Below are 553842 nucleotides of genomic sequence, written 5' to 3'. Positions count from 1 at the left end.
CAAAAGCATCAATTCTTTGACACTCAGTTTTCTTTATGGTCCAACTCTCACATCCATACATGATTACTGGAAAAACCATAGCTTTGACTAAACGGACCTTTGTCAGCAAAGTAAAGTCTCCACTTTTTAATATGCTGTCTAGGTTGGTCATAGCTTTTCTTCCAAGGAGTAAGCGTCTTTTAATTTCACGGCTACAGTCACCACCTGCAGTGATTTTGGACCCCAAGAAAATAAAGCCTCTCACTGTTTCCATTGTTTCCTCATCTATTTGGCATGAAATGATGGGACTGGATGCCATGATCTTACTTTTTTGAATGTTGTGTTTTAAGCCATTTTTTCTACTCTCTTCTTTCACTTTTATCAAGAGGCGCTTTAGTTCCTCTTCGCTTTCTGCCATAAGGGTGGTGTCATCTGCATATCTGAGGTTATTGATATTTCTCCCGGCAATCTTGATTCCAGCTTGTACTTCATTCAGCCTGGCATTTCACATGATGTACTCTGCATATAAGTTAAATAAGCAGGGTCCCAATATAAAGCCTTCGTGTACTCCTTTCCTCAGCAGTGAGGATACTGATAATCCAAGGGTATGCCTGGAGGCTAGTTCATTCTTTGGATACAAATCCCTCCACACTGAGACAGGTTGTATACACACCAGTGGTGACAAATAGTAAGTCTCAAACTACTAAGACTCACTCTGTCTTGAAAAGCAGGAGCCAGTTGAAATGTCTTTTTTTCTCGGGGATGGTCTTGCTCCAAGAAAAAGAAATGCAAAAAAGCAAAATGGCTGTCTGAGGAGGCCTTATAAATAGCTGTGAAAACAAGAGAAGCAAAAAGCAAAGGAGAAAAGGAAAGATATTCCCATTTGAATGCAGAGTTCCAAAGAATAGCAAGGAGAGATAAGAAAGCCTTCCTCAGTGATCAGTGCAAAGAAATAGAGGAAAACAATAGACTGGGAAAGACTAGAGATCTCGTCAAGAAAATTAGAGATACCAAGGGAATATTTCATGCAAAGATGGGCTCAATAAAGGACAGAAATGGTAGGGACCTAACAGAAGCAAGAGATATTAAGAAGAGGTGGCAAGAATACATAGAAGAACTGTACAAAAAAGATCTTCACAATCCAGATAATCAAGATAGTGTGATCACTCACCAAGAGCCAGACATCCTGGAATGTGAAGTCAAGTGGGCCTTAGGAAGCATCACTACGAACAAAGCTAGTGGAGGTGATGGAATTCCAGTTGAGCTATTTCAAATCCTGAAAGATGATGCTGTGAAAGTGCTGCACTCAATATGCCAGCAAATTTGGAAAACTCAGCAGTGGCCACAGGACTGGAAAAGGTCAGTTTTCATTCCAATCCCTAAGAAAGGCAAAGCCAAAGAATGCTCAAACTACCACATAACTGCACTCATCTCACACACTAGTAAAGTAATGCTCAAAATTCTCCAAGCCAGGCTTCAACAATACGTGAACTGTGAACTTCCAGATGTTCAAGCTGGTTTTAGAAGGCAGAGGAACCAGAGATCAAATGGCCAACATCAGCTGGATCATCGAAAAAGCAAGAGAGTTCCAGAAAAATATCTATTTCTGCTTTATTGACTATGCCAAAGTCTTCGACTGTGTGAATAACAGTAAACTGTGGAAAATTCTTTAAGAGATGGGAATACCAGAACACCTGACCTGCCTCTTGAGAAACCTATATGCAGGTCAGGAAGCAACAGTTAGAACTGGACATGGAACAACAGACTAGTTCCAAATAGGAAAAGGAGTATGTCAAGACTGTATAGTGTCACCATGCTTATTTAACTCAGATGCAGAGTACATCATGACAAATGCTGGACTGGATGAAGCACAAGCTGGAATCAAGATTGCCAGGAGAAATATCAATAACCTCAGATATGCACATGACACCACCCTTATGGCAGAAAGTGAAGAAGAACTAAAGAGCCTCTTGATGAAAGTGAAAGAGGGGAGTGGAAAAGTTGGCTTAAAGCTCAACATTCAGAAAACTAAGATCATGGCATCTGATACCAACACTTCATGGCAAATAGATGGGGAAACAGTGGAAACAGTGTCAGACTTTATTTTGGGGGGCTCCAAAATCACTGCAGATGGTGATTGCAGCCATGAAATAAAAAGATGCTTACTCCTTGGGAGGAAAGTTATGACCAACCTAGACAGCATATTAAAAAGCAGAGACATTACTTTGCCAACAAAGGTCCATCTAGTCAAGGCTATGGTTTTTCCAGTAGTCATGTATGGATGTGAGAGTTGGACTATAAAGAAAGCTGAGCGCCGAAGAAGTGATGCTTTTGAACTGTGGTGTTGGAGAAGACTCTTGAGAGTCCCTTGGACTGCAAGGAGATCCAACCAGTCCATCCTAAAGGAAAACAATCCTGAGTGTTCACTGGAAGGACTGATGTTGAAGCTGAAACTCCAATACTTTGGCCACCTGATGCTAAGAGCTGACTCATTTGAAAAGACCCTGATGCTGGGAAAGATTGAAGGCAGGAGGAGAAGGGGACAACAGAGGATGAGATAGTTGGATGGCATCACCCACTCAATGGACATGAGTTTGGGTAAACTCTGGGAGTTGGTGATGGACAGGTGATGCAGCCTGTTGTGCTGCAGTCCATGGGGTTGCAGAGTCGGACATGACTGAGTGACTGAATTGAACTGAGTTGAGATGTCCTGGTCCTCAGGCCCCTAGGGCAGAGCTGCAATTCAGGTTCTAGAGGGTGTCTTTCAGCACCACTTTTAGGAACATCCCTGGTGGCCCAGTGGTTAACAACCCACCTTGCAGTGTCACGTGGAACCCACAGGTTCGATTCCTGGTCAGGGGACTAGGACCCCACATGCAGTGGAGCAACTAAGCCCGTGTGTTGGAGCCCCGTGCGCTACAAGTAGAGAGCTGGTGTGCAGCAATGAAGGTCTGATGTGGTACAACTAAGACCCAACAGCCGGATAAATAATAAAAAATAAAAATAGATAAACCACCCCCCACATCACTGTCTAAAAACAACAACAAATCAGCACTCAGGGAAGCCACTAGATGGCGCCTTCACTCCATGGTAGCCAGTGGCCAGCGCTCCCTTTAGGCTTCCAGAGGCTCCCTCATCTGCTTGCTTTACCTCTGGAGGTCTCCTCTTCCCCAGCCTCACTGCTGATGGCTTTGAAGCTTCTCCTTATTAGAAAACTAATAACGTCACCTCCTTCAGAGGATCCCTGTGAGTGAAGGAGACAAGTTAGTGTTAAACACATGCCCTGCTCTCAGGGGCTTGTCTAGTTAGGGGATGAGGCAGGAATAGGGAAACGTTTAAACAATGCAAGAAAAATCCACCAGGGTTGGTGACTCAAGAGACTTTGCCATCTGCCCGCCCAGCCCTGAAGGGGCGGGGCCGGGGAGGGTGACCCCAGTGGCAGATGACGAACAAATGTGACCGTCCAGAAGGAAGAATGAACAGGACGGGAGTTAAAATGAACATGCATGAAGCCCCTAACATGTGAGCATAGGGACTGGAAAATGCACAGGACACCGTCATCGGCTCAGTGTGGTGCTGTGCAGATGCTAAAAGCGTGTGGGTGCTCGGGGCCAGCCTCAGAAATGAGGGTTGGGGTGAAGGTGGGAGTTTGGGGCCCCCTCACCTTGAGATCTGCCCTGGCACACCTGGCTCCCCAGCCCAGGGTCCCTGCTCCCCTGCAGCCCTGGGCACCGGCTGTCTCTCCCTGGAGGCCTGGGACCTACCTGCCTCCTCTCTGGGCCTCCACACTCACTCGAGGCTACTGAGGGAGCATCACGTTAATTAGTTATTCATTTAATTTAACTTCACATTTGGTCTCAATTAAGCTTAAAGTGTTCTTCCTTATAGATGTTACAATAGCACTTGTAATTAAAAAGCAGTAACTCTTCGCATTCCTCCTTTGGAGATCCGTGGGGAGACTTGGCTAATCAGGGGGAGTGGGGATAAGCCAAGAAAAGAAAAGCCACTCCCTTGGTGGATCTCCACGTTCTGAGGGGGGCCATCGAGCATGAGGTCGGGGAAGGAATGGACACGTTGTGGGGTTGGTGGGCACCCTGAGAACTGGAGAGTGGACCTGGAGCTGATGGGCAGGCCTCGGCTACGAAGGCGTGGGCGATGGGGATGGGGGAGGGATGGTAGAAGGAGGTGGACCTTAGGGGCGGAGGATGGGGCCCTACACTGGGGGGGGAGGGCGCAGAATAATGGCCCCTCCTCCAGAGAGGTCCGCATCCTGAATGCCAGGATCAGTGAATGTTATCTTTCATGGTAAATGAGACTCTGCAGATGCGGTTAAGGACCATGAGGTGGGGAGACTATTCTGGATTGAGGGTGGGCCCAGTGTAATCACAGCTGCTCCTGATAAATCGGAGAGGGAGGCAGGAGTGTCAGGTGTCAGATGACACTGGCCTTTTAAAACACTTAATTAGTTACTTGATTTATTGTTGGCGGCGGTGGGCCTTAGTTTTGGCATGGAGTCTTTTCCTTGTGGCACGCGGGCTTCTTGCTCTAGTCATGGTGTGAAGGCTCAGTTGTCCCGATGTGGGACCTTAGTTTTCTGACCAGGGATCGAACCCATGTCTTCTGTGTTGGAAGGCAGATTCCTAACCATTGGACCCCCCAGGGAAGTCCCTGATGCTGGCTTTTTAAAAAATATTTAAAAAATTTTTAATTTTTGGCCTCCGCCTTGCTACTTGCATGCAAGATCTTAGTTCCCTGACTGGGAATTGAACCTGCATCCTCAGCAGTGAAAGTACCCAGTCCTAACCATTGGATCACCAGGGAATTCCCAGAAGATGTTGGCTTTGAAGATGGAGGCAAGGCCAAGGAATATGGGCAGCCTCCAGAGGCTGGAAAAGGCAAGGAAACAGGATTCTTCTCTGGAACCTCCAAAACCTTGATTTTAGCCTTGTGAACTCACTTCAGATATCTGACCTCAAAATGACTATAAGTTAATAAATTGGTATTGTTCTAAATTACTAGTGAAAAAAAGTCAAAGTGTTAGTTGCTCAGTCATGTCCAACTCTTTGCCATTCCATGGACTGTAGCCCACCAGGATCCACTGTCCATGGGATTCTCCAGGCAAGAATACTGGAGTGGGTTGCCATTTTCTTTTCCAGGGAATATTCCCAACCGCGGGATCACACCTGGGTTTCCTGCATTGCAGGAAGTTTCTTTACTGTCTGAGCCACCAAGGAAGCCCTCTTAACTACTAAGTTTGTAGTAACTTGTTACAGCAGCAATAGGAGAGTGTTACCTGTCCCCAGGGTAAAAAGGGGCCAATATCAATCTGAAGATAGCAAAACCAAAGAAATCCTCAAAGATTAAAAAAAAAAAGTGGAAAGGATGGCCATGGAGCATTTAAGTACCAAATAAATGCCACCAAATACCAAACAAATGTGTAACTACCCCGAGTTCCCTGAGGGCAGGACCTGGGCTAAATGTACATCTTTTACATCAGTGGTCCTCAGCCTTTTTGGCTCCAGGGACCAGTTTTGTGGAAGACAATTTTTCCACGGACCAAGGGGCTGGGTGGATGGTTTTGTTAGGGGAAGCACACTGATTGAAACCGCCCACTCTGGCCAGGCACCATCATAACCATTTGCATGCGTTGTTTTATGACAGGAGATCCTGATAAGGAACACAGAACTCATAAGCTTCCACCAACCAGAAGAGTTCGGGAAAGGTCGAAAGTAGACACTGGGTGTCCGTCCACTTCCCAGAATCCCTCTTGCTAGCATCCATCTTGGCTGAGCGATGTGTGCGCCTCCAGGAAAGACTCTGAATAAAAATGGCCAAAGACCACCTGGAAACTAATCCCATCACCATAAAACCCAAGACTGCGAGCCACGCGGCAGAGCAGTTCTCCTGGGTTCCCCTACCCTACTGCTCTCCACCAGGGTGCCCTTCCCAATAACGTCTCTTGCTTTGTCAGCACGTGTCTCCTCGGACAATTCTTTTCCGAGTGTTAGACAAGAGCCCGGTTTCAGGCTCTGGAAGGGGTCCCCTTTCCTGCAACAGTTTCAGGATAATTCAAGTGCATTACCTTTATCGTGTACTTTATTTCTTGGATTACTACATTAGCTCCACCTCAGATCATCAGGCATTAGATCACAGAGGTCGGGGACCCCTGCTTTACAGTATCCAATGTATGTGAGGAAAACCAGATGAACTTTCTCATTCTGTCTGTGGTGCTGGGCCCTGGTTTTGATCCCTGCTGTCATTTCTTAGGTCCCAGGAAACTGAGGCAGGAGGGTGTGTGTTGAGTCGGGGGGGACTTGGAAATATTTTCCTTGAGTAAACAGCAACTGATGTGGCTTGCTAGAGACAGAGGTCAAGAAACGCACACACGCTCTTGCCTTAGGCTTTGGTTTTTCCATTGGCGCCTCTGAAAACCAACCCAAGTATCCATCTTTCCAGGCAGGCAGTGCTGAAGAGAGAGATGGTCATGTGTGTCCTTGACAGTCAATCCACCAGTCGCTCCATCAGTGAGAAGCTCTACTTGAGGGGGAAGCTGAAGTCTTATAGCGCAGGGCCCCCCAAACCAGAGCTGATCAGTGAAGCTGTCCCTGAGTCCATGTGGCTTCTGATTGCTTTGCCCTGGATTCCTGAGATTCCAGATTTTGCAGTAGACTCAACTGTATTTCCCCGCTACTTCCTGCCTCCTCCCTTTTCCTTTGATTTCACCTTACAGGGCAACGTGGTAAAAGACAGTGAAGAGCTGAGACTGTCTAACTTTAGTCCTGGTTCCTGTTTAACTCCTAGCTGAGTGAGCTCAAGCAAACCACCTTGCCCCTCTGTTCCCTGTCTGTGAAACGGGTGTATTGAGAATATTTAAGAGTTGCCCTAAGGATGCTGTTAGTTAATACTTAAGGGGTGCTTAGAAAAGCACCTCGTACATGTTTGCTAAATAAAATAAAAATCGTGAGTTCAGCAGGTAAAGAAGAGAATAGTCCCAAGTATCTAGGCTGGAAATAGAGATGAAAGGTTGAATTCTGTGTTAAATTCTGTGTTAAAATATCTTTCAATCCTGAGTTTTTATGCTCCTGTGAGGATAATCAGCACTTCTTCAGATTCATACCCATGCGGTTCCCATTCCCATGTCTGGAAAGTTGCTCCTGTGTGGTAAGAATCAAATATTTAAAGCTTCATGCCAAGAAGTCCTGATAAAATGTTTTCTATTTGTACTAGAAATGTTAACTGGTTGAGCTTCCCTGGCAGCTCAGACAGTAAAGAATCTGCCTGCAATGCAGGAGACCCAGGTTCGATCCCTGGGTCAGGAAGATCCCCTGGAGAAGGAAATGGCAATCCACTCCAGTATTCTTGCCTGGAGAATCCCATGGACAGAGGAGCCTGGTGGGCTACAGTCCATGGGTCACACAGAGTCGGACACGACTGGGTGACTAACACTTAAGTGTTAATCAGGAATTTTTTCATGAGACTTTTTCCTGTTTTGGATATGGGTCAGAGGAATGGTGGGTGTAAGTAGTTAGGAAATAATATTAGCCAATGGAAAAATAAGGAGTTGCCTGAAAGCCAAAACTGATGATTAAACTGTTTGAGAAATGAGATACCAGGATCCCAATGTCAAGTGGGAGCCTCGTTACTGACTACCTGTGCAGCTTTTTACAGTCCCCTTCGCTCTCTGCTTGTCTTTCATCTGAGAAATAGTTGCAGCAGGTTTCTTTTGTATTTTTACTTATTTTTGGCTCTGCCGAGTCTTTGTTGCTGAGTGGGGGTACTCTTCGTTGGGGTGTCAGGACTTCTTGTTGCAATGGCTCCAGTAGTGGCACACGGGCCAACTGAGTGGCACACGGGCCCAGTTGCTCTGCGGCACATGGGATCGTCCTGAATCAGGGATTGAACCTGTGTCCCCTGCATTGGCAGTCGGATTCTTTAACCACTGGACCACCAGGGACGTCCCCACAGCACATTTCTTGACCCATCGATGCAAATCAAAGCAAAACAAAATCATTCAACTGCAACAGCGACACGACAGAGTTGATAGAAAAGTCTTAGAGAACCGAACAAGAAATGGCTTACTTTATGTGAGAATAAAAACATTTAGAAATGATTTGGCTGTCTGCATCCCAGGACGGAGTCAGGAAGGCAGCTGGGAAGCCTCAGAGCCTTGTTCCTGAGTGGATTTATTCCACAAGAACAATGCTTCGCACCCTGTGGGTGCACGGTGAGCTCTGAGTGAACGCTGATACCTGCTGTGTGCAACATGTGTGAATGACAGTGCATTTCCTAGCAACTCAACAGCGCACAATAACTCTGATGACTTTTCAGATTAAATACCTGACACTGCGCATCAGTAAAGAAGGTTAGCTTTACCTCTGTTTTATGAGACACAGAAAGAACTTGGCAAAAAATTACCTAGTGTGTTCTGCCAGCTTGAGACAGCGCCACCTAGTGGATCAGACAACTGGGTGGGGGGTAATGTCCTGATGTGGTCTTTGTCAGGATACAATTTTAAGAGGCTATGCTGCAGTCCATGGGGTCACAAAAAGTCAGACACGACTGAGTGACTGAGTTGAACTGAACTGAAATAACCTGTTTTCTGACACAGAAGCCCTGACTTGCTCTCCTCCCACCTCCCAAACAGTGGGATCACCAGTTTCTTTGCCACAGGATTCCCTCTGGGTAGCACAACCTGTGCTGAGGCCATTGATCAAAGAACAACGAATGGGGACACTGAGATGATTTCTGTTTGTATTTAAGGGACACCCTCTAAGCTCTGTCTCCAGGAAGGCTCTGAGCACAAGGGGTACCATATTAACCATTGATTACTGGGGGTCCCCCCCATAGAACTTAGCGAAATTCATTTTGTAATTTTGTGCCCTCTCAGCCTTCTATTTTTTATCCTGTGGGTTTTTTTTTTTTTTCCCTTAAGGGTTGGACATGACTGCTTTGAGCATAAAGATATAAAGTGATCCATCATTCATTTCACCGCTGCCGGTAGTTATGGGATCTACAGAAAGCAGGCTGCGTTAAAATACCCTTTGTACAAAAGTATATTTTTGCCCTTAACACACAGGCTTGTCATTTACATTTGTGGAGGGGGGAAAAAAAGACTTGCACACTGCTGGCATACAGCATGGACTCTATCAAAGTTCGTTTTCCAACTTGTTTTCTGGTTCTTAATTTTCAGCCAGAAGGTCCTTCAAATAGTTCTCGGGTGCCAGGTTGAGACTCCCAAAGTGGAAACAGCCTAGAGCTGCCCGCCCCCACCCCCCATTTAATGACAGATTTCACTTGGTCTGGGAACTTAGGTATAAAGTTATATCTAAGCCTGGGGATAGACATTCCTCATCAGCTTTGGAGAAAGAGCTACAAAGATGAAAGAGATGACAATAACCCAACATGGACACTTGCAGTAACTAAATAAAGGAGCAAAGACCAAAAATACTGGAAGAAGAAGAACCTAGAGAGAGCTGCAGGACACACAATTGACGTTTCCAAACTCTGCCTCCAATCCCCCGTGAACCGGAACTATAGAAACGCTAGATTCAGAAAGCTGTGCCCAGGAGCGCGAGGTGAAAGGCAGTCCTCTGGCTGCTGCTGACTGCTTTCTCGAGGCAGCGGAAAGTGACACCAAGGCCTTTGTGGAGCCCCGTGGTGTGACGTGCAGAGAGCTGCATAGCTGGCATCTGATATACGTCTCCAAGTCACCACATTAAAATAATCTTTTGAACTTTGAGGGCCTTTCTTTCCCAAATGATCTTGACCTTGAAATTAAGTATTTCACATATTACCAAAAAGGACCAAGTTCTTCCATCCGTTGGACAGCAGAAGCTAAAGTACCCTTTTTCTCAAAATTCACCTGCTGATGTCTTGATTGAAAACCTAAGCAGATCACTGTTGCTACTTCCTTTTCAAAAGAGGTGGAAAACCCGAGGTACAGGTTCTGAGAAGACAGTGATATCCCCCTTAAGCTGGTGAGAATCTCTCCTCGGGGGCAATTCTGCAATCCTGTTTCTGGAAGCCAGGACTCAATGGATTTGTCTTCGTGATGAAGAGATGATCCTCTGATCTTAAGGCAGGAAGGCTGTCAACACAAAGCTCTGAACGGTACCTCTCTGCTCACCAGTGACATCAAAGCGAGGGGGAGAACAAGGTCTTGGTTTTCCCAAAGGCGGCTCAGTAGGACCGCAGTGGTTTGGCATAGACTGGCTCCAGGATGTGATGGATTAGAACCAAGAAAAGGCTTCCAAGAAAGACGGCAGTGAGGAAAGCAAGCAGGACATAGCGGCCAATGAAAAAGGCATCTACAATCTGGAGAAAGAAACATTAAAAGTGAAATTACTGTCACGTCTGCACCTGGACTGTGCTCAACTGGAGTCGCTGATGAGTGCGCCCAGGATCTGGCCATGTTCATCACTTCCAGTAACATCCTGCAAATGGATAAGAACCTTTTTCTCAACATGCTGAGCCAGAAATACAAGATAAAGAGAAGCTTAATGAAAAGGCTTAATAAAGTACAGGGAACAAACATAGGCTTGATGCAGGAGATTCATAAATACTCTGAAGGCAAGTTCTTTTCTGTTCTGAAATGAGTTATCTGAAAGAATGAATGAGAACCTTGCTTGCTTGGTCTCAGAAAGGCTTATTTTGTGGCTGTCAACTTTTCATTATGGAGAACTTTAAACATGTATAAAAATACAACAGTATAACAATCCCCCACACACTCAAGATTCAACCTGGGGCCAACTCAGGAGGGGTCATTTTCAAAGTGAAAAGGGGGCTCTGAAACATTTACCAGAGGAGTTCTGAACCCTAACATTCATAACCCAGCATTCCAAGGGCTGGGGAAATGGCCAAGTACCTGCGGTCCTGAAACACTAAGAGGAAAGGAAACTTGTTCCAGTTTGTACCATTGGCTACCTGGCAACCAGTCATACTTGAGGCCCCAGAGCTGCTGGTCTTTACTGACAGATTGGCTCTGCCCACTTGTCTACTGTTCACTGCTGGAACTCTGTTTTCCACAGATCCAAAGGGTGCTGCCTAAGTTTGGGCAGGAAAAAGCAGTTTAACCTACAGACTTAATAGAGCAGGAACACAAACTAAGGGACCGCGGACATCGCAACTTCCCGAAGCTTTCAGAACCTAGTACCTGAAGAGATCCCCCAATACCTGCAGGGCTGGGGTTGATAGGATAATGGCTCTACAATGTCCACATCCTGATCTCCAGAAACTCTGGATGTGTAAAACTGCATGACAAAGGAGAATTAAGGTTGCAGATGGAATTACAGTTGTTAATCCATTGACCTTAAATAGGGAGACTGTCCATTCTCTATGCCCATACCTCTGTGTCTCTATTCCTGCCCTGCAAATAGGTTCATCTGTACCATTTTTCTAGATTTCATATACATGCGTTAATATATGGTATTTGTTTTTCTGACTCAGTTCACGCTGTATGGACAGACTCTGGGTCCATCCTTGTCTCTACAAACACCTCAGCTTTGTTCCTTTTTAGGGGTAATAATATTCCATTGTATTTATGTTTTGGGGGGAAGTGGAGAGTAGGACAAATTGGGAGGTTGGGATTGACATATATACACCATCATGTGTAAAACAGACAGCTAGTGGGAAGCTGCTCTACAGCACAGGGAGCTCAGCTCGGTGCTCTGATGACCCAGAGGCGTGGGGTGGGGGTGGGATAGGGGAGGTCCAAGAGGGAAGGGATACATGTGTACATATGGCTGATCCGCTTCATTGCACAGCTGAGTCTAACGCATCATGAAGTAATTATACTCCAATAAAAAAATAAGGAGGCTGGCCTGAACTGCTTAACAGGTGGCCCAAGGTAATCACAGGGCTCCTCAGAAGAGGTTGAGGGAGGCGGGAGACAGGGTCAGAGACATGGAGATGTGAGGGTGGAGGCAGACACAGAGATGCTCTTTGCTGTCTCTGAAGAGGAAGCAAGGGGTCCATAAGCCCCAGGGTGGCTCTGGAAGCAGAAAAGGCAAGGAAACATTTCTCCCCAGAACCTCCAGAAAGGAAGACAGCCCCACCAACCCCTTGATTTTACCCCAAGGAGGCTGATTTTGGGATTCTAGCCGGTGGGACTGTAGGACAGTGAGTGAGTGTTGTAAGCCACTGATCTTGTGATAATTTGTTACAGCAGCAGTGGGTACCTAATACAGCAGACATGCACAAAGCACCTGTCAAGTCCAAGCTCTGCTGTGATCACTGAGATCCAAGGACACCAGCGGAGAGGGCTGCTCTGGAGATTACCCCAACAGCCAGCTTACAACAAAGGTCAGTTGGATGAAACGGCTCTGACATGACTTTGACCTTGACTTCAGAACTGAACAAGTCTCTCGCGGGCTACATGTTTGCTTGTTCGACACGGTTCACTTTTTAATTAGCCAATTAGCAGGCCTTGGGTGCAGAAGGCCCAGGCCATGTATTATTGATACAGTATTGAGCCGGGCTGCTTACAGGGGCTGGGACTCCAAACCTGAAAATGAGAACTCCAATCTCTGCTGGCCGCACTGATGAACAGATTTTGCTCAAAAGGCTGATCTGCTCTCCTGGTCTGAAACTGGGTCTGAAACTCATGTGACAGAGGAAAGAGGAAAGACGGATTGATTTCAAGACAGGATTTGCCCTGTGCCCTTCTTCCAGTGTTCACATCCCCAGTGACTCAGAAATACCCAGACTTCATCGCTTTCCCCATTTAAGACATGGTCAGAGTGGTTGTCAGATGCTGACCAAAAAACCCAGCATGTATGAAAATAGTGCCTTAGTTTTGTGTGGTTAAGTATTATTTCCCTTGAATTTCTTCCCATTTGCCATGGTCAGTCCTACGTGGTACTAGAAAGGGGTGCCGAGTCTAGGTCAGAAGTTATAATATAGTTTTGTGTACTGTTGTCCGGTGTCAAAACAGTTGCCTTTAAACTCTCAGTGATGGCCCCTGATATTCTGTTGGGTCCCCAACATGAAGGTATTGAAGACAGACCTCAGCTTGAATCTTTGCGCGGCCTCTTCCTGGGTAAGTTACCCAAGCCCCTCCCAGCCTTAGCATCCTGACCTATGAAACGGGACACTACCAGGACCTGTGTCATGCTACTTAGGGTTGTCCTGAGGTTTGAATGAGAGCATGTAAATAACATGCTTAGCACGGGACCCTGCACATAGTGATGCCTGAAACAGTGTTAGCTATTCTCACCGTTACTTCTTTTTGTTTAGTTTTTTTTTTTTTTTTTCTTTTTGGTGATGTGGAGCATTTTTAAAGTCTTTATTGAATTTGTTACAACATTGTTTTGATTTTTTGGCCACAAGGCATGTGGGATCTTAGTTACCTGATCAGGGATTAGACCCATATCTCTTGCATTGGAAGGTGACGTCTTAACCATTGGACCTCCAAGGAAGTGCCACCATTACATCTTAAAAAATTAAAATAGCGGAAAGAAGTTGCTAGAAGGAGTAATGGGCCACAGGATGTCAAGACTGTAGAGATCTGAGACCAACCATGCATGGAAAAGTCAGAGTCCCAGTCAGGAAGGAACCAGGATGGGTGGGGTCTGTGAGAGAGATGATAGAGCTCCATTTAGACAGCTAGGTGATGGGAGATCTGGTTCTGGAAATGAGGATGGAAGGAACTCCCCGAAGGCTGTTAGTGCACCTGTGGCTACACTGTCCACGCTCCACAGCAGTGTTCCTCCGTCCCCTCTGCTCTTCTCTATGGAGAATACTCCCTCCTCACCGCCAGTGGGAAAATCCAAACACATGATGAAAAAGCATATCGATTAGCACCTGAGGGCACTACCGAAGTGTCGCCTGGGATCTGAGTTTCCGAGCCAAGGCGACCAGGAAAGGGAGCCTGCCTGCTTGTCTCTGGCCCCGCAGCGTGCTCCCTCGGAAGCCAAATCCAGGCAAACAGCTGCCTCGAGGTGTTGCCAGTGGGCACTGGAAGAAGCGTGAGGGAGTTTGAAACCCACCCTGAGCCGCCCCCACACCCCATCCTGGTTTCAACTTTATAAATTTTTTAACACACTTCAGCCCTCCTGGCATTGGGGACCATGCAGGGCAGGGCGGAGGTCTAGACCAGGAGAAAGAGAACTGACGACTCAGGAGGCAAAACAAAACCCAGGTTTTTACCTTCACCTCTGCCTCGGGGGCTGGGACGTCACTGGCTCGAGGGAAGAGCAACAGAATGGCTGTGATGATCAGAGCACCGAGGAACACAAAAATCACAGAGAACCTGTGGCCCAAACACAGGGGGTTAAAAGCAGTTTAGAGTTCTCTGCAATCTGTTAGGCTGGGCCTGGCTTGTCCCTGGGGCCCATAGTCTGTCTCAGTCCATTAATAGGGCCCTTCCTCCCAAAGCCCTTCTTCCCAGACAGGTATCAGCGGGATGCATTCCTGTTATTCCTGGGAATTCCAAGTTCCTAAGAATGGGAATTGGTGGGATTTTTAAAATTTATTTTTAATTGGAGGATAATTGCTTTACAATGCTGTGCTGGTTTCTAACATACAGCAAGGTGAATCAACTCTATGTACACATATATCCCCTCCCTCTTAAGCCTCCCACCCACCCCCATCTCACCCCTCAAGGTCATCACAGAGCACTGAGCTGGGCTCCCTGTGTTATACAGCAGGGTCCCACTAGTCAGTATTACACACAGTAATGTACATATGTCAATCGTACTCCGTCAGGAATAGGTAGTTTTTATTTTGACTTCTGTGTGGTCATAGGAAAACGCGAAGTGGCCCCTCCCTGATCCCCCACTGCTGTGTTAGAAACCAAAAAACTTTAGTAAATGATGTAACTTGTTTTGTACCTACACAGTCTGGCCAGGGAGTATGACTCTACAGTGTCCTTAAGAGTCAGTTTATGCCCTGATTCTTTAAGTTAACACCAGCCCAAGTCATCCATGACCCTTCAGCTTCCCGGGGCCCTGCTCTGGAGCCCCAGGGGCTGGAGCCGGCACCTGCCATGAATCTCAACAATTAAGAAACATGCACGCGCGTGACTCCAAGAAACTCAAGCGACAGCGAAAGCAGATTCTCTTCTCATCTCCCGTGCCCTCATCTCCTGCATGCTGGGAGCTTACATGTACCCCCTCCCTTCTCCTCCCACCTCTGCTTCCGAGTATAAATAACACAGTCGGTGCTTATGATAAAGAGGTTACAATGCAACTCCTTCCAACTGCTGGTAATGACAATGAGCTTCTGAATTCTAAAGGTTTCATGAGCGTCAGCGATCTCGCATCTAATTGCTTTTACCACGGACTCCCGGCTGGAGAGCAGGCCTTACCTAGCTGCCCCCGAGGCTCTGGACAGCAGGACACACAGCAGCAGCACCGACACCCAAAGCAGGGCGAGGACGAACACGCCGGCCCCCACGCCCAGCACTGTGCCAGCCATGCGGGGGCGCTGCTGAGCACGGGGCACAGTGCGATGGGCGGGTCCTGGCGTTACGGGTACTGCTGGGCTCCTGGGTGCTCCTGGGTTTCCTAGGGGGTCAGACACAGAAAGAATGAATTCATTCTGGGAAACTTCTGATGATTGGTGTGGGAGGAGGATTCAGCAATACAGATCTGAATAGGTCTCTCTCAGAAACTGACACAACAAGCGGCTAAGAATAAACCCTTGACAGAGGATATACAAATGGCCAATGTATATACGAAAAGTGCTCAACTTCATTAGTCATTCAGTTCAGTTCAGTTGCTCAGTCGTGTCCAACTCTTCACAACTCCATGAACTGCAGCACGCCAGGCCTCCCTGTCCACCACCAACTCCTGGACTTTACCCAAACCCACGTCCATTGAGTCAGTGATGCCATCCAACCATCTCATCCTCTGTCGTCCCCGTCTCTTCCTGCCCTCAATCTTTCCCAGCATCAGGGTCTTTTCAAATGAGTCAGCTCTTGGCTTTGGCTCAGGTGGCCAAAGTATTAGAGTTTCACCTTCAACATCAGTCCTTCCAATGAAAACCCAGGACTGATCTCCTTTAGGATGGACTGGTTGGATCTCCTTGCAGTCCATGGGACTCTCAAGAGTCTTCTCCAACACCACACTTCAAAAGCAACAGTTCTTCAGCACTCAGCTTTCTTTATAGTCCAACTCTCACATCCATACATGACCACTGGAAAATCCATAGCTTTGACTAGCTGGACCTTTGTTGGCAAAGTAATGTCTCTGCTTTTTAATATGCTATGTAGGTTGGTCATAACTTTCCTCCCAAGGAGTAAGTGTCTTTTAATTTCATGGCTGCAATCACCATCTGCAGTGATCTTGGAGCCCAGAAAAATAAAGACGTCCACCATTTCCACTGTTTCCCCATCTATTTGCCATGAAGTGATGGGACCAGATGCCATGATCTTTGTTTTCTGAATGTTGAGCTTCAAGCCAAACTTTTCACTCTCCTCTTTCACTTTCATCACGAAGCACTTTAGATCTCCTTCACTTTCTGCCATAAGTGTGGTGTCATCTGCATATCTGAGGTTATTAATATTTCTCCCGGCAATCTTGATTCCAGCTTGTGCTTCATCCAGCCCAGCATTTCTCATGATGTACTCTGCATGTAAGTTAAATAAGTAGGGTGACAATATACAGCCTTGACGTACTCCTTTTCCTATTTGGAACCAGTCTGCTGTTCCATGTCCAGTTCTAACTGTTGCTTCCTGACCTGCATATAGGTTTCTCAAGAGGCAGGTCAGGTGGTCTGGTATTCCCATCTCCTTCATTAGGAAATTGCAAATAAAATACAGTACCTCTAGACACTGGCAACCCACTCTAGTATTCTTGCTTAGAGAACCCTGTGGACGGAGGAGCCTGGTGGGCTGCTGTCCATAGGGTCGCACAGAGTTGGACACAACTGAAGCGACTTAGCATGCCTGCATGCATTGGAGAAAGAAATGGCAACCCGCTCCAATGTTCTTGCCTAGAGAATCCCAGGGACGGAGGAGCCTGGTGGGCTGCCGTCTATGGGGTCGCACAGAGTCGGACACGACTGAAGCGACTTAGCAGCAGCAGCAGCAGGCACCTATCAGAATGGGTAAAATGAAAATGATGGACAACTCCAAGTGTTGACAAAAATGTGGAGTAACTGGAAGCCTTGTACTCTGCTGGTGACAGTGTAAGTTCTTATTAGCACTTTGGAGACTCTTTGGCTATATCTAATAAAGCTGAATATGTGAACGCTAGATCCAGCTGTTTTCTTCCTGGGTGTGTCCCCAACAGACATGTCATAAGTTCACTAAAAGATGCACAAAAGTTCAGGGCAGACCTATTAGAAATAGTTAAAAACTGAAATGACCTAAATATACATCAATTGAATAGATAGGGTGAGCTTTTTCAGGTGGCATTAGTGTTAAAGAGTCTTCCTGCTAAGGCAGGAGATGCAGAACACCCAGGTTCAATTCCTGGGTCAGGAAGATCCCCTGGTGGAGCAAATTGCAACCCACTCCAGTATTCTTGCCTGGAAAATTCCATAGACAGAGGAGGCTTGTGGGCTACAGGCCTTAGGGTTGCAAAGAGTTGGTATTATAGATACAATTTATTCATTTATACAATGGAAGAGTAAAAAGAAACAAGAATGAACAGACTACAACTATACCTAGCAATGTGGGTAAGTTTTGCAAACATTAAGCCTAAAAAGCTAGAGGCAAAAGAGTTCACACTGTGTAATAACGTGTATATAATGTTCAAAAACAGTTCAAACTAATTTGGGGGTTAGAAGTCAGGAGTGTGGATGCCTTGTAGAAAGAAGTGATTAAAGGGGCTTCTGGGGTGCTTATGAAATTTTGTTTCTTCAGCTGGGTGTGGGTTACACAGCTTTGTTAATTCTGTTAAACTGTATCTAGCTGTACACTTCTGATTTGCATATTTTTCATTATGTGTCTTATACTTTTACTTTTCAAAAAAAGTTTACTTCAGAGAAAGTCTGAAGAGACATACCAGACAAATGTAATATATGGGCCTTGTTTGGTTCCTGACTTAAACAAACCTGCTATATAAAACCTTTTATGAGATGACTGGAGAAATCTGAACAGTATCTGGGTATTTGACGATGTTAGGGAATCACTGTTTATTTTTTAAGTGAAAAATAATGTTTTTTTTTTTAATGTGATGATGTGGTTATATTACTAAAAGATTACTTTTAATATACAAATACACAAACACACACAACACAAATAACAGAAAATGATGTCTAGGAATTTTATAATCACCTAGGACAGAGGAGAAAGGGGTCAATATAAAACAAGGCTAGTCATGAATTCACTGTTGAAGCTGGAGTGGTGAATATATGAATTTCCCTATACTATTTTCTATACTTTTGAATATATTTGAAACTTTTGCAATAAAAGGGTTGTGTGTATGAATAAGTATATATGGGTAAGTAGGAATAAATCCAACAAAAGATGTGAAGATTTTTATGGCAAAAAGTACAAAACTTTATTCAAAGATATATGTATATATATATTTTAAAGGCCTGAATAGAGAAATAACCCATGTTCCTGAATGGATGGGATGGTTTAATATTCAAACTCAATTTTCCTTAAATTATCAGCTCAATGCAATTCTAACCAAAATCTCAAAATAGTTTTTTGTGGAACTTGAAAACCAATCCTAAATTCACATGCAAGAGCAAAAGCCCAAGAATAGCAAAAACAATTTTGGGAACTAGGATGGAAAACTTGCCTTTCATGTTACCAACTGCCGTGAGACACATTATAGAACCACGGTAATTAAAACAGTGTGATAGTGGCATAAAGACACATGGGCCAGTGGAACAAAACAGAAAGCCCAGAAGCAGAGCCACACATTTAGGAGAACTTTGCACAGGACAGAGATGGCTTTAAAGTCAACGGGTAGAGGATTTCACAGACAGTGTTGGGATAAGTGATTATCCAATCAGAAAATAATAAAACCAGATCTCTGCTTTATATCATACGCCGAAGCCAATTTTAAATGGAAAGTTATTCGTAATAAAACAGCATATGTTTAAATATACAAACGTTCAGGCTGACTACACTAGAATACATAATGAAGGACCGCACTCAGATGCTCGTACCTAAACTTAGAATCGGCATGAACACAAAAACTACAAATGCAGGCTGATGCAGGTGTGTTTTACGGCAACTCAAATACCACGGGCTGGGCTGCCTTCAGTTGTGGGGTTTTCTACAGTGATGAATGACTCTGTTAAGAGTTCCAAACTACAAATAAGGATAATTTCCCCCTGATTTACATTAGAGTTGCATTCCTGGAAATTTTACTATGTTCAACTGTGCCAAAAGATACATTATGCTTATATAAAAAATGGAGTTAGATTCTGGGTTCATATTAGAAATGAGTATCCTGTGAGACACTTGGGATGTTGTGCAGGATGAAGAACAATTCTTCATGGTGAGGGGCTGTCCAGTGTATCATGGGACTTCCAGCAGCCCCAGTTCCGCTCTGTAAACCCCAGGAGTGCCTCCAAAATCACACTAATAACGAAAGGTGCCCTCACAAACTCCAAAATGACCAAAGGGGCAGCTCAGTTCAGTTCAGCCGCTCAGTTGTGTCTGACTCTTTGCGACCCCATGAACCGCAGCACACCAGGCCTCCCTGTCCATCACCAACTCCTGGAGTCCACCCAAACCCATGTCCATTGAGCCGATGATGCCATCCAACCATCTCATCCTCTGTCGTCCCCTTCTCCTCCTGCCCTCAATCTTTCCCAGCATTAGGGTCTTTTCAAATGAGTCAGCTCTTCGCATCAGGTGGCCAAAGTACTGGAGTTTCAGCTTCAACATCAGTCCTTCCAATGAACACCCAGGACAGATCTCCTTTAGGATGGACTGGTTGGATCTCCTTGCAGTCCAGGGGACTCTCAAGAGTCTTCTCCAGCACCACAGTTCAAAAGCATCAATTCTTTGACATTCAGCTTTCTTTATAGTCCAACTCTCACATCCATACATGACCACTGGAAAAACCATAGCCTTGACTAGACGGACCTTTGTTGGAAAAATAATGTCTCTGCTTTTTAATATGCTATCTAGGTTGGTCATAACTTTCCTTCCAAGGAGTAAGCGTCTTTTAATTTCATGGCTGCAGTCACCATCTGCAGTGATCTTGGGGCCCAGAAAAATAAAATCAGCCACCATTTCCACTGTTTCCCCATCTATTTGCCATGAAGTGATGGGACCGGATGCTACGATCTTAGTTTTCTGAATGTTGAACTTTAAGCCAACTTTTTCACTCTCCTCTTTCACTTTCATCAAGAGGCTCTTTAGTTCTTCTTCACTTTCTGCCATAGTGTGGCGTCATCTGCATATATGAGGTTATTGATATTTCTCCTGGCAATCTTGACTCCAGCTTGTGCTTCCTCCAACCCAGCGTTTCTCATGATGTACTCTGCATATAAGTGCCACCCCCTTAAAGAACCATGTGGAGGTTTAGTCACTAAGTCAAATTTGACTCTTGCAAGCCCATGGACTGTAGTCTGCCAGGATCCTCTGTCCATGGGATTCTCCAGGCAAGAACTGGAGTGGGTTGCCATTTCCTTCTTCAGGGGATCTTCCTGACCCAGGGATTGAACCCAGGTCTTCTGCATTGCAGGCAGAGTCTTTCCCAACTGAGCTATGAGGGAAGCCCAAGTCTAGATAAATAAACTCTGGCATAAAGAGATGTGAACAAAGGTGTTCATGATAGCAAAACATCTGAGAAAATCTAAATGTCCATCAGTAAGGGGATGGGTATTATATACTCATGACAACTTAAAATGAACTTGAGCTAGCTGTACTGACATGAATGTATCTACTGTGTTGGTCAAAAAGTGTGTTCCATAACATCTTATGGAAAAACCCAAATGATCTTTCTGGTCAACCCAATAAAAAACAATATTGAGTCTAAAAGCAAGTTGCAGAATAAAGCCCACAGTACTATACTATTTATATCTTTAAAATTAAAAAAATACCTAAATCATTATATGAGATACACATATCAGTTCAGTTCAGTCGCTCAGTCATGTCCGACTCTCCGCGACCCCATGAATCACAGCACGCCAGGCCTCCCTGTCCATCACCAACTCCCGGCGTTCACTCAAACTCATGTCCACAGGGTCGGTGATGCCATCCAGCCATCTCACTCTCGGTCGTCCCCTTCTCCTCCCGCCCCCAACCTTTCCCAGCATCAGAGTCTTTTCCAGTGAGTCAACTCGTCGCATGAGGTGGCCAAAGTATTGCAGCTTCAGCTTTAGCATCAGTCCTTCCAATGAACACCCAGGATTGATCTCCCTTAGAATGGACTGGTTGGATCTCCTGGCAGTACAAGGGACTCTCAAGAGTCTTCTCCAACACCACAGTTCAAAAGCATCAATTCTTTGGCACTCACATATACAGTAAACATAAAACCATGGGCATAAATGGTGCAAAACAATTTCAGGAGATTGTATGTCTCTGGGGAGGGAGGAAGGAAGGAGAATGGGGCCAGGAAAGAGAACAAAGGGATCTGAACTAAATCTGTGATGGTTTATTTCTTGAAAATAAAAAACTTAAGCAGATGAGCAAAAAAAAGTTAATGTTTATTAATCTAGTTGTTTGTGCATAGGTCTTTGTTATAATTTCCAGGGCAATATTCACTATTTTTGAAATTTTTGAGATAAATATTAATTTTTAAAAAGGTAATTGGTAGCAGGGTACATATGAGCTGAGATCAGAGAACAGAGACTAGTGACCAGTTAGGAGACTATTGTAATTCTCCAGATAAGAGATGAGGCAGGTCTGGGCTTCATCTTAGCTGTGGAAGTGGGAAGGGGCTTAGGAAGGTGGCATTAGAGGTGACTCAGGTTTCCTGCTTGGTTGACTGAACTGATGGTACTGCCCTTAGCAAGATAACTAGTTAAGTGTAGTTGCTGCTGTTTTGGATATTACATAAATTACCTGTAAGACTTGTACCAACTCTAACACCTAGAATACAGGGCAAATGGTAGTTGAAGCTGGTATCATTAGAAATATTGCCCTTCACTCCTCCAGAGAAACATGAAAGTTCATGAGACATTGGGTTCTGTATATGGTACAGCTTCAAAGTATTGAGATGAATATCCCTAACCTCTTATAAGAATGAAGTTTGTCACTTTATAACCAAACCATACATTTTCTTACTAAGCATAGAAAGGAAGGGCTGGATAAAGTACAGAATGTTTTTGTGGGGAAAGAGTGAACATCTACTCATTTTACCAAGTTAACTGAGTGTGGGCATAATGCTTGTGATTATTTCCCTTATTGGAATAGCTAAATTATTGAGTAAAGCTTGATTAAAAAAAAATATGAAAAGAATTCTCCAGGCAAGAATATGGGAGTGGGTTACCATTTCCTTCTCCAAGGGATCTTCCCAACCCGCTGATTGAACTGGTGTCTCCTGCATTGGCAGGTGGATTCTTTAACACTGTGCCACCTGGGAAGCCTTTTATTTAATATACAAGGCTTTTTCAACCCTCTTTCAAGAATTGGGCTTCCCTGGTGGTTAGCCATCTTCCTCAGATGGTAAAAAATCTGCCTGCAATACAGAAGACCTGGGTTTGATCCCTGGGTTGGGAAGATCCCCTGGAGAAGGGAATGGCTACCCATTCTCCAGTGTTCTTGCCTGGAGAAATCCATGGACAGAGGGACCTGAGAGCTACAGTCCATAAGGTCGCAAAGAGTCAGACATGACTTAGTGACAGAGCATGCAGGCACTATGGAAGACAGTATGAAGATTCCTCAAAAAATTAAGAATACAAGTACCAAAAAACCCAGCTATCCCATTTCTGAGCATTTATCCAAAGAACATGAAAACACCAATTTGAAAAGATATATATGACTCTGTTCACCACAGCATTATTTATAATATCTAAAATATGGAAACAACTTCAGTGCCCATCAACAGGTGAATGGATAAAGAAGTTGGGTGTAAATATATATATATATATATATATATATATATACACATAGAGAGAGAGAGAGAGAGATGAAGTGAAAGTGTTAGTCGCTCAATCGTGTCCAACTCTTTGGGATACTGTGGATTGTAGCCCTCCAGGTTCTTCCGTCCATGGAATTCTCCAGGCAAGAATATTGGAGTGGGTAGCCATTCCTTTCTCTAGGGAATCTTCCCAACCCAGGGCTCAAACCCGGGTCTTCCGCATTGAGGGCAGATTCTTTACCATTTGAGCCACCAATATATATACATATATAAAATGGAACACTGCTGCTGCTGCTGCTAAGTCACGTCAGTCGTGTCCGATTCTGTGTGACCCCATAGACGGAAGCCCACCAGGCTCCCCCGTCCCTGGGATTCTCCAGGCAAGAACACTGGAGTGGGCTGCCATTTCCTTCTCCAATGTGTGAAAGTGAAAAGTGAAAGTGAAGTCGCTCTGTCGTGTCAGACCCTTAGCGACCCCACGGACTGCAGCCTACGAGGCTCCTCCATCCATGGGATTTTTTAGGCAAGAGTACTGGAGTGGCTTGCCATTGCCTTCTCCAAAATGGAACACTACTGAACCATTAAAAAAGATGAAATCTTGCCATGCCAACATGGATCGCTCTTAAGGCTAAGTGAAGTAAGTGGAGAAAGACAAATACCACATAATTTCACTCATACTAGGAATAAACAAACAAACATGAACAAAGCAAACCAAAACAAGAGGGCGATCCAGAGAACAGAGCAGTGGTTATCAGAGGAGAACGTGGGGAGGATACAAAACAGCTAAAGGGGACAGAGGATGAGATGGCTGGATGGCATCACTGACTCGATGGACATGAGTTTGAGTGAACTCCGGGAGTTGGTGATGGACAGGGAGACCTGACATGCTGTGATTCATGGGGTCGCAAACTGTCGGACACGACTGAGTGACTGAACTGAACTGAAAGGGGATCAACTGTAGGGTGATTGATAGAAACTAAATTTTTGGTGGTGAGCACACTGCACAGCATATAGGTGGAAATACAATGTTGTACACATGAAACATACAATGTTATAAATCAATGTTACCTCCGTAAAAAGCAATACTTAAAGAAAAACGAAAAGAATGGGTTACAGTAGTGAACTGTTTTTCTGGAGGGTTCCTTTTCATTTTCCTTTGTAGCTGTTCCAAGTCTTCAAAAATATTTGGGTGGGAGAGGGTGAACTTTCACACCTTTTTCTACTTTAAACACTTCAATATGGTTTGAATTTTAAAATATTTAGGATAATGTCTCTACTTTTGTAATGAAATCAAAAGCAAGTCTGGGAAAAATCAATTGCCATACTGCCAAAATAACACCGATGTGGCATCATCTCTTCACGCGATGATAGAAAAGGAAGATCAACGGATCCAGATCATATCCTTCCTCCCTTTTTCCTGGGTGCTGTTGCTGATTTGAAAGTGCGCAACCACAGCCTGTCTATTATCCACACCACCCGGGGGCCCCCAGTAGGCAGCCCTACAGTGCTGGAGAGTGAACACTTTCCCCGCCCAGTCGCTGATTCAAAATCGCAACAGGAAAACAGTGTCCCCCACGTCTCATCTTCAGAATGTTCGCCCGGCCACTTCCCAGTAGTTGGGAGAGAAATTAACGTTCTGATCACAAGATTTCCCCCAATCCAGTATCTACTGGCCGCCGGACCTCGGGTGCAGATCAGCGGTGATTGTAGTCTGAGGTCCCTGCCCCGCCATTGCCCCCAGCCTTATTCCAGCCCCCCGTCAGCCACAGTCCCCAGCCATTCTCTCTCCTCTCTTCAGCCGCCCCTATTTTCCGCACCTCCACCCAGCTCACCTGGCTTCGCATCTCCCAGGTCCCTTACTCACGCCTCTCAGCCCATCCAGTTTCAGCCCACAGGGGCTTGGGTCCACTCAGGACGAATCACAAGTGGGTTTTCATCTAGGAGATTCTGGATTGGCTAATCAGCGCCACTCTTTTAACTCCCGAATTTCCCCTCATTTGCTTACGCCGCCGCGGCTCCAGGCAACACGGAGCGTAGTGGGTGGGCACGTAGCCCTCCGTTACGCACTCTGATTGGTCGATGGCTGCGGGTCCTGGGACAGGCCTCAAGTTCGAATTGAATAGAGGTCGTCCTAGCCGCTCTCGCCCCACCCCGTTGTCAATCACACCATCCCTTAGGTAACCCACGGAACCATTGGTCAGTCCCGCCGGAGGGCGGGTTGTTGGGCGGACGAGAACTGCTTTTAACGCCTTCCGCGCTGTTACCATGGAGACAGCACAGCCGGTGAGAGGCCCAGAGTCCGGGCAACCCCTTAGCGCCTGTTTCGGAGTCTAGTGGGTATCACAGTTCAAGTCCTACTGGCTCCGTGGACCAAAGGACTTGGGATCAAGTCAGATTAGGCCTCAGAGAGTAGGTCAGACCCAGTCATTAAGGATCCCTGAGAACCATCTTGGAGAAAACCGAGTCCCTAAAGCACTGATTCTGCAATAACGTCACGTTTTCATTTGTCCTTAGCATTTTCATTTGTATTTAGCATTATTCTAATATTATCCTTAGAACTTACACTGTGGCAAGGATCATCTTCCTACTCCTGGGGCAGACTGGGAAAGAGGAGTCAGGGCCAAATGCTACGCCTCCGGGCATTTAGGAATGGAGATGGCCCATGCTTTTAGCAAACTGCTCTTGCCAAACTGCAAACTAAAATTTTCATGATTTTATCCTGAGGTTATAGCCTGTAGACAAAAAGATCCGTAAGTCAGGCCAACTAAAGGAAATAAGACAAAGAATGCATGTTCCACTGCTGAATCAGGAAGGGTGGACAGACAAAAAAAACATACCAAATAGGACAGCTGCACTATTGGAACCTTTGACCTTACACGAAATGCGGAAGCATCTCGAAGCAAACTATTCAACCCTGGAACACTCAGGCTCTGATTTGGAGAATTCAGCTCCCCAACCACAACTTTATGAGTGAAATGGAAAAAGATAGTTGAATTCCATTGAAAGTACATCTCACATTTATTCTGCTCTCAAGGTTTCATTTGCAGTCATGTGTACTGATTGATGATTTCTTTTGTGTTTAACAATTTATGTTTACTTGGCCCAATGAGGAATTCTGTGGTTAAGAAAGCCATTATTTTGATAATTCATTTCCTTGGAATTGTTTGTTACCTGCAGCTAAGCACTAGAGACTTTGAGGATACAAAAGAAATACGATGTGTGACTCCTGTCTCAATAGTTGTGGTTTGTTAATGTCAACTGTGTATGAAGCAATTAGGAAACACTCTAAAGCAAGATAAGAGAAATGCCAAACTTTATGTATAGTTAATTTTTCCAAAAGATAGTAATGCTGCTGCTGCTGCTAAGTCACTTCAGTCGTGTCCGACTCTGTGTGACCCCATAGACGGAAGCCCACCAGGGTCCCCCGTCCCTGGGATTCTCCAAGCAAGAACACTGGAGTGGGTTGCCATTTCCTTCTCCAATGTGTGAAAGTGAAAGTGAAGTCGCTCAGTCGTGTCACTACTATACTAATAGTAATATTACATATATGCAGGAGCTTTGCAGATTTTAGAGGACTCCTTTGGTTGTTTCAGCGGTCCTCAGCTTTGTGGTACCAAGGACTGGTTTCATGGAAGACAATATTTCCATGGACTGGGGAGGGCAGTGGCTGGGGATGGTTTTGAGATGATTCAAGCACATTACATTTATTGTGCGCTTTATTTCTATTAGTATCGCATCCGCTCAACCTCCAATCATCAGGCATTAAATCCTGGAGGCTGTGGACTCCTGACTTGTATTATTTGAGGGAAATATTGCTTTGGCTGGAGTTTGTGTGGGTCTTCACAGTACAGCTAGAACTAATGCTGGGCCCTGGCAGATAGGTAGGAATGGGAAACATGGAACAAGGATGGAAGGGGATCCAATGAGAGAAAATAGTTTCACCAAAGAGGCCAAGACAAGATTGAGGGCAGAGTATCCGGGGAATAAGGTGGAGACGGGCCTCAGCCAGAGTGGAGACAAATAATGGACAATAACATTGTGAAGACCAGCTGTTGAGGACAGGTCTGGGCTTTTAATATTTTGGGGGAAAGTGTTCAAAAGCTTGCGACTGGGAACGTTAACCTCCTTACACTTCTGGTGACCAGCTGACTTTAGTTAAATTGTAAATTAAGAATAGGGCATGAATGATGAGGCACTCCCAACTTCTTACATCTTCCTGGATGGAAATAACCTTTTAGGTTTTCTCTCTCGTAAGAAAGGGCTCTCCCCCCAAACCCATCTCTAGCTCCCCTCTTCACTGGGAGCGCGGAGTAGCTGTTTTATTAAATGTTCATATCCTACCCTCCCACTGCAATTGAGAGAGGTGCTATCACTGTAGCATTCCGTCTTTGGCCATCTCTTAATTGAAGTTCACTCTACAGAAGACTAATCACTTAGCCACCCAATCTTTCTCTTTTTAAAAATCGGCTTCTGTATATCAGGTGTCGTATCGTACTCCACAGCTCTGCTGTGTATCTGTCACTCATCTTGTAGAGTATACGTAGATGCCATATATGTATGCATATAATTTAATTACAATGTTCTTTTCTCTTGAACAGAAAAGTCCAAGCAAGAACAATAACCAGTGTCTAATTTCCTCTCTCTCATATGTGTAAAATCATTCATTATGCTACCTGATAGAGAAATAGGGTAGCGGAAAAGAGTTCTTTAGGGTTACTAAGTATAAGGAATGATTTCAAGAGAAGACATACATTTTTCTTATTCATATTATGGTTATCAAAACTTTTCCTGCCAGACAGCCTTAAATTTCTTGTATATATTTTCTCATGTGTTGTGATAATTTTAGCTTTTCCATAGGTCTGAAAATGTACCCAAAACTTCAATAATCATTGATTATTCACTGAGATTCAAAAGTTACCATTATTCTATTCTGCTAGTTGGGACACTGGGTTAGGAAAAAAAAAAAGCTTTTCAGTATTACTGTCAGTAGTTGAACCTGAGTTACTGGCCTTCTAATGTTACCCTGAATCACTGGTGGGTGTGATTTTTCAGATCATAATATTTACCTATTGCCATAGATCAGGAGTCAGCAAACTATGGCCTGTAGGTCTAAACTTTCCTGCTGTCTATCTTTTGTATGACCTGCAAGCTAAGAATGATTTTTGCATTTTTGAATGTTTGGGGAAAAAAATCAAAAGAACAAAAATGTGAAAATTTTGAAATTCAAATCTCAGTGTCCATTAGTAAAGTATTATTGGAGCACAGACATGCTCTTACATTTACATGTCGTCCATTACTGTTTTCATTTACATTAAGGGAGTTGAGTACTTAATGCAGAGGCTGTTAAGCCCACAAGACTAAAATATTTACTATTGGGCCCTTAGGAAAAGTTCTGATTCTTACTATCTTGAAGACCTCTAATGAATCCCTTTCCATGGAATGTTGGAACTGAAACAGACTTTCAAGATAAGTTGCTTCTTCCTAAAAAAGCACAGTCAGTAGACAGAACCAGTATTAATAGAACTGTGGTTTCATTGGTCAAAGTTTTTGTTTGTTTTTTTGTTTTTTTTCATTTGTGTTGTATCTTTTCTCATATAATGTTTATCTTAGGATGGGAGTGATGTTCTATAGTCTGGAGACAAGGAGCATTCAAAAACCTTCCTAATTTTGTTCTTTTGTCTCATCAAAGAAATATAGTGCACCACAATCAATTTATGGATAACTGGCCTTTCACTATTTCAGCCAATATGAGCTGCCTTCTGTCTTCCCTGTTTCTCATTTCTCAAAAAGTGTATGGCCATCATGAAAAACTTTCTCACTTTTATGTTTTAAAAAAAACAACAACTTTCTCTTTCAACAAAAGAATTCAGAGATGGCTGACTTTCTATTCCAGTCTAGGTTCTTAAGGGAGACGAAGACAGTTAGAAAGGCACAGGACACAGTTTTTCCCCTGGAGTCCATGGATGGACCGTATGTGTGGAGGGGGGCAGTAGGTGTCCACAAACCATCAAAGGGTGAGATTTAGTGCATATGTACATATGTGGGCTTTTCTAGGGAGTACTGTCCTTAGCTTTCATAAGATGTTAAGAGTTCATATCCCCGAGAAGATTTGGAATTTTAGCTATATATATAAGGGGATGTGTTCTGGGCAGAAAGCTGCTCAGATGTGGGGTTGGGGAGACTTGATCTAGGTTCTCAGATTTGTAAGACCTTAGATGGTATGAGGGAAGAGCTCTTTGCTCACTTACATCAGCCCACCCAAGTTTTGTGTGTGTGTGTGCGTGTGTTTTACCTCTTCTGTCACTTATAAAGGTAATAAAAATTCATCAGATTCACATAACGGTTGAACTCAGAGGGTGATGAAATCCCAGTATAATTCTCTCCAAAGAGCGTTCTGATTAATAGAAACTGCAGAGGAACTAATTTTATGAAAATAGCAAACGGGATTTTTTCATCTGAAGCAAACCTGGAGAGCGGGTGCTGATGCCGAGCGGAAGATGCAAACAGCCCCATTGTGCGGAGCTGACAGCTCCTATCTGGCCGTTTATTTATTAAATGTCTTGCCGCTGTAAATTATTAAGCCTGGATTCTGGGAGATGAAGGAGCTGACAGGATAAGACAATAGAACGGAAAGCAAACCTGGACGGCTTGCTTCAGAAGTATTGCAGCATTGTGTCTTGTAAAAGCCCCTGTCTTCCTGGGTTTGGAGAAGGGGGAAGAAATCCTCTTTGACGGGACTCAGACATGGACGAGACAAGCAACATGCTGTTGATTTCTGATTTTTGTTTGCCAGTTCTTACAAGCCAGAATGTTCTTCAGAGAAATTTCAACCTGTTGGCTCAACAGTTGGGAGTCAGGCATTTTGTCTGTTCTCTGCAAGAAGCTGTTTCGTCCAAATAAGGAAGAACTTGGTCAGCTTTACCATTAAGTATCAAATGAAATGTTTTAGGGTCCTCAACCGTGAGAAGACTGGATTCACTTGGCTTATTTGATAGTTGGAAGGATTTCTCATGCTGGGAAGATGTTCTAGGGTCTAATTCTGGGAAAGAGGAAAAGGCTGTGACAGAGAGGGAATTGAACATTGACTGTGTTCGTCATTGCTTGAAAAACTGGAGTTCTGGTCAATGGGGAGTGGCTGGTTTATGTGACCTTAGGCTTTATTTTTACACCTCTGTTTTCTGAATAGTGTAACAGAGGCTGTGTGTGCGCGTGCCTGCTAAATCTCTTCAATCATGTCTGATTCTTTGTGACCCCATGGACTGTAGCTTGCCAGGCTCCTCTGTCCATGGGATTCTCTAGGCAAGAATATTAATAGTGGATGGCCATGCCCTCCTCCAGGGGATCTGCCCAACCCAGGGATCAAACTTGCATCTCCTGCATTGGCAGGTGGATTCTTTACCACTGAGCCACCTGGGAAGCCTGTGTATATATGTGTGTGTATATATATATGTACTCTTTCATAAATCTCTTACAGATATTTATCTGGTTCTCTGGTCTCTGCTTGAATGTATTCAGGATTAAGGAGCTCTCAACCTCCCAAAGCTGCCCACTTCATTGTTGGATGGCTGTAAACCTGAGAAAGTTCTTAAATTGGGTCAAACTGCATCCTCATATTTCCTACTCATTCTATTTAAGCTTTGCCATTTGTAGCAACACATGAAAGGCCACTTGAAAAATATTTGAAGATACAATGAAACCTTCCTTCCCTTTTCAGTTTTCCAAGTTAAGTACACACAGAGCTCCCTCATTCTTTGTTTATTTCATCGATTCTGGACTCCCTTATCCTCCCCGTCACACCTATTTGGATGAACTGTGGTTTATTAAAGCGCCTTTCAGAATCTGGCACTGGAATTGCTCATAATACTTCAAATAAACCCTAAAGGCGTGGAGTATGGCAATGAGATTGCGGCTTCTTTTGAGCTGGACGCACTGTGACCGTCAGGGACTCTCGTGGCCTTAGTTTGTTACTGGCCACATCTCACTGTTTGCTTTTAAAGCTTTTGATTGACCAAAGCTTCTAACTTTTCTGCACCTTAATTACTGCCAAGTAAATTCACCTTACTCAGTATGTGTGATTTATTTCTGAAATCTAAATATAGAACTTTACATTTATTTAAATGTTTCTTTGTTAGTTTTCTAGACAACTAGATTCCAGCCTATTAGATTCATTTTTAAAATATTTTATTTATCACTGTACACAGGCTTTCTCTAGTTGCAGTGAATGGGGACAACTCTCCAGTTGCTGTATGCAGGCTTCTCATTGCAGAGACCTCTCTTGTAGCAGAGCATGGGCTTCAGCGTGTTCGGGCTTCAGTAGTTGCAGTACAGGGGCTTAGTTGCCCTGAGGCATGTGGGATCTTAGTTCCCAGACCAGGGATTGAACCTGTGCCCCCTGCATTGGCAGGCAGATTCTAGACCACTCGACCACCAGGGAAGTCCCTAGATTCATTTTTTAAGTCTTCAATTTTCTTTTCTTATGATATTAGTTGGCCTCTCTGAACATTTGATAAAGATTTGTTATATGTTTTAATCCAGGCCACTAATAAAAATGCTGTCTAGGATAGAATTTAGTATCATTGGAGGCCTCCTTCTAGTATGGATCTGTGCTCAGACAGCTTCAGTTTTGCCCAGTGACCCATTTTACATTATTCATGTGATAACTTGATGCACTGTATTTGGCATTTCCTCCCATTCAAATCAATAAATTTTTATTGTTGACCTCCTATCTACTAGGTTCTGTGGTAGGTACTGAGAACACAAAGATGATCATGACATCACTCTTTGTCTTAAAAAGCTCATGGAGGTGACGTTCATCCAAATCAATATGTGTATAATTAAATATTTGTTGTTTTTTAGTTGCTAAGTCACATCCGACTCTTTTGTGACCCCATGGACTGTAGTCCACTAGGATCCTCTGTCCATGGGATTTCCCAGGTAAGAATATAGGATTGGGTCACCATTTCCTTCTCCAGGGGATTTTCCTGACCTAGGGATTGAACCTGTGTCTCCTGCTTGGCAGACAGATTCTTTACCACTGAGCCACTAGGGAAGCCCTATAATTAAATATCTGTTACCTCAAATTTGTATTAGAGATAATATTTTTTATGCTTTTTCTGTAATAGATAATATGCCATGTACATCATATGCGTGTGTGCTAAGTTGCTTCAGTCATATATGACTCTGTGGCCCCAGGGATTGTAGCTTGTCAGGCTCCTCTGTCCATGGGATTTCCCAGGCAAGAATACTAGAGTAGGTTGCCATTTCCTCCCCCAGGGGATCTTCCTGACCCAGGGATCAAACCCCACATCTCTTACATCTCCTGCATTGGCAGCCGGGTTCTTTATCTGTGGTGCCACCTGGGAAGTCCCACGTACATCATATCATTTTATATATTAGCAGGATAAAATATACAGAGAACCCAAAGAAAAAGTAGATTACTTCTTCACAGGGGGAAAAGGAAAAAGAAGGTCTTCACACGAGAAACGGGACATTTTAACATAAGTGGAGAATGAATATGGAAAGATATTCCAGACTGAAGAAACAGAATATGGAAGAGTGGATGTCTTTGATTCAGAAACAGCAGGCTTTCTAATATAGGTGGAGTGCAGGTTCAGGGAAATGTCTGGCAGTAAATGAGACAGAGTGAGAAGGGTCTTGAACGCCAGATTAAGGAATTCAGGGTTAATCTTATAGGTGAGGAGTTTCAGCTATATCGGAAGTCTCTGAGCAACATGATCTGATGCATCAAGGTCATTAACTCTATAGGAAATGAGTTCAGTTTGGCAACACTTATTCTTAGTGAACTCATGTTGGCTCTGGTATTAACCAATCATTATGGATCTGTTTAATGAGCACCTCAAACTGTGTATGTGCATGTTTAATTTTAATTTTTTTATTGAAGTATAGTTGATTTACAATGTTATACCAATCTCTGCTGTACAGCAAAGTGACTCAGTTATATACATATGGACATTCTTTAAAAAATTTTTTTTCCATTATGGTCTATCACAGGCTATTGAGAATAATTTCCTGTGGCTCAGATGGTAAAGCATCTGCCTGCAATGAAGGAGACCCAGGTTCCATCTCTGGATCGAGAAGATCCCCTGCAGAAGGGAATGGCTGCTCACTCCAGTGTTCTTGCCTGGAGAATTCCATGGACAGAGGAGCCTGGCAGGGTTATAGGCCATGGATCCCAGAGTCGGGCATGACTGAACAACTGACCACAGTAGGACCTTGTTGTCGATCCACTCATAACAGTTTGTATCTGCCAACCCCAGACTCCCAGTGCGTCCCCCTCCCTCCCCTCCTGTTTGTGTGCGTTTGCTCCTACTTCAGCTTCTCCTCCTTTCCTCATTGTTGCTTTGGCCTTTGGGCCTGTTGCTCTCCCTCCTGTTTTCCTCAGGCATTTGTGTTCTGTGTTCTACTGCTCTATTGGTTCACACACTACCTGCTCTGACCGTTACTGTTTCCTGTATCCTCTGGCTCTGGTCTCTGAGCCACAGCAATTCCTTGACCCTCAGAGCTGGCCCCGCCTCCTGTCCTGTTGTTCACGTGCTTTCACTTCCCCCGGAGCATCCGTGACCTCTGCGTTTTCTGTTCCGCCTTGGTCTGACCTGGGCTCACCCTTTGCACTACCATCTTTGCCTCAGTTCTTTTCTAGCTCCCTAACCTGCAAGTTGGACCCATTTGTTCACTTTGGTTCCAATATGTCTGTAGAATGTGATCTTTCCTTTCTTGGAGCTGTCTGGTACAGTTGAAGTGACAAGACTGACACACCAGAAACCCTCAGTGACAACTGGATGTACTAACTAAAAATGTTCTATGAGTTTAGAGGAAAGGTTGAGGTGGAAAACACAAGAATTAGGAGGAATGGTCCTTTTGTTACCGAGTCCAAGCTTACTCTGCTTGCCACACCACAGGCCAGTGAATCCAAGAGATGAGGTGTTGAGGCAAGGAAGAGACTTTATTCAGAAAGCAGCTGACAGAGAAGATGGCAGGGTAGCACCTCAAAATAACCATCTTATGGGGTCTGGATACCAGGTTCTTTTCTAGATCAGAGATGGTGGGAGTTGAGCAAGCAAAGTAAGTTCAGTTCAGTTCAGTCACTCAGTCGTGTCCAACTCTCCACGACCCCATGAATCACAGCATGCCAGGCCTCCCTGTCCATCACCAACTCCCAGAGTTCACTCAAACTCATGTCCATCGAGTCGGTGATGCCATCCAGCCATCTCATTCTCTGTCGTCCCCGTCGCCTCCCACCCCCGATCCCTCCCAGCATCAGAGTCTTTTCCAGTGAGTCAACTCGTTGCATGAGGTGGCCAAAGTATTGGAGTTTCAGCTTTAGCATCAGTCCTTCCAATGAACACCCAGGATTGATCTCCTTTAGAATGGACTGGTTGGATCTCCTTGCAGTCCAAGGGACTCTCAAGAGTCTTCTCCAGCACCACAGTTCAAAAGCATCAATTCTTCGGCGATCAGCTTTCTTCACAGTCCGACTCTCACATCCATACATGACCACCATAGCCTTGACTAGACGGACCTTTGTTGGCAAAGTAATGTCTCTGCTTTTTAATATACTATCTAGGTTGGTCATAACTTTCCTTCCAAGGAGTAAGCGTCTTTTAATTTCATGGCTGCAATCAGCATCTGCAGTGATTTTGGAGCCCCCCAAAATAAAGTCTGACACTATTTCCACTGTTTCCCCATCTATTTCCCATAAAGTAATGGGACCAGATGCCATGATCTTCATTTTCTGAATGTTGAGCTTCAAGCCAAACTTTTCACTCTCCTCTTTCACTTTCATCAAGAGGCCTTTGAGTTCAAAAAGGCCATTATTCTTGCAAACGTCTCCTAGAATGGTAAGCCTTAGGCAGGGGATATGTTAATTTCTTCCTTTCTGCCGTACAAGGCGGGGACAGGGTTCTGAACAAAGCCATTTTAGTTTAATAGTCAGGCAGAGGGGCAGGATTCTCTGAGATAAGCTATTAAGTATGATTATAATAACAAAAGCAATGAAAAGCAAGTCAAAGGAACAGTTCCCAGATGGAGTCAGAATTGGCTTCCTCTCTGCAACACTTTCTAGACAACTTCCTTTTTAAAAGTTTTGGCTATTTGAGACACAAACATTTCTTGGGAAGGAGACACGTAGGGTGGAACTTCCTGTGGACTCCCCTGTGATTGGCTCCAAAGCTGCCTGTCTTAGAGGAGCGACCTGGTCTGTGCCATCTAGCGGTTGTTGCCACCAGAAGCCTTACCCGCCTCAAGGAGAGAGCAATTTAACGCCATTTCCAACTTAAGCACCATATCTACAGGGCGTGAAATTAGTTCCAGCAAGCAGCAAATTTGCTGCTAATAAAAATATTTAGCGATTCACTTGTCTTTAAATCAGCAGCAGAATATTCTTTTACTTGCATCAATGCTCGTCTCTCCCAATTCTAATATTTGATAATCAAGCTGGCGTTGTTTAGCTAAAACTGTGAAACAGCACATTTTTCAGTTCTGCAAAAATTTGGGTTTCCTTTGGTCAAAAATAGGCCTAGATGTCTGGATCATGGAGATGGAATACTTAATGGTCGTTTGGGGGATCTTGGAAATAAGTTTTCATTCTCTTCTGTCTGCCAATATTATCTCCCAAGCCGCTGCACGTGGAGAACCTAGGGCATTAAGCAAGGATGTGATTTCTATCTCATGTTTAGACACCGCTTTCCTCTCTTTCAGTGCCAAACTCGTTTTAATTTCTTTCCTCTTTTAACCTCTAGTCCAGTGTTTGTGTGTGCGCGCACGTGCTCAGTCCTGTCTGACTCGTTGCAACTCTGTGGATTGTAGCCTGCCAGGTTCCTCTCTGTTTGTGGGATTTCCCAGGCAAGAATACCACAGTGGGTTACCATTTCCTCCTCCAGGGGATCTTCCTGACCCAAAGATCGAACCCACGTCTCTTGCTTCACCTGCATTGGCAGGCAGATTCTTTACTACTAGGGCCACCTGGGAAGTCCAGAGTGAGGGTAATGTAAATACTGAAGAGACGCTGTAGGACATTAAAACTTCTTTTTCATTCATTCAACAAACATTTATTGGGCACCTCCCACGTGCATTCTTAGTTCCAGGTCCTTTGGATCTGAGTGTTCCAAGAAGCCTAGAGTGATAGTTGGTGAGCGGCTCACCTTCTCTGGGTCATGGGAATAGTGGGTCACATAGACACCTACTTCCTTTTCTTTTCCTTGTGGAGCTCATCAAAGAAACAAAGAGCTGCAGATACTCTTGCTCTCATCGCTTAATTGGTCCAAGGGTCTAAACAGATCACTCATATCAAAGTCCATATAATTTAAAGAAGGAATGTAGAGGCACTTGGGAGACTTCTGTCTTCTACCCCAGAGGAGCTCTGACTGGATCATCTTTCTTCAGCTCCCAGTAGAAATGAGTTTTGATCATCCTGACAGGAAGTCAAGATACAAGCTGCTTCTGACTTAGAAAATGAACTTACGGCTGTCGGGGTGGGGAAGGGATAGACAGGGAGTTTGGGAAGGTCATGTACACACTGCTATATTCAAAATGGATAACCAACAAAGACTTAGCTAGAGCACAGGGAACTCTGCTCAGTTTCTGTGGCAACCTGGATGGGAGCGGAGTTTGGGGGAGAGTGGGTACATGGATATGTAGGGCTGAGTCCCTTCTCTGTGCAGCTGAAACTATCACAACATTGTTAATCAGCTAAACCCCAACACAAGATAAAAGTTAAAAGTTTGAAAAAGAGCCTCTTGAGAAACCTATATGCAGGTCAGGAAGCAACAGAACTGTACATGGAACAACAGACTGGTTCCAAAGAGGAAAAGGAGTACGTCAAGGCTGTATACTGTCACCCTGCTTATTTAACTTATATGCAGAGTACATCATGAGGAACGCTGGGCTGGAAGAAGTACAGGCTGGAATCAAGATTGCCGGGAGAAATATCAATAACCTCAGATATGCAGATGACACCACCCTTATGGCAGAAAGTGAAGAGGAACTAAAAAGCCTCTTGATGAAAGTGAAAGAGGAAAGTGAAAAGGTTGGCTTGAAGCTCAACATTCAGAAAACTAAGATCATGGCATCTGGTCCCATCACTTCATGGGAAATAGATGGGGAAACAGTGGAAACAGTGTCAGACTTTATTTTTTTGGACTCCAAAATCACTGCGGATGCTGATTGCAGCCATGAAATTAAAGACGTTTACTCCTTGGAAGAAAAGTTATGACCAACCTAGATAGCATATTAAAAAGCAGAGACATTACTTTGCCAACCAAGGTCCGTCTAGTCAAGGCTATGGTTTTTCCTGTGGTCATGTATGGATGTGAGAGCTGGACTGTGAAGAAAGCTGATCGCCGAAGAATTGATGCTTTTGAACTGTGGTGCTGGAGAAGACTCTTTAGAGTCCCTTGGACTGTGAGGAGATTCAACCAGTCCATCCTAAAGATCGGTCCTGGGTGTTCATTGGTAGGACTGATGCTAAAGCTGAAACTCCAATACTTTGGCCACCTCATGCTACAAGTGACTCACTGGAAAAGACTCTGATGCTGGGAGGGATTGGGGCAGGAGGAAAAGGGGATGACAGAGAATGAGATGGCTGGATGGCATCACCAACTCAATGGACGTGAGTTTGAGTGAACTCTGGGAATTGGTGATGGACAGGGAGGCCTGGCGTGCTGTGATTCATGGGGTTGCAAAGAGTCGGGCACGACTGAGCGACTGAACTGAACTGAACTGAATGACACATACAACTCTATCCTTCTCAGAAATCAGCCAATATGAGATTCTGAGGAAAGCATGCCTCTTGGTTAAAAGAGAGTCCCTGGCAGGGCTGATGATTAGAATCAAAGACAAATGGAGCCACCTAACTAACACTAAACCTCACTGCCAGAGATCCCAGAGGGAGCAGATTAGAGACATGCCATCGAGAATGACAGGGTCCAGGGGTCACTGTGGAAGCTCAGGAAGGGGATGGAGAGCAGCACAACAGAGGCACACAGGATTGGGGGTCAGGGTTCTAGGCTCTGTGCTTGGCCTTTTCCCTCAGGTACATGACTCTGACGAAGCGCTGTCTCCCCCTTGACGTCAGGGTCCTCATCCATCAGAACAGATGGATGCTCCCTCCCTCTGCCAGATCCTTCCCCTGCAGCTTGAGAAGATCGGATGGTGGCTGTTTTGAAGGGCTGAGAGAGACTCCCCAGAGGGGTAGGTGCTGTGATGAAATTCCTCATGGGACGGCAAGCACAACAGCATGATAAATTTCAGTTAGACGAAGCAAGCCTGTTCTAGTTGTAAGGGACACAGGGCTGGATTCAGTTGAACACCTGCACTGAGGGAGATACGCAGCCCCCTCCCCCATGCTGTAATCTCCAAATCCCAAATATTTGTGGCTAGTGAGAGTCAACAGAAGTTCCTCATGTTTAAAACCTTGATTCTATCCTAGGTCTAGAATGAAGGGAATCATCAGATGTGAACTGCTGCTGCTGCTGCTAAGTTGCTTCAGTCGTGTCCGACTCTGTGTGACCCCATAGACAGCAGCCCACCAGGCTCCCCTGTCCCTGGGATTCTCCAGGCAAGAACACTGGAGTGGGTTGCCATTTCCTTCTCCAATGCATGAAAGTGAAAAGTGAAAGTGAAGTCGCTCAGTCGTGTCCGACTCTTTGTGACCCCATGGACTGCAGCCTCCCAGGCTCCTCTGTCCATAGGATTTTCCAGGCAAGAGTACTGGAGTGGGGTGCCATTGCCTTCTCCGGGAGATATAAAAAGTGATTTGAAGAACATGTGTGCATCCTTAGTCATGTCTGACTCTTTGCGACCCCATGGACTGCAACCCACCAGGCTCCTGGGTCCATGGGATTCTCCAGGCAAGAATATCGGAGTGAGTTGTCATGCCTTCCTCCAGGGGATCTTCCCAACCTAGGGATCGAACTCAGGTCTCCTGCACTGTGGGCAGATTCTTTACTGTCTGAACCACCAGGGAAGCCCAAGAATTCTGAAGTGGGTAACCTTTCCCTTCTCCAGGGGATCTTCCCCACCCAGGAATCGAACTGGGGTCTCCTGTATTGCAGGCAGATTCTTTACCAGCTGAGCTACCAGGGAAGCCCCAATTTGAAGAACAAGTATTACCAATGAATACTTAAGCAAGAACCAGAATCAGGATCAAGAAAATGAAAACCAAAATAATTTAGTAATTAAATAGAAATAAAGACATTCTCCAGTCTTCCTGGAGAGTGGAGTCTTTCTTCTATGTCAATATGTAATCAAGACTTTCTGGCAAGTGTACAAGACTTTCTGAGTGTACAAGGGAAACATGTAACTTGGAGGATGTAGACTGAATGTTGTTGAGGGCAGCATAAGGCCACGGGGAGAGCAGGGTACAGAGGGAGACAGAGAAAGGAGCCAGGAGAGGAATTGGAAGAGAAGGGAGGGAGCTGGACCATGTGAGCCCTTGGACCCTAGAGGCAGAGCTGGCAGAGGCTGGGAGAGGAATGATGGAGCTGGGGCAAGGATACAGTTCTTCTCTGCCAGGTATCCTGGTCCCTTGGATCCTCCTAGCTGCTTCTCATCTCATTGTCCTTCAGGGAAGCTGTCTGCTTCTTTGTTTCCCATGGCAGCCGCCTTCCCTTTATCAGCTCCCACCCAGGTGGGAGGGTGGGGGGTGTCTCATGCCTATGGCCCTCTTGCAGTCAGGTGCCAGAGCTGGGTCAAAAGTTAAACAGGTTGAGGGTAAGTTAATGATGCTTCAAAATGTCTAATCTCTTCAAATGCCCATCTGTTTCTTGGGCATTTCTCATAACATCATTCATCATAAGCCTGTCATTAGGTTTCCCTGAGTTGTCCTCTAGCAAATGGAAGGTAGAAACGTAGCACTACTTCCACCAAGCCCTCATAAACACAACGATAATCCAAACTTAGGCTGTACAGAGCTTATAAACAAGGACCAATAGTCAAAAAGGACTTTATAGAGAGAAAGAGTAATGCTCAGGGGTGTTAAGTCTCTCTGTAATCACAGCAAGAGGAGCATGGCTAACACATTGGTTTATAAAACGGACTGGCCTTTTGCAGAATTTCTAATGGGTTAGGTGGTTGATCTCATTTAAAGTTGTTATTCTCAGAGGTCGTATATAAAATATTTGATTTCTTTCTGAGGAAAACGTATCCACTTTCCTAGCCCTTAGCATCAAGTATTTGGATTGTTGAAATCAAGACTGCATCCTGTGTATTTGGGAAAGAAGACACGTTGGTGCAGAGCTGTCAAAAGAAATGCCTTGCTAGGACACCCACATTCCAGAATTGGGAGGTCATTCAAATAGAATGAGAAATGAAAACAATTAAAAAAATCTGGGGGGTGGCCATGCTGCATGGCATATGGGATCAGGGATTAAACCTGCGTGCCCTGCCTTGGAAGTGCAGAGTCTTAACCTCCGAACTGGCAGGGAAGTCTCTATTTACCATCATTTTAGTTGGATTTTTTTGAGAGAGAATAAAGTTTCAGCTTCAGCATCAGTCCTTGTTCATTGGAAGGACTGATGCTGAAGCTGAAACTGCAATACTTTGGCCACCTCATGCGACGAGTTGGCTTGCTGGAATGGACTCTGATGCTGGGAAGGATTGGGGGCAGGAGGAGACGGGGACGACAAAGAATGAGATGGCTGGATGGCATCACCGACTCGATGGACATGAGTTTGAGTGAACTCCGGGAGTTGGTGATGGACAGGGAGGCCTGGCGTGCTGTGATTCACGGGGTCACAGAGAGTTGGACACGACTGAGCGACTGAACTGAACTGAACTGAAATAAACAAAGATATCTAATTCACCATGTTTAACCAGACTCCTGATTGGTTTTGACTGAGTTGTTCCCTCAGCCTCATGCTCACGTTTTAAGGTTGTTTCTTCTTTGACCCAATCTATAGGTTTCTGCCAAATGAGTTTTTCTATGGCACAGCTCTAATTATTTAACCCCTCCCTTGAACATCCTTAAAATGACTCCCCATTTTACTACAGAACCTTAACACTAGAAAAGACGCTACAGGTTTTTCATACCAGCTGTCTGCTTGACGCTTGAGTCCTCTGTCTGCAGTGACTGGTCATGGGGCCTCTGCTGGAGTGAGCATCTCCGTGGGGAGGAACTTACTCCTCACTGGGTCATTCATTCCCTCACTGCACAGGTCTGTTTGTTAGAAAGTCTTTTCCTACACAGAACTGAAATCTTGCTTCTGTAACTGTAATTTGGGTCCAGTTTTTGACCCAAATTCTGACCTATGGATTCTCACATTAAAAGACTTGTCTGTCTTCCAGATGAGAGCACTTTATATAATTGAATTATTGCTGCTGCCATGAGCCTCCTAAGATCTTCTCTTTTAGTTAAAAAACCCCAGTTCCTTTTTACCATTTCTTATCTAACATTGCCTGCTGAATAGTGCCCAGAGCTCCAAACAGGGGAGCCTCTGTGGCAAGGGTCCCACTCCCCTCACCTGTCCTCTCTCAGCTTCCTCTGCTTTTGCCGAGCACTCCAGGCGCATGACTGGCCTTTTCTCTTACTCCCATTCTTTCCCTGTGATACTCTTTTCCTACTCTTTCTGTGAAAATCATTTCCACCTAAAGATGAGTGCTGATACACACCAAATTGTTAAAATAGTTAATCTGAGGGGATGGAACGGGGTGGATGAAAACGGAATATAGATTTCTTACCCTCCATAATTCTTAAAAAACAAGTAGAATTGTTGTTGATCATCTTTTAAACGATGATATTCAAGGGACTTCCATGGTGGTCCCATGGCTAAGACTCCACGCTCCTAATGCAGGGGGCCCAGGTTCATTCCCTGGTCAGGGAACTAGATCCCAATGCTGCAGTTAAGGGTTTTCATGCTGCAACTCAGAGTATGTTGCATGCTGCAACTCAGCTATGACCCAGCACAGTCAAATATTAAACTAAAAAATGCTATCCAATGTATTTTGCAAATGCATCCAAGTTAATTTGAAAATTATTTTGACAACAAATTCTCTCCATCAATTGCAATTCATCTCAAAAAGTTTCATGGTTCAAGAAACCTTGGCTTCTTGTTTCTAATGTGAGGTTCCCCACTCTGAACACTTGGAGCATTCGGGGGTAACTTTCTCAGTGATCTTACCTCGTTGCACTTTACATCATAGATATTTGTGTGCAAGCCTTACCTTCTTATCATATTGTAAGCCCCCAGACACAAAGGATAGTATCTTATTCCTTCAGGAAGCCCCTGCCTTCCAAACATACTTAAATGCTGTACCTACTGCAGGAGTGCAATGCAATTTATTAAAAGGGTGAGTTGGCGAGTTCATATTATAATTCACTCATACGCCTTCTAACATGGTCTTCCGTTGTTGCTGTTGTTGTTTTAATGAGGCGCGAGAACTCAGCCTCTGGTCAGCCACTGGGTGGCTTAACTAAACATCACACTTTCCAAGGTGCGGACAGGTGTTCTGCCTTTTCTCTTAAAGGGTTTTCCTCTTTCCTTAGCCTCATCTGTTTCCATGTCTGAGTGCATGAAGTTAACCCAGAGACCTTGAAGAGGGCAAAAGACTCTGGAGATCCGGCCAGAGCAGAGAGGGGGTGGAGTAGGAGGTGGGGAGGTGGCGGGTGGAGAGGAGACTGGGTCAGAGCCCAGGGAAGTGAACTCGTTCCTGTCACAGAAAAGCATCAAGCAGGAGAGTCAGAGGAGAAGAGACGACAGCAGGAGGGGGAGCAGAAGGCGGAGCCCAGTTAGTGTGGCACCTTCACAGAGGCAGCCGGGGTCGCTCCTCCAGAGGTAGGTCGCTCCCCGCAGAACCTCCCCACCTCACAAGTGCCATGAAGAGATCTTGCTCCATCTGGTGACAGAGTGAACGGAAAAAACAGGCTCTTTATCTCTGTTGAATCTGGGGCTGTGCCAGGCCCGAGGTGAAAACACAGTCCCTGTCTGACTCTCACACACGCACCACGCTGACTCCCACCTTCCCCTGTGGACAGGATGCGGCTCTCTCATAGCTCCTTACAGTAAGGACAGGCTTAGGCCAAGGTGAGGGTAGGGAGGCGGGGTGATCCCTGGCTTCCAAGTTCTCAAGGCTGTCCCTGGTGACAAGGGTAAGAAAACATAAGACCTCGCCGAGTTATCTGCCTGGCTTTTTTGAGTCCACTGGCCCACAGGCAGGTGTTCAGTTACAAAGAAAAGCGAACAGGGAAGAGGCAGCGTGTGAAGTGCCCACAGGGGGATGGTTTTGATTTTGTGGGTTTTGCACCTGAGGGCGTCGGTCACATTCTTGATTCCAAGTTCTGCCGTCAGTGCTGGTCTGCTGGGACCTCTCGTGGACTACCTGGATCCTCACTGCCCCCTTCTGTTCCCCCTGTCTCCACGCCGGCTCTCTCTTTTCCACACCGAGGGCTCCCAGTCTTGATTACTGAATGTGTTCCCTGATGAGGGCTTCCTGGAGAAGGTTCTGAGATGAGAGTTGTGCACAGATTTGTTCAGGAGATACACATATGAGGAAGTGAGAATGGCTAGGTTAGGACTGCAGGCGAAGCTGATTCCCACCATGGTTACGAATGAGGACTCAGCTGAGGCCATGCAAGCTCGAGAGCTGGCAGGACATTGAGAGCTTTCCCAAGGGTCCTTTGTGAGCCCTGCTTCAGCCAACCACTGATCGCTTCCCTCAGAAGGGGCCTAACCTCGGTGAAGCAGTTCCCTTGCGGGGAGCAGCCTTAGTCTCAGTACTAACATCCCAGCAGCTGGGGTGGGTGCGTTGGCCCTGAAGAGGGGTATGGCCAGAGCACCCCGGTGTCCACTGTCATGTGTTATGTCCTTCTAATTCACCTTCCAGAAGTTTATTCACCCACATATATATCCTTGAAACATAAGTAGGATTCCTTTGTGTCTTTTATTTATTTTTTCCTTTGTGTCTTTTAAAAATTTATGTAAATGGTATTGTGCTATGAATCTAGCCTCTACCCCACACGACACCCCAACTCCAGTTTGGAAGCCTATCCCTGTTGCTTTGTCCTGTGCTGAGTTGGTTCAGTCATGTTTGACTCTTTGCGACCCCATGGACTATATAGACTGCCAGGCTCCTCTGTCCATGGGATTCAGGCAAGAATACTGGAGTGGGTTGCCATTTCCTTCTCCAGGGCATCTTCCCCACCCAGGGATAGAACATGAGTCTCTTGGCATTAGCAGACAGGTTTTTTACCACTAGTGCCACCTGGGAAGCCTGTTGCTTTAAGTAGATCTGTTTCATTCCGTCTTACCACTGCACACAGTTTTGTCATTTGTAGTCACTGCCATTTACTCTTCTGTTCCCCTGTTAATGGACACCCAGAGCCACTAGCACTTTGCTACTGCCATCAGGGAGGTGATAGACATTCGGTGTGAGAACTCCCCCAGGGCGTGTGTACCCATGCAGTGACAGTGCTGGGTTCTGGGCTCCAAGAAGTCTTCATTTCAGTAAGTCCTACCAAACTGCCTTCTAAAATAACTGTGCTAGTTTTCACATTTATCAGCTTTCTTGTTTCTCTACATCCTTGCCAGCAATTAGTATTATGAGACTTCTGAGTTTTTGCTAATTTATTAGATGTATAGTAATGGGCCCCAACCGTTTTAGCACCAGGGACCGGTTTCACCGAAGACAATTTTTCCACAGGCAAGGATGGGATGGTTTGGGGATGATTCAAGTGTATTACATTTACTGTGTACTTTATTTCTATTATTATTACATCAACTCTACCTCAGATCAACAGGCATTAAATCCTGGAGGTTGGGGACCCCTGCTGGAAAGTGAGGCCTTATTTTTTTTCTGTGTTCTTCATATTATTTGTGAATTTAACCATCATTTCAAAGACTTGTTAGCCATTAGGATGTCCCTTTCTATGAACTACCTATTTATAGACCTATACTTTGCTCATTTTTCTGTTGTCTCCTCTTTTTTTTTTTTCTTACTAATTTTTTGGGATTCCCTGAACATCGCTGGGCTGCAAGAAGCACAAGCTGGAATCAAGATTGCTGGGAGAAATATCAATAACCTCAGATATGCAGATGACACTACCCTTATGGCAGAAAGTAAAGAGGAACTGAAAAGCCTCTTGATGAAAGTGAAAGAGGAAAGTGAAAATGTTGGCTTGAAGCTCAACATTCAGAAAACAAAGATCGTGGCATCTGGTCCCATCACTTCATGGGAAATAGATGGAAAAACAGTGGAAACAGTGTCAGACTTTATTTTTTGGGCTCCAAAATCACTGCAGATGCTGATTGCAGCCATGAAATTAAAAGACACTTACTCCTTGGAAGGAAAGTTATGACCAACCTTGACAGTATCTTAAAAAGCAGAGACATTACTTTGCCAACAAAGGTCCATCTAGTCAAGGCTGTGGTTTTTCCCGTGGTCATGTATGGATGTGAGAGTTGGACTGTGAAGAAACCTGATCGCCGAAGAATTGATGCTTTGAACTGTGGTGTTGGAGAAGACTCTTGAGAGTCCCTTGTACCGCAAGGAAATCCACCCAGTCCATTCTAAAGGAGATCAATCCTGGGTGTTCATTGGAAGGACTGATGCTAAAGCTGAAACTCCAATACTTTGGCCACCTCATGCGACGAGTTGACTCACTGGAAAAGACTCTGATGCTGGGAAGGGTTGGGGTCGGGAGGAGAAGGGGACAATGGAGAATGAGATGGCTGGATGGCATCACCGACTCTGTGGACATGAGTTTGAGTGAACTCCGGGAGTTGGTGATGGACAGGGAGGCCTGGCGTACTGTGATTCATGGGGTCACGGAGAGTCGGACACGACTGAGCAACTGAACTGAACTGAACTGAACATCTGTTAGTGCAAATGTCTTCTTCTAGGCATTACTTCTCTGCTAACTCGGTCGATGGTGTACTTCACTGAACAGCACTCTTTAATGGCAATGTCAACTCCAGCCATTTTTCTCCTTATGATACCTTTTCCTACCTCAAGGTCACAGCATATTATCATATATTTTCTTCTATTAGCCTATGTTTTCACCTTTTCCATTGAAGTGCTGACTCCACATAGAGTATATTTCCTTATTCAGTAATGAAATAGATTCAAATTTATTTTACCATGTATGAAATAATTGTTCTTTTTACCGTGATTCCTGATGCCAGATTTATCGTATGTCAAGTTTTCCGCACATAAGCCTTTTTTTGGACTTGCTCTTCCATCGCACTGGCCTGTTTCACTCTTTTGAGCAGGGGCACGTGCTAAGTCGCTTCAGTCATGTCCGACTCTGCAACCTCACAGATAGTAGCTACGATGGTATCTGTCCATGGGATTCTCCAGGCAATGGTATCTTATTATATACTGAATTTGTTTTTACTTATAAAAAAGAATTGTGTTTTATTCTCTGTTGGCAAGACAACGGCAAATTCATGCTCTGGAGGTAAAAATACAAAAAAAAAAAAAAAAGCAATATTTGGGCAGCCTCTTCCCTTTTGGTATCAAATAATGACCAAAAATGCTGCTGTAGTCTGGGAACTACTAATGTCTAAATTCTCTACTAAGATGTCACTAATTTTCATTTACATCCATTTTCTAAAATGTCAACACTGGGTAGGTGCTAACATGCCCTGTGCCCACTCCCCTCTCCACCCCAGCCTTCGCTACTGCTGCTTTCTCTTCTTCAGAGAATTCAGTGCCTGGAATTTCCGACTGAACCGAGTTTGGTGGGTCCAACGTGGTGTGCAGTGCTGCTGATTGGAAAGTTGGGCGAGGGCCAGAGCAGGAAAAATTGACAAGTCTTCCTCAGACACCATTAAGTAATACCTTTTCTGTCTCATTTCCCAGACTGACTCAGAAGGGGGTCTTGGAAGGGAGGAGAAAGAAAGCAGAGCTGGGAATGAATAGGGCAGCAGGGTCTACCAACCCTGTCAGGGAGCAAGGCTGGAGGGGCAGCCCTGCAGTGTCTCTGAGCTGAGCAAGGTAAACCAGCAGGCTCAGCGCACACTCCCTCTTCTATGTCCTTCCTTGTCTTCCCTGCGGCCTTCCTAGGTTAACACAATAGAAGCAACACTTTCTTTTGTGAAAGTCTTTATTGAATATGTTATTATACTGCTTCTCTTGTTTCTATTCTGTGTTTTTGGCCACTAGGCATGTGGGATGTTAGCTCCCAGACCAGGGAATGAACCTGCACCCCCAGCACTGCAAGGCGGAGCCTTAACCACTGGACCACCAGGGAAGTTCCCCCAGAAGCGATACTCTTCATCTCACTGAGTTCATGCAGGTGAATCCGGGGACTATCCACCTCAAAATTAGACTGATTACCTTTTATGACAACACTATGAAAAATACTTTTCACATGCTTTGAGCAACACTTTTTAAAATGGTTTCCCTTGTGGCTCAGCTGCTAAAGAATCTGCCTGCAATGCGGGAGACCTGGGTTCGATCCCTGTGTTGGGAAGATCCCCTAGAGAAGGGAAAGGCTACCCACTCCAGTATTCTGGCCTGGAGAACTCCATGGACTATATCCATGGGCTCGCAAGAGTCAGATACAACTGAGCAATTTTCACTTTAAAAATATTTTCTCCTCATCCGTTACCTCATGTGATCCTCATAGCACCCCTGAGAAAGTGAAAAGGCACAGACTCGCCCCTGTGTGTGCTCAGTCACTTCAGGCATATTCCACTCTGTGACCCATGAACTGTAGCCCACCAGGCTCCTCTGTCCATGGGATTCTCCAGGCAAGAAAACTGGAGTGGGTTGCCATTCCCTTCTCCAGAGAATCTTCCCGACCCAGGGGTTGAACCCACATCTCTTATGTCTCCTGCTTGGGCAGGCGGGTTCTTTACCACTGAGCCACCTGGGAAGCCCTGACCTGCCCCCGATGCCCCGTAATGATGTTAGACTCAGGCCCTGAGCCTAAGTCTTCCACTCTGCCATTGTCCCTCATATTTGATTAGTGTTCAGAGTTTTCTCAAAGAGGAAAAATAGTCTCTCAGGCATCTAACATGGACCTAGATTTTTTGTATCATAATATGACTTAAAAGATGCAGACAGAAGAATAGGTATGACTTCCCAACATTTGTAGCCTTCCACAGCTAAGAAATAATTAAATGCTAACAAAATTCTAAAATTAAAAAAAATTAACAGTGTTAGTCCAGTTGGAGCCATCATGTGACTTTCCTGCAGCTGAATCACCCTGTGGAGGAGCACAAAGCCCTGATTGCTCAGCTGTGGGTTCTTTTCATGTGGCTCCCCTAGTGCTTGGGTCCCACTGTTCTCCTGGATTCAAATTTTCTGATTGTTGAAAGCACCATGGCATCACTGGGCCTTCCCTTGGCCCAGATGCATCCTTGAAATACTGGGTCTGCCTCTCTCTTCTGCTTTTTCAAAGTCGATTCCTTCCTGAGGAAAGACAATTAGTAATTTGTATTAAACCCGGCTTCCCAGCATGAACCATAGTGAAATGAACCCTTTGCATGATGTAATTGGGTGATCCTCAGGGATAGAAGGAATCATCTCTAGATTTTGGGTCTTTTAAAGAATGATCAGCTTTTCCTTTTTGGGGAGGAGGTATGAGGAAGAAAATAAACACTGGAGAATGCCATTTTGCTCTCTGGAAGCCCTCATCTCTGACAAGTAGCTCATCTTTTTCTTGAGTCTGTGAGAGGCGAATCTCCAGCAGGGAGAAAATTAAAAAACGCTCAGCACCAGTTGCTACCCTGATGAATCCCATCCAGTTACTTAACAGGACACTGCTGTTATGTTCCTTTATTATTTTGGTTTTAATATTATTATATTCTCTATCGTTTGTCTTACCCTTGTGAAACTTTGGGGGATTAAAAATTGTTTTTCTGGGTCCATCCTTTTTTGTTTGGCATCCATTGATTTCTTTTGCTTCTGTTTTCATAACTGAGTTCAAAATTAATGTAGATTATTATTGATTCATGTATTTCTTTATTTACTTTCTTCTTGGAACGTAGCATCTAAGAGGTTAGATTCTGAAAACAAGAACATCAGTTACAGTAGGAGAGTTTTAGTGTAAAAAATAGCATAAAGTTGTGTCAACTTTTGCAAAAAGTGTGAATTACATTTCTCCTTTGCTGGCAGAGACCCCCTTTTCAACATGAAGCACTGAGGCAAGATGCTTTCAGTGAAGGAAATTCTTTCTTATCAGTTTGAACCTCACTAGCCTCTGGGATTCCAGCAGGTGCAAAAAGAGATTTTTTCCTCCCTTGGGGGACTCAGTTGTCTACCACTTGAATTTTGGTTCCATTTCAGTCATTGACAGATAAGGGGCCATACTCTCTACACAGCCCAAGGCCTTTGAAAATGACAGGGTCTTTCATAACCCATCATAGTTAGAAGAATTGGCCTGACCCACTGACACTATACGGTTAGGGCTCTCTAGCATGCTTTAGCTTTAGGAAGATTGTCTACCTCTTAGATCTATGAAGATACTCTTGTCCTCACTGAACTCGTGACACAGCCTCCCGGCCACCATTCCAACTCCTCCAGCCTCAGGGAGAGGGTGCCAGATAAAATACAGGACAGCCAGTCAAATTCGAATTGCAGATAAACAATGATTGGGTGTTGGTATGAGCGTGTACCAAACCTCCCAGGAGATGCCCTTACAGTTCTCTTTTTCTCCCCTGTCCTATGCCACACGTGCTCAGAGTTCAATGGTCCTTCCTCTGGCTCCTTTTTCTCTTTCAGCTTCTAACCTCTAGCAATCTTGGACTCCTGGCTTTTTTCAATCTCCTCACCTCCATCTCTGAAGCCAGGCTCTCCCCCACTCAGGGCAGCGGCTGACATTCTCGGGCCAAGGCAAGGGGTTGCAGGGAGGCCTGCCCCCAGCACCCCCCCTCCCCACCTGTCCCATCTCCAGCACAGCTCTGGTTTGCCAGGAGCCCTGTGTCCCTTGATCCCTGTCCCAAGATGTGTCTGTATCATAACTCCCCACTACCCTTCCAGTGCTCACCCTGTGGCTGGCCCAGTCCCCAATACGACCCAGAAAGGGGAGCAAGGTTTCTGCTCCTTGCCCCCTGGGGAGGAATGCCCATATGAGAGGGGACACAGGCCCTTCTAAAGTGTGGGGTCCAGCAGAGTCCCAGTGGTGGGTCTAAGGGTGGTACTGCCTGGGCACAAACTGGAAAGCAGAGTGACCATCCTCTGGGCTTATGGCCTGTGCTAGCTGAACTTCTTCATCTTCCATCGGAAGGTTCTATGAAGAGTGAGGTGCCTGGTTACCCTCACTTCCGCCATCATCCTTGCCCCCTCCTCAACCCTTCCTGGCCTCAGCCTCATCTTCCTTCTTCCATCGCTGCCACAGGATTTAGGGCTTCCTTCCCTCACTTGTCTGCTGGCTTCCCTGGTAGCTCAGATGGTAAAGCATCTGCCTACAGTGTAGGAAGCCCAGTTAGAGCCCTGACTCAGGAAGATCCCCTGAAGAAGGGATAGGCTACCCACTCCAGTATTCTTGGGCTTCCCTTGTGGCTCAGCTGGTAAAGAATCCACCTGCAATGCGGGGAACCTGGGTTTGATCCCTGGGTTGGCAAGATGCCCTGAAGAAGGGAATGGCTACCCACTCCAGTATTCTTGCCTGGAGAATTCCATGGACAGAGGAGCCTAGTGAATCCCAGTCCACGGGGTCAAAAAGAGTCAGACACGACTGAGCGACCCACACAATTTCTTCTCCTTGCCATAGAGATCACCGGAGACAGAGAGAGAGGGAGTGTGTGGGTGTGGTGGGAAGGGTCAGCAAATTTAATTTAACAAAATCTTGACAACAGCTTTAATTTACTGTGTTCTTGAGGCCAGAGGAACAGGTAGAATGCCGAAGTGACAGTGGAAAAGGATTATTGTTTGGGGGAGAATTCAACCATTCAACTGGTGGTCTTCACCCTCCCCCCTTCCCCTCCACCCCCTGCTTGGGGCTGAATTAGCTGGCTATTTTCCAACCCCTTGGTGTGTAGAGACACACCCACAGCAGCTTTCATCCCCTCCTTTCCTCCTAATAGACTAACTGCTGCCAAAGCTTCCAGCTTCTTTCTCCATGGTGACCAAGCCCCTCATTTCCATTTAATCTCAGCCTCCACCTCCCACAGTCGCCCTCCCCCCGCAAAGCCTGGCCCTTTCCTTCTCTGGTCCCCTTTGCATGCTTCTCACTTCTTTGCTAGTCTTCTGGCGATCTTCCCCCCACCAGCAATGAACACACATCAACATGTCCTGTGTTCCTTCCTTCTTCCTTTATCTGCCCCTTTCCTTCTCTTTGTCCCTTTGCCTCAATGACTCTTTGTAGCTCCCTTCCCGGCCCAGCCTCTGCTAAAGGATGCAAACATGCACAGAAGGGGGAGCAGAGAAAGGGCCCTTCCTCAGGCCCTGTGGCTGGCTCTGCCTGGACTCTGGATTTCCCAGGGAAGATGAGTCTATGGCCCCACTTCCCTGCCCAGCTCAGGCTGGAGGTCCAGGCCCCCAGAACAGTTCCCAGAGTCTGCTGCTGCTGCTGGAAACCACCCCTGGTGCCCCAGCCAGGCCTCTGCTCATATACAGGCTCTGTGTACAGGTGAACAGAAGGGCCAAGTCCGAAAGCTGGCCTCTGCACCTGTCTGGACTGTGGGGCCTGACTCTTAGTCTTATGACAAGTTTGCAGAATTCCCTTCATACCTGCTGTCTGCCCCAGGCCTTCCCATTCTAATCAGTGATTCTTTCGTAATGGAGAAAATGGCCTGATCACTTAAAGACAGTTTATGTTCCAGTCGTTTCCAACATACATGCATTCTTACCCAAGTTATCCTACTTGGGCCTTGTGACAATCATGTGATTCTGATTTTGCAGATAGAGAAACTGAGGCTCCATGAAATGGAACCTATTACCCAACTTTGCAACAAACATCTGGAGGAGCTGGGGCTAGAACCTGGCTTGTCCTCCTCCTGGTTCATTGCATCATCTTTCCTTTGGTGGTCTAAGAGGGAGCAGGGAGGGGAGAGGGCTGCCCCTTGGCACACAGACCAGGTGCCAGTGGGAGGGATGAGCTGCAGTTCTCCTGCTTCTGCCATGTCCCCTCAAGCCCATTTTACACTGTTAGACAATGCTTTGTGTGCGCTTCATGTTAATGTCTCTTTATAGATGTTTTAGTTCTGTCTGCCCCATATGCATGCCTGATTCTTTCCTGGACACTGAGCTTCTTGTGGACACTTTCCACTGCACAACTCCACCTCCTCTGTTCCCCTGGGTCAGCACAGGCTTCAGCCCACGGTCCCTGGGGTGTCTAACTTAAGGCCCTGCAAAGGGTGAGAGAAAACAGTCCTGACACCATGTGCACCGGGGCAGGCAGCAACCCAACCTAACTTTCTCCTTTTCCCTTCTTTCTGTTACACATCAGCCAGGCTTCTCAGCCTCCTTGTTAGCCTCTGTGAGAAATTAAAGTCCCCATAATCAAATCAGCCCTTGTAAATTCTCTAGAAGCGGCTCCAGAGCACCACAAAGCCGGCAAACCCCAGGCCCAAATCCATGTCAAATTTCATAGATATAATTTAAACAGGGATCAAAACCCACACCAACCCAGTAACTAAGGCTGCTCAAAATGCAGAGTTTATAGTCCATCTGCCTCTCTGCTTCAGGCAATCTGTATTAAATTTATTGCTAAGTAAAACAAACAAACCCAGGCAAAGGCAGGCTGGAAATCTGCATACTCTTTGGAGAATTAGCAGCCCTCTCGGGTTGGGAAGGCTGCCTCTCAATTTGCATCTCTAAGGAGTTGTGACCGGCCTGGGGGGCTGGGAGGTTCGGGCTGGGATGGAGACTGGCTGCAGGACTGCCCCCTGCTGGCAAATTGCTGAAAGGCAACCCTTTGACCGAGATGGACCACGGGGCAGAGGGTCACCGGTAGGAGTTGGGCTCCCCGGGAATAGTTGAAAAGAGAACCTGCAACTGAAGGTAGAATTGGAAGAGCAGAGAGAAGCGAGGGACTGAGAAAGAGATCCTTACTTGGAAACCTAAGACAGGGTGGTGGGGGGGAGCAGGGTGTGGAAGCCAGAAGCTGGGAACCTGGGAGGCCCTGGGGGAGGCTCAGAGATGTCTCTTGAGTTGTACAAACCAGGGACGGGGAGACTTTCTTGACTCCTCCCCCACTTCTGTCTCCCTTACCCTCTGCAACCGGTGGATCACAAGGCCCAGAACACAGGTCCTGTCCTGTTGATTGTTGACTGTCTGCCTGTGTGCTCCCCAAGGGAGCTGTGCTTGGGTTCTGGGCTGGAACTAGGGCTGGGCTGACTCTCTGATGGGGCTGTGCCTGCAGGGCCTGACACGGGGCTGAAACGAGGTGACCTCTGACCTCTGACCTCTGACCACTCACTGCTCACATGCTCTGATTCTATGCCTTTGTGTCCAGGGATTCAGGGATCTCTCATATGCTCTCCAGGGATGTTCTAAGGAACCCAGTTACTCTCCAAGATATTCCCATCATCCTTCACAACAGGCTTAAATGGCACCTTCCTCAAGGTGTTACCTCCCCTAACCCTTTTAGGCAGAGATGGGCTGTCCTCCTTTCAATGCTTCATGGATAGAAAGACATATACTGATAGACATATATAATCACACTGTGATAATTTTTGCATTTATTCAAATATCAGCCCTTTCCTAGAATGTAAAGTCCTTGAGCTCCTGGATGAGGGCAAGGGGAAGGGGCAGATGAGTGTCATGGTCATTAGTATGTAGCTATTCCTCTTTTCTTAGCCCAGTGCCGAATCATAGTAGATTCTGGCTAAGTATTTGTCATTTGTTAAACAAATAAATGAATTAAGAAGGTGTCACAAGATGATGAAGGTCTGGCTGTGCGATTTACCAGAGACCTGGCTGTCAACCCAACCTCCTCGTTCTCTCTCCCCCCTCTCCCTTATTTTTCAACTGTTCCATGGAGGTTCTAATTAGTTTCCCTCCTGAGTGACTCTCAAAGCCGCCTACCTCTTCTCCACTCGCTTAAGAGATCAAGAGCATGGGCTCCGGAATCAGAAAGACTCTTGTACTTAAAACTAGCTATGGGAACCCTAGTCTCAGTTTCTCTGTCCCTTGCCCCACCCCACCCCCAAAGACAATATGGATTTGTGGTTAGGAATAAGGACACCCAAGCTAGACTGCAGGTTTTAATCCTGGCTGCTCCATTTTAGCTGAGTGGCCCAAGGCAAGTGTCTTAATCTCTCTGTGCTCAACCTCCTCATCCGTAAACTGGAGTTAATAGAATCTACTTTATGTGGTGGTTTTGAGGATTAAAAGAGCTAATACACAAAAAGCCCTCAAAACAGTGTCTGGTACACAGTTAGCCTTAGCTAACTCAATTTTGTTCTTGTTTAGTTGCTAAGTCATGTCTTACTCTTTGCCACCCCATGAATGCCATGTTCCTCTGTCCATGGGATTTCCCAGGCAAGAATACTGGAGTGGGTTGCCATTTCCTACTCCAGGGGATCTTCCCGACCCAGGATTGAACTCGCATCTCCTGCATTGCAGGCAGATTCTTTATAGCTGAGTCACTGGGGGCTAATGTTAGCAATTATTAACAAAAAGCAAGGGAATTTTGCAGAATTGAAAGCAAGCACCTGAAGAAGGAACCATCCCAGCTGCTGCTCTGAAAGGCTAGGGGGAAGCTTATAGACAGAAAAGCAAAATATTTCCACAGGGAATGTATGCAGACATGCTGAAGGGAGATTCCACTGCATAGGGTGGCAAGGAAAGTCAACTACTTCTTTGCTCCCGTAGAATGCAAGCTGGCATTTTTTTCCCCTAGCAGAATCAGAATCATCAATGGGTGTGTCCAAAGTTTTACAAGGTAGAGCAGTGTCTCGGTGTTCAAGATCTTCAAGGGCACGTTTACTCATGAGACATCCCCCAGAGGGCTCCCCCTCACTTCCTCAGCCTTGTTCTTTCCACTCCTCCTCTGACACTACAGGCTCCGTCCACAGAGGTGCCCTGCCCTGGTTTCTCTTCCCCTGCCAATCCTTCTGGGAGCCTTCCCTTATCCCTAGAATTGGGCAAGGTGCACCTGATCTGGCCCCCTCCCATCCTGAAACATGTTAGGCTGCCCTAGCTGCCATAATAAAATGCCACCGAGTAGGTGGCCTAAACAACACAACTTTATTTTGTCATGGGTCTGGAGGCTGCCTGGCCCAGACAAGGTGGCAGCAGGGTTGGTTTCTGGTGAGGATTCTCCTTCTGGCTGGCAGATGGACCCTCCTCCCGGTGTTATCACGTGGCCTCTTCTCTGTGCGTGCGTGCATGGTGAGAGAGAAGGCTCTGACATCCCTTCCTCTTCTTATAGGGACACCAGTCCTACTGGATCAGGACCCCACTCTCATGACTTCATTTAATCTTAATTACTTCCCTAAAGAGGGGCTTCCCAGGTGGCTCAGTGGCTCTGACCAATGCAGGAGACGTGGGAGATCCCCTGGAGAAGGAAATGGCAATCCACTCCAGTATTCTTGCCTGGAAAATCTCATGGACAGAGGAGCCTAGCAGACTACAGTCCATAGGGTCACGAAGAGTCAGATGCTACTGAACATGCATGCACACATTTCCCTAAAGACTCTGTCTCCAGACACAGCCACACTGGGGATTAGGGCTTCAGCATGTGAATTTAGGGAGGATACAGTCCAGTTCATAACGCTCCATCAGACCCTAAGTTCCATGAGAGCAGGGCCTTTCCTCCAGCTTGGTCTTTACCCCCACCTCCTTGTGAGTCTCTGTAATTTCTACAGTACCTGCTCATAGCAAGGGCTCAGTAAATATTTTTTGAATGAATAAATCATTTTGTCAATTACCTGTGTTGATAGCAGGAGCTTGAGACACACAGACATTCAGATAGGATCTCTTGAGGTTCCCGACAGGAGGCTCCTTGCTAGCTCATGACAGAATGAGGACTGGAAGCCAGGGCTGCATACTCCCTTCTGTGTGCGTGCTAAGTCGCTTCAGTCACGTCTGACTTTCTGCAACTCTATGGATTGTAGCCCACCAGGCTGCTCTGTCCATCAGATTCTTTAGGCGAGAATACTGGAGAGGATTATTCTAATGGTCTTTTCAGAAACCTGGAATAAGAGTTGTCAAAGATCTGTGTACAATCTGGATTCTTTAAAACTCCTTGTCTGAGTTTCCTTGCACAGAAAGATCTCTGGTCTTTGAGGGACAAGGAAAAATTATCCCCCACTTTGTGTCTTTTGAGTATGGGTTGGTTTCCTCCCATGCTGAGCATCGGGAAAGCACTTGAAATGCTTCTTTTGCTTCCCCTCCATCTGCTTAGGGGCAACAGGACTGGGCTGGGGCGGGCACTCCCTCACCACAGGTTTGATTCCAAGCCCAGGTGTGTGGCTCATTGGAGGCCTCCTTCTCTGCTAATGGATTTTGTTAACTGTTTGTCATTTGCTTATGCAAATCTACCACTTTCTGCATTAAAATGAACCCAATTATAAAGTGAAATTTCACAATTAAACCACTTAGTGAAGGACATTAAGCGACCAGAAGGAATTGATTTGTAAAAAATTCAGTGATAATTACCAAGTGTTTCTGAAATGTGACTAAGTTCTAGGTTTCCCTTTAAACCAACTGGCATGTGTGCACATTTTCATATCCATACTACACACAGACACGTGTGTGTCTTTTCATACACCTGGTTTCCATCTTCTCACCACGGGACTTGTTCTTGTTCCTTCTCAGGGTCTAAATTTTCCCCAAATAGAGGAAATTCCACCAGCCATCAGATCATGTCTGCAAAGTTCTTGGAAACCTTCCAAGAGAAATGGCCACTGGGCGGAGGAAGCTGGGGTGGGCAGGAAAACAGAAGAAGGTGTAATGGTTTTAATAAAGCCTCTCTGCCATCTTGGTGATTGATTGATATATTTTGGCATTTGCTTCCCAGCTCTGCCGTAATCAATAGCAGTTATAGAGCGAGGAGCAGGAAAGGGTGGGGACATGGGGTGGAGCAGGATTGATTGCCTTTACAGGAAAGAGCCTTGCCTGACAATTGCAGTGCTGTGGCCACAAGGAATGAGACCCTGCTGTTCCAGTGAGACATCATCTTTCCTTAAACTCATCCAGGCAAGAGGGCAGAGAGTCTCGAGGCTTGGAGATGGAGCATCCTCATCCTGAAAAAAAAATGACTCTTTCTGGTATCTGAGGGAGCCAGACACACTCACTTCCCTCATAATGCCCACAGTTTGAGGGTGGAAACCGCAGTCTCTTGGGCTGGGCAGGGTAGGTTTGTTGTTGCTGTTGTTTAATCGCTCAATCGTGTCCCACTCTTTCATGACCCCATGGACTGTAGCCCACCAGGCTCCTCTGACAATGGGATTTCCCAGATAGGAATACTGGAGTGAGTTGCCATTTCCTTCTCCAGGAGATCATCCCAACCCAGTGATGGAACTCATGTCTCCTACATTGGCAGGTGGATTTTTTTTTACCACTGAGCCACCAGGAAGCCTTATGCCAAGGGTCTTAAAGAGGGAGAGAGATTGTATGCTGATGGCTTCAGGCTCTACCTATGTCCAGGAATGGAACCAGCTCACTCGACAGCATACCACATGCTCAGGCAGAATAAAGAAGAGCTGACCTTAGTTCAGACTGGAACCTGATTGCTCAGTTAAAACCCAGCCCTGCTTCTTAATGTGTGATCTCAGATGGGTTATTTAAACTTTCTGTACCTTGATTCCCAATCGGTAACATGGAGATAATAACAAGACCCATTTCCTAGAGTGGCTATGATCAGTATGAGAGTTCATATATGTAAAGAATCTGGAATAGGCCTGGTATATAGTAAATGCCATGCACATGTTGTTTTTATGATCTGACAGTGATGGATACCTGGGTTGGCACCCATGATTTATGGGTAGAAACTTAAGGTTACACATTTTTCTAATCAAACAGGGTCATCACAGCATTCACCTTCTGCTGAGGAGAACACAGGAGTCAGGACTCAGCCTGTACTTAATTCTCTTAGTACATCAGCCCATTAGCTACAGGATTTCTCAACCCTTTTTACGTTTTTTTTCTAAAAGCTTAAAAAAAAAAGACCAAATACAGATATACAGAAATAAGGATAAATTGGATTGGGAATGATAGCTTCAGAGCCTAACAAATCCAACCTAGACACGTATGTATTTGTTCAACAAACAAAGAATTTCTGCTGTGTGTGAGACAGTTTTAATTGATGTGACAGTTTCCATGTGTGAACCTGAACACCGTGTTGATCCATTCAGATGTGTAATCACCCCTCTGCAATGCCGTGCTAGCTTTCCTGTAACTGGAAATTTTGTGGCTCAGAACAATGTGCTCAAAACAGAAAATAGTTTATTAAAGAAAAACAAAATTGCCACAATATTTTTGTTGAAAACATATTCCTTTTTGAAGTATAGTTTTGTTTTCTTTTACAGACGTGAGTGAATTTTCAGTTTTGGCACATGAACTGATTTAGGGGGTTATTTTTATTTTTATTTTTCCAGTTGTAGACCTGGACACATGAGTAATAGAAGTTGGCAGATTGGCAAGCAGATACTAAGGAACACATTACAAACTCTTTTAAAGGCTAGAACTGGAAGGGACCCTAGAGATCCTCTAGGTCATCTCCTTCAGTTAAAGATGAGCCCAGAAAGGTGTCTTGGCTTTTGGAGCTTAGTCTTTTGATTCCAAGCCCAGTGCTATTTCACGTACCATGAGTTTGTACATTAGCCCTTCCCCTTTTTCAATTCTCCTTCTATTCTCAGATTTGTATATTTGATAATTCAGTTCAAGTTGGTGAAAATGCACTGAAGGCCTACTCAGTGCCAAACATTGTGTCAGGTCCCGGATGCAAAAATAAGCTGTGGACCCCACCAAGGAGACTGTAGTAGATGGTGTTATTGTGTCCATCTTTACTTCCTTTCGCCGTGAGAGGACTGTACTTAACCTGGGTCATTGATGTCAGATGTGGTCATGTGAGTAGCTTTGACCAATGAGGCGTGGGCAGAAGTGATATAAGTCACTTCTGAGCAGAGGCTTTTGGGGGCACTTTATGGTCCTGCCCACATTTTCTCTTTTCTGTCTGTCAGGAGAGTGGCTTGTCCTGAAGAGGGCTGCACCTTTAGCTGGGTACCACCTGCAGAGTAGATCCAGAGCCACAGCCGCCACGTAACGGGACGAGAGATAAACCTTCGTGCAGTGGGTGCCTGGGACTCTGCGGTGGCTCATCCTGCAGCATAGCTAGCACAAGCTGATGACTGCGGAGGAGGTCGCAGGCTAGTTAGGGAGTCAGCTTATTACCAGCTGACACATGGGGTGACGGATGCTTTGCTAGAGGGAGACACAGAAGAGCCAGACGTAGGCCGAAAGAGGGAAAAGGAACTGTGGGGAAGAGGTGTCAAGAAGGACTTTCCAAAAGATGTAGTAACTCTGAAGGGTTTTAAAGGTTGAAGAGAAATTCATCATCTTAGGGGCTTGGGAGGTTTGTTTTTTGAGGCATTCTAATCAGACAGATCAGCAGGCACACACATGAAATATCAAGGTGTGTTTGAGAATTGCCTGTGATGTCCACTCCTGGGGGCCAGGATCAGATCCCTTCATCTTTGAAGCCTATTGGGTATATGCAGACACTCAGATTAAAAACTGTTTATCATTTATTTTGTTTTAATTTTTATTTAATTTTGCATCATTTATTTTAATCAGAGCTTTGGCTAAAAATTTTCATCTGATCTCACACCCTGGGGATGTAAGCTGGACTGTGTATGAGCCACAGAGGCCCTTTTTCAAATGTTGAATTTTTGTTTTAATCACATAACACATATACATAGTTTGCCTTGCTTCTCTCCTTCATAGTCCCATTCTCCAGAGCAGTCACTCTGTTTTTATTGCTCATTTCTCTTTTTATTAAATACATGGCTGTGTTTTAAAATAATATCCTTTGTTGCTATTTCTTGATTTGCTAATTTTAGAACTCATATACTTTCTACCATGGTAGATGAGAACTTAGTTCTCCCACACAGTTCTCCCTCAATTTCATTCCTACACTTCTCCTTCTATCTTTCCAACGTAAACTTATTTTTCGTTAAATTGATATTTGTGTTTATATATTAATGGCTGTGCAAATATTTCTTCCCGAGTCAAGTAGTGTACTGTGACTGTGTGTCCTCTTTTGTACAGTTCTTTGTTTCTTCCTAGAGTTAATAATTGCCTCCTTTTATATTGACCTGATGTCCAAAGGTACTTATAATACATTTTTTTCAGATGGATTAACAATTCTGCTAATACTTGTCAATTTTTCCTACAGTTCCACTTTGTCCTCCAGTTATTCCTCCAAGAACTTTCTGTTTTTCTGCTCCAGTCTGGATTGGTTGCTCTTGGAATTGAAACAGTGGACAGTTGTCATCTTGAGACTTTCCTTTATCATCATTATGAGTATTTCCTTTACTGCCTTCCCACATTGGATCCTCTATTTACTGAATCCCTCATCTCTTTCTTTAGTGGACTATCACTGAACCCCACTAAACTCCAGCTTCTAATAACTTCTTAAGAATTGGTGCTCGGGAGGTAATTTTCTGGAGTCATTGGCTACCTGAAAATATTCTATACTATTCTGGCATGTGACTGATAATTTATTTTAGATAGAATTCTAGATTAAAAAATATTTTATTTCAGAATTTAGAGGATATTTTTAACATCTGATGTTGTTTTTGAAGAAGTTTGATGTTTTCTTTTTCTTGTCTGTTTTACTTGTTTTTTTCTCTTTAGAAGACTTTAGAAACTTTCATTTATTCCTCGTGATTTAAAATGTCATAATGATCGTGGTGGCAGGCACTGACTGGTATATATCTTTTTCTCATTTTTTTGTGCAGGGCTAATCAGGAAACTAACATCCTTTGTTTTTCTCCTAGTCTTCTCTTTTTTCTTTTGCATTTTCACTCTTTGGAAGATTTCTTCAGTTTTTGTCTTCTGGATCATGTGAGTTTTTGAAAAAAATTTTAATTATATTTTTAACTTAAAAGAGGCTTATTTCATTTAATTTTTTCCTTTTCATTGTAGCCTCTTCTTGTTTTGTGAATACAATCTTCCCTTTTATCTTTGTGGACTGGTGTTATTGCTGTTTCTGAACTTTTGTTCCTTGCAAAATTTCTATCGTCAGATCCCTTTTTTCTCCTGTTTACTTGCTCCTTTTTTCCTGTTTAAAGCTTTAAAAATTAAAAAAAAAAACCAACTCTGATGATTCTCAACTGTTTATTCACATTTAAGAAAGAGGCACTAAACGTTGATTTTGGAGGCTTGTTATGTAAGTGCCAGAATTTGCTGACCGGTGGGCTTTATCAGGGTGATTGAGTGGAAAACAAATCTTTTTATTGAGGGAACTTCAGATTATCAGTAACTGGAGTTCTCTCTGGGGCCGATCAATTCTTCAGAGTGGAATGTTTTAATCTACTGGCTGGTAGGTTCAGAGCTGCTAGGTGGGTCGGAGACAGACGAAATCTCACCCCTCCTCCTCACTCTTCACGCTCCGCCATGCTTGGTGTTCTCAAGTCCCATATTGTGCTTATTTAGTTTCTCCAAAGAAAAAATTTCTCATTTCCTGAAGGATAAAGGGCATGACTGACTGGCTGTGTTGGGAGAGGAAGGACTCCTTCCACAGACAGACCTTCCACCCATGCCCCCTGTCCAACCAGGCATCTGAACTCAGCACCACAGTGCTTGGTGCCGCCAAAGGCTGAGCTTTCCAGGGCTCTGTAGGGTGAGTCTGCCCGTTTCATAGACCCTTGGCTTGTGATTCCTCTCTCTGTTGACCCAGTTACCACTCTTTCTCCTTCTTTCTCTTAAAAAAAAATTATTGTGAAACTCTCTAATTCTCAGTTTTTCCCTGTCACACTCTTGTTCTTGGTTCGTGCCTTTGTAGTTTGTTTCTAAAGGGTAGGCTGTTGACCCACAGGCTCACAGCCTTCCCTGGGGTGATGCCTGTGTCCTGGAGAAGAAGGGGATGGGTGACTGGATGCCCGTCTGGGTCTCACAGCTCCTGAATTCCCCTTGCTGGCTCCTCTTCTTCATATTGTCCCTTGAATGTTGGTGTTCCTCAGGCTTCTGACTCTTGTGGGCCCTGTGTGTGCTAAGTCACTTCAGTCGTGTCCGACTCCCTGTGACCCTATGGACTGTAGCCCACCAGGCTCCTCTGTCCATGGGATTCTCCAGGCAAGAATACTGGAGTGGGTTGCCATGCCTTCCTCCAGGGAATCTTCCTGACCCAGGGATCGAATTTGTGTCTCTTACGTCTCCTGCATTGACAGGCAGCAGCACCATCTGCTGAGCTAAAGACCGGGGCCAGGCCCACTCTCTGCTCTGCAGCTTCTTTCTCTCAGCTCACAGCCTGGTTTTGGCTCCAGAACTGGAGAAAGAAGCCGAGAAGATGGAGGAGCAGGGCTGCTCTTTGCCAACTGCTCGAGGCCCCTGGCTCTCTCTTCCTTTGGTCTGACCTTGCTGCTTGTCTGGCCTTAAAGTGGTTTCTCGTGACCCCAAACAGGAGGGGCTCCCAAACTGGCCCAATTATACGGGCCTCATGGGAAGGCAGGCACGTAAGGAAAACCTCTTTTTTCCTGGCCCAGCTCTGTCACTCATTCCAAAATGAGTCAGGCACCACACTAGGTGTTGGAAGTACACTTGGGAGAAAAGCAAACTGGATCCTCCCTGGATCTTATCATCTGGTCCCAGGAAATTTACCAACAATAACAACAAAATGAAAGCCTGCCACTCCATAGTACAGAAGCCCCGAGTATGTCACTACCCAGCTCCTGTTTCTCAGGCCTGCGGTGGGAGGGGGAGGGGGGCTCATGGGGAACAGGGGGGCTTTTGAGTAGGGGGCTGCTTCATGTCTCCCTGTCATTTGCATGTTGGCTTTCCTTCCCTTGTCATTTTGGCAAATTCCGTCTGTTCTTTAAAACTGTTCAGTAGGCTCTTCTGCAAAGTCCTCCCTGACCTGCTCCCCAGCCTTAACCACACTCCTCCTAACCCCTCCCTCCTGATATAATCAATAATGTCCTGGGTTAGGCACTGCTGCAGGGGCTGAGGGGCCCAATGTGGGGAGACCCTGAGCAGTGTGTGGGGACATGCGCCTTGGGTTGAGCTCTCCCACACACTCTTTTGGCTTTGGGCAAGTGAATTAACCTCACTGAGCCTCAATCTTCTTATCTGTAAAATAAGGATAATAAAATCCACTGCAAAGCATTTGGGTGGAGATGGAATGACTATGGTACGTAACGGGAGCATATAACTGGCTCTTAGATATTGTCTCCCTCCCCTTTCTCCTTTTAAGGAGCTTCCAGTCTCATAAGGGGAGAACAACAAGCAAATCAACAAATGTCAGAAGTGCTGTGATTAAGGACAGTGATGTACCTGCTGTCGATGTATGATTCTACTTCCTTGTCCCGCCACTTGACTGTGAGCTCCTGTGTTAACAGGGTTTTCCCCAGCACAGAGCACAGTGTCTGGCACTCAGGGTTGCTCAGTAAACACCTGAGTAAACAAAATGGGAATGACTCCTGATCACAGCTATATTTATTTATTTATTGGCTGTGCTGGGTCTTCACTGCTGCATGGGATTTTCTCTAGTTGCGTCGAGCCGGGGCGCCTTGCTCGCTCCTTGTGCTGTGCAGGCTTCTCAGTGTGGAGGCTTCTCTTGTGGAGCACGGGCCCTGGAGCGTGGGCTCAGTAGTTGTGGCACATGGGCACAATTGCTCCACTGCCTGTGGGATCTTCCTGGACCAGGATTCGAACCTGTGAACTTTGTTTCGACAGGCAGATTCTTAACCATTGGCCCACCAGGGAAGTCCCTGATCACAGTTTGATAGAGCCGTGGCCAGTGGTGCCTTCTCTTCAACATGCCCCCCACCAAGTTGTTCCTACCTTAGAGAAGGGGAAAGTATGTTTTATCAGACATCTGGGTGAGAATCTTCCATCCTCACCAGAGGCTAATTTTTCCAAACATTATCCAAGTTTGGGACACGAGTATCTCCCGCCCCTCTGGGATGGTGGAAGTAAATGGACATGGATGGGGGAAGACTCAGCTGAAGTCCTCCTGGTGGGCCAGCCCCTCTCTGCCTCCTTCCCTCTGAGCAGCCAGACATGCAGACCTCCCTCCGTCAGCTTATCCATCCTCTTCAAATAAGTCTGTCTCCCAAGAACCAAACATTTTCTCTCCCTTTCCCTGACTTGGAATGAAACGACTTAGCCCATCGACAGTTTTACGGTCCCTCGCCTTCCATTCCTCTTGTCAAGTCATCACACTGGTGAGAGCCCAGCCCAGGCTGATTTATGCAGCTCTCCCCGGCCCTGGTGGATTCGGAGTCTGGAACAATGAGACAGGGCTATCCATCACCCCTCTGTTCAGATCTCCCTGGACTCATTGGGAAGGAAGGAGGGGTGGGTGGCAGAGAAGACAGCCTCAGGGGTTCTGCCCAGAGAGCATTTGTCACATTGATCGAAGGCATAGGGCAGGAGAGGGTGGGGGGATTGGGGGCTTTTTAGCTCACCCCAAGCCTACCCTGTGACAGCAGAGATTGAGTGGAGGGGGACAAGGGTGAGAGAACACATGGGGAGGGCAGGAAGGGAATTAGAACTCAGAAGGCTGCCGGTGACCACCAGTGCTACCCTCGTGTGCTCCAACTCAGAATGTAGCAAGCAGCCCCAGGTTCAGCTATGGTGGACGACCACCAGCTTCTCCATCCTATCGGTACCATCCTATAGCACCGTGCCCGCTGCGTGGTAGGCATGCTGGAGAGATACGGATTTGTTGATTGACAAAGCCTCCTTCCTCCCTTACCTGATCTCAGGCTCAGAGACCATTCTGAGAAGTGCTGGCACACAGGTGCATGCTGCCTCTGTGGATGTGTGGGTGTGGGTCCTACGTATTCATCTGGGATGAGTGTGGGTCTGTGTGTGTGTGCACAGGTGCATGTGTATGGCACACACATCCACACAAGCCCACACACGAGAAAGAACTTTCTGAGAGTCAAGCTTCTTAAATTCTCGAGTGAATAACTCAAGGAAAACCATGGCATTGGCTTCTGTGAAGAATTTAATGATTGAGGCCTGGGGCTGGAGGGTGTGGCGTAGCCTCTAAATCAGCAGTCCCCAACCTTTTGGGGGCAATCTTTCCATGGACGGTAGTGGGAGAATGGTTTTGGGATGATTCAAGGGCTTCCCTGGTGGCTCAGACAGTAAAGGTTCTACCTGCAATGTGGGAGACCTGGGTTTGATCTCTGGGTTGGGAAGATCTCCTGGAAGAAGGCAAGGCTATCCACTCCAGTATTCTTGCCTGGAGAATTCCATGGATAGAAGAGCCTGGTAGGCTACAGTCCATGGGGTCGCAAAGAGTCGGACGTGACTGAAACAACTAGCATGGCACACACCTATTACATTTATTGTGCATTTTATATTTCTATTATTATTACATCAGCTCCACCTCAGGTCTTCAGACATTAGATCCCAGAGGTTGGGGACTCCTGCTCTAAATGCCTTCTCTACTTTTGACCCCTGTTCAGCCAACACAGGAGGGGACTGTTATGTGATTATCACCCACAAACAACTCGAAAATGTCATTGCTCCCAAGGACCCCACCCTCTGGTCTTGGGGATCACTTCCCAGGAAACACACTGTGGCTGGAGAAGTGACAGTTCCCTCTACTCCCCAAGCAGAGGGCTGGCTGCAGCGCCGTGCATGCCACTTCTGGCCATGAGCAGACTCTGGGGAGAGCATGTGGTTGTCAGGAAATTAGAGGCTTTGTTCAAAGCCAGGAAAAGAAAATCGACGCCCAAATCTGGGAGCTGAAGAAAAGAGAATTCAAGAGCCGCGGGGCGGTTGTGGCTTTGTTGTGTCTTTTTTGTTTTAGTGCTGCTGAAGCAATAACATGTAATGGCCCGAGCGACGCTGCCTCCCAGCGCCTGGGAAGTTGGCTGACCTGAGGAGAAGCCAAGGGTGGCTAATGAGTCATTAAGAGTCTTTATCAAATTAGGATTATAATCCATCTCAACATGCAGAGGAGAATGTTTCAAATTATCTGCTTTCTTAATTGCAACTCAAAGATTTGGCAGGAAATTATCATGAGAGATAACGTCTGGAAATTGACGGATTGTGCTGATGTGTGTCTAAGTTTCCAGAACCGTAATAGCTGGAGAATTCATCCACACACGTGCATTGTGCTGACACTGATCCTTGGATGCACAGACACCCCTGCTGTGCATACTGATTCAGCGTACCACCCAGACAGACAGACAGACACAAACACAGTAAGTCTGCCCACGGCACATCAAGCCAACAGCATTTATTAGGCAATTGATAGGCCGAGGTTGCTAACAAATGCTGAGAGATTGGGAAGGACAAGATATAAAAGAAACACTCCTTGGTTTTGAAAAGTTCAAAATCTGCTTTTAGATATAATGCATACTTGAAATTTTTTATTTTTACTTAAAAAAATTTTTTTTAGCCCATGCTGTCTGCTGTGTGGGAGCTTAGTTCCCCCACCAGGGACCAAACCCGAGTTCCTGGCATTGGAAGTGTGGAGTCTGGACTTCCACTAGACTGCCAGAAAAGTCTCTGTACTAGAAATGAAAGAACACGTTCAAAGCAGCCTTCCACTGCACACTGCTAGAGTGGAAATGTGAGCATAAGAATGCAAAAAGATCCAGGACATGGGTGTCTGGATTAAGTAGAGTTTCTGGAGAGGCTGAGTTTTGACGTGAGTGTGGCCTTTCTCACTGCAAGTTGTAATAGAGGCCAGTAGGGAGGAAAGCAGAGGAAGCCAAGCCAAGTCTGTCCAGAGGTCCTGGAAAGGGTGGGGCTGGATGACAAACCCTGGTTTGGTTGGAGAATCCAAGCTGAGATTAAGCCAGGAGAGCTTTAAGCTCACTCCTTCCTTGCCCCTACAACCCAGGCTCACTTTCTCTGCCTGTAGAATGGGAGAGGGATCTAAAGGCAAACACCTGTAAGACCCCTGTGTGTTCAGGGAGGGCAATCTGTTCATCCTTAGAGTCCAGGGGCTTGGGATGTGCCTGGTCAGCCTGGATGCTGAATGGGGAATAATACTCTGGCACGTTGCTTAGCGACTCTCAGTCACACTCACGCTGAAGAAGGAGGCATGAGAGAGTGAGGGAGGGAAGGAGTGGACGTGCATGCTTTTTTTTTTTGGAGGAAGCAGTGCAGGACAGTGGTTTGGAGTGCGGGTTCTGGAGGCAGGATGCCTGAGTCCCCTCCTGGTGACAAGTTACTCTCCTCACCTAAGCTTTCATGGGAATGCTGTGGGGAGTTCATGAGAAATGGCATGCTGAGCACTTTACATGGAGTCTGGCACTGAACAAATACATCCATACATATTGGCTATTATTATTATTGGCGTCACCTGATTTTGTCCTTTTTGGCTAAGCAAGCCGTGTTCCCCGTGCTGCGTAAGTTGGATATCTTGCTTTCTCATTAGATCACTCTTCTTCACCCTCCTCCTATGAAGTGACAAGACATGACCAGCTTCTGCCGGGGCTGTGGCCCTCTCCCCTTCCCAGAGTTGTTGCTTGGTTCTCAGAGCCCTGCCGTCAGGCTGCTGTAGGTCCCAGCCACCAGAATGAAGTTGGGCGTCCAGCCGTGCGAAATCTTCAGCTCAGGAGGGCTTAGAGGTTGGCTGCAGCATTAAGGGCAACAAATACAGATAGAGTTCATCCCTGGAGACGGGGAGGACATGGTCCATTGGATGGGTGGAAGGATGCAGGGAGGTGATGGTGATGGTGGTGAGGATGGGGATGGAGCTGAGGGAGAGGATGGTGAGAGAGGGTGACAATTGTGATGCTGATAAGGTGGCTGAAAAGGATATGGGGGCTGGGTCCCTCAGTACAGATAGGAGAAGAGGTCTTTGTTTTGGAGGGGGTGTCTCAAATACTCCATGTAACCGCCCCTTGGACTGCAAGGAGATCCAACCAGTCCATTCTAAAGGAGATCAATCCTGGGTGTTCATTGGAAGGACTGATGCTAAAGCTGAAACTCCAATACTTTGGCCACCTAATGCAAACAGCTGATTCACTGGAAAAGACCCTGATGCTGGGAAGGATTGGAGGCAGGAGGAGAAGGGGACGACAGAGAATGAGATGGCTGGATGGCATCACCGACTCGATGGACATGAGTCTGAGTGAACTCCAGGAGTTGGTGATGGACAGGGAGGCCTGGCGTGCTGTGATTCATGGGGTTGCAAAGAGTCGGACACGACTGAGCGACTGAACTGAACTGAACTGAACTGAACCCTGGGGGCAGAGGAGGGGGAATCTTAGCAACCTCTGAAGTCCGAGGGAGGAGGCACTGGGTGTCCTGCTGGCCTCCCCTCACCCCATCACCCATCGGCTGCCAGAGTGATGCATGATCAATGATAAAACTTTCAGCATCCGGACAGTTATACCAGGGCAAAACTGAAGCCCAGACAAGAGGCTTTAATACAAATCAAATGCAAGTGACATAATAATTTTCAATTTTCTAATAGCCACATTAAAAAGGTAAAAGAAACAGGTGAAAATAGTTTTAGTAACCTATTTTGTTTAACTCAATGTATTTAGAAGACTGGCATCTCAGTATCTCATTGTTGCTTTTGTTTAGCTGCTAAATGGTGTCCAACTCTTGTGACCCCACGGACTATATATAGCCCCCCGGGCTCCTCTGTCCACGGGGTTTCCCAGGCAAGAATGCTGGAGTGGGTTGCCATTTCCTTCTCTAGGGGATCTTCCTGACCCAGGGGTGGAACCTGGGTCTCCTGCATTGGCAGGTGGGTTCTTTACTGCTGAACCACCAGGGAAGCCCGCATTATCTCATACGTATAAGCTAATTATTGATAAATACTTTGCGCTCTTTAGTATACTGTCTTCTAAATCCATTATGGGCATTACGCTTACAGCACATCTCAATTTGCACACCAGTGCTCAGCAGCTTCTGGTGGCCAGTGGCTGCCGGGTGGGACAGCACAGCTTTACATCTTTCTTTTGGCGACCAAATTCTTGGGATGCCATTTCCCACAAATGCCTCATTTTTTAATCCATTAAATATTAACTTTTTAAATTGGAAGACACTTGCTTAGTTAGTTCCTGCTGTACAACCACATGAATCAGCCATATGTATACATATATCCCCTCCCACGAGTGGCTCTTTCTGGCGATCATCTTAGCATGTTCCAGTCTCAATATCCTCTCTCCCAGTAGTCCTCTTCCTCAGTTCTTTCAGACCGGCTGTAACACTGCCTAGTCCTTGCTAGCACCTGGAACAAAGTGCAGAATCACTCCAAACTCTTTCCTGTTTCCTGCAGAGTCCCTCATCTGGAGCTAAGGCCTGGCAGTTCCCTTGAGAGCTTATATATTTATGTGTGTGTGTGTGTGTGTGTGTTGGGAGTGGGGGTGGGGGTTGGCAGAAGTAAGGCATGGGTGGGAGATAGTGCTTGAAGAATCCCCCCAAACGTATGTCGGCACCATAAGAACGATGGGTTTTCTGAAAGGCTTTGGGGACCATATTGCTCCTCTGTTAGAGAAGCCGGTTAGAGACATGACCCAATTAGCTGCCTGTCTATGCCCAGAGGACAGGCTGCAACCCCTGTGCTTCAGAGGGTGGGAGTGGAACTCAATGGAATACCCAGAGAGGCTTTCTCAGGTTTAAAAAAAAAAAAAGAATCAGAGTATGAGGGGCCTCAATGTCCCCTCTTGCAGCTCAGAGCACAGTCCTGGAGCTCTGCCTTTCGGAGGATTTATAGAGGTTGAATTTTCACTGCTCTGGTCCCCAGCCCCAGTCTCCGAGGGAACGTGCCTTCAGGCATTTAATCAGGAGCAGAATCTTCTCCCTTGGCCCTGACTGTGGGAGCACCACTGTCCCACCTGGTTCCAGGGTTAGGAGAGGGCCTTAGGTAAAGAGTAAGCACCGTTTTCTGCTTTCCCTTGCTCCCATTTTCTGTGTTTTCAGCCCTCAGAGCCTGTTGCAGTGTTCTCAGTAAATGCTATCTCCCATCCTCAGGCCAATTAAAGAAGCTCTGTAATAAAGGCATGGGCAAGTGCCATGGAAACCCTGGGAAAGGGCCATTAAATCTAATGGCTCTGCTTATTAGGGAGCCTCCGGTGTGCCAGGGACTGTGCTGAGCTCCTTGCCTTCAGTTCGTCCTCTCATCTCCATGGCCTCACTAGTTGGATATTATCATCATCCTCATTTCACAAGGGCAGAAATGGAGACTGGGAGAGCATCAGGAGCCTCCCAGACACATGGCTATTTCATGACATGGTGGAGATTTGAGTCAGGTCCTTGTGCTTCCAAAGTGAGTGCTCTCTGCCGCAAGAACCAAGGAAGTTTTGAAAACAGGTGATATTTTGGTGAAGTCTCGACAGCACATACAATTTTGGAAGGTACAGAAAGAACAAAAAGTCAAGGCTGAAGGCACAGCGTGAGCAAGTATGGAAAGTGTTGGGTGCACGTGGAGTGTTTTCACATCCGTGAGTGCCCAGGGTGGCTAGGATGGAAGTGCCCAAACCTCTCCATCAGAGTGACTTTTTAAAACATTAAGAAACTTTATATTTTAGAGCAGTTTGGGGTTCATGGCAAAATTGAACAGAAAGGATGCGGATTTCTCCTATAGTCTCTGCTTTCCGCCCCCACATGACCTGCTTCCCTCATTATCAACATCTCCCATCAGAGTGGAACATTTGTTATCACTGATGGACCTACATTGCCACATCATCACTCGGAGTCCATAGTCAGCAACAGGGTTCACTCTTGTCACTGTATATTCTGTGGGTTTGGGTAAATGTGTAACGGACAAGCAGTCATCATTATCAGTTCATTTCAGTTCCTCAGTTGTGTCCGACTCTTTGTGACCCCATGAACAATAGCACACCAGGCTTCCCTGTCCATCACCAACTTCTGGAGCTTTCTCAAACTCTTGTCCATCAAGTTGGTAATGCCATCCAACCATCTTATCCTCTGTCTTCCCTTTCTCCTCCTGGCTTCAGTCTTTCCCAGCATCAGGGTCTTTTCTAGTGAGTCAGTTCTTCGCATTGGGTGGCCAGAGTATTGGAGCTTTAGCTTCAGCATCAGTCCTTCCAGTGAGTATTCAGGACTGATTTCCCTTAGGATTGACTGGTTTGATCGCCTTGCAGTCCAGGGGACTCTCAAGAGTCTTCTCCAAAACCACAAGTTCAAAAGCATCAATTCTTCAGCACTCAAGTTTTCTTTTCGGTATAACTCTCAGATCCATACATGACTACTGGAAAAACCATAGCTTTGACTAGACAGACCTTTGTTGGCAAAGTAATGTCTCTGCATTTGAATATGCTGCCTAGGTTGGTCATAGCTTTTCTTCCAAGGAGCTGTTTCATTATAGTACCATACAAATAGGATCATATATCATACATACATCATCATTATAATACCATACAAAGTATTTGGCTGCCCTAAAAATCCTGTTCTCTACCTATTCATATCCCATCCCCTTCTCTAGATAGAGAGGTCTGTCTAGTCAGAGCTATGGCTTTTCCAGTAGTCATCAGCCCTAGCAACCACTGATCCTTTTACTGTCTCCACAGTTTTGCCTTTTCCAGAAAATCAGATAGTTGGAATCATTCAGTGTGTAACTTTTCAGGTTGGTTTCTTTCCTTTAGTAATACACATTTAAGTTTCCTCCATGTGTTCTCAAGGCTTGATGGTTTCTTTCTTTTCTAGTGCTGAATATGATTCCACTGTCTGGATGTACCACAGTTTATCTAGTCACCTACTGAAAGACATCATGTTTGTGTCTGAGGCTTGCCAACTATGAATAAAGCTGCTGTGGAAAATCCCATGGGTGGAGGAGCCTGGTAGGCTGCAGTCCATGGGGTCGTGAAGAGTCGGAAACAACTGAGTGACTTCACTTTCACACATTGGAGAAGGAAATGGCAACCCACTCCAGCATTCTTGCCTTGAGAATCCCAGGGACGGGGGAGCCTGGTGCGCTGCCGTCTATGGGGTCGCACAGAGTCGGACACGACTGAAGCGACTTAGCAGCAGCAGCAGCAAACAAACATTTGTGAGCAGATATTTGTGGGAATGTAAGTTTTCAGTCCATTTGGGTAAACACCAAGGAGTGTAGTTGCTGGATCTTACAGTAAGATCCATGAGTAGTTTTGTAAGAAACTATCAAACCATTTTCCAAAGTGACTGCACCATTTTGCATCCCCATCAGCAATGAACGAGAGTTCCTGTTTCTCTGCATCCTCACCAGCATTTGATGTTGTCATGTTTCTCTGCATCCTCACCAGCATTTGATGTTGTCATGTTTCTCTGCATCCTCACCGGCATTTGATGTTGTCATGTTTCTCTGCATCCTCACCGGCATTTGATGTTGTCATGTTTCTCTGCATCCTCACCGGCATTTGATGTTGTCATGTTTCTCTGCATCCTCACCAGCATTTGATGTTGTCATGTTTCTCTGCATCCTCACCGGCATTTGATGTTGTCATGTTTCTCTGCATCCTCACCGGCATTTGATGTTGTCATGTTTCTCTGCATCCTCACCGGCATTTGATGTTGTCATGTTTCTCTGCATCCTCACCGGCATTTGATGTTGTCATGTTTCTCTGCATCCTCACCAGCATTTGATGTTGTCATGTTTCTCTGCATCCTCACCAGCATTTGATGTTGTTCCTGTTTCTCTGCATCCTCACCAGCATTTGATGTTGTTCCTGTTTCTCTGCATCCTCACCAGCATTTGATGTTGTCATGTTCCAGATTCTGGCCAGTCTAATAACTATTCAGTGGTATCTTGTTTTAATTTGCATGTGCCTGATGACAGCTGATGTTGAACATCTTTTCTATGCTTACTTGCTGTCTGTATACCTTCTTTAGTGAGGTGTCTGTTCAGGTCTTTTGCCATTTTCTAATCAGGATGTTTGTTTTCTTAATGCTGAATTTTAAGAGTTTTTAATATATTTTGGATGACAGTCCACTATCATGTCTTTGCAAATATTTTTTCTCAGTGTGTGACTTGTCTTCTCATCCTCTTCATGCAGTTGTTTTAACAATATGGATGCCCAGGCCCTTCTCCAGACCAGCTTCCTTCAGGGCTGGCACCAGAAACCCTGAATTATAAAGAGGTTTCCCAGGGGATTGTCCTGTAGGAAGTCCATGGGCAGCACTTGGAACCACTGAAGCTGGAGTTGGGAGGTGTATGCAAGAATACAGGAGATAAGCTGAAAGGTGGCCAGGGCCAGCCGAGGAGGAGGAGGTAAGGAATGTGTCACTGAAAGCCACCTTTTTTATTATAAGGACCAATAAACATTTTAGGCTAAATATTATAAGCAGTGAAAAGTGATTGAGGATTTTGAGGGGAAGCCAATGTGTGAGCCAACCTTTGTTTTAGGAAGAACGTTTTGGTGACAGTATAGAGGAAGTATTGGGCATGTTGGAGTAATGAAACCAGTTAGAAAATCATCAAAATACTTGAGGTGATTGGTGATAAGTCCCTGAACTGGACTGGGGCAATGATGGAGAAGGAAATTCCATTCCATTCCACAAAGTATTTCTACAATGTGTTTTGTTTTTTTTCTGGACTGAGCACCGTACCAGGTTCTAAGGATTCTAAGATGAAATAAGATACTGTCCCCATGCTCAAAGAACTCACAGTCTTTATGTTGAGAATAAAGGAAACAAGCATGTGGATAGTGTTCCGGACTGAATTGTGTCCCTCCTAAATCCATATGTTGAAGCTCTAATTCCCACTGTGGCTGTATTTGAAGATGGGCTTTAAGGTGATTAAAGTTAAATGAGGTCATAAGGGTGGGCCCCTAATCCAGTACAACTGGTGCCCTTATAAGAAGAGGAAGAGACATCAGAGGGCATTCTGCTCTCTGCTGCACATAAAGGAAAGGCCGTGAGAGCACACAGCGAGAAGGTGCCATCTCCTAGTCAGAAAAGAAGTCTCATCAGGAACTAATCCTCGTTGGCACCTTGATCTTGTACCTGCAGTCTCCAGAACCATGAGAAAATAATTGTCTGTTGTTTAGGCTTCTCAGTCTGTGGTATTTTGTTTTGGTACCCCAAGCAGACTAATACAGACAAGTCTTTAATTTACAAGGTGATATAGACAGGATTCAGTTAGGCCATTGATTAGACATGTTTAGGACTCAGAGGAGAAGGCAATGGCACCCCACTCCAGTGTTCTTGCCTGGAGAATCCCAGGGACGGGGGAGCCTGTTGGGCTGCCTTCTATGGGGTCGCACAGAGTCAGACACGACTGAAGTGACTTAGCAGCAGGACTCAGAGGAGAAGGCAATGGCACCCCACTCCAGTATTCTTGCCTGGAGAATCCCAGGGACGGGGGAGCCTGGTGGGCTGCAGTCCATGGGGTCACGAAGAGTCAGACACGACTGAGTGACTTCACTTTCACTTTTCAGTTAATGCATTGGAGAAGGAAATGTCAACCCACTCCAGTGTTCTTGTCTGGAGAATCCCAGGGACGGCAGAACCTGGTGGGCTGCCATCTATAGGGTCGCACAGAGTCGGACACGACTGAAGGGACTTAGCGGCAGTAGCAGCAGGACTCAGAAGAGGGCTTCCTAGGTGGCTCAGTGGTAAAGAATCCACCTGCCACTGCAGGAGACAGAGGTTTGATTCCTGGATTGGGAAGATGCCCTGGAGAAGGAAATGGCAACCCACTCCAGTATTCTTGCCTGGGAAATCCCTTGGACAGAGAAGCCTGGTGGGCTACAGTCCATGGGGTCGCAAAGAGTCGGACATGACTGAGTGACTGAGCGTGAGCACCAGGGCTCAGAAGGGCCGACTTAGGCTGCTGTTAGCTTCTCATACTGAAGATTAATTAAGGGCAGATAGATTGAGAACATGGCCCAGAACCACGCCTGATGAACTCCTGCACTGAAGAGAGATGGCAAGAGTGGTAGGAACTCCTGTTGGTTCTAATGTTGATGTGTTGGTGATTTAAGTGACGTGTGCCCCTCTCTACCCTCTTCTTCATCCTCAAAAGGATGATGGGGGAGAGATGGTGGATATCTGAAATGAATTCTACAGACTTCATTTCTACTCTCTTCCTTCTCTACGCACTGACAAAGCCAACATTTAGAAATGGAGCTTATGGAACTTGACATATTGTCGATTCACTTGTTCGTTAATTTTTTGTGAGCTGTGTCATCTGTTGGATTCCTGTATTATTATTTTTTAATGTTTTCTATATTCCTTCCTCACGAGAATGGAAGCTTCTTGAGGACAGGAGCTGTTACTTGAATTTCTTTGCTTCTGCCCTTTATCCTTAGCTCTAGCCCACAGTTGAGCTTGAGTACAGGACAAACATTTGCTTTGAATAATTATAAGAATGGTCACATTAAAGAAATTTATTTTTGGCTGTGCTGGGTCTTCGTTGCTGTGCATGAGCTTTCTCTACGTGCAGTGAGTGGGGGCTACTCTTCAGTGGCGGTGCCCAGGCTTCTCATCGCATTGGCTTCTCTTGTGAGCATGGGTGCGTGGGCTTCAGTAGTTGCAGCTCTCAGGCTCTAGAGCTTGGGCTCAGTAGTTATGGCGAATGGGCTTACTTGCTGTAAGGCCTGTGGGATCCTAGTTTCTGGACCAGGGATTGAATCTGTGTCCCCACATTGGCCAGCGGATTTTTAACCACTGGACTGCCAGGGAAGTCTCAGAATGGTTACATTTAGATAATCATTTTAAAACTTCTGCAAATTACAGAAATAGTCAAAGTAAGGTATCTTTATTTAAAATTACAATGTGCATTTTAAAGCCTCAAAAGGGTATTAGTGTAGAAATCACAGTATTTAAGTAGACTCCAAAATAGCTCATGGCAATGGATCTCCTGTATCAAGAGAGACATGGGCAAGGAACTAGATTTCAGAAAATGAGGGGTGTGACAAGTGTGAGTCAGTGATGCATGGCTGTTGCCTGCAGTACTATTTACAGCTCAGTGACACCTCTCTGATGGGGTTAAGTATTTACATGCAGCTTGATTCTTCCCTCTGACTCTTCAAGCTACAGCAGCTCACTGGGAGCCCTGGGAAAGAGAGAAAACCCTCCCTCCAGGGGTCCAGGGGCAAGTGGATCTTCCCTCCCCTTCCTGGATCTGAACTGGGCTTCCCTCTGAGAGTTTATGGCAGCCTGACCTCCAGCCTCTGAGTTGGAGAATCTGGCTACTTCTGTACTACATAAAAAGGGCAAGTGCGTTCATTATTATTATATTATTATCAATGTATAATATATAATAGCGATTATACTGTCAGCAGCCAGAGTTTCTGAGCACAGAATACACCTAGTGAAGTCTTTGGAGGTTCTATGAGAAGGTGAGAGGATTCAACTCCATCTGTGATGGGCGCTCCAGTGAAGTTTCTTCCATAAGTGACTTTGGAAGTGGAATGTGGTGGGAGGTGGGGGGTGGGGGGTGGGTGTGGGGGCGGGTACTGGGAGGATCTGGATAAACAGTATTTGCTATATCTGGGCTGTGATGTAAAAAAAAAAATATTCAATTGCCTCCTCTGAGCGGTAGCTCATGGCTCTCATTCTTGGCCAGGAAGGAGGCAGACAAGGAATGACCCAGAGGCCTGGAAAGAGCGAAGGGGCAGCCTTCAGCTTCTTGGATCAGATTTTTTACCCGAAAACCTGGGCCGCTTGGGTTTCACTTTCTGCTTTCCCCGCTTACATCCGTGTCTTTTGTCTAGGCTTTATCCAGGCCCCCTGCCTGGTCTGGGGTCAGAGGATCAATCGCTGCCTGACAGTGGCTGAAATGGCTCCTCTACAGAGAGCAGGGGGCAAATTTCATGGGGGAAGAGGGGTTCTCTTATCCCTTACGCAGAGGGCCATGTGCTAAGTTGTGGAAGCAAGCCAGCCTCCAGCGGACACTCACTTAGTAGGACTGTAATCTTGGTGGAATGAAAGAAGGCGCATGTCAGACCATACATGCTTGTGTTGGTCTTCCTCCTGGTGAATTTCCTCCCAGAAGCAGAGGAAGCCACCCCAGCAGTCCCAGGCTGCAACAGTCCAGCTGGCCTCTCCTTTCACGCCACCCCACCGATCCCCAGAACTCTGCCACTTTTTAGAATGAAAATAGGAAGAGGCTTAAAACAGGCCAGCCTGGCATTTGCAAAGAGGTGATTTACTGACAAAGCCCCCACACCTTTTTAATCTCTCCCTCTGCCCCGCCCGTTAACAGTCTTCCCCTGGAAGAACCAACCGCCCCAGGAAGCCCAGAGCAGAAGGAGCTCTTGAGAACAGGAATAACTAACCAGAGTGTCATCTGAGCACCTTTTCTGGGGCCAGGGTAATGAGAATTATTCAAATGCAATCATAAAAATGAGGCCAGCCAGGCAGGAATGGGGTGGAGGTGGGAGAGGAGTCGGGGTGGGAGGAAGGATTTCTTGCCAGTTTTAAGTTTCTTAATTTCTGGGGAATGCTCTCAGGGTCCACAGAAGAAAATTTCCCCGCATCTCCACCTCCCTGAACTCAAGATGTCTGGAAGCCCCGCCTCGGTTATCTGCCGAGGGGGACTTGGCCTCGGTTGGGGGTGTGTTTCCGAGTTCCTGGGGGGGCGGGCGGGGGTCGGCTGCGTTCTTCCGTCGGAGGCCACCTCTCACTCTGAGGTTTTCTCCAGGCATCCGGAGCCGGCTTAGACGTCTTAGAAAAGCCTCCAGCAGAGGGAGACACTCCGGCGGCTGCTCCGACTTGGAAGCGGCCGGGGCCGGGAGTGGGTGGGGGTGATGGGGGGGTGGGGAGAAAGGGGGAGTGGGGAGAGGGGAGGTGTGTGGAGGGGGGGCTCCGGGGGGCGGGTCCCTGTGCCGCTGACGTCCCGAGCAGTGCTGGGAAGTATAGGCTGTGTTGTCACGCCGGTGTCAGTCTGATGAAGATTGGCATCAGGTAAGCTGTCATTCATTTCCATGTCAGAGACGCTTTTGCAGGCGGCGGCGGCGGCGGCGCGGCGGCGGCGGTGCTGCTGCTGCGGGCGGCTGCCTCAGAGCGCGTGTGTTTTATTCCAGTCCCCAAGCCAGAGTATTATTCATTGCGACAGGGCAAGGAGGAGAGAGGGAGAGAGGGAGGCAGCAGGGAGGAGAGAGAGGGAGGCAGCAGGGAGGAGGGAGGCAGGGAGCAGCGAGGGACGGCGGGAGCGTGCAGAGGAGCTGGGGAAGCGCCGGGAGAGCGCGGAGCGAAGCAGCGCGAGCGGCGTTGAGGCCCGGGAAGGAGGCGGCCCGCCCGCGCCCGGGCCCGGCCAGCGCGCAGCCACGCCGCCCCGCCGCCCCGCCGCCTCGCCCCGCTCGGGCCCGTGGCGGGGCGTGCATTGTCCACGGGTGCGAGGAGCGGGGCTGCGGACTCGGACCGCCGCGGGCCCAAGACACCGTAGCGGGCGGGCGGGGAGCTGCGCGCCGGGTGCGCCGGGGACCCGAGCAGAGACTCGCGCGCGGGCCGGCGGAGCCCGGGTGCCGGCAGCTCCGGGCTGGGCGCTCCGCGGGCGAGGCTGAGATCGGCGGGCCGGCTCCAGGTTCGCTTTCTTTCTCCCGGCTTCGGGCGCCCTTCGGGCCGGCTCTTGCTTGGCGCCAGCAGCTTGGAGCTGCCTTCGAGCGGCTGGAAGCCGGAGCAGCCCCAGACTCGGGCCGGGTGGCTGAAGTCCGGGAGCCCCGGCCGCGTCCTGCCCGACCTGGGGAGCCGGGACGAGTGAGGGTTTGCCGGCGGATCCGTGGGGACAGCGAAGCACGAGCTGTGGATCAGGGAAGCCGGGATCGCAGGGGCCAGGCTCGGGGACACTAACGCGGGAAGAGCCGTAATTTGTAGTGTTACTAGCTTTCCGAGGATTGTTGGGAGTCTTTGGCTAGGTGTGGGGAGGCGTAGGGGCCCTCGGCGAGGTTCGGGAATTGGGAACCCTCCTGACTCAAGAACTAGGGCACGAGTTCGTAAGAGGGGGGGTCGGAAATCGCTCAAAGAGAGAGAGCCGAGGGGGATGGGGCAGGGTCCCGAGTCTGCCGCGCAAAGTTTGCGTTTCTTTTGGGTGAGGCGTGCGGGGCTCTCCCGACTCCAAACCCAGAGAAAGAAACGATCCACGCGGGCCGCCTTTTCCGGGGGCTCTCAGGGGAGAACCCGAGGTTCCGGCGCGATGGGGAGACCAGGGGCTAGGACTGGGAGTAGGGCGAGGGGTGGGTGGTGGTTTTGCATCAGCTCTGAATTAGGGCTGGGCTTCGGGGCGAGGCTAGAGTTCGGGTTTTTAGGATCCAAGCTGTTTTCAGAAGCCGGATCGAAGGGCCGCCGATCGAATCTGCACCTCGGTCAAAGCAGACAGCAGGAAGGCTGGAGTTAGGGGCCTGGGCTTACATCTGAGGCTGGAATAGGAGGAACTGGTGGCGTCTTTTAAGATTTAGCCACAGGTTCACGGCTTTTTTTGGCGGGGGGGTGGGGGGGTGGGGAGTTGAAACTATTGGAATTTGGGGAGGGTTGCACCCGGGAGTCCCCACGCTCAGTGGGTTGAAAACGATTAGGTAGACGATGAAAGTAGTTGATGGGAGCTATGGCCGGCGAGCCCCAAATTCCTGCCGCTTATCCCCGAAAGAGGATCTGGAGGAATGGATTTGAGGCGCGCAGGACCGGGTCCTTGAAGATTCCGGGAAGCGGACAATTCGAAGGCGAATTGTTCTGGGCGAAGCGACAGGGTAGCCTCGCAGGGCCGGGGATGGATAGGGACCTTGGCGGCTCGGCGGGCTCCGGAAGCCACTTGGAGTCTGCGGGTGCAGCGCGGCGGGGTGGGTGCAGTGGCCCGCAGGGGCCGCGGCCTGCGCGGGGGGCGCTCGCAACGAGGCCTCGCTCCAGGCCCGGGGAGTCCGGGCTTCGGCGGAGGGCAGGGCGGGCTTGAACTCAAGCGCCCGGACCAGAACCGCCAGCTGTTGACTCGCAGGTTCTGTCTGCACTTCCCCCCGGCCTCGCCCGGAAGCCCACACGCCGGGCTGCCCTTGTGACGATCCGTTTGATAAAGGGGGAGAACTTGGGGTCCTCTGCCCTTACCCCTTTGCCCCAGTACTCCTCCAGCGTGTTAAAACGTTTTCCAACTAGTGGAAACCGAAAGCTTCGCATTTAAAGCAGATTTCAACTATCTCCTTCTCCTCAAATTTGAGAAAATGATGGTGCCCAAACACAAGCTCTATTACGCAAAGTCCTGGTCCCTAGCCCGCCCGCGTGCCCTGCATTCTGGCCTTCCCGAGGCTTCAGGACCTTTGTGGGGGGAAGGTAGGGAGGGTCTCCTGTCTCTGATCGCCCACTCAAGCTGCACCCCGCTTGGCTCCGGCCTAGCTTGAGGGGGGCCGGGGAAAGGGAAGAGAAGTCCTGACTAGGAACGGAGGTTACCCTACTTGGGCCACTAGAGAAGCAGAGTTGGGGAGTGGACAGGAGAAAGATTTGAAATTTCTGCTTTGCTATCTCAAACCGACTCTCCCAGCACTCTGCACACCCCGCGCCCCTCGCTGGGGCAGGCGGAAGGCGCTTCCGGGACGCAGAAGGCGCGCGACCCACGAGTGGCCGCGGCGGCCCCGGGGCGCGGCGGCCGCCCGGCGGCGGAGCTCCGAGGCTGTTGTTTTGCAGGCTTGGAATTCAGGCGCCCTCTCTCCCGCGGAGAGCCCGAGGGCGGGAGGGAGCCGTGACCCCACGGAGACTCCCCGGTCACCGCCTCCCGCTTTGTGAGCGCGAAAAGCATGAAAGCCGAGAGAAAGGGATGCTGTTCAGAATAAGGGGCAGGGGGTTACCGGAGGGAGATGGGCCGGGCCACCGCTCACAGTAAAATGCCTCGTGCAAATTGCACTGAAGTGTACCCAACTTGAGACTGGCTGTTTTATGATCCTTTCTGCGAGTTTACAGCTCTCTGCTTTTAAGTCCATAGATTGCTTTAAGTTAATGAAAGTGCTGCTTTCAAAAAGGGCTTTTATTGTGCGGCCCTGGCAAGTCCAGCACCTCCCCTTTACTCTTCCAAAATGGGCCTGTTTAGAAAGAGGGAGCCTCCTGGAGTTTTCACATGGACGGAGCTTGGGGGGAGGACACCGTATGACAATGAGGATTAATAAAAATCAATGTCCAAGTCATTTGGAAAGAGGAGTTCACTTCTTTTCCAGTTCAGCGCCATCTGTACATTCCTGTCTTGCCTTTTGGACTTGCACTGAGTCTGACTTCAAATGTGGTGGGGTGCCTCCCCCTGACAACCCCCTCTCCGCATTGCTTTATGTAGGCCTGACCCGGTTCAATTAAACTGAAACTGGATTTCAGGATTTCAACTGGCTGCCCATTCAAACTGCAACTAAAATATTTACTCGGGACTGGGGGAGGGGCTTTGCCCGGCATTCAGGGAGATAGATGTGTTAAAATGTCAGGGAGAAAGGCTGGGAACCTTGAGAAGACACATGGAAGACTGTTTTCCAGGGCTTTTTTCCTTTTCTCAATCTATTTGGCACAAAAGGTGAGATGACAAGGTTTTTGACTAGGTCCTAACACAGAAACTGCAGTGGGGCTGGCCTGCGGCTTTGACCGCATGTCATAACCATTTAAACTGTGGTTAGTTGTTCAAAGCCCAAAGCTTCTCCAAGCTGGGTTTCATTAACTCTACACCAGTTGCCTGGAAGTTCAGTAGCAATAAATTGTATAAACACATTTGAAGTAAGTTAGTGATGAAATAAGGAGAATTACTGTCTTGTGAGTGGAGAATCCTGAATTCATGGAGTTCTAGCTTAACTGGAAACATACCTCCTCTTCCTTGGCCTTGATGTTTATGGGTGTACCAGAGTGTGTGTTAAATTTCTTTCTGCTATGTCCATCTTCAACCTGGGGCTGTAACTCATTAGGGACCAAGGCATGCCTAGAAAGCAAAAAAGCTGGGTTTTAAAGGGCTCTCTATTAGCCTGGTTTAGAAACCAAACCAAACCTATCAACCTGACTTCCTTACCCTGGGTGAATGCAATGTACAACAGAAACAGCAGCAGAGCAGACCAAATTAGATTTTTAAATGTTAGTGGCTTAATAATACTGTGTTGTTAGCAATTGAATTTGTTTTTATTAAAGAAACAACCTGTAAAATTTATAGGCTTCCATCATGTTGCAAGATTTCCTTGCTATTTGTTTAGCCTCCACACACCCCCCCCCCCGCCGCTTCTGAAATTCTATCTCCAATTTCAAACTTTTTGTTCCCGATTTATTTAATTTGGAGCACATTTTCTAAATTAGTTCAAGGAAGGTGAGAAATGCAGTTATAAGTTTTTCTTTTTCCTGTGCCGTGCAGCACCAGGACAGCAACGCTGTGAGATATATATAAATGTGTGATGCAATTGCCCGAGGTGCCGGCATGTGAAACAGTGTCTGGATCAAACAAAATGCAGATCAGTGTAGGGAGAGGGTGAAAATGATGCCACGGAGGAAGTTACGTGGGGAATGAAATCATCACGAGCCACCGTTAGCCTTGGTTCTAGCCAACACACCATGCTTTGTATGACACTTCAGCTGAGCACCGTGACTTATTGAAGACTGAATTAGGCTGAGAAGCCGAATTTTGGAGGAGGAGCTGCACTGGCTGGGCTCTGTCCAGGCTGCATGGCCAGGCTCGTTGCTGCGATGAGGATCTGCTAATTTAATTAAATCAAATACCTGGTGGGACTTCCCTGGTGGCTCAGTGGAAAAGAACCTGCCTGCCAGTGCGGGAGATGGGGGTTTGATCCCTGGGTCTGGAAGATCCCCTGGAATAGGAAATGGCAACCCACTTCAGTATTCTTGCCTGGAAAATTCCATGGACAGGGGAGCCTGGTGGACTACAGTCCATGGGGTCGCAAAAGAATTGGACACAACTGTGCGACTGAACAGCACCAACAATGCCTGGTGGGAAAGGGAGGAAGGAGATGATGGAGGCTGGCAGGTCAGCGTGCCGGGTGGTATTTAGGCTGAAGTTTGGGGACCTGGCAGTTTTATACCCTTTGACTGTCTGGCTTCATGACTAAAGTGGGTCAGCTAGCTAAGCTTCCAGATCTTGGTTTCTTCATCTGCAAAGTGGAATGTCTCACACGAATTCCTCATTAGGCCCTGAGAAAGACTGCAGCCTAATCCCACACTCTAAATAATAAAGGAAATTGGAGGGAGGAGACTTCTGAGAAGTAAAGTTGCTTTCTTTGTGTATTCTTGCCCTGCCCGTCCCCAGAGCCGGTCCCCACAACTCTCAGGAGTTCTTAGACTTGGTCAAGGGACTGAACTCTTGCCTTTCTTATATCCTAGAATTTGAAATCCCTGCTATGATTCCAAAATCCACCTGGACTTTTCCCGGAAAGGCAATTAACCCGAGCTGGGGGAACCGGGGTACTTATTCCCACAGTGCCACCTGGAGTAGCTTTCACCCATCAGATGAACACAGAATCTGACTGATCAGAAATGTTGCCTCTTTTCTTTATGTCATTGGGAAGAAGAGGCTGGGGGTGGGGAGCAGGGTGGGCGCTGGTCTGGAGCTAACCGCAGCTTGAACCTCACTTAGCAGCCTCCACGCTGGCAGATCAAAGCAGATTCTGGGCCAGAAAGCTTGAGAAGTTACACCCGGCCCTTATACACAAGTGCATATGCACTTGGAACCTCCTTCCGTTCCGGCGCCTGATTTTTCAAAGCTAGCCAGTGATACTGGAGACAGGCTGCAGTGGAATGCTTTGCCTTTAATTCTCCTTCATCCGGGGGTGGGGGGAGACATCTTGGGGTAAGTTTTTCCTCCACACATCGTTCTCCAGCGGTCACAGGCAGCATCTTAGTTTCCAGGCTGATGGGGGAAGAGTTGGGACACGCAGAATGAGGGTGGAGGGAGATGGAAGGCACTCCTTCTACCAGAGCTCGGCTTTTCCTCGGTCCAGATCCCCCAGGAGGAAGAACCGGCCCCGGGCAGCTGGGGAAGAGCTTGCTGCCAGAGTGTTGTCTTGAGGGAGATCTGCTGTTTGGCTTGGATGTCTCACCGCCCTCCTCCCACCCCGGCCCTGCCCGCCTGGGTTTCTAATTACAAGAAGGACGGTTCTGCTAAGACCTATCTCACTAAAAACACATCCTAGTGTGTAATAAGAAACCTTAAACCAGGCAAGATATTTTAAAACTGAAGCAATGAAGATTAGATTAAGTTCTCCACCAAACAGCTCCGCTCTCATATTATTTTTGGCTGGAATGTGGAGAAAAGCTGCTAGCCCTAGGGCCCAGGGCAGACTCCAGAGGGTTTGGATGGGGCTGGGGAGGGTGGCGTAACTGTTACTTTCTCCGCTCAGTAGGAACGTGGCCAGTTTCAGTACAGCTCAGGCCAGGCAGGGGGATGCCTGGTGGTGGGAGGAGGGAGCCTGAGGACGGGGAGGAGACCCTATCCAAAGGGGCCAGAGAGTGGCCCTGAGTCAACAGGTCACAGAACACTGAGAACCTTTTAACTCCCTCGTATCATTCAGTCTTTTGTGTTCAGCTTATGCTCCTACCCGCCCCCCTCCGCCCCCTACTGCCCCGTCCCAAGCCTAGTTAACCCAGCCATCTGCCACGTGGCCTTTGCAGGATTCTTAGTTTGTACAGGCTTTCCTGACTCAGAAGGTAAAGAATCCGCCTGCAGTGCAGGAGACCTGAGTTCGATCACTGGATCGGGAAGATCCTCTGGAGGAGGGCATGGCAACCCACTCCAGTATTCTTGCCTGGAGAATTCCATGAACAGAGGAGGGAGGCTGGCTGGCAGGCTACATTTCATGGGATCCCAAAGAATGGAATGTGACTTTCACTTTCACTTCAGTTTATTGGGTATTTTTCTGGGTGGAGAGAGGAACAAGCAGTTGTGCACAGAGTAACCAGTAACGGGACAGAAGAAGCCCTCACTCTGCCCTGATCAGGCTGGGCAGCAAGGGGTCCATTCAATCCTTTGTTCCATCATTCAACAAATACATAGAGTGGCTCCTCCAGGCCTGGCATGGTCCTTGGCACTGAGGATGAAGCAGCAAAAACAAATGGAACGAACACATGTAGCCACCAGGTCGCTGCCCTTGAGTAGTTTGGTGCAACAAGTTCAGAGTACAGGTTCAGTTCAGTTCAGTTCAGTCGCTCAGTTGTGTCTGACTCTCCGCGACCCCATGAATCACAGCACGCCAGGCCTCCCTGTCCATCACCAACTCCCGGAGTACACTCAAACTCATGTCCACAGAGTCGGTGATGCCATCCAGCCATCTCATTCTCTGTCGTCCCCTTCTCCTCCCGCCCCCAACCTTTCCCAGCATCAGAGTCCCCTCCAGTGAGTCAACTCGTCGCATGAGGTGGCCAAAGTATTGCAGTTTCAGCTTTAGCATCAGTCCCTCCAATGAACATCCAGGATTGATCTCCCTTAGAATGGACTGGTTGGATCTCCTTGCAGTATAAGGGACTCTCAAGAGTCTTCTCCAACACCACAGTTCAAAAGCATCGATTCTTCAGCGATCAGCCTTCTTCACAGTCCAACTCTCACATCCATACATGACCACAGGAAAAACCATTGCCTTGACTAGACGGACCTTGGTTGGCAAAGTAATGTCTCTGCTTTTTAATATACTATCAAGGTTGGTCATAACTTTCCTTCCAAGGAGCAAGTGTCTTTTAATTTCATGGCTGCAATCAGCATCTCCAGTGATTTTGGAGCCCAAAAAAATAAAGTCTGACACTGTTTTTCCATCTATTTCCCATGAAGTGAGGGGACCAGATGCCATGATCTTTGTTTTCTGAATGTTGAGTTTCAAGCCAACCTTTAGAGTACAGGTTAGCATCAGGAAAAACCACATCAAAAGTCTATCTCTGCTGCTGCTGCGTCACTTCAGTTGTGTCCGACTCTGTGTGACCCCATAGACGGAAGCTCACCAGGCTCCCCCGTCCCTGGGATTCTCCAGGCAAGAACACCGAGTGGGTTGCCATTTCCTTCTCCAATGTGTGAAAGTGAAAAGTGAAAGTGAGGTAGCTCAGTTGTGCCGACCCTTAGCGACCCCACGGACTGCAGCCTACCAGGCTCCTCCATCCATAGGATTTTCTAGGCAATAGTACTGGAGTGGCTTGCCATAAGTCTAACTCTACTAGTTACTAAACGGGTGAATTTAGACAAGTTACTATGGGCTTCCCAGGTGGCACTAGTGGTAAAGAACCTGCCTGGCAATGCAGGAGACGTAAGAGGGTTGGATCCCTGGGTCAGGAAGATCCCCTGCAGGAGGAAATGGCAACCCTCTCCAGTATTCTCTCCTGGAGAATCCCATGAACAGAGGAGCCTGGAGAGCTGTAGTTCTTAGGGCTGCAAAGAGTCGGACACAACTGAAGCGACTTAGCATGCACACACAGACAAGTTGCTTAACATCTCTGATTCAGTTTCCCCATCTGCGAAGAGGGAAATAGAAGGACATAGCTCACAGGACTGTGGAGAGAGGGTCTGTAAAGTGGGAGCACAGTGTCTGCCCCCCAGGATGGGCTCAGTTGGGTTTTCTGTCCAGCTTGTGGCTTATGCAGCCTCCCTTTTCCCTTGCCTTTCCTTCCCCAGGTGGGCCTCCCACAGGTCACTGGCACTGCAACAAGTGCTGAATAAACGGCTGTGTGCTCCCGTCTGCACACAGACTTCGGCAGGGGCTGTTGTAGAAATGGGGACACAGAGTGTGTCCCCAGGGACTGTGCAGTTCCAGGAAGGACAAAGTTGACCCACAAAGGACTGAGAGATGCGTGCGCATGCCCTGAAGTGAAAAGAAAAAAAAAAAGGTAGAAATCAATTGTTAACAACAGAGGCAAGAGGAGGATGAGAGGCTGCCGAGTGACGGACTGGGGCTGGGTGGAGGTGAGCTCTCATGTGGTCTGGAGTTGGAGGGGCAGAACGTGAGACCATCCAGGTCACGGTGCTCAAGTACTGTCGTGGTGATGGCTGGGGGTGGGGGGTGGGGGGGCAGACTGTACTAGGTTAAAAAGTCCAGACTCCTCTGACCACGGCCAGGGGGCCAGAAGGGACCACCACTGCCTCAGGAGAGCCTCCCAGGCCTCCCTGTTGGGGAATAGGCTGCTTTCACACCTTGATCTTTCAATGCCTAGAACTTAGGCTTCTGATTTAGTGCAGGGTGCCAACCAGCTAATTTCACTCCTGGCTGTGATGCGACTCTCTTACTTACCATCCCTGCGCTCCCTAAGCCAGGAGAGCAGAGGCTAGGCTCACACCCGGCCTTCTCTGGGGCCATGAAGCTGCTGATGCCAGAGCAGCTGGGATGTGGAGAACAAGGATTCTGCTCCAGACTGGCCACTGGCTTGCTGTTGACCTACAACATGTGACTGACATTTGGATGTCAGTTTCTTCGGCCATCTAACCAGGAGCTGGAACTTGCTCTCCGAGGCCCTGTTCAGCCCAAAGTTCCGTGATTCTGTGTTTCTTTCCATTGACTTGAATCACACAGAGATGGTCATTGGAACCACTATTGAAACACCAAACCAACAAGTATCATGACGCATAGTAGCCAAGGCACGGACTGTGAGGGCTTGGCCCTGGGGTGTCCTTCTGTCATAGGGTCTCCCAAGACAATGGGGAGTTGGCTTTGACTTGATCAGTGGCCTTCCCAGGGTGAATGGGCAAGTCTAGCAGTAGGGGTGGGCTTCCTAGGTGACACAGTGGTAAAGAACCCACCTGCCAGTGCAGGAGACACAAAAGACATGGGTTCGATCCTGGGTCGGGAAGATCCCCTGAAGGAAGAAATAGCAACCCACTCCAGTATTCTTGCTTGGGAAATCCCATGGACAGAGGAGCCTGGCGGGCTACAGTCCATGGGGTCAAAAGAGTTGGGCATGACAGCAGCTGAACACAAAACACACAAAATATGGTAGGGACAGCTCCATGAGGTGGCATTTTGTCTGAAGACTCACCTGCCTCTTTTTAAAAGGTGCCGTTTGCTTCTTTTGTGGAGATGGTGTGGTGTTGGGAAAAGGGTCACTGGCTTTGGAGTCATTCTGTGTTCTGACCCTGGACCTACTACAACTAAGCTATGTGTCCTTCGGCACACCACTGAACCTCCCTGAACCTCAGTTTTCTTAGCCAGATAGGCTGCTGCTGCTGCTGCTAAGTCACTTCAGTCGTGTCCGACTCTGTGTGACCCCATAGACGGCAACCCACCAGGCTCCCTGTCCCTGGGATTCTCCAGGCAAGAACACTGGAATGGGTTGCCATTTCCTTCTCCAATGTGTGAAAGTGAAAAGTGAAAGTGAAGTCGCTCAGTCGTGTCCGACTCTTAGCGACCCCATGGACTGCAGCCTACCAGGCTCCTCCGTCCATGGGATTTTCTAGGCAAGAGTACTGGAGTGGCTTGCCAGTGCCTTCTCCAAGCCAGATAGGCAGGATAGTAATAATATGGAGAACACAGGAGTGTTGTATGAAGAAGGGAATGCAACCCTGTCCTGTATTCTTGCCTGGAAAATCCCATGGACAGAGGAGCCTAGTGGGCTGCAGTCCTTGGGGTCGAGAAGAGTCAGACAGGACTGAGTGTTGTGACTATTCTAGAAGAAAGTATCCGTAAGCGTTCATGGTCAGTATTGGATTAAAGAATTTTCTCATGCACTCTCTGGTTGGAGCCTCTCAACTTTGTGGTGCTGTCTCAATTTACGAGGGAGAGGAACCCGGAACTTCAGAGAATGGCTGAAGCGACAGGTCCAGGAAGGGATGGCAGACGCCTCCGTCTGTAGACGCCTCCGTCTGTCCAGGGGACACATGGTAATTAGGGTGGCCTGCGTCCACCTGTGATGATGAGGGCTCTTCTTTAGCCTTCCAGAGACAGAACAAGCGCCCGTGGAGCTCTGAGAGCCTCCTTGTTCTTAGCTCCATCTTGTCCTCTCCTGAGAGTCTCTTCACAGGAGCCACCTGAACCCAGCTCCCCGCTACCCAAACCTTTGTTTGGCAAATGCTGCAGGGACCGCCAAGCTGTTACGGAAACCTGGACAATCTGGGCTGACGGATTTAAGGACTGCCGGGGAGGGCTTGGGACTGAGAATGAGCTCCTGTCACCAGGAGGCCCTGGGAGCACACCTGGAGTCTCTCTGGGCTGCTGTTTTTTCCATAAAACCTTCAGGAGGGCTCGGGTGCCCAGCACGGAGAGGAGGAGGTGGGTTTCGGGCAGGGAGGCGGGGTGGTGGCAGTGGTGGTGGGTGGCAGAGCTGCAGTGCCATCACCCTGCCTCCACCAGCTGCCCAGGCTGGGAGGTGGCTCAGAGTGAGCGGGCTGATGCGATGTCCTGGGGCTACACCTGTGGTCCTCTGGCTCTCCGTCTTGACAGACACTGGGGACCCTGAGGCTGTAAGTGGCAGGGCCTCTGTCTGGGCTGAGTCCAGGGTGGTTCAGGGAGTCTAGATGGAGCAGGGGGAGTGAGCCCACCCCCAAAAGTCCCCCCATGTGTTCCTCTCTCTGCGGTCCCTTGTCTCTGAGTAGTCTTCATTCCCAGGCCTGTGCTGAGCTGGGGGTCCAGGGCTGTTCCCACCTTTTCCCAGGTGAGGCCCTGCTTTGTGTGGATTGTGAGTTCAACTCTAGGTCAGGGGCTGAGAGAAGCAGCCCAGAGAGATTCCACATGTGCACGCAGGTCCTCATGGTGACAGGAGCTCGATCTCAGTCCCGAGCCCTCCCTGGTGGTCCTTAAATCAGTCAGTGAGCCACCTGTTTAATGAAAGCCTGGTGATGTGCTTTCTGGTTCTCAGGGCCTTGCATGTTTGACCTTCGACACACCTCTTAGCTTCTCTGGATCTTGGCGTCCTCATTTTATACAAGGAGGAGGTTAGATAAGATTGTCTTCGAGGCCCCTTCTGGATCTGCTTTTCTGTGACTCTGGGGGCTGTCCATGCTGGAGTGTGTGCTCCAGATGCCCAGGCGCCCTGGGTCCAGAGGAGGTGGTGGGCTCCAGGGGACATTTGGCCCAGTGGTGGTAGGACTGCCTGGCTCTGACTAAGCAAGGGGGGATGGGGAGAAGGAAACTTAAGGGCAGCCGGGTCTCACTTATTTGGGTGCTGGGGCTGGCAAGCTCCCACCAAGGGGCCCTTTCTGAGTCCTCCAGGCTCCAGGAAGACCAGGGGGATATTCATCAAGCAGGAGAGACCAGCGGTTAGGGAGCTCAAGTCTGCTGTTCTCCTGTGGCCTGAGCAGAAGTGGTGGTTTTGCACTGTTGCCTTGATGGGAGCATGTCTCGTGGCCCCATCTCCCTCCAGCCCTCTCTGGGAGGAGCTGGCTAGACGCACAGTGGGGCAGCAGTCCTCCGGGGGCTCCTCACTTGTTAGTATGACCCGGAGGACAGCCAGAGAGCTTGGCGGGACTCCCCAGTCTTCCCTGGAGGCTGAAGGAAAGCATCCAGTTAGCAGCAATGAGATGGGGGGATGCCACCACCAGTAGACACCCAGATTGCTGGGAAAAGCCCTTCCCAGGCTGGACATCTGGTCTCCTGGAATACTCTTCAGAGTCGTCTCCATTGGCTTTGGAAGGGAGGGAAGATGGAGAGAGCTCTGCACTCATGGGCTGTGCTCTGGGTGGCGCAGTTAGCTGCTGGCAGGGGACTAGGGGAACATCCCCCACTTTCTTTCTGCACAGAGTCCAGGTGCCGCCTGTCCACAGTGGGGCTGGCTTCCACTGGGGCGGAGGAGACCAGCTGCCATAGCGAGCATGCAGGCCACGGGAAGAAAAGGGTTCTTCTGAGTCCTGTGATTTTTGAGTAGCTGCGCAAGTCCGCAGGAGAGTGGAGACCCTTTCACTACATGCTGGGAGCACTCACTCTTTATCTAGCCATCATCATAGACCCAGGAAAGAAAGTGAGGCTCAGCATGCGTCAGAGAACTTGCCCAAGGTCACCCATCTGGTTTGGTGTCCCTCTGGTCAGTGGTCTTTCCGGCCCAGCTTGCTGCCTGCTCTAGGGAGACGCGTGGTTGGGGGTAAGTTGCTATGGATGGCTTGCTAACTTTTTCTTCCTTTTCCCTCCCAGCCTAGACCCTGTGCTCCAGCTCATAGCAAGCTCAGTGTAAGATACAGGGCTTTGACTGGGCAAGTCACAGGTGATGAGATTGTGTTGTGACAAGGAGCACGACTGAGGCAGACCAGTGCCTCATGAGCCAGGGCCTTGGGTTTGAGCTGAGACTCAGCTGTGTGCTTAGTGCGTGGCCTTAAAAGCTGGCCCCACCGTCCTCCTCAATGAAATGGTGGTGATAATGCCTACCAGCCAGGAACACATGAGCTAGCGGGTGAGGATGTGTTGTGCACATTACATAAACATAAACAAAGGTGCCTGCACTGTGCTTCGCACATAACATGTGGGGGAGAAAATCATTTGGCACAGACTCTATGTTTCTTAATAGTTTAGGGTTGAGCACACGTACACGCACACACACACATACACACACACCCCCCTCGTGCTCACTCAGAGAGTGATGACAACCTTGTTTAAGTGATTGAAAGGTGGCAGCGTGGCCGTTCACAATGGCCCCACAGCTGGGGCATGAATGGGTGGTTTCCTAGATTCCTGCATAGAGTCCGCAAACCGGAATCGCAAGCCATGTGGTTGTCACCACTTACGTTTTCCCATTTGGTCCAGTGAGGGGCCATCTCGGGCCTGGTATGGGGAGGGTTGGCCTCTGCTGGGTCCCGTCAGTCTGCACCAGGCCATAGGCTCCTCCCTGTAGGTAACATTCATTCATAGATTTTTACTGAGCACCTTGTACACGTCAGACCTGGTGAAGGTGCTGGGGAGACCGTGAACTAGGCAGACAGGCACCCTACCCATGGAACTCACAGTCTTCGGGGGAGATGGGCATTTGAGTTCTGTGGGTAATTAGTGAAACCACGATAAGAGGCATGGAGGAGAAGTCCAGCAAGTGATGAGCACACGGCTGGGGGATGTGTGCTCCTCTGGGGGTCTGGAGGGGATCCTGGGCACATGAGGTTCAGGCTGAGGTCTGAGGGGAGCCGGTGAGGATTCTAGTCACCTTGGGCTGGCTTTGCCTGACCTCGTGGTCACTTGAAGCCCTTCCTGAAGAGAGAGAGTTTGCCAACCCCTCCATCCGGGGGGGGGGGGGGGCTCCTTTTCCATCCCAGGCAAGGGCAGAGCAAGGTGAGAGAAAGCCAGTGGGTGCCAGAAACAGCCTACCAGGGATTTTGCTCTCACCTGAGTTACCTTTCTGGGCGGCTTCACAGAACAGAGCTGATGCTGTTCCCACAGAGCCCTTCCCCCAACCCATCCTTCCACACTCTTCCAGGGCACAGCCTCCAGGGGAGCCTTTAAGCGATGCAGGCCTCCCTTGCCCATTCTTTCCCAGCTGGGGCCCTGCTCGTATCTGGGCATGCCTGGTGATGTTGCCTGGCTGGTGATGTTCACGTTTATGTCTCACCTGAGTCTGATTTCTGGAAAGCCCTCAAGGGCAGCAGCTGTGAGCTGGGGAGGAAGGCTCACCCTTCTTTCTTGGTACCATTGGGAGGACTGTATTCATCACAGATCTGGCCCTTTCCCCTAGACGGGATGAAGTCAACCTCTTGAGTTGTTTCCTTGGTGAAGCTGGAAACACTGGGAACAATAGATGAATATTTTGTAGTCTGGTCCTTTGGAGGGGGCAATGGAGAGGCAGGAGTGGGTAGCCAGAGAGAGACTGATGGGTTTAAGGCACTAGGGCTGTAAATGCAAAGTTAAACAGATGTTAAAAAAAAAAAAAGGATGCTTGCAAGGGAATAGCTGTTGGTACAGAATGGACCTTTGCCTGAGGCGTCAGCATCCCCCGGGGTTGGCAAAGTGTATCTGCCTTGGGGTTGGAGAGGCAGGGCCTCACTAATGCCACAGGCTGGATGTGTGATCTTGGGCAATTTCCTAAACTTTTGAGCCTGAGTTTCTTCCCTTTCATGAAATGGGGAGAACAAAGACTGTGCAGAGATTTGATGAGCCTGGTCTAGCTCCTGGTTGCTTGCTTGCTTGCTTAGTTGTTTCAGTCGTGTCCCACTCTTTGAGACCCCATGGGCCATAGCCCACCAGGCTCCTCTGTCCATGGGATTTTCTAGACAAGAATGCTGGAGTGGGTTGCCATGCCCTCCTTCAGGGGATCTTCCCGACCCAGGGATCAAACTCATCTCCTAGGTCTCCTGCATTACAAGTGGATTTTTAACTAGGGAAGCCCCTAGTCCCTGGCACAGGGTACTAAAGATGTGTGGGTTCCTTTCCTGCACGTTCTTCTCTCTCCCCACAGTGCTGAACACAAAGTTCCCCTTCAGGAGTCAGGAAGGAGGTGTGGGTGCAGGGAGGTGTGGGCCTCTCTGGGGAGCCCAGCTGGAATGGCTATCCGAGGACTGCAGGCTGGAGGCATGGATGTCAGAGCTGACGAGTCTTCCCCAAAGGCCAGGCGCAGTGTTTTGGGGCTCCCGCAATAATCAGAGCAGCATAAGTGGCCTTGGGAGGGCTGCAGAGCAGAGATTCTCTGAAACAGAGAATTGGGAGGATAGGAGGGAGGAAATGAACACTTATGAAGAGTCTGCTCTGCGCTTGCCCTTGAGCTAGGTGCTTTAGTACCCATTGTGTGAATTTATAAATTTAGAAGCATAAAATTTTAAAGTCTCAGAAATCTCAGAACTGGAAAGGACATAAAGACATCTATTTCAGCCTCTGTACTTTATATATGAAGAAATGAGGCTCAGAGAGGGCAGTAATTTGCCTAAGGTCACACAGGAAACTAGTGGCAGAGCTAGGTTAGAAACTGCCCAGGCCAGGACAGCCGGGGAAGAGCAGAAAGAGCACCAATTTTGGAATTAGACAGTCTAAGTCTGACTACAAACTTGCTTACAGTATGACCTAGAGAAACTTACTTCCTGAGCCTCAGTTTGCTCAGTTGTAAGATGGGATGGTAATCCTCGACTCAAGTGGTGGCCGTGAAATAGAAATGAGATTGCCTGGGTAAAGTGCCTGATATGGTAAGGGGGCTCTGTGGGCTTGAATCCTTTCCCCTCTCAGCCCTGCCCCCTCCCCGCTTGGCTCAGGGCTCTGACCACACCCACAGGGCCTCCAAAGAGCCTTGAGCGGTCCAGCCTTGTGCCCCCCAGGGTGCCAATAAGCAGGAGGCCCGGGGCACTCATTCATCTTCTCACTTAGTTCTTCTTCAAGCACTTACTAGGAATCTCGAGTGTGTGCTAGGCGTTGTCCTGGTGCCTGGGCTCTATTGTTGCTGTTGTTCAGTTGCTAAGTCGTGTCCCACAGTTTGAGACCCCATGGACTGCAGTGCACCAGCTTCCCTGTCCTTCACTATTTCCCGGAATTTGCTCAGATTCATGTCCATTGAGTCAGTGATGCCATCTGACAGTCTTATCCTCTGCCTCTCCCTTCTCTTTTTGCCCTCAATCTTTCCCAGCATCAGGGTCTTTTCCAGTGAGTCAGCTCTTCACCTCAAGTATTGGAGCTTCAGTTTCAGCATCAATCCTTCCAGTGTATATTCAGGGTTGATTTCCTTTAGGATTGACTGGTTTGATCTGCTTGCAGTCCAAGGGCTAGAAAGGAGCAAAAACAGATGTAGCCTCTAGCCTGATAGAATTTTCAGTGGATGGAGAGAACCATTAATTAAAAGAAAAAAAAATCATACAAATAAATTCGAAACAACACATGTAATAGGAGCTTTGAAGGGAAAAATGTAGAACTATGAGAGCATTTAAACAGGAGATTTTATTTAGAGAGAGCAGGGAAGAGTCTCCAAGGAAGAGAAGTTTGAGCTGAGATCTGAAGGGAGAGGAAGACATGAATGAAGATGGAAGCGAAGAGTAGGGTTTAATCCCTCGGCTGGGAAGTTCCCCTGGAGGAGGGCATGGAACCCACTCCAGTATTCTTGCCTGGAAATTCCCACGGACGGAGGAGCCTGGTGGGCTACAGTCCGTGGTGTCCTGATACAACTGAAGCAAATGTGCACATGCAGAGAGTATTCCAGGGTGTGTGCGTGGGGGAAACAGTAGGTGTGAAGGCCCTGGGGAGAGACGAAGGGGTTGATGGATGGCCAGGGGGCCAGGGCGGAGAACCATGTCAGGAGGGACAACTTGGAAGAGCTTGGAAGCGCGCAGAAGGAGTCTGATCTGGGCCAGGCAGCATGTTCGGATGAAGCGGGAAGACGGAGGCTGTGATTCTAAAGCGGAGACCAGGCTAAAGCTTGGCTAAAGGGACTTCCCTGCTGGTCCAGCGGTGAAGAATCCACCTGCCAATGCAGAGGATACGAGTTGGATCCCTGGCCCAGGAAGATTCCACATGCCCAGGAGCAACTAAGCATATGCAGCAGAGCTACTGAAGCCTGCTGCCTGGAGCCTGTGCTCCGAACAGGAGGAGCCACCGCCCCGAGAAGCCCTCACCCCGCACCTGGAGAGTAGTCCCTGCTCGCCACAGCTGGAGGAAAGGCCGAGTGCGGCAACCGACACCTCGCACAGCCAGAAATAATAAAGAAATAAAAAATTTTAAAAACGCTGGCTATAGGCCCGGAGAGAGAAACAAATGAAAGTAATAATAATAAAAAATCATAAATAGATTGCAGGTCCTTGGTGGAGAGGAGGGAGGGAGAAGTGAAAACTGAGCAAATTCATCATATAAGTGAACGGTGTCAAATTCATTTATGTCAAAGCCTTAATGATTTGGATTCATTGTTGAATAAAAGCCAAAGGCCTCACAGTGGCTGAATCCCCACCTCCCCAGTCCCGTTCCTCTCACTGTCTTCCTTTTTCACTGCTCCAGCCAGCCAGACCATCCCCACCCAGATTTCCTTGTGGAAGCCAGAGGGGCCAGGCGTGCTCCTCCCTTGGGGTTTTTACACTAGCTGTTTGCTCTGCCTGGAGCCCTCTTTCCCTGACCTTTGTCTGACTCAATTCTTTGATCTAGGCAGAGCTGAGGGCAAGACCCTCAGGATTCAGTATTCTTAAACGTTTGGGGAACTTCTGAGAAGATCCTCTAAGTCAGGCATCCCCAACCTCCGGGATCTAGTGCCTGGTGATCTGAGGTGGAGCTGATATAATAATAATAGAAATAAAGTGCATCATGAATGTAACGAGCTTAAATCATCCTGAAACCACCCCCTCCGACTCCTGGTTCGTGGAAAAGTTGTTTTCCATGAAACTGATCCCTGGTGCCAAAAAGGTTGGGGACCACTGCTCTAAATGGTTTATGAGGTTGTGGCTGTTCTGTGTGTGAAGTGGGCAAATAATCTCTCAATGATGATGAGTGTTTGTTTCTCAAGACCTGGGTGCAGTCAGCTTCCGGTAGAGTACTCTGCTCTTCTGCCCGCCCCCTCAAGCCCCAGCTCCACCCAGACTGGCCACTCTTGATCTTAGGTTGAAGCTGGAACACACAGAGAAGATATCTTTGCCCTGGTGCCTGGGCCTTTAGGGGCTGTGTTGGGGGGACAGGCCTCAAGCTGTGCTCCTACTCAGAGTGGGAGCCATCAACGTTATCCTTCAGCTGTTGTTTGCATTCTGAAAATGCATTTGTTTTGTTTTGGAGCCACAGAGCACAGGAAAGCCTCAGTCACCGGGGCCAACCATCTCAGTTTGCCAGGGACCATACTGGTTTAGTACTTTGGTGCTGAAAGCCCCAATTTCAGACAGCCTTGGGTCCCGGGTGCTGGGGTGGTTGGTAACCCTGTGAGTCAGTTCAGACAGACTCATGCAGCCACTAAAAGCTGTCCCCTTGTTCCCTCCATCCGGCTTCTGAATCTCTCAGCAATAACAGAAGTCCCCGGAGGGCCTAACAGAAAGATAAAAGCTTTTGGCTAGAGATAGTGGTTTAGTCGCTAAGTCATGTCCAACTCTTGAGACTCCATGGACAGAGGAGCCTGGCAGGCTACAGTCTATGGGATTCTCCAGGCAAGAATACTGGAGTGGCTTGTCATTTCCTTCTCCAGAGTTCAAATCCCACGTCTGCTGCAGACTATCAGCTTGACTATCATCTAAACCTGCGTCTCAGGGTCCTCTTTTGTAAACATGGGGACTGTAATATTTCCACGATGGTGTTGGGTGGGGACTCAGATGGCCTGATGCCTATATAACTCCTGGTACATGATAGGTGTTCCTGTCACAGCTAGGTCATCCATGCCGTTGCATTTATTCCCAGTGTTGGCTATAGGATGGGAGAAATCACCACTTCCTTTCTCTCAGAGAGGCTGGCCTAAGCACCCCCAGCTCCATGCACAGAGGGTTCTTAAATGGGCTGGGAGTCATCTAGTCAAGCGACTCAGGGCATGATGGATGCAGCATGTGACAAGTATGTTTTCTGACCGTGGATCCCCAGCTTTGTGGATTAATGGAGGCACACCTTAAATTCATGGCCTGCTACCCCCTGCCACCTCTCTCTGATGGAGGGTGAACTGTGCTCATGGGACAGGAACTCTTTTTTATTATGAATTTTATTTTACATTGACCTTTTTTAAAAAAAAGAAATGTATTCTTATTTATTTGGCTGCACTGGGGACTTCCTCGATGGCTCAGCAGGTAAAGAATCTGCCTGCAATGCAGGAGACACAGGAGATGCGAGTTCAGTCCCTGGGTTGGGAAGATCCGCTGGAGGAGGGCATGCCAACACACTCCAGTATTCTTGCCTGGAGGATCCCGTGGACAGAAGAGCCTGGCGGGACACAGTCCATGGGGTCACAAAGAGTCAGACACGACTAAGCACATGGCACATAGATCTTCACTGCAGCATATGGGATCTAGTTCTCTGACCTGGGATCGAACCCAGGCCCCTGGCACTGGGAGCACAGAGTCTTCACCACTGGACCACCAGGGAAGTCCCTACATTGCTTATCTCAATGGCCAAAATGAAACAAAGGAGATAAACATGATTTCCAAGGCATTCTAAAAGTCACAAAAAGAGATGATTGTTTTCAGATCAACTCTTTTCCTGGATTTCCACTCTAACACTGACTTTGATGAGCCAGGGGCATCAGCAGATTGCACTCCCTAGATGAATGGAGTATTCTTGAAGGGCCGGTCTGGGCAGGGGATGGACTCATGCAGAGGAGAGAAGACCAATGGGCTGTTACTCGGAGCTGAACATGCTCTATTTCCTGTGAGGTTTTCCTCTGTTGCCTGTGGCCCCTCCATTTGGCTCAAATCCATTTTCAATTTGTTTAGCACCCACCGTGCGCCAGCCACCAGGGAGGAAAACAAAGATGATGAGCTTTGGCCTCTACGTGAAGGAGATTACAGTTTGAGTGGAGAGAGAAGTGTGAAAACATGGAAAATTAAATTATTCTGGAGGAGTTACATAGCAATACACGAGGGTGGATCATCAGAAGAGACGTTCCAGGACAGAGAGGATTCCTTACCGAACAAGAGATACAAGAAGAGCGTCTCAGAGGAAGGAGAAGTAGAGGGCTGCAGGACCCAGAGACTTGATGGAAGAGGGGGTGGGGTACCAAACCCCTGATATGTATGATCTTGGAGCAGGCTTGGGATGCAGGTGTGACTGCCTCGATTTTTTTGTTTATTTTTTCCAGTGTTTAAACTCTCTATTTTGTACTGGAGTATAGCTGATTAACAATGTTGTGATAGTTTCAGGTGAACAGCAAAGGAACTCAGCCATACATATACATGTATCCACTCTCCCCGAAACTCCCCTCCCATCTAGGCTGCCACATAACAATGAGCAGAGTTCCCTGTGCTCCACAGTAGGTCTCTGTTGGTTATCCACTTTAAATATAGTGGTGTGTCCATGTCCAGCCCCAATTCTCTAATTATCCCTTGCCTCCATCCTTCCCCCCCACCGCCCCCCGACAACCATAAGTTCGTTCTCCAAGTCTGTGAATGACCAATTCTATCTATACATATGGCAAAGGCCAAGGTGCCCAGCTGATAACTTTGGCGCAGAAACCAGGCCTATCTGCATCTCAACTTTTCCAAGAGCAAGCCTGTCTCCCATGAGCTAGGCCCTGAAATTTGGGAAGGATTGACTAGTCAGGGAAAGGAGAGCCGTAAGCAAGGGTGTGGTATATTAAAAAGCAGAGACATTACTTTGCCAACAAAGGTCCGTCTAGTCAAGGCTATGGTTTTTCCCGTGGTCATGTATGGATGTGAGAGTTGGACTGTGAAGAAAGCTGATTGCCGAAGAATTGATGCTTTTGAACTGTGGTGCTGGAGAAGACTCTTGAGAGTCCCTTGGACTGCAAGGAGATCCAACCAGTCCATTCTAAAGGAGATCAATCCTAGGTGTTCATTGGAAGGACTGATGCTAAAGCTGAAACTGCAATACTTTGGCCACCTCATGCGACGAGTTGACTCACTGGAAAAGACTCTGATGCTGGGAGGGATTGGGGGCGGGAGGAGAAGGGGATGACAGAGAATGAGATGGCTGGATGGCATCACCGTCTCTGTGGACATGAGTTTGAGTGAACTCTGGGAGTTGGTGATGGACAGGGAGGCCTGGTGTGCTGTGATTCATGGGGTCGCGGAGAGTCGGACACGACTAAGCGACTGAACTGAGCTGAAGCAAGGCTGTGAGTGAAGAATGACCCTACTGCGTGCTGGGGTGTTAGCCAGCTGGCCTGGAGGGGGAAATGTTAGCCTTCTGGGGAGTAGCACCCCCAGTCTACTGCTGGGTAGATACTTGAGCCTGCAGAATTTTGCACATGCTGACTGCTGTTCTCCTCAGGACCTCTCCTCTCCACACTCAGGAGCACCCAATGGCTTTCCCTTGGCCTTGAGTCAGAGGCTGGCTAGGCTTGCATCCTCCAAGACGACCCAATAAATCCCTAGTGATAACAGTAATGATAACAGCACCATCTCACCTGTATAATGCATTTCTATCTACACAGTCCTTTCATTTGAGACCTGGAACAAACCATGAAGAAAGACGACCTGACGACTGAGCACAGGCCAGGGCTCCAGGCAGGTTCAGTTCAGTTCAGTTCAGTCGCTCAGTCGTGTCCGACTCTCCGCGACCCCATGAATCACAGCACGCCAGGCCTCCCTGTCCATCACCAACTCACTGAGTTCACTCAAACTCATGTCCACAGAGTCGGTGATGCCATCCAGCCATCTCATTCTCTGTCGTCCCCTTCTCCTCCCGACCCCAACCTTTCCCAGCATCAGAGTCCTTTCCAGTGAGCCAACTCGTTGCATGAGGTGGCCAAAGTATTGGAGTTTCAGCTTTAGCATCAGTCCTTCCAATGAACACCCAGGCAGGTTACTCACCATTTATTGCTGTGTGTGTAGCACATAAGAGGTGCTCAACAAACATTTATTGGGTCTCACTCCAATTGTGTGCACCAGATTCCAGCCCCTCGGTGGAAAGCGAGCCGCATTTCCGTCCTTCTCTCCTAGAGTTTGTTTGGTGTTCTCTGTGCCCAGTGGCCCCATGTCTCAGCCAAGTAGAAGCTGTTGCAAAGCCCACGTGCATGTATAACTATTGACTTCAAGATTGAAAGAAATCTGAGTTTTTCTCTTTGGTTAGGTTCTCTGTGTTCAATTTAGTTTCACGTGAGAAATTAAATAAGGACACTTTATCCTTGTCCTTTTTTTTGAGTAAATATAAAAATTTGCCATTTTAACTATTTTACGTGTATAATCCAGTGACATTAACCACATTCACAATGTTGTACAAACGTCATCGTATCTATCGTCAAAACTTTTTCACCACTCCAGACAGAAACTCTGTACTCATTAAGCAATAACTCCTATTCCACCCTTCATTCTGCCCTTGGTAAACTCTAATTATTTTCTGTCTCTATGAATTTATCTATTCTAGCATTTTATATAAGTGAATGATAGTATATTTGTCCTTTTGTGACTGGCTATTTCAACGTTCATCTGTGTTGTAGCATATCAGTTCAGTTCAGTCGCTCAGTCGTGTCCAACTCTTTGCGACCCCATGAATCACAGCACGCCAGGCCTCCCTGTCCATCACCAACTCCAGTAGTTCACTCAAACTCATTTAAGAATTTAATTCCTTTTCACGCCTGAACAGTATTCTACTGTATATATATGTACCATGTTTTGTTTAATCCATTCATCTGTTGATGGACACTTGGGTTGTTTCTGCTTTTTAGCTATTGTGAATAATGCTGCAACTATCTGAGTCTATTTTGAGTTCTTTTGGGTATGTACCTAGGAATGGAATTTCTGGGTCATATAGTAATTTGGGCTTCCCTGGTGGCTCAGATGGTAAAGAATTTGCCTGCAGTGCAAGAGACCCAGGTTCAATCCTTGGTTTGAGAAGATCCCCTGGAGAAAGGAATGGCTACCCACTCCAGTATTCTTGGCTAGAGAATCCCCTGGACCAAGGAGCCTGTCCATGGGGTCACAGAGTCAGGCATGACTGAATGACTGACACACACATAATAATTCTACGTTTAGCTTTTTGAGGAACTGCCAAACTGTTTTTCACAGTGGCTGCACCATCCCACTAGCAAAACTCCAGGGTCCCAATTTCTCTAAATCCTCACTAACACTTGTTATTTTCTGTTTTTATTGTTGTTGTTTATAGCCATTCTATTAGCTTTGAAGTGGTGTCTCATTGTGGTTTTGATTTGCATTTCCCTAATGACTAATGGTTGGAGAAGGCAATGGCAACCCACTCCAGTACTCTTGCCTGGAAAATCCCATGGGTGGAGGAGCCTAGTAGGCTGCAGTCCATGGGGTCGCTGAGAGTCAGACATGACTGAGCGGCTTCACTTTCACTTTTCACTTTCGTGCATTGGAGAAGGAAATGGCAACCCACTTCAGTTTTCTTGCCTGGAGAATCCCAGGGACGGGGGAGCCTGGTGGGCTTCCGTCTATGGGGTCTCACAGGATCGGACATGACTGAAGCAACTTAGCAGTAGCAGCAGCAGTAATGACTAATGATGAGGCATATTTTCATGGACTTATTGGCCAATTTTTTTTATTAAAATTTTTTTTTTCTTATTGGCTGTTTATATCTCTCCTTTGGAGAAATTTCTATTCAAGTGCTTTACTCATTTTAAAAATGGATTTTCCTCGTGCTGTTGAGTTGTGGCAGTTCTTTATATATTCTGAATATCAAACTCACCTGATACATACCTTGCAAAGATTTTGTAGGTTGTCTTTTCACTTCCTTGATATTGTCCTTTGATGAACAGGTTTTCATTTTAATGAAGTTCAATTTATATACTTTTATTTTGTTACTATACTTTGGGTGATGTATCATTGCCAAATCTGAGATCATATAGAATTATCCCCATGGTTTTTTTAAAAAGAGTTTTATGGTTTTAGCTCTAATTTTAGGTTTTTGATCCATTTTGAGTTGGTGGTTTGTATGGCATGAGGTAAGGTCTAAAGCTTCATTCTTTTGCATGTGGAAATCTAGTTGTCCCAGCCCTATTTGTCGAAGAGAATATTCTTTTCCCCAGTTGAGTGGCCTTGGCCCCCTGTGTATACTCAGTAGCTCAGTTGTGTCTGACTCTTTTGCGACCCCATGGACTGTAGCCTACCAGGGTCCTCTGTCCATGGAATTTTCCAGGCAAGAATACTGGAGTGAGTTGCAGAATCAATTAACCATTAATGTATAGGGCTATTTCTGGACTCTTGATTCAACTCTGTTTAGACTACTGTAGTGTTGTGGTAAAATCTGAAGTTGGGAAGTGTGAGTTTTCCAACTTTGTTCTTTTTTTTCCCCAGGATTGTTTTTTATATTCAGGGCTTCTTGTGATTCCATGTGAATCTGAGAATCAGTATTTCTCTTTCCATGGAAAAACCTGTTGGAATTTTGATAGAGACTGTGTTGAATCTGTAGATTTCTTTGAGTGGTATTGACATCTTAGCAATTGTAAGTCTTCCTATCCATAAATGTGAAATGTCTTTCCATTTATTTAGGCCTTCTTTAGTTTTTCTCAGCAATGTTTTTTTCAGGTTTCTGGGTAAAAGTCTTTCACTTTCTTTGCTATATATGTTCCTGGGTATTTTATTCTTTTAGATGCTATTATAAATAGAATTGCTTTCTTAATGTCCTTTTCAGATTGCTCATTGTTGGTATATAGAAACACAGCTGATCTTTGCATGTGATCTTGTACTCTACAACTTTGCTGAATCTATTAGTTCTAGTAGCTTTCCTTTGGATTCTTCATGATTGTCTATATGTAGGTTCATGTCATCTATGTATACAAATTTTTATTTCTTCCTTTTGAATGCCCATCCCTGGTGGCTCAGATGGTAAATAATCTGCCTGCAACGCAGGAGACCTGGGTTCGATCCCTGGAATGGGAAATCCCCTGGAAAAGGGAATGGCTACTCACTCCAGCATTCTTGCCTGGGAAATCCCATGGATAGAGAAGCCTGGCAGGCTACAGTCCATGGGATCAAAAAAAGTCAAACACAACTGAGTGACTAATGAATTCACTAGCTCTTTTTCTTTTTTAAACCTAATTTATCTGGCTAAACTTCTAATAAATGTTGAATAGTAGTGGTAAAAGTGGGTATCTTGTCTTATTCCTGATCTCAGGGAGAAAGTCTTTCATCATTGAGTATGATGTTAGCTGTCCACAGCCCTTCAGACGATGGACCACTCCTAGGGCCCTGAGCTAGGTGGGAATGGGGGATATTATCTGCTTTATTACTGAATAAATGTATTTCTCCTGAAGGAGAATGTGTTAGTCTTTTGGGGCTGCTATAGCAAATTACTGTACAGTCAATAGCTTATAAACAATATAGATTTATTTCTCACAGTTATGGAGCTGGGAGAACCAAGATCAAGGCACTGGCAGATTTGGTGTCTATGGAGGGCTTACTTCCTAATTCATAGATGTCCATCTTCATGCTGTGACCTTACATGGGGAATGGGCAGGGAAACTCCCTGGGGTCTCTTTTATAAGGACACTATTTCCATTCATGAGGGCCTCACCTTCACAACCTAATCACTTCTCAAAGGCCTCACTTCCTAATACCATCATATTAAGGAACTGGGATTTCCTCATGTGAATTTTGGGAGCACTTTTTCAGTGTATAGCAGAGAATCATATCTGGAGCCTGTTCAAAGACAATACCCACTAATTTGAAAATATTAATTTCATGGCAACACCAATCACACTAATAAAATGTTAGTTGAACTAACAACCTCCCCCGCAACCCCCCACCAATTGTTAAGTTCTTGCTATGTTGCCGGCACTTTCCTTACATCATTTGATCCTATGATAGCCCATGGAAACAGGTTTTTTTTATTATTACCTCTCCCATTTTAGAGGTGAGGAAAGGAAGGCTACGGGGCAAGGTGATTGATACAGCAGGCAGGTATTCAAAAGAAGTTAGGTGTGTATGATGACTTTCCTGATTTGTAAATTGACTTCTTTTCTGTCCAGTAATTTTCAAGGGGAGAGAGTGATAACTGCCCTTCTTTGCAGGGTGTTTCAGAACCTCCCTGGGGGTGGAGGGAAGGAAGGCTTTCTTAAAGACACTGCCACCCCTCAGCACATCCTGACTGATCACTCATTTGGGGGTGATCTGACCCCAGTGGGGAATCATTGCTGCAAGGATTCACCATGGCTATAGAGCTTGCTGCAAACTGCAGGGATGAGCAGTGGAAAAAATGTTGAGGGCCACTGCAAACCACAGCATCCTTTTTCTTTCACATTGTTGATGTCACCAGATCAGCTAGAAAGACTTGGAGACTTGATTCCATCAAGCAATTCCAAGAGGGAACCCTTTCTGAGGATTAGGAGCACCATCCTTCGAGTTCAAGGAGAAGTGTTGGGCCAGGCAACTTTGTCCTACCCCAAACCCTGCGTTGTTAACTCAGGAGTAATCAACACTCTTAGGGAGATTAGCTTTATCGCGAAACTGCGGCCACAGGTACTTGGATAATTCATAGCCAATGGTTAGTTTCTGCCTCAAATTTCCAGGTCACTGGAGCTCTGTAAGATCCTATTCTGGGCATGATACAAGACCCTGCTGGTTGACTTGTGTGTCTTCCATGGAAAAAGCGCGGACATGATCCTGGAATACAGAATCCTGACTGTGGGGAGAGGGTGGTGGGGGGCAGCCTGTAGAAAAGTCTTAGATTTTCTGAGTCCTCACACAAAAGTCCATGTCAGCCCAGGACAGGGAAGACTACATGTTTGCTCTCTTGATCTTGAGGGGGTTGAATTTCCTTTTCTTTCTTTCTTTCGCCTCATTTTCTGCATTTTAGTTGGAAGGGGGACCTGGTGAATTTACTTCCCTGCTCCCTCTGTCCTGCTTGGAGCAGGATTTACTGAGTCTCCTGCCAGCGCTGGCCATTTCGATGCCCCATTTATGTTTCCAGCACACATTAGAATCATCAGTTCATGATGAGACTTCCCTGGGCTGCAGATGGCCACGAGGGCAAGCCCACCAATAGGCACATCTATTGAAGTTCTAAAAATATGCATATGAACAAACAAGGCTGAGGGGAGAGGGGTAACCTTGCCTCCTATTTCCCCAACAATCGGTCTTCTTTAGATTAAATTCAGAAGGTCTTTATTCTCTCTATTCAATTTAGCAAATACCTGTGTGATAACGCAGATTAGAGGCAGTTCTTGTCTTTATGGAATTCAAAATCTGCTTGGACACTCAATTTTGACAAACTACTCTCATCACTTATTTCTTTGTTGCTCTGTGCTACCATCCTCCCACATGTCCCTGTCAACTCCATGCTTTTCCTTGCTTGCAGGCTTGAAACCTTGGAGTCCAACTCTCCTCTACCCCACCGCTTCATTCTCTGGTTTGTCCAGGACAGTCCGGGCTTAAGTCTGTTGTCCCAGTGTAACTGTAATGGCTCTCCTATCATCATCTAAAGTGTCCAATTTCGGGTGATAAGTAACTGATCAGCCAGTCTGTAACTTTTCAGAGGCCAAGGCTGTCCTCCCATCCCTCTCCATGCCTGGCACATGTACCCCAGTGTTCATTGCAGTGCTATTTACAATAACCAGGATATGGAAGCAACCTAAATGCCCATTGACAGAGGAATGGATAAAGAAGATGTGGTACATGTGTTCAATGGAATATTGCTCAGCCATAACAAGGAACAAAATTGGGTCATTTGTAAAGATGTGAATGGACCTAGAGTCTGTCATACAAAGTGAAGTAAGGAGAAGGAGAAAATCAAATTTGTATATTAACTCATATATATGGAATCGAGAAAAACAGTACTGATGAACTTATTTACAGGGCAGGAATAGAGACACAAACATAGAGAACGGACTTGTGGACACAGTGCTGGAAGGAGAGGGTGGGATGCATTGAGAGAGTAGAATTGACATATATACACTATTATGTGTAAAATAGATGGTTAGTGGGAAGCACAGGGAGCCCAGCTTGGTGCTCTGTGATGACCTAGATGGGTGGGAGGGAGGCTCAAGAGGGAGGGCATATATGTGATTATTGTTGTACAGCAGAAACTAATACGATATTGTAAAGCAATTGTACTCTAATAATAAAATTTTTTAAATGGCATGTTGCTGCATCTTCACTGCCACTGTCCTGGCTCAGATGCTGTCACCTCCTGCCTGGACTGCTGCAGTTGTCTTCTGTCTGGTCTCCTTACTTCCAGCCCACACTGCAAACTGTTGCCTGATTCATCCTTTCAAAAGACAGTGTTCTGTGCTCACTCCATTGATCCCTTGCTGGACACAGCACATAAGTCAGGCTCCTGAATCTGGCACTTAAAATCCTTTCTAACTCAGCCTCTGCTTTTGTCTCCTCCCTTTTGACGTCTCTAAAATTTACACTCTCATTAGTCAATGCCCTGTCCCCTGACCTGCCCTTTAGGAACCACTGTTGCTCACGAAGGACTTCCCTGGTGACTCAGTGGTAAAGAACCCACCTGCCAATTCAGGAGACTTGAGTTTGATCCCTGGGTCAGGAAGATCCCCTGAAGAAGGAAACGGCAACCCACTCCAGTATTCTTGCCTGGGAAATCCCATGGACAGCAGAGCCTGATGGGCTTCAGTGCATGGGGTCGCAAGAGTTGGACACGTCTTGGCGAGTGAGTACTCATGCTCACGAAGAGTTCCTGCTTGGCAGTTCCCTGTCCGTGTGTCATTCAGCCCAGCGCGGGCGCCCACCTCTCCATACAGTGTTCTGTGACCAGGGGTCCCTCGGTGCTCCTCCTCTGAACTCCTTGGCCTCAAGCAATTATTGCTGTGCATCTCTTTTAGCATCTCATCACGTACTGCCTCATGACTTTCCATGTATTGCTCTCTTGCACAAGGGCTGCAAGGATTTGTGGTGATTTCGCTTTGATTCTCATAGACCTTTCCCCTCAATGAAATTGCAGGTTCCTTGAGGCCAGGAGCTGAGTCTTAGTCATGCTTATATTCCTTATGGCTTCAAGTGCCTGGTTGTTGCTGTTTTTCAGTTTCTAAGTTGTGTCTGACTCTTTGTGACCCCATGGACTGTAGCAGGCCAGACTTCCCTGTCCTTCACCATCTCCTGGAGTTTGCTTAAACTCATGCTCATTGATTCGGTGATGCTATCCAACCATCTCATTCTCTGTCGCCCCCTTCTCCTCTTGCTCTCAATCTTTCCCAGCATCAGGGACTTTTCCAATGAGTTGGCTTTTCACATCAAGTGGCCAAAGTATTGGAGCTTCAGCTTCAGCATCAGTCCTTCCAATGAATATTCAGGAATGATTTCCTTTAGGATTGACTGATTTGATCTCCTTGCTGCCCAAGGGACTCTCAACAATCTTCTCCAGCACCACAGTTCAAAAGCGTCAGTTTTTTGGTTCTCAACCTTCTTTATGGTCCAGCTCTCATATCCATATATGACTAGTGGGAAAACCATAACTTTGACTATATGGACCTTTGCAGCAAGGTGATGCCTCTGCTTTTTAATGTGGTGTCTAGGTTGGTCATAGCTTTTCTTCCAAGGAGCAAGCATCTTTTAATTTCATGGCTGTAGTCACTGTCTGCAGTGATTTTGGAGCCCAAGAAAATAAAATCTGCCACTGTTTCCATTTTTTCCCCATCTATTTGCTATGAAGTGATGGGACCGGATGCCGGTAGGTATAAAGAAATTCTTTTTTTTTTTTTTTTTTGGTATAAAGAAATTCTTCCCAGAAACCCTGGATCGATGCTCATCTAGGAATCCTGGGATTGGAAGGACCCTTATAATCAGGTGGTTCAGCCTCTTATTTTGTAGCTGAACAGAAAAATGAACACAAAAGACATCAACAGACTTGCTCAAGGTGACCCAGTTCTGCAAATGGCACAGACAGGATTCAAATGCAGGCCTTCTCTGTCTGCGGGTTCCATATCCGTGGATTCAACCGACCGTGGATCAAAAAGTATTTTTTTAAAAATCCAGAAAGTTCCAAAAAGCCAAACTTGAATTTGCCACATGCCAGCAACTATTTACATAGCATTTACATTGTATTTACAACTATTTACATATCATTTACATTATATTAGGTATTATAAGCCATTTAGAGATGATTTAAAGTACACTATGAGGAGGGAATGGCAACCCACTCCAGTATTCTTGCCTGGAGAATACCATGAACAGAGGAGCTTGGCAGGGTCCATGGGGTCACAAAGAGTTGGACACGACTGAAGCAACTCAGCACGCATGCATGCACAAAGTACAGTATACAGGAGGATGTGATAGGTTATCTACAAATACGACACCATTTTATATAAGGGACTTGAGCATCCACAGATTTTGGTACCCACGGGATCCTGGCACCAATGCCCCGTGTGTATCAGGAAGTGGCTGTACTTTCCCCAATACCAGGCTCCCACCTGTGTTGACTTTATTTTGTGAGTGGATTACAACACTTTAGAAGCATGAGTAGGCATTTAGAAGTGAAGTCGCTCAGTCGTGTCTGACTCGTTGCGACCCTGTGGGCTGTAGCCCACCAGGCTCCTCCGTCCATGGGATTCTCCAGGCAAGAATACCATTTCCTTCTCCAGGGGATCTTCCCAACCCAGGGATCGAACCCAGGTCTCCCGAATTGCAGGCAGATGCTTTAACCTCTGAGCCACCAGGGAAGCCGGGCATTTAGAAGGCACAGACAAAGAAAGTGAGCAAACCAGGAGGAGGAAACGGCCTTAGCAGAGTCCCAGAGATGAAACTCGCTTGGCACAATTATATGGGGAGAGCAGTCAGGTCTAGATTGTTCCTATGTGAGAGTTTTGGGAGAGGGGTGGGTTCAGGAAGATCTCCGAGCTCCTGATCCGGGTTGTAAGATGTCTGTCACAGAAGGCCACCTGCAAGAGTGTTAGAAGAATGTCTCTTCTCTAAGACACACGCCTCTTTCCAAAGGGGCATGGGGAGTGGGGGAGAGCTCAGGACGGGCAAAGGAGGTCTCGGGAGGTGCCCGCTTGGAGGCGGCTGCGTCCCATTTACTTTGGGCTATAAGGAAGCCCGACTTGAGCGGTGTTGAGAAGTGCCACCGGTAACACCGTTATATACAGCTTTCAACTTTAATAAGGTGTTGCAGAAACTATGAACATACACGTAACTAAAAACACATTTCACTGGAAGCCTGATCTCGAATTCCTCTCTGCTGCTCCTGTGCGGCGCTTCACGCTGGCAGTGGAGCTGTTAAAACACAATGGAAAGTGGGTAATCGTGCATTATATGGCTTTTGTTTTCCGATATGAAATATTGACATCCGAAAAGAGAGTGGGGTTATCGTGGTGGAGGGCACTGTGGGAGAGGCTGTGCGAGGGAGGCCGAGGCGGGTGGTGCGGGCAGCGGAGGGGAGTGCAGGCGCCTGGCTGCTCCTAGTCCGGCAGGTCTTGGCTTTTCCAGCCATAAACCTGGGGAAATTCACACATCTCAGGGCGAGAAGAGGCTCTGAGCTGACAGAGGATTGGAAAAGGACTCTGGGGTCCTGGCAGAGCTTCGAGGCAAGGGCAGGGGCTGGGAGAAAGAATGTGTCTGCAGGCCTCTGGGGGAGGTAAGGGCAAATTAAGTCAGGAAACAGGCGCTGGAATTGTTTCCCGGGAAGCCAGCGGCATCCATGCCTGGGGCCTCTTCAATGATGACCCGCAACCTGAACCAGGAGCCTGAGGGAGCCTCTTACCCAGAGCACACGCTCCTCCCCTAAGTAACAGCAACCATAAAGTAATAATAGCTATGCTTTATTGAGTGCCATGTAGCAGGTGCTTTATGTCCATTTCCTAGCTTAATTCTTACAAAGCCCCTCTTTCTGGGTGGAACCGAGGCCAAGTTGGAGGACTCCCTGCCATGTCTCTGGGGTCTCCAGCCCCTCCCTGTTTCTGAGGACCACAGGAAGTGGAACACTTGGTCAGCACGTAAGAAGCAGGCCCAGCTGGTCCTGTTTGTGTGTGTGGTAGGGGGCGGTTGGTGGTGGTGAAGGAAACAGCACTGGCTGGCAGAGAAAGTAGCTGAGTGGGGTTTCGGATGGGAAGCTTATCCTGAGGTACCCAGAGGGCAGCCTGCCCCAGGGGAGACTTAGAAGCACCGGGGTCATCTGGGACAGTCCCCTGTCTCCGTACAGGTGACCCACTTGCTGCAGTGGGGCCTTCAGGGTAACCCCCTCATGCAGCCCTGCGGGGTCCGCCATTGGGTTCGAGGGACGACCTGTCTCCCCAGACAGATTATGTTTGGTTTGCTCGGAAGGCATTTACGGCTTTATAAAGCTCTTAAATTGGCTCTTTCCCCACCCTCAAAACATTTCTTCAAGCTTACAAGGCCAGTTTTAGAATAGCAATTACCAGCTCCAATATCCCCCAGCAAACTCACGCTGTGCTGTTGTATATAAACTGCTCGGGATATTTGTAATGCTGCCACGCCGCCTATCTGCACGGCGGAAAGCCCCGTCTGTCCCAAGGAGTCTGCAGAGGCCCTTTCTCAGCTCTAATTTATGGGCCACATAAAACTCTGTGAAGTTGCCCTGCATCTTTCTGAGGCAAAGTTGAGGTTTTTTTACTGTTTCAAGCTGCTAATTTTTACCATTTAAAGCCAGCCTTCTGCCCATGCTAGTGTGCATGTGTGCATACAAGTTGGCCACTTTAATTTATGTGCCTCTTTCTCTCTCCGGGATGCTCATAACTTACAAATGTGTGCATAATGTACAGTCAGTTCTTCCCGGTTACGAGAGAGGCTTGGCATCTTTGTCCTGTGCCCGAGTTAACCCGGACTGCCTCCCGCTCCCTCCTCAAACCCCGGGAAGGGGCCCCAGGGTGGAGACGGAGAGGGACACTGGCCTGGGAACAGAAACTGGTGAATGGCAGGAATTCACTGTGTGAACCTGGTCCAGGGTCCTTTCTGGTGCAGTGGGATGCAGCGAGCCGGAAGGTCAGAGCCACTAGAGACCAGGATTTCAGGCTGGAAAGGAGCATGTTCCAGGTGGAACCGTCTAAGCCTCAGTGTCCTCATCTGCAGAATGGGGGTACAGTTAGAGGTTTCTCACTGGAGTGTTGTATCAAGGAGAATGATGGTTGTGAGAGCCCGTCCCGAGCTTAGGCAACAAACATCCTGGGTCTGGTTGGTAGCTGTTCCAAGCTCGGAACTGTGGGCAGGGCCCCAGAGGAGCAGGCATGACCAGGCTCAGCGTGATGCCTCAGGGTTTTCCAAAGTCCAGTGGCGGTGCCTCTGGCTGGGCCTCGCCAAGCTCTGCTGTGTCATGCGGGTCAGGCCGTGGGAACCCTGGGAACTTGGCTCCTCCTTTCCCACCAGGATCCTCTGAACCCTGGGTAAGAGCTCCTTGGCACCCCCTTCCCCACCTCCAGGCCTGCTCCCACCCCTAACCTTTCTCAGGAGCAGTATCCTCTCCTGGCCTTTGCTGACGCTTCTCATCAGGAGACGACACAGGCGGCTTTTCTAACAGTCTCCTGGGGAGGCTGCTGTCTTGGGGGTCCAGAGGAAGGCTGTTTGTACCCCAGTCCCCCGTGTCCCCACAGGAGGGCCCTCACTGCACTGTGGGGGCCTCGGGCCTCTTGCCCCTCCCACCCCAAGGTGGGATCACACTCTTAGACTGGTTGACAGAGGGGGACGTTCAGCCCTTCCTTGGGGGTGTGGGTGAGTCCCCTGAATCCCACCCTTCCTTCAGCCTCCCTCTAAGCCTCATTCCTCCTCTAACTGCTTCTGCTGGAGTGCTCACCCTTGGATATTTTGCCACTAATGTGGACTCCATGAGTTTAAAATGGACTCATTCAGCACATGTTAGTGAAGGGAAAGATGCTGTCACCGATTAAGCATCGACGATTTGGCTGGCAGTGGACAAAGCACTTTGCATGCGCCTAATTTCATTATCACTACAAATCCTACCAGTAATAATAACTAAAGTGGATGCCGCCCTTACTATGTGCCAAGCCCTGATCTGAGACCTTCACATGAACTCAGTCCTCACAGCACTTCTATTTTTTTATTTTTTTATTATCCTCTGATATTATAGATAATTAAACCAAGGCACAGAGAGGTTGAGGAACTTGCCCAAGGTCACACAGCCAGGCATCTGGGAAGACAGGATTGGTACCCGAGGAGTCTAGTTTCTGAGTTCTTAACCACTACACAAGAAATATTGCTTCTTTAAGGAAAGTATTTATTATTACTCCTTTTTATAAGTGTAAGAGGGCTTCCCAGGTGATGCTAGTGGTAAAGAACTGGCCTGCTGATGTAAGAGACATAACAGATGCAGCGTTGATCCCTGGGTCAGGAAGATCCTCTGGAGAAGGGCATGGCAACCCACTCCAGTGTTCTTGCCTGGAGAATCCCATAGACAGAGAAGCCTGAGGGTCCATGGAGTCGAAAGAGTCGCACATGACTGAAGCTACTTAGCATGCATATAGGTGTAAAAACTGATATTCAGAGAGGTCGAATAACTTGCTCAGTAACATACAACTTGGAAGAGGCAGAACCAGAATTTGAACCAGGATTGGTCTGTTTCCCAAGCCTGAGGTCTTTCTGTTACACCTTCCATCCTTTTGCTGACTGGCTTAAGATATGGGTTCAAGACACACAGTTTTCCCACCCCCAGTTCTTAACATTGTGAGCAGATGAGTCATATCGTAAAACTGAAGTTTTTAAGAAGATATGGATGGTTTGCGCTGGGAGACCTGAGAGGCAGGAGCAAGGGAATGAACTTGGCAGGAGTTGGGCAGTGATGGGAGAAGGGGAGAGGGGATGAACTTGGCAGGAGCTGGGCAGTGATGGGAGAGGGAGTATGGTCCAGGTGAGAGTGGGAGGAATGGGTGAGAGGATGGAGTTGAGAGCTCTGTAAAACGAGTAGAACCTGGTGATTGACCAGGTACTGGGAGAGTGTCTTGGGGGGGAATCTCCAGCCTGAAGAGTTGAGGGAATGACATCCTAGTCATGAAAAGAGCGAGGTTCTTGTGGGACAAAGGTCTCTTTTTACGGGTGCTAACTCTGAGGCCCCATGCAAACATCCGGGGGAGGAGTTCTGTGAGCAATGCCTGATCATTTCTCCAACTTCCAAATTTGATTTGGGGTGTCATGGCCTCTTGGAGAGTGTGGTAGAATGATGGGTTCTAGCCCAAGTAAAACATACACACACACACATGCACGCACACGCACAAAGTGTATTGACAATATCTCAGAGGGGATCGCTAGGATTCAGGGTCTCCAGGTTACCAGCACTCGGTTTAGGGCCTCTGTCCTGGATGAGGGCATCTGCTCTCTGCCACCACTGGGTCTGCTTGGGAAGCTCTAGACGGATGTCCTGAGAGGCTCTATCTCTGTGTATTGGACTTGTGGATTGGGCCAGAGTTCCTCGAAGGGGCACTTCCCCATTTCAAAGCTTGTACCTGGAAACAGCGTGGGTGGAGTTTCCTCTCAGACTCTGAGCCAACGGGAGGGTCACAGGTCATTTTTCCTGGGCTTGTGCATCCCTGGGTGTGCCCCAAACTTGGCCCTGAGTTTGTTAACTTCTTTTCCTCTCCATGTTGCTGAATGCTGACTGCATGTCAGGGGCTGGGCTAGGCGTCCCCTGAGAAATGATGACTCAGGACAGAGCCTGAGCAGGGCCCGAGCCCATCAGATGGTTCCGTCAAGTCCGTCTTCTGAGCCTATTGCCAGACCCAGAGGGTCTCCCCAGCACCTTCACGGAGTGTTGTATATTTCTCTCACTGAGAATTTCCAGTCTATACGGGGGTGGAAGTGTGGCAGTCAGGGAAGGTACACTGGGGTTTGGAGGCGGTCCAGGGAGGGAGGGGGCCGTAGAGCAGTGACGTCAAGCCTGGCTTCTGATGGCCCTGCTACAGTTTCCTCTGTGACCTTGGCCAGCTGCCTCACCTCTCTGGGCCTGGATTCCCACATCGATAGAGCAGAGGAGTTGGATCTGGTCATGGTCAAGGTCTTATCCAAGTTAATTTTCCATGATTCTAAGTATAGAGCTGCTGCTTGCTTTCAAAGGCTCCCAGAAGGAAGTGGCCCTGACACTATGAGGATAAAGCATGCTTCCTCCCCCGGACTAGTGGTAAAGAAGTGGCCTGCCAACGCAGGAGGTGCAAGAGATGTGGGATCCATCCTTGGGTCAGGAGGATCCCTTGAAGAAGGGAATGGCTACCCACACCAGGACTCTTGCCTGGAGAATCCCAAGGACAGAGGAGCCTGGTGGGCTGTGGTCCATAGGGTCGCAAAGAGTCGGACACGACTAAAGGGACTTGACAACATGCCTCCCTCAGGCAGGACCCCTGTGCTTCATCACTTAGAGAGGAGGCTTTGTGTCAGTGCTGGGAAGGCATGGAGAACGTTCTTCCCTGAGACCATTGGCTTTTACCCTGTGTGGTAAGAATACGGTAGCCACCACTGTGTGGCTGTGAAAGTGAAGTTGCTCAGTCGTGTCCGACTCTTTGCGACCGCATGGACTGTAGCCTATTAGGCTTCTCCATCCATGGGATTTTTCAGGCAAGAGTACTAGAGTGGGTTGCCATTTTCTTCTTGATCTTTTTCAAGATCTCCAGGGGATCTTCCCTACCCAGGGATTGAACCCAGGTCTCCCGCATTATAGGCAGACGCTTTACCCTCTGAGCCAGAATTCCCTGGCAGTCAGAGGTTAGAACTCAGCACTTTCACTGCTATGGGCCTGGGCTCAATCCTTGGTGGGAGAACTAAGATCCCACAAGCCAAAAGAAATAAATAAAAATTTTAAAACATTTCAGCGAATTAAAATGAGATCACGTGAAAAACTCAGTTCCTCAGCTCCTCAGTCTCGCTGGCCACATTGCAAGAGTTCAGTCACCTCGTGTTCATCACTGCAGGAAGCTCTGCTGGATGGAGCTACTGCAGAAGCCAGCCCCAGCCAGGACCCAGTGTCTCTGAGGGGGCAGAGGCCTTGTGTGGTTGGAGAGGGCAGGTGTTGACTGATGGCACTTGGGGAGACCCCAGTCCTTGTGTAATTCATTGTATCTGGGTTGAGAGGAAGAGGCAATTTCTCAGGCACAGCCACTCTGACCTTCAGACTCATTTTTTGCCCAGCCTCCGGGGTGGGCAGTGAGCAGAGCCGAGAGATTGCTCCTGGTGTCCTGTGATTGTCTCCGCTCCAGGGTCTTTCTTTCTGAACCTCAATTTGACTGGGGCCCCAGAGAAACCTCTTCTGCTCCATACCCACCTGAGAAAGAGGTCCTGCCCAGGCCTTCACCGGGGGTCTTCGGCTTCCCTCCAGTCTCCGCTGAGGCCTCAGACAGGGAGCGTTCTCCCACTGGGGACTTGTTAGTAATAAATAACTGTGCCTCAGAGCCTTGCCTGCCCGCGGCAGGGAAGAAAGAGACCCAGGCTGAGGTTCTGACGCAGCAGCTGCAGCGGGGAAGACCTGAGAGTCATCAAGGAGTGTGCATCCCCAGAGGTCCTGGGTTGCTGTAGAGTTGGGGTCAGTAAGGGGGTTGAGGTTGTTCTTGCAGCAGCTCTCTGTGCACAGAGCTGGTGGGATTCCTGGAGAAGGATCACGGTGACCTCTGGCTGGGTCACCTCCACCCTTGCTTACACTGCCCTGCACACAGACGCCTGTGGCCATCTCTGGGGGCCACACCACAGCTCTGGGTTGCAGCTTGGAGGATCCTGGGAAACGTGGCTGTTACCTCCCCATGTGACATGTTAGCAGCATAATCCTGGCTTGCAGGCCAGTGGAGGGACCTCTGGGAGGCAGTTAATTCTTTGTCTGGACCTCAAAGACTATGGTTTTTCTAGTAGTTATGTACCGATGTGAGAGCTGGACCATAAAGAAGGCTTGATGCTTTCAAACTGTGGTGTTGCAGACGACTCTTAAGAGTTCCTTGGACAGCAAGGAGATTAAACCAGTCAATCCTGGAGGAAATCAAGCCTGAATATTCGTTGTAAGTACTGGTATTGAAGCTGAAGCTCCAATACTTTGGCCACCTGATGCAAAGAGCTGACTCATTGGAAAAGACCCTGATGCTGGGAAAGATTGAAGCCAGGAGGAGAAGGGGACAACAGAGGATGAGATGGTTGGATGGCATCACTGATTCGATGGACATGAGTTTGAGCAAACTCCAGGAGTTGGTGATGGACAGGGAAGCCTGGCATGCTGCAGTCTGTGGGACTGCAAAGAGAATCAAACCCAACTAAGTGACTGAACAGCAAGAAACTTGGGAAGATTGGGCATCCTGGCTGTGTCTGCCAACCTATGGTCAGGCTAAGGCCTGGAGGGCCATCTTCCTGGGACTTGCTAGGGGCTCTCAAGTCTACTGATCAAAGAGAGATGAATTGTGTTGGAGTTTAGAGTGGAGGTCTCATTTGGAGGTGGCCGGACGTTCCACCATTATTTCTATAGCAGGCTTCCCTCCCAAGGGGACAAAGAATTCTGTCTGGAATGCTTGCTTCCATCAGTTTTTTGGATGGAAAGTGCAGAAAGGCAAAGAGGTGGTGGGAAACAGGTAACACACCCCATGGACCAGCCCTTCCACCTTGGTTTCCCTATTGGTGCCTTCCCCGAGGAATAAGAAAGGTGGGGGTAGCAGGGGAGGGGGGCCAGTCCGCCCTATAAAACTTGATTGGGTTCTACTTTAACAGACTCATTCCTGCACATAGTTGCCTGGTGATATGAGTGCCAAGGTCAACTTGACTTGAGCACAGGTGAACTTGGGTACATTCACCAGGGTAGGTTTTTTTCTGTCTCCGTTTCCTTTGAGTCCCCTTGACCTGTGACAGCCAGTGGCCTTGCATCCTAACCCTGCAGATCTGACCTCCAGACTCTTCAGACAAGATATTCCCCCACCCCACCCACCTCGCCTCTCTGCTCCTTGGCTGGCCCTGCTCCCCACCTGTCTCTTCCTCACCCTCCTTCTTCTTTCCTGTCTTTCTCCTTCTCATTGGTGGTTGTCAGAGACCCCACCCCCAGCTGGTACCTGACTGATGTTTCAGCTGACCAGCCTCTGCTCCCCTGGCCCTGGTCACCCACACAGGCCCCTGTCTACTGAAGCGGCCGAGGAGCTTGGCTGGAGTGGGATGCAGGATGCTCCCTCCTTGTCTGCAAGGAGGGAGCCTCTCCTTGCTGCAAAGCCCTCTTTTGTTCTGTCTTTCAGGTCCAGGTGGCCCTGCCATGCTCTCACATTCATTCAGTACAAATTAAATTTAGTATCCATCTGAGAAAAACCAAACCAGGAGGTGAAGTCAGTCAGTGCAAAAGAAAATGGTGTGATGCATCTCACTGTCCCAGATGAAGCCGTGTGGGGCTCCCCGGTCTGTCCGTGATGCTCTGTGGATTGGCTAAGATGCAGGCCGTGACCACTCACAGAGGGAACCCGGGCCCCTGGTACCCACGGCAGGTGGCTCAGGCTCCCCATCGACACAGCAGCGACACTGATGTCCTCTGAGGGCAGTACCCGAGGAGCACACCTGGTGTTCCATTCAAGGCACAGTGCCGGGTCCTGGCCGCCGGCCTCCCTGACTCACAGGTGTAACTTAGGTGAGGCCAAAGTTCCCTGCTGTCAAGGCATTTTGCTTTCCTTGTCGCAGTCATTAGTCCCAAGAGGAAATAAGACAGTGATGAGCAGAGATTCTCTTCCAAGAGCTGGAGTCAGTGTAGGGTGGGGACAGAAAGGTCACCCCAACTTGCCCTCCTCCCCCTCAACTTAGTCTGCACCTCCCCCCTCCCGCCCCACCCCAGGGGACAGCAGGAGGATTCACCAGGTTGCTTGAACTGAAAACCAGGGCACCCTTGACTTTGCACTTTCCCCCATTTCCACATAACCAATCCTGTCCATTTGACTTAGGATCTAAGGTAAGTCTTGGCCCGACCATGGCTCTGCGCTCCCCACGCCATGCCCTCGGCCAGATCTCTGCTGTCAGCCTGGCCTCTGCAGTGCCTCCAGCTGGCTTCCCATTCACCCTCGTGCCCCGATCTCTCCTCTACACAGAAGCCAGAGCCAACTTCCCTACCCCGAGTCTCTTCTTCATCGAGGCCATTTGCAGTCGAATCTTTATTTGTGCGGTCTGATTTTCCCCTTAGACAGGCTCCAGGAGGTCAAGGAGAGTGTCTGGGTTGATCACCACAGGCATCCCAGCACTCTGGATAAGCAACTGTTGAGCAAATGAGTAAACGGAGGGCCAGGTGGGGCATTTGCTTTCTTGCTCTCTCTTCCGAAGGGATGCATGCTCCACGTGAGCAGGAGTCTGTCTCTCTTATACACTGTTGTCTTCCTAGAGCCTAGAATACCCAAACATCCAGAAATTCTGTAAAGGTCATAGAGCTGAGTGATTTGAGAGGCTCTAAAGTAGAAGGTTTGACCAGGCTCCTGAGCTCAGACCACTGGCCGAGATTCAGACCACCGCGACATTCTCAGACAACCACCTCATTCTCTTTCCTTCTCCCAGGTCTCCCAGGCCTTTGGTTCCAGAAGCGCTTTCTGAGCTGGGAGCTTAGGTTGGGGCTGAATTGCTATCGATTTTGTCCTGCAACCCCCTCGAGGAGGAAGTGGTGTCTTCTTTGTCATTTCTGGGTTAGGGTTCAGAGATGGGGAGGTGTGCTGGGGCCATGGCCTTTGGTCCCATGAACTTTTGAGAACAAGCCTCTGGAGCACTTTGGAACTACAGTGTGCATGCTCAGTCGTTTCGTGTCCAACTCTTTGCGATGCTATGGACTGTAGTCCCCCAGGCTCCTCTGTCCATGGGATTCTCTAGGCAAGAATAGTGGAGTGGGTTGCCATGCCCTTCTCCAGGGACCTTCCTGACCCAGGGATCAAACCTACGATTCTTAGGTCTCCTGCACTGGCAGGCAGATTCTTTACCACTAGCGCCACCTGGGAAGCTGGAATTACAGCAGTGCAGCTCTGCTGCTGCTAAGTCACTTCAGTCGTGTTCGACTCTGTGTGACCCCATAGATGGAAGCCTGATCCTTCCCAAATATTGCTTTCCTCCTTTGAAGAAGAAAAGCAGCCTACCTCCTCCCCATTCAAAGTTCTGGTGACTCCCAGAAAACACGGGAAGTGTCCGCAAGGCCTGGCCGCAGAAGAGAGGGCAAAGTCTTGGGGAGAGGGCGGCTCCAGGAGGCCTGCTGTGCTGGGACTACCCACCTTGGTCCCTCTTCGAGCTGCGGTTTCCACCTGTGGAAGGGAGGCCAGAACCCCTGTGTGCAGCCAAGCTGAAGACTATTTGAGAGGCTCCAGAATAGGAAGGAAGACAGCTAGGAAATGGTCATTTTTCATCTCACTCGTCAGGAAAGCCCCAGCTTCAGCACACCCTCCCACTCTCCCATTGTGGACGACCCCTGGATCCAATTCCTCCACTCCCTTGAAGGTTTTCTTCCAGAGCCTTCTCTTGGGCACTCCCAGCTCTCTTTTTAGTTTCTCTCCTGCGTGCAGTCATTTCCCCCTGGAGCCCAGCTAGCCTGGCATCAGCTCTGGTTTGGGGAAGAGAGGTGTCTGAGGGGCGGTGGGCTCGGCTAGGGGGCTGGGGGTCGCGAGTTGCCTTGTGGCTGCTCCGCGGGGTTTGGCAGAGCCCCAGCCTCTGGCTGTGACATACAGCCCCCTTCATGAAACCAGACAGAATTAAGCCTTTTGTTTCCTGTTTGCTAGGCCGGCTTAAAGAAAACAGAGGGTCCTTGCGGCTGGGGCTCCCAACAAGACAGCCTTTGTATTCATTTAATTAATCAGTTAGCTGAGGGGAAGGAGCGGAGGGAAGTTCATGTTATAAATACATGTTTTTCTTTGGCTTTTTTCCCCCAAAAGACAGGGCTTGAATGGCATCCCCAAGAGAGCCCCCCATGTCACCCCAGACGTGCTGGGGGCCTGCAGGGCTGCAGCTGTGACTCCCCCTCCCCCATGCCTCTAGGGGCATTAGCCCTGGTCTCTCTGGGTCCTGGAGAAATGTCAAACGCTGGTGGGGGCTGGAAGGGGAGGGAGTGGACGTGCCCAGTTGTCTCTCGGCTCCATTTCTCGATCCTTGCCTCTCCCCTCAAACCCTACATCTTCCTACACCCTCTGGCACTACCAGGTAGAGAAGTGCCTGTCCCCAGAGGCAGGGGGCACTCGGTAGGTGCACTGGGGGGAGTGGTCCTGGTTTAGGAGCAGAGTGGTCTTTTTTTAAATGTATGTATTTGGCTGCATCAGACCTTAGGGGTAGCACTCACTGTTCTCTCACTGCCTGCCCCTGGCTGCCTGGTGAATTTTTTTCTTTTTTAGAATCCAAAAAAACCTTATCCGATGAGGTAAAACATTTGCAGTCCCTAAATATATGACCCTCATAATGGAATTTCCCTGTGGTAAAGTTTCCTTCCTGTTTCCTTCATCTCAAGTCTTAGAGGAGAGACTCTAAGTTCTGGGAACTGGATGAGTCTAGGCCTTATGGATACACCATGCACAAAACCCCCAAAACAGAGGGTCCAGGGGTGGGACCCCACATCTGGCCTCTAATTATCAATATTTTTTCTTGTCTCATCAGGCCTGATATCCAGCCAGGGTGCTGCCACTTCAGCGGGGGCCAGGCCCCTGCTTCCTTCCTGCCTCCCTGCTTCCTTGGCCCGTCAGGGAAATAGGGAGACAGCAAAGGCTGGGCAGGAAGACAGCATCTAAAATGTTCGTGGAGACAGGACTGCAAGGCCTTGATTTTCTCTCCCGTCCATCCCCATCCCCTGATGAGGGCATTCTTTCCCCCAACCTACGGGTTCAAGCCACAAACTCTAATATCCTCCCTGTCAGCCTCTCTGGGAGCACAGTCAGACTAGTGGAACCCTGGGTGGGGGGGGGTCTTTCATAAGCACACCAGCAAGATGCTTGAAGCCACACGTGACCTGCATCAGCAAACTGACCCACTTAATACATTGTGTGGCTGACGGGAGTGTGTGTCTGCTTCCTGGCCCCTGAAGCAGGGACTAAAACTCAGAACTTCAGAATTTCTGGGGCATTTCTGGGGCAATCTGGCATCAGCCCTTTTCATCCCAAGCTTCTTGTCCCCCGACCAATGTTCTACCTTGGCCTCTGCTTCCCTTGTAGGGAGAAGTACAAGCCTTTTGGGTTCCTCTGTCTGGAGGGCGGGGCATAGATTCAGGGAAAAAAAAAAATCAGTGCTGCTTTTTGTGGCTCCTGGAACTGCTTTTTACCAGAAATCCATACATTGGGGGTTGGCAGGGAGCGAGATCAGACCCTGGAGAGTAAATCTCATTTTCAAAGTTGCTTGAATCTTAGAGACTCTGAAGCTGCAGAGGATCCCCATGATGAGCTGCACAGGGAAGAAGCCACGGCCTCCTGCTTTCTAAGCAGAGGAGGTTTAGTCCATGGCAGGATGGTGAGCAGGGCTGGCAGGGCTCTGGTTTTGGTTCTCAGGATGCAGCCAAGGTGGCTAGGAGTTGGATGTCCAGGGGAGAAAGGGCCACCAGGAACACGTTTTTCAAGCATTATTGTACAAATGAGTCACCTGGGTGTCTTGTTAAAATGCAGATTCTCAGTTGTGTCCTTCTCATTGCGACCCCAGGAACTGTAGCCCACCAGGCTTCTCTGTCTGTGGGATTTCCCAGGCAAGAATACTGGAGTGTGTTGCCATTTCCTTCTCCAGGGGACCTTCCGAACTCAGGAATCAAACTCATGTCTCCTGCATTGGCAGGAGGATTCTTTACCACTGAGCCACCAAGGAAGCCAAATGCAGATTATGAGTCAGTAGGTCTGGACTGGGCCAAGATCCTGCATTTTGAAATGGCTTCCAGGTCATGCTGATGCTGCTGGTCTGTGGGCCACACCCACGGTGAGGGTGAATAGTGAATAGTTCGGGGCTGGTGGATTTGGCAGTGCTGTGCTCACTAAGTGAAAGGCTGCTGGCCTGTGGCTTGAACGACTGCTCTATTCCTGTCAAAGCATGACCGCTTATCCGTTTCCCTGGGAATTTCTCAGTTTTGTCAATGAAAGTTCCCTAAATGGTTGACCACCCAGTTCCAAACCTCCCCTCCAAGTGACTATGTCTCCAAGGCTGGCACCTCTTTCCCTGGGCCTCACCCTGTCACATGGCTTCTATTTAGAATGTCAGTTGACCCCAGTCCAAACCCCACTCCTGGCCTTACTTTGCAGCCCCTAGGGGTTTGCCTTAAAGGTGAGATGAGATTTAATGGGGCTCCCCTGGTGGCTCAGATGGTAAAGAATCTGCTTTCAATTTGGGAGACCTGGGCTTGATCCTTGGGTGGGAAAGACCCCCTGGAGAAGGGAATGGCTACCACTCCAGTCTTCTTGCCTGGGAAATGCCATGGACAGAGGAGCCTGGCAGGCTACAGTTCATGGGTTTGAAAAGAGTTGGATACAACAGTGACGAATACTTTCAAACCTCCCTTCACCTCGGGACACTCTTCCTCAGGCCATGAGCCTGGCCGAGGCTGCCTCTTCTCCAGGTCATCCTCCCCTTCTCTGAGCTCCAGGACCAACTGTACTTGGCACAGGCTCTCTGGTGCCACTGGCTGTCGTGTGGACTAATGGCAGCCATGAGAATACTCCATACCCGTACACAAAGGGCCTGACTCCAGAGCTAGACTGCTCACTCCTGGAGGACGAGGACCGTGTCCCCCCTTTCTTTGCATCCTGCAGTGCCTTGTACACAGCAGCTGTTTATTCTTGGAAGGATGGGGCTTGTCCTGCAGGCAACTCTATTCCCAAGACCCAGCGGGCAGGGCCTGGCACAGTCTGTGCCCGTTATGTGTTCATTACGTTTTGCTCCTGGAAAGGAGTGAGTTAGAAGATATTCAGTACATATTTTAATCACGAATGGTTTTCAGTGCCTGAGTTCTTGACATTTATTTTTGTATCCATTCTGCCTGGCAGTGATGGGCTGGGTAATTTTTATTTTTAATGAAACTGTGTTGCTGGGCACAGAGTTGCTTCTGGAGAGGAAGGGGAAGAGTGAGCCCTTGTTGAAGGCCTGGAACCATCAGGTTCCAGGTGGGCTCTCCCCTTTACCACTTGGCCTGCAGGAGCTCCACATGCTTCTTAGCTCAACTGAGGGGGACTGGGCTTTGGGGCCCAGCAGGCCACGATGGCTGCTTCTTGACGGATGGCAGAGAGTGATATTTTTGGCTTTTATGCATACACTGTGACTCCTGATCTAAAATTTTAATTCAGTGTTTTATTACATTGAATTAAAAATCGATTTCAAAGCCTGCAGCTGACTCTCTTGCTTGGGATGAGGGTGAGCAGAGGTAATGCGCCTTTGAGCCCCTGATTTTTGGCCCCTCGAAGCAGCCCTTACTTTAAAGTCAGGCTCTCTCCCTTCTTCTCTCATTGCCCTATAGCCCAGCCTCAGCTTCTTCAGGCTACATTTAGTTATATCACCATGCATTTACTGAACACTGAAGATGTACAAGGCATTGGTTGTCTGTTGCTTAGTCCCTCAGTCATGTCCGAGTCTTGGTAACTCCATGGACTGTTATCCCACCAGGCTTCTCTGTCCATGGGTTTCTCCAGGCAAGAATACTGGAGTCGGTCGCCATTTCCTTCTTCAGGGCATCTTCCTGACCCAGTGCTTAAGCCTGGGTCTCCTGAACTGCAGGCGATTCTTTACTGGTGAGCCAACAGGAAGCATTTAGGAAGTGAAATCTAGCCCCTAACTTCCATCTCCAAGTTTATCCTCTAATTGCAACAATGTAAGAGTTAAAAAATAATGAAAATGACAGTGCAGGAGGTGTCACGAGGTGGGACAGGATGGATTAATTACCGAATGAGTGGCACAGATTCTCTGTGCTGAGGGAGTTCTGGAACAAGGAAACGGCTGTGCGCCGGGCTGATCTGGAGTGACTGGTGTGGGATGGGGTGAGCTGAGGAAGGCAGAGATGAGTTCATCTCAGTGAATACTTACGGGGCATCTGCTACTACGTTCCAGGCACCGTGCTGTGCCCTGCAGAGACGAGGGGAATAAGACCTAGTCCTCACCCCTGAGGAGTCTACAATCCAGGGGAGAACTGTGGAGGGCAGTTCAAGGGTGGAGTGGGGGGCTGTGGAGCACCAAGGAGGGACACCTGGCCCAGGCTGATGGCCGTCAGGGGGGCTGGAGGGATCCATCCCTTGTAATGTCTAAACTGACCTGAGGGGGAATTTGTCCAAATGTGGGCAAATGCGAGGGGGGGAGAGTCAAGCCAAGATGTCATGTGCACGAAGGCTCAGGTACAAAACCAGCCAACTGAGGATGCACTAAGCAAGCATCTCAGGGTTTCTGGGGCAGGAGGAAGTCTCCATTGTCTTGGAGAGCCTCAAATGCCAGCTGAGGAGCTTGGCGTTTTCATCTAGCCCGTGGGGAACCCTTGAGGGAGCAACATGAAATAGCATTGGAGAAACAGGCCCAGCTCTGTCTCATCATCTGTGTGACCTTGGCCAAACGATCATCCCTTTGTGCCTTAATTTCTTAATCTCTAAAAAGGGTATAAAAATAGTACTGACTGCCTTGAGCTCTCATGAGGACTGGGTGGGTCAGTCACCACAGGGAGCCAAGCAGTCTTGGAACAAAGAGAATACTCAGTAAATTGTAGCCATTATTGGTATTAAGGGGTTTTAGGCTGGCAAGTGCCTCGGGCAGATTTGTGTTTTAGAAAGATCATGTCCTGAGAAGACTGGATCAATGTGGGCCAGATTGGATGTAAGGAAGCCAGTTGGAAACTTAGCGCAGCACTCCAGGGGTGCAGTGATGAGGGCTGGATGGAGACAGGGGCGCTGTGGCTAGAGGGCGGGGCCAGACCCCAGAGCTTTGTGAGAATAAGGGGGAGGGAGGGCTCCAAGGAGACTTCCGAGTTTTCACTTTACGTTGTGGGTGGAGAAGATGGTTAGATAGCCTCACCGACTCAATGGACATGAATTTGAGCAAACTCTGGGAGATAGCGAAGGACGGGAAGCCTGGAGTGCTGCAGTCCATGGGGCCGCAAAGAGTCGGACATGACTGAATGGCAGGACAGCGACAGCACTGCATGGACGGTGCTTCCAGCAACTGTGCCAGGAAACCCAGGAGGAGCAAAGGGTCTTCCGCGCTGGAAGTCTTCCCTCTCTTCTCTCCCTCCCTTTTTTCCTTCGTCCCTCCCTTCCTCCCTCCCTCCTTCTGCAGATTCTTCCCTCCCTTCTTCCCTCATTCTTTTTTCAAAAAAAAGAAACATTTTGAGTTCCAGCATCTGTAGGACACTTAGTTGGAGATGTTGTCTATTAGGAAGTTGAATGCACACTTAGAGGATGTGACTGCGATAGAGGTGTGAAAACCATGAGCCATGCCTGGTGGTCAAAATTATGAAAGCGAATGAGATCACCAGGGAAGAGGGTACAGAGGGAGAAGAGCCATGAATGGGGGTGAGGAGGCGAGTGGAGCCAGTGTGTGCGGGGCCAGCTGTCAGCCTGGCTTTGCCAGAGGACCCTTGGATGGGGAATCAGACAGGGGCCATTGCACCCATGTTGCAGATGAAGAAATGGAGACTCTGGGGACACGGGGGCCAATATATGTCTTGGGGGGAGTCCTGCCTTCTGGGCTAGCATTTTTCCTACTATGCTTTCATATCTGTGACTGTGATGGGTCCGCGGGGCTGTCATGCCTGTAACGGGGCTTCCCTGATGGCTCAGACAGTAAAGAATTCTCCTGGAATGCAGGAGACTCAGATTCAATCCCTGGGTTGGAAATATCCCCTGGAGAAGGGCATGGCAATCCACTCCAGTATTCTTGCCTGGAGAATCCCATGGACAGAGGAGCCTGGCGGCCTACAGTCCATGGGGCCACAGAGAGTCGGACATGACTAACACACACATGCTTGTCACATGATAGCTGGGTCTGGGAGACTCTGTATGCACATAGGTCCAGGGGCATAGCCTGAGCAGAAGGAGGGACCGTTGACACATGACTACATACACACTCACAAGAGATCTGCACCGTGGGACGGAGGTTCAGAGCACAGGTGAGGTCGGCCTTAGGAAGGAGGAAGTGGGGTCTGCTTTTGAGAGGGGAGGAAAGGAAAGGGAGATTAAAGATATATGCTGAGAGGAAAGGGAGGCTGTTAGGCAAACTCAGAGTCCCAGAGCTGGTGGACACTGAAAATGCCCTGCTGAAAAACTCAGGCATTTGGGAAGTAAGGTGCCCATGAGCACAGGGATGAGCTGGACTGGCTGGAGGATGGGCGAGGCAATGAGTGGGTTGTGGCCCCACTGCTTTGGCCTAGAAGATGCAGGTCAGAGCCACCTTTGTTGTGAAAGAACAAATGAATGGAGGGGTGTAGGGCCCCTCTCCTGAGGCCCCGAACAGATTAATCTCGAAGGAGTGTGTCCTATACAACCCTACCCGCGCCCCAGCATCTTTCTTCACTCCTGCCCTCACCTGCCCTTGGCCTCCTGTCACCTTCCTGCCCATCTTGTTCTTATTGTAGGCCCCAGGAGGAGTGACCCACCCCTACGCCAGATGGAGGGGAAGCCAGGTGGGGGAGGGAGGCTGGGGGATGGACCCCTCTGGAGACAGGAGAACGAAAACATGCAGTAAAGTTTCCACCAAAGCCTGGCCGGGGAGCAGAGGGGTGGTCTCTTGTACCGAAAGAGCATCTCACAGAGGTGACCTCACGCTGGAGTTCGTGCCTATGGTCTGGGAAGCCAGGACGCTCCACCCCATGGGCTCTGCCGTGCTTCTTGCTAACTTCTAGGCTGTCCTAAATTGTGCTCTTACTGCCCAGCTCCTTGTCTGGAATTCCAGGAATCTGCCCTCCTTGCCTTCAGCAGGTCATCTCGTCCCGGCTGTTGCAATCTTTTAGGGAAGGAGCCCACGCTGTTCTTGTTCTGAGGCCAAAGTCTGCATGTGGGGCAATGCGGGGGGGAGGGCCAGGACCCCTCACAGTTTCCTGTTCTTCCCCTGCACCAACATGGGCCAGGACCTCGTGCGGAGAGTCAGTTGCAGGTGAGGTGTTGGAGGACGTACAGCCAGGTGCACCAGACACAGCTGGGCCCTCCCATCGCTGCAGTGGGAGCACATGGGGGCCGTGGTCCTTCCCAGGAAGCCCCCTGCTGTTGGGTTCAGAGTTTTCAGGGTCTCTAGTTGTGGCTGCCTCCCACCAGGGGAGGCTGGCTGTTCCTTTTGGCCTGGAACTGAAGCCCTGGAACTGGGATAGGAGTCCTGCATGTGGAAATCTGGAAAGTCTCAGGGAAACTGGGACAAGTTGGTCACCTCAGTCCCCAGGCTGACTTCTAGAAAAGGGCAAAGTTCAGGATCTCCAAATTCCACTGGGCACAGCGTGGATTTTCCTCTGCGTGGATGGATGCACCCTCCACATGGGTCATGAATAAACTCTGCCATGTGTGATGTAGGCATGGCTTGGGGATGAGCAGGCCTGGGTTGGAATCCCCTTTCTGTCACTGCCTAAGTGTACAAGTTTGGGTGAGTTACTTTATATTTCTGACAGTGTCCTTATCTGGGATCAGGTTATCACAGCATCAACCTCACAAGTGGTTGTGAGGATTAAATGGGTGACTTTTGTCAGTCAGGTGCCTAGCACAGGGCACTGGTAGGAGACCATCAGTAAGCATTGTGTGTGTGTGTGTATGTGTGTTTAGCTGCTAAGTCGTGTCCGACTCTTTGCAACCCCATGGGCTATAGCCCGCCAGGCTCCTCTGTCCATGGGATTCAGTTCAGTTCAGTTCAGTTGCTTAGTCGTCTCCGACTCTTTGTGACCCCATAGACCGCAGCACGCCAGGTCTCCCTGTCCATCACCAACTCCAGGAGTCTACCCAAACCCATGTCCATCGAGTTGGTGATGCCATCCAACCATCTCATCCTCTGTCATCTCCTTCTCCTCCTGCCCTCAATTTTTCCCAGCATCAGGGTCTTTTCAAATGAGTCAGCTCTTCACATCAGGTGGCCAAACTATTGGAGTTTCAGCTTCAACATCAGTCCTTCCAATGAACACCCAGGTCCAGTCTCCTTTAGGATGGACTGGTTGAATCTCCTTGCAGTCCAAGGGACTCTTAAGAGTCTTCTCCAACACCACAGTTCAAAAACATCATTCTTTGGCGCTCAGCTTTCTTTATAGTCCAACTGTCACATCCATACATGACTACTGGAAAAACCATAGCCTTGATTAGATGGACCTTTGTTGACAAAGTAATGTCTCTGCTTTTTAATATGCTATCTAGGTTGGTCATAACTTTCCTTTCAAGGAGTAAGCGTCTTTTAATTTCATTGCTGCAGTCACCATCTGCAGTGATTTTGGAGCCCAGAAAAATAAAGTAAGCCACTATTTCCACTGTTTCCCCATCTATTTGTCATGAAGTGATCCAAGCAAAAATACTGGAGTGGGTTGCCATTTCCTTCTCCAGGGGATCTTCCCTTTGATCCAGGGATCAAACCCACATCTCCTACCTTGGCAGGCATATTCTTTACCATTGAGCCCCCAGGGAAGCTCCAGTAAGCGTTAATTCTCTTTAATTTCTCACTCTTCTTTTTCCTTGCATTGGAGGGATACCTATTCTGCAGATGGAGAAAGTGAGGCTGATGAGCGGGTTTATTTTATTCTGGATCAAAATGACAGCCAGAATTAGAAATCAACAGCAGACTTTGCAGCTTTTGACTACCATCTTCCTACTTTGGAGTAGATAAGAGTTTCTGTACATAGACTGTTCCCTGGATGAGGGAAAGTAACTATTTTTTCTATCTATCTACTTACCTGTCTATTCACCCACCCACCCATCCACCCATCCATCCATCCATCCATTCAACAAATATATATTGAGTACTTACCATGTGCCAAGTAGTGTTCTAGGTGCTAGAGTTCAACTGTCAACAAAACACATTACTTTTCTACCCTCTTCAGACTTAAATCCTGCTGGGGGAGACACACAATAAACATCTATCTTGGGATTTCTTTGCTGGCTCAGTGGTGAGGACTCCACCCTCTCACTGCAGGCAGCACAAGTTGGATCCCCATTTGGGGAACTAAGATCCTGCATGGTGCGTGGCATGGCCAAAATAAAATTTTTAAAATCTATCTAATATAATGTAAATCAGTAATATTTGCTCATCAGGGGAAACAAAGCAGGTCTAGTGGGTGGAGTGGCTGGAACGTCTATGCCGGAGGCAGGACGGCCCCTCTGAGGAGGTGACACTTGAGTTGAGGCATGAAGAATGCTGCCTGGGTCCCATGGGCCTGCTCCCTTCCTCCCAGAGCTCCCACCGCAGGCCCAGCTGCCCGGGGTGGAGTCAGCTGGTGAGGAAAGACCGTCAGTGCCCAATTTGGCCTGCAGTGGAGGTGGGGTGCAGCTGTTTATATCAGCTGTCTCTCTGCGATGTTGACCCCTCTGCTGGTTTCAGCCTCCAGGATGGGGGAGGGACTCAGGCTGGGAAAAGAGTTTTGAGGGTCAGATCACAGATGAAAATAAAATAAACCCCACCTGAGGACACTCTATATTTGGGACAAGTTACAGTGGTTTTGGTTTCCCATACAGCTCCACTTCTTTGACCTGGCCTTTTACTTTAAGAAAAAAAGACACACCTTTGTTTGGATTGCATGCTAAATGATTTATGAACCTTATTTTTCTCTGTTCATTCTACCTGTAGGAGCTCCAGCCCTCACAATCCTTTTCGTGTTGATTAAGTACATTTGAAAGCAAAAGGAGACCGTTTGAAATTGCTTCACAATAAGACTGGCGGCCTACCCAGACCCAGAAGGGACTCCTCATCTTCCGTCTGAAAGAGTTCCTTTGCAGCTAGTTAAGCAGGAGATCAGTCTAGAAGAGTGTAGGCAGTCTTGTGTGTTCTGGAGGAGGCAGTCTTGTATATTCTGGAGCTGGTAATTATAGATCTGAGACCCCAGAATCCTTGGCTGGATCGTCCGCCAGGAGTCATCCTTCTAGTCCAAGTGTGACTCCACCTGGCCTGGCCCTGGGGGGTGGGTCAAAACCAGTCAGGAGGTTAAGGTGGAGTTCGTAAAGGGCTGGTCAAGAGCTCAGTGCTGTCAGGGGACCCCACTGAACAGGATGGGAAGAGAAGGGGAAGAGAAGGAACGTCATACCCATCTTTGATGTCCCTAGCCTCCTGGAAGGCATGTGTGGAGAGGAAATAGGAGCCAGGAAGCCAGCCCTGAGGCTGAAGGTCCTCTTGGTGGGTCTGAATTAGACCAGGACCCAAGGCTTTCTCTGGTTCCTCCCCCACTGCTGTTCAGTACCATATGGTGGCGATCTCGGACATGTGTTCTGTAGTGTGTGCGTGCGTGTGTGTTAAATCACTCAGGTGTGCCCAACTCTTTATGACCCTATGGACTATAGCCCACCAGGCTCATCTGTCCTATGGGCAGGTGGGTAATTATGGGTCCATGCTTAGTACTCTCTTGGCCTTGGGAAATGGACTTTAACTGATTTGGGTTCTAACACCTAGTCAGTCTCCTGAACCCCAGGCTGGCCCAGGGCCCCCTCTCACAGGTCTTCACGTCCCAGCTGTAGTGGACAGCTTTGCCTGGACTCCCGCTCAGGCCACGGAAATGGTGTGAAGCTGCTCTCTCCTGTCTGCTCGTCCAGCAGATGCCCCTCTGCGTTGCTCGCAGATTCTGGTTTTTCCAATCCAGGCTTTAACGGTTTGCTTAGAAGCCTCCATCTTCCAAAAGTTGTCATCCTTTGCGGTTTCCCTTCCGGCAGAAGCCCCAAGTTCCCTCCCCTCGGTCCCCCCTCCCCCCCGTGCAGGGTGGCCTTTCTTAGTTGTGTCTGCCTTGGACACCATCTGGGTTTGGCCTCATCTTCCCTGTGCTGCTGACCTATTGTGTGGCTTTGGAAAAGTCACGTCATATCTCTGACTCCCAGTTATCTCTCATTTATTAAATGAGAATAAGACCATTTGAGGAACAAATGAGAAACTAGTTTTGAAAAGGAAAAGGAATTGTTGTTGCTGTTTAGTCGCTCAGTCACGCCTGACTCTTTGAGACCCCAGGGACTGTAGCCCATCAGGCTCCTCTGTCCGTGGGATTATCGAGGCAAAAATACTGGAGTGGGTTGCCATTTCCTCCTCCAGGGGATCTTCCCAACCCAGGGATGGAAGCTATGTCTCCTGCTTGGCAGGCGGATTCTTTACCACTGAGCCACCAGGGAAGCCCATAGTTTTGAAAAGTGCTCTGTAAATTCTCTTCACTGTGCCCTTACGACAAAAGCTAATATAGACACTTAAACATTTAAAATTCTGCTGTCTGGGGATTTCCCTGGCGGTCCAGTGGTTAAGACGCTGCTCTGCCAGTGCAGGGGATGTGGGTTTGATCCCTGGTCAGGGAACTAAGATCCCACTTGCTGTGTGGCATGGTCAAAAATAAAAAACACATAAAAGAACGAAATAAAATTCTGCTGCTGACCGCAGGGAATCTAGGACAAGGGTGAGGCAGTGCTCGGAGGAGACGTGAAGAGAAGGATGGATTGTCCAGCTCAACCCCAGTCCTCACAGTGGTGGGGGGCTTTGTGCTGGGGTCCCCTGCTTGGCTTTAGGGGTCTGCTGTCTGTCCTCCCACCGCCCTTAAAATGCCGTTGTCCCCATTTGAGCAGATGATGGAGATGAGACTCAAAGAGATGGAATAAGTTGTCCATGATCACAAAGTGAGCAAGTCGTAAGCGGAGAATCAGACTCAGCTCCTCCTGGCCCTCCTGCCCAAGCATGGGACATCGCCCCCTCCTGGAGGACGCCTTTGAGGATGGCTGGCCTCCATCAGTGGCTACAGCTCACCGCTGCCTCTGAATCCCATCCGCATCTTGAACCTGTGATTCTACCTTGAGCCATTTGGTCCCCAGAGCTAAGGGTTTACCCTCCTTGTGCTCTCTTCCTCCTGCTCTCACTCCCTCTCCCTTCCCCTCTCTTGACCGCACACACCGGGAGGGTTGCCGTGAAGCGTGGACTCATGTTGTCAGCCCCTTTCTTCTTGGCTCAGAGAGGTGGCCAGAGCAGAATCTCTAAATTGTGTGCCCTGGAGGGTGGCTGATCCCCAAAAGGGCAAATAAGAAAGGCTTGCCCAACTAGGACAAATGTCATCCCCTTCCGAGTTTCACCGGAGCTGTCCCTGCCTTGGTGCAAGTTGAGCCAAGGCCTGCGGACACTCTGGGAGACCTGCATCCTCCGCCATCAGGGAGCCCAGCCCCCACCCGATGGAGACAGGGCTGTGGTTAGTTGCTGACAGTCTGAGACAGGCAGTGCCCCTGCCTCCACCTCCCTGCTCCATTTTCTCCCTCCTCTCCCTCTCTCTCTTTCTCTCCTGACTCCCCCATCCTTGACATAGAGGACTCAGTCCCACTGAAGCTTCGGTCCATTTGAAGAGCCCCTCTCTCTCCAGAGGGGCTCAAAGGGCCTTTTGAGTGGGGAGCAGGCAGCCTGTGGGCCTGGGAGGAGAGATAAAGGCGTTAGATCTCCCGAGGGCTTGAAGGGTCAGGGGGCTGTATATCTGGTGACTTCTGAATGCAAACTCCAACAATGAGAAATCTGTGAAGGGAGAGCCTCTGCGAAGGAAATAAAATCTCCATGAAAACAAACTTTTGTTGGAAGATCTTTCCCCCTGTTTTGGCAGCAAGGACGCTAAGTCCTGGAAAGGGAAGGCTGGGTCTTCCAGAGCAGTTGGGAGGCTCTCAGATTGTCCAAATATCAGCTTGCTACTAGGGGACTATTTTCCTCCCACTGGGAAGACAGAGCTTGGGAGCTTGTGTGGTGATAATTGGTTTTCTGATCAAGGTTACAAAGAGTCAGAGAAAAGCTGGGGGCCATGCAAAGAGCCCTGGACTGTGGGTTAGGATCTCTGCGGACACAGCACTGCCTGTGATCCAGTGGGGCAGACCCTGAATCCTCCAGGCCTTACTTTTCTTGCCTGTAAAATGGGCAGAATTTGCCCTGTAGAAAAGCTGGGTCTGAGCCAGGAAGTAAAATTCTGTTGTTCCCGAGCCTATAATTCATGGACCCAGAGGACAGAGGTGAAAGATCTCTGAAGACATTATAAGACCGAGGGATGCTGGAGGGTTGTTATTCTTCCTCCTCAGGCCTAGGTGGTCACACTCCAGGCTTAGTTGTTTAGTTTCTGCATCTAGTTTTCCAAAGAAGTTGGAGGGAATGGCTAAAGAAGGGCCTTTTGACTTAAATCAACTGTGTTGGCCTCTCTCTGAATTGATTTGGGGGCATCGGGTCCTCGCAGGGTGTGGAGATGCAGACATTGAGGCTCTCTGCCTCATTTGCTGGGATGGTTTTTCGTTTTTTTGTTTTTCTTTTCTCCCCCTGGAGTCTGGGGAAAGGGTAAGGATTGGTGTTGGGTCTAGGCCCCATCAAACTGTCTTCTTTCACCCTTCTGAGAGGGATCCTTGATTGTGACTGTCATCAGACAGAGCTCAGAGGACTCGGGCAGCAGTGGCCAGGGAGCGGGAGAGCTGGATTCCGAGTCTGTCTGCTCCCAACAGGCTGGATGGCCTTGGGCATGTTTCTCCTCTACAGACAGTGTCAGATGGAATGATGGGCAGAAGGGAAGAGAAACTTGGGGGCAGTGCTGCTGGGTGCCAAGGGGTCCTGGGAGAACTGGCCGGGAACCAAGGCCGCCTCCTCTCCTCAGCTGGAGGCCAGGCTTCTGATTGATGGATTGGAAAGAGGAGTGTGTCTCACTCTGCGCTCTAAACGTCTTTGAAAACTGAGAGACCCGTGGGTGGAAGGGCCTCCTCAGAGTCTTCTCTGACCAGAGGGACCGTGATGCATCCAGGTTGGGGAAGGTCCATCCAGGGAAGCCTGACTGGACCAGAGAAGGCGCTTCCTGCCTCCCCTGTGTCCCTTTGGCAGCCTGGCTGGGTCACCCCTGGGCCAATAACAGAGCCAGTCCTGCTGTCACATGGCTGGTTGCCACTGCCGGTGACAAGGGGACATTGTGAAGAGGCGAGTTAATAAGTGAAGTTTCCCACTGGTGCCCCCACGCAGTTCATGGGGATCGGGGGCAGGTTTGGGCTCGCTGTGGCCTGAGTGTGAATTTGCATGGAAGGTAGCAGGGGGCCAGTCTGTGCGGGCTCCCCTCAGCCCTCCTCAATACACGCACAGGCATGCACACACACACATTTGCAGAGTCACACTCATGTATAACACAGTCATATACATGTGTGCATGTATGTACTCACATAATCATACATGTGATCTCACATAGACACACACGAAGGCACATACAGAGTCTTATATACACACAGGCATGCACACACACATGTGCAGAGTCGTATTCACTTTTAACACAGTCGTATACACTCATAACATGCAGTCATGTACACACATGCATGTGTGCACACACAGAATCACACTCATGGTCTCACATTGACACACAAAAGCACACATGGAGCCTTACATACGTAGATACTCACACAGGCATGCACACACACGTGTAGAGTCATATGTATAACATGCATATATGCTCACACAGAATCATACACATGGTCTCACATAGATACATACAAAGGCACACAGAGTCTTACACACACGCACAAGCAGAGGCATGCTGGTGACGCGGGAGAAATCTTTTCTAAGAGCTTGTCCTTTACCCTCGCATCTCCCTGTCTCTCAGCCCTGGATCCCCCTCTCCTCCCCTCTCCCTGGTCACCACCTCTGATTTCATCAGCAGGAGCACAAGCCCTGGATCTGTCAGGCCGGCCCCATTCCACGTGGCTTGGAGATAGCATAAGGCAGTGAGGAGAACTCAGGTGTGAGAGCCGGACAGTGCTGTGCTGAGCCCCTGCTCCGGGCTCCTGCTGGGGCCACTCTCGCAAGCTGTCTGGCTCTCGTGAGCTTCGCTCTCTCTAGATCGGACGGAAAGCACCACCTCGCAGGGTGGCTGTGATGTGCGTGTGGGGACACACAGGCACCACGTGGCACAAGCCGACCCAGAAGCGCCCAGTGGCCGCCCGGGCTCTCCTCTCCCTTTTGTTCCCATAAATACTGTTCTGCTCTGTGGTCACCAGGATACTGTGTGAACTAGAAAAGCGGCCTCCTAGTGAGGGGTCGGGGTCTGCCTCACTCTCCGGGGCTGCTTTCAGCTCTAAGGGGGAGCCGGCGTGGCTTTCGTTACCGAGCAGTTTCTGTGAGCTGACTGATGACAGCCAGGTCATCTTCATCTCCCTCCTTCCTAAATAAGGAGGCAGAGGCACAAAGGGCTTAGATGACTTTTCTGCTCACAAAGCTGGTTAAGTGGCTGGAGCCCAGACCCAGCCCCAACCTCCTGGTGTGGTGGGGGTGATGCACTGCAATCCCAGGTCCCCAAGAGTGGTGCCCACACCCCGGGCAAATGGCCTAGTTTAATCTGGTGGATTAATAGGTCATCTGCTTCCCTTTCTAATGGGACCTTTCTTTTCGCTTCTCTCTATGGTGACACGGACTTGGGTAGGAAGAAAGTGGGAGGGGACATCTGGGGGACAGGTGAGATGAAATTAGGGAGCTCTGTTCAGGTCTGCAGACACTGCTCGGATGCCTGCCACATGTGGAATCCTGAGCTAGAGATGCAGAATAAACATGCTATCTCCCTGCCTTCAAGGAGCTCACAGGGCATGAGCAGGGTGGGGACTTGGGCACGTAGAAAGAAGTATCGACCAGGAGGTGAGTGCAGCCTTGGGAGAAAGCTCTGGCTGCTCATGCTGGTGACGGGGTGGGGACAGGGACTTGGTGTGCAGTTTGCTTGGAGGAGGTAATGTCAGAACAGACTCTCCTGGGGATCAGGAGAAGGAGGGAGAAGGTGTGAGGCAGCAGGAGCAGGAAGGGAGGAGGGGCCGGTGACAGACTGAGTGCTCCAGCACTTGGATCTCATCTTGCAGGTGATGGGAGCCTTGGGATGTATTAGGATAAGACAAGCGCATTGCCAGGTTAATATTCTAGAACACAGGCCTCAGCAGCAGTGGGCATGGGTTGGCAGGGATCAGACTTCTGCTAGAACATTCAAGGTGTATATCGGTCAGAAGGCCTTTGGCTGCTAATAGTGGCAAATCCAACCTGAAATGGGTTAAACAGGAAGGGATTCATTTTCTTATGTATTGTGAAGTTCAGAAGCAGGACTGCTGTAGGGTTGGATAAGCTCAGTGACTCAAGGACATCAACAAACCCCCAGGTTCTTTCTCTGTCCCCCTCTGTATATCAGCTGTTTTCAGACCAGTTTCCCTCTGGGTCACACAATGATGGCAGCAGTTTCAGGCATCACACTGATGTCCTGGCTCACATTTAAAATCAGTGAAGCAAGTCAACTGTAAAACTGTGGGGAGTCACAGAGCTTGCGACAAGTGGGAGAGTGGATGCTGCTGGCCTTTTAGAATTGAAATTAAACATTTTAGGAAGCACCTGCAAAATATCTGCAGCAAAATCAAGAGACAAATGGCTAACTGGGAGAAAAGTTTTGCAATTTGAATCACAGGGCTGTTCTCCCTCTTATACAAAGAGTTCCTAAATATCAACAACAAAATAGAACCCATTAGTAAAACTGGGCAAATAATTCTAACAGACTATTCACAGAAAAGAAAATACAAATGACTCTTAACATATATAAGATGTTCAATCTTACACATAATAAGAGAAATGCAAACTGAAACCATCCTGAGTTAGCATTATTCATTTATCTTTTAAATGTGCAAGAATCCCAAAAGTTTATCGTCACACTGTATTGGCAAGTCTCGGGGGAAGCAGGCTGACTTATAGTATAAATCAGTACAGCTATACTTGGAGGGCAATCTGGCAATAGCTATCAGAATTATAAATCATATTCCCATTGACCAACAATTTCATATCAGGGAATTGATCCTAAAGATATATTTGCACATATATGAAATTACATTTGCATAAGTTATTCTTTTTAAAAATATTTATTTATTTGGCTGTGCTAGGTCTTACTTGCAGCATGTGGCATCTTTGATCTTTGTTGCATCATTTGCGATCTTTTGTTGTGGCATGTGGGACCCAGTTCCCTGACCAGGAATGGAATCTGGGCCCCCTGCATTGGCAATACAGAGTCTTAGCCACTGAATCACCAGGGAAATCCCTTTAAAAATATATATATTTATTTATTCATTCTTTGCAACATCATTTGTAAGAGTGAAAAATTGGAAAAGACCCAAGTGTCCATTAATTGGGGACCAATTAGCTACATTATAGACTATACTGACAGTGGAATAATATGTCTTTAAAAAGGAATAAGGAAGCTCTCTTTGCACTGATATGAAAAGACCTCCAAAAATACATTGTGTAAAAAGAAAAAATCCACCAAGATGCAGAAAAGTGTGCACAAAAGGGGAAAACAAGAACCTACATTTGTGTTTGCTTGAGCAAGCAGGAGACAGGGATGAGAGGAGGACATTTTAGTGTAAACTTTGATGTGCTTTTTGATTTTTGAACCAGGTTACATATTACCTGTTAAAAAATAGAACAAAAACTCTGAGGATATCCCTCAAAACTTGAATAAGAGCTGCTGCTGATTTTCACCCCTGAGCTCTGAATTATGCAGTGGTAGTGGAGACGGGAAGAGATAGATCTGAGAAATGTGCTTGGGGAGTGAAGTCCCCTGGACTGGGTATGGGAGTGGGAAAGAGGGCAGAGGCGGGATGGAAGATGCTTCTCAGATGCCGGTACCTGGTGGCAGATGGCAGATTCTGAGATGGGAATATTGGAGAGAAGCATGTTGGGGGTGGGCTTCGCAGGTGGCTCAGTGGTAAAGAATCCACCTGCCAATGCATGAGATGCAAGCCCAGTCCCTGGGTTGGGAAGATCCTCTGGAGAAGGAAATGGCAACCACTCCAGTATTCTTGCCTGGGAAATCCTATGGCTAGAGGAGCCTGGTGGACTACAGTCCATGGGGTCACAAAGAATTAGACATGACTTAGCGACTAAACAAAAAGAACAGCACAATGTCGGGGGAGGCTAGGTGGCCTGGAGAATCATTTACCCCCTTGACCTCAATCTCTGCGATTCTCGAGTCACTCAGTTCCTGGGACCCTACCTTGCCCTAGTTGTCCATCCACCCAAAGGCAGTGTATCTGCCTATAGGCTTCTAGCTTCTTGGTGATGTTCCTCCTGCCAGACACACGGTCAACGCAGCCACGTGGGTGTGAATCCCAGGAGAGAACTGGGGCTGCAGACAACTCTAAGCAACCGTCTGAGCACAGTTTCCCAGGAAGCAGAGGCTAGTGTCTGGAGCACTAGGAAGGGAAGGAGGCCCAATAAGTGGACCCGACAGCAGAAATCCACATTCCCCACTGGGTCAGCCTGTTCTTGAGAAAGGGCAGGTCTTGGTGTTCTATTTCCCATCTTGGTTCTGATCTCTTTGGCTCACCATCTGCTGCTGGAGAGGACTCAGGGCTACGAGCCTAGTGCTGGGCATCCCAGGAGACAATGTGCTGTGTTCTCCAGGACTAATAGATACAGGGGTACCATGTACTGATGGACAGGAAGCGTACCCCAAGGAGGAGAACTCTAGGCAAAGCGAACATCCATGGGAGATGTCAGTGGGCTGGGATGTCTTTGGGGTGCATCTACCCCTTTGCTGGCAGTAATAGTCCCTGCCTCCAAGCCCTGCTCCAGGCCCATCTGCAGAGTCAGGGACCAGAGTGAAAAATGGATGAGATAGCTAATGGCAGCCTCATTGTTTGGCGTCGGAAGCATTATGAACTGGTATGTGAAATATGGCCACACTCCTGATTTTCACTGTAGCTGGAAAGGATTAGGAGACAATTAATAAATCATTTAGTGCCCTGAGTTTAAGTAACTTATTATTATGAGCTAGCTGCATATATTTATTATGCTTCACTGAGCAACATTGGCAAATTTCCTTCAAATGTCACACAATTTGTATGTAATTTGTTTCAGAAGAGGGTTTAAAAAAAAAAAAGAAACGCATATATAAATTATTAACCCGAATTCTTCAGAACACATTGCCTGAATTCCAACCTCTCCCAACCACCCCTTATGAGTATCATAAAGATTTCCTGACTCCCAAATGATGACAGCGCCATGTGCCCTGGCCTGCTGTCTGAGGGACTGGGGAGAGGATGAAGTCACTTGCTGTCCCTTCTGGTCAGTTACCTGGGGCAGAGATCTAAAGGGACTCTGAAGAAAACACACATGTTTTTGGATGATTGGCTGGAGGCCATAACTGTTGGTGAAAATCTAAACCTGGGGCGAATTCATGTCAATGTATGGCAAAACCAACCAATATAATATTGTAAAATAATTTGCCTCCAATAAAAAATAAATTAATTACTTAAAAAAAAAAATCCTTCCTTCCAAAGCTTTGGTGAAAATAAAAGAAATCAAGCAGGGAGGGTCAATCCTTGCATAAAACTCAGATCCTGTTGACTAGGGAGCTGGAAGTATTTCAGACATTGATGGCTCCAAACTGTTTGTTTTATTGATGGGGAAGCCAGGCTCAGTGAGGGGTAACTGCTCTCTCTAAAATGAACTGGAAAATCTGTTCCATGTTTTTCCAGACCCACTGGTGTGTTGTCTTTTTGTTTTTCTTGGTAGAGCAGTTTAAAGTTTTGATCAGATGACATTTTTAGTTGACTCCTGAAATATTACACAAAGGTTCTCATTTGAGTAGCTAGGGACTGGGTCAAAGGGTGGTCTGACTGGCTTGCCTGTCCTCTTTACAGATGTGTTTTCTCCATCTGTACGACATGTGTCTGTTGAGCATCTAAGGCGTAATAAGTGCCCCTGGTGTGCATGCGTGTGTGTGTGTAGTGTGTAATGTATCAAAGCCACCCTTGCCTTCATCTCATTTTATGTATTGTTGGACCACTCCAGCATCCAAAGAGTCAATGCCTGTTGACTGAATGAATAAGCCAACCAGGAATGAATACAAGCAGCTTCTGAACAAGCTCAAGATGACCTGTAGGTCTGTGGTTTATAGCAAATGAAGCCACTGACGAGGGGTTACTCTCCAAAATAGGCAAACAGGTCATGTAGCCCAATATCAAAGAAACAAACAACCATCAAAAAATGGGTGGAAGACCTAACTAGACATTTCTCCAAAGACATACAGATGGCCAACAAACACATGAAAAGTTGCTCAACATCATTAATTATTAGAGAAATGCAAACAAAAGTATAATGAGGTATCACCTCATGGTCAGAATGGCCATCATCAAAAAAAAAAAAATCTACAAACAATAAATGCTGGAGAGGATGTAGAGAAAAGGGACCTGTGCTGTTAGTGAGAGTATAAATTGGTGCATCCACTATGGAGAACAGCATGGAGGTTCCCTAAGAAAGTAAAAGTATAACTACCATATGACCCAGAAATCCCACTCTAGGGCATATACCAGAGAAAACCATAATTCAAAAAGATACATGCTATGTTCATTGCAGCACTGTTTACAATAGCTAGGACATGGAAGCAACCTAAATGCCCATCGACAGAGGAATGGATAAAGATGTGGTACATAATGTAGTGGAATATTACTCAGCCATAAAAAGGAATGAAATTGTGCCATTTGCAGAAACGTGGGTAGACCTAGAGACTGTCATGCATAAGGAAGTAAATTAGAAAGAAAAAAATGAATATTGTGCATTAACGCACATCTGTAGAATCCAGTATAATGGTACAGGTGAACTTCTTTGCAAAGCAGAAATGGACTCATAGATGTAGAGAACAAGTGAATGGGTACCCAGGGGGTAAAGGCCAGGGTGGAATGAACTGGGAGATGGGGACTGACATATGTACACTATTGGTACAATGTATAAGACAGATAACTAGTGAGAACCTATTGTATAGCACAGGGAACTCCACTCAATGCTCTGTGGTGACCTAAATGGGAAGGAAATCCAAAAAAGACGGGATCTATGAAGAATCTGCCTGCAAATCCAGGGTAGCCTGGAGTAGGCTACCCAATCCAGTATACTTGAGCTTCCCTTATGGCTCAGATGGTAAAGAATCTGCCCGCAATGCAGGAGACCTGGGTTCGATCCCTGGGTTGGGAAGATCCTCTGGAGGAGGGCATGGCAACCCACTCCAGTATTCTTGCCTGGAGAACCCCCATGGACAGAAGCACCTGGCAGTCCATGGGATCACAAAGAGTTGGACACCACTGAGCAACTAAGCACAGCACACATGTATACATAGAGCTGATTCATTTTGCTGTACAGCAGAAAATAACACAACATTGTGAAGCAACTATACTCACATAAAATTAGTAAAAAGATTAAAATAATACATGAGCGAGATCAAGAGTAGTCCATCTGAAATAGAAGTAAAGCTTTCCTTTGGTTAAAAAAAAAAAAAAAGACAACCTACAGGAAGAACCCAGCAACCTGGAAGCATATAGAAGGAGACTCATTTGGGATTTCTGAATGGCTAAAGGTTTACTCCTGAAAGTCCTCCAAAGATATTTTAAACATCATCAGTGGACCCCTTCCTAACTTCCTGAGAAAATGATCCTGAATACGACTGAAACTTTTGTGGTAATTCACAAGGTTCCCCTTAGCTTTCTCCTTGGTCAATCTTCCATCCCCTCAACCTGTCTTCTGGCAAAGTCCAAACTCCCTCTTCATTTTTTGCTTCTAATCAGCTGTGGCTCAAGGATTCAGATAACTGAGCATATAAAAAAATGCATACGAAGAATTAATGCTTTCGAAATGGGTACTAGAGAAGACTCTTGAGAGCCCCCTGGACAACAAGGATATCAAACAAGTCAATCCTAAAGGAAATCAAGCCTGAATACTCATTGGAGGGACTGCTGCTGAAGTTCTAATACTTGGGCCACCTGATAAGAAGAGCTGACTCACTGGAAAAGACCCTGGTGCTGGGAAAGATTGAGGGCAGGAGGAAAAGAGGACGACAGAGGATGAGATGGTTGGATGGCATCACTGACTCGATGGACATGAGTTTGAGCAAACTCTGGGAGATGGTGAAGGACAGGGAAGCTTGGCATGCTGCAGTCCATCGGGTTGCGAAGAGTCAGACACAACCCAGCGACTAAACAAAAACAACAAATGAAATCAGTGAAGAAGCTCTAAGCAAAGCCAGGGAGTTTTCTTATGACTCAGGTTTGTAGACTTTAGTGCAAAGATTTTGCAACATGTCCTTTGACTGCTCAGAGATTTTTTTAAACATTGTTTACTTTCCGTTGTTCTCATACTATGTTGAGTTTATGAGGTTACTGAAGAGCTAAGCCACATGCTGGTGAAGAAGGTATCTTTGTCATGGAAACTCTGGCTTGTCTGCTACAGGGGCTGGTAAAGGTGTTTTATCTATCAGTTTGCTTTCAAGAGCGTCTCAGGGAATGTTCTCTGATTCAGTTATTTTAAGCCACAAGGAGGCAATTTCATGACGAGCAGGGCCTCTTGTTTCCAGGGTTTTTGCCCATCAGTCTTGAGAAAGCATCTGCTGCTGGGGCCTTGCTCACCAGCTCTTCCTTCCCCTTTGCCCCTGGAGGGTGCTTGCTCTTCACTCGGCCAGAAACAGAGCTGCTTTTGTGTCTCTCGGGAGGGGCATCCCAAGCCGACCTTGCTGCAGCTCGACAGAGGGCCTTCTGAGCAAGTTCTGCCTGGAGAGGGCCTCGGTGGTCCTCTCAGCACCCAGGGAGGGTGACCTGAGCCAGCCTATGACGCTCACCAGTTCTTTTGCTGGCAGGTGGCAGGTGGAGACTGTAAGCGGCTCAGGAGAGAGATTGTTCTGGCTAGTTACTGCTAGCAAGGAATCTCATTTTATCTACCTGCCCTCAGAATAATCTGCTGGAGGCACCTCGGAGGGGCCCTGAGCAAGTGAGCCAGGGCAGATGGCAGGGCAGCTGGGTGACTCCAGGCTGGAGAGGGAGGCAGCTAAGCTTGCTCAGGAGGCCGAGGGTGAGTGTGACAAACTCGGGAAATCTCCCGGCTCCTCCCCTATTGATGGTGAATTGGGCCTCCTTCAGGAAAGGCACAATTTTCCTACTCCGTTTGTTCTCAGATTGGTGTTGTCCCCTGGAGCCAGATTAGTGGCTAAGAACAATTGGGAACAAATGCTCTTTGAGCATCCTGCTGCGATCTGGGGATCCAGGTGGGGACACGAGCCGAGTGGCTGGCTTCTCTTCCACAGAGCCACCCCTCTGCAGAGAATCAGCACCCCAGAGCCATTCAGCATCATCAGCTGTGCTGAGCGCATCTGCCTACCCTCAGCTGAACAAGCTGGAGCCCTCTCATGTTACTGACGAAACAATATCCAAGATCAGGCCCCAGGGCAAGTTAGGAAGTGATGGACTGGAAGCGCAGTCTGGAGAGGTCTGGTTCCTGGGACCTGTGGCTGGCTGGCCAAGCGTGGCCTCTAGTAGCAGGGCTGGACCCTCAAGGCTCCTTTCCTTGGCTGCCATGGTGGGTGCCCTTCTCTGAGACGCAAGGGGCTGTTGGATTGGCTTGACTGCAGAGGGAATATTCCCAGTCCCTCCAGCACTGACTGGTCTGAGAGGGAGTGGCTGAGTCCACACCTCACCCCATCTGGATGCACCTGCCTGGAGTGGGGGATCCTTGACCCTTCACCCTTTAGCCTGTCTGTCTCATTACACTGGGCTCCTTGGGGGCAGGGAGCTGAGTCACCATTTATTATTATCATTATTTTTAAAACTGCCACCCTTTTAAAGAAATTAGTTAATTTACTTATGTATGGCTTTGTGGCATTTCTCTAGTTGGGTGAGCAGGGGCTGCTCTTTGCCAGTGATGCACAGGCTTCTCATTGTGGCGGCTTCTTCTGTTGCAGAGCACAGGCTCTAGGACATGCCCTTCAGTAGTTGTGGCATGCAGGCTCTAGAGCACAGGCTTGATAGTTGCGATGTATAGGTTTTGTTGCTCCAAGGCTTGTGGATCTTCTCCGACCAGACCAGGGATCAAACCTGAGTCTCCTGCTTTGGCAGGCGAATTCTCTACCACTGAGCCATCAGGGAAGCCCCACCCTTTATTATTGATCTCCGACGTAGGAAAGCCTCTGATATGCAAAACACATCTTCTAAATGAATGAAGGGAGCCATTGGCCTGACATCACTGCTAAGTCTCCACCCCTCTCTCAACCCGTTTCTGCATGTGTGAAAAGGAGTCAGAATAGATGTCTCTAAGTTCCCATCCAGGTCCGAGCACATGCATTCTGCCACCGCCTCTGGGATGCTCTTCCTGGCTGGCGCTGCCTTTATGCCCAGGTTCCCTCTGTCCTGGTGCCCCAGGTTCGGCCCCTGCTTTCGTCATGACCCAGGTTTCCAGTCCAGGTCCTGCTCTCCGGTGGTGGATGCCATCCTTCGCCTGGGCTCTTCTCCCAGTCACCTCCTCAGCCTGCCACCTGCCCAGTCACACAGTTGAAAATTTCCTCCCAAGTGTAAAGCCAGATGCAAGAAGAGGGCTTGTTGGCACAAAGGACGCCTTTGCTCTGTCTGGAGCTGCACTTCCTGGGGAGGCGGTGTTTACTTTTCTCTCTGGCCAAGACCCCTCTCCACAACAAGGATCGAGGGCGTTCATTTCCTATCAAAGGAGGGTTGCCCTGCAACGCATCCCATCCAGTCACTGTGTATCCTTTGTTGAGGATTCAGGGCCCGGACAAGCTGGCCTCCCTCCTCCACCTGTGTGCCTGGCCCCGAACTGCCCCTGCTTTCTGTGAAACAGCAGCAGTAACCATCTTTATTTGCACAAAGGAAATAATTTTAACTTTCAAAGTATATCATCATTTTGCTCCGTTTTTACAACATCTCTGTTGCAGGCAAGGCAGCAATAAGCATCTTGACTTCTTTGAGGCCCAAAGATTTGTTGGTACTTAGTCCAAGATGTCTCAGAATCTTAGAATTTTCTAGTTGAATATAAGCCTAGTGATTATCCCCTCCAGTGATTCTTAACCTCTTTGGGGACATGCACTCAGTCAGTCGTGTCCGACTCTTTGTGACCCCATGGACTATAGTCCTCCAGGCTCGTCCCGTGAGGATTTTCCAGGCTAGAATATTGCAGTGGGTTGCTATGTCCTTCTCCAGGGATCTTCCCGACCCCAGGGGTTGATCCTGGGTCTTCTGCATTGCAGTGGATTCTTTACCATTTAAGCCACTAGGGAAGCCCAGGCCTCTACAAAGCCTCCCAATAGTTCCTTTTCTTTTTCACCCTAAGCTATCTCGTCTGTCTAGCCTCAGCACCCTAGAATCAGATGTTCCCATAGGAAGGTTGCCTCTCCTGCTGGCCCACTGACCTGGGAGCCCCAGTCCCTCTCTGTTCCCCTACTGTGGCTGCACAGACTTGGGGCACCCTCATCTCTCTTACTGCCCTGCACTCCCTTAACCTCTTTTCCAAAATTGTAGTAAAGCACACAGAGCATATGTCTCACCATCTTAACCATTTTAAGCTTACAATTCAGTGGCATTAAGCACATTCATATTGTACAATCATTAGCATCAGTTCAGTTCAGTTGCTCAGTTGTGTCTGACCCTTTGCGACCCCATGAACTGCAGCACACCAAGTCTCCCTGTTCATCACCAACTCCCGGAGCTTACTCAAACTCATGTACATTGAAGCAGTGATGCCATCCAACCATCTCATCCTCTGTCGGCCCCTTCTCCTCCTGCCTTCAGTCTTTCCCAGCATCAGGGTCTTTTCAAATGAGTCAGTTTTTCACATCAGGTGGCCAAAGTATTGGAGTTTCAGCTTCAGCATCTGTCCTTCCAATGAATATTCAGGACTGATTTCCTTTAGGATGGACTGGTTGTATCTCCTTGCAGTCCAAGGGACTCTCAAGAGTCTTCTGCAACACCACAGTTAAAAGCATCATTTCTTCAGCCCTCAGCTTTCTTTATAGTCCAACTCTCACATCCATACATGACTACTGGAAAAACCATAGCTTTGACTAGATGGACCTTTATCAGCAATGTAATGTCTCTGCTTTTTAGTATGCTGTCTAAGTTGCTCATAGCTTTTCTTCCAAGGAGCAAGCATCTTTTAATTTCATGACTGCAGTCACCATCTGCAGTGATTTTGGAGCCCAAGAAAACAAAGTCTGTCACCGTTTCCATTGTTTCCCCATCTATTTGCCATGAAGCGATGGGACCGGATGCCATGATCTTCGTTTTTTGAATTTTGAGTTTTAAGCCAGGTTTTCATTGTCCTTTTTCACTTTCATCAAGCGACTCTTCAGTTCCTCTTTGCTTTCTGCCATAATGGTGGTGTCATCTGCATATCTGAGGCTATTGATATTTCTCCTGGCAATCTTGATTCCAGCTTGTGCTTCATCCAGTCCGGCATTTTGCATGATGTACTCTACCTATAAGTTAAATAAGCAGGGTGACAGTATACAGCCTTGATGTACTCCTTTCCCAATTTGCAACAAGTCTGTTGTTCCAAGTCTGGTTCTAACTGTTGCTTCTTGACCTGCATACAGATTTCTCAGAAGGCAGGTTAGGTAGTCTGGTATTCCCATCTCTTAAAGAATTTTCCACAATTTATTGTGATCTACACAGTTAAAGGCTTTAGTGTAATCAACAAAGCAGAAGTAGACATTTTCCTGAAACTCTCTTGCTTTTTTGATGATCCAACGGATGTTGGCAATTTGATCTCTGGTTCCTCTGCCTTTTCTAAATCCAGCTTGAACATTTGGAAGTTCATGGTCCACACACTGTTGAACCATCACCATCATCCATTTATAAAATGCTTTTATTTTGTAGAACTGAAACTCTGTATTTTAAAAAATATATTTATTTTTTAATTCATTGAGTGCACTGGTTGTTAGTTGTGGCACACGGGTTCTTCAGTTTTGTGGCATGCGGGGTCTTCAGTCACAGCATGAGTCTCTCTAGTTGTGGTCTGTGAACTCTTTGAATTGTGGCATGTAGGATCTAGTTCCCTGACCAGGGATCGAACACAGGCCACCGGCCTGGGGAGCATAGGGAGTTAGCCACTGGACCACCAGGGAGGTCCCTGAAACTCTGCATCTATTAGCCAAAACTCTTCATCTCTCTGCCCCGTCCCTGATAGCCCCCTTTCTATTTTCCCTCTGGAAATGTGAGTACTCTGGGTACCTCATGTGAGTGGAACCATGTAGCACTTGTTACTTTGTGACTGGATTATCTCACAAAGCATAATGTTCTCCAGGATTATACACGTTGTAGAACTTGTCCTTCCTTTTGTCAGGTTGAACCATACCCCATAGTTCTTAGAGACCACCTTTTGTTTATCCATCATCCAGCCGTGGTTGCTTGTGTTGCTTTCACTTTCCGGCTCCTATGAATGATGCTGCTATGAACATGGGAATACAAAGTGGCTTTTTGAGTCCCTGCTTTCAATTCGTTGGGGTATAAACTTAGAAGTAGAGGGATGTTTTTTAAGGAGTCTTAATTATTCTCTGTTCTCCATCGAATCTATTTTTACTTTGTTCTTCAACTAACTTCATTTGCATAACTACTAACCTCACTGGGTCTGTGGAATATGCCCGAAGAGTACTTTCTTAGGGAACTCTGAGGCTCCACAGTCACTTCTGCTCCCTAGCCTGTTGCTTTATTTTTTTACTAAAAAAATAAAAAAACTTTTTATTTTGTATTAGGGTACGACAGAGAATGAGATGACTGGATGGCATCACCGACTCAATGAACATGAGTTTGAGTGAACTCCCGGAGTTGGTGATGGACAGGGAGGCCTGGCGTGCTGTGATTCATGGGGTCTCAAAGAGTCGGACATGACTGAGCGACTGAACTGAACTGAACTGATGGTCTGTTTTCAGTGTTGTGATAGTTTCAGGTGGACAGCAAAGGGACTCAGCCATACATATATTAGTATATGTATCCATTCTCCCCCAAACTCCCCTTCCATACAGCCTGGAACATGACATTGAGCGGAGTTCCCTGTGCTGTACAGTAAGTCCTTGCCTTGGGCATCATTTTTCTTCAGCGCTTATCATTTCAACATTATATAATTGTGAATTATATATTGTGAACTAATTAGAATATGAGCTCCATGAAAGCAGGAGCTTTTCTGTTCTATTTATTGTTGCATCTCTGATGTCAGGCACAGTGTTGGTGCATGTGTCTAAGACACAATTATTCAGTTATTAATAGTTCAGTCCAGTTCAGTCGCTCAGTTGTGTCCGACCCTTCACGACCCCATGGACTGCGGCATGCCAGGCCTCCCTGTCCATCACCAACTCCCAGAGTTTACTTAAACTCATGTACATTGAAGCAGTGATGCCATCCAACCATCTCATCCTCTGGACTTCCCTTCTCCTCTTGCCCCCACTCCCTCCCAGCATCAGAGTCTTTTCCAGTGAGTCAACTTTTCGCATGAGGTGGCCAAAGTATTGGAGTTTCAGCTTCAACATCAGTCCTTTCAGTGAACACCCAGGACTGATTTCCTTTAGGATGGACTGGTTGGATCTCCTTGCAGTCTAAGGGACTCTCAAGAGTCCTCTCCAACATCACAGGTCAAAAGCATCAATTCTTCAGCACTCAGCTTTCTTTATAGTCCAACTCTCACATCCATACATGACTACTGGAAAAACCATAGCCTTGACTAGACTGACCTTTGTTGGCAAAGTAATGTCTTTGCTTTTTAATATACTGTCTAGGTTGGTCATAACTTTCTTCCAAGGAGTAAGCGTCTTTTTATTTCATGGCTGCAATCAGCATCTGCAGTGATTTTGGAGCCCCCCCTCAAATAAAGTCTGTCGCTGTTTCCACTGTTTCCCGATCTATTTGCCATGAAGTGATGGGACCAGACGCCACGATCTTAGTTTCTGAATGTTGAGCTTTAAGCCAACTTTTTCTCCTTTTTCACTTTCATCAAGAGGCTCTTTAGTTCTTCTTCACTTTCTGCCATAAGGGTGGTGTCATCTACATATCTGAGGTTATTGAGATTTCTCCTGGCAGTCTTGATTCCAGTTTGTGCTTCATCCAGTCCAGCGTTTTTCATGATGTACTCTGCATATTGTACTCTGCATGATGTAATCAGTTATTATTAACTTAATAATAAATGGAATAAATGGATGACTGGATGAATGAATAAATAAGCAAGGTTCTGTTCTTGCCCACAAGGAACTTGTATTCTGGGAAGGAGACAGATGTAATAGAACTTTAATATAAGACAAAATACAGGGGCCCTGAGAAGCATATGATTAATTCCTACGTCAGTGCCCAGCAGGGTCAATTCAGAAAGTACCTCTGTGTATTGGGCAGACCAGTCCCTCAATGTTGATTAAAAAGGTCCAGGCTATTAAGTAGCTTTAAATTCATTTTCTTATCAATCTCCACCCAACCCCCACCCAGCGCCAACCATGCTATGATATTATTAACATTAGTTTCCAGGTGAGGAAACAAAGAAAGATGGACAGAGGTTAAGTAACTTGCCCAACACAATACAGGTAGTAGGGCAGGTGTTTTTTTTTTTTCGGTGATTTATTTATTTGGCTGCTCTGGGTTTGAGTTGCAGAATGTGGGATCTAGTTTCCTGATCAGAAATCGAATCTGGGCCCCCTGCATTGGGAGCTTGGAGTCTTAGCCACTGGACCACCAGGGAAGTCCCAGTAAGACAGGTTTGAAGTCGGATTTGACTGCCTCCCAAGTCCAGCCAGTTTTTCTTTCTTTTATCAGTTATCTTCTTTTCCTTATTGATAGCTCAGTTGGTAAAGAATCCACCTGCAATGCAGGAGACCCCGGTTCGATTCCTGGGTTGGGAAGATCCCCTGGTGAAGGGATAGGCTACCTACTCCAGTATTCTTGGGCTTCCCTTGTGGCTCAGCTGGTAAAGAATATGCCTGCAATGAGGAAGACCTGGGTTTGATCCCTGGGTTGGGAAGATCCCCTGGAGGAGGGAAAGGCTACCCACTCCAGTATTCTGGCCTGGAGAATTTCATGGACTGTATAGTCTATGGGGTCACAAAGAGTAGGACACGACTGAGCAATTTAAAAAAAAAAAAATTGAATTTCTTTTTTCAAAAATTACAAAAGTGGCAGTGCTCACTGCAACCTGAAACCAGGCAAAGGTGCCTGAACGGCAGTGGTCCTTCACCTCTCTGTTCCATGAACACGCGGGCTGTTCCTTCCACTCTGTGCTCACACAGACTCATGCACATGGATGCACTCGATCTGGAGTTTTTCTCTATTTTTACAGAATGGAATCACACCGCACACATCATTCTGATACTCGGTTTTCTTCCTTGGAACATTATGGCCATCTCTTGTGGCAAAAGATGTAGATCGAACTTGCTCTTTTGAATGCACTGTGCTGTGCTCAGTCATATTCAACTCTTTGCAACTCCATGGACTGTAGTCCGCCAGGCTTCTCTGTCCATGGAATTCTCCAGGCAAGAATACTGGGGTAGGTTGCATGCCCTCCTCCATGGATCTTCCCAACCCAGGGATCAAACCCAGGTCTCCCTCATTGCAGGCGGATTCTTTACCAGCTGAGCTACCAGGGAAGCCCTGCCCTTTTGAGTAGCAGCATTTAATGATAGTAAAGCTATATTGCAGGTTATTCAAACATTCCCGGCCTGATGGATATCTAGCTTCTTTTTCACTTTTTCCCACTACAAATTGCTGCTGCATTATCCTCATGCATGGGTACTTTCCTTTTTTAAAAAATTGTATGTATTTATTTTTATTTCTTGGCCGTGCCATTTGGCATGTGGGATCTTAGTTCCCTGACCAGATATCAAGCCCATATTCCATGCACTGGAACCTTGAGTCTAACCACTAGACCTCCAGGGAAATCTCTGGTACTTTCCCTTCTAGAGGATACATTCTCAGACTGGAGCTGCTGAGAAGTGTCTGTGTATTTTTAATTGCAATAGATCTTGACGTACTATTTTTTCCAAAGTTAGTAGCCATGCAGTGTCATGCTTTGAACCACTGCAGTTTCTAGGCCCATGGCTGCCCCTCTTTCTTCCTCTGCTGCTTCTCCTTGGAGCCCAGTGCCCTCAGGGGCATCCCAGCATCTTCTGACCTGGCCAGGACTCCCCAGGAAGGCTGGAGGGACACCGCCTCCTTCTCTCTCCTTCTCTCAGAGCCTGGCTCTGTCCTCTTCCTCAGCTAGTGAGGCCTGGTTGTCAGGAAATCTGAACTGTAGTCCTAACTCTATCACTAATCAGCTGTCTGACTTTGGACAAGCCACTTAACTTTTCTGTACATCGGTATCTTCATCCATAAATTGAGGGAGGTTGGGCTGGATGAAGTATGACGCCCTCCTTCTCTAGATGACCTTCCGGGGTTTGAGACCCCATAGTGCTGGCCCCCAAGTGGAGTCCTTGTGTCTGTCTGCTCTCTGGGGGTCCGGGGGCCTATGGCGGACAGAAGAGTCTTTTTACAGCTAACCATCAAAGGGTCTCCTAGCCACCTCAACCACTCGTTCTATCAAGAAATTGTGTGGAAGGTGGGGATTCTGGAGCCAGGCTGAATGTGACGTGGGCTCGAACCCAGCTCAGCCATGACCTTGGGCTGCTTGCCTCACCTCTCTGTGCCTTGATTTCAGAATCAGTTCGATGAGGAAGACAATTGACTTTCATGTACTAGGGCGGCACTGTCTGCCTGTGATGATGGGATCGTGGTCTTTCTGGGCCTCCCAGTACAACAGCCACACGTGGCTGTCGAGCACTTGAAATGTGGCCAGTGAGGCTGAAGACTAGATTTTATTTAATTTTTATGAAATAGGATTTGTATTTTGAAAGTGAGATGTGGGGACTCCCTTGGCAGATGGTCCTCCAAGCTCCCAATACAGGAGGCATGGGTTCATCCATGGTTGGGGAACTAAGATCCCACGTGCCTCGCGGTACATCCAGACAAAAAAGAAGCTTACCTTTAAAAAATTAGAAATAGGGCTTTCCCTGGTGGCTCAGTGCTAAAGAATCTATCTACCAGTGCAGGAGACACTGGTTTTATCCCTGATCCGGAAGATCCCACATGTGGCAGAGCAAATAAGCCCATATGCCATAACTACTGAGCCTGTGCTCTAGATCCTAGGAACTAAAATTAATGAGCCCATGTGCCCTAGAGCCCATGCTCTGCAACAAGAGTAGAAGTAGTAGTGTTAACCGTTCAGTCGTGTCTGACTCTGTGTGACCCCATGGACTGTGGCCCGCCAGGGTCCTCTGTCCATGGGATTCTTCAGGCAAGATTACTGGAGTAGGTTGCCATTTCCTTTTCCAGAGGATCTTCCTGACCCAGGGATCGAACCCAGGTCTCCTGCATTGCAGGCAGATTCTTTACTGTCTGAGCTACAGGGAAGATTCTGCCACAAGAGAAGCCACCGCAATGAGAAGCCTGAGCACCATGACTAGAGAGTAGCCGCCGCTGCCCACAACTAGAGAAAGCTCACACATAGCGATAAAGATCCGGCACAGCCAAAAATATATATATTTTAAATTTTTAAAAAAAAACTTAAAAAATAAATAAAAAGCCAGAGGTAGCTAATGGCTACCTTGCTGGCCTCTGTAGCTACAGAAGATGAAGATGTGATACAGTGCATGGAACGTGCTCAGCCAGCCCAGTGTCTGGCACATAGTAAGCGCTCAGTAAAAGTCTGCTATTGTTAGGTGTCGCGTGTCTCGCTTTCTGGCCCACCACACCTGATGGCTCTCAACGACACCCCCACTTGCTGTCCCAGAGTCACCTGGGGAGGTGGGGAAGGGGGGAAGGTGTCGCTGCTGGTGGGGCATGTCAGTAATGAGCCTGGCACTAAATGTTTCTGGTCTGCTACTTTCCCTGGAGGGTCATGTGAGCCGGAGTGGTATGTGGCCTGCTTTGCAAGTGATTAACATGGTGTAAGCAATCTGCATGGAGAGAAAAACCCCTCTGCTGGTATTCCATTATTCTATTAGAGTTTCAGAGCCGGGATTAAGTGGACATGATTTCTTCCTATGGGCCATTAATTTTGTTTTATTGCTGGTCTGATGGCCATTACCCTTTTTTGCCAATGCATTCCCCCATTAGGTTTGTACAATTAACAAAATATGTGCTGTTAGGGCTTTGATAGGAACAGGGGGATGGAAATAAAGGGAGGGGATGCAGCCTCCACTGAGTTGGGGGTGGGGAGAGGCTGGACTCAAGGGTGGGGCCCTGTAGTCCTGGCATTCCTAGAAACTGCCCTAGGACCTTCTCCGCCTGTTTCCTGGCCAGAGGTGAAGCAGCGACCCAGGGGAGAGAGACGAGGAACGCTTGTGGGCCTGGCTGGGAACAGCGCGGCTGAGAACGCAATGAGCCAGCTCCACACTGTCACCTTGAGCCCTCAGCCGGCAGCATGAGTCAGCCTCCAGGTGCCCAGCCCTGTGGGCTTCTTGCCATCGACACCTGCCTTCTCTGTGAGACAAACAGGGGGACCCACACCTGAAAAGGGGGCCTCTGACACTTGGTGTCATCCAGCGACTGTCGAGTGAAGATGCAAGTTTGGCGTTCATCCGGCATTTGGGAGAAAAACCTAGGATCTGGGTTTTCAAATGTGAAACTTTCAGCTTTTTAGATGTTGTCAGTGTTTACGAAAACATCAAGAAGGCAAGAGGCTGGCTCAGGGCTGCCGGTGGGTGACCTCTGCCAGACGCTGAGCTGGCCTTGGAGGGTTTGGAGGAGGAATGGACGTGACGGAATTTGTGTTTCAGGGAGATCCCGGGCTTGGGGAAAGTGGTGGACAGACTGAAAGGGGATGAGGCTGGAGGCCCAGAGATGGATTAGGGGCCCAGGGGAGAGAAGGACGCCTAAGGCAGGTGGCAATGGGCCAGGAAGAAAAACAGCAATGTTCCTGATGAAGAATAAGTACGTCTTGCGTCTTGGAGTTTTCTCATCCCTGAGGGTGCCCTCTTTACAGGTGCAGGACCTGGCTGAGAGTCTCGAGCTGAGGCTGGAGGCCATGACTGAGGGAATTTCCCTGGTCCTCTCTGCAGCTGGGCGCCCAGACCTGCCTGCAGCCCAGGGGTCTGGGGACGGCGGGAAATGAGCCTGTTCCCACCCGGCTCTGAGGAGACCTGTGCACCCTCAGGGCTGGGCGGATACGTTTCTCAGAGCCAAGCACTTAGTGCCAGCCGAGTCTCTAGGTGTTCATTTGCTCAGCTGTGTCATTGAGAGGCTGGTGCTCAGGGCCTGCGATGCTGTGAATGACTGACAGCCTCAGTCTAACATTAACATAAACCATGGTGAGCTGTCATGGGGGGTTTATGAGGGGAGTGGAGGTGGAGCAGAGAGGGTTCTCAGGGTGATGAGGCTGGAGACGCAGGACCCACTGTGACCCTGCAGGTGACTCTGTCTCAGAGGGTCTTATTTATTTATTTTTGGCTGTGCTGCGTCTTCACTGCTGTATGGGCTTTCTCTAGTTGCGCCGATCAGGGGCTACTCTTCAGTTCTGGTATGTGGGATTCTCATTGCTGTGGTTTCTCTTGTTGCAGAACATGGGCTGTAGAGTGAGGACGTCAGCAGTTGGGGCCCCCGGGCTCCAGAGCGCACGCTCGGTAGTTGGGGCCCCCAGGCTCCAGAGCGCACGCTCGATAGTTGGGGTGCACGGGCTTAGTTGCTCCACAGCATGTGGGATTTTCCCAGACCAGGGATCAAGCCCAAGTCTCCTGCATTAGCAGGCAGACTCCTTACCACTGAGCCACCAGGGAAGCCCTGGGAGCGTCTTTTTAAAGTTTTGTTTCTCTTTGGGGAGTTTTGCTTATGTGCCTACAGAGGTTTATCAGAGATGGGGACCATCCAGAGAGACTCCAGGTGCCTGAGAACAGATTGTCATGTCATGATTTGTCCTCCTCCTAAAGGCCTGGTTGGGGGAAGAGCAGAGCAGCTTGTCATGGGTGGGAGAAAGAAGGCAGAGGCCCTTAGGCTTCTTGATTTGCCTCCCTTTCCCCAGCGAGCCCCGCTGCCAGCCCTCACCTCCTCATGCTGAAGAGCAGCAACAGCAGCCCCATTCGTTGTTGTGAGTATGTTCCAGACATTGCACAAAACGCTCTTGGGGCATCACCTCATTTAAAGGTGCTTTTCTTATTCCCCTTTTAAAGATGTAAACATTGATGTTTGTAGAGATTAAGGTTAGGAAGGCGACGGACCCATGCTAAACCCAGAACTGTCTGGCTCCTGCGTCTATATTCTTAACCACAATCATAGACTGAGCTACCTCAGGGCCTCCATGGGGTGGTGGGAGGAGTGGGGGAAGGGGTGAGTCTGGGCAACATCAGAGATGTGTAGAAGTCACACGCTTCCAGAATCATCTAGTCAAGCACTATCATTTTGCAGATGGGGAAACTGAAGCAGGCAGTGGTTAAAGTTCCATGTTCAAGACCACACAGTAAGTTAACGATGGAGTCAGGGCATGAACCCACGATGCCCTTGGTCTAGTGCCCCCCGTGTTAGACCACCCCCCAACCCCGTCTTGCTAAGTTCCAAGCTCATCTCCCTCCAGCCTTCTCTCTTACCCAAGATGTTTCATGGGAGCTGGCTCAGTTCTCCTTGGGCATGCAGAGTCAGGTTCTAGGGTGCCCCCTCCCGTGGGAAGCTTTCTTCTGTCCCCCTTAACCTCTTAATGATAAATATTCTTCAGCTCCCTCCTCATTTACCATTTCATGAATGTCCATGTATTTATAAATCCCATTTATGATTCAAATCTATCTTTGTTAGTGAGTAAGGCAAGCCTGAGTTTAGATTCTGGTTGTGTTATGGCAGGGCTGCTTGTCGCAAGGCCTTGGATGTGGTAATCCAGGACGAGAGGCTGCTGGCCCTGGAAAGCCCTAAAATGGGATGCACATAGCTCCCCAGCAGGCGTCCCTGGGTCAGCGCTAGATCAGAAGACTTTTCCACTGGTGCAGAGTGACGAGTGACAAAAAAGGACAATGTGGAGAGGCTGCGTGTGCACATGTGTGTGCGTGTGTGTCGGGTGTGAGAGAGAGAGGGACACATAGAGACCGAAAGAGGAGACAGGCGTGGCGGTGGCGGGGCAGGGGTGCTGCCGTTTATGCTGCTCCGTTCACTTCAGAGAGTTCAGTGAGTGGCCCTTTGTGCTCGCCTTACTTTGAAGGGTTGATTTACTTTATAAAACAATGATAAAAGAAGACACTTTTAATATTTTATCCATAGGCATGTTTGTCACCCCTCCCAGTCTCCCAATGTTTTCTTTTTAATGTTTTATGGGTGAGGGGAGCCATGTCTGGGAGACCATGCTCAGGGGCCTCTTCTTACCCAACATAGGATCCTCTTCCCTGAGTTGGAAGCTCACTTTTCAAAGAAGCCTAACTCCCTGTTGGATGGTTCTTCGCACTAGAGAAGTCCTTATATATTGAACTGCAGATTGGCTTCCTCTAATATCTGTCAGTGATTCATGGGGTCGCAAAGAGTCGGACACGACTGAGTGACTGAACTGAATGAACTGAACTGAACTGAACTGAATATCTGTCAGTTAGCCCTAAGTCTACCCTGTGGAGCAACACCAGCCCCTCTTCAAATATATGGAGGACCCCATGTGGGAGAGAGATTGTTGTCGATAGAACTAGGACCAATAGGTCATGTTAGAGAGGAGCAAATGGAGGTCCATCTCTAGACTCTTCTCCCATATCTTCTACCTCATGGCCCCTGATAATTAAACTAACAACAATGACAGGTACTATGCACTGCATGCTTATTTTGTGCAAGGCACTGTTCTAGACACTTAACAGAATATGGACTCATTCAACCTTTACAGACAACCTCAAAGGCAGAACAGAACCCTCATTAGCACCATTTTACAGATGGAACTGAGAACTATGGACAAAAGTTCCTTAACATTGTACAGGAGGTAGTAAATGATGAAAACCATACCAGTGAAAAAGAAATGCAAGAAGGCAAAGTGGTTGTCTGAGGAGGCTTTACAAATAGCAAAGAAAAGAAGAGAAGCAAAAGGCAAGGGAGAAAAGGAAAGATATACCCAACTGAATGCAGAGTTCCAAAGAATAACAAGGAGAGATAAGAAGGCCCTCTTAAATGAACATTGCAAAGGAATAGAGGAAAACAATAGAATGGGAAAGACTAGAGATCTCTTCCCCAAAATTAGAGATACCAAAGGATCATTTCATGCAAGGCACAATAGCGAGGACAGAAGCCACCTACCAGAAGCAGAAGAGATTAAGAAGAGGTGGCAAGAATACACAGAAAAACTATATGAAAAAGGTCTTAACGACCCGAATAACCATGATGGTGTGGTCACTCACCTAGAGCCAGACATCCTGGAATGCGAAGTCAAGTGGACCTTGGGAAGCATTACTACAAAAAAAGCTACTGAAGGTGATGAAATTCCAGCTGAGCTATTTAAAACTCCTAAAAGATGATGCTGTTACAGTGCTGCACTCAATATGTCAGCACATTTAGAAAACTCAGCAGTGGCCACAGGACTGGAAAAGGTCAGTTTTCATTCCAGTCCCAAAGAAAGGCAATCTGAAAGAATGTTCAAGCTTATATAATTGTGCTCATTTCACATGCTAGCTAGGTTATGCCCAAAATTCTTCAAGCTAGGCTACAGTAGTTTGTGAACCGAGAACTTGCAGACATACAAGCTGGGTTTAGGAAAGGCAGAGGACACAGAAACCAAATTGCCAACATTCATGGAGAAAGTGTGGGAATTCCAGAAAAATGTCTGCTTCTGCTTCATTAAATATGCTAAAGGCTTTGACTCTGTGGATTACAACAAACTGGAAAATTCTTAAAGGGATGGGAATACCAGACCACCTTATCTGCCTCTTGAGAAACCTGTATGTGGGTCAAGAAGCAACAGTTAGAACTGGACATGGAACAGTGGACTGGTTCAAAATTGGGAAAAGAGTACGTCAAGGCTGTATATTGTCACCCCGCTTATTTATGTTATGTGCAGAGTACATCATACGAAATGTTGGACTGATGAATCACAAGCTGGAATCAAGATTGCAGGGAGAAATATCAGCAACCTCAGACATTCAGATGATACCACTCTAATGGCAGAAAGTGAAGAGGAACTGAAGAACCTCTTAATGAAGGTGAAAGAGGACAGTGAAAAAACTTGAAACTCAACATTAAAAAACTAAGATCATGGCATCTGGTCCCATCACTTCATGGCAAATAGAAGGTGGGAAATGGAAGCAGTGATAGATTTTATTTTCTTGGACTCCAAAATCACTGCAAACAGTGACTGCAACCATGAAATTAAAAGATGTTTGCTCCTTGGAAGGAAAGCTATGACAAACTTGTGCTGTGCTGTGCTTAAATGCTCTGTCATGTCCGACTCTTTGCAACCCCATGGACTGTAGCCTGCCAAGCTCCTCTGTCCATGGGGATTCTCCAGGCAAGAATACTGGAGTGGGTTGCCATTCCCTCCTCCAGGGGATCTTCCCAACCCAGGGATCAAATCCAGGTCTTCTGCATTGCTGGTGGATTCTTTACCATCTAAGCCAACAGGGAAGCTCAACAATCCTGGAGTGGGTAGCCTATCCCTTCTCCTGGGGATCTTCCTGACCCAGGAATCAAACTGGGGTCTCCTGCATTTCAGGCAGATTTTTTACCAGCTGAGCTACCAGGGAAGCCCATGACAAACCTAGACAGCATATTAGAAAGCAGAGACATCACTTTACCAACAAAGATCTGTATAATCAAAGCTATGGTTTTTCTGGTAGTCATTTATGTGTGTGAGAGTTGGACTATAAAGAAGGCTGAGTGCCGCAGAATTGATGCTTCTGAATTGTGGTACTGGAGAAGACTCTTGAAAGCCCCTTTGGACTACAAAGAGATCAAACTAGTCAATTCTGGAAGGAAATCAACCATGAATATTCATTGGAAAGTCTGATGCTGAAGCTCCAACACTTGACTACTTGATGCAAAGAGCTGACTCATTGAAAATGACCCTGATGCTGTGAAAAATTGAAGGCAAAAGAAAAAGGAAGTGGTGAGGATGAGGTCGTTAGATAGCATCACTGACTTAATGAATATGAATCTGAGCAAACTCTGGGAGATAGTGAAGGACAGAGGAGCCTGGTGTGCTACAGTCCGTGAGGTTGCAAAGAGTCAAACATGACTTAGTAACTGAACAAAAACATATGAAAAACTGAGACATAGAGTAGTTAAGTAACTTACCCATGGGCCCACTGCCAGGAAGCGGTGGGGCTGTGATGGACACCTGTACTGTCTGATTCCAGAGGTTGAGCTTTGAATTACTAAACTGTTAGCCAGTACTTTGACCGCTAGATATCTTTGCTTACCTCTCTTCTCTACTCATCACTGTCAAAGTTATTAAAATATGATGTCAAAAGTGCATCTAAAAGTACTGCAGATTGATAAGTCTAAAGTGAGGGGACCATTCTCTTGGTTGCCTATCATACAGCTATTAAGGCAACTGAGATCAATATAATAGGTTTGGCAGCAACATCACACCCTGGGCTCTACCTCAACTTGCGTTTAACTCAAATAACACCTGCCCTTTTTAAAAAAAAACCATGTCACCCCAATCTGTGATTTCTTTTTTTTTTTTGACAGTGCTGGGTTTTTGTTGCTAAGCATGGGTTCTCTCTAGTTGAGGCAAGCAGGGGCTACTCTCTCGTTTCAGTGCAAGGGCTTCTCTTGCTGTGGAATGTGGGTTCTAGGCGCTTGGACTTCAGTGGTTGTGGTGCACAAGCTTCGTTGCCCCTTGGCATGTGAAATTTTCCCAGATCAGGAGTCGACCTTGTGTCCCCTGCCTATTCTTAACCCCTGGACCACTGGGGAAATTCCCAGTGTGTGACTTTTGCAATTGACTTTTGAATGTTAAGAGTAGGATTTGGTATATTTATTCTTGTCAAATCTTTTACTACAACTCAGTAAAAAACGAAAATGGATTTGCATGTAGACATAGTATATAATAATTTAATGGTTTAGAGTGATAGGATCGTCATAAGAATTTTTTTATTTTCAAATTTATTTCATTTATGGTTGTCATTTGCCTTGGAAACGAACAGAAATCATTCTGTCGTTTTTAAGATTGCAGAAAACGAAGATCATGGCATCTGGTCCCATCACTTCATGGGAAATAGATGGGAAAACAGTGGAAACAGTGTCAGACTTTATTTTTTTGGGCTCCAAAATCACTGCAGATGCTGATTGCAGCCATGAAATTAAAAGACGCTTACTCCTTGGAAGGAAAGTTATGACCAACCTAGATAGCATGTTAAAAAGCAAAGACATTACTTTGCCAACAAAGGTCCGTCTAGTCAAGGCTATGGTTTTTCCCATGGTCATGCATGGATGTGAGAGTTGGACTGTGAAGAAAGCTGATTGCCGAAGAATTGATGCTTTTGAACTGTGGTGCTGGAGAAGACTCTTGAGAGTCCCTTGGACTGCAAGGAGATCCAACCAGTCCATTCTAAAGGAGATCAATCCTGGGTGTTCATTGGAAGGACTGATGCTGAAGCTGAAACTGCAATACTTTGGCCACCTCATGCGACGAGTTGACTCACTGGAAAAGAGTCTGATGCTGGGAGGGATTGGGGGTGGGAGGAGACGGGGGCGACAGAGAATGAGATGGCTGGATGGCATCACCGACTCGATGGACATGAGTTTGAGTGAGCTCCGGGGGTTGGTGATGGACAGGGAGGCCTGGCGTGCTGTGATTCATGGGGTTGCAAAGAGTCGGACACGACTGAGCGACTGAACTGAACTGATGGTTGTCATGATGTTATTGTGCGAGAGATAAAAACCAGTTGCGGGAAAAATTGACTTTGTAGTTTGGGCCCATCCTTTCAACTTGTCCAAAGCTTTGTAACACGGGCCCATCAGAATCCATCTCCGGAACAGAGAGACTGCCTGTCCAGTTGAGCAGCATGTACACATGGCAAGTCCACCCTATTTTCTTCCAAGGCTCTGGTGGCTCAGCAGTCAGTCCTGGGGGCAGGGATAAATCCTCACAGCATGCAGTTCAACCAAGAAACTTCCTGTCCTGAGTTCACATATGCTCACCAGCAATGTGTCGATAGTGTGGAAGATTACAGGTTGGAGCCCATTGCCAGCTAGGAGCTGGTTGTCAGGTCCTGGTTAGAATGAGCAGAGTCCACCTCTGAACATTTCAGCAGACACTTGGTGAGAACCCTCACACTGTGGGCTAACCAGACGCATAAATGCAGTCCTTGTCCTCAGCCACGTGCCATCAGTGCTCTGGTCTTGTCTCTGAGGCACCTCCATGAGTCAGCGGTCTTGGTCCTGGAGATGTTAGTAGACAGCCCCAGGAAGTGCCTCATCTTGAGTGACATCATCATGAACAAGCGGGACATCTTTTCCAGAAGTTATCACACTCCATTCCTAAATGTCCTGTCTGAAACTCTGCCTTTTCCAGGAAGCCTCTTATCTTAATTAAAGGGAAAACCCGGAGCAGATTCATGTCAATGTATAGCAAAACCAATACATTATTGTAAAGTAATTAGTCTCCAATTAAAATAAATAAATAAAAAAAATTTTTTTAAAAAAGGAAAATACTACAGAGTGGTGGGGGTGGGAGGGTCCTTTCCTTCATGACATTTCTTTGTTGGAAAACCTTCCGTGGCTCCAGGAGCTCTCAGCCCAAGCCTGACCTCTCCACCTGAGACTTGAGCTGGGATGCTCTGACCCCAGCTGGCTGACTCAGCGTTAATTCATCCTCCAGTGACTCAGCTGGGCAGCCTCGGCCTTGTCCCTGGACAGTTCATGCTTTCCGCCATCATTCTTGCTCAGATTGCTCCCTCTCTTGGAATGCCCCCTGTCTTCTTCCACCAGCTGAATCTTGCCTGACCCGTCCGCCAAGATCCCGGTCAAGTTCTCGCTCTCCCTGAAAACTTCCCTGAAGTCTCCAGCTCTCACAGCCCCCGTTTCTGTGGAGAGAGAGGGAGTTATAGTCTCTACCACACAGTTCGGCACTGCTTTGTGTATGTTCTCATCGTACCTGATGGATGTTCTTGTTTCACCAATGACGTGGCAGCACTTTTATTATGAGACCCATGGATTGTATTCCTGCTGGGCTGGGTGAGTGTAGATGGTATAAATATGTGCTGGCGTTCTTTCCTATTTTAAAATGTATTTATTTGACTGTATGGGTCTTAGTTGCAACATGCAGGATCTTCGCTGTGTCCTGTGGGATTTTTCCTTTCAGTGCGCAGACTCTCTAGTTGTGGTACTTGGGCTCAGGAGTTGGGGCACTCGGGCTTAGTGGCTCCAGGGCATATGGGATCTTGGTTCCTTGACTAGGGATTGAACCTAAGTCCCCTGAATTACAAGGTGGCTTCTTAACCACTGGGCCACCAGGGATGTCCCTGTGCTGGGTTTTTCTTCTTTTTATTGTTGTCATTGCTTTATCCCAGGATAAAGCAATCATGTTTTCTGATCTTATCAGTCACACCCCATCACTGTTCCCCACGAACATCTCCCTTCTTACCCAATGGCACTCTTCACTTTCCGTAATCCTGCCATAAACCACAACATTGGTGGTGTTGTTTGCTTGTCTGGGCAGCTCCCCCATATGGATTTCAAGCTTTCCCAGGGGCTTCTCCATTCTGACCCCTCTGCCTGGAGTCTTTGGTCAGACAGGAGGCATTGGTAAGTGATCATTGCCTTGCTCAGCTCAGGGTGCCCCACAGCCCTGAGCTTCTTTTTCTCTGGGACTCCTAGAGGGGAGGTGTTGAATCTTATGCAGTCTATAAAGATGTCTTTTCTCACTATCAGGTTGAAACTGGAGTGGACTCTGAGGCCGACCTCCATGCCGCTCACCAGCAAAGGGACTGTGAACTGTGAGTAACTTTGATTGGCATTTTCCGAGCTAACTCAATAAGGTTATGGGTTAAAGACCAACCCTGAACTTGATCTTCCACAACCATGCCTTGTGTGAGGGACGTGCTCAACAAGGAGCCGGTTAGGACATGAAATACGGTGGACCTGTAATTAGATGAGGCCTGAATGTGACAAAGAGGCCCTGTAACAGGACATCCTATTTAATTAGATTGTATTGATTGTGCATTAGGGTGGGTCTGATGTGTTCTGTGTGTCATGAGTGTTGGAGAGGGAAATTCTTGAGTTTGCAAGGCCAGGCCAGACCCCAGCCACTATGGTCTGCAAGCTAAGCGTGGGAGGCTGTGAGAGGAGGAACCGGGCCAAGTTCAGAGCTTGCACTTGCTTTTATGTCTGCTTGTTTCTGGAGAGACATGAGGGAGGAAAAAGGAAATACTGCTGTTTGCTTCTCTCCAGTCAGCACAGCAACCACTGCACCTTATATGTGTGTATATTTGCTCATCAGATTCTCCCACTTGGCAGAAGTCTTCTAATCCATAGGCCCTGGCCTCTGTCCAGTCTGTTCAGTGGAACTTTCTTTGGTAATCCAGCTATAGGTGGTTTCTCCATCTTCTGAGTTTCTTTGCCTTATCCGTCTGCTGGGTATCTCCCTGCCCTCACAGTGCCCTCATGAGGCTGAGCTCCTGGAGACTGGTCTGGTTTCTCCTGGTCCTTATTTCCAGCTGTGCCATCCATCCCGGCCCTGCTCAGGCAGTGTCAGCTGGAAGGGCCTGTGGCTGGGCAACCTCCCCACTCTGCTTTGGGGGCTCCCGGGGCCCCAGTGGCTGCGACTTTGATAGTACATTGGCTCCCAACCAGTCCATGGAATTATAAATGATTAACCGTTATCAGCGCACATCTTCACCTCTGTGTAAAAATAGATTGACTGTAATGAGTATTTGAATAAATCATAAGAATGGCCGCCCCGCGATCGTCTAACATCCTGCCGATGGCTGCCCGGTGAGTGAGCAGGGCGCCGGCCCTCCGCCTAATGGCCTGCGAGGCCATGCCGGTGCCTCCGTGATTGACGGGTGCGGCTCCCAGGGCACCCCCTCTCCAGCCCCCGCTCAGAGGGGTCGATCCCCAGGCCCGGGGGTGGGAAAGGGTGCCTCCCTCCCTCCTGTTCCAGGAAAACCTACCTCAGAGATGGAGCCGAGGAGGCGGGAGAGGGGAGCCAGGGTAGAAAGATAATGACCTTTGTGAGAATCGATGTCTGCTCGCGGCAGAGGTTAGAGAGACCCCATAAGTCAAGTCAAGTGTGAGAGGAGCAAGCCGAGCGTGAACTTCGCGAGAGCCGGCAAGTAGGGGAACTAGGTCTGCACACATTCTGCCTGGATCCGTGAGGTCAGCTGGTGCCCGGCCTGGGACCACCCAGCCTCTGGGGAGCGCCCTCTTGGGGACACTCTGGGACCCGCCCAGAGGACGGAGGCAGAGCAGGGATCTGCAGGTCCGGGATGCTGAAATGGGATGATTCAAAGGGTCTTTTAGGGAGCAGGGTTTTTGCTCAGGCTTTCCCAGGCAGGGGAGCCTGAAGAGAGGGGAACAGTCTCAAAGTCTGAAGTGGGGGCTGTATTTGAAAAGGAAAAGGCAAACATTCTAATTTAATGTGGGTGGTGTTCCAGTTCCTAGGGCTATGTAACAAACCACCCCAAGACTTAGTGACTTAACAACATTTACTGAACTCATTTATTCTGTGAGTCAGGAGTCCAAACAGGGCACGGGGGTGGGGGGTGCTGTCTCTGGTCCACGGGCTTGGGGTCTCACCGGGGGCAGAAGCTGAGTGTTGGAATCATCAGAAGGCTTGTTCGATTGTCACTCTGTGGGTGGATACCAACTGTGTGCCGAGGTGTTAGCTGACATCAGACCCATGTGCCCTCTCCACGTGGCCTGGACATCCTCATAATGTGGGTGCCCTGAGGGAGCATCCCCGGAGAGGAGCCAGGAGCTGGGCGGGGCTTCCTGCCCAAGTCCGGCAGCATTGCTGTCACTTCCACACGTTCCTCTGTTTGGGGCAGACACAAAGGCTCATCTGGGCTTAAAGAAGGGGACGAGGCCGCCCCCTAATCCCATCTCAAAGGAGGAATAGGCACAGCACGTTCAATGAAGAATGTGAGGGGGGTAATATGTCATTGCAGCTGTCTTTGGTGAGGACACGCCCATGGCAAAGCACAGCCTCCTGAGGCAGGCTAAGGAACCCCCCTGCTTTCAAGAATCAAACTGTCTCTTAACTCACACAATGTCTGTGTTTGAAGCCCCCCTGGAAGGCTAGGCTCCTCCCCCTGGCAGGATTCCCTGAGGACATGCTGGTGTTGAGGCTCTGAAGTTGGTAGAAACCTCTACCCAACAGTCCTTTTCAGCAAGAGGGGCTCCAGTTTGCAGCCCACAGCTTGTAGTGCCAGGTCTGGAGAGGTACTTAGACCTGTGACACAGACTCCACAAGCCTTGAGCCCTTCATTCCCTGCTGTGTAGCTCCTACCCCTACCCCCCACTCCATGGCTTTCCAAGCTGGGAGACGCAGCTTTGGCCAAAGATTGCATGAAGAGGTCCATCCCTGGATGGGGCCCAGGGCAGGCCACAATCTGCTTTGTCCCCACACCTTCATACACTCACTCACACACACTCACTCACACACACACTCTCAGTCACACACATAACACTCTCACACACATTCACTCACACACACACACACACACAACACTCACACACAGTCACTCACACACACACACATAGCATCGACTTGGTGATGCCATCCAACCATCTCATCCTCTGTCATCCCCTTCTCCTCCTGCTTTCAATCTTTTCCCGCATCAGGGTCTTTTCAAATGAGTTAGTTCTTCACATCAGATGTCCAAAGTATTGGAGCTTCAGCTTCAGCATCCATCCTTCCAATGAATATTCAGGACTGATTTCCTTTACGATGGACTGGTTTGATCTCCTTGCAGTCCAAGGGACTCCCAAGAGTCTTCTCCAACACCACAGTTCAAAAGCATCAGTTCTTCAGCACTCAGCTTTCTTTATGGTCCAACTTTCACATCCATACATGACTCCTGGAAAAAACATAGCTTTGACTAGATGGATCTTTGTTGGCAAAGTAATGTCTCTGCTTTTTAATATGCTGTCTAGGTCATAGCTTTTCTTTCAAGGAGCAGGCACCTGTTAATTTCACAGCTGTAGTCATCATCTGCAGTGATTTTGGAGCCCAAGAAAATAGTCTGTCACTGTTTCCATTGTTTCTCCATCTATTTGCCATGAAGTGATGGGACTGGATGCCATGGTTTCAGTTTTCTGAATGTTGAGTTTTAAGCTTTTTCACTCTTCTTCTTCACCTTCATCAAGAGGCTCTTCAGTTCCTCTTTGCTTTCTGCCATAAGGGTGGAGTCATCTGCATATCTGAAGTTATTGATATTTCTCCCAGCAATCTTGATTCCAGCTTGTGCTTCCTCCAGCCCAGCATTTCTCATGATGTACTCTGCATATTGTACTCTGCATGATGTGCTCAGTTATTATTAACTTAATAATAAATGGAATAAATGGATAACTGGATGAATGAATAAATAAGCAAGGTACTATTCCTGCCCACAAGGAACTTATGGTCTGGGAGGGAGACAGACATAATAAAACTGTAAAATAAGACAAAATACATGGGCCCTGAGAAGCATATGATTAATTCCTACATCAGTGCCCAGCAGGGTCGATTCAGAAATTACTTCTGTGTATTGGGCAGACCAGTCCCTTAATGTTGATTAAAAAGGTCTTGACTCCAGCTTGTGCTTCATCCAGTCCAGCATTTCGCATGATGTACACTGCATGAGTTAAATAACCAGGGTGACAGTATACAGCCTTAATGTACTCCTTTCCCGATTTGGAACCAGTCTGTTGTTCCATGTGCGGTTGCTTCTTGACCTGCATACAGATTTCTCAGGAGGCTGATCAGGTGGTCTGGTATTCCCATCTCTTGAAGAATTTTCCACAGTTTGTTGTGATCCGCACAGTCAAAGGCTTTAGCATAGTCAATAAAGCAGAAGTAGATATTTTTCTGGAACTCTCTTGCTTTTTTGATGATCCAGCAGATGTTGGCAATTTGATCTCTGGTTCCTCTGCCTTTTCTAAATCCAGCCTGAAGTTCTCGGTTCACGTACTGTTGAATCCTCACTTGGAGAATTTTGAGCATTACTTTGCTAGCGTGTGAGATGAGTGCAATTGTGTGGCAGTTTGAACATTCTTTGGTGTTGCCTTTCTTTAGGATTGGAATGGAAACTGAACTGGCTTAGCCATCTCTAAAGCGGAGACCGACTCTGTGGACATGAGTCTGTGTGGAAGCATGGAATGATTTCCTCTTTTCTCCTTTCATGAAACTGGAGTCAGGAAAGCAATGTTTAATTTGGGCAGGTGAAGGAAACAGATAAGAACCTAAAAGACCATTTGTATTTTCAAGGACTCAATTTGGGGGTGGAGCATCGGGTGTGAAGCCCAAAGCTGGGGTTCAAGTTTAAGACCTGTGACTTAGAACCTCTGTAATCCTGGACACATCTCTTTGATCTTTAGATTCCTCGTCTCTGGAGTGGAAATGGGATTGTACACGCATCCCAGGGTGGCTTGGGGACTAAATGAAATTCAGCATATACGAGCTTTAGGGTCATTCCTGGCACACATTCAGTTCAGTTTCAGTTCAGTCGCTCAGTCGTGTCCGACTCTCCGCGACCCCATGAATCACAGCACGCCAGGCCTCCCTGTCCATCACCAACTCCCGGAGTTCACTCAAACTCATGTCCACAGAGTCGGTGATGCCATCCAGCCATCTCATTCTCGGTCGTCCCCTTCTTCTCCCGCCCCCAACCTTTCCCAGCATCAGAGTCTTTTCCAGTGAGTCAACTCGTCACATGAGGTGGCCAAAGTATTGCAGTTTCAGCTTCAGCATCAGTCCTTCCAATGAACACCCAGGATCGATCTCCCTTAGAATGGACTGGTTGGATCTCCTTACGGTACAAGGGACTCTCAAGAGTCTTCTCCAACACCACAGTTCAAAAGCATCAATTCTTCGGCGATTGGCTTTCTTCACAGTCCAACTCTCACATCCATACATGACCATGGGAAAAACCATAGCCTTGACTAGACGGACCTTTGTTGGCAAAGTAATGTCTCTTTAGATACACTGTAATGGTTCAGCGATCCCCTCCCCCCGGTACACAGGGAAAAAAGTGGAGTTGGAAAGACTGTTCCTTTCCGTTGCTTCTGACGGAAATGGTCAAGCATCATTCCTTTAACTGTACTCTCCATAAAAGTTCACTCATAAACTATTGATATTTTAATAATACACATTAGCATCTTGCCCTTTGACAGATGAATATTGAATGAGCAATAAAGAGGCAAAAGTGTAACCAGGTATGTGGCTATGGGGAAGCGGTTCTCAGAGGAAAGGCTCCTCTCTGGGGTCCTTGTGACTGGCCTTTCTCTCTCTAGTGACCCCTAGGAAACAGCTCTTAGAAGGAGCTCAGAATCTTGCCCAGCCCAGCCCAGTCTGAGCAGAATTTGCCTTTGGTTTTCTTTCACTTGGCTGGAGGGGACTTGGGAAAAGACAGAAAAAGGTCATTAAAGAGATGCTGAAGGTCTGGAATTTCCACCCTTGTGTGAAATTCCTGGAATCTCTCCTCTCTCTTTGAGGAAGGTGCTGGCTTCTTCCCCACTTATGGTGTCCTGCTCTATAAATGAAGAGTCTTTAAACAATGTGCCTACAAGAATTCAGGCTATGAGCTTAGAAATAACTTAGCCAGCTTCCATTCCCTCTCTGTCCTCTGCCCACCAAGTCTTGATGGGCACCCTCGCTCGGGGTGTGTGTGTGAAGGTTTACAAGATAGAACATCCTGCCTTTGCAACTCAGCTCCTGCCCCGCCGCCAACAGCCTCTGGTTTTCCGTGGCCTCTATCTCGGCTGGGAGTCCTTGAGTGTGCAGAGAACAGTGACAGGGGGCTCTTCGTTGGTCCGGCTTAATTGGTGTGATTTAATGGCGTTGGTGGCGGATTCAGATTTATACGGCTTTCTGAGCTGCAAATCTGCTTTCTAAATGTGGAATTTTTGTAGAGTGGTAAAAAATAATGGCTGTTCTGTGATTCCTGCCTCCCGAGCTAGGAGATTGCAATTTACATTATGCAAATAGACATTATGCAATCAAGGCACTTTAGCAGGAATCTGGCGACAGAGAGGCCGCTGATGAGCTACGAGGTCTGCAGCCCCAACTGGAAGGGTCCTGGAAGAGCGGAGATGGAGTGGGGAGGGGGTGTGGTGGGTAGGGTGGGCCAGGTCTGTTCCACTGGCCCGAGGAGGCACCGTGGAGCCGGGCCCAGAGATGAACGCTTCCGGGGGGCTGCCAAAGCGACTCTCTCAATTAATGGCTTTGTTTAATCATACCCCCTGTCCAGAGGAGTATTGTCTTACGGATAATTTCGTTTGCCTAACGAGATTTTGCTAATTAAATCTCCTTTCAGTTGGTGTGACTATGCCTGCAGGAGACAGGGCTATCTGGAGTCTTCTCCATAAACCTTTCTGGAGAGGAGCTGAGAAGAGGGACAGAGGGAGGAGAGAAGAGGAAGGGAGGGAGGGGAAACTTCCCTGCTGGGAGCAGGCCTGGAGAAGCTTCCAGCGGGGTTTGGAAGTACAAAGTGGCTGCCACCACCCACCTGGCCTTTCTCTCCTATTCTCTGGAAATATGGGTACTTAGAAATCTTTGTCCAGCCTGAGGGATTTCCCCGCTGTCTGCTTCCTCTGTGGCTCCTGTAACCTCCACCATTATCCCTTCTCAAGTTCTTCCCGATCCTCAGGAGCTTCTGTGAGCCTTCCAGGCACTGATTCTAGCAGCTCTAGCTGCAGTTTTGATGATGGCCATGTGGGAACCCTCCCCTGGCCTCTGCTGTTAGCCAGCCAGCCTGGCTCTTCAGAGAGGACGATTGGCCAAATTGGCCATTTCTCCAGGGATAATTGAATGAATCAAAGAGGCGAAAACCTTGTCAAATTCATGTTTGATAGAGCCAGCCAGGGGTAGCCCCCAGAATATGAAGGAGCCTAGCTCTGGGCCTGCAACAGCTGGAGCTTAATAAATGCTGCTGTGAGCGTGTGCCCGCGTCACACCTGTGCTCCCGCATCCCCAGGGGTTCTTTATTATCTGCAGCTTCCTGGGCCTGGCTGGCCAGGGGCCGCATAACTCAGCTCTATCTACCTGCCAGCTTCATCTCCTGCCCACGTTGCAGCTCCCTCCTCCCCGTTACTTACAGATACTCCTGCTCCTGGTACCCAGAATGCCAGGTTGTTCAGTTTCCCCCAGATACTCTGCGTAACGTCGCCCCTCAGTGCCTCTGCCCTTGCTGCTCCCTCCATCTGGAATCTCCTCGGCCTGGATAGGCCTGCTCCTCCGGCAATGCCCGGCTTACACATCGCCTCTCGGACTACCACTGACAGGGCTTCCTGCCTTTCCTGAAAGGGTGCCGCCCTTCCACATCCTGTGTGTTGTCACAGGACCTCCAACATAGGTATCTGTCTGTCTGGCCAAGTTAAGAACTGAATCTTATTCTTCTCCTGATCCCAGTGTCTAGAACCATGCCTGGTCGCAGTAGGCCCCTACAGGTTTGGTTGAATGGAAAAACGAGTGAGTGAGCCACGGGGAAGAGGGCGGCGTGATGGAGGTTTTCTCCACTGAGTCCTCCAAACCCCAGGGTGAGTGATGGTGGCGCGGCGACAGGAGACTGACTTCTGTAGGGGCTTTGCAGAGTTACTTGCTCATCCATTACCTTTATTTCCTGGGTGGGAAGGTCCTAATTCCCTCTGTGTGCCAGGCCCTGCAGCAGGTACATCAGCATCTCTTGTCGTACATTTTGACATGGATCCTGTGAGGTGGATATTGTTTTTGCAGAGGGCACTGAGGCTTATCTGTCCTCATCAGAGAGTAAGGCAGTGCTTGCCTGTAACTGGGCCGATTGGCGGGGCCCCAGCAGACTCTAGTTAGGTGAAAACTCCTATTCTTCCCAGCCTTCCCTCCCCATCTATCCAGCCAGCCAGCCATCCAACCAGCCCATGCATCTACCCATCCAATCCATCCATCCGTCCATCCATCTATTCATCAACTCATCCACCCATCCATTCATCTATCCATCCATCCATCTATCCATCTATTTATCCATCCATCCATCCATCCATCCATCCACTCATCCATCCATCCATCTATCTCTCCATCCATCCATCCCATCCTATCCTGTCTATCCATCCTGACTATAACCTAAGCTGCCCTGGATGTGGTGTCACACCCTGGACTCTCCCCATGCTGGAATGCCTGGGTTGTTGCACTGGGAGAACCTGTGTGTGTGCTGGGAGATGGGTGAAGCTGAGGCCCCACAGGCAGCCTCCGGCTGCTGGCTCTGGTCTGTTGCCCAGCTAAGAGTGGAGCTGTGAGGATAAAGGAGCCTGCAGTCCATGCTGGGAAGCATGAGGGCAGTTGAGGAGAAATGGCTCATATCCTCCTATGTGATAAGGGTATAAGCCTCTTGCTTGTGTGTGTGCAGGCTGCAGGGTGTGTGTGTGTGTGGCAGTGTTTATGTTTTCCTCTGTTCCTGAGTTGCAGTGCTTTGCTTTTTGCCCTGATGTTTTCCCCTTGGTGCCAATGTTCTGTCTCTTCACTGAGGCTTCCAGTCATCTTAACATCCCACTATGCTATCTGCTCTGAATCTGAAGTGTTTCTCGGTACGTAACGGGTGCTCAACAAACGCTCCGCGATGCACTGAATGAGTGAATAAGTCAGCAATTGTGCCCTTTGCTATCGGGAAGTCTTGAACTCGAGCCCTGGTTCTGTTCTTTAGGTAGCTGGGACCTTGGGATTTAATTTTCTCATCCAGAAAGCAAAAATACTAATACTGCCTATTCCATCTTTCTCGAAGGGTCGTTGTTGGAAGATTATAAGAGACACATGAAAGTGTTTTATAAACTATAAAGCACTATGCAAGTATAAGAGGTTATTATTATAACGGTTATTATGCTTGAAGTGATCATTGTGTTTGAAAATTAAGGATTCTGTTTTCAGGCATATAAAATCACCCAGACCTTGTTGGAACTCTTGAGACGTATGGAGCAAGCATCACAGGAAATGATTCCACATTGGCCCGACTATGGGAACTTTCGGGGGCTGGGGTGGGAGAAGGGGTCTGGTGAAAACGGCGCAGGCAGATCTTCACCTGTCCCCCATGTGGACCCACACACGTGGTCTCTCTCGAGTCCCAGCTGCTGCCAGGCTTTCTATGTTCGTAATTTTTGTGTATGCTGTTCCCTCTGCTAGGTAAACTCTTCTTTTCTCCTCTGGTCTTTTGTCACTGTCATGCCAAGTTGCAGCCCTGTCCCTGGGCTCTCAGCTTACCAAGTTTACCTCCCTGAAGGTATTTATCATGTGGACCTGGGACTGTGAAGTCTGCCTCCTGGGACACAACACGTGCCTGGGACACAACACGTCACTCATGTCTGTAGTTCCAGAGGTAGGGGATGGATGGATGGATGAGTGGATGGATGGGCGGGTGGAGGGGGTGGGTAGATGGATGGATGGATGAGCGGGTGGGTGAATGGATGCATGGATGGATGGATGGATGGGTGGTTGGATGGATGGATGGGTGAGTGGATGGATGGATGGATGGATGGGTGAAACATGAAGGAGTGCTTGGGGCTTGGTAGATGCACACAATTTGAACTTTTGAAGCACTCTAAGCTGTAGGGAAAGGTAAGGAAGAAGCAGCTTCAGAGAAATTAGCACTGCTGTGTAAATAACCCCCAAATCTCTGAGAGTTCCCACCCACTCTCAGGTCCAAAGGGTCAAGTAGGCTGATCTTCCCTGGGGTCCCTGGAGTCCTCAATCCCATGCAGGTTGGTGACTGGCCATCAGCCAGACGAGCAGTGAGGCATCAGTGTTGGGGCTTAGTCTCGAGAAGGGAGGCGCCTGCCTGTCATGGTTCCCCAGAGGTGAGCCCCCACCCATGTGGGGAAGCATGTGCTGCCTACCACCATTCCTAGCACCCCCAGATCCTGTCTGTTGGTGAAGTCAGTCCCAGCTGGTGAAGAATCCGCTGGAAGCCCTCCCGGGACCCTGGCTCAGTGCCTTCTCCCTGTGTTGGAGGCATCTTGTCTCCACCTTGCTCTGGCCTCTCCCCCACGCCCACCCACTCCCAGCATTGCTCCTCCCAGAGCCCCCAGGCAGCCGCAGCCAAGTGCCAGGGGGCTGGGAGGCTTTTCATTACCGAATGCACTAAACCTATTTGTGAGTGTTTTGCAAAGTGTTTAATCCAAGGTGTTCCCTCAATTAAATTAGTGCAAACATCTGTGTCCCACATCCAGCTCCATTTGCATTCTGCGCCATTTATTACAGCGGGAAATGGGAAGGCACCTTAGGAATACTCAGGACTGAATTAGGCTAGCTTGGGGTGGCTGTCAGGGTGGGCGTCTCAGAGTGCCTGTGAGGCTGGTCCACAAGGCGGATTCATCTCCAGGCTGGAACTGGTGGAAGAGCCGCTTTCTGGGGCAGGGGGCCACGCCGGGGATATGTCTGGTTTGGGGACCACCCGGTCTTGTGGGGGAGGCTGAATGAGTTTAATTAATGCCCCTGATCCAGGTGGTGCTAGTGGTAAAGAACCTGCCTGCCAGTGAAGGAGATATAAGAGACACGGTTTTGATCCCTGGGTTGGGAAGATCCCCTATAGGAGGAAATAGCAATCCACTCCAGTATTCTTACCTAGAGAATTCCATGGACGGAGGAGCTTCACAGGCTACAATCCATGGGATACCAAGGAGTAGGACATGACTGAAGTGACTTAGCATGATCCCCAACTGCCCAAGTATCAGTCCCTGCAGAAGCAGGAGGAATTCACTGTGGTTGCTTTATAACTAAACTCATAAAAAAAAAAAAAAAAAAAACTGTATCACATTCAAGTGACCCACCCGGGTTTCTCCCTGGAGGAGACATTTCCTGCTGGAAGGTGGGTTTTTCATCACGAAACTGCTCAGCCTTGGTGACTGGCTGAGTGTGGGTGGCAGCACTGTTCCCCATACCCCGTGATGCCCAGGACTGTCGAGGACTTTGGGAGTCCTTCTGTTGTCCTAATCCAGGAGGCACTGAAGAATAGCTTCTGCTCAGTGCGTTTACCTGTTGTAACCCTCCCCCTAGCCTGCTGAGACAGGGCCTCTAAAAACTGGACAGGTCAGAGAGCCAGCCTCAATCAGAGTGAGCAACACACTCAGTATTGGTCCATGGCTAAAGAGGAGCAAGGGGATGTGAACTCAGGTTTACATGACCCTGGAGAGGATGTGTGTACTTCCTGCCACACTAGGACATCTCTTGGGAATGAAGCAGCTGACTTTGGGTCAGGGACCTTGCCCCTTCCCCAGATGTCATGGCCAGGACACCCTGGCTGGGCTGTGCAGAGGCCCCTGGCCCTAGCCTTCCTGCCTGTATTTGGTGTTCAGTCGCTAAGTCGTGTCAGACTCTTTGTGACCCCACGAACTGCAGCACTCCAGGCTTCCCTGTCCTTAACTATCTCCCAGAGTTTGCTCAAACTCATGTCCATTGAGTCGGTGATGCCATCCAACCATCTCATCTTCTGTCACCCCCTTCTCCTTTTACCTTCAATCTTTTGTTGTAACTGATGAACCTACATTGCCACATCATCCCTCGGAGTCTGTCATCAGTGACAGGGTTCACTCTATTCTGTGGCTTTGGATAAATGTGTAATGGACAAGCAGTCATCACTATCAGTTTAGTTCAGTCCCTCATTCATGCCCGACTCTTTGTGACCCCATGGACTGCAACACACCAGGCTTTTCTATCCATCACCAACTTCCAGAGCTTGCTCAAACTCACATCCACCGAGTCGGTGATGCCATCCAACCATCTCATCCTCTGTCACCCCTTCTCCTCCTGCCTTCAGTCTTTCCCTGCAGCAGGGTCTTTTCCAAGGAGTCAGTTCTTCACATCAGACGGCCAAAGTATTGGAGCTTCAACTTCAGCATGAGTCATTCCAATGACTAGTCAGTGTTGATTTCCTTTCAGATTGACTGGTTTGATCTCTTTGTCGTCCAAGGGACTCTCAAGAGCCTTCAGGTGGCATAAACTGGGGTGCCCAGCGGCTTCAATGGTGACTTAGCTGAGAGAAGAAATTCCTGGTTTTTGTGGGGTGGGGCAGGCAGGAAAAGGAAGAGGGAGTGAGGAAGAGGCTCACGGGTTGCTCAAGGACTTAGAGATCGATGAGTTCTTTGGCACTAAATAGGAAAACTGAGGCTCAAAGGAGGCAACCCCTTGCCTAAGGCCACTGAAGGTTTAGAGGTAGAGTCTGGACTGGAACCTAGGGCTCCTAACTCCTGGCAGGGGAGTGATGTCAGGGCCTGGGGAGGCTGCAGGGGTTCTGTACGATGTGCTGACATTCTAGATACAAAGTGTGTAAGTCGAAGCTGGAGACGGAACCAGGGTGAGAAGGGGATGGAGGGCTGCTGTGGACTTGTCTACTAAGGATGCTTCTGGACACCTTTAATGAAGAACCTCCCGGGTCCTAGAGGGCTACTGGCCAAGTCTAACCTAGAGCAGGTCTGCACCAGCATCTGGAGTTCTACCTAGGGATGTCCAGGGGCTGTAGAACCTGGGGAGCCTGGAGGGGTCCCGAGACCTTGGACTGTGCACCCGCGGGTGTCCAGCTCACCTCCCCCTTCCCCATCTGCCCAGGGTGCAGTGGACTCAAACCCCAGTCCCCTCTCCCTCTTCCTCCCCAATGAGACAGGACCAGGTCTTAGCCTTAGTTTCCCCATCTGTTAAAGAATAATAAAACCTCATCTTACAAGGTCTTTGGGAAAATCAAAGGAAATAGTAGGCATGCTTGACCCTACTTCTGGAAGCAGAGCACTGTTGTTTTCCATTCTTCTAAACTCTGAACTGGATACAAGGGGCCAGGGGCTCTATTGAGCCAAGGGTGGGCAGCCCCTATCTCAGCTCTTCCCCCCACCTCTTCTCTTCCTTCCCTCCCTCCCTCTCTCATCAGAAGACTTTAATAAATGCATCTCAGCATGTGGCCCTGCCTGGGGCTTTATAAGAATGAATTGCTTATCCCCGGCCTACTAGAAATGGCAATCTACAAGCAACACACATTTATTAAGCACCACTGTGTGTGGTACCCAGTTCTAGGCCTGGCAGGGTCAGCCTGGGAGTGATCCCTGGGCTTCCTGTTTCCTCCCAAGGGCCCGATGACCGTTGCTTTCTTTGGCTTTGCCAGATCCCAAGACCATCCGCATTTCCAGCAGGACTAGGGGTTTTGGTACCCTTACGTGCCTCTCGGCTTCCACACAAGGTCATCTCTGCCTTGAAGCGCCCTCCATCCCCCTCAGTTACCTGGCTAGAGCTCAGGTTCTTGATGATCAGTAGGTCTGTGACCACATCTCAGCTAGGGTTTACCCTCTGCGAGCTCCTGGCGCATTTGGGCATCTTTCTGAGACTGCTGTTGTTGTCCAGTCGTTCAGTCATGTATGAATCTTTTTGATCCCATGGACTGTAGCCTGCCAGGCTCCTATGTTCATGGGATTTTCCAGGCAAGAATACTGGAGTGGGTTGCCACTTCCTTCTCCAGGGGATCTTCCTGAACCAGGCATCCAACTTGCATCTCCTGCTTTACAAGAAGATTCTCTACCACTGAGCCACCTGGGAAGTTTTCTGTGACTATTAATCACATCATATTTTTATTATGCTTCTACTAGGGATGCTGGGCTCTTTAAGAGTAAGGCTACTTTATGCAGCATCCTAGAACTAGCAGAGACCCTAGGACTCGTTTGATCTACCTCGCCGCAGGCCAGGTCCTGCTCAGTTCATCCCTCATAGAGGAGAATGTCTGTTATTAGAATGCCTTCCCCTCCCGTTAGCCTCTGGTTCTCAATAAGTGCTTATTTTGTTGGAAGAACCACTGGCATGTTTGAAGGGAGGCTGTCATGGCAGCACGCCTGGCTCTCTAGTTTCCAGGGTGTTTGGTCTGAGAGCACGTCCCTGTCCCTTTTATATGCAATTCTATAAGTATTCTCTCCCTTTCACTGGCCTCAGGATATGGGATCTCCAGATGGAGCTGAGAATGGCAGAGAAGAATGCGCCCATTGATTTATTGCCCCTGTGTCTTTGCCACGGGCATTTCCTCTTCCTGAAAAGTCCTCCCTGCTCAGCCAAAGCCTGCCCTTCCTCCCCAGTCCCACACCACCTCTTCCAGAGCCCTCAGGAGATGCAAGCAGTGTCTCCCTTTCCCAGAGCCTGGTGACTCTGACTAGAGTCTGCCTGCACCCTGGGTATGCCTGTCTGTCCTTTTCCATGGAGATGTGTCAGAACAGGGCACAGGGCTGATGCTGCTGTAGCCCTTACTCCACGTGGCATGGCGCCTGGCACATTCTGAATTTATTGCACATGTTTGCCAAATGAACAGGATTACTCCTGGTCTGTCTCAGAGGGGGGTTGTCTGGTTTCTCCCTGCATCCTCTGCTTTGACTTTTCTGCCCCACAATTCTAAAGGAGCTGGAGGCTCATTTGTCACCAAGTACTGGAAACTGGAGGCTACAGCCAGCAAAAGAAAAGCAGGTGTTAAATTCTGTTTGGTGTACTGAGCAGACTGGAATTACTTCTCTATGGCAGGACTGTCAAGTCCCAGATACTGATACTCTACACGCAGAGTCTCCAAACCAGAGTGAGCAAGATGGGCCATTGGAATAAGAGAAGAAAATAGTACAACTTTGTTTCTGTGCTATGTGTGTGCTAAGTTGCTTCACTCGTGTCTAACTCTTTGCGACACTATAGTCTGTAGCCCACCAAGCTCCTCTGTCCATAGGATTCTCCAAGCAAGAATATGGAGTGGGTTGCCATGCCTTCCTCCAGGGGAATCTTCCCAACCCAGGGATCGAACTAGCGGTTCTTATGTCTCCTGCATTGGTTCTTTACCACTCGCGCCACCTGGGAAGCCCTTTGTTTATATGGATATTTCATCTCATCCTGTCCAGATTTCTATTTTTGAATATGCTCCGTAAGACATTTCATATATTGACAGAGCAGTAGGCTTTATATATACTCTCCCATACATGCATGTTCATATATGTAGGTACTGAGGTATATTAAACATTTTTTACTGATAGAGTTGTAAACATGTCTGAAGACCCTGGACTTGGGCCCCTGGCCCACTGTCCAGGACATGAGTTCAATGCATATGTGCCAATGTCTCTGGACAAATGTCCTGTCCACTAGCATGGCCCCATATCATGCCTAAAGCTTTACAGCCTGAATCTCACTGGAGGGCAAACTCCTTGGGGACATTAATTTTGGGACCCTCTTCAGCGGTGATGCGTGGCAATGACTCCACAGGGCCTGGAGCATGGCAGACACTCAGTAAATTACATGGGACTTGAATACTACTTATTTAAATTGAGACATCTGAGAGTCTTTTAAAGTTTTAAAATTTGACTTCAATTTAATCCTCAAATGTCTGTTCTTAGAGAGTGTGCTTGATATATTTACTTGGGGTCCATTATATAACGACAAAAAATAAGTATATAGGCCGGCAGAGGATGAGATGGTCAGGTAGCATCTCTGACTCAGTGGACATGAATCTGAGCGAACTCCAGAAGATAGTGGAGGACAGGGAAGACCGGCAGGGCTTCAGTCCATGGGGTTGCAAAGAGTTTGACTTGACATAGCGACTGAACAGCAATGCCTACTGGGTACCAGGTTGTGAGTTAGGTCCTGGGTGACAAATCTGAGGTCTCTGATCTAAAGTTATTTGTATTCCTTTTTTAAAAATGTTTATTTTATCTATTTATTTATTTTTCGGTTTTGGGTCCTGTGGAATGTTACCATTTCCTCAGCAGATGCTCTAGACAGTCGGTCTGGTGGTATTTTAGGGAGGGCAGAACCCATCAACCAACGCAGTTGTATTCTAGGGGCCCTGCTACCCGCCATGGGTGTGGTCAGAGTCTGGTGCAAGCTGGGAGTGATAGTTCTCCCATGAGGGTGGGATGGGGAGACAGAATGGGACCAGGAATGATTTTTGTACAAAAGATGCTTAGGCTGTCTCTCAGCTCAACTTCTAGGCTTCTATGTTGAAATTTCAGAAGCCAAGCAAGGGCCTATCAGATAAGGGGTGAGTTTGAAGGGAAGACCCATCAGTAGAGGGAGATGGCCTTTGAGAAGACAGACACTGATAGATCTGACAGCTGGCCTCCCTCCTCTTAGGACCAGAAGCCGGGGCCCTCTTGCCCAGGGTTGCAGAACGGGAGATAGTCAGTAGCTGAATCAGGGCTCTTGGCTCCTCCCTGGGATCCACACACAGAAGACCCTGGGGCACAGGCTGGGCCTGCTTCCTCCACCCCAGCTGGCTATTCAGCCAGGACCAGAATCCTCGAAGCCCCCAGTGCTTCTTGGCTGCGAGTCCAACCCCCTCCCTCCAGCAGTTTCCGGAGGGGCCAGTGGCCCACGGCCCCGGAATGATCACGGGCTGTGTGTGACTTCTTCTTTCTTCCTGTATGAGTTGAGCACTTGCCACCCTGCTGTCTGTTTTTCCTTGCTAAGGTTCAGTTCTAATTATGTTGATTTTCTTCATCCCACCCCCTCCTGGAAGCTTATTAGGTTGAATATTTTTATTTATTATCATTTCGCCCAACTCCTGCCAGCATTTCCAATTACTCTCCCCGCTTCCTTGTAATTGTCTTTCTGTAATGGCTCTGAAACAATTGCGCTAAATGAGGTGTCTCCTGGAAGATGAGAGTCTCACTTCATTAAAGGCTAATGTATTCTCAGCTCCAGCTCTGTGGGGCTAGCTTGGAAGGAAGACATTTAAACAGCTTCTTTTATTTTATAGGGAGCAACTTTTCAGCGACGAAGATGTCTGTGGGGTATATGCGTATGTGTGTGTGTTGCCTGATTTTAATTTAAAGAAAGTTTATGAAATAGTGCAAGTCTCCCTGTTGATGAAACTCTCTGTTCCCAGTTAGCTGAGGTTGACGCAGATGGGGTCCAGGGTTCCAGGGCGCAGGAAGACAGGGGCATGCTATTCGGATGTCCTCCCTGCCTTTCTGCCAGGTCCCCTCCCTTCCTGTCGACCCCTGACCTCTTGATGCCTCCATCCTGTGCTGACTCCCACTGGATGATGCACAACCTCCTGCTGCATATTATTTTTTTCAGTTTATATATCTTCATTCATTTATTCGTTGTTTATTTGTGTACTGTTTATTCATTTACCTGTTCATTTGTTATTCATTGAGCACATTTTTTGTTTTTTACAAAATGGAGATCGACTCTTTTTTAATATTTGATTATTAATTCTTAGTCGCGCTGAGTCTTTGTCGCTGCGAGTGGGCTCTCTCTAGTTGGGCGAGCCGGGGCTACCCTCTAGCTGTGGTGTGCAGGCTTCTCTTGGCGGTGGCTTCTCGGGGCAGAGCACGGGCTCTAGGCCCTCGGGCTTCGGTAGATGCGGCGCGTGGGCTTAGCTGCTCTGCGGCACGTGGGATCTTCCTGAACCAGGGATCGAATGCATGGTGAATTCCTATTCACTGTACCACCAGGGAAGTCCCAACGCATGTTTATTGCCTGCTGCATTCAGGCATGATTCAGGAGGGGGATATGACATTTTGGAGTTTACAGATCAGTGACAGAACCGAGGTAGATGACAGGCAAGCGGGCACTTCTAGTACAACGTGTTAAGTGCTGTCATCAGCAAGGGAGGGCCACCAGAAAGCTCTCAGGAGGGCACCTAGTAAAATCTTGCGGGGTCGAGGATGACTCCTAGAGGGCAGGGGGTGGGGTCTGGGTTGACACTGGGAGGATGACCAGTTTGCCAAGTGACAAGGGCGTGGGTGGAAGTCTCTGAGGCTGAGGGAGCTTCTATAGCTGGAGAGGGCCTGGCAGAGTGAGATGCAAGATTTTCTGTCTGACAGGAGCCCTTGTGGGGCAGCGGCTGTGATGGGAGGAGGGGCTGGAGATCAGGAAGAGTCCCGAAGGCTCGGCTACTGAGAGACTGAGCGACATGGAAGAATTTTAAGCTGAGGGTTGATTTGGCCAGATCTGCGTTGGAAAGATTGCTCCTACTTGAGTGTGTAGAGTGGATTGTAGTGTGGCTTAGTCGCTAAGTCGTGTCCGACTCTTGCGACCCCATGGACTGTAGCCCACTTGGCTCCTCTGTCCATGGGATTCTCCAGGACAGAACAAATTCAACCAGGAGTGGGTTGCCTTTTGCTTCTCTGGGGGCTCTTCTTGACCCACAGTTCGAACCCGGATTTCCTGCATCGCAGGCAGACTCTTTACCACTGAGCCACCAGGGAAGCCCGTAGAGTGGATTGAAGGAAGGCCAAAAAAAAAAAAGGCAAGAGACCTTTGAGGAAGCTGCTGCAGGTGATGGTGGTGTCCCGCCTGGAGGAGAACGAGAAGGCTGCGTACATTTGTGAGGTGTTACAGGCGGAGAAATGCTGGGCTCCAAGTGGGGGTGGGGGTGGTGAGGGAGGGGGTGTTAAGGATGAGAGCCGTTTTCTGGCTCCAGCAGTCAGGTGAGTGTGTGTGGTGGGGTCCCCATTTCAGGACAGGGACCATGAGAGGTCTGGGGAGTGCCCTAGGATGTGGGGCTACCAGGTTCGAATCCCAGCAGAGGTGGGGTGTCTGTCCCCAGTGACAGCTGTGGAGCCCCAGTTTCTTCACCAGCGGGGTCCATGGGTTGCAGGTGGGCATTAGCTCACTCTGTTAAGGGGCGATAAGCAGCTTTATCATCAAACTCTGTGCTCTGGGCTGAGCAGGTCCCTTCTGGGCTCTGATTTCTGACCCAGGCAGCACAACCTGTACCAAGGCCTTTGAGCATTGCCCAGGCATCTCCCATAGTTAAGGGCTGTCTCTTCTTTTTTTTCAGTCCTGCCACATGGCATATGGGATTTTAGTTCCCCCACCAGGGATTGAACCCCTGACCCCGACATTGGAAGCATGGAGTCTTAACCACTGGACAGCCAGGAAAGTCCCCAGGGTGGTCTCTTTTAAAGGGTTTTTTATTTCATAGTCAGGAAGGAGCAGGAAGGCCTTCCTGATATGTTTGGGTTAGGAGCGAAGAATGTAAGCTTACACCAAGTGGTGAATCAGGTTCATCCAGAAGTGTTTTATGCCTCCGAGCACTGTTTTTTGGATCCCTGGAAGCTTGTGAGTACAACAGTGGTGGTGACAGTGATAAAAGGAACGCTGATGATTTCCCTGTTTATCCAGGCTGCTGTGTCCAGGACGCTCTATTAGGCATTGCCTGAAGCCTCTCATTTAGTCTTGGCAACAATCTCATCGTGCTGGTATTGTTATCATCACAGACAGGTTATGTAAGCAGGCCCCCTGGACTCCCAGCCTGCGGATTCCTTCTCAGGGCAAGGAAGGAGGGCATGGGCTATGCCAAAGCCGGTTTGGGGGCAGCCAAGGGCTAAGAGAAGTGGCTTATTCCATCCTGCGCTTGCTGTTTTTCTGTACTCTTCATGCCCTTTATTATGAATTATCTTTTCTGCTTATGTATCTAACTCACTCACTCATTCGTTCATATGTGTCCTTCAAGACCTTGTGCGAACGCCGCTGATTCCTGAACAGAGCCGGAACTCACCCTGCCCTGGTTCCAGAATACATTCCTCTCTCTCTGTTATAGCTGCTGATCTGTAGTGCGTTCTTAGCTCTGCTTTGGGTTTTCCCTGGGAGGGGATCTTGGCTCACTCCTCTTTATACCCGTGGTACCCAGCACCGGGCCTGGTGCACAGGTGTTCTATGAATATACTATTAGTGATGCCAGGATGCCTAGGGGGCGCCTGGGAGGTCAGCGGACAGGAACTTCCTGCCCTCTGTCCATTACAGGAGGAGCCAATGAGCTGCCCAGATACGCACCAGACTGGGCTTGGCTCCCTGGGTCGGCTGCCTGGTGATAAGGGGCAGGCAGCCTCCAGGAACAGAATTCTCTGTGTGCTCTGGGAGAACGTGGGGATTGAGGTAAGCGCTCCTCCAGGGCAAGGACTGAAGGAAGCAGCGTGGAACTGGATGTTTATTCCGATGAGGTGCTTATGTAACACCAGGCTTCCTTGGGCTCCCGGGGACTGAAGGGAGCACACACCAGAGAAACAAACAAACGGAGACAGCAGCGAGCCACTCGCTCTATTAGACAACCGAAGTGAAGAGGTGCTTGCATCTGCTATCTTCTGCGAAAATTTAGTGCCTGGGCAATTGCCAGGCAGCTTTTTGTTACAAAGAATAAAATGTGTCTAAATACTCAAGTGCAAAAGTCAACGATAGTTTTCCACCTCCTCAAATCTTGCTCTGATCGCCATTCCTCCCAGGCCATGATGGGGTGCCGGGAGATGCTGTCCTCGGGAGAATTGGGGCCATCTCTTGAGCAGCTCCCTTCTCAACTTCCAGAATCAGGGCTCTGATCACAGCTGGAGGGCAGCAAGGGGAGAAGGAGGAGGAAGGAAGCACTAGGGTTCCTGATCACTAAATGCCTGTGTGACCTGGGGCAACTTTGCCCTAACCTGCAGCCTTGTCGTTTTGAGTGTCTGTGCCCCATGGCAATGCATGGGATTGTGACCCCTCTGTGATGTGACCTCTCATTCAAGTTGGGTAGCACAGAACCTCTGCCTACTCTCTCTCCCGCCAGCTCCAAAGCTGAGTCAGGGCTCCCTGCCTCACTCTCCATAGGATATGAGGATCCAGGTGAGTTCTAAATCTGAGGCCTCCTGGGGCTCTTGGAAACAACAGGCCAGGCCTCCTGAGCCCAAGGGAAATGGGGAACCGAACTTTGTGCTGCAGAACAGTGGATAAGAAGTCTTCAGATCCTAGAATGGAGCTGGACAAAACATCACTGTTCATTTAGTAAGCATTTACCTAGGACCTGCCATGTGCCAGGCATTGTGCCAGCAGCCCCTGGCCTTCCAGAACTCATGGGCTAACAGGTATTCCAGGTTAGCGACCAATCCTCTCCATTCCACAAGAGGACAGACGGCTGGGGGATGAAGTGACTATCACAGAGCCACATAGCCAGTCAGTGGACTTGGCAGGATCAAAAACCTGCTTTGCGAAGCTGAAATGAGCTGATACACACCAAGGGCTCAGAGCCATGCCAGGCACCTGTCCAGTGAGTTTGCTGTACCTGTGTCCGCTGGGGCTCCAGGCTCTAGGAGTGGGGGCCTTTTTCCCACATGGCACCTCTTGTGTCCTGGCACTTGTGTCCTGAGTCCAGGTGTTTGAGATGAGACTGGGCCGCAGCTCTAAGGCAACACTGACAAAGGAAGGATGGGAAGGACGGTGGGTCTGAGGCTTCTGGCTCTTGGCGTTTTATTCTTCTATTCAACCAAGGCTTGTGGAGAGTATGCCTTATGCCAGGCACTGGGACTGGACAACCCCACAAGCCCCATACCCTTGAGGGGTTTGTTTGTCAATGGGAAGGAGGGTGGACCATAAGTAAACCAGGTTTTTGCCAAATGATCAGTGTTAGGAGGGTGTTGTGAGAGGCCTGTGCAGTAAGATTTGTTGATGTTGTTCAGTCGCTCAGTCGTGTCTGACTCTTTGTGACCCCATGGACTGCAACACGCCAGGCTTCTCTGCCCTTCACTGTCTCCCGGAGTTTGCTCAAACTAATGTCCATTGAGCCTGTGATGCCATCCAACCATCTCATCCTCTGCCGCCCTGTTCTCCTGCCTTCAGGGGGCACTGCACTGCTTTGCAGTGTGATTTAGTAGAGCTTACCCAGATAGTGGGTTACGGGCAGTGACGGTGGGGTGTGGGCCAGGGGGTTGAGGCAGGATTTCTTTGCTTCTAAAAGTCGCCCTGCCAGGCGTGAGGGGTGTGGCATACGGAGAACTTCTGCTCAGCTCTATCCCCTCACCTCTAAAGCTCAGGCTCCCAAATGACGACGTAGCAATACTGAGATTGCCTCTTCCCTGCCCAGCCTCCAACCCACAGCAAGAAGTAGCAAATCCAGAATAAGACCCCTCGGATTTCACCACTATCCCCTGGAAGTTCTCAGGGACTTCCCTCCGCTACAATTTGGACATCCATCAGAAGCATTCTTAAAAGAAACATTTGACTCAGAATCAAGTGTCTTCCTTCTTCTAGGTCTCTTCCGCATTGCCTCCCACCCTAACTGGGCATCTCATGTGCAAAACCAGGAACAACAGAGACATTCTTGGCCAGATAACACTCACTGTGTCGGTATTTGGGGTAGGTGCAGAGGGGCAGGCCAGATTTCATCCAGCATTTTCATCCCAGGTGCTAACGAAGCTAGTCCTGGGCTGACAGATCCCGGAATCCCCAAGGGGGCCTATTCACCTAGCCCGAGAGGTTAATGGTCAGCCGGGCCTTCCCTCCTAGTGTACTGGTTCTTGTGCCCAATCCTTAGAGCTCCCTTTTTGTCCACCAGTCCCCTGACTCGGTAGCCCCTGGAGAGATGCTTTCCTTCCCGGGTCACTGGCCACTCCGGGTCGCTCGGTGAATGAACCCCACTGCTCTTCCCCCGCCCAGCTGCTGAGGTGGGTACAGATTTCTTAGTAATGATCTTCCTCCAGGAGCCAGGGAGAGAGAGGAGCTGCTGCCGCTGCCTCCGCTGCTGCCAACATCAAAGCTTTCCGCATGGCTTTGGTAGAATGTTAAGAATTGCGAGATAATTAAGTTGCATTTCTGTGCATTGTTTACTGTTGCTCTCAACCAATCACTATTCCATAGGGGCTAATCTGTGCCGGGGTTCCCCCCCCCCACTTTGCAGCGCCTGTTTGTACCACATTCTTCATTATGCTTCAGTTACAATTTTAATTTTACTATTATTAAATCTTCCCCAAAGCTGTATTATTCTGCGCCTCTGAGCTGGAATTCCTGATTTGGGGACTGTTTGCATCTGGGCCTGTTCACAAATGATTGTTCTTGTTTACAAAAGAACATACATTACAACTCAGCACTGGAGGAATCCTGGCTCCCTTCTCCTCTCCCACCCCCCGGCTCACCTGGTTGTAGGAGGTAGGGGAGAGAAGACAGCAAAGGGGATCTGGCAATTTTTAAAGATTTTCCTGTTAGAGCACCTTCGTAGCCTCTAATGGCCAAAGAAGAGGATAGGAAATTGAGTTCGGGGTTGGGGGTGGGGTGGACAATGAGCTTCATTTTTTTTTAATATTTATTTATTTGACTGTGTCGGTTCTTTGTTGCGTCATGTGGGATCTTTTCTGCCAGGGCTCAACTCTATCTGTGGCTCATGGGCTCAGTAGTTGCAACGAATGGGCTTAGTTGCCCCTCAGCATGTGGGATCTTAGCTCCCCAATGAGGGGTCGAACCCACGTCCCCTGCATTGCAAGGTGGATTCTTAACCACTGGACCACCAGGGAAGTCCTGAGGCTTCATTTTTATACCCTGCAAATTACCAGCTTCTTTACTTCCTTAGACTTGTGACATTGGGCTGTTGAATAACATTGCTCAGCCTCTGTTTCTTCTTGAAAAATCAGGAAAATTCTGATGATGCTATAATACTGCCCCACTGGTAAAAATGAAAAGGGATAATGGTGCCTGCCAGATAAGGAGGACTTAGAGAGGGGTAGGTAGGGTTACATTATCCTCATCATCATCATCTTCTTGTTCTATCTCCTGTCCGTTTTGCTTCTTCCATCTCCTGTCCCAAAGTTTACCCACTTGGCTCCCCTTAAGCCTGCCTCTGCTCTCTGTCATCAGTAAGCCAGTGGAGTGGAATCACAAGTGCTTTGCATATGCTCCCCATCACTGGGAGCTGATAGGAGTAACTTACCTGCCTTCTCAAGAAGAAAACAGGGCAGATTTGCAGGGGCCTGAGCTTGTGGAGGGAATGGGGCTCTGCCCCCATGAAGGTGGCCCGCCCTGGGGTTTTGAGAGCCCAGAGCCATCTGCCAGAGCCCCCTGCCCCAGCTGGACCGGACAGGAGCAATGCAGCCCGTGTCTGGAGCTCTCCTCCCTATACCCAGCCCAAGGTCCCTGCCTTCTCAGCCTCCTCCTGGGATCCCCTCAGCTTCCTTCTTCCCTGTCACCCAGTCCCCCATGCCTCCACACACACTAAAACCATAACTTTTTCCCCCCTTTCCCATTATCTCTAACCCATATACTCTGGGAAGTTTAATTTGTTCTCGGTAGTAATCACCATTAACTAGAAATTGTCTTTCTCTGTGTAAACACGTCATTAGTGAAGCTGGTTTTCTGCAGGGTCCAGATTTCATTTTTATTAAAATGAAACACTTTCAGGCGCCTCACTGTGTCCAAGGAGAGAGAGTATAATTTTAACCCATTGGGTTGGCCACAGATAATTGGGCTGGCATTTGATTGGACGATTAGGGAAATATCTTCTTCACATGCAGTATAATTTGCATTTTTCTCCCACTTATATGAAGCTAAGTCATGCTTTCGTACACAGGCAGTTTTAATGAGCATTATAAATCCTAATGAATATATTTTCATGTTCATTTTATTGGCTTGTTTTTATTACAAGAGGTCTGAAAAACAGGGCCAGTGAGGGAGCCGCAGAGGAAATGGCAGGGGAGAGAGGCAGCCTTCCACCCCTCCCTTGGCCTCCCTAGGCTGCTAGGGAGGTTGGGGGATGGGGGGAACTCTGTTGATGTGGGAGGGCTGAGCAGGAGAGGGTCAGCTAGGTCCCCATTAACCCAAACCAGAAGCTGCTCCGGACCCAAGGGGATGCACAGAACATGCCTCTGGCCCTGGGGTCCTCCTGCTGCAGCCCAGCCCTCTCTGCAGCCTCAGGCGCTGCAGCAGTGAACAGTCTGGAACCAAAGGGGCACAGGCTACTTCTGCACAGGATCTGGCATGTGCTAGGAACCACATACACACTGATCAGATGGAGTTGAATTGAATTCTGATTCACAAGGAGTTACTGTAATTAGAGCTTTGTTGTTGTTCAGTCGTTCGGTCGTGTCCGACCCTTTGCCACCCCAGGGACTGCAGCACGCCAGGCTTCCCTGTCCTTCACCATCTCCCGGAGTTTGCTCAAACTCATGTCCATTGAGTCGGTGATGCTATCTAACCATCTCATCCTCTGCCACCCACTTCTTCGTTTGCCTTCTTTCTTTCCCGGGATCAGAAGCAGAGCACTGGTTTTCAAACCCAACCCTGAAAGGCCGTTAGCGAGTGCACAGCATGCACTTTTCTCCTCGATGCTTCAGAAGCTTTGTCAATGTCTTAGGGTCTCAGCACATCGCGATGAGAATTAGCTACAGGGTCAGAGCTTTGCTTCTCTCTTCATTTGTTCAACAAACATTTGGGGAGCACCTACTGTGTTCTAGGGCTTCCCTGGTGGCTCAGACAGTAAAGAATCTGCCTGCAATGCAGGAGAGCTGGGTTCGAGCCCAGGGTCAGGAAGATCCCCTGGAGAAAGGAATGGCTACCCACTCCAGTGTTCTTGCCAGGGGAATTCCATGGACAGAGAAGCCTGGAGGGCTACAGTCCATGGAGTCTCACAGAGTCGGACACGACTGAGTGACTAACACACATACTGTGTTCTAGGAGACATGTACAAAGTGATCCCTAAAATCCCCACCAGCTCCCGCATTTTAAAAATATCTATAGTAAGTGACCAATACAATATAAATAAATAAAGTGGCCTTTTTGTTCCAGCTTGGGTTTCTGGTTCTAGATCAATCCATGTGCACGCAGGGTTTGGTCTCTTTCTGTCAGGCACCCTGAGTGCCTCTCTGTGCCCCAGCCATCCTGCCCCAGTGCCCAGTGCCCCCCAGGCATCTGCTCAGGTGGATGAGGCTCCTGGTCACTCAGCCTGGCCTCCTGGATTCTCCTTCTCAATGCTTTGCACCAGCCAAAGGGCACCCTCGGCATCACCCTGGGGAGAGCCCACCTTCCCTTGCGGACACATGCATGGTCGCGGGCCTCGCTGTGGGGATCCTGCCTGAGGGCCTGCCTACCCTCCTGTGTCGTCTTCCTGTTGAACTTCTGCTCCTCCTCACAGAGCTTGCTCTCTGCTGACTGTCCCACCTCACTCCTCATCTCCCACCTACCCTTCCCCTCCAATTTTTGTTTCTCTGAAACTATAATTTTATTTATTTATTTATTTTTGGCTGTGTTGGGTCTTCGTTGCATGCTCAGTCACTCAGTCGTGTCTGACTCTTTGTGACCCGTGGACTTTAGCCCTCCAGCTCTTCTGTCCATGGAATTTTTTCTAGGCAAGAATACTGGAGGGGGTTGCCATTTCCTTCTCCACAATTTTTGGTTTTTTAATCAGAAAGATGTTTGCTGCTCATTTGGGTTGGGAGCTTGGAGACATTTTAGAAGCAAATTCGACTTAAAACGAATTCTGTTTCCTTTGCCACCATCCCTTCAAAAAGGCAGCTCGGCAGCTGGGGGACCCTCCTAGGAGGCTGACCACAACCACAGGGTGGGCTGCATCCTCTACCAGAACCCCCCACCCAAGACACATGGATGCAGCAAAACACGCCTTGCTGCAACCTTCAGGGCAACTCGGTGCTTTCCTGCTATGCAAGAGAGGCTTACTGACCAGCTGTCCTGTGCTAGACTCTGTGAGAGACAGAAAACTATCGAGAGGCCCCATGGTCATGGAAAGTGGACTGGCCCACGTAGGAAGGACGCAAAGGATACAGCTGAATTCTGGCTCGGGTGTGTGCAGCCCCTCACGTCCCTAGGCCTCTTTGCCCTCAGCTGTTCTATGGGTGTCGTAATGGCACCCACCTACCAGGAGATGGTAGAGATTTAAATGAGACAGTGATGATGGAAACTGTAAATGCCGCTCATTATTCAGGGACAACGTGACCAAGTCCTAAAGTGAGTCACACCACAGGTCCCAGCCCACTTCTTGTCTTGGATGGGCTGGTGAGAAGGTAAAGAGATGCTCGCTGCTGGGCTGGGATGTTGCTGCTTCCTAGAGTCCGCTGCTTGTGTCTTATGTCCAGCTCTGGCTGCATCACTGGGAGGGTTTGGTGGGTCTGGTTTCACCCTCACCACCACACTTTGCGCAAGGATCCATCAATGCTGAGTGAGTGTCTGCATCTGGCATTGGGCCCTGGGCAGGGACCTCCTCGTGGGCAGCTCTTCTCTCAAGAGTGGGGACTCAGCACCTGTGGCATCATATGCAAGGTACTGATGAGCGCTGATTTGTCTGCTTCCTGTGATAGGTCCATCTCGTCTGTTTATTAAAACTGCAAGCTTCTGGACAGGGGTCCTTGCCCGAGATCTCTTCCACATGCTCCCCTCACTACCACACCCACAGTGCCTGGTGCTGGGTCACGGTTCCATAAACGCTCTCTGATGACCTCACTGGCCAGGGGCAGGCTCCAATGCTGCTCACTCCCAAGTCAAGGCCAAGGGCCCAAATGTACACAGCTGGTCTTGCTCTGTAGGCAGACTCCTGGGCCAGTGGACATGACACTGGCTCTGATGGTGTACTTGTCGGAGCTGCAAACATAGTGGGAATCACTCACTGGAGAAACTGGAGTTTTCAAGGTGCCCCAGGGCCTGATCTTCATGAGGGAGCTCAGAAAGGAGAAAGGGTGCAGAGTGGCCCCCCAGTCATCTGAAACCAACGATTTTAGGGTGGCTGGAAGGGAGGATTAATGAAGAAGGTGTAAACTCACCCAGAGTGTATTGGAGGGGAGGAGAGGGCTGCCTGCTCACAACCCAGTTCTAGAGGAAGGGAAGTCAGGGAGGGAGCGGGCCTGAGTGACCTTCGAGGTTGGGGATGAGGGTCAGCGCAAGCCAGGCGTGAGGCAGACCTCAGAATGAAAGGAACTTGTGTTCTGGCTGCCACAGGAGGATGGCCAGCTAATGGGTGGAGGAAGAGGGCGGGCAGAGAGAGCCATCTCACCTCTCCGGCAGGGGGTGTTTGTCTAGCATCCAGCCTGAGCCTTGACAGGTTGGTGCGTTTGCTCAGGGCCACTTGGGGAGCTCCAGGCATTGTGGGATGGCCGGAGATGCCGCCCTGAAACCAGTTGTTTTGCCCTCCACCACTACCCCTCCCCTGAAGTGAAGTGTAGTCACTCAGTCGTGTCCGACGCTTTGCGACCCCACGGACTATAGCCTGCCAGGCTCCTCTGTCCCCGGGATTTTCCAGCAAGAATACTGGAGTGGGTTGCTATGCCCTCCTCCAAGGGATCTTCCCAACCCAGGGATCGAACCCCGGTCTCCTGCATTGCAGGCAGATTCTTTACTGTCTGAGCGACCACCTGTCCTCAAAGGCCACATGCTTGGGGTAGGGGGTCAGAACTAGCTGAGACCTAGGCTCTCCTCTGGGCACCTCATCACCGCTCTCTTCCCTCCGTCTCTGCCTCTGCCCCTCGGACCTGTCTGCCTCTCCCACGGCTCCCCAGCTCACTCCTTCTCTGTGTGCTCCTCTTTCTATTTCTGTGATCACTGGTTGGTGCTTCTTTTGCTGTCAGCAACGCCCCCTCGACCCCAGGCTTGTGTCCGGGAGTGATGCTGGGTTAAGTGTCTGCAGGAGCGGACGACCTGCGGTACATGCCCGTTTGTACCAAGAGGGACATAAGCGAAGATCCACGGCACCTGTGTGCCAACCCCCCTTTTCTATGGGCCTCAGTTTCCCCAGAAACGCAATAGGAGGATGGGGCACTACTCTTCAAGAATGCTTCCCTGGTGTGTGCTCCCCCCCACCCCCCCTGCCTGGGCTGCAGGAGTGGGAGGCTGTGTGAGAACTGGGAGGTGGGGGGAGCACACAGAGGGGATCTGCTGCCCGGACCAGTTTAGGCAAACAGCAGGGACTGCTGGCGGAGGCTCCAGCCCCCACTTATGCGGTAACAGCTGCAGTCCAGCTGCTGGCATCCCTGCTGGGGGAGCGTGCTAAACCTCTCCAGGGTCAGCGCTGTGGTATGTCGGTTTCCATAGCAACCAGCCAACGGGCCACTTTCTCAGAACAATTCCCCTACTCAGCCGGGTTCTGGACTTAGCTCAGCCCAAGGGCATGTGGCTGAGGAGCAAAGCAGGAGGGGGAAAGGCTGCCCGAGGGCCAGATGCCCCCCCCCACCCCCTGCAGAAAGTGGCTATCTCCAGTCTCGTCTGAGCACAAGGGGCATGGACCAGCAGGACAGGCCACGCGGACTCTCTTCCGGTTCTGGCTGTCCCTCGCCCCCTGCTCTTTGCCACCCTCCCACGTCCACTCATCCACAGACCGCCCAGCTCGGCCTGGCTGGACGTATCAGGTCTTTGTCTGGATCACAGCTGCCTTGGCTGGGCTCAGAGCTGGGAGGAGAAAGTTCCGGAATGGTGTAGGATGGGCGGGGGAGGGGGCTTGCTGGCCTCCATCTACGCACCCTTCCATCCCACTCCTCCAGGACCATTGGAATCCCACCTGCCCACCCTCAGTGACCTCTGGGGAGGACAGGGTCAGAGTCTGTCCCCTCCACATGTTCAGAGGATGGGAGCGGTCACCTTTCTCAAGCCCCTTAGGAATAAACTCTCTTAACCTGAGCAGGTTGGTGCCACGCCTGACACTTCAGGAAAGGGAGGCTCAGTAGAGGAGAACAGACAGATTAGAAGCTCACAGGGACCTTGACCCATTTTCTGGGTGAGGAATTGGGGTGGTGCAGGAGGTGGACTGCTTTGTGTGGGGACGGGATGGCATGGGATCACCAGGCCTCCATTCCTGGGCAGAGGGCATCACTCCTCCCCTCCTTCCTCTCCCTAGTTGGGCTCACTGTTCAAGTCCAGAAACAGTGAGGGAGGCCAGAGCTTCTTCCCCAGGCCCCTTGGAACACAGCTCAGGCCACCGGGAGCTTGAGGGCCATTGGGCCCTTGTCGCTGGACTTATTTCCAGAAGGGAGCCATTAGCAAATGGGGAAACCGGGATTAAGGCTGGTGTCTCTGAGCAGGCCTAATAACGTCAGGGTTGGGCACAGGGCTAGGACTTGGTGTCCTGACAAGTGACCGGGGTGGTACCTGGGGAGGCGTAGTGTTCCCAGAGTGACCTGTCTGGCTGTCTTGCTCATCTTTTCGGATCAACGGTTATGCACTTTCAAAGGGCCTGGTTCTTCCTTCTCTGCCCCTCATCCCATCTACCCTCTCACCCCCTTAAAAGGAGGGGACAGATGTCCTTTCCTCCACACACCACAGCTGCAGCTGGACACATTCCCCTAGCCCCCGGAAACAGGTGTGGAGGAATTCTCAGCCCCTGGGGATGAGGGGCGTTCAGGAAGACGACCAGTTTTAGAAGCTGCATGAGTTCCCGTCCCCTTCTGGCCCCATCTGTGAAATGGGTGTGTTGCCTTGGATTAGCACTTCCCAAAGTGGGCTCTGCAGCACAGTGGGCTCCTTAGGGGGGTGGGAGGGTGGGTAGGGGAGAGCCCTGAAGCCCAGCAAACTTGGGAAATGCTGCCTAAACAATTCCTTTTGAAGAGTTACAGGGCTCCTTTACCATTTTAAATATTTTAACAAGTTCAGGATGCAAGACAACCCAGTATAACCTAGGGCTTTCTAAACATTTATGACCATGGCACCCTGAGTGCACATCCTATGAACAAACCCACCTGGCAGTCATCAGCCTGTACCAGACGTTCCAAGGCCTTCCAAGTTACTCCTCAACATCTGAGGTGCTTCCCCCACATTTGAGCATCTGAGATGTTCCCGGCACCACAGATGGTCCTGTGACCACACCCCAACCCTGGGCTCAAGCCTCCTGCCCTCCCTCCACTACCACCTTCCGCTGGCTGGCTGCTCAGCTTTGCTCAGATTATCTCCATTCCAGATGGAGACACTGGTGTCTGGTACGGGGAACGGTCTTACCCTGGACCCTCGAGAGCCAGGGCAGAAGTGGAGAAGCAGTGTGCTGGGATGTCTCAGGTTTCTTGAGGGAGGGAAGCCCTCATGGCTCTACCCCAATCCCCAACTCCCCCCCTAACTAAGGCTTGTGGGTCATCTGTGGTTTTACTGCTTTAAAAAGTGAGGCAGTGCCTCTAGAACAAAGGGAGGAGGACGTTCTGGCTCCCAACCGTCTAGAAGGAGGACCGTGAGTGGTGAAGCTTAAAAAGGGAAAACTGCGGGGCTTCTTTAGTGGCCCAGTGATAAAGAATCTGCCTGCCAATGCAGGAGACATGGGTTCGATTCTTGATCCAGGAAGATCCCACATATGGCAGAGTAACTAAGCCCATGGGCTACAACTACTAAGCCTGGCTCTAGAGCCCGGGAACTGCAGCAAAAGCCACCACAATGAGAAGACCACGCACTGCAGCTAGACAGTAGCCCCTGCTTGCCGCAACTGGAGAAACGCCTGAGCAGCAACAAAGGCTCAGTGCAGCCAAAAATAAATAAATTAAACCCAAAAAGGAAAAGTGCCCTTCTCCTTTCTTTACTGTCCAAACTCTCAGAAATAACACCTCACATTCTCCAGCCTTTAAAATTTCCAAAGACCTTGAGTGGAATGTCCACATCTGCCCATTAGGGGATAGCTGTGATGGACCGGAGACCTGACCGTGAAGCGGAACACCTGGCTCCCTCCATCAGCCCTCCGTTCAATTGTCCCGTCTCCCAGAAGAAGAACTAGTTTCATTCTCACAGGATTCTTCGAAGAACTAAATGATACAATAAACATGACAGTGCCAATATGTAAGAACTCAGTAAGCCTCAGCTGAGACAAATTAAACCCCCAAGAGGTAAGGGTTCTTTATTTTTAGTGGGAAGAAAATTGAAGCTCAGACAAGTTAAGCGACTTATCCAAGGTCACACAGTTTTTCAGCCTCCTGACCCCAATCCTTTGCTTTCCCATTTTACGTCACTTCCAGGAAAATGCCTCTGAGTGGGTACATGTCTCACTGTTTCTGGAGGGCATTTAGCCATTGTGGTTTCCTTTACTTTGGAACTTTTTACTCTCCCGGAGCAAGTAAAATGCTTACTAGAGAGAGACTACAGGACAGGCCTGCTCTTTTGGAGGGGTTTGGCTGGGGGTGTGGAGGTGGAAAGCGGGCATTTGTTCTTGAGAAAGCAGTAGGTAGCTCTTCATGTCACCTGCACAATTTCTTACCCAGTTTCCACCCCTTTTTCTTATAGCAGCAAAACCCATCTACACACGAGACCTGGGGGTGGGGATGGAGAGTAGGAGAGACCTCAGTGCTTTCTTCCGACCCTTAACTCAGGCTTTAAATCATTTTAGTTAGCACACAGAAATTAGGACAGAATAGAGAGAAATGAGAAAAATCAGAATGCCTTAATGTGCTCCTCGCTGTGCTAGGATCTTAGGAGCGTGCTTTCTGCAAACATTGTCCCTCACTTTTGATTTTTATGTCGACGCTTTTGATTTTTATGTCAGTGAGAGGGAGGCTATTCAGAGCCTTAGGTGAAAGGGGCTCTCTTCCTGCAAGGTGTCAGCTCTGTGATTGCTATCACTGTCATCAGGTCTGATACTGACATCCGAGCGCAGCATAGACCCTGGTCAGCAGGTTCATTTGGCTAAATATTTGTGTTGGCCAAAAAGCTCATTTGGGTTTTTCCATAAGATGTCATGAAGAAACCTAGATGAACTTTTTGGCCAACCCAATACCTTCTCTTCTGCTACCTCCATTTCCCCATCATCATCTGAAAAGTTCACAACCAGTGAAGCTGGGGAGGGTGGGTAGACCCATTGGTGAAGTTCGAGCAGCTGGTCTACCAGACTTGTCTCCACGTGCTCACGGGCACACTCCTGTGCCCACGCAGACATCCCTCCTGTTCCTGGAGTGAACCGAAGGATGTGCTTGGAGAGGAATGTCCCTGAAGTCAGCCTTCCTCAGCTCCTCTGGTCCTGACCTCTACCTGCCGGGGCCTCTCTCCCCCTGCCCTTTCAGATGTAGGCTTTCTGAGAAAGAGGGATAAGGAAGATTCCGTCCCCTGGATGATTCTAACTCTGCTCATCTCACGTAAAGGGCTGGCCCTGCTCCAGCGGGTATCTGGAGTGAAAGCAACAAACAACCCCAAACGTCTTCCAGCACCAGATCGATAAGCTCCGATCCCACCACAGGCGGTTTCCTGCTCAGCTTTCTGATGGAGGAGCCTGTGTGTATGTGTGTGTGTGTGTGTGTGTGTTTTCTCTGCTGATTTACAGGCACTTTGTGGATCGGTCGACACAAGAGGAGGAGGGGAGCTGGGGGCCGGGTATTGTCTTTGAGCAGAGGCCTGATTAGAACAAGGAGCTAATCAGCACTATTTATGAAGGTGTTTTGTACAGGAGTTTGTGTTGAGTGATGGGAGGAGGCGGAGAGCTGTGAGAGAAAAGGAGAAAATGCCACATGGGTGTCTGACAACTTACAGCCCAGAGGGTCAGAGACATGTTGAGACAGGTCTGTCGGCAGCTCTCCTCTGAGAGTCTCTGGCCTAAGGGTCACAGGAGCCTCAGGAGGAACATGGGGGCCAGGACCCAGTGGCCCCTGGAGTGAGCAGAGAGCAGTCACTCCCCCGTATTGTCCCCATCTCTGCAAATGTCACCAGGTTGACTGCTGCTCCGAAGTCAGTGTGTGGGCTCGGAAAGCACCTCTCGGTCCATTTTCCCCTTTCCCTCTGTACCTAGTGCCTGGGGACCAGGTGCTGGTGAAGCTGCTTTCTTTAACAATGGGAGCAATCTTGATTTGAAGTAGACAACCTTGGACCTGTCATGTGGGCTTTCCAAACCTGGGTCTCCTGTGTCTAAAATGAAGGCTCCCAACAACCCTTTGACCGCTTTATGACGCTGTGAGGTTGACTGTGATGTGCTGTTGTTGCTCAGTCGTGTCCGACTCTGCAACCCCATGGACTGCAGCACGCCAGGCTTTCCTGTCCTTCACCATCTGCTGGAGCTTGCTCAAATTCATGTCCATTGAGTTGGTGATGCCATCCAACATCCAACTGTTGTCCCCTTCTCCTCCTGCCTTCAGTCTTTCCCAATATCAGGGTCTTTTCCAATGAGTTGGCTCTTTGCATCAGGTGGCAAAGTATTGGAGCTTCAGCTTCAGCATCAGTCCTTCCAATGAATATTCCAGATTGATTTTCTTTAGGACTGACTGGTTTGATCTCCATGCTGCCCAAGGGACTCTCAAGCATCTTCTCCAACACCACAGTTCAATAGCATCAATTATTTGGCGCTCAGCCTTCTTTATGGTCCAACTCTCACATCCATACATGACTGGATGAAAACCATAGTTTTGGTTTTCCTCTGGAAAACTGGAAAAACCATAGCTTTGACTATATGGACCTTTGTCAGCAAAGTAATGGCTCTGCTTTTAATATGCTGTCTAGCGTATTAAAATGTGATGTGGGAAAGTTCCTTTTCAAAGCTTATGGATGTATGTTTTATTATTCTTACGAGCAGACTTTGCTCACCATCCTAATGCTGGGCTGGAGGCTGGGCCTGAAGCTGGGAGCTGGAACAGATGCAGAATTTTACTCTCTCAACTGCAACCTTCAGATCTTCAGGAAGTTATTCCTCCCTTGCATCCAAATTAACTCTGGCTTGCAGCAACATCATTTAAAGCATATAGAAGTTGGAAGGCCTTAGAACAAAAGCTCCTGGAGGGCAGGGGGTCTGGGCTGTATGTGACAGAAATCTCTTGCTTCAAGGAGGAATCAGTTCAGTAGTGGTGTTTCTTCTCTACCCTCAAGGTCTGGACACGGGCGAGCACTTTAAACCCACAAGGTAGCTGCGTCATCTCTGAGAATTCCATGGTCGTCTCTGGGATGAGCTGAGGAGGCCAGGAAGTGGCTTTGATTCCATCAGTCATTCTGGCGCCAGAGGCCAACAACTGTAGCCTCCTGGGGTGGCATTGGGGGAATTGCCAGTGGGGGCGGGTGCCATGTGGTGGGGGGATGGAGGTGCTACCATCACATGCCCTTTTCTGCCAGGGTGCTGCTAAATGTGGTCCCTGAAACTGTGACCGAGAAGTGTCTCACGAAAGGAGAAGGATGAAAGAGAAGGGAATTCTTGTAAATTTTTAATCTGAAAAATAAAGAAAGTGTGAATGAGAATTAATGCAGGTATTAAATATTTAAACTTTCTGTACTCACTTTCATTTCTAACATATTCCTCCCTCAAAAGCCTCGATAACTGTTTGTCAGATTTGTTCTCGAGCCGTCCCTCTCTCTCCACCCTCCCCCCAGCCCCAGCCCAAAGTTACCCCCAAAGAACCCCGCAGGTATTCATCATCCTGATGGAAATTTTCATTTTATTTCTCCTACAGGAACTGTCTGATCTCTCCCTCTCTTTGTATTTATGCTTTCTCTATATGGCAGCATAAATAATTAATGCCGTTATAAACACATCCTATGCAAAATATTTATTAGAAAAAATAACTCTTTAATTTGGCGTGTCATTTAGTTCCACTTTGTAATCGTAGCACATGGGCTGCAGTTAATGCCAGGGCTGGAGAATCCAGCCTGTCTGCTCGCACTCGCAGAGATGTGACGAATCTCTGAGGGGAAGACCCCTTGGCCATTGGCTACGTGTGTGTTTAGTTGATGGAGGTAGATGGTGTCTACTGCCCAGCATGGGACTGAGAGTGAGGCTAGAAGGAGGTGGGATGGCCAAGGTCTCTTCAAGTGCATTTGGCAGCCTGCGTCCTTCAGGATGCTGGGACTTAGAGATGTAGGCATTCTTGGATCTTGCGTGTGGAGGCAGGGGTGGTGGCAGTCCTTGGGTTGGGTTTTGTTTTCGTAAGTTCCCATGAAGGACTGGCTAACAAATAGTTTCCTAGAGATCAGGGTTCTTGCTTGTATTCACCGAATTTTTTTTTTAGTTTACTGAGTGCTTCTTCTGTGCTGGGCATTGTCGTTGGCACTAGAGATGCGAGAGCAAACAAGACAGGCGATGGAGAGGAGAACGTCGCGGGGTCCTGACTGTTCCCCCATTGCCTCTGCGCATCTTCTCTCCCCGTTAATAATCTTTCTGGCCCTTGAGGAACCTGTAGGAGAGCAGCTCCACCCGCAGGCTTTAAGATCTAGTATTTGAATAGCTCAGTGTTTCTGGATTTCTTGCTGCCTCTGGATGTAACCCAACCTTGCTAAATCCCGAGGAGGGATCCTGAGAACCAGGCAAGTGACATCCGCATCCTTTGCTCCTGGACCCCAGTGTGGTCCTTCCTCTGCAGAAGGCGAGTGGCTGAGTCCGATCCTGCTGTGACTCACCCCACAACGCTTCATCCTAAAGGCCCAGACTCTGGGCTGAAGTCCCGGGGGATTCAACTTTAACTTTAATGTAGCATTTGTCAGTCTCTCCCCTGTTGGGTGGCTTTTCAAATTGTCCCCAGGCCTGACATCATATCTTTGTTCAATGTGCATTCCCAAGCTTCAGATCTCCCATTCACTTATGGTCCAGACTCTCATGAACTGGCTGGTGGGGTAGAGGATAATGAGAGGATAACAAATGCCTTGGAAAAAATCTTTATTTTGTACTTAGCCACGTGTTACTCGTCGTGGTCTGGAAGGCCAGTGCAGCCTCCCCAGCCTGGAATTTCATTGAGGAGAAAACTGGAACAAGTGGTGCCTAGCTCCCTGCCCACCTTCCTAGATGCTCTTGCATTTTCTGTCTCCCAAAATAGGATGATAGGAAGAAACATGGAAACCAGAACTGACACCCGCTCTCCTACGCTTGGGCGCCTGGCTCTGTGTCTGTGACAGGCGTGGGCTCTTTGGGGCGGGTGACGTCTGACCCAGGGGAAGGGTTTTCCAGGCCTGTCAGGGGCTCTCACTTAGCTGGGATCAAAGAGATTGAGCCTCTGCTGGCTTGAGGGTGAAACAGAAGGTTCTAGACAATGACACCCAGTAGCATGATTTCTGTGTCCTTCACAGGGGACCGGTGTTTCTTCTAGGGGTTGAGGGACAGGAAGATGTGAATACCTTTGCTGCCCTGTGCCGTGTCACCTTCTCCCCGCTACGGCAGTGGCCACAGTACCCTCAGACTGGGCTCTAGCCAGGCTCTGGGCTATATACGCACCTTCCTTGTCAGTCTTTCGTGTTGCTTCTGCCTTTATAAGAACACATTCCCATTCGTCCACTGTGTCCTATGCGTAAAGAGATTCGTAGTCTCTTTCTGGACTTCTCGGGTCTTGAACGCTACCTGGATGTGTGTTTCACGTCTGAATTTTCTGAGTGGACTTTCTCTCCCATCGTTTGCACCTGGACTGCATACCTGGCTCAGCTTTCAGCCCCTCCCCTGTCTCATTCTTTCATTCACTCAATACTCTGTGCCTTAGACATTCTACAGGGAGCTTGGTTTTCAGAGGAGTCTTGGTTCCTGACCCCCGAGGCTCTTGTTTCAGTTCTACTCAGTCCATCAATGTCTGTGCTATCACAGAACTAGCAGAGTTAAGGGAACGGTAGCAGTAACTTGATGACTTCCTCAAGAGAAAAAAAAAAACAAAAAACCACCAGTTCTTTAAGGAGTCATCTCCTCTGCATGCCCTGCTCCAGCTCACGGGCCAGTTCCTGGCTCCACTCACTCAGCCCACGGAGCCCAGAAATGAGGTAACTGCAGCTGGAGCCGTGGAGGGGCCCGGCGTGCTGATGGGGAGGCTGCCACTGCCCGTCCCCCCAGGACAGATACACTACTCATCCCTTGGCCTGTTGATAAAACCCGCTCTTGCTTTCCTGATGTCTAGCACCTGGAGTTTCAGGGCCAGGGCCACCAGTGCTATGGCGACAAAGCCAGAGAGCATGACAAGCCCAGAGCCGCTCAGGGCCTTTTATTAAACCTGACATCCAATAACCCAGGCCTCTCGCCTAGTCTCCTGGAACATTTGGAACAAATTGCACGGAGGCCTGGAGGAGGGGCAGAGATGAGAGCTGGCAGCTACGGTGCCTCTGGGTCTCTGAGAGCGGGGCCGTGAGGACAGCACGGCAGGTGTTTTTCCGTGCATCTGTCTCGACGGGACTGATTCTCGATCCTGGACGATTGATCCGCTGATGGAATGTCTGACTCTGGATGAGTAATCTATGACATTTCCGAAGCCCTTCACCACTTACTGATGCTCCCATTAACCCTGAGATGGGTCCTCATCCCAGGTTTTTAACTGAGATGACTGAGATGCTGAATGTTCGACTTGCCGAGGTCACATGACTAATCCATGGGCCGGCCAAGACTCAGTCAAGATCTGATTTTATACCCCAGGTTTCTCTGACTGCTTGTGTCCTTTGGTGCCCTCCTCCTTAATGTGAGGGATTCCGGTCCCTTTCCACCAGGGACCAGGCTGAGGATTAAGGAGCTCTTCCTCAGGCTTTAGTCTTGTCAAGTAAATAGAGTCCAAGGGGCAAAGCTTCAGCAACCCCCAGAGGAGCAACCTTCTTCTCCCTGGTGTCCCCTTCCTTTGTCATTCCCACCTGTTCCCTGGGCCTCCACTGCTGGGCTGGGATGTACAGAGGAGCAGCAGTGAACAGTGCCTTCTGGAAGCTGTTGGCTGGAATAGGGGGGATCGTCTTCCCCGGATGCCTCGCTGTTCCCTTGTTTGAGAGGTGATGAAAGCACTTCTGAGATGCTCTCTCTGGGTTCTGGCCACAGTGCAGGGAAGCCGTCCTGCAAGAGGAGGAAGGGCCAAAGGCCTTGCATGTTCTTGACCCAAGCCAGTCCACTGCCTCAGTCTCAGATTTATGAGATATTGCAGCCTGTCTCCCTGAAAGTGTGCCCTGCTCTCCAGAAGCCCAGGGTGAGGGGCCGAGCGTCAGGCCAGGAGACAGTGGCCGTGCTAGTCAGGAAGCAGCTGATAAGATGCACAGATTCCCCGGTGAGGCTCAGAGGTCATGGCTGTGTGTTTGCCTTTGCATCCCACATTGCTTCTCGCTGCTTGAAATTCTCCTAAAAACCCAGAGGAGCAGCTGAAAATATCCCAGGTAATATGAAAATGAATAACGGCTCAGCAAACAGAGCCCAGCTCTGAGCAAACAGCCAAAAAGGCAGGCAACCCAGGCGAAAACGAGAAAAGAAGAGAATGAAAAAGGAGGGGTGGGCGGATGGAAAAAGAGAGACCAGGGGTGCAGAGGCCAGCAGGAACCTGGTCCAGGGTCTCCGCTGCCAGCCCTCTTGGCACGGTGCTGCCCTCTCTCCTGGAAAAGCCCCTTCCACCACTTTCTTCCTCAAGGGGTGAAGAAAAACAAAGCACAGAAAGAGTTTCTCGGCTTTGGCTTGGTTGGAGTCACTTAGGAGTGACGTCCCTTGTGGTTTGGTGCCTTACACGTGCTTTTCTATAGTGGGAGGGAATTGGGAGCAAGCTTAGGTGGGCAGGGTGTTGTCCTGAGTTAGGAGGCTCCAGCTCTTGCTGTGTGATCTTGTGGGGGCCTGTGGGCTCCAGTTTCCTTTTTTTAAAAAAGAAAAAATATATATATATATATTTATTTGGCTGCACCTGGTCTTGTTGCAGCATGCAGGATCTTTGGTTGTAGCATGCAGGACCTTAGTTCCCCGACCAGGGATGGAACCTGTGCCCCTTGCATTGGGAGCGTGGAATCTTCGCTGGACCACCAGCGAAGTCCTTCCAGTTTCCTAATTAGCAGAATCAGAAAGCAGGACTAGATGATTTCTGGGAGCACAGGGAGGATCCTTTCAGCTCTAACATATTGCAGTTTGTTTTTGTTTTGTTTTTCCCCCATAATCAACAAAGACTTTGGTAAGTTCTAAGTCCTTCTTAAGCTGTGAGATTCAATAGAGGGTGGGCGTGATTAACCCAGATCCTCTGGGAACATACTCTCTGAGACTCCCCTAGGTTGGTCCCCTGCCAGGAGCAGTACCAACAGAAGAAGAATCTTCTCTCTTCCCAGTCAGACCAGGGTGAGGCCCGATGAGAAGTTCCTTCCTCCCAACTGTGGGGAAGGAAGTGTTACCAAGCTCTGGAGCCAGAGGGTGGAACTGGAGAACCTAAAACCCATGGCCACTCTCATTTCTCGAGGGCTTTTGGTATATCCATAGCTGTGCTCGGTGCTTTGAATCCACAACCTCATTTACTTTCTTACTGATCCCTTGAGCTCAGTGTTATTAATATCCCCGCTTCACGGCTGAGACTCAGAGACCCAGGTAACTTGCCCACGGTCCCATGAGCTGAGTCTTACCCAGGTCTGAATGAGCCACATCCCTAACCACATGGTCTTCATGACCTTAGGGTCCTGGGAAAGGGAACATCTGACCCTAGAAGGGTGAGTGATGTTCAGCAGTCAGTGAGGCACCCCAGCTCCCAGAGGGGGGTCCTCGGGAGAGCTCGGATGGAGGGCATGCTTCATGCGGCTCCATCACTGCTATGGTTCTAGCCCGGTGAGCAGTGGAGGGTTTGTCCCCTAACTGTGGCTGTTTTTTATTTTTTCACCATTTGATAAACTACAGAACCAAGTAGACAACAAGAACACAGGCAAGGATGTGCAACAAGGCGCACAGGGGGCCAGGGGGTGGGGCACAGAGTACAGTGCTGACCGGGGGCCGGAGACGGCCCCGCCCACCCAGGCTCTGTGGGCAGTGGTCCAGGCTACCCTCTCAGTTGCTGGGCTTCCTCACTGAACATTCGAGGATCTCGGAAGGCTCAGTGACCACCTGGCATCAGAGGGATGTCTGAATACAGGGAAAATCCTGCTTTAGGTGGAGGGTTAACCAGGGCTTCCCTGGTGACTTCCCTGGTGGCTCAGACGGTAAAGCATCTGCCTATAATTTGGGAGACCTGGGTTTGATCCCTGGGTCAGGAAGATCCCCTGGAGAAGGAAATAACAACCCACCCCAGTACTCTTGCCTGGAAAATCCCATGGACGGAGGAACCTAGCAGACTACAGTCCATGGGGTTGCAAAGAGTCGGACATGACTGAGAGACTTCACTTTCTTTCTTTTTCTTTTAACCAGGGCTGCTCAGAGAGCATCCAGCTCCAAGATGTAATAATGCATCCCATATATTCCCCATCCTCAGGCTGTGCACCAGGCACCGGGAAGCGCCAGTCCTGGCACAGAGTGAGTGAGATGGCAGAGCATGCCCTCACCACCTCTGCCCCCACACCTAGCCACAGACTGCTCCCTTCAGGCAGGCAGTCAGTAAATGCGAAGTTCCTCCTGTGTGCAAGGCCTGTGGTAGGTGCAGGGGACAGTGCTAAACAAGACAGGGCCTCTGCCTGGAGGGAGTCCTTGTTCTAAGTGGGAGGGGAAAACAAACGAGAGACAAGCATGGCAGTAAGAAAACGTTAGGTGCATATTCAGTCGTGGTGACCCCACGGACTGTAGCCCGCCAGGCTCCTCTGTCATGGGATTCCCCAGACAAGAAGACTGGCGTGGGTTACCATTCTCTTCTCCAGGGGATCTTCCTGACCCAGGGCTGGAATCCGAGTCTCTTTTGAAGATCCCATATACCATATAGCAGATCCCATGGCAACTAAGCCCTATGAGTGTGGCAATTACTGAGCCTGCGTGCTCTGGAGCTCCCAAAGCCACAATAGACCACTGCAGGATCTGCAATGAAACATCCCAAATGCTGCAATTAAGACCCCACATGGCCAAAAATAAATAAAATATTTAAAAGAAAAAAAAGAAAGAAAGAAAGTAAGAAAATGAGGACAAAGCGGGGTCCAGGGAGGAGTGAGGTCCACGGAGCATTTATTAAAAGGAGGTATGTTAGCATGCTGGTGGAAATGACTCATAAAAGAGGGAGGAATGATAATGCAATGGAGAAGTTGCAAAAAAAAAAGTTATCAAAAAGGGACAGAAGAATGGGTTTAGAGCCGAGTGAAGGTGTTGACCTTGGGGTAGGAGCCAGGATTCTTTTTCAACTGAATTGGGGAAGGGGCCAGCAGTGTATTTGGGTTCGGGTGCAGATACAGTGAAGGACTTGTCCATGGGAAGATGAGGTAGTTATCATCTTACAGAAATCTATTTTCTCTGTGAAATATATGACAAGGTCATCAGCTGGAGAGCGGGACTGGGAAGCGTGTGTTGGAGAGTCAAGCGGAGAGAAGGAAGTGTGATGGTTTCCTCAGAGATTGGGAAATTGAATTTTCTAGGGAAGTATAGTAGGTTTTTCTGACAGTGTTGAGTGAGATTTGTGGTCATGTTTGTAGCAAGTCTAGTCAGCAAATTTGCGTCATTTTTCTCCAGCAATGTTCAGCTGCTCTGGTGCAGGCTTCACATAAGTGGCTAGGACACCAGGCTGGACTGGATCAGCACAGCAGGAGGAGAGAAGCCAGAAGTTTTGGGCTATTGGCCAGGGGGTGGCTGGAGTGTGGATTTTGGAATCGCGAGCCGGGCAAGGAAGAAAGTGGGCATGTGTGGGGAGTGGCAGCAATAGATGACAAAAAGAAAAAGTGTTTTATTTTTTTGATGAAATGAGATCTTTTCTTTTTTTGATGAAATGAGGTTGGAGAATGACTGGAGTGGGAGTGTTGGAGTAAGCTAGCCCCAAGAAGGGTGGTGATGGTCAGAAAGTGGGAGTTGGAAATCTTCACTTAGAGGGTGATTCAGTGATTGGCGTGACCAAGTCTAGGGAAAAGCCCTGTGAGTGGAGCAAAAGCTCATTGGAGCAAGGAAAGTCCAGGAACTAAGAGGTCAGGATGTGGAATGGACCGTCTTCATGGATGTTGGAGTCTCCAACGATGATGGCAGCAACAGTAAAGAAAAGCCTCGGTGATACGAGTGCTGCTCACTCAGCACGATGCTCATTCGTCCTCCAGGAATGAGGGAGAATGACCAGGAACTTGGTAGAATGATGGCGTTATATATGTAGGGGGAGGGTCACGAAGTCTGATGATAAACTTTTCAAAGGAGCTTGGAATTTTGAAAGCAAAAAGAGACAGCTGAGACAGCTTCCTTGCTTAGAGGAGCAAGGAAGATACGTACTCACCTTCCCATTCTGAAGTAACGTTGGATGTGGGAGACAAAACTTCTTCCACTAGGAAGAAGGGCTTCCAAAGAAATATATCCTGGGGTGGAAGGGGGACACCAGGATTCATTTAAAGCAAGAAAGTGAAGGAGATAGAGTGGACCAGAATTCCTAGAGGGCACAGTAAAAGGATGTGCGGAGAGAAGGGGGAGGTTAGGGGGTCAGGGGGACATGCACAGCTTGGACTTGAGTGTCCACATGGCGATGCCAAATCTGGGAGGTCTGGGGATGGCGACTCAGGGGAGTGAGAAGCTGAGGCATGACGGGATTTGTCCTGAAAGTCATCACAGTCTATGGTTGAGGACAGTGGCAGTGCCGTGCTTGGCTTGTGATGGGGAAGTGGTAGCCTCAGCGGGAGACCTCAGCGGAAGGGCTGAGTGGCTGGAGTTAGCGCCACGTGGTGACTGAAGATCTGGGTGGCTAATCCCGTCCACCACTGGACATGTGTCAGCTGTTGGCATATGGGAATGGAAGATTAGATTTGTATCACAGAGAATGTAATTGTAGATATCCCCGGTCAATGCCTTTATTTTTCACGTGAGAAAATTTAGGCCCAATAACGTGAAACGATTTGTCCACAGTCATCAAGCTAAAAAGTGGAGTTAGAATTTACTCAGCACAGAGGTACGGGACTTCGCTGATGGTACGATGGTTAAGAATCTGCCTGCCAATGCAGGGGACATGGGTTTGATCCCTGGTCTCGGGAGATCTCACATGCCACGGAGCAACTACTGAAGCCAGGGCTCTCTAGAGCTCGTGCTCCGCAACAAGAGAAGCTACCACAACAAGAAGCCGATGATTCGCAACTGCAGAGTAGCCCCTGCTCACCGCAACTAGAGAAAGCCCGTGCACAGCAAGAAAGACCCAGAGCAGCCATAAATAAATAGATGAAGAAATACAAGTTTTAAAAAACAGAGGTACATGTATAGTTTATGGGTGCAGCTCGTCTAATGGCTGAGGCAGAAGGAGCCGAGGCATAGCGGCTGTGGGTGGGAGGACACTTGGTCTCACCTCATGGTTTGCTCCAAACAGCAAAGGTGCCATTGCAAACCAGAAAGCTTGGACTCGGGCCTCCAGCCCTGTCACCTTCAGGGGCGCCTTAGTCGAGGGCCCTCGCCTGTCCACTCTAGGACCCCGTCTGTGATGGTGGGCTCAGCTGGGTGGTGAGAAGCAGGTGCAACGCCTGCGGTGGGTGAGGCTGCACCCAGCCCTCTCAGGACCAGGCTGTGGTGTGCCCCTGAGTGGGCTCCTATCTGATGACACGAACAAATCGCTTACTGTGTGTCTACCTGAAGCCCAGTGCTCCTTCTGTGAAGCTCAGAGTTGGCTTGAGGAGACCAGTCTTGCACACGGGACTCAGGCTTAACGCTCAAAGATACCTGGGAGGTGGTCGGATTCAGTGGCCTCATGTTTCAGGTAAGGACATGCACGGGGAACAATAGAAAAAAGCCCTCACCCAGGCTCCTTAACTCTTGGTCCAAAGCTTTGCCACCTGTGTGCCCTACATTTTTATTCAAATTGCAATGGCTGCTGGGTGGCCCACCATTGGAGCGGCTCCCCATGGGCCCTGTCCCTCTTTTTCCCTGCAGAACTCAGAGTTCTCTCCCTCAGCCCTGAGCCAGGAGCCTGTACTGAGAGCATTATGGGGCCTGGGGGGCCCTTGGGACCTCAGAATAGGATGCCCATGAATGTGGCCCAAAGAGCCAACTCCTGCCTTTCAGCCCCTCTCTCCTTTCAGCCCGTGCAAGTGTTAAATACAGCATCAAATTAAACAAAATTAAATACATTTCCATGAAGCATTTTTCTCTTGACTGAATCAAACAATGCGGTTGCCATAGGAACAGCCTCTTCTGAAAAGGTCACCTGCAAGAAACTGTGTTTTAGGTACAACTCAAGGAGATTATGGGGGATTAACTCATTTTATACATATATATTAAATATATATTTTTTTCTTTAAAGTGGCTGTTATGAAGGAATAATATCCAACTGAGCTGGAAGATACCCACGGAAAAAAATTTTAAGTCCCTGATAAAGGGTTTTTTTTTTTTCTCCTTTCCTCTTTTTTTTTTTTTTTTTAACCAGCATGCAATGGGGGTGATAACTGAAATGGCGACTCTGTGTTTTTACTTGGCTTTAATTAAACCTCAGTCGGGGCTGAGAAATGTGGTGAAGCGAGATAATTGCACTATTCCCAGTACAGTTTTTAAACTCCGGCTTTGATATGCACCTCGTGACAGTCTGAACCTGCACCCAGACTCCTGGGGCTGCTTGAAGCTCAGCTTATAACCACCCCTCTTAACCTGCTGGCATCTGGGGAACGACACTGGGGATCTTGAATGGGAAATTAGGGCCGGGGGAGGAGGGGGCCAGGCCATCTGCACAGAGGCAAACGGAGGCCGTGTCTCCCCTAAAAAAGTTCCTCTATGGCATCCAGGAGTTCTCTTAGCATCAAAAATTTTGGGAAAGGATCAGCCCAGGTCAGTCTGAGTCAGGGAGAGAAGGGGATGGGTCCTCTCTAGCTTTCCCCCCATAATTTAGAGAATACCTGGACTATCTGGAGGAAATCCTTATTGGATCTGAGTTCTAATGGGATGCTCTGGTGTAGGCTCCTTTGTGAGTGTCACAGGCAGTATTGGGGAGGAGGGGGTGATACATGTTTCTACTTGGTGCTCCATGTAAAGACCTGGCTGGAGTCCTCCCACAGAGGAGGCTCCAAGTTTCGTGTGCTCACCCCTTACATGTCCTCCTGGGCTCCCCACGCCCCACCCAGCCTGGCCAGTGATAGCACAGGCATGGCAAGGTCTGGCTGTCTGTGGTGCCAGGGTGATTGGACATCCATGGCTGAGTTGTGCAAGGATTATTCCTGGCCCCTTCCCTCCTCCAGTCCTGCTTGCTTTCCAGGAAGCAGGGGGTTCGGGGGTGTCTGTGTGAGGCCAGGAGGCAGAAGGTCTCCAAGCAGAGAGTTAAGACAGAAGGGGAGCCAGAGGGACCTGGGGATCTGAGTGATCCCACTGGCTCCCCGGACACTGGTTAGACAGCTTTCCTGGAACCCGGAGTTGCTCACACTTTAAAGATTATTCAGAACTTGCTGGTCAGGGCTGACAAGCCCAGCTGTCACATCAGGGTTGCCCAGAGGTCAGTATCCTCTGGAACCCAGACCACTTGCTTGGGCCAAGCCTCCCCCTGGGGCTGTAGGAGTTGATAGAATCAGCTCAGACCTGCCTCAGGAGGAAAGGAATTGAGAGACTGGGATATAGACATGGGATTCGGTCAAGCGTGATTCTAGGAATATGTCAAACAGGCCCAATTTATACAAATCCGTTTAGAACTATTCCTTCGAAGTCTTCCCAGAGGTTGACCTGCCGTCACATAAAACGAACGTCTTTCCTTTTTTGTGTTTATCAGGCTGGTGTGCCTGAGATTTTCTTGTATTTGTCCCCAGATCCCCAGAGTCCAGTCCCTTCCTTAATTTACCCCAGTGCCAGAAAGAGTAAGCTTGGATATGTTGTAAATAGTGAGAAATTGCAAAATGGGCCAACCTGGGTTTGAATTCTGACTGGCCACTTACCCAGTGAATAGCCTTCTTTCCTCATCTGTTAAATAGAGGTAATAATAATAGCCACTGTCTTAAATAACAGGTCCCGAGAGAGTTGTTCTGAAGATTAAATGAGATGACCTGAGGGAAAGTATCTGGATAACATAGGTGTTCAGTGGATGTTTGTTGGATGTTTCAGGAACATAACTTTTGTACAAAACAAATCATGTGTTTCCTTTGCTGTGAAATCCAACTTGCCAGCCTAGGGACCACCGTGGAGATTAAAGAAGGAAACAGCAATTTCGAGCTCTAATCCCCTATAACAATCACGGGAGGTTTTCTTGAACTCTTAAGAAAAACAAATTCACAGTTTTCCAGGGAAGAACTTTATTTTTAGAGCAATTCATTTCTCTGAACTCACATGTACCCTTAAAACAAGATGCCTGAGTTTGGGCTGGCCAAACTAGAAAGACCCAGAAAAAGACCACTGTCCTGAATGGTGGAGGCTTGGTCTATAAATTACCCAAATCCAACTCATTTCCCGACTTGGGACATTTCCCCATTTGGAGCTGTTGTTGCTGGGGAACTGCTGTTGTCATGGCTGCTCCATGGGAAGTTTGGCCTCATCCCTTTTCCCGTCTTGGGTTCCACTGTTCAGCTTGTCAAATGAGAGAATCTCCAAGTACCTTTAGTTGGCAGGAGGAGCTCTCTGCTAGCTTCAAACAAGGGGCTGTTACAGCACAGGCTTTAGAAGTCATACCAAACTGGGTTTGAAAACTGCCTCTGCCAACCGTTAAGCTGTGTGACCTTGGGCTGCATGTGTGCATACTCAGTTGCTATGTCATGTCCAACTCTTTGCAACCCCATGGACTGTAGCCCTCCAGGGTTCTCTGTCCATGGGATTCTCCAGGCAAGAATAGTGGCGTGGGTTGCTGTGCTCTCCTCCAGGGGATCTTCCAGACCTAGGGATGGAACCACGTCTCCTGTATTCCAGGTGGGTTCTTTACCACCCTGCCACTGGGCAGTGATCTTGGGCTAGATGCTTCCTATTCAGCACCTCAGTTCCTTATCTGTGAAATGGGACTATGATGTTTATCTCACAGCATTGTTGCCAGGTTAAGGGGGAATAATACTTGTAGGAGCTCGCTGCCATGGCCGGCACGCAACAGTCTCTGAACACTTGGCATCATTATTTATCTACACAGTCAGACCTCAGAAAGCGTGGGTTCCTCATATGTGGATTCAACCAACCTCTGATCAAAAATATTCCCTCCCCCAAATAGAGAAGCTTACAAAGAGCAAACCTGAATTTGCTGCACTCCTGCAGCTATTTAGATGGCATTTACATTGTATTAGATATCATAAGTCATCTAGAGACGATTTAAGGTATATAGGTACATGTGCATAGGCTATATACAACTATTATCCCATGACATATAAAAGACTTGAGCAACCACGGATCTGGGTGTTCTTGGAGGCCCTGGATTCAACCACCAAGGGACACCGAGGGATGCACTAGTGCTTGGTGAGCATGCAGAATCCCTGGAGCATTAAAGTGCAGATTGCCCGAGCTGCAGAGTCCCTGACTCGGGTCTGAGATGGGGCCTAAGGATTCCCGTTTCTCATCAATTCCCAGATGACAGGATCACACTTTGAAAAGTGCAGGCTTTACCATCCAAGGGCTTCCCTGTTGGCTTGATGGTAAAGAACCCGCTAGCTAATGTAGGAGATGCAGGTTCAGTCCCTGCATCAGGAAGATCCCCTGGAGAAAGAATGGCAATCCACTCCAGTATTCTTGCCTGGGAAATGACATAGACAGAGGAACCTGGTTTGGGCTATAGTCCACAGGGTCAAAGAAGAGTCGGACACTAGTTATTGACTAAGCAACAACAAATGCTGTCCAAAGAAAGGAAAATAGTTAACCATAATCCATTAAATTTGCACCTTATAGATATCCAACCTAGTTTACAAAAGCTTCCACGTGAGTTTAGAGGTCTAAATTATCTAGACACAGGCTGTCCAGTAGAACTTTCTGCAGTGATAGTTATGTTCTGTATCTGTGCTGGCCAATTTGGTAGCCACCAGCCACATCCCGTGACTGAAAACTTGAAATGAGGCTGGTATAACCGAGGAACTGAATTTTATATTTACATTTGAATAACCATGTGTGGCCAGTGACCGCCATATTGGACTGAGCAGACTAGTCCCATAGAGCTTGTGACCTGTGCTGTGTGTGCTTAGTCAGCCAGTCATATCCAGTTCTTTATGAACGCATGGACTGTAGCCCACCAAGCTCCTCTGTCCGTGGAATTCTCCAGGCAAGAATACTGGAGTGCGTTGTCATTCCCTCCTCCAGGGGATCTTCCTGACCCAGGGATAGAACCTGTGTCTCCTATCTCTTCTGCACTGCAGGTGGATTCTTTAGTCGCTGAGCCATCAGGGAAGTCAGATAGAACTTAGTGAGGGCAAATTTCCTGTTACCCAGGAAAATACATAGTTAAGTGGATGGCAGCTCAATAACCAAGGCTAGGTTAAGACACAATATTACAGCCACCTCCTCCTTCAGTGAGTTCCCTCTACCTAAGGACCTTCTCTAGAGTCAAGTAATGAAACCTCTGCCTTCCTTTGTGAAAATGAATATCTAGGTATATTGCTCTCTGGGGGAGACAAGGATAGTTGGAATATACGAAGAGTAGGGTTTGGACATCCAAATAGAATGAATATGATGGATCTCTTAGGGACAATGTCAGCAGCAATACACCAGGGTCGTGACCTATGTGTTACAGGGAGAGAAAACAATAAAGACATTTTCTGGAAGGAAATAGGAACCAGAAGGCAGTATGATTTGTTCATGGTTAAGTTGGGAAAACGAAAGGGTCAGGTTGAAAGGGAAAAGGTTCTTGTTCAAAACTAGCTCTGCTACTTCCGAGTCATAGTGTCCTACATGAATTACATAACCTCTCTAAGCCTGGGTCTCTCCATCTGTAAATGGGAATAATCTTGATACCCAAGTACAGGGTTGTTTTGAGAATTAAATGAAATCATCGGGCTCGTGTGCTTTACATGATGTACTTTCGAGATGGGAACTATTATTTTGTTCCATACATCACTGACCTCAGTCGTACTTTCGGCAGCCAGTGGCCCCATGGGCTGTCCCATAAGGGCAGCATAAGGGTTAGACTCTGGGAGTCCTTCCCTGGGTGAGTGGATCGGGGAGGGGTGTCCCTTCCTTGGGTAGAGGTGACCCCTAAGCCTGTAGCCCCCCTCCCCGGGAGTGAGCCTTTACAACAACCATGATGGATGGTGGTGTGTGTTAGCGCCAAGACACAAGAAATAGCATCACCAGAGAACCAACTTAAGCCTGGCCTGATTTAGTACAGAGAAAATGACAGCTGCTGTGCTCGGCTGGCTTCCACCCAGCAGAAGGCTATTTTTTGCAAATAAAATGGTAAGTTGCTAATCAGAAAGATAAATTAAGAAGCATTAAGATAATGATGGTCTAATCACCGTCCACACAGAGAATTGCTAGAGTGAATATCCAGGCTACTGAGTGCTTGAGCGCATTTGGCGATTATTTGTGTTATGAAGGGAATGATGGATTCCAGGCCTGTAATCCATCTATCTCAGGGAACCCACAAGACCAGCCTCCTTGGGGAGAGGACACCAGAGACTTCTGGAGGTCATTTGAGCCTCTGCCCATCCCCATCCCCAGATCTGAGCAGCCTCCCCCAGACCATTCCTCATTCATGGCTGTTTCACTACAGAGGTCCCCCATCTTCTGTGAGGGCACCTACTGGTCCAGCTTTTTAGGTAACCAATACTCTTCTTGAAGACTGACCACATGGGGATCTGCTCTAGTTTGGGAGAAGTAGAAGAAGCCGCATCTGGGAGTGAGTTGGCCACACAGAGGAGAATGGAATCCAGGCTTGCCCCTGTGCTCTCTGTAGGCTATTAGGCAGACACTCTGTCCCATGAGTCTACAGTCTGGAGGGGGATCAAGATCATGGGGACCGTTGTTCCCCCTCTTCTTCAGCTGGGGACCCCAAGGCCTCGGGTGGGTAATAGGTACAATAAATCAGAGACAGAGCCAAAGTCAGAACCCAGGATAGTGCTCCTACACATCTCTTCTACCTTGTAAAAGGCTCTCACACTAGGCAGAGAAAAACCTTCCCCAGATTCCCAGTTCTCTCCTGAAATCCACTGGAGATAAGGTGTTGAGAAATGAAACTGAAAAAAATGGAGACCCAATTGTCTGGTCCATAGCCTTGACAGTTAGACTGAGGGGCTTGGATTTGATCTAATGTTGTTTAGTTGCTAAGTTATGTCCGATTCTTTATGATCCCATGGTCTGCAGCACACCAGACTCCTCTGTCCTCCACTATCTCCTGGAGTTTGCTCAAACTCATGTCCATTGAGTTGGTGATGCCATCCAACCATCTCATCCTCTGTCGCCCCCTTCTCCTTTGTCTTCAATCTTACCCAGCGTCAGGGTCTTTTCCAATGAGTCGGCTCTTCCCATCAGGTATCCAAAGTATTGGAGCCTCAGCTTCAGCAACAGTCCTTCCAATGAATGTTTAAAGTTGATTTCCTTTAGGATAGACTGGTTTGATATCCTTGCAGTCCAAGGGACTTTTCAAGAGTCTTCTCCAGCACCACAACTGGAAGGCCTCGATTCTCCAGTGCTCAGCTTTCTTTGGTGATGGACAGGGAGGCCTGGCGTGCTGTGGTTCATGGGGTCACAAAGAGTTGGACACGATTGAGCAACTGAAGTGAATTGAACCGAACAGCTCTCTTTGTGGTCCAACTCTCACATCCATACATGACTACTGGAAAAACCATAGCTTTGACTATACGGATCTATGTTGGCAAAGTGAAGTCTCTGCTTTTTAATACGCTGTCTAGGTTTGTCAGAGGGGCTATCAATCACTGAACTTCTCTGAAGCCTCACGGTAGGGGTAGCCTCGCTCGGATCCTCATCTGTAAAATGGGGGTAATAAATGACTTAGCCCATAGGTTTGCAATGAGATGCCAATGAAAGGTTGCATTTAACATGCTGTGCTTGACCTCATCCTTCTTCCTGGGGATCAGTGCAGTGGTGGCAGCAGCAGTGGAGGCAGCAGCCCCATCGGAGCAGTAGTTTGGTCCTAGGCAGTGGGGTACCAGGGCCAGCGTGGGCCAGCTTGCCTGAGCTGACTCTTAAATTTTTAGGAATTCGGCAAGCCAAAAGCATAGTCATTATTAAAATTATGTAGGCTTAAATTAAATTATATTGAACACAAAGGTAATAAATACTCAAAACTCATGGGTTCCTGGGCATTCTTTTATATTTTACTGTTATCTATGCCCTTGAGGTTGTTGATGCTTATTGGGTCTGAATGGTGGAAATACTATTATATATGATGGCATACTACTTACTCTGCATCTCTGCCCTTATTGGTATGTTTAAATAGGCCATGTGGGAATATTATTCCAGAGAGCAGTTTGTTGTTGAATATTTACCAGCAGTCTACAGGTCCTGGGTGGGTCATGAGTGACCAATGAGGCGTTGTGAGGGCCTGGTCATGAGGATTAATGAGGGACCAGTAGATAAGGCCCCATCTCAGCGTTGGGCACACAGAGTACACTCAGTTTTTTTTTATTAATTAGTTGATTTCTTTATTTTGACACAGCTGGATCTTCACTGAGGCACGCTGGCTTTCTCTACTACTCTTTAGTTGTGGTGTGTGGGCTTCTCATTGCCGTGGCTTCTCTTCATGCAGAGCACAGTCTCAAGCTTGGTAGCTGCAGCTCTCGGGCTTATTTGCCCTGCAGCGTGTGGAACCTTCCTGGAGCAGGGATCGAACCTGTGTCCCCTGCATTGGCAGGCAGGTTCTTATCCACTGGCCTACCAGGGAAACCCTGCACACCCAGTAAATGATGGGTGGAACTGCAGAGACATGGAAGGAAGAAAGGAAGGGGGAGAGCAGAACTTGGGACAGGACACTGATGCTGACAGGTGGGTTAACATGCAGAGTCAGCACCTGAAAGGGATTTTAGTGTTTCACCAGCTTCAATTCCTGAACACTTTGTGTGCCAACTGGGTTTTTTAAAAATCAAGTAATATCCTAAAGTTATTAGGAAGCTGTCACTGAAACATCTCCTGGTAAACAATTCTGTAGAGGAAAGAATCCTTCTGAAATAAAAATTTCTTCCCCTCAAACCGAAATTTTGTGTAAAAATGGATTTGGACTCAATTCCTTCAAAGTAAAGTTCATCAGATTTCATAAAGGGATTGAGTCAAGGTCCTGGTGTGTGCTGACCGACTGTGCCATCTCTTGCTGCTGGCTGAGGTTCTGGGAGCCCCTTTCCCCACCGCTCCCTGCCAGCCCCTGGGGCTGGGGGCACCCTGGCCTGAGGGCGCTGCTGAGCCTCCCTCCAGGGTAACTACTCGGCTGGCTGCATAAGGGCCAGGGCAACGCTTTGCAGTGTGTTCTCCTTCCCCTGGTGGCTCAGACAGTAAAAAATCTGCCTGCAATGCAGGAGACCTGGGTTCAATCTGTGGGTTGGGAAGATGCCCTGGAGGAGGGCATGGCAACCCACTCCTGTATTCTTGGAAATATCCCTGGACAGAGGAATATGCCTGGAAATATGCCTGGAAAGTCCCATGGACCGAGGAGCCTGGAGGGCTACAGTCCGTAGGGTTGCGAAGAGTCAGACACGACTGAGCGACTGAGCACTCCATCCTCTTTCCCCTCCAAGTTCCGTGTGCGCCTGGCCTCAGGCTCCCTCTGGGAGGGACATCTGCAGCTGGAGCCCTTGGCCCTTCCCTTCTCAGGGGGTTGGCATGGCTGTTTGGCCCGAGTTCCCAGGGGTGGCTTGGCCAGAATGCGTGGAGAAGGACGGTGCGAGGCAGCGTACAGCTGGAGGTTCTTCTTGTTCCTTCCTGAAAGGGGCGGTGTCACCGATGCTTTCATCCTGGATGTGGGTCTGTTCATGAGACCAGGCTCAGGAGAGCTCATGAGAGCATGCCCTTCTGAATGCCCTGCTGCCCAGCTGCTTGCCAGCCAGGGATGTGGAGACCCTTTGTCTTGGGCCTTTCTCTCCCTTGGCCCCTCACCACTAACCATCTTACTGCATTCATCCTCACCATCACCGTATGAAGTACAGATTTTATTATCCTATTTTATAGATGAGAAAACAAAGGCACAAGGAGATCATGTAGCTGCTACACAGTGGCATGGGGACTCTGTTCATATCTGTCTGACCCCAGGGTCCAGGCCAGTGTGAACACTGTAGCATTTAGAGAGTGACTGGTGGGAAAAGGAAAAGCAGCGTTCTTTGAGGAAGGATTCAAGTGGAGGCTCAGCCAAGGCACTCTGCATGCAGGCTACTCACCCACTCCCAGTTCCACCAAGCTAACTGAGCATCTCTCATGGGGTGACTTGGCAAAGACTACTCCCCAACCCTGCACAGAGCCACGCGGGCTGCAGCCTGGGGAGAGGATATGTTAGCAGCCAAATACTCTGGGGGTCCTTGTAGAAACAGAGCCCAGATCCCCCACCCATGTTGGCAGGGAGGAAGGGGTCCTCAGGGTCTCACCAGATGGGGTAGTCACTCCCTCTCCGCTCTGTCTAAAGCCTTGGAATCTACAGGCAGAGAGCAACACGTGGCTCTGGGCTAGTTCCCAGCTAAGGGGGTTGGGCGGTGGGGAGGAGGAATGGGGCTGGAAATTCCTGAAGATTTAGTCTTCTGAGGAACAAACGAATCTTCCTCCTCCCGGGTCTCCTCGGCAGCTGCCGCCGAGCTGCAGGATTTATCGAAGGCCTTCACGCGCTATGACAGACTGCTAATGAGGGTGGCCAGGGCTTCTGCGCTCTTCGGTTTCTAATTTGCCTGGGATTCTACCCCCGAGAGGGGGCAAGTGACTTGGAAGCCAGGAGGGCCCCCCAGAGCCCTGCAGCCTGTCAGCAGGGCTTGGCTTGAAAGGCCCCTGCCGAGGGCCACCCAGGGGGCTGCTCCCAGGTACCTGCCAGGGATGTGAAACATGCCCTGGGATTAATGGGAACCAGATGGGCAGGGCGGCCCCTCCACCTGGCCTCCACCGGCGAATGCTCAGATTTCTGGCATTGTGGTGAAGCTTTTCTGAGGATTTCTATAATACTGGTTTGGGGTTTGGTTTTTTTTTTTTGGTTTTTTTGTTTTTTTTTTTTTTTTTGCTTCAGCCCAGATGCCCAGGAACAGAAGCTGGGAATTCTGGAGCTTTCTGTCCAAATGTAAAGATGAGGCGGGTGAGGAGGACTTTTGAGATCGCCCAGTGTCATGGTCTCCACCCAGGTCTCCCCTTAGAATCACTGGGGAGCTTTTAAAAACGACCTGGGCTTGAGCCCTACCCCAGGTCACTGCATAAAACCCTCCAGGGAAGGATTCCAGGTGTTTTATTTTAAAAGCTCCCCAGATGTTTCAACGAGCTACCCAGGTTGGGAACCGGTGAACTCTCCCTTTATAGAGGAGGAAAATGAGGCCCAGGGTTAGGAAGCGATCGGCTCACAGCCCCACCATCAGGACCAGTTACTCTGCCTCCAGTCCCAGCTGAAAATGTGTTCTACCAGGCCATAAGGGGCCCTTTTCTGTGGCCCCATAGCCTCTTGCTCCTTCCCTGATGGCTCTGCAGATAAAGAATCTCTCCTGCAATGCAGGAGACACAGGAGACGCAGATTCGATCCCTGGGTTGGGAAGATCCCCTGGAGGAGGAAATGGCAACCTACTCTAGTTTTCTTGCCTGGGAAATCCCATGGACAGAGAAGCGTGGCCAGCTATAGTCCCTGGGGTTGCAAAGAGTCGGACACGACTGAGCGACTAAGCGAGGCAGGCAACTCCTCGCTCCCAGAGCCTGTACTGAAGATACCTATGTCCCTCCTTCTCCTCAGAACCGGGCATCAGCGCACCTCCTGCAGGACCTGTCCACCTGAGCTCCTCTGACTTGTCATAAGGGACCATACAAAGCCTTACTGCTCAAAGTGTGGCCTGAGGACAAGCAACACCAGGGCCATCTGGGAGGTTGTTAGAAATGCCTCTGCCAGTCTCAGCTCCCAACCCAGACCCTCTGAACCTGCATTTGAGCAAGATCCCCAGGTGATTCATAAGCACCGGGAAGGTGGAGAAGAACTGGTGTTTGTTCTTTAACACCCACCCTCTGTCAGGGTCATGCGTGTCGAGATTTTGTGTCTCAACAGTAGAGTTGCCTTCTTCTTGAGAAAGGGGACCGTGGCTGTTGGGTCTCACACAGAGCATGGAACTCAGAGCACAGTCCTAGGCACACAGTAGGTGCTTTTTTCCTGACCTGGAGCAATTGTGTGTGGACAACTCAGGAGAATGGACACAGAGTCTGGAGTCCATAGCAGCCAAGGGCCCTGTCACCCAGGGAAGACCTCTCAGCTGCCGGCTGGGAGCACCCCCCAACCAGTGGAGCAAGCCCACTTCCCAGCCGGGGCAGCAGGGGAGGACAGAGCATCTCTTCACCCATCTCAGCCACTGGCCACTGTGTGACCTGGGTGGGTACTGCAGACTGGTCCCCCAGGTTCCTTTTCTCTGAAATAGAGGGGATAGTATCTGTTCCACAGACCTGCTGAGGCCACCTCGACTTTGGGGCACCTGGTGAAAGTGTGAAAGTATTAGTCGTTCACTAATGTCTGACTCTTTGTGACCCCATGGATCGTAGCCCACCAGGCTCCTCTGTCCGTGGAATTATCCAGGTGAGAATACTGGAGTGGGTAGCCATTCCCTTCTCAGGGTATCTTCCCAACCCAGGGATCAAACCCAGGTCTTCTGCATTGCCGGCAGATTGTTTACTATCTGAGCCACCAGGGAAGGCAGGGGATACCTGGTAGGCAGCCGGTAAGTGCTTTGAATGAGAATTCAATGAGATAATCTGCGTGAAAGCCCTTTGCCACCTCCAGCCTGATTTATTTATAAGGCCATTTTCTCTTTCAGTCCATGGGGTCGCAAAGAGTCGGACATGACTGAGCTACTTCACTTTCACTTTCTAAAATTTTTTATTTATTTTTAATTAATTTATTTTTGGTTGTGCTGAATCTTTGCTGAGCCTCATGGGCTTTCTCTAGTTGCAATGAGCGGGGTCTGCTCTCTAGGTGCTTGGGCTTCTCATTGCAGTGGCTTCCTTGTTGTGGAGCACAGGCTCTGTGGTGCAAGGGCTTCAGTAGTTGTGGCTCCCAGGCTCTAGAGCACAGGCTCAGTAGTTGTGGCACTCGGATGTAGTTGCCCCGAGGTGTGTGGGATCTTCCTGGATCAGGGATGGAACCCATGTCTCCTGAATGGCGGGCGGATTCTTTACCACTGAACCAAGGAAGTTCTAAGGCCGTTTTCTTATTCTTCTCTTTCCCATTTTCTGGATGATCAAACTGAGGCCCAGTTCTCAGCTCTAAGCTTCGGGTTCTGGGTCAGATTCGAGCAGAAGCATTTGCCCCATGATGCTGCAGTCGGAGACTCCGTGGGAGGAGGGGGTGTTCATGGAGGGATGAAACAAGGGTCACCCTGGCCAGAGCACGGAGTTCACCTGACCAGGTCCTAATGGCAGAGGAGATGAAGGTGTGGGTTGGAAGACTAGGACCTTAAATCACTTAAAAAAAATTGCTGCTTACCACCAGCATGCCACCCGGTGCTCATTAAATGTGTAAGCACCTTCACCGGAGGCCTGTGCCGTCTGGATGCTTCATCCTTTGCCCAAAAACCGTTAATCAGCCCGCAGCAGCAGCACCAGCCCTGTGAGGGCTGGGTCTTGCCTGGCAACCACAATCTGTTCCTATTTCATCTAAAAATAAAATGGATCGGAAGTTGTGTTTCTCCCCCACCCCCAGCATGAAAGAGTGAAGGATCAGAGCGTTCTCCCAATCCCCACCCCCACCCTTGATGAAAAATTAACCAGCTGTGCAGAGCGAATGAATCCCTAAAGGGGAATGAGGTCTCTGATGTGAGCGGGGCTGGGTTCCGGGAACTCCAAAAAATCCTCCTGGTTGTTAATTCTCTGGTCCCTGAATCTGCGGAGCAGCACGGACAGGTGTACATAGCATGCTAATCACCCCTCTGCCCGCAGCCAGCTGTGCCAGCAACTGGTGGAGCCAAGGAGGCCTGGCCGGGGTTTTGATGTGATGTAAGTCCCTGTGTGCTTTAGGGGGAGATGGAGTGGCTTGAAGCTCACTGCTTGTTTATCTCGGGCTCCTTCTCTTCTTCAGTGGGCTTCCTGATGGCTGAAGCTGAGTGTAACTTGCATCTGAACCCCAGTACCTAATGGAGACGGACACTTAGCCGTGATTGTAATGAACAAAGGAATGAGTGAGGGCTGAGGGTCTGCTCCCCATTCAGCCCTGGGGATACCATTCATTCGCTCACTCACTCGTTAGGTCAGTCAACAAACACTCATCACGGTTACAAAGAGTGCGCAGTTCATTCACTCATTTACTTTCATTCATTCGTTCATTCAATAAACACCAGGGCCCAAGCCTTGTTTGTCCTGGGAATGCACAGATAAAATGCTCGCTCTCTGCGGGGGAGACACATCAGTAAGCTGAAAGCATCAGTGAGTGCACGATGACAGCCTTGAGAGTGGATTCCTGAGGTGCTGAGGAGCCCAGAGAGGGGTACCCAGCTCCACTGAGGAGATGGGGGCTTCCCAGGGCGGTAATACCTGAGCTGAGTCTGGAAGGGTGCACAGGAGTTAACCAGGCAGCGCTGCGGGGAGAAGGGGTCTCTGAGAGGGAGCGGAGCCGGGTCCAGACTGTGACATGACGATGCCCCAGCCCAGAGCTGGCAGCTGGTACAGCGGGGAGACCAAGGGGGCTCAGGACAAGTGTTGGTGGAGTGGGGGTTCACCGTCTCAAGCATAGAGCAGGAGGCAGTGGGACACTGATTTGCTGTCTCCCACCCTGGGAATTTATAGTAGGCTCTCTCTCCGGAGCCAGGTGGGTACCTGGGGAGGGGCTTACGGGGCCAGGCCATCAGGCCCCACTCTGAAACCTCTAAGCTCTGGACTCCTCTTCTCACCCTGGGCCACACTGGCCAGGCGAGAGGGCTGTGCAGTCTCCAAAGCTGGGATGCCCAGAACACGCCTTCTAGAGCTGGACTGAGTCATCCCCTCACGTCCTTGGCTAGGCACTGGGAAAAACAGTTTGGCAGTTCCTCAAAAAGCTTGACATAGAGTCGCCACATGCATAGCCCAGCAATCCCAGTCCTATGGCTATACTCTAGAGAATTGACCACTGAGACTCCAACAGACATTTGTGTACCCACGTTCACAGCAGTATATTCACAATGGCCAAAGGTGAAAAAGTGGCCATCAACAGATAAATGGATAAACAAGATGTAGTATATACATACAAGTACAGGGGACGAGTGTCCAACCGTAAAAGCGAACTGATTCTGCTACAGCTTGCATGAGCCTTGACATCATGAGGCAAAGTGAAAAAAATTGAACAAACCAGATACGAAAGGACAAATGTCATGTGAACCCACTTAAAGAAAAATTATTTATTAATTTTTGGCTGTGCTGGGTCCTCCTTGCTCCGAGGGCTTTCTCTAGTTGTGGTGCACAGGCTTCTCACTGCAGTGGCTTCTCTTGTTGCAGAGCTCCAGCTAAAGGACATGCATGTTTCAGGAGTTTCAGCTCCCGGGCTCTAGAGCACAGGCTCACGGGCTGAGTTGCTCCACGGTATGTGGGATCTTCCCGGATGAGGGATCGAACCTGCGCCTCCTGCATTGGAACAAGGATTCTTTACCACTGGGTCACCTGGGAAATCCCTGTACAGCTCAATGAACTGTCTAGAGCAAGCAAATTCATGAAGACATAAAGTAGATTAGAGATAGTTATCAGGGGCTGGGGGCATCATGGGTCTGGGGAGTTATTGCTTGAAAAAGAATATAGCAATCCCATTTGGGATGATGCAGAAGTTTTGGAAATGGGTAGTGATCATGGTTGTATAGCATTAATATAATTAATGACACTGAATTGTGCACTTTGAAATAGTTAGAATGGCATATTTATGTTATATATGTGACCACCACTTTTTTTTTTTTTTTCTGAAAAGAGTCCTAGGCTGGTTTTTGCAGAAGATGAGCAAACCAATCAATACTTGATCTCATGGACCCTCTCTGGCCCGCCTCCCCAGCAGGCTTTTCTTCCCCCTAGGATTTCTCTCAGCATTGAGTTCTGCCAGGCTGGCGTGTTTCATTTTTGTTTTTATTTCCTGCATCTGCATCTGCTACCACCAGAATCTATTACTGCTCTCCGGGGCTCGTGCCCCTGACAGCGATTATTTGTACATGTAAATCAGAGCGCCCGGGACAAAGCTTTAATGACAGTCTCTGGTGGAGGCGGCAACGGTTGCAGGATTGGAGTGAGTGCCAGCCCCCCACCCCCCCGGCCCAGGTCCCCTTTGGTGTGTCATGTTCAGGAACTGGGTAGGGGACGAGGGGCTGAGACCAGCTGGTTCAGGTTCAAGGAACCCTTGCCAGTGGTAATGTTGATTATGGATCCTGGGGGCACTGCTGTGGTGTCCTTGCAAGGCAGGCTTCATGTTTGACTTCCCAGATCCTACTACACGGCTGGGCACGTAATGAGTCCCCAGTTTAGGATCGTCAGGACTTAGCGGGTCCAGTCTTGAGCGGAAGATGGCTTCCATCCATGAGGCTGGCTGCGCTCACCCCTTCCTTTCCCCGCTTCCTTTCTATCAGTGACTTTGCAGCCCTAGAAGGCAGGCAGGGGGTCCTTTCAGGCCTGAGTCCACGCTACTTTATACCTAGAAGTGTTTGCCCTGAGAGAGAGGAAGTACAATAGGTCAAGACTGGAGACTGTTATCCACTCTCGATGTGCGTGGGAAAGGTGGAAGCCGGGGAGAAGGTGCGGGGTGAACAGGAACCCAGAGGGTGGGGCAGACTGAGGGTGTTACAGGCTTGCTTTGGGGGAAGGGGAGCAGCCACCATGGACCCACGAAGCTGTTTACAGGCCGATCAGGGACCCCCTACGCTATTTACAGGCCAGCGCCAAAGGGGCTAAACAAAGTGCACAGCAGCACCCTAGAGCATCCTGCTCTTTGTGTCAAAACAGACCTGTTTGTGTGTGTGCACAGAACAAACAGCCCTGGGAGGGAGATCTAGAAATTGTGACACTATTCGCCTCTGGCTGTGAGGAGGAAGAATGGGGATTCAAGGTCAGAGGAAGGAGAAATGCTTAGGTTTTCATACTTAACGTTTTGTGCTCCTTAAATTCTTTACCTTCTTTGCTGTATGTTTTTAAATTTTAATTAAGAATTAATTAATTTTTGGTTGCACTGGGTTTTCCTTGCCGCTCGGACTTTTCTCTAGTTGCGCCCAACAGGGGCTGCTCCCTGGTTGCAGCGCAAGGGCTTCTCATTGAAGTGGCTTCTCTTGTTGCGGAGTGCAGGCTTTAGGCGCTTAGGCTTCAGTAGTCATGGCACATGGGCTTAATCGCTCTGCAGTATGTGGGATCCTCCCAGACCAGGGATGGAACCTGTGTCCCCTGCATTGGCGGGTGGATTCTTATCCACCGAACCACCAGGGAAGTCCTGCCGTATGCTTTTAATTGCCTAATTACAGGAACAAATTTTAATTGTTTTTTTTTTAGCCAAACCACGTGTTGAAAGTAGGCAGGTGGCCAATGGGCAAGTGATGGAGAGGTCGCTATCCACCCACCCCTCCGTGCCCTTGCGGCTGCCCTTCCATGGATGGTGGACATGTGGGCAGAGAGGTGCCCTTGTTCCCCAGGGAACTCATCCAGGTGTTGGGTGTTCCTGGCATCTCTTTTTTAGGAAGAGAAGTTTCTTCTTCAGAATTCATTTGCTTGGTCTTTGTCCAGCCTCCTGGAGGAATACCTCTGTCCTTGTGTCTGAAAGACTCCTGCTCTCCCTCTCAGGGTTCTTTTGCAAATCTTTTCTCTTTAAATTTTGGGGTGAATTAGGCCTTATCAATGAGCAGCCTCATGTTGAAGTTTTTGTTGAATAGTTGTAACACACACGCGCGCGCACACACACACACACACACACACATCCCTGGAGAAATACAACGTCTCCCTTCTCACTATAGCCCTCTTACTCAAATGTCTTCAAAATGGCTGAGGATATTACCGTTAATCTCATTTCCCCAGACATTGATGGAGGGAGAAAAACACTCAGAGTGTTACAGAATATTCTGAGCAATGGAAAACTGTGTGCTAAGGAAGGAAGTTGTCTCCTGAGCTAAACTCTGTAGTTCACTGCCATTAATGTTGTCATAATATTTTTCTTAAATAACAAAGCTTCCTAACATGACTATCCCACTTAACTTGTAATTTCAGACAGTTATTTCCATGTTAACTGGAGGAAATTAAGACATTAAACTGAAACACAAGTGATTCTTGCTTTAAGTTGTTTTGAATGTCCCTGTGAAGGAACTAGTTGTTATTTTATTTTCATTATTTTCATTTCCACAAGTATTTATGGGCCCTGACAGAACTGTGGGATATTCAGGAACCTGAGATAAGCCCCCTCCCTAAACTTAGGAGCTGCCAGTCATCTTGGAGACATTCTCTGCCTAGGCGGCCAGCAGAGAAGTCCAGAAAAGAACAGAAGCATGAAAAGGAAGGAGAAAATCGAGCTGAGTAGAGAGTCTAGGAGAAATGGAATTGGATGGAGAAAGAGCCTTGGGAATTGGCCATGGAGGATGAAAGATAGAGGGGGGAGGAAAAGGTGGGTGGAGAGGCGGTGGTCAGCACTTGAGCGAGCTGGGAAATGAGATCCAGTTCTCCTGCGAAAAGATTCATGCGTGTCTAGGACCCTGTGTGATTTTGATGGGAAGGGCGTGAGCTTTAGACTAAAAACACCTACGCATCGATGTTGCTTCTGCTGTTCATCAGCTCCGTGGCATCCAGGATGTCGCCCTACCAAGAATCCTTTTCTTCATCTGCATGCACAGTGCTGGCATGTCACACAAGGCTGTCTTGAGATTCCATAAGCACATGCGTGGTGCTACTAGGTACCTGGCAATCGCTAGCTCTCTCACCACCTGCCTCTTGTGGAGTATTGGGCTCCAGTAAGAGGTACGAAGGGGCTTCCCTGGTGGCTCGGTGATAAAGAGTCCACCCGTGATGCAGAAGATGCAGGAGACCTGGGTTCAGTCCCCGGGTGGAGAAGATCCTCTGGAGGAGGGCATGGCAACCCACTCCAGGCAAGTATTCTTGCCTGGGGAATCCCATGGACAGAGGATTCTGGCAGTCTACAATCTATAGGGTAGCAAAGAGTCAGACACGGCTGAAGCGACTGAACACATGCAAGAGGTAGGAGAGAGATGTGGTTGCAGGGAGAAGTAAACACCAGGCTGAAGAATTGGAGCTCTGTCTTGCCAGGCACAAAGACTCAGAGAAGTGGAGTAGTAAGGGTCAAGCTTTAGTTGCATCCTTCTCATGGTGGCCTCTGTCCAGGAGGACTGGCCAGGCAGGGGAACTAGAGGCAGGGCCACAGTATTATTGCAGGAATTCTGTCATGGGATATAAGGAGCATCTCCTAGAATGTAGGGATCGGGTCTAAAGACTCCGTGGATAAGAAGATGGGCGGGGGAACAAGCCAATGATGAACCTACACCTTGGAGCCAGAGTGTGGAGACTGACATGATGCTATGGACAGAAAGGAGCCAGGTGCCCTGAAAAACTGATGGGGGGTCGGTACTGAGCACCACTTAACTTGAGGTGACAGCCCGACATCCAGAGGAAACGTCAGGCTGAGAGGAAAGTCCTAGGGAGAGCGGTCGGCTCCAGAGGACTTTGTGAGAGTCAAGCCCTCCCGTGGGTCGAACCTGCGGGTGTGCACGGCACAGTTGTGCCCGTGCATTTGTGTATGGGGCTCGTGTGTGTGATCTGCATGTGTGCGCCACTCGCAGAGCCAGAGAGCATCATGAGGGCTCGAGGCAGCCTTTGGTGGACGCCTGTGTCCACGGTGACCAGTGGGGGTGGGGCCACACCGAATAGGGTGGATCCCAGGGTCGTACGGGACACCGAGTTAAAGGGAAACGAGGTCAAGACAAGGCCACTGGATTTCGTGAGAAGGTGACTTTCAAAGAGGGCGGTTTCAAAGCCTGAGCCGACACAACTGCCCCCTTCCTGCCCAGCCGTAACCTTTCTTGTCTGGGCCGTGCTTGCGTTTGGCTTCAGTTGTTTATTCTTTCCTAGATTGCTGGGTCCCCCTCTCCCCTCATCTGTACCGCCTGTGAGTCTCCCCCTGCCCGAAGTGTGCTCAAGCATTTTGAGAATGTCCTTTTGCTGTCTGCACCTCTGCACACCTCGCCCTTGGGAGGCAGCTTCTCCATCCAGTGGAGGATGAAGCCGAGCTCCCAGGTGCTCAGGAAAAATACCTCGGGGTCATCCCAGCCCCTCTCTTTCTCTCATAGTTGACACCCATGAATTCAGGAACCTGGTGGGACCAAACCCGTCAGCACTGGTGTTCCCACCTTGGTTCCCGTCTCCGCTGCTTCACACCTGGTGTGTTGTGAAAGCCCCTGACCCGCTGTCCTGCTTCACCTCTTCCTTCTTTGGTCTGTGGTCAGGCCCGCAGCCAGAAACTCCAACATGATAAGAGATCCCACCACTCCACTGCCCAAAAGCCGCCAATGGCTTCCCACTTTGTCCAGAATGAAGATGCAAGCCCAGCCCGGCCCTGCCTGACTGGGTGCTTGCCAGTTCAGCCACATCTCCCAGAGCGGCCACACTGGCCTCCTCTCTGTTCCTCCAACATCCCCTCCTGCCTGGAACAGTGTCCAGTATCTGCTCTGCGGTCATCTAGCCAGCGAGACACCTATAGGTTGTCACCAATATGACCTCATAGGAAAGACCAACCCCCGCCTGACTCCTGATACCCCATCCCTTTTTTTCTGGCTTATTTTTGTCTGTCTTGAGTACTGTGCATTTGCTTGTCTATTTATTATCTAACCCAATTGTATTCTTTTTCTTAAGATTTTTTAAAATGTGGACCATTTTTAAAGTCTTTATTGAATTTGTTACAAAATTTTTCTTTCTTTTATATTGTGGTTTCTTGGCCTCAAGGCATATGAGATCTCAGCTCCTGGACAAGGGATTGAACCCATACCCCCTGTGTTGGAAGGCGAAGTCTTAACCACTGGACCACCAGGGGAGTCCCTAAAAGTGTATTCTATGAAGATGGAGAGTTTGTTTTCTTTATTGCTGTGAACTCAGTGCCTAGAACAGTGCCTGGCACATAGCGGGTGGATAATAAACAGGAGTTGAATGAAGGTAAACTTAACATTTGCAGGGTACTTAAGATGTACTGAGCTGTGTCTTGAACACTTTGAATAATATTATTACTCTAAAGTATATCAAATAATACTCTACAGATTCCTCAAAGCAATCTGTAGAGTATTACTACTCCCATTGTATAGATGAGGAAACAGGTAAATACAGATATAAATCAATATTTATTATTCAAGCTGAGGATTCAGATTAGAGGCAGAGAGCAAGGTAGAGGAGATGAGGAGATCATTCAACTTCCATTTGCTCTCATTCATTCACCCATAAAATATTCAGGAAGCACTTGAGTATGTCACGTCCTCTGTTAGTTTCTGTGGATCTGAAATTGAATAGAACACTATTCTCAGTGTCCAGCCTGATGGTGGAAACAGCTGTTTAAACAAAACTTAGAGCAATATGGTAGGTGCTAAAAGAGATAGAAACTTATCATTCAGAAAGCATGGGCAAGAAAGTGTTTCATCTAGAGAAGTCAAAGAGGGCTCCCTGGAGGAGGTGACATTGGAAGTGAAACTCTGAATGAGTGTTATGTGTTCAAGAAAATCAGCTCTTCCTGGAAGGATACAGGCCAAGATCTTTTTTTTTTTTTTAACGTGGACTGTTTTTAAAGTCTTTATTGAATTTTTTACAACATTGCTTCTGTTTTATGTTTTTAGAGGGTTTTAGCCCGAGGCAATGGCACCCCACTCCAGTACTCTTGCCTGGAAAATCCCATGGACGGAGGAGCCTGGTAGGCTGCAGTCCATGGGGTCGCGAAGTTGGATACAACTGAGCGACTTCACTTTCACTCATTGGAGAAGGAAATGGCAACCCATTCCAGTGTTCTTGCCTGGAGAATCCCAGGGACAGCAGAGCCTGGTGGGCTGCCGTCTATGGGGTCGCACAGAGTCGGACACGACTGAAGCGACTTAGCAGCAGCAGCAGCACCCCCGAGGCATGTAGGATCTTAGCTCCAGGACCAGGGATCAAACCCTCATTCCCTGCATGGGAAGTCAAAGTCTTAACCACTAGACCATCAGGGATTTTCCTAGGCCAAACTCTTGAGCCTGGCATGTGGGGCCACAGCTGAGTCTGCACTCGACTCATGGCCTTGTCTCCTCCATAAACTTCTCATTGGTTCCTGGATCACGTTGCTATTTCCTACCCTCGCAAATGCCACTTCCTCTGTCTGGACTGTCCTCATCCCCACCCCAGTGTCCCCTCCATCCAAGGATGGCCGTATGCGCTCTTTTGAGCCCCATATTACCCCCCTGACAGACTAGCTCACTGTCACAGCTGTGTGACCCCCTCTGAACCAGGACCCCTCTGAGGGCAAACAGTCCTAATCCTGTCATTCCTGCTGTTCTGTGACATCAGGAGACCTCTCACAGGGTGGACATTCAATGTATATATATATATATATATATTTTGGTCAAATTGCACAACTTTTGAGATCTTAGTTCCCCGACTAGAGATTGAACCCGTGCCTCCTGCAGGGAAAGCGTGGAGTCCCAACCGCTGGAAGGGAAGTCCCTCAACATACTTCTGCTGAACTGAGCTGAGCCTGGGCTGGAGGGGAGAAGAGAACTTTTGTGGCTTGGGAAGACCCACCAGTGTGAGAATGGCTGGGAACAGCAGCTGAGAAGGCCTGGTGAAATGAGCTTCAGACTGAGGTCAGGTCCCTCAGGAGGTGGCGTCAAGGAAACAGGAGCTCCTGGGCTGTGGAGTGTGGGTGGGGCACACAAGGGGCCCTGCATAAGGCACCCTTACAATGGACTGTGAAGAAAAGCTGAGCCTGCTGAGAGACATAAGCCCTGGGGGCCATCTGTGCACGTGAGGGTCCTGGCCAGAGACCCATGGGGGGCACCTTGGAATGGGAATTGGTCACAGGGTTGCAGGAACATCACTGCCTGCTCACTGCACACCCAGCCTGCCGATTGCCCAGCCTGGCCACCTGGTTGGAGGGCTCTTCCTAAACCTGGAATGAAGCACTCCCTACCAGATTGATAATAACAAAAATTAATAATAATAGCAACAAGCGGTTTTTGAACACTCTGCACTAGGCACTGTGCTAAACACTTTGCATATGTATCCTATTCAGTCCTCTCTGGGGCAGGGGGTGGTTATTAGTATTATCCCTATTTTACAGATACAGTCAGTGAGGCACAGAGGGTCCCCCAGCTGGCAAGAAGCAGAACCAAGATTCAAACCCTGGCAATGAGAATTACTTGGAAAGGAGGGGTTTGTTTTCTGTGCTCACTCAACTTCAGTCAGCTCCAGCTCTCATAGCCCCATGGACTGTATCCTGCCAGGCTCTTCTGCCCATGGAATTTTCCAGGCAAGAATACTGGAGTGGGTTGCCATTTCCTCCTCCAGGGGATCTTCCTGACCCAGGGATCGAACCCTCGTCTCTTGTGTCTCCTGCATTGGTAGGTAGGTTCTTCACCACTAGTGCCACCTGGGAAGCCCAGAAAGGAAGGCATAGTCCATTAATGTAGGAGAGTCGCCTCGGGGTGCTCAGCGTGCTTGAGGGTGCCTGGAGTGCAAGGGGTGAGTGTGTGTCAGTGTGTGTATTTGTGTGCATGGTTGAAAGAAAGAGAGATGTGGGTGCAGAGAGAGGGGTTTTAGTGACTGCTGATGTCAGGTATTATTTGTCCGGACAGGACATACCCAGATCCAAACAGGCAGAGCCCCAGATTTCACCTCTGCAGGGAAACCTGAAAACAAAGGCTCCAGACCCAGGGAAAGCTTCCTGGGACCTGGACACATGCCTGGCACAAGGTGGGCATCTAATATGTGTTAGATGACTCACAAATATAGACACATTTCTGACCTAGGGGTGGGAAGATGAAATTCTGAGCTCTAGCAGATTGTGGCGTGTGGCCCTGGGCGAGTCTTGTCCTCGCTCTAGTCCCCGGCTCCCTCCTCCTCCCGGAAATGAAGGTGATGATAATAGATGCTTATTTCAGCCCCGGGCTGAAACTTGGCTGCACGAGTTGAGAGTCCAAGCTCAAAGATAGCAGCCTGTTCAGGCTTCCTCCGGGGCCCTGGCCTGGCTCTGGCCCACGAAGCTTTTGTTTGGAGTCAGATCAGATGCTGCCAGTCTACTGAGGGAGGTGGGAGAACTGGAAAAAGACCACAGACAGTGAGGACAGAGGGCAGAGAGAAAAATGTCTCAGCTCATACTGGCTACCTCAAGGATGCACGACCCTCCAGCCCATATCCCCTGGGGAAAGGGGGGCGGCCAGGCCATCCTTCCCCTTGGGTCCATCAGACAAAAGGTCCTAAACTCTCATTGCCCAGGACCCTGGCGTAGGGACAGTGCCTCCAGAGTGGGACTGACTCCTGCGTGCAGGAAGGAACGTGGCATCTGATTTCACTTCCCACAGCTGCTAGCATAAAGTCGATATTTTTTTGTGGCTGCAGACAGAGTAAAGAGAGAATAAAGTGTTGAATTGTTTGGCATTATCAAGGATTTCAGCTCCCCAGGACTCCTGCATAAAGAGATGGAAATAGAACCGCTGGAGCCAAGAAACACATAGAAGTATATGAATTTATTACGTATTATCTTTCCTCCTTCCAAACAGCCCTGGAAATGTCAAAAGATCATCTATTGTTTCATTGCAGGCTTTGGGTTTGAGGGGCTCTGGGCTGGGGCATGAGACAGGCACTAGGAGAAGAAGATACACATGTTTTCCCAGGGCCAGCTTTCTCATTCTTTCCTTTCTCGGTGTGAGTTTCACAGACGGATTGGCTGATATTTAGGCCAGGGCAAGCACGAGATTGCACATTTCACGCTTGTAAATGTGTGAGTGCCTACTGTGTGCAAGGCTCTGAGTGTGGTGCTACTGGAGATCCCAGGGCTGGTGCGAGGGGCCCTGGGCCCAGTTCTGATGGTCCACTATGTGGTCATGGCATCTTGGACACAGATGGCTCTGTCTGCCTGGAGAATCCAGAGAGGCTGTGATGCCTGGAGGAGATCCAGGAAGGCTTCCCAGAGAAGGTGACATCCGAGCTGGACCTTGAAGAAAGAGTAGGCTTTCTGCTGGCCCAGGAGGGGAGCAGCAGCATCGCAGGCACAGAGCAAACAGCAGGATGGCAGGAGCTGAAAGGCCACACTCAGGCATCAGACCTAGAAGTTGGGCCTGGAGGGCAGAGGGTATCTAAGCCCAGAGCTGCCCCAGCCCCTGGCCACCCACTGAGTAACTGAGGCCTTGTCTGAGAGGAGATCTGCTTTGTTCTCTCCCTGATGCTGCTGTTGTTCAATCTCTCAGTCATGTCTGACTCTTTGCAACCCCATGGAATGCAGCATGCCAGGCTTCCCTGTCCTTCACCATCTCCAGGAGTTTGCACAAACTCAAGTCCATTGAGTCGGTGATGCCATCCAACCATCTCATCCTCTGTCGTCCCCTTCTCCTCCCGCCTTCAATCTTTCCCAGCATCAGGTCTTTTCTAATGAGTCAGCTCTTCTCGTCCAGTGGCCAAAGTATTGGAGCTTCAGCTTCAGCATCAGTCCTTCCAATGCATATTCAGGATTGATATCCTTTAGGATGGACTGGTTTGATCTCCTTGCAGTCCAAGGGACTTTCAAGAGTCTTCTCCAGCACCACAGCTCAAAACCATCAATTCTTCAGTGCTCAACCTTTTTTATGGTCCATCTCTCACATCTGTACATGACTACTGGAAAAACCATGGCTTTGACCTTATGGACCTTTGTTGGCAAAGTGATGTCTCTGCTTTTCAGAGACTAGACACTGTCTAGCCTCTGATGCTGAGATGGGTGTGGTTCTCCACATGAGGCGCTCCCTCTGACCACCTGGCCCCACTGCCTTCAGCAGGCTGGCCTTGCAGCTGGGCTCAGAGCCCTCCAGGAGGAAGCTGGCCTCTAACTCACTCCCTGGCTGCCCTCCTCAGGCTGGAGAGAGGACCACTATTGGGGAACTCTTGGTCACCCCGTGTACAGGGACGCCACAGGGCAGAGGAGATTGGGTCAACCCTCCAGGGTCAAGGCCCTCAAGGCTCCCACTGCCAGGAGCCATCAGTCTCGTGTGTACATGATGCCTGACAAGGAAGCAGGGCAGGCAGGTGGGCCAGGAGCTCCCACCCCCAGCCTTTCCTCTTTGACTGGACACCCCCTCAATGGGAGCTTCAGTATCCCCTCCTCCCAGCTCTCCCCACCTCTCTTTCCCCAGGAGGTCTCAGAAGTCAGGGGATGTCTGTGTTTTGAGAGACCTTGAGGGCCGCACAAGCCTTTGGTACAGTGTGGTTGTCTAGCTTCAACCTGAACTCCCCAGCTCTAACCCCGCTGGCTCTTCCTTTCGTCCACCTGAAGGCTTCCACACATGGCTTCTTCCTAAACAGGGAGGTTCGTGAGCGGCCAGTTGCCCAGAGGTCAGTCCTTGTCAGCGCCAGGCTCTAGAAGGGACAGGCCGAGGGGGCCCAAGTGTCTTCCTGGTTTCCGCAGCAACTAACTTGTTGACGCTGTGGTGGGTGCAGAGAGCCGGGCAGAAGACTCCTTCCACCCGGACATCTGTGTCTCCCATCTTCCAAAACCTTAATCCCCACGGGGGTGCGAGGATCCCCAAGCCCTGGAAATAAGCATAACCTTAGTCCCTTACCTTTGGAGTCTGCTTTTCAGTTTTCATCTCCGGTTTGCAGTTGTTTCTTTTGTGAACCTCAGACTCCCCTGAGGGGTAAGGAGAACAAGCATTGCCTCACCATCACTTTTAGAGATGAGCACATGGGGGTCCAGCCCGGGTGCCGTGTCTGAGTGCGTAGAGCTCATTTGCGGAGAGCTGGCACTGGGCCCCAGCCTCTCTACTGCGTCCCCAGGGAGGCCCCAGGCCCTGGGAAAAGGGCAGGTGCAGTGGTGGGTCCATCCCCGCCCAGAGCCAGCGCCAGTCTGGAGACTCCGCACCTGGCCTCAGCCTCCCCCGCCCTGATTCAGGAAGTCCAGTGCCCGGGCCTCTGAGATGCCTCCTATCCTCAAGGCTCCTGCTTTATCAGAAAACTGCTGTTTAAACATTTCTCCTTCTGCTTTGGGGAAACGTTGACAGGAATGGAGGACAGAGCTGAATCAGCATCGCAGAACTGTGGGAGGAATTGGGCCTCCATGTAGGAACAGGCATTAGGAAGGTGACACAGAGAAAAACCCTTACCGCTGGAGGACGCGGAGGCCGGTGGGTGAGAGCAGGTGCAGGGGTCCTCACCTGCATGATAACATGGAATTGTGTTCACTGCCTAAGTCTCTACCTGCCCTCCATCCACACTCCCTCCCTGCTGCCTCAAGATGGACACGTGCAGCCTGTCTGAATTAGGGGCTCTGTTCATTTGTTCAGTTGCTCAGTCACGTCCAGCTCTTTGAAACCCCATGGACTGCAGCACACCAGGCTTCCCTGTCCTTCACCATCTCCTGGAGCTTGCTCAAACTCATGTCCACTTAGTCGGTGATGCCATCCAACCATCTCATCTTCTGTCATCCCCTTCTCCCCCTGCCTTCAATCTTTCCCAGTGTCAGGGTCTTTTCCAATGAGTCGGCTCTTTGCATCAGGTGGCCAAAGTATTGGAGCTTCAGCTTTAGCATCAGTCCTTCCAGTAAATATTCAGGATTGATTTCCTTTAGGATTGACTGGTTGAATCTGCTCGCTGTTCAAGGAACTCTCAAGAGTCTTCAACACCACAGTTCAAAAGCATCAATTCTTCAGTGTTCAGCCTTCTATAATGCAGGCCAATCCCAACAGGCTTACTACAGAATGCAGGGAGGTTGATGGACTCCAGGAATGGCAAGGGAAATGGTTGGAGGTGACCCTCATCACCCGTGGAGAGCGAGTGTACGTAAAGGAGATTGGCAGCCTGATGGAGCCAGAGAATGGCTCTGAATCTCCACAGGGAGGGTTGCTCAGGTGGGGCCGCTGAGAAAAGGGTTTGTTTGGGTAGAGACCAGAAGAGCTGGTGCACTGGACTGTGGTCCCAGCCCCAGGGACCTGTCTCGCCCAGCTCTGGCCCTGAAAGAAAGATTTTCCATTCCCCTTCCCAGGAAACCCCCTCGCTTACGGGAAGCTGGGTGTTATCTTAAGGTCTGTAAACGGCCTGCCTGCTTTTCCAGCTGGAGCTGTTCATTCAGGACAATTAGCACGCAGTTTAGAGCTCAAATGGAACATATGGCGGGGGGTCCCCAGGAACGAGAATGTGGCAGCCTGAGAAGAAGGGGAGCAGCCTGGCTAGGAGCCGAGGTGTGTTTGGAAAGGGGGTGCTCTAAGTAGGTACCCCTGCTCTCTGGGTTGGAGGGAGCAGAAGTGTGGACTTGCACACACACCTTCTGCCTCCCAGGTCATGACTGCATCCGATGTCCCTTAAGCCGGCACTTTGTCAAGAACCTGGAACAGCCCCGTGAGCCTGGGGGATGTCCTCCTCTAGGCAGCTTCAGGGTAGATGTCTGGGGTCTCTCTTGGGTAAAGGTGGGGATCCTGAGAAACTCCTATTTATCCAGACATCCCTGGATGTTCGTTCATTCCCTAAATACTGAAAATACTGATGACAGGGGCTACTCTGTGCCAAGAACCATCCCAGGGGTTAGAGAGACGTTGTGGAGGTGATGAACCAAGACCCCTGCCCTTGTGGAGTTTTCACTCTAGCGTGGAACCTCAGATGTGGCACAGCAGTCAATTGCAGGTTTGCCTTCCCGACCGATAAGGTCAGCACTATGATTGCCTTTGTACATGCAAGGAAATGGAAACTCAGAGTTTGTAAAAACCTGTTCAAGTTCTCCGAGCTAGGAAGTGGCGAGGTCTGGCTCTAAACCCATTGGCCCCATGCCCGTGGCGCTCACCTGGCCTCAGGTGCAGACAAGACACTCCAGCCCACAGGGCCGGCCTCCTGGTGGTCTGCACGGCCTTAGGATCACCGACTCCCACTCAGGGAGGTGTACGGATTGCTCTGGCTTCACTTTCCCAGAGGAAAAATGGCTCCTGGAGATTTAGTGACCTGCCTAAGGTCATGTTCAGTCACACTGTCGTCCAACAGGAGCCTGGCAGTTTTTTCTAGGGAACCATGCTGGCTTGTCAGTTCTTCTCAGCACGCCCGCAGCTGTGTTCCCATTAAGATCCAGCCCTCTGCCAGCTCCAGAGGCCAGGCACCCCCCTATCAAGCCCCCCTGCCCTGCCTGTCCCGGGTCAGAGGGACCCACGGGCTGGACAGGGACTGACTCCCCTGGGCTGGGTTCTGGCTACTCCAGGGAGGGGACCGCTAAGCAGTGTGGCTGCGCCACCCCCAGCCCAAGTCTGTGCTCGAAGGAATGACTGTAAACAGGTGTCAGGTGTCTTGCAGGGTCAGGAGCTAAACAATACTCTGTCTGGAAGAAAAATTGCAGTCACAGCATCGGGGCAACTGCAGAGGTGAAGACAGGGGTGCCGGCATGTGGGGGGAGAGGAGAGGCAAAATGACCGTTGCACAGCAGTTATGAGACTTAAATTGAAGCCCAGGGCAGGTAAAGAACAGAGCTATAAATCCAGCCTCCTGAAGGAAGATTCTGGAGATAGGAGACACGAGTTCACTTAAAATATGTCCGAGATGAGAACCAAAGATCGTTATTTTTGAGTAAGGATATAAAATGCTAAACACTGCCTTTATTAGTCCTTTCTAAAAGCCAGGTGTAAAATACTGCCATTCCCAAGATCGTGTTTTTCCTTTTTTGTCTTTTAATGGCAGAAATTAAAATCTCCTTAAGCCATTAGCCATCACTCCTCAAGGTGAGCCCGCAAAGCAGTTGTGCCAGGGACCCCTCCCCTCACCCAGGGGGCAAGCTGGGTGCCCCCCTAAACCTCACACACCTTTCCTCAGCCCTCCCTCGGCCCCCACTGGCACGGAGTGCCCGCCTGGCAGCAGGTGGCTGAAAAGACTGAGAAGTTTTATGGGTCTGCCCCAGTAGACCCTGTCTCCCACCAGTCGCCAATTTGGCCGGTTGCTTCCTGCTCACAAATACCTAATGCTGAAGATATTCGGCCCCTGGAGCGCAGCCAGGCGGGCCTTCCTGGGGGTGAGCAGCTCACTGGCTCAGTCCAGGGTCCTCTCAGATGGCACTTCTGCCCCCCATGCCGGCTCTCTTTCTTCCTTCCCACCCTGTCTTTCTTCCTTTTCTTTTTCCTTTTCTTTCCATCAAAGGCTGATGCTACCAGAGAAAAAGTTCATAAAAATGTTATGTCCACCATAAAACCCCTAATGTGGCATTCTGCATGATCCATGCATTAACATTAACATTTCCCAGACAGTTATTGTGAGATAATGGTCCCAGCCATAATTCAGCGGCAGCGTTCCTTCGAGCAAATGTTATGGAGGAATAAATGACTTGCCGAGTGTGCTGCTGCATTGGGGGCGGGGGGACGTGAGCGGCTGGAAAATGCAGACTCTGGACCTTAGAGACCCCAGCATGGCTGCAGAGGGGTCTGGGGCTCATTCTAAGTCTGACCACGGACTCTCTATGGACCACGGGGCCAAGCCCTTTGCATTCTGTCCCTGCTTCCCACCATCTCCATCCTTCTTCTTAGGGCTGTATTAGGAGGATTGGGCAGGGAAAAGGATGCAAGGCACCAGGCTCACATGCAGGGCTGAGAGGATGATGAGCAGTTTCGGTCCCTTGACCAGCAGCATCCTTCTTTCCATCACTCCCCCTGTGGCCCCAGCACACCACCCTCACCTCTGATACAGCACTTTCCACCTTGGGTTTTCATTATCTGTTTACATAGCCGTGTCCCCTGCTATAACCGTGCCCTCCATATAAGCAGCAAACACATTTTAGTCTTTTTGGTGACCTAGCCCAAAGCAGATGCTCATTATGTGTTGGTTAAATGTGGGGAAGCATGGATGGATGGATGAATAGGTGGATGGATAGTTGGATGAGTGAGAGCAACAGAAAAAGATCCAGAAATGAAAGCAGGCCATAAGATGAACAGGATTTGACGTATGTGATAAAGGAGGAAATACCTAAAACAACATTTGTGGAGCAACAGCATAAGCGTGTGGGCTCAAATGGGCCTTCAGGGCTTGCCGCTGTGCTCCTTTTACTCTTCCTGAACAGGATGCCTAGCAGGCTGGGCTCCAGGCCAGGACGGGAACTCTGGACCACAGGCTCAGCACTCTACCGCCCGTCATCTTGCCTCTGACACGCAGGCTAATCACAGGCAGGAGAACCTTTCTTTATTCTCAAGGAGCTTGCTTCCCAGTGCAGGGGACACATGGGGCACAGAATCCACTTAGCGGGTGAGCCCGCAAAGTGGTTGTGCCAGGGACCCTCCCCTCACCAGGGGGCAAGCTCATGGCGAGTCCCACGGTGGGAAACGTCCTCAACTGGGAGACTAAAGGGCGGGCCAAAGGATCTGGGCCTTGGAGGATGAACAAAACCAGAAAAGGCAAACTTGAAGGCCAGGGAGAACATTAGAGAAGAGGGAGCCATGTGGGCGAAGGCACAGAGATGGCTGGAAATAAGGATCCCTCGCAGATGCTTAATTCATATCCCCGGGTGTTGAGCGCACGACCCTAGGAGACCATTTGGCTCTTAGGTCGGCCTTCCTTAGAACCTGCCCCTTTTCTGCTCCTCGCTGCTCCCTCCTGACCAGTTATCAGCTTGTGGTCACGCTCTCAGACACATGGCTGGCTCTCTGGCTTGTGCCCAGGCTGGGCTCTGCTGGCTCCACTGGCCCTCAAAGCTCCACGGATGGCAGCTTCTCTGCTGCCTCTGCCCAGTCCTGCTCAGGCTGCGAGGGAAGATCCAGCAGGAGCCCACCTTCCTTCCTGAAGTGCTGGGATCGGGGGATCTCTGTGGGGAGCACAAAGGAGCATGAGGGCTCTCTTCCAAATGCCACACGCCCTAATGACTATGATCTTTCCCAAGAGCAGTGCCCAGAATGCAGGACCAGATTTATTATGCCGGCGAAGGAGATGGCAACCTCTGCAATGCATTCAAGGGACCCAGGAGAGGCTTAGCGCCAATCAGAAACACCTTCCTCCCTCAGGGATCTCGTCATGTCCTAGAGCCGGCGGGGATCTCGGAGGTCAATGGGTTTAACCTGCCATACCATGAAGGCACTTCCAGCAGCAGACTTTTGTCCCCTTCCCAGTAACTCCTGGGGAGGGCGGCTCTTCCTGCTGGGGCAGCTCTCATTGGTCGAACGCCCTCACGTGATGCGGAAATTTGCCTCTGTCACCTCCACCTCTCTGTCTCAGTTCTCCAGGCAGCCCAGTGTAAAACCAGCGTGTCCTCGGCGTATGCTGCTGCTGTGTTGTGTGTGTGTGTGCGTGCGCAGTCGTGTCTGACTCTGCGACCCCTTGGACTGTAGCCCCCCAGGCTCCTCTGTCCATGGGATTCTCCAGGCAATCATACTGGAGTGGGTGCCATTTCCTCCTCCAGGGGATCTTCCCGACCCAGGGATGGAACTCCTGCACTCTTGCACTGCAGGCGGATTCTTTGCCCCTGGCCCCCTTTGCCACCTGGGAAGCCCCTCCTCTGCATAACCGTTCCTTAAATATTAAGGGTAGTACGCACTCCTCTCCCCACAGCTTCTGTTCTGCAGGTGTCTGCCTTTCTGTGGCATCCAGGCCTCCCTCCCCAGATGCACGCTGATGCTCAGTGCTCCCCTTCGGACGCAAACACAACCCTCCAAAGTGGTCTGAGCCATTATCCCCTTCACCTGGACTCGTAGGAGTGCAGCCTCAGATTGCAATTACCTTTTTATTGTTTTTGGCAGCCACATCATAACACTGGTACCTATTGAATTTTTTTTCATATGTGATGCTTTTAAGCTCCATCTCCCTCACTTACACTGTCTGCATTTTACTCTCCCAGTGTAACTTTATATTTCTCTCTGTTGGACATCATCGCCTTGCTTTCAGCCTGTGTTTCCTGCCTCACAAGCTTTCAATCTTAATTCTGTCTTTAAACACATTAAGTATCCCTTCAGAGTGTGGATGGTAGACACACCTTCTACAGTGGTATGCAAATTGTTGGTAACGATGCTCAACAACCCAAGCTGGTTATTTCCACATGAAAGATCTCCCTTTATGCTGAAATCTACTAATCAATACTGATTGGGGACAATCACAATCTGGCTAAAAGTTCACCTACCACTTTTCCCATCCAACTTACTCCTTTTTATTGAAACATAGTAGACATGCAATATTATGTTAGTTTCAGCTGTACTGCCTAGTGATTTGATATTTGCATGTATTACAAAATGATTCCCATGGTGGGTCTAGTAACTATTTATTTGTCCCCACGCATCCAGCTTACGCTCCCATCTTATCCTATCCAGGCAGATATTGTGGAAGATGTCACAGAGCTTGCTAAAATCAAGATAGGTCTTGGAATCTTCCTTCTCTACCAGCCTAGGGATTCTAGGTGTTCTTTAAGGGCAATAAAGTTAGTTTGATGTGATTGTTTTTCAGTGAAACTATTCTGGTTTGGGGTCACTTATTTCTTTCCTAAATATTCCAATTTGGAATTTTTGTTAGCAAGGAATATCAGACTTACTCTCAAGTAGCTTCCAGAATCTAATGTTTGCCACTTTAAGAAAATACAACTTCTGGGACTTCGCTGGCAGTCCAGTGGTTAAGATTTCACCTCGCAATGCAGGGGCTGCTGGTTCAATCCCTGAAACTAAGATCTCACATACCTTGTGGCCAAAAAATAAATAAAATAAAAAACATAAAACAGAAGTAATATTGTAACAAATTTAATAAAGACTTTAAAAAAATGATCCACATCAAAAAGATCTTTTTTTAAAAAAGAAAGACAACACAACTTTTGCATTTGCCATCTCTAGAAAATGATTTCTTTCCATCAGTTCACAAATAGATAGCAGTGGCTCTACAGTTCGAAGTTCTTTCCTTACTCTAAGATGTGATTTGCTGGTGTCTGTAGCCTTGATTTTATTTAAAGCTATAAGATGCTCGTTTACCATCTCCTCACCTATCTCAAACTTGAAACCTTTATAAATCATTTTTCTGGCTTGATGATCACTGTCCTTGAAGAAAACAAAGCGAAGTGGGAGTTAAATCATTTGCTTTCCTTCTGTCATCTGTATCCTCCTCCGTCTGCCCCAGGCTGTGGCCGCCTTCATCCCTTATTTTTGTCTCTATCCGTTTGCTTCAAGTATTGCTTTTTTTAAGAGAGAGAAGAGAGGGAGCTTGTGAGGCAGGGGTGCAGGGAGGAGAGTGGTTTCAGTCTCCACTTCATTCTAGTCTTGGCCTTCCCAGCGCACTTCTAACGGGTTCAGGCTACTCTTGTGTCTTGCTTTTTGTTGATAAACCGCTCCTTTCATCTTCTGCACATGTGCTTCTGAGCCATCATGGAGCTCAGATTTGAAAATGCAGGCAAAAGATGCGATGTCCATTACATTTCTTATTCCCCATTAGAAAGACATAGGTCAAACCCTCTTCTCTTAAAAACATAATTAGCAATGAAATTCAGCCCAACCAATATTTCCTCTTTTGCCCAAGGCATAGTTCTAAATATAGTGGGTGATACAGAGGTGAGCAAGAATGTCCGCACGATGGACGAGGCAGACACACAAATTACCATAGCCCTAGACAGGATGAGACAAAGATGACAGTGCTGGCTTATACAAAGTGTTGCCGGAGTCCCCAGGGAAGAGGGACCATTTGTACCTGAGAAGATCAGGGAAAGATTCATGCAGGAGCAGGCATCTGAAGTGGTCATGGAAGGCTGGAGAGTGTATCAGAAAGCAGAGATGCAGAGAAGGCTGTAAATTCCTTAGGGAGGCACAAAGGTGAAGAAACAAGATGGTGTTTGGATAACAGCAGGTGACTTTATGGAGCTGGACCACAGCGTGGACTGGGATGGACTGCTGCCCCAGACATGCGTTCCAAGCTTCCCTCTACCATGGTGCCCCATCCAAACACTGGGAGGGGAGTTTGGGGGAGAGAGAATACGTGTATATGTATGGCCGAATCCCTTCGCTGTTCATCTGAAACCATCACAATATTGTTTGTTAATCAGCTATACCTCAATACAAAACAAAAAGTTAAAAAACAAAACACTGAGCACAACACACTCTCAAATAAACTCATCAATACCTCCTCTAAACCTCTTATTCCCCTGTTATCACTTCCCTCATCCACCTTTCTTGGTGACATCACCATCCTCCAGTAAGTTGAACACTGAACTTAGAATCAAAAGATCTCCACATGAATCTTGGATCCAGCTCCTCATTTCTCTGAACCTTTATTTCTTCTCTTTCTTTTTTTGTCCATTTTGGCTGTGCTGGGTCTTCCTTGCAGCATGCAGGAAGTGCATGGGGTGTGTCAGCTTCTGAGCTATGGCGTGTGGGCTCTAGAGCACGCAGGCTCAGTGGTTGTGGAGCATGTGTTCTCTAGTTGGGGAACTCAGACTCAGTTGTGGGCTCTTAGTTTCCCGGCCAGGGATCGAACCTGGGCCCCCTGCATTGGGAGCACAGAGTCTTAGCCACGGGCCACTAGGAAGGCCCCTGGGCCTCTATTTCTTCATCTGTAAAGTGGGGGAACAGGGCCTGACTTCCCTCCTCACATAGAAGGGTTGTGAGGATGAGACGAGAGAACGTGGAAGGAACTGCTTTGTGAATGGTAGTGCTTGTCACTCTGATATGCTGGTCCCTCCAGGGGCGGGAGCCCAGGGCAGTAAGTTGTCGGGAATGAATCTGTGGTTTCCTGTGGGCGGTGCCCAATGCTCCTGTCAGTGTAGAGACTCGTGAAGGGAACTGGGAAGGTGAGTGGGGCCGGGTGGGGAGCCCAGAGACAAAGGCAGAGATGGAAGGGGGCAAGGCCATTCGGAAGTCGCAGACCCAAGCCCATTTCGGTTGGGGCTGTTTTTGAGACTCTTCAGAGCTGCAGGAGCTCACGCTAAGTGCTGGGCTCTGTGGGAAGTCACCCTGCCTTGCCACCGGAAAGCAGGCTGTGAGGTGAATCGGGAATGTTCTCGGTGCCTTGCTGCAAGATTCCTAATGCAGAAAGGCAGGGTGTGGGGGGCGCGAAGGCAGGGCCTGAAGGTGCTTCAAGCCTCAGATAACTGCTGGTGCAGACACACCATGCCCTGCCTGTCCACCTCCCGCCACACACTGCACCCTGTGGGCCCTCTGGACACAGGGATGACAAAGCCACCGTCTCTGACCTCAGAGAAGGCCAGGGGAGATGCCAGAACTCTTAACCCAAGGTGGTTAAGTGCGTATCAGAGAGTGCTCAGGGGCTCAGGAGTCACCAGCTGCCAGAGAAGGATACTCAGCAAAGCCTCCAGCGGGAGAAAGTCCAGAGACATAGCATGTGTGTCCAAGTAAATGAGGCCAGCCTGGGTATTCCAGGAAGAGCGGACAGCAGACTCAGAAGCCCGGGGCACAGGGAAGTGTGCTGAGCGCCTAGAAATGCCTGTTTACACCATGTGGTTGGATCACGGGATGATGTGAGAGAGGGAAGAGATGGCAGAGCCGGGAGCATAGACAGTGGGTGGGAAGGAGAGAGTCAAGTACCTTAACAGTGAAATATCAGACATGATGGGAAGGAGATGAGAGAAGCGGGAGGAAGGAAGAAGAGGAGGTGAGGGTGTCTCCAGGTTTTCTTCTTTTCAAAAAAATCTTTTTTGTTTATTTATTGGGCTGCACCGGGTCGTATTTGTGGTACATAGACTCTTAGTTGCGGCATGTGGGATCTCTGTTCCCTGACCAGGGATGGAAGCTGGACCCCCTGCATTGGGAGCACGGAGTCTCAGCCACTGGACCACCAGGGAAGTCCCCAGGATTCCTTCCTGAGTGACTGCGGCGACAATGATGCCATTCATCCAGAAAGAGGAACATATGTGGGGAGCATGGGCAGAGTGGGGCCGGTGGGGCTCACAGCTGGGCACGGTTGAGTTTGGGGCAGGGGGTGGCGTGGAGCATCTGGACCACATCCGACCTCCTTCAGTCATGCACCTAAGTCCTGCTGTCCCGAGTAGAATCAGCTGCACTAGAGCCCTTGAGGGGAGAGACTGGATCCCACTCACCTCTGTCCCCAGTGCTGGCATGTAGCCTGAGCCCTCCACGGTTACACGCCATCTCTTTACCTTCTCTGCCTGAGTTTCTTCACGCTCTCGAGAATGCCTCAAAAGGCAGTATGGAAAAGCAGACAAACCCAGTGATTCCAGCCTGTGCCCCTACCAGGCTTGGGGTATGGAGTGTGCTGCTCGACCCTGGAGTCCGTGCTGTCTCGTTTGGTAGGCACCAGACACACGTGTCTATTAAAATTAAAATGAATTTACAAATTCAGTTACTCAGTAGCAACAACCACAGTGCAAGTGCTTACCAGCCATGAGGTGTCTACGGCATTGATACTATTAAGAGAGGAGAGCTTAATAGTTCTGTGGGGTGGTGCACACAGGCATCACCTCACAGGGTCCCCAAAGGTCAACAAGGTCACGTGGGTAAAGCTGGGTGAGACGGCTGGCTCACGGGAACCTTCCATAAACTTCGGCTGTAATATTCACAGTGAATGGGGAGACAGTCCAAGATGAAAAGCCACAAGTGCCTGTGAGTGCCCATGTGACAGCCCCTGGCTCTGGGAACAATAAATATTCACATAGGGAGAGCTGACAGAACCTCAACTTGCACTTTGAGTATTTTGGGGGTGATGCAAGCAGCGGTTCCTCAGGAACCTCCGGAAAGAGGCGCTGCGGGGCGGTGCCCACGGTGACATCATTTCCTTGTGGATCTGGGTGTGGGTCGGCTCTGGGTCCTGGACTGTAGCAGATGGGCTGGGACCTGGGGGTGGGTGGTGAGTGGGGCCCCTGGCTCCGAAGTCCATCTGCGGTGTAGTAGCGGGAAAGGTATGGAGCACGCGTCCAGATGGCCCGGCGATGTCTCTTCCTGAGCACGTGCTGCGTCTCTGCAGGTTCCTGAACCTCTTTTGTGCCCTGTGTGTCTGGGGCCAAATGAGCAGGATCTGTCACTGACCTGGGAGTCAGCAGGGAGGGTGGAGGGGTTGTGGCTGGAGGCCCCCCGGGCAGCTGGGACAGAGGAGGAGGCAGTGATGCTGGGAGCCTCCCGTTCTCAGGGGCCATCACAGCAAGCCTCATCTTCCATCCCTGAGCTGGGCACCAGCCTGGACCAGAAGGTAGAGATATCCCAACGAGGAGGTCCCAAGGTCCCTCAGCCCAGCAGACAGCCCTATCTGAGGGCCTCTGATAGACGGACACGGGCTTATCCCTGATCCGCTACTTCCCTGAAGGCAAAAGCAGAATATTTGCCTTGGCTGGGCAGGGGGAGTGGGGGAGGGAAGTCTGGTGCAGTGGGAAAGCCCCAGGCCGCCAGACTCCGGCCTGGACATGCACTCTCACTGACTCTCCGTGTGGCCGCGGAGTCAAGTCCCTTCTATCCAGGGGCTGGACAGGTCATCTGGAAGTCCGTCTAGCTCCCTGTTCTACCACGGTGTGTGGAGGTGGCAAGGAAGGGGTGGGAGTGGGCTGCAGTTTTCCTTGGGCTGAGACCTGCTCACAGACAGAGACTGTCTTCTCATCTGAGGGGCCCTGTGCAGCTCTCTACCCCACCGCCTCCCTCCTCTGCTTCCTAGCAGGATGGATTGAGGCAGTGTGGAGAAATCCGAATAACTAATCAGAGTCCTCATTAACCCCCTGCCGGGATGCTCAAACATTCACTTTGCTGTTTGTGAAGCAGAAAAAAAAACCCTCTCCCTACATTAAAATTGATACGTTATTAATCCCTGCGCTCCTGACCTGGGGGCCCCGCTCGCCCCATCCTGCCTGAGGCCCAGCGGCTTGGTCGCTACCTCGGGCCACATGCACTTTCTATTATTCATCGGCCCCGCGCAGAGAGGCCGCTCTTCGCAGCAGCGGGCTTGGTGCCAGCTTAGAGGCAGCCGCTTTGTCTTCTCCCTGGTGGGCTGGGCCCCACCCTGGGGTGCAGCTGCCCGGTTGCTGGGCTGGGTGTGTGGGTGGGTGAACGGAGGTATGGACGTGTCTTTCTCTGACCCGAGAAGGTGTGGTGAGCCGCTCTATATTGCAGGTGAGTCAGCCCAGGGAGCAGGCAGCCTCTTTGTCTAGCATGGCTGTGAAGGCCTGAAGGTTGTTCTGGACCTTTCTGCACATCTCGGCCCACAGTGCCCTATGGGCTCCCTGGCACCACCCACACCAGGCCTGAACACCATCCTCTGGCTCTGCATCTAGGCAGGCAGCCCACATACCCTGCACATCAGAACAAGAATCTACAAATGTGAGTCCTGGGCTGCACCTTGAACCAGGAGCTTTGGGGAGCCAAAGCCACGCAGGGCCCACCAGTTCCTACCCTCAGAGAGATTGCCCGGCAGTGGGGTCAACATATACCCTCCACCTCCCACCCTCCCAGGCACAAAAGATCCTGGGGAGGGGAGGGAGGAAAGAGGAAACCTGGGCGGTACTAAGGGCTCCTCTGGCTTCTCTGAGCCCAAGATGCTGTGGAGGAGATAAGACGTGCTGGGAGGCCCTCATTCCGTCTGCTTGGTGCTGGCTCAGCCCTCTTACTACTTGCTGGCTGTCTGCCCTGTTGGGGTCTGTCCACATCTCTTGCCAGTCTTGACCTGTGAACTCACAGTCAGCATCTAGCCCCACGTAAGCTCCATTTTGTGGTCCTCTGTGTTATAGGTCCCTAAAGACAGCTTTGTCAGGAGAATGAGTAAGAGCTAAAAGTGGAGGATGAGAAGAGAGAGGACTTTAACCCCCAGCTCTCACTCCCAACCACTTTAATTTATGACACGAGAAGGGGCTGGAGGTCACCTTCCTGATCTTTGGCTCGTGTTGGCGTGGATGATCATTCAACCAATGTCTGTGAATGTCACTGTGTGCTAGGAGTCAAGGTGAGCTGAGCTAACCTGAATCCATGCCCACAGGGAGCCTAGTGGAGAAAACAGGCTTCGCCCACACCATCGCAGTTGAGTACGTAATTATAAACAGCAGTAAGGGGGAGTAAGCCTGAAACGCAATATACCAAGGAGGCCTCCCTGGTCTGAGAGGTCGGTGTCACTCCCCTGGAGGAAGCAGGTCCAACTGAGATGTGAAGGTGAAACAGACTTGCTAGTGCCAGGTGGATGAGGGAAGAGCATCTTGCAGGAAGATGGGGTGGCTGTGCAAAGGCACTGTGGTGGGAAGAAGCATGTCCTGTTTGAGAACCAGAGGCCTGGATGGCTGGAAGGCCAAGAGCCAACTAGATGAAGGAGGAGAGGTGGGCAGGGCCAGACCACACCTGGCCTTCTGAGCCAAGGTAAGGATTTTGGTCTTGATCTCAAGAAGAGTGGGAAACCAGTAACTGAAACCAGTGAGAAGAAGGCGAGGGGTTAGAATGGAATTTTCACTTCAAAGAGGTCTCCCAGCTGTTCAGCAGAGAACAGATGGCGAGCATCTAAGTATTCAGTGGGTCATCTTAGTCCCTAGCTGTTTGTTTCCTAGCTTCCACTTTGGTGAGCTGAAGTCTGTAGAATGTGCTGGAGCTTTTTTTTTTTTCTTTTAATATTTATTTATTTGGCTGCACCAGTTCTTAGTTGCGGCATTTGGGATCTTCAGTCTGCATTGCAGCACATGGATCTTTAGCTGCAGCATGTGAGCTCTTAGTTGTGGCCTGTGGGATCTAGTTCCCTGACCAGGGATTGAACCCGGGGCCCCTGCATTGGGAGCCTGGAATCTTAGCCATTGGGCCACCAGGAAAGTCCCCTGTGCTGGAACTTTATGAAGGGAGATGTACATATACCTAAGTTCTGATCACCCAGCTCGGAACTTGCAAAAATAAACTCTCACCCTTGAAGTGGCATGCCCCTTTCTCTAACTCTGCAGAGACTCCTGTAGCTGTAACCACCTGCCTGGGAGGTGCCAAGAGGGGCAGCAGCTGAGTGGATGGATGGGGAGAGCAGGGAAGAAGGGGGTAGGGGCTGCAGAGGAGCAGGGAAGCAGAGGTGGGACTTCCGGAGGATCAGACACTATCCTGGCTCTTTAAAAAAATAAATATTTAAATGTATTTATTTATTTTTGCTGTGCCAGGTCTTAGTTGTGGCACAGGAGATCGGGTTCTCTCACCAGGGTTGAATCCAGGCCCCTTGCCTGGGAGTGTGGAGTCTTAGCCACTGGACCATCAAGGAAGTCTCGTGCTGGGTATGCAGGCACAATGACACAGACACAAGTGTGCAACCTCCGTGGACTGCAGGTGCCTCTTCCCTGCTCTGACTAATGGCTCCCCTGTCTCTGTTTCCAGCTGCTGCTCCTACAGAAACTGCTCTTGTTTAGGCTGGAGCTCTTTCTCTTTCATTTCGATGGACATTCATTGATCTCAGCCTATAGATAAGGATGCTCTAATGGCCAAAACCCCCACAGTTTCCTTGCCCTGGAGCAGCCTGCCTACTGGGGGAGCCAGGTATATAAACGATTGACCCATAGGAGGCAGAATGAATCAATGTAGGACCACTGGACAACCCAGTTTGCCTGGGACTGTTTCAGCTGAAGCCTTGCAGTGTCAGTCATTCAGTCGTGTCCAGCTCTTTGCAACCTCATGAACTGTAGCCTGCCAGGCTCCTCTGTCCCTGGAATTCTCCAGGCAAGAATACTGGCGTGGGTTGCCATTCCCTTCTTCAGGGGATCTTCCCAATCCAGGGCTGGAACCTGGGTTTCCTGCGTTGCAGGCTGATTCTTTACCATCTGAGCCACCAGGGAAGCCTTGAAGCCTGTAGTGTCTGTGTAAGTATTAATCGTGCTCTCCTCCCCTCTCAAAATTGTTCAGGTTTGGTGGTACCTTGTACATGGTCACCCTAACAAAGGGTCATGGCTGTACAGAAGTGTGAGCCACTCTTTCCAGGAATCCAGGAGACATCACATGATGAATAAAGTTTCACCTGAGCCCTTAAAGAATGAGCTGTATTCCAGCTACTAGAGCAGGGAAATGTAGCATCTTTATCTTGGAAAGCAGGACCAGCGCAGGCGTCGCAGAGGCTTTGAGGAGTTGAGCACAGCTTACCTGCAACCTAGACCAGCTCAGCAAACATTTTATGGTACAAAACACAGGCAGCCTCAGGATTTGGCCTGAGTGTAGTTTGCCAGCCCCGACCTAGAGGTTGTGAGGAGAGTTATGAGACATACGCCTGGAAAGTTCCACAGGACTTGAGAGGTCTCAAATAGCTGACTTATTTATGTCAATAATAAAAGTGTTTGTGAACACAGGAGTGACTCATCGAAGCCCCTAGGGTTTGGAGGGCACTGGAGAGAAGCAGGGAGCGGTGAGGAAAGCAGACTGGCTGGCCCCACCCAACAGCCCCCTGGAGGCAGGTCTGTGGATGTGATCCTGGATTCTGGTCATCCTCTGTAGAACCTTCCCTTTTGTTCTGACATACACACCTTTCCTACTCCCTGTCCTCAGGGGGCTCACACTCTTGTGGGCAGACACTGTGACAAAGTGCCACCCCCTCCTTTCCCGTGGAGGCAAGGCAATTAGAGACCACCCTCTGCTTGCCTTCCGGCTATGCAGGATGGCTGGTCAGGGTCTCATGACCACGGGGGTGCCCCGAGACTCTCCCCGCTCCATCCCCAGCACTCCCAAAGGATGGACTCTGGTGCCTTCATGGTTTAATTATTATGGTGGACTCCTGGCTGCAGAGCTGAAAGGGGGCGCAGTTAGCCATGTGTCCCCCAAGCCTACCGTTCCTGTGAACATCCCCAGAGAACAAACCACCCGTGTGTCCCCCAAGCCCATCGTTCCTGTGGACATCCCCACAGAACAACTGGAGATGTCCTCCCACGCTGTGGAAGACCCAGCTTCTCTGGAGCTCCAGAGAGAAGGGACATTAGGCTCTCCTGGTCTTGTTTTGCTTCCGGGTCTTGTCAAGCAGAAAGCCTTGCTCCCCTTCCTCCCTCTGTCCTGGGGTCCTAGGCATGCGGCCTCCTCGGCCCCCCAGCACAGCTCTCTCCACTGTGGGCAGGGGCCCTTCTCTTTCTTTCTTGTAACAAAGCTGCTTGGTACATTTTCACAACACTGGGTACATTTTTACTGGTGCCAGGCTCACTCACCCCAAGTGGCAGATGGCTAACTGCACCCGCTTCCAGCTCTGCAGCCAGGGTCTAACCCCAGGCATAACTTTAAGTTGTTGTTATTTAGTTGTTAAATCGTGTCCGACTCTTTTACGACCCCATGGACTTTTGTGACCCGCCAGGCTCCTCTGCCCATGGGATTCTCCAGGCAAGAATACTGGAGTGGGTCGCCATTTCCTTCTCCAGGGGATCTTCCTGACCCAGGGATTGAACCTGAGTCTCTTGCAGTGGCAAGCAGATTCTTTACCACTGAGCCACCTGGGAAACCCATAACTTTAAGGAGGCACCCCCAAATTCAGCAATCAAGAGAAATTATATTTTAATGCAATATTTTTAGACCTCCAAATTAATGACAAAAATGCATGATGAACAAAGCATCAATATTTTCAACAGTGGCAGAATCGGTATTACTGATTCTTCAAGTTAAATTCAAATGTGTCTAAGCTCGCTTACGGGTCCTGATTTCTTCCCCATTACTGAGGTTCTGGGAGCACCCTTAAACTTTGTGGCCAAGGCAGGTACAAGGGCATCTCCCAGCCCCAGGAGATGCCAGAGGAGTGGGTATGGCTATAGGGCAGGGGGCAGAACAAGTTAAACTTGATGTAGGAGATAATAAGTTCCTTAAATCCCTCTCCTATCCTCACAAAAGAAATTCCTCCTCACTGTCCATTTTCTCCTTCACAGCCTGGCTTGCCACCTTTTTACCAGCACCTTCCTGCTCCTCCCTTCTGCTCTGAGTTTTATTCTCCTCTATCTTTATAAGGCTCTGGCCTAGATCTGCGGGAAATGAGCGGAGAACTTTCAATTCCCCAAACTCCCTTTCATTTACCTTTTCTCCTTTGCCCTTGTTATTCGACCCTGTCTATTTTATTTACTGTCTTGTTATCACATGTCCACCACTCCCATCTTGACCAGACCAGAAAGTAAACCCCATGAATGCTGAGATTTGTATCTGTTTTGTTAACAGTTGTGAACAGTTCCTGGCACATAGCAGACACTCAATAAACATTTGTTGAATGAGTAAATAACAATTGAGTTCCCTTTTGTTTTCCTCTTTCCCCTCCTGGAGTAGGCCTGGCTTCCCCTTTAACAGCCAGAAGACCTTAAACCTTTCTCCTAAATGAAAGAACATCTGCCCTGGCCTCCACCCTCAGCTATGCAAAAAGGCAGCAGAAGCTTAGAAATCACAGTTTTTACTTAACAAGTCCAAGCTGGCCAAAAGAAACAAATATTTTCCAGAGCAAATTTCAGGGTTTCCAAGGTACGTTGTACATTTCTTTCCTTTTTAATAGAGAATGATGTCCAAGGGAAGATTTAAACTTCTTGTAAATTGAATGAATACTGATTGTTTTTGTGACCTTGGCCAAGATACTCTAAGTCTCAGTTTTGATTATTCCATCCGTAAAATGGGTGTATTGATTCCAGTACTACCACAAAGTCACAAAGTCACTGTCTAGCTCAAGCAAAATGTTAAAAGCTAGCTGGACATGCTTTGGGATATGTAATCATCGTGCGTACATAGAGGTGTGCGAGGTCTCATTAGCAGCTGGCCGAGTTTCCCAGGTGGCACAGTGGTAAAGAGTCCACCTGGCAGTGCAGGAGATGCAAGACACTTGGGTTCAATCCCTGGGTGGGGAAGATGCCCTGGAGTAGCAAATGGCAACGCACACCAGTATTCTTGGAAACCCCCTGGACAGAGGAGCCTGAGGGGCAGTAGTCCATGGGATTGAAAAGAGCTGGACGTGACTGAGCACACTTGCAGAAGGCAGAGTCACGATTCACCTGATGAGCCCGCAGCAGGAGTGACCATCCGGTCTGATCTTTCTGTCCTTACTTTGGCTGTGGTGGGTCTTCATTGCTGTGCTTGGGCTTTCTCCAGGTGTGGCGAGCAGGGGCTACTCTCCAGCTGTGGGGCTTGGGCTCCTCGCTGTTGCAGACCATGGGCTCTAGGGCGCTCAGGTTTCAGTAGTTGCGGCACACAGGCTTAGCTGCTCCACAGCACACGGAATCTTCCCAGACCAGGGATTGAACCCACGTCCCCTGCATTGGCAGGCAGATTCTTAACCACTGGACTACCGGGGAAGTCCCAGGCCTACACTTCTTACTTTATAGATGGAGAAACTGAGACCAGGCGGAGGTGTACCCAGGGTCACATCCCGCGCTCAGCCAGGAGGGTGATGGATAGAACCCAAGTGTCCTGACTTCTGGTGCAGTTCTTGGTCTCTCTGAGTTCCTCAGTTGCTGATTCCACAAGAACAGGGATCCTGGGTGCTGCTGTCAGCCCAAGTCAAAATCACCATGGCTGGAGGGGAATTCTTGACTTTTTCAGCTTTCCTTTCAAATCCCAGCCCTTCCCAAGCAGTCTAGGGAGGGAGATATTTTAAATAAAACTCGTTTCCCATCCCTTCCATATCTGAGATTCATTTCTGAGAGGTATCTGAATGAGAATTTTACAGACGTTTCATTTCTCAGCCTTTTCCTGGGTCCTTTGTGGTCCTCCAGGCATTGGTTATGACCGAAGCCTCGGAGACGCAGGAGGTGTGAATCCAGAGTGGGGACTTGATGCCTGGGGTACAGGTCATCTGATAGGCAGCCTCTCCAGATGCTGTGTGATCATCACAGGAGGGAACAGGGCCCTGCGAAGGGCACGGAGGCATGGAGAGATTAATTTCTTCAATGTCAAGCTTCCTGTGCGTCCCTTAATGACTGAAATTTACATGTGTGGGGAAAATCGCCATTTCCCCTGGAAGGCACGGAGGGGAAGTCACAGCCATCAAACTGTTTTGCAAGTGGGTGTGTCCACAGGGCTCTGAATTGACCACACTTGCAATCTTTTGGTGTTTTACAGGGTGTGTGGCCACAGTCGTGACAGAGAACTGGAATTTATGCCTTTGCATGTCTGTGTCTCAGGGATTATTCGTGTGTGTGTGTATGTTGCCATCACTTCTATCTTTGTGACCATGTGTAGATCAATGTGTGTTTCTTTTTTTAAAAAAAATTATTTCTCATTTCCTGCATAAATTATTCCAAGTAAAAGGCCATCCGGAGCTCAGTTCCTAGCATCCTTTTTCAATAAAGCAATATTATCACAGCCTAGTCCCAAAACTGGTCCCAGGAGAGGCTTTTCCTAGATTCTTTGTCAAACGAAATGTCACCGACTCACCAAATGATGAGAAGAAGAATTCTTCTTGTTTATTTCCCAAGTGAGGCAGAACAGCAGCAGCTCAGCCTCTGTGCATCCTTTCCCTGGCTGGGCAGGGAGGAGAACAGGTGGGCAAGGGGGCAGAGGGGCAGAAGAGGCCAGCCTCGGACTCTGCCCTTTCCCTTCGCCCCTTAACCAGCTTTGTGACTATACAAGTCACTATTCTAACCTCAGTTCCCTCTTTCAAAAATAGGGACTAATAATACCTCCTTTACAGGGTTGTTGCAAGGATTAAGTCATAAACTGGGCAATGTAGTTCTTTGTAAGGGACATAGCATGTTGTGTCCCTGCTGAATATGTGTATGTGTGCACTCAATCTTGTCTGACTCTGTAACTGCATGGACTCCTTTGGCCCACCAGGCTCCTCTGTCCATGGGATTTCCTGGGCAAGAATACTGGAGTGGGTTGCCGTTTCCTACTCCAGGGGATCTTCTTGACCCAGGAATTGAACCCGAGGGTTTTACAGCTCCTGCATTGTCAGGTGGGTTCTTTACCACTGCAATACCTAGGAAAGCTCCTCTGCTAAATAGATATATTTATTTACTTCTTTATTCCACCAAAATTTATTGAACACCCAATATGAACAAAACACACATTAGGCTCTAAAGACATTCAGTTTAGGATGATATGATCTAGTGGGGTAGACAAAGAGAGAATCACAATTTTGCAGGATAAGCGCTAAGAGAATTGTGCATAGGGTGCTTTAAGGTGCTAGAAGTATCCTGTGGCGGCCAAGTGGAGGAGGGGGTCAGTTCAGTTCAGTTCAGTCACTTCAGTTCAGTTCAGTCACTCAGCTGTGACCCCATGAGTCACAGCACGCCAGGCCTCCATGTCCATCACCAACTCCCGGAGTTCACTCAGACTCATGTGCATCGAGTCAGTGATGCCATCCAGCCATCTTATTCTCTGTTGTCCCCTTCTCCTCCTGCCCCCAATCTCTCCCAGCATCAGAGTCTTTTCCAGTGAGTTAACTCTTTGCATGAGGTGGCCAAAGCATTGGAGTTTCAGCTTCAGCATCAGTCCTTCCAATGAATATTCAGGGATGACTTCCTTTAGGATTGACTGGTTGGATATCCTTGCAATCCAAGAGACTTTCAAGAGTCTTTTCCAACACCACAGTTCAAAAAGCATCAATTCTTCGGTGCTCAGCTTTCTTTATAGTCCAACTCTCACATTCATACATGACTACTGGAAAAACCATAGCTTTGACTAGATGGACATTTGTTGGCAAAGTAATGTCTCTGATTTTTAATATGCTGTCTAGGTTGGTCATAGCTTTTCTTCCAAGGAGCAAGCGTCTTTTAATTTCATGGCTGCAGTTACTATCTGCCGTGATTTTGGAGCCCAAGAAAACAGTCTGTCACTGTTTCCATTGTTTCCCTATTTGCCATGAAGTGATGGGACTGGATGCCATGATCTTCATTTTTTGAATGTTGAGTTTTAAGCCAGCGTTTTCACTCTCCTCTCTCACTTATCAAGAGACTCTTTAGTTCCTCTTCGTTTTCTGCCATAAAGGTAGTGTCATCTGTATATGTGAGGTTATTGATATTTCTCCTGTCAATCTTTATTCCAGCTTGTGCTTCATCCAGCCCGGCATTTCGCATGATGTATTCTGTATATAAGTTAAATAAGCAGGATGACAATATACAGCCTTGACGTACTCCTGTCCCGATTTGGAACCAGTTCATTGTTCCATGTTCAGTTCTAACTATTGCTTCTATGACCTGCATACAGATTTCTCAGGAGGCAGGTAAGGTAGTCTGGTAGTCCCATCTCTTAAGAATTTTCCACAGTTTGTTGTGATCTTCACAGTCAAAGGCTTTGGCATAGTCAATAAAGCAGAAGTTGATGTTTTTCTGGAACTCTCTTGCTTTTTCAGTGATCCAACGGATGTTGGCAATTTGATCTCTGGTTCCTTTGCCGTTTCTAAATCCAGCTTGAGCATCTGGAAGTTCATGGTTCACATACTGTTAAAACCTGGTTTAGAGAATTTTGAGCATTATTTGCTAGCATGTGAGATGAGTGCAATTGTGCAGTAGTTTGAACATTCTTTGGGATTGCCCTTCTTTAGGATTGGAATGAAAACTGACCTTTTCCAGTCCTGTGGCCACTGCTGAGTTTTCCAAATTTGCTGACATATTGAGTGCAACACTATCACAGCATCATCTTTTAGGATTTGAAATAGTTCAACGGGAATTCCATCACCTCCACTAGCTTTGTTCATACTGATGCTTCCTAACACCCACTTGACTTCACATTCCAGGATGTCTGACTCTAGGTGAATGATCACACCATTGTGGTTATCTGGGTCATGAAGATCTTTTTTGCATAGTTCTTCTGTGTATTCTTGCCACCTTGTCTTAATATCTTCTGCTTCTGTTAGATCCATACTGTTTCTGTCCTTTATTGTGGCCATCTTTGCATGAAATATTCCCTTTGTACATCTAATTTTCTTGAAAAGATCTCTAGTCTTTTCCAGTCTATTGTTTCCCTCTGTTTCTTTGCATCTATCACTGAGGAAGTCTTTCTTATCTCTCCTTGCTATTCTTTGGAAATCTGCATTGAAATGGGGAAGAGGGGGTATGCCTTAGGGAAACTGATTAGGAGGCTCTTGCTGAGCCAGGTGTGGCAGAAGTGAGGGAGAGGAGGAAAATGCAGTTTGCTTTGCCTGGGGGCAAAAGACAACATTAGCTTGTGTCAGGACACACTGGCCTTCTCCCATTTCTGGATTGGGAAGGCGGTCCTAGAACCCAGGGTCATTCAGCAGCAGCCTGTTGGGGTGAGCGGTGGTGAGGGAGCAGGGGCTTCAAGGCTGGAGGTCTGACCATTGGAGAGAGGAATGGTGTGGAGCAGCAGGAGAAGGATGGAGCCCAGCTGAGGAAAAGGAGGCTGTAGACAGGAAGGGCTTGCAGAAATGGTCAAAGGGCTTGTGATGGAGCTGCTGGCTTCCCCAAGAAGGTTAATCCTGCTGGAAAAGTTGAGCAACTAATTTAAATTTGGGGCTGATCTTAGGTGAGTTTAAAGGGCCACTTGCAAGGGACTTCCCTGGCGGCCTAGTGGTTAAGACTTTGCCTTCCAATGCAGGGGGTGTGGGTTCAATCCTTGGTCAGGAAACGAAGATCCCACATGTCTCATGGCCAAAAAACCAAAACATGAAACGGAAGCAATGTTGTAACAAGTTCAATGAAGACTAAAAATGGTCTGCATCAGCACCATCTTTGCAGATTCATAACACACGCATTAATATACAAATTTGTCTTTCTGACTTACTTCACTCTGTACCATAGACTGACTCAAATGCCTTCTTTTTATAGCTGAGTAATATTCCATTGTACATATGTACCACAGTTTCTGTATCCATTCATCTGTCGATGGACATCTAGGTTGCTTCCATGTCCTCAGTTCAGTTCAGTTTAGTTCAGTCGCTCAGTCGTGTCCGACTCTTTGCGACCCCATGAATCACAGCACGCCAGGCCTCCCTGTCCATCACCAACTCCCGGAGTTCACTCAAACTCATGTCCATCGAGTTGGTGATGCCATCCAACCGTCTCATTCTCTGTCGTCCCCTTCTCCTCCCGCCCCCAATCCCTCCCATCATCAGAGTCTTTTCCAGTGAGTCAACTCTTTTCATGAGGTGGCCAGAGTATTGGAGTTTCAGCTTTAGCATCAGTCCTTCCTTCATTGGACTGATCTCCTTTAGGATGAACTGGTTGGATCTCCTTGCAGTCCAAGGGACTCTCAAGAGTTTTCTCCAACACCACAGTTCAAAAGCATCAATTCTTCAGTGATCAGCTTTCTTCACAGTCCAACTCTCATATCCATACATGACCACTGGAAAAACCATAGCCTTGACTAGATGGACCTTGGTTGGCAAAGTAATGACTTTGCCAACCAAGGTCCATGTCCTAGATATTGTAAATAGTGCTGCAGTGAACACTGGGGCACATGTATCTCTTTCAATTATGGTCTCCTGCATTGCAGGCCAGAGAAGGCAATGGCACCCTACTCCAGCACTCTTGCCTGGAAAATCCCATGGGCGGAGGAGCCTGGTAGGCTGCAGTCCATGGAGTAGCTAAGAGTCGGATACGACTGAGCAACTTCACTTTCACTTTTCACTTTCACTTTCATGCATTGGAGAAGGAAATGGCAACCCACTCTAGTGTTTTTGCCTGGAGAATCCCAGGGATGGCAGAGCCTGGTGGCTGTTATCTATGGGGTCACACAGAGTTGTACATGACTGAAGCAACTTAGCAGCAGCATTAGCAGCGTTGCAGGCAGATTCTTTACCTTCTGAGCCACCAGGAAAGCCCCCTTCAATTATCGTTTACTATTGCAGAAACCAACACAATATTGTAAAGCAATTATCCTCCAATTAAAATTTAAAAATAAATTTAAAAAATAGTCCACATCAAAAAAAAAATCTTAAAAAAATAAAATAAAGGGACACTTGCTTTCCATGCTGGATTCCCTATCACCAGGCTCACCTTTGTGTCTGGTCAAATTCTGCCTGGGTCTCTTGACTGCTCTTGGCCCTCCTGCTCATCTGTTCATCCCCTCACTTAATAAACACACATTGAGCCTGATGCTAGGCCAGAGCTGGAAACATAAAAGGTGAGGATGTCCTTGTTCAGCTCAGAACTGAATGAGAGGGACCCCTCTAGTGACACATAATAATAATTTGGTGAGATTCAACCTGGAGTTCATAGCTAAGAACTTTGGGATTTATCTTATAGCAAAAACAGTCCCAATTATCAGGGGAGAGGGAAGGAGGGAGTAACTTGCCTTGTGGGGGAAAGAGGAGCATTGAGAGATAACTTCACAGAGCTGAATCTTGAAGGATGAGTATGATTTTGCCAAACAAGATCTAAACAAACCACCCTACTGTCATTGTCTTAACAACGATAGTCACCATTTATTACAGGCTTTGTCTATGTCAACGCCGAGTCCTTTATTATCCACTGAACACGTCTGATGTAAAACCACTCAGTTCAGTCCCGGTAAACACCTTGTTGTTGAGTTTGGTGATCACAGAGCTAGGAAGGGGGCTTCCCCAGTGGCTCAAGGGTAAAGAATCCGCCTGCAATGCAGGAGACATGAGTTCAATCCCTGGGTCAGGAAGATCCCCTGGAAGAGGAAACAGCAACCCACTCAAATATTCTTACTGGGAAAATCCCATGGACAGAGGAGCCTAGTAAGCTATGGTCCAAGGGGTTGCAAAGAGTTGGACATGACTGAAGTGACTGAGCATACCGCACACAACTAGGAAGAGGGAGATCTAGGATTTGAATTCCCCACTGTACTATGTCTCCCATATCAACTTATTAATATTAAGAGGCATGTGTAAGGAGCATGTGAAACAACCCACTGTTTTCTTCACATCTTTCAATTCAGGGACACACTGAGGCATAGAGAATTGTGATGCCTTTGACAGTGAGTAATAATGACTAAACAGGCAGAGTCTAGCTGAACTGGTTAAGCACTGGTCTGATTTAGCATTTTCCAGTAGTGGTTGCCCTTCCTGTGATAAGAATGATCCTGCTGATGATCTACATAGGCACACCACTAACCTAGTTATACATAGGAGACATAAGAGAAATGGAAGACTCTAGCCTCTCTCTCTGTTTTAATATTTATTTCTTTAACTGAACTGGGTCTTAGTTGAGGCACTCAGGATCTTCAATCTTTGTTGCAGCATGTGAGATCTAGTTCCCTGACCAGGGACTGAACCTAGGCCCCCAGCATTGGGAACTTAGAGTCATAACCACTGGACCACCAGGCAAGTCCCAAAGACACCAGTCTTGTCCTCAAACATCTATGATGCCATTGAGATTTAGACAAACAGGGAAAGCAGAAGTTCACAAAATAAGGGCCAAAATAAAGTAAGATTCAGGGCCAATCATAGGATGGAGGAGCAAGAATTTGACTTCACTCAGCTGCAGAAATTCAGAGACTTGAGGGTTGGCTAGGACCTGAGTATCGCAGAGGAAGGAGGGCCACCAGCCAGGCAGCCCTGGTGGGCTGAGAAAGCAGGGAAGAGGGCCCAGACATGGCGTGTGCTCAGTTGTGAGATAGGGCAGGCTGGTATGGCCGGAGCAAAGGCTCAGGCTTGAAAAACCAAGGGATTAGGTAAGATAAGTAGGTTGGGGTTGATGATGAAAGACAAGAAAAGAGGCCATGAAATTTCAATTTTGTCTTCATAGACCCTGGCTGGTCATTGCAGACTTCTAAGTAGGGGAGAAACAGTATAAACAAGCCTGTAAACTATTTTAGCCTCCAAGGAGGCCCTCTCTTCCTAGAGGATTGGAATCTGGTCTGTTTGAGATGGTCCTCACAGCTCTGGTGAACTCTGAGTCTTTTGCTGGGATGTTTGAGTTTGATAGCTGCTCCAGAGCAGTCAGAAAATGGGGTCATGTGAGAATGGGGTCACGGTGTCAGCTCCCACCTCTTGCATGCAGACAGCAGTGATGAAGAGTGATGATGATGGGGATGGACTGGAATTCAGAGGTGGAGGGTTTTGTGCCACAATGAAGAGCAAGCTCCTGGCAGAGCTGGAACCAGCCACCCCAGTGGGGAGGTGGGAGGAACCTCTATCTTTGGGGAAATGCCGAGGGTCCTAGTAGACAAATCACATGGCTGCCCTATGCAAAAACAGGCCCTGGGAGGGTCTCCAGAGAGAATGGATTCTCTCAAGGCTCTTGGGCCAATGAGGACAAATACTCCAGTGTTTCTGCTCGTGGGACAGATACCAGGGTGGGGCAGCTCCCTAAAGTGGACAGGGGCAGGCCTTTGGTTTGGGTGTCTGGCCAGAATTCCAGAGGCTCAGTCCTCAGCACTGCCCTGTTCATCTGAAAAGTGTAAATCAGACCCGCTGAACAGGCAAAGGTGTTCTCCAGGGAAGCCTGCCATCCATCAGAGGTCAGAGGGCGCCCTGGTTAAATGCCTCAGGGAGGTAGGGAGGGGCCTAACCAGAGCTAAAAATCGGGGGTAGGACCACTGCTTTCCTTGGGGATCTTGTGGGGACAGAGGGAATTTTTCTTCAAGATGAAGGTCCTGGTTCCTCCTGTCCCTTAAGCATCTTGGCCATTGGGTCACATGGGCTCATGTCTCCCCATCTGTCTCTCTGTCCACCTCCATGCCTATCCAGCTGCCTGTTAATTGGACCCCAGCCCAGCCCCGGGGTCAGGGCAGCAGTATTACAGACTGCCTGCAAGCCTCTAGAGGAGAAGGACTTTGTATGGTGACAAAACAAAGGGGACTGAGTTTTCTCTGGAAAGATCTAAAAAGGCACACATGGGACCCTCCTCAGGGCAAGGTGGGCATGAGCACTGGGGAGGATGGCCTTGCCCCCTGGCCCAGACTGTCTTTCACTCTCCTCAGGCCCTTCTGCCCTGTGAGTTGCCCTGTTATGCTCAGAGGAAGAGACGGCAGTGACAGAAAAAGATGACAGACTCTCTTTCTGCCTTGAAGCTTTCTCCAGGCTGGTGGGAACTAGGCAGTTGTCAGTTCTGGAAAAGGGGAAATCTGTGTGTATTGTAGCCCTGAAGCGGTGCCCTGCATAGGACACATGGGCATCACCGGGGACTGTCCTTCCCCTCTCGGCTGTGTATTTATTAGTCCCCAAGTGGGGCAAGGTTGGCGTCTTCCCCTAAACTGGTGTGACTCCCCTCTGTGCTGTGTTAGGGGTGAGGGCAGGGACAGAAGTACAGCTGGAGCAGAAAGAGAAGCAAGACCTGCAGCGAGATGCAGAGAGGGAGCTCTGGCCCCTCAGGGCCAGAAAGGATTGCAATTAGAAAGAGGGGCTGCTGGACACACTGGGGGGGCAGGTCAGCCTCCTTCTGCAACCCTGACTTGGGCCCTGTGCTCTGCCCCTGGCAATGAGGGCTTTGGCAGAGGAGGGGCAATGGGACCAACAACCAGCAGCAACAGCATCCACGCTCGACAAGTTATGCCCTCTGAGATATGGAGAGCTTCAGTGTGTATGTGTGCACTTCAGCTTTGCATGCTCAGGCCCTAACACATGGTAGGTTCTCAGTACGTGGAGTCTACACTGAAGCAGTTTGCATCTGCCCAGAAGAAGGGAGGAGGCAATAGTTAAAAGTCTACCTAAGAACAAAGCTGTCCTCTGCCAAAATAGGTCTCAGACCCCTGGGACACGAGGCAGGGGAGGCTGACATGAGCTGAGCCCCCAGGAATGGCCCACCCCACTACCCAGGACACATCACCTTGCCTCGTCCTTCAGGAAGCCCAGGGTTTTCGCAGCATTTACACTGCAGGCTCTCCCTCTGTGCTGGTAGGAAATATAAGAACGCAGAGAGGTGGGGAGGTTGGAAGAGCGAAATGTCCAGAGCCAGAAGGCATGCTGTTTGCCAGCTTGTCTTCTTAGGCAAGTCTGATGTTCGACTTTGCTCAGCCTTGATATCCACCTTGATACAATGAGATCAACTACCCAACAGGCAAAAAGGCATTCCGCATAAATTGCAGATGTGATGTAAAAACATGTGACCTTCTGCAAGTCCTTAGTTGATATTCTTTTAAATGAATATCCCTTTAGATCTGGCAACTCCACATCTATAAACTTCTCCTAAGATAATAATCAAGTCTGGAGCAAAACTCAGCCATAAGAATGGGCTTTATGGGACTTCCCTGGTGGTTCAGTGGTTAAGACATTGCCTTCCAATGTAGGGGTTGTGAGTTCGATCCCTGGGTCGCAGAGCTGAGATCCCACACGCCTCCTGGCCAAAAAAACCAAAACATAAAACAGGAACAATATTGTAAAATTCAGTGGAGGCTTTAAAAAGTGGTGTATATTATTAAAAAAAAATAAAAGAATGGGCATTATTTGTTTATAGTAGCAAAAACTGGAAATAATAGACAATTGGTTGGATAATTGTAGTACATCTGTAAATGGAACACCACATAGTCACTAAGATTATACGCAAAGGTATTTATGGTATGCTGCTAAATATAAACAACTGCTTCCAGAACAAACAATATGTATAGTATGATGCTGTTTTGAAGAAAGAAGGGTTTTACCCTTCATATTAACTGTGATTATCTTTGTATGACAGGATCACAATTCACTTTAAAATTTCTGGGATTTCCCTGGAGGTCCAGAGGTTAGGAGTTATTACTTTCACTGCCAGAGCCCAGGTCCATTCCCTGGCTGGGTAACTAGATCCCACAAGCTGCAACACACCACCAAAAAAAAAAAAATTCTCTGTCCTCTTTATCTATTTTGTGCAATAAACATATATTATTTTGTAAAGGTAATAAAAATTGTTACTATATTGAAATGCCTGCATACTCAGTTGCTCAGTTGTGTCTGACTCTTTGCAAGCCCATGGACTATAACCCACCAGGCTCATCTGTCCATAGGATTTTCCAGGCAAGAAATACTGGAGTGGGTTAACATTTCTTTCTCCAGGGGATCTTCCCAACCAAGGGATCCAGTGTGAGTTCCTGCATTGACAGGTAGATTCTTTACCACTGACCCACCTGGGAAGCCATTATATTGAAATATTGCCCTGTAAAGATTGTTTAAAGAGTTAAAGAAGATATTACATATCAAAGTACTTTGTAAACTGAACAATTACATGGATGCAAGACAGGGTCTCTGCCTATGAGGAGCCGCCAGCTTGGAAAGAGATGAGGGACACGTAAGATAACTAGACCATGATACGGAATGTGGCGAGAGCTTTCAGAAGATGACAAGCAGCGTGTTCCTAGGAAACACAGAGGAGATACGATGACAGCTGGCTGCAGAGGAAAAAGCCAGAATGTTCACGTTGAACACTGAAGAATGGTGAGGGTCCTTTCAGGTAGAAATGTAGAACTGGGGCATTGAGAACAGTGGGAGGTTGTGGGGCAGATTGGGGAATGGAAGGTGTTGTGAGTGGTTGGAGGGTAGACAGTCTACAGGTAAAGGGTAGACGCTGAGCCCAGAAGGCAGAGTGGTTTGCAGCGAGACTGACCTGTAGGCGCCTGTGAGGAGGGAGTCACTGTGGATTCTGGAGTGGGAGGTAACACAGCTATGCACCCATCCCAGGCGGGGTCTGGATGGATGCAGGATGCAACTGGCTGCCTGGGAAGTGTAGCCTGGAGGTGGCTCACAAGTTGGAGGGACTTGGCCCGCATGACCAGGAAGGAGAGTGGAAATGTTGCAGGAAGGGGGAGCCCGGGCCGAAACTGGGCTCTTGTCTAACACTTAGAAATGAATTGTCTGAGGAGACACATATGCTGATAAAGCAAGAGAAAGGGCGCCCAAGCAGAGAGCAGGAGGGTAAGGGAACCCAGGAGAACAGCTCAGTCACATGGCTTGCAGTCTCGGGTATTATGGTGATGGAATTAATTTCCAGGTTGTCTTTAGCCAATCATTCTGACTCAAGAGTCCTTACTGGTGGTGCACTGCCTTGTTCAGCCAAGATGAATGCCAGAGAGGATTCTGGGAGATGAATGCCAGAGAGGATTCTGGGAGGTGGTCAGACATGTGGTATCTCATTTTGACCTTTCCTGAACTCTTCCGGTTGGTGAAGGCTTATTAGTCCCGTGTTCCTTACCAGGACCTCCTGTGGTAAAACAACTCATGCAAATGGTTACTATGGTACCTGGCCAGGGTGGGCGGTTTCAATCAGTGTGCTTCCCCTAACAGAAAGGCTGGAGACCATCTTCCGCCTGGACTGGAAAGGGATGGGAAGTGGGGAAGTGACAGGAGGAAGACATGAGGTGGGGCTTAGGGAGGGAAGAAGTGGGCTTGTCCCCCAGGTTTGTTGCCTGAAGGTGGGGACAGAGAACTGGGAGTCACTCACAGAAGTCACAGTCAAGACCAGTGGAGAAGAAGTGGCCTGGGGTAGCAGTACCTTGGTGCTCACGGCATCCTCTCTGGTCTGTGGCCAGGGGGCCAGAGCCTCCTGCCGCTTTGAATGTCTCATATCCACCATCTCTCCTCCGGAGAAATCTGAGTCCAGGGTGGGGAAGGGGGTTGTTTCAACCCAGATTTTGCTCATGGAAATTCATTAACCACCCTGCCTGTTCTTGGAGCTCTTCTCAGCTCATCCCATCTCCCAGCTCCCCTGCTTCCTTGGGCCTGCAGCTGGGAATTCATGCACCCCTCAGGATCCAGGATGCTGCGCTTCTGCCATCCTCACCTCCCAGCAGTGCATGCACACCAAACACACACACACACACACGCACGCACTACTCCCAGGAAGGAAGTAGGGAAGTCTTGTTCAGGCAAATGTCTGAATTTCCATTTCCCAGTGCAGCTCCCAGCCCAGCCACTGTTTAGCTCCTCCTGTTGTCATGTCACTAGTTAATTACATTCTTTACTAAGGTGCAAATGTGTTTTTACAGGGAGACTAAGATGGTGTTAACTAGGAAGGAATTATCAATGTTAAAGACACACTTACCTCTGGTTGCAGGGCTGGGGCTCTTGGCTGGAGGTGGTCCCTGAGGCTGCCCTGAAAACAAAGCTCAGGTATAGCTGCCCTGCCTCCCAAACATCCCCATCCCATGACCCCCTGTCATCCTTGCCCCAAGCACAGCCTCAATTGGAGTCAAATTAGCAACTTGATCCATAAGGAGAAATTGAAGTGTTTGGAAAGTGTCAGGCCAGGCCTTATACCAATGCTGACCACCAAACTCATTTCTTAACATTTTGGTTCATTTCAAATGTTGAGAAACAAAATTAATCCATTTTAATCTAATTATTTAGAAAAGGCAGAGGAACCAGAGATCAATTTGCCAACATCCGTTGGATCACAGAAAAAGCAAGAGAGTTCCAGACCAATATTTGCTTCTGCTTTATTGACTACACCAAAGTCTTTGACTGAGTGGATCACAATAAACTGGAAAATTCTTAAAGAGACGGGAACACCAGACCACCTGACCTGCCTCCTGAGAAACCTGTATGCAGGTCAAAAACCCACAGTTAGAGCCAGACATGGAACAACAGACTGGTTCCAAGTTGGGAAAGGAGTATGTCAAGGCTGTATATTGTCACCCTGATTATTTAACTTATATTCAGAGTACATCATGCGAAATGCCAGGCTGGATGAAGCACAAGCTGGAATCAAGATTGCTGGGAGAAATATCAATAACCTCAGATATGCAGATGATACTACCCTTATGGCAGAAAGTGAAGAGGAACTGAAGAGCCTCTTGATGAAAGTGAAAGAGGAGAGTGAAAAAGCTGGCTTAAAGCTCAACATTCAGAAAACTAAGATCATGGCATCTGGTCCCATCACTTCATGGCAAATAGATGGGGAAACAGTGGTTGACTTTATTTTCTTGGGCTCCAAAATCACCGCAGATGGTGACTGCAGCCATGAAATCAAAAGACCCTTGCTCCTTGGAAGAAAAACAGTGACCAACCTAGACAGCATATTAAAAAGCAGAGACATTACTTTGCTGACAAATGTCCATCTCGTCAAAGTTATGGTTTTCCCAGTAGTCATGTATGGATGTGAGAGTTGGACCATAAAGAAAGCTGAGCGCCTAATAATTGATGCTTTTGAACTGTAGTGTTGGTGAAGACTCTAGAGAGTCCCTTGGACAGCAAGGAGATCCAACCAGTCAATCCTAAAGGAAATAAGTTCTGAATATTCATTGGAAGGACTGATGCTGAAGCTGAAGCTCCAATACTTTGGCCACCTGATGTGAAGAGCTAACTCACTGGAAAAGACCCTGATGCTGGGAAAGATTGAAGGCAGGGGGAGAAGGGGACAAGAGAGGAGGAGATGATTGGATGGCATTACCAACTCAATGGACATGAGTTTGAGCAAGCTGCAGGAGTTAGTGATGGACAGGGAGGCCTGGCATGCTGCAGTCCATGGGGCTGCAAGGAGTCGGATGTGACTGAGCAACTGAACTGAACTGAATCTAATTATGGTCTTCCCTGGTGGCTCAGATGGTAAAGAGTCCTTCTATAATGCAGGAGACCCTGGGTCAGGAGGATCCTCTGGAGGAGGGCATAGCAACCCACTCCAGTATCCTTGCCTGGAAAATTCCATGGACAGAGAAGCCTGGTGAGCTACACTCCATAGGGTTACATGGAAAAGACCCTGATGCTGGGAAAGATTGAGGGCAGGATAAGAAGTGGGCAGCAAAGAATGAGATGGTTGGATGGCATCACTGACTCAACGGACATGAGTTTGAGCAAACTCCGGGAAATGGTGAAGGACAGGGAAGTCTGGCGTGCTGCAGTCCATGGGGTTGCAAAGAGTCGGACATGACTGAGTGACTGAACACCAACAAATCTAATAATAAATAAGTCATGCAGCTGAAGCCCCCTTTAGGTCAAGGCTGTTCTGCACTGCTTTGGGTCCTTTGCCCTCCTGACTCTTCCTTCCTGCTGCCCACCAGTGCCCTCCTCCCACCATCAGTGTTGAGACCCCCAGATGAAGCCTGTCCGCTGGGGAGGCATCTGAAACTCCTCCACACATCGGAGCAGGTGGCAACTGCCACTCTTTCTGAGTCCCCTACAGTTTAAAGCAAGAAGCCAGCTGTGCTTCCCCAGGTTTCACAAATCACTCAGTGACCTGACCACACTTGGGGCAGAGGGGCTGTCTGGTGCCAGGAGACCAGATGGGCAACCACAGGCCATCTCCCGCCGAGACAAGGGCTGGACTCTAACACGGCTCGGTGGGTCTGAACACCCAGAGAGGAGAGGGGCTTGAATGGTCGTGTATCAGGAGGTCTGCAGAGCACACAGTGTATCCTGCACCACCAGCCTGGGAGAATGGGGTACAGAGTGGGGTCTCCTTTATCCCTGCTCTTCTAGCCTTCCCTTCTGAGCACTGCTCTGCCCGTTCTCACAGGTGCCCTGGTTCTGGTCAACAGGAAGGATTGCTGGCCCAGCTGGAAGTGAGGAGAGGACTGAGTGCCCTGAGGGCCCTCCTAGAGGCCGCCGGGATCACCCAACAGTAAGACACGTTCTCCATCCTTTAACACGTGGTTAAACCCTCCAGGCTTCCCTGGTGACTCAGATGGTAAAGAATCTGCCTGCAATGCAGGACACCCAGGTTTGATCCCTGGGTTGGGAAGATCCCCTGGAGAAGGGAATGGCTACCCATTCCAGTATTCTTGCTTGGAGAATCTCATGGATGGAGGAGCCTGATGGGCTACGGACCATGGACTCGCAAAGAATCAGACACAACTGAGTAACTAATACTTAGCAAACCCTCCAGGCAGATTGTCTTTTCTTCTGAAAACCTTGAGAACCAGCCCATAACGTTCAGTTCAGTTCAGTTCAGTAGCTCAGTTGTGTTCTGACTCTTTGCGACCCCATGAATCACAGCATGCCAGGCCTCCCTGTCTATCACCAACTCCTGGAGTTCACTCAAACTCATGTCCATAGAGTCGGTGATGCCATCCAGCCATCTTATTCTCTGTCGTCCCTGTCTCCTCCTGTCCCCAGTCCCTCCCAGCATCAGAGTCTTTCCCAGTGAGTCAACTCTTCGCATCAGCTGGCCAAAGTATTGGAGTTTCAGCTTCAGCATCAGTCCTTCCAATGAACACCCAGGATTGATCTCCTTTAGAATGGACTGGTTGGATCTCCTTGCAGTCCAAGGGACTCTCAAGAGTCTTCTCCAGCACCACAGTTCAAAAGCATCAATTCTTCGGCGATCAGCTTTCTTCACAGTCCAACTCTCACATCCATACATGACCATGGGAAAAACCATAGCCTTGACTAGACGGACCTTTTTTGGCAAAGTAATGTCTCTGCTTTTTAATATGCTGTCTAGGTTGGTCACGTTAGCTGCCACTTACTGCACATGACCTCAGAACACACAACCCTGTATTGTTTCTCCTTGGCTCCTGGAGGATGGGGCGAGAGCTATGCGTTGTCCCTGTGTACCTCTGTTTTACTCTACATATTCCGTGAACAATAAACTCTTATTGCTATGGAGGGATGGGCTGTTGCTCACACCCATGATGGTAATACTTGTCCAGTTCTCTGGAGCCAGCCTTGTCTCCAGGGGTGTTTGTGAAAAACTCAGTTCCTGGACCTCACACCAGAGATCCCAAATTGTGAGTCTAGGTTTAGACTGAGAATCTATACCCTGCCCCCAGTGTTTCTGATGAACACAGAGGAAACTGCATCCAAGATGTGTGTGATGAACTATGAGAACTAGTTTCTTAGAGAGTATAAGCAGAGAAATCTCACTTAATCCTCTTATCAGATAGGGTTTTTAAAATCCCCTTAAGTAACCTGATGATCTCACAGACCTAAGTAGCGGTATAGGCAGGGGTTTAGAAACCCAGTTATCCAAAACAAGTCTTTTTTCTTTCCAGTATGCCATGATAAGGGCTGGATCTGTCATGATGAGATGGGCTCCACCCCCACCACCCCAAATCCACAGGACCCTGCTGGGGTGTTTGTAAGTTTCCCTGATGTGTTAGGGCCACCACGATCTTCTAGTTTCCTAGTCTTCGTGAGCCAATATGTGCTCAGTACTCAGTCACATCAGACTCTTTGTAACCCCATGGACTGTGACCCACCAGGTTCCTCTGTCCATAGGATTTCTCAGGCAAGAATACTGGAGTGGGTTGCCATTTCCTTCTTCAGAGGATCTTCCTGACCCAGGGATCGAATCTGTGTCTCTCGAGTCTCCTGCACTGGCAGGCAGATTCTTTACTACTTCCATCTGGGATCCAGTCTTTTTTTCACTGGAAAAGAGTCTGATGCTGGGAGGGATTGGGGGTGGGAGGAGACGGGGACGACAGAGAATGAGATGGCTGGATGGCATCACCGACTCGATGGACATGTGTTTGAGTGAACTCCGGGAGTTGGTGATGGACAGGGAGGCCTGGTGTGCTGTGATTCATGGGGTCGCAAAGAGTCGGACACGACTGAGCGACTGAACTGAACTGAACTGAATCATTGCCAGATTCCTCACAAAACTTGTTTCCCTCAAGAGAAAAAGAAGGAGAGAGGCAGGTAACTGGAAATGTCATGGATATTGAAGAGGACACACACACTCACACTGACCACTGAACCATCTTGCCAAGGGACCACCAGTCTGTTCTGTTCTGGGACTCAATACGGTTGACACTGTTGCTTGGGTGGGTGCAGTCGGCAAGGACAATTTTTGCAGCTAATGCTGGAAGTGTGGCAATCAGGGAGCCGCCAGCTGTCTCACTTAAATTCTTAGCTCTCTCGCTCTCTTTTTTTAAAATCATTTTGCTTACATAATCCACCCCCTTTTTATTTTCTAATTCTCTCCTTGCAAAGCTGGCACCAGAGGGGAAGGGCTGGGGTGGAGGGGGTAGCAATTACACATCAGTTTGGGGAGCATTTACATTTTGCAATTACAATTTAAAAATAAGCCTCGTTAATGATCTCCACGTGTCAACGACAACCCCTAACTGACATACATACTCTCGTGGGCCTGCCTCCTTCTGAAGTCAGAGGCTCCGTGGGGGTGGAGGTGCCTAGGGAGACGTGGGAGAGCCGAACAGCATCTGGGGGTGGGGGCTGGGGCAATGAGGTGCCCCGGCGGGTGGAGCAGGGCAGGTGTGGAGCTGAGCACCAAAAGCCAAGGGTCCAGGCTTCCAGCTTCTCTTGTCCACTCTGTGTTCATGCTCCATCCCAGTGCATCTCCTTCCACGGCCGACATAGCAGGCTCTGTCAGGGCAGACGTCTCAGAAGCAATGTCAGGGCTCGGGGCTGGGAGAAAGGGAACCCCAACTCCTGTTCTCCTCCGAGGTGGGAATTTTCAGGGTCCCACTGGGCCAGTGAATCCTAGTCCCCCAGAGCCAGCCGTTGTGCCTGGGTGTTCATGGATTGGGCAGAGGGCCTGAGTCCATACATAGGATTCGGGAAGTGAGAAGAGTTAGTTTATCCCAGTTTGGGAAAGACACTCTTCCTAGCAATGAGTGACCGCACATTGATTGATGCCCTCTGATTCCTTGAGCAGGGACTTTGGAACAAAGCAGCCCAGCTTCAGATTCCAGCTCTGCCATTTGCTGGCTGCGGAATTCAGGGCAAGTTACATGACTTAGGTTTTCTAACAGTCACTGTCTTGATGGACTGGGACAACCGCATTTACTTTGCAGGGCTTGTGTGAGGATGAAATGCCAGAACTACTGTAGGGCATCTCATGCACATCTTGCACGCGATGGATGCTCCCAGACCCTCCCCAGCATGTCCCCTCCTGCCCACATAGAAGCTGCGTCTTTCCAGCTTCTGTGGACACTAAGGAAGTGTGATCCTGTCTGATTTTGCCCTGGTCTTCCCCAAAGTCAAGCCACCTGCTCCATGAACAGCTCTTGAAGTGGATCCCAGCCCCACACACCGCACCCCCCACCATCTCCCTATGGGCTCCTCTGCAGGGCGCTGGCATCAGGCCCCTGCTCCAGCTTCAGCATCTCTTGGCTTCTTTCCTGCCTCTGGTTGGTAACAAGCCCAACTCCCCCTCTTCTGGGCACTAATTCAATACACTGACCTTCCATCACGCCCCACGTATGTTCTTTATCTGTGAATGTGAAACGCGGACGGGAGCTCTGTGAGATGCCTTTTAGCCTCGGCGTTTGTAATTCTCAGATTTCCCTTCCCCACTTGGTTTCCCCCTGGCCAGTTACTTGTGCGTGAAGCTTTCATCTCCTGGGCAGCTTCATCCAGGTCCATCTTTGAACTTACAACTTGTAGTCAAGAACTTGCATTTGTGACTTGAAACATACATAAAACACCTCTCCCCTATCATAAAAAGAGATCTGCATCTTGCAAAGTTCTGAGCGAGGGAGATGTTCCAGAAGCAGAAACTGGTGAGGCAGAGCAGAGGAACAGAGAGGGGCTGCAGAGGGAGGGTTCCTTGAGGACACTTATTGCATCTTATCAGTTTGGGTGTTTAACTGAACACAGTGAGATTTAAGTTTCAAATGCTGTTCTAAAAACTTGCTTTAAACTAGGCTATATAATGGAGAGTTTTCCAGGTCAAGATAAATCGATCTAGTCTATTGTTTTTGATTGCTGCGTAGTATTCTAAAAATCCTTCCTTCTTTCCCTCACCTCTACCCTCTAGTCCACCATCCAGTCAACCCCAAGAAACAGTTTCTGATTTAGCTGATTTTGTGGCCACTGGCAACCCACTCCAGTATCCTTGCCTGGAAAATCTCACGGACAGAAGAGCCTGGTGGGCTGCAGTCCATGGGGCCGCAAAGAGTCGGGCACGACTGAGCGACTAACACTATTGGACTTCCCAGGTGGCTCCATGGTAAAGAATCCACCTGCAATGCAGGAGACACAGGGTCAGTCCCTGGGTCGGGAAGATCCCCTAGAGGAAGAAATGACAACGCACTCCAGTTATTCTTGCTTGGAGAATCCCATGGACAGAGGAGCCTGGCTGGCTACAGTCATAAGGTCACAAAGAGTCACATAACTGAGCACGTACACACGTGGTTGCTTATTATGTCATACAATATGTGTCAGTCTCTCTCTTTTTTAAGATATTTTATTTATTTATTTGGCCTCTCTGGGGAGCATGGGAATCTTAGTTCCCCGACCAGGGATTGGACACGTACCTCCTACAGTGGAAACTTGGGAGTCTTATCCACTGAACCACCAGGAAATTCCCTCAGTCCCCCTTTTTAATGTATGTATTTATTTATGAATGATCTGCTGTGGAAGTTGGGGGAACAAGCACACATTCTTCTCCTTCCAATTTATATTAGTTTGATCAAACTATATTTGATATTATCTATTTTTAGTCAATAGTTATAATACAGAACATATATATTACAGAGTGCATAGTGTTATACTATTTAGTATAATTTTTGTGCTATCTTTATAAGATTTAGAAGATTTTTATTCTGTTAAATAGCTGTGGGTCCCTCCGCGTGTTGACTATAGGTTGGTAGTGAAGTGAAAGTCGCTCAGTCGTGTCCGACTCTTAGTGACTCTATGGACTATATAGTCCATGGAATTCTCCAGGCCAGAATACTGGAGTGGGAAGCCTTTCCCTTCTCCACGGGATCTGCCCAACTCTGAGAGCAAACCCAGGTCTCCTGCATTGCGGGCGGATTCTTTACAAGCTGAGCCACAAGGGAAGCCCAAGAATATTGGAGTGGGTAACCTTTCCCTTCTCCAGGGGATCTTCCCAACCCAGGAATAGAACCAGGGTCTCCTGCGTTGCAGGCAGATTCTTTATCAACCGAGCTATCAGGGAAACCCCAAAGTGAAAGTGAAAGTCGCTCAGTTGTGTTGTCTCTTTGCGACCCCATGGACTATACAGTCCATTGAATTTTCCAGGCCTTGTCTATAGGATGATAACAAGGTGGAAATGTTATTCAGCCACTGAACTTACTCTTGGGATTTGACCCCAGGAAAAGGAATGGAATCCTGTCTTCACCACTTGGCCACTGCCTAGATTCTCCTGAGCCCCCAGTGAGGTTGTCGCCCACCCCTCAGTCCTTCCAGCTGCCTTCCTCCCGTTGGGCTGCAGGTCTGTTTTGTTTTCCATTGTCTTCTTCCTCCAGCCTCCTTGTTTTTTGAAATATCACCTCTAGTTATTTTTATATTGATGGGAGGGGAGTAAATTGAGTCTTCATGTATCCCAAACAGACTTGATCTTCTCTTTGAACCTGACTGACAGAACTCAGAGCAACGTTCCACACCATTTTTTCATAGATCCTGAAGGTGCTGCTTCACTATCTTATTTCCAGTCTGGCAGTGAGAATCCACTTTTAGTTTCTTTTCTTTTTAAAGTTCTGAATTTCCACCACTGTGTGCTGAGGCTTGAGATTTGGTTTGCTCCTTTTTTATTTCTCTTACTCAGCCCTCGGGATCCCTTGAAATCTGAAGTCATCTATCTTGCTTCATTTCATATCTTTATTTATTCCACTCATCTCTGTTTTCTCCTTCTGGGATGTCCAAGGCCCTTTGCAGAGCCTGGCACATAGCAGGTGCTTAGTAAATGACTGTTGGTTTCCAGGTAGGACCCCCACTCAGCTTGTCTGTGGCCTCGGACAGGATCTCTGGATCGCTCTCTCCTCTGTACCTCTCCTCTAGGCAGCAGTCAGACCCACCACAGCTCTGCAAGCCCTCCGGCAAACTGCTCTGAACTGTCTGCTTTGGAGCCTTGCGTCCAACACTGCCCCTGGCCTTGAGGAAGAAGCTAAGGGTAAGGAGTGAGGACAACGCTCAGCTCAAGCTAGGGCAGCCATAGTGGCCAGCCTCCAGCGACAGACATGTCTCTGAAACCTCAGATCTCATCAGCATCCCCTGAACATTGATCCTGTTGGGGACCTCTCTCCTTGACCTTCCTGATCATTTTTACATCGGGCCTCCTTCTCTCTTCATCTCCCTCTGCCCATGCCCCCCACTCCCCAGACTATCTCAGCTCACGAGCATACATAGCTCCTGCTCGTGAAATAATCCCTGACCAGGGCAAGGGCCTCATTAGGTGAGATCCTTTTTTACACTTTTATGAATTCCAGAACAAAGAAACAGCAGACTTCTCTTCCCAGGGCTGCAGAGCAGATGCTCTGACCTGAGATAGCCAGGCCCTAAAAAGGAGATCAGAGAGGCTTGTGGATACTGGGGATGTTCCCCAGCCTGAGGCCACCTGTGCCCTTGGGGAGCCATCATGGCTGAGAATTCTCACTTTTTCCTCCTCCCTTCCCCAGCGATGGGCTCTGGGAGCAGACCCCTCACACTCCTCTCTCCTGTCCTGCCCAGGCCACTCTGCTCTGGATAAAATCTCTACACTGGGAATTGACATGCTTCACTCCTTCTCCCTGAACGGGCCAGACCCTGGAACACCCAGATCAACAAGCGCTCAGATCCCAAAAGGTCATTATCTGTTCTAATCGAAGTATCCTAATTGGTCCCCCAGGTCCAGAGTCCACTGTGTGAATTTGTCTCCACCTCCCCGCCTCCCCGCCCTGACCTTGCCCTCCATGGGGTCTGTCTTAACTGGCACAAGTAGAAGCACAACTTGAACTTCAAGTCCACAAAATTTCTCTGATGAAGGCAGGATTTCTTTCCACCGAGACCACAATGATAGGGAATTAGTCGTCACTGCGAAGGGCAGCATTTGAGGCAAGTTATAATTTTCGGACAAGCGGCTAGCATTCAAAGACACCCGCTGCTAATATGAAACACTTCTTGGTTGAGTGCGGTAGAAAGGGCCAGCGTATGACTCAAGTTTTCCCTGTTAGAAACCCGAGAACTACTGACCCTTTTTCAAAGCTGGAGGTTGAAGGAATGGAGCTTGGCAGGGGCCAGGGGGATGCAGAACAGAGCTCTAGCCCCCTGCACTTTTGTTTAATTGCTTCCTGCTTTGGAGACTGTGGGTAATAATCCCGTTGCTGGACAGCAAAGATGTCTTTGCTGGTCACCCCTTCAGAAGCTGCCTGAAACCTCTCTGGGCTGAGAGAAGAAGGGGGCAGGCAGTTCTGAAAGGAAGGTTTGCGGGAAGGGGCTTTTGCAGGGGGATAAAGTTAGGACTCAGGGAGCTATGTCAAGGGATGCTCCCTGAGCATGGGGTGCCCCTAACCTGAATAAAAGCCAGTCCTGTTCCATCAGACAGGCTTTCCGCAGATAGAGCCAGGTGCCTCTTAGCCTGTGAGTCACGGCATATTTCCCTCCAGAACAGGGACTTCTTTGCAGCTGTGGGTGGTCCTTGGAAAACCATGGGTAGGGCAGAGAAAGAAGGCCAAGCAGAGACACTTCACAGGGAGCAAGTAGACTGCAGGCCCCCTCCCTCCCCACCCCACCCCACCTGGGCCGCAACACAGAAGGGAGATATCGCCGGCATCCCAGCTGACGTGAGTCAGAACCTGGCCCCGAGCTGCCTGCGTGGTAAGGGATCAGGGCACAGGCAGCCCCTGCCCCCGCCTGGCACCAGCGCCCAGGGTTCTGAGCCCATGGCTGAGACACGTGATCGCCTGTTACATGCAGTCTTCAACCATGTATTCCGTCATTTCATAGTCGTTCTCAAATCTTGTTCTTTCCCTCCATAATTGAAGCCACAGTCTGGTGAGTCCCCAAGGGAGGCTCACACCTGCCTTTCTCAGCACTCATGAAAGCATATCTGTCTTGGTTGCATCGTGTTTGTGAGACCCCGACTTCTCATGGCTGTTAGCAGCATTTTGTTTCCTGTCTTCCACTCATTTTTATACAATAATAACAGCAAATGCAATACAGTGTTTAAATGAATTTGCACACACCCTGCTGTCCAGAGAAGACAGGACTGACGGAAATGAACAGTTGTTGTTTAAGAGGCCTCACCATCCACAGGCATAAAGTATGTGCCTGTTAGTGAGGTGCAAAAGCCCAAATTTGGCAGACGGGTGACATTTAGGTGTGTCGATACGATGTGACCCTTTGACATTCAGGGCACGTGGAAGTGAGGGACCGCCTGTGTTGGGTGTCCTGACTCGAGATGGTAGTTTCTGCACAGTCAGCTTTATCTTTCTTCTGTTCCATTTCCAGGGCTCCACTGGTGTTCCCCGCCTCCATCCCAGACTTCTAGGTTAAACGTTCAGACTCTGAAATCAGGCCTCGTGTCACATGTGAAAACTCTCTCCACCACTCCAAACCTCAGTGTTCACATCCTTGAAAGGGGACAACTATCACACCTGTACCTTATGGTTGCTGGGAAAAATAAAATAGGGTTTTCTGTGACAGTAGCTTAACATAATGCCTGGTGCATGGCAAGGGCTCAGTGAGTCAATGTTGTTAATAATTCTGGATTATCATCTCACTCCAGGGCAAACTGGCTCCAGGGAAACAAACTCATTCTCACTAAGGTGTAAATGACTGCTGGGACTTAAAGATTTATCCTTTCTTTAAGTCCTAGTATCTAGTATCCTTAGATTTATTGGTCTGTTTGACATTTCAACAATAAACCAAAGGAAGTTTTATGTCTATCCAGGCTCTGTAAGGAGGTTGTTATTGTTATTTAGTCACTCAGTTGTATCCAGTTCTTTTTCCACCCCATTAACTATAGCCTGCCAGGCTTCTCTGTCCTTGGGATTTCCCAGGCAGGAATTCTGGAGTTGTTGCCATTCTCTTCTCCAAGGGATATCTTCCTGACCCAGGAATCGAACCCGTATCTCCTGCATTGGCAGGCGTATTCTTTACCACTAAGCCATCTGGGAAGCCCTCCATAAGGAGGCAGACCTTGTAAAATCACATTGCACAGATCTTTTTCCCCAAAAGGAAAAGCAAGGCAAGGCCATGATCTTGTCTGCTGTGGACATAGAAGTCAGTGGGCAAGATGAGACCTAACTGGGAAGTAGGCTTTCCAGGACATAGAAACATATGTAGTGCTAAATCATGCTACATGCCTGAGGGCAGGGCTCCCACTGAGAGGATGGTCCTGGAGTAGAACGTGAAGAGAGGCTTCATGGAAGAGAAGGCTTTGAGCAAAGTTTTGATGCAGGCAGAGGTGTGGTCGTGTAACACAGAGGACCTTGCCAGCAGAGAAAGCATTTCTTGGGAGGTAGACGGGGCTTGTCTGCTAGCTGGGGCTTGGATGCCGAGACCCAGGGATGACTGCCCGGCATCACCCCCTTTCACATGGAGGATGCCATCCTCCCTTCCTTTATCACCCAGGGCTGCCTTTCTGACAGATCAGGAACACGGAGCCAATGTACCTGCTCTAGTTCCAAACAGCCGTGAGGACCAAGGCACCCGGCAGGTGCCCTTTCCTCCCACAAGCTGACCACATTGCTGTGGACTCTACCTGGTCCCCTGTCTTTTCTCATGGGCTCACCGAGGGCCCAGAGTGAGGACAGCTATGGGCTGAGTCAGGAAATATCGGGGATGAGTGGCTTTTCAATGATAAACTGAGCCCAAAGGACTACTTGCTTTCATAGCCCCGATTCTTGACCCCTTTTTTTCCCTCTGGAGGCAGTTTTTAAAAATGAAACCAGATATCATCCAGCCAGATAATGTGGTGCAGTACTTCTCAGAGAGAAAGGGGGCCTGGCTGACCCTCTTAGCATCCTCTGCTTCCAGGAGAATCTGAGAGCATCTCAGGTGCCATGCCTGATAGGTGCCTGGGTCCCTTAGTTCTGGGAACTCCCCCAACCAGACCCCTCCCTGCACCCCCATTCCAGCCCCTCACTTCTATTCTTCTTCCTGGCTCCCAGGGAGGGCCGGCCTCCCGGGTGACTGCCTCCGAGAAGGCAGTTGACTGATAGGAGGAAGCAGGCAGGTAGGACAGCAGAAACTCTCCTTCCATCTGAGCTGTTTGTCTCTGCTGAGTTGCAAGCCTCAGGGGCCCAGCCCGTGTTGTTTTCTCAGCTCAGTTCCCGAGCAGCGGCTGCTGTCAGCTCTCGACAAATAATAATAAACCTGGGATTCAGGTTTGTCGAGGGGGATTTCAGTCCCTGGGTTCATTTTTAGATTTGTTTCTCTCTATGTATGTGTGCAGACAAGGAGCATGTGATGGGGTCCTGGGGGAGCTGGCCAGGGCTCCCAGCTGCCCTGGCAATCCACCCCGGCTGCTCCCACGGAAGAGCTGCAGGGCCCTCCTCTGCCCCAGACCCCTAGGACTGCCTGCACGTTTGAGACAAGAAAAATAACTGAATGAAAGGCCTCGGGCTCTCTCCTGTCTCCGTTCCTCCCCACCTCTCCCACTCATGCTGTTTGGATAGAGATGAAGAGGGCTGGAGATGAAAAAGAGAGGGTAGACTCCCATCTCTAGGCTCGAGAGTTGCCCAAGGGATGGGCGGGAACCTGGTCACAGGCCTGGGGAGAGGCTTCCGTGCCTGGAACCAGCGGTGGCCTCCTCTGACCCCCTTTCCTGGGATGCAGAGACAGGGCAGGAGAGAAAGAGCAACCATGTTCTAAGTCGAGCATCACTGGCAAAAGCAGGACTCAGCTGTGGGTGAAATTTAGGGCCAGACCAATGGGGCCTCTGGGGCAGAGCAGCACTTGCTTGAAGGCAGATTGGAGGTGACCCTTGGAGGTCATTGCTGCCATCCTCCTGCCTTCCAGCAGGACAAAGTACATACCACTTCTCTGTAAGAAGAATGCAGGGCTGTGCTTACCCTTATAGCTAGCATGCTTCCCCCCCACCTTCTGCTTTTTTGTTTTATTTTGTTTAAAGTAACCAAAGGGGGAAAAAATCACCAAGTTGTGAAGTACTTAAAGAGGAGATGAGAATCTTCATCAAAATGCTAAAAGCTGGAGGGGGAGAGTAATGTGAAGACTCTCGCCTGCTATTTATGGGATTGATTCTCAGATCAAGAAGAAGCAAGCAGTTGGATGAAAGGAATTATTGTTAAGCTCCTCGGTAGGAAGATCTAATGGACAATTGCCGCTATCAGGGGGAATTAAATTGCTGTTTCAGTTTGTAAAATATATCAGCGGCTTTTTGAAGCCAGAAAAGGTGTGACAGCCAAGGCAGGGAGAAAAGCGGGGGACTGTCACTTCCTGGTCCCTGTGTGCGAAGCAGGAGTGAACAGGAGAGATGCTGGGGCCACAGTAAAGGCTGCTCTCCAAACTCTGACCCTGGTCCATTTTTTTTTAAACCGAGTTGAACAGTAAAGGGAACTGGGTGCCTAAAGGAAAGAAAGCTACAGCCCTAACTCTGGGTACTGAGGTGCCAGGAGCCCCCGTGAGTGAGAGGCAGTGGGGCAGAATGGGTCTCCTCCCCTGGAAACCCGATCAGGGGTGAGGAGAGCCACTGACCTAGGTCAGAGATTCCCAGCAGCCCTGCAACGCCCAGGGAATGTCACAAGCCCCGCCAACACCCCCCTTACCCCAGCACACACACACGACACTGGGCACAGAGGGGTCCAGAGTGGATTATAAGCCCCTTCCTCCCAGAACTGGGTCTCGCAGCAAGCTGTAGCCAATCCCCAGACCGGGGTCCCTGAGCACAGAAATGACTCCTGGACCCAGCCCCAGAGGAGACGTATTGTTATTCCAGCACAAAGAGTGAAATGGCCTTGGAGTGGGGAGAGAGGAGGAGGGGGAGGCTCCTGGAGGGAGGACCACAGGCCACGGAGAGGACTTCGCTGCTGGGACGGTCCACAGATGGTTCTGACCTCTTGCAGAGACCAAAGGGAGGTTACGGGCTGAAGGAGGAGAGAGGGAGATTTCCCATCTTCCAAGGAGACTGAAACTGGCCGGGCTGGTCAAACTCAGGCTGGACCCACTGGCTCCTCTGTTCCTTGGAAACCAGCATCGTCACAAGAGGTCATGACCTGGCTCCACCTCCCAAGCAGGCTGCCCAGAAAGGTGGCGAAGGGCAGTCAGAGCAGAGGGCTGTGGGTGACCACGGGGGGCCGGAGCTGCCTGCTGTCTTGGTTTTCACCTCTGCTGCTTCTCACGTCAGTAGAGAATCATTCCCCACTGAGAGTTCCAAGCAGGAACCAGAGGGGCGCCAGGGAGGTGGCCCTTCTGGCTGAGACGTTTTGCCAGGACATGGGCTCTGTGCTGGCAGCAGTGACCCCCTGGGACCCAGGTGATGGGGGAGGTGTGACCTCTCAGCCAGCCTTCAGCTCAGTGAGTGAGCCTGGGGAGTATGATCCTGAATGCGAATCCTAATCCTTCCTCCACTGTAAACACCATTACTCTTCCGGCTCCCACGCTGATCCTGGCCTCATTACATTGAGAGGATTCTATCTGCCCCTAGGACTGCAAAGTCAGAAAGATGGTGCGGGGGTGGGAAGCAACAGTCACTAGGCCACAGCATTCCTGTCACCCCAGGCCCTGAAGTTCCGCCCGGCTCCTGAGCACCTAGGGTGAACAGGCAAGCCCAGATCCAGCGCTTGCTGTGCTGGTCGGGGGCAGCTCCTGGGGGCTGGCCCTTTCCCATTCTACAGGGACCCTTCACCTCTCCCTCGCTCTGAAACACCTCCACCAGACCTGCTTACACTTCGAAGCTTCCCTCCCATGGGTGCATCATTTCTCTCACCCCCGTCCTTCCCACCATCTATCCCCACACTGGCCTAAGCCTTGTCACCCCGGTGCTGACTCCAAGCACCAAGGATCGGGGACCAACCAGTTCCTCTAGCCACTCAGCTTTCCACTTGCGGTCTCTAACCTTTACTGGGTTTTGCGAAAGAGACGTGTGTGTGTGTGTGTGGTTTTGCGAAAGAGACGTGTGTGTTTGTGTGTGTGTGTGTGTGCACGCATGCTTGCGTTTCTTTAGATAAATCCACAGAGTCACATGAAATCAGTGACAGGTTGACACCGTTATTTCAAGATTCATCGCTCCGAGTTGCCAGCATAGGAGACGTAGCCAACTCCTTCCCACCACCAACACATTTTTTTTCCCCCAGGCATAATTTATAGCAGCGGGGTGAATTTGTTTCCAAAAGATGAATATCACACTATCAGCAACAGCTGCCTCTCATTTTTATTTGTTTTTAAATTTGACTCAAAGTCCAATTCTCTGTACACATCCGAAGCTGTAAATCCTAAGCCGACTGATTACATGATTTAGTAAACAGGTTATATTATATAATGCAATTAAAGCGGGGGCTCCGCGGCGCCACCTACAGGCCGCTTCTGGGAAGGGAGCTGGGCCGGAGACTCCTTTTGGACCAGGCTCTCCGCGGAAGGAAAATAAAGGGAACTGCCTAGGGTTGAGCCAGCCAGGTTACTAATGCAGACTTTCGGGCCCTCCTGCTGAGTTCACTGTGTTATTTCAGCCTCCTGCAAATCTGTCTAGACGTCAGAACCCTGGCCTGGGCAGCTGCTCAGAGGGGCGGGCCTGGGGTTGGGGGAGGAGGCGGGAGCCACCTGGGGGCCCCTGGGCTGGGGGCGTGGAGGAGGCTTCCTGCCTCTCTTGGACTCTGGGGCCCCTTGCTTCACTCTCAAACGAGGGAGGCTTTAGAACGAAGCTACCAGCTTCAACTGTTTCCGTTCTATTCAGCAGAGCTTGTGTGGTGTGCTAACCCTGGGCAAAGGCTTTGGGAACATTCTAGTGAATTCCCTCGTTTTGCAGACCGAGAGGGAAAGGGACTCCTACAGTCACAGAGCGGTGGCAGAGCTGGGTGTGGAACCCAGACTTTTCTGACCCCCTGCTCAGCCTCCATCTGATCATTAGGGATTTACAGGTGAGGAAATGGAGGCCCAGACTTCCACAGCCTCTTCTTGGAGCAGGGAAAGGAAAATGATAAAATACTACTAGTGTGTGGGGTGACAGAATAGGAGGGCTCCTGGGCCAGGGGGCGCCTCAGTGCTGCCTCTGATTCCCTGATGTGGATGGAGAGGAGGGAGGGAAGATGGGCATGGGGAGGTGGGGAGGGTGATGGGGCGAATGGGGGTGGGTTGGGGAGGAAAGGGGGGAGGGGGGAGGAAAGGGGGCAGGCCCAGGGCCAGAGCTCCCTCCCACCCCTCCCCACCCTTCTTCAGGCCCTGGGCTTTCAAAGATCCTAGCTTCTGCAAAGAGGTTCTGTAAGACAGAGCAATATTACTGAAAAGCTCTCCAAAAGAGGAGACTTACTTCCCAGGGCTAATACAGAACCCTTCCCCTGGTCCAGGGGGTTTAGGGGAAGGGAGGGAAGAAGGGTAGGTGCCCCAGAGGGTGGAAACATCTCCCCACCCTGTCCTGTGCCAGCCACTCACCCAGCCTCCAGTTGGGGTGGGGACAGTGAGGAGCCACAGGGAAGCTGGTCCCTTTGTCCCCTCTCCCACCTCAGACCCTCCAGGGGAGGGTCAGCCGGGGTCAGGGAGCTTGCTCCTGATGCTGTGGGGCTGGCTGGCCAGAGCGTTCCCAATTAGACTTAGTTTCTCATCCTTAAGGCCCTGAGCCCCCAACCGAAGCACCCCAGCCCAATTACTGCTGGGCAGCGTTAACCCCTTGGTGCCCCAGGCCGTTAATGGAATGTTAATTGGTCTAATGGGTTTCTTGTCAACAAGTCCTAATGAGCTCCTTCCTAACAAGCTTGGATCTTTTTTCTCAGTCTGTTTGTCAACAAGCTGGAGTTTGGGCTCCAGTCGAGCCTCACCTTGTGGGACTGGGGAGCTGGAGCTGAGGAGGCAGAGGGAGTGAGTGCTCCCGGGTTGCTCCTCCCTAATTCCTAAGGGATGTCCTTCACGTCCCTCAGCCACCCCCAATCTGTGCACGCAGCCTCCCTCGGCCCCTGAGCTCTGTAAAATGGCAGTTTTAGCTCCTTCGGATGATAATATCAGTGACAAATGATTTCTTCCTGGATATCACTGTGGGGTTGAGTGTTGCATTAGGATTCTTTTTTTTTCCTTCCTAGCTGCCCCTTAATAAAGGTGCTCAGCATTGAAAACAATCCTGTGACGTGGGAAATTTCTCGGTGGTAAACTGTTCCTCGTGTGTCCTCCATTTGCAGTCTTGGCTGTGTCCCTCCAGAGCCCTGGTGTCCGGTGACAGGGGGCTGGGACCTCTGGACAGGGCGAAGCAGCCTCCCAGCGGCTGGCCACAAACAAATACTCCGAGGCCCCCACGCCCTCCAGCCTCCCAAACAAAGCGCTGGAAAGGCAGGGTTCCCCAAAGGTCTTGGCGCCCAGTGATGGCTCACGGAGTTCCCCCACACCCCCACTGTGGAGCCTCGGCCAAGAGAAGTCAGACCCCCACATTCCTCTCCAGGATGCTCCCCCGTGGACCCTCTGCACCCCAAGTCCAGCTGGTGGAAAGAAGGAGCACCTGTTGGGTGAAGAAAAGCAAGAGCTTCCGATGTGATGGTGGGCTCCCCGTCCCCCCGGAGTCAGGTTACCAGAGGCTCTTGCTTGAGCATGTGGGGAAGGAAATTTAAGCCCATGATGAAAAGGCCTTCTGTTTTTTGCAGGAGAAGCCCCCAGAGGGCAGTAGGGCAGTGGCCTAGTGGCCTGTGGTGACCCCAGAGAGAAGGAGAGGAGGGGCAGAGGCCATCTGGGTCCTCAGAAAATTGTTCCCGTGGCCTCTAGACCCTGCTCCATAGCCCAGCAGGCTCCAGATGGAAAAATCTCCTCTCAGCCTGGATGGTGCTGGTTTCTGGGTGCAGACTACTCTTGTGTGTGCGTGTGTGAGTCGCTCAGCTATGTCCGACTCCGTGCAATCCCAGGGACTGTAGCCCGCCAGGCTCCTCTGTCCGTGGACTTCTCCAGGCAAGAATACCGGAATGAATTGCCATTCCCTTCTCCAGGAGATCTTCCTGACCCAGGGATCGAAACTACATTGCAGGCAGATTCTTTACCATCTGAGCCACCAGGGAAGCCCTAGACTACTCTTGCCATCTCTCTTTAACCCCCAGGTAGGGCAGCTCACCAGCTGCTGCAAACATTTCTAAAGTGACCCTTCTTCCCATGCATTGGACAGTGAACAGAAGAATGCAAACTGCAGAGTCCTCTTTGTGGCCTCAGTCTTCCTCCTTTTGAGCTTCTTGTGCTTTGCTTTCGCGATGGCTTTCTCATCTGTGGAATAAGGTATATATGACTCTCGAGAGTCCCTTGCACTGCAAGGAGATCCAACCAGTCCATTCTAGAGGAGATCGATCCTGGGTGTTCATTGGAAGGACTGATGCTAAAACTGAAACTCCAGTACTTTGGCCACCTCATGTGAAGAGTTGACTCACTGGAAAAGACTCTGATGCTGGGAGGGATTGGGGGTGGGAGGAGACGAGGACGACAGAGAATGAGATGGCTGGATGGCATCACCGACTCGATGGACATGAGTTTGAGTGAACTCCGGGAGTTGGTGATGGACAGGGAAGCCTGGCGTGCTGTGGTTCATGGGGTCGCCAAGAGTCGGACACGACTGAGCGACTGAACTGAACTGAACTGACTGATATATATATATATACCCAAGGTGGAAGGGAACTGTGAGCGTACTCAGTCAAGTGCACCCCACCAGGCTCCGCTGCCCATCCTGGAGTGGGTTAGCCATTTCCTCCTCCAGGGGATCTTCCTGACCCAGGGATCAAACCCATGTCTCCTGCACTGGCAAGCAGATTCTTTACCACTGAGTCACCTGGGAAGCCCAGGAGGGAACTAGTTACCCCCAAAAGGGGAGGAAAACTCTGCTGCCAAACTCTGCCCCCAGGCTCCCCCTTCTGGAGGCTTCTGGCCCTACAGACCCGCAGACGTTTGCTTTTTCTGGGCAAGGAGCATTTAAGATTGGTGCTCCCCAGAAGCGATCCTGCCTTCAGGACCCGTACAACCTATCCAAAATTACCCCATCTGCCAGAGTTCCCAGAAAAGCTGAACCTAACACACCCTTGAAATGCCCATATTTCTTTTATTCCCTCCAGGTTTTCCAAAAAAGAGAGATTCCGTGCCCCTTTTAATATCTCAGAAATCTTCATTCTTCCGGTTCTTTCTGATGTCTCAAGGAGTGTATATCCTATGCCCTGTCCCCCAACCCTCTTCACGCCGCTCTCACCTTTCTGGGATGTTTTTCACCTTCTGGACAAGACCCAGCCATGAAAAAGGCATTGGTTTCTCTGCCTGCAGTTAAGCTCCACTGAGGGCTTCCTTCCAAGCCTCTTTGCAGAAGTAGAGCCTGGGTCTCAGTACCTAGTGCATGTGAGATGGGGTGATCCTGGGTGCTTTGGCTGCAAAGACGACCTGGCGGTCCATCTCAGAAGTGAGGCCAGGGTGGATGGGGTACAAGTTCAGTGAGGCCAAGAGGCGTTCCCTGCAGTCTCGGGTTTTCAGCACAGGAAGTCATCCTTCCCCCTGTCTTCTCCACAGGAACCTCGATTCACTGCACTGTCACCTCCCTCCCTGGGGAGAACGCCTTGCCTCTTTTCATCTGTCCCCTCACCCCCAGCAACAGGTCTTTGCATGTAGTTGACTCTTGATAAACCTCTGCTGAATGAACTAAGATCATGGCATCCAGTCCCATCACTTCATGGCAAGTAGATGGGGAAACAGTGGAAACAGTGGCTGACTTTATTTTTCTGGGCTCCAAAATCACTGCAGATGGTGATGGCAGCCATGAAGTTAAAAGATGCTTACTCCTTGGAAAGAAAGTTATGACCAACCTAGACAGCATATTAAAAAGCAAAGACATTACTCTGTCAACAAAGGTCTGTCTAGTCAAGGCTATGTTTTTCCAGTGTTTTTCATGTATGGATGTGAGAGTTGGACTGTAAAGAAAGCTGAGCGCCGAAGAATTGATGCTTTTGAACTGGGTGTTGGAGAAGACTCTTGAGAGTCCCTTGGACTGCAAGGAGATCCAACCAGTCCATCCTAAAGGAGATCAATCCTGGGTGTTCATTGGTAGGACTGATGTTGAAGCTGAAACTCCAATACTTTGGCCACCTGATGCCAAGAGCTGACTCATTTTGAAAAGACCCTGATGCTGGGAAAGATTGAGGGCAGGAGGAGAAGGGGATGACAGAGGACGAGATGGTTGAATGGCATCACTGACTCAGTGGACATGGGTTTGGGTGGACTCCGGGAGTTGATGATGGTCAGGAAGGCCTGGCGTCCTGTGGTTCATGGGGTCACAAAGAGTTGGACACGACTGAGCAACTGAACTGAACTGAACTGGATGAATGCCTGGATTTCCAGGGCTTTCACATCTGAACTTCGGGTTAAAGCACACCTGGTGGTTTGGAGACTTGGGTCAGCCAAAGCTGATCTTTCCTCCTCTTTTTGAAAAATAACACAGCAACACACACACACGCACGGACACTCCATATAGGGTCCTGGAGACCCTCCCTTTGACTCCCTCCAATTCCCACAGAATTCAGAGATGAAAACATTTTGGAAGGCCTTGCAGGGGGGGTGTTGGGAGGACATCAGGGAGGAAGAGGATGGAACCCTGAGGTCCCCAGGGAGAGGAAGGAAGGGGAGGGAGGGTCTGACTGTCATGCTCGCCAAGATCGCCTGCTCCTGAGCGCCCTCCACCAAGGAGGAGGCCAGGCCCTGCACTCGCAGACCTTCTCAGGAGTCCCCGCATCCCTCAATGGACAGACCTGTATCGGGCAATGAGCCGTGGTTTCCAGCTCTAAATATTTCAGGGCCTCTCCTGCAACTGAACAGCTCTCTGAGCATTCTGTTTCCTTGGGTGGTACAGCCAGGCTGTCTCCTCTTACGGCACCACTCGGTGATTCAAGAAGAGACCTTGAGGCCAATGGGGGCAGCTCGCTTTTGGGGGATGGGATGGGAGGGCTGGTAGAGGAGAGCAGTCCCCACCTAGAGATCTTGGTTCCACCCTACTTCCCAAGCACCACCCCCTCCCTGAAACACACACACACACACACACATGTCTGTCCTCTCTGCCTCTGCTTCCTCCTCTGTAAGAGGACCCTTGGCTCTGCGGCTCTTCTGGCCCCACATACGGTTGAACTCAGAGTTGAACACAGGCTGAGGAAAGTCTTCTTAGTAGAGTGTGCAGGCGTGTTCATGCGGCTGTGGCCCCTGTTCCCCTGCCTCTGTCCCTTCCTGGAACGCCTCCAAGTGGTCACCTGGGGCTACCCACTCCACCCTCCAGCTGTGGGGGGGCGGTGCCCCAGGTCCCTTTCCATCACTAGGGGGTGTGGTGAGCACACCTCCGGGGTTACTGTGGTGCTGGGAGACTCCTGGGGTGGGGAGGGGGAATCTGGAACTGTGAGGGCTGAGGCTTCGTCTTCTTTTATTTTTACAGAGGAGAAAAAGTTAAGAGTGGCTTTATTACTTTGCCAGGCAAAGGGGGAACACAGTAAGCTAGAGCCTCAAGAACTGGGCCCCCCCCCAGGTGAACAGGGAGAGGTCGTACAGTCAGGAAAGTGTATATGATGAGGACCAGCACGGAGGTTTCTGCCCCAAGGGTACAAGGCGGCTCCAGGAGGCCTGGGAAGGGAAAGCACCCTTGACCGTGGTGTGCCATGTGGCCTCCAATTCCCTGTCCCCGGCCCCCCACCCCCAGTGCTGCCACGGACCAGGCCCCCTCCTGACTCCTACCTCTCCCCAGGCCCCCACCAGGCTGGAGCTGCTGCTGAACAAAAGCAGGGCTGCCGGCTGCCTGTTTTACATGTGATTGAATATTGTTTCTTCCTAGTCCAAATAGCACGGCAAGCCCCTCCCTCCCCAGGCTTCTCCCCTTAACTCTCACGCACTCCCCCCAAGGGCTTCCAGCCCTCGCTGTATCTGGTCAGTCCCAGGGGCCCGGCCTGGGCACACACCCAGTGGCTGGTCCCCGGGACTCCCTGTGCTCAGCGATTAACGGTGCGGCCCCCTCTCTCTCCTGCCACAGGCCCCCCATGTGAATCCATCCCATGATGCAACATGCCTCCCCAGCCCCCGCTCTGACGATGATGGCCACGCAGAATGTCCCGCCCCCAGCCTACCAGGACAGCCCACAGGTGAGTGACTGACCACCGGCGGGGTGGGGGGGACCCGGAGGCCTTCCCGGAGCAGAAGGCAGGGCCAGGCTCTCCTCCTGCCCAGCCTGGGGAGCCTCTCTTCCCAGACTTCCTGACAGGAGTCCTGCACTTGGCAAAGCACCGGGTTCAGATCCTACCTGGGCAGCTGTCACCTGTGTCAAGGACCTGGCACCCTAGAGTGCAGCACCTGCTCATGGTCTGGTGCCTCTCCCCACCCTGATTCCCGCTCAGAGCACAGATCAGACAAATGCACCCAACCCCTCCCTCGGGGAGACTCAGCTCCAGGTACATGGAGTCTGTCTGTGAGTGTTTAGGGAAACCCTTGAATAGAGGGTCCCTCTACCAGATCCCTCATCCACTGGTCTCTGCCTGCCTATGGGAGGAATCTCCTTTCTCTCCAGGACTCACTCCACTCAGTTTCTATCCAGAAAAGGGCCAGGACCATTTCTCTATACCCTCCTATCCTTTCCTCTGATTCCCAGCCTCCATTAACCACAGCTCGGACACAGCAGCCCTAAGTCCTCCTGAGACGGCCAGCCCAGCTGCACCTCCTGCAGGAGGCACCGACCTCGCCCTGCATGCCTGTTCTCTCCTCCCCATCCTCTGGATACCTGGCCCAGCTTCTGTGCGTCGGGCTCCCCAAGTCCTTGAGACCAATCACTTCTGATCTTCGGTCCCCTGTGTGTGCCTCCCCTCCACGCTGGGTTCTTTGAGACTCAGAGTTCCTGAGGCTGTGTGTTCACAGGAGGCGCCACCTTGACACTCTCCTGTTTTCTCAATTATTACTGATCGAGTCCCTGTAATGTGATATGCAGTCAGCTAGAACTGGACTGAATTCCTTCTTTCATTTCACGAAAGTGCAGCGAGCCCCTACTGTGTGCCAGGCCATCATTCCCATTCTGTCTTGATCGCTGGTCTTTGCCCTGCGCTGCCGTCCCTCACTCGTTAGCATTTTGGACACAGCCCTTCTCCTGACCACAGGGGATATCTGTGCTGCGTGGACAGGACGCAGAGATGCAGGTGCAGGGGGCATCGCCTTTTGTCCCACGGCCCTGCCACCCCAGCCTAGTGTGAGCCTGTGGGGCTGCCCTGTCCACCCTGTCATCCCCCCCACAGAATGACCGCTTGATCCAGCACATGGACCACCCCTGACTCCTCCCCTTTTAAGTCTGGAAGCGCTGACCTCCAAGTGCACGACCTTTCATCCCCACCCCGCTCCTGCTCGTCAACTCTGTGCTCCTTCCCAGGCTCACCCTGCCCTGACCTCGGCTTCAGCAGACCCTCTGCTCATGTCAGTAGCTTCCCATGAACGACTGTGGGCTGGGCTTGGCATTTGCACAGTCCCCCTGTTTGAAAGCCTCCAGGTGTGCAGCTGTGTCAGGGCTTTCCCTCTGTGGTCAGAACCAAGCATAGAAGGAGGCCTGGACCACTGGAGACCTGGGAACGTAAGGACCTTATGGGGGAGAGGCACCATCCTTTCTCCATAGACCAGAACCATCCCCCGTCTGCTCAGGCCGTGTCGGGTAGTAATGAGTACTGATACCTGAGGCTGTTAATGAGGAGGCAGGAACATCCGCTCCGTTTCTTTCGTAGCTGGATGATGCTCTCTAAGCTCCACAGTGGGATCCGGGAATGACAATCAGGACCCTGCTTGTGTTTAGCAGGTGGTGGGTGCCAGGTCTCCCATCCCCATCCCCAAGGCTCAGGGACAGACCAGAGTTGGGCCGAGAGGTCAGGGAACACCTGATTAGCCCAGCTGCCTCCCTGCCTCCAGCCATACCTCCTGTTTTGCCTTCCCAGGCAGCTGGGAGAAGTGTGGGTTTGGTGAGGGAATAGCAGGAGAGCTGCAGCAAGGATCTGTGTTGTTCAGGAATGCTGATCCCGGTGGAATGAGGTAGAGGGTACAGCTGAGAAGTCATCCATCCCAGGTGCTGAGGGAGGTGGGGGAGGTGGGGCTGCAGCCCTATGGTGCTCAGTCCCCCACCTCCGGAAGCCACCACCAAGCTGCTGTAGCCTTTTAGCGGGGGAAGGGAGGCTCCAGCCCCCATCTGAGGCCTCAGAGCAGAAACCCAATGAGGGGGCTGTCCCAAGGCTCTCTTCTCCAGGAGCCACTGGAACCTTGCCATCAAAAATACTCACATTTACAGCAGAGGAATAATCTTCCACGGCAAAACCACATATCTCCTGGTAACCACAGAAGTCCAGGGATGAAGTCTCAGTGTCCATGGTAAAGTGACCGGGCCAAGGTCTGGGGTCTTTATGGCCTTGGCTAGGCCACTAGGCTGTGGATAGATTCCCATGGGTCCTCCCTGAGCCAAACTGGTTCCCAAGGAAACTGACCAGGATGAGCGATCACAGGGAGAACTTAGGGCATGGCTGGAAGGGGTGAAATAGAGGGGGTGGGTGAAGACTGCAAGGCAGAGTCTCTGACTCACAAGGAGGGGCTGCTCTCCCCAGAGTGCTAGACTTTGAGGCCAGTTGGCTTTCGGGGGGCCCTTCTCCCCACTCTTCAGGGCGTCTCAGAGTGGCTGCCATGTGAGCATGTCTTCCATGTTGGGTTTTCAAGCATGGGGAACTTTCTCTGATCCTCCTGCCTTCTTCCTTTTGTGCAATCAGGAGAAGCCTGCTCCATTGCCCTTATCACGCTTATCATCCTGGCAAACCAGCTGCTTTCTGACACTCCATGTCCTCAGGAAAGCCCAGCCTAGTAGTGTGGGCCGGGCCCACAGGGTATCACTTCTGGAACAGGGCTCTCTGGAAAGGGTCCCACACTTCTCCATTCCTTCAGGTCTAATCTCATTACCTTTGGACCCAATATGACTTGTCTCCTCAAGGCCTAGACCGCTGAGTGCATCTCTTTATCACCTCTTCAGAAACCCAGTTTCTTCCATGGGCAGAAATGGACAGTCTTTGCTACAAAGTCCCCAAAATGAAAAAGGAAGCAAGAAAGCAGGACCCGTCCTCTGAGACCCATGCAGTCGTTTTAATAATGTTCCCGTTGTGCTAAGGGCTAGCAATACCGAGCGTAATCTATTCAAATGCACAGGAGAATCTCGTTTTGGAAAATTAGGAATCTGCATTAAAAAATTCCCAAGCCCCGGACCTTCTTTATAATAAATTAGGAAGAAAAATTTTTTCAAGGCAAATTCTTAACTTGGCAATTTCATTTTTGAAGTTTGGGGAATAAAGTTATTAAAAATGAGGGAGGCTTTTTTTTCTTCTTCTTCTTCCCATTTTAGTCCAGACATGTTCGTGGTTATGGCTCTGTGCTATTTGGGCACAAGCCAAGTGGTATAACAGTTAAGCAGCTTCCGGTCCCCTCAGTTCTGTTCCCGTCCATCCTGGAAAACTCTGTGATTACTTGTAAGAATGTCCCTCTGTGTTCATTGTGCACTGAAGGCAGATCCTAAGTTTAGAGAGTACAAAAGCAACAACCCACTGGGACCCTTCCTGTGGCCTGCTTCCTCCTTCCTGTGGCTCCCTGTTGAATTCTGTCAGAGCCACAGCGCCCTCTGCTGTCCACCTCCAGTACCTCAGTTCTGGCGTGATAACACCTGAGTCCTGTGTGCAGATTCTCACTTTATGCCCCGAGAGGTAGGGCAAGTCACAGGACTGTGGAATTCTCCGATAACTGTTTAATGAGGACATAGTCTCCAGAGAGACCTGGATGCGAACAAGGCCTGTGGTCCCTCCATTCGGCGCCTACATCACTCTTCATCCTTTTGGCATCTCTGCCTCTGCCTGCCCATCTGTCACCTGGACTTTCCTAGCCCCTCCTCCCGCTGCCCCAGCACCCCCACGAATCCCTAAGGGAGCCTCAAAGTCATGTTCTCTGCTGTTACTCCCCTCTCCCGGCAAGCGCTGCTCCAGTCTCCCTCCCAGAATTTTCCTGGTAATACAACCTCCCTCTCACCCATCCAGGCACATACCCTCTATCCATGCGTTCTTTCCACCTCTGAAATGTCATTCAGGTTCTCCTGTTTCCTGTAACAGCCCGTGGGCAACACCACCCACCACCAGAGTTCTCGCTCTGTGGCTCCATCAGCAATTTTAGGAAACTTACAGCTTTACTGGAGAGGCAGCGGCTTCCCCACTCCTCACTGTAACCCCCTCCTCCCAAACTCCTGCTGTCAGTAACCTCCCCCACCCTTCCTCAAACACAGACGCATACCTACCGTTCCACAAATACCTTTGCCCTTGGCTTATAGGCAAGACAAATATTTTATCTGTTTTATTTGTGTGTGTGTGTTCAGTGTTTAGTACTCCTCTGCGTGTCCCCAGCATGTCGGCTGTGTGAGCATTTGAGTAAAAAGCAGAAATCCTGGTGGCCAGTCTGACCCACTAGGCACGGTGGCAATGGATGGGGGCACTCTTGCAGTTTGGATTAGGAGCCAATTGCTCTCAGGTAGCTAGGTGCTTAGGGGCTTCCCTGGTGGCTCAGAGGTTAAAGTGTCTGCCTCCAATGCGGGAGACCCGGGTTCGATCCCTGGGTCGGGAAGATCCCCTGTAGAAGGAAATGGTAACACACTCCAGTATTCTTGCCTGGAGAATCCCATGGACCGAGAAGCCTGGTAGGCAACAGTCCACGGGGTCGCAAAGAGTCGAACACGACTGAGCGACGGAACGAATGGAGCTAGGTGCTTACATAGTGTGACATCATGATAGGGGGTGTTGAAAGGGTTCTGGCAATTCATCAAGGATGCAGCCTCATTATTGACCAGAGGTAGGCAAGACAGACAAAGTCAGAACTCCCAGCTCAGGACCCAGATGGGAAGCTCACTTCAGAAGGGAGTCAAAACCTTGCTTGGGACTCCTCCCCACTCCCCACCCACTCCATCCTCCTGCCACCCTCAGAGCCAGGAGAATGGTGTTCAGGACGCTGTGCTGGGAGATGAGGGGTCCAGATGATGCTACCCCCCGACCTCCACCCCATGCTGCACTGGAAAGGCTAAGGGTGGGCCAGCCATGTCGGGGGAGACCAGACCTGTCTCTCTTGCCCTCTGAATAACTTCTTTCCCTCCTTGTCCAGGCATCGTGCCCTCTCTGGGCAGGGGCCAGGGGAGCAGATATCTGGGGGAGCTGGAAGGGCTTTGATCAGTCAGTATGATCCCCACGCTGGTTTCATTAGGTGGAGGGGGATGGGAAGTGGTCAGGGCCCCTGGCTGTGAATGCCCTCCTCCATCCAGGCCATGCAGCTGAACCAGGCAGAAGCCGGTTCAGTTGTTTTCACACTTTACATTCCTCTCATCTCTTTATGGGTAGGAGCCCCCTGCCATGCAGGGCCTTCTGCTCAGCTGCTGGTGAGGCACTCTGCAGCTTTAGAGTTAATTCCACAGCTTTGAAAGCCTCTTCTGTGGCTGTGATTGACGGCTCCCTCTGCCCCTGGGGCCAGCACCAGAGGGACCATATGGGTGACCTGCCTTCCCTCGCTTTGACTCATCAAAACGGACTCTTCTCTTTCTTTTTTATTTTCTGCTGGGCCTTTCTTCTCACTGTGCACTGTGTCCTCTCTCTGTGGCCTGCTTGGGCCACCCATGTCTTTCAACAGGACATGTTCCTGAACTCCAGCTCACTCTAGGCCTGGATTCTTCACTGTGGCAAAGGCGAAAACAGCCTTCAGGTCTGACCATGGGGCCTTAAGCCTCGCTTAGGAGATAGTGGCCTAGCAACAGGATTTTGCTAGAAGACACCCGTGTTCTCATGGCCTTGTCTAGGGTTTTTATTTGACGAACTTCCTAGCTGAATTCTTATATTTACCAAAAAAAAAAACCCTCAGATATTTCATTGTCTATCCTCTTGCCTGCAAGCAGGATGAGCATTCTAAACAGTGACAAAAATAGTTGATGGCCGAAGTACACAAAGCTTAAAATAAATCAGGCAACAGGTGATCAGGGAGCTGGAACCTGCCTTCCTCCCCACCCCCTTTTTCCAGTTGATCTTCTAGGAGCTCGGATATCTGTGGAGCAGGGTGGGATGGGGGTGGGTGAGCACAGCTATGAGGTGTGTGCTGTCCTTGGAGCTTGTGGTCTGGAGGAAGAAGAGTGAGCTGACTCAAGTCAACATGGTAAAATAGGAATTCAGAATCCTAGGCCTGTCCTACTCCACTGCTGATGAATTACATAAAGTTGGACAAGAAGTTTCAATATTATTTCTTTCATTCACTCAACCATTTAATAAATACCAGGGGCTTTCCATGGGTCTTGCAGACCTTGTGCCATGTTCCAGGGACACATGTAAACTGCCCTAATGGAGCTTATGGTTTATTGGAGGCCTTTCTGAGTCAGTAATATGGGAATAACTTCTGCCCTCCTTGCTTCACAGGGCAGTTGAGGGTGTGGGTGTGAAGGGTACCATGGTATTTTCCAGCTTTCTTTCAGCCATGACCCTGACATTGATTTTTTTTACTTGATCTTCTGTACGTCTCCAGTAGACAAGACTGGATTGAACTTTAATTACTCTCCTTTTTATTGGGAACACAGTAGGGATATCAAGTATGTGTCTCTAGCTGTAAACACACTCCCTCACACACACACATACACACATACCCTCAAGGGCCTAATTGAATTCACTGTTGTGGGACTATTATTCACTGTTGATGGAGGGAAAGATGGGGAGAAGACAGCACCCGTGAAAGTGCATGAAGCTGGGAAGTGAAAGACTTGGATCACAGTCCATGGTCTTCCTCCCTTTAGGTACATGTCCAGTCACCCCAGCAGTGCAGGCAGGGTAGCAAACACTTTCAAGTTTCATTTTAGAAACCACTGCCTACAAACCCTTTTAAAATTAGTTAATTGCTGAAGACCTCCATTTTACACCACAAAGTAACTTCTTTCCGTGGCTTGTTCTATCTGGTCGGTCCTGGGATCAAAAGGCAGGTACCCCAGGTCTGCTGTTGCAGGAGCCTCTTTGAGCCAAAAGGGCTACCCTCCTTTCCTCAAGCCCTTCCTTTACTTGAGCTGACTGGGTTGGGGCATATTTGGAGGAGCCATGCTTGACATGACTGAGCATGCAGGCTCTCGTATCCTCATTCAGTCATTCAGTCATTTCACAAACATGCCGGGAGCCCATGGGAGCCAGGGCTGGTGATGGGAGCTGGGCTCCAGTCCTCTCGGGGAGATGGATAGAAGAGGGCCCGAAGTGTTACAGGGTTTAAGGTCCATCACCAGTGGTCATGTATGGATGTGAGAGTTGGACTGTGAAGAAAGCTGATCGCCGAAGAACTGATGCTTTTGAACTGTGGTGCTGGAGAAGACTCTTGAGAGTCCCTTGGACTGCAAGGAGATCCAACCAGTCCATCCTAAAGGAGATCAATCCTGGGTGTTCATTGGACGGACTGATGCTGAAGCTGAAACTGCAATACTTTGGCCACCTCATACGACGAGTGGACTCACTGGAAAAGAGTCTGATGCTGGGAGGGATTGGGGGTGGGAGGAGACGGGGACGGCAGAGAATGAGATGGCTGGATGGCATCACCGACTCGATGGACATGAGTTTGAGTGAACTCCGGGAGTTGGTGATGGACAGGGAGGCCTGGCGTGCTGTGATTCATGGGGTCGCAAAGAGTCGGAGGCGACTGAGCAACTGAACTGAACCACATGTGCAGAGGAGGCAGGGGGCGGTGCTACCTGGTCAGGGCTTAGTTGCTCAGTCGTGTCTGACTCTCTTCAACCCCATGGACTGTAGCCCACCAGGCTCCTCTGTCCATGGGATTTTCCAGGCGAGAATACTGGAGTGGGCTGCCTTCTCCACCTAGACAGGGGTGTGGAGAATTGGGACAGGCTTCCCGGGAGGGCTGACGGTCCCTCCAGTTGAGTCTTGAAAGAGAGGTGTGTTCACACGTGGTCGGGGGATCCTGGAGGGCAGCGAACACATCTGTTCACTGTTGTAGCCCCAGTGTCTCATACAGAGTGTCCGCAGCATCAGTGCATTCAGGGGTGACCAGTGTGGGGCGGGAGACACCAGGCGGGGAAGCGTGGACCCTTTCTGCGGAGGCAGCCGTGGGGGCAGGGGCATCAAGATGTCAATCATGAGGCATGTCTGGGCACCCCGCCCTGGAGGGTCTGCTGGGGGGCGGGGTGGGGAGGGGTGCTGTACCTGAGATGAGGCTGGATCAGTGAGCAGGTCCAGGCCTGAGCACCCTGTGGGCTGTGCCCTCCCCCCAAAACCATCCATTGTACCCTCTCTGCCTCCCCACTGCTCAGGCCAAACCTGATATTTACTAAATAGCTTCAAGCCCTGACCTCCCAGGTCCTTGGACTCCATCTAGGTTACCAGGAAACCAGATCTGGCCTTTTGTTTGTTTTTAGTCAGTCGTGTCTGACCCTTTTCGACCCCGTGTTCTGTAGCCTGCCAAGCTCCTCTGTCCATGGGGATTTCCAGGTAAGAATACTGGAGTGAATTGCCATGTCCTTCTCCAAGCGATATTCCTGACCCAGGGATCAAACCCTGATCTCCTGAGTTCTTTATTGCTGAGCCACTGGGGAAGCCAGATCTGGCCCTACCGCCCCCTAGACCAGAGCAGCCCTGCTGGAGCCTCAGCGGCCCCTAGTGGCCGGGCCTGTGCAGGCCCCCATGTTCTCAAAACACAAGGCTTCCCTGACCTGGCGGGCAGGCCCTGGGGATGGGCAGTCCCACCTTGCCACGTCAGATGAGGGGGCCTCCCCTCAGGAGTGCTGTCTGGGCTGAGTTGTGGTGGGGAGGTGCAGACCCTGGAGGCCCAGGGTTTTCAGAAAGCACCTGTGGGAGGTACCCAGGTGTACCTATCTACTCCGGCATCAGCGAGCACCTCTGGGTTGGGCAGGGGAGCACCTCGTAAGCCATGCCAGCATCCTCTGCTCATTCTTGTGGCAGACTACACTGTTGAGGGGATGGATCTCTAAGCCCCTCCAGATTCTGCCTTCCTACCTTGCTACACACACAGTGTACACCCCCAACTCTTCCCTTGGTGTTCTAGGATTGGGGCCGGGGCATCAGGAACTTTTATCTTACCGTGACACAAATGGAGAATCTGGGCAGGGACCTTTAGCTCCAGGCTTAATGCAGGGCTGGATCGGAGCTGGTTGACAGAGGAGAGTCCAGTGGGTTGGAGCATCTGTGGGATGCAAGGACCCCATGCTAGGAGAGGCGATGGGGACTGTAGCCTGTGTAGGTTCTGGACGCAGCAGTGCAGCTCACCACAGGCAGGCCTTGGGAATGCTGTCACCCGCCCCCATCCACTCTTTGTATCCAGTTTTTTCTTCTTCTTTTTCAATACGTATTTATTTGGCTGTGTCGCGTCTTAGTTGCAGGGTGTGGGACCTTTCACTGTGGCTTGTAGGCTCCGTAGTTGTGGCGCATGGGCTTAGTTGCCCCTCGGCATGTGGGAATCCCAGTTCCCCAACCAGGGATGGAACCCGCATCCCCTACATTGAAAGGCGGAGCCTTAACCCCTGAACCACCAAGGAAGTCCCCTGCTTTCTCAATCAAGCCTCACAGCCTGTCTGGGTAGGATGTCCAGGGCTCTCCTTGGAGGAGGGCTACTAGTCTGGAATGGCCGCTTCTGGGACCAGCTGGAGATACATCAAGTGGCCTCAGAGAGAGTAGTCTATTCACCACAGATTGAGGAGAACAAGAGAAAGTTACCTGGAGGGAAACTCTGACTGGTAAATATTTAACAACTGGCTCTCAGGGTGGGGTCTGGGGAGAGGATTTGATTTGCAACGTTTGTCAGTTTCCATGGTGTGATTGCTCCCACCACGGCCACTCTCAAGCTGTTAATGTGATTATCAACCAACTTGCAAAATTCCCGAAAAATTGTCATTCTGGCCTTCATTGACCAGAACAAGGGATCTCTGCACTTCATCTGTGCAGTTTCTCCCAACAGCTTCTCTTTTTTAGGGCCAGAACCTCCTGCCAAAAGCTCACCACCTAACACCCTCTTCCCCCTGCTCCCAGGCCCTGGGACAGCTGCAGGCCTCTCCCTCTGAGCTCTGGTTCTTGAGAAATGGGTGTCTCTGGCTATAAAAAGGAATCTGTTTGGAGATAAACACTCATTCTCCAAACCTGAAGGAAATGTTGAGTTTGCTGAATTGACCCCCCCAGGAGCTAAATAAATCTGAATCATTGTCCTCCTCAGGCCAGCTCCCCGGCTCTCTGAACCCCAACAACAACCTCTCAACTAGAGCCTCTTGGGATGCTGGCAATGACCGCTTTTGATTTACGCTTTCCTCTAGACCCCAGCAGGCCTTTCTGCCCCATCTTTCCCTGAAGTCCTGCCTAGAAATGGGAGGTCAGAGGAAAAGAAGCCCCTCCCCTCAGCCCTCCCGCTCCTAGAAGCTCATCTGCATAGAAGCCCCTTGTGGATTCCTTCAAGGACACAAGGAAATTCACCCTTAGAGGACTGAGCTGAGCAGAGCACACCAGCCCACGTGTATTTTACTCTTGAACGAGCCATGCACATAGCTGTGCCTTGCTTTTTGCAAGATACATGTTCTGGAAATCTTGTGTTCAATATCTACAACCACCCGCCACGTGAGAAAAACTTTAGGGTTTCCAAAGCACTTTTACACACTGTATGTCATCTAACGGGAGCTGCGTACCATCGCTGGGGGTGGGTAGTGATGGTATAAGCATCCTCATGGCATCCAAGCCTGTCATTGCTATTAATAGAAGGGGTTTTGGGACTTCCCTGGTGGTCCAGTGGTTGAGAATCTGCCTGCCGATGCAGGGGATATGGGTTCAGTCTCTGGTCCGGGAAGATGCCACATGCCCTGGGGCAACTAAGCCCAGGTGCCGTACCTACTGAAAGCCCACACACCACAACTACTGAATCCACACCCTAGAGTCCGTGCTCCGCAACAAGAGAAGCCACCGCAATGAGAAACCTTCGCACAACTAGGCAGCAGCCCCTGCTAGCCGTGACTAGAGAAAGCCCTCGCACAGCTGGGCCCAGTGCAGCCAAAAATAAATACATGAATTGTTGTAAAAGAATGTGCTCTTTCAGATAGCACCTAAGCCAGCCCACCCAGCTAGGAAGCGCCCACCGTCTCCAGGTGAGTCTCTGCTTGGCCCTTGTGCCAGCGGAAACAACTTCCTGGAGGCAGTGCATCCCAGCCTTGGAGAGCTCAGAGGCTTAGAAACTTACTAGTTGGGTCGAGCCCAAATGTGCTTTATGTTTTGCAGGTCTGATGCGTCGGTTGTAGTTTGACACTTTGGAGCACACAGCACAGAACTTTCACACTCTAACCCCTGGTTCAGTGCTTCAGAGGGGCTCTCATGTCCCTCCATCTCCCCTCCTCCATCCCCCAGATCTTTCTTAGCATTACAGATCCCTGCAAATATTCCTCAGAATCCCTTCAGCAGCCTGGCCCACTCTCCTCTGAGTGTACCTTCGTGCCCCGTCTCAGCTTAGTGCGTGGGGTTGGAAGCGCTGCATGAGCCGTGCCTCTGCTCATGGGTCCTCACAGAGCATCAGTATAGTGGTTTGTTTGACAGACACATTACACGTTGGCCAGACTGAGCCTGCTGTCAACTGAAACATGCTGCTAAACCACATCTCCCCTGTTCTGTACTTATATTATCGATCTTTTTTTGGGCCAAAGTGCTAGAAGTTTAAATTCCAACTTATTAGATTAGAACAAATCTCATTAGAATTAGCATGTTGCCAAAACCCGTAAAGATCGTTTGGATCTAGGTTTCACGTCACCTGTAAATTTGTCAAGCGTTTTTTTCAGACCTCTTCTAAGTCACTGATTAAAATATTGAGGAAGAGGGTCGAGGAGAAAGAATGTAGCATCTCCCAGAATGCTTTCTCCTACTGACATCTCTCCTTTCATCATCATCCTTTGGGTGTTGTGTCCTAATAATCCACATAGTCGGCCACTGGGCCATGTCTCCATGTTTTCCACGAGGAAATCACGGGAGGTCATTTACACCTTTTCTCCCGCTCTTTAGCATGTTAAACCCAGAAAGTGGGCATTATTGTAGCAGGCATTCATCCTAGTCCCCCCAGTGCCTAGTACCCAGTGGGGACTCAAAAAGTATTGGGAAAATAATCAGTTGCACTAGTGAAAAAAAAACTGGTCCAAGTCAGTGTGAAGTTCAGAAGTATTTAGCTTTTCTGATTCCACCTTATTTCTGTATTTTGAAGATTAGAACAGCGTTTGTTTCTACTTTTTCCCTTATTGTGCATGCTCAGTCACCCAGTTGTCTCCGACTGTTTGTGGCCCCATAGACTGCAGCCCTAATACCCGGGAATCCTAAAAGGACACCAGTTTGCTTACAGATGAGGGAGTAGGAGCTTAGGAAAGCTGAGGGATTTGCTCTAAGTCAAAAAGCTGTTAACAGGAGACAGTAGGAGTCAAGTGTGGTACCTTGCTGGCCTCAAGGTATCGTGATGCTCTGTCTAGCCTGTTAGCACTGAGTTTAGGAAAGTTCCCCCAACTCAACCAACAGAGACAAGAATATCTCTACCTAACAAAAAATGACGAGGAGACAGTATATTTCTTTTATAGTCCCAGTTTTATTTACCATCAGTCACTCATTCATTCAATAAATATTTGTTGAACATCAATTAGTGCCAGGCTATTCTAGGCCCTGCAAACGCAACTGTTCATCAGCCCTCTTTGAGCTTAAACTTGAGTTGGAGGTGGGAGAGAAAATAGCAAGTAGTGTAGTGTCTAGTCCAAGGGTTGTGAAATACATGGTCACGATAAGGGCTGTGAAATGAGGCAGATCAAGGGGCAGAGGGACTGTATTTTACTTTGAAGATGTGGCCTCTGACAGATCTAATGAAGAAACTGAGACAGCAAGGGCTTGGGGGCCACTGGCACCACCAATAAAGTATTCGTGGAAATACCATACTCTTTCTTCTAGAGAGCAGGGACCTAGAGCATATGATGAACTTTCCAGCTGTAAGACATCTAATTCTTTCAAGGTGTGTTCACTCTTTATTCCCCATTCATCTTCTCAACACAAACCAAGCATTCACTCTGTGCCAATTGCGTGCTGGGGATGAAGCGGTGAACCAGGTGTTATCTCGAGAGGCAGACAAGGATGTCAAGTCCCAAAAGCAGAGGGGATGAGAGCTATGAGGTGCTGTGGACAGGCTGGAGGAAGGGAACAGTTGAGGCTTATCACCACACATGATGTCCCAGCGATCCATTTAATCAAAGAAAATAAAATATAAAAGCATTAAGTTCTGTAATGATGGTTGTTGCCAAAAATTTTAAAGCCATTTAATCATTTCTTCAAATGAAATCTTATACAGAAAGTCCAATATATTTTTAAAAGGTGCTCTGATTGACATAAACTTGGGACACCTTCCAAGGCATGTAACACAGGAGGAAAACCACTACTCTAAATATTCGTTAGAGTTGAGAACAGAAATCTGCTCATTGTCCACTAAAACCTGCTTATCTTCAAGTGTCCAGGTAAACCAAAATTTGCAGAGCACTCAGTTATCAATCAAAACCATTAAAACAGTTACCTCTGGCTTACGTTAAATGGAATAAATCTTTGCCCAATTGAGAACTGACTCAGCTAATTTTTTCCTGCCCTCCAAAGTCATAGAATCAAACGCAGCACTGCTCGGTACAGCCCAAGTGACTCGTAAGCGAAATTTAAAGGGCTCATCATTTGGGTTCCCCGCTCCCAGCTTCTGGGCAGAGGTCACCACCTTAATTTGCATTAAGAACTACGGCTTTTAAAGTGAGCATCACTTCCGCCATCACTTGGTTTTGGATGGTCCTGAAATGGCAACCCACTCCAGTGTCTTGCCTGGAGAATCCCAGGGAAGGGGGAGCCTGGTGGGCTTCCGTCTGTGGGGTCACACAGAGTCGGACATGACTGAAGTGACTTAGCAGCAGCAGCAGCAGCAAACTGTTCATTGGAAGGACTAATGCTAAAACTGAAACTCCAATACTTTGGCCACCTCATGCAAAGAGTTGACTCACTGGAAAAGACTCTGATGCTGGGAGGGATTGGGGGCGGGAGGAGACGGGGACGACAGAGAATGAGATGGCTGGATGGCATCACCAGCTCGATGGACATGAGTTTGAGTGAACTCCGGGAGTTGGTGATGGACAGGGAGGCCTGGCGTGCTGTGATTCATGGGGTCTCAAAGAGTCGGACACGACTGAGCAACTGAACTGAACTGACTGAAACTGTTCTCCAGAACTTTCTGCCTTGAAGAAACGCCTGCTCTCTGCCCACTGCAGCACATGTACACATGGATGCTCATGATACACTCACATTTCTCTGTACGCTTGCTCGTATCCATACACACAACTCACGACGAGGTACACCTCACGGTCCCAGTCAGGGAGCCAGCAGTCCTGGCCCACTAACCCACACCTCCTCTCTCTTGTCTCTGCAGATGACGGCGACCGCGCAAGCCCCCTCTAAGGCCCAGGCTGTCCACATCTCCACGCCCTCGGCTGCTGCCAGCACGCCCGTGCCCACCGCCCCCATTGACCCCCAGGCCCAGCTGGAGGCTGACAAGCGCGCTGTGTACAGGTAGGAGACACTCTGGCTGGGCCGCGCTCAGAAGCCCCCAGGCAGCCTCAGGCCCAGCCCAGCCGTGAGAGATGAGTGTGCAGGCCCGAGGGTGGGCTCATGGAAGCCAGTAGCCACGGCTGTTTTCTCCCCGCTTCCCTCTGAAATCACCCCAGAGAGCCCTCAGCTGGCCACGCACGGTGGGCTCCAGCTTCCTGGAATCGTCCAGGGAGGGAAATGAAGCCTGGACTGTGTCTCCCAGGAGGGGCCCTCTCCCCAGCCCGGCTGGGGAGGTGAGTCCCGATGAGCATCAGAATACCCCTACCCTCACCACTGCTCAGAGCTGCCTCAGCACTGTCCCAGCCCCAGTGTCACCTTCACTCCAACACACACCATCCAGGACTCGTTCATGAGCAAACTTGAGTCCACCGGAAAGCCGCTGGGAGGCTTGTTAGAACATGCATAGCTGGACTCCGTGTTTGGAAATGCTGAATCAGTAGGTCAAGCTGCAGGAAGAGGACATGAATTTTTAACAAGCATTCCAGGTGAATCAGATGCAGCTACCGCTTGGCCCATGCTGTGATTCACGGTCGACTTTGGTTTTCAGCAGTAGAGGTTGTACGTGACGGTGGAGGTTCTTCTGATACCCTCCCCGAGAGTGGCTGCTTGCAGGGAGCAGGCCGCTTGTCTCATTTTAGTCTGTGTTAGCCCCTGGCACCCAGTGCTGGGCCCTGATTGTTGCAGAGGATGGGAGGGGCTCAGGGACTTTCCGATATGTCTTGTGGATGTGGGTGAAGTGAAGATGCAGTCCTCGGAAGGCAGATCTGATGAGGCCCCGGCAGGGATTTCAGTCATCATTTATCCATGGGTAGCCCACATCACTAAGCAAAGATGCCCAAGGGTGGAGGCATCAGTACCGAGGTCAAACCCTTGTCAAACCTACAGCACCAGCACCATTGACCTCCACTGGGTGAGCCCTGCAGTGGGCACTAAGGCCACCCACACTCAGACCAGCCCACCCAGGGTGAATCGGAGGACTGAGTCCTGCCTCTCTCACCCCCACTCCCTGCCCCCAGTCCTGACAGTGGCTTTATGTTAATGGCCATACTTTTTGCTGTTATCATAATTATCCTTGGCGCTACCTGTAGTCCCTCAGATGGGCTGAATGCCTCTAATGCCAACAGTTGTGAGTCCAGAGCAATGGGCCCTGATCCCTAGATCCTGACTGCAGGTTCTTCCCAGGCCTGGATAACACAGTGTCTGCCCCCCAAGGACCACCGCCCTACCCCCAGACACACACACACACAGGCCAGGCCCAGCTCCTGTGCATAGAGACCTCTGCCTTGGGCTCTGAAGAATGCCTGGTTCTGGTGTCACAGGGCCAGTCAGAGACCCTGAGAAGGAACTCAGCTCCCCCTCCCCCAACACAGACTAGTAAGTATTCCTGTCCTCCCATCACCTTGGCATTGAATCCTCACTAGTGCTGTGCTGGGCACAGGCGAAAGAGGGTAAATTATAAAGGTAATGTGTGGGCTCTTGCCAGACTCTCTGAAAACGGGAACAAGAAACCAACACAGAGTGGTCAGAGCTTTAACAGAGACAGCTTCAAGGGGGAGGCAGTATTCAAGCTTGATCTTGAAACCTGAGTAAGACTGCTCAGCTGGAGGAGAAATGGGAGGGGTGGGGGCTTCCAGGCAGAGGAGAGCCTGGTGAGTTCCCAGCACAGCCGCTGGCCAGAGCAGCTGGGTGTGGGGACACAAGGCTGCTCAGGGTCTATCAGTTCAGCTGTGTGGTGGGCTTGTGCCTTTGTGGGCAACAGAAGCAGGGACAGGAGAGTGATATGGCCTCTGAAATGCGATGGGGTACAGTCATCACATCTCATTTAGATAGTGATCAACATGCTCCAAGTGCGGTCCGGACTGGCAGCATCGCATCCCCTGGGAGCTGTTTGGCGACACTGACTCTCAGGCCTCACTTGACCTCGGGATACCTGCTCTGCTCTTTGACGAGATCCTGGGTGATTCATGTGCCCACTGCAGATGGGTGCCCGACCCCTTCCCAGACTCCAGGGGGCAAGGGCATGTAGCGAGCACCAATCTTATTCTAGAAAGACCCCCAATTAGTGGTGTGACAAAAAGCTTCTGGAAACTTAGACTCGAGTCCTCCCTCCTCCTGGGACTCATCGCAGCATTGATTTCATGATAGAACCTAATCACTGGTTTGGCAAGAATAATGAGACAACCCATGTCGGCACCCGGCTCCACGTCTGGCACAAAGCAGACGGTTCTCCATGTCCCATCAACGGGACCCACGTGCTCCATAGCCCTTCCCAAGACCCCAGGGTCATGCCCCACCCAGGCCCAGCCGGGAAGTGGGCTGCCTCCCACTGTCCATCATGGCATCACCTGATGTATGGAGGCCCAGAAGGTCCTTCAGCCAACATGTCTCAGCTTCGCGGGGCGGGTCCCCTCACAGCCTGTGGCATTTGCACAATAGTCTCTACAACTGTCTGAAGGTGAAGAAAAAACATCGAGCTGATGCCACCAAAGAACCAGCCAAACATGGCTGCCCAGCCTCTCAGGACAACCGAGCAGACGGACGTCAGCATCCTTGCCCGGTTCTTTCCTCTGCAGCCCTTCCTGCCCCAGGGCCCCAGGGTGTCTGTCTCCCACAGACACACCTCTCCCATTAGTGCCAGTCGCCCTCTCCACAGCCCTTGTTGGGGGCAGGGCAGGGAGGAGGAGGGGGCCCTGCCTCCTGCAGGGTCGGGTAATTCTAATTAGATTTGCCTGCCTGGGGCAGCCGGCCGCTCCAGAGCTCATCAGGGAGTCGGCATTTCATGTCAATAAATGTAACCAGACCCTTTCCACGGAGATTAGTGCCCAGCTCTGACTTTTGGGCACCCCCTCCAAGGCCCCTCCCAGATCCACAGAAGAATGGAGGTGTGGGGGAGGCCCCTCCCTGGCCAGGTCTTCAGGGCGGCAGGAGACAGTGCCAGGAGAGGGAGGGAGCCCGTCAGTGCCCTGTCGCTTTATTTGTGTGTGAGGATGTGTTAATGAAATGTGCTGGTTCCTTCTGAGGTGTAAGCTGGGTGTGTATGTGTGTGTGTGTGTGTGTGTGTGTGTGTGTGTGTGTGTGTGTGTGTGTGTGTGTGTGTGTGGTAGGGGAGAGGGGAGGTAGAGCCGTCTTTAATTGGATCATACCAGAGCATCATCTGGGCTAATCAGCAAGGCAACCAGGAGCTCGGGCTCAGATTAATGATTGCAGTCTAATCCAAGCAGATCCCATGATTAGATGCACATTGCGGGTAATTGTGTTTGTGGCCCGTGAGCAATGCCGAGCCTGGGTCTGAGGAGGGGAGGCCCCATGGAGTGGGGACCGCAGGTTTGGACCCAGCTCAAAAATCTCCTTCCCCAGGCCCACCTCACCCCTGGGGTTTTCACCTCACAAGAAGTCAAAATTTAGCTTGGACCACACCTCCCCGCCCCCTCCTCCAGTGTGGGCTGTGGGCTGGATGGTGTTAGGTGGCTGGGAACCTGGGGCTTGGCTTGCCAGCAACCACAGAGATGGGCCAAGAGGGTGAGGTTAATCCGGCCTTCACTCTCGCTCCTCCCCTGCAGTCTCCTTGGTTCCCCTTTGAAGTGAGTGGGTTCCCATGGAAACCATGATGTCCTGGGGAGCAGAAGAGTGGCAGGAGCTGGGCCCGGCCAGGTGCAGTGGGGAGGAGGGGGACTCTGCTAAGACCATTCTGCCAAGGCTGGGTTCCTGCCTCTGAGGCTGAAATCCTGTCTGAGGACCCAGGAAGAGGCCCACCAGGCACATCAGAAGTTACCTGCTAGTGACAGGAAGTGCTGGGCTAGAGGTGGGAACAGTGACAGAAGGGTGGGGGCAATTCCACCACGAAAAATGCCAGGGAACTGAATTGTGAATCAGATGGGCAGGGTGAGGGGGCTGCAGGGCCCTGTATTTCTCCTTTGTGGCATTACTCGCAACTGAATGGATTGTGTTAATATTAGTTCTGTTTCCACTGCTAGATCGTTACCTCCGTGAAGACAGGGTCTATGTGTTTTCAATGATTTATCCCCAGTGCCTTGCACAGCACCTTAGAGCCTGCAGCCTGGACGAGTGTGTACTAAATCAGAGCTGGTTGAGTGGATTCCTTAAACAGGCGAGGAAGGACTGGACATATCTCAGGGTTCTAGGTTGGGCTGCTGGCAAACTGGTCCTGGGGGGAGTGGGACTGGGAGAGCCCTCACTGTAACGTCCGTCAATCTCCATGGTGTGACGGCATCCACCACGGCCCTTTTCAAGCTGCAGTGTGATGCTGCATGACAGAGCTGGGAAGAGAAGTACACAGATGACTCCCACCAACCTCAAGTACAAACCCCATACAGGAGCCAAGTTACAGGTACCCAGTTTTACCAGCTCCTTTATAACTGATTGTACGGGATGGATTAGCCACAATTCTGCACTCCTTGGTCCTGTCTGGTCCAGTCCTCAGTTTCAAATCTTACATGGTCTCTCTTAACAAATTAATCCTTAGAATAAGACCTAGCATAGAATGAATGCTTTCTCTCTGTGTGTGTTAAATCGCTTCATTCGTGTCCGACTCTGCAATCATATGGACTTTAGCCCACCAGGCTCCTCTGTCCATGGGATTCTCCAGGCAAGAATACTGGAGTGGGTTGCCATTTCCTCCTGCAGGGGATCTTCCAGACGCAGGGATCGAACCTGTATCTCTAATGTCTCCTACATTGGCAGGCAAGTTCTTTACCATTGGCGCCACCAGGGAAGTCCTGGAATGCCTTCTAAGTGTGTGCAATTGTGATCTTTCACCTCAACCCCAATGCACTGAGGTTTTCTCCTTCCTAGAATCTATCCAGCTCCATCCAGCTCTCAGCATCTGCTTGAGCAAAGCCCCAACTTTCCCACTTTCCCCAAGGAGATGCCAAATGTGTCCTGGTTTCTCTGTTAATGAGCTAATTTGCTGCAGCTCCAGAAACTTGTCATCAAACCAGTCTTCTGCCCCCTCTAGTTTCTCAGCGGTCAGTCTCGGCCTGTCCATGCAGTGTTTGTCGTTCTTCCTGTTGGTCTCATCTCTCTGTAAACCACGCTCAGAGTTTCTGCCCACGTGGACCTTGCCACGTGGGACAGCTCATGCTGAAGTCCACTTCTAGTGCAGTGAAAGCAATACTCATTCCTAAAGCCTTGTTTGTAATCCATTTGTCCTGTCACACGCAGACTGGATCACTCTAGACTCCACTCTTGTTTAGGGAAAAATCAGAACAGGGCATTGGGCAGGTCACTCCCTTGAGGCTGTCCCTCGAAAGGTCACTGAAGTTCAGGCTTGGTCCTAATGGTCCTGTAGCTAGAGGGGCAAAGGTCATAGAACAACCATGCTGGGTGGCAGGACGAGCTCTAGAAATGGATGTAGTGGTAATTAATTTGGTCAGCTTGCGCAAGTTAGTTTCTCTGAGCCTGTTTTCTCAACCATAAAAAAGGAAATAGTCATAGCTAGACTAAAATGAGATGATGTTGTGATAGGTAACACACAAATCAGTGTTGGCTGCATGGGATGGGGTGAAGGTGGGGGTTTTTTGTTTCTTTTTTTAATGGTGAAGCTACTTTTTAAAAAAAAATTTTTTTTTATTTTTGCTGTGCTAGGCGCAGACTTTCTCTAGTTGCGGCTAGTGGGGGCCATAGTTTCGGCACTTGGGATTCTCGTCACAGTGGTTCTGCTTGTTGCAGAGCATGGGCTCATGTTGCTCATGTTGCAGGCATGCAGGCTCAATAGTTGCGGCGCATGGGCTCAGTTGCTCCTTGGCATGTGGGATCTTCCAGGACCAGGAATTGAACTTGTGTCCCCTGCATTGGCAGGCAGACTCTTAACTGCTGGACCACCAGGGAAGTCCTGAGATGGGGGTGTTTTAAACAGAGGGGCCAGCTCGGTCCCCTTGGCCCTTTCAGTACATGAGGCATCTTGTGCGTTTAGGGAGGTGAAATTCAGGCATCAGAACAGGGCTTGGGGACCTCAGTTGCCTGGGTTTCCATTCTGTCTCCACCACTGGCCTCTAAACCTTTCCGGGCCTTTCCTCATGTGTCAAATGGGACTGAAAATAGTGCCCTCTCCTCATTAGGCTGGTCATGAGGATTAGGTGAGATAATACCATAAAGTGCTGGAGGAAGAATCTGGTACTTAGAGAGTGCACTGCAGGCATTAGCCGCTATTAGATGTTTCAGGAAATGAAACAGGGGTTGGTGGGCTAGAAGGTGACTGCTGAGAGGCGAGACAGCAAGAAGCAAGACAGGAAAGGGCTCCCAGTTGAGTGCTGTTCGCACTGCAATTTGGTTAAACATTTATTGAGCTCTGCCATGTGTAAGCATCGTGTCAAGTTCCAAGAGGGATTCTGAATTAGAATGGATCGGTCCAGGGAGTGGGAGGAAAATAGGCGTAGGAAGTAGCTAGAGTATAAACTTGGCACATGGTACGGGCTCAAAAAAGTATTTGTGGAATTGACTGCAAGGCCCCTGGCCCATGGTGCAATGTGGGAGTGTTGCCTGCTTTCCCAAGGGAGATGAAGCCCAAGGGAAATGGTAGCCAAGAGGCCTCTCCTGGGACTGGGACCATGGGTGGGATGAGAGGAGTCCCCCAGGGCTTGAGGCTCGGCTGGGGGGCTGGCTGCCGTGTGACCGACCTCTTCAGCAGCTGCCTGGCCAGGACCCTGGGAACTGGCACTTCCTGCTGAAGTGTCTTTGAGGGAACTTGTCCACCTTGTGACCAAAGGGTGTTTTGTCTCCAGGGAGTCGACCCTGGGGCTTAACCCTGTGCCTTCCCTGGCAGAGGGCTGGGTCATTCCTGGAACGTGCTGGGCGAGGTGGCCTGAGGATGGAAGAGGGTAGAAGTTCAACCATTCCAAACCGAAGAGTCAGGACCAGATGCTTCCAGACGAGTTGCTGGGAGCAGATGTTCCAGGCGGGGTTTTATGGGCTGGGGCTCTAGCAGACACTCCTTGCTTTTGGAAGCAGTTGGATTCACTGGCATCCGAGAAAACATCTCAGCTGTTGACTACAGTCAGGGGAGTGATCCTGCCGGAGCCGTAAGCTGAAAGTCAAACCGTGCTCAGTTCTCCCCCAGGCGCCAGGCATCGCCTGCTCCCTGCCCTTCCTGCCAGCATCTTGAAGGCCCCCGCCCCTGAGCCCAACCTCCGTACACGCTGCTGGCAGGCACAGGGACGCCGGCTGCCTGGCCCTGGGAGCAGGTGTGTTCAGAGGCAGCAGCTCTGGCTGCTTCTGCGGCTCACCACCTGGCCTAGGTAGAGTTGAGAAGTCCAGATACTCCCTGAGACCAGGCACAAGGATGAGAGATCCAGGAGCCCCGAATCCCAGTGGCTTATTCTCACAAGGTTATGTTAGGATTAAAGGAGATAACCAATGCTCACAGCTGACAGTGCTTGGCACCAGGCAGGGCTCCCAATGAATGGTGGCCACAGTTGTGAGTAGTGAAAGTGGATCAGGCCCCCTTCCTAGCAGGAGGATGACAGTCACTGGGCCTCCTGCTGGTGCAAATGGAGTGGGATGGGAGCCGGCAAGCTGGGGCTTTGAGGGCTCGTGTGGCCCATGGCTTCTCACGAGGGATGGACTAAGCTAGTGTAGCCCCCCTACCTTTTTAAAAAATATATATTTATTCATTTATTTTTGGCTGCTCTGGGTATAAGTTCCTGTGTGTGAGCTTTTCTCTAGTTTCGGTGAGCAGGGGCTACCCTCTAGTTGTGGTGCACAGGCTTCTCATTGCGGTGGCTTCTCTTATTGCAGAGCACGGGTTCTAGGCATGCAGGCTTAATTGCTGTGCAGCATGTGGGTCTTCCTGGACCAGCGCTTGAACCTTTGTCCCCTGCACTGGCAGGCAAGTTCTTAACTTCTGGACTGCCAGGGAAGTCCCTAGCCTTTCTTTTAACTAAGCCCCACTTTCTGATTTTCCCAAGCCACTGGACCATTTTGTGATCAAGTGAAAAGAACATAAGACTAAGACTTCAGACTAAGTTCTGACTCTACCACTGAGCAACCCACTTAACCTCTTCAGATAAGCTTTCCTACTCCATAGAGCAGGCATCATATGAGAAAATGAAAGATCTATAAAAATGTCAAAGCCTTCTTCAACACACAAAAATATTACTGTGGGAAAAGATTCTTTTGGGAACTCATTTGATGAGGCACCCTTGTGCTGCAAAGGTCCTAATGCTCAAAGGGTAAGTCTGGCAGCTCAGTTCTGTGACCCCAGAACACCCAAGACTCAAGGACAGTAGAGAAAAAAGGGGAGGACGATGAAATGATTCTAATAATGGTTCAAAAAATGGTACCTGGGAGAGGGGAGAAAGCACAAAGTTTGGATACTCAGGTTTAAATCTCAACTCAATCACTTATTAGCCTGATGATGTAATTATTTAACCACATGGCACCTCAGTTTGCAAATCAGTAAAGTGGGGATAATAAAAAATATTGGGTGTTTCAGTGCAACAAGCACATGAAATGTGACTTACCAATTGCCACCAAATGTGCATGGGTGTGTCACTACCAGTGACCAAAGCAAAATGGATAGAGTTCCCCTTCCCAAAGCATCTCTTTCCCCAGGGCTTTTTCGTTGGGGACTGGTTGAATCTCTGGGGACTTGGATAGAGGTTGCCTCTTAGTAGCTGCCTAACTGTGGGAAAGGTACTTGTATTTTTTTCTCTTCCTGAGTTTCCTCCCCTTAAAATGAAGGGGCTGAACATGAAAAAGTCAGGAGATAACAAGGATTAATAATAGTAAGGATTGGAGAAAAGGGAATCCTTGTGAACTGTTGTTGGGATTGTAGATTGGCATAGCCACTATAGAAAATAGTAGGGAGGATCCTCAAAAACATTAAAACTAGAATGACCATTAGATCCAGTAATCCCACTTTGGGGATCCAAAGGAAATGAAAACACTAACTGGAGAAGATATCTGCTCCACCACATTCAGAGCAGCATTATTTAAAACAAAGAGACACAGAAACAACCAAAGCGTCCATTGACGGATGAGTGGGTAAAGCAGTTGTGGCATATATACACATGTTCAGTCATTAAAACAACAACAACAAGGAAATCATGTCATTTGTGATAACATGGAGGGACCTTGAAGGCATTATGCTAAGTAAAATACATCACCAAGGAGGACAAATTCTGTGTGATCTCACTTATATGTGAAAACCAAAAAATAAATAAAAAATAGCTTAGAACAAAATAGATCAGATTTGTGGTTACCAGAGGTGGAAAGGAGAGGTAGGGGGCAATCCTGGAGGGTAGTTGAAAGGCACAAACTTCCAGAGAAAAGGCACAAACTTCCATTTATAAAATAAATAAGTACTAAGGATGTAACGTGGGACTTCCCAGGTGGTGCAGTGGTAAAGAATCCACCTGCCAATGCAGGAGACACAAGAGATGTGGGTTCAATCCCTGGGTCAGGAAAATCCCCTGGAGGAGGACACGGCAGCCCACTCCAGTATTCTTGCCCGGGAAATCCCATGGACTGAGGAGTCTGGTCATGGGGTCGCAAAGAGTCCGACACGTCTGAGCACACACACAGCAATGATAAGGGATGTAATGTACAAAACGATGACTATCGTTAACACTGCTGTATCATATACAGGAAGGTTAGGAGAGTCACTTCTAAGAGTTCTCATCACAAGGAGAAATTTTTTCCCTTCTCTCTTTTTATCTATCTGAGAAGATGTGTGTGAGCTGAACCTATTGTGATGATCATTTCACAATCTATGTAAATCACACCATCATGCTGTACAGCTTCAGTTTATACACTGATGCAATCGGTTATTTCTCAATAAAACTGGGGCAGGGGGGTGGGCGGTGCCAGGAATGAAGGGACTATGACATAAAATCCTAACAGGTTTCAAGTTTTAGGTTCTTTGTATTCTTGCCCTTGTAGACTAGCCTTAACAATTTGTGGAGATTTCACATTTCCTTTTTTTTTTTAATGTGTCAGGGGGGAGGAGTGTGTGTGTGTGTGTGTGTGTGTGTGTTAAAGGGATGGAGACAAAGCAGACTCCGGCCTGCCCTGGGCCCCACCCTCGCCAGGGATGGACCTGTCCGCCCACCTGCCGGGAGGAGAGCTGGTTGGAGCCCAGGAACCCAGCAGATGCAATTCCAATTTAGCAACACGAAGAAGTCCTCTCCAAGGCAACCCAGGCGAACACACCGCCCACTGGGCAGGGCTAAAAATACACCCGCATGGTTTCCACGTCACACCTGAAGTAAAAATACATCCAACCGGGAGCTGCTGGCTTGGTCTCCCCCACCCCGCTCTGCTCTCTCCATCTGGTCTTTCGAGGGGAAGAGAGGCGAGGAGAGGAGGCGGGCTGGCTAAGCTCTTCCTTCACACTGGCTCCTCTGCCTCCGGGACCCTGGCAGCCCCCACCCCACACACCCCCCGGCAGAGCCCAGAGGAGGCGGGTCCCTTTGTAGCAGCCAGAAACTGCCAGATGGCTGTAGCTGGTCTGGGTACCTCAGAGGAGGGAGTGGATTCTGAGCCCAAAGAGCTTTAGGCTTGGGTCTCAGAACCCCCACTTGCTGCCTGTGGTCACCTCATTCATTCATTCCTCCCCATGCATTGATTCATCAAAGATTTATCCACCTTCCGCTGTGTGCCAGGCAGTGTGCTTGACACTGGGGAATTCAGAGAGAAAATGAGATTGTGGATCAGAGGAGCTCCCCACGAAGTGAGGAAGACGGCTGAGCACAATCAACTGTAGTCAGTAGAGTTTAACAATCGTCTTAAGGGAAGGAAAAATAAATGCTTACTGGCAATGTTTTTGGTTTAAAAAGAGGGTTTCAAGTTCTGATGAGTTATACTTTGCCTCTCCTCCTCCTTCTCTTTCTCTGCCTCTATTTGAATTGACACGTGGGCTTGTTTCCCTGCCAAATGAGTCAGTGGAGATGGAATTATACATTTATTGGAGCGGATAGCATCGACGTTGCTCTGAATTAAAAAAAGGTGCCCCCACGCCATTCCAGGGAAGTAGAACAAGCATTAATTGACAGCTTCCTAAGTGCCAGCCACTCTGTACTATCCTTCCTTTTCTCCTTGCGATAACCTTTATGGTAGGTGGTATCATCCCCCTTCTATAAAAGAGGAAACTGAGGCTCAGAGACATTCAGTCACTTGCCCCAGAGTCATATAGTTAATTATCCGTCTCCAGAGACTTTGCTGGTTTCAGACCACCCAGCCCACTGAATTTGTGAGGTCAAAGTAGAACCCCCACCTTCAAGCACATCTCAGTGGCAACTCAGAGCGGGCAATGACTTCTCTTGCTGGAGAGACCAGTCAGGGAGCCTTGGTACTAGGGCTGGCACTCTGAGCTAGGCTATTAGGAGAGACCTAGGCACAGGTATTTCAGGTGGAAGGAACAGCAGGGGCATGAACAGCCTGGTTTACCTGAGCTGGTGAAGGGCGTGATACAGGTACAGGGGGCTGGGGGCCACCTGCTATCTGCCCAACCATCACGTATTCCTCTGAGTCTGTCCATTAGTGCTGAAAAGAAACCTGAGGCCACACTGTGAAGTGCCTCATCTGATGATGCTGACTCTATTTCATCAACATCCAGGAGCGATGTCTCTGTATTTCTCAGACTGACTGCTGGTAATGGGCCTTCTGCAGATGCTGATTGCAGCCATGAAATTAAAAGACGCTTACTCCTTGGAAGGAAAGTTATGACCAACTTAGATAGCATATTAAAAAGCAGAGACATTACTTTGCCAACAAAGGTCCGTCTAGTCGAGGCTATGGTTTTTCCCGTGGTCATGTATGGATGTGAGAGTTGGACTGTGAAGAAAGCTAATCGCCGAAGAATTGATGCTTTTGAACTGTGATGTTGGAGAAGACTCTTGAGAGTCCCTTAGACTGCAAGGAGATCCAACCAGTCCATTCTAAAGGAGATCAATCCTGGGTGTTCATTGGAAGGACTGATGCTAAAGCTGAAACTCCAATACTTTGGCCACCTCATGTGACGAGTTGACTCACTGGAAAAGAGTCTGATGCTGGGAGGGATTGGGGGCGGGAGGAGAAGGGGACGACAGAGAATGAGATGGCTGGATGGCATCACCGACTCGCTGGACATGAGTTTGAGTGAACTCCAGGAGTTGGTGATGGACAGGGAGGCCTGGCGTGCTGTGATTCATGGGGTTGCAAAGTGTCGGACAGGACTGAGCGACTGAACTGAACTGAACTGGCTGTGAAAGGGGCGGGGCCATCCAGCAAATTGGCTCCAGGCTATTGACTCTGATTCTGTAGTCCCAGTGACCTCTGACACGGGACACTAGAAATAAAAGGTCACAACGACAACGCCAGCCCCTGGGTAGTTTCCAGGGTGGTGGGCCTTCGGCAACTTGAGACCCCCACTGTTTGGGAGACTAGGTTGGGTGGCTGGTGAGCTGGTCGTGTCACTGCTTGCCTTCCTTCACCCCGCCTCTCTGGCCAGTGACTCATGTCCTGTGCAGAGGTCTGACCCTGACCAGGCTCTAGTCCCTCTGCCTCATCACTGTAAGCCTCCACATTTTGGGACTCCCCTGGCAGTCCAGTAGATAAGACTCTGAGCTCCCAATGCAGGGGTCAAAGTTCGATCCCTGGTTGGGGATTTAGATCCCATGTGCCATAACTAAAGATCCCGCATGCCGCAGCGAAAACCCAGTGCAGCCAAATAAATAAATATTTTTAAAAAAATAAAAACCTCCACCTGGAAATTTTCCTCTCCCACTCTACATTGCCTCCTCTGGGACGGTCCATTCTTAGGAAGTGCCTGGGGGCTCTGACATGCCACCCCATCCCCATCGGAGGCAGCAGCTGAGGCTCAGGGAGGGGTGAGCAATGACGCTGGGCTGTGAAGGGAGCTGCAGGACAGGCCCGGGAGCTCCAAGGTCAGGGAGTGGACAGCCAGGCAGGCTGCCACACACATGGCTGGACCCATAATTGAGGTCTGCAATTCTGGCCAAGGTCACAAGGGGAGGGATGGCTGAGAAGCTCAGAAGTGACGGAGTGGCATGACTGTGAATCACAAGGTTTATCACCCAGAAAGGGAGCTCAGTGCTAATGTCTGCCCCTGCGTGTGACCATCATCTCCCCTCCCCCAGCCCAGGGGGCTCTGTTTCTCTCCACCTATCTGCGCTCTTTGCATTGCAGTCTCTCGGAAGCGCTATTCAAAAAACTCTTTAAACTGAAGCCTAGTTGATTAACAATGCTGTGTTAGTTTCAGGTGTTCAGCATAACGATTAAGTCTTATATATATATTCTTTTTCAGATTCTTTCCTCTTCTAGGTTATTACAAAATATTGAGTAGAGTTCCCCACGCTGTCCTGTAGGTCCTTGTTGCTTATCTATTGAAGCTCTGTATTTTTGCATTCTTTGTTTTTCCTGTCTCTGCTTCTCTGTTTATGGTCTTCTGAGTAGAAAGAAATGTTAAAAAAAAAAAAAACTTTAAAAAATTCAGGTTGTCCAAGGAGGAAGGAAGGGAAGCAGGAAAAAGGTCTATTTGTCTTTCCTTGAGTCTTTTAACAAAAGGCAATGAACTTCAGCCTTAGAAGGGAACTTTCAGTTAGATGTGAGTGTAAAAATTACCAAGGAGGTTGGGGCCTCCATCCCAAAAGGTCTTTGGAAATGTTAGTGAGACCTATCGGGCCATCTACATTATGAACATCTGTCTTGAGACAGGAATGAATAAAATGCACAGCTGCCCAAGATTGTGCTCAGAAGCTTCATCAGAAATGTGTGTCCAGTGTCGGGGGGTTTGGGGGGAGGACCTGGATCACTTTGCTCTCAAGAAAATCTGGGGCTTTGCTGAGGGGGTCTTGGCCTCTCTGCTGCTGGAGGGAGGATCACATTCAATTCTGCAAAGGACTTAGCCAAGATCCTGCCCAGGTTATGGCAGGTGGGGTGTCCCCCAGGGGCAACCCCACACATCCTGGCCCCAAACTGAGCATTCTAGACTGCCGAATTTGGGCAGTGTAGAAAAAACAAGAAGGCAGAAATGTCAGAAGTAATTAAACCAAATGATGGCTTAAACCCCTGTAGAAATCAACACATCCGGTTTAATCACCTTCTTAAGCTAGCACAAGACTGCGGGTCTGTGGAGAGGGGTTCTTTATTTCTTTGGATCGTTAACAAGAAGTGCGTATCTTGAGCTTGCTTTTGGTTCAGATCCTCCTGGGGAGAGGTCTGATGTGGGTGGAGGTGGGGTGGGGGGCGGTGGTGGTGAGGACTCAGAAAAGAGAAAAGAAATAATAAAATCTTATTTGAGATCATCTCTCGTCCCCCGTGCCCAGCTCTGTCGGCACTCGGGGCGTCCCGCCCTCCCAGCACCCAGGCAGAGGCACAGTGCTGAATGTGCTAAATCAGGCCATTAGAGAAATTCATTTCTCTTTATTAGTCTGTGTCAAATCCTTTTTATTAGTGGCTGGAAACGACCTCTCTTCTGCAGTAAAATGTCATGCCGGTTCACTCCTTTTATTTGTTCTGCACCGACGAGGCTCAAACTCTCCCTGAATTAGTGTGGTGAGATTTATTTCCTCCAAATTTTGAACGGCTTAAGAGAGATTGGGGTGGAGGGGGCGGCCAGGCGGGAGGCAATGCGGGGAGAAGAGTGGAGAGGGATTGGGGAGGGAGAAGGTGAGCTCTTCTGGAGGTCAGGTGTCCTCAGCTCTTCGGAAAGAAAGCCTAGTGGCCATCTTTCACATCTCGATCGTCAGCATCTGGGCTCTGGAGACCAAGTCTCCACATTTCTGCTTCCAGCCTCTCAAGGGTACTGATCCACAGTGGGCGAGATCTGGACAGTGGGAAGTGAAACTCCTTAAAACTCATTTTCTAGTTGAAGAGGGCGAAGCTCAGGGAATGTCAAGAATGGCAGCATCAGTATCCCATCCATAACTGGAAATCTCCCTTCCCCATCCCATGCCTGGGTCAGACTGGCCATTCGTGTTCTGGGTAGCTAATGTGTCCAGCTCCCATGGTCCCTGCCCTCGCCACTGTGTCCTCCACGCCAGGGCTAAAATAGGGCTACTGGAAAGGGCTCCTTGAGGGTGGCTTTTAGCCTCTTCCCCAGCTTTATGGAGTGACATTGGAGGGTATCTTAGAAATAGAAGTCAACGCTTAGGCAGGTGTAAGATGGGCCACTGAGGAAGGGGCTGTGGAGTGGGCTGGGAACAGCCTTCTAGATACCCATAGCATCAACACAGCCATGGAACAAACAGCTGAGTCAATGGAAGACTGAACTTGCTTCTTGGGGCTGGCCCAGAGTGTCTCAGCAGCCACCACACTTGGGGTTAGCAGGCAGCCGTCCAGGTGATGGAAAGATCCAGATGGATAAGCAGAGGAGCCACAGGCAGCCCCACCAAATCTGCCCGGGGGTCATGTGAGAAGCTGTGGGTTAGCACAGGTGTCACCCGAGCTCCTAGGTTCAGGGATCCTGGCATCAGGGTGGGTGTTCCACCCACAGGTGGGAGGGTGGGATATGAAAGGAGGATTTGGGAGCTGAAAGTACTGCTCAGGTCAGGAGAGGCTGGGGAGAGGGGCCATGGCAGCCACCAGGAAGCCTGCTCTGGGCTCCACGGGTGCTCGCTTCACTTGCAGGACCAGGAAGGAAAGAAGGTTTTCTTCTACTGAGACTTTACAGAAGTCATAGAAAACACTTCAGGGTATGCTTTCGTTTCTCTCTCTCTCTCCCTCACACACACATACACACACACACAACACACACACACCACACACACACCACAGCAGGGAGATTTGAACCCTCCTGGTGAGAGGTTTATAAGATGGAGCAGTGCTAGAGCTCTGCCTTGAAGGTGCACACTGTCCCCCAGTGGAAGGGACAGAGCCTCCACCCCAGTCCCTGAAAGCCCGCTTCACTGTGAGCCCTGTGATCTGCAAGTTAACCTCTTGGACTTCATCTCCCTCCATTCGCCTGCCTTACTCCAGCCACACACGCCTGGACTTTGTTCCAGACACATGCCACACTCATTTCTATCCCAAGTGCCTTGGTCCTCTCTTGCTTGGAACGCCCCTCCCTCAGACCTCTGCCTGAGTGCCTCTTCATCGTTGGAGGCTTCACTCAAATGCCACCTCCTCAGAGAGGCCCTCCCTGACCACTCTCGTCTCCGAAGGGGCCAGGACGGCAGCCGAGGAGCCCACCTCCTGATGCCACCCCAGCCCCAAGGCTGGCGGCTGGGAGATGTAGCCACTAGCAGCTCCCTTTTCCCCGCCCCACATGCCACACTCACTGTGTACACAGAACGCACGATGCTCGCGCACACACTGCATACAAATAACATGTAGCACACACACTGCCTATAATACAAGGCACACGCACAGTGTAGCACACGCTCCCTGCACCCCAGCTCCATGCACACAACCCGTATGTGCATAGTCCCGCAAGACATAACACCACGTGTGCACACACACAAAAGCACCCAGGACAGTCCACTGACACGCCACTCACACTTGCTCTCGTTGACAGCCTACATTCAACCCAGGCGCACATGCATGCACGGACACCGACACACACACACACACACACACAGACCATCCCCTCTCCTTCCAGCAGCTGCCCACCCTCCTTCCAACCCGTGAGAAAGGAACGTGCAGTGACCAGCGGCTGCCATGGGTTGGGGGGGTGCGGGGTGCACCCCCACCACCTGGCACGATGCTGCGGATTATTAGTTCCTGGTAATTTAGTGCCCTTGTACGGAGTCGATTTGTGCCTTTCATTCCTAATTGATCTAGTGGCTGTTTAAATGGCAGCAGGCATCTGTTGAGAGTAGGAAGGTTCATAAGGCGCAATAATTCATAACACCGTCTGGAATTTGCCTTTCATGTCCCTCAGCTAAACCACTGCAGGGCTCTGCTTAAATCACAGCCGCGGAGGCTTTCTTTGGTATTCCACTCAGGGCCGGGAGAACCTTGCATTAAACTGGGATCAGGTTAGATTAGACTATAATATGCTGCGGTATTAGTGGCTGCAAATGAAGGCTTAGACTGGAGTTTAACCCCTTCACCTGGTTTTCTCTTTGTCTTCAGCGGCTGGCTGAGCAAACCCATTGTCTTCCCACCAGCTTCCTGAGGGGGCTGAATAGATCTTCTAGCGATTTGGGGGCTGCAGATAGGCTAGCCTCAGATGTTGACCCTTTTTTCTCTCCAGACTATCACCCAGCCTGCAGCCTTGGAGCCCAGCTGTTTATGCATCAGCTCCCAAACCAAGGGTCAGGGCGGCAGTGTCCGGGCACAGCTCTGCCAAGCCAGGCGGCTCATCGGAGACAGGAGTTCACCTCCCCTCCATGCCCCCTGCCCCTGAGCTTGGGTAGAATGACCAGCAGGTATGGGTTTGGGTGTGGATGGGTCTCAGCACTTTCTGCCTTTCTGTCCAGAATTATTAGAATCCCAGGATGGGACAGGCTCATAGGGGTTCCCCATCTGCCTACAAACACTCTGTAGGCTGGCTGTTCATTTCTTCTTGGCGTGGTTAATCACAGTGTTCCTGCTGGAAGAAGCGTAGTGGGTTTTCCATTTCAAGATTTCTTGTGCTTTCCAATATGGTAGCCACTAGGCACACATTGCTATTTAAATTAAAATTAGTTAAAGTCAGAATTAAAAATTTAAGGTCCTAGGCAAAGCAGGCATTTTTTTAACTTATTATTTTATATTCAAGTATAGCTGATTAACAAGTTGTGATAGTTTTGAGTGGATAGCAAAGGGACTCAGCCATCCATATACATGTATCCTTTCTCCTCCAAACTCCCCTCCTATTCAGACTGCCACATAACACTGAGCAGAGTTCCCAGTGTTCTACATTAGGTCCTTGTTGGTTATCCATTTTCAGTACAGCAGTGTGTACATGTCCATCCCAAACTCCCTAATTATCCTTCCTCCCATTCTGCCCCGCTGGCAGTCAGAAGTTCATTTTCTGTGAGTCTGTTTCTGCTTTGTAAGTCAGTTCATTCGTATCATCACAGCAGCCATATTTTAAGTGTCCACTGGCCTCAGTTAGTTAGTAGAGACTGTAGAAACTTCATCATTGCAGGAAGTTCTGCTGGGCGGTGCTGGCTACAGCAGCCCTGTTGGCAGGAGCCTGGGGACCAGGCCTGACACATGCTTTCTCCTCTCCCAGCAAACAGATTTTCGTCAAAAAGAAAGGAGCCAGATTTCGTGGTCCCAGGGGACTTCAGTGAGAAGCCAGGGAGGGATGTGTATATGCTTTGGGGAACCACAGTGGGGAGAATGGGGCTCCAGAGTCCAGTGTCAACACCCATGTAAGCACACACGCAGGTGCTGGGTGTGAAGACAGAGCTGTTCACTCAGGCTGCAGAGAAATGAGACTGAGATGCACTTATAAGTGCAAATGACATCTCACACATAACATACATGTGTATTCAACAAATGTTTATTCGGATCACATACCACTGCTAGACTCCAGGCAGAGAGTGGAGAATACGATGGGCTTGCTTCCTGCCCTCATGTAGCTGACAGTCTAGTGAGGAAGGCAGGTGGTAAGGCAAACAAGCCAGGTCTGTGTAGGTTGCAGGGTGGGGCAGTCAGGGCAGCTTCCCAGAGTTGGCGATGTAGAAGCCAAGACCCAGAGAGTGGCCAGGTCAGCACTTCAGCTTGCATCCATCCATCATAGAACCACCCGTGTCGCCAAACATGCTCACGCTCACATATTCTTCATTCATCAGTTCATTGTCAGTCACCGAATATGTATTAAGTGCCTGCCGTGAGCGTCAAGGCAAGGTCCTAAGGATACAATGATCATTGAGACAGGGACAGTCTTGGGGAAAAACAGTGGCCAAGTAATAATGCGTATTAAAATTGCAGCTGTGCTAAGTGGGTGTTGATGGAAATGTGTAGGGAGGTGTCACATGTAAGCAGGGTGTCTGACCTAAACTGAGTCAGCCAGCAGAGGCATGACGGGTGGGGACATCTGCCCACCACATGTGATGAGTAGCCAGGTCCACACACACACACCTTCCTCCCCGCTCCCCCACCCCCCAGCTCCCCACCCTCCCATCGACACTTGCAAACACACAGGTACTACCATCTACACAGCCAAGTGTGGATCTGTGACCAGCGATGAATGTTTACATCCAGGACTTTTCTGGACATTTCCCGTATTTTCTTCCTGGGTTGACCTTGAGCCTGAAATGGACACCTACCTCTTTGAAGCATTATACCCAGCATCCCTCATCAAATATCCAGACAATTTATCTAGACAAAGAGAACAGTTAGGCTCCTGGTAGGGGAGGAACAGAAGCCACTGAGGCCCCAGGAATGAGGAGGTTGGATCCTCTGTGCCAGGGTATGAAATGCTGCTGTCCCGGTGGACTGTGGGGACTGGGGCCTTCCTCCAGGAGTGGGACCCTGGGAGAAGAGGTGATGGGAAGGTGAGATGGGCCCCTGAAGGCTTCTGAGCCCTCATGGCAGCAGGTCTCTGAGTGCACATGTGTGAGCTCTCGCTGTCCCCGCAGGCATCCTCTTTTCCCGCTCCTGACGCTGCTGTTTGAGAAATGTGAACAGGCCACCCAGGGCTCTGAGTGCATCACATCCGCCAGCTTCGATGTGGACATCGAGAACTTTGTCCACCAGCAGGAGCAGGAACACAAACCCTTCTTCAGCGATGACCCGGAACTGGACAATCTGGTAAAGACCCTCCAACCCCCACCCTGGCTAGGGTTGTCCCGCCCTCTGACCCCTTCCAAATGCCCCAGAAGCAATCCTTTCATTTGTTCATTCAGCAAAGAAATGTGCTTCCCCACTGTGGGCAGGCCTTGGTGTTCCAGCAGCTGAGAACCTTTAACCAAGAGTTACACACACTGGTGACGCTGCCAAAGTTCTGCCTTCCTCCTCCCCCGCAGCACCAGCGTCACCTCCCACCCTCTTGCAGTGCAGACGGGAGGAGGGGAGGGCCATGGCATCCAGAATGTTCTGAGGGCTGGAATCCTGGCTTGTTGGGAAATCCATCTTGGGCTGCCCAGAGAGGAGCTGATGGCCATATGCTACATTGTGAAGGAGGAGGGTGACATGCATATTCAAGCACATCAGTGGATAAGAAGACTGGAAGCAACAGATGAGAAGACCAACTTCTCTACTGAGAAGACCAGCAGATGTCCTGCCCATTTAGGATACGGTAGATCAGGCTCCCAAGCCTAGCTTGTCATCCAGATCATCACTACAGCTTTAAAAAGTACATGCTCCTGGGCCCCTCCACCTGGAAACCAGGATTCAATAAGTTTAGTTGGACTCGCACATGTACATTTTTAAAGGTTTCCCAGACAACTGCCATCTTCAAGAAGGCTTGGTAGCCAATAGATTAGATGATACTCTAACTCTTCATCTAGCCCTGGGAATCCTGCTGAGAAAAGAGCTGTGGAGAGACCGCTCTGTTTGTTCATCGTGACAACAGTTATCCTGGGATTATTAACCACGATTCTTGATTTTGCTGTGAGTGGATTATCCAGATTGTGCACGGTGAATTTGGAAACTCTGAAAATGTGTCTTCCATAAGTTGATTGATTATAGCGCTGACCTCCATCCAGAATTTAGTTAGTACCTACTCCCCAAAGGGAAACAGATTTAGAAAAGCAAATGTGACTCCAGGAAGGAAGGAACACACACAAACACACACACACACACACACAGTGCATCTGCAGAGCAGACTTAAATGACTTGGGTATTATTCTGCGTTGTGAATGACCCACCCCACCGCTTCTCTCAGGAGTTGAATATGGAGTCCAAGAGCGCTACCAGGAGAGGACCCCCTCCTTGACCTGGAAATCTACGAAGTGTTATGGTGCATTATGATACAGGACAGAGGATATGCACTTGGCCAAGGTCAGGAGCATTAGTGCAGGTTTCTGGGAGCCCCAGATGCACCTCTGCTCGACTCCTGGCTGTGACTGAGCTAACTTCCTTCCCGGTAACACAGTCCCCTATCTCTCAGGTCCCCTGGGAGAGCCGTCCCCATGCAGGTTCTCCATTTGGTTGGATAGTTAGTGCAGGCAGACTTGCCCCTGCCCTGCTGTTCATCTGATCAGAATCTCAGAACCACAATTGTGAATCAGGTCTTTAGAACCTACCCCCGCAGCAGTCATGGGGCCAGGAGGTGAGGCAGCCGTTTGTGTGGGAGCTGGAATGAACACTCCCTTCACTTGACCCCCAAAAGAAGCTGAGGCCTCAGTTGGTGGGAAATACCTAAAATAGGCTGAGTAACATGAAAGAATATAAACTTTCTTCAGAAGTAGGAGTCCTGGCGAAACAAACCTCACCAAATTGCACACTGCCACCTGCCAGGTGACTTCTGGAAGACACCTCCCTGTCCCAGCCCCAGGACAGCCTCTTATTCTATTGAGTTGGCCAGAAAGTTCATTTGGATTTTTCCATAAGATGTAGTGGGAAAACCTGAACAACCTTTTTGTCCAACCCAAGGGTACAGCCTGGAAATACCAAAAAGTGACCATCTCCATGCTCTCCCCTGGCCCACACTACCTGCGTCTCTCAGGAGTCTATTCACTCAAAGACTCAGATTTCTTCATCTAATCCAGCAAAACATGGTCATGTCCACCATGTGCCATGCCTGATCTGAGGGTGGGGTTGCTGTAGGAGCTGCCCCAGTGGCCCCAGACCCCCTGGTGCTCCCTGGGCTTCTATCCCAAGTGATGGGCTGGGAGTGGTCCACTGGTGGAACAGGCTTTGTACAGCCCACCCCCTCACATGGACCCAGAGGAGTTTACCTGGGGGTGCTGGCCACAGTCAATGACTGATGGATGAATCAATTATTTAAATGGAGGTGGTTGAAGGAGCCAGGGACCCGAGGCCAAGCTCATCCTCTGGGAGACTTTTACGACAGCTCCTTTGAAGCTCGGTTTCCCCATCTGTAGAGCCAGTACACCTGTCTCCTGTGACTGTCATAAAAAATTAGCACCATGACTAGTGGAACTAAATGGCCTTTGAAAATGCGTGGCATCCAGAAGGTTAAGGTCAAATGCAGTATCACTAAGGCCAGGCATTCCAGCTGCATCACCTCACCTCCAGGCCATCAGAGAGACGGTGTGGCCGAGAGCCTGAAACTTTCCGTGGGTAGGGAGGTGTGTGTGGGGGGGGGTGCTGGAATCAGGCAGTGCCCTTTGCCATCCCACATGTGGCCCTGTGTCAGGAGGGGGAAGGTGAGGAGGCCGACCACAGGAGCCATCATTAGAACAAGAGTCGTGCAGCCGGCACTGCCGAGATGCACATAATTAGAAATTAGAAAAAGGTCAGATCGCGTCATTATCAGCTCAATCAGCTGCCGAGTGCCACAGCCAGTTAATTTGGCATCTGTATTTTTTACAACCCCGCACACGTAGCCCAGCGGACTGTAACTCTTTATCCGGACAGATATACTGCGCAGCGGAGCAGGGACATAAAATGAGACCCCAAGCAAATGAGCTGAGATAATTGAGAGATTTATTTTTTATATATATGTGTGTCAGGGCGGCTTTCCTTTGCCCTTGAATGTTGACTTTCACAGATGGGCTTGTCATGAGGACGCTGGGATCCCCCCAAACTGTCCCACCCTGGATCCTGGAGCGGGGCTCAGATCCTGCCTCCTCCCCAGCCCCACCAGGCCTACCACCCCTCAGGACATGGGTCCTCCCCTCTCCTGCTGGTCCCTCTCCTCCCATCCAAGCAAATCGCTGTATCCACCTCCCTGGCTCCCACGATCTCCCCGGACAGGTTCCCATGGGAACCATGGTTGATGAAGCCCTCCCAGAGCTGCTTAGAGACCAGAGAGGTTCCCAGAGCATAGGTTTCTAAGTGAACCTCCCTTCCCAGTTAGCCAGCTGCCGGAATAGAAACTTAGAATCATAAAACACTGGGGGAAAACCCCAAGCAGAGAGAGCAGTGCGTCCATTTTACAGATGGGGACACTGGAGTCCAGAGAAGGGCAGTGACTTGTCAGCACCCAGGTCTGCTGACTCCTTCCACTCCATCACCCACCTCTCTGCTTCCCCGGGGGCAGCAGAGCCCTCATTTATAAATGACTGTCTCTCAAAAAACAACCCTGATAAGAAAGGTGAAGAGGAGTGCAAGTCTGAATAATAAAACACATGACAATAATTATAAAAAATAAATAAATAAGTGTCTCTCCCCCTGGTACACAGACTCCCTGACCCTCTCCACCTCCCCATTTCAGTCCCATGGGGGTGGCTTTCCCCTGGTCAGCTCCCCCAGGGACCGCCCCCCACCAGCTCCAATTCCCACACACACACCCCAGTGCTCACCAGCCCTCTGTCACCTGACCCATTGATCCCCTATTTGGGCCCAGCAGCCTCTGACTGGCAGTTGGTACAGTTTGTAAAATTTGCAAGTTCCCCAAACCCCTTTGAAAGGCAAAAGCTTTTTGTTTTATAAAATCTGATTTATGGGCCCCCAGTGCAGGGCCAAGGTTTTATATATTATGCAAGATTTCAAACCGAGGCTGTAAAACGTACGGTTTCAGTTTCATGCATGGAATTTTTTTATGTGTAAATTTTTTAACATTTATGGGGCACGTTTTAATGAGACTCTGGTGGGGCTCACGGGACAGATTAGAGCTGCCTGATCGCAAAGCCAGCTCCAACATGGGGCCCCCCAAGCCCCTGGGCCCTCCCTGAAGGGGGTGGGGTGCAGAGGCCAGAGATTGTGAATATGGAGACACGTGAAGGAGGCAGGCTAGAGCCATGGGTCCACAGGGACCCCAGCAGCACCCCTTCAGAGAGTTATTCCCTCCTGCCTTCTGTGCAGACCCTCTTCACCTCAATGGGAGCAGAAAATCCCACAAGACCCCAGAACAGGGAAAGGAAATAATAATCAAAGCCAGTAATAAATAACATTTACAGCATACTTACTGGGTGCCAGGTGCCGTCGTCCTAAACACTACACCTGTATTATCTTATTTAATCCTCTTTTCAGACCCACAAGGCACAGATTATTACTATCCCTATTTTAAGATGAGGGGTCTTAAAAATGAGAGAAGCCTGGTGGCTCAGAAGGTAAAGAATCTGCCCACAACACAGGAGAACCAAGTTCAATCCCTGGGTCAGAAAGATGCCCTGCAGAAGGGAATGGCTACCCACTTTAGTATTCTTGCCTGGAGAATTCCATGGACAGAGGAGCCTGGCGGGCTGCAGTCCATGGGGTCTCAAAGAGTTGGGCAAGACTGAGCGACTTTCACTAAGATGAGGATCTTGCGAAATGAGGTGAAATCATAGCTCAAGACCACACAGCTCGTACGTGAGTCAAACACAGGCACGGAGCCCTGGCCCACACTCATCTGCTATGTGGCCCTAGACTCCGTCTTTTCTTAGTACTTCCTCTGCACTCGTCTTTAGTTCTTTTCTGGGCAAATCTCCTTCTATCCTCAGTATGATGTTGAGGGAGTTGCTGTTGTTATCCCATTTTACAGATGAGAACAAGGAAGTGCAGAGATCATGTGAATCCTGCAGAGCATCCCAGAAGGTGGAGGGCCCCAGACTCAGCCTCCAAAATCCACTGTTTCCTAGCACCCAGCTCTGCTATTTAATTCTCGAGATAGCCCTGGGAGGGGTTATCATTATACCCATTTTACAGAAGGGAGAATCCAAGACTGAGAACCCTGCAGTCACTAAGTTACAGAACCAGGATTTGTCTAGCTCCTGAAGCCCACCTCTTTCCCCTGAACCACAAGGCATCTCCAAAGTCTGAGGATGAGGCAGGGGAAGTGCCATATTGTGACTTAGAAGTATTAACTTGTCCTGTGTGGCAGCCTCCCTAAGTGTTCGTCCTGTCCCCCAGTCATCTGGCAGTCTCTAGCCCCTGGTCTTCACCTTTCTCCCATGTCCCAGGCTTTGTTCCAGGGACCCCACCCTTCCAACTGCTCAGACTGGGCGGGGCTGGCCTGGAAAAGTTCCCAATTAGATTTTAGCTTTGGCTGCCCTAATGACATGCAGGAAGCACTTCAGAGCACTTCAAGGAATGCATGTTTACCAATTCCTTCATCTGTACGTGAAGCAGACTATTCCAGCTTCCCAAAGTGCAGAAGAAGGAGAGGGAAAAAAGAGTCTGCCCTCCAGGGCAGAGCTACTCCCTAATTGCTGCTTGGAATTTCACAGGTTACCTAATCCCAGAGTCTTGATCTCCTGTTCTCCAGAAGAATGATAACCGTGCCTATGGATCCCCAGGTTTATGCGCCTCAAATGAAGTAATGGAGAGAGAAGTGTTTTGTCTATCGTAAAGTGCTATGTATATAAATGCTTTGAAAGGCAAGGATTTATTATTATCAAATGAAGAGGTCGCAGTCTTACAAGAGAGGCCACTTTTCAGAAAAGTGCTTGATGGAGGAGGGAAGGGCACACTGATGTAAATAATCGACATACAACACAGTGCTGTGTGCTCAGGACACAGTGTACATGGTTTCATTCAATGTTCACAACAGCTCTTCAGTGTAAGTATTATTGATCAGCTTACATGTTACAGATGAAGTTAAAGGTCTGGTTCAAAATACTCAGACAGGAAATACTAGATTTAGGACATCACACCATGGGACTTTCCGGAAAAAGAGAGGCTCCCATCCTGTGGACTTTCCTGAGACTCGTGAAGCCTTTCGGGCTTTCCAGGTGGCCCTCGTGGTAAAGAATCCACCTGCCAATGCAGGAGACTTAAGTGGCGCAGGTTCAGAGTTAAGTGATCCCTGGTTCAGGAAGATCCCTTGGAGGAGGAAATGGCAACCCACTCTAGTATTCTTGCCTGGAGAATCCCATGGACAGAAGAGCTTGGCGGGCTACAGTCCATGGGGTCACACAGAGTCAGACAGGACTAAAACGACTTTAGTACACAAGCATGTGAGGCCCATGTGCTGTGATATGAGACTAAACTATAAGATTGCATCTTGTTTTGCTTTAGTGAAGGATGCTACTTAGAAGAAGAGGGCTGCTTTTTTAACTAGTATTTTGAAAGAGAAGGGTGGGGAGAGAAGCTAAAAGATGAAGCCAAACTGGGAGAAAAGGAATTAAGGATACATTCATCACAGTTGTTGATGATATTAAAATGGAACTGTTCTATTGCACTAGAAGATTTGGAATAACCTTTTACATGACATCGATCACTTAGGGAAATAGTTTAATACGTCAGAGTTTTATTCTGATTTAGAGGCAAAAGCCCAAAATTGCATTAGAAATAAGCTAGAGGATGATTCACGAAACATAAATAGAGAAGAAAAAACTGGGGAAGATTATTTTTCCACTCTCTGAAAATGGAATAGCAATAGAAAAGCCAACAGGATATTAGAAATCATTAAAAGAGGTTGCAAAAATGTATATGCCTTTGGTTCCCTGTGGTTTATAAAGCACTTTCACGTTATTATCTCTTTTAGCCCTTATCAAATCCTGTGAGTCAGGGATGAAGAAGACTGAGGCTAAGGGAAGTCATGGAATTAGCCCAGTGTCACTCAATCTGTAAACAGTAGGCCTGGACTCAAATCTGGGCTGACGGTAAATCCCACAGGCTTTGTGCTATGCCAGGCAACTGCCCCATATTAATGGCATTGCCCACTTTTTTCTCAAATACTGAATAGATCCTACATATTCATTGCCTTGGAATACCATTGTGATTTACTCTATGTTCTTAAATCTTTAAACCAAGTCTGTTATCTCATAAAAAAGTAATCCTCCACCTGTGCTTTATTAAACCAAAAGGTAGGTCCACTTTCGGCCCACTGTGCATCAGATCTGATTTAAACACATTGCACCTGCATTTCATCTGAGCAAAGCTATTTTGGATAGGTTTTACTTTTCATTTTGTTCTATTTAATTGTATTTTCTGATTCTTTTTACGTAAGAATTTATTGACTATAGGTATGTGTACTTTCCTCTGTGCGTGTGTATTCACGGGAAGATTTTAAAGTGAGTAAATGATGATTGAAAAGGAAAAATAGTCCAGTGAAGGAAAGCTTGGAGAAAGAGGAAAGAAGAAATGAAAGGAAGGAAGGAAGAAGCAACAGAGGCAGGAAAGAAAGGTTTAAGGAGTTAGGGTTATTCTGGCTGGAGGAGACAAAGCTCACTGGCACCTTATTCGAGGGAGAGGTCTTGTATAGCGTTTGGCATTTAATGAGACTTACTATTTGTCGAAACAATAATGTTAAATTAAGGGAGGTTGTAGGGACTTCCCTGCTGGTCCAGCAGCTAAGACTCCACCCTCCCGATGCAGGGGACCTGGGTTTGATCCCTGGTCAGGGAACCAGATCCCATATGGTGCAACTAAGACCTGGCTCAGACAAATACACAAATATTTTTAAAAATTAAGAAAGATTGTACCGATGGAGGCGCTAGATGTTCTTGGTGCCTATAAAAAGCTGTTGTTCAGTAGTAGCTCAGTCGTGTCCAACTCTTTGCGACCCTATGGACAGCAGCACACCAGGCTTCCCTGTCCTTCACCAGCTCCCAGAGCTTGCTCAAACTCTTGTCCATTGAGCCGGTGATGCCATCCAACCATCTCATCCAATGTAGTCCCCTTCTCTTCCTGCCCTCAATCTTTCCCAGAATCAGGGTCTTTTCTAATGAGTCAGCTCTTTGCATCAGGTAGCCAAAGTATTGGAGCTTCAGCTTCAGCATCAGTCCTTCCAGTGAATATTCAGAACTGATTTCCTTTAGGATGGACTGGTTGGATCTCCTTGCTGTCCAAGGGATGCTCAAGAGTCTTCTCCAGCATTACAGTTCAAAAGCATTTAATTCTTCGGTACTCAGCTTTCTTTATAGTCCAACTCTCACATTCATACATGACTACTGGAAAAACCATACCTTTGACTAGATGGACCTTTGTCAGCAAAGTAATGTCTCTGCTTTTTAATATGCTGTCTAAGTTGGTCATAGCTTTCCTTCCAAGGAGCAAGAGCCTTTTAATTTCATGGCTGCAGTTACCATCTGCAGTGATTTTAGCGTCCAAGAAAATGAAATCTGTCACTGTTTCCGTTGTTTCCCCATCTATTTGCCATGAAGTGATAGGATCAGATGCCATGATCTTCGTTTTTCAAATGTTGAATTTTAAGCCAGTTTTTTCACTGGCCTCTTTCACTTTCATCAAGAGGCTCTTTAGTACCTCTTCACATTCTGCAATAAGGGTGATGTCATCTGTATATCTGAAGTTATTGATATTTCTCCTGACAATCTTGATTCCAGTTTATGCTTCATCCAGTCCAGCATTTCGCATGATGTACTCTGCATATAAGCTAAATAAGCAGGGTGTCAATATACAACCTTGACATACTCGTTTCCCAATTTGGAACCAGTCCATTGTTCCATGTTCGGTTCGGTTGCTTCTTGACCTGAATACAGGTCAGGTAAGGTGGTAGGTAAGGTAAGATGGTCTGGTATTTTCATCTCTTGAAGAATTTTCCACAATTTGTTGTGATCCACACAGTTAAAGGCTTTAACATAGTCAATGAAGCATATGTTTTTCTGAAACTCTCTTGCTTTTTCTATGATCCAACAGATGCTGGCAATTTGATCTCAGGTTCCTCTGCCTTTTCTAAATCCAGCTTGAATGTTCTGGTTCACGTACTGTTGAAGCCATGCTTGGAGAATTCTGAGCATTATTTTGCCCACTTATGAAATGAGTGCAATTGTGCGGTAGTTTGAGCATTCTTTGGCATTCCCTTTCTTTGGGATTGGAATGAAAACTGACCTTTTCCAGTCCTGTGGCCACTGCTGAGTTTTCCAAATTTGCTGGCATATTGAGTGCAGCACTTTCACAGCATCATCTTTTACGATTTGAAATATTCAGCTGGAATTCCATCACCTCCACTAGTTTTTAGTGATGCTTCCCAAGGCCCACTTAACTTTACACTCCAAGATGTCTGGCTTTAGGTGAGGGATCACACCTTCATTGTTGTTATCTGGTTATTAAGGTCTTTTTTTATAGCTCTTCGGTGTATTCTTGCCACCTCTTCTTAATATTTTCTGCTTCTGTTAGGTCCATACCGTTTCTGTCTTTTATTGTGCCCATCTTTGCATGAAATGTTCCCTTGGTATCTCTAATTTTCTTGAAGAGATCTCTAGTCTTTCCCATTCTATTGTCTTCCTCTATTTCTTTACATTGATCACTGAGGAAAATATACCGTTGTCAGTTTCTGCCTCTGAGTAACAGTTCATCTAATTCTCCAAGAGCCTTTAATTAGCCAAGCACAATCCTTGTCCCTATAAAGAAAGCTGATCACTGAAGAATTGGTGCTTTTGAACTGGGTGTTGGAGAAGACTCTTGTGAGTCCCTTGGATTGCAAGAAGATCCAACCAGTCCATCCTAAAGGAAATCAGTCCTGAATATTCACTGGAAGGACTAATGCTGAAGCTGAAACTCCAATACTTTGGCCACCTGATGCAAAGAACTGACTCATTACAAAAGACCCTGATGCTGGGAAAGATTGAAGGCGGGAGGAGAAGGGATGACAGAGGATGAGAGTGGGATGGCATCACCGGCTCAATGGACATGACTTTGAGTAAACTCCAGGAGTTGGTGATGGACAGGGTGGCCTGGCATGATGCAGTCCATAGGGTGGCAAAGAGTCGGACACGACTGAGCAACTGAACTGAACTGAATCCCTACCCATCAGACAATCCAGATGAGAGTCTGGGGGCTCCTCTATCACTCTCCGCTTGAAATGCTGAGGAAGCTCAGAGAGGGTGAGGCCATGGCTTTTAGTCACACAGCTTGCCGCTCAACACACCTGACAGTAGGATTCTCTGGGAGCCATGGCCTTGCTCATCTTCCTGGGCATCAAAATGTTGGCCAAAAGCTCGGAGGGTTGGGTTAAAGAAAGACGCCTCTACATGGCTTATGTCAGCATAAATTGTCTTGGAAGGCAAACACCCACTGTTTTCTTTTTCCTTTTTATTTTGATGTAACTGTAGATTCACACGCAGCTGTAAGAATTAGTATAGAGAAGTCCTTATTCCCTTTCTGCATGGCTAGAGGACAATTTCACAGCCAGGAAGTGACAATGGTATGACCACCAAAGTTATTCAGATTTCACTAGTTTTACATATAGTCACAGCGATATGTGTGTGTGTGTTTAGTCTGTGCCACTTTATCACGTATGTATTTGTAGAGACACTATGATTGTCAAGATACAAAGCAGTTCCTCCCTCTCTCCCCCACCAGACCCCCTAGCAATCACTGATCTCTATCTCTATCTCTAAAATTTAGTCATTTAAAGAATGTTCTATATATTAAAAAAGAAGAAAAGAATGTTATATAAATGGCATTTTGTATGTAGCCTTGAGACTGGCTTTTTTCCCCTCAGCATCATTCCCTTTAAATCCATCCAAGTAGCTGAGTGTATCAGTAGTTTGTTTTTGTTGCTAAGTATGATTCCATGACACAGATGTACCATAGTTTCTTTATCCATTCACCTGTTGAAGTGTATTTTGGTTGTTTCCAGCTTGGGGTTATTAAAAATAAGGTTTCTTTGAATATACAAGTTTTGAGGTGAGCACATGTTTTTATTTCTCTGGGATAAATGCCCAAGAGTGCAACTGCTGAGCTGGATGGTATATCTTCAGTTTTGTAAGAAACTATTCTGCTGTTTTCCAGAGTGGCTGGACCATTTTTTATATCCGCCAGTTACACATGAGTGACCCAGTTTCTAATTCCTTGCCAACATTTAGTGTTATCTCTATTTTTAACGTGAACCACTCTGATAGGTGTGTGGTGACACCTTACTGTGGTTTTAAGTTGCATTTCCCTGATGATGCATGCGTGTGTGCTAAGTCACTTCAGTCATATCTAACTCTTTGTGATGCCATGAACTGTAGCCCACCAGGCTTCTCTGTCCGTGGGATTCTCCAGGCAAGAATACTGGGGTGGGTTGCCATGCCCTCCTCCAGGGGACCTTCCCGACCCAGGGATAGAACCTGGGCCTCCCGCTTTGCAGGAAGATTCTTTACTGTTTGAGCCACCAGAGAAGACCCTTCCCTGGTAATTCTGAACATCTTTTCATGTGGCTTTTTGCCATCTATGTATCCTTTTCAGTGAAATGTCTGATGTTGTCTTTTGCCCATGTCCTAATTGGATTGCTTGTTATTTTACTGGTTAGTTTTGAGAGTTCTTTATATACTCTAGATATAAGTCCTTTGTCAGATACGTGTTTTTCAGATATTTTCTCCTGTTCTGTAGTTTGTCTTTTCGTCTTCTTCATGGGGTCTTTTGAAGAGCAAACATTTTACACTTTGATAAGGTTCAATTCATCAAGTTTCCCTTTTCTGGGTCATGTTTTTGGTGTCAAATCTAAGACTTCTTCGCCTAGCCCTCTGTCCTGATTATTTTCTCTTGTGTTTCTTTTTTTTTTTTTTCTTAAAAATTTTACAGTTTTATGCCTTATGTTTTGGTCTTTGAGTTAATTTTTGTGTAAGATGTGAAAATCCACTGTTTTGCTTGTGGATGTCCAATTGCTCCAACATCTTTGTTTGAAAAGTGATTTGGCCATATCTACTAGAAAAGACTCTGATGCTGGGAAAGGTTGGGGGCAGGAGGAGAAAAGGACGACAGAGAATGAGATGGCTGGATGGCATCACCGACTCTGTGGACATGAGTTTGAGTGAACTCCGGGAGTTGGTGATGGACAGGGAGGCCTGGCGTGCTGTGATTCATGGGGTCGCGGAGAGTCGGACACAACTGAGCGACTGGACTGAACTGAACTGAACTGAACCATGAGCCAAAAGAATGTTCATAGATATCTTTTTTTTTCTGATCACTTTTGGGATCTTGTCCTAAGGAAATAATGAAGAAGCATTAATAAGTTGTAAAGTTAGAAAAGATTCACTTAAAATTCTTTATAAAGTTGAAAAATTGGAATTAACCTAAATGCCCAACAATAAGGAATTGGCTAAGTAGGGCACACACATGGAATGATATGTTATTGCTGTGTTAGTCACTCAGTCGTGTCTGACTCTTTGTGGCCTCATGGACTGAAGCCCATCAGGCTTCTCTGTCCATGGAATTCTCTGTGCAAGAATACTGGAGTGGGTTGCCATTCCCTTATCCAGAGGATCTTTCTGACCCAGGGATTGAACCCAGGTCTCCTGCATTGCAGGCAGATTCTTTACTGTCAGAGTCACGGGGAAGCCCCATGGAATTTTTATTATTTTTTTCATTATTTTATTATATTATTATCTTTATTATTGCATGGAACGGTATGCAATAATTTAAAATATATTTACTCAATAGCTTTTACCCATTTGAGAACTATATACTCAGTATCCACATGTGTTAATAACCACGATAACAGGATGGGCAAATTAGGATGAGCCACTTCTCCCTTCTAGAAGCCCACAGGCTAGAAGCGAGAATAGAGAAAACAATGCTGCCACTTAGAAAAATACATCCGGTAAACTAAGGGGAAAAACAGGAAACAAAATTGCATGTACAAAGTGACTGAAACAATGTTGACATATGTGCATGTGAAACCCCCCTCAAAAAAACCCATCATTTTTTAGGGTGATTGGATCAGGGGCAGCCTCTGTTTTCCTGACCTCCCACAGTGCTTTCTTTTTATAATAATAGCAACAATAAAAAGAAAAGCTTCCATTGAGAAATAGCCTCTTGCCTTGAAAGGTTAGGAAGGTCCATTTGAAGAGGCGGCCGGCTCACGTACAACCACCCGAAGGGCATGGAAAAAGCAACTACAAACAGTTGAGTATCCCAACGCCCCGCTCAGTCACGCTGGATGATGCGGTCAGTCCACAAGCATTGATGGGGTGTCTGCACAGTGACGGGCATCACATGGGGCACTCAGATGGCGCGTTTAAGAATAGCCGGTCCCTGAGCTCTCGGGACTCTTACAAGGAGCTCTGATCGCTGTCTTCCTCATGGCAGTTCAGGGCCACACCCTTCGAATCTTGTGCCTTCCCTCAGATGCTCCTTTCTGCAAACCTGCACGGCTGTCAGGAAGGGCGTCATTGTGTCCAGCTGTCACATAGTGAGGTCCAGAACTTACACGCTTGACCAAGGCCACATAGGCAGGCCTAGAGCTGGAGACCTGGCCTTCCATCTCTAAGGCTGTTCTCAGAATAGCACATCTGCCCTCAGGACAGCTATGATAATAGGAGGTGCAAAAAAGTAAACAGGGGCTTCCCTGGTGGTCCCGTGGATAAGATTCTGCCTGCTAATGCAGGGCATATGGGTTCACTTCCGGGCCTAGGAAGATTCCACATGCCCCGGGGGAACTAAGCCCGTACACCACAACTACTGAAGCCCAAGTGCCTAGAGCCTGCGTTCTGCAACAAAAGAAGCCATTGCAATGAGAAGCCCATGCATGGCAACTAGAGGGTAGCCCCCTCCCGCCACAACTAGAGAAAACCTACGTGCAGCAACAAAGACCCAGGGTAGCTGTGTATAGATGTTTTTAAGTAAAAAAAAAAAAAAAATCTGTGCATTTAAAAATACAAGCTAACAATCTGCATGTACCCACAGAGAGAATTTAAATCCTACATCGCCAGAGCAGGAATGGGCTTCTCTCTCCTGGTGTGCCTGGGGTTCAAGGGTCAAGGCAGTGAGGGCACTGGAATCCAGACACACCTGAGGTCACCTATCCTCCCTCTCCACAGATGGTGAAGGCGATCCAGGTGCTGAGAATCCACCTGCTGGAGCTGGAGAAAGTCAATGAACTCTGCAAGGACTTTTGTAACCGGTACATCACCTGCCTCAAAACCAAGATGCACAGTGATAATCTGCTCAGGAATGACCTCGGGGGGCCCTACTCCCCCAACCAGCCCTCCATAAACCTTCACTCACAGGTAACACAGAGCACTGGGTCCTCTCTCCTAGCCAGGCTCCAAAGCCAGGTATCAGAAGGTCCCGTGGTTTAGGGAAATGGTTTAGAGTCACTGGATCCTTTCATCATGACATGCATCCTCTGGTCCATTCCTCCTGCTATTTTCAGGCAGCCAGACCCTCTAAAGCCCAGTGCTCACCACGCCAGGGCATCAGTATTCCCTAGAAAATAACTAGATCTGAGACGGACAAGGTTCAAAGTGATTCCTGGCTTCCGGGTCCAAGAAATTCCAGGAAATGAGCACAAAAGTCAAGGAGATGGAGAGTTTTGCTGGAGGATGAAGCAGGACAGAGCTGGGAATGGAATCAGACATGCCAGCACCACCCTTCGCTTCTCCAGGGGCTTCGGTTTAATGAGTTCTTGTGTTCTGGGCAGGAGGGTTTGGGGGAAGCGGTCCTCTCCTGAATTCCACTCACTTAATAGGAGAAGACAGAAGCTTCCCAAGGGATAGCTTTTCCCCGATCATTCCCTAGTTGCTCATCCCACCCTGGTACATCTGCCTCCTTGAGCCACTGTATAATTCTCCTAAAGTCACCCCCTCCTCTCAAGATTCACCTGCCACCTTCATCCTGGGAACCGGGAACTGTGGAAACGGTAACTCTGTGTTCTAGGACAGAATGGGTTCTCTCCAGGGCAGAATATTTCCCCCAAACCTCTAAACTGTAAAAGCTTCCTGGCAATACCTTTCCAACTGACTGGTGTCTATATAAGCCCTAGACTCACCACCTTCTTCTCCCACTGAGCTCTGAGTCCAGGACAGGCACATGGAGATCCCACAGGAGGTTTGCAGTAGCCTTCTACCCATGAGACAATCAGGCTTGGGGGTACGAGTGAACTTTCTAAGAATGCTTGATGAAATGTGCCGGAAAGACTGCCAAAGAAAGGTGATGCCATTTTTAACCTGTAAATTTTAAGGACCAACACGTATCATCTATTTCTCTAGGTTGGCAGAGGCAGGGGAAGGGACAGGGTGGTCTCTAGAAGGCCAGCCACTCCTTGTACATGTTGACCACAAAAGTCACATCGAACCCACCCCCAGGGCATCTCTGGGAGACTCAATAGTGAGTACTGCAGGAGACACGAGGCAGGAAGTTTATTTCCTCTTCCCTTTGCTTGAAATCACCAAATCACTTTATTACAGATCTAAACTCTGCCGCCCAGGCTTCTGCTTGCTAATATTCTCTTGAAATAGACTCATTCCTTCAGAGTCTTATTGTACTTTCCCTTATGATCAAAATTAGCAAGAAACTTGCATAAAAGAGGACAATAATTGCTCAACGAGCATCTCGTTTGTAATTTATTAGTTTCTATTATTGTGGGTTACCATGGTGACGCTGCGCAGCCCCGGTGACGGGAGAGATGCAAGATAGGAGCCAAGGAGGCTGTGAGGCCTCACCAAATGGAGATGCACATTTTTATCAGTAATTTTCATGAAAATAATAAGTGAGGAGTTAATGAGATGGAAAGCCATCCTGTGGCTATTGTGAATTTGTTTTAAGTGTTGATCTAATTAGAATGCATCGGTCAGGAAAAGTAATGAGGATTTAGTGCCTCACAGAGATGTGAGGATCATATCAGAAAATTAGCACAAGTCTTTGGAAATAATCAGGTCCTTGGAGAGGCACTGGGTTTCCCCTTCTGGGCCCTCCAACCCCAACTCAAGCTCTGGCATTGGGGGCGTACCAAGGTAGAGGGGAAAGAAAGGAGGGCCTGGGGGCTTAGTAGCCACAGCGGCCCCCGAAAGGTCGGAGTCCCGGGGCCGACAGGTTCGTCCTGCAGGAAGCAGGAGACACTAGTAGAGAAGGATCACGTGGGTGTTGGGTGACCCAGGCATGGGAGATGCTGTCTGCAGAAGTCAGTCCTCCTGGGGGATCCCAGCATCCAGCGCCTCTGCGCTTAGAGAGGAGAGGTAGGAACTTTGATCTCTATCACTGCAAGCATCACATCGGTGCCTGACAGTGAAGCTGGCCCTGGGCTGACCGCTGCAGAAAGGCCTCTGATCCGACAAAAACAAAGACACTGAAAAAAAGAAGACGCTGAGCGAGGTGGTCCTGTTGGCCGCTTCTCAGACTGGCCCCTTCATCTCCTGTCTCTGCCCCCGCCTCCTTGGTTCCGGCTTCAGTGGGTAAATACGGTAATGACACACGAGCTACTGTCATAGCTTCCTATTCTGCTCTTCTGTGGCTACCTCGGGGCCCTCCTACACACACACACACACACACACACACACACACACTTTTCATGCCCGCACACCTCTTAGCCTTCTGTAGCTGGCTTTATGATCTAAAGCACTGTTCAAGCCCTTCTCCTGCTCAAAAACTCTGATTACCAGCCCCCCCAGGGTTTTCACATCCTTTCACCTGACATTCAAGGCCCTCCTCGGCCACCGTTCTTCCACGCCCATGTGTTTGGGTGATGTCCCCACACTTCTTCAGGACCGAACCCAGCCTCTTCGCCAAGGGCAGCAAGAAGGCTGCTCTCCCCATACAGGCCTCCTGGACGCCCCACCCCAAAGCTGGACTTTTCCTTTCTCTCAGCTAACTCCTGGGCATGGCGGGCCATTTATGTGGTAAATATCACACGTGACTTTGCATCATCATCACTTGTGTTAGCCTTGTTTTCCTCTCCTGGATAACAAACATTTTTTGAGCAAAGACGGGATTTCATATATTATTATACCTATACCCAACGGTAACCACACAAAGTCTGGTGCATGGTAATTAACCAATAATTTTCTGTTGAAAGACGTAATATGATGAGAAAGAGGGAGAGAGAAAAATCAGAGGCAAGAAGAAGGCTGAGGAGGGGAGGAGAAATAGGGAGAAAGAGGGAAAGAAAGGCAAATATCAAGGGTCATGCTTTGCTCTTCTGTCTATATTCTTTTTTCAAACTTGTAATTTTTATATTGGAGTTTAGTTGATTAGCAATGTTGTGATAGCTTCAGGTGAACTGCAAAGGGACTCAGCCATGCATATACATTCTTCCCCACACTCCCCTCCCATCCAAGGCTGCCACATAACATTAAGCAGAGTTCCCTGTGCTGCACAGTAGATCTCAAGGGTCCTGTCTGAGAGGGAGGTGCAGAGAGGATGAAGAAGTGGAGGAAAAGAGCAACAGAGACAAAGAGAGACAGACAAGGAAGAGGAAAGTGAGGCTGGAGACAGAGGCAGAAAGAGATGGTGACGGCAGCAGGGGAGACGGGCTGGGGTGGGGTCAGTGCAGTGTCCTGGGGGTGTGCAGAGGAGAAGGTGGGCAGGATGCCTTGTGTGCGTTCCCCGTCCTCATCCCCAGGCTCCCATCTCTGCCTTGCTGAGGGGGGTGCGGGCTGACCCTGGGCCTTCCCAGGAAGGAGAGCCCCATGGGACTGAGAGACGCAGTGCAGGAGGCAGGCCTGGGGTCTGGGCATGGGAATCGGCTCCGGAAAGGACAGAGGAGGAGCATGTCTGTGTGTGTGTGTGTGTCTGTGTGTCTGTGTGTATCTGCACACACATTCGTCATGGTTCGACCTTAATCCCCCCCAGCCTGAAATAGCTGCAGTGCGCGCCAGCCTGGCCTGGGGAGGGGTGTCTCCCCTCCGGAACATGATCCACAGGATCAACATTCCAGCTGCCCGCCAGCTTTGTTGCAAACTGCTGGCTCATGCTTTTGCCTGTGTGCTGATCATCCAGTCTTGTGTTGCAAAGTGGGAGATTTTTTTTTTTTATTATTCACATTGGTCCCCCTCTCTCAGATGCCATACCGTGTCCCCATCTGGCACAATGGGGTCTGGGCATACTCCCCGCTTGGCCTTCCATTTCAATGTGTGAGCTTTCTCTTAGGGGGTAGAATAGGAGTGCCGAGTGGAGGAGACTGCTTCTCCCAAGCAGGAGAGCTAAACCAGGGTTTCCAAAGACTTGGGCCACAGCCTGGTCTTCCCCCTCCCCAGGAAGCCACCCTGTCCTGCCTATGTCTAATGACATCCTAGCTTCTTACTAAGCAGAGCCCAGGCTTCCTGTGTGGGCAGATCCTTAGCAAGGAAGCTCTTCCTTGATTCCAGGGGCTTCCTTGGTGGTTCAGACTGTAAAGAATCTGCCTGCGATATGGGAGACCAGAGTTCGATCCCTGGGTTGGGAAGATCCCCTGGAGGAGGGCATGGCAACCCACTCCAGTGTTCTTGCCTGGAAAATCCCATGGACAGAGGAGTCTGGTGGGCTACAGTTCATGGGGTTTCAAAGAGTCAGACACAACTGAGCAACTAACACTTTCACTTTCCTTGATTCCACTGAAGAGACCCTCACGCCAGCCTTGCTCAAGCTTGCGTTTAACCTAAAACCGTCTTTTTTCCCCTTGGAGATTAAACCTCAGTTCTCTTCCAGGGCAGATTGGGCTGAGCCACAGTTCTCACTCAGTTGCCAAGCACTGGGGGCATGCTTACTGTATGCACTGCCCTAGGTCCTGAGAGAACACTATGAATTTTCCAGGATGAGCACTCAGCCTCAGTGGGAGGGAGCTTGTGTCCCACCTGAAGATTGAGATAAGTTCTGTGAGCATACAGTGCTCAGGGGCAAGAGGACCCTGAGGAAGGGCAGGAAAGCAGCCGCTGGAAGGGATCTGGATTGAGCAAAGCAGTATGTGGCCTGAAGTTGCCCAGTCACCTGTCAGCATCCTTCTACCCCCTGCTGGGAAAGCCCAGACCCCACCTGTACACCCTCATGGCCAGTGTCTGTTCCTGCCCAGAGACAGATTGAGCCAACCTTAGGAGGGATCAGATAGGTCTGCAGAAGAATTTTCAAAGCTAATGTGATTGGAGAAGCTGTAGCTTCACTGGCTTTGGGAGGACTTCCTGAGGGAGGGAGCATTTCAGGCAGGCTTGGGTCAGTAGGGGCTTGGAGTAGTTAGGCTTGGGGCTTCCCTGGTGGCTCAGATGGTAAAGAATCTGCCTGCAGTGCAGGAGACCGCAGGTTTAATTCCTGGGTCAGGAAAATCCCCTGGAGAAGGGAATGGCAACCCACTCCAGTATTCTTGCCTGGAGAATCCCCATGGACAGAGGAGCCTAGTGGGCTATAGTCCATGGAGTTTCAAAGAGTCAGACACAACTGAGTGACTAAAGCTTTCATTTTCACTTTTTCTTTTCGCTCAGGTGAGTGAAGGGCGGTTAGTAGACAATCTGGGAGCTCTCCGTGTGAGTGTTCCCAGTGTGAAGAGAAGTCTGGAGAAGGGGAGGAACAGAGAACAGTCCCTGGAGCAAAGAGGCCAGGGTTTAGGGGGAAACTCACACCTCAAGCATCTGTTCAGGTATCTACCGAGCCTGCTCAGTTCCAAGGGCATAAAAACCACTGCAACACAATCTCTAACTACAAATGGAGTATCTTGCGGTCTGATCTGTGGGGGCTATGCCTTGAGTCTGATCATCATAATTGCCAAAGACTTCCATTCTTCAGTAGAGAATGTCGGCAATGGGTTAAGGCTTGAAGACACATTGGAGATAAATGAACTAAGTTGCTACCTCTTGAGCCGCTCAAGGGAGAACTGGCAGAGAAAAGGGAGAAAATGTCCGCGTTTATTGAGCTCCGTGGTCTCAGACACTGTGTACACTGGGTGTTTGACATAGATTCTCTCACTTGCTCATCACAACCAGCCTGCAAAGTGCACATTCTTTTCTCCACTTTATACTCAAGGAAAGGGAAACTCAGGGCAGTTAAGGCTCAAGGCCCCATGCCTAATAAGCAACAGAGTCAGGGATGGATTCCTCCAGAGTCCGTTTTCATTTCCTAGGTTCTTTTACTTTTTCAGTGACATGTAGGAAGGAGAACCAGGGTTCCTGGACCCCAAGAGGGGAGCCATGACCCTGTCTAGCTGTCGATCAGGGATGAGAGAGTGAGTGAGAAACCAATTGCGGAGAAGAAAGAATTTGGATTCGCTAATTGACTGAAAGTAGGGAGGGGAGAGGCCACAGACAGCAGAGTTCTGAGATGCCAGGCTTGACCCACCAAATGTCACTCTGCAGGTGGGCTGCTCTCTAAACATACAGGAGGATCATTATCAGTGCACCCCGGCGGCTGGCGGCCGGGGAAGGGGACTTGCCCATTGACCCACAGGGAGTCTGCATTTTCAGGATTAGCAGGAAGCCAAGGGGGTGGAGGGCCAGCACCTCAGGCCAGCCCCTGGAAGTTCTGCGTTGTGGCCAAGCATGGTCCACCCTGCAGGGTCATTCCTGAGATGGAAAGGGGACACCCCTGACCCAAGTGACAGGAAACTGAGTTCCACTGCCTTCCTCCTCCATGGGGGTTAAGGCTGTCCCTTCTGGGTCCCTAGCCCCACCCCACGACCCCACCCACCCAGCTCAGGGGCCAGGACGCCCCGAGGGCGGGCACACCAGGCTTGGAAACCAGAGCAGCTCCCTCCTTCCGAGGGAGTGTTCCTTAAGAGCAGCAGCTGCTGCGTGTCCCTGCAGGCCAGAAGTGCCTTTCCCTTGAGACGACAGCTCCTACCAGGAGAGGAACAGGAACAGGGTTAGGTGGCTTGTTTACATGTGACTGGCTTCCCGGGTTTGGGAACCCAACTCTTCCCAGCCCGAGACAGGACAGGACGCTGGCTTTGCCAGAAATGGAGGGACGCTGCCAGGAGCGGGGTGCTTGGGGACAACAGTAACCTCCTCACCAGGTCTGGACCTCAGCTCAGGCAGGTCACCCACCTACCGAGCATCTATCAGGCACCCAATGCTGTGCTGGGTAGTTTGGGGGAATTTAAAGACCCCTGTTTCCCTAAAAGAAAAAAAAGAAAAACCCTGCAGCCAAGCAGGGGGAAAAGACACATGTATAAGAAAGATCCCTTTTGCTGTGTGCCCAGTGTACCAAGCCAACAGGAAACGTTAAAAAGGATTTGAGAGGATGGGCCACGGGCATGCCCGAGTGGGTCAAGACAAGCTTCCCAGCAGAACCCAGGCTTTCAGAACTGGCTCCCCACCCCCAGCCCAGGCAAGTTAGGGACAAATCAGTCCTCCTAGGAGGCTGGGGAGGCTTTGGGAGTAACGTCTGGGCTGGTGGATCAGCAGAGACCCCTAGTGGCCTGGGGGTGGATGGCAGACAGCTGGGGCCACCCGCTCCGGCTGTACCCCACCCCCCATACCCTCCACCCACTCACAATACATCTCAGGGAGTGGTGTTGTTTTTCCCCAAATCCCCAACTGGAAGGGCCCTTGCAAGTTCATCCAGTTCACTCCCCTGTTTCGCAGGCATCCTAATAAGATAAAAAAAAAATTCCAGCTATTGCAAAACAGCTTAAAGAAAAACTCTAATCAGCCCTTTCCTTCACTCTTCATTTCTTCCTCCCGTCACAGTCTGTTCCAGGAATTTCTTCCCTGAGTGGAAGTTAAGTCTTCCCAGGCAGCACAAGCCCTACCCCTAATAACAGTGAATAAAGACAGTCCGAGGAGCTGACACACCTCCTCCTGGGCTGACATCAGACCACAGTGTCAGAGTTCACAGTCAATGCCAGCTCACTTCCAACCCCCAACCTCACCCTCTGCTTTTAAAAGTAATCATGGGGCCTTTCACTTTTTCATAGTTCAAAAAGGCTTCCTTTTGAACAAGTCATCTTTTTTGGTTCCAGGAATGAAATGTGGAATCGAACTCACCCACTAACCACTGTGGGTCAGAAAGAATGACCGATGTCCCCAGGGACCAAGGGCCTGGCAGCTGGCCCATGGGCGGTGTCAAGGAATACAAGTTCTCAGCTGTCCTAAAGCTGCTCCCCTGCCTCCCTCTGCCCATCCCCCAGCTCCCCGAGGGGCTTTCAGCCTGTGTCTCAGAAACAGCACACTAGGAGCAGGAGAGGGATGAGGCCTGTGGAGGCCAGCTCATTGGTTTCCATCTGACCTCTTGGTCATCTGGTCCACTACCTAAAGGATGTCCTTCCTGGGAAACTCTAAGCTTTCAGCTTTTTGGCCCATTTCCTACTAGAAAGTAAGAGACCCAGTGGAACAGCTCCAGCAGAGAAGCCAGGAAGAATGCCTATGATTCCTAGGCTTCTGGCAGTTTCCAGAGGCTTGGGGACACCTCTGCCATGCTCCTAAACACGGCAAAGAACTCCTGGGCTGGATAACCAGCCCCTGGTTCCTGGGCAACTCAAGGGATGTGAGACAACGGATGTTGGGATGTCACTGAAACTACCAAATGTGCTTCTCACCTCTTTGCGGGGCCCAGGAACCTGGCAGGAAACAGCTCTGTCCGGGTCTAGGTGGAGTAGCATCCACCTGGTTTGGCGTGTGATGAGCCCCGGGAGGAAGCTGTCAAGAAGATAATAACACGGTGTGCTTAGCCGTATCTTCTCCCCAGGGGGCTTCTGCCGCTGCCATGGTAGCTCCTCCTTCAGAAAAGACCAGGAGATGGTCCCCAGAGACCCAGTCCCTTTGTCTCCATAGAGACAAGGCTCTAGCAGGCTGGAGACTAAGGCAGGACCAGAAATAGCTGCAAAGTAAAGTCACGGGGCTCATCTGGGACAGAGACTGCAGCTTCGAATTCTGTGGCTTGGCCTTGGCCCAGGAGCACCGTTTGGGCAGGGAGGCTGGCCCAGGGCACGTAGCACTGACCACCATGGCTAGGTGTGCAACTCTGGGTGAACCTCTGCTGTTGCTAAGTAAGGAACCCACAGGGCTGTACGACTTCTAGGACAGGTTTTAAACCCTGGCTGTGCCATTCCCTAGTGGAGTGACCTTAGCCAGAGGAAGTGGGAAATGATTTACTAGGTGCCTAAATGTGCCAGACACCATGCTTACCTTGGAGCCTGGCTGACTGACTCCAAAGCTCATCTTCCCACCGCAGCATCCGTGTCATACTTGGGCCTGGAAAACCTGGGTTTGAGAGCTATGTGACTCAAGATTGTCACTTCCATTCTCAGGACCTCGATTCCTCTTCAGGCAAACAGAATCGATGATATTTGGGAATTCTCTCCTCTGCTGACCCCATAGGTAGTGGTGAGGTTAAAATGAAATAGTGCAGTGAGAGAACGTTCTCTGATATTCAACGTGTATAATAAAAATTGTAGTGTTCAACCCCAGCTGATCTTTGGGACCATCTGAGAGGGTTTTTTAAAAAACACAGACTGTTAGGACTTCCCTTGTGGTCCCGCGGCTAAGACTCTGTGCTCCCAAGGCAGGGAGCCTCGGTTCAATCCCTGGTCAGGGAACTAGATCCCACATGCCAACAACTAAAAAAAGAAAAGAAACACAAGATGGCTGATGGTCTCATTCAATGGCCCCGAGAATGTGTGTCTTTAAAAACACCCCAGTGCTCAGGCAGGTTTGTGAAACAGCTCATATTTACAAATGTAAGAGACTGACAGCAAAAGGAGAAGGGGGCAGCAGAGGATGAGATGGTTAGATAGCATCACCTACTTCATGGACATGATTCTGAGCAGAGTCCGGGAGACTGGAAGACAGAGGAGCCTGCCGGGCTACACTCCATGCAGTCACAGAGTCAGACACAATTGAGCAACTGAACAACGGCACCCACAAAGAGATGAATATCACTTCGCAAACCCTAGAGATGCCAAGATTTTACTTCTTCTCTTTGTCCTAGCTAAGATGTGGTCAGCACAGGCCCCTGCCCACGGTCTCCACCCATGAAGTTCTCTGTTCCATTCCTAAGGAATGCTGCCTCCGCTGCCTCTTAGCACCTCCCAGCAAAGACCCAGAGGAGGAGGAGAGGGTAGGAAAGTGAAGGGTCTGATGCAAAGGATAAATTGCCTTTAGTTACCCAAACCGGGTAAGCTGGCGCGGAAGCTAACCAAGCCACAAGGCTGAGAACCAGTCAGAGTGTGAATAAGCCAGAGAAGATCCAAGTGATAACTCATTCTCTTGCCTCTGGCTGGTAAAGATGTGCTGGTTGAATCCCAAGTCATACATCTTGTATGTATTTTACTGGCTTTGCTTGTGTTTTCCTAATCTTGCTGGATTTATTTTGGGGATGGAAGAAGGTCTGGAACAACTTTTTATGCTGGAAAGTCCCAAATATCCATATTCAATGATGAGTACCGTGGCATGGATGGTTCCAAACCAGAGGTCATTGAAAAGTCATTTGCCACGAGTTTTATGGTGAGTGTCAATGGAGTGGCTGTCCCCAACTATTAAATTTGCCTTCCAGAGACTTCCTTGGTGATCCAGTGACTAAGACTCCATGTTCCCAATGCAAGGAGCCTGGGTTCAATCCCTGGTCAGGGAATTAGATCCCACATGCCTCAGCTGAAGATCCTGCATGCCACAACTAATACCCGGCACAGTCAAATGAAAATAAATAAGTAGTTTTGTTTTTTTTTAATTTTCAAGTTTGTCCCAGCTTTTTATAAGCTCAGTACTGGTTTACACCCTGGGAGAAAGGTTGGCTGGGAGGCTGGATCGAGGGGAGCTCAAGTTCGGAGCAGACTCAAGCTGAAGAGTCAGGCTTCGAGAATTCCTGGGTGTGAACACAGGGCCAGACACATCTTATAAATAAGGAGCCCACTGAAGGGCTGTGCGTGCATGCTAAGTCACTTCAGTCGTGTCTGACTCTTTGCAACCCCATGGACTATAGCCCACCAGGCTCCTCTGTCCATGGGATTCTCCAGGCAAGAATACTGGGGGGGGGGGGGGGTGCCATGGGACCAAAGAGCCTGCTGCTGCTGCTGCTGCGTCACTTCAGTCGTGTCCGACTCTGTGGGACCCCATAGACAGAAGCCCACCAGGCTCCCCTGTCCCTGGGATTCTCCAGGCAAGAACACTGGAGTGGGTTGCCATTTCCTTCTCCAATGTGTGAAAGTGAAAAGTAAAAGTGAAGTCGCTCAGTCGTGTCCGACCCTTAGCGACCCCACGGACTGCAGCCTACCAGGCTCCTCCATCCATGGGATTTTCTAGGCAAGAGTACTGGAGTGGCTTGCCATTGCCTTCTCCGATGACGTGCTAATTCCTAATCCACCATCCTTTCCTTGGGTGCCCATGCCACCTCTGTATGTCCAGGTTTGGGTTGTTTTTATCTTCTCACCTGCTTGTATTCATTGAACCCCTGTGATTCCAGGAGCACCTTGCTGCGCAGTTCTTGGCCCTGGGGTGGGGGTGCAGCATTTGTGGGTGACGGAGGGCTGTGGCCTAACCTTGTTGTTGCTACCCACCTGGGGGACCTTGAGCGAGTGGCTTGGGTTTCTTAGCCTCAGTTCCTCGTTTGTACCCCAGGGAGCTGGAATACGCAGGCTGTAAGGGCCCTTCTAGTTTCTAGATTTCTGCAGGTCAGATGGTGTTACACTTGAGCTGTCCAAATGGAAAGGCTGAGAGCCCTGCTCAAAGAAGAAACCTCACTGGCGGCAGGCCCTCACAGATTCCAGAAAGGAAAAAGCGAGGCAGGAGCTGGCCTCTCCCCCCTCCCCCAAGGTCACAGCCACAGAGGTGAGCCCCGTGGGGGAGCAAGGCCTCCTCCCCCACCCCACGCCATCAGAAGCCAGATGGGAGGTGCAGGCGTGGAGGAGGGGCAACCAGACTCCCGCCCCACCGCTGCGTATTTATAGCCTGATCTCCTCAGCCCTGGGCCGGACAGTCCAGGAGGGTAAAAAAGGCAGTTCTGGAGAAGATGCCAAGGGCGGGTAAGCAGCTGCATCGAGTGGGACTGTACCGACTGCCTCCACCTGCGAGGCTCAGCCAGCTCCTGGGAGCCAGGGTCTGGGAAGTGACGCGCCACAGCTGTCCCCGGCCCCCGATGTGTCTTCTCGGTCTGTGGCTCCAGATTTACAGGCACTGGCTGCAGGTTTTGCTCCAGGCACACACGTCTTGCTCCACGCTCTCGATCTTCCTGCAGCTGATGGTCCAAGCTCGTCCGGTCCTTAAACCAAAGCTAGGGAGCTGGGGGCTTTCTTTTCCCCCCGATTTTCTTAACCATGGTCATGTTCAGTCATGTCCAACTCTTTGCGACTCCATGGACTGCGTGCAGCACACCAGGCTTCCCTGTCCTTTACTGTCTCCCAGAGTTTGCACACACTCCTATCCACTAAGTCGATGATGCCATCCAACCATCTCATCCTCTGTCACCCCCTTCTCCTCCTGCCCTCAATCTTTGCCGGCATCAGGGTCTTTTCTAATGAGTTGGCTCTTCACATCAGATGGCCAAAATAATGGAGCTTCAGCTTCAGCATCAGTTCTTCCAATGAATATTCAGGGTTGATTTCCTTTAGGATTGACTGGTTTGATCACCTTGCTGTCCATTTTCCTGTCTAAATCCTAAAAGCTTAAGGCCTGTGATTCAGGCCATTCCTTCAGCATGGGAATGCCCATCCTAGCCAGCAGGTTACCTGGTATAAGTCTTGTTTTCACAGGAAGAACTGTGGTTGGGGGGGCGCTCAGTGACCCCAGTGGGTCTTTTCAGGCTCACTTACTTTCCACCATTCATGCCTGCCTTGCTTTCTCCAAATGAAACCTGGAGACCCCAAGCCTCACACTCAGTTCCTTCCTCCCTAGCGGAGCAGAGTGCCCAGTGACCAAGGAGGGAGGCCTCACTGCCCCTTCCTGGAGGCCCTCAGCTGAGCCTGCTTCCTGTCCACCTACATCAGAGTCCAAGCACTCTTTGCCCAGCTCTTAGGTGGCAATGATGAGGGTGCCAGAAAAAAAAAGGCCCCCTTAGCTGCTTTGGATTGTCTGCAGGAAAGGGGCCAGCAGGTGACAGTGTGGGGAGTGAGCCTCCTCAGAGGGCTCTGTGTTGGGGGCCTAAGGAAGGGGGAGGAGCCGATGAAATGTGCTCCCAGCTGAGGGGACGTTCCTATGGAATGCCCTGGAAGACGTGATGAAGAGGACAGGTGGCTATTTTTATTATTATTTAGCAGGTATTTTAGTAGCCATGATTCGGCTGATCTGAACTAAGTACAGATAGTGTGTTGGAGGCTGCTTTATGTGGAGCTTTGTGTCATAAACGCTGTGATATGGGTGCTGAGCAGCGAGGCCCTTGGTGGCCGGAGGCTTCTGGGGATAGCTGAGGGTGAAGGATGAGTATGTGCTAAGCAGGTAAAGCTAAGCCCGGTTCCCAGCCCTGGCTTCACATCTGAGTCACTCAGAGCTTTCAGCAAGCACTTTCCCCGCAGAGCCCTGGCCACACCCCTGCCCAATTAAGTTAGAATGTCTGGGGATGGAACTCAGGCATCAATACTGGAGCTTCCACGGTGAAGCCAAGGTGGGCACCACTGGTATGGGGGATAATTTCTGTCTCAAGTTCTCAGGGGAATGGAATAGGTCAGCGGATGACTCTTGTCAGTTGGTTGGTTGTAAGATTGAGCCTCCTTATTCACACTTTCTAGGGAGAATCACCTTTTGGATTTGGGTCTGGGAGGAGCAGAAGGCAGGAGGCGGGAAGGCAGGAAGCGGGAGGGAAGAGGAGGAATTTAGGACTGTGGCAGCTAAGCCCTTAGTGACACTGTCACAAACTACGCCTCCCTTGCTGCCAGGACCTCCTGCAGAATTCCCCCAATTCCATGTCTGGAGTCTCCAATAACCCCCAGGGGATTGTGGTCCCAGCCTCAGCGCTCCAGCAGGGCAACATCGCCATGACAACCGTCAACTCACAAGTGGTGTCAGGTCTGTGCAGGGGATTCTGGGGAACACCCCTGGGAGGAAAGTGGGTGGCCCTGAGGGAATTCCAGGGCTGGTGGGGGGCACGACACTGAACAAAGTGTCCTAGGATATGGGAGGCGGTGCCCCCTGCCAAGGGAGCCCAACTGAGTTTCTTGCCTAAAGTGTTCCGTAAGCTTACAGATCATTAGCAAGACCTGAAGATGGTGGTTTGGAACAAATTTGGGTGGGAGTCTCATGAGCCCCACCCAAAGACCCTTCCCCCCCAAACACACACAGAGACTCTGTTCTCTGTACTCCATCCCCTCCCACCCCTCCCCCACGGGGGCTGAAGGCCTCAGAGTAGAGAGTGTTTACTTGTGAGTGCCAAGTGGATTGGGAGCCCTGCTTGCCCTCACTCCTACCCATCCTTATGGCAGGGGACCCCAAAACTGGTTGTCTCCTCAGGTGGAGCCTTATACCAGCCGGTTACCATGGTAACCTCCCAGGGTCAGGTGGTCACCCAGGCAATCCCCCAGGGAGCCATCCAGATCCAGAACACACAGGTGAGTGTGTGTGTGCAGCGCAGGTGTGTGCACGTGTGCATGGTGTTGGGGAGGGCCCCGTGCCCAGTCACCCTCTGCTAGGCGCTGTCCGCCACTAGCTCCCCCACCTCTCATCATTCCCCGGAGAGGTATCAACCACTCCCGCCTAATAGGCAAGAAGGTGGGCATTGGAAAGGTTCTAGCAGCTCCTGAGATCTCAGTGCCTCTCGGGGTCACATGGAAGGATCCTGCACTTCCTCCTCCTGCTCGGCACTCCGAGCCAGTCGACAGCTCAGTGCAGTAGAGAGCACACAGAGGCCAGGCTGGGATGGGGAGATCTGAAGGCAGAGGCTGGAGAGCTGACGTTGGCTCCACCATCTTGGATAGGTCAGCTGAGCCCTCTGAGCCTCTGAGTTCCTCTCCATAGAAAAGGGACTCACATCAGCTGCCCACGGCCCCACAAGCCTGCAGAGCTGATGTGAGGGCTGACCGTGCTAATGGATAGGAAAGCCCTCCGAAAAAGCTCACGTACCCCAGAAATGCTAACGATGGCGAACCTCTCCCTCCTATGCCCTCTGCATGAGCCTGTTGCCTCTGTCTCCTCTCTCGTCCCCTACCCTTCCTCCCCTCTTCCTCCTTCTCCTCTTTCTCTCTCCTTCTTCCCTTCTCCCATTCTCTGAGGGGTTGGTGCCAGATGACAGGAAAGGTGACCTCCCCCGGGCTCTCAGAATGAGTTGGGATAGGGGATTGGCAGCAAGAGCCTGCCGTCTCTATGGCAACAGGTCCCTAGCTGCTGGCCCGCCATGCTGCTGATGCTGATTTTTTCTCCACGTGCCCTGAAGGTTAACCTTGACCTCACCTCCCTCCTGGACAATGAGGATAAGAAGTCCAAGAACAAGCGAGGAGTCTTGCCCAAGCATGCCACCAATATAATGCGTTCTTGGCTCTTCCAGCATCTCATGGTGAGTGTGTGTGTGTTGGGGTGTGGAGTTGCAGTGTGGGGTATGAACAAGCCCTGGGACACCAGCCCGTGATTCCCACATTTGCAGAGGGCATGGCCTCAGAGAGAGGCTGTCCTGTAGGGACACCATCTTCCAGAAGCCAGGGCAGAGGGAGGCTTAAATGGGACCGAAAGCGGGAGATTCCTCCAGTGCTTGTGGCTACTGCCTCAGAAGAATATGACGTCCATGAGGGAATGGGGATGGACACGTTCTGAAGAGCGTAAAGTTGTGGGCAAGTGGACAGTGTTGTTTCATGAACAGAGTGGGATTCTGTGGGGGCGGGGCTGTGGTCACTGCTCCTGTAGCAGCCATGCTCATCCCTGTCCTCTCCCGTGGAAGAAAATGCTGATTCTCCACCAGAACCCTTCTGTTTCCTGAGTCCTTGGTGCTGGGGGGGAGCAGAGGGTGTGCATCCCTTTCCTTCTGATCAGAGCAGCCAGAGGAAGCATGGACTGGCGAGCCATGGTTAAGCCCACCCCTACCCCAGGGTGGGTGAAATTCTAGCATCAGATAGCCAGCTCAGCTCAGAGATGCATAGCAGTTGTTTTCTTGGGTCTCCTTCATGAGATGACGATGCAGCCTGAGGTTTAATAGTAGCATTTATGGGGGACTTCTCTGATGGCCCAGTGGTTAAGGCACCACGCTTCCAAGGCAGGTGGCTTGGGTTCAATCTTTGGTTGGGGAACTAATCCCACATGCCGTGGGACACAGCCCAAAATTTTTTTCACTAAAACAAACAAAGAGTAATGTTTATAGGGGCTTCCCTGGTGGCCCAGTGGTTGAGACTCAGCTTCCACCGCAGGGGGCGTGGGTTTATAAAGCACCTGCCTCGTGCACCTGGCATGTCGGTGGTCATGTCTGTGTGCACGGTGAGTTGCAACAGATAAGCCTTTGGTTGAGTATCAGGAGGTACTTCCAAACTGAGACCTTCTTGCATCATTCAAGGGTTGGAACAATAAAGCCGGTGACTCTGGGCTGAGCGTGTGTGTGTGTGTGTGTGTGTGTGTGTATGTGTGTGTCTGGGATGGGGAGGCAGAATCTTCAAGCACAGGGAGGCTCCCAGTGGTCTGCAAGCTCTTGGCCTGGCATGGCACACACAGACAGAAGACAAACACCAGGCTTAGGGCTGTAGACATATTGGCTGGCAAAGTGTGGAGAAGAACCAGGAGTTAGGGAGGCTCTTTGTTCAGAGAGGAGAGAAAGTCAGCGGATCTTGGGAACTAAATAATTAATCATCAGCCCTTTATTTGAAATGGGAGCGCCTCCAAAAGCCATGGAGCCCAGGTCCAGGATTTGGGGATCTTTGGCCACCTGGTGCGAAGAGCTGACTCATTTGAAAAGACTCTGATGCTGGGCAAGATTGAAAGCGGGAGGAGAAGGGGATGACAGAGGATGAGATGGTTGGATGGCTTCACCGACTCAATGGACATGAATTTGGGTAGATTCCGGGAGTTGGTGATGGACAGGGAGGCCTGGTGTGCTGCGGTTCGTGGGGTCACAAAGAGTCGGACACGATTGAGTAACTGAACTGAACTGAACTGAACTAAGGCTGTCTACCTCGGAAGCAGGGTGCCTGCCCACCCAGCAAACGGCCAGCATCGCTCTCTGGTGCTGGACGCGCCCAGAGCTCTGCGTCCACCGCCAGCATCCGCACCCTCCCCAGACCCTGGGGGCTTGGGGCCGCCCCAGCGCTTTGCTGGGGGAGCCCGTTTTGAAAGCAGCTCCCTGGGCACAGACGTAACCACATTTGGAGAGAAGGAGCTGGGAGGCTGAAGGCTAAGGGGAGGAGACGAGGTTGGGGAGATGCCCAGAGCCTAGTGAAGAAGCCGGGGAGCCAGGGCCAGGCCCAGCCTCTAACTCAGGATCTGGAGCTTATGTGGGGGTGCCCAGGTCCCATGCCTGCTGTCTCTTCCTCGCGGGCAGAGAGCAGAGGGCTGCGATGGCCATGAGACCCCGGTGTCTGTGCTGAGCTCCAGCTCCGCCAACCCCTGGAAAGAGGGCTTTGGTCAGGGAGGTTCTGAGTCCATGTGCTGACCTATCATACCCAGGTTTGCGGCACCCAGGCAACCTCCCCGGCTACAGCAGACACCCCCTGTGTCGTGCTGTGAGAATGTGTAACTGCAGGGCAGTGGGAATGGTGGGAATGCGTGGGCTTTTGGGGCAACCAAACCTGGCTTCATATTCTAGGCTTTCCCTCAATGGTCTGGCCACACTCATCTCTTGTGGAAATCATGACGAAGGAATGAAATGAGTGCAGAGGCCCTGGTGTCCTGGGTCTTAAAAAGTGTTAGCTGACTTCTCTCCCCTGTCCCCATCCCCCAAGGTATTTTTGAAGACTGTGAACACATCTACATGCTTTTCAGGAGAGAAAATGCAAGTGTAGTAGGGAGGGGAGGCTGCAAGACAAGTCCCCACCCCACTGTGCAGGAGCCCCACATCCAGGCCAGCACCCCCACTGCCTCCCATCACCTCAGCTGAGTCCCACCCCCAGATGGCAGCTCCCCCACCCCTGGAGTTAAGCCTTCAGCCTGAGGCAGAAGGTCAGAGTATCCATCCCTCCTGGGTGTGCCTGCCCTCTGACCGTGGACTTCAGGTCAATGTCCCACCTCTCACCCTGCCTCTCACCCCTTCCTGCCTAGCCCCTTCCATAGCTCAGGGTCCTTGCCTTCCACTCCACTGCCACCTCCAGCTGGATAGGGGAGAGAGAGCAGAGCAGCTGAGCAAAGCAGAGGGGAGGATCCAGGTTAGAGCTGCAGAAGGACCTGGAATGATGAGGGGACCTGCTGAGCTGTGGGAGTGAGGTTGTCACCCACCCCAGGCCCTCTGCAGCTCAGAGCGCACTCAGAGTGGATACTGTTGATAAAACACTTGACATGGGCAAGTCCTCCCCCAGAGGCCACGCAGAGAGGACGAGGGAGTGACCCTTCGGCCTTTAAAGTCGGAACTCAGAACTTCTGATGAGGGGGAGGAAGAGGGTCGGGAGAAGTCTGGGCTCTAGTAACTCAGCATGGCAAGCTGTCCTCTTCAGGCCCAAGGGTGGCTCTGCAGATACAGGCAGACACACAGCCCCCACTAAACACCAACTCAGGAAAGGCACTGTGAAAGCTCTTGGTTACAGGGCACAGTGAAAAGAAGACAGGCTCTGAAGCCAGCCAGACAGAGGTGTGAATTGAGGCCCTTCCACTAGCTGTGCAATCATTCTATTTCCTTGAAAAAGGAGATAGTAACTCATTTCCCACAGTTGTGAGGACTAAATGAAATAACATATGTGAAGAGCCATGCCTGATGCACAACTGCACCTAAGAAATGTCAGTTCTCTTTGAACTTTCTAGAAGAGGAGACCATGAGCAGGGTTTTTAGGCTAAGACTCAACATTTGTGTAAGTTACTGATCTGTTCTCACCCGTGATATCTACTGATTCTCACTTGATCCTGAGAATGCCTTGACTAACTGTTACTTGTCTGTTTGGTGTATATGTGTGTGTGTGCCGTCTACATGTTTCATGTCTGACTCAGTTGTAAATTCCTCAAGAATAGGGATCATATATGATACTGCTTCCCCAAAGCATTGATCGATCCCAAAGTGTATGTCTTACGGGATAGTATAGGTGTTGCTCCCAAGAAAGCGTAGCGTGACGAAATAGGTTTAGGAAAATCTGGGTTATACGACGTTTAGCTTAATTCTTTACCCTCAGTGTACTAAAGGGCTTCATGAATTTGCAAGAGGGTGCGTGGCTTGAAGCTTTCCCCAGACATCTGGTCACTCTGAGTCACACTCCTGTTGCTTTGAGGAACAGCTCTGTGCGATTGTTGCGGAACACTGCTGTGTGGCACTGTTGTGTTAGACACGTAGCAGCGGCTCAGTTTTAGGAAGGAAGGATAGAACAGGTATGAATAAGGGCAGAGCTCAATATCAGCAGATGTTCTCATATCCAGTGCAAGACTACTAATTTGTTGATTGGTTGTGTGGAAAAGTTTGTTAAAGAAAGGAACAACCATTAAAAAGATACATTTTAATTTTTATTTCATTGAAGTATAGTTGATTTACAAAAATGTTGTTAATTTCTGCTGTACAACAAAGTGATTCAGTTACACAAATGTATGTTCTTTTACATATTCTTTTCCACTGTGGTTTACAGGATATTGAATATAGTTCCCTGTGCCATCCAGTGGGACCTTGTTGTTTATCCATTCTACGTGTAATAGTTTGCCTCTGCTGATTCCAAACCCCTAACCCATCCCTCCTGCACCCCCACTTCCCCTTGGCAACCACAAGTCTGTCCTCTATGTCTGTGGGTCTGTTTCTGTTTTGTAGATAAGTTCACTTGTGTCATATTTTAGGTTCCACGTATAAACGATCAGTCAGTCGGTCAGTTCAGTCGCTCAGTCGTGTCCGACTCTTTGCGACCCCTTGAATCACAGCACGCCAGGCCTCCCTATCCATCACCAACTCCCGGAGTTCACTCAAACTCATGTCCACGGAGTCGGTGATGCCATCCAGCCATCTCATTCTCTGCCGTCCCCTTCTCCTCCTGCCCCCAATCCTTCCCAGCATCAGAGTCTTTTCCAGTGAGTCAACTCTTCGCATGAGGTGGCCAAAGTATTGGAGTTTCAGCTTTAGCATCAGTCCTTCCAATGAACACCCAGGATCGATCTCCTCTAGAATGGACTGGTTGGATCTCCTTGCAGGCCAAGGGACTCTCAAGAGCCTTCTCCAGCACCACAGTTCAAAAGCATCAATTCTTCAGCGATCAACTTGCTTCACAGTCCAACTCTCACATCCATACATGACCACTGGAAAAACCATAGCCTTGACTAGACGGACCTTGGTTGGCAAAGTAATGTCTCTGCTTTTTAATATACTATCAAGGTTGGTCATAACTTTCCTTCCCAAGGAGTAAGCGTCTTTTAATTTCATGGCTGCAATCAGCATCTGCAGTGATTTTGGAGCCCGAAAAAATAAAGTCTGACACTGTTTCCACTGTTTCCCCATCTATTTCCCATGAAGTGATGGGACCAGATGCCATGATCTTTGTTTTCTGAATGTTGAGCTTCAAGCCAAACTTTTCACTCTCCTCTTTCACGTTCATCAAGAGGCTTTTGAGTTCCTCTTCACTTTATGCCCTAAGGGTAGTGTCATCTGCATATCTGAGATTATTGATATTTCTCCCAGCAATCTTGATTCCAGCTTGTGCTTCTTCCAGCCCAGCGTTCCTCATGATGTACTCTGCATATAAGTTAAATAAGCAAGGTGACAATATACAGCCTTGACGTACTCCTTTTCCTATTTGGAACCAGTCTGTTGTTCCATGTCTAGTTCTGACTGTTGCTTCCTGACCTGCATACAGGTTTCTCAAGAGGCAGGTCAGGTGGTCTGTGATTCCCATCTCTTTCAGAACGTTCCACGGTTTATTGTGATCTACACAGTCAAAGGCTTTGGCATAGTCAATGAAGCAGAAATAGATGTTTTTCTGGAACTCTCTTGCTTTCTCCATGATCCAGCGGATGTTGGCAATTTGATCTCTCTGGTTCCTCTTCCTTTTCTAAAACCTGCTTGAACATCTGGGAGTTCACGGTTCACATATTGCTGAAGCTGATATCACATGGTATTTGTCTCTCTCTGACTTACTTTACTCAGTATGATAATCTCTAGGTCCACCATGCTGCTACAAATGCCATTATTTCCTTTTTATGGCTGAGTAGTATTCCACTCCAGTCCCCTTGCCTGGAGAATCCCATGGACAGATGAGCCTGGTAGGCTGTGGTCCATGGGGTCGCTAAGAGTCGGACACGACTGAGCGACTTCACTTTCACTTTTCACTTTCATGCATTGGAGAAGGAAATGGCAACCCACTCCAGTGTTCTTGCCTGGAGAATCCCAGGGATAGGGGAGCCTGGTGGGCTGCCGTCTATGGGGTCTCACAGAGTCGGACACGACTGAAGCGACCTAGCAGCAGCAGCAGCAGTATTCCAGTGTGTGCTTCCCAGGTGACTCAGTGGTAAAGAATTCACCTGTCAGGGTAGGAGATGCAGGAGATGTGGGTTCAATCCCTGGGTTGGGAAGATCTCCTGGAGTAGGAAATGGCAACCTGCTCTAGTATTCTTGCCTGGGAAATCCCCTGGACACAGGAGCCTGCTGAGGTATAGTCCATGGGGTCGCCGAGAATCAGACATGACTGAGCACACATGCAAGCAAGGCACAGAAAGATACATTTTATTTGGATTTAAAAGATGTATATTTGTTTGCTAATGTTTTGATATAGGAACAAGGTCATTTTCTGATTGAAGTTTGTCATTTTTACTTGCACATATTTCTCCTATAATATAGTATCTATAAATTCATTTTTATTTAAAATGGAATAAGATCTTTGGCTTTTGGGAAGTAATCTGGCTGTAGCATCTTTTTAGATTTTTTACTGTATATCCCAGTCTCTTTCACTTGTCTCACCTGATCTCACTTTTAAGCAAATTTGACTCTGGAGTCTTTCCAAAGCACTCCACTTAGTTTTCGTAGCAACAGCTCTTGCTTTTTGCACTCATATTTCATGGTTTACAGAATAGTTAATTAAGTTCCATAATTACAGTAACACAGAGAAGTAGCATAAACTAGTCAATGCAAAACTGCTGTCTTCCTGATAAGCAGATAAATTGGCTAACGAACATTCTACAAAGCTATTCATCCTAAGCTTTCGGGATGTAGACAGCAGTTCTAACGGTTGACAGCAGGGAGGGAGAGCGTGGTATAACATGCAGACTTGTTTAATAAATATCGATGATTAGAACTTCTTCAGTAGGTGCCGGTTTTCTGTTTTCTTCTTTCCTTCAGGCAGAAGGTAGTATTCTTTCATTCCTTTCACCCTGTGTCCGAGACTTCTTGTCCTTTCCACTGTCCCATGGCACGCAGCTCCGGAAATGTATTCAGATGACAGCATGCTCCTGAGATAGAGGCTCAACCCCCGAGCCTTTTTGCTGTTAGGCTACTGTGAGATTCGGATGGTTTCATCCATTAGTTCCTTGCTTCTGGGTCCCCGAAGAATCCAGTAAGATTTTCTTGCTATTGCTTTCTTGCTGAAAGCAGCTAAATTCCTGCTGGAAGCGATCATTTCATTGCAAATCCAGATCGGGTGGGAACCCCTGGCAGAGGGTCCCCTCTGTGGAGGAGGGAAGGAGGGGTGCTGCTCTTCCCAGCCTCCTCAGTCCCCACTTCTGCCCTCATCCCCTCCGGTCCAGATCGCAGCTTCCCCCCACCATCCTGCCTGCATGATTCTGCTCATTGCCATCAAAAATGTGACTGCTCTCTGCTGCTGCCACCCAGGCACAGGAGCCACTTTACAGAATGATTTCACTGTGGCGGGATCCTGGAGAGGAAACCAAGCCCTAGTGGCCCCACCACCAAAGGAGCCCCCCTACTCCAGTAGCCTCTACAGCTTGCTGGTTGCAGGCTAAGCATCTTTCTGCATCATCTCATTTCACCTGCCCAGTCAGCCTAGGAGGGAGACTGCTACCATCCTCACTTTACAGATTACAAAACTAGGCTCCGAAAAGGTAACCGAACTTGAAACCAGGTCTGTGTGGCTCTAATTTCTTCCCACTAGGATGTACCGCCTCTCCACTGACTCAAGAAACAGCAGCATCTCTTGGCTCCCACACAAAGTCTAGGTAAAGTAAAAGGGGACCCCAACTCTCAGTCGAGGCTCAGAGCCCCATCCTGGAACAGGTGTGGGGTTTGATAGCCCGGCCCTTGTTTTCAGATACAGTGAGGCTGCCTGACTCTCTCACCCGTTCCTCTTCCTTCGGCCTCCATCGCATCCACCAGCCAGGCATACATCTCGCCAGGGTTGCACTCTGCTTGCTGCCACCTTGCCCCCAGCCCACGGAGCTGACAACCTTGCTGCAGGGCCCTCAGATACACTTGGCTGCACTCATAAAAACTGAGTGCACAGAAGCACCACGGGCCTTCTCTGCTTGATTCTTTTGGTGCTGCTGCTGCTGCTAAGTCACTTCAGTCGTGTCTGACTCTGTGCGACCCCATAGACGGCAGCCCACCAGGCTCCCCCGTCCCTGGGATTCTCCAGGCAAGAACACTGGAATGGCTTGCCATTGTCTTCTCCGATTCTTTTGCTATTGAAATGTAATTCACATACCATAAAACCCACTCATTTTAGCTATACAGTTCAGAGGCCTTAGGTATATTTACAAAATTGTGTAATCATCACCACTGTCTAATTCCAGAACATTTCATCACCCTGGAAAGAAAGCCTGTACCCATTAGCCATCACTTGCCCACCCCTAGAAGCCAGTGGTCTACTTTCTGTCTTGAGGGGTTTGCTGATTTCAGATATTTCACATGAGTGGAATTGTATGATATGGAATCTTTTGTGACTGGCTTCTTTCACTTAGCGTGATGTTTTCAGGGTTTACCCTCTCATAATACATGGCAGTGCTTCACTTCTGTGTATGAATATCCCATTGTGTAGAGAGACCACATTTTATTTATCCATTTATCACTTTATGAACATTTGGGCTTCACTTTCTTGGCTTTGAGTGATACTGCTACACACATTGGTGTATATACCTCATGATTCTTGTCTCTGAGACTCTTTGTCCGGTTTCCAGCTGTTCTCACGCACAGGGCTGGAGCCTCACATGCTGGGCTCATCCCCGCTGGAAGTCACCCAGGTACAGCATGTGCCCTGCATGCAGGCTCCCGGCCAAGGAGGGCTTGTGAAGGAGAGACACAGTTGGTTGCCTCTGCACCTCAGTGTTGCCTTCAATCACTCAGCAAACATCCTTGCCTGCTTCCTTGTGCCTAGCGTTGCATTAAGTCTAAAGGAAAAGGGCATCTACCCCTGTCAGACACCCACCTACAGGCTGCATTGACAGCTGTCTTAGAATGGTGGTGCCTCTTACAGCAGATAGAAACAGTTTATGCAAAAGGCATGGTACTTGGAGACAAGATCTGGATTTAAGTCTCACTGACCCCTCAGTGGTAAAGAACTTAACCAGGTGGCTCAGTGGTCGGTCTGTCAAGCAGGAGACCTGGGTTCGATCCCTGGGTCAGGAAAGATCCCCTGGAGGAGGAAATGGCACGCCACTCCAGTATTCTTGCCTGGGAAACCCCATGGACAGAGGAGCCTGGCCAGCTCCGGTTCACGGGGTCACAAAAAGTCAGACACAACTAAGCATGCATGCATACACACATGCCCCCTGTACCTAGCCAGCAGAACTGCAGGGAATTGTTTGACCTCATCAAGCCTCAGTTTCCTCTGCTGTAAAATGGGAGCCACAATATCTAGCTCATAGTACTATTGCGAGGATAGAATAAGATGATGGATGAGGAGGTCCTTTGTCCTAAAACAGACACAGCTGCTGCTACAAATACCTGCAGTCTACCTCTGAAAGTCCCTGTAATCTGCTCTGCCTTGGAAACCTCAGAGCGAAAACTTGACACTTCTAGGGAAACCGTGGAGTAAAAAAACATCAAAAAGCAAGAAAATAGCTTAGGGAGATTGAACCATTCTTGCTCCAGCATATATTATCTACGATTTTTTCCTTTAATTTTATCACCTTATCTGAAATCTCACTCATCAGAGATCCATTTAAAATTATCCTAACCCTGTCAGAATGTCCATGGTGAGGCCATCACTCCTTCATAACTTAGGTGTGAATTAGTCCAAAAGCTTAGTTTTCTACACCCACTCCACTAGGATCAGTTTCAAGGAAAGAGTTGCCAGGGTTTATTAGTGGTGGAAGATGAAGATCAGAGCATCTGTAAGCACAGCATTTTGAGGAGGTAGGCCAGAATGGGGTGCCAGAGGAAAGGCTCCTAGCAATTGTCTTCAACCTCGCCTGACCCTTTTGAGAATCTGATGAAAGCTTTATCTTCATCATCATGAGCATCACTGCAGGGAATTTGACCGTAAAGTCCTAAAGGCTGGAAGTCTCCAATTGAGGAAGCGGATGGGAGGATAACAAAGCATCCAGGGATTTGTCACAGGAGGGACTGGGAAGAGTCAGTGGAGCACAAAAAGGGAAAAGCTGAGGAAGTCTGTGCTCACCAGTCTCAGCATTTACCTGGGTCTAGTTCTGTTCCCTGAAAGCAGAGGAAGATCTCTCATTTTTTCTTCCTGAGTCCTGGGGGCTTCTCTCCACCAGAACACAGATCTTCAACCAAATCGGTCTTTAAGGCTAGCCCAGAAAACTACCTATTTAAAAAAACTTGTTTCTATGGAGAAAGGTGATCTAAGTTCCAAGAAATACATCTGCCCACTAACACCTGAGCTTCAGGTGAGAGAGATGATTTCAGCACTCCTAGGACCGGTCATTTAACTGAGGGAATAAATCATGCTCATCCTACAAATGGTCAGCCCAAGATGTAACCAAGTGCTCTCACACAAACGCACTCACAGGGGGCTGGCGACTCAATAGAGGGGAGGGGGTTTGCCCATCTTTCTGGTCAGACATGTCCAGCATAGTGTATCCGGGACTGGGCATCAGATTCCAAAAGGTCCTTTGACAAGTCATGTCCAGGGAAGGGCAGCCAGGATGGGGACATGTCTGTTCAGATGACTCCTACAGGAAGCACGTCCCATGATGAGGGCTGAGGGCTGGAGACTGTTGGTCTGTGGGGCCATTGGGGCAGCCTGTGCAGTAGAAAGAAAGACCGTGGAGGCGACAGACCTGAGATTGAGCCCTGCTCCATTTTTTACTTACTGTATGACCTGGAATGAGTCAATTAACTTCTCTGATGTCAATTTCCTTTTCATAAAGTGAAGGCAATAATACGTATGTATGGTGAAGATCAATAATATGTTAAAAAGCACAGAGGCTGACAGAGGTGAAGTAGACGTGGTTAAAGATACAGGAGAAAAAAAAAGATGCAGGGGGTTGGATGGCCCTGGTAGTCCAGAGGTTAAATATCTGCCTGCCAATGCAGGAAATATGGGCTCAGTCCTTGGTCCGGGAAGATTCCACATGCTGCAGGGCAACAGAGCCCAAGAGCCACAAGTACTGAGACTGTGTGCTGCAATGAATGAAACCCACACATCTAGAGCTCGTGCTCGGCAACGAGAGAAGCCACCGCAATAAGAAGCACTTGCACGGCAGCTAGAGAGTAGCCCCTGCTCACTGCAACTCGAGAAAGCCCGCACACAGCAACGATGACCCGAGGCAGCAGAAGAAAAAGAATACAGGGAGTGTGGGTCCTGACTCTGCCACATATCCCTTGTGTAAACTGGAGCCAGTTTTTAACCTTCTGGGCTGAGTTTTCTCGTGCGTAAAATGGGAATCATGATGCCTACTTCACAGATGCCTTGAGAATTCAATCAGAATACATGTCAAGTACTCTCACAGGGTGCCCGATGCTTTCTAAGTGCTTGGAGTTCTCCAAAAAGCTGTCCGCTTCCAGGAAGTGGCAGCGAGCCCTGTTAGGAGGCGAGAGCAGGTGCTTCAGACCCTGTGTGGCTCCAGAAGACAGTCTTTGCTCTCTGGTTGGACAATAGGGAGGCAGATGAGTTCCACAGAGAAATCCCTGGTCAGGGAACTAAGATCTCACTTGCCACCTGGTGCTGCCAAACACTAAAAAATAAAAATAAAGATTCCACCTGAAAATGTGAAAATGGCCAGGGGAGATTTACACCTCCACAGCATCCCCCAAGGAGCCTGAAGGCAGGTTAGCAGAAAATGCCCCATCATATACACCCAGGGGCTGGTGCAGTCCCAGCGTCAGGGAAATAAACCTATTTGAAAAGAAAGCACATTTGTACATGCACACAGGGGCTGCTGGAGGTCTTGCCCTCAGAAAAACAAGCTGTGGCTTTCCCGGAGAGAGAGCCGCTTGCACTGAGCAGCAGGTTTATTTTATGTTACTGATTTACTTAACAAACACTCATGGAGCGTGCTAGGCTTCCCAGGTGGCTCAGTGGTAAAGAATCCACCTGTCAAACAGGAGACGTGGGTTCGATCCTTGGGTCGGGAAGATCCCCTGGAGGGAAAAATGGCAACCCACTCCAGTATCTTTGCCTGGGAAATCCCATGGACAGAGGATCTTGGCGGGCTACAGTTCAAGGGGTCACAAAGCATCAGACGTGACTTCGAGACTAAACAGCATCTACATGGAGTGTTCCAGGCACCCTTCTAAGCACCTTTCAAATATTAACACATTGATTGTTATTAAACAACCTTTGGAAGGTGTATTTGCTCTCCCCGCTTTACAGAAGAAGAAGCTGACACGACAGCCCAGGGTCTCAAGCTGGTGAGAGACCAGGGTTCAAAGCCGGGTGGTCTCATTCTAGGGCCCCTGTTCTTCTTCTTTTGGGTGCACCAGGTCTTAGCTGCGGCATGCAGGATCTTTAGTGTGGCACACAGACGCTTGGGGCTTGCGGGATCTAGCTCCCTGACCCGGGATCCAACCTGTGCCCCCTGCACTGTACCTCCAGGAAGTCCCTAGAGACCCTCTTCTTTGTCCTTGCCAACTGCTACAATGCTGCCTCCGAGACCCTTCTAGAGAAGTAGCCAGTGTGTTCAGTGGACTCCTAAGGACCCCCTTCTCCTTCTCATCCCCCCACAAATATGTTTGAAACCATCAGTTGTGAGAACAGCACTGTTAATAAGCAGGTGGCCCGGGGAGCCTGAATCACCGACGCCCCCCACCCCCACCCTGCTCATTTCCACACCCACAGACACGCACCAAGGGAATGGGGGCAAGCACCACTTACCCCCCAGGAACCTATGATCATTCAGCGAAGACGCACTGAACACTTGGCACAAACCTGGCGTTTTCCTCAGCACCGAGGAGGTGGCGGTGAAAAGAACGGTGTGGACCCTTTGCTCAAAACTTGCAGCCTGTCTGGTTGGGGTGAAAAACAGATCATCCTTGTAGTGTGTGGAATTCTGGATAGGGTGAGGGCTCAGACCTCATGGCAGTGGAGGGGGTGTTCCAAATGGATTTTAGGGGTTGGGGGCAGGTTAAGGACCAACATTTTACTACTCTGTGGAGGATTGACTGAAATAGAAACCAGGGGGAAGGGGGAAGAACAGGAAGGGCTTCCCAGGTGGCTCAGTGGTTAAGAATCTGCCTGCCAATGCAGGAGACCTGGGTTCGATCCCTGGATCAGGAAGATCCCCTGAAGGAGGAAATGGCAACTCGCTCCAGTATTCTTGCCTGGAGAATTCCATGGACAGAGGAGCCTGGCGGGCTACAGTCCATGGGGCCACAAAGAGAGGACACAACTTAGTGACTGGAGGAACAAATGAAGAGCAGGAAGGTGGTAGATTATTACAATGAGAAACTAGATAGCAATGAACATGAAGGTGACTGTTACATAGAACAACCCTGGATGGATCCCACAGCTATACTGTGGAGTGAAAGACTACATGCTATATGAGTGAATTCATATGGGGTCCAGAAACTAAGCAAAACTAAACCATATTGATTAAGAATGTAACATAGATTGTAAAAGTATAAAGAAAAGCAAAAGAAGGAGCATCTGGTTATCTTGGGGTTATCTTTGGAAGTGGTGATTGGCCGGGGACAGGAAAGGGGCTTCTGGGGTACCAGTAGAAATCTATTTTGTTGACCTGGGTGGTGGTCACATGGGTGTTGGTGACATTACAACAAGCTGTGCATTTTCGTTTTCTGTGATTTTCTGTGTGTTCAGTCGCTCAGTCATGTCCGATTCTTTGCAATCCCATGAACGGTAACCCACCAGGCTCCTCTGTCCATGAAATTTTTCAGACAAGAATACTGGAGCGGGTTGCCATTTCCTCCTCCAGGGGATCTTCCCAATCCAAGGATCGAACCCTCATCTCTTGTCTCCTGCGTTGGCAGGCGGGTTCTTTACCACTGAGCCGCCTGGGAAGCCCCGCACTTTCCTGTGTGTGCACAATTGTAAGTGGGGAGGTGAGTGGAAAAGAGAAAGGAATGGAAACGTGGGACGTCTGAGCCAGGACAGCTCTAGCAGGAAAGGGAGGGCCCCTGGTACCTTCTGTACCCCTCTCCATTCTAAACTGCTCGTCTCTCCCACTTTAGCGTCTCTGAGGTCAGGGTGTGCCTTGCCATCAATGGCATCTTCTGTGTGACGCAATGTGGCTGTTTCGGGACCCCTCACCATCCCAGCTGCCTCCCTCTGGCTGGTTTCTGGCCCTGGGCCACATTAAGAAATTTTGTAGCCACAGCAGGCTACATGCACACAGTTGGTCAGGAGAGAGAAGGGAAGGAGGGTGTGGCTGACCCCAGTGTGGGAAAGTGGACCAGGATAGCAGCTTCAAGCTCCACTCCAGTGGCAGCTCCATCTCACACTGGCAGGCTGCTCCTTCCAATGTGCCATGTCCCTCGGGGATCTGGCCAGCCTCCTGCTTGGCTGCCTCGGTGAGGAGGTGGGTGCACCCTATTGGGTGGGCTTTGAGTGAAAGAAGTGGCCAAGGGCCCATGTACCGGCCTGGTTGGGCTGCTTTCAGACCCAGGGCCCTAGGGGGAATCCCGTAGTTCAAACCAAAAGATGCCTTCAGCTTCATTTTAGCCCAGATGAGACTTGAGTCATGGAGCCCAAAGGGAGGTGTCAGCAAAGAGTTGGGTTAGATATCAGAGGAGCTTCCTGATGGCAACTGTGGTATCATGAATGCCTCTTCAGCTTAAATCCGGCAGTTCCCTTCCCCAGAGCCTAGTCAACTGAATGGTGAAGTCTGGCAGGTGTCACCATGTGGTCCAGAGTGAGTTAGCACAGCATGTTCTCATTCAATCATCCTCAAAGTCCAAGGAGTAGGCCCTGTCTTGCTATTTCCATCTTAAGCCCAGAAACTGAGGATGGCAGACATGAAACAATACATAGCCAAGGTCCTGTGTCTGTTTAAGTGGTCGATGCAGGACCTGACCTCTGCAAAGATGGTACAGGTGGTGGTGTAGTCGCTAAGTCGTGTCCGAATCTTTGTGACCCCATGGACTATAGCCCACCAGGCTCCTCTGTCCATGGGGTTTCCAGGGCAAGAATACTGGAGTGAGTGACTTCTGCAGAGGCCATGCTCTTAACCAGCAGGCAGCACTGCCCAGTCACATGGGGCTCCCTGCTGGCCTGAGAAGGGGCTGTCATTGTCTGGTCCATCCGTGTCCCTTCTAGAGGGCCTCTGTCTTCGCCCTTCCCTCCTGGCTGCGGAGAAGTTCATCCAAATAGTGAGCTGAGGCCCGAGGGCTCACCGCCATCACACTGGATCCCTCTTCCTGCCCCTGGCCCCCAGCCTTTCCGATGGTGCTAAAAGTAGTGCTGACCAAATCCAGGGGTGTCCAGGGGCCAGGGCTATTTTGACTCTGTCCTCAGGAATCATCTGGTCTGAGGCGTGGACAAGCTGGACTGCTCCCACGAGCACTCAGATGGGGTGCCAGGAATGTTCTGGCAACACACCTGTCCCCAAGGCCATGCCAAACCCTGCACTTACCACCACCCGCCCAGCCTCCCCCACCTCCACTGCATGCTTCTGAGATACCCATCCCAGGAGCGATGGGGGAGGGGGGGACTTGCACTGAAGGAGGATCAGGGCTTTGTGTCTGTATTTGTAAGAGAATAACCAGCCAGTTTGGGGGACCCCCCTCTCATCCCTTCCCATTAACTTAATCTGTGGGTTTATGACATCCACTCAGAATGGAGGCCTGCACTGGAAGTCTCCTTAGAGACAGCAAACTTTATCTTCAGGAGGCTGAAGGATTTCCTTCTCTGGAGATCGTAATAGTGGAAGAAATTTGCTCTGACAATAAGTTCGGGTACAAAGCCCCTGCCAGAAAGTCCGTGCCCTCCATTACTAAGATAGCTTGCTGCTGCTGCTGCTGCTGCTGCTGCTAAGTCACTTCAGTCGTGTCCAACTCTGTGTGACCCCATAGACGGAAGCCCACCAGGCTCCCCCGTCCCTGGGATTCTCCAGGCAAGAACACTGGAGTGGGTTGCCATTTCCTTCTCCAATGTGTGAAAGTGAAAAGTGAAAGTGAAGTCGCCCAGTCATGTCTGACTCGTAGCGACCCCAGGGACTGCAGCCTACCAGGCTCCTCCATCCATGGGATTTTCTAGGCAAGAGCTTGGCCATTCTTCAAAGTCCAGCTGAAGCCCACCTCCCTAGAGAAGTCTCCTCTGACTGCTCTGACCACCCAGTGTGTACTGAAACACACTATGTATTTTTTTCTTTTGGGTTGCCCTGGGTCTTCATTGCTGCGGTGGGCTTTCTCTAGTTGCAGCGAGTGGGCCGCTCCTTGTTCGGTGCACGGGCTTCTCATTGTGGTGGCTTCTCTTTTGTGGAGCATGGGCTCTAGGGCACGGGCTTAAGGAGCTGCAGCATGGGCTCTAGGGCACAGGCTTAAGGAGCTGCAGCACATGGGCTCTCGAGCTCAGGCTCAATAGTTGTGGCACCTGGGCTTAGCTGCTCTGTGGCATGTGGGATCTTCCCAGGCTAGGGACTGAACCCATGCCCCCTGTGTAAGCAGGCAGATTCTTATCCACTGCACCACCAGGGAAGTCCCCTATACACTCCTCTTTAATAGAGGCTTTCTTCTTTGGTTGAAGCCTTTCCCTGTAAGCTGTGGGCTCCATGGGTGGGTGTCTCTCTCTTGGACCGTAGCAGCTTCCCTGAGTTTGTGGTTGATGTGCCGGCATGGTTGGCAAGGCTCGGGAAACAAGTCAACCAGCTCCTTCCCGTGCTGGTTCACTCATCTGTCTCATACACAGACACCGAGTATCCATGCCACCTGCTACTGGTCTGGACACTGGAGATGTGGTGTCTGATAAGACCAGGTCCCTGCCTGAGCAACTCCCAGGATAGGGGAGAGATCTCTCACCGAAGAGTGGGCTGAAGGCAGTTATTCAAGGGCCGCAGTGACTGACTTGCCTCAGGGAGCTGGGAGAGACCTCACAAAGGACTTGACCTGGGAGAGGGCTTTTGCAGAAGCTCAGAAACGCACGCAGTCGAAAGGTGGGAGGTGGAGTATTCCAGCAGGGGGACAGCATGTGCAAAGGCGAGAAGATGTGAAGGAGCTAGTAGGGCCCAGAGAAGCCAAACGTTGCTCTGTTTTTGCTGTATCCTCAGACCAGCTGCCATGGATGACACGGAGGCTGCTCGGCTTCTAATGAGGGCCACAGAGATTGAATCTCCACGGGCAGGGGAGGAGGGCTCAGCCACCACCCCTCCACGGAGGGGGTCAGAAGACACGGAGCCCCTCCTTCTCTGCCGCTGAGGGCTACCGTCTCGTCCCCACCTCCCTCTGCTCCTCCCCTTTTAGATGGAGTCGGCTCCTGCGACACCGCTGCGCTTTCCTTCTTGTTAGAATCTTAATGTTATGTGGCTCACAAGCCCCAGCTGCCCTGGCGTGGCAGGCAGGGTCAGAGGTGTGAATTAAAACAACACACGATCCCGATTGCTTCAGCCGGGGGACGCTGAGGCCACTGGAGAGGTTCCTCTCCTTTGGTAATGAGCATCCCACCGAGGCTGTTGATCTCAGGCTCATCCCTCAGACAGCTTTAAGCACCTTGCCAGCATCATCCAATAATAGTATGAAGTGCCATCTCTTGTTGAGCACTTTACAAGTACAATTTCATTTAATCATGACATGATTTTTTGATGTAGGGTAAAGCGATGGTCCGGAGATCTCACCGGTTGTCATAAGAGCAAAAATCTGAGTCCTGGTCTTTGGGACTTTCAAGCTCCAGTATCTCATACCACCTCAATAAGGGGATGTTTCCAACCTGAGGACAGCTGGGCCCTCTACCCTAAGAGCCCCCAAACCTCCCCTAGCTGCCCGGGCAAGGCTCCAACCCATTCAGACTCTCATCACAGCTATTGCCAGTCTGCCAGGTACTAAGTGGCATGCAGAAGCCTGAGAAAGACACACAGAACTGGTCATCATGGGGCTCTCCACCCTAACCCACTGCCACCCCGAAGTTTCCCAGTCTTTAATGTGACCTGTTCAGCCTTCCCAATGCTCTGGCCAACACCCCACTTCTCTTTCTAAGCTTCTCTGGTGCTCGTCACCCAAATTCCAGCATCTCCTGCCTTGTGTCTGCTTCCTTTCATTGGTGTTATTGTATGGCATTGATGTCACGGCATCATTTGCGCATTATGTACGTGTGGAGGGCACTGGGAATACATTAATAAGACGAGAGCTGGTCTTTGCCCTCATGAAGCACAGGTCGAGAGACAGACAAGCATGGAATCAGTGCAGGAACTGAAGGCCCTGGCCCATGCCCTCACTCACCGCCCTCCAAAGACACTGACTCCCTGTCACAAAGTGGCAGTGTGCAGCAATGGGGGAGCCCAGGCCACAGTCAGAAGAACTGAGTTCCAAGCTGATGCCACCATCTGGGGGACAATGGAGGTGGTTCTTCAGTTTCCTCATCTGTAAAGTGGGAAGAACAACACCTAACCTGCCCCTTACTGAATTTTAGTGAGGTGCTTTTATTAAGTGAAATTAGTGCATGAAAGCATTTCACAGGCTGTAAAATATTGTACAAGTTGTAGTTGTCCATATATTTATCTTCTGTCTCCTAGGATGCCTACATGAATCTGCACACAGGGTAGATATTCAGTAAATGTCAGTTAGTGTAAATTAAACGGATTCATTCATCCCGTTTACCACCTTCTGAGAGTCCCCTGGGCTTTGTTCAGTTCAGTTCAGTTCAGTCGCTCAGTCGTGTCCGACTCTCCGCGACCCCATGAATCACAGCACGCCAGGCCTCCCTGTCAGAGTCCCTTATATTGCAAGGAGATCCAACCAGTCCTGGGCTTTGAGGCCACTGTAAATCCTAATACTGATAATGCTTGACCTGCCTGACTGGGGGTGTCTGGAGGATGTGACGGTGCTCCGGAAGCGACCACTATTGAACTGTACTGGCTCCTGGGAAACCACTTGGTTCCCCACCAAAGGGGGGCTGGGCTGAGGGTGGGTGGCCCTCCTTAGGCACAGAGCAGCCTCCCTCGAGGCTGGCAGTCCATTCTTTCTGGGATACAAATGTTAACTTTCCCCTGTTTGGGCTTCCAAACCACTGAGGCTGCCTGCCCGGGACGCTGCCTGTGTCATGGGCATGGTCTCTAGGGGGACAAGGTCACCACGTGCCCACCCCTCACTAGCTCTTCGCCTCTCATTTCAGCACCCCTACCCCACGGAGGATGAGAAGAGGCAGATCGCAGCCCAGACGAACCTCACCCTCTTGCAAGTTAATAACTGGTGAGTTAGCATCACCTGCCCAAAGGCTCTCAGACCCAGGGGCCACTTGCTCGGCAGGAGGGGATGCACAGCAGGGGGAAAGGTGGGAGTGCCCAGCTCACTTCAGTCTCCGCCCAGCCACCGTGCCAGCTCTCCCGTGTTGGCTGGAAACAGAAAGCTGAAATCCACACCTATAGCCTCATCTGCAGCTTCTCAGCACCCTCTGCTGGGAAGCTGTGTCGAGAGCATCACGGAAAACGATGAATAGACACACAGGCCTGGCTGCATCCCAGGCCCCCAGGCCCCCAGGGGTTATCTGCTCTCCTCACCACCTGTGTAAACAGAGCTCAAGCTAAAACATTCTGCAGAGCTGGGAGCGGGAAGGAGGGAGGAGGCAACAGTCCTAAGCCACAGGGCTCCCCAGGCTCCCTCCTCTGTGGCTGGCCAGGGTGTCATGGGAATCTCAGAGGGCAAGGTCTGGTGGGCGGGAGTGGACCCTTGGCCCCTCGGAGAGAGGTCAGAGGTTAGTGCTTTTGACTAAGGAGCTCTTCCTTCGCTGTTCAGTCCTCATGGGTCTGGAGCAGATTCCCAGGCCTTCTCACGCATTCATCCCAACTTGTGGTCCCCAAGCCCCTGGTCAGTCCCCAAGCCCCTGGTCAGCTCACAAGCACAAGCACTGCTGTGCTTTCATACCCTGAACCAGACCCGCAGTCTGCTGCATTCGAGGACCAGCTGGTGGGAGTGCAGAAGTAGCTTAGAGCTCTCTGCACATGTGTGCACACACACATATGCACCTACACACATGCTTACATGTGCATACATACACATGTGCACGTACAAGCTCACATGTACGCATCCATGGGTACATGGACACATACATGCTCGCACACACCCATGTGTGCCCGTGCATGTATAGACCTGCACAAGTGTGCAAACATGCATGTGCCCATGCACGCGTGTACACACGTGTGTGCATGCATGTACACAGGACATGTGCATACACATGTGCACACATTCACACACATGCATGTGTGTGCGCGCATGCACGCATCTGCACACGTCACATGTGCACACATATGCTCACACCTGCGCACACACATTCCCGCCCCCCCAGTGGTGGCTAACCTGTCTCCATCTGACCCCGGGGCAGGTTCATCAATGCCCGAAGACGCATCCTGCAGCCTATGCTTGATGCCAGCAACCCCGACCCTGCCCCCAAAGCCAAGAAAATCAAGTCGCAGCACCGGCCCACCCAAAGATTTTGGCCCAACTCCATTGCTGCAGGGGTGCTGCAGCAACAGGGCGGTGCCCCAGGGACAAACCCCGATGGTAAGAACTGGGGCTGAGGGTACTCTAGACCCTGGGGGTGGGGGATGGCTGTGCAGAGTCAAGGGTTGAATGTCCACTCACTTGAGTGGCAGTGCCAGCTCAGTCGCAATAGTTAACCCTCCTGATCCCCGCCAAAGGATGTACGTAAGCCTAAAAGAAGGGGATTTTTTGGTATATATTTTAACAAGTCAAAAGCAATCTCACCAGGACGAGTGGGAGTCCACTGGTGGGCATCTGAGTCAATGGCTGCTCAAGAGACCCCCCTCCGCACTCCCACACCCACCCGAAGTTTCTTAGCACCAGTCAGTGTGTTCACAGTCCCCCAGGAGCCAGGGCCCTCTATAAATACCGAGGTAGGCAGGTGGCTTGTGAACGGAGGCCAGGAAGAGTTTTGTTTTCCCAGCTTCTCCATCACACCCTCCGTATACACTTCTAATTGCCGGTCGCCTGGTGCACAATGAATAATTCAATGAGCCGTGAGCCAGGCATTTTATAGCTTGGCGTGTGAAGCTAGCTCTGTGTGGGAAGTGGAGTGGAGGTGTACACGTGTGCATGCATACCTTCATGTATACGTGTATGGATATGGCTGTGAACCAGTTTCTATGTGGTGGGCAACAGTCTTAGGAGGTAGAGTGGAAATCAACAGATTTTGAGCCAAACCCACCAGGGAGAGAAGCTCAGCAATAGCATGCCTGATTGTGTTCCTTTGAGCTAATGACTCAACTGTCTGAGACTATTTCCTCCTCTTTAGAGTGGGGATGACAATACGTACTTACAGAATTCTTCGAAAGGCAACAGTGTCTGCCCCAATTACACAGCAGATGGCACGACGTGGTACCCGGGAGTGCTGCTGCCTGGGGTGGGGCTGATAGGTGAATGGACGGGAGACTTCCAGCGTAGGTGCTCACCACCCCACCCACGGGCCTGACCCCGCCCTTCTTCTCTCCCGTAGGGTCCATCAGCCTGGACAACCTGCAGCCCTTGTCCTCAGACAACGCCACCATGGCCATGCAGCAGGCTCTGATGGCGGCACACGACGATTCACTGGACGGGACGGAAGAAGAGGAAGAGGATGAGATGGAAGAGGAGGAGGAAGAGGAGCTGGAGGAGGAGGCGGACGAGCTGCAGACAACGAATGTCAGCGACCTGGGCTTGGAACACAGTGACTCCCTGGAGTAGCCGAGCCGCCCAGGTGGCACTGGTCACCGAGCAGGAGAGGAGCTTCGTCAGGAGGGCTTCAGGGTGGGGGGAAGGGGACGGGGCAGGCAGCACAGAGGAAGTCGGGCCCTGGCTTCCCGGAATCAGTAGCTGGAGGAAATGCACAGGAAACACCCGCTCCTTCCCAACCACCAAGCTTCACTGAGAACCCCGGCCCCACTTCCCTAGTACTGCAGAGGACTCAGCGTGGCGGGGCTGGCCACGCAGCCTGAACGGAGAGGCAGGAGTGAGATCTGGACTCACCGCATCCCTGAGGACAGAGGGTCCCCACGGCGCCCCCCACCCCCACTGAAGGACTTGAGTTGTTTACAAGCCCCGTGCTGGGACATGGATCAGTGGTGTTCGCGGAGTGAGCCTCTGCCAGGGAACCGAGTCAGGAGGAAAGAGACAAAGGTGGTCCGGGCTCCACCTCCACAGGGTCCTTAGCTCTTTGAGAGACATTCAAGGGCAGGAGGGAACCGGAATGCATGACTCATAGCTGGAGGGAGAGGGTGGCCAAGGCGTTACATCCTGTAGAATAAGATGGGACCTGGATTCTCTAGGGCTCCCCTTGGTCCTCCAAGGCCCATGGACTTGGTAGAGGGGGACGAGCCATTAGAGCCACCTTCTCTCTCTCTGTCTCCTGGAAATCAGTGGTAAGCTGGTGGGCTCAAATTATAGGAGGTTAAGTGGAGGTCCTTCACCTGGATTGGCTCCAGGACACAAGCAGATGACAAGACCTGGGCTAGGAGCCACATCAAGGCGACTTTGGAGACCACAGCCATCCCCAGGTGGTCAGTGGTGTCTTAGCCCAGATGTCGCAGCCCTGGGATGGAGCTCTTCAGATGTTCCACACCTGCCATGGGCTGTTGGAGAGGGTGGAGCCAGGTTAGCTTGGCAGCTGTCCACCCCTCCCACCCCTCGCCACTGTCCCTCTGCCCCCAGGCTGGCTCCACCAGCTTTCATCCTCTCTTCTTCACGCTATCCTTCCGAGAAGGCTGAAGAAACTTTGGAAAGAAGCATCCAGCCCAGTGGGAAGCCAGGGGTTGGAGAAGGTGCTAGCTACATCACCCTTCCCATCAATATCCAAAGTGTGAGGGAGGTGCCCACCCACCTGCCTCACTGTTCCACACACCATCCCTACCACAGCCCTGGAGGAACCTGGGCTCCACAAGGAGGTGTCTTCCCACCATCTGCCCTGACACACAGCCTCCACCCCAACCCCCAGGCCCCCAGGATTGGCACCCCACCCTCCTGTTCCCGCCCACCCCTACGGCTGTGAACACACGTGTGTTTTCCATTGAATTTCATTTAATGGACCTGCAGCTTCATTTGTCAGTCGTGCATTGGCCATCTCCGGCAGCGGCAGGATGTGAGTTGGCTGCTGGGCTCAACTCAAGGGCCCCCTGCCAGGGCCCTGGAAGGTGGAGCAAAAGGATGGTGGCTTTCCTGAGGTCTCCCTGCAATGAATGTATTTCTTCCCCCAAAAGAGCTGATATTTAATGTTTTAATAGGGATTTTTGAGAAACAAATAACCTTATTTATAATCTGGGTGATCCAATCATTTTTTTACTCCCTTTTGATGCCATAGGTAGAGGAAAGTCTAGCTTTTTTGGCGTGAGACTTTTGCAACGTGCAATGGGATAAATACATTTCCTGTTCTGCTTCATTTTCCTTGTTCATACACACACACGCGTACACAGACACCCTTCCACTTATCACTTTGGACAGGCATCCCACCCCACATGCACACACGTGCCCACACATCCTCCTCGCAGCCCCCCTCCACCTGCCTAATGTTATGCAACCTCTTCTGATGTATCCACCAAACCAGTACTGAATGTGGCCGAGTTTTCAGTAAACCTTATTACCTACCGTAATTCTGGCGCGTGATTCTCTTTTCTTGTGGTTAAGGATTAGGGGGACCCAGGACCAGAGGAAATTTAGAGGCCTCACCATAACCCTTGTTCATTCGACTACCCATGAAAGGGACCTAGGAAGAGGACTTTCTGGGTGTCCTCAGTTTGCCAGTCTGGAGAGGAAGATGGCCAAGTTTGGCACAATCACCGCAGAGGTATATTTAAGACAGCAAAAAAACAGGCAGAGGCTCTGCACTGCCCTCTCCTGGCAGGCTGCTGTCATAGCAGGGGAGCTCAGAACTCGGTCCCCTCTTCCACCTCCCCCAACCCTCAAAGACCCTTGCTTATCCCCCCTCCATCCAAGCTGGTGCCACCACTGCCCATCCCCCAGCCTCACATGCCCCCCTCGCCCTATCCCTCATGTGAAAGGTCCCAGGAATCAGGAAGGATGGGCAGTCTCGACTGACACATTGAATCTAGGGGCTGTGTTCAGAGGGGAGCCTGCCCTTTGAACCCCAGAGTTCAGCACTGTATTCCCTGGGGCAGGAAGAATTTGAGAGACAGCTAATCTCCCCAACTAAGTAAGAGGCAGCCTTGTTACTTTCATCCTGGAGGTTTCCTTACCTGGGCCATGTGCTGAGGTGTCCCGGCATGGGTTTAGAATTCTTCGTTCCCATTGGCAAGAGCTAGCAAGTTTATGCTTAACTGTGGACACCCTGTGGCCAGGATGAAGATGCAAAAGGGAGGGATTCTGGAGGTGAAAGGGTGGATAGCAGTCCCCTGGGTCCCCGCCCTCCTAGAACCCAAACCCTGGCCACATCTGGAAAGTTCCGCAGAGACCCCACCTCTGGGCAGCAGAAAAAGCCTCCAAAGCCACGGGAAGATGGTAACTGGAACCTCAGCCCCGAGAGCCAGGAAGATGACTTTCAAAGCAGTGATTTCCAAGGAGCAAACTTTTTCCCCCTCTTTCTTGTTAATTTTTTCAATTATGAAAGTATGATAACACATTTACAGGAGACTTGGAAAATACAGAGCAAAGCTACATATTCCACTAAATGTGATAATTATTTTTTGAAGGTGATAAATTAAGATGTTTTAGTTGGAGTTAAGAAACACACTCTTTCTTAAGAGATAGCCGGCTTAGTCTGGGATGAACTCCGTATTATACTTTGTTAAAGGGGTTTCATAATGTGAATTAGTATATAAAAGCCTCTGAAAGGTCCTACAGGAAAGAAACCTGTTTAATGTGTTCCCCAAATGTATTTATCTTTTGTTTTTCAAGTAATAGCTAATCAATCGTACTAGCATTGCACAAAACGCATTTTAGGAAACACACCTCTAGAAATTATGTAATAGCCTGAGCCCAGCCTGTCCCACCCCTTCCTAAGTTTTTCTCTCAAGTTCTGCCATCTTTTATACAAAGCGGCTAACTAAAAAGTGGTCTCCTAAATCATCTGGGATGTGGGTGGTTGTGTTTTGAGACGGCAGCAACCTCTGTCTGCGTTAGACCCCGACCCTATCCAACCCGCGGAGATGTCTCGAAGTCCATGTGGAAAGAAGAGAGATGGGACAACGTGGGCTGGGGATGAGGAAGATCACCTTTATCCTCAAGACGGAGCTGTGATATCCAGGCCCTGGGAACGTTCAGACTGACTTCTGGCCCCAACCCCCTAAACCCATCTGGGATGACCTGATCGGAGATTCCTGCCCAAGGAAGTTTGTGACCAGAACTCAACTTCCTGGACCATGTGACCTCTCTGCTGTCTTGCATGTGACCAGATGAGGGCAGTGACTGTCACAACACAGCCAGCACGGACTCATTCATTCAAGCTTTGAGCAACATTCTGTCCCAAGCAGTTTTAAATACTGAGACTACAGCTGTGATCAACGAAGACACAGTTCTTGCCTTCAAGGAATTCACACTCAAGGGGAAGATTGAGATTGAAAGAGAACTCATCACATCCTCATAATGGTTGAGCTATGACCATATCCTAGACAGTAACCTCCAACTTGATCATTCAGAGTTGCAAACAGGAGACACTTAGGTCAAATCCAGCTTACAGTCATGTTTTGTTTGGACCATGCATTGTTTTGGAAAATTTGGGGGCCAACATTTAAGTCAGAAGTTTGCACATAAAATGCAGGTTCCTGATTTCTCTAGAAAAATCAAGCAAACAGGCAACTTAGGACCTAGATTCCCACCCAGCCACAGCTGAGGGTAGTTGAGTCACTGCAGCCGCTAACAGTGTGGCCTCCAGGCTGTTGTGACATTGGCCACTCACGTGGTCTCCCAACACGGAGCTTGAGGGTCAGCTGCCATTTGTTCCTGGGCTGCCATTCTTTGGTTGGCTTACTGGTTAATTATGTTTTCTCCTCTCTTTTTTCCTTTTTTTGCCTTTCCCTCCAATATTTGAGCAGTTGTCTTTAAAAAGGAAACTCGGGGCTCTGAGCTTCCAATGCAGAGGGTATATGTTCCATCTCTGCTCGGGGAACTAAGATCCCACATGACATGCAGCCAAAAAAAATAACAATAATAAAATTTTTAATTAAAAAATAAAAAGGAAAACATATCTCTATACCCATTGTTCCATCCAGAGTGAGAAAACAAGATAATCCAAGAGGGCTCTGCATTTAAAAAAAAATGGGAAGAATGTATTTGCCTACGGAAGAGAAGAATCTCCTACCTTTAATTGCAGAGGTACCTGTGTCTTATAACCAGACGCCTTCAGTCCTGCATCACCTGCCTGCAGAGGCAGTCGTGAGCCTTGGGGCATAAAAGCCACCGGGGTCGTTTGTGCTATGCACAGATCAGGTCCCACGACGACTAGATCATTCCCAGATTCTGATCAAGATGCAGAAGACTGAGAAACACCGCTCTCAGAAAATCGCTCTCAGTTGCCTTTTAGAAGTTCCTTGCCTTACAGCTGCTCCCATGAACTTCCTTCTGCTAAACACGCTACAACTCCCTGAGCCTGTTCATCATTCACTGAGCATCCACAGATGCCTACTGTGTGCCTGGCATCAAATGAGGGACAGGTGATTCAACTTTGCAGAACATCCCGGGGCAAGGGTCACAGAGGACTGGCAGAAAGAACGCCGATAGCATCATACTGCACACATTTCTATGTGCTCGTGTGCTCAACTGCATCCGCTTTTTTGCAACCCCATGGACTGTAGTCCACTAGGCTCCTCTGTCCATGGGATGTCCCAGGCAAGAATACTGGAGTGGAGTGCCATTTCCTTCTCCAGGGCATCTTCCTGACCCAGGGATCAAACTTGCATCTCTTGTGTCTTCTGCATCGGCAGGCGGATTCTTTACCACTGAGCCACCCGGGAAGCCTCACACGTTCCCGTGTTTCTATGGTGGTGTCTTATTTTCATCCCTCAGACCAGGCAGATTTTTTTTTTTTGGCTGCACCACGAAGTTTGGGAATCTTAGTTCCCCCTTCAGGGATCAGAACCCCGAGTCCCCTGCAGGGGAAGCATGAAGTCTTCACCACTGGATGGCCAGGGAAGTCCCCAGGCAGATTTTATTATACCACTGTCAAGTGTACCTTACACTTTTATATTTCTCAGCCTCTCCCTGGGCCAATCTCATTTAGCCCCTTCGCAAATTAAATGCATCTCATTAAACCAAACCCATTTAGGACAATGCCCTTCAGGTGTGTGCATCTTAGAACATCTTTCATTTTAAGACAAGTGTTTGATTTATTTTTCATCTCATTACACTCTTCAAAATTATGTGCATCTCATTACTTACTGCACTGAGACGACTTATTTCAGGTGTAGACATTACACCCAGTATTATCAGGCAAGAATTTTTTTTCGTTTCATTACAAGCCTGACAATTTATGTACATCTCATTACAATCAGCCATTTAAGACAATTCCCTTCAGTTGTGTACATCTCATTATACCTTTTCATTTTCAGATTTTTTTCATCTTATTACACCCAAGCATTATCCAGAGCACTCACATCAGGTGTGTAGTTTTCTCATCCACCTGTTCTTTCGTGAATTTGTGGGTGGTTGTTCCCCCAATGGTACTGCAACATTTTTATGATATCAGACTCATGGAAGGCCAGCTCTGCCCACCTGCGGGCCTCCCATGGCTCCTCTGCAGCGAAAGAAAGAACACTGGATTCCCCTGGATTTGGGGGAGACTCTGGCAATACCCCCATCATACACAGGGACCATTTAAATTCACATCCTCGCTTATACAGTGAGAAAGCGAGAAGGGATGGTCGCTAAGTCCACCTTCAGTGGATCTTCTATATTGTCCTATGGACAACAGTACCTCGGGTCCCCAGCATCTCCTGGGGGTGCTGTTCCTCTGCTGGGAGCTCCCACCCTGCCAGAGAAGCTGAAACCACATCACTGCCCAGGCCCCCAGCAGCCAGGCTTCTCCACACTTCCTGCTGCCCCTTTGACTGTAGGGTGCTCGGTATCCACGTGGGGTCAACATTTTGGAAGGAGGTGAAATAACCCAGCACTCCTGTGATGAAATTCCCCAGCACCTCCCGGTCCAAGGCCATCTTCATCTCTGCCCACCCCAACCCCCACCCTTGGAGTACTTTTCTGGGGGCACCTTAGAATTGCTGAGCAGGTTTTTGGAGGTGCAGGCACCCACGTTCTAGTCTCGATCTGCTAGAGCAAACCCTCCAACAGTGGGGCTGAGGTCAGTGCATTTTGAATAGCAACCCAGAGATGCCAAATCACTGTCTCACCCAAGCCTGATTTCAGAAAAAGCTCTGTGGCCAGTCGCTCTGAGCTGAAAGAGCCTTGTGGCCCTCACAACCGTCCCCTCCAGGGGTCTTTGCAGGTGACAAGGATCCAAGCCTAGAATGAAAACAATCATTTCTCAGTCCCAGAAAGGGAACTAAAGGTCATTAAACCCAACTTTCTCACCGTCTATGGGAACCCCATCCACAGCATTGTAAATTGTCATCCACATCCAGCGTGGGAACCCAGTGTCTCCCAGTGATCCCACCAACCTCCACCCTGCGAGCTGAGAGCTGCCCTCTGGCAGCGCGGGGAGGAAGCGGCAGTCTTCCAGGCTTACTGCCTATGCGAGAGATTGCAACACCTTTCTCCAACCTCTAGAGTGAAAGTCGTGTCCGACTCTTTGTAACCCCGTGGACTATACAGTCCTTGGAATTCTCCAGGCAAGAATACTGGAGTGGGTTGCCATTCCCTTCTCCAGGGGATCTTCCCAACCCAGGATTGAATCCAGGTCTCCCTCATTGCAGGCGATTCTTTACCAGCTGAGCCACCAGGGAAGCCCAAGAATACTGGAGTGGGTAGCTTATCCATTTTCCAGTGGATTTTCCCCACCCAGGGATTGAACCAGTGCTTCCTGCATTGCAGGCAGATTCTTTACCAGCTGATTTACCAGGAAGCTCCTTAGTCCCCACCTGTGTGGCCTAATCACGAAGCATGTGAGGCTTCTCAGAGTGTGTCTGGGGCGGTCTGTGTGATTCCACCTGTCTCCTTGCCAGTGAAAATAGAATCTTTTCTCTAAGTGCAAAAATAAATGTGACTTTGCACCGTCCCTCCTCCACCGCCTGCCTTGAGTGAAATTGCTGAAAAATCAGAACAATGATCCAGCTCTTTGCTTGTCTCCTTATGCAGGAGAGCCCCGAGGCCACGGGTTCTAGAATCAGATGGGCCACCACTAAGCAGGATTTAGAGAGCATAAAGGGTGGGGTGGGGCTGATTTTAGAGGTACAGACCACACACTGTCTTGTTTTCAGATCTTCTGTGACCACTGGGTTGAAAAATGACTCAAGAGGCCCTAGGGCTCAGTTCTTTCTCTTATGTTCCTTGTAGTTTACCAGCAAAAATAAAAGTCACAATTTATCGAGCACTTTGCCTATATGCTAGATACTGTAAATGATTCAAAACAACCCTGAGAGAATTACTGGTATTATTGCTAATATTAATATTCCCATTTCTAAAATAAGGAGATGTGTGCATGCTAAATCACTTCAGTCATGTCCAACTCATTGCAACTCCATGGACTGTAGCCCACCAGGCTCCTCTGTCTATGGGATTCTCTAGGCAAGAATACTGGAGTGGGTTGCCACGCCCTCCTCCAGGGTATCTTCCTGACCCAGGGATCGAACCCGTGTCTCTTATGTCTCCTGCATTGGCAGGCGAGTTCTTTATCACTAGCACCACCTGGGAAGCCCCAAAATAAGGAGACAGAGAAATTAAATTTCTCAAAAATTATTCAGCAAATACGTAGTAGAGCTGGGATTTGACCCCAACTCTCAAACCCACACTCCTTGATTGAGATAATTTGCCTCCTGAGCTTTGGCCTGACCAGGGCTGAGCTTCAAGGCCAAGGGAAGAGACTCCTCTGGTCCCTGAATACCTCGGAGGTCCATGCATCCCTGCATCTGCCTTTGGTTTCCTCCTCTTAGTTTCCGAGATGAAACAGCCTTCAAAGATGTGGGGTCCAGGACTTCCCTGGTGGTCCAGTGGTTAAGACTCTGTGCTTCCAGTGCAGGAGGTGCTGGTTCAATCCCTGGTTGGGGAACTAAGATTTCACACGGCACACAGTACAGCCAAAAAGTTTAAAGAAGTAGGATCCAGACCTTAGCTGCTGCTCCCCCAACAGATCATCTGCCCACTAGTCCACTGGCTCCCACTGGAACTATTTACATTTGGGAGGAGGGGCAGGACGTAAGCCCTTAAGAAATTGCTCTGCATCCTTTTCTAGTAGAGATGGATGCGCGAGGTCCGTGATCTGACAGTGATGACAGCAGACCTCCGTCCCTCACTTCCGGCCTCTGTAGATGATGCCCTCCGTTCTGTTCAGAGGGCAAGGCCAGATTCCTGGGTTTTTTAGGCTGGAATACCGAGGGCTTCTCTGCTGGCTCATCAGTCAAGAATCCACCTGCAATGCAGGAGACCCAGGTGCGATCCCTGAATCGAGAAGATCCCCTGAAGGAGGAAACGGCAACCCACTCCAAGTGTTCTTGCCTGGGAAATCCCATGGACAGAGGAGCCTGGTGGGCTACAGTCCACGGGGTCACAAAGAGTCAGACACGACCGAGGGACCGAGCGTGCATGCACTGAGAGTGAAACCAGGTTGAAAGAAGGAAGAAGGACAAAGAGAAGGGAGCTCATCTCTGGGAGAGAGAACGGGGCATGGAGCCTAGATGAAGTGCAGGAGGCTGCTGAGCGCAGAGGGCAGGCCAGGGGCCCCGACATGGTCAGGTCAGGACCGCTTTAATGGGAGAGGCAAAATGGTTCTGTCCAAGGAGGAGCAGAGGAGAGAGAAGTGGAAATCCCTGGGGCTGGAGGACAGGCCCGTGGCCTCTCACTGACTCCCTTCTCTGGTTCTTTGATTTCTGTTCTCTGGCAGTCGGAGAGTGAAGAGAGAACCAAGACGGGGACTTAGGACAGAGGAAGAAGAGGGAGGGAGGGAAGGGGAGAGAGGGGGGACTAGATGTGCTGGTGTCTCTGGGGTTTTTCAGACAAAGCTATTATCAAAATGCCAACCAGCTCCTGCCTGGCAGATTTGCATATTCCATGCTGTGCTCTTTGAAGCAGGATGAATATGCATGAGGGCCTGGGTGGGGGTGTGGAGCTGCAGGGCTGTGGGGCTAAGGTGGCTCATTGTTCTTTTTAAAGAAAGGCATTAATATGAAGCCAAGCACCTTCCTGGTCAGCAGAGTGGCCTCTGCGTCCGCCTCTCTGGTGAAGAGAGGAAGAGAGCAAAGCTGAGGCGCAGACAGAAAGCCTAAGGACTCTCCTCTCATTCTCCCAAGAAAATAAATAACCAGGCCCCAACAAGAATGCGAGTGTCTCTTCTCCAAGAGCGGCATCTAATTACTCTCCCCTCCACGCATACTAATCGTGGAGGCTGGCCCTGGTGAGAGTCACCTCTCCTGGCTCCTTTGGAGATGAGGCCCCCCCATCTCCGATTCAGGCTTCTGCTGAAGAAGGGTGGGCCCCTGGTGCCCTCTGCTCCTGGCCTTTGGTAAGACGAAATGCTCAGCATAACGGGGCCATGGGAGGAGTCCCTAGGACACAGTGGTGCCCAAAGCCCACAGAACAGACTCATCACGTCCATTAGGACTTATGGCCTATCATTCATCCTAAGACATCCAGAGGAGCGCACCTTCTTGGACTTTTCGCATTTCTTGCCTGACCTCTAAGTGAGGACAGTTCTAGTCCAGATAATACTCCAGTGCATATGCAAAAGGTTTATTTCATTTTAAAAATCCAATTTATCCCATAAAACATATTGCCCCAACACCCTTCCCTTTGGGTTTTCTTTCTGGAATACCCCATCTGTCTCCCACACTGAAGCAGAGATACAAGATTAGGGAGTGTGTGGACATTCCATGTGGACAATAGCTTGTCCCCACAGGGTCATTGTGGCCCAGCTGGTAAAGAATCTGCCTGCAATGCGGGAGACCTAGGTTCGATCCCCGGTTAGGAAGATCCTCTGGAGAAGGGAAAGGCTACCCACTGCAGTATTGTGGCCTGGAGAATTCCATGGACTGTATAGTCCATGGGGTCACAAAAAGTTGGACACGACTGAGCAACTTTCACTTTCACAGGGTCATTTGTTTCAGCTCTACACAACTGAAGGCTGGCATCAGGCCCTACAGGGACATTTCCTCAGCAGGACTGGATCAGATTAGGCTTCGCAAACCCACTTGAAGGCCTTTAGTTGATGGAGACAAGCCTGGGTTTTTAAAGGAGCCCGCTGGCCAGACCAAGTCCTACCTGCCCAGGAGGGCACCCTGCAGGACTGGGCTCCCCAGTGCCCCAGCTGAGAGTGGATACCCTAGGTGGACTTGAGTTTTGCCGACCAAACTGACTGGGGCCTGAAGAATCATCTGCCCTGGGACTCCTCCTGAAAGACGAGGAGAGGAGAGGTGCGGTCACATGTGCAGTCACGTGTTAATCACACCATCCACGCTTTCCAGGTTCAGTCTTCGAGAGTCAGGGCTCCAACAACTCTCAAAGTGTCTCTGAACTTAACACAAACACCAACTGCCTGGAAATCGCATTAAAATGCAGCTTCCAGGGACTTTCCTGGCAGTCCAGGCGTTAAGACTCCAGGCTTCCACGGCTGAGGGGCCGGGTTCGATCCCTGGTCAGGGAAACTAAGACCCCACGTGCTGCACGGCATGGCAAAAAGGAAAAAACCTGCAGCTTCTGACTGGGGTAGAGGACCGGTGGGTGGGGGATTGGGATCTGAGTTCTTTACAGATTTTACAGAATTTGTAATAAATTCCTAGATGTTTTGTCTCTGCTGCTGGCTGGGCCCCACATGTTGAGGAGCAAGGACAGAGGAAAGGGCAATTCAAAACCAGAGGCCATGGATCTACCTTCCCGCTCGGCTCCTGATGTGGACCACGGGCGAGAAACGGCAGTCACTGCTCCCACCCTCCTCCGAGACTCACCTCCTCGGAGATGGAACATCTCCTTGACACTTGAGATTTATTTTTAACTGCCAGCAGCTTTGATTAGCTTGTCACTGCTGCTTCAGACACCTGCTGGCAGGATAAATTGGGGGAAATGAGTGGCTGACCCAGATATGACAAATCTTAGGCAGGAAGGCAGGCTCCTGGGGAATTCACTGCTCCCCCAGAGCTGGCAAAGCGTGAGCTATGCTGAGGACCTCACCCTGCCAGTGGCCCTTTGCCCCGTGACCGTGGCACCAGGGAACGCAGAGCTGCAGGTGGCCCTTTTGTCAAAGCTCTGGACTTAGGTCCACGTGCTGAGCCTGAGCATCTGTCCAACTACCTTGTGCTGTTTCCATTTTCCTGTAGTGGCCAGGGTGCTGTCCACATGGAAGCCCTGCTCTGTGTGGGTGCCTGAGTTGGAGAGCTGCTGGCAGTGCGGCGGTTTCCCCGTTGGCCCTCACCCCCAGGGGAGATTGCTACTGCTCTGTAACAGAGCTCCTAGAAAAGCAGAGGCCCAGGGAGTGAGAGATAGAGTGCCAAGGATGCCTTCTATTGTCACCTGTGTCCATCTGTGACCTTCTATGGAGCTGCCTGTGCGACAAAGCACAGCTTTCCGTGTGGCAGACAAATGCCAAACTCCTAAGGAGGGGTGGAGATCTAAGTGCATAAGAGGCTGAAGTGCCAAGCTGACTCTGCCACTTTGAGCGTCTCTGCTTCTTGGTGTCCTCATCCGTCTATCAGGGCAATGCTGAGATGCAAGATAATTTGTCGAGGTGATTATGCCAGTGGCAGGTACATAGCAAGTACTTGAGAAAAGTTCTTAAGACAGAAAGAAAATTGTGCCACTTGCAGAGAGGTGGATGGACCTAGAGACCGTCATACAGAGAGAAGTAAGTCAGAAAGAGAGAACAAGTATCTTATATTAATGCATACATACGGAATCTAGAAAAAACAGTGCATGTGAACCTATCCATTGCAAAGCAGAAATAGAGATACAGATGTAGAGAAGAAATGTATGGATGTCAACGGGGGAGAAGGGTTGGGATGGACTGGGAGGTTGGGATTGACATATATACACTGCTATGTATGAAGTGGATGGCTGGTAAGGACCTACTGTATAGCATGGGGGTAAAAGTCCTGTTTGTAGGACATACATTAAGTTAACCTTAAAAATGCATTCCAATACGTATTAGGTGCAAACACTGTTTGATTCCACTTAAACTAGGTACCGTGAATAGTCAAATTCATGGAGTCAGAAAGTACACCGGTAGAAGTCAGGGGGCAGGGGTTGGGAAGGAGGAAGAGGGATGAGGAGTTCGTGTTTAATGGGGACAATTTCAGTTTAGAAAGGTGAAAAAACTGGGCAGTTGGATGATGGTGGTGAGAGTCGCACAACGAGGTGAATGTGCTTAGTGCCACTGAACTGTACAGTTCAATATGGTTAAAACAGCAGGTTTCATGACACAACTTTTACCGCAATTTAAAAAAAAAAGGTTTTTTTTTTAAAGACAGGATTGGGGGAATCCGCAGAATGAATATCATTCAAGCCAGAAGATGGAAGCTGAGACAGTTCAGGTTGTGCCGAAGCAGAGCCCCTTCCAGACACAAGGACAGCTTTCACCTGCTGGCCGGTCACAGCTGGCAGCTGCCTGTCACCGATGCCAGGGACAGCATGGGGAAGCGAGGGCCACGGGGAGGTGGGGAGGACACAGACAGCCAGAGGCTACCAGGGGTCGGAAGGGGCGGTCAGGAAAGCAGCCGCAGCCCCCCGCACAGAGAGAGCCCAGCGGAGCTCACGCCTTCCAGCCCTGAGACCTCAGGGAGTCCACCCGGCCATCCCAACAGGAGGCACTAGAGTCTCCCTGCTTCCCCCTAAGCCTCGCTTTCCATCTGCTAACTTCCCAGTCTCCTCCCCAACCAGTACTTCCTACAACACTTTGTGTGGCCCCCTCTGGAACTGTCAAGCAACAAGATCTTGGGAGTCTGTGGACAGCCTCCTCCCTGTCTGGACAATGGCAGCCCCACCACGACCCCAAAGAGCACAACAGGTACCAGCCCATCCCCTTACACCCCACCGCTACCCTGGGCCCAGAGCCTCACGTGGAGGCAGCGACGTGTCCTTTCTCCGGAGGTTTGTACCAGAGCGCCGAGGGACACCACACGCCAAAGCACATGAAGCATACTAATTAAATGAAGGTTTATTTCAAAATTAGTCTTAGGGTGGAAGCTGTTTTTGAGGGCTGGAGCCAGACTACATCATGAGCGGTGACAGCATCTGCCTCCCTCTGACACGGGCGGAGAAGAGGCGACATCACCAGCCCTGCCCGACGGTCATGCATCCAGTGGTTACTAGGACTAGAAGCCAACGGCAAAGGACCCCGTGCGTTTGCTCATGTTTAATCCAGGTTAAGCTATACACGTTTAAATACACGGCGGAGGCTACGTGGTGTCATGCAGTCCCTGCGGTGGGATGACTCTTGCTCAGTGACCTCCGCAGCAAGGCTGCTCCCAAGGGCAAGGTTAGGTGGGACAGAGCACTGGAAAGAGAAGAGAGAAGGCATGTCAGAGCAAGTGTGGGGCCGGACCTCCCAGCCCAGGGCGGCCCCGACTTCTCGCCAGTGTCCCGAGCAGAGAACCAGGGAAGGATGGCAATCACGTGTCTTCCTTCCAGAAGGAGAATAAGCCACTGATAGGCAGTTTATGTAGTGATGAAGTGGGTCTTCCCCGCTGTCCAACCGCCTTGGTTCAAATCCTGGGTCTGGCTGTTATTCACCACAACCTCCGGGAAATAACTTCTAGCACCTGAGCCTGTTTTTCTTCATGTATACAGTAGCCTGTGCCTCTGCCCAGCCCGCAGGGCTGCTCAGAGGCAAACAGAAAGTGCTCATAAATGTTAACTAGTTTTATACATTCACTGACATTTCAGTGGATCGTGAGGGGTCAAGTCTAGCCCTTGGGCTCCCAGACTTATAGAACCCATTTCTACAAACCTCCTCTGAGAAACAGGATGCTCTTTTAAAACCTTTAAGAGTCAGAAGTTCTTTCTAATGTTGAGCCTAAATTCATCCTGCATTAATTTAAGATTAATCTTTCTGATCCTTACAGAACAGTACAGCACAGAGGTTCTAAACTGAGGTCCACAAGCCTTCAGAAACTGCACCCAAGGTTCCCTGTGCCTGTGGAGCAAAATCTAATGACAAAAAGGATCTGGACCAAGAATGACCATCAGTGGACAGTGTTACAGAGTTGATGTTTGTGTCCCCCACCCAAGAATTCACGATGAAGCCCTAATCCCCAGCTACACTTGGAGATGGAGCCTCTGAGAAAGAAGGGTTAAAATGAGGTCATGTGGGTGGAGCGCTGATCTGCTAGGATTAGTATCCTTGTAAGAAGAAGCAGAGGCTCTGGCACTCTCTCATCAACAGAAGAAAGGCCATGTGACGACATAGCAAGAAGGTAGCTGCTTGCAAGCTGAGAAGAGAGCCCTCACTAGAAACCCAATTTACTGGCCCCTTAATCATGGACTTCTACGCTCCAGAACTGTGAGAAAATTAATTTCTGATGTTTAAGCCACCCAGTGGTATTCTATCAGCCTGAGCACACTAATACAGATATTAACATCCCCCAAAAGAAAGACAAACAGACGGTAGGTGTCTCTTAATGGAAGTTCCCAACTACTGATAAATTAATGCTTTCCAAAAAACTGAGGATTCTAGAGTACTGAGTCCTCTGGCCTTGCCTGGTCCGGTCTGGTGTGGATGCTCTGAAGGCGTTCAGCTCTCTGGCTCCACTGGACAACAGGAAATGCAAAAGGTGGAAGAACATACTAAATGAAACCATGAGGACAAAACTACCAAGTAAAAGCCGGAATAAGGAAATTCTATGGATCAAATCACTTGGTTTCTTTATGATATAAAATTCAAAGAATGTGAGAGATGAAGGAAGGGGGAAACTGTATAATATTAATAGAGATTCAAAAGACATCCTTGGTGGTTCAGTGGCTAAGGCTCTGCACTCCAAATGCAGGGGGCCCAGGTTCCATCCCTGGTCAGGGAACTAGATCCCACACGCAGGAACTAAAGATTCCACATTCTGCAACTAAAACACGGTGCAGTCAAATAAATGAAATGAAGAGATTTAAGAGAAACATTATGAAATTGTAATGTGTGGAACATCTTTGGATCCCAACTCAAAGAAATAAACTGAAAAAATTTTACAGGGAAATCTGAACACTGGTTGAAGAGTTAAAGATACTTTGGGACGGCGGGGGTGGGTGGACCAATGCACATGGCATGAGGGATCTTAGTTCCCCAACCAGAGACTGAATTCTTGCCCCTTGCAGTGCAAGTGTGGAGTCTTAACCACTGAACCACCAGGGAAGTCCCTCAAAGATACTTTAAAATGTTTTATTTTTCTAGCTATGATCATGTTCTTGTGATTATGTTTTAGAAATGCATACTGAAATCCTTACGGATGAAAAAAGATATAATGGTTGGTATTTGCTTCAAAATAATATGGAGGAGAGAAGCTGGGTATGGTTATAAATGAAACTAGATCAGCCAGGAGCTAATAATTTTTAAAGCCAAATGCTAAGCACGTAACAGTTCACTATCCAGGTGTCTCCAACCGCCAGGAGCTGATGCCTGATGATCTGAGGTGGAGCTGATGTAATAATAATGGAGATAACATGTACAATAAATGTAATGTGCCTGAGTCATCCCCAAACCATCCCCTTCCCCTCCCCCTGGAAAAACTGTCTTCCACAAAACTGGTGCCAAAAACGCTGGGTACTGCTGCACTACACCATTTGCTCTACTTTTACATGTGTTAAATGAAAGATGAAACAAAAAATTATGATCCATAATGAAAGATGAAACAAAAAATAGCTATAAAAGGATGTAGCTAATCATGTCCCTAGTTTGCTGCCTTTCAAGTAGTCGAAATTGTTAAAGGTATCCTGAGGCTTTGTTTTTGCCAACTAAACAGCCCAAGCTTCACAGAACTTTAACAATAAGCCTTTTGTACTGGTTTGGCTGCTCTTCAGTGTGGAGTCGCTCTGGTGACTGGGGGTGATGGAATGTCGTCCTCAGGCCTCCTAGCAACACCCAAAGGCAAGGGCCGGCTCACAGTTGTCCACGGAACTCCCCAGCCCTGCCTTGTCTGGCCCAGTGTGGATGCTCCGGGAGGCCCACAGAGTGCTCAGTGCGTCCAGCCGGCAAGAGTCCTGGGGCAAAGCTCACTTCTGCTCCCAGAGACCTGGGCTGCTCTTACCTTTTAAAATGTAGTCCGTCAGCAAAGTGGGAACCTTCTCATTATCCTCCTTCATGGCAAAGAGAACTGGAGGGAGGGGAGAGAGAAGAGTCGAGACGAATCAGGGCACGTAGCTCACTTCTGGGCCAGATACTCCACCAACCCAACGACAGTGAGAGAGGGGTCAAGGCAATCAGACACTTGCTGAGTGTTGAGCAAAGTCTGGAAGCCTCTGCCAAGAGCCAGCATTCGCCTGCTGGTGAAGGAGAAGCCATCAAAAGAATCAGGGTGGCCCTACTGATGACCTGCCGTCCTCTTTTCTCTTTTTTCTCTTTTTCTTTTAGTCTTTCCTTTTGTATGCATGTGCTCATCTGTAATTTCCCCATCACCTATGAATTATGCGTCTTTAATGATCATAAAAATAAAGCAATTTAAAAAAGGAATCAACTTTCAGAGGCAATCCAAATGTTAAGAATAACAGCTGTCACACTGCTGAAACTCTGATAAATCTGTCTTTAAAGACATCTTATTCATACAGATATTATTAGAAAAGTTCTCATCTCCAATTTATTAAGAGCAAATGAATTTAATTCAACAAATATCCTCTACTTTATGCCCAGTACAGTGCTAGAATTTGGGGAAATGCAAAAGTACTGAGGACATTCAAGAAGCTTACAGACTTTTAGTTGAAAAGGGATATGAACTACATATGAAGCAAACAATAGGAAAGTGATTAAAACTTAAGGTTTTTCGTAGAACAGATTTTTCTGTTATTAAGCTAAGAAGTACCTTCTCATATTCATTATTCATGATGCCGTAGTCAGCTCTGTAAAAAAATCCTTCAAAAAATATTAACATCTGGACCTTGTTTATACTATCAAAAAACGAGAGAAGGGATGGGAGTATCCAACAAGAGATTTCATCATCAATAGATGCCTTAAGTAAACTCTGGTATATGCTTTCTATGCCATCTCAAACAGCTTCATTAAAAAAGATAGATGAGTATGTATACAAGACATACTTATCAATGAAGAAAGGAGGTTGTGGAACTTAATATATTAATTTTAAAAGAGTAAATAATGTTAATATTGATAGAAAAAAATCTGGAAGAATGTGCATGAAACTAAAAAGCAGTTACCTATGAGTATGAGGCCCCAGGTGATGTTCTCTTCAATATCATAACGCTATAAGGTCCAGATTTTTTCTATGAACATGTATTACTCTTTTTTCACACTGGATACAATAATCTTTGAACTCAATTTCATTTTTTTAACTTTTTAATTTTATATTGAAGTATATAGCCAGTTATCAATGTAATGTGATAGTTTCAGATGGACAGCGAAGGGACTCAGCCATATATATACATGTATTCATTCTCCCCCAAACTCCCCTCCCATCCATGCTGCCACAAAACATTGAGCAGAGTTCCTTGGGCTGTACAGTAGGTCCTTGTTAGTTATCCATTTAAATATAGCAGTGTGTACAGGTTTTGCTTTTTGCAAGTCAAGAAAACACTGAAGATCAACTGGCCCTGATGACTGAGGTCAGGAGGCAATTTGACAATGGAGAGACTCCCAAGTCCATTCCCAGATCCTGTTCTCCACTGATTACCTTCAGTTCAGTTCGGTTCAGTCGCTCAGTCGTGTCCGACTCTTTGCGACCCCATGAATCACAGCACGCCAGGCCTCCCTGTCCATCATCAACTCCCAGAGTTCACTCAAACTCATGTCCATCGAGTCAGTGATGCCATCCAGCCATCTCATCCTCTGTCATCCCCTTCTCCTTCCGCCCCCAATCCCTCCCAGCATCAGAGGGATGAGTCAACTCGTCACATGAGGTGGCCAAAGTATTGGAGTTTCAGCTTTAGCACCTTAACAAGTAGCAAATCAGGGTCATGGAAAGTGAAAGTCACTCAGTCGTGTCTGACTCTTTGCGACCCCATGGACTGTAGCCTGCCAGGCTCCTCTGTCCATGGAATTTTCTAGGCCAGAATACTGGAGTGGGTAGCCGCTTTCTTTTCCAAGGGATCTTTCCAAACCAGGGATCAAACCCAGGGTTCCCGCACTGAAGGCGGACTCTTTACCATCTGAGCCACCAGGGAAGCCCACTTGACTCCAAAACTCAGGCGGGGGTAAGAAACAGCCTGATGGTGGCATGAGTCCATGGCCAGGTCCAGAAAAAGACTGGACCTCGGGCCATTCAGGCAATGGTTTGTTTTATTTCTTCTGTATTTTTAGACATGCATTCATTTCAACGTAACAGGCTGAAAATACGTTGCAGCTGGGCATGTGAAGACTAAAATAAATGCTGCCCACCAAGAAGATAGCAATAAAAATACAATAATTGCACTCAGCCCAGCCAACATGTGAATAAGATGGTCTCCAAAATTTACAAGAATTGTCCAGTCTTGGGCCTACGTCCTTGACTCAGGAGTTGGGAAAAGAGGAATTACTGTTCACAATCCATACACAGATGTGCCAAAAAAGAGAGCTCTCATAACATACAGGAAAGTTGGTATTCAGGGAAGTTGGCAGTTTTTTTTAAAGGGATAAAATATTGGAATGTGGTATGTCTATACGACAGAAGAGAGAGCCATAAAAAGAATGTTAACCAAATGTTAACTGATGTGACTAAAATCATGATATGAAATTTAATAGCCTGTGTAATCCCAACTATATGGGAAAGACATAAAATACTATGCCTGAAAAACACCATATAGTAACCACACTGAAGGGGGGAAGAAGCTATTTATTTTCCTTTATTCACACTTCTATGTTTCCAAAGTATTCTAAATGATGGATATACTCCAGCCCTAATTTTTTAAATGAACTTCAAAAGTGTACACAAACCCCTGTTTCTTGGTTAAAATGAAAGGATTTCACACTAAATTCCTGAATGGGTATCTGTAATAAATTTACAGCTCTTTATTTTTTAAAAAAAAACAGCATGATAGTGTGCTCTACATATATCAACCTTCATAATTTGTCCAAATTATTTTCCAAATGCTTGCTGCCTGTGAAAACACAAACACCTATAAAAGTCAGCTCGTTTCTATCTGCTCCCATTAAAAACAAATCTTAGGGCATATTTATGCAAATGAAAGAGCTTCAGATGACTTAAGAGGAAGCTGATGCACTTTGAATTTAAACTTCCAGGTTCTCAAGGACATGGTATCTATTGATGGAGGCAAGATTTCCATTTATCAGAAACTTCTTCTTTCCTTCTCCAAAATGATAAAAATGAAATCTCTGGACACCTTAAGCAATGGGCCCAGGAGGTATCTATCTTCTTCAGCCAAATAGATGAAGCCCCCTCTTCCCTCCCCTTAGGCATCAAAAAGCCCTACCAGCCCATTCCCTCTAAGGCAGCGCAGCAACGGCGGGCATCCTGTTAGTGCGTTACTCAATGCAGAGCTCGGTTGCCAGGGTGATGGATTGCCTTGTGATTTACCCAGCCCTTCCTCACATCTCAGCCTAGGATTTTTCTCTTCCTAAAAAATCAAGCTGACACTGATGGCTAACACCTTTGCCCCCAGCCCTTTGGGGGTTGTAGTGTCTGATGGATATCGAGAGATTTTGCCTAAAAAGGCTCTCTCTCACAGGCTGTTTTCTCCAATGGCACTGAGTGTTTGTTAATATTACTGGACAATAGAGTCATGGTCTGGGAGGAAAACCAGAATCTATTCTCTCCCATCAGCCTTACCCCACCCAAGAAACCTTGCTTCTCATTAAATACAGTCAATCTGTTAGAAGGAGCTCCCTGCTTTGGGAACACAAGGCAACCTCAAACTACAGGCAAGGCGGAGACCTGTCGGCGAACCACAGACAGTCCCCTGCTCAACCTCCTCCATCAGCTTGTTTTTTCTGGCAAGTCTCTTCCCTTCCAGGAACCAGGAGAAGACAAGGCAGCTCCTAGTATCACTGAAGAGCTCTTTAATTCTGCCCCATGTAGGGAACATGATACAATGGTGTGGAGCACATTTTGATCCATTGAAACTGCACTGTTAAATTTAAAATAGATAACCAACAAGGTCCTACTGTATAGCACAGGGAACTCTGCTCAATATTCTGTAACAACCTAACTGGGAAAAGAATTTGAAAAAGAACAGATGCATGTATATGAACAATTGAATCACTCTGTTGTATATCTGAAATTAAAACAATATTGTTAATCAACTGTATTCCAATATAAAATCAAAAGTTAAAGGTGGGGATGGGAGGGAAACTCAGGAAGGAGGGGAGATATATATATATAGTTATGAGTTATTCACATTATTGCACAGCAGAAACCAACACATTTTAAAGCAATTATCCTCTAATTAAAAATAAAAATAATAGTAACAAAAATAAAAAAGAAACTTCCCTGGGGAAACCTCAGGCCCGAGACACCCAGGGTAAAATTCACAGGGCAAGAGGGACAGAAATGACAGTTGATCTGGCTGAGAATGGGAGGAACTCACTGTTGGTCAGCATCTGGAGGTCTTCCACTGACGGGGGCGAGGCCTTCTTCTCGTAAGGGATGACTGTGTTCAGGTACTAGGAGACAAACGTGCTGTGCGTGAGACAGGAGCCCCATTCCCGGGGCCGAGATAGGGGTTGACAACTTGCATGGGAACTGGGTTTTTCTCTAAAAAACACGCACTCCATCAAATTTGATGTTCTCAACAACACAGATGACAATGTGTGCACCACTGTTTCAGGATTTCCCCCCATTTTTGGAAAATGTCTCTTTTAAAGGAAGACTTTATCGTAATTAAGATTCATACAATTCTCACAAAACAGTAGGATACAAATTCTCTCTAAGTTCCCATAGACGATGAACCAGGAGACACTGGAACATATCTAGGGACATAAAGCAGAGGGCAAAAATGCCATGGTCTAAAGGTATTGAAATCAACAGAGTCTATTCTATCATCATGGACTTATGTTAGAAATCAATATCAAAAGATATTTGAAAATAACCCCCATATTTTGGTTCATAGTGCTTTTCAAGTCTACTATATCCTTCTACTTTTCTATTTATTCTATTAATTTTTGAGAGTTTGATATTGAAACTCCAACTAAAAATCTTAGTTTATCTACTTAAAAAAATTATTATAATATATACTGGAACTATATGTAACTTTGTTCTGTATTTTTCAGGTCTCCTGTAAATATGTTACCATACTTTCGCAATTTAAAATAATGAAAAAGAAAGTAAAATTCCCTCCCACCAAAAGTAAGACTTGATCATATTAGCCAGGAAAAGGGTCCCTCCACTCCAACTAATAAAGTCTTCTGAGACTAGAAACTTTTTGATTATTTAGGAATACTGGTGAGCTTTTGGTCCTCCAGGCTAAAAGCAGAGAACATTTCACAGGCGTAGGATATTTCCTTCTCGTCTGCAGCGCAACTAGAGAATGAACGCTTTCTCTTTTGTCAAAATGACCAGTGAGAAAGCCTCAACCCCGCCCAGGGTCCGGGATGTTGGTTTTGCTCCCTCTGGTGGAAATGAGGTGCTCCTACAACAAAAAGTGTCCAGTGGGCTATCCAAAAACACTGGCCAGAGGGACCTGGAAGGTTCTGAGGGAGCCTGACATCACAATTGAGAAAAGCGCTAAACCATGAGGCTTGTGTTTTAGCCGTGGCCTTGGCACTAGCAGTGTGGCCTGGGGGAAAACTGCCTAATCTCTCTGGGCCTTTGTTCTACCTCTGTGAACTCAGGAGACCAAGTTACATGTTCATAAAATCTCTTTCCGGGAGAGCTCCAGGAGACGGTGAAGGACAGGGAAGCCTGGCATGCTGCAGTGCATGGGGTCGCAAAGAGTCAGACGTGACTGAGCGGCTGAACAACAACAAAAATCTCTTCCCAGTGTGCAGCTCCAGAATTCTAACACTTCGGATTCAGCCACAAATATGCCTGAAATATACACAGATTTTGTGCATGATCTCAAAGGTGTCTTTGGACACACCGACTTTCTCCGTTAGGTCATGGGCAGGACCAGGACTCACTCATCTCTGTACTGCCTAGGGGCCTAGCAACAGAGCTCAGCACATGGCAGGCACCAGATAGCCAGAAATGCAAACCATTTCTCAGGGAAGTAATTGATTAAGTGAAGCCAAACTGGAGACCCCGCAGTGTGGGTTACAGTCAGCAAGGCAGCTGAAGTCTTGGTGGCAGTGGCTCCGCTAGGATACCAGTGTGCTTGCTAAGTTGCTTCAGTCGTGTCTGACTCTTTGCAACCCTATAGACTTTAGTTCACCAGGCTCCTCTGTCCATGGGATTTCCCAAGCAAGAATACTGGAATAGGTTGCTGTGTTCTCCTCCAGGGGATCTTCCCAACACAGGGATCTCTTGAGCTCATGTGACTCCTGCAATGCAGGAAGAATCTTTACCGCTGAGCCACCAGGAAAGCCCAGTGTGGTAAAGCTAATTAAACTCTTGGATGGCATCCTTCATGAAGCGGCTTCTCCTTTAACGCATTTTGTTCTGAGAGCAACTGAACTCACAGGTTTACAAGGAAGGTTGAGTTTTCACCATGGCCTCTAATATAAAAGTTCAAAAAAAAATTTGCCTTTAAAAAGACATATTCTGCTACTCCTTCAAATGGAAGAAATTGTGAGGACATCCTCCCACCCCACCCCCAATCTTCCCCCATGCGGGGATAATTCTAGTGTATCCCCATCCCCCACTCTGTTGAAGAGACCAAGAGGCAAGAGTCTGGGAAGGAAACTGGGAGCAGAGAGGCCGTACCTGCTTGTCACTTCCCGAGGGGCCGAAAGTCTGGCGGATGCCACTCTGCAGGATATTGGAGATGCCTTCCATGCTGAAGCGCTGGGAGAGGGGAGCGAGACTCAGAAGGGCAAGTGCTTCCCTCAGAAGGGCAAGTCTTCCCTAAGCTTCCCAGACCTGTCAGCTTCTACACCATCCCAGATCAGGGCCCCGGGATTTTATAACTGGAAAGTAAAGGTAAAGATCTGGGCTATGAGACAGGCCAAAATTTCAGCCTGTGCTTTGCAAGAAGAAATAGCAGCATCTCAAACTCTCTCATCTGAGTAAGTCCCTCGGGTAGTAAGACCCAACCCCGCCACCTCACCCAGGCACTCCTGGGTTTCCTCACTTCAGCCTCTGTTATGTAAATAGACAAATAAAGCAGCACAGAGAAACTTGGACAGATGACGATGAAAATGTCTCAGGGAAGAAAACAAAATGCCCAGTCATTGCAAAGGATGGATGTGAAGCACTTGTCCTCATCTAGGAAGTTTTTTCCAAAATGCACATGCCCGGGGCCCCATTCAGTAGCTCTCGAAGAGAACTCAGGAATAGGTATTTTGAGAAATCTCCTTAGATGATTCGCTGAGCCTCCCTGATTGAGAATCACTGGTTGGAAGAATCCGGTCACAAAAACAAGGTGTCATAATTTTCAATCCTGAAACAACCTAATGACCTCCTAAAGAGATGAGTCAGAACTATAAACTGCTGGTAACAGGGACTCTGAACCCAGAGTCTCAGGGCACAACTCCACTCGGTCTTAAATACCTTCACCCCACTTCCTAGAGTCTTGCCTATTAAAGCACATAGCTGTACTCATTTCTCTTCGAGAGTTACATCCTGTCTCCTTCAATTAGACCAGGTGTCCTCTGGGGGCGCAGAGGAGATGGGTGGGCTCTTCTCCCTCTCGTGGCCTCACTGTCTGCCAGGGGTTCCTACCCAGTCATGGCTCCGGTCAGGTCTGTCTGCGGCCACAGCTGGTCTGTGCCTGGGACCCGCAATGGGGACCCCAGAAGCTGGACACCCCTGGTCCTCGTGCCGGGCTGTCCTCTTACCTTGAGAGGCATCTGGCTTCCCTTGTCTATCCGGCTGCTCTGCAGGCTCAGGCCTTTCTCTTTCCGCCTCTTCTTCATCAGTTCTCGCTGCTCCTTCTGCTTGTTCTGCACCTCAATGAGCACCGTGATGAAGGAGTTCTTCACTTCCTTCTCGAACTCCAGCTCGTCCCGGCGGGCCAGCTGCTGCACCAGCTCCTCCGAGAAGTCTCGGATGGCTCCCTCTACTTGGTCCAGGAGCTCCATCAGCTCAGACCCAGACATGTGCCTCAGGCCTGCAGGGGAAGACCGTCCTGCAGGGTCACTGCCTCCAGCCCATGGGAGAGGCTCCTGGGGCCCAGAAGGACCTGCACGATTCAGGCGCATGCCAGAAGGGAGGACAAGTTATGGACTGTGAAAGAAAACATCATCTCGGGAAAACAAAGCGGAGAGAAAAACCAGCCCCTGGGGAGACCTGTAGACTCTGTCCACAAAAATGCAGGTGGACACACATGTGGTGTTTGATCGCTTGATCGGTCTCCCTAGTTTTCCTCTGTCTCTATAATATTCCTCAGGCTTCCTAGATGGTGACAGTGGTAAAGAATCCACCTGCCAATGCAGGAGACACAGAGAGGCTGGTTGGACCCTTGGGTGAGGAAGATCCCCAGGAGTAGGAAATGGCAACCCACTCTGGTATTCTTGACTGGAAAATTCCATGGATAGAGGAGTCTGCCAGGCTACCGTCTATGGGGCCGTAGAAAATCGGACATGACTGAGCGACTGAGCACATATAATATTTCTCACGTGAAATGGGTCAAGAATTGGGAGAGGGGGACATAAAGAAGATTTCGACATCTGTGTCGAAGAGCAATAGAGAGGTGGTGTCTATTCCCAAGACCTGATCAAGAGAGAGTCAACAGCAAAACAGGCAGAGTGATCTGAGGTCTCTCTACACCGACTGTCCCGTGTCACAGTGTATGTATCCAAAAATACGTGAGACATGTAAAGACAGGAAACACGCATGGAAAAATGAAGCCTGGCCTGCTGGCACCGAGTCTCCTGCTGCTGTTAGAGAAAAGAAAAGGGAACCTGGGATAAGAGAACACAGATCACTTTACTGTAAATTCTTATCCCCTCGGACTTCTTCATTTAAAGCAGATTCGGGAGCATCTCTTCGAATGCGCTCCTTTCTAACGGCATCTTTTGTTTCTTCTTCATCAGCATCCATTCTCTTTCTTTCCGTTCCCGGCTCCGCCCAGGGTATTTGCTGACTTACTTCGACCTCCCCCTTCAATTCACTCTTTGGAGCTGTCCTCCTCCTTCTGTTTTTGCCATTTCACTCTGCGTTTCAGCTGTTTTCCCCAGTCTTTCACTGAGCAGTTCTGTGTATGGGACCTTTGTGTGGCGGAGAATGGCCTGATTGGAGCAGCTGTGAATGCAGTGCTGGAGCCAAATCCATGGCTCCCAACAGATTCTTTCTGCTAACATCGCCCTGCTTCCACTCTCTGCAGCCATAGTCTGACTTACAGGACTCAGTCCCTTAGGTCACGCCTCTGTTTTCACCACTATTCTAATCAGAGTTTGGACTTTTATACCCTGACCATCCCGCCTTCCCTCTCTGTCGTTTGTTAAGTCCCGCTGCTGTTGCTAAGTCACTTCAGTCGTGTCCGACTCTGTACGACCCCATAGACGGCAGCCCACCAGGCTCCCCTGTCCCTGGGATTCTCCAGGCAAGAACACTAGAGTGGGTTGCCATTTCCTTCTCCAATGCGTGAAAGTGAAAAGTGAAAGTGAAGTCGCTCAGTTGTGTCTGACTCTTAGCGACCCCATGGACTGCTGCCTACCAGGCTCCTCCATCCATAGGATTTTCCAGCAAGAGTACTGGAGTGGGGTGCCATTGCCTTCTCCTAAGTCCCGCTACCCCCATGCAAATTCACGCCCAGGGAACGTGGCCTTTCCGGCAGCATGGTTACCATTATCCCTACAGATGGATAAGTTTATACCCATTTCTGCCACTGGCGTTACATCTTTTAATTTCACGCTTCATCTGCCTCTTTGTTTGCAGGATGATAATTACTACGAGCCTGTGTCAGAGAGTTAATACGATATGCAGATTAAGAGTGTGGACTCTGCAGCTAACCTGCCTGCCTTCAAATTTTGGCTCCACCCCTTATGACCCGAAGGTGGTATAAAGGCAAATACGCATTAAAAATAAGAGGCTTGGGGCTTCATTGGTGGTTCAGCAGTTAAAACTCCATGCCTCCATTGTTGGGGATGTGATTCGATCCCTAGTTGGGGAACTAAGATCCCACATGCCACATGATGGGAAAAAAAAAAAAGAGGCTTGATTCTCCCTGCTGAAAATAAGGGAAGAGACTTCCCCTCTCCCTTCCCTCCCTTTTCTTCCAGAATCTCTTTCTCTGTCCTTTCCAAATGTATATCATTCATCTTCATGGCTACATACACCTCCTGCCAGTCTCAGGACTCAGGAACGTTTCCTCAAGGATCTGGGAGCCACTGCTTTGAAAAGTCATCACCAAGAAACAAAACAGGGGCCTCACTCCTCACCTGACTCCAAATTGCAAAACTTCTTCAATGTAATGGGTTGTGTCCAATTGCCAGTAGGTAAAGGTGAGATTTCTCTCTGGTTTTGCAAGCCCTTTAGTGGACGACTGTGATAAGGAAATCAAACCAGTCAATTCTAGAGGAAATTAGTCCTGAATATTCATTGGAAGGACTGATGCTGAAGCTGAAGTTCCAATACTTTGGCCACTTGATGCGAAGAACGGACTCATTGGAAAAGACCCTGATGTTGGGAAAGATTGAAGGTGGGAGGAGAAGGGGACGACAGAGGATGAGATGGTTGGATGGCATCACCGACTCAGTGGACATGAGTCTGAGCAAGCTCTGGGAGTTGGTGATGGACAGGAAAGCCTGGCAGACTGCAGTTCATGTTGCAAAGAGTTGGACACAACTGAGTGAACTGAACTGATTGAACTGTGATATGCACCATACTCTGGCTTAATGCTTACTCGATAATAAAATTGTTTCCTTTCTCCTTTAGTGTGAAAAGGTTTCCCGGGTGGGGAGGAGATATTATTTTTAAATCATATTTCCCCAACAATGGCCTCGAACAAGTCACTTACTCGTCCGGAAACTCAGTTAGCTCAGTCCTAATGGGGTTGCTACAGGCATGAAATGAGATTATGCGTACAAAGTTTGAGAACAGGCTTTGGTACTCCAAAGCTCTCTAAATATATGAGCTATTATTATCATCACTGTTTGTAGATTTTTTTTTCATTGACTTTATGGCAGCATCATGTGGGGTTTTCGGGGGGTGCACTGTGCAGCATGTGGCATCTTGGTACCCCAACCATGAATTGAACCCACACCCCCTATATTGGAAGTGCAGTCTTAATCACTGGACTGCCAGGGAAGCCCACCAGGGAAGCATCATTTGGAATAGTGAGTTCAGAAGTCCTCTACTTGTTCTTTGGTTCATTTTAATTTTGCTCGATTGCCTCCTCCCCACCCTCTGTGATGCGAACTTCTCTACTGAATCCCAGTAAGAACAGTGATGTCAACTCTCCAAATCCCGAGGCTCCATTAGTGGCATGCGAAGCACATGCCCTACCCAGCAGAGCTGATTTGTCCTTCGCGAGTCCACCCCCAGGACCCTCACCTTCGTAGGACCAGTTGTTGTTGAAGGTCTGGGTCAAGGCCTGCATCTCCTGCAGGAGGACCGAGTCCGCCTGGGAGGAGGTCTCTCCCCCGTCCTCCTCTTCCAGGACCTCCTCTTCCTCTTCAGGGTCGGGGGAATTCTGCATCATTTCCTCAATCTCTTCAATCACCTGAAGAGGGTACACAGAGAGCACTCACTCTTCTCTGCTGCAGGAATATCTCAGCGTGAAGGATGGTCAATGAAGGATGTGCCTAATTTGCTGTCTTTGTAAAATTCCTAAAGCAATATTGTTACTTAATAAATATTGAATAATAATAAAAATAGATCTGGCCAAAGGCTTGCAAACATTCTCCCTTCAATGCAAAGCCCTCTTTAATGTCAAACCTCTTCCAAGAACACCATTTAGATGAGTGCTTTATTGGAAATAAACTGCTCTTTCAGGAAACAAAGCAGAGCTGCCTGGAAGGGAACATTTACTTCAATTTGCTGAGCACTTTCTTCCTGAGTGGGAGAATATTTCATCCACCCAATGTGAACACAAAATCCAGTCCATTCATTGGGATGATGCTTATGACCGGAAATGGCCGTGTTCCTAGGACAGCTCAAACTCATGTACTGCTTTTCACATAGAGGAAAAGAGCTCTACCTTCAGAATTCACCACGATAAGAACTAAAGCTGGCCAACAAGTGCAAATAAAGACAATTAAATAATAATAGAATAAGTAGGGTCTGGATAGCAGAAAATAGGTAAGAAACTCAGCTATAATGTAGACTATTGTAGGGGACTGGTTCTAGAAGATGAGATTAAAATTCGATAACTGCCAAAAGGGAAAAGGGTGAACTATTGAACAATGCACAAGACTTTGGACACTAATTGTTCACACATGAAGAAAAGGGAATGAGCAGAGACTACATCTTTGGAAGGAGCCATTGATGAATCTAGTCAGAACAGAGCATCTGTATATTTGCCTGTTCTCGATGCTGTGATGGGCTCTGGCTCCAAGGCCACTGGTCATTGAAGTGGGTTCCTTTATGTTAGGCTGGACCAAAGATAAAGGCACTTAGAGTTTCCTCCTTTGGAATAAATTCCATTTTATTCCAAAGCTTTCCCATCTCCACTCACAAATGGAGGGGATACTTAAGCCATTCATGGACTACAAGCAAATGACATGATCCCTCTTTGGAATTTTATGGCTGAGTTCCTCGAAGTCGTTATCATTGAACTTGGATCACTGAACTGTATTTCCTCCCGAAATTCACAAGAATAAATGCTAGCACCTATTCTTTTCAATCCAGTTCCCTTTAATCTCTTGATCCTTATCTGTTTATATCCCACCCTCTACCACAGATATGAAAGAGTTCCTTTTACTGAAAAGCACTTTCTGGAACCAAAGGCTCCTGGTAGAGCTTTTTCAGAATCACTCTGTGAAAATGCTTGAAAGGTGTCTGGCTCAAAGCAAGTGCCCATAAATAGTTGTTGACTGAAAGGTTGAATGCGGAATCCAGAGACCCAGGAGTATTCTCCCTAAGCAACAAATTATTAAAACCAAAATGTAAGTCAATAAAATGTGAAGCACTCTATCTTTTTTTTTTTTTTTTTTTACCAAATGAGTATTTCTAAGACTCTTTTGGGAAGGTTCAACATTTTCAATGTTTTATGAAATATGGGAAAATATCCATCACTTGAAAGCCTCATCTGTCATTTCTATTCTCATGAGAACAAGGATTTTGGACTCTTATCTAAGTGTCTTGACACCAAGTACAATGAGCTGCAATAAAAAGGCTTAGCAGGAAATGAAGGCAGTAAACACTGGGCCCCTCTCAGGCTGTTACCAAACTCGGACCCCACCCAATGCACATGTCAGGAGTTACATTCCCATTTATTGCAGGTGGGTAAACTGAGTCTTAAAGACACATGAAATCCCTTATCAAACACACTCTCAGTCATGACACAGCCACCACAAGACCATAAATTTTTCTGTTACCTTAAAGGGATGTGGCAAGTGCCTACTCAAACTTTTTCTCTGTCAAAAGAACTAAAAGTCCCAAGAACCAAGACATATTCATACCTGATCTGCTGTGAGCAGAGGCTCCTCATTGATTCCAGAATCGTGTTCGCTCTTCTCATTGAACTCTTCCTCTTCTTTCTCATGGATCTGGAAGGGGTAAAGAGTGGGGATGGAATTCTGATTGACCATCAGCAGAACTAGGATTCTCTCCAGTCTCCAGAACAGATGGCCCCGACAGAGGCCATCCTGACCACCCACTGTGTAAAGAGAGAATCTGAGAGGTGTGCAGAGTTTCATTCAATTCCAAGAATACTCTGTCCGTACAGCATACATCACTGGGTCCAACATGGTCAGAAAAAGACAGTAAAGCATGTGTGGCCACAACTATTCTCATCCAAGGGGAGAAGCACAGCTGTTTAACACATAGACAGGTCACCTTCAGGTGAACAAGGAACCTTCTCAAGGTGAACAATAATGGCAACCAACTCCTGCAGCAAAGGCACATTTGTTTATATAAGGAGTTTCAACTGGGACTCTGTTTCCAGATTTTACTTTAGATGGCGCTTTAGCGGTAAAGAGCTTGCCTGCCAATGAGGAGACATGGATTTGATCCCTGGGTTGGGAAGAGTCCCTGGAGGAGGGCATGGCAGTCCACTCCAGTATTCTTGCCTGGAGAATCCCGTGGACAGAGGAGCCTGGTGGGCTACAGTCCATAGCATCACACAGAGTCAGATACAACTGAAGCCACTTAGGATGCAGATATTATAAAGGGTGAGTTGTTCCAGCCAAAGAGTCATGCTTTTAAAATCTGACAAAAAGTCATCGTGTTGTTGGAATCTAGGCACAGTGTCATAGCTGATGAAGGATGTGTAAGAGCTCCACAGAACATGCCATGGAACAACCTGACCACACAAACCAAAGAACAAACTCCAACAGCAACAGTAAATACTGAAATATTTGCACTGTCTCCAAAATTCCGTCCCAAGCAAGACTGCAAGTCGACAACCATCAAGGTTCTAGATGTTGAAGCCCAGCAAGGTATTCACAGCATGTTTGACTTTACTACCCATGTCCCAAGAGGCCATAGCCTGGTGCTGATGGTCAAATCCTGCACAAAATAAGCACAAAGCTGGGAAAGACTGCAAGCAGGAAGAGAAGGGGGGAAACAGAGGATGGGATGATTGGATGGCATCACCAGCTCGATGGACATTACTTTGAGCAAACTCCAGGAGATGGTGAAGGACAGGGAAGCCTGGAGTGTTGCAGTCCATGGAGTCGCAAAGAGTAGGACCCAACTGAATGACTGAACTACAAGCCACTAAACAAACTAACAAGCTGTCTGTGTCCAGGAGTCTCATTTGAAAGTCATCTCCAGCCTGGCAAGAGGTGCCTCCAGGAAATCTTTCTGCAGACACTTCTCATCCAGGAATCAATTTCACTTGCACACCAACAGCTGGCATGCTGGTCTGTCTGACTACTGGGGATTACACGTTTCCTATTCTAATTAGCACCCCCAGGAAACACCCTGGTTCCAGTCCAAGCAGTCATGTCAGAGGGAATCCATCCTCAGAAACATCTCCCCGTTTCCTTAAACTCTATCTTGGCAGGCACCCCCAACAACAACGTATCACCTTCTATCTACATTTGCTTAAAACCAGGACTATGTCATAAAAAAAACAGAAACAAAAAACTCAAATACATATCAAAGGCCATCTGCTCTCAACCTGGGTAAGGGGTAGGACAGGGAGGTAATGGGATTATTTGAGGGGCTTTTGTGCCAGATGGTGACATCTATTTCTGCTGTTGAACCCATATGCTCCTCTCTCTGCCAAGTCCACCACCTGTGGTACATGCCTGCTTCCCACAGCTTCCAGCTGTGCAGAAGGAAACTCCTATAGCCACGCCTTCTTCACAACTACTCTCTCATGGTAGAACTTTCTTTAGGGCTAGGAAGTCCTGTGGTAGGAGTTAGGCTTCTGCTCAGCAAGTTTTATTTTCTTGTTTGGATTATTTTTTACAATAATATATAAGTATCTGACAGCCAGTGTCAGTCAGTCTCCAAGCAGAATTTTTGTCATAGTAAGTTTATTTTTTAAATGGCATATTTACATTTCCTGAGATATGACCAATTTTAGTGAGTTTACCTCACTGGCTGTTAATACTGCATCTTTCAACTACCCCAGCCCCCTGCCCAAGGTCCTCCCCCGGGCTCCTGGTGAAGGCAGGGAGGGAGTTTTTAGGCATTGACCCTTCTTGCCATTCAGACATTATGGAAGTAAGGAAGCTGTGCAGCAGCATGGATGACTCTTAATTAGAGCCTCTTCTCTTCTCTCTGATGCACAGCATACTAGTCTGATTTGTCAGGCGTGGGCAAAACAAGATTTGAAATGAATTGTAAGCTTGTGAGGGCTTCCTTGATGACTCAGATAGTAAAAGAATCCATCTGCAATGCAGGAAACCCAGGTTTGATCCCTTGGTCGGGAAGATCTCCTGGAGGCAAGAATAGCAACCCACTATAGTATTCTTGCCTGGATAATCCCATGGATAGAGGAGCCTAGCAGGCTACAATCCACAGGGTCACAAAGAGCCAGACACGTGTGAAAGCTACTGTGAGTTCCTGGTAACATGGGAGCTATACCTAACTCCTACATCCTCAGATCCTGTGAAATTTTTGCAGCTTGTTTTATGTCCCTGGATATGTTCCAGTGCCTGCTAGTTTACACTGTATGGGAACTTGAATAGAATTTGTATCCTTATTGTGTGAAAATTGAATAAATCTTACTTATGTTGAATTGGTTCACAGTGCTTTTCAGGTCTACTGTATTCTTCTACTTCTCTTCAGTTCAGTTCAGTTCAGTCGCTCAGTCGTGTCCGACTCTTTGCGACCCTATAAATCACAGCACGCCAGGCCTCCCTGTCCATCACCAAATCCCGGAGTTCACTCAAACTCATGTCCATCAAGTCGGTGATGCCATCCAGCCATCTCATTCTCTGTCGTCCCCGTCTCTTCCTGCCCCCAATCCTTCCCAGCATCAGACTCTTTTCCAGTGAGTCAGCTCGTCGCATGAGGTGGCCAAAGTATTGGAGTTTCAGCTTTAGCATCAGTCCTTCCAATGAACACCCAGGATTGATCTCCTTTAGAATGGACTGGTTGGATCTCCTTGCAGTCCAAGGGACTCTCAAGAGTCTTCTCCAGCACCACAGTTCAAAAGCATCAATTCTTCAGCGATCAGCTCTCTTCACAGTCCAACTGTCACATCCATACATGACCACTGGAAAAACCATAGCCTTGACCAGATGGAACTTTGTTGGCAAAGTAATGTCTCTGCTTTTTAATATACTATCTAGGTTGGTCATAACTTTCCTTCCAAGGAGTAAGCGTCTTTTAATTTCATGGCTGCAATCAGCATCTGCAGTGATTTTGGAGCCCAAAAATATAAAGTCTGACACTGTTTCCACTGTTTCCCCATCTATTTCCCATGAAGTGATGGGACCAGATGCCATGATCTTTGTTTTCTGAATGTTGAGCTTCAAGCCAACCTTTTCACTCTCCTCCTTCACTTTCATCAGGAGGCCTTTGATTCCTCTTCACTACTTCTCTTATATTCATTCTATTAATTTTTGAGAGTTTGATATTGAAATTCCAATTAAAAATCTTAATTTATTTACTTAAAAAAATAATTTAAGATATAGTGGGACTATATGTAACCTTGTTCTGTATTTTTCAATTTTCCTATAAACTTTCAAAGGATATGATAATATGAAAGTGTTATCATATTTTCATAATATAAAAAATATTTTAAAATTAATAAAAGAGGTATAGTGAGGTATAACTAAAAATCCAATGGTAGAAATAAAATGGAAGAACAGAAAGTATTCGAACAACCCAAAAGAAGGCAGAGAAGGTGAAACAGAGGAATACCAACAATAAAAGAAAAACCCAGGTGGAACAAATAGAAATGCAAGATGGTATGCCTAAATACAAACTATTAACATTAAAAGTTAGTGCATTAAACACTATGCAAAGGAACTAAACACAATAAACTAAAAAGCATAGATCATCATGGTCAGACTAAATATAAAAGAGCCAACCACATATAATCTAGAAAAGATATATTTTTAAAGACACAAATAGGTGAAAAGTAAAAGGACTGAAAAATGTTTACCTAACAGCAAAAGAAAGCTTTTGTGGTTAAATTCATATCAGACAAAGTAGATTTCAAAACAAGGAGTATTACCAGGGATGAAGGATATTTCAGGGCTTCCCTAGTGGCTCAGGAGTAAAGAATCTACCTGCCAATGCAGGAGACACAGGAAGGTTTGATCCTTGGTGTAGGAGGATCCCATACACCGCAGAGCAATGGAGTCCACGTGCCACAACTACTGATCCTGTGCTCTAGAGCCCATGCTCTGTAACAAGGGAAGCCACTGCGGTGAGAAGTCCATGCACCACATACAGAGAATAGCCCCTGCTATCTGCAACTAAAGAAAAGCCTGCACAGCAACGAAGACCCAGCACAGCCAAAAATAGATAAATAAATAAAATTAAAAGATATATCATGATGATAAAAGGGTCAATCAGGAATACATAACAATAATAAAAGTGTGTATAATTAATAACAGATCTTCAAAATATGTAAAACAAAAACTAACAGAACTAAAAAGACAAATCCATGATTTAATATTAATAATTGGAGATTTTAACATTTCTTTCTTGATAACTGATATGACAAAGAGACAAAAAAATCAGGATATAGGAGAATCCAACAGTACTGTAAACCACCTTAATCTAGTTGACCTGTACAAAACATCACAACCAACGATTGCAAAATAAGCATTCTTCTCAATGGCACATAGTACATTCACCAAGATACAACATATGCTTGGTCATAAATCAGTCTCAATATATTTTAAAAGATTTGTACAGATTTTGTTCTCTGACTAAATTAGAAATCAATGACAAAATGATATCTATAAACATTTTTCTAAGTAACCCATGGTCAAAGAAGAAAGAACAAGAGAAAAATAGAAAATATTCTGAACTGAATGAAAATGAAAACATACCATATTAAAATTGTGGATTCAGTTGAGGCAATGCTTAAAGCTTTCCTGTTTTAAGATGCTGTGTTATGACTATGGTCTGAATGTTTGTGTCCTCCCAACACGTATGTTGAAATCCTAGCCCCCAGTGTGATGGCATCAGGAAGCAGGGCCTTGGGGAGGTGCTGAGGAGGGTGGGACCCTCATGAATGGGTCTGTATTCCTATAAAAGAGGCTCCCAGAGCTCCCTTGCACCATGTGTCCTGTGAGGACACAGCCAGAAGTTGACAGTCTTCAAGCTGGAAGAGGCCCTTTAACAGAACCAACCATTCTGAAACCCTGATTGTGGATATCCAGCATCCCTAACTGTGAGAAGTAAATTTCTGTTCTTTATAAGCCAGCCAGTCTGACTCTGTAGTCCAAATGGAACAAAATCATTTTTTCAAGTTTGAAATAGGATCTAAGCTCCCACCTGTGTTGCTGCTTTTAGTCAGTAAGTCGTGTCCGACTCTTTGTGACCCCATGGACTGTAGTCCGCCAGGCCTCTCTGTTCATGGAATTTTCGAGGCAAGAACACTGGAGTGGGTTGCCATTTCCTTCTCAAGGTAATTTTCCTGATTTAGGAATCAAACCCGAGTCTCTTGCATAGGCAGGCAAATTCTTTACTGCTGAGCCACCAAGGAAGCCACAAGCTCCCATCTTAGAAACTTAAAGAAATGAAGGGTGAAGTAAAACCCTAGTTTAAGTACAAAGAAGGGTACAATAAAGTTAAGGGAAGAAATAAACAAACCAGAAAATGAAAAAACAACAAAGGAAAAAAAAACAGAAGTGGTTCTCTGGAAAAATTAATAAAAGTGATAAACCCATAAACTGATGCAGTGGGGGTGAGGGGAAGGGACAGAAGGAGAAAGAAAACACAAATCAACAATATCAGTAATAAAAAAGGGAACATCACTCTAGATCTTATTAACATTGAAAGAATAAGAGAATATCAGAAACAACTTTGTGGTCAGTACATTCAATGACTTAGATTAAATGAATAAATTCCTTGAAAAACACAATTTGCCAAAATTAAAGAAAATCAGCAAGAAATGGAAAATCTGAATAGCCTTATATCTATTAAAGAAATTAAATCGGTAATCAAAAACTGTCATAGAGAAGGATGGTTTCACTGGTGTAGTCAATCAAACATTTAAGGAAGAAATAATACCAGCATAACAGAAACTTTTTCAGAAAATGGAAGAAAAATTTCTAACTCATTTTATGATATTACAAGAGAAGAAAACTAAAAGAGTCCTATTAACATAGATGCAAAAATCCTTAATAAAATGTTAACAAGGGACTTCTCTGGTGGCACAGTGGACAAGAGTCTGCCTGCCAGTGCAGGCGACACAGGTTTGATCCCTGCTCCAGGAGAATCCCACATACCACGGAGAACTAAGTCCATGCACCACAACTACGGAGCCTGAGCACCTACAGCCTGTGCTCCACAATGAGAAGCTGCCTCAGTAAGAAGCCTGCACACCACGAAGGGTAGCCCCTGCTCTCCACAGCTAGAGAAAGCCCATGCACGCAGCAATGAAGATCCAGGGCAGTAATTCACCACATGAACATAAAAAATTGATCTATACTCATAAAGTATCCCATAGATTTAACACAATCACAGCTGAACTTCTGGCCAATTTGTTTGTACAAATTTATCAGCTGATTCCAAAATTTACATGGAAATGCAAAGGACCTAAAATAGCCAAAGCAACTATTTTTTTTGAAAAAAAAAAGAACAAAGTGGAAAGACATGCTTTCTATCAAGACATTACCATAAAGCTACAGTAACAAAGACAGTAGAGGATTGGCATTCAGATAGATGTGTAATAGAGAATTCAGAAGTAGGTCCACAGATTTAGGTCAATTGATTCTCAACAAAGACGCCAAGACAATTAAATATGAAAAAGATAATATTTCCAATGAATTGTATTGAAACAACTAGACAGCCATGCTGCTGCTAAGTCACTTCAGTCGTGTCCAACTCTGTGCAACCCCATAGACGGCAGCCCACCAGGCTCCCCTGTCCCTGGGATTCTCCAGGCAAGAACACTGGAGAGGGTTGCCATTTCCTTCTCCAATGTGTGAAAGTGAAAAGTGAAAGTGAAGTCACTCAGTCATGTCCGACTCATAGCAATCCCACGGACTGCAGCCCACCAGGCCCCTCCATCCATGGGATTTTCTAGGCAAGAGCACTGGAGTGGCTTGCCATTGCCTTCTCTGTCCATACCCATGCACAAAAAATGAACCCTGATCTAGCCTAACACCATATACAGAAACTAATTTGAAATGGATCGTAAATCATATAAAAGCTAAAACTACACAACTTCTAGGAGATAAGAAAAAATCTTAGTGATGTTGGGCTTGGTAATTTCTTAAATACTGAACATGAGAAGCACAAGCTGTTTTTTAAAACTGAATAAATTTGATTTTGTCTCATTTAAAAGAACATTTTCTCCTCAAAAGATAATGTTAAGAAAGTTTTAACTTTCTTAGACAAGAAAAATAAATCCATAGACAAGAAAAAAATATTCACAAAACATACAACAAAGGACCTATATCTAGAATGTATGTGTTAAATTAATTAAACAAAGGGACCATTAGGCTAAGGTGACTTCAGTGCTTCAGGAGGTTCCTAAGCAAAGCAAAACCAAAACCTCTAATGCCTCAAGGTTAAGAATCAAACCAAAGGACAACCACTCACAAACAGCCAATCAGAGTTTCCCAAATAATACAACCACTCAAACGAGAGCCAATCAACTTATTTCCTTCCTTTGCTTCCATCTCTTCTCTGTAAAAGTCCTTCCTCTAACTTCTGTGGGCAGAGCACTCTTAACCACTTTGGGTTTGGCACTGTCAGATTTTAACAGAATTTTGCTTAAATAAACTGTCAAAAATTTAATATGCTTCATTTTATCTTTTAACATGAGGAACTCGAACATCTCCATAATAACACAAACAGCCCACTAAGAAAACGGGCAAAAGATTTAAACAGCCATTTCACCAAAGAGGATACACATGAAAAGATGCTCAGCATCATATATTATCAGGGAAATGCAAATTAAAATCAAAATAAGATGCTGCTATATACCCACTCAAATGACTAAAATCAAAAAGGCTGTGCATGCCAAGGGCTGGTGGGGTAATTTGAGTTCTAAACTGGAACACGGTTTGGCAGTTCCTTAAAAAGTGAAACATACACTTACAATATGACCCAGCCATTTCACTCATAGGTTTTTATCCAAGAAAAACAGAGACATATGTCCACAAAAAGACTTACACCAGAATGTTCATAATAGCTTTATTTGCAATATTCAAATGCTGGAAACAGCCCAAATGTTCATTCACAGGTGAACGAATAAGAAAATTATGGTATATCCATATAACGGAAGACTACTCAGCAATAGAAAGGAATGAACGTAGATACATGCAATAAAATAATGAATATCTAGATAATTATACTGAAGTTTAAAAAAAGACAAAAAGAGTGCATGCTTCATGATTCTATTTATACACAATTCTAAAAAATGCAAACTAATCTACAGTGACAGAATCAGGTTGCCTGAAGATAGGGGGTGAAAGGAAGAGTGATGGACATGAAGACAGGCTCGCTATCTTGCTTAATATCTTGTGGTGATGGTCTCACAGACATAAACATAAGTCAAAACCTAGCAAACTGTACAGTTTAACATGTGCCGTTCATTGCATACCAATTATCTTTCAGTAAAGCTGTGAGTTTAATTTCAAGAGTGCAAGGTTGATTTAACATTTGAAAATCAATTCATGTAATTCATCACATTGACATAATAAAGGAGAAAACCATATAATCATCTCAATAGAGGCAGAAAACAGAAATAATTTGTCTTCAGAGAAATAACAAGAAAGCATGCCACAAATTAAAGTCATGAGCTTCCAGGTTGAAATGGCCCACGGAGTATAAAGCAGAATGGATGAAAAAATACAGCTCACTCTAAGGCACATTACTGTAAAAGAAATGAGAAAGGAAAAAGAGAATATCCTCAAAGCTTCTAAAGAGAACGAAAAGAGAGTCACATATAAAAGACAAGGAATCAGAATGGATTTGGGATTTCTCATTAATAACTGAAAGATAAGAGAATGGTACTATGCAATTCTGAGTAAATATTCCTTTGCAACCTAAAATAACTCTATCAAGTCAAATTTTCAGTCACGTGTATGACAGGAAAATAAAAACACTCTCATCTATTCTAACAAATACATTCCTTCCACCGTTTCTCAAGAATGTTCTGACTTTATTTTCACCAGAACAAGAGAATACACCCAGAAAGATAAAAATCTGGCAGTCAGGACAGGAGAGAGGCAAGAAGAATTCCCAAGACAAGAGCTGTGCGCTAGATCTGGAATACAACCACATTCGTTTACAGAAGAAAGATAGAGGGTACTAGTTTTAATTTTTTTTAATAATTTTAAAAATTAAAAGACTATCTGATTTTAAAAAATATATATGAGATTTAGAGTTCACTCAGAATTTGGAGTTGAACTAATGATTGATGTACAGGAAACTAGGCAAATGAAAACCAAAGCAATTTTTCACTCCGAGTTAAGAGAGGAAGTATTTTTTTAAAAAACTCCATGATTCAGCAACAAAGAGTATTTACTCAGTTATACTCGTATTTATATATCCTCCTCCCCTGCCTCGTTCAGTCCTGTCCGACTCTTTCTGACCCCACGGACTAGAGCCCACCAGGTTCCTCTGTTCATGGGATTCTCCAGGCAAGAATACTGGAGTGGGTAGCCATTCCCTTTTTCAGGGGATCTTCCTGACCCAGGGATCAAGCCCAACACGCTCGCATTGGACACAGATTCTTTACCATTTGAACCACCGGGAAGCCCAATATCAATACATAAGATTGATTTAACAACAAATCGGTGACAAGAGGGAAGGCCAAATGGGAGTATTTGAGGTGATGCAAAAGAATTAAATCTTCTCTTCCATAATAGATAACAAACAAAATTGCTTTTTTAAATAATCAAAGAAATAGTAATATAAAAGTGTTATTTAGGAAACTGTAGATGCCTGACAAAAAAAAATAACTAAAAACAGTAGATGTGGCTGCCTCTGTGGAACAGGGAAAGGTTAAGTCGGGGGCTGCTGTATGTATTTTTTGTTGTCTCCTATTATTTTTAAAATATGATTTGACTTTTAAAATTACGTACATGTGTTACTTTGATTTTATAAAAGCAAAAATGACTCTCTTTGCAGTCATAATCCTACAGCTTCTGTTTCATTAAACTGGTTATAGTCACAAGGACAAGCATGAACAGGTTTGAAAGGAAATATAACTGATCCTTGGCAATGAACTAAGTCAAAGTAGAGATAAGAGGACTTGCTGGAGAGAGGCCGACCAGCCATGGGGACACTGCATGCCCAGGGTGTTTGGTCACCATGTTTTACAGAAGGAATACAGAGCACTGGTAACATAGCAAGTCATTTAAACTGAGGTCAGTGAAAAGAGCTTCTACTGTAATGAATACAGATAATAAAGGAGGCTGAAATAAAACAGCTTTAATCCATCCATTATTGCTACCCCGTCCTTTTCCGCGGGTTAGATGGAGAAAATTCTATGAGGAGATCAAGATCATCTTTCTCAGGGTCATTCAGTTTCCCCTGAAATATTAACCCTCTTGAGGGAAATCTGCAAGTGAGGATAAATTAGAGTCCTTTCGAAGGGGAGGCTATCTTACATATTTTTTGGCTTAAAATGAGTTAGAAAGGTGACAAAGGAAATAATAAGGCAAAATCTGCCTTTTGCACCACGACAGGCCTGATTTCATTTCAGTAATAAGATTTACTCTATTACTGCTTATCTTCTCCTTTGCATTTTGAGTGAGGACCCAACACTATCCATATAAGCACTGCTAGAGAAAAAGAAAGCACTGAGGAGTTCAAAACAGGACCTGAGACATCCTACATCCATGCTAAGTAGGGTTGTAGCAAACCTCTGAGATTCAAAGTCTATTTTGCCCAGTCAATGAAGCCTCAAGGTTCTGGGTATTTTGAATAGCTAGTTATTAGAAGAGTTAGAAAGGCTATACAGAGTCACCTTTCAACAAATCAACTGATTGCTGATCTCTCTGCTGTGCTATTTCGGGCAATGGTCTACAGAAATATCGCCTGGTAAGGGAAATCTGGTTCTTGCCCTTCCCTGGACTCAATCCTGGAGCGCCTAGAGAGATCAGATCCACCTCCCTCCCTTGTTTGCTGAGCCCACAGAATCGTGACAGCACTTCTTGATTGGGAATTGTCAGATTTGCTTTGCAGCTAAAACTAGAAAACTAAGCAGGGTAGAACGAGGCTTTGAGCAAGGACAGAGCCATTATATGATTTAATAATACTTTTCTACACGTGTATTTAGCTAGGAGGGGCATTTTGGAGCTCCTGTAACCTATGCAAATCAACTCAAAATAAGTGTTCCCTTTCCTGCTTTCTTCAGAAGCCTGTAGGCTACCTTCTTCTTTGGTGTAAGTAACCACAGACTATGACTCAGGTCCAGTCATATGCATGCCTGGTTGGTTTAGTTTCATAAAGAATTCCTCCTAGAGGGTGGGAGGGAGGCCCAAGAGGGAAGGGATATTTATACATATAGTTGATTCATTCTGCTGTACAGCAGAAACTAATGCAACATTGTAAAGGGATTATATGCCAACAAAAAACATATGGAAAAAAAAAAGAATTGCTCTCTATTGCATGACAACCTCTTTATTATCTGGGCCCCAACTGTGGCCATTAGCCAGGCCCTGAGCTTGTCACAAGCCTGTCAGTACTGCTTTTTTTAACTTTTTATTTTATATAGGAGTATAGCTGATTAACAATGTCGTGATAGTTTCAGGTGGACAGCAAAGGAATTCAGCCATGCATGTTGTCAATACAGTTTTTTGATGGGACTGAACTGTTCATTTTAGATGGAAAACCCTGATTTTTTTTTTTTAACCATCATTGTTTGAACACAAAAGAAGCCTGTGATACTCACCCTCCTGTCTTACTTCAGATCACCTAATTCTGCACATTGTAGGACACAGATGAGCAACAGAAGTGACCTGCATTTACACTATTTTACAATCATTCCATTCACCTCATATACCCTGGATGTCCTCCTTCATCTTACTTTTCACTTCCTCCACAATCCCTGCCTTCCCAGCAATGATGTTGAGCTTCGTTACATAATACGGAAGACTGCTGAGTTACTGGTGTTTTTTTAAAAAAAAATTTTTTTAAACTGGAATCCACAGCTCCTCAAGCCCTGTTAAGTTAGGGGCCCCAGAGGTACCTCGGTGTCAGAGTTGTTGCCATTTAGAGCCTCCATGTTTGGGTCCCTCCAGTCTTCTGAGAGTGAAGGGATGTAATTGTCTGTCAGAGCATCCCAAACCCTGTAAACAAAGAGAAGCTCTCATTAGCGCACATCTGTGGCCTGGCCCCGCCTGGAGGAAGGAAGAGCTAGGCCGGGGGAGGAGAGAGGCTTCTGTGTGTGCCAGGCTGAGATCATCTGCCTTCCAGCATGTAGGAGTGAAGCAGCTTAAAAGCTGAATTTCAGGCACTACCAGGAGAAAAGGAGCCAAGAGAATGGGGCCTAGCCAGGAACTTCAGGGCCAAAAAAAAAAAAAAGGAGGAGGAATTTCTCACCATTGAGACACCAACAGTAGCGTCTACAATTAACACACCGCTGGCAATAAAGAAACGACTCCAGAACTAAATCTGCCCCTCAACCAAATGGCTCCTGTCCCATGAATCTAAGAAATGTCCATGTTTCCTTTCTTATGGGCAGAGAAGAATGGGAGGAAGAGGGAGGAAGAGAGAGGTAGACTGATCTGGGCAGATTTTCTGGCTGAATCTCATTAAGAACGGGGTCATTGTCTGGTTTACCGACGCAGCTGACCCTTGAGCAACACGAGTTTAAACTGTGAGCATCCACTTACATGTGGATATTTTTCCAAAGAATGTTGCAGTGCCAATATTTTCATTTCACGGATCTTTACATTAACTCAAAGTACAGGGGAAAGTTTGTGTTAGTTTAGAGGTCACAATGAGTGGAATCAAAAGAACTAGGGTTTGAGTCCTGATGCTCTTCAAACTGCTTCAGCTTCCTGCCCTTGTCATTTATCAATTCCTTTGTTTCTGAGGCAGAAATAGCAGAAAAATCCACTTTGTAAGGGGTGAGCACCCCTAATCCCCCATGTTGTTCAAGGGTTAACTGTATTTCAGTTTCAGATGCCTACAATCCGAACAGTTGACACCTAATGGAGGTAAGGGGATGATGCCAACGCTATTAAGTTTATTACCCAAAATGTTCCAGGGACCCCAGGGTGGCACAACCCTGTCCTCTAGGAATGTAGAGTTTAAGTGTGGCCTGCCTCCATCATAGAGACTCTAAGGAAAATATATGAAAGGAATCAATAAACACACCAGTGTCTACACAATTAGTTTTCAGTGGGGGGAGATGGGGTCCCCTTTATTATACTTTTTAAAAAATTTCTGATAGGTACATTATGAAAAAGGATATTCTACAATTCTTTTTGTTTAACTCACTATTTCAGAAAGGTTTTCTTGGGGAAAAAAGTGGGAAGGGGATTGGGGAAAATCCTGAAGTCACAAACTTTCACACACAGGAAAATAAATAAATCAGTTAACAGCAAGAGTTAATGTAAATCAGTAAACCAGGCTCCTAAAACAATGCTATCCATGGAAGTCAGCAGCACTTAAGTTAATATGAAGTAACGGAATAATGAGGGCTCGATGCAATCTCCTTCAGATGCCCGTGCACACCAAACAGGACTGACACCTGTGAAACAAGTACAAGAAGGGATATTTTATTTAGATATACTAATATAAGGAAGTAGCCATTTAAAGATAAGCAAATGTGTACACACATGGATCAAATCCAAAACATGACAAAGTATGGTTTAAGATGCTGAGAAGTGTAGCAAGTATATAGATATATACACAAGTAGATATGTGTATATATATATGTCAGAGCACAGACACTTGAAATCAGATACATAAAATGAGGGAGGGGAGTGTTCTTAACATATATAAAATCTGGAATGATACAATATACAAGTCTATAAACAGGGGGATTTTCCTAGTGTACAATGCATACAATTTGGTGATGAAACAAAAGCAATCAAGAAAACACGATTTAATGGCACGGCTTTGGCTCTCCACTGATCCATTTTTTTTCCCTACAATCATAAGGAAGCACTTGCCCAGAGCTCATCAAGTGTTCATTAGACATTCATTCAGCAGGATTGAGAGTCTACATCTCAAACATGAGCGATAGTCCAGCCTCCATCAAGCACTATTACAGCGTCATTAATCCAGCCTCATTCTAAATCCAAGTCTTGTTAGCATTCTAACACCAAGGAGCAAATACGATTTGCTGCCTCCAAGACAAAAGTCCCATCACCACATCCACCAGGAAGATCAACGGACAAATCCTCCGTGCATCGTGGCGTTACACTCAGCCTCGAGAATGAATGGCATGCATGCAGGCACTGACCTTGAAGTCTGACCCTGCAGCAAGTGCCTGGAAAACTGATTCAGCAAAGCCCAAAACAGGCAGGAGCCTTCTGTGCCTTTCCTAGATAGGATGAAAGCTGGGGCCTTGAATGGGGGACTACACACTTTCCAATGACCTTGAAACTGTTTACATCTTTAAAGTGACACATGAAGATGCTCTAAAATCGTATAGGGGAGCAACTTTTCTCACCTGAGCCTTCACGGACAGACCCTGGATTTCATCTTCTAGTTCTAGATTTTTAGTGACAATTCCCTAAACCTTTATCTCTTGGGATTTCAACCATCCTTGTTCTCTTTCAAGTCTCCTCCTTCCTTTCTCACAGACATATTTTTTATCCTTTGAGGTTCATAAGCAATCTTTAATAGAATGACTCACTGTCATCATTTGCACCCCTTCCCACAGTCATTCAGTGCCCATTTAACAATAACCATAGCAGCCAACCTCACTGAGCAATTACTAAACACAAGCCAGGTACTATCCTAAACTCTCTATGTGGATCAATTCACTCATTCCTCACAGCAACACTGTAAAGCAGAGGCGAAAAAAAACACTGAAACACAGAGAAGTTAATTAACTAATCTAAATTCACACAGCAATGACAGAGGCAGGATATGAACCCGGGCAATACAGTTATACAGCCTATATTCCTACCCACTCGACTATTTCAATTCTTTCTAAATTTTATGATTCTCGTGAGCATCAGAACATACGCCAAGTTAAAAATCACAACCGAGAACAGCAGGGCAGCAGCCGCCTCTATGTGAAAGGTCTGTAACTACATTATTCTGGACATGGTGCTTTCATCAATCTATGAAAGGAGAATTGGCAAGGTCAGCAGGGGTACACGCCTGCTTTCTGTTTAGATCTCCAGCCCAGGGAAGGTTAAATGGAAGGCAAAGGCAGGCACACTGGCAGGCACGCAGTCCCGGGAATGAAGAGAGGCCTGGGAGGGGAAAACACAAAGCTTTCTGGAGGGAAGAGAATGGGTTAGACTTTTGTCCCCAGAGAGGTTGTCCATCCTATCCTAAGCAGGATCTTTGGGAAGAAATGTATTCCCTGCCAGAAGTACCCTGGGTGAACTGTAAAATTCCACTCCCTGAGAGGCATCCTCCTATTTACTCTTATCTTAAGGAAAGGAGACTTTGAAAGCTATCCACTACTATCTTTCATCAAAAAAACTAAGATTAAACAAGTTCCCTCAATTCTTGTTATTAAGCTGTCATGACACCTGAAATCCAGTTTGTTCCCTCGTGCAGTTGCTTCAGTCATGTCCAACTCTTTGCAGCGCATCAGGCTCCATGTCTATGGAATTCTCCAAGCAAGAATACGGGAGTGGATTGCCATGTCCTACTACAGGGGATCTTCCCGACCCAGGGATTGAACTTGACTCTCTTAAGTCTCCTGAATTGGCAGGCAGGTTCTTTACCACTAGTGTTGCCTTTCCTCAGTCCCTATAATAATAGAAATGCCTTTTCAAGTGCATATTTTATACCTTGGGCTTATATGGTTGCAGGAGACTTGGGTTCAATACCTGGGTAGGGAAGATTCCCTGGAGAAGGAAATGGTAACCTGCTCCAGTATTCTTGCCTGGGAAATCCCATGGACAGAGCAGCCTGGAGGGCTACAGTCCCTGGGGTGGCAAAGAGTAGGACACAACTTAATGACTGAGCACACACATATACCTGTAGAAATGACAAAACTGTCTTTTACCGTGGAGGGCTAGGGATTTGGAAAAAGATGCTAGCAGAGGATGAGCAAACCAAACAGAATTCATTGGACAAGTGAAAGTGAAGATCACTCAGTCAAGTCCAACTGTTTGCCACCCCATGGACTATACAGTCCATGGAATTCTCCAGGCCAGAATACTGGAGTGGGTAGCCTTTTCTGACTCCAGGGGATCTTCCCAATCCAGCGGTTGAACCCAGGTCTCCCACATTGTAGGCGGATTCTTCACCAGCTGAGCCACAAGGGAAGTTGGACAAGACGAGTACACTAAAATCTGGGTCTGCAACTGGCAACATAGCCATCAAGGCTACATCAATCCTGCCACACATACACACACCTATATACATATTCCTGACACTATGGCAGACAGGGTAAAGTGCTCATTAGAATTCCAACTTGGGAACATCTCTTAGGCTGGCTACTGCCCTCATCCAGTGTTTTATTGGTTTCAAGTCAGGGCCAATATCCACACTTAGATGTGTGTTAACATGAGTATAATTTTGCTGTTAATGCTTAGGAATTATGAATTATTAACACACCAATGACTCTGAACAACTTTTTAGATTCTTTCAAATGCTTCAATAGAATCCACACTACGTCTGCCTTCCATATGGGGAAACGGAACCTCTGAGAAGAGAATTAACTTTCCTAAAAACCACAGCTATCTGTCGACTTTCCCTATCTGATTATTTAGGATTTACTTGTCTTCAACTTAAAGCATGGCTGACTACAATCTGTTTATTTATCATGGGAACTTGATTTTTAATATGACCTTTAACCCAGTAATTCTATTGGAGGAACAGGAAACTCAGTGTTCTCATATATTTGGCCCCTCTGTCACTAGGGTCCTTGTAAGAGGACAGACAGGAAGACCCAGAAAGGTAGGAAGTGGGGTGAAGGCTGACCATTGCCACTCGGTAGGCCTCCAGGTTGGATCTCTTATGACAAAGAAAGGGTGAGTCTACATATGCAGAGAAGAGATTCTGGAATATTTTCTAAATTAAAAACACTGAAAATACATTTTCATACATATTGACTTTCTTTTAATGACTTCCATGCCCTGACAAGGCAGAGATAAGTGGATATCTCAGCCAATTCTCTTTAAGACAAATAGTTACAAATGAAAACTTCGGGATTTCCCTGCCCATCTAGTGGTTAAGGCTCTGTGCACATAACGCAGCGGCTGCAGTTTTGATTCTTATTCGAGGAAATAAAATCCCACCTGCCACATGGCAGGGCCAAGAACAAGAAAAGAAAAAATATCAAAACTTCAAAGGGAATCACTCCCCTTGCTTTCTGATTTGTGCTATCTTTCAGGAGATTACTTTGGCCAAGAATTTCATTGTTTTTCTTTGAAGCTTCCATTATGTAGTTCTAACCCATCCAAAACACTTGCAATTCATTGGTGGATGAAACCTCTAACTACCAAATCCTAGCAAGTTTATTAGAACAAGAGAGCTGGGCTCAGGAGACTATGAACCAGGTTGGATATTAAATTATCTTTTTCCTTTACCCCATCATAATATTACAGTTGAAGTAGCTGGATGGGTGTCTATAAAACAAAGTGTGTAATTTGATTCAAATTTTTAAGCAGTAAAGCTTTAGACATGTATGAAACACACGCTGAATGCCCAGAAAGCACAGTATTACGATTTCTCTCCCCAGATTCTTCCCACCACACTATCCCCACATCATATTTTCCCTCTAAAGAATTATTCAGCTTTCAGTCATTTAGCTGAGCAGTCAATGAGGCAGGCAAGTCAGAGAAATCAGGATAACACCAATAATCTTGTGTGATGGTAATTAACATTGAGTGGCCTCTGCTAATGTGCTAGAAAAGGGTAAGAACCTGGTTGTTGAACCTCTGTCCTTAATGAGGCAGAGGGTGGTTTAGACAGGGAGACATGATCTGTTGGAAGCAAAAGGAATTTTCAGAGCACAGCCTGGGTGAGGTGAGAAATGAGGTTCTTAGCCAGTCCTTAGTCCTGCCTCATCGAAACTGAGCTCCAAAGGTTCCAAAGATAAGCACCATTACAGCCAGCGAGAGTTAAGCGATGAGCCCGAGGTCACACAGTGAGTTAGTAAGAGTGGAAAAATGACAGTTCATAGTGTTTCTAGTCCGCTGTGTGCTGCAGTGAACTATGGTCAGAGAAGCTCTGTATTATAATAAAGCCCCAGAACCATTCTTTTTTGACCTCGAGGAGTTGAGCAAATTGTAATAGGCTATGAATCTAAAAAATCAGTTTGAAACTTAAAATTGAATTGAAACACATAGCCCACAGTCACAGTATTGGTCACCAGAGTGAAATGTCCTCTGTGATCGTACCTTCAGGCTAGCGTTAATTAAAAAGAAAAGGAGGAAATGCATTACATGTACCTATGAGGCTAGCTATTATCGCTCATCCAGGTCATTCAATATTCATTCAAAAAACATGATTTGATCACTTACTACATACCACGCACTGTGTCAGATACTGGAGACAGAATAACAAGTAAGACAGACAGACAGATAGCCCTAATATTCACAGAGATACAGTCTCAGTAGTTTTCAAATAAGAAAATATCTGCCAAATATAATCAGGTTACATCTTGTAGTGCAGAGGTTCCCAGTCTTTTTGGCACCAGGAATCAATTTTGTACAAGACAGTTTTTCCACAGACCGAGAGTAGGGAAGATGGTTTGGGGATGACAAACGCATTTCATTTACTGTGTACTTTATTTCTAATCTAATGCCACCGCTGATCTGACAAGAGGTACCAGTCCACAGCCTGTTGGGGACCCCTGCTGTAGAAGGGGTCTTCTTCCCCCACTTACTTACGGGCAATTTTTCCCACCCAAGTACATAAAAAAGAGAAACCAAAAGTGCAGTTGCTCTTTTGACTGAAACTTCCACTACCAACTACTCGACATTTCCTGTGTGATCCCTGAAGAATAGTTTATGCATATTTTATCCCTTTGGGGAATTTATGCCTATTTTTACTAAATACCCCCAAACAGCTTCTTTAATTCATACAACAAACACCCTCTTCTCTTTCTAGTCGCTCCTTAAACAGCACATTTCTCAAATCTCTGTTCCTGACTTCTGTTAAGACCCCGTAAGGTGACTATTAAGTGACATAGGGAATACTCAAAAGCCACTTCACCTGCTTATCATCTTTATTTTGTCCTGGGTAATTCCCCAATCTCCCGGTTCAATGTTCATGCTTTCTTATTTGGACCTATCTTTTTTTTTTTTGGACCTATCTTAACTTTTGCAGATAATCTTCCCAGTCCTGAGCGGGTGTAAACAACTCAGAGATTTTCACAGTTCTGGTGTTTTGTAAAGCAAATAGTTTCAGCAACATGGTTCCTCTTAGTTCATTTTTTTTTCTTGCCCTTATCTCTAATATCTGGATGGATTATTATGATATAAAGAAAGCTGAAAACAGACCCCCAAATTTCGCATGCTCCTGAATTTTGATTTTGTGTCTAGGGAAATCTCTTTCCTAAAAATACTTTATTCCTTTGTGGTTTCAACTTAAGGAAACTCTACAGGTGACTGTGAAGGGATATAATGGAACAAGGTCAGCAGTTACCAGGGTGCGGTCTCACTGATAAAATGTAAGTAATACGCCGTAAACCGAAGGACAGAAACTCGTTCTATGCCCCAGACCCCAGGGCCCTAAGCTGAGACAACAGAGAACAACGGAGACGTCTTACTCCTCATCCTGCAGGGTCTCCTCCTCCTCTTGAATCTGGAACTGGTTCTTCACGGGAGCTAGGTTCTCCGTCTTGGCGTTGTAGTTCCGAAAGCAGACGTTGAGCTTCTCATCAAATTCATTCACCAGGTCCTCCATGGACTTGAAGCTGATGATTTCAGAAGAAAAATTCTCCAGCTCAGATAGGGAGGGGTCCTCGAGATGGTGGGGAGATGAGCCGTAGAAACACCGGGGCTGCTCCTCGGGGTCCTCCGAGCAGCAGGGCCGAAGGTCCTCAAATTCTTCATCCAAACTCACCAGGGGGGCCTCCATCCTTGCACAGCAATCAGGAAACTGCAACGTTCAGGATTCGTTTATCTGGAAGAAATAGACACGGTAATGTGAGTTTGGACTGGGCTTTTAGGCCAGCTCTGTTGAGGAGCCACAATCACATATTACATAATCACTCATTACTCTCAGCCCCTAAAAACAAAACCCTGCTTTACTGGCTCCATTGTCTGTGCTCCCTCACTATTTTACCCTTAAGGAGTTCGAATGTCATTATCAGCGTGAATAATGCTAACTTAATAAGCATGCATTGTGAAGACACACCTGTTTCCCATTCCCTGCCCCCTAAAACAAAGCCTAACCTTAACAAGGGTTAAGGATGCAGCCCCCCTAGACCAGACTGCCTAGGTGTGCTTCTGCTCCACTCCTTAGCTCCTGCCCAGCTATGATCGTAGCAGTTAACTTCTCTGTGCTCCTCTTTTATTCTCCTTAAGACAGAAATAATAGCAGGACCTACCTCAAAGGGCTGTCCTAAAGGTTAAAGGAGTCAACACAGGTAAGTGCCTAGAACAGTGCCTGGGAGATAATAAACATCGATGTTGTTCAATTTCTGTTCTTTGTATTATGATTGTGATGATTAACATAGGTCTACATCCTTAACCATGTGCTCTCAAAACTGGGAGCTTTGTGGGACTTCCTTCCCTGCTGGTCCAGTGGCTAAGACTGCACTCCCAAGGCAGGAGACTGTGGTTTGATCCCTGGTCAGGGAACTAGATCCCACATGTCAAAACTAAGAGTCTGCGTGCTGCAACTAAAGATCCTGCATGCTGCAACTAAGATCCGGCACAGACAAATAAACAATTTTTTTAAATTTTAATAAATATTGAAAAGGAACTTCCCTGGTGGCCCAGTAGTTGAGACTCCACACTTCCAACGCAGGGGCAATGGGTCTGATTCCTGGTCAGGAAACTAACATCCCACACGTGGTACAGCACAGCTAAAACAAATAAATAACCTGGAAGTTTTCCATTACTTATTTGGTGGCAAAACCTGCCATGACCTAAACTCATTTGGCAACTAAACCTGATCTACATGCTTCTAGAGCTGTTTATGGTTTTAATGTATCCCATTTAGTGGGTTTTGCTGCAGAAAGTTTTTTTTTTTTTTTTAATGATAGAGATGGCTGCCCCAGCCCCCAGGGGATGATATGCAGAATACACACCCTATTACCGCATTCCAAAACCTGAGATCATCTAAATTTTGAAACATGCCTGGCCCCAGGGGTTTTGGACAGGGTTTCATGGACCTGGGTATTACTACTCTCATCAATAAATGGTGGACTAATAGAGCACTAATACAGGCTTTCATACAAGCACCTGAGTTTTTTCCAGACACACAGCTTACGTCTGGAACTAGAAGAGTGGATTAGTGACCTGTAAGAGAGAGACCCAACTACCCGTGTCCTCCAAAGCCAGACTCCACAGCCACCTGGGGCACTGGACCCCAGAAGGCTGTACATCCAGGCCTCCCTTCATTTCCCAATAGCTCCAGGCCTTCAGCTGTGATTTATCCATCTGTATGTATACAACCAAGCCCTTCCCCAATTTTAATTTAAATTCCTCGAGGACATGGACATCCTCTGGATACCCTCCACGGTTTCTAGCACACACAGCCTGCTGCGAGGCAATCAATCAATCTGTGTTCACTGACAAATGATCTTCTGTCCCCCTCATATAGTTTTCATTTTCTACTGCAGGCAGCACAAGCTTATTGTCTATCATGCCCTTCTCTACCTACTCCGTTTCCTTCCCTGGAACACAGCAAGGCAACCAAACTTCTATCTCTTATCTGTATGATGACTGATCCAGTCAGAACCACTTGGAACCACTACCCAAGGAGAAGCAACCAGAGAGCAAAAACCATCCTCCACCCCTACCTTTAAAATTAAAATTCTACATAAGCAAGGCGGATGGCATACCAGGTAAGGACCTAGACAGTTCCTCCTGGGATTTTACTGGGATTGAGTCAGTTACCACCAAATCTCAACAAAACACATTCTGAGTGTTTATAGTTTGCAAAGGCAATGTGATAAGACCTCAAAATACAAAAAGATACAAATCAGTATGACAGCTTAGAAAGAACACAGGGTCAAGAGTCAACAGACCTGCCAATGCCTGACTGAGAAGTACTGTGGGTCTTGACTTCCTCAACTGTTAAAAAGAAAGTGTTAAAAAAAAAAGTGTTGGTACAGAGCTAATACTTTTAGAAGTCACTTTTAATAACATATTAACATAATTAATAATTTAACTTATATTTTAATAATATAGTTTAATCCTATATATCCAAAATATTACCATTTCAATATCTAATCCAAATTTTTAAATATTAATGAGACATTTGACACTCTTTTTTCATACTAAGTCTTCAAAATATAGTGTGTATTTTACATTCACATTATGTCTCCATTTGAACCAGTCAAATTTCAAGTGTCCAACAGCCACATATGGCTAGTGGCTACATATCGGACACCCCAACTATTAAGCATTAACAACTAATTGCCAGTTAGAGTTCCCTCACCCATGGTCAACAGAGTCCTGAGGGTTCTTTGAATATACTGTATTTCATTTTTTGCATTTAAAAGCATATTTCAGGGAATTCTCTGATGGTCCAGTGGTTAAGACTGTGAGTTTCCACTACTGGGGGCACAGGTTTGATCCCTGGTTGGGGCACTAAGATTCCACATGCTGCTCAACATGGCCAAAAAAAGAGAGATAAAATCGTATTCTGAGAAAGAGCCCAAAGGGCTCCTCTACATTGCTAAAGTGGCTCAGCGCACAAAAAAGATTAGGAATCCCTGAGTGCCAAAAGAGTGAGTTTAGAAAAGATCACTCAGTGTGACAGAAATTAAGCAAAGGTTTACAGACGAGAGATTTGTGTTGAGAGAGCCCCAGGTTCCCATCCTAGTCCTATCACTTCCCAGCTTTGAGACTCTGGGCAAATTATAAACCTCTTTGACTTCATTTCCTCATCTGTAAAATGGGGTTTAAAATAGTACTTATATTGGAGGTTGCTTTGTGCAGTAAATGAGACAATCTTTGAAGTGTTAAGCACAACATATGGAATACATGAAGTGTCCAAAAATGTCCATAATATTAGGAAAGCAAAGATAGTTACATGAAAATGTGAAGTGACAGTGCTTCGAGTAAAAGAAAAACTATCCTTGCCAAGATATTCCCTGTGTGATGCTTCAGAATGCTTATCAAAAGAGAGAACTATCGTGGAATGAAATCATCCTTTTTACTAAGGCACTCCTGCTATTTTCAATTCATGTGGTCAAAGCCTCTCAGATCACTGGTTCCATTTCAGCAAGACATGAAAGCTAACCAGCTGGTATTCCAAATATTCACACTTCCTTTAAATCTGTTCTCTTCCTGGAGGGGACAAGGGAGCTGGCATGAGAAGGTATACCAAGGAGGATGTTGATTGCAAACAGAATCTATCCCATCAACCAGTAACAAGAGAGCAATCCAATCAGAATCATAGACTATGATTGAGTTTTGAGTGATGGCAACAAGGAAGATTGTTCTGAAAGCACCTGTCCTCAGCACAGACTTTAGAGAAAATGGATTCACCTAGAAGATTATAAAAGAAGAAATGGATATCACCACTCACTCTGGAGTTCAGAAGCATGATCACTGGAAAACTCACAATACAGCCTGATTTCTTTTCATCAACTCACTCTCTCCCTAAGCGCCGAGAAGGTCTGCATGATTGACCACCTGCGGAAGAAGCTAAAACTGAAAGCACTTGACACCCAAACAGAGCCCAGATTTTGTATAAAGAGCCCAGGCTGTGGCAGAGGAGGTGAGAGGCAAGCATCTGGCCTACCTCAGCTTCAAGGAGGGCTCCCTGAATTGGGGCTGGCCGTCCTTCTGAAACAGTGCCCCTTCCCTCCTTTTCCTCTTCTCTCTTAGTGGGGTGCCTCTGCCCCCAGATGAGATGTCCTACTCTTGTATCTTGGTAAGCTCCTGCCTGTCTTCAGTCACAGATCATTTCAGAGGCTCCCTTCCCTTAAAGCTGGGGTGAATTCAATTGAGCGTTTATCCTCCTTCTCTGTACTTCCAAAATAAACTTGAGGAAAAACAAAAATGAAGAATGGCAGAAAAAAAGGAATCATAGGAGGGTGGTCTTGTCTTTTACTCTTTATCATAGAACGGGAGTGCAGGACTACAGTTTGCTTATGTCCTGTTCCGTTTATTTAGGCTCCCAAGAGATGGTGTAATTTGGAAAAGAAAGGACCGCGCCGAGCTTAACAGAGACCCAGTAGGAAACACACAAGCCTCTCGTGCAGCACAATGATACACGGTCGCCGCAGCTCACACTGCGGGTACCGGTTTCCCAGTGCCTGCTCTGCTGAGCTGAGCAGCAAAGAATTCACCATGCCTCCCCCTGCCGGGCCTCTGCATCTCCACACAGGCCCCACTCCATCTCCCCTTCTTCCCACTACTTGCCCCAGAGATCAAATGATTCTACGTGCCCACCGCCCTCCAAACCATCCCCAAAGCTGACGGTCCACTGACCCACCTTCGGTTTCCCACTGCTCCTCAGCAAAACCCAGTGCCAAGCCGCACCTTCGGACGGAGAGTATTTCACTGCATAGAAGTCAGCAACCTCTTTGTAGTTCTGCTTCCCACCCCTTCTCCCTCCTGCTGCTCCATCCACCCTCATCCCACATCCCCTCCCCCAGGCTGCCGGGGTAAAGAAAGGCCCCTCCAAGCAGCACAAAGCCTGGTGCTCCGAGGAAGACGGGCTCACCCCGCGCAGGCCGCACACATACTCCACGGCCACGGCCCTTTCGGCCCAACCAGACCCGGACGCGGGGGACGGAGGGGGGTCAGGAGGTGGTGTCGCGGCGAGGAGAAGGGACGGGCAAGACAGGGGAAGAGAGGGCGGTGATAGGCCCCCGGGGGCTCTGTCGGATGCGCCCCCAGCCCCCAGACGCCCTGGGCCCACAGGAGCGCAGCGCGCCCCCACCAGCATCACACTCGTCCTTTCTCCGACCTGTTCGTGGTAAAACAATCGCTCCGCCAGCGTCTGCGGCAGCTGCCAATGGTTCTGACACTGCAGGAATGCACGGTCCTGGGGAAAGGCTCGGCATCCCAGGGAGGGGCGCGGGCGGGCTGAGGGCCAGGTTCTTAGAGGCACGGAAGATGCTGGGGCGTGTAAGGGAGCGAAATAGATGACGGTCCTGGAAGGAGGCACCGACCCACTGCTCCAGCACCACCGGGCCGCGTCCCCTGCCTCCCCCAGCCCCCAAACCAGGCAGCCTCCGGCCACACACACACGCGCGCGCCTGGCTGGCGGGCCGCGGCTCTGAGGATGCTCAAAGTGCGGGTCTTCCCGAACCCCCTGGCCCCGGGCACCGCAGCCCACCCTGCTCTCCCGCGAAGGGCTGGGCAGGAGGGCGACGGCCCTCGGATTCTCCCTTTCCGATTCCAGGATGGGACAAGATGGGGTGCGGAGACTCGGTGCCACCGGAGCATCCCAAGTCGCGCGGGGCCTCCTTCACCAACCCGGTCCACCCCCCACCCACGGCAGTGGGTCAGTCCGGACTAAAGGTCGCCCCCCGCGACGGCACCTGTGCGGGTCCTGGCCGAGGGAGGCGGATCGCGGGGCTCAGCTGGACACCCCCATCCAAGGGCCGCGGCGAGCGGCCGGAGCGCAGCGGCAGCGGCAGCGGCGAGCCAGAGAGCGCTCCCCCCGCAGCTCCGCCGGCGCGCGGCTCTCGGCTCCCCTCCTCCACTCCGCCCCTCCGCCCCCTCCCCGCGCTCGTGCCCGCGCTCCGGGGAGGGGAAGGGTGGCGCGCGCCGGGCACCCGCACAGCGGGCACGCGCAGGACCCGGACGTCAGCTTCTCGTTAACATTCCTTGCTTGCCTTGGTGCAAGTGGCTTGCCTTTATGAATATTTATGACTACTATTTCTCTTTCCTCCCCCTACCCTTTAGCGCTGGCCTTTCTGCTTTGCTCATGAATATTCAGAAGCTCAAGATGCGTACTTGCAGTAACTCCCAGTGTGGGTTTCTCACCAGGAGGGCCGGGCACTGTAGATTCATCATGAAAGCGTAGGCGGGTGGCCGAATGGATGGGCGGGGTGCGCAGGCGGATGCCCGCAGACACACTCAAAGACCTCCCTGGACTTTCTGGACTCCCCGTTTTATTCTGCTGGGGACTGGCGAGAGCAAGCTGAGGCATGCCTACAACCCACTCGAGGTTTCAAAAGTAATAAACGCTTTTAGCACCCAAAGATGCAGGGTAGGGGCTGGCTTCAGGCCAAGAAAGCTGCAAACATTTCCACTATCCATCTGCAGGACTTTTTCGTGGGTCCCACACAGAAACTCTGTACCAGTTAAACATTAACTCCTCAGTCCTTCTCTGCAGCCCCTGGTAACCACCATTTTACTTTCTGACTCAATGAATTTGGCTATTTTAAGTACCTCTTGTCAGTGGAATCATTTATCCTTTTGTGTCTTATTTTCCTTAGCATAAGGCTTTCAAGGTATATCCGTGTTATAGCCTGTGGAAGCATTCTATTTCCATTTAAGGCTGAGTGATATTCCGTTGAATGTACATAAAACAAGCTTCCCAGGTGGGTCAAGTGGTAAAGAATCCACCTGCCAATGTAAAATACTCAGGCAGGAGACGCGGGTTCTATCCCTGGGTTGGGGAGATCCCCTGGAGGAGGAAATGGCAACCCACTCCTGTATTCTTGCCTAGAGAATCCCATGGAGGGAGGAGCCTGCTGGGCTACAGTCCACGGGGTCATGAAAGAGTCAGACGCATCCATTCTTTCATCTATGGATACCTGGGTTGTTTCTGCCTTTCAGCTGTTGAACAGAGGGGTACACTTTTCAGGCAACATTTAAAAAATATTATTCTATGACCTGTGCTAGACGTTGGGGAGGTAAAAATTCAGGCCTGTCTTCAAGAGGTGCAGAATTTAGTCTGTCGATTTCCAAACTCTGCTACTTGGGACAAGTAGTGGTTGAAAAGTGTCTTTCCCCAAATCTATCTATCTCACCTAGAACCTCAGAATGTGACCTTTTTGGAAAAGGATCTTTGCAGATATAGTTAGTTAAAAAGAGTCTATAGTGGATTAGAGTGGTCTTAAATGCAAGGAGATCCAACCAGTCTATCCTAAAGGAGATCAGTCCTGGGTGTTCATTGGAAGGACTGATATTGAAGCTGAAACTCCAGTACTTTAGCCACCTGATGCAAAGAGCTGACTCATTTGAAAAGACCCTGATGCTGGGAAAGATTGAGGGCAGAAGAAGGGGACAACAGAGGATGAGATGGTTGGCTGGCATCACCAACTCAATGGACATGAGTTTGGGTAGGCTCCAGGAGTTGGTGACGGATAGGGACGCCTGGCGTGCTGCAGTTCATAGGGTTGCAAAGAGTCAGACATGACTGAGCGACTGAACTGAACTGAAATGCAATGACTGATATCCTCATAAGAAGAAAGGACACAATGAAATAGGAAAGAAGCTACTTGATGATGGAGGCAGAGACTGGAATGATACAACTACCAGCCAAGGGACACCAAAGAATGCCAGGAGCCACGGGAAGCCAAGAAGAGGAAAGGAAACGTTCTTTCCCAGAACCTTCAGCAGATGCATGGCCCTGCTGACACCTTGATTTTGGACTTCTAGTCTCCAGCACCGTGAGACTGTAAATTGCTCCTGTTGTAAGCCATCAGTTTGTGGTAATTTGTTACAGCAATGCTAGGAACTAACATAGACTTTGGTGGTGGAGTGCTCCTATAACAAATATTTAGGACTTCCTTGGTGATCCGGGCTTCCCTGGTAGCTCAAACGGTAAAGAATCTGCCTGCAATGCAGGAGACCTGGGTTCAGTCCCTCGGTTGGGAAGATCCCCTGGAGGAGGTCATGGCAACCTACTCCAGTATTCTTGCCTGGAGAATCCCATGGACGGAGGAGACTAAAGGGTTACAGTCTATGGGGTCACAAAGAGTTGGACACGACTGAGAGGCTAACACACACTGTCCCTGGTGGTCCAGTGGTGAAGACTCTGAGCTTCTAATGCATGGGGGATGGGTTCCATCACTGGTGGGGAACTAATACCCCACATGCTGCACAGTGCAGCTACAAAAAAAAAGAATTTAATGTGGAAATGGCTTTGGAATTGGGAAAAGGACAGAAACTAGAAGAACTTTGAGACACATGACAGAAAAAGCCTACACTGCCTTGAAAACATTGTTGGTAGAAAAATGGGTTAAAGGGCAATTCTGGCAAATGCTTAGAAAAAAAAAAAGATGAATTATAGAGAAAGATTCTATCATCATAGAGAGTACCTGTATTGTCATGATCGGAATGTTGCTAAAAATATGAATGTTAAAGTGCTTCTCCTAATTATGGTCTCAGATGGAAATGAAGAACACCTTATTAGAAACTGGACAAAAGACAACCTGGTTAGAAAGTGGCAGAAAGCTTGGCTGGGATGTCTTTTGCTGGTGAGTGGTGAGTAGATTTGTAAGCAATGAACTTAGGTATTTAGCTGAGGCGATGTTTAAAGTGTGGAGGATGTGGCCTGGTTTCTCCTTGCTGCTGATGTTAAAATGCAGTGAGGATGATGGTCTGGTCACCCTTCGCTCCTAAGTGTCCAATTGCATGTAACGTTTCTGAGAATGTTATACCAACAGAAACACTGCCAGCCTGAACTAAAAGGCACAGAGATGGAACACAGTAAAGGTAGACTGTTAAGACTTCTGAAATTTCATGTGCAAGAAACAGGCTGATAGAGGTGAATGTTATCTTTCGAGGAAAAAGGAAGAATGACTCTGAGGGCAGGGCCAAGAGGATGGAGCTTTGAGTCTCAAAGGATTATTCTCAGTCCTTGAAACCTCATGGAACTTGCCCTGCTGGGTTTTGAACTTGCTTTACACTAGCAGTCTCTTTTCTTCTTTAATTTTCTCCCTTTCTGAATAGGAAAGTCTATCCTTTGTCTTACCATCGTATTTTGGAAGCAGATCAGTTTCAGGGGTCCAGAAATGGAGAGGAATTTTGCCCTAGGATATACAATACCCAGTGTGTGCTTAGTCATTCAGTCGTGTCTGACTCTGTGGCCCCATGGACTGTAGCCCACCAGGCATCTCTGTCCATGGGATTTCCCAGGCAAGAATACTGGAGTGGGTTGCCATTTTCTTCTCCCTCCTAGAGCTTTAAAAGTTTCTAAATATATGACACTCCCAATGGACAAAGGTGTATGTGCTTTAAAGAAGATAAAAAGTGTTTTAAGCAAAGTTCTATGATTGCTATCGGAGTAGGAAGTGGTACCCCACTCCAGTATTCTTGCCTGGAGGTTTCCACGTGCAGGGGAGCCTGGCAGGCTCTAGTCCATGGGGTCAGGGACTCGGACATGACTGAGAGACTGAACACACACACAGACACACACACGCACACAATTGCTATGTGACAGTGGAGAATAGAGCAGGGGGTTGCCCAGAAGGTCACCTAACTTAGACCAAGGGTCTCAAACCCGGCACTGTTGTATTTTGAGTTGAGTGGTTGTCCTAGGGGGCTGTCCTGGGCACTGTAAGATGTTTTAACAGCATCCATGGCCAATACATGCCAGTAGCAACCCCCTAACTGTAACAACCAAAAATGTTTCCAGACTGGACTTGTAGGGCTGAAAAAAAAAATTACAAAATTGCCCCAACTGAAAACCACTACCTTTGATATAAATCTTTCAGGAGTAAACATTCTGCTAGGATGGTGCTGCTTTTCCTACATAGGAAATTAGCAGGACTAAAGCGTAGATACACACACCTTTTAAGTATGAAAAATTAAGACTGGGTTAAAGGTAAAAACCACTGATTGTTGACAATACAGGGTAAACAACCACCCCTGAAATTTCACCAAAAACATTCTAGGGTCTTATTTTAGTTCCCGAACTGAACTTATTTTAGTTCCAAATTTACCTGATGGAATCAAAGAATCTTAGCATAAATAGAGCACCTAAAGGTCATTTGGTCTAATCACTCACCGGCTGCAGAAACCAATATCCGTCTAGATTAGGTTATACACCGCTTCTACTTAGATGCCTCTCGTGATGAGAAACTTGACCTTACAGGGCTGCCCATTCCTTTTTTTTCATGGCTTTCAAGGCTAGAAATGGCTTTTTAAATTTAGAAATTCAGTGATAGCACGATATGTATTGTGCTCATCATATGTATGTATTTGATCCTTAAAAGGACCCTTCTCAAAGAAGCCAGTTTTCCATGACATTCTGGAAATGAGCTGCTAAATCTTCATTGAAAACTTATGTCTATCACAGCCCAGCAAATAAAGATGAGATCATCACATCTGCTAACATTGCAAGATTACTTGATTTTTCTATCACTGGTAGTTCTTGAACAGCAACATTCAGTCTGAGCCTATATTCGTCTCCATCCTCAAGTTCCAAGGGTTAATTAAACTCCCTGATTTGTTTCCACAAGGGAAATGGAACATTCCCCAAGATTCAAATTCCATTCATAACCATACAATCAGCAAGTAATTACTCCCTACCACAAAGCACATGCACCAAGAACAAGACTATATTACTTTCAAAAAGAATAAGCAGTATTATAAAAATTGACAATAAACCACACCCAAGAACAATGATAAACTCCAGAACAGTCACTTCTGTTTTCTGATGAAAAAAGACAATATACATGAGCTGCTGCTGCTGCTGCTAAGTTGCTTCAGTCATGTCCAACTCTGTGCGATCCCATAGACGGCAGCCCACCAGGCTCCCCCGTCCCTGGGATTCTCCAGGCAAGAACACTGGAGTGGGTTGCCCTTTCCTTCTCCAATGCGTGAAAGTGTAGTCGCTCAGTCGTGTCCGACTCTTAGTGACTCCATGGACTGCAGCCCACCAGGCTCCTCCATCCATGGAATTTTCCAGGCAAGAGTACTGGAGTGGGGTGCCATTGCCCTCTCCGATACATGAGTTAGTTGGCAAATAAAGAATGAGATCCCTTAAGATCCTGAAAAATCTCATCCCTTAAAGAAAGAGATTTCCCTTGGACATGCTGTAAGTGTAAATGCGATGACTTTTTTATTCTAGAAACGAGTTAGATATTTCAAGAAAGGAGAACTACAAATTTTAATAGGAAAACACAAATGAAGTCCCCAGTGTGAGGGAAGCTTTCATGTCTACAGTGGTCAAAACTGGACTTCCCTATTGGTACAATGGATAAAAATATGCCTGCCAGTGGAGGGGACACAGGTTCAGTCCCTGTTTGGTCCAGGAAGATTCCACATGCCTGTGAGCAACTAAGTCTGTGCGCCACAACTCCTGAGCTGGATCTCCAAAGCCCACGAACCAGAACTACTGAGGTCCCTGCACCCTAGAGCCTGTATGCCGCAACTACCGACATTTATGAGCCTAGAGCTGATGCTCCACAAGAGAAGCACCTCAATCAGAAGTCCGTGCACCACACCGGAGGGTAGCCCTTCTCACTGCAGCTAGAGAAAGCCCACAGCGAAGCAGCAACAAAGACCCAGTGCGGCCAAAAGTAAATAAAATAAAATAAAGGTCATTTATCTTCCTTTCTCAGTGGCTCGTAAGTGATTCATTAGCACAGGTCAGCATGTGCCCCGGGTGAATGGGGACAGAACAGACTGGCCTTTTGTTGCCACCTCCTCACAATAGGAAAGAGCCTAGAGGCAGTGTCATGAGGGAAAGCCACTCATGACACGGTTCAGCTCCACAGGCTCACTTTTAGGTTAACTTTTGGTTCTTTATGAGCCCCTCCCTAGTCCACTCAGGGACATCATTTGTATAAATCCCTGAAGATTGACTCCCACCCCCTCAATCTCAAGGAACTTCTCTATTTTCTGCTATCCCCAGGATGCCCTGGTATTCAAAGACAAATCAGAAATAAACTTGAGGGAATAAAAATGCCAAAAACAATTTGCCATTTTACTGCACCAGTCTAGCCACATAAAAATCACTTCACCTGCAAACCCCTAGAGCCCAACACACTCTGCAAATCCTGCCGTGGGCCATAGCTATCCTCTCTAAGGCACGGGTGACAACAGCGTTTTCAACACTGTGAAAATGATGAGCAAAGAAGCCATCTCTTCCCCAAAGCCACAGTTTTAAGTTAGTCTTTTTGGCAAAGTCATTGTAGCCAGGATTCATATAAGCCAGCCTTTTTTAGTTGTCACATCCTGCAAGGTGACAGTTTGACCATATTGAACACCAAGGTCGAAGAAAAATGCTGGACTGGTGATGGTCAAGATTTTTCCCTTGAAAGTACACACACCAGGATTTTCCTGGTGGTCCATCATGGCTAAGATTCTGCACTCTCAATGCAGGGGGCCCAGTTGGATCCCTCGTGCTCCAGCTAAGATCCCACATGCTCCAGCTAAGAATTCCAAAGTCGAAACCTAAAGATTCTGCATGCTGCAACTAAGGCACAGTACAGCCAAGTAAATAAATAACATAAAATAATTTTTTTAATAAAATACATGGTCTGAAATAAATTTTTAAAAAATAAATAAATAAATAAAAATACTGATATGACCCAGTATTGGGACTGAGTTTTGGAGAGCTATGAAAGGAAAAATTTATTTATTTTTTTGGATATTGATCAGATCCCTGGCATGTGTGACAAGGTGATGAGGCCAAGTACTAAAACTGTTCTTTTAGTTCCACATAGAATAAATGTAAAACCAGAAGATTTGAGAGGCTTGGCAATCTATGAGCATTCAAAAATCTGCTGACTTTTTTTTTTCAGATTTGCATATTCAAACAAACCCAGCTTCTTTACGGAGTAAGAATTTGTCTGTTGGGTATAACGACTGGACAGTGGAATTGCAAAATGTATAAATCAGAGGACTCTCACTCATTACCCAGCCCGCCAGGCTCCTCTGTCCATGGGATTCTGCAGGCAAGAGTACTAGAGTGGATAACCTTTCCCTTCTCCAGGGGATCTTACCAACCCAGGTTTCCTGCATTGCAGACAAATTCTTTTTTTTTTTTTGCAGGCAAATTCTTAAACAGCTGAGCTACCAGGAAAGCTCCCATGAGAAAAGAAAGATTATCCCCAAATTCTATCACGGCAACTCTTTGCAGCTAAAATATATGAAAATAAATTAATCTCAAACCCTTCGAGAAATCTTGTTTAGAACAGGAAACTATTTGTTCCGTGTTAAGTAATCTAGCTCTCTACTATTAATACTTGGAAGATCTAAGGAGAATGTTTCATGTTTCACATAATTGTGTGATTATGGCTGATCTGATTATTTAGACCACATTAATGGAGAGGTAACTAAAGGGGGGGCTTCCCTGGTAGCTCAGCAGTAAAGAATCCTCCTGCAATTCAGGAGACATAGATTCAATTCCTGGTTTGGGAAGAACTCTAGGGTCATGGCAACTCACTCCAGTATTCTTGCCTAGAGAATTCCATGGACAGAGGAGCCTGGCAGGGTACAGTCCATAGGGTAATAAAGCATTGGACACAACTGAAACGACTGAGCACAGAAGCACACAAACTAAAGGAAAGGGACTCAATTCAGTTTAAATTCGGAAAAACTCCATAGGCTGGGAGTCCGGTGTTTGAGATTTCAGTATCAGCTTTACCATTAATGAGCTTGGCGGCTTAGAGAAAATTATTTAGGTTTTCTGAACCTCAGTTTCCTCTTTCTTTCATAATATTAATGTAAAGGGCTTCCAGTAAAACCTTATCTTAATAAGTTTAATGAATCTAAAATCTACATTTTAAATTTATTTTTAAACTCTTATTGGAGTATAGTTGATTTATAACGTTGTGCTAGTTTTAGGTCTGCTGCTGCTGCTAAGTCGCTTCAGTCGTGTCCAACTCTGTGCAACCCCATAGACGGCAGCCCACGAGGCTCCGTCATCCCTTGGATTCTCCAAGCAAGAACACTGGAGTGGGTTGCCATTTCCTTCTCCAACTCGTGAAAGTGAAAAGTGAAAGTGAAGTCGCTCAGTCTTGTCTGACTAGTAGTGACCCCATGGACTGCAGCCTACCAGGCTTCTTTGTCCATGGGATTTTCTAGGCAAGAGTACTGGAGTGGCTTGCCATTGCCTTCTCCGAGTTTTAGGTCTACAGCCAAGTAAATCAGTTATCTGTATACCCATATCCACTCTTCTTTAGATTTCATTCCCGTATAGGCCATTACAGTGTACTCAGTGGAGTACCCTGTGCTCTACACTAGGTTCTTATTAGTTACCTATTTTATACATCGTGGTGTGTGTGTACATGTCAATCCTAGTCTCCCGATTACCCATCCCCACACCTTTCTTCTTAAAATCTGTTTTCTTTCAAAAACCATTCATGACATTTTGTTTAAAGTGACTCCAAACTCACTTGGAATGCCTTTATATATACATATAAATATATATATATATATATACATGAACTTTTTTTTTTTGGCTGTGCTGGGTCTTCCTTGCAAAGCTTGGGCTCTCCAGTTGTGATGCTGAGGCTCAGTAGTTGGTGTATGGGCTTAGTAGCTCCATGGCATTTGGGATCCCTAGCTCTCCGACCAAGGACTGAACTGGCATCCCCTGCATTGGAAGCACAGTCTTAACCACTGGACCACCAGGGAAGTCCTTGGAGTATCTTTAAATACCTCTGCTTTGGCTTCTCTATGTGTAGACTCCTAAGTATTTCATAGAGATATTGTGAGAAAGAAAGATGACACAACACTTAGTCGCAGAAAACCCTAGGGAGAGAGCAAGGTAAATTAAATCAACAAATTAGCTCTAAATTCCATTTTATTCTGAGATTTCCTACAACTAAACCTCAGTTGCTACCCAGTCATGAAAATTATTTATATTCATTGGATGTTCTTTAATTTCCCCTTCTAGGGATTTTCCAAGGAAAGATAAGGGACTTCCAGTTTTGTTTTTTTTTTTCAATCCCTGTCTTTGACTGTTTAAGAAATTTATTTATTTATTTATTTTTGGCCGCACTGGGTCTTCACTGCAGTGCACAGGCTTTCTCTTGTTGCAGAGAGTGGGGGCTACTCTCTAGTTTCGGTGCACTGGCTTCTCACTGCAGTGGCTTTTCCTGTTGCAGAGCACAGGCTTCAGTAGCTGGCGGCTCCTGGCCTCTTGAGTGCAGGCTCAGTAGTTGTGGCATACACTGGCTTAGTTGCTCTGTGGCACGTTGAATCTTCCCAGACCAGGGATCAAACCCATGTCCCCTGCATTGGCGGGCAGATTCTTATCCACTGAGCCACCAGGGAAGCCCTAAGCAATGGATTAAAAAAAAAAAAAGTCACAAATATTGCCTAAAATAGACTTATACTAAAAAATTAATCATTGTTTATCTGAAATTCAACTATAACTGGGCACTCTATCTCTGTAATTTTTCTGGTGACCCTATATCTATCCTTACCTTGGTAAAGGTAGGCAGTTCCTAAATGGTGGTGTGTGTGTGATAATTTATTGACTTGTACACTTTTTAAAGTGGATAGCCTATCTCGGTAAAGTTTAAAACAATGTTTCTAAGTGATATTTTGATTGTCATTGAATAATAAACTTGGCCTACACTTCATTGTCCCTCTCTAACTCTCCCCTTTCCACACGCCAAGAATATCTTTGTGGGGGAAAACATCCTTTGTGAGCATCCCAGATGCCATATCTGGAAATACTTGAGATTGACTAGATTGTTCTACAGAGAGAGATGAGAGTGAGAGTAAGGAGGAGAATCGGAGTAAAGGAAAGTAGTCTGAGGGAAATTTAAAAAGAAATAATCATGTCAACCTATCTTTCATATTTATATTTTCTTTATCTGGTCATATGTAGGCCATGGGGCGTGATAAACCACGAACTAAAACTTGATAAGTGCATACACACAAAAACTTATACCTGAATTCATCAGTTCAGTTCAGTTCAGTCGCTCAGTCATGTCCGACTCTTTGAGACCCCATGGACTGCAGCACGCCAGGCCTCCCTGTCCATCACCAACTCCCGGAGTTCACTCAAACTCATGTCCATCAAGTCGGTGAAGCCATCCAACCATCTCATATCTGTCATCCCCTTCTCCTCCTGCCCTCAATCTTTCCCAGCATCAGGGTCTTTTCCAATGAGTCAGTTCTTCGCATCAGGTGGCCAAAGTATTGGAGTTTCAGCTTCAGCATCAGTCCTTCCAATGAACACCCAGGACTGATCTCCTTTAGAATGGACTGGTTGGATCTCCTTGCAGTCCAAGGGGCTCTCAAGAGTCTTCTCCAGCACCACAGTTCAAAAGCATCAATTCTTTGGCGCTCACTGAATTCATAGCAGCTTTATTTATTAAAAAAAGTTTTTTAATTTTGGCTGCACTGGGTCTTCGATGTCGGACACGAACTTTCTCTTGCTGCAGTCTGTGAGCTTAGCAGCAGCAGCAAGTGGGATCTTAGTTCCCAGACCAGGAATCAATCCGGGGCCCCCTGCATTGGGAGCTCAGAGTCTTAACCACTGGCCCACTAGGGAAGGCCCTCTCTAGGTTCTTTTGAGGTTATCAAAATATACTAAAACCAGACGATGCGTACAACTCTGTTACTATACTAAAACCCACAGAATTGTACAACTTGAACAGTGTGACTTTAATGATACTGCAGCCTACCAGGCTCCTCCATCCATGGGATTTTCTAGGCAAGAGTACTCGAGTGGCTTGCCATTGCCTTCTCCGAATGATATATAACTACGTCTCAATAAAGTTGCTTTTTTAAAAGTCAATGCATTAAAGCCATGTTTGAAAACAATTGAACTATATGAAGATCTTTTACTTTTATCTAGTTCGTTTCACTTTTTCTATTTCATATTCAGTTTTCCCATTTCATTTAGTTTATGTTCTCCAATTTCTCCATCTCTTCTTTTTTTTAATGTTCTTTCTCAAGCCTTTATCAAGTGTAGAAAAGCTCTTGTATATATATATATATAAATAATATGTAAAATATATATATTCTAGAAATCTTATGAATTTTTACAACTAAAAATGTTATGACATTAAAAAATAGTCAATGCATTAAAAAAAAATTGGTCAAATCCCAGGTAATGTTATAGAATCAGACAAAGAGAGTGAGTTCTAAAGAGCCAGCAGAGTAACCAGAGTAGCTGTTATCTGTGTGCCTGACATGCAAGGAGCTTCAATTACTATTACTGTTTATTAAAGTTCTTAATCTCGTTTCATTTCCACAATGGCCCTATAGAGTGTTATTATCCTCTGTCTTAGGAAAGGGGAAAATGGACTCTGATAGACTAATCTGCTTGAGGCACACTCAGATAAGTACCATGCAGGGCAGCATCTGACTCCATGGCACAGCGTAGCCCCAGGTCACACCTATCCGCCAGAGAAACCCAGAAAGTCAGGGATTCTAGCTCAGCCTAGCAATAGGATCATCAGGGCACTGCCAGCTACCCGGCTGCTCACTCCTTCCTCTGCAGTCGAAGTACTTTCTCCCTAGTGGATCTTGTTTTGTTTTTACTACATTCTCAGCCATCCACTTGCCAAGCAGGAGACTCAGATTCGATTCCTGGATCAGGAGATCTCCTGGAGAATGGCAACCCACTCCAGCATTCTCGCCTGGAGGATCCCATGGACAGAGGAGCCTGGTGGGCTAAAGTCCCAAAAGTCCGACACGACTTAGGGACTAAACAACAACACCCTTCCTTAATCTTTTCTCTTTCTCCAAACTTTAAACTTTTCATTTTGTATTGGGGTATAGCTGAATAAACCATGTTGCGGTAGTTTCAAGTGAAGAGCAAAAGAACTCAGCCATATGTATACATGTATCTGTTCTCCCCCAAATCCCCCTCCCTTTAATAGCCTTCCTTAATCATATTGCACAGATTTGTTTCTTGCTTTAGATGCTGCTTGGAAATTTCCTCACCTCTCGATGTCTTTAACAAAAGGCGCTTGGACTCTCGGAGCCTAACAACAGCTCCACATGGTATTTTGCCTGTAATCAGAATGTAGTGTTAGAATGTGCTCACAGGAGATGCTTCTCTCTGTCTCCCAGCCCCCCCCGCCCCTGCTGAGCCATGCCATAGAATAAAAAAGCACCAGTAGGTCTAGGACCTGGTGTCCAGTTTGGCTTACAGCCGTGGCCCAAGCTCCTCCTGAACTGGACTAGGGAGTGAGGTTCAAACTCATCAGGAGCGTCTCCTTGGGGCCATCTAGAGAGCTGGGCATCTTTTCTGCTCCTTTTCTTGCCTCAGCAGGAAGAAAGCCGGCTTACCCCCTCCCTTCTGCCATAGAACTACCTCCCACCACTCCCATCCTCCTCTCCCTGCTGCCTTTCCCTCGGGCTGCCAGGTTGCCATGCCAATAAGGTTCCCATGGTTACTAAGAAGAGCTGCTGCATTCCCATAGGCAGCACCTACCTAACAAAAGAGAAAAGGAGACCAGCATGGCCCCCAGGGCAAAAAAAATGGGGAGGGGGACCAAAGGGATTCTCAGTCCAGGGGATGCTGAAGGGCAGATTTGTTTATCTTTGATGTTTCCAGGCTGGACCTTGGACCAAATCCTGCGGCTTCCACTTAAGTTCTCTCTTCCTTAAACCTAGGGAGAGAGCACCCGGCAGTAGTTCAAGTCCATTATTTTACCTAGTGTGGGGTCCAAATAGTCATGAGACTGTGAAGACCATGTTGATATGTAAATTTACTAATATTTCTGGGCTCTTTGTCTGGCTCTGGCTAGGAAAATGGCAAAAGGAAAAACACACTCTGTGGTCTTGTCTGTTGGGTATCTTCTCTGAGAATACGCTTTTATCCTTATTGTGTTCCTCCCTGGGTTGACTGTCTTAGGCCACACCAGGATTGTTTGTCTGTTTTTTCAAACAAAGTTTGTTTTCTCTTAAATATAAAGAAGTGGATTAAAATATAAAATTCAAAAACAAAGAAAAAATATCACGCGTGGTTCCAAAATCAAAATATTTACTTCTCTTAAAAATAAACAGCTTTTTGTTGTTGTTGCTGCTGTTTGTTACTGGTTTGTATAGGGTAATTGTGGAACATCATTTTTGGAATACGATTTATTCAGGTTTTGCTATGGTGTCTTTTCTCTTTGCTTCTATCAGTTGTCAAAATGGCAGTTCCTCAGGAAAACATAGACCTTCTGTGCCTTAAAACCTGGGTAAACTTGCCTTTGAGAGAGAAGATACTTTTATCTTTGAGACGGGAAGACATCAAGATGTGTTTTCATAAATAGATCTTACTAAAATTGTCCTTATCTCCCATCAGTTTCTCCTATGTTTCCTAATCACTTGCTCACAGTTTATTGTCCATTGAAGCCCAAATTCTCTTTGTTAAAAGAGTAAATTAGGTCCAATGTAAACACTTTTTTGAGTTTTACTTTGTCATCTCCCATGCATATGAACGTTATTAAAAATTAAATGTCTATTCTCCTGTTCGATTGGTCTTTTGTCAGTTTAATTCACAGGCCCCAGGTGTGTGTGTGTGTGTGTGTGTTAGTCACTTAGTCGTGTTCAACTCTTTGTGAGCCCATGGACTGTAGACCACCAGGTTCCTCTGTCCATGGAATTACCCAGGCAAGAATACTGGAGTGGATTGCCATTTCTTTCTCCAGGGGATCTTCCTGATCCAGGGATCAAACCCCCGGTCTCCTGCATTGCAGATAGATTCTTTACCATCTGAGCTATAGGGAAGTCAAAGAGTAGAGCAAGTTAAAAGGGTAGAGAAAAGTGTTTCCACCCTGACACACCCATGTTCATAGCAGAATTATTCACAATAGACAAGAGCAAACAATCCAAGCATCCAAAAATGGTCAGAATAGATAAGCAAAATGTAGTATATACAGACAAGTACAATGGAATACGAGTACCATTGACCCTTAAAAAAAAAAAAAAGGAAATTCATGCTCTAACAAAGATGAACCTTGAAGACATTATGATAAGTGAAATAAATGAGTGACAGAAAGATAAATTCTGAGTTATCTAAATTCAGAGAAATAGAAAGCAGGATGGTGATTGCTGGGGGGCTAGGGAAAGGGGGGAAATGAGAAACTGCTTAATGAGTGAAGAGCTTCAGCTTATGTGATGAAAAATTTCTGAAGATGGGTCATACTATGTGAATATACTTAATACAAAGCTGTACACTAAAATATGGTTCCGTTCCGTTCCGTTGCTCAGTCGTGTCCAACTCTTTGCGACCCCGTGGACTGTCCCTACCAGGCTTCTCCATCCATGGGATTCTCCAGGCAAGAATACTGGAGTGGATTACCGGTTTCCTTCTCCAGGGCATCTTCCCGACCCAGGGATCGAACCCGGGTCTCCCGCATTGGAGGCAGATATGGTTAAGGTGATACATTTTATGTGCCTTATACCACAATCTAAAAAACACAAACATAGATTTACCATATGACCCACCAATTCCATGCCTTGGTACATACCCAGGAGAAAATTTAAAATACATATGTCAACATAAAAATGTGTGCAGGAAGTTCATGCATGCATGCATGCTCAGTCACTTAGTCATGTCTGACTCTTTGCGACTCCATGGACTGTAGCCTGCCAGGCTCCTCTGTCCATTGGATTTCCCAGGCAAGAAATACTGGAGTGGGTTGCTGTTTCCTTCTCCAGGGGATCTTCCTGACCTAGGGATTGAACCTGTGTCTCCTGTGTCTCCTGCATTGGCAGGTGGATTCTCTACTGCTGAGCCACCTGGGAAGTTCATAGTAACATTATTCCTGAAAAAACAAAACACAAAAGGAAACAAGCCACCAGTCCATTAACTGATGGATAGTCTATTCATACAATGGAATATTATTTCAGCTGTAAAAGGAGGAAAGAACTGCTACATGTTACAACATGAATGAACCTGAAAATGTGGTGCTAAGAAGCCAGACACACAACATATATACTGTAAGATTCCAAGTATGTGAAATGTCCAGAATAGGCATCTATATAGACAGAAAGATTAGTGTTCACCTAGGGCTAGGAGGGAGAGGTGGGAATGGAAGTGACAGCTACTGGGAACGGTTCATTTTGGAGGACTACGTGATGGTTGTGTTACCGAGATCTCAGCCTCTCTGTACATGGGTACTGAATTAAACCCTAGAGACAGAGTTTGGGGTAAACTAGAAAAGTGAAAGTCATTCATTTGTGCCCGACTGTTTGCAACCCCGTAGACTATAGCCCACCGGGCTCCCCTGTCCATGCGATTTTCCAGGCAAGAATATTGAAATGGATAGCCATTCCTTTTTCCAGGGGATCTTCCTAACCCAGGGATTGAACTCAGGTCTCCTGTATTGCAGACAGATTTTTTACCATCTGAGTCACCAGGCTAGTGAAAAGGACAACTTTATTGCTTTTCCAGGCAAAGAGAGACACACCTGACTTCTGCCTAGAAAAACTATGCATCTCAACCCCAGAGAATTTGATGAAGCTTTTCATAACCATGGGTCAAAGGTGGGGTCTCTGACAGGATTAGGTTGTGTGCAGGATCTCAGTCTCCTCTCTAGTTCCTTTAATCTTGCGTCAGGTGATTTCTTGGCGGCTCCTCCCTCGATTAGCAACTGTTCAAATTCGACCTTTGGAACCCAGGAAAGGTCACAAAGGCTGTAGTCTTGCTTTCCCCCATTACTTCTTTGGAGCAGTTTCTTAGAGATATTTGAGGTGCTGACTCCCAGGCTGCAGTTTACAGCTTTCATTTTGTGCATCATTTTTTAGTCAATACCTACAAGAAATGGGGGACAAAGAGGCCTCCGTGCCTGGGAGCCCCAGAGGGCCCCACTCAATTACATGTAATACTATACTATAAAACGTAGTATGTGTGTGTGTGTTAGTCCCTCAGTCATGTCCGACTCTTTGCGACCCTGTCTCCTCTGCCCATAGAATTCTCCAGGCAAGAAAGAGTAGCTGGAGTGGGTAGCCATTTCCATCTCCAGGGGATCTTCCTGATCCAGGGATCAAACCCAGGACCCCTGCATTGCAGGCAGATTCTTTACCATATGAACCACCAGGGAATATGGCATTACACTCTTTAAATGTGTGAAGTGTATGGTATGTGAATTATATCTCAGCAAAACTTTTCTTAAAAACTGAAAAATAAAAACAAAACTAGTATTTAGATCTTAGTAAACTGTTGAGTTCCAATAGCTCTAGTAACTTAATGCAAAAAGACAAACAAAGCAGACCTCTTGGCCTGAATCTCTAGTTAACTATGGAGGGGATTGTTTTAAAGTTTGTCCTAATTCCTGGACTCAGCAAATTCAGTCCAGAACCTTTGTTTTTAACTCTGTCATAAATGTCTTGCTACTTTTAACTCCTGGATGTTGTCATGGTGAAGGGAATAAATGTGACTAACTTTCCTAAACATTCATTGAGGGGCGATCTCTAACATCATATTGTGTTGTCCCAGGCAGGACAGTATGATCCCTGGTCAGGGAGCTAAGATCCCACATGCTGCAGGGCAACTAAGCTTATAAGCCACAACCAGAAAGAGAAGCCTGCACGAGGCAACTAAAACCCAATGCAGACGAAAGAAAGAAGATTCTTTTCCTGATGTTTTTGGTTGCACCATGCAGCATGTGGGATCCTAGTTCCCTGACCTGGCATTGAACCTGTTCTCTCGCTGCAGTGGAAGTGCGGAGTCCTAACCTCTGGACCACCAAGGAAGTCTCACTGATGATTTTTTTTTTTAATTGAAGTACAGTTGATTAACCTGGGCTTCCCAGGTGGAACAGTGGTAAAGAATCCAATTGCCAGTTCGGGAGACACAGGAGAGTGTGTTCGCTCCCTGGGTTGGGAAGATCCCCTGGAGAAGGAAATGGCATCCCACTCCAGTATTCTTGCTTAAGAAACCCCTTAGACAGAGGAGCCTGGTGGGCTACAGTCCATGAAGTCACAAAGAGTTGAACGTGACTGGGCACACACATACAGGTGATTTACAGTGTTGTGAACATAAGTGAAGTGAAGTCGCTCAGTCGTGTCTGACTCTTTGCGACTCCATGGACTGTAGCCCACCAGGCTCTTCCATCCACGAGATCCTCCAGGCAAGAGTATTGGAGTGGGTGTGAACATAAAGATTACTTTAAATGGAAGATGTTAGAGACATAGCAAATGCAGAAAGAAGCATTTCAAGGGCATCCCTATCTGATCAACACACAAGTCCTTGCAAGTGTAAAACTGCCACTAATCACCTGGGGGAGCTTCACTCCCAGGAAGATTGCCCTTTCACACCAACCAGGAAGAGAAATTGCACAAACAAACTTTATCAAGAACTGCCATGCATTTCTTTTCCTATAAAGCCTTTTGTCTTTCTTAAGACAAAACAAAATTAAACAACAGCAAGCCTTCTGTGCTTCCCATGGAAGCTCTTTTTCTCCTTTCTCATTACCCGATTAAAATGATATGTATGTAGACTTTTGGATAGCAGCCATTCTGACTGGTGTGAAATGGTATCTCATTGTGGTTTTGATTTGCATTTCTCTGATTATGAGGGATGTTGAGCATTTTTTCATGTGTTTGTTAGCCATCTTTATGTCTTCTTTGGAGAAATGTCTGTTATGTCCATCTGCAGACGAATAGATAAGAAAGCTTTGGTACATATACACAATGGAGTATTATTCAGCCATTAAAAAGAATACATTTGAATCAGTTCTAATGAGGTGGATGAAACTGGAGCCTATTATACAGAGTGAAGTAAGCCAGAAAGAAAAACACCAATACAGTATACTAACGCATATATATGGAATTTAGAAAGATGCAAATGATAACCCTGTATACGAGACAGCAAAAGAGACACAGATGTATAGAACAGTCTTTGGGACTCTATGGGAGAGGGTGAGGGTGGGAGGATTTGGGAGAATGGCATTGAAACATGTATGTTGTCATATGTGAAACGAATCACTAGTTCAGGGTCAATGCATGTTATAGGATGCTCGGGGCTGGCATGCGGGGATGACCCAGAGGGAGGATAAAGGGAGGAGGGAGGAGGGAGGGGGGTTCAGGAGGGGGAACTTATGTAAACCCGGGGCGAATTCATGTCAGTGTATGGCAAAACCAACCAATATAATATTGTAAAATAAAAAAAAAAAAAAAAGATATGTAAACTCCTGTCCCCAGCAGTTTGGGATTTCCCTATAGCTCAGATGGTAAAAACAATCTGCTTGCAATGCAGGAGACCTGGGTTTGATCCCTGGGTCAGGAAGATCCGCTGGAGAAGTAAATGGCAATCCACTCCAGTCTTCTTGCCTGGAGAATCTCATGGACAGAGGAGTCTGGCGGGCTACAGTCCACGGGCTCACAAAGAATTGGACACATACCCCAGCACTTCAGAGAGCCTCTTCATCTGAATGGTCCTGAAAGTGAAAGTGACGCATACTGTCTGCCTATAAATAAATAAGATTTGGTTTCTTTTCTCCAGTTACTCAATTGTTAATTCAAACTATTGAACCTAGTTTGGTAGGGGGAAAGATTTTCCTCCCAACAGAGGGGATTGGGAAGGTTGGAGGAAAATGGGGTAACTGCTAATGGGTAGGGGGTTTAGTTGGTGGGTTAGTGAAAATATAAAAATTGATTGTGATGATGGTTGCATAACTCTGTGAAGTTACTAAAAACCATCATATTGTACACATTAAATGGTTGAATTTTATGGGATGGGAGTTATATCTCAATAAAGTTCCTATTTTAAAAGATTCTTTAAATTCTTCCTCTTAAATCCTCAGCCCGCTTTTCCTATTTGTTTATCATGATTTTTACTCATCTTATCCAATCAACTCCCTAGTATGGGGAGAATTGTCTTGAATCAAACTCCAATTTCTCAATAAATTTTAACTTAACCTTGACCTCTAAGACAGAAGTAAAGGCTATTATCTTGCAGATATCTCCTGGAATGACCAACAGCAGGGCAGGGATGTGTTAATCAGAGGGGGCAGGGTTCCCTGAGGCTGATCATTACGTATGATTATAATGATAAAAACAATGAGAAGCAAAGGTTAAAATCAAAGAAACAAATCCACCAAGGAAATCAGAACCTGGGCTTCTCTGCAACACATTCACATTACTGGTGCAACCACCCCCACCATCCATCATTACAACATTTTCATCATCTCAAACTGAAACTTGATAACCATTAAACAATAACTCCCCACCCTCTCCTAGCACCAGCTCCCGCCCTGAACTACTATTGTACTTTCTGTCTCTATTCTAGGTACTTCATGGAAGTAGAATTATACAATATGTGTCTTTCCATGCTTGTTTTTTTCACTTAGCATAATGTTTTCAAGGTTCCTCCATGTAGCATGTGTTGGAATTTCAACCCATAAGCCACAGGCTCATTCACATTTAAGCCTCCATTCACGATCTTCGGTCTCTTACCCTCTACTTCATCCCCCTCTTAATTTCTGAAACAAATCTGATCTCATTCCTTCTCTGATTCAAATGTTTTAATGTAAAAGTCAGGCTGTGGCAATCCTTGGCTGAATCCAGTATTTTGTTTGGTCTTCAGTTTTTCCAACATTTAAAAAATCAGGAGATTTTACACGAGAATCTTGATTCTGGCCTCTCCATGAGTGTGATCGTTCTGCGGCACTTCCTGCCCTGCCAAATGGCACCAACTACTGGGACCCAAGTGACAGCCTTCTCCACCAAGAGCATCCTGTTCAGCCTGTCACAGGCCCTGCAGACATCTGACATTCAAAACCATGTGGGAATGTTCCTCTGGGTCTGCAGGAAAAAGTCAAAATACAAAATTGTCTCCTCAGGCGGCAATGAGAGGTAAACGGTTAGCTGTCATTTAGTATCAAATGTGGTGTCATTTTCAAAACAGAGCTGAGTGGAAAAAAGAAAGAAGCTCAGAGCCATGGCGCATCCCTTACAGAAACTAAAATTATGTACCCATAATAAAACAACTCACATTTTACAAGAACAAATTCAAATAAAATGATACATACCTATCAAACATTCTGGAACACCTATGTAGGAAAAGATAGAGGGGAGAACTATCATCACTTTTATTATTGGTCATAAAGAGGAACATATAAATGAAAACTAAAAAATATCATCATAAGTGAAGTGAAGTGAAGTTGCTCAGTTGTGTCCGACTCTTTGCGACCCCATGAACAGTAGCCAACCAGGCTCCTCCATCCATGGGATTTTCCAGGCAAGAATACTGGAGTGGGTTGCTATTTCCTTCTCCAATCATCATAAGGTATCGCTTATATGTGGAATCCAAAAAAAAAAAAAAATGATACAAATGAACTTACATACAAAAACAGAAATCAGTTCAGTTCAGTCGCTCAGTTGTGTCTGACTCTTTGCGACCCCGTGGACTGCAGCACGACAGGCCTTCCTGTCCATCACCAACTCCCAGGAGTTTACCCAAACTCATGTCCATTGCGTCGGTGATGCCATCCAACCATCTCATCCTCTGTCGGCTCCTTCTCCTCCTGCCCTCAATCTTTCACAACATCAGGGTCTTTTCAAATGTGTCAGTTCTTCACATCAGGTGGCCAAAGTATTGGCATTTCAGCTTCAACATCAGTCCTTCCAATGAATATTCAGGACTGATTTCCTTTAGGATGGACTGGTTGGATCTCCTTACAGTCCAAGGGACTCCCAAGAGTCTTCTCCAACACCACAGTTCAAAAGCATCAATTCTTCAGCACTCAACTTTCTTTATAGTCCAACTCTCATATCCATACATGACTACCGGAAAAACCATAGCTTTGACTAGATCGACCTTTGTTCTCAAAGTAATGTCTCTGCTTTTTAATATGCTTTCCATGTTGGTCATAACTTTTCTTCCAAGGAGCAAGGGTCTTTTAATTTCATGACTGTTGTCACCATCTGCATCATCTGAAATCAGAGCCCAAAAAAATGAAGTCTCTCACTGTTTCCACTGTTTCCACATCTATTTGCCATGAAGTGATGGGACCAGATGCCATGATCTGAGTTTTCTGAATGTTGAGTTTTAAGCCAACTTTTTCACTCTCCTCTTTCACTTTCATCAAGAGACTCTTTAGTTCCTCTTCGCTTTCTGCCATAAGGATGGCATCATCTGCATATCTGAGGTTACTGATATTTCTCCTGACAATCTTGATTCCAGCTTGTGCTTCCTCCAGCCCAGCGTTTCTCATGATGTACTCTGCATATAAGTTAAATAAGCAAGGTGACAATATACAGCCTTGACGAACTCCTTTCCCGATTTGGAACCAGTCTGCTGTTTCATGTCCAGTTCTAACTGTTACTTCTTGACCTGCATACAGGTTTCTCAAGAGGCAGGTCAGGTGATCTGGTATTCATATCTCTTGAAGAATTTTCCACAGTTTGTCATGATTCACATAGTCAAAGGCTTTGGCATAGTCAATAAAGCAGAAGTAGATGTTTTCCTGGAATTCTCTTGCTTTTCCAATGATCCACTGGATGTTGGCAATTTGATCTCTGGTTCCTCTGCCTTTTCTAAATCCAGCTTGAACATCTGGAAATTCTCAGTTCACGTACTGCTGAAGCCTGGCTTATAGAATTTTGAGTATTACTTTGCTAGCGTTTGAGATGTGTGCAATTGTGTGGTAGTTTGAACATTCTTTGGCATTGTCTTTCTTTGGGATTGGAATGAAAACTGACCTTTTCCAGTCCTGTAGCCACTGTTGAGTTTTCCAAATTTGCTGGCCTATTGAGTGCAGCACTTTCACAGCATCATCTTTTAGGATTTGAAATAGCTCAACTGGAATTCCATCACCTCCACTAGCTTTGTTCCTAGTGATGCTTCCTAAGGCCCACTTGATTTTGCATTCTAGGATGTCTGGCTCTAGGTGAGTGATCACACCATCGCAGTTATCTGGGTCATGAAGATCTTTTGTGTATAGTTCTTCTGTGTGTTCTTACCACCTCTTCTTAATATCTTCTGCTTTGTTCAGTTCAGTTCTGTTCAGTCCATACTATTTCTGTCCCTTATTGTGCCCTTCTTTGCATGAAATGTTCCCTTGGTATCTCTAATTTTCTTGAAGAGATCCTAGTCTTTCCCATTCTATTGTTTTCCTCTATTTCTTTGCATTGATTACTGAGGAAGTCTTCCTTATCTCTCCTTTCTCTTCTTTGGAACTCTGCATTCAAATGGGTATATCTTTCCTTTTCTCCTTTGCCTTTCACTTCTCTTCTTTTCAAAGTTTTTAGTAAGGCCTCCTCAGACAACAGTTTTGCCTTTTTGCATTTCTTTTTCTTGGGGATGATCTTGATCCCTGCCTCCTGTACAATTTCACGAACCTCCATCCATAGTTCTTCAGGCACTCTATCAGATCTAATCCCTTTAATCTATTTCTCACTTCTACTGTATAAAGGATTTGATTTAGGTCATACCTGAATGGTCTAGTAGTTTTCCCTACATTCTTCAATTTAAGTCTGAATTTGGCAATAAGGAGTTCATGATCTGAGCCACAGTCAGCTCCTGGTCTTGATTTTGCTGACTGTATAGAGCTTCTCCATCTTTGGTTGCAAAGAATATAATCAATCTGATTTTGGTATTGAAGATCTTTTGACATCTATATGTAGAGTCTTTTCTTGTGTTGTTGGAAGAGGGTGTTTGCTATGACCAGTGCGTTCTTCTGACAAAACTTTGTTAGCCTTTGCCCTGCTTCATTCTGTACTCCAAGGCCAAATGTGCCTGTTACTCCAAGTGTTTCTTGACTTCCTACTTTTGCATTCCAGTCCCTTATAATGATAAGGACATCTTTTTTGGGTGTTAGTTCTAGAAGGTCTTGTAGGTCTTCATAGAACCATTCAACCCCAGCTTCTTCAGCATTACTGTTTGGGGCATAGACTTGGATTACTGTGATAATGAATATAGACCCACAGAAATAGAAAACAAACTTACGGTTATCAAGGGAGATCGGGCCAGGAAGGGATAAATTATGAGTTTAGGATTAACAAATGCACACTACTATACACAAAATAGGTAAACAACAAGGAGCTACAGTATAGCACAGGGAACTTACACTCAGTATTTGTAATAGCCTATAAGGGAAAATAATCTGGAAAATAATATATATACTATTATATATATAATATATATGTGACTGAATCGTTTTTGTATATACCTGAAACACTGTAAATCAACTATACTTCAATTAAAAAACAGACCGAACAAGACCTTGACAAGACGGAAAGTGGCAGAAAAACTGAGAAGCTCAGTGAACTCATTCAGCTACAACTGATGTACATACCACAAATACCGTGCATGTATACGAATATATGCTACACATACAGTTGTCGTTTAGTTGCAGGTCTTGTCCAGCTTTTTGTGATCTATGGACTGTAGCCCGCCAGGCTCCTCTGTCCATGGGATTCTCCAGGTAAGAATACAGGCGTGGGTTGTCATTTCCTTTTCCGGGGGATCTTCTCAACCCCGGGACTGAATCCAAGCCTCCTGTATTGGCAGGTGGATTCTTTACCACTGAGCCACCAAGGAAGCCCAAATGTGTGTCTATCTATATGTGTGTGTATGTGTGTGTTTGTATCCTTAGCATCTGTGTCAGAACTGGGTCTAAGGCAGTTGTTTAATAAATTATTTGGTACCAGTGACCATCTTGAACCAGAAGTAGTTTCCTCTTCAATTTCAGGAGACCGCATAGAACAATGGTTAAGTGTATCAACTTTGGAGTAACATGGATCTGTGTTTGGACTAGTTCTGCCACTTATCTGCCTGTCCTTGGGCAATTACTTAACCTCTCTAAATCTCAGTTTCTTATCTGTTAGCTCAGGGAGAAACAATTGATTAACATAACACTTATACAGAGTTGGCAAGGAAAGATCCTACATGATGCAATGAAGATCCATAGAGCTGCAACTAAAACCTGATGCAACCAAATAAATAAAACTTTCTTTTAAAAAAAGATTTTCATGTCTTTGTCGACTTATTCTATCATTTATATCATTCATGGATGTTTCTATTGATCAGTTATTCTATAATGCATCATATTTTCTTGCATCTTTGCATGCCTGGTCATTTTTATTTGAATGCCAAACACTATGCATATTTTCTTGTTGGGAGTTGGATATTTTTGGAGTCATATGAATATCCTTGATCCTTGAGCTTTTTGTCCTGGGACATAGTTGCTGTTGTTTAGTCACTAAGTCATGTCTGACTCTTTGCAATTCCATGGACTTCAGCATACCAGGCTCGTTTGTCCATTTGATACTCCAGGCAAGAATACTGGAGTGGGTTGCCATTTCCTTCTCCAGACAATCTTCCTGACCCAGGATCAAACTCTTGTCTCCTGCACTGGCAGGTGAATTCTTTACCACAGAGTTACAAGGAAAACCTAGGACATAGTTATCTTACTTGAAATGCTTTGGTACTTTCAAGAATAAGGATAGCTTTTAAACTTTCACCTAAGGTAGGACCAGAGTAGCCTTTAGTCGGGGCTAGTTTTCCCTACTACTGAGGCAATATCTAATTATCAGATTCTTCCCACTGTGGCTGGTGGGAACACAAAGTATACCTGGCTCTTTGTGCATGTGTGCTAAGTCGCTTGTTGATGTTTGGCCACTAAATTGTGTCTGACTCTTTGCGACCCCATGGAGTGTAGCCTGGTAGGCTCCTCTGTCCATGGCATTCTCCAGGCAAGAATACTGGAGTGGGTTGCCATTTCCTTCTCCAGGGGATCTTCTTGACCCAGGGATCGAACCCACGTCTTTTGCGTCTCCTGCATTGGCAAGCAGGTTCTTTACCACTGGTGACACCTGGCTCTTTGTGAGGTCAGAGATTATGTCCTCTTTCAGGTGACCCTTGAACTCCAATAGTTGTCTCCTATGATGGGTGCTCAGCTGAACATGTGAGGAGGATTTCTAGAGCCTTCAGTTCAGTTCAGTTCAGTTCAGTTGCTCAGTCGTGTCTGACTCTTTGAAACCCCATGAATCGCAGCATGCCAGGCCTCCCTGTCCATCACCAACTCCTGGAGTTTATCCAAACTCATATGCATTGAGTCGGTGATGCCATCCAGCCATCTCATCCTCTGTCATCCCCTTCTCCTCCCGCCCCCAATCCCTCCCAGCATCAGTGTCTTTTCCAATGAGTCAGCTCGTCGCATGAGGTGGCCAAAGTATTGGAGTTTCAGTTTCAGCATCAGTCCTTCCAATGAACACCCAGGATTGATCTCCTTTAGGATGGACTTGTTGGACCTCCTTGCAGTTCAAGTAACTCTCAAGAGTCTTCTCTAACACCACAGTTCAAAAGCATCAATTCTTCGGCACTCAGCTTTCTTCACAGTCCAACTCTCACATCCATGCATGACCACGGGAAAAACTATAGCCTTGACTAGACGGACCTTTGCTGGCAACATAATATCTCTGTTTTTTAATATGCTATCTAGGTTGGTCATAACTTTCCTTCCAAGGAGTAACGTCTTTTAATTTCATGATGGCAATCACCATCTGCAGTGATTTTGGAGCCCCAAAAAATAAAGTCTGACACTCTTTCCACTGTTTCCCCATCTATCTGCCATGAAGTGATGGGACCAGATGCCATGATCTTAGTTTTCTGAATGTTGAACTTTAAGACAACTTTTTCACTCTCCTCTTTCACTTTCATCAAGAGGCTTTTGAGTTCCTCTTCACTTTCTGCCATAAGGGTGGTGTCATCTGCATATCTGAGGTTATTGATATTTCTCCCAGCAATCTTGATTCCAGCTTGTGTTTCATCCAGCCCAGCATTTCTCATGATGTACTCTGCATATAAGTTAAATAAGCAGGGTGACAATACACAGCCTTGACTTTTCCTATTTTGAACCAGTTTGTTGTTCCATGTCCAGCTCTAACTGTTGCTTCCTGACCTGCATACAGGTTTCTCAAGAGGCAGGTCAGGTGGTCTGGTTTGCCATCTCTTTCAGTTACCCCACGCCCGAGGTCAGGACGGCGGCCGAGAGGAGCTACCCCACACCTGAGGTCAGGGAGGCAGCAGAGAGGAGCTACCACAGGTTCAAGGAGCGGCGGCTGCGCAGGCGCAGGAGAGCCAAGAGGAGCTACTCCACGCTCAAGGTCAGGAGGGGCGACCTCGTCCAAGGCAAGGAGCCGCAGTTGCGCTTTGCTGGAGCAGCTGTGAAGAGATACCCCACGTCCAGGGTAAGAGAAACCCAAGTAAGAAGGTAGGTGTTGCAAGAGGGCATCAGGGGGCAGACACATTGAAACTATAATCACAGAAAACTAGCCAATCTGATCACACGGACCACAGCCTTGTCTAACTCAATGAAGCTAAGCCATGCCGTGTGGGGCCACCCAAGACGGACGGGTCATAGTGGAGAGGTCTGACAGAATGTGGTTCACTGGAGAAGGGAATGGCAAACCACTTCAGTATTCTTGCCCTGAGAACCCCATGAACAGTATGAAAAGGCAAAATGATAGGATACGGAAAGAACTCCTCGGGCCGGTGCGTGCCCAATTTGCTACTGGAGATCAGTGGGAAAATAACTCCAGAAAGAATGAACAGATGGAGGCAAAGCAAAAACAATACCCAGTTGTGGATGGGACTGGTGATAGAAGCAAGGTCTGATGCTGTAAAGAGCAATATTGCATAGGAACCTGGAATGTCAGGTCCATGAATGAAGGCAAATTGGAAGTGGTCAAACAGGAGATGGCAAGAGTGAATGTCGACATTCTAGGAATCAGTGAACTAAAATGGACTGGAATGGATAAATTTAGCTCAGATGAATCCTTAGGTATGACTTTTGTTGAATTGCGAAATTTGAGGGAGCACAGCCTGTAAGATCACCCTTACTACTGACACTAGTTGCAAGTTCAGGGGTTCCAAGACCTCCCTTAGTTCTGACAATTTGCTAGAAGGATTCACAGCATTCACTGAAAACTGTTAAGCTTGTGGTTTCAGTTTATGCTGCTTAATATCTGTGCATTTTCTCTGGGTGATCTCTTCTACTTACATGATTTTAAATCTCATCTATATGCGAATGACTCCCAAATCTGTATTGCCACCCAGATCTCTTTCCTGAGTCCAGATCTAATTGCCTACCAAAATATCTCCACTTGTACATATGGCCTGGAACTCAACATGTCTAAAACTGAATTTATCTTCTACTTTAATTTCTAGTTATATATTTCCAGTTTCAGGGAATGGCATTTCCATCCATCAAGTTAGCCAACTTAGAAATGTAGGTGCCAATCTTGAGCCCTTTTTCTTTCTACCTTCTCATCCAGCTACCAAGTCCTTAAATTTCTTCTTCCTTGCTGTCTCTCTAAACTGTTCTCTGAAGATTCAGGTATTCATCATTCCTCCCTTCAATAATGGAAACAACCAGCCTCCTACCTTCACATTTACTATCGCCAGTTTCATTCACTTGAAATCTGTGTCTTGTTACTTCATTGATCTTTCATAAATACAAATAGAATCATTTCCTAAAAGTTCTTCAGTGGCTCCTTGCTGCCACCAAGATAGTGTCCAAATTTCATGTGGTGACCTAAAGCTATGATATAACTGCCTATCTCAACTTCCATTAATTTATTGACTTAACTCTTTTAACAAATTTTTGAGTCCCTACTACTCCAACGCTAGACATGTGGATATAAAGCAGAGAAAAGCAGTGATGGTCTTCCCCTAGTCCAACGGGGGAAACAGATTAAATAAGTGATTACAATTTAGCAGGATGAACACTTTGATAAGAGAAGTTCGGATCATCCCAGGAGCTCACAGGATGAACAAGGAGGTAGCTGGAGAAGGTTTCACAGAAAATGTGATGGATGAGGAGGACTCGCCAGAAGAAAGAGGTGTATGTGGAGAGGAGGGAGGGAGGCAGAAAGAATGCTATGTGAAGACCTAGTAGGCAGAGGAAATTGGTGTGTTTTAGGAATTATGACTGAAATGGAGAGCACAGAGAGGTGTGTGGTAAAAGAGGTATGCAGGCACAGACCCCCAGCACCCTTACAAATCATGATGAAGAGTTTAGACTTTATTCTGATGGGAATAGGAGCCACTCAAGGGTTTTGGGTAGAAGAAAGAGTAATTGAATTTCCATTGATGCTAAAGCTGAAACTGCAATACTTTGGCCACCACATGCGACGAGTTGACTCACTGGAAAAGACTCTGATATTGGGAAGGGTTGGGGGTGGGAGGAGAAGGGGACGACAGAGAATGAGATGGCTGGATGGCATCACCGACCCTGTGGACATGAGTTTGAGTGAACTCTGGGAGTTGGTGATGGACAGGGAGGCCTGGCGTGCTGTGATTCATGGGGTCGCGGAGAGTCGGACACGACTGAGCGACTGAACTGAACTGAACTGAAAGGTATAGGGGCTACTATGTAGGGAATCAATTAGAGGCAGTTGATTGGAAGCCCAGTAGAGATGAAATCAAGGGGATGGATTTGAGCATTGTTTTTAGGGAGTAGAATCAAAACTACTTGGTAATTGGGACTTCCCTCGCGGTCCAGTAGCTAAGACTGCACTCCCAATGCAGGGAGCCTGAGTTCAATCACTGGTCAGGGAACCAGATCCAGCATGTAACAGCTAAAAATCCTGTGTGCCCCATTTAAGATTCAACACAGCCAAATAAATAAATACATATTAAAAAAAAAACTATTTGGTAATTGATTGGATATGGAAGGTAAAGGAGAGGCAGCCAAATACGACCTTGTCATATTTGCAGCCGCATTGTCCTGGTTCTGGAACAGACCAAGCAAGTTTTGATCTTACAGCTGTATCCTTGGTTTCCTCCGCTAATCCCAGACCTTTACATAGATGGCTTCTTCTCTGTATTCAAATCTAAAGACAAGAGCAGCTCCTCAAACTTGCCTTCCCTTCAAAGAGCCAGTGGCAGCTGCCCTGCCAATCGTTCTCTAAGACATTTTCATGTTTTACTTTTTAAAATCACTTATCACTATTACATTATTTTATTCTATCTATTTACTTGAATGTAAACTCCATTAAAGCAGACATCTTGTCTGTCTTGCTTACCACTAAATCCTATTACTTGAAAAGAGTCTGGCAAATCGAGGGCACTTAGTAAATAGGAAGTTTATCTCTTGCCATTTCTCTTCCTCTTCTATTACGGCCATAATGGACAAATCACAGTGCTCTAAATACTCTGGGTAGCTTTGCCGGTGTTTTTTCCTCTGAGTGGAATTCCCTTCCCATCCTTTGTTCTCTCTGCTAATTTGTCCCTCAAGACTTTGTTTTTATCCCATTGTATTTTCTTGTCTGTTTTCCTACTGGAGGGAAGCATGTGCGTGGTAAATCACTTCAGTTCTGTCCTGACTTTTGTGACCCTATATACCTGCCAGGCTCCTCTCTTCATGGGATTCTCCAGGCAAGAACACTGGAGTGGGTTGCCATGCCCTCCTCCCGGGGATCTTCCCGACCCAGGGACCAAACCTGCATCTCATATTGCCTGCACTGGCAGGGGGGTTCGTTACCACTAGCACCACCTGGGAAGCCCAACTGGAGGGAAGCAAGTTGGGGGCAAACGCCTAGCCAAGATAGGTACTGGGTTGGCCAAAAAGTTTGTTTAGGTTTTTCCATGACATCTTACAGAAAAACCCGAATGAACCTTTCGGCCAACCAATAGATATAGAACAGGCACTAGGTAAATGCTTATATGTCTGGGAGCTTGTTAGACATGCAGTCTTGGCCTTTACCCCAGATGAACTGAATGAGAATCTGTATTTAGCAACATCTCCAGGTGATGGGTTTTGAATTTGAGGGGTGTTACGTTAGTGGTCGGAGAAGGCAATGGCAAGCCACTCCAGTACTCTTGCCTAGAAAATCACATGGACAGAGGAGCCTGGTGGGCTGCAGTCCATGGGGTCACTACTAGTCGGACACGACTGAGTGACTTCACTTTCACTTTTTACTTTCACACATTGGAGAAGGAAATGGCAACCCACTCCAGTGTTCTTGCCTGGAGAATCCCAGGGACAGGGGAGCCTGGTGGGCTGCCATCTATGGGGTCGCACAGAGTCGGACACGACTGAAGTGACTTAGCAGTAGCACGTTAGTGGTGATACACAAAGCCCTAATTTAACTGAGTGGCCTTGTGATCCATAAGGGAAGGCAGGTGTGGTGAAGAAAAAAGCATGAGGGACTTCCCTGGTGGTCCAGTAGCTAAGACTCTGTGCTCCCAATTCAGGGTGCCCAGGTTAGATATCTGATCCTGCCAATAGTAGTAAACAGATCCCATATGGAACTAGATCCCATATGCATCCTGCATGCCACAGTTAAGACCCGGTATAGCCAAATAAATAAATAAAAATAAATATGTTTTTAAAAAGACATTGTTCTGGGAACCTGGCAAACCAGGTTGGAGTCTTTTTTACTAAATCAGTTACAACACTTAGATGGTTGTGAAATAATAAATGGGAAAGGTCTGGTACATGGTAGATAACCTAATAAATTATAGTATCAATGTCTCTCTCCCCTAGAATATTTTAAGGCTTGAAACTAGGATATATAGCTTCTGGAGCTAGTATTGACATCACTTCACTAAATCAAGAAAGTACGGACTTAGAAGGCAACTTCACATAGATCCTGTTTAGCAGCCCTGTATTATGGAGACTAAGGCTTGAGGTTAGACTGGAGATTAAGTCTTCTGAGTTCAGTGCTCTGCCACACAGCTTCCTCAGTTAGGAAAATAATACACAATAATACAAAATTATTGTACAAAATAAATACACAAAAATACAATTAGGAAAATAATATACCTCCTACTTGTTTCATGGATGACACCCAATATTCAATAAGTAAGCAAAAGCTCTTTAAAAATGCAAGGTATAATTGTTACTGTTTTTAAAATCTAGATTGTATTATACATGTTGGAATTTGTAAAATGCCCTTCCATCAGGCAAGTTAGATTCATCTATTAAATTCTAAATTCACATTTTTTTGGCATTTATTTATTTTAAAAACTTTTTACTTTATATTGAAGCATAGTGGATTAACAATGTTGTGACAGTTTTGTGGTGACCCAAGGACGAAATAATGCAAAATAGGAAGTCAAGAAATACTTGGAGTAACAGGCAAATTCGGCCTTGGAGTACAGAATGAAGCAGGGCAAAGGCTAACAGAGTTTTGCCAAGAGAACACACTGATCATAGCAAACACCCTTTTCCAACAACACAAGAGAAGACTCCATACATGGACATCACCAGATAGTCAATATCGAAATCAGATTGATTATATTTTTTGCAGCCAAAGATGGTAGAAGTTCTATACAGTCAGAAAATAAAAAAAAAGACCCGGAGCTTACTGTGGCTCAGATGATGAATTCCTTATTGCCAAAATCAGACTTAAACTGAAGAAAGTACGGAACACCACTAGACCATTCAGGTATGACCTAAATCAAATTCTTACAGTTATACAGTGGAAGTGAGAAATAGATTCAAGGGATTAGATCTGATAGAGTGCCGGAAGAACTATGGATGGAGGTTCGTGAAATTGTACAGGAGGCAGGGATCAAGACCATCCCCAAGAAAAAGAAATGAAAAAAGGCAAAACTGTTGTCTGAGGAGGCCTTACTAAAAACTTTGAAAAGAAGAGAAGCGAAAGGCAAAGGAGAAAAGGAAAGATATACCCATTTGAATGCAGAGTTCCAAAGAATAGCAAGGAGAGATAAGGAAGACTTCCTCAGTAATCAATGCAAAGAAATAGAGGAAAACAATAGAATGGGAAAGACTAGAGGTCTCTTCAAGAAAATTAGAGGTACCAAGGGAATATTTCACAATAAAGGACAGAAATAGTATGGACTTAAAAAAGCAGAAGATATTAAGAAGAGGTGGCAAGGACACACAGAAGAACTATACAAAAAAGATCTTCATGACCCAGACAATCGCAGTGGTGTGATCACTAACCCAGAGTCAGACATTCTAGAATTCGAAGTCAAGTGGGCCTTAGGAAGCGTCACTAGCTAGTGGAGGTGATGGGATTCCAGTTGAGCTATTTCTTTTCTTTTTTTTTTTTATTTTTTTTCTTTTTTTCAGTTGAGCTATTTCAAATCCTAAAAGATGATGCTATGAAAGTGCTGCACTCAATAGGCCAGCAAATTTGGAAAACTCAACAGTGGCCACAGGACTGGAAAAGGTCAGTTTTCATTCCAATCCCAAAAAAAGGCAATGCCAAAGAATGTTCAAACTACTGCACAATTGCACTCATCTCAAATGCTAGCAAAGTAATACTCAAAATTCTATAAGCCAGGCTTCAGCAGTTTGTGAACCGAGAATTTCCAGGTGTTCAAGCTGGATTTAGGAAAGGCAGAGGAACCAGAGATCAAATTGCCAACATCCAGTGGATCACTGGAAAAGCAAGAGAGTTCCAGAAAAACATCTACTTCTGCTTTATTGACTATGCCAAAGCTTTTGACTGTGTGGATCACAATAAACTGTGGAAGATTCTTCAAGAAATGGGAATACCAGATCACCTGACCTTCCTCCTGAGAAATCTGTATGCAGGTCAAGAAGCAACAGTTAGAACTGGACATGGAACAACAGACTAGTTCCAAATTGGGAAAGTTGTACGTCAAGGCTGTATATTGTCACCCTGCTTATTTAACTTATATGCAGAGTACATCATGAGGAACGCTGGGCTGGAAGAAGCACAAGCTGGAATCAAGATTGCTGGGAGAAATATCAATAACCTCAGATATGCAGATGACACCACCCTTTTGGCAGAAAGTGAAGAGGAACTCAAAAGCCTCTTGATGAAAGTGAAAGAGGAGAGTGAAAAGTTTGGCTTGAAGCTCAACATTCAGAAAACGAAGATCATGGCATCTGGTCCCATCACTTCATGGGAAATAGATAGGGAAACAGTGGAAACAGTGTCAGACTTTATTTTTTTGGGCTCCAAAACCACTGCAGATGCTGATTGCAGCCAGGAAATTAAAAGACACTTACTCCTTGGAAGGAAAGTTATGACCAACCTAGATAGCATGTTAAAAAGCAGAGACATTACTTTGCCAACAAAGGTCCATCTAGTCAAGGCTATGGTTTTTCCCGTGGTCATGTATGGATGTGAGAGTTGGACTGTGAAGAAAGCTGATTGCCGAAGTATTGATGCTTTTGAACTGTGGTGCTGGAGAAGACTCTTGAGAGGCCCTTGAACTGCAAGGAGATCCAACCAGTCCATTCTAAAGGAGATCAATCCTGGGTGTTCATTGGAAGGACTGATGCTAAAGCTGAAACTCCAATACTTTGGCCACCTCATGCGACGAGTTGACTCACTGGAAAAGATTCTGATGCTAGGAAGGATTGGGGGTGGGAGGAGACGGGGATGACAGAGAATGAGATGGCTGGATGGCGTCACCGACTCGATGGACATGAGTTTGAGTGAACTCCGGGATTTGGTGATGGACAGGGAGGCCTGGCGTGCTGTGACTCATGGGGTCGCAAAGAGTCGGACACGACTGAGCGACTGAACTGAACTGAATTGAACTGAATGTTTCTCCAATAAAAAAAAATAGAAAACAGAAAAACTGCCCAAGGAGGCTCATTTGGAAGAGCAGATCTATACAAAATCACAATGCAATAAATGATTCCCTATAATCCAAAAAAAAAATAAAAGAAAGTGAAAGAGGAGAGTGAAAAAGTTGTCTTAAAGCTCAACATTCAGAAAACTCAGATCATGGCATCTCGTCCCATCACTTCATGGCAAATAGATGGGGAAACAATGGAATCAGTGCCAGACTTTATTTTTGGGGGCTCCAAAATCACTGCAGATGGTGACTGCAACCATGAAATTAAAAGATGCTTGCTCCTTAGAAGAAAAGTTATGACCAACCTAGACAGCATATTAAAAAGCAGAGACATTACTTTGCCAGCAAAGGTCCGTCTAGTCAAAGCTATGGTTTTTCCAGTAGTCATGTATGGATGTGAGAGTTGGACTATAAAGAAAGCTGAGAGCTGGAGAATTGATGCTTTTGAACTGTGGTGTTGGAGAAGACTCTTGAGAGTCCCTTGGACTGCAAGGAGATCCAACCAGTCCATCCTAAAGGAAATCAGTCCTGAATATTCATTGGAAGGACTGATGCTGAAGCTGAAACTCCAATACTTTGGCCACCTGATGCGAAGAACTGACTCACTGGAAAAGCCCATGATGCTGGGAAAGATTGAAGGCGGGAGGAGAAGGGGATGACAGAGGATGAGATGGTTGGATGATATCACCAACTCAATGGACATGAGTTTGAGTGAACTCCTGAGAGTTGTTGATGGACAGGGAGGCCTGTCGTGCTGCAGTCCATGGGGTTGCAAAAGGTCGGACATGTCTGAGCAACGAGCTGAACTGAAGGAGGAAAGAGTAGATAAAACCAAGGAGGATCTTGGAATGCAGGAATGGAAAAGCCAGACCTTTATTATCCTTCCCTCCCATCCCTAGTGTTGTAACTCTTAATGAATTTCAGGTCCTCCAGACCAGCATAACCTGTCTCCTCTCCTTCCCTATATAGGGAGAAGGTATTTGTCTTTCTCCCCTGCCCCCCTCCCATATAACTGCCTCATCCAAGACCCCTATCCAGCTCCTTACACCCTGAGTATAAAAATTTATCAAGGACATCAGCTCTCTCTGACTATCAGGAAGCTGGGCCCCTGTGCTGGCAGCGACTCTCCCCTTCCCACTCTAACAAACTTTATTCTTCTTTCACTCTGCCTCATGTCTGGAAATTCTTTTCCAGTCTGCACCCGGACCGTGACAAGTTTCAGGTGCATGGCAGAGCAACTCAGCCATACATATATACATGTATTGGTTCTCCCCCTTGCTCCCCTTACGTATAGGGTGCCACAGAACATTGAGCAGAGTTTCCTATCCTCTACAGTAGGTCCTTATTAGTTATCCATTTTATATAAAGCAGCTAAATTCACACCTTTGAGAAAGGCTAGAGCTCGGAGGAATCACAAGTAATTACTATAATAATCACAATAATCAGTTTATCATTAAACCACTTAAATCTCTTTATAACAAGATAGCTAAGACTCAGCAGAGGAACTGCTTATATTTTTATCAAAATTAAGTTCCAAAAGAAATAAAAACCATTTATATGTAGTTCCTTATAATGAATAGTTGAAGATATTTATTCTTGTGACAAAAAGGAAGTTTAGGACAGTGTATCTGTCTTAGCCTGGAAAAGCAATAGGGCTATCCTTTTCTGCTTCACCCAAAACTCTTTCCCTGGGATTTGATTCAGCACCGGACTACAGAGAGGCCGAGCTTTCAGTAACAACCTCACTTCTCTGATAGATCTAAGAGGAACTGTTGATTTTTCAGTTTGTCCTGCTTTTTTATTTGTTGGGATGGAGTGATGACTTCTAAGACGCTTACATGCTGGATTGGAAGCTCTAACTATGGACCCATTCTCTCTGGTCCAAGTCCTAGGGTTCTCCCAGGTCTCTTGCTGACTGCTCTTCTCCAAAGGCCCCCTCCAGGGAATGTCTAGAGAACATCCAGGGACACAGCATCAGTGACATACACAGGACTGCCAGCAATAATGTTGTTTTGGAACTTTGTCTACAAAATCTTCTCCAAACTGTTGCTGGGAAAGAAGGCGATGGTGAGAGTTGATCACCCTGATGTGAACTGTGGCAACCAGTATAGAGGTGTCTCTTGGCTGGAGGAGGAGCCGTCCAAGCCTCATCAGTGTTGGGAGTGTCCTGAGTCTTGGCCTATGTGGGACTGAGCTTCAGACCAAGACTTTGGGAGCAGGCATCATTAGAAGATACAAAGCTGCCTGGAGCCAGGGTGGAGCTACCAGTAGAAGAACCAGGGAAGGAAGCAAGCAGAGTGATGGCAGTGTGGCGAAGGCTGCAGAAGTAGAACCAGATATGCTCCTGCTGGAGTAAATCTGGGAGAGCACCAGCATTACTGTTTGCAATAATTCTTTTAAATTATTTTGAGAGATACTTTTTTTAACCTTTAAGAATCAGTGTAGTTACATTTATAATACTTTCTGTATCAGTTTTTAGGTGTTAGAAACTGGCAAGGAGTCTGAGAGGAGGCTTAATTCTGGAAAACATATCTTTTACAACAGTGTCAATGTGAAAAACATTTTTACAAATGAATTTTGGCTCTCAGGCACTGCTGCATCTATGCTGCGATGTATGCATGAGTTAACCTGCTTTTATGGTTGTATTTTTTGTGTTGAATATTTATTTTGAATCTTCATAATTGTACTTTGATTATTCATAATTTCTCACTTTATGTAACTAACACATGTTGACAATAAGCTGTAAATAAATGTATGAAATAAGGTAAAAAAAAAAAAAAAAGGAAGTTTAGGAATGTCTCCTCTTCGTGATGACTTTAAGTGTTACTCACTCAGTCATGTCCGACTCTTTTGCAACCCCATGGACCTTACCCTGCCAGGCTTCTCTGTGCATGGAATTCTCCAGGCAAGAATACTGGAGTGGGTTGCCATTCCCTTTTCCAGGGGATCTTCCCAACCCAGGGATTGAACCTGAGTCTCTTATATCTCTTGCATTGGCAGGAGGGCTCTTTACCACTAGCACCACCTATGAAGGAAGCCCTGCAGAGTAATTATGACTCAGATTACACAGGAAGGGGAATTCCTTTCTGGGCCACAATGCAGTAACAGGACCTGAATTCACTTTCCATATGAAACAATACAAAAACAGACAACACAGGGACTTCCCTGGTGGTCCAGTGGTTAAGACTCCATGCTTCCATTGCAAAGGGTGCAGGTTAGCTCTCTGGTTGGGTAACTAAGATCCTGCAAGCTGTGAGGTGCAGCCAAAAAATAAAACAATAAACGCATTAAGTAAAACAGACAACATACACGAAACAATTTATCAGGCAACTCGGAAGAGGCATCCTGAGAGGGAAGGCAAGTGAGATGAGACCTCTTCCTGCTCCACCTTTCCATTCTCTTTAATTGTGGGAGAAAATCAAGCAATACATTTATAAGAAAAGGAAACTTGACTGGATATTCATAGATCTATTCTCAGTGAAAATGTAATTATTGCCAAGGCAAAAATAAATAAGAAAAAAGTTCCCCTTCCAAGGGGTTTACGTATATAAATTCTAGGTTGGCCCTTTATTTCAGAGGCTTCTGTTATTCTCAACGCTTAGTTTTCTTCTCCCGTTTTGTTAGTTTCTACCTCAGGACCGTCTTCCTGGTAGTTTCCACAGGCTAAGGATAGGGGTCTCCTCTATTCTGCAATGGGGCTGGAAGTTGGTCAGGGAAGACGAGGTCAATAACTAACTCGAGGAGAGTCAAGAGGTCTGGGTATTTGTTTTGTCACTGACCTTGAGTAAGTCAGAAGACATCTGGGTTTACACTATGTAAGGTTATACTAAATAGCTACTAGTTGTAAAATTCTGATTCTATTGGTGGCCCAAGCGGAACAGCTCTAAGCACACCTAGAGGTGAAGGAAAAGGGAAATGGAAAGAAGAGAAAAAATGTGGAGTGAGAGATACAGGAGGTTGGGAATAGGGGAGAAAAAGGTTATAGGTCAGGCTTGATGGTTCGATGCCCTGGGGTAGAGACAGACTGGTGGCCTCAGAGGTGAAAACAGTTTCATTTCTATTTACTTGACCGTTTTCATCTCAGCCAACACTGTGCTGCCAGAAGACAAAGTCTAATGCAGCTAAACTGCATGGCAGCTTGACCTATTCTTTTTTTTTTTTTTAATATTTATTTATTTGGCTGCGCCAGATTTTAGTTGTGGCATGTGAGATCTAGTTCCCTGGCCAGGGATCAAACCCGTGTCCGCTGTGTTGGCAGCTCGGGAGTTTCAGGCATTGGACCACCAGGGAAGGCCCACTGACCTATTCTTAGTCATTTTATTCTTAATAGGTGAATGAGCTTGATTTAAACCCAGCATTCCTTAGTACTCTTTGGTTATAGAAAATCTCCAAACAAATAGATCAAGATGACTTCTTCATCTTACTGTTCCGTTGTTAGGCTTTATAATAGAAAGACAGGCAACCTCGGAGAAGTAAAAAGGAGAGAGCAAAGAACTGTTATTAGATAGTGGACCGGGAAGGAGGACAACCGGGCGGCGCTGGAGGAACAGCGTCCGGGAAAGTGGAGCGGAAAGAGCCGGCACGCGGGACGGGTCGGCGCACCGACCGCATTTCCAGGCTGCGTCCCCACGTAGCCCCGCCCTCCCCGCCGTGGCCCCGCCCCTCCCCGCCGTGGCCCCGCCCCTCCTCCTGGGCCGCCGGACTCGGCGCCCGCCCGACTTCCCAGCGGCCCCGTGCTTCCCGGGCATGCCCAGTGCGGGCGCAGCGGCCCCGGCCCTGGCAGCGCCCGGGCGGGAGCGGGCGGGCCGGTGCGGAGGGGCTCGGAGAAGGCGAACGGGCCCGCGGTGGGCGAGGGACCCGGCTGGAGCCGGAGCCGCGGCGGCGAAGCGGCCGGGTAGGTGCAGCTCAGCCGAGCCAGGCCCTGGCGCCGCGCAACCGCTCGCGGGGTGGACCCCGGCGGCTGGGGCGGCGAGGGCGTGGGAGGGCAGCAGGGCCCGAGCGCGGCGTTGGGAGGTCCGGGCGGGGACCCCCAACCGGAAAGTGCCTCGGCGGCGGGGCAGGGCTGGGGCGGCGGACGCAGCCGGCAGCCGCGGGCGAACCTCTGCCCAGGTGCGGCGCGGCTCGGTTTAGCTCACCGTGACTCCGGGAGGTGAGCTTGCCCCGCGCCTCGTGCACGGCTGTGGTTGCCGAGAGCGACCAGCCTCCACTGGAGTTTGCCCAGGAGCTGCGGGGAGACGGGTCCGAAGGGACCTGTGGGTTCCGAGCGTCCGAGCAGCCGGGTGAGAAGAGAGGATGCTTACCTTTAGCGCACCTGGAGTGGGATGTGACAGCCACCTGCCTTCCGGACTTGGGTTTAGTGACTTAGAAATGAAAGTACAGGACTGTACCTCAGTAGATAGTCAGTCAGTTCTCAGGACTGCTTAGGAATTTAATGCCCAGCTGTGTACAGGCTTAAGAAACATTTTGTCCCCGGGATGCTCAGGTTAAACAAAATTCCTCATCGCAAAGCTTGAGTAGGCAGTCTCGACTGAGGGTTGGAATACCGGGGTTTTGAAGTTCTCTGTAGCCTTTCGCGTGGGCAAGCCACTGTCTGTGAAATCATGCGAACTAGATGTATCTCATTTACTTTCACCTCAGTTGGAGGATTCCCTCCGTATTATTATTCAGTCTCTGGTCTCCAGTTGTGGCAGGTTGCTTTTCTCCATGTCTGACGTTTTTTGTCAAACCGGATAATTCACCAACTATTTCTGTAGCAAGGCTGCTAGGGTCTCCGTGTGAAACTGAAGTGACTTGTCCTCAAAAGCCACTGTTGTTCAGTAGGTAACTCGCGACTTGTTACCTGCAGAGTGACAGTCGCTCAGTTGAGCCCGACTCTTTGCGACTCCATGGACTGTATAGTCCATAGAATTCTCCAGGCCAGAATACTGGAGTGGGTAGCCTTTGTCTTCTCCAGGGGATCTTCCCAATCCAGGAATGGAACCCAAGTCTCCCACATTGCAGGTGGATTCTTTACCAGCTGAGCCACAAGGGAAGCCCTGCAGAAGCCAAGTGTTAATGGCCTTGGTTCAGATAACAGAGCTCTTCCCCTTGAATTAGGACCTCCGTGCTTCAAGTTGTGTCAGCGCCTTGTGAGAAACCCAGACTAAGTAATGTTTCCTTAAACTCCCAAAGGAGCTCATTCTGGAGTGGGATTATGTTTACATTAGAAGTTAAGGTTTTATTTTCAAGTTATTGCACTGTATACTTGAAACCTAGGAAGAAATTTAATATGCTTAATTCATCAATGAGGAAGTAGACAATTAAGAGTGAATCTGTGAGTCTTTAGCAACCAGTGTCTTATGTATCATCATGAGCATTAACTATTCACCTGACTCTGAGTGTATCTGTGTAGGATTTGACCCAAGGAGCAGGTGGTACATACAGTGTTGTGCAAGTTGCCTTCCGACTGCTGTATTCCCTGCTCTTCCTGTTCTAGGTGGCAGTAGTCCAGTTGGGTCAGTAAGGTATAGTTTGATGAAGCGGTCATTGAGCAAAGGGTGCTTATGTTTTGAAATTTGAGGTTCGTAGAAAGGCCTGTGATATTGTCATTATGCACTCTCTCTTAAACTGAGGATATCAGATTGATTAAGTCACATTTGAGAATGTTAGAATCACAGTTCTTAATTACATTTTTGAAAATGGGTTCTTCGTTCACTTTAAACACATTACTTGCGAGCATAATATTGTAAGAATATTTATACATGTGAACTTTCAAGTTTTTATTTTATGAAGCTAGATCTTTCATTCACCTAATAAAAAAATACAGTGGGAACCCAGAGAAAACCATAATTCAAAAAGTCACAGGCAAAAAGACACACGCAACCCTCTGTTCTTTAGAGCACTATTGACAATAGCCAAGACATGGAAACAACCTAGATGTCCATCAACAGAGGAAGTACAACAATGAGTACTACTCAGCAGCAAAAAGGAACAAAGTTGAGTTGTTTGCAGAGACATAGATGGACTCAAAAAATACAGTGGGAAAGTTATAGTGTGTTAATATTTATATATGTGAACTTAACCTTTTTTTGGCCTAGTTTGAAATTCATTATTTCTTGCATGCTTATTAAAATTTTACATATATATGTATATATTTAAAGTTGGAAAACAGGAAAGGCATATTTGAGGGTCTTGGTGGGAAATTTCACATCATCATACAAACTTACCTCTGCGGGAGGGCCCTGTGTATGAAGTGCGTATTTAACAACTTTTGTTAGAACTTTCATATTGCTCTTATATTTGCATTCAAGTAACATCAAGCAATCAGTCCTTCCAATGAACACCCAGTATTGATCTTTAGAATGGACTGGTTGGATCTCCTTGCAGTCCAAGGGACTCTAAAGCTGAAACTCCAATACTTTGGCCACCTCATGCGATGAGTTGACTCACTGGAAAAGACTCTGATGCTGGGAGGGATTGGGGGCGGGAGGAGAAGGGGACAGCAGAGAATGAGATGGCTGGATGGCATCATCGACTTGATGGACATGAGTTTGGGTGAACTCCGGGAGTTGGTGATGGACAGGGAGGCCTGGCATGCTGTGATTCATGGGGTCTCAGAGAGTCAGACACAACTGAGCGACTGAACTGAACTGAACTGAACGTCAAGCAAGAATACACAGAACTATACAAAAAAAGATCTTCACGACCTAGATAACCACAATGGTGTGATCACTCAACTAGAGCCAAACATCTTGGAATGTGAAGTCAAGTGGGCCTTAGAAAGCATCACTACAAATAAAGCTAGTGGAGGTGATGGAATTCCAGTTGAGCTATTTCAAATCCTGAAAGATGATGCTGTGAAAGTGCTGCACTCAATATGCCAGCAAATTTGGAAAACTCAACAGTGGCCACAGGACTGGAAAAAGTCAGCCTTTGTTCCAGTCCCAAAGAAAGGCAATGCCAAAGAATGCCCAAACTACCGCACAATTGTACTCATATCACGTGGTAGTAAAGTAACGCTCAAAATTCTCCAAGCCAGGCTTCAGCAATACGTGAACCGTGAACTTCCAGATGTTCAAGCTGGATTTAGAAAAGGCAGAGGCACCAGAGATCAAATTGCCAACATCCGCTGGATCATGGAAAAAGCAAGAGAGTTCCAGAAAAACATCTATTTCTGCTTCATTGACTATGCCAAAGCCTTTGACTGTGTGGGTCATAATAAACTGTGGAACATTCTGAAAGAGATGGAAATCCCAGACCACCTGACCTGCCCCTTGAGAAACCTGTATGCAGGTCAAGAAGCAACAGTTAGAACTGGACATGGAACAGCAGACAGTTTCCAATAGGAAAAGGAGTTCATCAAGGCTGTATATTGTCACCCTGCTTATTTAATTTATATGCAGAGTACATCATGAGAAACGCTGGGCTGGAAGAAGCAAAAGCTGGAATCAAGATTGCCAGGAGAAATATCAATAACCTCAGATATGCAGATGACACCACCCTTGTGGCAGAAAGTGAAGAGGAACTAAAAAGCCTCTTGATGAAGGTGAAATAGGAGAGTGAAAAAGTTGTCTTAAAGCTCAACATTCAGAAAATTAAGATCATGGCATCTGGTCCCATCACTTCATGGCAGATAGATGGGGAAACAGTGGAAAGAGTGTCAGACTTTATTTTTTGGGGCTCCAAAATCACTGCAGATGGTGATTGTAGCCATGACATTAAAAGACGCTTACTCCTTGGAAGGAAAGTTATGACCAACCTAGATAGTATATTAAAAATCAGAGACATTACTTTGCCAACAAAGTTCCGTCTAGTCAAGGCTATGGTTTTTCCAGTGGCCATGTATGGATGTGAGAGTTGGACTGTGAAAAAAGCTGAGCACTGAGGAATTGATGCTTTTGAACTGTGGTATTGGAGAAGACTCTTGAGAGTCACTTGGACTGCAAGGAGATCCAACCAGTCCATCCTAAAGGAGTTCAATCCTGGGTGTTCATTGGAAGGACTGATGCTGAAGCTGAAACTCCAATACTTTGGCCACCTCATGTGAAGAGTTGACTCACTGGAAAAGACGCTGATGCTGGGAGGGATTGGGGGCAGGAGGAGAAGGGGATGACAGAGAATGAGATGGCTGGATGGCATCACTGGCTCAATGGACATGAGTTTGGGTAGACTCCGGGAGTTGGTGATGGACAGGGAGGCCTGGCGTGCTGTGATTCATGGGGTCGCAAAAATCGGACACGATTGAGCAACTGAACTGAACATCAAGCACAACTGTTGCTTAAGAGGATATTGAGGTGTAATTATCACTCATGATCTCGGATCTCAAAAATACTTGGGACATTTACAAGGGATGGTAACCTGATACGACTCATTGGAAAAGACCCTTATGCTGGGAAGAATAGAGGGCAGGAAGAGAAGAGGGTGACAGGGATGATTGGATGGCATCTTCAACTCAATGGACATGAGTTTGAGGAAACTCTGGGAGATAGCTAAAGACAGGAAAGCCTGGCGTGTTTCAGTTCGTGGGGTCACCGAGTTGGACACAACTTAGCAGCTGGACAACAACAAGGGAGGAATATTTCGGGACATCACGGCCCAGAGGAGAGACTAATGGTCTAAGAGCACATTTACCCCAAATAAAACTGAAAGGGGGGTAAGTGATTTAAAATTTGTTGATTTCAGGTTTTTCAGCAGTCACAGGCATAATCTCAGTTCACTTGCTAGTATCTACATAACTGACAGAATCTACCGCACTCCTATTAGAGAAGTATGTGGAAAACATCGTCATGTAGAAGTGCATGAAGTAACTTGAAGATAAATATTTTTCCTTGATTATACTCCGTCTGTTTTCAGGTCCTTCATGATGAAAAATCTGGGGACGCTTCTCTCTCGTTTGTGTAGTTGATAGTGGGCGGTAAAGAGATGGCCGACAGTGTCAAAACCTTTCTGCAGGACCTTGCCAGGGTGAGTACGTCCAATCTTCTTCTGACCCTTTTGCTACAGGAACTGACTAGAAAATCCGTTCAGTAGTGTTGTTGTATTTGTTGAATTCTTCACATACAGGCTTTCACTCTAATCCATACTACTCAAGAGAGAGGAATGATCCTGCATCTCACAGAAACTTGGGAGACCTGTCTAGTGAGTGTCTCTAGTATGGAGACCCTGTTCAGCTTGGGCCCAGACCGTCTTTTTTTTTTTAAACTGTATTTTTTTTTGACCATGCCAAGTGAATTGTGGGATCTTAGTTCCCCTACTAGGGATTGAATCGGGCCTTTGACCTTGAGAGCCTGGAGTCCTAACCACTGGACCACTAGGGAATTCCCTAAACTTTATTTTGGAATAACTTTAGACTTGCAGAAAAGTTGTAGGGTCATACAGAGATCTCCACTGTATCCTTCACCAGGTTCTCCTAATATTGCCATCTTATGTAACCGTGGTATATTGTTGAAAACCAAGCAATGAACATTGGTGTAATGCTAATACTTAACCTACTTTGTTTGGATCTACAGTATAGAACCTCTCTTATTCTCCCATTCTACAAGGCAGAGATGATGATGCTCTAGGAAAATGTCCCATTAGAGGGACATTTAGGACCCCTAATCAACAGACCCATAAAGGTCTGTTTAGGACCCAGTAACCCAAATGATCTATCATATGACGTTCCGTTATAGTGAAGTCTGAGGTCCAGTGCCCTAGTTGGAGCCCCTGTCGCTTTATTCTTGAGGGCAGGAGGGAGACCAGTTCTGCCTGGGAGTGGGAGTGTTTATAAGTTTATTTCCTTTGATTAAAAGAGGTGGAATTGAAGGAATATCTTAGAAGGGCTAAAGTGAATTCATGCAATGTGACTTTCTTTTAACCTTACATCCTTATCTTGCTGTTCTTGTGCGGTAAAATGTCAACTCTGGATCAGTTATACAGCATGCACTCTGTGTGTTTGTCTGCCCCAGACAGACTAAGTATCAGACGTGGGGATCCTGTCATCATCCTGGCACATGCCAGGCCTTAAGCCACTTGAACTTAATGATCTTAAAATTTTAAAGTGTTTGTGGAAGACTGTTATGACCAACCTAGATAGCATATTAAAAAGCAGAGACATTACTTTGCCAACAAAGGTCCGTCTAGTCAAGGCTATGGTTTTTCCCGTGGTCACGTATGGATGTGAGAGTTGGACTGTGAAGAAAGCTGATCGCCGAAAAATTGATGCTTTTGAACTGTGGTGTTGGAGAAGACTCTTGAGAGTCCCTTGGACTGCAAGGAGATCCAACCAGTCCATTCTAAAGGAGATCAATCCTGGGTGTTCATTGGAAGGACTGATGCTAAAGCTGAAACTGCAATACTTTGGCCACCTCATGCGACAAGTTGACTCACTGGAAAAGACTTTGATGCTGGGAAAGGTTGGGGGCGGGAGGAGAAGGGGATGACAGAGAATGAGATGGCTGGATGGCATCACCGACTCTGCGGATGTGAGTTTGAGTGAACTCAGTGAGTTGGTGATGGACAGGGAGGCCTGGTGTGCTGTGATTCATGGGGTTGCAGAGAGTCGGACACGACTGAGTGACTGAACTGAACTGAACTGTGGAAGACTGAATAGTTAAAAAGCAAAATAAGAATAAATATTACTCATAGGTAAAAGATCATGTGAACCTTGCCAATGTATGCTCCTTTCAGTGTGTAGTTCATACACTTGTCCATTTCTCTGTATTCTGCCAGTTTTCTCTAAAATTTGTTTTTTTCTCACAATAGGAGAAAATGTCATTCTTAAATCCAGGTTGACCATTGTTTCCAGAATACCTTTTTCTGCTTCTTGATGATGTTGAATACCCTAGTTCTTCCCTGTCTACTTTGGATATAAAACTGTTCTGCCACTTACTAAAGTATACAATTGTTGTTGTTGTTTACTTACGTACTTTTCCTGCCGAGTTATGAGTTTCTTAAGCACGTCCATATGCCTGATGTCCAGCTCATTAAGGATGCTCAGTATGAAAGTGGGTCGATGAATGAGGGTAGTCCTTTGAACTGGGTAATAGGCAGGTCTAATGTTTGCAGTAATGACAGTAACCTTTCCACCACTGCGGCTCTTCCAGTTGTGGGCAAGTGGCCGCATCAGTGACTTATAGACTAATCATTCTCTCCCCACCGTACACTGTTTAAAGACATCCTGCTCCAGCTGTACTGCCACGTTGTTTCTGTCTTACTCAGCGATAGCTTTTCACACTTTTACGGTAATGATTTCTTTGTGTCTTCCTTCAGCCTTGGTCCAGCCCTGGTCCTTTTTGGAGACCAGTGTTTAATCTATCCTTGTATCACTGGTTTGATATATGATATAAATCACATTTGTAGGCATTCAATTGATATTAGAAGAGTATAAAGGAGGTCTATTACCTGACTTAACAGTATTGGTAACTCTTAGAGGGATTAGAAAACCACTATTTTGCAACCGTGTTCTTCAGGATTGGTTTGATCAAGACTTGTTAATTGATGCCCAAATCTAGGAAGAGGACTTGATGAGCAGGATATTTGTCTGGTCTCAGAAATGTCTGCCCACAGATTGCTTACTAGTTGCAAGGAGAAAAATTTGCAGCCATACAATGGAGCTGGATAACACCTTCTGAATATGTAAAATCAGTGTCACCAGCAAGGGCCAGCACAGACATCACATGCTTCTGGATGTAATACCTGGAAAGGCACACCATCACTTAGGTGATTCTCGTTGTTTAGTCACTATGTCGTGTCTAACTCTTTTGTGACCTCATGGACTACAGTCCACCAGACTCCTCTCTCTGGGATTTCCCATGCAAGAGTACTTGAGTGGGTTGCCATTTCTTTTTCTGGGGATCTTCCCGACCCAGGGTTCAATCCCATGTTCTTGTATTGGCATGTGGATTCTCTACTGCTGAGCCACCGGGGAAGCCCCACTTAGGTGATAACTTCTGCTAAAAATGTGTAACCTGGAGTCTAATCATGAGGTCACAAACCTAAATTGAGGGCACCCCATAAAATAACTGACGTGTATACTTCAAAAAGGAAGACAGCTATAGAGCTGTTCCTAATGGAAGGAGACTGTAAAGAGATACGAGAGCTAAGTGCAACATGTGATTCTGAACTGTCTGGTATGCGACAGGTAACAATGCTGTAGAGGACATTTCTGAGACAAATGGGGAAACTGGAGTATGGACTCATTGGAAAAGACTCTGATGCTGGGAAAGATTGAGGGCAGGAGGAGAAGGGGACGACAGAGGATGAGATGGTTGGATGGCATCACCAACTCGATGGACATGGGTTTGGGTGGATTCCAGGAGTTGGTGATGGACAGGGAGGCCTGGTGTGCTGCTGTTCATGGGGTCGCAAAGAGTTGGACATGACTGAGCAACTGAACTGATCTTGTATTAAGTAATATCATTGTTCTTAGGAAATACACAATGAACAGTTATAAGTAAAGAGACATGATATAGAAACCTACTCAAATGATCTAGAAAAAAATGAGTATATATGTATAAACAGTAATAATAACAGTGTGGCACAACTGGTGATTTCGAGAAAGGATATCAGGAAGTTCTCCGTTCTTGCAACTCTTCTGTAAATTGGGAATGATTTCTAAACAGAAGAATATCAAGGGTCACTTCAGCCTTGTAGCAAACTAAGTAGAATGATTTACACTATTATTTCATTGTATCTAACTTTGGCAAGTCTTCTGATCCATGATTTTCCCTCTTTAAAAATAATAAATACTCATGTCTACAGGGAATCAAAGACTCCATCTGGGGAATTTGTACCATCTCAAAGCTAGATGCTCGAATTCAGCAAAAGAGAGAGGAGCAGCGTCGAAGAAGGGCAAGCAGTGTCCTGGCTCAGAGGAGAGCCCAGAGCATAGAGAGGAGGCAGGAGAGGTAAGGAGTGGAGGCTGAGGTCAGGGAGCATCTGAGCTCCCTTCCAGTCGGGGGTAGGAGGGCACTTTAGGAAGTGATCGAATTTAGCATAAAATTCAGACACTGCATAATGATGTGGAGTTTCAGTACCCCATTATTTGTCTTTTGTACTTTCCCCCATAAAAGTTACAGGTGATTTTTCCCCACTCCCCTCACATTGAATTAAACTGAGGTCTAGCAGTAATCCTTGTTCAAAATATTGTGGTGTCTAAAAGAACTCAGAATGATGAATATTGTCGTGGTTTTAGTTGCTAAGTTATGTCCGTCTCTTTGCGACCCCATGGGCTATAGCCCACCAGGCTCTTCTGTCCATGGGATTTCCTAGGCAAGAATACTGGAGTGGGTTGCCATTTCGTTCTCCAAGAATGGTGAATAGAGAACCATAAAACATTTTTTTGGCTGAGTGGATGCTTCTAGGAGTACCTATGTGGATTTTGATAAAAGAACCTCAGACATCCCCTTCTGATGTTCTCCAGTCTTGGACTTAGGAAATAAAGGAGTTTCTTTGTTCGTTTTTAAGAAAAAAATGCTTCTCTTGAAATATTTTTAGCCTTTCTCATTGATATTAGGAGAGAACATTGGAAGAACAATAGGTGCTAAAAAATAATATGGTGCTAAGAAAATATATAAAAAGGAGAGCTGCTGAATGACAATATGGAAATCACCTATATACCTGTTAAGCTAATATGTGGTCTTTTCCAGTGAACCACGTATTGTTAGCAGAATTTTTCAGTGCTGCGCTTGGAATGGTGGAGTTTTCTGGGTAAGTTCTTCTTCCTCAAATTCCAAGTGCCTTAGAAGCATCTTTATTCAGATTGTTTTCGATGTTCATGGTTCTCAGCTGTCTTCTTAAAACTGAGACAGGCAGCTTTCACCTAGTAATACATTCCTAAGGCCATCACTCAGGATTCTGTGCACTTTCAGTCATTTTATGTCCCCTCAGAATTCTTGTATGTAAGTGTCAGGGACAGCCCTGTACACACACTTTTTTGTTAAATGACTTAACAAGTTTTATTGTCATAGGTAACAATTTCTCATGACATTGTCTGGACATTTTGGTTCAGAGTGACTATGGAGGCTCAAAGGGGAGGGACAGATGGACATGAGCAAGGCTCTCCCTTTGCAGTGGGAAGGACTGGTCATCTCAGTGTCCTCAAATTGATTACTATGGAAACTCACGCCAGAAAGTTGTCTACAGTTGACTGAGAACCAACACAGCCCCAGGAGAAATTTGAGTACTTTGAAAAACAAATAGTAAAAATATTTTCTTTGACTTGAAATTCAGTATAATTGAACTTGTTAATTTAAACATTTCACAAATGTTTTTAGGTGTTAGCTTTAATTAATAAAATATGACTGTGTTCTTCGTATTGGCATGAATACTGATTGACATGTTCTCCCATGCCCCCAAAAGTTTCACTGTTTTCATAGGCAGCGTCAGGTGTGTGCCTCTCAGCTGGAGAACTGGTAAAGAGACATGAGTCCCGTTTTGATGCCACTGCAGGACTCCTGAGTTACAAAAGGCACTTCCATCTGGAAAATAAGTACACTGAAACTTGAAATTCTTGTCTTAAAGAAGGGCTTCTAATGCTTCCCTTGTTGCTTCTCTCCTTTAGTTCAGCCTCCTCTTGTTTTATCGAGTATTTATTCCTGTCCTTCAATCAGTAACGGCCCAGATCATTGGTAAGTAACTCCATTGCTCTGTGCTATCTGCCCAGGATAGAGGGGCAAGATTTTTCCTGTCTCCCTCAGTTTATTGAACACTTACTTTAAACCCAGAGCTTTAGGTTTTTTATGTATTTATTTGTTTCACTGCATCAGGTCTTGTTTGCCCCGAGGCATGTGGGATCTTAGTTCTGTGACCAGGGATTGAATCCATGTCCCCTGCTTTGCAAGGCAGATTCTTCTAAGTCAAATCTCTCAGCAACCCTTTGAGTAGGTATTGCTGTGGATACCATTTTGTAGATGGGGAAATGCAAATTGGTTACCAAGGTTAAACCATTAGTAAGTGGTGAAGCTGGAATATGAACTCAGGTGGGTTCCTGCATCCAGTGACTACTAGTCACTGACCTGTCAGCCACCACCAAGTGAGCATTTTTGTGTCCAAGTAAGCAGCACATATCAGTGGCCACTCTGAATTGGAGTCTTGGCCAGAATGTGGTGTTTCTGTGAAAAGTAAGACTACCTGGAACAGGTACAGTGATGTGCTGGCAAGGAGCAAAGGTAGGGCTGTGTGTGCATGTTTGTGTGTGTGTGTGTGTGTGTGTGTAGGGGCTGCACCTTTGGTCTTCTGGCTTCCCTCCCCCCCACCCCCATTTTAGGTGACCCGTCACTGCACGGGGATGTCTGGTCATGGCTGGAGTTCTTCCTCACGTATGTGTGTGTGTGTGTGTGTGTGTGTGTGTGTGTCTGTGTGGTACAGTGGTGTGTGTCTGTGTGTGTGGTACAGTGGTGTGTGTGTGTAGGGCCTGCACCTTTGGTCTTCTGGCTCTCCCCCTGCCGCCCCCCCGTCTTAGGTGACCCGTCTCTGCACGGGGATGTCTGGTTGTGGCTGGAGTTCTTCCCTTTTCCCCCCGTCTTAGGTGACCCGTCACTGCACGGGGATGTCTGGTCGTGGCTGGAGTTCTTCCTCACGTCGGTTTTCAGTGCTCTCTGGGTGCTTCCCCTCTTTGTGCTCAGCAAAGTCGTCAACGCGATTTGGTTTCAGGTGGGTCCAGGGCAGCGTGGAGTCAGTCTGGGTCTGACGGCATGATTGGTCACCAGGTGGCAGACTTCAGCCTGTCAGTTTAGTAGCTACATAGGGAGTGACCTCACAGCCTGAACTTTTCTTGGTCAGGCAGCCAGTGGGTGAGCTCTGGGCTCTTGTAAAATGAATTATTCTCTCAGCTCACAAGGACATCTCATGGCCAGGTGTCCAGGGGCTTTTCTCCCCTGGCAGGTCTCATGGCAAATTAGTGGCCTTCACTTTGGGGATGGATAATGAGGCCATTTAATTCATGGCAAATAGATAGGGAAACAGTGGACCCAGTGGCTGACTATTTTTCTGGGCTCCAAAATCACTGCAGATGGTGATTGCAGCCATGAAATTAAAAGATGCTTGCTTCTTGGAAGGAAAGTTATGACCAACCTAGACAGCATATTAAAAAGCAGAGACATTACTTGGCCAACAAAGGTCTGTCTAGTCAAGGCTATTGTTTTTCCAGTGGTCATGTATGGATGTGAAAGTTGGACTATAAAGAAGGCTGAGTGCTGAAGAATTGATGCTTTTGAACTGTGGTGTTGGAGAAGACTCTTGAGAGTTCCTTGAACAGCAAGGAGATCCAGTCAGTCCATCCACAATCAGTCCTGGGTGTTCATTGAAAGGACTGATGTTGAAGCTGAAGCTCTAATACTTTGGCCACCTGATGAGAAGAGCTGACTCATTTGAAAAGACCCTGCTGCTGGAAGGGATTGGGGGCAGGAGGAGAAGGGGACGACAGAGAATGAGATGGTTGGATGGCATCACTGACTCGATGGACATGGGTTTGGGTGGACTCCGGGAGTTGGTGATGGACAGGGAGGCCTGGCGTGCTGCAGTTCATGGGGTTGCAAGGAGTTGGACACGACTGAGCGACTGAACTGAACTGAATTCACATTTTGGTGAGCTCTTTTCTCTCTTGCAGGATATAGCTGACCTGGCTTTTGAGGTATCTGGGAGGAAGCCTCACCCATTTCCTAGTGTCAGCAAAATAATTGCTGACATGCTCTTCAACCTCTTGCTTCAGGCTCTCTTCCTTCTCCAGGTGAGACCAGCTTTCTCGGCACATGGGCATATTAAACAAAGATCCACTAGAGGGAGCTTCACAAAAACAGGGTATCCCATTTATACTGAGCAGATATGTTTATGGGAGGTAATGATTTTTAAGTCATTTTTCATAGAAACAACTAGAGACTTTTAAAATCATAAAATGATTTAAAAAAACAACAACAACATGAATTTGCCTGCTCTTCCCAGCCACCCTGAGCCTTCTCCGCTCACCTGCTATTTTAGAAACTTGAGAAGCAGGTCTCCGGCTGTCTGTGTAGAGAGCAAGAGCGGGTGGCAGGTGAACAGTGTGCGGTCTCTGAAGCGTTGGAATTAAGCTTCTCCGTGCTTGTTCTCCAGGGGATGTTTGTGAGCCTCTTTCCCATTCATCTTGTGGGTCAGCTGGTTAGTCTCCTGCATATGTCCCTCCTCTACTCGCTGTACTGCTTCGAATATCGTTGGTTCAATAAAGGTAAGCCCGTCCAAGGAAACTCAAGAGCCTGGAGGTCCAGTTTGGAAATGGTGCTGTCAAGGAAAGTTCTTAAATTCTTCAGTACTGAGGCCCTTGGCAAACCTGTCATTGGAATGAAGCAGCCTTTTTGGCAAGAGGGGACTTACTTTTGGCTTAGAGGCTTTTTTAACCCTTTGGTGCTGGGGGGAGTAGCACTGTAGGACCACCCTGTGGAGCTCAGTATTACATAGCTCTGAGAGAGCCATAAGGTGGAATAAATGAGCGCCAGTTATTCTGAATCAGAGAAGTTAATTTGATGCTGGTGCATACAGATCATTTGGGGGATATGTTGAAAGTCCTTGGCATATTTGGGTGTGGATGGTTGAAAGAGATTAATTGATTTCTAGAGTATGGCTGCTTTTTTTTTTTTTTATATCTTGCTTTGTTCAAAACTAATAGTGACATAGGATGCTGCTGGTATTGAATGCAGAATTCACTTGGCCTGCCAGCTTTGAAATTGTGATGGTTCAGTTGTAAAATCTTTGCATAGAAGCTTTATGGGATTTGGGAAATTCTAATATACTTTAGTTGTATTCTAAATAGCAGATCTGAACCTAAATAGCAGATCTGAACCTAAAACTCAAACCTCAAATAAATTGTTTACGATATTTAGTCATTTGACTAAAAGGAAAGTAATGCAGCCTAATTGTGTTGGCTCCTTGTTTTAGGAATTGAAATGCACCAGCGGTTGTCAAACATAGAAAGGAATTGGCCTTACTACTTTGGATTTGGTTTGCCCCTGGCTTTCCTCACAGCAATGCAGTCCTCCTACATTGTCAGGTAATTGGACTGCAAGGACTTGAAGGGAACTAGTTTTTTTTTTTTAAAAAGATAATAATAACAACTCAGTGTAGGGAGCACCTTGTGTGCACTTGGTTCTCTGCTAGGCATTCTGCATTCTTACTTGGCCGTCTAGAGGTCTGTTGGATTTTTCTCCCTGACAGATAGTCATAGATGTCTGTCAGTTAGCATTATTTTATTTTTTGTGGGGGGCCACACCTTGAACAATGCAGGATCTTAGCCACCTGCAGTGGAAGCGTGGAATTGTAACCATTGGACTGCCAAGGAATTACTAGCATTAAAATATTGTCTGCATGATCCTATATCCCATATTCTCTTTTCTATGTTGCTTCCTGGAACAATGTTAAACTTAGCCAGTGTTTAGAAAAATCCTTTTTTTTTTTTAATTTTAAACATGTGTTTGATAGATTAAGGGTCCATCAAGCGCTGCTATTTAGCACTGGAGGTAACTAAGTTTGGGCTTCTAATATTTTCAAAGTCATGGCTGTTTCGAAGGTGACTAATTCTTCTTTTTTTTTTCTCACAAACAGTGGCTGCCTCTTCTCTATCCTCTTTCCTTTATTCATTATCAGCGCCAATGAAGCAAAGACCCCTGGCAAAGCATAGTAAGTATTAGCCAGTATTAGCTAAAATGTAGCAAGTATTTTCTGTCTAAAATGCTGGGGTCATAACACTGCAGTTATGTGAATGAGACATTTTTACAGTTTTAAAAAAACTGTAAAACCGATTCTTTTTTTTTTTTTAATGAGAAAAATATTTATTAAGGAAACAATTTAACAGTTCTCCCTAGCAGAACTTGACAGACTAGGGCACAACCTGAAGACAATTACAGTTTCAGTCATTAGCACACTATAGGGTGCTGATTCTACAACTGAAAAGTTGCTGAAGTTTGTGATGTTATTGTCCTCACATTGCAGGCAAATATTAATACACAGTTTGATGAGAGTAGCACTTCTGGGATGTATCCCAAGATTTTCCCCATGCATATGTGCACATTTCTGTTTCAGAAATTGATGTATTATACACGTTTATACATATTCTTAAAATGTAACAGTTCACTGAATAAGGCGCTTATACCTGTAGTTAAGCTCATTTTGTAAGAACGGCCACCTTTTTAAAAATACTGGGTCATGTGATGTGACTGCATGAGTTTGTTGATAATGATAGCAAAACAGTATTTTAAAAATGAAGCTTTAGCAATACCAGCGCTCTGGAAGTTTGATCAATTCAGAGAAAACCCTAATCTTTTGATCAGTTTTGGTTAAGTCAGTGAGGATACGTGCATTAGAAAAGTTTCCAGTCTGCTTTGGGGTCTTAACACATTCTTGCTATCCAGTAGTGTGAAGTGTGTATGTTAGCGTAATTGACTTTCTCTTGAAACTCTCCTGAAAGTGAACTGTACATCGCACGTGATATCTTCAGACCACAGCTGGAAGTATTTATTTTGGCTGTGCTGGGTCTTTGTTTTCTGTCTGCAGCGAGCAGGGCTTCTCACGTGGCTTCTCTTGCGTTGCGATCGCGGGCTCTAGATCACAGGCTCAGCAGTCGGGATGCATGTGCTTACTTGCTCCATGGCTAGTGGGATCCCCCTGGATCAGGGATCGAACCTGATTCCGCTGCCCTCTTGACAATGACAGTCCCAGCGCTTTCTGCACTTGCTGCCTGTTTAATCTGCATGTCCAATATCTGTAGTCGCTTGATCAAATTTCAGTGGTTTTGTTTTCCCCTGTATCGTTTTCAATGGAAAATAGTCAAATAAGGGGCCAAATGATTAAAACGGTTTTTCTCAACTGGCCGATCTGACGGGTTGGGTCTCTCTTGCCTTGCAGCCTTTTCCAGCTGCGCCTGTTCTCCTTGGTGGTTTTCTTAAGCAACAGACTCTTCCACAAGACGGTCTACCTGCAGTCGGCCCTGAGCAGCTCCACTTCTGCAGAAAAACTGCCCTCACCGCACCCGTCTCCTGCCAAACTGAAGGCTGCTGCAGGCCGCTGAGTCAGTCACCCGCCATCCGGAGGGGCCGGGTGGGATCGGAAGGATGCTGTGGCAGCTCTTCTCCTGGCTCACCTCCACCCCCTCCCAGGGAAGGCAGGGCCCACCCTGCCAAGGGCCCTGCCCACATGCCCTTCTCTCTGAGGAATCCGGAATTTTGTCTCTGGTGCACGTAAGGCAGAATCTTCCTGACACCAGTATGGGTTTTGAACACTGGTGAGTCTGAAAGGACCACAGGTGTTTCTGCATCTCTTTTCTAGCATTTGCCAGCCCCGTGCCTGGACTGATTTGAATACTCTTTCTCCCTGTGCCATTTCCCCTTCTATTTCCCCTTCCTGCCTCCCACCGCCCTTGGATGAATGGATTTTTGTAATTTTAGCTGTTGTATTTTGTGGACCTGTTTTTTTGTTTTTCTGTGAAGCACATATATTGGATGTGGGAGGGAAAGGAGGCTGTGCTGCTCCTGGTCACTCCCTTTATAGCCATCACTGTCTTGTTTCTTGTAACTCAGGTTAGATTTTGGTCTCTTGCTCCACTGCAAAAAAAAAAACAAAAACACAAGCCTGAAGACATGGGACAGAAGAAAGACCTCACAGCCAGATCTCCACTGGGTTTGAGGAATGACTTTCTTCCCCTTGCAGGGGAAAAAGCTTTTTTCACTGGTACATTTAAAGCTCCCCAAAGATAGGGAGGTACCAATTTCAGACAAGTGCCACTGCAACACGGAATGCTCAGAGAACCTGAACTTTTAACCTCTGGAGGTCTGATCTTGACTGTTGGCCACTGCTGGGTCTGTCTGGTGTTTCAAAGGAATATTGGGTGCTGCAAATAGGAACTGAAGGGGTAAACTTATTAAACCCATTAAACCTGTGATTGGTTGGTTTTTTTCCTGTCATTTCAAAAAGACTAAATATGGAGGGAGGGGGCAGATGTCAAAACACCTGTGCAGTGTTAAGATGTCACAGACGTGAGCTGGTTTCTCACATATGTATAATGGTCGAATTTACAAATTGTCGCTGAAGGAAACATATTCATGGAACCCAAGACTTTGTCTTGATTAATTCTAAAAATTAGTTCTGAAAAATACTCCCTGAGGAAGTTTAGGTTATGTTGTGGTAATCGTGTTGGCACCTAGTGAAAGAATATGGAATAGAGTTGTTTTAAAGTGTATATGTACATCTCCTCTGTATTTGTGAAGAAGAGAGGTCCTTCCAGACTTCAACGAATTGGACATTCTCAAGAGGGAAGAGAATAGACATCTGGTTAACAGAAACCTTTACTAAGTACAAGACAAAAATAAGGATTTAAAAATCGTTGCCAGGAGAGGTGAACCAAGTCTGAATACAGAAGGTTTTAAAATAGTGTGTAGTTAGTTTCCTCAGTTTGCAACTGATCAGCAGTTGCCTTATTTAAGATTAATTATTGTAGTTTTTAAAATGAAATTTAAAAAGGCCACATTTTTGCTGTCTGAAATTTGTAATTGTGTCTGCTAAGCTCGAAGATCATGGCATCTGGTCCCATCACTTCTTGGGAAATAGATGGGGAAACAGTTGAAACAGTGTCAGACTTTATTTTTTGGGGCTCCAAAATCACTGCGGATGCTGATTGCAGCCATGAAATTAAAAGACGCTTACTCCTTGGAAGGAAAGTTATGACCAGCCTAGATAGCGTATTAAAAAGAGCACAGACATTACTTTGCCAACCAAGGTCTGTCTAGTCAAGGCTATGGTTTTTCCAGTGGTCATGTATGGATGTGACAGTTGGACTGTGAAGAAAGCTGATCGCCGAAGAATTGATGCTTTTGAACTGTGGTGCTGGAGAAGACTCTTGAGAGTCCCTTGTACTGCAAGGAGATCCAACCAGTCCATTCTAGAGGAGATCAATCCTGGGTGTTCATTGGAAGGACTGATGCTAAAGCTGAAACTCCAATACTTTGGCCACCTCATGCGACTAGTTGACTCACTGGAAAAGATTCTGATGCTGGGAGCGATTGGGGGTAGGAGGAGACGGGGACGACAGAGAATGAGGCGGCTGGATGGCATCACCGACTCGATGGACATGAGTTTGAGTGAACTCTGGGAGTTGGTGATGGACAGGGAGGCCTGGCGTGCTGTGGTTCATAGGGTCGCTAAGAGTCGGACACGACTGAGCAACTGAACTGAAGCTGGTCTTACAAGGATGAGGGAAATTGAGTAGATAAAGGTAAATGATATTATCCAGCATTATGCCTGGCTATAGAAAATTATTTAAGTTACTGGAAGTGAGGACTCTGTAAAGTTTTATTAGTGTGACCGAGAGGCCAGGCGTGTACAAAAGCTAGGTTAGCGAATGTCTATTGTAGATAAGCCTAATCTTGCGAGGTGTACACAGAAGCAGTGTAAATTTCTCTTGCCTTTTCACTAGCACAAAGGCAGAGTGGGGGCAGTGATTAGGAAATTGGGATCAAAGGGAGAGCAGGCTCTGTTTTTGCCAAATTCACAATGGCAGCTTAAGGTGGACTAATAATTGAAAATAAGGGAGAGCACGTGACTGCAGACGAAAATGAGAGCTTGACTTTCAGTCATGCAGCCAGGAGGATCTAAGTAATCACATGCACAAAGCTCTCTTTAGGAACAGGTATGTGTGGTTCCAAGCACGACCCTTTTATCCTATCTAGAGTTGAGTTGTCCATTATAGCAACTCTAAAAAGTAAAAGTTTCAGACCTGAGTATGTTCAAGTCTGCTGGAAGCTTTTAAATGGACATATGTATGCACTGACTCGTTCGTTGTTCAGAACTTAGTAAGGGGCCAAGATGAAATTTAAGAGAAGTGACAAACTGGGATAAACTCAGAAGAGGGTGAGTAATGGTTAGGGGTTAGTGAACCACGTTGAAGGATAACATTACTCATGTAATGAACATCTGAGCGCCTTCCCTGTTAGTCTGTGCAAAGCACTGAGGACTCAAAGGTAAGCCAGAAAGCTGATTGCTGTCCTCTTGTATCTAACAGTACTGTGTAGGAGACTGAGAAATGATCAATTTCTTAAGAATTACGTGTTCAAATACCTACTATTTCCCATAGGTCTCAACGATGGATAAAACACTGGAATTCAGAGAAGCTTTGGGTAAGACAAGAGTTTCCCCCATGTGTTCAGCCTCCCATCCTCAGCCGCATTCTCTGATTTCAACTTTAAATATTTTGTTGCACCTTCAGACCTATGAGACAAGTAGTGACCATTTGATCATTTAGATAAGTATGTAGTTCTTAAGCAGGGGTTAACATCAGCATCATCTGAGGACTTTCCTAAGAGGCACAGGAACACCACTTGGACCTGGAATTCTTGGACCTGGAATTTTTTTAAAATGTATTTTTATTTCACTGCATTGGGTTTTTGTTGGATCACGTGGGATCTTTTGCTGTGGTCTTAGTTGTCCCACAGCATGCGGGATCTTAGATTGCAACCAGGGACTGAACTCACATCCCCTGCATTGTGAGGTGGTGGTTTCTTCAGCACTGGACCACCAGGGAAGTCCCTGGAGGAAACTTAAGTAATGCTAAAAATAAAAGTTAAATTCTAATAACTACTTTCACAGAAACTTGGTAAACTATTGCATCCATAAGTAAGAACAGATTGTTGTGAAAAGGGGACAGAATAGGAAGTTTCTTGAAATCTTAAAAATGTGGAAGTAAAATGAGATGGGTTATAAAAGTGATGCTGAGGAGGCTAAATTAGAGAACCACAACGTAAACTTGAGGAAATTTCTCAGTACAGAGACCGAAAAGTCTAAGACATGGAAAAAGCTAACAGTCATGGAGATGTCCAAGAATCTCATCCAACATTTGTCTCAAAAAATGAGAACAGAAGCATGGAGACAGTAGACTCAGGACATCTTTCTGGACTGATGCCGCTATGGAGAGTTTGCGTTACAGTCTTTTTTCCAGTATGTCTCGGCGGTCCCGGGCCTGTGTTGCCACGTGGCCTTTCTCTGGCTGTGCTGCGCGGGGCTACTCCTTGTTGCCGGGCTCAGGCTTCCCGCTGCGGCGGCTCCTCTCGGTGAGGAGCACGGGCTTCAGTGCTCGTGGCACAGGGGCTCATGAGCTGTGATTTGAGGGCCCCAGTGCACTTGGGCTTTAGTTGCCCAAGGCATGCAGAATCTTCCCAGACCAGGGGTTGAATCCGTGTTCCCTACATTGGCAGGTGGATTCCTATCCACTGCACCACCAGGGGAATCCCTGTAGTTTCCATATAAGATGCTTTCTGCTGCCAAGTGAAAGGCAATGAAAGGCAAAAACCAAAACCAGGTGGGATCTCCAGGGAAAAATATCAGAAAAATAGGTTACTTCCAAGAGACTGTGACTCACATTGGTATTAGACGTCTCAGGAACAACTCTTGAGTAATAGAAGATAAAATTGTAATGCCCTGAAAGTGTGCTTTTATGTGTGCTTGTGTGTGTACAGGATTGGTGAGTCCCTATTGTGTTCTTATAACTCGAAACGATATTATCAAGGACAAAATAAAGGCATTGTTTGCTTTCCATTCAACTTTTCTGATACTTGAATCTACCAAAGGGAAAAAAATCCAAGAAATATATAAAGGCCCAATCAAACAAAGTGAAACAGTGGAATCAGAGTGTGCTGAGAAGAAATCTTGGTAATATAGCTATGGTGAAACCTGGAAAGGTGGCTTCTGGGGAGAATGTCTTCAAGAAGAAATCAGATATGTTATATTGGTCTGCTTTCAGTTAGATGAAGATGTGTTTATTCTTATCAATAATATAAAAGAGGTGAGTAGACACTTCAGGAAAGACCAAAAGCTCCACTAGGAATGACAGCTCCTATAGTCAGTTCAGTCAGTATAGTCACTGAGCCATGTCCGGCTGTTTGTGACCCCGTGGACTGCAGCACGCCAGGCTGCCCTGTCCATCACTGACTCCCAGAGCTTGCTCAAACTCATGTGCTTGAGTCAGTAATGCCATCCAACCATCTCATCCCGTGTCGTCCCCTTCTCCTGCCTTCAATCTTGCCCAGCATCAGGGTCTTTCCCAAGGAGTCCATTCTTCGCATCAGGTGGCCAAAGTATTGGAGTTTCAGCTTCAGCATCAGTCCTTCCAATGAATATTCAGGACTGATTTCCTTTGGGATTGACTGGCTGGATCTCCGTGCAGTCCAAGGGACACTCAAGACTTTTCTCCAACACTACAGTTCAAAGCATCAATCCTTCAGCACTCAGCTTTTCTTTATGGTCCAACTCTCCCATACATGACAACTGGAAAAACCATAGCTTTGACTAGATGGACCTTTGTTGGCAAAACAGTGTCTCTGCTTTTTAATATGCTGTCTAGGTTGGTCATAGCTTTTCTTCCAAGGAGCAAGCATCTTTTAATTTCATGGCTGCAGTCATCATCTGCAGTGATTTTTGAGCAACCCCCCAAAGAAAATCTCTGTTTCCATTGTTTTCCCATCTATTTACCATGAAGTGATGGGACCAGATGCCATGATCTCTGTTTTCTGAATATTGAGTATTAAGCCAACTTTCTCACTCTCCTCTTTCATTTTCATCAAGAGGCTCTTCAGTTCTTCTTTGCTTTCTGCCATAAGGGTGCTTTCATCAGCATATCTTAGGTTATTGATATTTCTCCTGGCAATCTTGATTCCAGCTTGTGCTTCTTTCAGCCCAGCGTTCCTCATGATGTACTCTGCACATAAGTTAAACAAACAAGGTGACAAAATACAGCCTTGATGTACTCCTTTCCCCATTTGGAACCAGTCTGTTGTTCCATGTCCAGTTCTAACTTGCTTCTTGACCTGCATACAGATTTCTCAAGAGGCAGGTAAGGTGGTCTGGTATTCCCATCTCTTTCAGAATTTTCTACAGCTTGTGGTGATCCACACAGTCAAGGCTTTGGCATAGTCAATAAAGCAGAAGTAGATATTTTTCTGAAACTCTCTTGCTTTTTTCAATGATCCAACGGATATTGGTAGTTTGATTTCAGGTTCCTCTCCCTTTTCTAAATAAAGTTTGAATATCTGGAAGTTCACAGTTCATGAACTGTTGAAGCCTGGCGTGGAAAATTTTGAGTATTACTTTGCTAGCATTTGAGATGAGTGCTATTGTGTGGTAGTTTGAAAATTCTTTGGCACTGCCTTTCTCTGGTATTGGAATGAAAACTGACCTTTTCCAGTCCTGTGCCACTGCTGAGATTTCCAAATTTGCTGGCCTATTGAGTGCAGCACTTTCACAGCATCATCTTTCAGGATTTGAAATAGCTCAACTGGAATTCCATCACCTCCACTAGCTTTGTTCGTAGTGATGCTTCCTAAGGCCCACTTGACTTAGCATTCTAGTATGTCTAGCTCTAGGTGAGTGATCACACCATCGCAGTTATCTGGGTCATGAAGATCTTTTTTGTATAGTTCTTCTGTGTATTCTTGCCACCTCTTCTTAATATCTTCTGCTTCTGTTAGCGCCATACCACTTCTGTCCTTTATTGTGGCCTTCTTTGCATGAAGTGTTCCCTTTGTATCTCTTTCTTGAAGAGATCTCTAGTCTTTCCCATTTGATTGTTTTCCTCTATTTCTTTGCACTGTCACTGAGGAAGGCTTTCTTATCTCTCTTTGCTATTCTTTGGAAGTCTGCATTCAAATGGGTATATCTTTCCTTTTTGCTTCTCTTCTTTTCACAGCTATATGTAAGGAGTCCTCAGACAACCATTTTGCCTTTTTGCATATCTTTTTCTTGGGGATGGTCTTGACCATTACCTCCCGTACAATGTCACAAACCTCCATCCATAGTTCTTCAGGCACTCTATCAGATCTAATCCCTTGAATCTATTTGTCACTTCCACTGTATAACTCTTAAGGATTTGATTTAGGTCATACCTGAATGGTCTAGTGGTTTTCCCTACTTTCTTCAACTTAAGTCAACTCCTACAAAGCAAGCTAAAAAATAGCATTATTCTAAACAATGATGGGATTATAAAACATTTTTCTGAAACAACCAACTCAAAACTGTTGGTGCAATAAGTCAGGAGGGAGAAGGATTAACTGATATGCTGAATGTTCATGTATAATCTCTGGGTCTATAATAACTATAATTTCTCCCACAACTTTGCCATCCTGAGTTTTACTTGTAGTTCAGCCTTTCCCTATCAATTGATATTAAAGAATAAACCTAAAAATAGGCTTAGATTACAAACAATATTTTGCTGGGCCATTTCTTAGTTGCAGCATTCAGGATCTTTACTTATAGCACTGGGACTCTTCGTTACAGCACGTGATCTCGTTTCCTGACCAGGGATCAAACCCCAGGCCCCTACATTGGGAACGTGGAGACTTAGCCACTGGACCACCGTGAAAGTCCATTGACTTAGATTTTGAACTTCATTCTTCAGTTGTGTATTTTGACTTCTGAAAAAATTTTACCACCTGGAAATTGAAACATATTTCGTTTAAGAAACAGGTTCAGTAATTTAAAAAAATTTAGAATCTCGGTATCTTAATGTTCTTGAAACAGTATGTTTTCTCATTTAGAGGAATCTTTCTAATTTTAATTCATTAAAAAAAAACTCGTTTTGAAGAAGCATTTACTTGAAGTTCTGCGTTTCCTTCAGGTTCAGCTTCAGTTTCCTTCTGTTAATAAATAAAATTACATTGACTACATTATAAAGACAAAACGAAAAAGCAGATCTATTGGAACATGACGTCCTGGGGTGAACCTGGCCAGGGAATTTTGTAAAAAAATACTCGTGATGTTGAAGCACTAATTTATTTTTTTTTAAGCAGTAGGAGAAGGAAATGGCAACCCACTCCAGTGTTCTTACCTGGAGAATCCCAGGGACGGGGAAGCATGGTGGGCTCCTGTCTATGGGGTCACACAGAGTCGGACACGACTGAAGTGACTTAGCAAGCAGTAATATGCTTTCAGCAAGTTTGGTCGGTTATATTCAGTCCTGTAACCACCAAAGAGAACTGAGCACACTGGCACTAGGTTTAAACAGTTGCCAGACGCTCCCATTTTCTTCGGTGTGGCTCTTGTTCACCGAGGTCTCCAGGGAGCGGAAGTCCGTGTCTGAGAGGTGATGGAACAGGTTGCTGAAACTTCGCCCCTTTCCCTGCCCTCAGCAACGTTTCTTTGGGTGTGAGGGGTAAGAGGGGGCAGTTAGGACAGTTTTCACTGGCAGGTAACTTACAAAGGGATAAGCAAAGCACCGCCAGGCTGCAAGCTGGTTCCAGGAAGAAGCCTGTCTATAACTTGGGAGGACTGCCTCTGCCTCCTGGGGAACGCAGCCCGCGCGTAGACTCTTCCACCGAAACCCCGCGACCCCTTTAGCCTAGGCATGCCCATTCACGAATCAGGGTCTTAAGAGAAATGCTTCGTGGTATTTGCAGGTCTCTCGTCCATTGCAGTTTACCAGAGCAAGGTCAAAATGACTCTCCAGCGAACTGTCAGACAAGATCCCTTACAAGATCAAACAGTCTGGATTGTGAAGCGCTTGAGTTGTCATTAAAAATTAGTAAAAAAAAATTCTCACCTCTCCTTTAACCTTATATTAAGATACCGTCAACTTCTACCTTTAAAAAAACAGGACTCTGAAATGGAAGCCGACGATCTCAGTTCAGCTTTTGGGGATTCGCAGTTTCGGCCTATGCCTTTGCGTCGTTTCCGCTTCTTGTCACGTGACTGGGCTAAACGCACCGAACCTTACGCCCACGACTCCTTCGCTGTCCGCAGACCGACACGTCACTGCTCGTCCCTCAACCAAACTGCTCGGAGCGTGTTCTTTCCGCGCTCTGGCTCTCAAGAGCCGGCCTATCACGCTGGGCAGTTGGACGAAGTCCCGCCCTCCGGCTATTAAGTGATATCTGTATTGTCCAGTTAAAACGTGGGAGCGCGGCTGCGTGCACGCCTCCGGATGTGACAGACAGTTCCAGAACCCTATCGCTCTCTTCAAGTGTCGGATTGTACCTGAACTAGCCAATGGGGAGCAGTCCGGGAGGCGGACCCGGCGCTGACAGGGTTGGGTGCACCGTTGAACAGATGGCAGAGGGAGGCGAGCGGATTCCTGAGGAACGCCGGTCAGGTGAGAAGGCCTTGGAATGTAACTTGAGGATTAGCGGCAGGTGCAGTCCAAGGTGTTGGTGGGACCGAGCGAAGCGCAGGAGGTGCGGCTTTAATGGCGGGGGCCGTGGGCGCAGGCAGAGTCTGGGGCCTTGCAGAGGAGGGGGCGTGGGACGTGGTGTGGGGGGAATGGAAGGCTGTGAGGGTCTGGGATGGGTCGTGCACTTAGGCCAGGTGGGCGTGGGGAGGATGGCGTTCTGGCCCCGACTAGTCCTGGAGTGGGTGGCGCTTAGGATCCTTAGGTGGTGGGGTGTCCCACGCTGGGTGGTGCCGGAGGTGTTGAGTTCTGGGAAGATGGGAGGCGGAGGGAGGGACCTGCTGTAGCGGGCAGAAGTGGGGGAGGGAGGGACAGGGTGAGGCAGTGTGTGGGCAAGTTGGGAACTAGAACCGGGGTGAGAGGCACAGTTGAAGTGGAGGACGGATGCACAGTGTTTTAAGAAAAGTGTCCTTGCCGCTAAGCGATGTGCGAACACGACCAAAGAGCACAGTATGGAAACTCCCTTGAGATCCTGGCCTAAATTACCAGCTTCTTTACTCAGTTTTCGAGGAAAGGTTCTAGTGCTCTCATTTCCTCCGCTTAGTCTTCTAGGCATGTGGCTTCTATCAGCTCGGTAGTGGTAAGTTTTCCTGTTTCAGGCGTTGGAGAAAACAGGTACAGCCCTGAGGGATGTAACTGGGTTATGGACTTCCTAGAGTTAGGTGTTTATTTCTGATTGCAAGGTATGGTTTTCCTTTGGGACTATAATTAAAAGTAAATGTACAACTGCTCCTCTGGGACAGTTAATTATGGAAAAAGATGCTCAAGTCCTTACTGTTGGAGCTAGGAATATATGGTTCTTCATGGCCTCCACCTAGTCCAGTGTTAATTTTTTCCCTCCTTTCCTCTAGTAATAGTTGGGAAAAGATCAGGAAGGATCCAGGTTCCTTTTATTTTTTTTCCTGCAGTCTTCAGTGTTGCATATTCTTTATCACTTAGCCCTTGACCAGCTTATGATTTAAGAAGGCAGTGCTGTTTTAAACAGAAATAGCTAAGCTCCTACTGAGTGCTGATAAAATATTGTCCATCAAGTGATCACCGTTCTGAATGGTCTAGAGACTACTTCTCTCCTTTAACATTTTATTTTAATCTAATACCGCCCCCCCATACAGCCCAATCTATTTTTTTTTTTTTTACCTTAGTAGGAAAATTTTATTTTCTTTACTCTCCAGATTGTTATCTGGTTCTATGAGCTGTCTCTTGGATCAGTGGCTTAAATCAGCAGTGTCAGTTACAGGATCCTTTGAGACAGCTGATGGGAAGGGGGTGTAGATTTGAGCAGTAGTTAAAGTGTGATATAAGAGATTGAAAGTGCAGTGATCTATCTGTGTGCCTCTCCCTCCCCTCCTGAGTGCATGAATACTTCTATTGGTGATTAGTCGTGCGCTCTAGTTGATTCTGCATCCTCATTGGGATTTGGAACAGAAAGAAGCTTATAACCAGAAAGTTTGGAGCTGAAATTTAGGGTTGTAAACGGTGCCGATTCAGTCATGACCTCTGTTTCTCAGCCTTCTGCTTTCACTTCTGTGCTCATTCCCTGCTTTCTTTCATACATTCCTGCCTTTTCTTGAACGCTGTGTTTCTCCATTTAATTATTCTTTTCTCTGTTTTCAGTCTTTGCTGTTTTCTTTGCCTGTCTTCCTCCTACCCGCTTTTTTTCTACGTGTTTCTTCTTTACTCCTGTCGTACCACACAGTCACCAGCTGTGCTCCTTGGTAGCTGCAAAGACTGAGAAACAGAATTATGGTGATAGAGTCTCATCATTCCTTTTCATCCTTGACTTACAGCTCTGACATGCGGACTTCCCTGTCTGCTGGTCGTGATTCAGGCTCAGCTTGGGTCTTAGTCCTGACCCTCTCTTGTGTGTTCACTACTTCCTCTCTCTGTGGTTCTCTCCCATCATAAAATATGAAAGTGAATTAGCTAAATTGAAGGTGTTTAATATCTCATGGTCTTGGTTTTCCAGTTTTAGCTATTTGACTGTCATCTGTTGCTGCCCATTGATGTGAAGATGACCAAACTGGGATTTTTGCGGTTGTCCTATGAGAAGCAGGACACACTCCTGAAGCTTCTGATTCTGTCGATGGCTGCTGTGTTATGTGAGTGTGCATGTGGACCTCTCTTTCTTCAGGATATGGAAGGGAGAAAATTTTGAGAAAAAAAAAATTGGCAACAGCGTTCTTAAACACTTTACTTTTTCCCAGCAGATTGTAACGTGTTCTTTTTTACTGTTCTCAACCAGTAGAATTTTGTGAAATCAAAAGAAATACAAGGATGGTAGAAGTTTGGACTAGTGAACATCTGGGAAAGAATGGGAAGCATGCTGTGTTAATTTTGGTTTTTGTTAGAACTGAAAGTGGTACCAGAGACCCTGGGATGAAAGTGAAAGTGAAGTCGCTCAGTCGTGTCCGACTCTTTGCGACCCTGTGGACTGTAGCCCACCAGGCTCATCCATCCATGGGATTCTCCAGGCAAGAATACTGGAGTGGGTTGCCATTTCCTTCTCCAGGGAATCTTCCCGACCCAGGGATCAAACCCAGGTCTCCCGCATTGCAGGCAGACGCTTTAACCTCTGAGCCACCAGGGAAGCCCTGGGATAGAGTTTTGTAAAAGATATTTGTCTTCTGTAGTTGCCTGCCTCAGTATTTCTGAAAGTCTTTCCAGCACTTACTCTGTTTTCCTAGTTTTTTCTTGCTCTTCATGAGTCATAAGTAGTCTAGATTCTCTTACCTTAGTTCACTCCAAAGGTAAGCTTGTGGGAAGGGGAGGTCACCATGTGTAGAAGATCACCATGTAAATTAGGTGTAGCATTAGTAGGTGACTGTGTTGTTATGGGCCTTGATACTAAGTAGTTAAGTGTGTCCTACTTCAGTGGAAATGTGGGTATTATTGTCACGGGAAAATGAACTTCCTTGTTTCCTGTGTGTGGGAGGGATGGATAAATACTTTATTCAGTCATTATTTTGTATTTCCTGTGACTTCTGTGCTGGATAATACTATTGTCTGTGTAACGTTACTATCTACTCTTGTTTTTCATGGTTTATTGCCATTAAAATATTAGTTCTCTGTTTTGTGCAGCGTTCTCCACTCGTCTCTTTGCTGTCTTGAGATTTGAAAGTGTCATCCATGAATTTGATCCGTGAGTACCTTTGCTTGGTCTGGTATTTTCTTCAAGAAGCATTCAGGTTAATAGTTTCAGATTCAAATTCCAGTGAACTCTTGGTAATGGGGATGTACTTTCTATGCATTTCTATAGTGGTCCCCTTTTTGAAACATTTCCGATGGAATTTGAGACCAAGTGAGTCTCTCAAACTTATAAAAAATGAGAGAGGCCTTGCTGGTATGCCTACCTATTGCTTAAGACCTGGCTAAGCTAAGAGAAATCTGACTTCTCAGCTTGGTCGACACTTAATGGTATAGGCTAAGGGAAAGGGAACTGGGCCTGGTGTGTGTTTGAGGCTCAAGAGAAAAATCAGAGGTTGTGAACTTGAGATCCATGACTTTTTTCTGTTTAACAATTTGTGTGGTATAAATTGGGTCTGTCAGTTAAGTTCTAAGACACTGAGGAAAATTTAAAGTTGTAAGTTTGATTAGGGACTTTATTAGCTAAAAAGAGGCATAGGTGGAAGACATTTACTGAGCTTCATTCTGTTCCAAGAGCTGTCATACAGATTATCTATAAATTGAGATGGAGATATTAGTGTCCCCTTTTTACAAATGTAACTGAGGCTGGCAGAAGCCATTCAAGGTCACATGTATAATAAATGTTACATATATGGTAAATGTTACATGTATGGTAAATGTTACATGTATAATAAATGGAGGAGCCAAGATTTGAATTGAGGTTTGTCTGTGTTTCTAGACACTGGAGTAATTTGTATTACTGAAAGTTAAGGCTTCATTTAAAATTTAGAGAGCCAGAATCATAGATTCTTGATGCATCATTGATATCATAAAAGTAGAATATTAGGCTTATGGAACATTGATTCAAGTTTAGTACACACGTGTGTTTGAAAGTTTGTCATATTGTTTTGGGTAGATATTTGAAAGCACTTTGGAGGCATACAATTATCAATTTTTTTCCCTCAGGAATGAGATAACTTACATTCTTTTGGTTCTTGATCACCAGTATGTTAGGGCTTTTTCTCACACCCTCTAGATGAGTGAACATTGAGATAAGATGGTCAGGGAAAGCAAGAGTTATCTGCTCTGTAGTCATAGAGACAGAAGGGATGGTTCAGATCATGTGGTTTGACACTTCCTTTTGCAGAGCAGGAAACTGATGCCCAGAGTGTGACCCCAGGCCAGACCTTTTCCCACTAACTTGCACTTCTCCGTCTTACTCTGTCGCTCCTGCTGTTAGGTGAAGGACGTGATTCTGACACCTGGTGACTGCCTGTTACCCCCATCCTTTCTGTCTCCCTGACAGTTACCAAAATAACATTTATCAGAGTAGATCGAAGGATAGAGATTTATGCCATCTGCTACTTCACTCACTTTAGCTGCTAAAATTTGACTGACCAAGGAGGAAATAGGGTTAGAGGGGTGGGCAGGAAAGATGGTTCGTCCTGATCATCTTTAGTGATTAAACAATTCTTTTCATTTTACTTGTTTAAATATATTTTATTATATGTAATAAATTTGTTAATATATATGTAATATATATAAGTAAATGATATATGATAAATTTTATATATATATACATTATATGTTATTTGTCTTTCTTTTTTACTTCTTTTTAAATGAGAAACTTAAGGGGCTTCTTGCTGCTGCTGCTGCTGCTAAGTCACTTTAGTCATGTCGGACTCTGTGTGACCCGCTTGAACCTAAAGAACTATGTCTTTTTGTGTATAACTCTAAGCATTTTGTATCAAGTACTTTTTATGTAATTTTTATTTTTATGCTACTATGTAGGTGGCATTCAGAACTATTTTAAATAACAACATGAGTAGATCTGATTACGAATTTAAATACTCATTAAGAGGTTTGTGTTATGCAGTAGACTAAAAAATGTTCCTCCTGCGTCTGGTGTTGCACCCACGTCTTTAGAGATGCTCCTCATTTGAGGTTACCCGTGTGTCCTCGTGTGTGTTACGGAAATGTTCTTTTGTGTGTTGCTGCCACTTGAAAAGAGTCGAACCTGTTGGTGCCCACATCTCAGCTGTCCTGTCTTTCGAGTGCTTGAATCTTCTGACTGGGGCTGATGCCTACTACATGCCAGCCTGGTGAAGTGTCATTTGTTTAGCCTCCCGTTGCATTTCCTTACTAGAGAAGCAGCACTTTAACTGAGACAAACATGGAGCTGCAAGTAAGGAGGCTTGTGGTAATGTGAAGGGATTTTCCTCCTTTGAATACTTTTGGGTAACAAACTGACTTTGATTGAAGTAATGATAAGTTCCTCAGTGGTGTAACCTGAGGAGCCAGATTCACTGCACATTGGGGCAAATACTTCGGTGTGGGGAGGAGCAGACACAGTTCTTCCCTGTCTTGCTGCAGGTACTTTAATTATCGCACCACCCGGTTCCTGGCTGAGGAGGGATTTTATAAATTCCATAATTGGTTTGATGACCGGGCCTGGTACCCTTTGGGACGAATCATTGGAGGAACAATTTACCCAGGTGAGGGAAACAGGATTTTTTTTTCCTTACAGCAGTAACTTATTTGTGTAATATGGAACAGTGTGTTTTATTTCTAATATCTTTGTTTTGTTACACTTGTATTTTCATTCTGATTACAGATTCCTAAAAGTAGATCCTATATAGAAGGGGGAACGTGTGTGAGAGAGTGGGGATGGGTAGCTTTTCATAAATTCTGGACTTCTGATTGAATCCACAGGATGGAAATTTATAGGCCTCCTGCAGCTGCTATGTTAGTATTTCTGGTGGGTTGTTGAGACCCGTGTTATCACCTTATTGATAACTTGGATTTTCCCTTTCTCTCTCCCTTAAGTTCTTTGTCTTAGGAGGATAACCTATTGACTTTTCTTCTTCCTGTTGCAGGCTTAATGATCACCTCTGCTGCAATCTACCATGTCCTCCATTTTTTCCACATCACCATCGACATTAGGAATGTTTGTGTGTTCTTGGCCCCTCTCTTCTCTTCCTTCACCACCATCGTCACGTACCACCTTACCAAAGAGCTCAAGGTGAAGAATTTGGGGTGACAAGAGGCTTGGGAATGGATATTGTTGAACCTCTCTAGTAGATACTAAAGGGTGGGGGACTGAGAACTTAAGATGGGCAGGGAGCTTGGGGCTAAAGACAGCTTTCGATGAGCCGAATTGCTAGTTTCATCCCAGTCCCTCCCTAGAATATGTGGTGTCTTATCATTAACAACTGTTTGTCCATATAAGGGAATGTTTGAAGGTCAAATATAAATTGCTGTATATGGAATAAGAATTTTTGTGTTAGTTTATTCATCACAGGACTGCTTTTTTTTTTTTTGCTGTCTTTATTTTTGGCTGCAGTGGGTTTTCATTGCTTTGTGCAGATAGCAAGAGGGGGCTGCTCATTTGTGGTGGCATCTCTTAATGCAGAGCCTGGGCTCTAGGCACATGGACTTCAGTAGTTTCAACTCGAGGGCCCTAGAGCACAGGCTCTATGATGGCACACGGGCTTACTTGCCCTGCAGCGTGTGAATCTTCCTGGACCAGGGATCTGACCTGTGTCCGCTGCATTGGCAGGTGGATTCTTATCCATCAGGCCACCAAGGAAGTCCTGGAAAAAAAATATTTAAAGTGAGATTTAGATTTCTTTTTCGAGTGAGATTTAGATTTTGAATCTAGTATTCCTTAAAATCTAAGGGAGAGAAAATATAGCTCCAAGATATGTTCCAAAACAGTTAGTTCTTCCTATTGGAAATGGACACGTAACTTAACAATTATTTGTTGATTTTTTAAGAAACATTTCTTTAAAAATTCTGAAACCACTTGGCTCTTATAATTAGAGTCTGTGATATGGACTCTCCTTCCCCAGGTTTCTGCCTTGCTGACCCTGGCTCCTGGGACGTTATTCTTTGTGGCTGTGGTGTCAGGGAGATACCTGAGAGGTGCTAACCAGTTGGAGGGCTTGGGAAACTTGAGTTTAGTTTGAGAGCTCTTTCATCCTTCTCCTTGCTGCCTTGTTCCAGATTTGACTCTTATCAACAGATAGGTCCTACCTCTTTTCGGTGTGTAGGTTATATTTTGTTTTTCCTCTTTCCCGAGTTCACAGATTAACATGAAATATTCCAGCTCTATTATCTAAGCTGGCATCCTTAGTCCACTGTAGATTATCACCTCTGTTCGTTGACTTTTTTAGCTAAAATACTTATGTCTTCCTTTGTCTACGCTTGCATAGCTTTTAGTGGTGTAACTGGTGTTCCTGTGGTGTGCAGGTATTGTTGGGGGGCACTCAAATCTGGTGGTACTGCAACCCAGCCGCCCATTCTGGGGTAGCATCTGACTGATTTCATGATTTGTCTGTTTTTAGCACATGTGTCGGAGAAGGCAATGGCAAGCCACTCCAGTACTATTGCCTAGAAAATCCCATGGATGGAGGAGCCTGGTAGGCTGCAGTCCGTGGGGTCGCTAAGGGTCGGACATGACTGAGCGACTTTACTTTCACTTTTCACTTTCACACATTGGAGGAGGAAATGGCAACCCACTCCAGTGTTCTTGCCTGGAGAATCCCAGGGACGGGGGAGCCTGGTGGGCTTCCATCTGTGGGGTCACACAGAGTCGGACATGACTGAAGTGACTTAGCAGCAGCAGCAGCAGCACATGTGTACTCAGTTTCAGACTTAGTAACGTGGCAGGGAGGGAATTGGTTGTAAAGTGTGTAACTTTCTTGTGCTGCAAGCATTCCTAGCATCACATCTCCCTTGCAAAGTGTCAAACTATTCTCTGGGCCCTGTAGAAGCCGATTGGGCTAGTGGATCCTCTCCTGTCCCACAGCTGTACTGGTGTTGACTTCCTATTACCCCTCTTGTCTTACAGGATGCAGGAGCCGGGCTTCTTGCTGCCGCCATGATTGCTGTGGTTCCTGGCTATATCTCCCGGTCTGTGGCTGGCTCCTATGATAATGAAGGTAAGACTTAAAGTTCACCTTATTATCCGGTAGAGCTTTGTGAAGGGTAATAGAATCTGGGTTCAAATCTGCTATTTAGCAATAGCAAAAATGGTGTCTGGGTGAGAAGATTAGAAGTGGGTAGGAAGGGACCTCAGACTCTTAAGTTTATATTCTCTCTCTCTCTCATTTTCTCTAGAAAGGTAGCTGGTAATTTTCCTTAAATAAGGCCTCTGGCTCATCTCTGTATTGCTAAAAGTAGAGTTAGGTTTTAGGGTTGGATGGGTTTTTGTTATTGTTTATTCACTAAGTGGGGTCTGATTCTTTTGCAGTCTTATTTACTGTAGCCCACCAAGCTCCAGGGTTGAAGGATATTGTTATTTTAACACTGTAATCATTTGCTTTATTTTAGATGAAAGGAATGGATGTTCTTAAAACCGTAATGACTTTTATTGACTTATTTCCAAATCACTCTGTATTTATTGAATGTTATTGGTAAAACAGTGTTAGGTATTACAGAAATAGTTAATGAATAAGAGTATTGGCTTATAGTTAAGAAACTACAGAGATAGATAATGAACAAAATAATTTAGCCCATAATCTATTAATGCAGATTAATGCAGACCTCTAAAAATAAATACTAATGGGCAGATAGTATTGTATGCCATGAGAGAAGTACGAACAGAGTACTTTGGGAATGCAGTGAGAGAAGAGATTCAGATTTGGGGATCAGGGAAGGCTTTTTGGAAGTAGTTGTGTTTGAACTGGGCCCTGAAGTTGGAACTTCATTAGGCAGATATTAAGGAGAGAGGCAGTCAGGGCATAAAGACCAGCTTATTGTAAGACATAGAAGCAGGGTGGTGCTTTATAGTATGGGATATCATTAGGACTCAAATGTCTGGTTCAGTGCCTGAAAAGAACAGTAGCAATGATTGCTTGCTGCATGCTAGATTCTGTTGCAAGTGCTTTACATGCAATGGTTAAATTTGTCTTTATGGCACATTTATGAAGTAGACACTATTAGGGTCTCCTTTTTTCTTTTACCAGAAACTGAGACAAAGAGATGTAGAGTAATAACACTGTTAATGGGTTATAGGTCTGAGATATGCAGGTAGTTTGTTACAGATCAGTATTTAATATCCCACTGTGGCCTCCTGTTGAATTTTGTGTTCTTGCTGCAGGGATTGCCATCTTTTGCATGCTGCTTACCTACTACATGTGGATCAAAGCAGTCAAGACTGGTTCCATCTACTGGGCAGCAAAGTGTGCCCTTGCTTACTTCTACATGGTAACTCTTCACTCCCTTCTTCCAGGAGACTCTCTGTGTCTGCATATATGTTGGGATCAACTGATGTAAATTGGAAGTAGCTCTTGGGGTTTGAAACCATGGAACAGAGGACAGAAGCCTTTATTGTCTCTTGTATCCATAAAATGCCTAACCCAAGGCAGGCAGATGATAAGATAGAGGACTTTTTTTTTTTTTAATTTTTAGAGGTCTCCAGATACTGTATTTCTTATGGATACATATTGGTTGGCCAGCTCTCTTCTCTGATAGGTTTCCCTTAAATTTTTCCTTCCTAACACATATTTTTTTCTGTTCAATCTTTCATAAACCCTGAGACTTCTTCCCTTAACTGTTTCCGCTTGCCCACATTTTGCATGTATCCCTAAATCCTCCATGTGACCTTATAGTAGGTCGCATCCAGATTAACGCCGAGGGTTAGGGGCCTTTTGTTTTGTGATCACAATGACAGGAGCCATATAGAACAGAGGACTGAGTTACAGTGATGGGTTTCATTTGATTTTCCTGTTTTAAGAAGTCAGTTACTTAAACTGTTTAGACCACTTGGCAGTAATAAAGTTTTTGATTACCATAAATAGGTGTTCTTTAAAAGGGTCACAGGTAACGAGGAGTGCTGAGAGGAACTGTCCTTTTTCATCTGTCCTAGGTCTCTTCCTGGGGAGGTTACGTGTTCTTGATCAACTTGATCCCTCTTCATGTATTAGTGCTGATGCTCACAGGACGTTTCTCCCACCGGATCTACGTGGCATACTGTACTGTCTACTGCCTGGGCACCATTCTTTCCATGCAGATCTCCTTTGTGGGTTTCCAGGTGAGCCCTAGACTGAGTGGGGTTTTTAGTTTCTTCCACTTTTTTCCTAAGCATCTCCAACTAAATTGATTTATCTTGGATTCTGGTGAGGATGTTAAAACTTACAGGTCTGACTTTGGACTGCTCATGTTAACTGAAACAACAGAATCATTGGTCAATAAAGTGTGCCTCCTGAGAGTGTTAATATTTGTTTATATAGTTTAATTGCTCTTAATTTAGCTTAAGTTTGGGGAGAAGCAGGGATATTTTGGTAGAACTGAGTTGATGTGAGTGATCACAGTTATCTTTTTCAGTCCTTCCTAATGTGAATGATCCTATTCAGTAGTAATGACCTGTGAACTTGTTAATGGGGCCAAGTGATTAAGTCCTTTAAGAAGCAAAACATAGACCTTTTAACCACATTACTCCATAGGATTAAGACACAGCTATTAAATCAGAGGAATGATGCAATATGTGTGATTTTTCATGTAAAATTCTTATGAAAAGTGGAACCCTTATTCAGCTCAGCAAGTATTTCTTTGCTCATCCCCTACAATGTGCAACTTTCTAATAACTGGGAAATGTAAAAAATAAAGATGTGATCCTGGTCCTTAAGGAAGTCTTGCTGGGAAAGACACCCATGTAGCTCTCTGTGATGTAGTGGTCCTAGAAATGTAGTCCTGGACCCGCAGGCTCAGCGGCATCAGGGAATATGTTAGAAATGCAAATTCTGGATTTGAATCTACTGAGTTTCAGAAGCTCTGGCGGTGGGGCTCAGCTGTCTGTGTGTAAACACCCCCTCTTCACACATGATTATGCTGCCTGGTGGAGTTTGAGAGCCATTTGTCTAAGTTACAGGAGAGATCTCAGGTGTGTAGATATAGAGGAGAGCGATGGATTTCAGCTTGGCAGAGTAGGAGGCAATAGTATTTGCTTGGGGCCTTGAATGATGGGAATTTTAATGAATGCAAATTTTGGGAAAATGAGAAAATTACAATCGAGGCTCAAGAAATAGCCTGAGCAAAGGCCAGACATGTGATATTGATAGAGTATGGTACACTTTGGACCCCAGGTATTTTGTGGAAATGGGGCAGGTGAATTAGACCCTCCCATGGATTGGCCCTAATTCCTTGGTAGCGTCAGAACTCATTGGACCCTTTGGTCTGAACTTGGTCTGCATAATTCAGGTCAAGGCTGGACCCGTTGTTTTCCTGACATTCTCACACATCTGCTTTCACCTACAGCCTGTCCTTTCATCAGAGCACATGGCAGCCTTTGGGGTCTTTGGTCTCTGCCAGATTCACGCCTTTGTGGATTATCTACGCAGCAAGTTGAATCCACAGCAATTTGAAGTTCTTTTCCGAAGTGTCATCTCCCTGGTGGGCTTTGGCCTTCTCACCATTGGAGCTCTCCTCATGCTGACAGGTAGGAAAGGCTTTTAGTATTAAGTGTTAATGGGTATGAACATAGTATAAACTCCAAAAACATGGGTTATTTCCTGACCACAGGCAGATGCATTCTTTTTCTCCCATTTCTCTTGATTTCATGCATATTAAATCCATATTACACAATCCATTTGTCAGCCAGTATTTGGATTCAGCATAGTAAGAAGATCTTATTAGATCAGTGTTTAATCTCAGAAGATTCACACTTGGTAACAGAACTATATTTACCGTGCTTATCTTTCTCTTTTTTTCTTTTGTCCTTTTCTTTCCTATTGGTATATTGGTAGGGTAGGAGAAATCCTAACATTGTTTGCCCTACAACGTGACTTCACCTAGTCCCAAATGACAGAACTATGTCTGTTTAGTTTGGTTAGCATGGCACATTTTCCTCACGTAGATGTTGCAGAGTCTGATTTGATTTTGCCCAGGACTCTGTATTGTCTAATTCAGAGCAACACTGGAGGACAGCCTGACTTAGTTTATAGCATTGGCCTTGGTTTGACCAGATTTAGTCTAACCCTTCCAGGAAGCATTTCCACCTTCCTTTTCTGAGTTTACATACAGCCTAACTTTATTCTGCTGACTTTGCTGACATAAGTACTCTCAAATTTGAAAGAAAGGAATCAGTGAAATTCTCAAGGTATTCGTGACATTTAGAGAAAAACCTAGTCCTCCTTTGCCTCAGAGAATCCTATTAAAATGGAAAGTTATGATTAGTTGGGATCAGATGTTATTTTGTTTCAGAAGTTATTGTGAAATATTTGTTGCCTCTTTGCTGCCAGGAAAAATATCTCCCTGGACGGGGCGTTTCTACTCACTGTTGGATCCTTCTTACGCTAAGAACAACATCCCCATCATTGCCTCTGTGTCTGAGCATCAGCCTACAACCTGGTCCTCATACTATTTCGACCTACAGCTTCTTGTCTTCATGTTTCCAGGTCTGTCTGCCTTGTTCTGAAGTGGTCTTCTTTGTAAGAATTATTTGATTCAAAATAAGTAAAATACCCCCATCCTTATTTTTTTATTGTTTTCATTTTTTGCCTGTGTATTTATGTGGTACAGAAGATGGCTAAACACGTTTTTCTAATATTTGAAGCAGAGTGGAAATCAGAAGTTGAACAATTGCAGATACTGGCAAGTTCAGAGTCTCAGTTTTCTGTTCAGTTGTATTATAAAATTCAAACCTAATTCAGATTTTTTTTAAGTACTTCTAGTGTACCCAACCCCTCATCCCTGACTCCTTCCCATTTATCTTCTTGATAGTATTGAATTTTGACAGTAGGCATAGCTGATTGTAAAGCATCTTCATCTAACTTACCTTCTGGCCAGTTCAGAGATGAGAATTTGCCACTGGTAGGGAACCTTTTTTTTTTTTAATTGAAATAATTTTATATTTTTTTCCTACTATGAAAATAAGTTGTCTTTTATACAAATAGAGACAAATATTAAAGTTTCAGGAGTTCTCACAACATACCTGTTGCTCCTGTTAACACTTGGAATGTATATTCATCCAGTTGTTTACTGATTAAAAGTCAGATGATAGAGTTTTTCTCCTGACTTTTTAAGTTTTATAATCATAATTTATGTTATGTAGGATTATGTCAGTGAAATAGTATTTAAGATATAGCATTTTTTAATTTTTAAAGTACAGAGGTATGTAAAGAAGGTGGCAAATGGTCCATAAACTTCTGCAGCAATATTTTAATTGATGTGTTTTATTCTGTTTTATAAATATTCTATAGTTAAATACCTCCTTTATGTTGGACATTTAGGTGGTTTCAGATTTTGTGCTATTTTAGAGTGCCATAATAACATCTTTCCATGTGTCTGATTGTTTTTCCATCCCTTCACTTCTTTTTTTCCTTTATTTTTGTAGTTGGTCTCTATTACTGCTTTAGCAACCTGTCTGATGCCCGGATTTTCATCATCATGTATGGTGTGACCAGCATGTACTTTTCAGCTGTAATGGTGAGGAATACCCTCAGTCCTGGTGACCGTTTCCATCCTTTACTCTGGGGGTTTTCTTCTTCCCCTGGCATGGGTGGATTCAGTGCTGACAATTGTGCAGAGGCTTCCTTCTGAGCACTTGAGGGGCTGAGTGGTAAAGGTGCTCACTGTTGTTGATCTTTCCCGGGAATGTGCAGGGTACTCACATTTTCTGATTGTGAGGCCCACCTTTCTTGGATTCATACCCTTGTGTCAGGGAGAGGCCCTGTGCAGGTTCCTTCCCCTCTCTTCCTGGAGTCTCAAAAAGGGAGATGATGTTTTTTTCTTAAAGGCTTGGGTGCTGAGTGCCAGGTTGTTAAAAGAGGGGAGAGATTTTATATATTGCAGTTAAGACAGTGCTTCTCAGACTTTTTTGATTCCAAACCACAATTAAGAAATACTTTTTATAGCCTGTCATTACTCAGGATGTACATACATTCATACATGTAGAACTGGCGGGAAAAAAACATATAGAATAACAGTTAACTTCTGCTATAGATGTGTCAAGTATTTTCTCTCCTATTTTGTTCTGTTCCATTGACAGACCATGATTGTTGAAAACCCCTCAACAGATGTCATCATCTGCTAATAGGTTGAAATGTGTAATTTGTAAAACACTGATTAGATTGTGATCTTGCTTCCTGTTTTTTTAGGTGCGTCTGATGCTGGTGTTGGCGCCTGTTATGTGCATTCTTTCTGGCATTGGAGTCTCTCAGGTGCTATCCACTTACATGAAGAATTTGGACATAAGTCGACAAGACAAGAAGAGCAAGAAACAGCAGGATTCTACTTACCCTATTAAGAATGAAGTGAGAAGCGACACATAGAACAGGCTGGGGGAACTGCGTGTGTTGTGTGTGTGTGCGTGTGTGTGTGCACACGCATGTGCAAGCATCTGTGGGGTTTTTTTGAGTGAGGGCGAGTAAAGTGGAGCACTGTCTCCAGAGGTCAGAATTAATTCATATAGCCTCTGACTTATGTTGGTTCATTTTTTCTAAATCATTGACTGTGTGTATGAAGCTGTTCTGTGCTGTGTAAATTTAATTTGGTTTACAACACAATTCTTCTTCCTTGTCTAGGTGGCAAGTGGCATGATACTGGTCATGGCTTTCTTTCTCATCACCTACACCTTTCATTCGACCTGGGTGACCAGTGAGGCCTACTCTTCTCCCTCCATTGTGCTGTCTGCTCGTGGTGGAGATGGCAGTAGGATCATTTTTGATGATTTTCGAGAAGCGTACTATTGGCTTCGTCACAATACTCCAGAGGTGAAAATTTGGGAGGTGTAGGATTGTGGGGTAGGAGGAAGGGAAAGACATTTGCTGTTATAGTGAATCAAATAGGTTTTAGATGGTAGAAAACTTGGAGAAATTGGAACTGTAGAACCTGGTGTTGAATGGGCCTTAAAGGTCAACCTCCATTCAAGTTAGGATGTCTTCTGTAGCAGCCCTTCCTGGTTCAGGTTATCTGCACTTTGCTTAGACACTTGTATTGACAGCATGGTGATATTATTGTGAGGGAGGCCGTCCCAATTATAAAAGAGAAAGGTTAACAGTAAGTAATACATGTTTATTGTAGAAAAATCAGAAAACAGAAGCAAAAAACAAAGACAGATTTTCTATAAAGGATCACCTAATGCTAACCACTTTTAATATTTTGGTTTATACCTTTGGAGCATCTGAAGTCATTTCCTTTCCAGTGAGATTGGCAATTGTGAGTTAGATTCTTATAAGAATTTTTCTTTATTCGTCATACCCTATGATTTATCCCCTCCCACCTCCTACCACCTTTCTTTATAGGAGCTGATTTTTGTGATATTGTTTTTGATAATTTTTTATGATGATCATTTCTCTGATGACACCAAGCTGTTTATTTGGAAATATTACAGAGCCCCCTACACCTCCCAGGCCATTATGTTTATTTTTATAAGATTATCTGGAATGAAAGTATTGGCAATGTTGGATTGTATAATTTGCATTGAGATTTCATTATGGTATACAAAGGTAGGACCAGGTGCCAAGATTTACTTTCTTGTTAGGCATGCATTCTTCTTCAAAGAGTCAAACATGACTGAACAACGGAACTGAACTGAAATGATTCTGTAGAGAAGTTAATTAGCTGTATGTTAATTCCTGTCAGATGCCCTTCCACTCCTAGTACTTGATTTTTGGAGTTGGTGAGACACTTGTAATTTTCTATTTCTCATTCTTTTCAGGATGCGAAGGTCATGTCATGGTGGGATTATGGCTACCAGATTACAGCTATGGCGAATCGGACGATTTTAGTGGATAATAACACATGGAATAATACCCATATATCTCGAGTAGGGCAGGTAAGGTGAAGGGGTCATTTGAGTGCTTGATGCACAGGGTCTCATGGGAAATACTTTTCCATGAGGGATCATATGGCCTGGAATTTTGCTCTGAGCAGTGTGCCTGTGTTTTTCCAGGCAATGGCATCCACAGAAGAAAAAGCCTATGAGATCATGAGGGAGCTTGATGTCAGCTACGTACTGGTCATTTTCGGAGGCCTCACTGGGTATTCTTCAGATGGTAATGAACTTGATTATATTTCTAGCTACAAGGCTAAGAAAACTAGATGAATCTCCTGCTTTTCTATCCTTTTACTAATCTTTTCAACATATTTTCTTAGTTCATACATATTTGCAACTTGAGGTTTGGTTATTTTGATTTTTGTTTCAAACAAGTAGGAAGTAAATGTAAAGAATTCTCATGCAAGTATGAAAAGTGAAAGTGTCAGTCACTTCAGTCATGTCTGACTCCTTGTGACCCTGTGGACTGTAGCCTGCCGTGCTCCTCTGTCCATGGGATTCTCCAGGCAAGAATACTGGAGTGGGTAGCCATTTCCTCCTCCAGGGGATCTTTCCAACCCAGGGATTGAACCGGGTCCCCTGCATTGCAGGCATATTCTTTACCATGAGCCTCCAGGGAAGCTCCATGTAAATATGGCATGCTATAATTGTCTGAAGACCTAGGAATAGTTCCACAAGCAGTGAAGGCCTCTGAGAATGAGCTTAAGAATTAGCATTTTTTAGTGGGTTTAAGCCATAGAGTCATCTCCCAACTTAAAATGTTTCTATATATATATATGCTTGTGTATGTGTATATATACATATATATATATGGCATATGTTAACCATGTTCCCTGTAATTATTAGCAAATCCTGTGGTTAGAAGAATCATCCAAATATAGTTCTCTGCCTCAAAAAACCTTGAAAAACTTAAAGCAATACCTGTTTCAACTTTAAAAGGTTAAACACTTCTGAAAGTTTATAATAAAAATGGTAGTCCTCTGCTTCTAAACCACCTTGTAATATCAGTTCCCAGGAAAATTATTCCTTCAGTTATTTCTTCTAGTACTTATATTCATATTTCTAAATAATATGTATATTCTATTCATGGATTGATCATTTTAGATACCCTTTATCAGCTTCTTATACTAGATAAGGAATTTAGTTCTCTGTATTTCCCTCTCCCCCTTTCCATCTTGCATATTCTCAGTAGAGTTAATGATCAGATTTTGGTTAAATCCAGATAAAGCGTTTTCAAAATCATGACTAAATAAATACTATGTACTGCTGAGTCAACCTGTACACCGAGGTTAAACATTCTTATCTAGAATAACTTGTTTTCCTGCAGTTAATAATTACCTCTTATTTCTATCTTAATTTTCTTTCTATATGGTTGCTTCTTAGAGATGTTCAAATTTTAGATTACATCTGGCTTCTGATATGGACAGACTTAACAGATTCACCTGGATAGAATGTATAAAGTGTCAGTATAATGTAGTAAGACTAATTTCTATGTGTGTCTTGCACAGGCAGAGGAGGAATGACTAGCCGGGATGTGTTCCTGTAGACTTGCACTTTCACAAACAATTGCTTCAGCACTATTTGGTTGTGTGTGACTCTAGGTTTTTTTCTTATTGATAATAATAATATATGCAAATAGTACAGAAAGTTGTTTGTGTATGTATGTTTGTGTGCTTATGTATTTGTGTGCATCTGTATTTTTATATATGTGAATGATACACATAGGTGGTAGAAATAGATGGTTCCCTGAAATCTTTTGTATTCCATGAGACATATATATATCTGTCCACCACATTTTCTTACTAGGTCATCTGTCAATAGACTGAGGTTATTTCTATATCTTGGTTGTTTTGAGTAATGCTGCAGTGAATCCTGATTTCTCTTGGGAATAGTGATTTCATTTCTTCTGGGTATATCCCAAGAAATGGGCTTTCTGGATCACATGGTGGTTCTGTTTTGAAATTTTTGAGGAACCTACCTACTGACTCCTATAGTGTCTGTACCAATTTACATTACGACCAGCAGTGCACAAGGATTCCCTTTATTTAGCATCTTTACCAGCATGACTTTTGTCTTTTTGACCAGAGTCATTCTAGCAGGTATGTGGTGATGCCTCATTGTAGTTCTGATTTGCCTGCATGCATGCTTAGTTGTTTAGTGGTGTTCGAGTCTTTGCGACCTCAATGACTGTAGGGCATGCCAGGCTTCCCTTGTCCTTCACTATCTTCTGGAGTTTTCTCAAACTCATGTCTAGTAAATTGGTGACGCTATCCAACCATCTCATCCTCTTTCACCCCCTTCTCCTGCCCTCAATCTTTCTCAGCATCATGGTCTTTTCCAGTGAGTCAGCCCTTCACATCAGGTGGCCAAAGTGTTGGAGTTTCAGCTTTAGCAGCAGTCCTTCCAGTGAGTATTCAGGACTGATTTCCTTTAGGATGGACTGGTTTGATCTCCATGCTGTCCAAGGAACTCTCAAGTCTTCTCCAACATCCCAAGTCAAAAACTTTAGTTCTTCGGCACTCAGCCTTCTTTATGGTACAACTCTTACATCCTTACATGACTATTGGAAAAACCATAGCTTTGACTATACAAACCTTTGTCAGCAAAGTGATGTCTCCACTTTTTAATATACTCTCTAGGTTTGTCATAACTTTCCAGGGAGCAAGCGTCTTTTAATTTCATGGCTGCAATCACCATGAGCAGTGATTTTGGAGCTCAGGAGAATAAAATCTCACTGCTTCTACTTTCCCATCTATTTGCCATGAAGTGATGGGACCAGATGCCATGATCTTAGTTTTTTGAATGCTGAGTTTTAAACCAACTTTTTCACTCTCTTCTTTCACCCTCATCACAACGCTCATTAGTAGCTTTCTTATTTTTATAACTTTATATGGTACTGTATGCCACTAGGAAAGTATTAGAAATAGGAATTTTCATTATGTGATTTAGCTGTAGCTACCTTGGTGATAAAGCAGTTTTTTCTTTTTCTAGACATCAACAAATTTCTGTGGATGGTCCGGATTGGAGGGAGCACAGATACAGGGAAACACATCAAGGAGCACGATTATTATACTCCAACTGGGGAGTTCCGTGTGGATCGTGAGGGCTCTCCAGTGCTGCTCAACTGCCTTATGTACAAGATGTGTTACTACCGATTTGGACAGGTTTACACAGAAGCCAGTAAGTGATTCCTGAGAACCTTAATAACAACAGTAAGAAGAGCAGTAGCTAACACATACAGGATATTTTTTATATTCCAGGCACTGCTCTAAATGCTTTATTTCTACTAATTCATATAATCCTTACAGCAGTCCAAAAGGTTGATGCTAATATTATTCCCATTTTATATGTGATGAAATTGAGGTACAATAGGTTCCTTAACCGCACAAGGTCCTATAACTAGTGCTGAGTCAGGTTAAACTCAGGCAGTCTTGCTCTAGAAAAGTCTGCTTTTATTCATTACTTTTTAATGCCTTTCAGTAAAAGGCATTATACTGGAGAGAAAGGATTATGAAAGGGAATAGAGTATGATAAAGGACTTTACATTTCTTCAGATAAATTGAAAGGAATGTGCTTAGGTTAGTCTTTCCTTCTGACTCACAATGTTTTGGTTCTGCACTTGGGACTGTTTTTGAAGTAGATGCAGGCCTGTGACATCTGGAAAGTTCTTCTCTGTCCCATGGAAGGGTTACTAGTGTGTCCCAGAGGTCCTGGGTGGTAGTCCTCAGGAATAGAGGTACTTGGAGGTCAGGGCTCTGTCTCTTAGATAACCTCTGTGGACTCTGCCAAGCACCATCTTGAGGGAGATGTGAGTTGGGATAGCACTCAGTTTGCCCTTCCTGACTGAGGCCCTACTCTCTACACAAACTGCATGCTAGGGAGTAACATTCCAGTGGGATGATTTACCACATGGACTTACTGTTTCCTTAGGAAATGAGCACTGTAGAAAGAAATTTATCGTCTTTTTTTCTCCCTTTCCAGAGCGTCCGCTAGGCTATGACCGTGTCCGGAATGCTGAGATTGGGAATAAAGACTTCGAGCTTGATGTCCTAGAAGAAGCATACACCACAGAACACTGGCTGGTCAGGATATACAAGGTGAGCAGGTGTTACACTGTGAAAGCAACTCTAGTGCTTACAAATAGGCTACGTAGTTCTGAAATAGGGATATTTCTGTGTCTGAAAAATAGCCTGCTTGAATTTTTCTTTTATTTTAGATTGACAGTTTTTGTTGGATTACCAGCAGACACCCCAGTCTGCTGTCATTCTGGCAGTGGTTGCAGTGATGTTGTCCCAGTTGGGGTTAGGCTTGATCTGTTTCAGTGATTATCAGGCTTGGGGAGGGGGGGAGGTAGTAGGAGAGTGTGTGTGTGTTCGAACTATGTTTTCTTCTCTCCCACTGAAGAATTTATGGCATAGAGAGTCACATCAGTTCAGTTCAGTCCCTCAGTTGTGTCCATGAACCTCAGCACGCCAGGCCTCCCTGTCTATCACCAACTCCTGGAGTCCACCCAAACTCATGTCCACTGAGTCGGTGATGCCATCCAACCATCTCATCTTTTGTTGTCCCCTTCTCCTCCTGCCCTCAATCTTTCCCAGCATCAGGGTCTTTTCAAACAAGTCAGCTCTTCATATCAGGTGGGCAAAGTATTGGAGTTTCAGTTTCAGCATCAGTCCTTCCAATGAACACTCAGGACTGATCTTTAGGATGGACTGGTTGGATCTCCTTGCAGTCCAAGGGACTCTCAAGAGTCTTCTCCAACACCAGAGTTCAAGTGCATCAATTCTTCAGCGATCAGAGTCACATAGAAGTATGTTACATCTCTTACATAAGAAAAGGTTGAGAACCTTTAGTGTATTTGGAGGAATGATCATTTACACAGCTCCTCACAAGGTACCCTGAGAAGTTCAGCAGAGAGTAGCTAGTCTCACACCAGAGCCAAACCAGGGAGCAGAATCCATCGTAACCCCTTCCTGTCTGGGTGAACCCAATTCAGTAGAGAAGCTCTCCTGTGCTGACCTGATTGTAAATGTTAAACTGATACCTTTGTGTTGCAGGTGAAGGACCTGGATAATCGAGGCTTGTCAAGAACATAAGTGTCACGTCTGGTTCTGATCTGCTTCGCACTGAGTGCGTCCCATTTAGGGCGCTGAAGACAGTTTTAAAAATATGCAGTTTATAAGAACAGAGCGCGATGAGATTAGAATTGTCCAGAGGTTTTGCCCTGGGCAGCGTGGGCTGGGCCAAATGGAATGATCTTTATAATTTTGAGCAGGTTACCAAATGAAATGTCATGGCTTTACTTTGGTCAATTAAAGGGGGGAATTTTTTTTAATTGTGCCTTATTTGTTTTGACTTATAACTGATTTGAGTAAGCCTAAAGTTTATGCTGGGCTGGTAGAAGGACAGAGAGCAGACCTCATCTGTGGTCTTAGCTCTCTAAATGAGCCATGTATGGGGCATTCTGTCATTCTCTCTCAAATCAGGAAAACTATCAAGGACTAGCCGATCCTACAAACAATTTTGTCATTTCAAAAACTGCAGCACCTAGCCCAATGCCTTGCACATAGTTGGTGCTCATTAAGCATTTACTGAATGAATAAAAGTTCCCGGACCAGAGGAGTGCCATTTCTGGGCAGCAAAGGCAGCTGTGTTGCCATCATGTCTCTGTTCTCAACATTGCTTGTCTTTAGAGGTGCTTTGACTACAAGGGACAGAAGGTGGCTACCCAGACCTGATCACACCATTTGTCTTTGGGACTAGCCTAGGTATTTTTATGTGTTTTTATTTTTGAGCAGGAGTAAATCCAGGGAGACTAAATCAATAGTTTTGAAGACTTAAGGCAGACAGTACAGTGTTCTCAATGGAGAGGAAGAATCTGTTCCAACGTATGTATAGAACTTGATGGTCAGTAGGTGTTCTTGAATTAGCTGACTTGTAACCATACATATCTGTTTGAAATCTCGCTTTTCAGCACTCTCACTCATCCATGATATAGTCCATGTCTCTGCTAGTTTCCTTTAGCTCGTGCACTCAGCCTGTTGGTTTTACCTAAAGGTGAGCTTCTTTTGTCCCTTCGTCTCAGCCTCTTTTATTATTACATCTTACTAAGAAGCTCTGATCTGGTTTTGAAGGCCTTGCCAAGTTAGCTACAGAAAGCACAGGAGTCCTATCATATTTAATGTCAGCACAAAAAGCCTTATGTTCAGTTATACTAGGGTATTTTAAGACTTACATCAGTGATGTATATAAACCCTTAGTTATTAAAAAAAAAAAAAAAGGTAACTCTTTACTGTTACCTGTTTAAGAAATAGGAGCAATGACATGACTTTCAGATAAGTCAAAATGGTGTTCCTAAAGGTATGCTCAGGTCTACCTGTGTACCCAGGAAGCAGCCTTCCAAGCCAATTTATGAACTAGCTGCTTCAGTTGTGGGTGAGATTTAGAACTGGGTGAGAATGTTAAGACTTGACTTACTGTATGTAAATACATTACTTGATTCATATACAGAATTCCTCCCTAGTGGAAGAGGTTGTTTTAAGGTGGTTTCTTTTGTTGTTTTTTTTAAACCAGTGGGAGTGATACGAGAGATCATGAGTATTTTCCTCTGTAGGAATGATAACCCTTTATCACTGCACTTGCTGCTCTTATGATTTTAGTTTTGTTACTTTCTAGACTACACGAAGCTATATATATATATATTTTTTAATTACTTGTAATTTCCACTGTTACAATGAACTGAGTGTAAAAAAACATTAATTCTAAAAAGAGACAGCACTGTTTTTGACCCCCCTCAGAGGTACCTAAAGGTTCAGGTACTTTCAACTCTGCTGATTCTCACATTACTTACATCCATATCATTAAATAACTTGCTTTATTTTGCTCTGTGTTGGCTCTTAAATTTTTAGTATCATCTGTTGACTTTCTGGTGTGGAAAATGAGGATTTAGCTCTTTTTCACTATCCTGCTATTCCCATGGACACATCCTTACCATCTCAAGGTTTTATGACATTTATGGTTTAGGTTAACTCAGTAGTTTTTATCTTGAGGCTTTTCACAATGAGACCATGTAGTATACTGCAACAGCTTTTTTTCTTCTGTATAACTTTTGAGGGGAGAGAGGTTTTTCATTTGTGTTTTATACTTGTCACTAATTTCTCCCCAAGTTCTCCTCCATTTGTGCCAGCTTATAGTGTGTTGAGATTCGTTGGGTATGCATTCTTAGAAATGTGTTCTGTTTTGGTGTATTCCAGTTTGGACTTGGTGTCGTGTATCCTTCACTGTCTATTGTGTGTTGATCTCTTGACTTCTTTCTCGATTTATCACCACTACCTTCCTGAAAGAGTGTATGGGAGATAATTTCTTGAGATCTTGAGTGTCTGTTGTCACACTTGAATCATAGGTTGGCTTCGTGTAGGGTCCAGGTTGGGAATAACTTTTCCTTAGAATTATTTTTGAAGGCATTGGCCCATTGTTTTCTGTCTTCCAAATGTTGAGAAATGCAATGATGTTCTGATTCTTAATTTTTTGTATGTGTCCATTCCATCTCATTCCCTCCCCAGAACTTTTCGTATTCTTCCCTTTGTATGTAAAATTTGAAATTTTCCCAATAATGTCTCCAGAAAGCTGGCTGCTTTAAACTTGCAAAAATATTTTTAAAAAATGGAAGGTCAAGTTCTTCAGTCTGAGAAATTTCCTTGAGTTGTTTCTGGATTCCCCCAACTCCCTTTTTCATTCTGAAAAACAAGTTATTTGGATTTTGGACTTCCTGGATTAGTCTTCCAATATTCTTATATTTATTCCTCTGTTTTCTATGTTTATTCTTCCTTCTGGAGATCTCCTAAACTATTTTTCCCTATTTTGTTTCTTTTTTTTCTACTATCATCTCCTATTTTTTAAATATCCAAGAGCTTTTTGTGTTTGAATATTCCTTTGTTTGGACATCTTTCGTAGTGAAGTCCTTTTCCAATTCTTCCTTGTCTGCTCTTTTTAAAAAGAAGGACCCTAAAAAGGTGATTGAAAGGTCTTTTGGGGGTGGAGTAGAGAATTATTGAATGTGGGCTTCATTCTCCTGTGATCTGGCTGAGTTGTTAACATTATGAAGTCCCTGATATTGGTCTCTTTAAATCTTTTCTGTGTAGGTAAGATTTCCTTGAGAAGGCTTTTATGTCCTTGGAAGAATATAAGCCAGGCTGCCAGACTTCTGGGAGTCAAGAGAGGAAAAAAGGCTCAGAGGTTTAACCTTCAGTTCAGTTGCTCGTCGTGTGTGACTCTTTGCAACCCCATGGACTACAGCACGCCAGGCCTTCCTGTCCATCATCAATTCCTGTAGTTTACTCAGACTCATGTCCATTGAGTCGGTGATGCCATCCAACCGTCTCATCCTCTGTTGTCCCCTTCTCCTCCTGCCTTCAATCTTTCCCAGCATCAGGGTCTTTTCCAATGAGTTAGTTCTTTGCATCAGGTGGCCAAAGTATTGGAGTTTCAGCTTCAACACCAGTTCTTCCAATGAATATTCAGGACTGATTTCCTTTAGGATGGACTGGTTGGATCTCCTTGCTGTCCAAGGGACTCTCAAGAGTCTTCTCCAGCACCACAGTTCAAAGCATCAATTCCTCAGTGCTCAGCTTTCTTTATAGTCCAACTCTCACATCCATGCATGACTACTGGAAAGACCATAGCTTTGACTAGACGGACCTTTGTTGGTAAAGTAACGTCTCTGCTTTTTAACATGCTGTCTAGGTTGGTCATAACTTTTCTTCCAAGGAGCAAGCATCTTTTAATTTCATGGCTGCAGTGCTCGCTTCGGCAGCACATATACTAATTTCATGGCTGCAGTCACCATCTGCAGTGATTTTGAAGCACCCCAAAATAAAGTCTGTCACTGTTTCCATTGTTTCTCCATCTGTTTGCCATGAAGTGATGGGACCGGATGCCATGATCTTAGTTTTCTGAATGTTGAGTTTTAGGCCAACTTTTTCACTGTCCTCTTTCACATTCATCAAGAGGCTCATTAGTTCTTCTTCACTTTCTGCCATAAGGGTGGTGTCATCTGCATATCTGAGGTTATTGTTATTTCTCCCAGCAATCTTGATTCCAGTTTGTGCTTCTTCCAGCCCAGCGTTCCTCATGATGTACTCTGCATATAAGTTAAATAAGCAGGGTGACAATATACAGCCTTGATGTACTCCTTTTCCTATTTGGAACCAGTCTGTTGTTCCATGTCCAGTTCTAACTGTTGCTCCCTGATCTGCATACAGATTGCTCAGGAGGCAGGTCAGGTGCTCTGGTATTCCCATCTCTTGAAGAATTTTCCACAGTTTGTTGTGATTCACACAGTCAAAGGCTTTGGCGTGGACAGTAAAGCAGAAGTAGATGTTTTTCTGGAACTCTTGCTTTTTCGATGATTCAGCGAATGTTAGCAATTTGATCTCTGGTCCCTCTTCCTTTTCTAAATTCAGCTTGAACATCTGGGAGTTCACAGTTCATGTACTGTTGAAGCCTGGCTTGGAGAATTTTGAGCGTTACTTTGGTAGCATGTGAGATGAGTGTAGTTGTGTGGTAGTTTGAACATTCTTTGGCATTGCCTTTCTTTGGGATTGGAAAATAACCTGCAGTGCATAAATTTAATCCTTTTGTTTTCAGTTAGGTACCCAAGACTTAACTGGGCCTGATCCTCTGCAGTTTAGATAACCATGTATTTTCCCTCTCAAATATAGGACCTACTTTAGGGAGGGGCAGTTCCTTCCCCACAGAGAAAAGGGAGGAGACCAGGGCTCTGCTTGCTTCATAAATAGTCCTTCACCCACTTTTAGCCCCACCTTTGCCTCATTCACCACCAGGGCTTCCCTGGTGGCTCAGAGGATAAAGTGTCTATCTGCAGTGCTGGAGACCTGGGTCTGATCTCTGGGTTGGGAAGATCCCCTGGAGAAGAAAATGGCAACCCACTCCAGTACTCTTGTCTAGAAAATTCCATGGATGAAGGAACCTGGTGGCTACAGCCCATGGGGTCACCCAGAGTCGGACACGACTGAGCACCTGCACCGCACTTGTGCCTCATTCCGTTTCATGCGTGTGTGCATGTTGTGGGGGGATTGCCACTTCCTACTCCAGGGGGCTCTCCCAACCCGGGGACTGAGCCTGTGTCTGTGTCTCCTGCACCGGCAGGTGGATGCTTTACCACTGGCGCCACCTGCAAAACCCCATTCAATTACATGTTATATAACTAACTCAACTTGAGCCTTTAGGCAATTCCAAGTGGAAGGACTGATGCTAAAGCTGAAACTGCAATACTTTGGCCACCTCATGCGACGAGTTGACTCACTGGAAAAGACTCTGATGCTGGGAAGGGTTGGGGGCGGGAGGAGAAGGGGATGACCGAGAATGAGATGGCTGGATGGCATCACCGACTCAATGGAGGTGAGTTTGAGTGAACTCCAGTAGTTGGTGATGGACAGGGAGGCCTGGCATGCTGTGATTCATGGGGTCACGGAGAGTCGGACACGACTGAGCGACTGAACTGAACTGAAGATGGAATTCATCTTCTTTCATCTATGTTAAAATTTTGTTTTTTCATCTATATTTGTAGGTTATTTCCTTTTAAAAATCAACTTTAAAATAGTAAACTTTATTCCATTCTGAAACCTTACTAAAGTAGTAAATTTTAACAGTAAATATTAAAGTAAATTAATGTAAATATTAAAATATTCCATTAATTTACTTTAATATTTACTGTTAAAATTTACAATTTTAGTAAGGTTTCAGAAAGGAACAGAGCTTTTTGTATCTATTCTCCCATATGCTATCTTTAGCTGATACTCTGCCTGAAATGTGTATACCTCATTTTCTTTCAGGCTAAGATACCTTTACTGTATCCAGACACAAAAAACTGTCAGGCCATCGCTTCATATTATTTATTTGCAACAGGCAGTGTAGACACTAGAGAAAATGGAGTAAAAATCTGGAAAACATATGAAACCTCAAGCATGGTTGCAATTCGGAAGTGTTCTGGCTTGTTTTTTGTCCCTGACTTTTCTTTAAATCCAGTGTGTGCATTTTTGTACATTTATTTTACCAGTATCACAATCAAGAGCTAATTGTGTTAAATGTATGTGGCCTAGTTTTAAGAACTGGAGAACTTGATAATGGCCTTACTTGCGCCTTGAGTTCCTAGTCTTTACTGTCGAGAAGGAGTATCTATTTCATTTTTTCCATATTGTTTTGTTCTCTAGCTAGTCTCTTTCCCATACTTTCCCACCTAAACTGGTTATTCTGCTTTTAAACTATGCATTGTAAAAATGCAGGTTTTTGCTTATACAAAACGCTGTTTTGCCTGTTTCTTACACATTAAAGAGTGGGTAGAACTAAACTATGCAGTTGCCCTTCCTTCAAAAACGTTGAGTTGGAGGTATTGTTTTGGGAGGCACCAAACAAGACAGGCAAAGCTGGTTTTCTTGACATTATCTCAAACCACAAAAGAATACGTTTTCGCACCCGGATGCCTTCCCACCCCATTGCTGCGCGGCCAGTGTTTGATGCTTCTCGCTCACATCACAAAGTTCCTTTCATTCTAAAGAGAATCAATTCTCAACAGCTGTTTCCAGCTTCTAGGCCCCAGTTTTACCTGGGCCAAGCTTTAAAGTCACTGAAGCAGCTCTTATGGCGTGTGATCCTGGCGTGCCAGGCCACGGGGCGAGGTGCTCGGGGTTCGGTGGTGGGCAGCGAGCCCAGCGGTGCCGCTCTCCCCGGGAGCGCGAGGCCGGACAGCGGAGTCACAGGCCGAGTCCCACTTCACGTTTGGAACCGGAGGTCATTCGCAACCTATGCAGTCCGCAGTTCCGAAACCTCTTCGGCCAGGATCTCATCCCGACTCCAGAGTAATAACCCTGGTCCTGCCGGTCTCTGCCGGCACGGAGGAACAGCGCTGGCCCCAGGCGCTGCCAATCTGCAGATCCGCCGGGCCGGGAACGCGCGCCTCTCTGCTTTACGGCAAGGGAGCGCGCGTTTGCGACAATGTGACGCCAGCAAGTTTTGGCGGGAAAAGCCCTGCATTTGGATTCCTGTGGTGGCGGGCAAAGGACGGCCTGGTGAGGAAGGGCGGCCGGTAGAGTGGGAAAGGCGCCCGGAGCTGGAGTTCGGGGACTGCATGATTTAGGCGGGGCACGGCGACAGAACGTTCTCGGTTCCGATCCCAAAGGATCGGAGAGGCTCCCTCGGAGGGGTGGTTTCGGAGGGTGGAGGAGTATGGTGGCGGGGGTCCCCGCTGTACAGGACTGGAGAGAAGCCTCCTCTGCTGGCTGGGAGCCCCCAGGGTTTGGGGCCCGGCGTTCCGCGTGCCACCCAGCCCTTCCTTCCGCTTCTTGGGGCAGTTTGGCCCCGCCCCGGGCTCCTCCTGGCCTTGGGGAGCGGGTAGGGGTGGGAATTGGGAGTGAGCGGGTGGGGAGGAGTGGCTGCGGTCCCCACGGTTATTTCCTCCTCCACTAGCCCCATCCCCTTACTCTGACCCGAGACTTCGCTTCTCACCCGCTTCACCAGTCCCCACCGTACAGCACTGGTCACCAACTCCTCAGCGCTGCTAGTACATTTCCTCTGCCGCCTGGAAAGCGGGGTTCCAGCCTTGGGTTTGCGTGGCAGTGGGGCTTGTGAGTTATCAATCAAATGCGGCAGTTTAGGATACTTGCTCATGCTTTAAAAGACTTGGATAAAATACGGATGATGTGAAACCAGGAGCTGTGATTTATCTTGAGGGAATCACGGCAAGAGGCGGAGCTCAGAGGCTTTAGAAATGATTGAAGCTCGTCCTCACCAACCGTCTTTTCTGGGTTCCTGCTTTTACAGCCGCGGGACTTAGTGGAGTCATGGCAGTGCCCTTTGTAGAAGACTGGGACTTGGTGCAAACCCTGGGAGAAGGTGCCTATGGAGAGTGAGTCTGAGTCCGTTTTACCCTACTTCACACTTGTCTTCAACTGTTTTACCCGCCTTCACACTTCTGTCTCCTTTGAGTACATATTCATTGTTCTGGATTGTTTATTTTAACACTCTGGCGCCCAAAAGAACATATCTTTGCATGCAAATTCCAAAACTTTGGGAAACTGAAGCTACACAATCTTTTGTAAGGGTTAACTCTTTTTTCTTCTTCTTTTTTTGGGGGGTGGGGGGGTAACAAAACAGAGCAAAGCATTTTTTCCCTAAAATTTAGAGATTTCTGAAGTCGGTTTCTCCTCCCAAATATTCTTTCCTGGGGTTTAAACATAGTGGTTAAGTGAGGAAATGAACAGACTCTGTAGCCACATTACTGGCCTTTGTTTTGTGAAGCTTCAGTTCAGTTCAGTCGCTCAGTCGTGTCCGACTCTTTGCGACCCCATGAATCACAGCACGCCAGGCCTCCCTGTCCATCCCCAACTCCCGGAGTTCACTCAAACTCATGTCCATCGAGACGGTGATGCCATCCAGCCATCTCATTCTCTGTCGTCCCCGTCTCCTCCCACCCCCGATCACTCCCAGCATCAGAGTCTTTTCCAGTGAGTCAACTCGATAGGCAAGCTTTTTCTTTTTTGGCTGGTCCTTCCTGCTGGCGGTTAGGTGGACCAGAGATTGAACCAGTGCCCCAAGCAGTAGAAACATGGGTTGGGGCCTTAACCAGGGGACCACCAAGGAAATTCGTAAGTCAGACAGAGAAAGACAAATACTGTATGGTTTCACTTACTAGGTGAAACAAAACAAATCAACAAACGTTACAAAAGAGAAACAGAGTTAAAACAAACAGTTGCCGGAGGGGAGGGTGGTGGGAGGAAGAGAGGAATACTTGTACAAACTTCTAGTTGCAAAATAAGTCTCCAGTATGAAATGTACTATTGGAGAGTATAGTCAGTAATTATGTAATATCTTTGTATGGTAGCATATCCTAACTAGACATACAGTGGTGATCATTTTGAAATGTATAGAAATATCAAATCACTATTTTGTAACAGGAACTAACACAGCATTGTAAGTCAATTATACTTCAAAAACAAACAGACTCATAGAAAAAGAGATGACTTTTGTGGTTATCAGAGCAGGGTGTGGGGGGAGGGGGATTTGGGTGAAGATGGTCAAAAGGTACAGACTTCCAGTTATAAGATAAATAAGTTCTAGGGATGTAATGTACAACATTATTAATATCATTAATACTGCTATATGTTAAACATGAAATTTAAAATAGTAACTAATAGGAGTTCTCATCACAAGGGAAGTAATTTTTTCTATTTTTTAAATTTTTTATCTGTAAAAAATGATAGATTGTCACTAAATTTATTGTGATAATCATTTCAGTGCTTTATGGCAATTATATCTCAGTAAAACTGAAAGAGAAATTAGATGAATACAGCATGTGTATGTGTGATGTGGCCTAGACTTGCTGTTATTCCATTTTTAATTTATCAAGTGTTTATATATTACTTCTGGATGTACAACAAAATGACTTCTTTGGAGCATTAGCTATTATACTTCACATTTCAGAAAGGAGTATTATCTGTTGAGGACATGGCAGAAACCATTCCCATGGTTTCTTCCAGGTGGCGAAAGTAATAAAGGTAAAATAGTTTTGGATGAGTTACATTTAATCTTTTGAAGTTTTAAAGAAATACAGTTCAAATGTCTGGAATATTGTATTTCTTCCTTTTTCTTTTTAGAGTTCAACTTGCTGTGAATAGAAGAACTGAAGAAGCAGTTGCAGTGAAGATTGTGGATATGAAGCGTGCCATAGACTGTCCAGAAAATATTAAGAAAGAGATCTGTATCAATAAAATGTTAAATCATGAGAACGTAGTGAAATTTTACGGTCACAGAAGAGAAGGCAATATCCAGTACCTATTTTTGGAGTACTGCAGTGGGGGAGAACTTTTTGATAGAATAGGTATGGAAAAAATTTCAGATAATTCTTCTGCTAAATACGTTTTTAAATTTGTCTTTTAATCTTGGGGCTTCTGTTTGTTCACTCTCCATTCAGAATTGCTTATGCAATAGTGAAACTGGAGTAAATTTTTTTGTTTTTGCAACTTATGTCAACACTGAATGCATATGTCGAGTCATCAAAGAAATTTTTTCCCAAGTTGTATAAGTGATTTTGGTTGGCATTTCTGTTTTGTAGAGTTTAAGAATGATAAGCTGTGGTTTCTTGGTGCGTGAAGTATTATGCAATGTATTGTATGCCTATGCAGTTTTTTTCTTTTTAGACATTCTAGTCTCATGAAATCGTTGCTTTCATTTACAGATCTGAAATTACAGGTTGTTATATAAGTGAAATAATTGAGAATTTTATAGGATTTATATGTATATATTAAGTACTGTTTTTGCTACTCGAGATCAAAAGTCTTGATATTAAAGAGTACTGAGAAGTACATAAAATGTATTCTGTGGACCTAAATTTATTATTTAGATATATTGTATTAATAGTTAAAAAGTGATTATTAGAATCTCCAAAAAAATGTATCTAAGAAAAGAATTGAGTATAAAAGAAATCAATTCACAGACATGCATGGCTTTGTGGTGTGAGAAATTATATGAAATTTAAATTTGTTGTTAAATATTTAGGAAATCAGCTTAGATTTGCCTAGGCTTCCACTTTGACAATTACATTTCAGGAGTAGAAAAAATATTGACATAGCATTTAGAAGAAATTAGGGGTGAATTTGAAGGATATCAAGTAAATAAAAAGTAGTACAAGTCGGGGCTTTCAAGGTATATTTCCTTCTTGATTTGGGTTATATTTTGTTATTCTCTAATATTCCTGTGATGTTAACTTATTTTTGCCACTTAACAGTTGGGGAAATGTGAGTTGTTAGCAATATATGTATTAGTGGACTTCAGAATCATTTCATTGTTAAGCATTAGATCCTATTTGCAAAAGTACAGTCATAGATATTTAACTTTAGAATTAGGAAACTATGTGGTTGATGCCTGACTATATTTACCTGATAAACTAACTTTCACAATTAATTCTTATAGAACCAGACATAGGCATGCCTGAACAAGATGCTCAGAGGTTCTTCCATCAACTTATGGCAGGGGTGGTAGGTACAGTGGTCTCTTTTCCTTTTATTTAAAATTAGTCTTAGTGAAATAAGTTACTCATTTCTGGTATGCTTCCCTCTGCTTCTGTTTTAGGTTTATCTGCATGGTATTGGAATAACTCACAGGGATATTAAACCCGAAAATCTGCTATTGGATGAAAGGGGTAAGTTTAGCATTTTGTCACTGCTACCAAAATCATTTTAATACAGCCATACAAAGGCAGGATCAAGGCTTTTGTGTTACTGAAATTTCAGGGCAGCTTCTTAATTTGCCACTCAGTTACGATAAATGTTCAGTTAGTATAGCTAAGGTGAAAGTTCTGCCTACAGTTTGTGTGTCTTAAAGGTGGGAAGTTAGAGAGGATATTTGCTCTTCTTATTTGTTTTTTGTACAGAGTTCCTCCTCTTTTTATAAACATAGCCACCTTGATGAGAAGCTCTGGAGGTTTGTGGACCTTGAGTTTCTGTGTGTCTTTATATGCTTCCTTCCAGCCAGCTGGGTTTTTATATCTCTGAGAACGTTGTGCCTAGAGTATTATTGGTACCTCCTGCCTCTGCACAGCCGGATGAGGACATGGCTCTGCTCTCAGTGTTTAAATGCTCTTTTCTAGAAGAACCTTTTGACTCCAGGATCTTCCTCTAACCTGGTCCATGCTGTTTGTATATTGACAGTATTTGTCTTAAGTTAGTAGAAGCCATGAGGTCTTTTTCTAGTTTTAGTTATATGATGTCTTTTATTTCTTCTTCATTACAATTTATTTTTGATCACTTTAAGGTAGAAAAGTTCCACAAATCTAAAATAACACCAGCAGTTTTCCAGTAAACCTTGACTCCTTTAAGTATTTGTGTGTGTGCGAAGTTGCTCAGTTGGGTCTGACTCTTTGTGACTCCATGGACTGTAGCCTGCTAGGCTCCTCTGTCCATGGGATTCTCCAGGTGAGAACACCGGAGTGGGTTGCCATTTCCTCCTCCAGGGCTCTTCCGTACTCAGGGACTGAACCCCAGTCTCGTGCATTGGCAGGTGTATTCTTTTGCCATCACACCACCTGGGAAGCCCCTTTAAATATACCTATTTACAAAAGATTCTTATTCGGTGCCATCCTTTTTTCCTTTGACTTAGATAACCTCAAAATCTCTGACTTTGGCTTGGCAACCGTGTTTCGGCATAATAACCGGGAGCGTTTGTTGAACAAGATGTGTGGTACTTTACCATATGTTGCTCCAGAACTTCTAAAGAGAAAAGAATTTCATGCAGAGCCAGTTGATGTTTGGTCCTGTGGAATAGTACTTACTGCAATGTTGGCTGGAGGTAAGAGCTGTTTAATCATGATAAAATTCCTGTCCTTTGGAAAGCCAGGTTTCCTGTACCAAAATAAATGAAATAAATCAAGGAGGTCCATATTTATGTGATAGTATTTTAATATTAACCTATTTATAACTAAGTTGGAACTTTTAATCCCAAACATTTTAAAAAATGATTTATGTATAGCTATTAAACAAAATATCACAGTAGCTCTCTCAAAATTATGTGAATACTTTTGGAAATAGTAAGAAGTGGATTATCTATCTTAGAAGTGTCTTTTTTAAAATTTCTTAAACCATATTTAATTAATTTGAAGAAAACTTTTAATGGATTTGTGTCACTGATTATTTTCCCTTAAAATCGTTAGGATAAAATGATTTGAACATTCAGAAAACCAATCTTGTTTCCTTTTTAGAATTGCCGTGGGACCAGCCTAGTGATAGTTGTCAGGAATATTGTGACTGGAAAGAAAAGAAAACATACCTCAACCCTTGGAAAAAAATTGATTCCGCTCCTCTAGGTAACTGGGTTATCTTGATATAAAGTACTGATTTCCTGGATAATGAAGCCTAGTGCTGTTGAATTTTTTTCTTACATAGTTTTTTCTTTTTTACTTTTAATTCATTATGTAAATAATACATGATCTTTGTAGATAAAGTAGAAAAATAATAAATAAAATATTAAAAATCCAACCCTATAATTCTAATACTCAGAAATAGCTTCCTTTAATATTTTGATATCTGCTTCTGTGTTTTGTAGTAGAAAATATGTAAGTATATATGTTTGTTACATATGTATATTATTTATAAGTATATTTGTTTTCACAAAAAAGATGACATCACACTATACATGTTATTTTGTAAACTTTGTGTTGGTGTGTGTGTCAATGCTAAGTGAACACTTTTTCATGACTATACTTGTAAGTATTCTTCATCACTGATTTTAAAAGCTGTGATGGTATTCTGCTATATGGACATGCCTTACTATACTTCTCTAGTTCACCTTTTTAGAGATTCATAATTTTTTCTAATTTTTCACTGTTGTGAAAGAGATATGATGATTATCCATATACCTTAATCTTTGTACATACATCTCAGTTATTTAAAGTGAAACCCCAGAAGTGAAATTGCAGTGTCAAAGATGTATACAGTGTTTAATTATTATGGTTTACTTTGCCAAATTATTTTCCAGAAAGTTTGCACCATTTCATCACAGTCAACCTAGTTTATATTTAAGCTATTTTTTGGCTACACCTTGAGGCATATGGGTCTTTGTTTTCCCACTAGGGAATGAACCTGTACCCTTGCAGTGTAATCAGAGAGTCTTAATCACTGGACCACCAGGCAAGCCCCTCCCTTAAACATTTTTCTTTTTGACTAATCTAATAGGCCTACCTATAAGAAATATATTCTGACTTTAAAATTTTTATTTTAAATTTAGTATCAATGAAGTTCTACATCCATTATGGATTTATTAGCTTTTTTGTCTATTTTTGTGGACTTGTCTACTTTGCTCATTTTTGGTAGGAAGTTTTTCCTTTTATTCTATATGAAGTTTTTAAGAAAATATTAGTTCATTATATCATTTTGACAGTTTGTCATGTATTTTTACTCTGTTATGCTATTTTAACATACAGAAGTTTCATATTTTATTTATTTAAATCTAGTATCTTGTCCTTTTTGATTTCTGACTACATTGTCATGTTTGGAAAGGTCTTTTCTACCCTCAACAGTAGAAAAAAATTACCTATGTTTTGATGGCTTTTGTTTTGTTTTCCATTTAAATCTTTGGTCCATTAGAAGATTCTTTTGGTGTTGGGGGATGTATGAATTCTTTATCAATAAAATTAAGGTCTTAGGATGATGGTTGCTTTTATTACTGTCTCTTAAAAAGTTATTGGAAAGTAAATTTTCATTATAAAATTGTGTGAATGAGAACTTAATATGACATGTTAGAACAGTGAAGTTTGATATTGAAAATGGATGAGTTTTTTTTTTTTAATCTTTGTGTAAATAGGGATTTTCTTTTTTTTTTTTATTTTAGTATCTTTGTGTAAATATCATCAAGTGGAGAGAAACATTTTCACCTGACTCTTGTTCTATTTGCAGATAACTGAGAGTCTGATCTGGGAAGAATATTCAAAGATATAGACAGTAGCAAGGAATAATTGCATGAAATTCAAGCAAAAATTTAGTAGCTTTGTTTTCTCTTTCCCAGAAGTAATATTTGGACATAAGGAGAACAATAGAGATTGTGTTTTACACCACAAGCTATAGGCTTTTCTAATCTGCATGACTCTTGTAAATGTTGTCTTAATATTTTGTTTTCAGCTCTGCTACATAAAATCTTAGTTGAGAACCCGTCAGTAAGGATTACCATCCCAGACATCAAGAAAGACAGATGGTACAACAAACCACTCAAGAAAGGTAATATGCTTAAAATACAAGTGTTTTTTTTTTTCTGTGAAAGAAAAGGTACTTGTAAAGTCAGCATAAGTCAACAACACAGGATAGCTGTGGTCTCTGCCCTCATGGAGATGATACCATCTAGTACAAAAAACAGGAATATAAAAAGTAATTTTTAGGTCATTAATAATTATAAAGTAGAAAATCAGGGTACTGTAGCTAAGAATTTGACCAAGTCTTTTTTTTTTTAACCTTTTTATTTTGTATTGGAGTATAGCTGATTAACAATGTGGTGATAGTTTCAGGTGAACAGCGAAGGGGTTCAGCCATACATATACATGTATCCATTCTCCCCCAAACTCCCCTCCCACCCATTCTGCCACGTTACACTGAGCAGAGTTCTCTGAGCTATACAGTAGTTGACCTAATCTTAGACAGAGAATGCTTACCTTGCTGAGGAAATAACATTAAACCTAAGATTTGAAGATTAAAGGCGAGCTAGCCAGATGAGTTGGAGCAGGCAATGGCACCCCACTCCAGTACTCTTGCCTGGAAAATCCCATGGGCGGAGGAGCCTGGTAGGCTGCAGTGCATGGGGTCACTAAGAGTCGGACACGACTGAGTGACTTCACTTTCACTTTTCACTTTCACGCATTGGAGAAGGAAATGGCGACCCACTCCAGTGTTCTTGCCTAGAGAATCCCAGGGATGGGGGATCCTGGTGGGCTGCCATCTATGGAGTCGCACAGAGTCGGACATGACTGAAGCGACTTAGCAGCAGCAGCAGCATAGCCTGTTAGGGGTGAGGATCCAGTGGAAGGGAGTAGCCATGAATTTACAGTGGCATCATATTCTTTATAATGATTATTTTCCATAAAGCTTTTCCAAGTGAGTGATAGCTTAAGGTGAACGATCTCAAATTCGTGATCTTCTAAGATTTAACTTTGGGACCAGGGACGAGCCTTGATCACTCAAGAGCTTTTGTATAGCAGAGTTTTATTAAAGTGAAAAGGGACTGAGAAAGCTTCTGACATAGACATTAGAAGGGGGATGGAGAATGCCGCGCCCCTCCTCCCAGCCAGCTAGTCTTATCAAGGCCTTATCAAGGCCCACTCCCACAACATACATCTTAAATTAATAAGATTAGAACGAACAGTAGAAAGATCTTACCACCCACCCCCATAATACACATTTTAAGATGACAGGATTAGTCCTTATTAAGGAGAAACATGTCTTTGAGCAAGGTTGCTGCTGCTGCTGCTGCTAAGTCACTTCAGTCGTGTCCGACTCTGTGTGACCCCATAGACAGAAGCCCACCAGGCTCCCCCGTCCCAGGGATTCTCCAGGCAAGAACACTGGAGTGGGTTGCCATTTCCTTCTCCAATGTGTGAAAGTGAAAAGGGAAAGTGAAGTCGCGCAGTCATGTCTGACTCGTAGCGACCCCATGGACTGCAGCCTACCAGGCTCCTCTGTCCATGGGATTTTCTAGGCAAGAGTACTGGAGTGGCTTGCCATTGCCTTACATTGTTATATTGACTGAGACAAAGCAATGTAGAAAGAAGGTTTGACCTTTTCTCCTTGAGAGCCCCAGACCCTTTTCTCCTCCTCAGAAACCTTGGACTTATCAACCTACCTAGGAATTGACTCGGGAGCAAAGAAGGTTGAGTAGAGCAGATTCATAACATTCATTGTCATTATCACAAATGATTTTTTATTTTAAAAGGTTTTGATCCTGTTGCTGGGTCTCTCAGTCTTCATAGAACATTGTTCTGTTACCAAAAATGGTACCATTAAAATGACTATCTTAACATTGACACCGTGCCCTTGGGACATACTTATAGGTCAAGATTTATGAAATGTGTAGTTTGCACAGTTTGACAAGTGAGTCCGAGTCAGAAGTTCCTAACCACATTTCTCATAAAATCATGTAGGAAGAGCCACTATCTATCATATAAGTATTTTGTGTTTAAGAAATGAATTAGGTAAGGTTTTGCTTCTTCAAGTTGCCAACTGGGAAAGCATTTGTATTTATGTTCTCTTTTTTAGGGGCAAAGAGGCCCCGGGCTACTTCCAGTGGTGTATCAGAGTCTCCTGGTGGATTCTCTAAACATATTCAATCCAACTTGGACTTCTCTCCAGTAAACTGTGCTTCTAGGTAAGGTCGGTTAATAATTAATAAAAGATCAAGTAGTTGTTGGATATAATAGTCCCCATGAAAAATAACCCATGTACATAATGTTTTCTTAAGATGAATGTAATGGTAACGCCATATAAGAAAGGCCTAAAGAACTTTATTTAAAGGTATATTTTTCTCTATATCATAATGCCTCAGTGAAGAAAGTGTGAAGTACTCCAGTTCTCAGCCAGAACCACGGACAGGCCTTTCCTTATGGGACACCAGCCCTTCATACATTGACAAACTGGTACAAGGGATCAGCTTTTCCCAGCCCACTTGTCCTGATCACATGCTTCTGAATAGTCAATTGCTTGGCACTCCAGGATCCTCACAGGTAAAGGAATTTAGTTCCTCAAGTAGATAATGGCAACTCTATTTTTTATTGTCTTAAAGTCTTTTTTTGTTGATCTAAGAAATACAGTATTAACACTTGATACAGATTTTTTTTTTTTTGACATGGAGGAGAGAATTAGGGGAGACTTTTTTTTTCCTAATGTTTATTTATTTGGCTGAATTGGGTTTCAGTTGTGGCACACAAGATCTTCAATCCCTGACCTGGGATCAAACCTGGGCCCGTTGCATTGAGAGCGCAGAGTCTTAGCCACTGGACCACCAGAGAAATCCCAAGATTCAAGACTTTTTTTTCTCTTTTTTTAGCCACATCATGGCATGTGATTCTTAGTTCCTTAACCAGGGATTGAACCCTGGCCCCTGGTACTGGAACCAGAGTCCTGACTCCTGGGCTGCCAGGGAATTCCCTAGGGGAGACACTTATGTATAAGAATCTGAAGTCAAAAAAAAAGAATTTTCAGGCCAAATAGCTATAGTATCATTACTTTTGGTGGTAAATCTGATAATTTATTCAGCTTTCCTCTATTTGACTTATAGAACCCCTGGCAGCGCTTAGTCAAAAGAATGACACGATTTTTTACCAAATTGGATGCAGACAAATCTTATCAATGCCTGAAAGAAACTTGTGAGAAATTGGGCTATCAGTGGAAGAAAAGTTGTATGAATCAGGTATGTTTTATTGATTTTTGTTAGATCTTTTCCTGAAAAAAATTTAAAATATTTGAGTAAAAAAAGATCTATCATTCTATGGTTGATTCATGTTGATATTTGGTAGAAATCAATGCAATACTGTAAAGCAATTATCCTTCAATTAAAAATAAATTTAAAAGTGCTATCATTTTATGTATATATCAAAAATATAAACTAATTAGTTTAATTTGAAAAAGAAACCATTGAAATGTAAGTACAATGTTTTTTTTAAGAACTAGTATTTCTTAAAAGAAGACTTCTTTAAATGCTAAGAGATTCAACTCTTACTTTCTTTAAAACTATGCATTATACTTAAATTGTAACAGCAATGAGCTTCCTTCTGTGAAAGATGGATCCATTAACAATTCCATGCTTCCTCCATCTTCCCTGCTCCCAATTGCCGATTTTTGTTGTTTACATTGTTATAGCATATTTATAATATTGATATTCTGATCTGTCTTTGCTGCTACTGCTAAGTCACTTCAGTCGTGTCCGACTCTGTGTGACCCCATAGACGGAAGCCCACCAGGCTCCCCCATCCCTGGGATTCTCCAGGCAAGAACACTGGAGTGGGTTGCCATTTCCTTCTCCAATGTGTGAAAGTGAAGTCGCTCAGTCGTGTCCGACCCCTAGCGACCCCATGGACTAGCACCACACAAAATTTGGTGACATTTGATGTGGGAGTTATGACCCAAGGGTGACCTAAGATTTAACCTTTAACCTGAAAGACCACTATTTGCTACAATCAGTAACTGAGGAACTATGAAAAGGGAAAGCTGAAGAAACCCATTCAACAATTTAACAAACTGACTTCTGAGTAAGGAGAGGGGAAAGGATTAGAGTTCAAGAGAAAACTAAGATAACATGTATAACTTGCTCAACAATGCAGAAACACAGAACACAATTTCAAGGTTTCTAGACCAGGAACCTGAAAAAAACCCCAAAACCAAAGTCTGCATACAGGGTCTCTAAGAGAACTTTAAGAAGGCAACATGGCTTTGGTTCCAATGATGGTCCAGTCAACAGCCCAACACTGCAGGGGCCTGTCTTTAGGCTTTTCAAAAGTCTTAATATTGTGAAAAACAAAGAGAAAGGAATATTTTGCATTAAAGGAGACTAAAGAGGCTTGATAATGGATTTAAAGAAAAAGCTACAAATGATGTTATTAGAACAACTGGGAAAATTTGAATATGAGTTTTATGTTAGATAATGTTTTTGTATCAGCATCAGATTTCTTTGGTGTGATCATAATACTGTGGTTTGTAAGAGAATGTCTGCAGGAAACACATGGTAAAGTGTGTGTAATTTATAACTTAGTTTAAAAACTAAAAAAAAAAGACAATCATGTAAAAAAGAAGTAAACATGCTTATCTAGGTTTATAAGGCCAACAGATGTTTGTGGTTATTTATTGTAGGATTCTTTCAGTTTTTCTGTAGATTTGTAAACTTTCAAAATTAAAAGTTAGGGGAAAATGTTACTATGAGGAAACCTGAAGCCAGCCTGAGTATCCTGTCACTTATATAGATACCTTACTTTTTTTTTTTTAGGTAGATTTATTGAGATAAAGCTCACATGATATAAAAATCATCACTTTAACCATATTAAAGTGTACAATTTAGTGGTTTTAAGTATGTCACAGGATTGTGGAGTTATCACCATTTAAATCTAGAACTTCCCACTGCCCCCCAAATAAACTCTGTACCAATTAGCAGTCATTCTTCGTTCCTTCCTCCCTGTCAACCACTAATATACTTTCTGTGGATTACCTATTTCTGGGCATTTCATATAAATGGAATCATATAGTATATGACCCTTTGTGTTTGTCTTCTTTTACTTAACATAGTATTTTCAAGGTTAGTTCGTGTTGTAGCATTTATCAATACTTTATTCCTTTTAATGGGTGAATGATAGCCCATTATGTGAATAGACTGTTTTGTGTAACCATTTATCTATTGATGGACATTTGGGATGATGTATCTACTTTTTGGCTGTTACGAATAATGCTGCTGTGAGCATTCAGGTTTCTGTGTGAACACAGATGTTTTACTTTGCAAGGGCCATCACAACAAAATACACAGACTAGGAGGTATTTATTTGTTTATTTACAGAAATTTTTTTTCCTACAGTTCTAGACACTGAAGTCTAAGACCAAGGTTCTGGCAGGGCTGGTTTCCTCTGGAACCTTGGCTGTTATATGGCTACCCTCTTGCTGTCTCCTCCTATGCTTTGTCCTCTCTGCACACATCCCCTGTATCTGTCACTTTCTGTATCCTGATTTCCTTTCCTAATGAAGACACCAGTCAGATTGGATTAGAGCCCTCTGAATGGTCTCCTTTGAACTTAGTCACCTCTAAATTAAAAGACACTTGCTCCTTGGAAGAAAAGCAATGACAAGCCTAGACAGCATGTTAAAAAGCAGAGACATTATTTTGCCAACAAAGGTCTGTATAGTCAAAGCTATGGTTTTTCCAGTAGTCATGTACGAATGTGAGAGCTGGACCATAAAGAAGGTTAAGCACCAAAGACTTGATGCCTTTGAACTGTGGTGGTGCAGAAGATTCTTGAGGGTCCCTTAGACAACAGGGAGGTCAAACCAGTCAATCCTAAAGGAAATCAACCCTGAATATTCATTGGAAGGACTGATGCTGAAGCTGCAGCTCCAATATTTTGGCCACTTGATGCAAAGCCAACTTATTGGTAAAGACCCTGATGCTGTGAAAGATTGAAGGCAGGAGAAGGGGACGACAGAGGATGAGATGGCTGGATGGCATCACCAAGTCAATGGACATGAATTTGAGCAAACTCTGGGAGATGGTGAAGGACAGGGAGGCCTGGTGTGCTACAGTCCCTGGGGTTGCAGAGAGTTGGACGTGACTGAGCAACTGAACAATGATAACGACTACCTCATTAGAGAGGTCTTATCCCCAAAACAGTCACATTCTGAGGCATTGGGAATTAGGGCTTCAACATCTGGATTTTGAGGGGACACAGTTTCAGTCCAGAAGATGTTTTCAATTTCTTTGGTATATATCTGTGATCACAATTGCTGGGCATACAATAACTCTTGTGTTTATCTTTTGAGGAACTGCCAAATGGTTTTTCAAAGCAGTGGCACCATTTTACATTCCTACCAGGCATGTCTGAGGGTTCCAATTTCTCTTCATCCTTATCAACACTTGTTATCGTCTCTTTTTAATGAAAGCCCTCCCTGTGTGAGGTGGGAATTATTAAAAATGTTTTTGTACTTTGGCTGGGCTTAGCTAGACAAATCTGCTGATCTTAACTTGGGCTTATCCATCCACCTGAAGTTGATGGCTTTTCTGTGCCTGGTGGTCCAAGACAGCCTCATCCACCTTTGGGGTCTTGGTGCTGGCTGTTGGCTGGGCCTTTCTTTTTATGTCAGTCTTCTAGCCTGTGCTTCTAAAACACTGGAAGTGGAAGTTGAAAGACCTCTTAAAACCTTCACCATCTTCTGATCCCCGTTGTACCTTTTTTACCCAAAAACTTAGCCTCTCTTTTTCTTTCTTCTGTTTTAATAATCTTGTTTTCCCTCTCATTCTGGTTTCATTCTCTTCGATTGTTTCTTCTTTCAGTTGTATTTTGATAAAACACTAAATTTCTTTTGTTGCTAAGCATTCACATAGACTCAGTCCCCAATGATGGCGCTGCATCCTGTTTACAGGTCGGTCTGGGTGGACACACACGTACCCGTCGGGAGAGAAAAGTCCTGGAAGGAATGGGTTGTTCGGCGGCACTGCTCCTATTGTAGAAGCTTTTCTCAAATTTGCATCCCAGTAGTATCACTGAACTGAGATTATAGTTTTTATTTAGAGTATTTTCTACCCACACATATGCTTTAACCTTACTTTTATTGTCTTAGGTTACTGTATCAACAACTGATAGAAGAAACAATAAGCTGATTTTCAAAGTGAATCTGGTAGAAATGGATGAGAAGATCTTAGTTGACTTCCGGCTTTCTAAGGTATATAGATTAGCACATTTTTTAAGAGAGAAAACTTTGTTTTATTATTTTTGAAGAAGTATTACATGTTCATTTTAGAAATTTTAAAAACACTTAAGTGTAAAGAAGAAAGTAAGAATCAAGTTTAATTTTATCATCCATAGAGAACAGATTAATTTTTGATACTGTATTAGAGTAACCTTACTATTATTTGTAATACATGCTATATGGAAATACTCTTATGTGGAGATTATTTTTACTGGCATTATATTTTAGATATATGTTAACTTTTTTTTTTAATTTACTATTATGAACATTTGTTCTTGTCATTATCTATTCTTGCAAAACAGTTTTTCAAATAACATTCCTTATTATAAAAGTTTTTTTTTGTATAGTCTGTAAATAACAAAATAAAAAGTCATAAGTTATTTTTATCTTTAATTACCTTTGACATTTTGTAGCATTTTAAGCTTTTTCTTATTGAATTTGTATATAGTATTTTTCATGAAAATTGTGATTTGTCAAAACGTTTGCACATTATAGTTAATGAACCTTTATCTGTTACAAGCTACTTTGTGGTTCATACTCATATACAAAGTTTTATTCACATTTCTGATTCTTTCTTTAGAAATTAGTGGTTCTGAGGTTATAGTTTTAAAGCCCTTGATACATAAGACCAAAATAGCATTTTCTCTGTTTCCTGAAATGGGCTCTTCCAGGCTCTAAACGAGGCTGGGAGAGTTGGTCACTTTCTTTATATTGGCAGCTTGCTACAATACTATTGTCCAGATGCTTGGTATGGAATTAAGGTCCTAGAGCAGTGAAATCCTTCTCATAACTGAATCACTGACTTTGTTGCCACAGTGTTTTGGCAAGACTTAAGTGTAGTTGTGTAGCTTATTTTTAGTTTATAAACTCCCAGTGCCTATGAAAAACAGTGACCTAGGTCAAGAGCTGTCAACAATTGAAATGAACAAAATGCCGTTGGTTTCTGCTCTCTGGGCCCAGTGTAATGGGCCCAAAGTCAAGTCAAAATTATTTATGTAGCCATTTCTTCTATGTGGGCTTTCCTTGTAGCTCAGCTGGTAAAGAATCTGCCTGCAATACGGGAGACCTGGGTTTAATCCCTGGGTTGGGAAGATCCCTTGCAGAAGGGAATGGCTACCCACTCCAGTACTCTTGCCTGGAGAATTCCATGGACTGTATACTCCACGGGGTCACAAAGAGTTGGATACAGCTGACCGACTCTCACTTTCACTTTTCTTCCATGAAGGTGTTTTGTCTTTGTAAGAGGACCTGAAGATGAGGGTAGCTGGACATATCTGTGGATGTTTGTCTCTACGTACCACTAAAGAAAGTTTGATTTTATGGCATAGTCTTTTTTTTTTTTAACGTGAGTTTTGGATATTATTTCTAATATAGGGTGATGGATTGGAATTCAAGAGACACTTCCTGAAGATCAAAGGGAAGCTGAGTGATGTTGTGAGCAGCCAGAAGGTTTGGCTTCCTGTCACATGATAGACCCACTGGTTCTGGGATTACTGGTGAATATAGTGCTGCTGTGTGGACGTTATTCTTCCTAGAGAAGATTATCTATTCTGCAAACTGCAAACAATAGTCCCTGAAGAGTTGTCTTCCCTCTAGCCAAACATTTTCCAATTCTTTTGTATATTCTTCATACAAATAATAATCTGTATCTTAACTGTAAGTGAAACTTTGGGGAAAGGGTGGATAGAACTCACTTAGATATTCCTTCATTTGCATTTAGCATCTGAATTGAGACCCGCCTGGTGGAAACCATGCTCTGGGGTTACATGAATTTACCAGCTTTTATACCAATATAATGAAAAATGATAACTCTTCCCATTCTACCAGAACATTTGGTTCCATCCAAAAAGTACATATTTCCTGCACATTGACTTAATCACATGGATAAATTAGTTAGAAACCCAAAAACTTTGTTATTTGTGGGACAGTAAATTTATCAGTCAGTGAAGTGAAGCCAGCTTCAAAATGTATACCCCAAGATTTGTACTTAAAAGGGCCTGACCAGGTACATAAAGCTGTTTTTGAACAATAATTAAAATTGCAAGTAGGTATTTTTCTTCTGGTATAGTTAATATGTATGATTGGTCTCTCAAATAGAAGTTGAGCATAAACTCTAGTGCTTAACTATCTTTACTTGGAATTACTGTTGCACATTTTAAATATTATTCTATATTATTTTCTACTTTCACAGCCATATTTTAATTCTTTATTACAGAAATAAATTCTATATTGAAAATGAATAGCTAACTCTGTAAACTCATTGGTGACTGAACTTCTAGATAGTGAGGAATGAAAGAGGCTGGGGATGTAAGGAAGTAATGGAAATTGATCTGATTCCTGGCTTTTTTCACCTGTTAATTTTTTTAAGATCTTATTCTTTCAATGAAATTTATATTAACATTTGAATGTGTTAGATTGGGTCCCAGTATTCCCGTTTCTTGGTGATTTATAAAAATTAGCCAGTTATTCTAGTCTGAAGCCAAGAACGTGAAACTTTATAGAGTTTATCATATATTGTATATCTTGGTAAATGGTATTGTGGTGTAGCTATCATTTTTCTGGTAGTCGTGTACAGATGTGAGAGCTGGACCATGAGGAAGACTGAGCACCGAAGAATTGATGCTTTCGAACTGTGGTGTTGGAGGAGACTCTTGAGAGTCCCTTGGACTGCAAGGAGATCCAACCAGTCCATCATAAAGGAAATCAGTCCTGAATATTCATTGGAGGACTGATGCTGAAGCTGAAACTCCAATACTTTGGCCACCTGATGCGAAGCACCAACTCATTGGAAAAGACCCTGATGCTGGGAAAGATTGAAGGCAAGAGAAGGGGACGACAGAGGATGAGATGGTTGGATGGCATCACTGATTCAATGGACATGCGTTTGAGCAAACTCTGGGAGATTGTGAAGGACAGGGAGGCCTGGCGAGCTGCAGTCCATGGGGTCAAAAAGAGTCAGACATGAGTGACTGAGCAGCAACAACAACCCACAGGAGGAATAAATTTAAACCTATGGGCAACTTCTAAGAATTAAGCCAGTGCATTCTCAAATAAGAAATTTTGTTCTTGAGAATTGTCAGCCAGGGGATTCTCTGGCGGTCCAGTGGTTCAGACTCCGAGCTTCCACTGCTGGGAGCAAGGGTTTGATCCCTGGTTGGGGAACTAAATTCCCATATGCCACACTGCATGGCCAAAAGAATAAAAGAAGAGAGAGAATTGTCAGCCAACCATTGGTAACTCTCATAAACAAAGTTGTCCCTGGCTTTGACCTCTCCCCTGAACTCCAGTATTTTATAGCCATGGTCTGCCTGACATTTCCCCTTGACTAATAGTCATCTCCTGACCAAATATAACTTTTGATCCCTGTCCTCCAACCTACTCCTCCCTAGTTCCCCCCACCTCAATAAATGCCACATTTAGCCCCCTAGTTTTTTAAGCCAAAACTCTAGAAATCATCCTTGATATGGTTTTCATACTCTGAATTCAGTTCAGCAGCTCCTATTTAATTCAGCAAATATGTACAAAATAGGGCTTCGCAGGTGGCGCTACTGGTAAAGAACCTGCCTGCCAATGCAGGAGACATAAGAGACTCAAGTTCAATCCCTGGGTTGGGAAGATCCCGTGGAGGAGGGCATGGCAACCCATTCCAGTATACTTGCTTGGAAAATCCCATGGACAGAGGAGTCTGGTGGGCTGCAGTCCACAGGGTCACAGAGACACAACTGAGCCACTGAACAACACATGTACTCCCATTCTGTGACTTATTTCACACTTCATATAAGATTGTAGTTTTAATGTAGTTCAATTAAGACTTTCCTCTGTCTAGCAATTTTTGTTTCCTACTTAAACACTCATTCCCTACTTAAAGATCATGAAGATTTTCTTTTATGTTATCTTCCAAAAGCTTTATAGTTTTGGCTTTCACCTTTAGATCTATGATTTACCCGAAAATGATTTTTGTGTATAATAGGAGGTCAGGTAGCATTTTTCTCCATATGGCTATCTAATTAATTTAGCACTGGTGAAAAGATTATCCTTTCCCCATGGGTCTTCACTGATATCCATCCATTGTTCAGATTTCCAGTTCTTACTTTTTACAGTTTTTTGAATCAGGATCGAAATAAAATCCATACTAGAAACTGACTGATGTCTAAGTTGCTTTTGGTTGTAAGTTCCCCCGTTGTTCTCCCTCTAATTTTTTTTCTCCTTGTAATTTATTGGTAGAAGTGAACCCAGCTGGTTTACTGTCTAATTCTTAGTCTGAATTTGCATCACTGTGGTTCAGTTTCTACATGTTTTGGTTCAGTTTCTACATGTTTCAACTGCCCTTTGTGTTTTCTGTAAATAGAGACATTTGGACTTCTCTGTTGGCTCAGATGGTAAAGAATCTGCCTGCAGGGAACGAGACCCAGATTTGATCCTGGGTCAGGAAGATCCCCTGGAGAAGGAAATCTCCCTTCCCCAAGAATACCCACTTCAGTATTCTTGCCTGGAGATTTCCATTGACAGGAGCCTGGCGGGCTACAGGCCATGGGATCAGTAAGAGCCAGATACGACCAACACTTTCACTTTTTACTTTCACGATACTAGTCCTGTGTCAATTTTATGTGCTGCATGTGCGTGCTAAGTCACTTTAGTCGTGTCTGACTCTGTGATCCCTTGGACTGTAACCAGCCTGGTTCCTCTGTCTATGGGGATTCTCCAGGCAAGAATACTGGGGTGGGTTGCTGTGCCCTCCAGGGGAATCTTCCCGACCCAGGGACCGAACCTGGGTCTCCTGTCTCCTGCATCGGCGGGCAAGCTTTTTACCACTAGCGCCACCTGGGAAGCCGCTACGTGTTGCATAAGAATTTATGCATATAAGTATTTAAAATCATGCATTTCTCTAGGTTTCACTGTATTTAATGCCACAAATTTTCATGTGTTGTATTTTTGTTACCTGGCTCAAATTTTTTTTCTAATTATTATTTATTTTTTGACTCATGGATCATTTAGAATTGTGTTTTTGTGTTCCCAGACCGTTGGGAGTCTGTTTATTCATATGACTATAATTTCCTTTAGATTCTTTACCCGCTTTTAAATTAATTTTTAAATTTTGTATTCATTTATCTTTAAGCATGATTGACTTGTATTCTATTATTTTCAGGTGTTCAACATAGTGATTTGATATTTTTCTTAGATTTTTTTTATGTGGACCATTTTAAAGTCTCTATTGAATTTGTTAGAGTATTGCTTCTGTTGTTTATGTTCTGTGTTTTTGACCATGAGGCATGTGTGATCTTAGCTCCCCTACCAGGGATGGATCCTTCACTCTCTGCATTGGAAGGTGAAGTCTTCACCATTAGACTTCCAGAGAAGTCCCTGGTATTTTTTATACATTACAAAATGATCACACAATAAGTCTAGTTAACATCTGTTACCATACCAAGTTGCTACAGTATTGTTCACTGTGTTTCCTATGCTGTACATTATATTCCCCTGGCTTCTTTTGTCCCTGGAAGTTTGTACCTCTTAATCCTCTCCTTTAGGTTTTTGAACATACCTCAAATAGTTGCTTATTGCTTTTTTCACTAATTTCAATGTCTGGTTCATCTTGGGGCCAGTATCTTTTTTTTTTAATTTTCTTAGCTATCAGTTACATTTTCCTGTTTGTTTGTTTTTTTTTTCTGATAATTTGTATTATGTCTGGACATAGTGAATGATGCATTTGAGAGATTCTGGACTCTGTGTTCCTCTGAAGAATACTGACATTTGTCCTGGTAGATAGGTAACTTGGGTTGCAAAGTTGGTCTTCTTTGAGGTGGACAACAGCTAAAATCTCTGCTCAGTTCTCTCTGCTTCCAGGTGCTATTGTTGAGCCTCCCCGAGTCAGTGTCAACCAAGAATTTGGTTACAGTTTATGCTTGAGTTTTGGAGTTTATCCCCTCTGTGGTTCCCTTTCCAGGATGTTGCCCTAGTTTTACAGCTGCTCTGCCAGCTCCAGCCTGTGTTCTCTGACCTCAAGCCAGTAAACTGGATTTTTGCCACCCTATGACATATGGATTGAGAACACCCTTAGGCATAAAGCCTTAGAACTGTCTGTCTCACCCAGTACTGTCCTAGTCTTTTTAGGGGTGACTTCTCTCTTTCCCTTTCGAGGAATTTTTAAATAGTTGTTTCTAATTTTTGGCTCCTAGTTTTTAATTCTTATCTGAAGGAAGGTTAGTTCACCCAAACTAACCCACCATTCAGTTCAGTTCAGTCACTCAGTTGTGTCCAGCTCTTTGCGACCCCATGCACTGCAGCATGCCAGGCCTCCCTGTCCATCACCAACTCCCGGAGTTTACTCAAACTCATGTCCATTGAGTTAGTGATGCCATCCAATCACCTCATCCTCTGTTGTCCCCTTCTCCCACCTTCAATCTTCCCAGCATCGGGTCTTTTCAAATGAGTCAGTTCTTCGCATCATATGGCCAAAGCATTGGAGTTTCAGCTTCAACATCAGTCCTTCCAATAAATATTCAGGACTGATTTCCTTTAGGATGGACTTGGAACTCCTTGAAGTCCAAGGGACTCTCAAGAGTCATATCCAACACCACAGTGCAAAAGCATCAATTCTTCTGCACTCAGCTTTCTTTATAGTCCAACTTTCACATCCATACATGCTGCTGCTGCTAAGTCTCTTCAGTCATGTCCGAGTCTGTGCCACCGCATAGACGATAGCCCACCAGGCTCCTCTGTGCATGGGATTCTCCAGGCAAGAATGCTGGAGTGAGTTGCCATTTCCTTCTTCCCATCCAAAACCATAGCCTTGACTAGATGGACCTTTTTCAGCGAAGTAATGTCTCTGCTTTTTAATATGCTGTCTAGTTTGGTCATAGCTTTTCTTCCAAGGAGCAAGCATCTTGTAATTTCATGGCTGCAGTCACCATCTGCAGTGATTTTGGAGCCCAAGAAAATATTCTGTCACTGTTTCCATTGTTTCTCCATCTATTTGCCACGAAGTGATGGGACCAGATGCCATGATCTTAGTTTTCTGAATGTTGAGTTTTAAGCCAACTTTTTCACTTTCTTTCACTTTCATCAAGAGGCTCTTTAGTTCTTCTTCACTTTCTGCCATAAGGGTGGTGTCATCTGCATATCTGAGGTTATTGATATTTCTCCTGGCAATCTTGATTCCAGCTTGTGCTTCATCCAGCCCAGCGTCTCTCATGATGTACTCTGAATATAAGTTGAATAAGCGGGGTGACAATATACAGCCTTGACATACTCCTTGCCCAATTTGAAACCAGTCTGTTGTTCCATGTCCAGTTATAAGTGTTGCTTCCTGACCTGCATACAGATTTCTCAAGAGACAGGTCAGATGATCTGATATTCCCATCCCTTGAAGAATTTTCCACAGTTTGTGGTGATCCACGCAGTCAAAGGTTTTGGCATAGTCAATAAAGCAGAAATAGATGTTTTTCTGAAACTCTCTTGCTTTTTTGATGATCCAGCAGATGTTTGCAGTTTGATCTCTGGTTCCTCTGCTTTTTCTAAAACCAGCTTGAACATCTGGAAGTTCACGGTTCACGTATTGCTGAAGCCTGGCTTGGAGAATTTTGAGCGTTACTTTACTACTGTGTGGTGTGAGTACAATTGTGCAGTAGTTTGAGCATTCTTTGGCATTGCCTTTCTTTGGGACTGGAATAAAGGCTGACCTTTTCCAGTCCTGTAGCCACTGTTGAGTTTTCCAAATTTGCTGGCATATTGAGTGCAGCACTTTCACAGCATCATCTTTTAGGATTTGAAATAGTTCACTTGGAATTCCATCACCCCCACTAGCTTTGTTCATAGTGATGCTTCCTAAGGCCCACTTGACTTCACATTCCAGGATGTCTGGCTCTAGGTGAGTGATGACACCATCATGATTATCTGGGTCATGAAGATCTTTTTTGTAGAGTTCTGTGTATTCTTGCCACCTCTTCTTAATGTCTTCTGCTTCTGTTAGGTCCGTACAATTTCTGTCCTTTCTTGAGCCCATCTTTGCATGAAATTGTTTGTTCCCTTGGTATCTCTCATTTTCTTAAAGAGATCTCTAGACTTTCCCATTCTATTGTTTTCCTCTATTTCTTTGCACTGATCACTGAGGAAGGCTTTCTTATCTTTCCTTGCTGTTCTTTGGAACTCTGCATTCAATGGGCATATCTTTCCTTTTCTCCTTTGTTTTTTGCTTCTCTTCTTTTCACAGCTATTTGTAAGGCCTCCTCAGACAGCCCTTTTGCCTTTTTGCATTTCTTTTCCATGGGGATGGTCTTGGTCCCTGTCTCCTGTACAATGTCACGAACCTCCGTCCAGAGTTCATCAGGCACTCTATCAGATCTAGACCTTTAAATCTGTTTCTCACTGCCACTGTATAATCATAAGGGATTTGATTTAGGTCATACCTGAACGGTCTAGGGGTTTTCCCTACTTTCTTCAATTTCAGTCTGAATTTGGCAATAAGGAGTTCATGATCTGAGCTACAGTCAGCTCCCGGTCTTGTTTTTGCTCACTGTATCGTGTTTCTCCATCTTTGGCAACACAGGATATAATCAGTCTGATTTCAGTATTGACCATCTGGTGATGTCCATGTGTAGAGTCTTCTCTTGTGTTGTTGGAAGAGGATGTTTGCTATAATCAGTGCGTTCTCTTTGCCCTGCTTCACTCTGTACTCCAAGGCCAAATTTGCCTGTTACTCCAGGTGTTTCTTGACTTCCTACTTTTTGCATTGCAGTCCCCTATAATGTAAGTGAAAGTAGCTCAGTTGTGTCTGACTCTTTGCGACCCCCTGGACTGTATAGTCCATGGAATTCTCCAGGCCAGAATACTGGAGTGGGTAGCCTTTCCCTTCTTCAGGGGATCTTTGCAACCCAGGGATCGAACCCAGGTCTCCCACATTGCAGGAGGATTCTTAACCAGCTGAGCCACAAGGGAAGCCCAAGAATACTGGAGTGGGACATCTTTTTTGTGTGTTAGTTCTAGGTCTTGCAGGTCTTCATAGAACTGTTCAACTTCAGCTTCAGCATTATTGATCGGGGCATAGACCTGGATATTGAATACTGTGATATTGAATAATCCACCATTATTGGAAGCCAAAACTCCCCTACCCTTCAATTGTTACAACATATTTGAATTTATTTCCTCAAAATACATAGCTAATAGATTAGGCTTCCCTGGTGGCTCAGACGGTAAAGAATCCTCGTGCAGTGTGGGAGTACTGGTTTGGGAAGATCGCTTGGAGGAGGGCATGGCAACCCACTCTAGTGTTCTTGCATAGAGAATCCCATGGATAGCAGAGCCTGGCAGCCTACAGTCCATGGGTTCACAAAGAGTCGGACACAACTGAATGACTAAGCACAGCACAGTAGGCTTAGCTATGTTTAATACATTTAGCTAATATTTATCTCCCTCCATCAAAAAAATATCTATACTGTTAGTAGGATTTTATTTCTCTTTGTTTCTGACACCAGGGGTTCCCAACATGCAGCGCCATTGTTATATTTTTAATATATTTTTAAATCTGTCAATTCAGATGTGTTGTACGTGGTGTTTTTGACCTTGGCTGACAAGAGACTGTTCTGTGAGGTTTGCTTATCACCTAATTTGACTTAGTGATCAAACTGTGCAGTACTGTATCCATTCTGGATTTTAAAAATTTTTTGTTATGTATCATATCAAATTTAGCACTCTTTGAGTGGAAATTAAGACCTAATGTTTTTATATGTTGTAATATTTCTTCAAGTAAATCTTTCCTACAAACACACAGAAAGAATCCTTGATAAGAACCAGAGCAAAAACACTGATTTTTCAGGGGCTTTTAAACAGAGGTGTGGGGAGCAGTGGCTGATAAGAAATGGGCTTGTGTGGGACAGAGGTTTGATTTTGGTGTTGAAAGAACTGTTTTAGCTAATATTTCTACTGTTCTATTTGCTCAGATTGAGACCATGCAGCTTTGGCCCTGGCTCACTGCTGCTCTGTAACCTTGATATGTTTGGGATGACATGGAATCTGAATATATAAAAGATTTCTATGTCAGACTTTCTTACTTGTGAACTCAGGATGATGCTATCTTTCCTGCCTGCTCTTTCTGGGCTCTTCTCAGCGGATCCGATGTGAAAACACTTTGAAGAGTGGAACTCTAATACAAGATGAGAGGAGCTGTATGCAATTTCCACCTGCCCCTCTATGCTGAGACAAACCAGTGACACTGTGTGTAAGAAAAAGATTTAGTTAAGATAATTATGACCTGTTCTATTTATGTAGCAGATAAATTAAAAGGAATCATTGTTATCATTCTGTTAAGCATAGAGTCTCCACTTATAACTCTCAGGGTCCCAAGAAGGGGTGGGTTTTGAACATCGTGGTAAGTAGAAGTGAGTTTGGTTTCCATAGGGATGGAAAGGTTGGGGTCAGAGACAAGGACTTGCAATATTATTTTAAGCTCCTAAAAAGTCAACACCTACTTTGCATTCCTCTTCATGGTCCCTGCCCTGGGGGACCCCTTCACTTTGAGGACTGTGGAGTTGTTTAAAAATGCATCCACTTTTGGGCTTCCCTGGCAGTCCAGTGGTAAAGAATCCATCTGCCAACGCAAGGGACACGGATTTGATCCCTGCTCTGGGAAGATCCCACATGCCACGGGGCCACTAAACCCAGTGCGCTGTAACTACTGAGCCTGCGTGCCTAGATCCTGTGCTCTGCAGCTTCAACTAGAGAAAGCCTACACACAGCAACAAAGACCCACCACAGCCAAAAATAAACAAAAATAATGAAATAAATCTTTTAAAAAATTGCAACCACTTTAGTGTGTGGAGCAGAAGGAAGCTCAGGGTGACTCTGCCCCTGGTTGATGGGAAAATATGTCTGCCTAGAGTCAATATTCTTTAATTATGAAAATTTATTGAGAAAGAAAAGAATGTCACGAGATGGGGTAAAGGAATAGGAAAGATGGAGGGCAGAGAAGGATGGGTAACGGCATGGAGAGGAAAGATAGGATATTAGAGCTTCTGGTCTGACAGGCAGAGAAAGATGTAATTAGCAGTTGCCTGGGGAAGACACTAAATATAAATTGAGTCCATTAGTGTGGTGGAGGATTTTTGCTGCCTGAGTCAGATGAAGAAGCCTGGGCATGGACTGCTAGATCTTGTTGCAGAAAGATTGATTTCGACAGCATATAATTTGCATCCTGGTTCCGTGGGAGAAGAGGTTCATGGATGGGCACATGTTCTCACAGCCCTGAACCATGAATTGAAGTTTTCCACCTGAAAGAAGCAGAGACAGACTGTAAAGAGCACGGAGCTTCCTTGTTGAATCTTACCTTTCATCCATGGTCCCCAGAATCCCTGCACAGGCACAACCAAGTCCTCCAGCTTGCATACTCTTTCTCCCCTCCCCTTCCACCTGCTTCTTCTGGGCTGTTTCACCATCAGTTGCCTACTCTGTCTAGTGAGGGACCAGACAAACCACAAGGAAAGTCAGTCAAAGGGGTTCACAGGATAAAGTAACCAAGGTCCCTTCCCTTATGTGAGGGATAAGGACTGAATATGGGCTTTCCAGGTTGCACTATGGGAAAGAACCCGCCTGCCAATGCAGGAGACACAGGAGGTGCACGTTCGAGCCTTGGGTCAGGAAGATCCCCTGGAGTAGGAAATGGCAACTCACTCCATTCTCTTGCCTGGAGAATCCCATGGTCAGAGGAGCCAGGTGGGCTATAGTCCATGGGGTCACAACGTGTTGGACACCTCTGAGCAACCGAGCCCAGGGACTGAGTATAAGGGTAGAGAGGTCTGGGAATACACTCAGGCAGGTCTGGCAACTTGTGAACACAGACTAGCGGATAACTGTTGACTACTTAATTCATTTATTCAATATTTACTAAATGCCTACCATGGACTGGGCATTGTGCTAAGTGCTAGGAATATATAGCCATGAACAAGACAGACACATTCCTGAGCTTCAGTCAATGTTGCACTGGCTCAAGGGGCAACTCACATTAATAGGAAGAGACAGTCTCCCTGTCTTCTTTTAAGACATCGGAGGCCTTTGGGGAAGGGCCTCTCTCTCAATAGCTGGAATTCTACTCTTGATTCTTGAAAGAATTGAGGTCCTCTTGAATCTCTAAGTTTCTAGGGAATCCCAGCTTGATCCCTCCTCTGGCCCCTGCCACCCTAACCACCCCCTCCCCCATCAGTACTCAAGCTGGGCGATGAGTGAGTTCTCTGTCAAAGACCAGCCCATGAAGTCCCCACATACCCTCAAAGATCTTCTTTAACATGCACTGCTGGGCATTCTGAGTGGAGCAGACTCCCTCTCCACGAAGACATTTTCCTTGGTCATTCATATAAGAGCATGTGTGGCAGCTTAATGATGGGCCTGAAAAATTTAAGATCAGCCTGATGGAATAACCCTGTGATCCAGATGTGATCCTTGAGTCACACATCTGGGAAGGGATGATGGACAATTAGAACCATTTCATGGGTCTGAAAAAGCATCTTTTCTCTTCCATACCAGAGAGAATGACTTCATCCTTACTGCTTCATCTATGATATTTATTGCTGATGAATCCCACCTTTCTCCCTCTAGTACTGACTTTAATTCATAGCCCAGTGGGTTCCTGGACATTGATCATTAGATGCCCTTCTGCTGCGTCTAACTCAATAGGAGCAATGGAACTTTTCACGTGACGTTCATACTCTTCACGATACTCTCACTTATCCACAAGGCACAGACACTTGCAGTAAAATTTGACTGATTAATAAGCTGTGTTAAGGACTCCTTGGAAGGAAAGTTATGACCAACCTTGATAGTATATTAAAAAGCAGAGACATTACTTTGCCAACCAAGGTCCGTCTAGTCAAGGCAATGGTTTTTCCCGTGGTCATGTATGGATGTGAGAGTTGGACTGTGAAGAAGGCTGATCGCCGAAGAATCGATGCTTTTGAACTGTGGTGTTGGAGAAGACTCTTGAGAGTCCCTTATACTGCAAGGAGATCCAACGAGTCCATTCTAAAGGAGATCAATCCTGGATGTTCATTGGAGGGACTGATGCTAAAGCTGAAACTGCAATACTTTGGCCACCTCATGCGACGAGTTGACTCACTGGAAAAGACTCTGATGCTGGGAAAGGTTGGGGGCGGGAGGAGAAGGGGACGACGGAGAATGAGATGGCTGGATGGCATCACCTACTCTGTGGACATGAGTTTGAGTGTACTCCGGGAGTTGGTGATGGACAGGGAGGCCTGGCGTGCTGTGATTCATGGGGTCGCGGAGAGTCGGACACGACTGAGTGACTGAACTGAACTGAACTGAAGGACTTCCCTGGTGATCCAGTGGTTAAGACTCCTCCTTCCAAGGCAGGGGGAGGGGAGGGTTCAATCCCTAGTTTGGGAGCTAAGAACCCACATGCCTCAAGGCCAACAGATCAAAACATAAAACAGAAGCAGTACTGTAAAATTCAATAAAGCCTTTTTAAATGGTATGCATCAAAAGTAAATAACAAAGAAAAGAGGAATTGCTTTTTTTTTAAAAAAAAGGCAGCCTAAAAAAAAAAAAAAGACTATGTTGGAATGTTCTAATGTTGCAAACGTAAAGTGTCTGTATCAATTCTCTGCTCTCAAATTCACCTCAGTCAGGGCAGTGTGTCACAAAGGCAAAGCCTCTCTGAAATGACTCAATATTGCCTGTCTCCACTGCCAGTTTCCTAATTAGGGAAGCATAACGAGGAAAGAATATGGGCTTTGGAGTCATGCTTCGTTGTGAATCCAAGGTTTGCTTCTTTCTAGCCAGATGAGGTAAACCTCACTTCTCTCTTCTGAACATTTGGAATACTGCTGCTTACACAAATGGGGTGAACATAAAGTGTTTGTGTCTAGTAATAACTTGAGACGTTAAACCTTAAATCTTGTTTTCCTTCCTTGAAGAAACCCTTGTAAGAGCCAAAGAACTGCGGTTGTCCTGGGAACTTATTTCTCTATCTTGCAGACAAAGGTGTTGGCATGCTTTACTTTCCATTGATAAAAGAAACGTTCACATATTGAGGTCTGCTGCTGCTGCTGCTAAGTCACTTCAGTCGTGTCCGACTCTGTGTGACCCCATAGACGGAAGCCCACTAGGCTCCCCCGTCCCTGGGATTCTCCAGGCAAGAACACTGGAGTGGGTTTTGCCATTTCCTTCTCCAATGTGTCAAAGTGAAAGTGAAGTCGCTCAGTCGTGTCCGACCCTTAGCGACCCCATGGACTGCAGCCTACCAGGCTCCTCCATCATGGGATTTTCTAGGCAAGAGTACTAGAGAAGTCATTCTGGCTTATACATGAGTTAACTTGAATTTTTTGCAAACTACAATAGCTTCTTTGTGGCCTATCAAACATACATTGTACATCTCCTTTAATTATTAAAGAAAAGGTCACATTGACCAGAAGTTAAAAAAGTCCACATTAAAAATAAAGATTAAATACCCTTCTTTCTGGGACACCGATTCTAGTCCTCCATTGATGATTAAACTCCCTTTCCAGGCGGGGACCCCAAACTGTATGTGCTGTATGTGTATGAACTGGTCTGTTGTGTTTTTTAAAACCGTGAAGAAATATATCCCTGACTTGTTCAATATGCCTTGTCTGGACGAGATATAAAACTGTGCCGAAAACTGCTTCTCCAGGGCTGTTTCTCAGACTAATCTGTGAAGTCAACTAGTCCTCAGTTTGGCTCAAATAAAACTTTTCTATTATTAATGATTGTTTATTATTTACAGTGACATCATGTTCAGACAAAAAAAGCCCAGAGCTACCAGTTCTGGTGCTAGCTATGTTGTTGGAGGATTTGCAAAGATTTTAACATAGTTTGGGAACAGGCCAATTTAGCCTGAAGCTCACCAAGGTTGTCTTCCATGAGCCCCTTCTTCCAGTGGAGCTGTGGGCATTCATTTTCATAATTTCTTGTGTGGAATGAAGTTGCAGGGACAGCTGGCAGTTTGTATTCTGTTTTTCTTAAAGAGGGCCCTCTGAACTGTTTAGCCTTCAAAAGCCCCACAACACCTGAATTCTGCCTCTGGGGATTATTGCAAAAAAATGTAAAGAGATTCTTTGAGAGAGTTGTTTGTTCTGTGTCTGAACTGTTCTTTCTTCTGAATGCCTTAAAACTGGCTCTCTTGATGTGACACCTACTTCCCACCGAAAGTCAAGGAAGGGCACCCATGTAAATATGACTCACCTGAAAATGTGCTTGAAGGCGGGAGGTCTGAGGGCTGTTCCCCTGGTGCTTCACCTGAGACCTGTTCTGCTGAGATGGGTTCAGCTGCAGACTGTTCCCCTGCAGACTTATCACTTGCAACCTGTTCATTCGTGGGCTGTTCGCCTATGGCCTGTTCACCGACAGACTGCTCGCCTAGAGGCTGCTCACCTATAGGTTGTTCCACAGAAGGTTGTTCGCCAGAAGTGTGCTCATTCAGAGTGTGCTCACCTGCAGCAGCCTCCCCTGGAGCATGCTCAGCCGCAGTAGCGTGATCCACTGAAGCGGGCCCACTTGCGTGTTCAACTGCCAGCGACTCGCCGGAAGCACGTTGGGCTGCAGCGGTCTCACTTGAACCATGCTCACTCAAAGTGTTGTCGACTGAAGAAGTCTCATATAAAGCCTCATCTGAAGGGTTTGCAAGTGAAAAGTAGTCACTTGAGAGTTGCTGAACTGATGCTTGATGATCCATAGAGCCAAGAAGCTCATCAGATTGAGCGGATGCTCCTGGGATGGAGAAGTAATAGAAGAGAGGTGGTGAGGTGAGAGAGGCTGTCCGGGTAAGGAGTCCTTTCCTGTGGAGCAAGGCGAATGTTGTGGGATCGCTAGGTTCCTGCGGGTCTGGTCAAGCACCTGAAGATACTGCAGAGGCTGGAGGCAGTCAGCCGATTGCTCGAGGGACCATGAAGGCCAGGGGTGTTAAGGAACCGCAGAGACTACCTTAGTGATTGAAGGGAAGAATTTTAAGATCCGCAATATTTGTGTGGATCTGTGTACCCTGAGTGGGCACAGGGGCACCAAAAGCGCCTGTGCCTCTCTGACAAAGCCAGCATCAGGAAATCAATGTCCCATCGTTCATGTAACCAGAATTCTACCGCTCACCTCCCTCCGGTTCCCCTGTGGGTGAAAGGTCGGAATGGAGATACAAGGGAGAGAGATTCTGCAGTGTTTCAGCAGCTGCGTAATTCTAGCTGAAACCAGGGTGGAAGATTTTAAACTCCAAACAAAATGAATGTGAAACTAGAGATGACAAATATATAATGAGGCCACGAAAATTACCAGAAGGGATTAAGACCTTTATTTGGCAAGTTCATGTTTTTTCCCACACCCAATCCCCTATCCATGTGGTTGGGAACCAAAAACCAAGTTGCTGTGAATTATTAAGATAAAAATATTGTGTACTTCTATATCTCTGCATTGAGATTCCTTTTGATATACCATTTACTCCCATTTATTCCTACTTCATGGAGTTGTCATGGGTTTTCAGTAAGGTAAATTGTGAAGTGCCTAGTCCATTGCTGAAGTGCTCAATTAACTTTAATTTTTCCTCCTCCTGACCTTGCATTTGGACTTACAAAACTCTTAGCTGGTCATTCTCTTCTGACCTGTCTCTTCTACATTTAATCCAGTTTATCAATGACCGACAGATAAATACTCCATAAGTACAGCTTTTATTTTATTAAGTGTAGACAATTTGCATGCAGACAATTTGATTATTACTCTTTTTTAAATTATTATTACTCTTTGAGTAACTTATTTAGGCTGAATAACCTAGAAGAGGGTGGGGAATAGACTTTAATGATGAGTATGTTATTAATCCTATCAAAAAGCTGAGAGGAATATAATATAGTCAGTATCATCCTGATTATAATGCTGTAAGAATTTGTGTGTGTGTGTGTATCTTGAGTGATTTGAAGTCCTTATAACCGATGACTTTCAAAAGACTAGCATTAGAATATGTTGATAAAGGAAGGAAAGATAAGATAGACTAAGGCTTTTGCATAAGTGCTCAGCTGTGTACACTCTTTGCAACCCTGTGAGTCTGCCAGGCTGGTCTGTCCCTGGGATTTTTCCAGGCAAGAATACTGGAGTGGGTTGCCATTTCCTTTTCCAGAGGCTCTTCCTGACCCAGGGATAGAACCTGCATCTCCTGCATTGGTAGGCGGGTTCCTTACCCTGGTGCCACCTGGGAAATCCGACCAAGGCTTTTAGGAGTTTTTAATTTTAAAAAGGTGTTACAGAAATACTACCTGCTTGACTTATTCTTCAAAAGTGAACAGAAGTTTTAACAAAGAGATTTTTGATACCGAAAAAAAGAGGCTTGAAAAAGCGCACTCCTTTCTCAGTCATTCTTATCATTTATGGCTCACTGCCTCACCAAGTGCTTGGCACACGCTACCACCTGGTAACCGTGGAGCTTGTTTCCGAGTCAATTTTTGAAAACTGAAGAGGGCAAAAGATAAAGTCTCAGAGAACCAACATTACAGAAAACACTCTCATTTCACAGAGAGCTCGAAACTCATGGCCTCACACTTCTGCAGGAGGAAGAAGGAAACAGAGCTCACCCTGAATGGGGATCCTGAAAGAGGAAAAACGGGTGACTGAACGGATCGACCAGAACCAGGAAGGGGAGGCTTCTCGGATCTCTGGCCCCGGGAAGACTTTCAGGCACAGCTCATTCCCTTCTCCTGTGTCTTTCCTTCTACCTTACCTACACAAGGATCCCACATACTCATCTCACTGCAGCAAACCTTCGCAGACTTTCAGAACCCTAGACCGAGCATCAGATACAACACTGAGGGGCTGAAAGTATTAGGAATGAGACTGTGCCAAGCTAGTCTCTGATGGTGAAGCCGTCAACTAGGAGGGATCAACCGATTCAGTAACTCTGAGTTGAACTTGTTCAGCCACTCCTACTTCCCAGTCAGAATGGTCTGGGATACTGGGCTTCCTTCTTCAAGGGCCTTAAAGAGGCCTCTTCCATGTCCACCTAGAGCCAAGAGAGAGGACTCACCTCTGGCAGATCCAAGGAAACACAGACTCACTAGTAGAAGGAAATTCTTCATCTGGATTTTGGGCAAGAGGGGCCCCTGGTGTGGGGCACCCATAAGCAGTGAAGAAAAACTGTGAGCAGAGGCTCCCAGTGCTGAACCTCAGAGTCTGGGGCTTCTAGAACCTCAGAAACAATCCGTGATTCCTCACAATGGATTGTGCTGATCAGGTGCCTGATCCGGCATGTTGATGCTCTGGCAACCCCCAGCACACCATACTGTGAGGACTGATATGCCCTGGGCCTGGCGCTTTCCTGTGGCTCTCTGCCTTTTCTTTCAAAAATCAAGTTGCCAACATAACATATATACTCTCTGTAATAAATTTTAAAAGCCATCTAGTCTCTTTTTAAAGTGTTCATGACAGTGAGGTGTGATTAGCTGGTTATTTTTTTATTTGGTTCTCTGTATGAGCCCTTTTATTTTGGTTGGAGGCCTCAGAAGGCTGATCTGTATTGAGCTGATCACCTTGAAGGCTGGTTGGGTTTGGCTTCAGATTGTGTTCGGCCAGTGGAAGCCTGGAGAAGGGAACACACACAGACAGATTGAGACTGGAGTAATCATTCCTCCTATTGCCTTCCTACCACGGTTTTGATGCTGGCTGGGTCTTGACAGGACAGTTTCTGTTGAGTGTCTCTCCTTATGGCTCCAGTTCTCCACCAGGCTCTGGCAGCATGGCTTCCTCCCCCTCCCCCTCTGAGGCCTAAGAAGGATGATGATTTCTTACTGTTGCTAAACCTGGATGCCCCAACTTTATTTTTGTTGTTGTTGTTGCCTAACCCTGCTCACTTCTGTCAATCATCTTTTCATAAAGGTCCATATCAATCATGGTTTGGGCAGGAAACAGATGGCAAACTCGGATGGGTGACAGGAGAATGTACCTGATATGGACATGGAAAAAGGATCTACAGCCACGATCTGTGACTGCTGGAATATGGGTGCAGCGAAGCATCTA

The 553842-nt window shown here is 47.2% G+C and overlaps 7 protein-coding genes across 17 annotated transcripts; 4 read left to right on the top strand and 3 right to left on the bottom strand.

The window, feature by feature from the left end:
* Window positions 1-5344: 5344 nt before the first annotated feature.
* On the bottom strand, window positions 5345-24916 carry TMEM218 (transmembrane protein 218). 2 transcript variants are annotated; one of them, XM_088832489.1, is made up of 4 exons: window positions 24781-24916; window positions 15284-15482; window positions 14125-14227; window positions 5345-10293 (listed from the first exon to the last, which is right to left on the bottom strand). In XM_088832489.1, exons 2-4 carry the CDS (start codon window positions 15391-15393, stop codon window positions 10159-10161), a joined length of 348 nt encoding a protein of 115 aa, XP_088688615.1. In that variant the 5' UTR covers window positions 15394-15482; window positions 24781-24916; the 3' UTR covers window positions 5345-10158. The 2 variants fall into 2 exon arrangements, with proteins under 2 accessions (XP_088688615.1, XP_055271914.1); XM_055415939.2 differs by having other exon boundaries at window positions 24749-24911.
* Window positions 24917-77676: 52760 nt separating this feature from the next.
* On the top strand, window positions 77677-373975 carry PKNOX2 (PBX/knotted 1 homeobox 2). Of its 3 annotated transcripts, none has more exons than XM_055415936.2 (13): window positions 77677-77759; window positions 162687-162751; window positions 266505-266609; window positions 286788-286896; window positions 301271-301410; window positions 320922-321093; window positions 335043-335231; window positions 348701-348830; window positions 349272-349369; window positions 350191-350310; window positions 369467-369543; window positions 370673-370851; window positions 371804-373975. In XM_055415936.2, exons 4-13 carry the CDS (start codon window positions 286810-286812, stop codon window positions 372028-372030), a joined length of 1419 nt encoding a protein of 472 aa, XP_055271911.1. In that variant the 5' UTR covers window positions 77677-77759; window positions 162687-162751; window positions 266505-266609; window positions 286788-286809; the 3' UTR covers window positions 372031-373975. The 3 variants fall into 3 exon arrangements, with proteins under 3 accessions (XP_055271911.1, XP_055271913.1, XP_055271912.1); XM_055415937.2 differs by having other exon boundaries at window positions 77699-77759; window positions 266527-266609; XM_055415938.2 differs by lacking the exon at window positions 266505-266609 and having other exon boundaries at window positions 77678-77759.
* An 11544-nt stretch (window positions 373976-385519) lies between these two features.
* FEZ1 (fasciculation and elongation protein zeta 1) lies at window positions 385520-428198 on the bottom strand. 4 transcript variants are annotated; one of them, XM_088832282.1, is made up of 10 exons: window positions 428023-428190; window positions 422119-422474; window positions 414448-414547; window positions 402119-402205; window positions 400050-400218; window positions 396392-396735; window positions 395319-395399; window positions 393046-393121; window positions 388608-388673; window positions 385520-385873 (listed from the first exon to the last, which is right to left on the bottom strand). In XM_088832282.1, exons 2-10 carry the CDS (start codon window positions 422427-422429, stop codon window positions 385857-385859), a joined length of 1251 nt encoding a protein of 416 aa, XP_088688408.1. In that variant the 5' UTR covers window positions 422430-422474; window positions 428023-428190; the 3' UTR covers window positions 385520-385856. The 4 variants fall into 4 exon arrangements, with proteins under 4 accessions (XP_088688408.1, XP_055271907.1, XP_088688409.1 ...); XM_055415932.2 differs by having other exon boundaries at window positions 396392-396663; window positions 428023-428187; XM_088832283.1 differs by lacking the exon at window positions 428023-428190 and adding an exon at window positions 426969-427123.
* Window positions 428199-466516: 38318 nt separating this feature from the next.
* Window positions 466517-483690, top strand: EI24 (EI24 autophagy associated transmembrane protein). The gene is made up of 11 exons (XM_055415931.2): window positions 466517-466722; window positions 471660-471770; window positions 475548-475693; window positions 476435-476495; window positions 477349-477415; window positions 478315-478439; window positions 479395-479514; window positions 479877-479988; window positions 480696-480807; window positions 481359-481433; window positions 482658-483690. Exons 2-11 carry the CDS (start codon window positions 471729-471731, stop codon window positions 482818-482820), a joined length of 1023 nt encoding a protein of 340 aa, XP_055271906.1. The 5' UTR covers window positions 466517-466722; window positions 471660-471728; the 3' UTR covers window positions 482821-483690.
* Window positions 483691-491754: 8064 nt separating this feature from the next.
* STT3A (STT3 oligosaccharyltransferase complex catalytic subunit A) lies at window positions 491755-513188 on the top strand. 2 transcript variants are annotated; one of them, XM_055415928.2, is made up of 18 exons: window positions 491755-491877; window positions 493919-494051; window positions 495031-495091; window positions 497449-497570; window positions 497952-498097; window positions 499928-500018; window positions 501179-501285; window positions 501947-502111; window positions 503335-503515; window positions 504318-504473; window positions 505412-505503; window positions 506175-506330; window positions 506601-506789; window positions 507737-507853; window positions 507971-508073; window positions 510845-511033; window positions 511835-511950; window positions 512911-513188. In XM_055415928.2, exons 2-18 carry the CDS (start codon window positions 493964-493966, stop codon window positions 512947-512949), a joined length of 2118 nt encoding a protein of 705 aa, XP_055271903.2. In that variant the 5' UTR covers window positions 491755-491877; window positions 493919-493963; the 3' UTR covers window positions 512950-513188. The 2 variants fall into 2 exon arrangements, with proteins under 2 accessions (XP_055271903.2, XP_055271904.2); XM_055415929.2 differs by having other exon boundaries at window positions 491849-491959.
* Window positions 513189-519751: 6563 nt separating this feature from the next.
* On the top strand, window positions 519752-539748 carry CHEK1 (checkpoint kinase 1). The gene is made up of 13 exons (XM_055415927.2): window positions 519752-519939; window positions 520691-520775; window positions 522523-522746; window positions 523838-523902; window positions 523997-524066; window positions 525023-525211; window positions 525621-525725; window positions 527536-527631; window positions 529657-529765; window positions 529943-530120; window positions 530675-530806; window positions 534709-534810; window positions 536212-539748. The coding sequence occupies exons 2-13, from the start codon at window positions 520711-520713 to the stop codon at window positions 536305-536307; spliced, it is 1431 nt and encodes a 476-aa protein (XP_055271902.2). The 5' UTR covers window positions 519752-519939; window positions 520691-520710; the 3' UTR covers window positions 536308-539748.
* Window positions 539749-545660: 5912 nt separating this feature from the next.
* Window positions 545661-552905, bottom strand: LOC129548479 (acrosomal protein SP-10-like). Of its 4 annotated transcripts, none has more exons than XM_088832312.1 (5): window positions 552854-552905; window positions 550498-550566; window positions 550042-550305; window positions 547090-547209; window positions 545661-546098 (listed from the first exon to the last, which is right to left on the bottom strand). In XM_088832312.1, the coding sequence occupies exons 1-5, from the start codon at window positions 552903-552905 to the stop codon at window positions 545974-545976; spliced, it is 630 nt and encodes a 209-aa protein (XP_088688438.1). In that variant the 3' UTR covers window positions 545661-545973. The 4 variants fall into 4 exon arrangements, with proteins under 4 accessions (XP_088688438.1, XP_088688439.1, XP_055270974.2 ...); XM_088832313.1 differs by having other exon boundaries at window positions 550042-550265; window positions 550503-550566; XM_055414999.2 differs by having other exon boundaries at window positions 550042-550566.
* Between the last annotated feature and the right edge of the window lie 937 nt (window positions 552906-553842).

This window comes from Moschus berezovskii, chromosome 25, assembly GCF_049115385.1.
Source record: "Moschus berezovskii isolate FMDL1 chromosome 25, NW_MosBer_1.0, whole genome shotgun sequence".
Classification (NCBI taxonomy): domain Eukaryota; kingdom Metazoa; phylum Chordata; class Mammalia; order Artiodactyla; family Moschidae; genus Moschus; species Moschus berezovskii.
Note: the sequence above shows the minus strand (reverse complement) of the source record. Positions and strands in the feature narration are given on the sequence as shown.

Bases quoted from the DNA above. Each gene is read 5' to 3' on its own strand.
- TMEM218 (XM_088832489.1), bottom strand. From the start codon at position 15,393: ATGGCTGGCACAGTGCTGGGCGTGGGGGCCGGCGTGTTCGTCCTCGCC. The intron at 14,228-15,283 runs GTAAGGCCTGCT...TTTGGGCCACAG, and splicing joins AGAGCCTCGGGGGCAGCTAG to GTTCTCTGTGATTTTTGTGT. The intron at 10,294-14,124 runs GTAAAAACCTGG...TTCTTTCTCCAG, and splicing joins CCCCCGAGGCAGAGGTGAAG to ATTGTAGATGCCTTTTTCAT.
- PKNOX2 (XM_055415936.2), top strand. From the start codon at position 286,810: ATGATGCAACATGCCTCCCCAGCCCCCGCTCTGACGATGATGGCCACG. The intron at 286,897-301,270 runs GTGAGTGACTGA...TTGTCTCTGCAG, and splicing joins CCTACCAGGACAGCCCACAG to ATGACGGCGACCGCGCAAGC. The intron at 369,544-370,672 runs GTGAGTTAGCAT...ACCCCGGGGCAG, and splicing joins CTCTTGCAAGTTAATAACTG to GTTCATCAATGCCCGAAGAC.
- FEZ1 (XM_088832282.1), bottom strand. From the start codon at position 422,429: ATGGAGGCCCCCCTGGTGAGTTTGGATGAAGAATTTGAGGACCTTCGG. The intron at 414,548-422,118 runs GTAAGACGTCTC...CTTTGTTTACAG, and splicing joins GAGACCCTGCAGGATGAGGA to GGTTTGGGATGCTCTGACAG. The intron at 402,206-414,447 runs GTACCTCTGGGG...TACCCCTTCCAG, and splicing joins GCAACAACTCTGACACCGAG to ATCCATGAGAAAGAAGAGGA.
- EI24 (XM_055415931.2), top strand. From the start codon at position 471,729: ATGGCCGACAGTGTCAAAACCTTTCTGCAGGACCTTGCCAGG. The intron at 475,694-476,434 runs GTAAGGAGTGGA...GGTCTTTTCCAG, and splicing joins ATAGAGAGGAGGCAGGAGAG to TGAACCACGTATTGTTAGCA. The intron at 481,434-482,657 runs GTAAGTATTAGC...CTTGCCTTGCAG, and splicing joins AAGACCCCTGGCAAAGCATA to CCTTTTCCAGCTGCGCCTGT.
- STT3A (XM_055415928.2), top strand. From the start codon at position 493,964: ATGACCAAACTGGGATTTTTGCGGTTGTCCTATGAGAAGCAGGACACA. The intron at 495,092-497,448 runs GTGAGTACCTTT...GTCTTGCTGCAG, and splicing joins GTCATCCATGAATTTGATCC to GTACTTTAATTATCGCACCA. The intron at 498,098-499,927 runs GTGAAGAATTTG...CTTGTCTTACAG, and splicing joins ACCTTACCAAAGAGCTCAAG to GATGCAGGAGCCGGGCTTCT.
- CHEK1 (XM_055415927.2), top strand. From the start codon at position 520,711: ATGGCAGTGCCCTTTGTAGAAGACTGGGACTTGGTGCAAACCCTGGGA. The intron at 520,776-522,522 runs GTGAGTCTGAGT...TTTTCTTTTTAG, and splicing joins GGAGAAGGTGCCTATGGAGA to AGTTCAACTTGCTGTGAATA. The intron at 529,766-529,942 runs GTAAGGTCGGTT...ATAATGCCTCAG, and splicing joins CCAGTAAACTGTGCTTCTAG to TGAAGAAAGTGTGAAGTACT.
- LOC129548479 (XM_055414999.2), bottom strand. From the start codon at position 552,905: ATGAAGAATTTCCTTCTACTAGTGAGTCTGTGTTTCCTTGGATCTGCC. The intron at 547,210-550,041 runs GTGAGTCATATT...TAAATTTTTCAG, and splicing joins GCCTTCAAGCACATTTTCAG to GCCCATCATTAAGCTGCCAC. The intron at 546,099-547,089 runs GTATGTGGGGAC...TGCTTCTTTCAG, and splicing joins GTTAAAGAAGATCTTTGAGG to GTGGAAAACTTCAATTCATG.